Source organism: Pteronotus mesoamericanus, unplaced genomic scaffold, assembly GCF_021234165.1.
Source record: "Pteronotus mesoamericanus isolate MK-2021 breed Mesoamerican mustached bat unplaced genomic scaffold, CSHL_Meso_final scaffold_582, whole genome shotgun sequence".
NCBI classification, from domain to species: Eukaryota; Metazoa; Chordata; class Mammalia; order Chiroptera; family Mormoopidae; genus Pteronotus; species Pteronotus mesoamericanus.
The window spans coordinates 3,483,780-4,049,886 of NW_026555323.1; the positions used below are offsets into that span (position 1 = coordinate 3,483,780).

Sequence of the window (566,107 nt, forward strand, 5' to 3'; positions counted from 1 at the left end):
GGGGGGAGCGCAGGTGAGGGGAATTCCCAACACTCTGCCCCAGGTGTGGCGGCGCCTCCTCTCCAATGCCTAGTTTCGAGATCCAAGATGCCGCTTTCCCGCAGTCCCACAGTGTCCCTAGCCAGCCCCCGAGAGCCGGGCCCTGAAGGACGCTGCATCTAAAGGCTCCCCAAGTGCACCGCGATGTCTCTTACCCACCTGTCCCTGGCAGGGCTCTGGATCCCAGTAAAAAGTTTGGGCGTGAGACAAATGGCCAAGATAAGGTTTTAAATACCAGATCATGAGCTTCCTTGGAATACCAGGGAAGCGTGCTAGCGTGGACGGCCGTGTATCGCCTCGGGGCGCGGTGGGTGAGACAACTTTAAGACAGCCAGTGTGGGAAAGGCAGTGCTGCCAGACGAAGACACCCAGGAGTGTCGGCAAGTGTGAGGGATGAGACCGAAAATGACAAAGTTCGCGGCGCCGTAGGGAAATGGCGGGCTCTGCCTCCGCAGCCCTTGGCAGATCGGAGACAGTCCCCCTGGTGGGCAAGAAGCACTGCAGAGCCTCTCCGGTGCTTGAAATTTCCCCGTTAGAGATATTGATTCCTTGGGGGCTTGCCGAGCCTCTATTAAAATGCAAATTCCTCTTGAAGGGGCAATAGCTCAAGGCTTTATCAGCCAACACCTTCGCGGGGATGGGATTTATTTTCCAATTTAATGGGATGGCCCAGGGATGTCGAGGGGTGGGGAATTCCACAGATAAAGTGGCTGACCTCAGAAGGCTGGCCCGAGGCCAAGGCTGCTTTCTCCTCCTGTGCTTATCTATAACGTGGCTGAGAGTAGTACACATTCAGATTTCCTGGAGACATTTTCTATCTAGAAATCTGCAAGGCGGCAAGGAGGGCTTGGAACGCTGCCGGAGGAAGAGTCTGGCCTGCCAGGAAGTTCCCATCTCCTTGCAGTCACCTCGTCCATTCAATCATTCATTCATTCATGCCTCCAAACAAAGTTCACGAGGGCTGAACTCCGGGTACCCTTTTCCATACCTCAGCCGCTATGGAAAACTATAGGACAGTGCCTCAAAAAATTACATGTAGAATTAGCCTATGGTCCTCTTGATCCAGCAATTCCACGTCTGCGTTTATGCCCAAAAGGCAAAGGGATCCCAAGAGGTGCCTGCATTCCCATGTTTACAGCAGTGTGATGCACAAGAGCCGAAAAAGGTGGAACTAGCCCAAGTGTCCATCAGTGGATGAACGGAAGAACGCAATGTGGTGTCTTAAAAAGGTGGGACATTCTGACACATCACGTGGAGAAACGCCAGTTACAGAAGGATGAAAGGTACAAGAGTAGCCACATCCATACACACACAAAGTGCAAAAGTGCACTGGAGAAAGGGGGGGGGGTAGTGTTGGAGGGAACAGCATCAGCTGGGGAAGATGAAAGCGTTCTGTGGGCGGATGACGATGGTAATAGTTGCACAATGTGACCGTCCCGAACGCCACACAGCTACCCACTGAGAAATGGTTCCCAGGGTGATTTTTATCTTATGTCTCTTTCACCTCAAGAAGAAGAATATACAATGAAATGCGTCACACCCACTAGGAGGACTGTAATAAATTACTTTTAAAAACCTGCAAATGCCAAGTGATGACAAGGACATAGAGAAATGGGACCCCTGTTCAGTTCTGGTGGGAGTGTAAACGGTGCATATAGGAGACAGTCCAGCTGTTCCTCGAAACTGCATCCAGAATTTTCACGTGGCCCAGTCGTGCGGCTTCTAGGTATAGAATTGAAAATCAGTGACTTGAACCAGCGGCCGGTGTCCCCTGGTCACCAACACCAGACCTGGGGCACGTGTGTTCACACGATTGTAAATGGGCGTCTGGAAGCGGCATGGGCATCTCTGGACTTTGATAGAGATAACACACGTATGAAAACTTGGACGTGCCCTGTCTGACGTAGCTCAGTGCGTTGAGCGTCATTCCACAAACCAAAGGGTGGCCAGTTCGATTCCCCATCAGGGCACAGACCTGGGGTGCAGGCCAGGTCCCTGGTGAGGGGTGTTCGAGAGGCAACCACACACTGATGTTTCTCTCCCGCGTTGATGTTTCTCTCCAGCTCTGTCTCCCTCCCTCCCCCTCTCTCTAAAAATAAATAAAATCTTAAATACAATCAATCAATCTTGGACTGGTCTTAGTTCCTTAGGTTATAAAGTGTGTATCTCCTTGCCACCTGGGAATAAATTTGAAAGAGGTGAAAGACTTGTACACTGGAAATCACAAAACAGTGCTGAAAGAAATGAAAGGAAACCTAAGTAAATGGAAAGACACCGTGTTTGACGGGAAGACTTAATATTAAGATATTAGTATACAAGATGTTCTATGCTTAAAATAGAAGACAATTTAGTGCAGCAAGATAAGAGACCTAATTTTTTTTAAGTCATCACCCTAGGATATGTTTCACTGATTTTTAGGGAGAAGAAGGGAGAAAAAGGGTAATATCAATGTGAGAGAAACATGGGTTGGTTGCCTCCCACATGTGCCTCAACTGGGGATTGAACCTGCAAACTTCTGGTGCACGGGGACAACACTCCAACCCACTGAACCACCCGACCAAGGTAGAAAAGACCTCATTTTGACAAACTTTATTACTTACCATGATACTTCACATGTTCTGTGATGACACTTAGATTGTGATGATATATAAGTATTTTGCAACTATTAAGGCATTTTTATGAGTGCTGAGTGACATTGTTCTGCAGTAACAAGTTCTTTACAGACAGAAACACAGTTTCATCCATGCCTGCAGTCCCATAATGCACCCGATTGAGTCCTTAGCAGGGAGTGGCCTCTAATTACTATTTAGTCGACTGAGTTCTGTATTCTAAACTCTGTTAAAATTGAAGTTTTCAATACTTTTGAGCTACTGATGAGAATTTTGTGAGAGGTCCCTGAGAAATAATAATTGCTTAGGGAGGGCAATGAGGCTAAGAAGCAAGTTCCACTTAAATTCACTCAACTACCATCACTATTAAATCAGGTTACTAGAAACATACATGTAATGATTTCATTAGACTAAACAGTTACTCACATTCACACACACTGACTCAAACATAATTATACATGAAAAAAAATGTTTTGCCTTTGGGGAAAATGTATGAAAATTATGAGTCAAGCCACATGAGAGTTGATCATTCTCATCCATCAAGTGAACAGAAAATAATGGAGCAAAATTTATCATTTGGTTTTCAAGTATGAGAGTCACCTTCAACCGGAAGTCCTTGAATAGTGGATTTTTTTTTTTTTTAAGTAAGAAACAAAAGGAAAACCCGTTGCTCAGAGATGAATGGGATGTCTCTGGAAAAATAAACGTTAGTGTTGATTATATGCCAGCCCCCACTCTCCACAGCAACAGCCTGTAGCGGAGACATAATTCTTAGAGGTCATGCTGGCCTTTCTCCAGCAGGTGAGCTGTGTGAGGTATGCAAGGAAGAGGGGGTTTGGATCATGCAGCCAACCCATCTCCCCTCCCTGAGCTCTCCAGCGATTCCCCAGCCCCCTGCTCCAGCAAAACATTCGCCTTTGCTTTTTGAGCTTCTGTACATTAGTGGGTCATTCCTGCTGAGCACGACCTACTTCATGCCCTACGCAAACTTTACACAAATGCACTAAAATTAGTCATGATGGTTGCACAGCTCTGTAAACGCACTAAAAACTACTGAATCACACGCTTCCAAAGGGTGGATTTTGTGGCATGTTATATTTCAATAAAACTGTGATATTTAAAAAGACCAAGTGAGTATTAAAAAGATAGCGTGGTATGTACTGGTTATATGCTGTGCTATAGACACGATATTTGTGTCCCTTCAAAATTCTTTTGTTGAAACCTAATCCCCAGTGTGATGCTATTTGGAGGTGGGGTCTTTGGGAGACCCCTCCCCTTGCGAATGGGATTAGCACCCTTATAAAGGGGACCCAGATTTGAGGAGACAGCAAGACAAAAGCCATCCATGAACCAGAAAGCTGCCCTCAACGGACATTCAATCTTCTGGCACCTTGATCTTGGGCTTCCAGGCCCCAGAACTGCGAGAAGTACATGTCTGTTGTTTATAAGCAGCCCAGTCTGTGGTACTCTAGTCTAGCAGCGCGAATAGACAAAGGCATTGTCTGATGATGTAGATACAACACGACTATTTTTCAAATCCGAGGTTGAATGAGGAGAGTAAATGCTGCTTTTGGTGATTAATTGGCCGTAGTAGTAGTATTCATGTTTTGATGATTCCTGCTATAACCGCAAGACTCTTGGATACATAATAGCAGAGTAAGCAAATGAGGAATTGTGGGATATTCTAATTCTGTCATGGCCGGTGTCCTGGAGAATCAGGATTCTCAGTGCAGAAGGAGTTGGAGCTGTAATACAGGCTAGGTTACAGGAAAAGCCCACAGTTCTAACTTCGAGTTGGAAATAGCAGTATGAACTCATGTGATAGTTTGTCTGTTTAACTGTCTGTGTGTATGTATACACTTCTGTCCACTGAAAAAAGACTAAAAAAAAAACAACAAACCAACCAAGTAGCAAGAAACATCCTTAGGGCCCCAATTAATGGCCTTGAGATACCATGTCTCAGTATAAGAAATGGTTATTCCCAAGTTTGATCATGTCAGATAGCAAAACGCTATGAAAGACTGCTAGAGGAACACAGACAGATTCGAGAGGCAGTTTCAGATGTTTCTCCTTGCTTCATTTGTGTGTCAATAAGGATACTCTCTACAATGCACTCGGACCTAGCACATACATTTAAATCCATGCATTCTTAATGATACTTAAAAAATAAAGCTCACTGATTGCCCTCAGAAGATGAGAGGAAAACAATTCATCACTTTAAACACCGGCAAACGGCAAGAACATAATTAGGCATTTATCTCGCCTTTTTGATATGAAGTGTACGTACCACTGGGTCACCAGACAGTAGATAGGGGGAAGGGTGATTATACAAATAATATCCCCACCAACAATTGAACAAGAAATAGAGTTAAAATATCACCATTTTGCAACTCACAAGGAATTAATAGAGGGATTGAGGATCGCCAGCTGCCGACATCAAAAAAGAGTGAGCCTTGTCCGGGTGGCTCAGCTGGTAGAGGCATTGTCCCATACACCAAAGGGTTGCAGGTTCTATTCCTGGTCAAGGCGTATATGGGAGGCAACCGATCAATGCTTCTTTCTCCCTCTCTCTCTTCCTTCCTCTCTCTCTAAAATCAAGAAACATCCTCAGATGGATTTAAAAAAAAAAAGGGGTGAAAACCAGACCTGGTGTGCCTTCTGATAAAACACCACATTGCTCATATCCTGTGAAGGGGACTCAGTCTGACTCCAATTCAGCCTTTGGACCCAGCTGCCGCTTTGCAGAAAACTCAGAAGACAGAATCACCACGCTCAACTGCACTAAGAGGCTTAGCAAGACTCAGACTGCCGGACAGCCTGGGTTCTTCTACAGATCAACTGTAGAGAAAATAAAGGGGCAGAGGGAAAACCTACAGATCCAAAGAGCCTGGAGGCCCTGGCCGGGTAGCTCAGTAATTTAGAGCATTGTCCTGATACATCAAGATTGTGGGTTTGATTCCTGGTCAGGGCATATATATGAATCAACCAATGAAATATATCAGTAAGCAGAACAACATATAGCTGTCTCTCCGCACCCTCACACCCTTCTCTAAAATCAATAAATTTAAAAAGAGAGATTTGAAAGACATTTTTTTTAAACGGGCAAGAATAAACTATATTGCCCAGGGATAAACACCCTAGAGATAAAACTATACAGAAACAAAAGGAAGTGATTGCTGTTACATCAGACAGTGGTGATTTTGCAGAAGCGGCAGGCAGAGAGAAGGGATTCTGGGATAGCTGGCCAAGTTCAACTTCTTGACCTGGGGGAGTAATTCCAAGGCCGCTCACCTGATAATATTTTATCTACCTGTCCACTTGTTTTTTGTGGATTTCTATGTTTTATCTTACCTTAAGGTTTTTGAACTCTCTCCCACGAAAGCATGTTTACAATTTCTGATGAAAATGTTGTATTTGTGGCTTGTCCAAATTCACTGTGACTCCCCCGTACCACGGCTCTGGGGCCTATATTTGAGAATAAGTTTTCAAGCAACACAGTGGTGTGTCTGACATTGCAGAACAAAGATGTATGTCCTGTTCTCCTGGACTGTGCTTATGGACAACTTCATTCATCTTGGACAAGTGGCTGCTTTTGACAAGCCAACCCTTTAGAGGAGGAGAAGGAACAGAGGCCTGAATACCTCACTCAGCTTCCTCTCCACGACCTTCACAGCCTCTCAGGTGCTAACACGTACCACCTGCCTGCTGTGGATTTATCACCATTTGGATGCCAACTCGATTCCTCCTGGACTTAATCTACAGATTAGTCAAAACAGGCAGCTGTGATGTGGAGAATAGGGGAGACAGGAGGCTGGGACTCAAGCCACCTGTCTCGGCCAGTGAGTCTTCCCAGTACTGGGCCATGCGCAGGTCGCTTCATGTTCCTGCATCCGACGCCTCCAGTGGGAAGTGGGCGTGATCCATGGGCGAGACAAATGAATGAAAAACCAAACTCTACAGTGGATGCAACTCAAGCTCCACCCTTTTCCTTCTCTATGTCATCACCTATGACTTCATAATGGGTGGCATGGTAACCCAGCCCCGTCAAATACAAAGATGACCTGAAGAGCTCAATGTCCCTGAACATCCTTGTAGCAGGGCCGCTAGGAAGTGCAGGACTGGAGAGGTTGAGTCTTGAAATGGGAAGGCCTCTGGGAGTATCAGAGCCATCGGTCCCCAGAGTGTCATGCTGTGTGCCTTCTGAGGAGCCTGGGATTCATGGTCGGCTTCGACCTCTGCCTGAGGACCAGGAAGGAGGAGCAGCCAGCAAGGCTCTGCCCTCTACCCCCACTTCCTCCAGAGCAGCCTGTGTTTTCCTATCTACTCGGTGCTCTGCGTGAGAGAGTTTACTTCGCAGGTTCTAATAAAACAGCAAATTGACAACAACAGAAATAGAGCTTTTTTTATTTTTAAGATTTTATTTAGAGAGAGGAAGGGAGAGAGAAAGATGGGAGAGAGACATCAGCGTGTGGTTGCCTCTCACGCACCCCTCAATGGGGACCTCGCCTGCTACCCAGGCATGTACCCTGACTGGGAATCAAACCGGCAACCCTTTGGTTTGCAGGCTGGTGCTCAATCCACTGAACCACAGCAGCCAGGGCAGAAACAGAGCTGTTCTAATTCACATGTTGCAGATGGGAATAAGGACCCAGGAAACTAAGAGACCTATCCAATGTCTTTCAACCAGTGATTCCACACCATCGCCCTCTCCAAGTCTCCCTGGCATGTCTTACGGATAAAAAACGGAATCAGCAGCTGGGTGACCAGGTGTACTTGTCACCTGCGTAAGGACGCTCCATCAAGGGGGCACAGTGAATGGGGGTTGGCCTGCACATTTTGCATCTTCTACTTGGCATAACAGTGTAGTGTTGGTTGACCTCAGCCCTGGCCGCCAAGCAGATCAACTCCATGTGCCAAGTCTCACACTTTTCTCCTCTGATCCCTTGCAAATCGCCACCCCCACCCCTAAATTCAGCCACGTCTCAGCCCTGCGGGGTAGACTGCAGACAGTGCATTTCAATACCCACAGGCTTGCGGGGCCAGCAAGGTTTTCCAATCCACTGTGTCCTCTAAGGTAGGTAGGACTGGAAGCTGTAGTAGCTCATCCAGGCCACTAGGGTGCCATTTAGGAAATGACTTCCTCAATAACACTGAGTAAATTACTGTCATAATTAAGTAAAAGTAGGCTACTCTTTGGTAAATGAGTGTTTTGGGGATGGTAACATCTTTCACTGTGCAGAATTTAGTGAGTGGTATGTTAGTGACCCAGAATCCTAATGCCCTTTCTATTGACACATGGGCCTGTGCAAAGTGCAAAGCTTGCATATTAAAAAAAACAAACAAAAAACAAAAAAAAAACCCCTCAGTTGAATTATAATTAGTGGAAAAAGGAGACAGAGGGTTCTCAGGAGGTCAAAGGTCCTCCCTGTATTCTTTAAGGACGACTACTCAAACTGATACGGCTGCCCTGTAAATCTCTGGAATGGATACAAGATCCAGAACATTCCAGAGCCTCCCAACTTTTAGGAAAAATCAAATTGGAGAAAAGGAAGGAGGAAGGACATTTTTGTATGTTGCTCCAATAGAACATTTAAAGGCATAATACAAAAGGTTTTTTTAAGGAATCCAAGTATTCATAAACATGCAGATGAGAATGACTGACTTTATAAATGTTCCAACATAAATTCTTGTTAATATGCGAAGAACGCCCCAGGGGACCTATAATGTGATTCTCCTCAGAAGTTTAACAAACTGCTGTGTAAATTATTAGCTTTTAATACTTTCTACGTTAATCTTATACATTAATTAAATCTTCAGATGGTACTTTTTGTTCTTTTGCCCATCTCCCTTTAGTCACTATTAAATAAAATGTCATTTTTCTCCCTAAAAACATCCTTTAAAAAAAATCTTTCACAAATGCTGTTATGTACCAGAAGACTTGGGAAAAATCTGTCTTTGCTAAGAGATGCTGTTAACAAGTCAGTTCCTTCTAAAAGAATTAATTTTCTTGAAGTCAGTGTATATCTAGTTTTTTAATCTTTCAAGTTGGGGGGAGGTGAGTGAAGATGGAAGAGGGTACGGGGGGATAGTGATGGAAAAAAATGCAATAAAATAAAAAAGGAATCCACCAATGAACGCATTAAAAAGTGGAACAACAAATCAATGCTTGTCTCCTCTTCCTCACTCTCTAAAATCAATCCATCAGTCAATCACCTACTTATTAACTCACAGGCTCCCGGTCAGAAGCCCCGCTGGCTCAGCTGAGGCTACTGCTCAGGGCCTCCCAGGCTCAAACCAGAGTCAGCCCGGCTGGGTTTTTATCTGAAGGCACCAAGTGAGAATCCACTTCGAGCTTACACAGGAAGCTGGCAGAATTCAGTTCTATGCGATTGTAGGGCTGATGTTCCAGTTTCTTTTCTAGCTCTTCGAGAGGGGCCGGGGGCCACCACATTCCTTCATATGCGGCCCTCTCCATATTCCACCCACAATGGCACCTAAATTCTTCTCACTCATATAATTTTTTTTTTAATCTTCACCTGAGGATATGTTTATTGATTTGAGACAGAGAAACATCGTGCGAGAGAAGCATTCATTGGTTGCCTTCTGTACATGCTCCCGCTAGGGATCGAACCTACAACCTTCTGGTTACAGGATGATGCTCCAACCGACTGAGCCTCCCGGCCAGGGTGCAAACGTTCTTTTTAAATGCGCAAGGTGAATACCACTGAGGTTATGCAGTGATTACATAAAACTGAATAAGAGAAGAGGTAACCTTCCACCCAAAGCTGGGACAGCCCTTTTGGTGGAACCTGAAGTCATCAAAAGACGGGGTCAAAGGATAAAGGTCAGGGCACATGGTAAGAGCAATAAAATAAATGAGGCATGCCTGTCATGAACAAATCCTACCAGTGCTTCTTTGGATTTCTTGTTGACAAATAGTATAAACAGTCCCATGTGTAAACAGTTTCTAAAGTACTTTATTTCTGGCCTTTCACATAAGAATCTAATGATTGTAAATTATTCTAAAGCATTAATATTTAAATGAATGAAGTGTGGTTGTGATTGCAGCATTTTTTGCTGATTGGTAAAAAATTATTTTTTTTAATGAAAATGAGCACACAGGGCCAGAGGTGTTCTTAGGCGTTAACTGAGGGACCTAAAAGTCCATTCAGAAGAATGCAGAGAGTTATATCCTTTGGGAAGGAGAGACTTTATGTCATAAAATTCAGACACCTTCCCTGTGGTTTAATGTAGCTGACCTAAGAGTATAGTCCTGACTGGCACGGCTCAGTAGATTGTGCATCGTCCCACAGACTGAAAGGCTGTGGGTTCGATTCCCGGTCAGGGCACATGCCTGGACTGCAGGCCAGGTCCTCCATTGGGGGTATGTGAGAAGCAACCAATCAAGATTTCTCATATTGCTGTTTCTCTCCCTCTCTTTCTCCTTCCCTTCCCCTCTCTCTAAAGATAAATGAATAAAATCTTAAAAAAATAAAATCTGAGTATAAACAACAAATCAACCCAATGTTACATGTTGGCCATGTAACATTGGGTTGCTTATTACAGTTCAGCAGAACATATGATGAACTATGAACATGTGCACAAATTTACAAGTGTCTAAGACTAATACACGGAAGTCATAAAGCCATTAATGGCTTAGAGTCTCCATTTTACTGTCAACAGTTAAGCTCAGGGATGTTTTTAAACTACTGTAAAAAGTACTGCCCAACGGAGTGACTGGTCTTATCCACCTGAATACAAATGTGATCAGGGACACACTTGTCAACCTTGAAAACACTCGTATTCCCCCCCCTTTTTTTTTATCCTCACCTGAGGACATTCTTATTTATCTTTAGAGAGAGGGAGACATCAATTGAACCTGCAACCCAGACATGTGCCCTGACCTGTAATTGAACCCGTGACCTTTCGGTTTATGGGACAATGTTCCAACCGAGCTACCCAGCCAGGACAAAACACTAGTATTTTCCATGCTCACGTCTACCTAAGAGATGAGAACGCCATTTACCTAAAGAAAAGAGAGATGCATGACTGAGCGCTCACAAAGCTAGTCTACCTACTCAAGCAAGCAGCCCTGGCTTGTGCCCTCACCTGTCATCCTCTAAGCAGTCCTACCCCATGTCCTCTCTCCTTTTCCACGCTGTCATTGCTTGTCTTTGTGCACTGAGCTCCAAGTGCGGAATTCGCAGTAAGCAGAGCCTCATTCAATAGTATAAACATACACAGCAGCTTCAATGCCCAAAATACCACTTCCAGGGCAGCTGCCGAGCGCTTTCAAACTAGACGAAACGCAATATTGCTCAACTACCTGGGGGGACTTTTTTTTAATTTTTATCCTCACCCAAGGACTTTACATCATTGCTTTTAGAGAGGGGGAGAGGGGAGAGAAAAACCCATCAATTGGTTGCCTCTCATACATACCCTGACTGGGGACGGAACCCGCAACTGTTTGGTTTACAAGACAATACTCCAACCAACCGAGCCACCTGGCCAGGGCCTCGGTGTCTCTCCTCACTAACCATCATGCTACCCTGAAGGGTGCACAGGCACCCTCTCTGAAGAGCACAGAACATCCATTTGTGACCCTCTTGCTTTCTGGCTGGAGATGCCGGAGACCCCCAGGGAACACTCACACCCTCTGGCCCCACCTCATGGGAAAAAACTGGGTTGAGCTGTCAGACCTGCCACGGAGTCCTGCTTGGAGAGCTGCGGAGACAAGCCCCGTGGACGCCTGGCCCGACGAGCTGGCCAGTTCTCCTTCCTGAGCAGCACGCCGGCCACCAGGCCTACCGCCCCTCGCACAGGTGCCGAGGGGAAGGCTGGATCCCCGCTCCCCTTTGAGTCATAATGGCTAAATATATTCAGAGGACCCGGTTTGAATGTCTGAAGGTTCAAGACAGCCCATCTGCATCATACAAGTATAGACATGTGTCTTTAAGGACTGTCAGGGACACGTTTCAATCATCTTTTGAGAGAAAACAGAAGTTGTTTTTGCACTTGCATGTCTAATCAGCATTTTAAACTTAACACGTCTGAAATCAAATCCTTGCTTGCTCGCCTCCCTGGTGGTCTCCGAGCCGAGGGTGTTCGACTTCCTCCGGTTCTCCCTCATGCACCATCCAAAAACCATTGTCAACAATCTTTAAAAAAAAAATTGTTTTTAATTTGTTTGGGGTGATGTTAATAGGATCACGTAGGTTTCAAGCGTACACTTCTATGATACAAGATCTATATATTGTACTGTGTGCCCATCACCCAAAGTCAAACCATCTTCATTTTTTTAAAAACGTTTACATTGGTAATACTCTTGGCGATATTCGTATTGCTCCATCCCCTTCCCCAGACCCCTCCTTAACCCAGACTGCAGTGCGCCCCTAACAGGTCAGCCTGTTTCTACACTTGCCTGGCCAATGCTACTATTCTCCATGGAAAAGCGCAGAAGTTTTAAGCACAGAAATCGGATTGTGCTGGTCCCCGCTGAAATCCGCCGCCTGCTCTGCGGAATCAAACCGAAGTCTTTGCTGCATCTCCACATGCTGGTCACCAGGTGGCCCCCACCTTCTGCCCTGAAAGCACTGTCCTCCCCACCGCCGTCACCAGCTTTGTTGAGGTATCATGGACATGTGACACTGTGCAAATGCAAAGCATACAGCACACAGGTACACACAGCAAACTGAGGCGCCCAATTAGATCGGTTATCTCGCGTCGCACATTCCTTTACGTTTCTGCGCCTGCCAGGCAAGCTCCTGGCTGGGAACGTGTGCACCCATTACGTTCTCTGTGGGGCTCTTCCCCAAGACAGAGCCTGAGACTGGCCTTCCTGGACATCTGTGTGTTTGCTGAGACTGCCGGGAGCACTAAGCTGGTGGCTTAAGACAACCGAAATGTACTCTGTCACATTGCTGGAGGCTGACGTCCAAAAGCAAGGTGTCATTGGGCCAGGCTCTCGGGAAGAATCTGTTCTGGGCACTCCCTTAGCTCCTAGGGGCTCCTGGCCATCCCTAATGCTGCTTGGCTTGTAGACGTGTCACCCCACTCTCTGCCACCACTGTCACCCGGAGTTGTCCCTAAGCGTCTGTCTCCTCTTCTTATGAGGCCACCAGTCATGATGGATTATGTATGAGCTCACCTTAACATGATTACCTCTATAAAGACCCTATTTCCAAATAAAGTCACATCCACAGGTCCTCGCGTCTAGGATTTCAATGTTATGTTTTTGAGGCACAAAATCCAACCCATATCTATGTCCTAGGCACGTAGAACCCTACTTGCTCTATCCCACGGTATTTTCAACTATCAAAAAACATGCATTTGGCAGCTGTTGAAATTAGACTCTCTGCCCATTCCCCTGAAAACTGTACAGATGAGCAAAACCACCCATTGCCCATGCCTATGAGACAGGGCAAGGAGAAATAGCTAAAAATAGGGGCCCGGATGAAGCCAGATTTACTCCATACTAATAACGTGGCAGAAGGAAAAGGTGTAATTTATTAAAGAAACTGCACTTCACTCTATCAACAGAAGAGGGAGCAATGGAGCTACCCCTCTCTGCCTCCATCCATCCTGTCATCTGCTATTGCCAGGAAAATGCAACACAAATAAACAATAACCAAACAAACCACACAGCCACACAAAGTTGCAATAAAACAGAAAAGGAGAACCAAACATTTCTCGGTCACTTTGGAAAACAGTATGGCAGTCCCTCAAAAGACTTAACACAGTTACCACATAACCCAGCAATAAAGGCGCTCAAGAGGACTGAAAACATACATCCATGCAGAAACTTGTACTTGAATGTTCACAGCACTGTTATTTTATAAGAGCCAAAAAGGGGAAGAAACTCCAATGGGTGTTAACTGATGAATGGGTAAACAAATGTGGTATATATCCATAAATGGAAGGCTATTGGGCAGTAAGTAGGAATGAAAAGGCTACTAATTCATACTATGGTGTGGATGAACCTTATAAACAATATGCTGAGTGAGAGAAGCCAGTCACAAAGGACCATACAGTGTATGATTCCATTCATTAGAAATGTCCCGAAGAGACAGGTCCTCAGAGATCAGAAGTAGGTTAGTGGCTGTCAGGGGTAGGTCAGGGCAGGGAATAGGGAGCAACTGCCAATGGGTACAGGCTTATTTTGAGGGTGATGGAGATGTCCCGCAATTAGACAACGGTGATGTTTGGAAAACTGTGAATATATGAACAACCACTGAACAGTAGACCTTGAAGTAAATCTTGTGGTCTGTGAAGACGGTATGAGGAAAAAAGCTGGAAAAGACTTTTACTTACCAAAAAAAAAAAAATTTTGGTCAGGTAAAAGCCCACCCAAACAAATACAACTGCTGTGTCCGCCTCTTGATTCCAAGCCTACTTCTTTCACTCTGCTTTATGGTGAGACCGTTTCTGGACATGGTGCAGGGGGGAAAAAAGTAGTAAGTTGTAATTTCTGTAACAATAGTGAAAATTTATATAGTGGGCGGGTCAAGTGCTTACTTCACTCACATTTTATCCTTTACATTTCCATGAACCAAGAGTTCTAGATGGTAACGTTTTGCCCCAGTAATTTAATTTCTAGGAATTTATCTCAAGAAGGAATAGAAGATACACTTTATAAAACTGAAAAAGAGATTACTTACTTGATGCATGACATTCGTTGAATCAATGACTCGCCCACACAAAGGAATCCCGTGTGCTTGGCGCGGGTTTAGAAACGTGTTTAATATCTAGGAAAATCGCAGAAGATCCGAACTGGGAAGTGTCGCTATGCTTCCATGTCATAAAAATGGACATAAAGAAGGCTCAATGGAGATAAAAAAGACTCAACGGAGATAAAATAAGACTCAACAGAGATACATGGAAATATTAACTGTGTTATCTAGAGATGGGGAAGGAGATGTACAGATTATCCTTGTTGATGCTTTTACTCTGTTAAAGTGTTATATTTTGTAATTTAAAAAAAGCTTTTTTTAAAGACAAAGGAAAAAAAGGAACGTTACCCAGCATGCGCATATATTGTCGATTTCAGGGTGAAGCTGCTGGAGCCAGCAACAGGTTCCATGTGAGGGGTGGCCGCAGGGGCCGGCTGCAGAGAGTGAGTGAGAGGAGCCAGTCCCGTGGAGGCCCCTCAAAGGCTGGTGGATGCCGGGCACCTTCCACTCTGGCCGGGCAAACGGGCCCAAGGCAGCAAGTGGGCGCCGGGCATCGTCCTCCAGCTCCGGGACCCAGGCTTCAGGCTCTCCAGCGAGCGAACAGCTTCATGCACTCGCACCCAGCCCCCCGCCCCGCGCCCGCCCCCCGGAAGGGCACTAGCTGCTTTTCAATGGGGTTCCACGCAGACTCAAGTTCCCTCCAAAGGAACGGAGTGGAGACCAGGCTCGAGGGCACTCTCATGGAATCACTTCAGGAGGCAAACAGGTACCGGTTCTTAAGGATTCACTGCCACTCCGCTCATCCAAGGCTCACCCAGGTTCCTTCCAAAGGGACGGGACCCTGCCCCCCACCTCACTTAGCTGACGCAGGGCCAGGGATGGGACTAATTTCCCAAGAGCATCTTACTTTTTGATGACGGGCTGACTTCAGCGATGTGTCGTGTACCTGTCCCCTATTCCCATAAATGACGGAGCCCTGGCTGCACACAGCAAGCTCTGTCTGCAGAAGGGGGAGCCGAATCCTGTGATGCCTGATGGACACAGACCGCGCTGCTGACAGGCACACCCCAGCTGGTCCCAGAGTGCACGGGACACGCCTGTCACGAGCCAACTGGCAGATGCCACTCACTCCAAAGCCACACCAGCTCTGCTGTCAAGACGAAGCTTACTGCACCTCCTACTTGTGCTGACACGCAGATTTGGGATGCCTTAGTTTGAAGCAATTTCAATATAAGTTAAGTGCAGCTTGTCAAATTCACCTCCAAGCCGGGAGCCTGGGCTGGCGCCAGCAGCTGAGCAGTGGGGGCGGCAGTCTGATGGGCAGGTGAGGGAGAGGGGATGCAGGTGACAGGGAAAGGTAGCCTGAGTCCCCAGAGCAGAACCTGCTTTGCTAGAAGCGCAGTGGCCCTGGGCCTGGACACGCCAAAGGTCCCGATGGGGGACCAGCGACAATTCCCAGCCATTGGCTTGTCTGGGGAAGACAACCTACCGAGTCCTCGAGGTGGAGGGACAAGTCCTGTCACCAGAGGATTTGGGTCTTCACGGGGCCTAGGTGTTTGTAGACAAAGGATGCTACTTTAAAACTGAATGTGCCCTCGAACCCTTGATGCTGCTGCTAGGCTGGGGCTCTGCTGTAACCTCCGTGATAAAAGCCAAATGAAATCACTCTGCCCCAGAATACTAGGGAGCGCTGGGAAAGACAGCGCTGAAGGACGGCGGGAAATGGGGCCTCCCAGGCACCGAGGATGCGCAGCGGCTTCCTGCCCCTGGACAGCTAGCATGGGAGGCCCCGCCCCCCTTCTCAGCAGCGCAGCTTGGTTTGCTTTGCTGACGCTTCATGTTTCATTGGGGCCTCTAGTAGGAAGATAAACCTTTTCACCTAAAAATTGGTTCCAGATCTGAGTCCATGCTCTCACCCTGGGAGGCGCCTGGCTCCGTTTGGACAGGCTACCCCGGCGGAGCCCACAGCTGAATTCAGGGGCCAAGAACCCAAGGTCCCCCTTCATGGGCTGCGCCTGGTGTCCCAGGGAAGACCGCCTTCCTTGAATCCCGCCCACGGCACAGCCCCTGAACGGCATCCGCAACTTCTTAAGGTCTTGCCTTTCAGAGGCAGTCAGTCACCAGCTTTTCAAAGGGCTCATTGATCCCACAAGGTTCAAGGAAGAAAAATTTAAGAAAAATGATGTATTTTTTCTTCTTCTTAAAATATCAGATCATAAGGGAAATTCCAGTTACCCAGAATGGCTGGACCAAGGAGTTTTCTGGCTACTTGGGCACCGAGTTTCATTAGAAGTTACCACACACGTGCTTCGAAAGGCGCTATTCAGAAAATGGACAGAGAGAAACCTCTGCAAATCACTTACCTGACAATGGACCCGATTATACGAAATGACTGTCCAAACAGTAAGAAAAGCCAACTGTCAAAATGAGAAATGACTTGAACACCAAGGATGATAGGGATGGCAAGGAAGTGAGGAGATGCTGAACAACGCACGCCATTAGGAAGATGCAAATCACAACCACGAGGAGCCCGCAGGGCGGCAAGAGTGAGACACTGATGGGGGCAGCTGCCCGGGGGCACCGGACCCCTAAGAGCTGCCAAGTGGAGGAAGGAACCCTGGGAAATAGGCAGCGGTTCTCTACAAAGTCACCAACTACTCACCATCCGGACCAGTGATTCCACTCTTAGGGGTTTATCAGGTGCAACGACAAGGTAGGTTCACACAGGAGCTTGTATGGGAATGTTTACAGCAGCTTTTTTCATGATCTTCAAAACCTGGGAAGGACCCTGAAGGTCCCCAGCTAGGGAATAGGGACACTGATGTGGTTACAGTATGTGTATTAGTACCTTCATAAAATGGAACAAAATATACTCACCTACGGTGACCTTACAGCAATGTCAATGGGCGGGTGGTAGGTAAATGTGGCACCATGATGGAGGAGTTATAGCCATTAAAAATCACGTTCTTCTCCCCAAAGAGAAATTGCCCATGTTATACTCTAAAGCAAGAGCAAGATACAAAACTATACACAAACCGGTTCTAAGGAACAGACCCACACCCCCACACACCAATGCGTGCACAGCTACGGAGGCCGTGGGCAGACTTCTCCAGTCCACGCGCCTCTCCTCGCGCCCCGCGGCCAGCTGGCGGTGCCCGGCCCCACCCCCCGCAACAGGACGCACCGGCCCGTGCACACACCCCGCACAGGCCCCACCAGGCCTGCCGTGGGCAGGATTTGGAGACAGGCTTAGAGAGTCGCACAAAACTAGAAGCAGTGGGCGAACAGACCAAACCAGCACTTTATTTTAAAAAGTTTTATTCTGCAGATTTAGAAATTTGAGATTTTTTTTTTTTAATAACCGCAAAAGAAATTCAGTCACACCTAATGATTAACAGAATGTAGTGGTGTAGTATCCAAACAGAAGTCGTGCTGATGTGCCATAATAAATTGTCTATTAGTAAAAAAATACACTTTCGGGCACAGCATTGTATCACAAATTACAGTAGGGATATTTTGCAAGAATTTAATCAAACTAGAGAATTCTGAGTAGCTGTATCTTTTAAATGCAGCACTTAAAAATGTAACAACTCTGTGCATTCTTTTTCTTAAAAAAATGACCTTGTGTGTGTCATAAAAATGCTGCTTTATTGCTGCAGAGGTCAAAGTTCAAGGCTCAAGAGGTACAGGAGAGAATACAAAGGTAGCCTTAAGAAACTTGGTTTTGTTTATGTATAAAAAGGGTAGAGTTTATAAAAGTTAATTTACAAACCAAGAACAAAAGTGGTATGCACGCATTATGTACAAGCATCCTTAAAACATCAAAATGTTCCAATGCGTAGCCAAAAAAAACAAAAACAAAAACAAAAACAAAAAAGAAAAACCAAAACCACAACTGCCCCTTGCCAAAAGAAAAAAAAAAAATTCCTAAATCACACCATTATTTTCGTCTGGGTGATCACACATTTCTGAAACCATCAAATCCACAATTTGCTCAACCTGTTTCATGATTCGGTATCTGGATACGCACAAAAGCCATAAAAACTTAGTAATACATAAAGAGAACGACTTAAGAATTAAAAACAGGAGGGTAAGGCATTCCTGCTGGTTAGTATGTCTGGTGATACGGTTAATTTATAGAGATCCAGAGAGGCCACGGAGTCAGTCCCATGCTTTGGTGTCCTTCCCTAGGAAAAATGTGTTTTCACGTACAATCAGTAATTGTCTTCACTTGACCCCCCCACCCCACCCCAAAGCTATAAATCCCCCTGCTGTACATTTCTGTTAAATCCACTACACTGGTTATATATTCCAGGTGCTTTTAAAAATGTGTGCATATTACCTCATGCATAATAAAATAGAGTGTGTCCGCCAGGCCAGGGCCACGATGAAGTGGGAAGCAGTGTACTTTGGAAAAAACAGAACTCAAATGCACCCCCTTTCCTGGCTGGTATTTTAACGGAAATCATTATGTGAAGTTAAGCAGTGACCGTAAAAAGTACAAGAATCATTACAAAGCAAAACGCCTTTGAACCTCGTGCCCGTGCCCACAGTCCTTCCGGCACAAACACGCAGCTGGCGGCGCGCTGTCCGGCCCACGGCTCAGGAGTGCCCCCCATCGTCCTCGGTTCAGACAAAACGCTTAATGCTAACAAACTGCAGGTGCGGGTCTAAGGAAAGTAGAATACTTGATACAGTGGTTCCATTTAGATTTAGTAAGTTTAACCCAGGTTCACATTATTTCATCAAGTTCCTATAAGTTTAAGAATTAAAAGTGGTCAATCAGGACAGAGACACAGTTTGCTCCAACAAGGTAATTTGGGTCTCCAGGAAGACACTTGTTTTGCCAGGTTTTAGGGTCACCTGTGAGAGAAAAAGAAGTTCATGTCATTTGTAGTTGCTGGTTATAATGCTTTGTAATCATGGAGCAAAGATACACACATATATTTAGACACAATTTTCTTCTATTTCTTCATCGGGTTGCACTTATACACAAACTCTAAGCGCTAGATGGTGACTAGAATTAAGGGGTGCTCACATGGTAAGGCATAAAAATGTCAAATCGCTATATTGTAACCTGAAAGCTATTATAACTAATATAAATATTGTGTACAACTATACTTAATAAAAAAAAACCAACAAAAACAGAACTCCTAAGTGCTGTATTTCAATGGAGACCCACTGGAATCGAAGGATTCAAAACTATTTCAGGTTTCTCTTTCAGTAAATGCTCACGTTCATGCTCTTAGAAAAGATGGAGAAAAGAAAGGGTGGGCCCACAGGCCGGGACGATCCCAGTTTGCCCAAGTCCACCTCGTGATTGACAACATCCTTCTTTCACTTTCAAAGCTGAACAATAATTACATGATCGCCCATTTCAGCTGAGTATGAGAACACATTTCTCATACTCAACTACAAACCAACAAATGAAAGATCCTCTTTCAAAAAAATTTAAAAAAAAAAGAAATCTTAAGTGCGGAGCACAGCTCCTCAGCCCTGACCCTGGCAGCCAGCCCCCGCGTGGGGCTGCGCGAGGACAAGGCCGGCTCTGTGAGTCTGCGGCAGGGCCCGGGTGCTGGCGACGCCAGTGGTCTGACACTCGCCGCTACAGCTCAGAGCCCCGGGGAGGGGACACTGCCTATGGGGAAGGCGGGGCTGGCTGCGTGTTGCTGGTTTCTAAGATAAGTGACATTCAAAGCGGCTCCCTTCTGCTTCCCTAAGAGCATCAGCTCTCAGATTCTACCTGCCACAGCTGGCAGCTGGTGGGTGCGGGCCAGGGAGGCCTCTCCACATTGCACGATGCACAGGACAATCTGTGCAACAAAGAACTCTCCGGTCAAAGTGCCGCCAGGGCCGTGGGCAAGAAGCCTGCCTCCCGCAGGCTGCACGCCACCTGAGCGACAGCTGAGTCGTGCCTTGCTCAGCGCTGGGCCAGAGTTCTGAGGGGCTCGCTTCCCAGGTATACATGGGCTTCCACAATGCTGCAGAGGGCGAGCTCTTTAGGCAATGAGCTGGGGTTTTAACGGCTCTTTGGAAGTAAATTAAAAAGCCTTATCTGTAGGCTCAAGTTTTCTACCAGTCTAATTTTTACTGGGATTAAGTTAGTAGTTATCAAAACCTATCCTTGACTTCGTGAGCAGAATTTATAGCAGCAGACTTCTACAGCCGTGTAACATTTCATAAAGGTACACTCCTCTTCTAGGTGAATGTGCTCAAATCTTAACCTCTTCCTGTGTTAATCTAATAAAATAACTTACATTTTGTAGCAGAAAACACTGGAATACCAAATGGAGAAATCACATATTTCATATAATACCTAAAAAAAATCACTTATAAACAAGTAACTTAACTGCCATTGACAGTTATTTTAAGGACTCTCATCCTAATTCGGTTTGGAGGACAATCAGAGCTCATGCTACAACCCGACCTTCAGAATATGTTTTAAATGCCATTTAATTATTAATATAATAAATTATATTTAATTAATATTAATTAATAAAATATTTCTCAGTGGAGTCCCTGAGGAAATAGCTTTTCTACCAAATGTGTTAAAATTAATTTATTAACTTTTTCCAGAAAATGGGGTTACTTGTGAAATATATATTTATAATTTCTGGTCTTGTATAGTATTAAAATATCCTCCTTTAATCTTTATACTATTAAATTCTATTTCCTATCGCCCCACGCTAACACTGCGTAATGCTCACCTGATTTACCAAAAATTCACAAGCGGGATTATAAGTTCTTATTTTTCTGTATCAGGTTCAATTAAAGTGAGCTATATCAATAGTACACAGACTTCCAACTAGTAACTTGACTCAGTCACCGAAAGGAATGGTAAATGTGAAAATGCACTGGAAGCTTAGAAATTATGATCTGAAGAACAAAAGCCACTTAAAAAGTGTGTGTATAACAGAAGTGATTTAGAATTTGACACTGAAAAACCAGGGCCAGGTACAAGCACAGCAGAAGGTCTTCTGTCTTTCAAACTGCCCTGGTATACACAGACTGAAAAATTAAAGAATAGTAACCAAAACAGAAATTACATATAGGAATCAAATCATTTCAGTAAGAAGGTGAAAATGCCTCTAAGTATAGGCCAGGATCAGTTTTCCCATTTCATCACAATTTTGACAGAAGAAATAATTTTGTGGAGGACCGACAGTCAACCTGCAGGCAAACCACCACGTTCCAGAGGCAGACACGGGCAGACACGGGCAGACACGGGCAGACACGCCCGCACCACCCCCATCCACTCAGCTCACGCGCACATGCCGCACAGAGGACGCAGTCTGCACACCTCGGGGCCCCCGAGGCCACAGGGACAGAGGTGGAGGGCTGCCACCAGCACGGGGAGCCCCATCAGCCCAGGGACTCATCAACGACAGCACCCAGAGCCCCAAAGGACAGAGAGAAGACAGCATACCCGACGAGGAGTCGGATGATTTTAGAGCAAAAGACCAACCGTCAGGAGTCATGGACGCACAGTGTGGCAGGCGCAGCTCCACAGGCTTCAGGAACTTGAGGCCGTGGGGCCCACACATCACCAACGGGCTCAGCAGGGTCTCACCTGGAAGCGGGGAGGGGGGGTTAGAGGGCGGTCCTGCTCACCGCTCTAGTGGTGCACGTTAACGCCAAGCGCGGCGAGCGCTCCACAGCTGCGCTGACTCCGAAACACGTGACGGGAGCCACACGCATCATTTTAAATTTCCTAGTAGCCACTTTAACCCACTCTATCCCCAAATCATGTTGACATGTCATCATCGATACCCTTCATCTCTGAAACCTGGGTATGTGACCCCTGCAGCACACATTAATTCAAAACAGCCACATTTCAAGTAGCCACAGAGCTGGTGGCACCTGCATGTGATCACAGGGTTTGAAGGCATACAGTGCAGTCAGGTGCACTTTTTATACACTACTGACATCTTGTGCTTTTAACGCTACAGATTTGGTTTAAGGGGTTCATCCAGGGCCCACATACGTTATTAGTATTCTGGCAAAACGTGAGCAAGTGAGCTGAAGTACAGCAGGAAGCACCGCTCGAAGATTCTAAAGGAAGTCGCAGCACGGGCCATCACGTCATCCTGACAGGTCCGGGTGGGCAGGGAAGGCCCCGGCATCCAGGCTCTGTAAGGGGCTCCGAAGCAGGGGCTGCCGTGCCCGAGGGGGCCCTTCACTCCCCTGCTGAGTGTTCACTAGCGCTGGGTCTGGGGTGGTGAGTCAGACCTGCCCCGAGGGACATACAGTCCACAGGCAGGTGACAGGCACGGAGCAAGGCCTGACTCTGCGGGTGTCACCTGGCCCATCTCTAAAGAGAGGGAAGGATTGGGGAGGCCGGGTAGGACTGCCCAGCAGGCAGGAGGAGGGACGCTCAAGGGCCCGTTCCCTGCCACTCTCACACACCATGTGACGTACGCCATGGGGAAGGTCCAGCGAGCTCACCTCCACTGCCCCAGCCTTCCTGCAGGACCCCCACCACGTGCCCGTGACACCACTGGGCGCTCCCCGCACAGTGCCCTGCGGCGAGGCCCCTCTGCTGAGAGGAACGTGCTCTGCGTGGCCAGCAGGGAGGCAGAAAAGGGGCCTAAATGACCCTCTCAGCTGAGCCCCAGCAGAACTCACAGGCCACCCAAGTTACAAAAACAAAGCGGAGACAGACACCGGTACCTTTCTCCTTATCTAGAGGCGGCAGGATGCTGTTGTCCCGGCAGACCTTGAAATAGATCTCCTGCTCCACTCCCTCCGGAATGGCTCCCTGCGGGATGATTATGCTAACGCCAGTCTCTATGGAGCTCAGTACCCCGCCGTTGCTGTTGAACACGCCTCGAGCTGTGGCCACCACCGTGTGGCCGTCCTCGTCATCATCTTCTTCCACCGCTGAAGGGCTGTGGGTTCAGAAACGGCTCATGAGCAAATTCCCAGCACGACACAGGCGCTTCCATGACTGCTGTGATCGGCGGTGTCATTTTATTTTTCTTTCTCCACATAATCACCACGTTACTGGGGTTCCGCAGCCAGAATGTACGAAGCCCGATACCGTGCTCACCCAGCCGCTGTAGTGCACGGGTATTAAGCAGCACACTTTAACGTCCATACAACTGGCGTTTTAAACCTGACAGCAAGTCATGGTTGAATCAGTAGCATCATTTTTCCTACTTAGTGACACACGAGTAGCACACCTTACAACGGACGGCTTCTTAGGCCTGATAGAATGTACTGATTAGGTGCTCTGTCTCCCCAGGACTTGACGTGCGCACACCGCGGCCTCGCCTCAGCACCCGTGTCCCATGCGCCCTTGCTGTCAAAGGCAAGGTCGCCCCGCTTCCACAAGTGATCAGGATCAAGCACCCACGGCAAAGAGCACATAAACGAAGAACACTGGGCGCAGGAGGGATGTGGTATCATTGGTACTATCGTGATTCGCACAAATAGAACTGTGAGCCAGGACCTCAAGGTGAGCTGAAGGCGGACCGACAAGATCGAGGTGTGCGAAGAGGGCAGCTCCAATCCTGCACCGCCGGGGCGTCGGGGAAGGCGCCCACACCTGAGGCAGCGCTTGTCCCCGTCCCCCCCCAGGAGGGAGGCACCATACCCATGACTGTCCCAGCCTGGGGAGCAGGCCGCGGGTCCCCCCTGCGGGGGTCAGCCGGGCCCGGTGACCACCACCACGGGGGATGGCGCAGAGGGGAGTCCCGGGGTGCGGCTCCTCGCGGGCCCCCCTCGTCTGCTCAGACAGCCGACTCTCTAAAACTTTAAAAACAGCTGCCATTGCTTTGTAACCATTTTGAGCCTATTACACCTTTACTTCTTTTTAACATCACTGCTGAACAGAGAGTGGACAAGGAGCACAGATGCTTATGTTTTTGAGGTCGCAGGCCACGGGAGGCCACGGGTGTTAAGAGTAAGGGTTAGGGTCAGATGACCAGGACCTGGACCTAGGCTCCCGGCGGCCCAGCTGTGTGACCTTGGGCAAACTGCCATGTCACTCAGCCTCCGTTCTTGGTAAAATGGGGCTAATGACAATACCCACTGACCACACAACTGTTTGCTTCATTTCACCGACGTTGTCTGAGACGTCTTGCAGGACCTTCTACATGTCGACATTCACAGCAACACTTCGGTCAACAGTGTTCGGTTTAAAGTTTGAGTCAAAACGATCACATCAAACCCAAAGTCAGGTAAACCACATCAGAATCAAGTCAGACAAAGCGCAAGGCCCAGGACAAGGCCGAACCCTTACCTCACAGGAACAGCTTTCGGCACCGAGCTGATGATATTATTCATCTGATACTTAGGTTTATCGGCGTGGAGGGAGAACGTCTCGACTCCACTGTCGAACTCCGGAGGCTGCGCTGAGCTGTGTGCTTTCACGAGGATTTTTGGAGAAGTAGGGACTTTTGAAGACAAGTCAGGCTTGTGCGCAGTTTCACTTGGCAGAAGGTTGTGACTGAATTTAGGACTTTCAAACTTGCGCTCAAATGGCCGCGCAGAGCTTGTGTATGGTTTTGGGGTGAATCGGTTGTATGTTGCGGCAACTGTTTTCTGAGTCTGTTCGGTTCCATTCACCGGCGCTTTCTCTGGGAAATTTTTCTGGGGGTAGAAAGTGGACTGAGCGGGATCCTCTCGGGTCGGTTGTCTGAAAGTTGCTGGCTTATTCTGAGATGGAGGTGGCTCTGGTTTGGACACTAAAGAATTCTGAAAATCCAATGACACTAAATTACCTGGAAAAAAAAACATACAAGCCTTTTTAGAACTTCTTAAAAGGAAGCTTTACAGCCCCTGTGACATCTCCCTCATCTGGGCTTGCCCTGGTGCGGGAGTCAAGGCTTAGAGTTGCAGGCCGCCATAGTCCCAGGGCGGCTTATGGGCACTGGTGGCCGTGGTGACGCTGAGGGCCCAAGAGGTGGCACGGACACATGGCGCTGTGTACACAGCCTGCTGCCCTCGAGACAGGGCCACACTGCTAAGGGTCTTGGCCTCCAGAGACTGGCTTCTGAGCAACACCCAACATGCATGACAAATGCAAAACAGAATGAAAACTTCAGCTTTGTGAAAAACAAAAACAAAACAGCACTGAAAACTCCCCATAATTAAAGTAATATAAAAAGCCACAGTTTGAGAGAAGCTATTAACAACATACAACCAACTAATAAAAGAATTAGGACCCCAAGCCCATGAAGAATCCCTCCACATCCACAAGGAAGGCCCAGCCTGACAAGAAGGTGGGTGAGGACCTGAATGGAGGTGAAGACGAGAAAGCCTGGCAACCACGCAGGAAGATGCTCCACCTTACTATGAATTAGGAAAATGCAAATCCCAAACGAAAAACATGAAATACCATTTCACAGCCCTTAGATTAGCAAAGCTGAAGTCTGGTGATGGCCAGCACCAGCAAGATGCAGAGCAGCAGGAATTTCCACCAGCTGCTGGTGCAGTGTGAACAGGCCCAACTGGATTCCAGGAACTGATTAAAGAGAAAGTACTATTGCCGCTCTACAAGCTCCTTCAGCAAAGGGAGAAAGCGGGAACACGTCCCTGCTCTCTCTTATGGAACCAGCACAGCCTGATACCAAAGCCAAGGCAAGGACATTAAGACAAAAGAAAATTATGAACCCAAATTCTTTGTGAGCACCATAAAATAATTTACTCCATTAACAGAATAAAGAGGAACAATCTTAAGAGCCTCTTAATACATGAAGAAAAAGCATTTCACAAAACGATTTCAGCAAATCAGGACTAGAAGGGAACGTCCTAAACAAAATAAAAGGGAGCTATGAAAACACCACAGAAAACCTATGGCTGATGTCATGGGGGTAAAACAGTAAATCCTTTTTCCCTGAGACGAGAAAGCAGCAAAGATGTCTGCTTTCATCACTTCTACTCAACATTTTAGTGGAGGTCCCTGCCAGTGCAAAAAAGCAAGCAAGAAAGAAAAAGCATAAGCACTAGAAAGAAAGAATTGAAACTTCATCTGCAGACGTGACAGTGTGTAAAGAAAGTCCTTACGTGAAGTTACGTAAATCTACAACTACAGCTCATCTGGTTGAGACTCAGCCTGGAATCTGACTCCTACATAAATAACAGAAGTACTATTTGTATTGTAGTAGCAAAATGTCAACAGAAGCATAAATTGTGGTATATTCTGAGGGTAAAATTTAGCTTATTTATTTTGGGGGGGCGGGCTGTGGAGACAAAGGACTAAAAAAGAAAAAGCGCTGTCGGGAGGGAGAGGGAAGTTTCCTCTTCGGGGAGTCTGATGAAAGGCAGAGAGATATGGAGGTAGGTAGATAGGCAGCAGGTCAGAACAAGGGGTTAGCGACGGAGCCGGGGGCCCATGTGTGTCTGAAGGCAGGGGGGCAGGGGGGGATCCTGTGGAAGGGGGACACCGGTGGAAGAGACTGAGAGATGGGTGAGGGAAGCAGGAGGGAGGGAGAGGAGCTGGGCCCCTGGCCCAGGAGGAGGGTCCGCGTGGACAAGGGACTCAGCTAGTGCTCAGAGAGAGGTACGGGAAGGAGAGAACGCGGGCCAGCATGCGGCATCACAGCTATTATAATGAACAAACTGGGGCTACGCTTCCCACCTTGTTGAGATTTTTCTACAGAACATAAATGCAAAAGGCAAGGTGCTAAGGGATACATTAGGTGAAACTTCACATCTTTCCTGCGTCATGTGTGAAGAGGGAAGATAACAGTAATTTTTACAACCACCATTCATGTATTCAGATCAGACATACTGGTAAACAGATACTACTTCCAGAAACCAAGCTACATCACTAAAAGAGTAAAGTCTATTTAGCAAAAGCCTTGTCCAATATAATGGTCACAGTCATAAAAGCAGGTGATATACTTTCAGCGAAATCCTTAAGTTTTCATTGTTCCCAGACTGAAGGTTTTATATATTACATCTTACATGAACAACCATTTTGCTTAGAAATGAGAAGAACTTAAGTTTGTAAGCATCACTCTGTGATCGAGATAACGCCAATCCGAGGGTCCTACCTTCCCCATGGGCACCCTTGGCGTGCGTGTGGAGCAAGGCGCTGGTGGCCGGCTGGGGAGGCTGCGAGTACTGCGAGGGCAGCGGGGGCGGCGGGGGCGTGGCCTGGCCGGGGTCGTAGCGCTTTTCACTGAAGGGTCTATCCACAGCATCTGCCTCGGCAGACTTGCCCCTGTGAAAAAACGAAGACAAGGCCAACAGCTGAAAACGGACCTCCACAGACAAAGCACATTCTCCTTCTGTAAGTATCTCTAAGTTCATTTTCTTAAATCCAGAAATTTCACAACTTATTCTTATGAGTATGTGTAGTTACTCTACCAAAAGAGGCAAACAAATTCAACCATTCATCAACACGAGAGATGTAGAGACAGCACAGATACTTTGAGAATATCAGCAAAACATCCGGAAGATGGCAACCGAGAGGCAGATGAAATTCTGGGTACACTTGTGACAGTTCACTGCGTTGTTCACAATTTAAGAAAGTCTTGCAAACACTGAAAAATACTTGTAGGCCCCAATCGTCCTTAGATTCACCTCTGATTCCGTCTCTAAGGCGCTCTCAGAGCGCCGCAGACGTGATGTTGGACAGGGTTGGCCAGCACCTCTAGTAAAGGGGCTGGGAAGTCAATGGTTTTGGCTCTTGGGCCACCAGGTCTCAGCCACAACTACTGAAACTCTGCCCGAGAGCGGCCAGGAACAGCGTGGGAACGAAGGCGTGTGGCTGTGCCCCGCACCACAACGAACGGGCATCGTTTACTTTACAGTGTGCCCTGGATTCACCAGGTCCATTCTCGTTAACCACAGCCAGAGGAGCAGATGTTGCTTCGTTTTCCAAGGCTCATTTAAGTCCAATTGGGCCGTGCATGCTTATTTTCTCAGACTGCCAGTTCTGTTCACACGTGACATAAAGTTCACACACAGGAACCCTGGGAGAGCGCCCCATAACTGCAACACTGCCATCCAGCCCTCTGCAGAGAGCCGGGCCACACTGGCTTTATGTGCACGAACGGGGACACGGACGTGTCGACTCGCACAGGAGACCTCTGCTGAAGAAGTCAGCTTTGTCGTTAGCTTTGAAACTAGGCTGTTATCTCACTGTCCGCATTCAGACTGAGTTTTTGGAGATGACGTTCAAATGTGGAAGTGCACATAATGCCAGTGACACGGTGAGGGACGCCTCATGTAACAGGCTCACATGAAAGCCAGTCTTACCACTTGACGCTCCTTTTCAAGTAGTCATAGCTAGTGTAAGAGCCAAGAAATCTACGTGATGGCAAAGCAAACGCAACAGAAAAATGAAAGAAAATGGTCATTCTAACTAATTTGCAGCAAATACATCTCAAATATCATTTTAAAATATCAACCAAAAGACAAGCACCCACCATTTCAAAATAACTTGATCTATAAAAAAACCATCACTCACTCTCATTCAGCTGAGAAACGGCCAGTAAATTCAACCACAGTAGTGTGGGTCCTGCCTCCCCGCCACCCGCCACGCGGTCTAGATGGCATTGTTAGTGGGTAGTGACCCGTCTGGGCTTTATCCTGCTGCCACCTCTGCCCACTGCTGTTGTAACAACCAGTGGTGACCAAGAAATGAGGCTAGTAAATGAACAGTACTCAGAATAGTCGGAGGGTTCTGAGCGAGTGAAAATGAGATGCTCCGTTAAAAGTAAAGGGCTGCCCTGGCTGGTGTGGCTCAGTGGACTGAGCCCAGCCTGTGGACCAAGAGGTCGCCAGTTCAATTCCCAGTCAGGGCACATGCCCGGGTTGGAGGCCAGGTGCCTACCAGGGGGTGTGCAAGAGGCAACGGATCAATATATCTCTCGCATGTTGCTATTTCTCTCTCTCTTCCCCTCTCTCTAAAAATAAAGGAAATCTTAAAAAAAAAAATGAAGGCTGGGCAAAAGAAATCCTCGAGGTGAAAACACAAGACGACATCAGCAGGAAGACAAGAGCACTGATCCCCTAGCAGGAAAAGGAGAAATGGGCAAACAGGAATGTGCATCCTGTTTGAAATATACTATAGTTCCCATGTATGTGCTCCTGTCTAGCAAGATCAGACCCACCCCTAGTTCTAAAGGCGGGTGGAACCTGTGTGCAAAGCTGCCACTCTTGAGTCTCACAGCTTCTTTCTTCCTATGTCAAGCGCACACAAAAACCACCCTACAGCAACCTTACACTTAGTTCCTAAAAAGCTGAAAACCACCGAGTGTTTGAAGCCCTGGAAGTCCCACACAACTTGGCTCTTGAGAGAGTCGGGTTCTAGCGCCAGCACCCCCTGGCTGCCCGGGAGACGACGCCGCCGCCGCCTCTGGGCTGGCGCGTCTGCACAGGCCTGGCTTGGGCTCCTGGGGGTTTCTCTCTGCCTTTGCGATATGCTTGTTCCACCTTCCCACGTGCAGGCCGGCTCTCCAAACTGCAAGGCAGGGCAGCTCCTGCGTGCACTTTAGGGCGCCTGTCCTGCACCAGCAGAGGCTTCTCCCCTCTTGAGTTCCCACCATGGGGGGTGTGTTTTTAAGAGGGACATAAGTGTATGTTGTCCAGAAGAATACAGCTTTGTTATTTTACTTTAGGAAATAAAGGCCCGTAGGCAACCTGTTGATCACAAACAGTAAATAGTTTTGAAATGCAGGACAAAGAGGATCCCGTAGAAACTATTCTCCAATTGTTCAAGTTGCATTAACTGGCAAGAGAGCAGCAAGGAAAGCAGAGAAACCCCCTCTGTGACCCTCAGCCTGCTTTCCGATTCCCTTTGCAGTAAATGCTGGTGTGGGAACACGCAACACAGTTAGGGAGAGGAAGGAGGCTTATACTCGTGTCCATCACTTTATCCCGGAAGCCTGACTAACGTCAGATCCCCTGTGCGGAGCTTCCGCTCCCGAAGAGCTGGGCGGTTTGCGTGCTGGGGCCCCGCCCCCCGGGCTGAGCTGCCTACGCTCAGCCAGCTGTTGCCGAGCCCCAGCCACTCAACACCGGCCTCAGTCAGCCACCACAAATTCCGTTAAGGCTTCCCGGAAAACCAGATGAACACACAGCCAAAAATGCCTTGCTAATTGATTCTCTGGCAAGCCTTTTTAGACCTAAATGTATTTTTTTAAGGGTGTGTTTTATTTACTAAGTAAAGGATAAATAAAATCTCTCTCCTTGAACTCCACCCCTGGACCCCTTCTGACAGGAATGGATGTATTGAATGACAAGTCAAAATGGTTACAGAGGGTGCGCCCCCTGCCTTACAGAAGGGGAGCCTCAGAGGCTCAGCGCCGAGCTGGGCTCCACAGTCTGCGTGCCCGGGAACCGCGGGACCAGACCGGGGCGCTCCTCTAGTGCGGCATCGGGGAGGCTCCCACACCAGCCTAAGGCCCCGTCTGCACGGAGCGGAAGCTCAGCCCTCCGAGGCTGCATTTGCGTTTGCTATGAACTGCTTTCTCGGTGGATGAAGATTTAAATGGATGACAATGCAAAAAAAGGTTTTTTAAATCTTCACCTCAAAGGATGTCTTCGAGAGAAGTGCTTGAGATGGCTTTTTGGTGTGTCCCCTTGGCTCAGCTGAACTACAGTCACAGTTATTCAAACACTAATGCAGGCGCCACCGGGGAGAGAATTTCCAGACGTAAGGCCTAATCAGCTGAGTTTCAGGTTAATTAAGGGGATGGGCTCCTCCAAGGAGAACTCGGCGTCCCTGCACTCAGACACCTGCCAGCAGCCCCACCTCCTGCTCTGGCCCCAGGGACTGTCCCAGCACCGGACGCTCATTCCTCATCCTAAGCCCACGCTGCCCTCCGTTCTTGAGGGCTGGTTCTGTGGACGCGTGAACCCACCTGCGCCTCTGTGGGTCACCCTCCGCCCTCAGCACCAAGTTTTCTGTCACTCAGGGTCCACCAGAGAGAGAGAGAGAAGCAGCACAGACAGGAACCCACACAGGCACACATGCGCCTGTGCCCCAACGAAACCCACGGGAGAGAGAAACCGACCAAAACCCAAGAAACAAGTCAACAAGGGAGCAGCACAGAAGAGGACAAAGACGACAGGAGTCAAAAGCTTGGGGTTCAGTGCTAGTTCTGCTCGTCACGTCACCTCACAGGAGCCTACTTATTACCTTGTGCATAAAACTGGACAAGAAATCTCTAAAGTGTCCCTAAGATCCAATAATAAAAAAAGGCAAGTTCTATCTCGTCTTGAAAAAACCAACTCTATTTTCTTCCCTCCAACAATGTGGCCCCAACACATCCCTGCTTTTATTAAAAAAAAAAAAGATAAAAAAAAAAAAGATAAAAAAAAAGAGCCAGCATTACCTGTGCTGCACAGAAGAGAGAAAGACCTAAAAATCAGGGTCTTCACAGTTTGTTCTTTCTCGCCCCTGGTTTTACCATCTTTTTCCTCATGAAGAAATTTGCTACACCTGCTATCAGAGCTTAAGAACAAAATCCAAACACACGCTAGAGCTAGAAAGTATGCCCAGTGCTAACCCACCAGAGTCTACAGAAAGCATGTAAGACACACTTCACTATTTCCTTCAAGATATGCTGCTTCGTAAAATTAACTCCACTTTACTCAATCAAACCTTTGTGTGTCATCTTAATTTCAAAAGGTTAAGTGTTAGGAGAAGTAACTTACTTCAAAGGATAACTAGACAGGTTTGGCTGATGCGGAGGAGGAACCGGCTTGGCCGGCTCTGAGAGGTGGCCGGCAGGGAGGTGCGCCGGAGGCTTGCTGTCAAAGCTTCTCCGATCAAAGTAGGAGAGCTGTTTTCGATAATATTCTTCATCTTCCTCGGGATCATAATGATTTGACCGAACAATATCTTCAGGGGGCTTCGGCTGAGGTTTTTGAGGTTCTGGGATCCTGACAATGAATGGCAAATGGAACAGCTTTTTTGGTGTCGGTTTCACAAGGAAAGTAGAGTCTATGAATCGTTTATGTCGAGCCATCCCCGTCCCACCCCCCCACCCCCAACAGCTGCTGTGACTGCTCAGGACCCAGCCAGACAGCGCGACAGTGGACAGGGACACTTTAGCTCCGTCTCCACACACTACACTGAAAGGGCAGCCCACCCTCTTCCAGCCCAGGAGTTAGTGGCCACAATTTATTAAGCTGAGTAATTATCTGGTTAGAGGCCTCCTGGCAAGTTAAAAAGTTGATCAGAAAGAGAAAAGGATGTGGAATCAACCCAGTGGAGAACTCCTCCAAGTACATATACCAGTGGCAGCAGCGAGTAATAATCAAGAGGTTTTAACAACTTCTTAAAAAAGACTTTCAAGAACTTTAATCCAGGATCAAGAAATGATCCTCATATAAGGAAATAGCTTTGTAAAGTCCACAGTTCAAGAGGGCACAGGAAGCAGAGGAGGAAGAAAGAACATTAAACAAATTAATACACTGTTGTTTACGTTCTCTGTGAAGTACATTTTAGAAAGGAATGAACTATGTTTTACACCGAGAAAAAGGACTAAGCTTCAGTTCTTACAGTTTATTTTATGCGACACAGCTCATAATGGGAGCGGCCTACAGAGACACCACAGCAGTTCACATTTTCATGAAAAGCACTACGCATTATCAAAAAAAAAAAAAAAAAAAAAAAAAAAAGAGCTAGGACTACGTTAGTTCCTTCTTCTTACAAGCACAAACGTCAGCATGTAAACACAAGCGAAGCGGCGCCTGTCTGCACATCCAGCCTGTGCCTGGGCAGCAGCGCTGAGGGGCAGGGTGGGAGCACAGCAGGCCAGGCCTCCCCCCGCCTGGCCCCTCCTGCTGACGGCAAGTCCGTGGCACATGCTCACTGAACAACGAATGTATTCCTTTAGCCAATCAGGGCTGTTTCCTGACCTCTCAAAACTAAGAGTCTGCAAGCATGAAAGCACTTTTAAAACTAAAAAACGTAATGCGAAAGTTAGGACTTTCAAATTTTTATTTGGATCATCTATTAGAAAAATGTATTTTCAGCATACTAGTTTCCTGAAGCCACGACAAAGACCTGTCCTAGAGGCGTAGCACAGACCTTCGTTTCTCTTTCCAGGGCCCCTGTTCCAGTGGAAAGGCCGGCGGTTTTCATTCGAGGACGAGCAGGGGTCCCCCTCCTCCTGCCTCTCCCGCACGGACACCCCGAGAGGCTTGTTCACTGACTGAGGGTCCACTCCCTGGCCGGTCCCATCCCACACACACCACAGAGGTACCCACCTGTACAGCGTCTTGTCGTGGTCACTGAACTGGCTCTGAGCAGTGGCTTTAGGGCCGAGAATGGAAGCCCCGGGAGGTTTAGAGGCTGCCTCTGGAGGCTGCAGAAATAAGACACACACACCGCAGAGGGGGACCATTACAAAGCAGGCTGCAGGAAGCATTTAGAACTGCTCATCACTGAACGTGCCCAGGCGTCCCAGGCAGGGAAGACCCAGTTACACATTACCTTAAAGGTGGCCGTGTGGTTTTCATCCTTCCTGTTCTCCAGGGATTGGGATCTTTTGTTTTCGAACATTTTAACCCTGGTAAGAACAGACTGGGGCTTCATGGCCGGGTCTTCCTCTTCTTCGGTCAGAGCTGGGGGCGGAGGCAGCGGTTTGGCAGTGGACGGCGGCACCTCCGGCTTGTGCTGAGCCGCAGGCATCGGAGGGGGGACCCCCGCGGCGCCATGGAGCGCCTCGTAATGGCCTGCTTTGGAGGTGAATGCCTGTGATGGGACTTGCTCATAACTCCGGGGGTACTGGTCATAATACTGCTTGGGCTCAGGTGCCTTAGGGCCTGCCGGAGGGTAGGGCTGCGCCTCTGGCCTGTATCTGCCATGCATGTCATACCCGAGAGCTGCTGGCTCCTCAAGCCGCAGAGTGGAGGTGCGCGGGGGCTGGTCATAGCGTGGCCTGTTGTCATAGGACAGAGGACCTGGCTCTTCAAACCGTGGGAAATACCCTCGTTCTGAGGACTCCTCAGGGTGCTGCCTGGAGTCCAGGTCTCGAGGGTGCTGATTATCAAAAGAAGGCCGAGGCTGGTAGGGCTGTTTCTCGTCATAGTATGACCAGTGCTCTTCATACGTAGGGACGCGCTCTTCGAAGCGCAGACGATGGTCAAAGTTCCGAGGAAACTGGTCTGCGTAGCTTGAGGAGTCGTATCTGTATGTGGGCTGCTCGAGGTCTCTGCTCGCCTGTTTCTCTATGTACTGGGGTTGCGGCTCGTAGCTCAAGTGAGGCTCCTTGTCTGGCCGCTGGCCCGGGTGACCAACCGCTGGCTGCTTCAGGACGTGGTTCTGCCTTATCGCTTCCTCTGGATAGGGGTCCTTTCTGTACACCTGTGTAACGAACGTGTGGGTAAGTATGCAGGCCTGTTTCTAAGTCTAGTCTACTTAAGAAGACAAAACTATGATTTAATATGTAAAAATGGTATGTCCCACCATTTATTACCAGGGCAGAAAGAGATTAGTGGAGAAAGCCAGTTTACATGAAAGCTCAAAATTTATAATGCAGGTAAGGGCTTCTATGTTCTAGCATGAGCTAAATGAAAAGGGAGTGAAAGGTAATTATTCAGTTTAGTAGAAAACTAATGCACTAAACCACTGATTCCCCTTGATTTAGACACTGAAAATAAAAATCATAAAGAAAATTAAGACACCATAATTTGTAAAACAGAAAAATGTCTACGATGGGTACTGATGATTGAGTAAAGAATTCTGGAAGATACAGAAAACTCGAAAATAAAAATAAAAATATTAAGCAAAAATCCCAATTAAAAGGCCTGTTTCCAAATCATCCGTGTGCCACCAGAAGCCATGCAAACTACGCAACGGAGACGCTCTGTGCTGACGGCAAGCACTCCGGGGCGCAGCCCACGGGGACACAGCCAGGGGACGCCAACAGGGGAGCCGAGGTGGCCGTGGCCAGCGGGCGGGGGGCGCGTGGGAGCGACGCTGCAGCACAGGTACCTGTGGTGGGTCTGCGTGCGGCGGTGGGGCGGCTCCCGGGTCCCTTAGCACTGCGCGAGCCGCCTCGGCGCTCGGCGTTCTCAGAGAGCCGGCGTGCGGTGAGTGCGAGGCGGGGGGAGCGGGGGCGGGCTCCTCCAGTCTGACATGAGTTAATTTTACGTTAGGATTAACGGCAGAGGTTGATGGTGCTGGGTTTGTTTCAGGCGAAAGGTAAGGGACTGGAGATGACGCTTCTGCTTTCTGTGAAGTGTTTAAAATATTTTAAATAGTGTTTCCATTTACCGCTAACGTCCCACCTCCACTAATCGTGGTTGGTAAACATACATTTTTAGTGTGCAGAATGACGAAACTATGACTTTAGGTCCTACATTTTTAAGAAAACTCAGGATATTGCTGTTTAGAATTAAGTCCTTGGTATTTCTCAATGCAAAATTAAAAATTAATTCTTAATCTGGAGAGAGGACAAAATATACTCTTTGCTCAACCACGCTCTCAAGTTCCGTAACGCACCTCTAACTACAGAACGCTGGACGCTTGCTGCTTACCTGGTGAGAGGCTGTTTTAAATCCGGGGGAGTCTATTCTATGGATGGGCTGTGGCTGCGCTTGTGGTGAGTAAGGAGGGTATGTTTGGCTTTCGTGGTGCATTCCCGAGGAGTCCTCTCTTACAGGCTCAGAGGACCGGGTAATGGCAGACTCCGGGGGAGTCCCCACCTCATCGTTAAGGGTTTCATCTAGTTCTTGATCAGTGTAGGCCCCGCCTTCTGTGTCTGTGTCTTCATAGTCAGAAGTGTGTCTACTGTCCGTGCTATACATTGAGTATTCACTGCCTGGGGCTGACAGGTAGGACAGACGATCATCATGCAAATCAAGGTCATCACTTGTAGCGCCATCCGCCTGGGTCAAATAAAAGTAAATTGAAAAATTTATTCAGCAGTTCTTTAAGAGATGGCCTTTCTTTCACAAGGGAGATCGAAAGGGCTATTTTTCTTGGAAGAAATCATCTAGCTCTCGAAACTTCGGCTGAGGAAAGGTCGAGAAGATTGGACAAGCACACATGCAGACACACAGAGCGGCCTGAGACCGCAGGGCGTGGATGGGCCGACGCGGGCTGTCCGGTCGGGGCCAAGCGGGGTTCTGGGGCGCAGCCCAAAGGACAGTGAAGGAATCCTGGCACCACCAGCTTGTCAGCCCAAAGCCAGGTGAAGAGGGACAGTCAAACCAAGCTCACGGGAACAAAGACACACTGACAGAGCACGCATGGGAGAACAGCCACGGGAAGAAAAGCCGCAGTTCACGCTGGGGAAGAGCTGAAGGTTTTCTCAAACGCAACGGACAGGCACCGCCTTGGCGCCGCCTGGCGCACTGACAGTGTCTGTTACTTGTCAAAGACACAGCAGCTAGCGGAAGGCGAGTGAGGGGTGCAGCTACGCTTCTCTTTAACAAGTGACCAAGAGCTGACTGTGCGTCTGAAGTCTTCGCTATCTTCGGTGTGGACCAGAGAGAAGGGAGAGGCAGTGGCGGGAAAAGGAGCTGCGCAGTAAGGAGCTGCGATAACAGGCTGTCACTGGACGCTAACAGGAAGCCAGCGCCTGGATTGAACAGCACAGCCCGAGGCTTTGCCTGGACGTCGTGTCCAGTCAGGCACGAGCGCGGAAGGATCTGGAAGCGAGAATTCAGAGTTCCACGCCAGCATGGACTGAAGGACAAACAGAAGGCTGCAGCCACCCAAACGGGGCTTCCCACACCTGGCTCTGTGAGAGCTGGGTCCTGACCATGGCCCTCTCGACGGGAAAGGCTAGGCTTGCCGGGCCTCCTGCGGGCTCTGGTTCGCAACAGAGCACCCGCTGGGCGGGGACAGCCAGAGTCCAGGCAACTGCAGCGTGTCCCCCTATAATCTCGGTAGCTCTGAACTCTGAGATGCTGCTGCAGAAGGGAAGTCTTGCTCTCTGCTGTGGTCTTTACCTTGCCCAGGCTCTGGAAGACTGCCATCCAGGAGCGGGCCAGGGGAATATGTAAGGCCTTGGAGAGAGTAACTTGGAACTCACCGACCCACTGAGCTCTTGCCCTGGTGTGAAGTGCGGAGTGAGCAAGAACCGCGGGCTGCTGTGAACCAGGGGATGGCCTACGCCTACTCGTTAAGAAGGTTTCAGGATGACTTTTCTTGGTTTAGTAGGGAACACACAAGACTGTCTCAGATCTTGCACAAAGGAACTCTTCCTAGCAATTAGATCAAAGCAGTTAGCTCAGGAAAGTCAATGTGAAATGAAGTGGTTTTAGTTTAGTTTAAGAATTCAGGTACAATATACTTGAATGGAAGGGGGTGGTATAAATGAAGCTCAATTTAAATTGTAACAACTACTGATTTACAAAATGCATCAATCTATCCTCATAATAAATAACCTACTTTTCTCACATAAAACGTTGGGGGACTTAGACCTTTATTTTTAAATCTAAGCAAAGAAAGGAAACATACAAAGAGGAATGATTAAAAAAAATAAGATTTGAGGATTTAAAAAACCTCTCAGATAGGTAGACAGTATGCTTTCTGCATTTATAAGCCAACTGCATTTCAGGAATCACCAGCGCAAGCCGTTAACAGTCTCGCTGACAGACGGTGCGAACGGAGCTGTGCTGACAGAGAGGATCAGCAAGGAGCGGGCCGCAGAGCGCGGCGGCTTGTTCCCGCCTCTCAGGCGTCCCAGCTGACATGCCAGTCACTCAGGGCGCTCTGACAGGTCTCCTGTGCACAGAGCCCCCACCCCTGCGGTGCTGACAAGCAGAACCAGGGTGCTGGGGCGCTGCCATGGGGGGGGGGGGGGCAGACGCCACGTCTGGGTGTGACAGCGCCTGTGCCGCAGCGGCTGCGTGAGCCCGGGACAAGGGCGCAGCGGCCCTGAGCATGCGGCATGCGCCGCGGGAGCACCTGTACCCACAGCCAGGCAGGGGAGCAGGGAGGCCATGCAGGGGCAAAACACAACACAAACCAAGCCAACAAAGAAATGTGAAGAACAAAATAAAAAAAACAGACATTCTCAATCTTCCCTAGAAACCAAAACATATTAATATTGTACTGATCTGATGGTAAAAGAGCAAAATCAAAAGGTTCCTTCAGCTATCAACTTTGAGAAACCTATTAACTCTCCCAACATCACGAACAGACCATTCCCATTAAAGACTGCTCTAAACCAGAGAGTGACAGCAGAAATTAGGTATTTTAAAGCTGGCCATTTGGAGGACTGTAAGTTAATGGTTTAAAGCCAAAAGGACATACAGCTTTGTCCAACATTTCCTGGTTATGTTGTGAGGATATTAGCAGGTGCTGAGTGAAGAAACCAAATCCACAGGTAAGGATGCGGGGAAGCGCCAACAGGACGCACCCGCTTTGGGCACGCTGGGTGGGGGGGCCCTGCTCCCGTCCAGGCTGCGGTGACAGGCCGCTACCCCCGCCTGCGCAGCCTCCTCCCCTCGCTCCAAGCCCTGAGTCTCATGGGCTGAGGACAGCACTTTGGAAACAGCTCCCTCCTTGTCAGAGGAAGAAGCTGCCTGAAGCCAGGGTCAAAGTCATTCCCCAGGCCGACAGCAGCCAATTAGAACTCAGCCCTGCTCTTTCCGTTACAGTTTAAGAATCCTCTTAAGGGACCACCACGGAAGTGGTAACTCAACAATTGGGAAAATTTCTGAAGATCCTGCCATCAAAAACAACATTCATAACCCCTATATACAAATTATAAAAACCTGAATCAGTCAGAAAACAAAATGTCCCAAAAATCTCTGCTCAGTTGTATAATTTAGTAAAGAGGTTTAAAACAAAATGGGAAATTTCTTACCTTTCCCTCAGAAACCCACACCAACTGGTTCTGCTGTTGTTGAATTGCTTCCTTCAATGCACCATACCAACCATCATTCATCGAATTTAAGTTGATAGTAGCTGAAAACAGAACGACATTGCTTTACAGTTAGAACGTCGCGCAGAGTCCAGATCCAGGGAACCCCGCCAGAGCGCCGCCGTCATTACTGAGCGACATGGAAGATGGTGTTCGAGGGCACAAACTTTGTTTCTATCAGATGGTGCCTGCAATACACTGGGAAGCTTTCCGGGCCAAGGTTATGGAAGTTTTAGGGCTGGAACAACACAACATTGTTGCCTACAGATTGTTGCCTACAGATTGTTGCCCAAGCACTTAAACTGAAAGAAGTCCTTTAAAATACTCACTTGTAAAAAGATGGTGATTATTTTTACGCAGTTTATGAGACCGCTCATATAATTTCCTGGCACTTTTCCGAGACTCTGGACATAACCTCATTCTCATTGTTTTCACACCTTGCTTAGAATCGGGGTTAAGGAATACCACAATTGGGTACCACTGGGCGTAATTCAGACGATCAACTGCATTTGGTGTTACATCTAACAACGCATGTTTGTCCTGGAGATGCAAGGAAAAAGAAATAAGGATGTAAGACGCAGTTAATTAAGAATCATCACAGAAAGTCACAGCCTAAACTATATTCCAATGATAATGTACCTTCAAGTATGTTCTCATGCCCCAGGAGCACAGAGTAGAAAATTTGTAATCAGATGTTAATTCAATTACAATTTCTAGCCTTGGAGAAAAACAAACAACGTTTACCTAGCTCGCTTTTAAGATAGTCCCAATACTTGCAAGCTGACAGTACTGTATCTGTGTTGGTTAGATCAGCGATTTTCAACCTTTTTCATCTCATGGCACATATAACCTAATACTAAAATTCTGCAGCACACCAAAAAATATATTTCTTTGCTGATCTGACAAAAAAAAAAAGGTATAATTTTGATTCATTCACAATGGACAGCTACTGTTATACCGGCTGCTGTCATTTTTTCATGTGACAATCTAAGGGAAAAGAGGTCAATGCCCCTGACTTGACAGGTATTGTACGTTGTGAATATTCTCGTGGCACGCCAGCTGAAAATCACTGGGTTAGATTGATTGATCGTATATACAACAATTTAATATTCCTGACATGATCTCATAGAGTAAAAACAGAGTCCCTATCATAAAAATCAAAGTACAACTTTAGTTGTACTAATGCAATATAAACACAATCTTATTAATATTTGATTATACTTTTTGTGTAATCAAAAAATCATCTTTTGATGCATGTACTACTACTATTCTCTTGAAAGTGATTATTATAATGGCTTTTGGTATGACACACCAGTAATAATTTTAGGAAAAAACGTACTTTCTATTTTCAAATTAACCAAACTTCATCCCACTCAAAAATACAACATTCACAGCTTATAATGAAATAGATCAATTTTTTAGTAACTTACTTGATCTATTATTTGCTTTATTGTATGAAGGCGAATAATACCCGAGCTACGCTGGTCAGTTCCGGCATCTCGTGGTTCACTTTCTATTCACGAAGTCAGGACAAAGACAAAACATTCATTTCCATTGGTTAGATCGGAGTTTCTCAAGGACTGGGTGCTACTGACACGCGGGCTGCGTAGTACTCGCTGGGGGAGTCCTGTGCCCTATGGCCTGTTTAGCAGCAGGTCTGGCCCCTGCCTCCCTTTTGCTCCCATTGTGACAACAAAAATGTCCCCAGATGGCCAAATGCCCCCAGTGGGGCAGAAAGGCCCTAAATGAGAACCACTGGGCTAAGAGCAATGCTTCCCAACAATGCCCGGGATGAGAAGGCAGGTGAGGCACTTGCCTCAGGTGCAAAATGTAATGGGGTCCCCCCAAGGCATCAGTAATCATGCAATATTTGGATACAGTAAGTTCAAAAAATCAAAATTAATACTCTATAATAAACACACCAAAATATCAAAGAGAACCAGAAAACGGAACTTGAATGAAAGTTACTTAAGATTGTCACTCGACTAAAAGAGACCATCAACGATGGCAATTCTTGTAAGTGAAAATGAAATAGAAACATAGATCTGCAATATAATATTGAGCTTGCTTCCATTAAAGCCAGGAAAATAAAACTGTAAATTCTGTGTTTGTTATAACTAAAATATTCAGACTTAGAATAATGAGTTTTAATATGCGTATTATTGTTTTGCAAAAATTTTCAATCTACTTTCCTGCTCTAGGAAAAAAAAAAAAAGTAACCACTAGAAAAGCACACAGACATGTATATAGAACTGCGATTTTTCCCTTTGCCCAGGGCTTTAACACGGGTTAGTACAGCTCTGCTCCCAAACCCTGTCCACACTGCGGACATGAAGGAACGGCAGCGTTTGCGCAGCAGGCCCCTCAGCCGCCTCCCACCCACCATCCCCGCACCGCAGGCTGAGACCAACCCCTGGGCAGGTCCATAACCCATCGGCAACCACAGTGCAGCGGGCCGGCCAGGTGAGGCGGGGAGCAGGTGCCAACTCCTGCCGGCAGCCTGTCCCTCCCTCCTGGTGCATCACATGCCCACCGCAGCCTGGGCCGATGTCGAACCATGAATCTCAGAGGCCCAATTTACACACGGTTCTTCACTAAACAGGCACAGTAATGTTTGTGACTCTGGTGACAAGGGAAGAGTGAAAGGAAGACCAGATCCGAGAAAGGCAGCCATTTGGAAAGACAGAGGTCAGCCTGCGGGGCGAGGGGAGCGATTCCAGGTAATGAGACCACGGTGAGACCAAGGTCCAGAAGCAAGGAGGGCAGAATGTCACCTCTGGTGGATGCATGAGAATAAAGGAGAGACATCAGCTGCGAGTCTGGGCTGGAGAAAATGCTATGAATTCCTAAACTTCAAGGACTCTCATTAGATTCAAAGAGGATAAATATAAGCTCTCTGAATCCCTTTTATAAGAGCCTGGCTGCAGAATAAAACCAATTAAACCAATCAATTTCTCCTTAAGGCAGAGCTCTGTAAGTCTTCACACTTGCTTTCCCTACACATCAAAACCCTGTGTTTGGTTCTGGGCGAGGTGATCGCTCACTTCAGGAAAAACGCTACCTACAAACAATGACCGAACGAAAGACCTCTTCTGCAAAAAAGTGAATTGAGTAGGGGAATGAGAAAGAAACATTTGTCTAACTTGCTCAAATTTTACCATTGTTTGCAAATCTTTTGACTCTCAGAAAAATCAATACCCTCATTCACCTTCACCAGCAACCAAATGAAAAGGCGTCTCACAAGGCAATGCTCTGACTCTCTAAGTTCGCGCTTACGTGCACTGTGCGAACAAGACAGGCCCCCCCGGGGGGCGCAATGACAGTTACACACAGCAGCCGCCAGAAAACACACATGCCCTGTGGTCCGTCCCGTATCACCACGAATGTGGGAAAAGCTACCCTTTGGAAGTTAAACCCTTTGGAAAACAAGGCAAAGTATACCTCGCAAACAAAACATGGGCACATTTCTATATCCTCTGTAATAATAAAATATAAATTTAAAACAAACTATACAAACGGAATGATCAAGTCATAAATTATTTGCAGAACTGATAGTAAAAACGTTTACTCTCTATTAAGAAGGAAAACAAGGTATAAACTTTCTAAAACAGTATATATAAAACTTCACAAAAGTATGTCTGTGAAGGGTGGGAAGGATGGATGAGAACACAATAGGGCAAAATTTAGGGTGATGATGATGTATGTCAAAATTAATTTTTTAATTTTTCCAAATAGAGAGTAATATTTTATAACTTGAAAATAAAGTTTAGGTTTTTACATACAATTTATGCAAGCCAAAGTGGTCTCAGTTCGTATATTTAGACTATCATAATAGCCAAACTATGCAAAACTATGAATGATCGTGCAGGCAAAAGCATTTAAAGCACTACATCCTCAAATTCCGTACCGCTCACTTGCTGCAAATGTCTGCAGGAGTAACTGACAGCACGAATCACGCTTTTATTATCTTTTCAAACATCTGACTATTTGTTTGCTTAATGACGGCCAGCTCTGGGCTGCGGCCAGGAAGGGCTGGGATCAAAGTCGGCCCGTGACTCACTGGCTGGGTGTCACCAGGGAAGGTTAGACTGAAGGGGTGCACGTGGGTCCCGACGGTACCACCCTATGGCTCATGCCGCTCCACGTCAGCACCAGCACTTACCCCCTGGTGACTCTGTCAGGGTTAAACGACATCAACCTCATCTGCTGGGCAGTTTCCTTACAAAGCCAGAGCTTCAGAAATAGCAACCCTCATTATTAAAGACAATTCCGCAAACGAGGACTCACTCACTCAGGTTTCCCTCTGAGTTAAATAAATGGAGTAAACTTCCAAGTTTCTCTTATAAAAAGTTCTGCTGCTCTTAAGTGAATGCATGAGACCCATCCTTCAGAGGAGTGGCTGGTAAAGAAACATCTCCCCCTTACCGAAGTCGGTACTGAGGCTACTTACTTGCAATCTGATAAATATCGGGTTCTTCTCTCGCCAGCTTTTCTCTGGCAACATCAGCTATTGGTCCGAAGATGGTTACAGGCCTCAGAAATCCAGCTGCGGAGAAATTCAAATGAAAAGTAGCAGAGCTTGTACCTTTTCTTTCTTAAGCATATTGACATTAAGGGAATTGGATTAGTCTATAGAAAATAAACCACCTTCTCGAAGAACAACCCTTTCATATGCTGGGAACTTCGTTTGAACTGGCTGAGCTGACAAATCCTCTCTGCTCTTCCGAAGATTCCTCTTGGAGCTGCGGAGGCCACGGAACCTCCAGAAGTCGGCGCGGTCTCCGCCTGCGGTTTTTGGAAGCGTGTACTGTACACTGGCTAACTGCTCGGCTCTGGGCAGGAGAAGATGAAAATAAAATACAGGTATTTTAAGAACACAAAACGGAGAAAGACCCACAAAGAACAAGATGTCCAAGTTCTGGACAGGGTGTCACATGCAGTTTATGTCTTAATGGTTAAACTAAGATAAAGGAGTCTGAACAACTAAGTCAGTTACTGATATGATGAGTACAATGAAAACTAATTGTTTATATTACCAAAATTTCCCACTGGGATTGAAATCTTGTCATCGTTACTTAATTTGTTCTGAGGAGTACAGAAATGTTCGTACCTGTTCTTGTTAGGGATGATGCCTCGTTCTACCTCCTTGTGATTTTTGCCAATTCGAATAGCAAGCCACGAACCCAGTTTCCCATTGTACAAGGTATCCACGACACGGAACACCTCTCCTTTGTTAAAACTAAGTCCATAGGGAGATTCCTTCTCATACTCAAAGTGGGTTCTAATATAGAAAGAGTCTCCTACATCCGATTCTACGATGCGACGATAAACTAAAAAGAATGCAGAGGAAAATGTTATCAATAGCAGTGGGACAAGAAATTAACCCGAAGAAGACACATGATAGGAAGATGCTGTTGGTACTGTTAATAATAACAAATAATAATAACAAATACACAAATAATAGCAAACACTGAACTGCTGGGCACTGTGGTGCATATTCTGCCTCAAGTACGTCACCATTACTTCATGAAATACAAACTCTTAGCACCGCTGCTTTGCCCGTGACAAACTGATGCACAAACAGATCAACAGCCTCTCCAAAGCCACCCATGCTTTCTACTTGAACCCCCTATTTTAATGTCGCTGAGTTACAGACATTCGATTTTCTAAATGAGCTGCTCTCAGATGAGGGCAATTTTGCCTGCCCCCCCCCCCCGCCGAAGGGAGTATGTGGCAAGACCTGAGACGTTTCTGACTGTTGTTTAACTGTGGTGCTGGGAGGAGACTGTGGGTGCTACTGGCATCTAGAGGGTAGAGGCTGGGGATCCTTCTACCCATCCTGCAATGCACAGAAGGCTCCCACGACAATGAATTATTTCACCCCAAGTGTCAATACTGTCAAGGACGAGGAGCCCTGTTCTGAATGAACAGTGGTTCTGTTTAATCAGAGAAGATCCGGCATTCTCTTGAATCAGTGCTACAAACGTCAGAGAGTACTGCCTAGAAAACATCAGCACAAACCCCGGAAGCCGCCCATATATACATCTGCGTGATTCTGACGGCTAACACACAGATGGAGTTCTCTGTGCCTTGTGCGGGGCCGGGTGCCACCCTACTGACATTAGAAAGCCAGCAAGGCTGGAAGGTCCTACTGCTGCGCTGTGCCAACGGGCAGTGTCAGACTGGGGGCCCCTAATGACTTAAAATTATTAGCTCCCCGTGAGACTGACAAAGCGATGTACCCCTCAACCTTGACTGATCTAGTCTAAAAACTCAAATGAAAACCCCCTGTTAAGCCCTCAAATTTCCACAGGTCCCTGCCCTCCACACCCCGGCAACAGCTCACCGTCTCTCTTCTTCTGGGCCAGGATGGTCACTTCCTCTCCCTTCGGGAGGTCGAGCAGGAAGAGGACGGCTTCCTCTCTTATGATATTTGTGAAGTCGACATTGTTTACCTGTTACAAATGCATTTCACAAATTACAAAAATATCTATCTACACAGGAAGCAAACACTCCCCATTTACCTAACTTAAGAATATCACAACTTGAAGAGGGAAAAATTTATTTTACTTTGGAGAAAAGAATATATTGTAATTTAGAACAAGTAAAAACCAAGTAAATAAAGTGAGTGAAGGTATAAATTCATCTAAAAAGTAGTCACCATGCAACCTGACATTAATGATCGTCCACTGCAAAATCTAATCAGTTTAGACCAAAAGACAACTTCCAATTCCACACACTTGTTATTTTTGGGAAATCTCTGGCTTTAAAATTTAAAATTGTAAGTTCTGTAAATATTCAAGAAATCCTCCTTTACTAGTCCCTGCAGAAGCAATGAAAAAGAAACAAGATAAAAAAAGAACTAGTGTGCGCACTGTGGCACCTCCATTAGAGCATCTGTCATTGGATGCAGGCTCAGTGGCTGCCAAGACGACAGTCACTTGTACCAGAAGCTCCGAAAAACCAACATGGACTTGTCCCCATGTCACCGGCGGCTATATGCAGAATGACAGGGACATGGGCTCCTTTTCATCTTTTGAAAATTCCCACATTTAGGAAAAAGTCAACATGTACTACTTTTATGATCCCAAATAAACTATTAAGACTATTTTTAAAATGATGCATGCCCTGATTCCCTCAAGTGTGGAAGAATCACCAAAGAAGGTGGGAAGAGAATTTGAAAGATCAGAGATCCAGCATGGCAGATGTGGCATCCAAGGAAGAAAGGAATTCAAGAGAGATAACTTAAGACCTTCAAAACATGGCAAAGAAATGAAGGAAAGTGGGGGCTGCAGTTGACATGAGGTCTCTGATGGCTTATACAAGTCCAGGTTCAGTGGGGGTCAAGGTGGAAGACTCCATCGTGTGGCAGCACTGGCTGGAACAAAGCAGGGGAGGGACTCAGCAAGTTCAACAGCAAAAGTAGAGACATAAGATGGTGGCAGAGAGATGAAGCACGAGGGGCAGGAAAGAGAAACACCTGCCCTGCAGGGCAGGACTGTGGGTCGGGAGGCTGCTTCCAGGACACGGGCAGCAGGGAGCCTGCGGGCAGCAGGGAGCCTGCGGGCAGGAAGTCACCAGATCAGAGGGGCAGTGACAATGTGAAGATGGGAAGTAGAGCAAATGGACACACTCACTCTCGACAGATCTGACCTTCTGATTAAAGTGGCTCATCTACCAGGAATTTGGATATTTTAAAAAGAGAAGAGACAAATAAAGGTGTTCCTGTGTTACTGGCCACACCGCTATGAAAAAGGAAGGAAGAAAAAAGACCCCGCTGGCAGGCTGAGCTAATAAACAGGGCTCTCCTGACTCGCATGGGGTGCGAGGGCGGCAGAGCCAGGGCGGCCACGCCTCTGCCTGAAGGCAGCCCCACCTCCTGTGTGGGCCGCTGCGAAGATGACCACTCCTGGGTGGAGCAACACCCGACACAGGCCTACTGCTAAGTGGTGGCCCGGGCAGAGTCCTGCTGGCCTCAAAGTTCAGCTGAACTAAAAAAGGTGCAGTGAACAAGAGGTGCGGTAAACGCAGGGATAGGAAGTGAAAGTCTGGCACATCCAAGGTCTGATGAGTTCTTAACCTGAATGTTTAAGTGGTTCAAGAGACTGTGATGTAGGTTACACTCTACTTACTGCAGTAGGTTTGCTATGTGACGCCCTTTTCCACAGATCGAAGCACTTCAGACCCACATGAGTCAGTGTACGGACTTACCCTGAGAATTTGGTCACCCTCCTCTAAGCCTTCTTTGGCCGCAGGGCTGTCTTCTAGAACGCCAGCTACAAATATTCCGACATCATTTCCACCGGCCAGCCGCAAACCCACACTATCTCCTTTTCTGAATTTTACCAATTTCATGCTGGGCCTGTTGAAACAAGTATCTCATTTTAAACAAGTATCTCATTTTAAACAAGCATCTCATTTTAAACAGTTGAGAGAGGCTTGACAAGTTTCGGCACACGGCTGCAATGGAAACCATATGCAGAAGGGAATGAAGGGCGGTCACCTCTGGGCTTTCCCCACACCATTAGGGTTAGAATTAAAAATCAGATTCAACAGCATTTTCTTTTATTTTCTGATTAACAAAGTAGGTTTCAAAATATCCAGGACTGACATGCAGGTACTGCTTTACATACTAATTTCTAAAATCACTTTATATAAACAATGTTGCCCAACTCTCAGAGTCGTGGATACATACGGTGCATTCCCCATGGCTAAAAAACTCCCATTTTTTACTATCCCAATTCATGCCGCATTATTGCCACTGAATAATTGAGAAGTACTACTTTATACAGGTAAAAACTGAAGCATAAACTACTGCACATTTTCCTAACACCAGGGAGTGGGAACCAGGCCCCACACACTGTGATCTCTACAGCCAGTGGACGGTGGACCGGAGACTCCGCCGTTGGTAGACGCTCTCAGTCGGCCACAACTATCACGTGTTCTACGGCCCTTTGAATTTGCAATAAACATCCTGCCATCGCTCAGCGTTTCTGGGTTAGCCCATGTGCATTGCCTGCCCCTTTCTTGCTGGAGAGAGAATGGGGAGGAACTGATGCATGCACAGCCCTGTCTAATCGTCTAATCCGTGGGGTGTCAAAGCCTCGTGACTCTCCTACCACCCCACCCTGAAGGATGCCTTAAGGAGAATGGCTGGGTAGAAGCAGGTGGGAATTACAAATTCCCCTGAGGGTAATTAATTACAAATTACATACATAACTACAAACCCCTCTTCTAGTTTCTATTAACTATTCCACATTCTTTGGCCCATTTTGACATGAAGTATAGAAAAAGTCCCTTTTCTCTTTGCTCAATAAGTAACAATGAGCAAATTAATAGACACTAACAGAATCTAATTAAAAAAACCCCATAAATCAAATAAATGAATCAATGAGTTGAGGAAAGAGAAGGCGGCCAATCTTTAACCCCCAGAGACCACCTGATGAGCCTTTAGAACCAAGGAGGCGGTCATGACTGGCTTCCTCCTTTGGCCTCACATCAGCCAGACACACCCCCGAGAGCTGGTCAGCACGATGCAGTCGCGCAGCCGGGGCTGCTGGTACCTCGTTTTATCGTGAAGGGTGTGGGGCCCCTGGCGGTGAAGTTATCCTCCCTTCCCAGCAAGCCAAGAGCTCAGCCAAACAGACTCGTCTTCTGAACCAAGTGTCCGGAGAGCTCCAAGTCCTTATGACTGCAGGCCCCTGAAGTCCTCGCCTAACGGGGACCCCACCTACTGCGCCTCAAAGAGCAGAAGCGGCCCACTGCAGCCTGCCTCCTCCGGTTCAGCCGGGCTGTTAAAAACCACCGTTCGAGGACCGCTTTAGGTTCAACCTCACATTGGACCGTCATGTGCCTTTCACCAGAGAGGCAACAGGAAACGAATTTCATAATCAAGATGGTTTGAGATCTGGTTAGAAAATTTACATCTCAATCCCACCAACCATAAAATAGAAAGGAATAAAAGGGACAGAGTATAAAATACCTAGAGATGCTGACTAATCTAGAACACGGTCTCACCCAGCTGTGACCTGGCTCCCAGGAAATATCTGACTGTGTCTGGAAACATTTTTCGTTGTCACAACCGGGGGATGTGGTGTGGGGGTGCTACTGTCAGTGAGTGGCCAGAGATGCTACTGAACAGACCACAATAAACAAGGTTTATTGTCTGGCCAAAATGTTGATTAAAGCTGAAATGGAGAAACACTATTTTTTTATTTCATGCTAGAGCATTAGAAAGCTTGTGAAAAATCTGATGTCTAAAGAGAAAACAATTTTTTAATTTTTTAATTCATGGCCTAAAAACTAGGTAGATGGTGGTAAAAAAAAAAAAAAAAAAGTGAACATCCAGAAAGTTTCTTTGTTGTTCTTTAATCTCTGATTCTATCATATAAATACATTTTTAAGACCCCTAATCATAATATTAATGGTATACACTATTTTTAAAAGTATATGCAATGTGGTCTGCAACTGAACTCTCACTTTAACTAACACTTAATAGTGGACAGGGAAGACGACACAAGTTTAAAACCACATTACCGAAGGATCCCATCCTCATGCGTTGAATTAGGTAGGACGCCATCAGACGGACTGACAGGCAAATCCACGTCTGGCTGTCCAACTTGAGCATACACAGGCTTTGGTTCTAAAAGAAAGAAAATTTACACTGTGTAGAAATCACTTTTTACAAAATGGAATAGTGATATAAACCACCAGTGAAATAAACAAGCAAAAATATCTGCCAAATATGTAAGTTCAGAGAACCTGATAAGGAACATATGTATTATACGTGTCAGAGTACAGTTTAGTTACCAATTCTCGTGTCTTTATACAAATTTGCATGTTACATGTTCCCCTGTGCTTTCCACAGAACCAGCTTTTACGGTCTGAATAATCTACTCTAAGAATAACAGAAGAAAAAGAATGTATGAGAATCTACATCTCTGTTAAGGCTATGAAAGCAGCCTTCTTTCTTCCCTGTGTTAAAATTTATGTTTAAATATCCACATTCCCGCCACTAAACAAGCAGATCAAAAAAAAAAAAAAAAAAAGATTTGAGAAAAGGAACAGATATCAAAACCAAAATCTCCAGGCCTTTTAAGCAAACAGTCTTGAGACCCTGCAGATTCTCATATACAGCCCCAGAAGGTATACTTTATAAAGTGTTTATGCCCACACTTTTCAATAAGCAAATAATTTTAAAATGTTTTTCTTAAGCCATGAATAATTTCTACCTACAAAAAAAAAAAAATCCATGCCTACAGACCCATGCCAACCTTCCACCCATAAAGAGCACGCTGAAAGTCCAACACAGGAAAAATCAAACACAGGGAGCAGTAACTGTAATACTAATGTAGTAATAATAGTAGTAGTAGTAATAGCAGTGTCTTTTAAACCTCCCGCAAATCCCAACAAATACTTTGGTCTGAGTGCCAGCGTTCTGTGGACTCAGTGCCTCGCGGGCTTACCTGGAAGAGTGGGCGCCGGCTTCTCATTTCTCTCAGCTACAGCTTCCTCCCCTGCCTTGGGCGCATGGCCATCCGCGTGCTTGACAGGAGCCGAGGCAGCCCCGGGCTTAGAAACCCTTTCTTCCTCCCTGCTCCGGAGGCTGCACATTCAGAAAATGAAGAGCCGTAAGCTTGGAGATGGGGGTGAAAATCATTTGCAGGAGAACTTAAAAAAAAAAAAATGACAAGGGACTTGTTCTAACAGTTCTCAAAAAACAAAGTCCGCAGGAGCGGCTTATCATAGCGGCAGTCTAGAACTGTCGGAAGGAACATACTATCTTTCATAGCATTAGGACAACTGTCCACAAACTTAGAAAAATTAGATCTCTGTGCGTATCAATGACAAAAATATAAATTCATTTCACGATAAAGGTCCTAAACATAAAATACTTTAAAAAAATTTGTATCACTGAAAATAAAGCACTGTAAAAGACTCAATGCACAAAAGCCATGATATATCGTCAAAGGTGATCACATAAAAAGTTAAAATGCATGCAAATAATTGGTAAAGATACATGTATTGGGTTAAACCAAATGAAATGGGGTTTTTAGTTTCAACAGCTGAATATTAGCAATTTCATACAGTTTGATCTAACATGTTATAAGAGTTCAATAGTGAGGCTATATATATAGACCTAACAACATATATAAGTATTTGACATTTAAAATATATTAAAAAAACTCTAAGTCAGTTTAAAAGAGACAACTTATGGGAACAATGAGTAAATACTAGAAAGAGGCAATTCACCAAAATGGATATACAAGTAGACAATACACATGCAAACATGTCTGCCCTACGAGCAACTAGGGACACACAGGTTAAAGTCACTAGAAATCATCTCATCACTCCCAAGAGCTGTCACATAACACCAGCTGTACGGAAACACATGGAGAAGCACTAACTCACAAAGGATGGTAAAAATAAGTGTAAATAAGCGTAACTATGTGAGGGTAAATTGGCAGCTATTTATCCAAACAAAAAATACAAACATGCAATAACCTGTAATTAATTCCACTTCTAGGTTTATCCTAGAGAAATGCATATATTTCTAAGAAAAATATTTATAGAAATAGTTACATGGATATCAGTTCTATTAGCAACAAATACAACACTTAAAACTAAATCTCCCCCCTCAACAGTCCCCCCCCCAAAAAATATCACTTAACAAAAGTTGAACCAAGGAAATCCATGCACTTTTTAAAAAGAGGCCACTAAATATCCCACAAATATAAATCAAGATTTATAATTTAATAAGTTATCAGTTATGGGTAGGTTTTACAGCCAAAACCTCCCAACATCTGAAAAACGAAACAATTCCTATTTCTTCTACTATCCTTGACCTTAGGAAAATATAGAAAAGTCTCTAATTCAATTGTAAACACCTTTTAGTATGGAAAACTCCAAACGAACATAGATACACTGAATAGTATCACAAAATTCTCATGTACCCATCTTTGAATATTTTCAACATTCTGTTATCAGCAATTCAATCTGAAGCTAACAGAACCTTAACATCCAAACCTTGATAATGACAGTACAAAAAGGGAAAACAGGTATTTTAAATTATGAATGGGAGAAAAAATTCTAAGCAAAGCTAAGGGAATATAGCAATGATTAAAAAAGTATTGTACAATGACCACAGCAGGGTTATTTCAGGAGTTCATGGCTTCTTCCACATTAGGAATCTATCACAAAATTCATCATCACATCCAAATATTAAAGAGAAAGTGTTAGTATCAGTAAAATGGGCATGTGGAAAATTCAAGCCATTCCTAATATAAAACATAAATAAAGCAAGCAGGCAACACAAATGATTACGAGACCATTTTCCAAAACCAAGAGCGCACCCCACATGGAGGAGTGAAACGCCAGGTACACCCGCGCTACAGTCAGGGCGGCACAGCGCGCCTGCCCGCACTCCTGTTATTCACCGTCAGGCTGAAGACTCGGGTGACACAATCGAGGGATAACGGGCCTGAAGTATTGGGGGGAAAGTTCAGTGAGTACAAAAGAACACTAAAAAATTACTTGAATTGAGAGAATTACTTAATTTTTAAAAATCCACAGTTTTCTCAATATCCTCAACAACCAGGTAAAAATGAAAAAACAAAATGCCTGCAACAATACCATTCAAAACTATAAAATTCCTAGAGAAGATCTGTACAATCTTAGACTGGGGGAGACTGTCCTAAATAAGCAAGATAAAAATTCAGAAGCCATAAAAGGAAAATTATTTCACTAAAAACTATTTGACTGAATGTTTAACTGCACATGAAAAGATACCATGAAGACATATCTGCAACACACTCACAGAAAGAGCTACTAACTTATGAACACACAAAAAAGAACAGCCCAACGGAAAAATAAGCGACAGAAATACACCAAGCAAAATACTGAGGAAGCGATCCAATGGTCCATGAGGCCATGAAAAGGTGCTCAGCTCCATGAGCAGCTAGGGAGCTGTCACTTAAAGATGACACCGCGCAACCATCAGATTGGTAAACATGGAATTCTGAGAAACAAGTGTAGCATTTACTTTGCAAAAGTAATCTCGTACAATACTATCCATGAAAATTTTAAAGTTAACACCAACATCCTCCTTGATGATGTCAGAAATTTTTAAAAAGCACCTGTATATAAATTCATGGACAAGGATGATTATGCAACACTGTCTATATGGGCGAAGACCTAAAAATGGTCTTTCCACATTATGGAAGTTTCTCATCAAAAGAATAAGTGGGAAGATGATCACCTCATACTGTTAAGTGAAATAATTAGCTGGGAAATAATGTGCAGAGCCTGAACTTTTTAATTACTGAAAAAACACACACACCAACTCTACACATGATGCCGAATGTTTGCGTAAGTATGAGAAAGGCTTAATTCAAGAGGAATGGAACTAGAATGAGGTGGAATTGGTGGCTTGACTTATTTGATAATATAAATCTATTTATTTTATAAATAAAATCTAAAATAGTAAACCAAGTCACAATGAGTTATATGTGGAGACGTGAAAATGGCTCCAAGACAAAACGTGCAGCAGCACACACTACACAGTACACAGTGCGCCTCGCCCCTGAGGCAGGAGAGCAAGCGCCCTCTCCAGAGCGGCAAAGACCCCTGCGTGCACGACCGGAAGGATGCAACCCAGTGGGCCCCAGGCCCCACCCCGGGGGAGAGGCGCACAAACACCAGCCCGGAGGGATATTTTATCTCTAGATTTATCTCCAATATTTTAATTTATCTCTAATATTTCACTTTTTTATTTATCTCTAATATTTCACTTTATTTCTAATATTTCAGTTTTTATAACTATTTACATATTACTTCTTACAAAGATAAAAAATATAAGTATTTAAAGAGTAAAATATTTTAAAACAATGATTTTAAAATAACATTATTTTTAAGTGGAATTGTCTTACTTTAAACAAATAACTTCGTTCTATTAAAGCACCTTATTTTCAGTGTCTTATTAGGAAAAAGTTTCTGCTCTGCTATCTTCCTGAGAGGATAAAACATAAGCACTTTTTATAGTTTCTATTTTCATATTCATTTAACTATTCTGGGGGGGGTATGCTCTAATTTTAAATTACCTATAGTAAATAAGCTGCATTAAGTAAAAGTCTTCTAGGGGAAAAAACTCTAAAAGCCAAGATGTTTTCCAGTTCAAACCAGAATATACAACTTTTAAATGATAAAAAGTCAAAAATTTTAGCCACGTATGTAATAAAATCTTACATACAATTAGTGTAAGAATAAATAAGTACAATTAAGCTTTATTCCCAACTGGTCTAGACACCTTAGAATATAAAGGACAGTATAAAATAGTAAATTCTCCCTGCATTCTTTGCTTTAAAAAATGCAAGTGGTATTTATAAATATGGACATTTTGGAGAGAATGAGATTAAAGAATTACACAATTTTAATAGTCTATAGATTTCTGTTGCCCTGCAACAGGCACACTAAACCATTTGCTTTATAAAGATCCAAAAACAAATATTTCATTTTCTTCTTTCCTGTAATTAAAAAAAAGAAAAAACTTTCTAAATTTAAAACGTGACCAACATAACTGACAACTCCATCTTCATAACGAAGAATCATTTGTCAAGTTTTAGTCTGCACGTCCTCCCCAGTGACAACCAGAACGTCCTCTGTTGTGCGCCACGGCTCTTGGTCACACAGCACAGAACTCCCACTGGCAGCTGCATCGCTGACTCTTTTTCACACCATACTGCCTTTCCCCTTCTTTTCCATGTACTACAATTATTGTAACTTAAATAACATTTCAGATGATGGAATTCACATCATTCTATTAAAATTTTTTCATACTTGTAAACGCAATGCTCTTTTTAGTGCATTTCTGTTATCTACCAAAAGATGGAGGCAGTATTCAATAATGTGCACAGGCCGAGAGCTGTGTCAGTAACGGAATTATGAAGCAAGTCACTTATGTAATTTAAAATATTCTAGAATCCGTATCAACCCTTTGTTTTTCTCACACAGGCACAAGGGGGCTCTGAAACAATACTGACTAAGATACAAAACAAATATCAGGTATACAGAAAATCAGTATAATCCTTCTCCCTACACCTAAATTGTTTTTTACTTTTTAAAAACAGAACTACTTTAACAGTCTAGACTGGGGACGGGCTAACTATACCCTCTGCGGCAACCTCTTGTCATGTCACTGCAGGGCAGGCTCCAATAAAACTTTATTTGCAAAACGAGGCAGCAGGCTGGACTTGGACCGCAGGCCAGGGTTTGCCAACGACAGTACGCGTGGGTTGCTCAGCTGGTTGTACTGAAAAACAAGCTCACGCATTTTTCTCAGACCTCTGTCCACGTAACTTTTGCTCTCTAAGAACACAAGACAGAGCTACGTAAGTAGGTCATGACAACAATGGGACGCTTTGTAGACTTTTGTCCCCTGAAGGTTAAGTAGCAATAAACCTTCACTTTCCTTCTTTCTCTACACCAGTAAGGTCAAAGACTTGAAAAGCCACAAGTTTTAATCCTGGTACCGATCCCTCGTCAGCTACACAACCCTGCGCCTCACCACTAGGTCACAGCCTAAGTTTACCTGCCTACAGGAGGAAATCTTACAAATGTTTCAATGCCAGCAAATGTGTAAGGACACTCACTCCTCCTCCTCGCAATAGCGGCAGCTGACACTGTGCCGGGTGTTGCAATAACGAAGTTAGTTCTCACAGCTCTGTAGTGTACGGCCCTGCGTACTTCACAGCAAGTGGGAAAACGAAAGCGCGGAGCGGGTTCAAGGTCATGCGAGTAACCAACGTGCAGGCTGGGGTTTCAACCAGCCAGTCTAGCTCTGATGCCCAAAGAAATCACTATATTCTACTGTCTCTGGCAAAATGAAGGTATCTCAGCAGTTAACTATATGACCTAAAAACGCATGGAAACCTAAGAGAGAGATTTTTACCAAGCCAGACCTCTTTACACTCTGAACTGAAACTTCTCTCACAGAGAACAAGTCATCTTTGTATCACTTCTATAAAAACAGAATTTAAGTAACATTTATAAAACAAAGTCATCTGTATAAACAAAATAACAAAAATAAAAGACTGTATGAAGCAAGGAGGGGGGAGTGTGAAGGGAAAATGGAAACAACTGTACCTGGACAATTGAAAAAAAAGACTGAGTGACGGTCCCGGGCACCTTTACACTGGGACGTTACGGTTCTCAGAGCAGGGCACCCTCGCAATGTGGGCCTGCACGCTAACTTCGGGGAGAAGTGCAACCTTTACGCAACTAGCACTGTTTTACACCTTGTCTACTGGCAGGTTACTCAATTTTTAGGACCTTAAACCCCCAGCATGAAAATCTGGGAAGAATATGAAGACTTCCATAGTTGCAGTACTATCTTCTCTTCAGTACATGTTGCATGTTCTCACCAGAAAGTCCTCAATCTGGAAGCGCACAGAAGGGAATGATAATACAAACTTAAAAAAATAGGGAAGTATTCCTTGCCTGTATCTCAGATGAACTGAGAACAGGGCGCAGGATTCTGTATTTTTATGAAAGAACTGCATATAACTATTGTTACCCATGAGACTATGTGAGGTTCCCAAGAGAAGTAAAACATCCTAATGTAGTATGACAAAAGTTAATTATTCCTAAAAATTTCAACTTTTAAGTTGAAGTTACAGATGCCAAGTGTTCAGGAAATCTAAATGAAAAAACAATGTCGAGATCAAAAAGAACTTTCTAAGATTTAGAATTTGCTTACAATAAAAATAAAAGGTCAAATTTTTGATGAGTATCTCTTTCTTTTTTTAAAAAAAAGGAAACTCCTGTCCCAATTGCTTGGAACCAGCACGGCTCATGGGGAGAGGAACATAAGGCTGGGGCCGGCACCTGCGCTGCCAGCGGCCCGGTCACCTCGCGGGTCTGGGCCTGCGCAGCAGCCCCCCCCAGAAGCACCTCTGCTGTGTGAGCAGGAGCTCTGGAACGAAGAGAGCACCCTGCAGCAGTTCACAATCATCACTGCTAAGAGAAGCCAGTTTTGCATGCAATACACTGCACTTTTAAAGAAAATCATTACGATCTGAAAATAAAAATCAGGGTTAGTATGATTTATACATCTAAAATCTGAAATTTAGAGGAAATCAGCTTCACACACACCTAACAACAGCAGCAGAGAGAGGGTCACTCTGGCGTCCGACAGTCTTAAAGATAAACCAGGCACCTCTGCCTCCTCCCTGCCCTTCTCCCACGCCACCTCGCCCGCCCCGCGGTCCGGGCCTCGGCCGCCTCCGCGCTCTGTGCGTGCCGTCTGTGGCCTGGCCTATCACCTCTATGCAGGCAAGTGCCCAACCACCAACTCTAATCCTTCACTGTTCAGCTCTGGCCTCGAATTTCCGAGCGTCTCCAGGAGATCGTCATGTGGACTGATGCCAAAGCCTAGGTCAGCGGTGGCCTGCAAAGCCCTGGGACTGTCCAGAAATTGTATGTAAAATGCTACATGCATGTAGCATTTTCCTAGAGATAAGGGCTGTTATTTTCTTTAGGTGCTAAAATGTGAAGGTGGCCCCAAAGACAACATAAACTCAGGCAAGTCACATACTACTAGCATAGCAAACCCTTCGTCATAAATACTGGCGTGTTTTTAAAAGGGGAAAACAAAATCCAGACTAATCTGTCTAGTAAAGGCCTCCTACTATAGTTAACTTTCTCGAGCAGTAAAGCATGTAAGCTTGCTAGCATCTTTCAAGGCAGAGGGTCGGCCAACTGCAGCTGTGGGCCAACTGTTGTTAAAAGTAAAGTTTTATTGGAACCCAGCCATGCCTACTCATTTCCATATTGTCTACGGTTACTTCTGTGCTACAAAGACAGAGCAGAGGAGTGACAAGATAGTGGATGGTTCACATGCCTCAAATATTTACTATTTAGCCCTTTCAGGAAAAGTCTGACCTCTTTTCCTAGATAAGAAATACCTAAACCGATAAAGAAAAACAGATGTAATCTTGAAAGATCAAAAGAAAACCTACTCTCCTAGTTTTATTTGTAAGCAAGACCAGAAACGCGTGTCAAGCCCGCGCGGCTACTCCATGCTGCAGGGAGAGCGAGCGAGGCTACCTGCCGTTGCTGGGCTGCTGCGGAGAATGCCTGGAATGGTCTGACGGCTCCGACCGCTGGTCAGGAGATCGGGACCGGCTGTGGCGAGGAGGCCTGTCATGCGATCGACCAGAATGATCTGACGCCAGTGACTGAATTTCTGAAATATCTGTTAAACAAAACAAAAGGGTGCCATTTATTTTCCCGTGAGATGAGTGTAATAAAATATTCTATAAGGTACTCCAATGATAATGGAGATAAGCTACTAACTATAATTTCATGAAAAATGATTGATTTAAGCAGTAGCTTCATCAGCCACTGATCAACAGTGGTGTGCTGTCCACAGGAAAACAAACACGTTGTGACAACACGGGTGAACCGTGAAGGCATCAGGTTAAGTGAAACAGTCAGAGAAAGACAAACGCTGTCTGACCTCACTTATATGCAGACTCTTAAAAACAAACCTCACCAAACTCAGAGAAAAAGAGATCAGATTTGCAGTTACCAGAGCTGGGGGTGGGAGGAGGGAGAACTGGAGGAGGGTGATCAAAAGGTACAAGCCTGTAGTTATGAGACAGGCTAACTCATAGGCATGGCCCTGTGTAACACAAGGACTGCAGCTAACCCTGCCGCATGACATACAGGGAAGTTTTTAAGAGAGTGGCTCCTAAGAGTTCCCTTTACAAGGAGAAGTCTTCTTTTCTTTTCTTTTTATTGTATCTAAAAGACGATGGATGCTATCTAAATGTACTGTGGTAATCATTTCACAATATATGCACATCAACTCATCATGCCGTATACCTTAAACCTATACAGTGATGTATGTTCACTGTTTCTCAATAAAACTGGGAAAAATAAAACCAACCGTATGGGTATTTGCAACTGTGAAACCCTGAAGGCAGCCTGCCTGTAGAAAGTCAGTTCACTCCGACACGCCCAACCTTCCGGCAATTCAGGGCAGCGCCCCTCCCAGGGCCCCTCGGCCCCAGACGCGCTGGGACGCACTCACCGTCTCTCTCCGAGGCGTTGGCAGAGTGGATGCTGTCGGTCAGATCAGGGACGTTCAGCAGCGTAGCCCGTTCATCTCTCTGAACGACCATTTTTAACTTGCCTTTAGACCTTTCTATCAACGTCTTTGCATCTGTCAGTGACATGTTCTCCGTCACAGTACCATTTATCTGCAACGGAAGAGACACAGCAGGTTGACAGTATATGACACAATTGCAAATGTTAGCTTCAGTCCGCTCTGAACAGGAACAGCTAGGCCCCTTCCTGGCTTGCTGCACGACTCACAACATCCTCTTCACACTTTTCTGTATTAGCGACGTCCCCCTCCTCCCTGAAATAATCACATTTTTACCCCACTCACTCTGTCAGGGAACCCAAACTAGGATCCCTTCGCCCCTCCCCCAAAGCCTGTCACTTTCTGCTACTGAAAAGTACAGTCACAAAATGAACATTTCAGTGATGTCTAGAGCAGCTGTCAAAACCACGGCCTGTACGAGAAGAAACACCGCCATAAAGCAGCTCCTACTAGTGAGGGATTTGAACCGACAGCGACTCGTTCTCTCAGGCGGCTCCACGCCGGAAAGGAGGGCATGAGTGCCGACAGGGAAAAGTGGACCGTGGCAAACTGCCCGGCCCCCGACACCGATGTTTAATTCTTCTGGGAAAACTTCTTCAAATGTGAGCAGAAGCTATGCAGTCCCATTAAAACTCGTTTTCTGTTTCAGCTCATTAAAATGCAAGAGTAAGAGTGTACCTTCAGTACGACGTCGCCTTCTTGAATATTGCCATCTCTTGCTGCCAAACTATCTTGTGAAATTTCCTTTACAAATATATGGCTGGCCAATCGAAGACCATATTCTGAAATGATATATTTAAATGTCCTTAGTGTAAAATCCTAATCACTTCAATAGAGTTATAAGACGAATAATCACCACCTAGAGTTTTTAAGTACAACCAATAACGAGAGGTCACTCTGGGCCACCCTGCAAAGAAGGCGTTTCATCACCAGCAAGCCTGCGGGGGCCCTGGAAGGGCTGAGGGCCAACTATGTGGTTCCCACACAGGACAGACACGCTGCGCCCCACTCTCCTGACAGAGGGCAGGTCCCGAGGAGAAGGCCGTTTCTGTCCCTCCACGCTGTGCTGACACACCAGCTTCTCAGAAGCTTTAATGACTCTACGTCCAAACAGCAAGCTGGCTGAGGTCTGGGCGACCCTGCAAAGGCGGACGATTTTAGCGATGACTAGTGTTACCAAGCATATACTGTTCTTGTTCACCCAGTTTCTACAGCAAAAGCCTTTCTTTCTGACCCCACACACCCGCAACACTGGAAAGAGGTATGCAAAGCATTGGTCAGCACATACTACGGGTAGCAGAGCAAACTAGGCAACACCTAGCCAGGGGCGTTTGGGCGGGAGTTAAAAATGCCACCCCTTTCCTCCTGACACCCAACCACGTAGCCAAGAATGAGGCCAGAGTAAACTGTACCCATGGGTGAGGGAGTTGGTCAGAGTAGAGGAAACTACCAGAAGAGTCCAGAAAACTGTCCAAAACAATGACTACAACATAATGTCGATAGGAAAAGGGCTGCTTCTAGGCTGTCAGGAGGGGAGGAGGACTCTTGAGTCTTACTGCATTTAAAACAAAACAAAAAACCCTAAAATCAAAAACCAAGAGGAGAAATAGAAAATCATTTAGTATGAGATAAGGTCATAGACCTGGTACTCAAACTCGTGCAAGTTCCACCAGTTACAGTTTAACTATCGGCAAACACACACGGAGTGCTCACAGGCAGGGACAGATTCAGGGTGAAAACCAGAAAAGGACTCTCCGGAGGATCCCGCAGTCAACCGCGCGCTGTCGAACAGCTCTCATACCAGAGGAGAACGGCAAAGGCTGTCCACAGTCAAGCTTTACAAGTTATAAATGATCAACACAGAGATGACTCCAAAATAGCCCTCACATATTAATCTACCCACCCATGCCAAGTGTTTCCGTGGGTCAACATGGAACTGTGGGTACAAGGCAGCAAGCGAGAGTCAACAGCTGTGCTCCGGCGACGTGCAGTCAGCAGGGGGAAGATGTTAGCGTGGGGATCAGCAGTGTGAGGAAGAGGTCGGAGGGGCAGTGCGGCGTCCTGTGTCTAATAGGGCTCAGGGACATCGTTCCCCCCACCCCCGCCCCGGCAGAGGGGACTGCTGTCCTCAAGCTGAAACTGCGCCTGGGAAATACTCAGAGGAGATGTTCAAACCAAACCTGCAGGACGAGGTACATGTGCTGTGGGGGGTGTGTGTGTGGTGGGGGGTAGTAAACACGGATGCTAAAAACAAATGGGCCAGAAGACATGGAGGAAAGCCTTGGCAGGTGCGCTGAAGCCACGGGGCAGGGCAGCAGGGACGGGGGCGGGGGGCGGGGAGCCGGGATATGAAAGAGGGAGGAGCATTGCAGAAAATGGCCTCTGTGAGCAAGTCTGCAGAATCCACTAAAAGGGATCTGGAGACTAGTTTATGAGGTGGAATGAGTCCACCAAAGAGATGATGGTGCTTATCACACACGCATGCGTGTAACAACTCTGTGAGATGATAGATATGTTCATTAACTTGATTGTGGCGATCATTTCCTAAGTATATGTACACCAAACCATCATGCTGTATACCTTCACATATACTGTTTTATAATTTATATACAACGTCAATTATGCCTCAATAAAGCTGGAAGAAAAGAGAGGACAGAAGCTTGGATGAGGGTGGTGGCGGTAGAGGAAAGCACAAGCAGGGCAGTCAAGGGTGGTATTTAGGAAGCTGGGATGAGCTAACTGGGCAAAGGACAGAGAGGGAAAAAATGTCAAGAACAACCAACTCATCACCTAGGAGGGGCTGGCGACACTGGGTAGCTAGGAACGTGTTTAGTGGAATGCTTCCTAAGAAAGACAAAGAAACACTGCAAGAGGGAGACAGGAGTGAGTTTCGTCTGAACCACTCTGAGCCTGAGGGAGCTGCGCAGGCCTGGAGGGCGTGGCCACCGCCCGCTGGGACGCCAGAGTGCACACAGCCTCCGGGCCCAGCCCTGTGTCTCGGAGCTCAGCAGCTGACTCAGACAGAGACCGCCCAGGTGAGACTGCCTGGGGAGGTGGGAAAGATTCTAGAACAAATCTGAAGACATTAAAAGGTGGGATAAGGCGAATGAGCTTGCCAAGGATACAAAAAAAAGGGCGGGGGGACCCCAAAAGGACACAGTATCACAGAAGCCAAGAGGAGACACTATTTCAAAAAACAGAGTAGTTAACGTACAAGGTGACCGAAAAGGCAAGTGAGACAAAGACCGAGCATTTCCACAGGCTTAGTGCGAACCATTTCGGGAACAGGGTGGAACAGCCCGAGAGAGGGGCACAGAGTGCGGGGCGAGATGCAGAGAGCGCCTGCGAAGCCCGCTGCGGAGGGCGCCGGGGAGCGAGAGAGGGGGAGAGACGTGCCAGGGTTTGGCAAAGACCAAGTGGGCCTTCACGGGATCCTTGCCATCAAAACGATCGGTCGTAAATGCTTTCCTGCAACGGTGAGACGTGCCCACAGCAGGAAGATGCCACGATTCAGTCATTTCTATCAATCGTGATTGGGGGAGGCAGCTGGCCTTCACTTCCAATTTCTTTAAGGCCTGCATTACAGAGAAATGCCCTATAAACGGCTCCTTCCCACTAATCTCTCCATTTAAAAACTCTGCCCCCTCACCCCCAATATACGAGATTTTGCCCCACGGTTATGCCGCCACTGTCCCTAAGGGCTAAGTGAAACGCTGCATTTCAACTTGTTCGCAGTGTGACATTTCTTGTGAGCCTGGTTTGTATGTGGCTGTTCTATTCACAAGAAACCCCAAATCCAATTACAGACCATTTATCTGGAGTAGCGTCTGCTACAACGAAATGATTCCAGAGGAGGAAACAGGTGATTTCAGAAGCTTGCGGTAACAGTAGCTGCCTTACAGCAACAGGACACAAGAACGAAGACGGCAAAAGGCAACAAAAGCAAACGCATGAAGAGATGGCGCGCTTCCTTCTCGTTCATTACAGTCAGTGTGGAGCTGTGCACGGGAAAACGAGCGGCAAGCGGGGAGAGGGTTACCTTCATTCTTCCGGGACTTCACCAGCGTGACCTTGGTGGGCCTGGCGGGCTGACTGGAGGCCACGGATCGCCTGTCGGACCGCGGAGACAGGCTCCTCTCTCTACTTGCACTCCTGTCCCTCGCCCAGCTCTTCTCGCTCCTTCGGTTGCCCAGCCCCCCACGGCCACTGCGCGGGTCGTGCGCTTCCTCATCGTAACTGTCTTCTTCATTCTCGGATGCTGGCTCAGGGTCAGGGCGACTGACAGGGATCTGGACTTTCTTCTTCCTTCGAATGGTCTACAGGTTAAAAAAAAAAGATTATAAAAGAAGCTGATTGGTTTTCATGTCATGGGAGGCTTCAGTTCCTAACAGAAAAGAAAATTACATATTTCTGGTGCCATATTAATTAAACCAATTATAAATCAGAAATACAGTGCACAACTCTAACAAGTTACTAAGGAATACATTTCCACAATGGCTGCATTTTCTGCTCTCCTGATAAACAGAGTTGTCTAAACCAAATTTGGAATCGTGGGCCAAATGAAGTCCTTACTTTCACTACTTCAGAAAGCTCTTCTAGGTGTAATAACAACAAGCTTAAAGAACTAATAATTATGGGTGGTTTGAATAAAAATGGAGCACTATACTCCAGTACCAAAATTTTCCATAGTTGCTTCCAAACCATAGCAAACTTGCAAGCCCAGCCTGATTCCTTAAAAACTTGAGAATCCCTCAGTATCAAGGCCAACAATGGTCCTCCTGCTGGACCTCAAAGAGATCCTTTTACTTCTACCTCTGTACTAACATTCGGCTTAGTGTTGGAGCTAATACTCCATCACGCTTCACCAACAGAAACTGCTTTCAGTCCCTGTATCTCTCCAATTTGTAATTTCAAGTTTATGTGTAAATTACTTCCTCAGGTTTTCTTTCCTCAATGACTCTGGTGACTGGTTCAATTTTCCCTGTCCACTTATTTCCTTCCCTTCCTGTAGTGCAAGGTCTATACACACTACGTCCTGATTAGGTCACCTCTCAGCCGCCGTCTGCCCTTGGCCTGCTCACACTGGGCCACTCCTGATTCCTTCAGGAGTCCGTAAAACCTTGGGTACCACGCCTTGTCTTTGACTTCTGACACCTTCCTCTCCCGAATCGTGTCCCCACCCCTCCGTCCCCTCCTATTCTTCAGTCCGTCAATCCCGCCCTCCCGGCTTCCCCTCCTCCCATGCTGGCACGAGACATCACGTGTGATGCTTCAATGGCTTCCTCCTACCCTCCGTCACCTGCCATGACCCACTCCAGCCCCGAATTACCCTCCCCCTCAGACGGCAGCGTCTCCACACTTTGCTGATTGCGTCCTCTGTAAATTCACTGTACCTGACAGAATCCTCCGTCCCTCTGAAATGCTGCACGGTTTTGTTTCCCCGCAACATATTCAGTAAACATACCCCACACGGATAATGCATCCAAGGAAACTTTACCCCTACACTCCAGCCTCCGCCACAGAAACGATTAGGTAGGAGGGAGGTCTAAAGCCTGTAACGCATTTGGTAGAGTACATGTAAGAAGGATTTGGGGCAGCTCAAGGACAGATTTTCCTCTACATCAGTCGGAAAAGCAGAATCCAAGAAGGCTGGCCAAGTATGCTTTGCTCTGGGGGGCCATAGGGAGGGGGTGGGTGTTTTAATTAGCAGAGAGCAGTCATGCATTTCTACGTTTGGAAAGACTTGATCATGTCATTAATTTATGTTAGGTTTTCACTGCCATGTGATGTTTAGAGTAAGACCCCAGGGTCTCAGAATGTGGCCTTTCATTGTAAGAGGTCTTTCTCAGCTACCCCTGGCCATCACCAGAACCTCAAGGTCATTACAGATGAGTTCCGTTTTTTGCAGTTCTGAATAACTGGCTTCTCTTTCCCCTCCCTGGTCTACTCATCTTTTTTTCTTCCCCGTGCTCTTACATTGCCGTGGTGGTTGGGTTGTTCATATAATTACGTTTTCATAAGCTAAGAGCCCTTTAGGCATTAGGCTTAGTAAATGATCTCTTTTCCATTGAATTAAAATGTTAGTACCTCTTTGCTAATATAACTACCATAAATGTGCTTTATTCTATTTTACAGATAGGTGAAGGCAGAAATAGATATTGCTTATAGCACAGTATGCATGTGTAATTTTTACTAAAATTCTGAACGTACTAAGCAGCATCCCTGGGCCCGACACCTCCCCAGAAGGGACGCAGCGCTGTGAAGGCGGCAGGGAGCGCCCGCGCGGCCCTAGGCAGCCACCGATGGGTGTTTCAGGGCCCAGTCTTCAGAGCGACTTCTGTGCGCGGCTCCGTGGAGGCAGAGGGTGTGACTGGCTTTTGATGCAGGGACTGCCCATTTACCCTTCAGACAACCAGCAGGGCGTTCAGAGTCTAATTTCATCAACGCTTTTTCATCTTTGCCGAACTCATAGACTAAACATAATATCGCAAATGAGGTATTTTTGAAATTGCAAGTGAATGTGATCATCTCATAGTGTATAGATTGCCCATTTACGTTTCTTTTTTTATTTATCCGTGTCCTTTGCATGTATATCGTGAAAATCGTCATACTAGAGTACTGTATGTATTGTTAGCCTTTTTGTCTGTTCAAAAAGTATTCAGCCATGTAGTATGAAAAACAGATGTTTATTGAAGAAGATACAAGAAATGCCGTACACAGAACAATGATGCCTGAATCCCCTTCAAAGCAGGCACCTTGAGACCTCACACAGTTCTCCCAGCATCTCTTCCACTGTTCAAAACTCTATGCAAAATCCCTTGTTGGAATTGCCATCCGCTGCCCCATCGTATTTTTCTGTATTTTATTGTAGTAATTGCACAGTTTCATTGTTTTATTTTACACTGAGTCTTCAATTCAGATAGACTGTTTTGAAGTAGGCATTTTTTCCCCTAAAATTTGTTTCAAAATTTTAAGCGTTCACATCAAGCATAACTGCCACACCCGCTAAACAGGACAATGAGGGCATGGACGAAGCTCCCACACAGGAAGAAAACCCATTTACCTACAGCGCTCACCTTGGAATGTGTGGCCACCGTCTGAAAACACTATGAGTAACAATGATAATGCTCAGGATCAGTAGCTAAGGCAAGACAGCTAAAGCTTATTTGGTGTATAAAAATTAGCAATTTGTTTCTGTAAAAGCTAAGCTCATGTTACAAAAACTGTTTAAAACCTCCTCCACCCACTAGCCAGTCTGCACGGGAACTGCCGTTTCCGACAGCTGTAAGAATGTGACTGCTTGAGGCTGTGAAAATGCACCAACAGAGGATGTCTGTCACTTGGAGCGCGGTGACTGAACACCGGCTCCAAGGCGACAGGAGAAGGCAGCAACGACACTGGGCTGCACCCTGCACGGGCGAGGGGGCCAAGCAACTGGGGGCGCAGCCTCAGGGACACCGCTGCCCGACAGCGCCCAGAGGGCAGAGCACAATGCAGGTCCCTCACTCCAGCCTCTCCTTCCTGCTGGGTTCTGAGTGTCCGCTGGGAAGTTGGAAGGCCACCAGCGGACAAGGCAGGACCAGCAGCTAGCCGCCAGCCTCCTCCTCCTCCTCCTCCTCCTGCTCTCTGTGCACGCGAGCGCAGGCCGCGACAGTGCGTCACTCAGTCCCGTCAGAGGCGCCACGGGGCAGAAACGGGGGCGAGCAAAGTGGGCGAAGCGGTTAACAAGCTGTTTAGTGTGGAAGGCACTTTAAATAGGGCTTTTACGTTACGTCCATCCTGTGCCACGTTTGCCTAGTTTAACTGTTTAGAGGACAATGTCAAGAGTTCACTGAACTTCTTTTCCTTTACTTAAAAAAACATTCTCAGACATCAGATAGAAGATTCTACCTATATACTAAAACAATAACATCAAATGCACCCTGAACAACTCTACAGAGAAAATCTTACCACTTTCTCCTCAAACTACCGCACAGTAACTAGGAAAACAGCTGATGATGTATGTCTTCAAGGGACAATGTAAAATTTGCCCACCTGACAAACTAACAAAGCAGAGCTCTCCAGCGTGGGACAAAAGTGGGTTTCCAACTGGAAGTATGCAACACAAATTTTATTCTTGTATTATTATTTATTAATCATTGTATTATTTTGCATATGAACTGTAAACCTACTTTCTCCCCACCCTTTACATTTTAAACAGATTACATGCCTGGATTCAATCCAACATAAGTACCTAAAAAGAAGGAAACTTTAAGCCATAAAGAAGCAAGTAACCATTCACCCGTCCTTCTCTTTTTAGTTGAAAACCCTGGTACCTGAACTTTGAGAAAATAAACACACTAGTGACAAAACACATCACCAGAATTAGGGGAAAAAACTCCTTATAAAGACAGCTCACTTCAGAACTACTGGTCCAGATTTCATTTTCTTAAAGAGGAAGGATACGTTGAAACACTAGAAACATTATCAACAGTAAAGCTGGTTCCTTTACTAGATTAAAGGCAGAAGAGACTTACGATTTTTGCATTCTTCCCACTCTTCCTTAGTTGCTGAACAGCAAAAGCATGTTCAACATTATCCATTGAAACTCCATTAACCATTGCAACACGGTCATTTTCCCTAAGGGAAAAAGTCACAAGAATAACATGTTAGAGAAAAACATACAGATAAATTTGTGAAGATATTTTCAAGATGAGTACTTGTAAAAAAATATTCTAATTGTGGGCGAATTAATCTATTTGTCTGCCATGATAAAATGTCTGTTTACTCTCAGATTGCCCACAAGCATGTTTAGCAAGTAACTAACCAAAGATCACTCATTTTTTTTAAATTACTAACCACAGATCATTCATTTTTAAAAATCATTAATGTTTCCCCAAAGGGCCAAACAATACACAAAGTAATTTTGGTGGTACAAGTACAGGGCATAAATGATACTATGTCATACAGCTGAAAATGTTTTTCCCATTAAAAAAAAAAAACTCTTTCCAATTTTCTTTTAATCCTTCTGATTATACTCTTACTCTTTTGCTAATAATGTATCCTTGCCTCTTTTTATTTGATAATCTTACTGAAGAACAAGGGCAAAACTCAGGATGAGAGGTTCCTAAAGGCCAGATTCTACCAAAACTGAGTAAAAGTTTCCTTTTCACTATCTTTATTTTTACAGGGACCTTCGGTTTAAGGTCAAGATAAGAACAAATGTGTATTCATGTAAAGACCTTCCTGGGTAGTCACTTCATGTGAACAGCGAGCCGGTGACCCGGGCGGCCCAGGGCCTGTCGCACGGCCGCCCCGAGAGGACACCCACTTACTGTAGCTGTCCCTCCGCGGGGCCCCCCTTCAGCACGTCCGATATGACGATTGAGGTTTCCCCACTCTGGAAATGGGGGTTATCTCTTCCACCAGATATTGCAATTCCAAACCCGAATCCAGGAGCCTAGAGCAATAATTACAGTAAAGTGTTACTATAAAGAAAATAACTGTTCATTATGTCACGTTCTACAAACTAAAAACATTAAAATGTAAACATTACAACCTTATTACACCTGTGATCCATGCACTTTCCTGTAGGACTACACAACACACGCCCTAACAAAGCAAATGGCACAAGATAATAGTAACAGTTGCCAATACATGAATGTTCTTTAACAATTAAAATACATTTTAATACATTCTGAATGCTCCAATGCTGAGCTGCAGCTCCGGTTATCAGAAGGGTTCCAGAGGGGACGGACAGTGCTCCGACGTGACCAGCACAAACCCTGGCCGCTCGCTCACACGGCGACGGGCTTCACCAGCACATGCACTGCTGCCGCTTTATATGATGAAGCACCAAAGCTGTGGAAATCAAGGGTTATTCCAACTTCCTTCCAGTATGCTACCATCTCTTTAGATTGTACACTATAATGCTGTATGCACATTGTGGACAAGAGGATGAATATATTAATCATATCAAACATTTTTAAAGGCATATTTTAATTAAAAAATGATAATAAACTTTATACCTCTCAATGAATTGAAAATCTTTACCACAATGACTAAGGACAGCCCTGCAACTGAAAAAATTTCAAAATACTTCCAAGTTATTTAAAAAAATCACCTAATCTCCAGGAAACCCACACCATGCCCTGCAGAGGAATGAAGCACTCAGAGCAGTCTAAAGCCACATCAATTTTCCTGGAAGCACTAAACCAGGTAAGACTTTCCACAGTGCACGCTACACGCCAAACCACCTGAGGTCAAAGGCCATCCAGCCCACAGCAGAGGAGATGCCCACTGTGTACTGGGCGTGCGTCGTAACCTTCACTTCCACCCCGAGGCCTACCGAAGGGACAAAAGGAGAAACTCTTTTTAAAAAAGAATAAACACCAGCAATTTCACTCCTGGGTGCCCAAGAAAAATGAAAGCATGTATCTACACACACCCACATGTTCATAGCAGGAGCATTTATAATAGCCAAAAAGTAGAAATAAGCCAAATGTTCAACCAATGAATGGATAAAATGTGATATATTATGACAATGGAATATTATTTGCAATAAAAAATGAAGTACTAATACATGCTGAAATACATGAACCTTGAAACATGCTAAGTGAAAGAAGCTAGTCATAAAAACCCATATATAGTGTTAATTCAATTCATATGAAATGCTCAGAAAAGACAAATCTACAGACACAGCAAGCAGAACGAAACTAGACCATGGTCTTACACGACACACAAAAATTAACTCAAAATAGATTAAAGGCTGGAATGTATGACCTGCAACCATAAAAGACACAGAAAGAAGCACGGGTGCTGAGGCCTTTGATACTGGACTTAGCAATGTTTTTACAGCAAGAGAAACAGAAACAAAATAAGCAAATGGGACTATATCCAACTAAACAGATTATGCACGGCAAAGAAAGCAATCAATAAAATGAAAATTCAGATAACCTACTGAATGGAGAAAGATATTTGCAAATAATATATATGATAAGGAGTTAATATCCAAAATATATTCTTTTAAATACAAGTCCACAACAGAAAACAATCTGATTAAAAAAATGGCAGAGGATCTGAATAAACAATTTTCCTAAGAAGACATACAAATGGCCAACAGGCACAACAAAAGATGTTCAACTTTATTAATTATTAGGGAAACACAAATCGAAACTACAATGAGTTTTCACTTCACACCTATTAAAATGGCTCTTATCAAAAAGACAAGAAACAACAAGTACTCGGAAGGATGTGGAGAAAAGGGAACTCTTGTGCTTTGTTGGTGGGATTGTAAACTGGTTGAGCCCCTATGGAAAACAATATGGAGATTCCTCAAAAGATTAAGAATAAAACTAGCATATGATCCAGCAATTCCACTTCTGAATATCCAAAGAATTTAAAAACACTAATTTAAAAAAATATATGCACCCACATATTCATAGCAGCAGCTCTATTCACAATGGTCACGACATGAAAACAACTCAAGTGTCCACCGAGGGACAACTGGATAAAGATTAAGTCTTACACACAATGGATGTTACACTCAGCCATAAAAAAGACAAAATCTTGCCATTTGTAACAATACCGACAGACCTTGAGGGTAGCATGTAAGTGAAATAAGTCTGATGGAGAAAGACAAATACAGTATGATTCCACTCATACACGGAATAGTAAAACAAACACAAACTCACAGATGCAGACAGCAGACTGCTAGTTACGCGCGGGGGTGGGGGTGGAGGTAGGACACAGTGGGCAAAGGGCGTCAACTGTACGGTGCCGGGCGGAAACTAGACCTTGGGTGGTGAGCACACTGTAGTGTATACAAATGTCGAATTAATAGTGTTATACACCTGAAACTTACATAATGTTATAAAACAATGTTACCTCAATAAAAATAAGCAAAAGACAATGAAACAATTCACCAAAGCTATACCAGATGTTGACACTCACAATGAGAGCAATTCCAATGAAAACGGCACAGAGACTGGTGACGAGAGTCTGGCAGCACCTCCTGCTGGGGAGCCGCAGGGACACGGGCACCCTGCGGACGGGCACGTAAGGCCCCACACTCTTCGGCAGAGGCGCGGGGCAATGTCTTCCAGAACTACAAAGGCACTTGCCTTTTGACGGTATACCCTGAAGATACACATCTCTAACAATATGAAAGCCCATAGGCACACAATTATTTATTGCAGTGTTTGTCATGTAGATACTGGGGGGGAAAATCCTAAATGCCCAGGGGTGTGGAGAAGTAGGTTGCTCTTTCGCTTTCTTTTTCCTTCTTAAAGGAAGCCGGGCCAATCTTCTCCTCTCTACATGCCTACACCGTGCACGCACATCAGGCCAGGACCACCGCTTCCGTGCAGCCCCAGCACTTAGCAGGGCACGAGGTCTGCTGGATCAGCGCTCGCGCCAGTTCACTTAATGACTCCCCAGGAAGTCTGGTTCCCAGCCCTGGCTGCAGAGAAGAATCACTGCGGACCAGTTTCAAAAACGTTTGCTGGTGTCTGAACCCCTATCCCTTACCCACTAAACTGGTGATTGTCACAGGCAGCCAGGGCCGAGAACCTCAGCCTTGAATGTCTTGTGAAAAGCAGAGCAGGGCTGGGACCAGAAACTTCAGAGGGCCCAACTATTATTCCACACTCCCCCTGCCCCCTGCTGTCTTACGCTTTATCTGGCCTTTGCAGAGGCTGCTCACCTCCACCGCACGGCAGTTTACCCTCCACCATGTGCGAAGGGCTCGTCTGAAACCCTGTCACCCCACTGCCCAGAGGTCCGAAATTGCTCAGGATCGACATCCTGAAGCAGAAGTCCAACTTGCTTCCGAGCACCCATCTGGGCTCTCAACAATCTCACGTCCAGACCCCTGCTTGAGCAGCCCATGCACTATCAAGCTGTGCTTTTGTGTTTCCTCTCAGCCTAGGACTTATTCCATTAGCACCTCATCAGTCTTGTGTGCCTCAGCTCAGCCTTCAAATTCCCAGGTTCTATGTCATCTCATTCATAAAACCGCCTGAGCTTTCCTGCAAGCTCCCAGGGCACACATACGCACTTCGGCCACCTGACACACAGCCCTGCTGTTACAGCAGCCTGGGGATCGAGGCTGCACGGGGGAAGGATTCACATGTTCTTCCACGGGTTCCAGCAGGCACAACCCTACATGCAGGGGCCTAACGCAGGCTGGCTCATCAACGTTAGTGAGCTGAAACACAAGTATTTAATTTTAATTCAACTGCTGTTCATAGAGTTATTATTTTTTTTTAACTAGCATTAATTTAAGCATTAAACACAGACCTCTAGAAAAATTTGCAGCCACAGTAGTAGCATGCATTTGAAACTTTCCTGAATTCCCAATACAAGCAGGGCAACTACTCAACAAAGCAAAAATCCCATGGACATTGACACCAGACTAGGTAAACAACATGTCCCCTCCAGGTGGAAAATGCAAACACACAGGGACAAGCAACCAGACTTGAGGAAAGCCGTAAGGTGTCTCACGCACCCCAGACCTGAGAACCCCAAAGCAACGGGTCTTCCCTGGGAAGAAAGGAAGGACAGCTTGGGAAGAGCAGCTGACACTGGAGGGACTGTGCCCGCTCCAACAGCAGGTGACAACAGGAGCCTCCGGTCTGGCCTGAATCCCCCAGCACCATGTGGCACCCAGGAACCCCGGCCGCAGCCCTGCCAGGCCCCCAGCACAGGGCTCCGCGCAGGAGGCACTGCTGGCAGGACATCCCACTTGAGCTGGACCCAACAACAGGGACAAAAGAAAGAGAAAGTCTAGATAAAAGTGTACAAAGGGCACAGAGAGAGCATGTGTCAGAAAGCAGCAGATATGCTTTGTAGCAAAGGTATGAACACACGGACACCCACTAGGAAACTAAGTCAATTTCCCAAAACTCAAAGAAACTAATGTCACATAAAAATAGCAGAGTGTATCCAGATCAAATCCCTTATAGAATGACTATAAAGATAACGAGTAGCAGAATAATTTACCTACAGAAAATGAAAGCATACCAGAATAAGTGCTCCAAAAAAAAAAAAAAAGGAAGAAAAAGAGAAAGGAAAAAAGGAACAAAACTGTTACCATTACAAAACAAACTTAAAGGCATAAGAAAACATACAAGACATGAAACATAAATAAGAATTATAAAAACTCAGGAATGCGTTGACAGAATTCAAGAGCTAATCAGAAATTTTAAAAAGTCTGTTTAGACAGGAACGTAAGACCAAACAGGCAAGCGAGATACAACATATGGATAGGAGTCCCTAAAACACAAAACCAAAAGAAGAGGAAAAATAAATTGTAAAAACTGTAATTAAAAAAACCCACACAATAGTAAAAACTATTAATTAAAAAAATATTCTAAGGACACACACCACTATAGCCTGCCTGTTACCTAAGAATGTCAATGCATAGGGTCTAACACCAAGATATACTCCAGTAACATGACTAGGTTTTAAAGAAAAAGATTTTTTTGACACCTAGACAAGAAGAGCTTTTAACTTACTTAGAATAGCATCACATTTGGACAGCAACATATTATGCCAAAGATAATTCAGAGATACTCAAGGGCAACAGTGAGGCAAGGCTTTCATATCCAGTAAAACTGACCTTCAAATATAAAAGGGTACAGATAAACTAATAAACATGCAAGAAGACAGGGGATGTTGTTTCCATGATTCCTTCCTAAGGAATCTAAGAGAGGATGACATTCTGACAATCAAAATGACAAGGGACACAGGAGAGGACTGGTGATAAGCATTCAATATATACTTACTTACAGAAATAAGACTAAATAGGGGTTAGGGTGAGAGAATTACACTATGTAATAGCTGTATGATAGAGATATAGTAAAACCATTTCTTAAAATGGGTAGGGCACTAGGAATAACATGCGTAGAAAGTATTTAATACTGTTTCCCATAACCAAAACTGAGAGTGGTGGAGTTACTGTCACTGCGAGGCCATCATAGGCTCTGCCCTGGACTTACTGAAAGACTAAGTGGCTGCCTTCCCAGGGAATTTCCAACAGAAAAGCAAAATATTCTGTTTTTTTCTCATATATCTTGACCACACAAATTTTCAGATGTGTCAGAAGACAGCAGGGCTTTCTGTGATTACATGAGGAAATGTCCAAGATAAGGTTTAGTATTATGGTGGGAAGTGGAAGGGGTGGTTTAAAGCAGCATAATATGATCTCATTTATTTGTATGTGCACACACATACTATGGTTATAGCTTTTGAATAGAAGAAAGAGCATCAAAGAATTTTCCTTCCACCATATTTCACCTTTCTGAGACCATAAGCAGCCATGATCAGCAATAACTTGTGTGTTAAAATCTTTGCCTGGTAGTGAAACCACATTTACGATGAACAAGAGATGCCATGAATGCAGAGCACTAAAGATGTGACCAGTCTTTCCAGAGACGTACTGAAACTGTAAGATGTGCACCAGCTTTGTAACACTCTATGCGGGGAAAAAAGTAGTAAAGTACATCAATTTTTAAATATTGATTACATGTTCAAAATGATATTTTGGATATACTGATATAAATAAGTAAGATCTACTATAAAGTTAATTTCACCTGTATTTCACTTTTCAATGTGAAGACTAGGACATGTCCCCTATGAGCCCTGCACGGTATCACTACTGGACAGCGCTGCGACACAGCTCAGAGTGACTTTGCTGGACAGGCAGGCCTCTGGGAAAGGAGATTTCAGTGGGCTTTTCACTAAGCACTAAGCACTAAGGGATATAAAATTGATTGAGATTTCCTACACTTAAGAAAATTATGACGGAGACAAGGCAGGCAACTCCCTGGTGTATATTTCACCTGTCACGGAGACCCAGTGTCTTTGTTTTCTGACATACTTCCAGGGACTGTAGAGTGCTTGGCACAGTGGAGCACCAGAAAATTACTTAGCCTCGAGGAATGAATAGGATTTCTGCAGTTTCTAATATTCTAAGATGAAGAATGTGTCCTCTGGGAATGCAAACAGGAGAATGAAGCAACACAGAAGCATATCAGATATTAGTCTTAATGATTAACAGCAGAAAATTTTGAGTTCTAATCCACAGAATTTTTAATTTTAATTTTTAAAAAGATTTTATTTATTTATTTATTTATTTTTAGAAAGGGGGAAAGGAGGGAAAAAGAGAAGGGTAGAAACATCAACATGTGGCTGCCTCTCGCATGCCCCCAATGGGAACCTGGCCCACAACCCAGGCATGTGCCCTGACTGGGAATCAACAGGCGACCCTTTTTTTTTCCTTCAGGCCGGCACTCAATCCACTGAGCCTCACCAGGCAGGGCAGAATTTTTATACTTTTAAAAGATGAAGTTACCTCCACCTTACAAGCAACTGGCCATCAGATGTCAAAGAATATTGATTTGCCCTCATTTGGCAACACATGCTATCTACACTGCAGGCTACCGCCAAAAGAATACAGTCTCAAATTACCTCCTGCACTTCCTACTGTTACCAAAAGCCCACTTGGTCACCTCAGGGAGAATGACATTCCTGTCAATGTTTCTCAAAAATCTGATGCAGAGGCCACAACCCTCCATTTCAAACTGAGGCATTTTTTAAAATCCATGTTAGGGGCCCCATCCCAGACCAAGTGAATAAACCAGGGGTGACCCAGTAGATTTCTCTACACAAGAAAACTGAAGAGTTGCTGCTCTGCATCAGTGATCAGAAGCCACGGCCTACAGGCGAAATCAGGCTGGCTGCCCACTTTTGTAAATAAAGTTTTATTGGAACACAGCCACACCATTTGTTTGTCTATTGTCCATGGCTGCTTTTGCAATACAACTGCAGAGTTGTGTAGCAGTGGGAGACTTCGCCTGCAAGGTCTGAAGTATTATCATCAGACTCTTGACCACACAAGGTTGCTGACAACGTTCTAGCTGAGCTAAATTTTATGCTGGATCAACTCAGAACACCAAAGGACTGTTCTGCAGCATCAGGGAATGAAGTCAAATGAATTATGGTTTGAAAAAAGTCTCTCAGCTTGCACTGACTGTGCTATTCTCAAAAACCTTCCAAAAATTCCTAGAGGGATGCTCACTGAGGACTTTCCTTCTGTCACAGACTCGCTTTGACAAGGCCCAGAGGCAACACAGCTCTGTGTTCCTAGCACAACAGTTAACATGCTTAAAAATCAGGGAGTTATGAACAGTATATTCCTCTTATCTCATGTATCTTCTGACATTTCCTGGGCTGGTACCCTTCTCATGGCCAAAGGAAAATGAAGCTCCGGAAGAGGCCAGCTGCAGAATAAACCTACACTGACCTTCTAGACAGGAGCGCTCAGACTTTACCATTATACCTACTATGAGGTATGACACTTAACACACTCAGGAGATTAGATTCTGTTTTTTTTCAGCCTCCAAGATATTTTCCTAAGTTACTTAAGCTAATGATCTATAGTAAATACACTATTTCCCCAAACCTGAATGCCTAACAAAATGAGGCAAAACAGTAGAAAGGATAAACAGTGTACTTAATGTGTCTCACTTTATTTTACTTACTTAAAAACTAAAAGGTACTAGGAAAAAAACAAATGTAATGTGGTAATACCAAGTAACACCTATGATCTCCAAAGAATGATCTGGCTTCTACCTTAAGAAATTACAAAAAAGAACAATTTAAACCCAATGTAAGCAGAAGGAAACATTACAATAAGAGCAAAAATCAATTAAACAACACAAAACAAAAAATACTAATCACAAAACAAAAAAATACTAATGAAAACAAAAGCTGGTACTTTGAAAAGATCAATCAAAACTGTTAAACCGCTAGCCAAACAAACCAAGAAATAAAAGCACAAGTTTAAAAAAAAACAAAACACCCTCATTACAGATCCTATAGCAATTAAAAAAACGGAACACTGTTAACAATTTTATGTTCATAAAGTAAATGAAAGGAACACTCTGAAAGATACAAATTATCAAAGCTACCCAAAAAAAGCTAACAAAGAAACACATTAACTGAATACTTCCATTTAACATTAAAGAAATTGAATTTATAGTAAAAAGCCTTCCCACAATGAAGACTCCAGGACCAGATGGCTAGCTACACGGATGAGCCCTACCAAACGTTTACGGAAGAAGTAACATCAACAGCACCCGAGCTGTCCTGGAGAACACGAGAGGAAGGAAAGCTTCCTGACTGCTCACTTATTTTAAGGTTGTAGCTTGCCCTGACACCTAAACCAGATAAAAACGATGCATGAAAAAAGTTCTGACCAGCACTTTTTATGAGTACAGAAACAAGTATCTTCAAAACACATTAGCAAATCAATCCAACGATATATAAAAATAGATGATACGTCACAACCAAGAAGAATTTATCTTGGGAATGCAAGGCTGCTCAATACTCAAAATGCCAGAAATTGACCATACTAATACACTAAGAAGAAAACTTATTATAACCTCAATCAATACTTGCCCTCTGCAAAAAAAAAAAAAAAAAAAATTCCTCTCCACAAAGTAAATATAAAAGGGCACTTCCTTGACCTAGTAAATGGCTAAATAGAAACACCAGGGAAATTCCTTAACCTGATTAAGGGCATTACAAAAACTTTACAGCTAATACCACACTAATAAGTATCATACTGGTAAGCAGAAGACAAAGTGCTTTCATCTAAAATTAGGAATGAGGCAAGGATGTCTGCTCGACATTCCTATTCAACATCCTGGAAGTCCTACCTAGTGCAGAGGCAAGAAAAAGGGAAGGGAAAAAAACCCCCACACAAATCAGAAAGGAAGAAATAAAAAGCTTCTATTCACAGATGACATGACAATATATATCGGAAAAATCCCAAAAGCCCTACAAAATAAGTTCCTAGAACTACTTGCAAATTCATTATTTTAAAAAATAAATTTTATTTCTACATACTAGTGAACACTTGAAAACTGAAATTAAAAAAAAAAAAAGCCATTTAGAATAGCACCAGGAAACATGAAATATACTTAACGAGAAATCTCACAGAATGTGTGCAGGATCTGTACGCCAACAATGACAAAATGATAATGGGAAAAAGAAAAAGAATGGAAAGTTACCTCACATTCATAGTTTTAAAGACTATATTGTTAAGTTGCTAATTCTCCCCAAATTGATCTGTAGACCTAATGCTATCTCAATGAAAATCCCAGCAGTTTTTAACAATAATCTAAAATCTATACTAAAAGGCAAAGAAACTGGAATAGCCAAAACAATCATTTTTTACAAAAAGAATAAATTTGGAGGATTCACACTACTTGATTTCTACACTTGTACTAATCAAGACAAAAGTAACTGGCAGAAAGACACGAAGATCAGTGGAAAAGACCAGGGAAAGGCCACACATAAATTGTCACTGATTTCTGACAAAGGCAGAAAGAAATTAAACCTGTACCCTGAATATAGAAGGAGCTCTCAAAACTCAGTAACTTCTGTGCACCAAGGGACACAATCAACAGAATGAAAAGACAATCCATAGAATATGAAAAAATATTTCCAAGTCATATATCCCATAAGGGGTTAATATCCAGAATATATAAAAAATTCCTACAACTCAACAATTAAAAAAATAAATAACCCAATTAAAGACAGGCAAAGGACTTCAACAGATGGTAAATTTTATGTTAAGTGTATTTTACAACAATTATAAGAAAATACTCAACAATAAGAAAACAAACAACCCAATTGAAAATGGGTAGAGATTTGAACATATTTTACCAAAGAAGATATATGGATGACAAGCACATAAGGAGATACTCAACATCAGTAGTCTTTAGAAAATTGGGAACCAAAACAATGACATTAACACTACACACCTATTTGTGTGTCTAAAATTAAGGAAAAAAAAAAAACACAACCCAATCCTGATAATATCAAGTGTTGGTGAGGATACTGAGCACCCGGAACTTTCGCACACTGCTAGTGAGGATGCCAAATGGCTCAGTTTGGCAGTTTCTTCTAAGTTAAACATGCATTTACCATAAGACACATAGCAATTCCATTCCTAATTATTTACCCAAGAGAAATGAAAAGTTACGCTTATAAGAAAACCTGTACACTAGAGCAGATTTATTCATAATCACCAAAAACTGGAAACAAGCCAAATGCATCAAAACTGGAGAATGAATAAGCATTCATACAAAGGAATACTGCTCAGCAATATGAGGAAACTAACAAAAAAACAAAACAAAGAACTATTGATATAAGCAACCTCATGGCGAAATCTCGAGGGCGTTAGGCTGAGTGTAAGAAACCAGTCTCAAAAGGCTACGTGTATATAGGATGATCTCACTGATAGGACATTCTGGAAAAGGCTTAACGTTTCTGTGTAAGCACAGAAAATGCATCAGTGGCTGCTGAGTGCTGGGGGGGCGGGGGCAGAGCTGACTACAGACGGGCACAGGTAAGTGTCAGGGCAATGGAGCTGTTCCACATGTTGGTTCCCACAGTGGTTACAGGACTCCGTGTGTTTATCAAACTCAAAACTGTACACTAAGCATGAATTTTACTGTATGTAAATCACACCAATAAGAATAAAGGTATTCAGAATATAAATGTAATGTGATAAAATACCAAATTATTACATCACAACCAACTATTTAAACAATTACAAGGTATAAAGTTATTTTATATATTTAATCTGATTGGACTATGTTACCTATCAGTACATTTCAAACAGAGGCCACATATTTTAGCTTTTTAGGTTAACAGTTAAGGTATTATTTAAAGATTTCTTCGATCATTTAGGGAGGCATTAAAAACATCCACTACATCTCTTTTTAATAGCCAATGTACCCCCTCTCTACCATGCGCAGACTCCAACATGCACCCGGGAATCAGGGCAGGGCCGGGGCACGGTCCCCCACCTCCCCGGCAACAGGCACGGCTGGTAGAAACAGGGCATGCCAGGCGCGGAAAAGGCCCTCGTCTCCTTCCAGTCATTCTCCAAGGGGAAGGGCAACTGAGTCAGCCTGCTGCAGAGGGGGAACGGGGGCAGTCACGGGAGGGCCTGACCGTATGTCAGGCATCAGCAGATGCCATTAACCCAATTTAAACCCGCGGAAGCCGAGGCTTTGGAAGGGGGCTGGATCGCTTGCCCGTTTCTAACCAGGAAGAGGCAGGCCAGGACTCAAGTGCAGGGCAGACAAAACTCTTCCTCTTCCCCAGCCTGCTGCTATTTGCTCTGTGCCCATCGGCAACTGCTTACGCAATAGCTCAGGGTCTACATGTTTCAAATCAACAAGTATCTCTTAAGACTTTATTATCCACACGACCTGGTTTATTTTAAACCCCAAGCCTACAATGCATGCACATATACTCAGAAAGGTTGAAGCAGTGTACAATTTATTTATACAATGTACAGTGTCTTTTTATCTGATCACTCAAAATGTTTAAAATAACATAAATTGCTTTGCACAGGAATGAAAACAGCAAATATACAAATAACCACCAAAAGGATATTTGAAAAAGTAATCATGTTCGCTTTTGACCTTAATAAAGAATTTATTGCAATTCTAATTTTAAACAAAGGAATATAGAAAAGTTTTTCCCCTTTCTTTGGGCTTCCTGACATCTGGCTTTCCTCTATTGTTTTCAAAAGCTGCCAATATCCTGAGTTATACACAGATTATTTACTGCAGCAGAAACTCACCCTGTGAAGCGTCACCGTGTGTTGTTCCCATATAGCTGTTTCCTCCATTGCTGTGCTCTGATAAAGCAAAAGAAAAACAAGTCATTTATCTTTTAAGAAAACATCTTTAATAAAGTAAGTGAGAATATCTAGTGAACAACTGAGCACATTAAAATCCATACTATTAATATTATATACTCTGAAAAGAGCTTAATAATTATGGAGGGGGGGGGGTTTGTTTGCTTTTGTTGTAAGAGACAGGAAACTACACACAGCAACTTCCTTTGTTTTTAACTTAATTTGGACAGATGCCACTCTGTTCATTTCTTGCCAGCTAAAATCAGTATTCCAGCTAATTCTGCAACTTTATACTTAGCATGAGATAGAAAAGAACAGAAGTTGGAATAGTATTATCTTAATGTATCTACTGATACATAAAATGTTTTAAAGCATTCCTTATTACACTGTGCAAAAAAAAAGGAAAAGTCAAATACCTCTGACCTCAGTAATTATAAATATCCATGTTACAGGAAACAACATGGAACCATCTGATGGGGCTGGTCAATGCCTGCTTTAACGTCCCAGTTAAACACTACCGTCCCACCTAGTTAAGGCTACATTACAGAATTGTCTTCTCAAGCTTTTTTTCCCAAGGGGAAAAAATAGCTTCTCTAGTATACTATTGCACACATGCCCTCAAACATGAAATGAAACAAAAAAAGAAAAACAAATAAAACACCTCCGAAAAAGCTCCCCAAGAATCACCACATAATAAGAGCGATGCAAGCGCTACGCAAACCACTGCGCAGAGTTCAGGTTCATCTACTGCCAAGAAGCTCTTACTGGAGAGGGAAGTAAATTACTACTCAAGGGATGAGCACTCAAGAATTCAAAATAAATTTCTTATAAACTGTGTAAATTGCTCTTGGAGGCTTAAAGTAACTCAGTCTTTCACTGTTGCCCCTTTATGGACTTGGGGTTCCTAAATACAATGCACTGATAAACAGTTTTCCTGAAGGCCTTGGCAGAGGTGACAAAAGGCAGGGGGAGGGGACAGTGCTGCGCAGGGCACCCTCAGGACAGCACCCGTACCCACTGCTGCAGCTGCCCGCTCCACAAGGGAGAGCTGTCTTCCATCGCACCCTGTCATTAGCATCCCGAGAACATGCCCACCAAGGTGCCAGGGGCCCATTTCTCCTTTCCCACAGCAACTTTAATCGAAGATTAATGCTACTTTAGAAAATGAATCCCTATGAAGAAGGCCTGCTTCCCTAAATTCAAAGCAACTAGATTAACTTTCCTGCCAGATGAATAAGAGAGGCAGAGAAAGGATCTCTCTGTTCACTCTCACAGATAAGAACTGCCAACCTTACCAGCGTTTTGTTTCAACCTCCCAATCAAGTGCAGCAAAACCTCCCTTTAATGAGACCTCTGCTGGAAACAGAGCTGTTTTGTTTTGTTTTGTTTGAACCCAAATCGACCAGGGTTTAATGTATTAAAAGAAAATTCCTCCATCGATGGGAAGCAATGATGATGTAAGTAATCCTGCGGATAAGCATTAAGAGTTCTACTAAAAAATACACATGACCAAAATATCAGCAGTAACTGCCCGTGTCCAGTCTTTGCTGACATGTTAAAAATGAGAACTGCTTCCATAGCCCGAGCTCGTCTCCTCCAAATCCCTTTCCTATCAGTGCAAACTGAGAGGGACCCGCTCACAGGCAAATGTCCGGACAGCCTCTTCCCTGGTATGAAAGGGTTTATCATCCTCCATGTGGTTTTACTGACAGTTTTCCATTTTGTAAGAGAATATTAATCAAATGGGGAAATTCACTGAATGTTAATTCTATCTAACAGCTTGTACGTTGTTAGCGTCATTTTGTTGAAAACTGAGTACGAAAGGCTGAAAGGACAAAATGTTGACACTGATCACATTCAAGTGAAGGGAATATGGGTGACATTTTTTCCACTAGGTATTTTACCTTCTGGCTTTCCTTTCGCCATTCCCAACCAGAATACAGGGCCAAAGTATTTTAAACCACATTTGTCAAATTCCATTTGAAACTTTAAATTTATGTTTTTAGCTTAGCTTTTAGGAAAACCAAATATTTAAGATTATAAGTTTACCGTTATTTATAAAAGGTACTTAACCTACTGTTACTAAGGGACTCATATGTTATGGTCTTAGTCTACAAATTTTAAGAGGAAGGAGCACCATGAGAGAAATTGAAATTCTTTTGTTTGTATAAAATAAGAGGAAACATAAGAATACTAAAACAATTCTTCTCAGCATTCCAGTCACAATGTTTCTTCTTTGGAAGGACTAGAAAAGTGTACATCTCAACTAACTCAATGGCCTCCCCAAAAAGGGTAACGTAATCCTCACTTCTCTGTCAAAGCCAAACATAGCCGTATTAGCTTGTTTACCAGGTGGGAGACTTAAAGAAGGCATTAGAGAGTGAAACATCAGAGAGGGGAGGCAGGTAGGCTTTTGACCAGCACACTAAACCAATTCAATCCAGCACATAAAGGAGTATTAAGCATGGCCAATACTGATCGCTTACACACGCACATGCGCACACACGCGAAAACACATACTCTTAGGTTAAACAATGAATCCTGTCAATTCTCTTCATTCTCCAGCTTTTGGTTTCTTTCAGTGGCAAAAGCAGCAAAGTTCGACCCACGGCTGTTTGAAAACCCCCCAGACCTCAGAAGAGCCCTGAATGCACTGAGGGATGAACGGATGGATGAACACATCGGTCTGTGATATGGAAATACAATAAAATATAATAAGAAAATCTCAGTTGTCAGGACTCAAGGTTATCCACTGTAAAATTCTTTCCACTCTACTATATTAAAAAATAACCGTCATAAACTGTGGAGGGGTAGAGAAGAAAGGGCTTCTCACAGTAAATCACTCAGAAACTGAAAGCTGAAACGGAGAGAAAACGTGTACTAGTGAATTTCTCAGGACTGTTATCATGAGCACTACATACAGATGGAAGGAGAACGTGGTTTCCTTCGGAAGAGCTGAACAACAAGGGGACCGTGGGGTGCAGAAACGGGAATGGGGGAGGGGCAGTGTAAATCTTTTTTTTTTTACTATAAACCCTTTTCTGGTGTTTTATCAAGTTTATCTATTCAAATAAATGATTTTTAAAACTCAACACCCTGATTGTAAACTTGTCATTTTTCTTATTAAAGAAAAAAAAAGGTAGAATGTATACTTGTGTAACTTGGACAAAAACCTTCTAGAAATCTATACTTTTATTCCTTTAACTTTTAGCTTTCTGGGAGACCAAGGAAAAGTCTTATTCCTAAAACTTTTAGCTTTGTGGGAGACCAAGGAAAAATCTTATTCTTACAGCATGATTCCAGCACTCACTCTTCAGTAACTTTGAAAAATGCTGTTAAAACAGAAAATGAACTAGACCAGAAACAGCAAGATCAGAGCCCAAATCTGCCGTTACTTAGATGGGTGATCTTAGTTGTCCTCACCTCTAAAGTAAGGGAATTGGATGAAATTTTCTCAAGTGAAAAGTTCTTTCTGGCTCCAAAATGCTATTAGACTATAATTCCAATTGTAGTCCAAACAGACGGCCAATTCAACAGTTAATGACGCACTTCAGCAGCAACTCGTGGCTACTGGATTCGGAGTCCTCCGTACACTTCTCGGTCGGCATCAACTGACTAGAATCCCAATTTCTGAAGAAGCAAAAAGCTGCATTTCAGAATCTACCAAGAGCCTGTTTGGTTTCTTTGTTCCAGGCTCCAGCTGGCAAAGACACTACGCAGATCGCCAGCTCGGAAGGGCTTCCTGCCAAAACTTCAGATCCCAATTCTAGGCAGTTTCACTGTCCTTTAGGGCTGGTTACAAATCAAATGGAGAAAAGACTGGAGAACACAGGAACTGAAAACAGAGGATGAACCTAAAATTGGAAGGAGGTCATATAAAAAAATAGAATAAATAAAGCTAGTGTTCTCCAAATAAAGAAAAATCTTAATTCCTTAACATTATCTCAATATATAAGCAGCCAGTTAAATTTTACTATCTTTATGGCTGTAATAATTTTAATAATAAAAACCATTCATTCGACAAACGTTTACCAGTACGCTAGGTGCTGTGGTGAGAGAACGAGGTCCCCCCTCCTCAAGGAGAAGGCGTGGGGCACTCCCTAGATGGTGTGTGAGAGGCGCTGTCACGGAGGGAGGAAGGAGTCTGCCTGCCCGATGGTCGGGGCCTGAGTCTCCCTCCAAGAAAGCCACACGGGAGTTCAAGCTTGAAGGATGGCCAGGAAAACGTGCAGAAAGTTGCTCTGGGGGAAGAAACAGCCCGTCAGCAAGGCTACGGACACTGCACAGGACGCTGGCTTTGACAGGGTTGCGGGTCCCACCTGCGGACCAGGGGAAGGGCGGAGGGGGAGGCTGCAGGAGCACCATCACAACAGGCCCGGTAGCGCCGCAGACCTGGACCTCACGGGAAACCACACAGGCGTCCCAGGCGGTCGGATGACACCAGCGGGACTCCCGCAGGCCCCGGTGGGGAAGACGGGTTTGTGGCGGGGAGGCCAGTTAGAAAGTTCAAGTGAAAATGGGGAGGAGTCAAAGGGGGCTGGTTTCGGAATTAGGGGACTGAATGAAAAAGCAGAAACAAGATTACAAATTCAGTTTAAGATCCTTAATTTAAGGACCCCATGGGATAATCGGCACAGAGATATAGACAGTAGGCAGGAAGATCGAGACCAAGATCTGGAATAAATAAGGACCTAGAAGTAATCAACAAAGTAGAATTAAACCCAAGAGAAAAGGTCCAATTACCCAAGGACCAAGATGACAGATATTTTAGAGGGAAAAAGGGAAGAACCAAACTAACCTGAGGAGGAGCAGCCAGTGAGGACACAGGAAAAGCAATGAAGGGTACAGGAAAAAGCAAAGTTCGAGGAGTAACAGGATTAGCACAGCCTCAAATATTTGTCACTAGTAAAAACATATTAACTTTACAGAGGAGAAAAGCCATCGTAGCCAAATAATCAGGGTAAACATTATCAATAAAGAGTCACAACAACATCGTGAACCCCATGATATGATGCACCAAAGACACAGCGCAACTTCCGAAACTGCATCACCGATTCCCATGATGAGAAGAAATCCAACAAATCAAACTGGTCTGCATTCCACAAAATATTCAATCAATTCCCCCAAACGTACAAAGGCCATAAAAGACAGAGGGAAGACTTGAGGATCTGTGACAGATTCAGAGACACCAAAAAGAAATTAACGATTTAACGCAATGTGGAATCCTGAAACAGAAAAAAAGAAAACTGGCACGACATGAATACGGTGTGAAGTTCAGTTATTTTTGTACTAATGCTCATTTCTTATTCTTGATAATTGGTCTGTGAGTATGTAAAATGTAAGGGGAGTGAAAAGACGGATATATGGAAACTCCAAAATTTTGCAACTTTTCTCCAAGGCTATGATCTATTAAAAATTAGGGTTTTTTAAAAACACCGTTTGTTTAAATAATAAGACATATGAAAAATCATGATACTCACACAACAAATCACTCAATGAAAAACAGACCAAATTTGTAGACTCAACAGGCCACGTTTCTTTACTACCAGCCTCTTCACCTTAAGTCATAAAACTACTTTAAACAAATCACAACACATCTAAGTGAAAAGGTGACAACTGCGTGTCAACTGCTGAGCTTTTCATTTGGGCGTGCTCTCCCTGCTGGTGCCAGGACCAGGGACCTTGAGGCCGAGGATCTTACCACCCAGGTGGCAGCACTGGTGGGTCAGGTCCAATCCACAGGAGTAAACGTGCCGGTTTTAATTCGTGCCACTTAGATATTACTTACTCCTTACTCTTCCCACCCACAACAAAAAAGAAACATCACTCATTTTCACGTAAAGCTGCATTTTTCAAGCACCGCGGCAGACAGCACCTATACAGCACAGCACCCTAATAGAAACGATGGGCTAAGAGGTCGAAGGCACACACTTCACAGAGGGACACGCACATGGCCAATAAACACGTGGGGAAAGTGTTCAAATTCACCAATCAGCAGGGGGGCTGCAAGTTCATTGGAGGGGAATAGAAATTATTTACTGATCTAGGAAAGACCCAAACCCAGACGGCCGCTACCAAGAAGCCAGGTCATTGCCAATTCCCCCACGAGCTGGCTGGCTGCTCCGGCAGCAGCCTTCCCGTGCAGGAAAGAAAAAATGGAGCCGGCCCTGCACACGCACTACGATCTCCTGGGAGTTTCTAGGCTGAATTTAAGCTTTAAGCTGGTCTGTTACCAGTGAGTGAGTAACAGAATTAAAAAAGGTAACTCTTAGTCTAGGAGGGATGCCAGATGCCAAGTAACCAGCAGACAAATTAGTACAAGTTGTGAGTGCTATAAAGTCTGGGGACCTCACGGCAGAGTCCTAACCTAGTCTTTGGCTTCAGGGGAAGGTTCTCGAGGAAAAGAATGGGACAGGGGCTAGGCAAAGGAGGGACAAGCTTTCCAGGTAGAGAAAACAGCATCTGCGGAAGCCCTAGGGTAGGAACGTGCTTCTCTCATTCATTCACACAATATTTGAGTTTATTAAATGCCAGACACTGTGCTAAGCTCTGCAAATAAGAGGACACGATCAGTCTGACCTTGTTCTCAAGGAGGTTACAGTCTAGAGGGAGAACTGGATGACCCAAAGATTTCACGACTAAACACGTAATCACAGGCTTAAATAACTACTACAAAAAAAGGAAACCGGTGACACGAGGGGGACTCAAAGAGGCACCTGGCAGGAAGTGCAGGACCTGGTGGGAACAGAAGAGAGGACAGCACCGTTTGAGAACAAGGAGTTTGAAGGAGGAAGACGCAAGGTGAGGCCAGAGGGGTAACAGGGGCCAAGCACTCCAGTAGGATTTTGGTCTTTTACTCCTGAAGGCAGTAAGAAGCCTAGCAGTTTTAGAATGAGTTGGAGTACAGGGGGGAGGAATTTTGAAAAGATCATTTCAGGAAAACATTGTAAGCGGGGAGAAGTGGTGTAACACTATTGAGGAGGCTATTACAGGAAAACAGATTATAATGGATTATACAGTGTGTGAGGGGGGAGGGATGTGAATGGTAGGAAGTACAGACAGAACAAGTGGAGAGAGATGGGTGCTCAGGAGGTAAAAACTGAACAGAATTTGCTCGTCATTCACCATACTGGATGGACACCTCAAACTGGGCCAGGAGCGCTGGATTTGGAATAGTCTTTAATCTCTACTCCCAAGGCCAGCAGACCAGAGACTGCCTCCCTTATTTAATGCTACAGCAGTTTTTAAAAAGGAAGCTCAAGGGTCTTTTCTGAAACCAAAGCACACCTCACTGGGCTGGGACTCCTAACCTACAGGCTGACATTTGTCCAGTATCCAATAAATAAACGTACAAGTACAGGCAAATTACATGTTTGTACAAGTGCACACACACAAACATGACTCCTGTAGGCCTCTTTTCTGGCATCAGGATGAGCTTTACTTACGATTTTTTAAAAAGACTCAGCTACCGTAAGGGCTTACAACGTGCTGGGCACGGTGCCAGCGCCCAGCTGCCCTGAGAGGGGTGCTGTTACCTTCTGCTGCGTTTCACAGATAAGAAAACAGCTATTAAGTGGTGGACCCAAGATTCAGAGTCCAGAGCCTAAAGTCATAAAGTAATAAAGACTTAGAGTTCCTCGATGATAGTCTTTCAGCCCGTATTTTACCTGACTTCTCTCCGTGTAGGTCCTGGTTGGCCGGGCAGGTCCCTCGCCTGCAACTTCCCTGCTGGCCTCCCTCTGCGCCACTACCCTCAAACCACATTCACATGAAGCGCTCCCAGTCGGGAGGACCCCAGTCAGAGACCACCACCAGGCTGGCAACTGTATCTACAGTGCATATAATCAACTAGTTTTTAATCCCAGAAAATATGAGAAAAATCCAGAAGAAAAATAATCTCAAAGACGAGCAGACGAAAGACGTGAACAGGCCATAAATATAAAAAGTTGCTCTCTAGTCAAAGAAATGTAAATTAAAACTACAGTGAGATTATACTACAGACCCACTGGCTGGGCTAGCACTGCAGTGTCTGGTACCACGTGCTGGTGGAACGCAGGGCAACAGAAACTCATTCACTGAGGGCGAAGAGTGTAAGTAAGTGGCATGACCTCTTTGGAAAAGGCATTGCCTACTAGAACTGAAGCCCCATGAAGCAACCCACTAGCAATGCCATTCGCCAAGAGGCATGTGCCAGGGACCGTGGAAGCACTATTTTTAATAGCCAAGATTAGGAGGCAACGCAAGTGCCCATCAAGGGCAGACTGAAGGCGCTGTGGTACAGTCGTGCGGCAGTGAAGATGAGTGAACCAACGTGCAACAGCACACGGATCTTAAAAACCAAGTCAGAATAGTGGCTGTCTTGGGGGAGAAAAAGTGTTAGCAGGAACTTAGCAGGGTGATGTTATTAGGAAGAGGCAAGTGGGGATGGGGGAGCTTCGGAGAAGCTGGCAATACTCTACTCTTTGGCCTGGATGGTGTTTACACAGGTGAGCACTTTCTAATAATTCATTAAAGTACATTTGTTTTATGTATTTTTACATTAGGTATTGCATTTCACAATAAAAAGACAGAAGAGAATGAAATCAGCTGGCAGCATTTAAGTCGAGGTAATTTACATAAAAATCTGGATTTACAACCTGCCTTCAAAAACTGGCTGGTCTGGCCTGTCTTCTCATTGCCAACCATCAGCTGGAGTTGAGCAACAGCCACTTCCTCCAGCCCAGCCTGTGCTCTCTGACCGCCACCGAGCGCTCCCGGGGCTTTTATGATTCATGCTGCCAGGCTGGTCAAAGACTCGCCTAACCCCATTCCACAGGCAGCTCCCGGGGGCCCCTTCAGAACACAAGCACATGCAGGCATGTGCACCCCGGAACCGTGAAGCGTCTATGCAGGGGCACAATAAACTGGAGCAAGTGAATTTAACCTCAGATTCCTCACCGATACAACAGAGATACTAGCAGTGCATAACAGGGCAAAGATGAATTGAAATAGCACACACAACACTTAGCTCAGTACTTGTCACAGAATCAGTGTCCAATATCACGGGGCTATTAGTTATTACCGACACCTTTTTCCTATGTACAACGAAAGTGTCTATCTGCCTGCCATGGGCAATGTCCTCGATTGTACAGGCACTGCTGCATCTACATGGAGGCTGGTGTATGTTTGTTTGTTTAAATATTCTAACACTTATCACTGTCAAAACCAGAAACAACGGTAAATAAATCTTCCAACGTTCCTTTATGTGACACCATGGGAAAGATTTCTTACAATTATACTTTGAAAAGTCAACTTGTTTTTAATTGCTTTTATCCAAAGGCATGCATTTTGTCTGGTTGTGGCTTTGACTGGTCTGATTAGAGCCAAAAAAATGGATGCCTACAAAAATGCACTTTAAAATGATGGACTTTAAGACCTTAGTCATAAATGGCCCCCCAAACTACACCTGGCTGTTCCAGGTGAACACCAAAAGCAGCCCACTAACTCACACGGCCGTCGGCACTCCCACGACCAACGAACATGAGGCTCTAACTCCCGGCCCCCAGACGGAGGCGCACAGTATTTTCTCCCCCAAACCACAGAAGTCTAATCCAAACTACTTTTTTTTGGCAGTAAGCCCTCATACAATGGATTACTGGGAATTTCACCCATAGCACAATGAGAACGCGTGAACTGCAGTCACCCACAACATCAATCATCTAACACAATGCTTGGCCGGAGCCGCCATACCCAGCAGAATCCACGCTGGACGGTTCTGTTTGTGCAAAGTTCCCAGGCAAAACCACAGTGCTTACGGACTGCATAATTAAGTGGTAAAATTATAAAGAAAAGCCACAAACGCGCACCACAGAAAACAGGATCGCTGTCATCTTTGGGGGAAGGTTCTGCTCTAGAACCGGCGTGTCAGGCAGTCTAGCACTCGTCAAGGTGTGCAGCGGGCTGCTTGCTGGTCTCCGCCCACACGACTACAATGCTCCAGGAACACAGACCCACGCACACCGCTCTATCTCCAGCATCTGCAACAGCGCCTGGGACGTACTGGGTGTGCGGTAAATATCTGCTGAGAAAAAATCCAAACTGCTACACATTTCACAGCCTGCTAGACCCTACACAAACAGTGAACAGCTAGCAGACTGTCCGCTTCCCACATCAGTTTATTCAAGGAGTTATAACTATGTAAGTAAATCCTAATTACTCTGTAGTTCTTAACCTTTTTCTCCTATTGAGATCCTTTTACAAAACACATGGATGTATCCAGATTTACTTAAAGCACTTTTTTAACGAAAAAAGTGCACAAAATCAACTGTTACAGCTAGCCCAGGTGTCGGCTATAATTCTCTCCCTTTCCCCAACCCCGAAAGTCACCAGCATGCAGTGCTATGACAGGAGGGCCATAATTGTGTCCATATTCATTTTTCATGAGTAAGCAGTGCAAATCTTTGGATCTTAAAAATGAATTACACATTTCACAACCGACTGTTACTGTATACAGCACTGAAAACTGTAAGCTCCCACAGAGCAGGGATCCAGAACAAAATGTGCTCCATTAATCTTTGTTGAGCTAACCAAAAAAAATTAGGCATTACCAATATCCTTCTAGATTTGATCACTGTGTCCTGAATTGAGAGCAAATCATAAATTAAGTTTAATTCAGTCATCAGAAAGGATACAAGCCCTAAAGATTACTAGTGACAGTTGCAAGAGAGTGAAAATTCTTAAAAAAAAAAAAAAATTTCACTACTTGGGAATGTACACTATTTAAAATTTAAAAGTTTCAGGAAATCAAAGACAATTTTTAAATTAAACCAGGCATATATGCTACTTTTACGTTCTTAATAAATGTCCATATATAAAGTAGTATTAACTCCTCTTTTCACCTCCCTTCTGGGCACACGAAACTAGAATGACTGAGTCAACTCACATGCCAACACTGTCCTTGAGGAGTTAGGTGGTTCTGATGTAGCGACTGAAATGTGTAACGCAACTAATACAAGCTCCTCTTCTGATGCATCCCGAACGTAAGGGCCACGTGAGAGCCAGTGTTTAACACTACACAGACAACAGCCAGGGCTTTGTTATTCAATCTCGCATGGTGTGTTTTACAGTGAAAATTTTGGTAACACTGGTTCTCTGATGTTGCGGAGAAGCAGTGCTTCCATGGCAGAGGTGGTAATTCAGAGTCAATTATTTTAATCCATTTCTAGGATGTAAAATGAAATGTCCTACCCATGTACTCATCACACCCTTCTCATTATTAAGAATTTATCTGTTTAAGAAGGAATGGAAATAAAGCACCTGGCTAACCCATAAAGGAGCAACCTGAAGCCACTCTTCTCTGCAATAAATAAATTAAGAAGCGCTCTAGGTCAGAGACAGCAAAAGGCCTATTTTTATTGCTACCTTATACTGCAAATACTGTTCTGAAACACGCCAATTTTACATCAACTTAAAACTCAGTAAACTATCCTAGTGTGTCTCTCTTTCTAAAAGATTAAAAGGTGTTAAACTAGTAACGAGCTTCAAGACTGTCTTTCAAAATTCAGAGATTCAAAGCACGTTCTAGTCAAATATTTCGGGAATACCATATGAGACATAAACTATCTTTTACTCTTATTTAGCATTTCAGCAAACACTCTAGAAATGAGAAATAACTCTGCTCACCGCCCTACCTTGTCCTCGGCCACTCCACTGCTCAGTCTGTGCTCTGGGCTGGGCCCCTGTGCACCTGAACACGCGAGCCGGGGTGGGGGGTGCTGAGCGGTCAGGGGTGGGCGGCAGGCGCCCCGCGGGAAGGTACGGCCAGGCTCCTGGTCTTTCCGAAGACTGAATTTTTATCATGTCAGGCTTATGTCCAGAAACTGAATTACACTTCCAAATTTTTCACCAAAATCATTATTTTTAAAGCCTTAGCAGCATAGTGATCTGTCTTATTTATACTGTCTTATTCTTAGAACTGTACTGAGTTTACATTTGGGCTCTAAATAGAAAAAAGATTAAAGAGCAAGTAAAAGTCACAGCCAGTGCATTGTTTCCAGGACTGAAAAAAAATGAGTGAAACTACTGTAATCTTTTTCCTTCAAACCAAACAGGAAACAGTACTATATACACTGTATTACAGCCCTCAAAGCCATAGATTGGTTTCAACCTCATTATTTGTTGGTGTAGATGGCCGACCTCCCCTATCACTTGCTGACAGCAATCAATGGGCAGCCTAAGTCTTTCCTGAATATGAAAGAAAATTTTGCAAGTCCCTAACATGAACACATCAATATTTGAGAGAAAGAGAAGAGGAAGAGGAGGAGGAGGAAGAAAGAAGGAAGAAGGAAGGAGAAAGAAGAAAGAAGAGACAGTCTGTCGTAACTGTGCAGTACAATGCGCACCACTACACAACCTGGGGAAAAGGCAGTGCCTGGTTTGAACAGCAGTATCTAACAGAACTGTCCTAAATCTAGTCAGGATGATCAGCCAAGTGCATAAATTACAGTTTTAACCACGAATGTCTAAAATGCAAAGCATGCTAACATAAAAAATTAAAAGCCTTCTGCCTTAAATACTATAAAAGTTTTTCTAGCAAATAATAATTATTGTATAAACATAGTAGGTCTAGAAAAATTTACTACAGTAAAGCCCATTAAAGTTGGAAGACTTAAATAAAGCACAGTTTCTACTTAATTTTTAAAGCAATATGAAACAAATATGCACTGATCAGCAACCAGTAGAATTAAAACTACATTACAACAGCCACTCAGGACACAATTCTTATCTATAAAGATTAATTATCAATTAGTTTTGTTTATTTACTTAGCTGCCACTTTTTGCCATGTGTAATGAGCACGTTTTTGCCCCAATTTTTGAGGGAAAAATAAGGACATGCATTACACATGGGTATATACCAGGGGTGTGATAATCCTGTATATAATGCACACAAAACGTGGGTGCACATTATACACGGCAAAATCCAGTAATTTCTACAGTTTTTAACCTTCGAATGTTCAGCTATTAAGAAAAACCCATTGTGCCCCAATTGATACAATAAATAGATTCCCAAGAAGCGGGGTACTTTTCATTGTCAACTGTACTAGAATTTTAAAGATAACCACAGAGAAAAAGATCCCTGAGACATAATGAAAACATTTAAGCAGAAAATCTCATAAGCACATACAATAGTACAATTTTAAATTCTATTGCTTCCCTCAAAGTAAAACAGCCTGAAAATCCAGAAGCTCCTGCAACTTCCTTCAGCCACTTTCCGTGATTCAGCCAATGAAAATGTTCCTAATAATTATTCATACCATTTCCTTGGATAATTAACAATTCTCCGGTGAGACAGAGAACCACCCCCAAGTTCCTGGTTTCAGCTTTGGAGTACCTTCATGCCAGGTACACTAGTAGCTGTGCTCGCAAGTTCAGGTGTGTATCACATGCATAAAAACATTTTCCTTTATTACTTCTTAATATGTACAGAGAAGCCCTTTCCAACTCAGCATGTATTTTTAAAAAGCATCTTACACCTTCTTCTAGTATTCTAGAACTTGCCTTATTTGCTCATTTTCAATTTCATTTGAATTTTTTTTTTGGCCTGAGGCATAAAACTCAGACAAAACACAACAAAACAAGTTACCCAACAGCCCCAGTCCTGTTTACTGAGTAACCCATCCTTTCTCTGCTCTACAATGTTGTTTTAAGCATATATTCCCAGTCTTCCCTCTTGCTGGCTAAATGAATTCAGGTATGCTACCTTCATCTCTGTGTTTCAGCTCTCCCATCCGTGCAGTGGGTACAATAGTGACCGCTCACGTCATAGGGCTACCCCGAGAACTACACCGGTTCCATTCGTGGTAAGCACTTAGGACGATACCTGACACCCATCAAACGCTGACAACCCCAATCACTAAAAGCTCATAAATACACAGATGTTTCTGGACTCTCAGGTTCCACTGTCTGCTCCTGAATTAACACACTGCTTTCAATTACACTGGATTATAACACATTAGGTTCTGATAAGATCTCCTTCCCAAATTCCAGGACCATCTTTCATTTACTTTATCATATAAACTTACTCATCACAATATTGAGTTTTTCTATAAGGTAACACTGGGATTCTGTTTGAAATTGTATTACATTTATACATCAACTCAGGGAAAACTGGTATATTCCACAATATTGACTCTCCCCATCCAGCAAGTGTATTGTCTCATCTCATTCATTCCGGGTGTATTTTATGACCTTCTTTAAAATTCAGGTAATTTACCAATAATTGTTACATTTATTCCTAGGTACAATCTTCTTGGAGAAAAATGTACTGGTATTTATCAGAAATTACATGCACATACCCTTTGACCCAGAAATTCCACTTTTTAGAACCAAACATATAAAATACATTAGAAGTACACAAATATAAAAATATTATTTACTTACTATAATAGTAAAAACCTGGGAACAAGTTAGGCAGTGATGATCTACACCATATTCATGGGACAGAAAGCTATTCAACCCTCACAAAGAACACAGAATCACAGGTATTAGCTTAGAGAAGGGTTCTACAAACCATTAGGCAAAGAAATAAAAAAGCAAGCTACTAAATTAATGACAGTTTTTTAAATTGAGGATGAGGGAAACAAAAGCATCATGTGTAAAATATTAAGTATAGAAGCCTGTCTCTTAGTAAGTACTTTAATCACCTTAAAAAATTAAATGTGACTTGAAAACAGATGGTTGAATATTATTTCCTTTCACCCATTTTTTATGGCCTGCTTTGCTCAACATAAGACTTCGCAAAGGCCTCATAATACAGCATTTAAAAAAACAAAAAAGCTTTCCACTCACATTTTACTCATAAATATTTAAGGATACAAATGTGCTTACAATACATTTAACTTGAGATGTTTTTCATTATGGCATAAAAATCTCAATAAAACCTCAATTCAGGAGGACAAGTATTACTCCTTCTAAATCATCGCACAATGGCAATCCATGGAGAACTTCCTTCTCTCCAGTCTTGAAATAACCTTTTTAAAAGTGTAATAATGTCTTGGCTATCCAGTGCTGGAGATCACACCTCAGGAACAAAGTGACATTCTGTGTCATATGGAAACAAAGCCTTTCTTCCTAAGAAAGGAGGCCCCAGAAAAGGGAAATGATGTGAGCCTATGTTAAAATCGAAGCAAAAAAATTGCCTTTTTTTTTAAGTCCTTGGATCAACTTTTATCTTTAGGTTGTTTTTCATCGACATAAAGTCAAAAAGATACAAATTAAAACCTTTCAAAAGAAAGAATACTATATTCCTTAAAAGTATTCACTTGTATTCACTACTCAACATAACCGCTCACGCCTGCTCCCAGACACTACCAATAAAGATTTCAAACAGGAAAATAAATACATACAACCCCAACCTGCATAAATACTTCGAAGATGTTTCAAGTAATGGACTTTGAAAGGGGGAGATTTTTACTCGTCACATTTCTGTATTACTGTAATTGTTAAAAACAACAAATGCCACTTTATGATGAAAAAGGTTAAAATTTACAAAAGTAGAGGATTTTAACCGATTTTTAGGAACTTCAACTTTTTGATGTAACATACAAGTAGGTTTCAAAGCACTGAGAAAACGGCGTAACACTTCAAAGCACATGGGAAATTTGATAGGAAAGTTACTTTTTTGCTGAACCCACAGATCTTCATTAATGTTCATTTCTAAGAGTTCATCTTATTGTCCACTTGTAGGGGTATTTTGGGTTACTTTTGAAAAGTTTAATTCAGGTTAAATCATTAAAAAGTGTTAAGGGGGTTGGCTTTTTCAGTGTTGCCTTAAATAAATAATACAGGGTGGAAAAAAATATCCGACCTACTACACAAGCTGAGTGTTTTACTGTATCAATGTCTTATCGCTGGCTCGCGCATTCCACGAAGACTGACATCAGATCGAAACTACACGGTTTCGCCGGGACCAACCACTCCTCCAAACGCAGCAGCCACCGGCTGACTGGAGGTGGCACCCCAAACCCCGACCTCTGGCCCACCGCAGGCTCGCGCACCGGACCGTGCGACCCACTCCCGACGCCGAGTTTCCCGGCGCGGGACCTGTTGCGCGTCCCCGCCGGCCGCGAGCCAGAGCCAGGCGCCGACGCCGGCAGCGATGCACCTGCCCGGGACGGCGGCTCCGCGCGTCAGCCACCGCACCCCACTTCGGCCCCCGCCCGCAAGGCCCACCCGCCGCCGCCCCCAGGCAGCCACCGGCAGGGAGGAGGGCGGGGCGCGGGCCCGACGCCGGCGGGCGGCCGCGCTCGCTCTCTCGCTCGCTCGGGATGCGCCCTGGCGGCCGCGGAGGCGCTCACCTTGGCGGCCGCGGCTCTGGCGGACATCTTGTCTCTCTCCAGCGCCGCGCAAGGCTCCTCGAACCCGAAACTCCGCGCCACGAGCCCGCCGGCTCCTCACGCCACAGCCCAGATAAACATCTCCCGGGAGCGAGCGGGGCTGGGGGCGGGGGAGGCCGGAGAGGCCCAGCCCACGGGGAGGGGACTCAACTCGGACAAAAGTCCGGGGAACGCCCGCCTGCCCGCCCCGCCCGGGTCTTCTCCACGGGGCGCGCCCGGCCGGCGCCTCCCTCCGAGTGTGGCCACTCGCTCGGCCTCCCGAAGCTTTCGCTGCCCGGCCACGTCGGCCTCGCCCACTCGCCCCTCGGCAGCACCGGGGGCCTCCAGACGTCCACGCTGAGCCCTCGCGGCGGCTCCTCGGAAGCCGTCTTCAGCACGTAACTTCTCTGGAAGGAGTCGCGGCGAAGGGACGCGGTGTCGGACAGAGGAGCCGGAGCCGGCAACTGCAGGCGGCCACGCAAACCTGCCGGCCTGGCCCGGCCCGGCCCACTGAGCATGCCCAGCTGGGCGGGGGCGGGGCCATGGTGGGGCGGGGCGAGAGGCGGGGCGGGGCGAGCGGCCCGGGCCCGCTTCCTCCCGGGATACGACCCCCGTCGCGGAAGGAAAAGACCAGTTTCCGAACTACCTAGGAAGACCGAGTTTCCGCTGGCCTGCGAGTCTTCCTGTTTGTTTTCATAAAGGGGCCGGCGGAAATCGCCCCCAAGGAGCAAGCCCCTGTCCCCACTCCTTTTTTGACTTCTATTAGACTCGTCCACTTTGTCCTCAACCAGCCACGCAGGATTAGCCCCACTCAGGAGGGCGTCTCCTGCAAACACCTGACCATCCTTCCTTAACCTGGTAGATAACGGTGGTCACAGCCGCACCACGTGCTTGGGCCCTGCTGCCCCACTGAAGGCAGAATGCGTTTTTTCTGTAAAGGGCGTCGTGGCTTTCATCCCTGAAGAACTCCTACCGAGGTCAAAATAGTTGCACTCGTTCTCGACCAACCGACTGACCTAACTAAAACTGGTAACGAGGTCACGGGCACACCGGCCAAGCACTCTGAGAAATACCCAAGAGACCCTGTGGTATCTTGGCTCACCCGCATTAGGCCTCAAGATATAGCCAAAGTCTCTTTCTCCAGCCCAGCTAGCCAGATCTTATAATATTTTTTGGCATCAAAAATGCTGACATCCTTAGGGGTGAGGAAAGGGGACTGGCTGCCTTGCAATTCCAAACCCAGTTCCTCCAGCTCATCCTGAGCACAGACATGCAGTCCGCGGTCCAGTTTACTCCGCCATTACCTCCCCTGCTGCTGGCGGCCTTGGTAAACACCGAGAAACATGCAAGAAACGTTATCCCACACTTTGTAAAATGTAACGCTCTCCACATGCGTCAGAAATTCTTAGTAACATTAAATAACATCCTTCAAATACCTAGCACAGAGCCACAAAAGGTACACATCGTTTTAAGCAATGGTTTTCTCTTTAGAATTCAACGGTAGGAAGAGATCAAAGTTAACCAACAAGTATCTGTATATTATACATAAAACATCAGTTAAGATTTTCAAAATACCTTATATTTTACAACCCGAATCTACCTAAACTAGAAAAATGCATTGTGCAAATCAAAGCCTTATTTTTTTTTCTGTTTCCCCTTGCACAGAAATGGTCAGTCACTTTTTTAAGAAGTCATATTTGTATTTTTTTTGTTTTTAGACAAAGTTTTTATTCTTATCAGAACTATTTAAAATTTCCCTATGAACAAACGCTATTTTTTAAATAAATTTGGGGGATTTTTTTAATTTTAAAAGGTAGCTTGGAAGACCTTTCACATTGTCTTTACCATCAATAAGATGTGCAGTTGGCATAACCTCCTACACCTAGGTGTACATGCTGTCTTTAACAGCACCTAAACCAGAGACATTATCTACAACTTTACTGAAACCTTTCCCTTTTCTCTCATTTGTCACTTTCCCTCAGGTCTCATGTATAGAACACTAGATTGCAATGATTCATCAAAGATCTAATATCTTTAATTACAGTTTTAGTTTATTTTCCTTTTGCCATGGTTTAAAAAACAATGAAAGCAAACCAAAAATGCCACCTTGAGAATACCCAGTTATAAAAATTACACTAATAAAAACATTTTGATGAATAATATCCTTTTGAAGTTTTTCAATGATATTTACACCTAAATTAAACTGAAAAAAAAAATGTATGTTTTATGTATCCCCTTTGTTCTGAAGAGATAGAGAAGTTTTTACCATTTGTAAAAATAATGGGAAAACACTTGTCAAAAACTAAAAACACAGTTCCTTTCCTTCAGTTTATTTGGGGGTAGGTGCTTCCATAAAAACTGGCAAGCATTGCCCTGACTGGTGTGGTTGAGTGGATTGGGCTTTGTTCTGCAAACCAAAGATCACCAGTTCAATTCCCAGTCAGGGTACATGCCTGTGTTGCTAGCCCAGGTCCCTGGTTGAGGGTGAGAGAGAGGCAACTTATGGATGTTTCTTTCCCTCCTTTTCTCCCTCCCTTCCTCTCTCCCTAAAAATAAATAAATCTTTTTTTTTTAAAGTGGCAATCATTAAGCATAATCTCAGATTATGTCCCTTTAGCAACAAAGAGTTTATCCACTGAACACCAAAAAAAATGTTCAAATTATACCACAACATGAATGCTTACATATGAAAGTAGTTATAGCTCCTCTGGACTTCTAGATGGGAAGAAATCCAGCAAATTTGAGATTTTCATCCTGAGTTAAAATAAACTTTAACCAAAAATCTCTTGCAATTGCACAGTTTTATCTTATCTGATCATTTAATGCAAACTGAACAGGAAGCTAAAAACCACAATGCTTTCAAAGACAACTTCCTGTGGGATTTTTGGTGTCTGCGGCTCCGAAAGAAAAAACACTGTGTGCGCAAAATCTTTGTGGGTCTTAGAATGAACCATCTATTAAAACAGCCTTGACCAAATGAACAATTATATCCACACCCACGTTTTACATGTTCATGTTTTATATGTATATGTTTCCATTACCAAAATATCCTTAGAAAAGCACATTTATGTTATTTCTGGTATGGCCTATGAGTTTATGCATGAAGGGCAAAGAGGAAGTATAATACTGTGGTAGAACATGAGACAACCTAGATTATGTCATACAAGAGAGAATATATATATAGAAAACGCCAGAATGAGAACTTCATCAAAGCATAACAACAACAACAACAAAAAGTAATCCTAATTCTCACTCTTTGCCATCCCTTTAAAAGTTCTGCAACTCGGGGGGCCAAGATGGTGGCAGAGTAGGTGGAAGTTTAAAATTCTGTAAATTGATTCAGAATTTTCCTCTGTCAATAAAGTCACATAACATTAAACAAGGAACATCTTTTTAAGGTACAGACACACACGGAGTATATTTGAGGTCAGTTTCTGTGTATTTATTTACACATATATATGGGCGGGGGGAGATGTCTAGATATATAGGAATATATGCTTTAAAAAACAGGTAATAGACTGTGTTTATTACTTTACAATTTTTTTCATACATTTTTGTCTTAAAGATTATGTTAAACCATGAAAATCTACCTCGTCATTTGAAAATGGCTAGCCAGTATTCCATAATATGGATGCACTGTTGTTTAAGATGATTCTGACGTTATAATGTTGCAATGAAAATACTTATTTGTGCCTTTCTTGTGCTCATGTGCAAGTATTTCTCTAGGAGAGATATCCAAAAAAGGAAATTGGGGGGGGGGTGAGGTACATGCTTATGGAAAATAAAAATTTCAAACTGATACTGACAACTCACTCTTCAAGAATACCAGATTAACTTATCCTGGTTCCCGACACATAAGAACACTTGATAATATTACTCTGTTATACTTTCCCCCACCTGGTAGATAAAATTGGTATGTCACTTGCTTGTTTACTTCATTTCCCCTTTTTTCTGTTAGGTTATTTCTCTTACTGATTTGCTGAAATTCTTTAAGTATCTATTTGTGTTCAATGCATTGTGAGCCGTTTTACTTGGCTGTGTGTGTGTGTGTGTGTGTGTGCGCGCGTTAAATGAAATTTACTTTGGAATAATTTTAGTGTTACAGAAAAGCTGCAAACAGTACAAAAAAGTTCCTGTATACCCTTTACCCATTTTCGCTAAAGTTAACATCCTACATGATAACTGTGATAGAATTTGTTGAAAACAAAAACCAAAAAAATCCCCTAACATTGTTACAGTATTATCTAAATTGCTTCAAGATCTGCCAAATTTTAACTCTTTCATTTCTCTAATATTCTTTCAATTTTACCAATTCCTCCTCTTTTCTAACTCATAGGAACACTATTTTGGACATGTTAATTTTGAGCCTCTAGACTTTCGTGACGTTCAAGTTTGTGAATATGAATGTGAATGAGGTGGAGTATAAATCGCAAAATCCAGGGTCCACCTGGACTTTCACAGTTCTGTGTTCAAGAACTTAGTTCCTAAGACTGTTTGTGAAAGGACTTCTGTGGGTATTTTTTCAGCCTCAAGCATAAGTGGAGATCAGAAGAAATCTATAAGCCCAGCTTAGTTTGGAAACTGTCTTCCCAGATGAGAGGCAGCACCAAATTCATTGAAGGGGGCGGGGGGGGGGGGGGAAGAGGGAGAAAGGGAGAGAGGGAGAGGGAAAGAGATAGAGGGGGAGAGAGAGAGGGAGAGAGAGAAAGAGGGAGAGAAAGAAAGAGGGAGAGAGAGAAAGGAAGGAAGGAAGGAAGGAAGGAAGGGAGGGAGGGAGGGAGGGAGGGGGGAGGGAGGGAGGGAGGGAGGGAAAGAGAGACAAAGATTCCTTAAAAGTTGAATGATCTGGTCCCTGAAAGTATGTCTGGATTTTCTCTTTACAAATGTTTGTGTATCTGTGTGTGTGTTTGTGATAAAATATTTATAATGGTCTTTTAAAACAAACAAAATACAGAAAAGCTAGTAAAACTTTATTTAAATAGAAGTAACTATATTTATAGTTAAAATAATTTTTAAAAGGGAGTAAAATACATATATTTGCAAAAGAGATATCAGAAGGACAACTAAGAACAAACAATAGGACTTATGTTTAGAAGAGGGAGAGGACATCAATAACGTAAGAATTTTCTAGATGTAGTTCATGATATAGTTTTGAATTTGGAGACATAAAAATGTGCTACATTTTTTAAAACATAAATGAGACCAAGGAAAAAAGGAAATCTGTAAAACCTGAAAACAAAGCAAGAAAATATATAGTAATTTGGTGACCTAACACACAGAGTAAACAATTATTTCCACCACGTGTTTTGACTATGTGTTCTTAGTGTAAATATATTCTAAAGCAAATAGCACTGTAAATCTTAAATTTCATTCAGTGGTCTGCTGGTAGTAACATCATCATCACTACTTTGAAATTGTTATATGTGTGTGCATGCATTAAACTGTCATATATTCATTAGTTTTTTAACTGATATATAATGATTCCCTGTTATATACAAGTATATTAACTAATATATTGGTACATTTAATATATATTAGTATTAACATATAACAATTTACCATATTAGCATTATTACATTTTGTATATAATAGTTTCAAAGTTACATATAAATATAACAATTTCAAAGTAATGATGTTAATATTACATGTTAGTATTTATAGTGTATGCTAATAATGATATAAGTTTTCACACTGGCTATATATCAGTTATACATTAACACATATTAGTGTATGCCAACAATGTTAAGAACCAAGATTTTCAATTTAAGATAAAAGAGAAAAATGTAAAAAATCAAAGAAGATAAAATTTTGCAATTCTAATTTAAGTTTAAAAAAATCAGTGTAGTAATTTCTTAAAAGAGAAAACTTTAAAAAAGAAATATGTGTGGATATATATTTTCCAGCTCTGTGCATCTATGTGTGTGTTTGAGATAAAACATCTATAATAATGGTCTTTTAAAACAAATGAGCAAAATATAGAAAAGTTAAAAAGTAAATACATTTTTATATTTAAAATAATTTTTAAAAGGGAGTAAGTTATAAACATATTTGCAAAAGACACATTGGAAGAACAAATAACAAGGAGTTACATTGAAAGGGACTAGAAATAGTGAAAACTCAATAGTAATGAGCATGTCTAATTCCCATATTGTAATTTCCAGCCAGGAATGCAGCAAGAAATATAAAACTAATGCTGGGTTATCTCGTACAAGAAAGCAAGGAAGTTCTCAACGAATAACGGATCAAAAGGTACAAGAGGCAACAAGTAGTTTCCATTGGCCAAAGATGAAACTATTTGAGCCTCAAAAAAAAAAAAAAAAAAAAAGGCAGTTGATTAAAACTCAAAGAATACCTAAAACCCATGAATTCATAGTATGAAAAAAGAGAGTAAGCAAGAGAAGCCCCAAACAACTGCTTTTTGGACAGTCCTGCAAATAATCTGGGGACCAGCTCCTTATTCTGCAAGCTGTGGATCAAAAGAAAAGAATATATTTTGTATGAACTCTATTGCAAGGAACCAAATAACTCATTGAGGACAGAGAGTTTCTTAGAGAGGAACTCCCGTTAATAAATCTGGAAGGAATGAGGGAATGAAGAAATCACCATCCTGTAAGACTTACTGAAACAACAGATTCGGGCAAGGATCAATCTACTGATCAATGTTGTCGTTATGAAAAGACAAGCAAACATTACATGATGCCATTGGAAGCACACAGTACCCACAAGGGATGCCGGCCCCCAAAGTGGACCATGAATGAAACCAGGGTATGGGACTAATTTTTGTAAACAGAGAAACCCAGGAGGTGAAGTTGGACGTTAAATGACCCCACAAAGAGACAACGGAGAAATACAGAGTGTAGGAGCTTCCGCACGGGAAAACTGACCCAGTTTTCAAAACAAATCAGTAGAGAAAAGAAAAGCAAGTTGGAATGGCTTTTCCAACCTCATGCAGATGGCTTCCTTTTCAAATCTATCTATTGTCAAAGGACGTTTTCGAGATGATTGGGGAAACTGAATTATGGACTGAGCACAAGATGATGCCAAGATGGGATAATGGCATTGGAGCTACCTGAGGGAGGTATCTCTTTTTAAAAGATGCATATTGAAACAGTCCTGGCCAGTTTGGCTCAGTGGATTGAGCACCAGCCTGCAAACCAAAGGGTTGCTGGTTTGATTCCCAATCAGGGCACATGCCTGGCTTGCAGGCCAGGTGCCCAGTAGGGGGGTGCGTACGAGGCAGCCACACTTTGATGTTTCTCTCCCTCTCTTGCTCTCTCCCTTCCCCTCTCTAAAAATAAATAAATAAAATATTTTTAAAAAATAAAAGATGCATACTGAAACAAAATGAAATAGATGTTTGGGACTTGTCTTGAAATACTTCAGCAAAGAGGAAAATGTAGAAACAGATGCAGCAGATGCAACGAAATATTGAACACGGGTGAATCGAGATGACGGGCCTGTGGGAGATTTATTGTGCTATTCTGCCTACTTTGAGGTATGTCTGAATGCTGGCTGGACGTTGGTGGTTCTTTGAAATTTTTTATCATAAAAACAGATATTCTTGTTAGTGAAGGTAGGTAGATTGTAAATAACTGTCAGGAACTCTTGCCACCGTGGCTTGGATGTCCCATTGCAATGTGACTGTGCAGCTCTTAAGAGATGAAGTCTTTTTTTTCATCCATGGAATCTAGGCGGCAGGGTGCCCTGTTTTGGTTAAAGGGCAAAAATGACACAAATATGGAAAGCACTTGGGCAATGGGGCTTGCTTTTTGTTGCCATGGAGACCCCTGAGACCACTATGGGAAGCCCAGGCCGGCCTGCTGCAGAGTCACACGGAAAACAAAGGAAATGCGCTGCTGAAAGTCTGCCAGTCCTCAGACACCCGAGCGAGGGAATTCTAGACGATCCAGCCCCAGCCAAGCCACAGACTGACTGCACCTGCACAAGGGAGCCCGGGCAAGTCCAGCCAAAGGCCCGCTCAGCCAATCGGAGCCCAGACTGCTGGCCCGCAGAGACCGTGATTGCTTTTTAAGATGCTAAGTATTGGGGTGGCTCGTTACACAGCCAGGGGCAAACTGATACGGAGACTAAACTTAGAGGAGTACTACGCAAACGTATGCAAAAGCTTAGCTTCTTTGCAGTGTGGGATATGGCCTGTCCTCAAGACGGGTTTCTGAATGGGCATTCCACATCACTAGAAAACGGTACATATGAAAACTGCTCTAACGGGATTGGAGGCTTAAGCTGCCCCGTGATGCAGTTGGTTGGAGCATCGTCTCATAAACCAAAAGTTCGCGGGTTCGATTCCTGGGCAGGGCAAGTAGCTAGGTTGCAGATTGTCCTTGGCTGGGGCCCATACAAGACACAACCAATTGACCAATCGGTGTTTCCTTCTCACATCAATGTTTCTCTCCCTCCCTTCCCTTTCTCTAAAATCACTAAGCATGTCCTTGGGGGAGGATAAAAAGGGGCGGGGGGAATGGAGGCTTCCATCCTCCTGTACATGTAGGAAGGGCTGCAACACCAAATATTAACTCCATCAATAGAGGTAGGTACAGGAGATGAACCCTGTAGGCTTTTTTCTTTTTTCCGAGGACTAAAAAGTTCTGGCTCTGGCCAACTAGAACCCGCGCTACGGAAACAGCCTTTGGGATGGCTGGCATGGCCTCGCCTTTCTTCCCTGAGACCGTTCTGCAACCGGAGCGGCCTGGGCACAGAGCACGCAGCTGTGTGAAAATCAGGCTGGCCCTCCCTCCCCTGAGGACACAGCTGGACCACTCTCCCAGAAGGCAGATCCCACCCTCTGGGCTCTAAGACCAAATCACTTACCCCCTTTGAGTCACTCCAAGGTTTACCTGCTAATGCTGGGTCCAGGCATAAGGATGAATCAGAGAGGGTTTACGGTGCCACAGAAGAAAACTACACGGAAGTCACCGCGGTGCCTCTGTATGTTTTAGCCAAGATATTTTTTACAAAAATATTAAACGATTTTACATTATGACTGATCAATTTAGCTGAACCACGTAGCTTTAAAATAATCCCCATCTGGATTGTGTTGCTCATTTTATTTCGTTTCATTTTGTCTGTGTAGCTCATTTTAGTCTCATTAGCAAAATGTTATAACTTGTCAAAGAAAAATTCAAGAGTTAAATGTTCCTCCATAGCACCGGTTATTTATTGGGAAATATTTTAATTTGATACTTTAATTTTGGTGAATGTGGCTATTTTCAGTACATTAGAATTAGTTTGCACAAATGCCAGCTATATTTACATGCAAAGTGAGCCAACCTCTTCACTTATAATTTTAAAGGTGCCATATAATTTTGGTAATTACATGTTTTAAAGCACAAGAATCTTATAAGTAAATGGCCATATTTCATACTATTTTGAATTAGGCAATTTTTATTGAGTTAATGTTGCAAATGCCTTTCGGACTGCGGGCTTGAAGTCTACTTTGTTCAGCAAGGTTTACCACCACCCAAAGACCATTCGGTATAGTATTTGGGAAGAATGGACTTTAAAGCTAAGAGAAAGTGGCAGCTTCCTCATTTGTGAAACTGAACTTGAAGGGGACACAGGAAGACTTGCGGCTGAGCTGAAGGCTGTTGCAGCAGAAACCGGGACACCAGAGGGTCCCGGGCGGAGAAGGGGGGGGCGGGGCGGAGCATTTCTGATGCCCCGCCCCTGACTCTCCCGCCTTCTTCTTTGGACAGAGCAACGCGAAGGGCTGAGGAAAAGCCCTCGGGTTCAAGCCAACACTGAAATAAATGTCCTCTTTGGTCAACAAACTGTGGACACAGATGGTGAAAGCATCAAAAAGAACACGCTGGAATAATCTGGGAACAGGCTTCAGGGGCAAAACTTCTCTCATGGACACGGCAGAAAGGGTGCTCCATGGGGGGGCTGGTTGGGGGAGGGGACGAGGGGCGTGGATTAATTCTAAGGCCTTCTCTAGCCGTAACTTCCAGTGACCTGAATAGTCAAAGGCTGAAGACCTTTTTTCATCCCTGACACTATGAGGCCAGTGTGGGATGTGGTTATTTGTAGATCTTAACAAATTTTGGAAAGATACATATGATAAAACTGCATTCTTTGTTTCCCTGAAAAGCTCTAATTTTAAATGTGATTAATACTTCCATTGGAGAGTGCATATTACATAAAAATGAGAAGTCACATAAAAGCTGGGCAAATTTTAAAAAAACACATAAAAATCCAGCTAAACTTAAATCTGTGTGAGAGCAAGTGTGTGTTTTGAACGGGTGTGGTTTCCTGACTCTGGATGATGTGGAAACATTTTCACAAAGCCAAATTCATTTCTCTGATATCTTGAACACAGAAAGAAACTGGTGCCCAAAATAACATAAAACATGATATCCCTATACATATAGTCAATGCAAGTCAACCAAGAAATGTGATAAACACCCAAAAGAGTTCTAATCTTAATTCCTTTTTTGGAGATAGTCTACACAGTTGGCCAGACTGGAAAATTTAGCAACGCGGCATACTTTTTCACGCACTCATTCACTAATTCATCTTACACCTATTCAACACGTATTTATATTATCTCTTCCTACGTGCCAGAAACAATTTCTTTAAAATTTTTTTCAGGTTTGTTTTTTTAATGTCATACTCCTTTACTCTCACTTCTACCTTGATTAGGTGTGAGCTATATTCAGAATATTACTATATTACTCAAAAAAAAACAAACAAAAAACGACCCCTAGCGGGGTGGGTCAGTTGGTTGGAGCATCATCCACATGCCAAAAGGTTGTGGGTTTGGTCTGCAATCTGGGCATGTGTTGGAGGGATTGATGTTTCTCCCTCAAATCAATAAACATATCCTTGGGTAACAATTAAAAAAAAGAATATTTGAACATGTTGTTCTCTTACTAAGGGAAAAACACAACCCACGCGGGTCAATACCTCGCTCAGTGTCAAAAGGAGTAAACAAACACATGAGCTGATTGGGCCTCTTCCCCATCCCCGCCCCACCTCACGGGAAAAAGAGTTCCGGCTGGACTTACTTTTGCTTCTCCCACTATTGTTAAAAGAACTTACTCATAGGCTGACCAACTTTCCGAGAGTCGACCCAGGACACAGCAATAACACGGCAATAAAAATATAATACATGAGTAATTATATACGTGTTACTGCTTTAACATAAAAAATAGGCCCATGTGAAAATTAAATGTTACTCTGCACTAGTTCCCTGTTACACAAATGTTATTATTTAAACAAACCACAACAGAACTAGTTAACAGTGGCAACTAGTAGTGATTATTAGTAGGACTAAGTAAACAATGTGTGAGAAAAATACAGTATTTTTAAAATGTTTATTGGTTTTAGAGAGGAAGGTAGAGTGAGAGAAGCATCGATGTGAGAGAGAAACATCAATTGGTTGCCTCCCATATGTGACCCAACCAGGGATCGAACCTGCAACCTAGGCATATGCCCTGATGGGAATGGGACCCCCAACCTTTCGGTGTACGGGACGATGCTCCAACCAACTGAGCCACACCGGCCAGGGCCAGGCTATTTGTACTCTCTCCTCTTCCAGCAATACTTCTCTGATCTGCCGGCAGCCATGCAGCCATCCCTCTGTTCTTGATATGGTGACAAAACTGAATGCAGTCATGTGTCACACTCACCTTGACCTGCAGCTCTGCTCCTCTGAGGCCCTGGCTCACATGGCCCTGATCCCTGGTGTCGGCCCAAGGTGATGGCATTAAGCTAAGTGTCCTCTCAACAAAAACACTTGAGCATGGAATACCTATTATTTCATTTGCTAGCCAAGATTGGGTTTTTAGATTTGTGGGAATTCACTTCCACGTCTCCTAAAAGGTCCATCCACTTCATATCTACGGGCTTGCTGTTAATCAAGTTACTGGCATCTATAAAGTCTTCATATGGGCTATCCATGCCTAAAATATCCTTTTGCTAAAAAAATTTTATTTATTTACTTTTACAGAGGGGAAGGGAGAGAGTAAGAGAGGGAGAGAAATGTCAGTGTGTGGTTGCCTCGCGTGTTCCCCCTCCCGGGGACCTGGCCTGTAACCCAGGCATGTGCCCTGACTGGGAATCAAACCAGAGACCCTTTGGTTCGCAGGCCGGCACTCCATCCACTGAGCCACACCAGCCAGGGCAAATATCCACTATTTTATAAAACTTTATCTTGAAAAAACTTTTGATTTATAAGACGTTGCAGAGAAAGACACAGGGATATCCCTTGCTCCTTCCACCCAGCCTCCCCGGTATTAGCTTCTTACACAACTCAATTACAATATGAAAACCAAGAAACTGACATGGGGACAATCCAAAGGCCATGTTCAGATGTCACCAGTTATACGTGCACGTGTGCGTGTGTACGTGTGAAGCTCTATGCAACTTACCACAGTGGAGTCCTGAAAGTCACCGCCACCAGCACCAAGATACTCGTCAAGACGCCCTCTTGCTAACTCTTCACGGTCACATCCATCTCCTCTCCCCAGCCCCTGACCCCTGGCAACTACTAACCCATTCCTCATCGCTAAAATTCCATTACTCCATGAATATTACGTAACTGGAATCATACGGTGTGGAACCTTTCTTGAGTTGGCTTTTTCAACTCAGCACAATTTCCTCGAGGTTTATACGAGCTGTTGCCCGCATCGATGGTTCCTTCCTTTTCAATGCTGAGTAGTGTTCCTTTGGGTGGAATTTGGCCATTACCCACTGGAAGACATCGGAATAAGTTACAGTTGCTGGTTATCATGACTCAAACTGCTGTGAATATTTGTGTACAAATCCTTGCATGAAAATAACTCTTCATTTCTCTGGGATAAATGCCCAAGAATTCAAATGCTGAGTCCTATCGTAAATCCATTTTTAGTTCTGAAAGGAACTGCCAAGCTATTTTCCAGAATAGCTGTACCATTCTGCATTCCTACCAGCAATGTACAAATGATCCAGATTCTCTGCAGCCTTGGCAGCATTTGGTGCTATCATATCTCTGTGTTTCATTTTAGCCATTCTGATAGGTATGTGATGATGTCCTGTGGCTTTAATTTGCATTCCTCTAATGGCTAATGATACTCAACAGCTTTTCAGGTGCTTATTTGCCACCTGTGCGTCTCATTCAGTTAAATGTCTATGTCTTTAGTCCATTTTCTAATTGGACATTTTTTTTTTACTATTGAGTTTCCAGAGTTCTTCACGGAGTCAAGATACAAGCACTTTGTTGGATATGTGGTTTGCGAATATTCTTCCCAATTTATATAGCTTGTCTTTTCATCCTTTCAACAGGCTTTCTCCCAAAGAAAAGGTTAATTTTGATGAGTTCCAATTTATCAATTTTTCCTCACATGGAATGCATTTTTGGTATCAAGTCTAAGAGCTCTTAGTCCAGTCCTAAGTCCTGGAGAGTTTCTCCTACGTCCTTTTTGTAAAATTTTTTTTATTTATTTCTTTTTCGAGAGAGAGGGAGGGAGAAAGAGAAAGAGAGGGAAAGAAACATTGATGTGAGAGAGCAGCACTGATTAGTTGCCTCTTGCACACTCCCCATACCAGGACCAAACTTGCAACACAATAATGTGACCCAACCGGGAACTGAACCGGTGACCCTTTGCTTTGTGGGATGACACCCAACCCACAGAGCCACACCAGTCAGGGCTCTTACATTCTCTCCTAGAAGGTCTATAGCTTTACATTTAAGTTTGTCTTTCATTTTTTTAAACATCGAATAGATAACTTAAACCTTTCTTTTTTCAGGACAAATAGGTTTAAAGCAACAATGTAATTTGAGTCTGCGAGATCAAAGTTTTTGTGTAGTTGAGAAAGTCCTATTCAAAGTGGTTTACCCTTTTCTGATGACTTTTTAAAAATCTGAAGCTGTCATTAAAAAAAAAAAGTAGAGTCATTTTCTCACCCTATGAGTTTTTACCACAACTTCAACATACCATTAAATGACTCAGATACAGTTACCTCACAAAAGGCTGTCATGGCCTTATCAAACCATGAAACAGTTTTAAAGAAACAGCCTAGAAATGTGTGTTTTACTACGCTTCTTTTCTCCATTCTCATCCTCAATGTATTTCCAAATTAAAAGACACGGCTTTTGTCCCGCACCTTGAAAACATGATTTGATGCCAGGCCAGCATTTCAACACCACTTTCCAGCTAACAACAACGACGCCATCTTGGAGGCCAAGGAGCTAAGGAGGCTTTCTCCTTCTATTTCTGTAAAGTCAACCATCTCATTAGCGTCCTGCACATTTTGTGGAAAGTAAGACGTGACCGAAAACTTGCACTGTGAAAGCTGCGCCATCACAGGCAGACAAGTCACGCACCTCTTCAAGAGCGCTGTGTTCCAGGCGGGCAGGGCTGAGCTGCTAAGATCATTTTCAGTTTCTCCACGAAGAAGGTCATATAGACTGAAAGGAATTTCCAAAGTTCACATGTGCGCTGTCTGCCAAACATGCAGATAGATAAGAGAAGGAAGACACAATTTGAACAATCTTGTCGTGCTTTTTGTTTTCTCGGATTTCATGAAAACCTTCCCTAAAAATCAAGGATGATTTGAAAAGTCAGTTTCCAAATCAAAATACCTAATCGCTGGGCAGAACATGGTTGTTGCTTTGATCTGAGGAGTCACTGGAAAGACAGCAGAATGGCTGATAAGGTGACAGAGTCAGCTCTATGCCAGAGGGGACAACCACCTAGTGTCACACCTGTTGCTTGTCCCCAGGGCACTTTCCTGCAGCCTGAGTCAGGGAATGGGAGCTGACTCAGTTTCACAGAGCAACAGGGGAACGAAACGGCAATGCTTGGGAATGGTATGCACAAGGTCAGTCGGCGGAAGCTATTTTCCACTGGGTCTTTTAAGGGGTGTAAGAGCTTTTGATGGATTTAGATGTATGTGCCTCTTTCAGCCCAAAACAGTGAGATTCGGTCTTCGCAGGAGCTTCCACGCTGCCTTCTCTGTGCTCCCTCCCAATTTCTGTTCCGTGTATGATATTTTATGCTCTGTTTTGGTTACTTACGTCCCCAGTCCAAGTGTATGCATCCTTCTACCTGTCGTGACAAGGTCACAGTCACTTAACGTTCTTTTCCAGCGGGGTCCGGGACAGGCTGGCACAGCTATTCTCATTGTTTCCATTTCCATGATCTGAATTCTTAGAAAACACAGTCAGACTATTCACAGTGTTAACATTTCAACTCTCGTGGTACGCAGCGCAACCGTTAATCAACAGGCCACGTCAGCCCTGGGTTCGGAACGCCCAGGATGACAACGCCCTTAATTACACACTCACGTCTCCTGGCTGGGCCTGACGCAACAATAGAAGGTCACTTCTGTGGCCTGCAAATCACAGGCACCATCAGCGGTCGGGGTCAACAGAGTGACAGGGACTGCAGAGGTAACGACCTGAGCAGCGTCCATAGAACACATTAGTGTCTTTTCTCCCCAACCTTCAGGACCCATTGCCAGGGGCCAGGGCTTGTGTCTCAGGAAGTGGCCTCCTGGGGCGCAGGCTTGTATAAGTGTTGGAATCACTCATTACTGTTTCTTCATGAGGTGCCATTCACCACGTTAGGTGTTTGGAAAGCAAGAAAGGATGAAAGGTCTCTGTGCTCAAAGAATCTACAGTCTAGAGGAGGAGACAAAATAAGAGATAAGTACCAGGAAGCGAGCACAGGGAAGGGACAAGGAAGCAGAGAAGAGAGGGGGGCTCCTTACCCTGGGCTGGGGCCTTGCAGAAGGCGTCCCATGGTGGGATGTAGATGGTAGGTATCTGAAACAGCAAACAATGGCCCTGACCGGTGTGGCTCAGTGGGTTGGGTGTCGTCCCACAAAGCAAAGGGTCGCCAGTTCGATTCCCAATCAAGGTGCATGCCTGGGTTGTGGGTTTGGTCTCCTGATGGGGTGTGTGAGAGGCAGCCGATCAATGTTTCTCTGCCTCCCTTCCTCCCTCCTTTCCTCTCTCTCTGAAGATAAATACAATCTTTTAAAAACAAACAAACAAACAAACAATGGACCTAAGAATAAGGGATCCTCTATTTCAAAGCCCTTGAAATAAATCTCAGGGTATCCCCAGTTGGTGGGCAGCTCTTTCAAAAACAGGGCACTGGCATTTCCCATGAGCATCGAGAAGACCCCACAAAGGGGTAATGGGATAGCCTGCGGTTGACAAGCAGGGCCAAGCCCGACTCCGCCCCACCAGCCTGGAAGGCGGGACCTTAGCCTGGCTGGGCCCAGCACTGCGACGCAGCGGGCCCGGCTGACGTGCCGTCCCGCGAGTCCAAGGCCAAAGGCTGAGCAAGCAGGAGGTGGGCAGGGGAGTATTTCAGCAGAAATATTTAACCCACTGAAAATAATTTATACTTGTGTACCAACAACCCGCTGATTGAAAAGGATTCATAACCACTCATTAACAAGAGACTCAGCCTCCAGGACGTATACTTTGCAACACTTACGTATCACTTAATTGGAGGTACAGTATACGCAAAGTATAAAACGGCTGCATTTCTTGATATGCTATAATTTTACTTTGCAGCTAATTCTAACTTGCTCTGCGCCCAATGAGGCTACAACTAACTCGGCGATGTTCTGTCGCGCATAAGCTGTGAAGTCCTGACCTGCTTCTCAACTTTCCAGCCAGAAGTAGCAGGATGGGTAAACTCTCAAGATTTTAAAAAGCACAAAACATAACCCTTCTTTTCTTTTACTAATTTCAAAGGACTGCGAGCTGTTGGGAAAACAGTATCTGTGATCCAAAATACACCTGTGACCATAAAAAGGTTTGATTGACGATCACGTTGGAATCTGTGGTCTCTGTCTTACGAAACCTGGCACACACTGGTGTGTCTGAGGAACAGGAGGAGCCTGGGGCGCTGGAGCAGAGTGGGAGCTAAAGGGACCAGATCAAGGAAGAAAAAGAGCCGTGGGGCGGGGGGCAGGGCCAGCTGGGTCGTGTGGGTTTTTCCTGTATCAGAGAGTTACGGGAGGAGTCTGAATGGGGAGTGAAATTGAACAGAAACGCTCTGCTGCGTGCAGGGAATGAAGCGAGAGGGTCAAGGTGGAGCAGGAAGCGCATCAGGAGGCACCTACGGGTGGCCTAGGGCCAAGGTCGGGTGGCCTAGGGCCAATGTCGGGTGGCCCGGACCGGGAGCGGCAGTGGAGGAGCTGTCTGCGCATTCCACATGAATTCCAAAGGTGCAGCCCACAGGATGTGCTGACAGATTAGACACAGGGTCCGGAGAAAGAGGGCAGTCAAGAAAAATGCTGAGACTTTGTAAAAAATAATTAAAAATACACTTATTGAAAGGAAGAGAAAGAAACATCGATCAGTTGCTTCCCATATGTCCCCAACCAGTGATAAAACCCACAACCTTCTAGTGCATGAGACAATGCTCCAACCAAACCACACTGGCAAGGGAAAAAATGTTAGGAGTTTTTATCTGAGCTATTGAAAGAACGGAATAATCATCCAATAAGATCATCAACAGTGTGGGAGAAGCAGGCTTTGGAGGCTGAATCAAGAGCTAGTTTGGGGCATGTTCCATGTGAGGCACGTGTTAGACGTCTAGGTAGAAATTCTGTGTGGGCAGTTGGAAAGCTGAAGCTGGACTTAGGAAAGGGGTCCAGGTTGAGTATATTAAAAATAATCAATGTAAGATGGTGGGTCCTCAATGGAAGATGCCAGAGGTGGGTGAGCTCACCAAGCAGTGGTGTAAATGCAGAGGAGACCCAAGACCACGCCTTGTGGCACACCGACTTGCAGAGGTCAGGGAGGAGCAAGGCAAGTGAGCATAGTTAGCCAAGTTAAGAAACCTTTGAAAGACAAGGGATCACATGGCTGCGTCTAAAGCTGTTTGCCTAAGGCTGTTTTTAAGATTTTATTTATTTGTTTTTAGAGAAGGGAAGGGAGGGGGAAAGAGAGGGAAACATCAATGTGTGGTTGCCTCTCGTGCGCCCCCTACTGGAGACCTGGCCTGCAACCCAGGCATGTGCCCTGACTGGGAATCGAACCAGCAATCCTTTGGTTCACAGGCCGGCACTCAGTCCCCTGAGCCACACCAGCTAAGGCTATTAGGCCAAGAAGATAAGAACAGAATGGCTCTGCAAAAGCCTTAACAAAAGAATATGTTAAACCAGCTCCTAATGTTTCCATGCTTTTCCACATGTATTCATCTCCTGTCCTAAATCTCACTGAAATGACACTAAATGTAGGAAAGTTATAAACACACAGGGACAAAGAGACAATATTGGTCAGGATGTGCCTCCTTCCTCTCCTTCTCCCCTCAACTTTAAACAGACCATGGAATTTATTCAAAGATGGATTTTCCAGCTAACTCTAGCTGGTCTTCCCCAAAATTCCAGAGGAACAGAAGCCCCAGAGGCAGTAAAGGAAACACAGAAGCCTCCTGGGTCTGCAGCAGGTCTGTAAGGAGTTTACAATCTAGGCAGGTGATGAGAATATATACATCCAAGGGGAGGCAAACATCCAGACTATGTACTGCACTTAAATGGTAAACGTCAAATAAAAAGTGCAATAACCTAAGATATCTTCATTCTCATGAGGCAGCAGTGTCTAACACAGCTTGTCACGTTTAGGAGGCTTTTGGTCAATAATAATTTGTACACTCACTTGCTGACTTGATACCAGCGCCCGAATGGAATCAAACGCCGCCAGTCGGGTGACCTTGGACCGAAGAGGAAAATGAGAAGCAGAGGGAATGAAAGGGAATAAAAAGATCACTTCCCTCACTCAGGGCAGCTATGTGTTAAAAAGGTAAATTGAGACAATAGGATTTAAAGAGCCAGGGTTCAATAGCGTCAGACCTAGAAAAAGGTACAAGGGGAAAAGAAGTGTTAAGCATCTGAAAACATATAAATGCCTAATTCACAAAATGCTTGTTAAAGAAATCAGTAAATTTTTTTGAGCACTTACTATAGGCAGAACAACAAGCAACTGAAATGCTGTGTGTAGTACAGCTGACCCTTCAGCAACACGGATTTGACCTGCACAGATCCACTTAAAAGCGGATTTTTCCCCATATTTATACAGTTGGCTTTCCATATCCTTGGATTTCGCACCCACAGATTCAATCAACTGTGGTTCAAAATGAGTATTTGCAATCCACACTTGGGAATCCACAGTGAACTTTGCCAGATTATATAAGGGACTTGAGCATCCGAAAATTTTGGAATCCACGGGGTGTCCCGAAACCCATCCCCAGGGGCTCTGGTGAGACGGCAGTGAAATCTGGGCAGAGTTGAGTTATTTGTGGATTTTCGTGTGTGCAGGGGGGTTCAGTGCCCTGACCTTCATGCTGGTCTATGGTCCCCTGGGGTTATCTGTTGCCCCATAACAAAAGTTCAGTGACTTCAAACAGCAAGTGTATGATTTCACACAGTTTGGAAAGGTCAGGAAGCCACGAGCGGCTTCGCCAAACGGTTCTGGCTCCGGGGCTGTCACGAAACTGCCGTCAAGATGTGGACCACGGCTGCGGTCATCTGAAGACCTGACAGGGCCGGCAGATTCACCTTTAAGGGGCCTCGCCTCCCCACCATGTGGACGGTTCCATAGGGCGGTTTCCATACCCTTGTGACTTGTGATGTTAGAGTGTTTCTACTGGGGAAACTGGATACAAGGGATTTCTCTGCACAGATTCTTACAAAGAAAATGTACTCTTATTGTGTAAAATTATGATAATTTTTAATTGTAAAGACATAAAGATAAAGAGAAATAAACACTTTAAAGGGACTCTTATTCCCCGCCCCCCCCCCCAACAAGCTTCATATTTAACACAATGGCTGTGCCATAAAGATTGAATAAGAGGAACTCATACCCCGTGGTTTCTTTTCCACACATCAAAACTAAAATAAACACCAGTACCTCTAAAAAAAAAAAAAATTCAAAGCTGTATAAAATGTACTTTTACGAGGTTGCTGAAGGCACTTGTTTTTGGGATCAGGAAAGCAATTTCCTTTTATTAAAACCCCAACCTTCCGGAAAAATATCCTTTGAGAATGACTTATATGATGTTATTTTGCCTTACAGGGTCGAGAAACAACAGGGCGTGTTTTTCACGAGACGCACGGCACATCAAAGGAGCGACAAGGCCCCTGCGTTTCTGGCAGACCGTCCCTGGACCCTCCAGGCACCGCCAGGGATCATGGGTGAGAAAACCGATCCCTCACTCAGTTTACAGCACGTGGAAAAATGACAGGACCATCCTCTTGCCACGCTGTTTTCCAAGCAAATCACATCATCCCTGGGAACACACATAGTTTGCCAAACTCTAAATCCATGTGCAAAATGCAATGTTCTTTATATGTAGGAAATATAGCAATACAAAAATATATATGTATGTACCTATACGTATCCAAAAGGTACAAAGAAGAAAGCTAGGCCGTGCATCAGCAACTGCAGGCTGGTTTCTGTAGAAGTCCTCGTCTCTGTACAAACGTTTCCACTCTAACATTTCAGGGGGAAACAAATATACACAAATATCAGTGCCTCTCGTTTCCATAGGAACAGAGTGAAAGCTCCTCAAAGTGTGGAAAAACAGCTTTCAAGTGCAGGAGATTCACTCGAAGCTGAGACACTCTCACACAGTTAATGCAATGACATCGCGTGCTGGCCAACAGAAATGCCAATGGCTTCCTAGTCGGCACAGCACTTCCATTTCCATCGTTAGGATGCAGGTGTTACTTCTAGCACCATCCCAATATGCCCACACTTTGGAAGAAATAAATGTAGTTCCGCCTGAGCAGCTGAGGTGGCCTGTTATTTATTTTTTCTAATCAGTTGATTCCCCCCCCTACTTTTCATTACACAATTGACATACACTATTATATTAGCTTCAGGTGTACAACATAGTGATTAGACCTTTATGTACCTTACGAGGCGATCCCTCCAATAAGTCTAGTACCCACCTGGTACCATATGGAGTTATTACGATGCTATTGACTATATTCCCGGTGCTGTACCTTACAACCCTGTGACTATTCTTAAAACTGGCAATTTGGATTCTTATTAGAGTTTTAAGAGACAAATGAGAAAAGGTGGCACTTACGCAAACCCTGACAGCGAAGATCGGCTGTAACAACACGTCCAAGAGGAAGACCACATTGCTATCACCATGATCTTGTTCACGGGTCTCTGTGGACCATCTAATTGAAAAAGCACACAGTTTTGTCCTGCACATTTCTCCCTATGTTGAGGATTAAATGAATTTTATGGGTGGTTTTTATTGTTGCATTTATGCTCAATGATTCTGTGTCTCAACAAGGAAATATCTCAGCGGGGCGCAATCAATTGCAGCGCTATGGCAAAGCCATTTCGGCCGCCGGCCGAATGAAGCTTCAGGCACGTGTGTCTTGCAGCCGGGTGTCCTGTCTGGTCCTGCTCTGCCCCCTGTCCCCGAGGAGCTGTCTCAGACACGGCCACTGTGAAGGTGACCATGAATTCATATCCATATTGACATCCTCGCTCAGGGACCAGCCCCGGGTCCTACCACACCCTGCACTCTGACCTTGGGCAGGGAAGCTCTTTTCTGTGGCTCCCCTCGGGAGTTCTGGTACCTGATTCAGTGTCCTGTGCCTGCCTTCCTGCCTCCCATTACCTGGTTCCAGACAGAACAATGAGATTACGGTCACCTCCGCTTCCCGGTCCCTCTCTAGCCGTCCACAGGCACCCTGTGCTGAGGGACCTAAAAAACACTTCACCTGCGCTCCAGGATAATGCAAGGATGCCCCATGAGTTAGGACTCTTGGTTCATCAAGTCACAGGAGCATTGCAGGTGGAGCGAAAGAGGTCCCTCGGTTCTACTGAATCTCAATCACACTAGGAGGATCAAAGATGCTATGTGGGTATTTTCACTTTTTTAAAATCTTTATCCGAGGGCATGGTTTTATTGATTTTAGAGAGAGAGGAAGAGGGAGGCAGACAGAGATGGAGATAGAGCTAGAGCTAGAGAGAAACGGCAATGGGAGAAACATTGATTGGTTGCCTCCTTCGTGTGCCCTGACCTGGGATCGAACCCGCAACCCTTCTGTGTATGGAATGATGCTCCAACCAACGGAGTCACCCAGCCAGGGCCAAAGTTTCTTTTAAACTACAGGCTTTAACTTCCAAATTTGTCTGGAGATCCTGGGACAAGTCAGAGACGTGGTGTCTACTTTGATTTGTCTTAAATGGAAAACTCTCAAATAACTTCTATCCCCGAACATTATAAAGATCTGCGCTCGTTCTGAGATAATAACTTTGCTGTCTTCTGAACTTTGTTTACCCAGGTCCTTCTTTCAGAGCGTAAGTTCCTTCAAAATAAACGAACAAACAAACCTGAAACAGACTCATAGACAGAGAGCGAACGGAGAGGTGCCAGAGGGGAGGAGGTTTGGGGGACGGGGTGAAAAAGGGGAAGGGCTTGGGAAGTACAAATTGCCAGTTGTAAAAATAGTCACAGGGATGTAGAGTACAGCACAGAGAATATAGTCAATAATACTGTGATAACTATGTATTATGCCAGGTGGGTACTGGAAATACCAGGGGGGATCACTTTGTAAAGTATACAGTCGTCTAATCTCTAGGCTGAAACCGAGACAAAACACTGTTGAACGTAAACAGAATGTAAGTGCCAGGAGAGTTGGGACTGTGCAATTTATTTAGTTCAGTGACCCGAGAGATGGACAAGGCCCTGGCCCATAGGCAGTGGTTATTCCAGAGAACTAGACCGGTTGGTTGCCTACTGTCCAGACCGTTACGAGAACCTCTTTTTCAGCTCCGCTTACATCGGGCCCCGGGGCCAGGTTCGATTCCAGGGGCTCCCATCCAACCAAGAGGGACACAAAGAATGGAGGGAGGGACCTGGAATCTGACCCATACGGGTGTCAAGACCCTTTTCTGTGGTTCTGGTACCGTGTCCTGGTGGTGCTGCCTGTCTTACAGCTCTCCCCATGTTTCTTATCAGTGAGCTATGCCAGGTGCTTTCCTGCCTAGAAATGCTTTATACTTGGCATCTGTTTTCCTTTGACTGGGTACCGAGCGGTAAACATGTGTGGGCTGTTTATTGTTCCTTGTAACTTTCTGTTTGATAAACACCGGTATTTTGTTTGTAAACCCCTCTTTTCTAAAATTAAAAATGTATACATATTATAATAAGCAAACATTAAGCTAAAGTCAGAAGGCTTAAAACAGCCTCATGTTCTCCTTCCCTGGGAGCCCCTCCCCGCCCCCAACTCCGGGATGTGAAGGTTCAGGAAACCACGAAAGGCTCATGCGAGCCAAGATCTTCTGAATGTGCTGGAGTTGGAATCTACAAGTGAATTTTAACAGGATAAGCAATATGTAACAAGACCAGGAAACTATTCAAGGACAAGATTAGATGGCTGTTTTTCTTGGTTCTAGCTTCACAAATCAACACCAATCCCTCTGCTAAGATAAGAATTACTTGTTCAGCAGTCACTCAACTTGCAAATGCCAAGAAGCTATGAAAGAGCATCATTTTCAAGCCCGCGTGCAGGGCGGATGAAGCAGGTAATTCTTACAAAATCTTAGCATGGATGCTGCGGTGGATTCATGCCACCTTGTTGGAAATTGTGTTCTGCCGGGCCCAGGGCAACCTCAAAATAGTTTTCCCAAAAGCTTGGGGTACAGCTTCCTGCGACTTTGGAGTGACTTTTACAGGGAGAGGAAGTTGCGGTACCCGTAAGAACTGGCGGCGGGGAGAGCTTTTAGAATATGATCGTGTTCAGAAGCAGTGCGTGTTTTATTTGTAAAAATGACTTCAATATATTAATGAAGTAAATGAATGAGTTAATGTGCATAAATATGAGAAACATCTTGCATGTTCCCTGGAGGAAATTCATACACACAGAAGCCTTGGTAGCAAGGAGGGTTGGTAAAGATGGACGCATACCTGACAACGTTTCGTGCAAGGACTAGGGCTGGACGTCACCACCAACATCCACCAATAAACGCGCTTGGCCCGTAAGAGCCTTAACGGCTGTTGCAGAAAGGACTGGCACCATAGAAAGAGGTATAAATGGAGAAAAGAAGTGAGTTAGAAAGACAAACAGGAAAGCTAAAGAAATAAGAGAAAAGTAGAGTGTTGGGAGAGGCACGCATCTCTGATCTTGTGCAGAACAATTTTGATCACCCCGCACTGCGCTAGGAACTGCGGACACAAGATATTTACTAAATGGAGCTTTCTGCCCTTGATGGGGAACCAGACAGAAATAAGTTTCCAAGTAGCAGCTGCAAAAGCAGACTTTCTCCCTTGGCACTTGGAAGAAAGGAAACATAGAACTGACATAAACGTTGATGTAAATACAGTGTTAAGCTTTCTTTCTTCTTTCAGTTGATCTGACACCTTCTCCCTTTCAAAAATAGCAGCGTTATTAATTCTCTGTTAACTCTTCTCTTTGAAATTGATGTCTGGCATGAATCTACCCCCGGGTCACTGAGTCCTGCCCACCCCACCACATTCCCACTTCTTGGGGCAACACCCACCGAAATTTCAACACATTTTCCATCACCGATTTAGCATTAGCTTAAGTCATGAGCTATATTTAGAGCTTGCCTTCACCCTCAGTGGAATATAAAGGTTGCTGCGATGGGTGTGTTTTATTTATGAAGAAAAAGTGTCCACTGTGTCTAAAAACATCACTTCTGTACTTGAATACGGCTTTGATGGACGCAGGACAGCATCCACGCTGCTCGACAAACAAGCAGGCGGCATTTTTCACTTTATTATGTGAACTCCCCACAGGGCATGTCATGTGGAATTTGTGTGGGATCTTATTGACTATGTTACAAAGCCATCGTTAGCGTATATTCTATGCGGGGGTGGAGGGGGGGGAAACAGGCTGCTTTTATGTCAGTCAAATGTCACATCAGAAAATAGGGCTCCGGAATGTCTGGCAAGCATTCCAGTGCTTTTGATCTATTGAAAAATAGAATTTGCCTTTTACAACAATGCATTCACTGGCTGGAACCAAGTTGTTAGGAGCCTGTGGACGGAGACGAGACAGACTCTCCGTGGAGCTCCTCTGCAGGCCGCCCTGATGGGAGGCAGCTTGGGACACAGTGGAGTCTCAGGAGCGCCAAGCTCTACAGAGCCACCATCGGGGCACGGAGCCTCCCGGGGAATGAGGAATGCTCAAACGCATCGCCGCTTGGCCGTTTTCTTTCTTTCTTAAAGATTTTACATAGTTATTTTTAGAGAGAGGGGAACGGAGGGGGAAAGAGAGGGAGAGAAACATCAATGTGTGGTTGCCCCTCGCGCGCCCCCTACTGGGGACCTGGCCTGCAACCCAGGCATGTGCCCTGACTGGGAATCGAACCGGCGACCCTTTGGCTTGCAGGCCGGCGCTTGGTCCACTGAGCCACACCAGCCAGGGCTCAGCCCGTTTTCTCCACGTGCCTGTGCTTCATGTAGCTCCTGAATTCCCTGTGTTTTCCTGAAGTCGCCACTGAGCTGGATTTAGGACATTTCCTTAAAACAGATAAAGACAAGTGATGTACTACAGCAAATGTAAGAACTGAACAGTCATCTCCGAGTGGCACTGGAACCCCCTGGACACAGGAATGGTCACATCAGACGTGTTGCCTGTGGCCAGTATCAACTGAGTCACTTAGCTATGAAAGCAAATGGCACTCAATGAGCAAAAAATTGACTGCAAGATAAAATGAATGATCTAGGTGATAGTTGTCAGAAAGGCGACAAAGGCAATGTGGAAAGTTGTTTGTCCCAATGTCAAAGCTGGTATCCCTTGGAAGATCACCTGCCTGACACCCGCCACCCCCCCCCCCACCCCCGGCCAGTCCCCCGGCTCACGCCAGGGGCAAGTACTTCTTTGTCTTGCCACCGCGTGGGAGTTTTGCACACGGTTCTCCACTCTCTTCCCACAGGCTCCTCGGGTGTGTATATCCCCTTGAAAAATCATCCCAGGATGTAAAAAATGTGTTTTAAAGACATTCCTAAGAAGAATTAGCAGAGGATTAGCACAATCGCTCCTAAATCCCTCTGTGTAATCTCTCAGGCACCCAGAATAACTGGTCAGTTGCAAGGTTGCTAATTCTGCCCCAGGTTGTGTGGAGGCTCAGGGTAAAAATGCAAAAAACGGTCTCCCAGGAGGCCTTGCTCCCTTCCTTGACACTCTGGCTTTGTATAGAGTCTCTGTGAGCTCGAATATTGGTCCCTGTGGCGGGGGTGGGGCAGGGGGAAGGGGTGGGTTCCATCACAAGGACAAGGCTAAGCAGGCTGCGGTGGCACTGGGTCTGGGATGGCCAGCCCTTCTGGTCCAGCCCCCAGCCGAGCTCATAGCAACGGGCAATAAGGCTGCAGGAAATAGAAGGAGAAGGAAACAAACTCATCAGGAGAATGAACACAACTAATCATACTGCTCTCTGTACATGGTTCCCGATACTTGTCAGGAGAGTGAACCCTCTAAGCCAAGTAGCTCCAGTGTTTTTCAAACCTCCTTTACAAACTGGCTCTGAAGACAGAAGAGGAAGAGCTGGTTCCTGCTGACGAACTTTGCAAAACTTTAGAAAGAGGTTTTTACCAAGGAAACACATATTTAAAAAAAAAAAAAAAGAGTCATAAGTAGAAACTAGCCCTAGCAGATAATAAAACAGATTATGAAGCTTTGGTATCAAAACGGTTTGGAATGGGAGAAGAAATAAAGAAGACAGATAAGTGGATCATAATAAAGGATTAAACGTGCTTCAGAGAATTTAATTTACTATAAATTAAATGGTGGAGGTATATCGTATTGCTGTAAAGGTAGCCTTTCAAGAAAAGAGATAACTCAATAAATGTGTTTAAGGCACTAGGTAGCTGCGTGTGGAAAAACAAAACCAGATTCCTCTCATTCCTTATACCAAAAGTAATTTAAAAGTTTCTAAATGTAAAAGGATCAAAGTTTCTAAATGTATAAATTAAGCCATAAGAGAAAGCATGGATAAAGAGTAACTATGTGAATTATCTTAAAAATGGGAGGGACGGTAACTTCCTACGCAGGGCATAACACGCAAACTCAAACAACAAATAGGGAAAACGTTTGCGACACAGATGTGAAGAGCTAACTTCCTTAATGTCGAAACTGCGCATACAAACAAATAACAATCAAACCTACAGAAGGGGGGAAACATACAGAAAACTCACGGGAAGAGAAACACAGATCTCAGAAAGAAAAACAAAACAAAAATCGTTAAGGAGGCTCCCTTCACACGTACGTCAAGAGGTAACTTCAAACAAGCAATGAGATCCTGCTTGTTTCCCCATCGCAGCACAAACCTGGGGAAGGAGACTCCCCGGGACGCGGTGGAGGGGGCGTGTATAAGACGTGACATTTCTGGGGCATTTGGCCATGTTTATCAAAAGTCAGAAAGCACGTATCTCAGCAATCTCTGGACCACAAAGAATTTTCCCTATAAATATACTCCCATGATCCGAGCTTCCGCTGTGAGGACACGGTTGCAGAAGGAGCAGCGCTTTCTCCAGATCATCACTGAGGATGTAATCAGGTCTAACCTGCCTCCCACTGACAGTGTCCGGACCAGCGCCCACGGTCCCCACACGGTCACATCAAATGGGCACCGCACAGACATTGCGTGATTGATTATAAAGCTCAGCGCCTGGCACTGCAGACCACGCCCTTCCCAGGCTCGAGCATCTTTCTGTGACGTCCTGTCTTTCCTATACAATATTTACGTACCCCGGAGCAAGTATGCAAAATAAAGTTTGTTGAATGAGTGAGCCAGTGAGTGAATGCACGTGTAAATGAGGTTAATCAGATAACTGGAAATACCACCAGGCAGATGAGAGATAGAAACAGAGCTGAAAAGGTTAAAAAGAGCTAAAACCTTGACAACAGTTTGCAAATACATTTACCAGGTCTTGTGTGTAAAGGTTACTGTTACAATAAGTATGCAAAAGAATCTGGTGATACATAGTAATGTCGCAAGGCATGTTACAATGTAGCAGGTTGGTTTAGATGTGACCGCTGGGAAGACTGAGGGTGGGGGGAGGGGAGGCGGGCTAGCTTGTTTAATAACCAGACTAGGTTTATTGTGTCCCCGGGGAAAGTCTCCAGAGAAAATGCTTCTGTCGCTGGAGCCCTTTTGCCCACAGCTGACTGCTGACCTAAAAGGGGAAAAACCCTTGCCCTCCAGATTTTACATGATGTGCCTTATCGATTCCTGTCAAGGGAACTATCTGTCCCTCGCGGGGAGGTGTCCCTCACGGGGAAACTCTGCTTACCGGAGACATCCTGCTGGCGGGCTGGAGGGAGCAATTTTGAATCAAGGGCAAAAGCAAAGAAAAGGGTAAGGAAGGACGGGGCAAGTCATGCAATTAGCACGTTTCTTGACTGATAGATTCAGACAAAGGGAGGAAGCGAAGGCCACGTGTGTGGGATAACCTGCCCAAGGTCAGGAGAGACGAGCGAGCGGCCTAACTCCTCCAGCTGGGTCTCCTTCAGCGCCGCTGCGGTGGCAGGACGAGGCACTTCCAAGAGCTTCGCTCTGAATACCCTGCAGTGTTTCCACTACACAAAGAGGAGCAAAGAGCTTCCTCTAAGGAGACACTGGGCACTCACTGAGAGCTGGGCACTGAAGCCTGCTTGCGACTGCAGGCTCACCCACCCAGCTCGCCGGTTACTTCCCATGCAGTTCTTGGGAGGTGTGCAAAACAGGAAAGGAGGGCAGCCCTGGCCGGGGGGGGGGGGCGCTCAGTTGGTTGGAGCGTTGATCCATGCATCAAAGGGTTGTAGGTTCGATTCCCAGTCAGGGTACATACCTATATTGTGGGTTCGATCCCTGATCAAAGCACATTCAGTCCCTGGTCAGGGTGCATATGGGAAACAACTGATCAACGTTTCTTACATTGATGTTTGTCTCTCTCTCCCTCCCTCCCTTTCTAAAATCAATTTTAAAAAGAAGCATGTCCTCATGTGAGGATTAAAAGACAAACAAAACCGCCCTGGCTGGTGGCTCAGTGGATTGAGCGCCGGCCTGCAAACCAAAGGGTCGCTGGTTCCATTCCCAATCAGGGCACACGCCTGGGTTGTGGGCCACATCCCCGGTGCGGGGCGTGCAAGAGGCAACCACACACTGGTGTTTCTCTCCCTCTCTTCCTCCTTCCCTTCCCTTCTCTCTAAAAATAAAATAAATAAAATCTTAAAAAAGAAAAACAAAGCAGAAAATGAGGGCAAAAGATACGCCCCTTCACTATTCCCCCAGAGGGTCCAATCTCCCATAGTGACCCCTGTGGAGTCCCCTCCCCTTGAATACAGGATGCAAAGCTGTGCTGACTTGTGAGACCTGTGTCATCAGAAGCCCTGCAGCTGCCCCCTGGGGCTCTTGGACTGTCTGCTGCGGGGGAAGCCCACACGCTCTGGTGAGAGAGAGAGAAACGGCAGTCAGCCCACCGCCGGCCCGGCCACTGCCCACCAAAGCACCAAAGGCGCCCATGGAGAGCCCATCCCGACACGCAGCCCAGGGCGCATGGACATGCGCGCAGGCCGAACGCCATCCAACTGCAATCCCATCAGGCACCCCGGGGAGGAGCCCCCGACTCCAAGGACCAAGGCAGGGAATAACAAACAGGCCACTAAGTTCTGGGGGGCTTTCTTACACCTCCATAGATGGTTGAAGCAGCTCCCCAAAATTGTGCAAAAATCTTAAAAGAGATTTCTTGCTAGAAGGCATGAGGAACGTAAATAGCGAATGAACAACTATTGAGCTGTTCTGGTGGCTTTTGTGCATGGAAGGCCTAAGAGATCCTTCTATATAGTCGCTGGGGTACTGTGAAGGAGAGAGGTTTCTTTTTTGAATCAAATTAGAACTGAAAAGAAAAGAGAGAGGGCCATTTGCTCGCGATCAAGGCAACTTTTGCCACACCTAACAATCCTTCCGGTTTCACGTTTTCAGATTCCCGCCTGGTAGATTTCCAGTGCGTGGCTCCCCTAGCCTGACGAGGGTGTGAAGCCCACTCCTTGCCTAGACGAGGCTTTGGGGCCATGAGGACCTCACAGGGGAGGGACCAAACAGAAATTTCCCTCTAGGTAAGTCTAGAAATCTTTCTGGTGACAAGAGACCTCTGGACTTCATTTTACCTTTTGCTGAAAAGAAGCAGTGCATTTGAGGCTGCATCCAGCACAGCACTGGACACAGCTCCAAACGATAGGCTCAAAGAGCTAAATTAAAACAAAACAAGCCCTAGCCGGGTGGCTCAGTTGGTTGGAGCATTGTCCTGGGCACCAAAAGGTTGGGGGATCGATCCCCGGTCAGGGCATGTATGGGAGGCCAGGGGTCGATGTTTCTCTCTCTCTCTAAAAATCAAGAAACGTATCTTTGGGTGAGGATTTAAAGAAAAGACGGTATTTCTTGGTCTCTTCAGGTTTCTCACTCACGGCCGTCACCCCAAATGACTGTCATGAAGGTGCGGTCACATCGGTGAAACAAGGAGGGTCTGTTCTTAGGCAACAGGAGGGCTGTGCCCTGGCCTCCTTTCTCTTGGAGAAGCAGGGTGACAGGGAAAGTAAGGCCCGCCGGGCGACAGGAGGGAGCATGCGTGGGTGGGGCTACAGAGCCCCACGAAGCCCCCACTGTGTGCTGTCGGGAGCCATCAGGCGCTGGGCTCATTGGAACTCGGTCCCCACAGCAGTGGGGGGAGGAGGGCAAACCTCCCGAACAGCGGACAGCGGGCCTCAGTCAGGGGACGGGATCAGGACTGGCATTACCCACCAGGGGACCAGCCTGCAGCAGACAGTCGGAGACAAAGCCCTGGGTGAGACAAGGGATCCAGCCCATTGTGCGCGAGGAGAAACCTCAGCACATCCCGGTCTGTGTCCGCTCTGAGCTGATGGGCCTGCCCGACAATGAACTTAGAGTGGCTGCTGCTCTGGCAACGCGGAGCAACTGGCTGCTTCCACCTTTGACCTCCACGGTGACGTCACTGCCCTGCAAAGCCTTCCCAGGGCACCCTTTGATCCTTTCTTGGGACGTCTGGAAGGAAGGAGCACAAAGACGCCTAAAGCGCTTAAGTTATTTTACACTGGTTGTTTGAAAGAACTGATCTCATTAACGGAAAAAAAAAAAGAAAAGAAAAGAAAGCCTCCACTTAAGCGTCAGGACTATTGTTCTTGCTAGGAAAGAATGTCTAACAAAGAGTCTTTCCACGCTCACGTGTAGAGGCCTCTGCTTGGTCCCATGCAGCCCGAAGCCCACTGCAAATCTGTCATTTCCTCCAACTGTCCTCAAAGGAATTTAATTTGGAATCCAATAAGTAAGAGCTTTCTCCCAAGCTCTAGGCCTGCCTGGGACTTAGAGCAAAGCCGGCAGGTTGCCTGCAGCCCCAGGCATCCCCTGGAGGAGGGTCTCCGGGAGGGGCTTGGTGACCAGAGGTCCTGTGCAGCTGGCTCAGAGAATGCATGGAATGCACAGGGCTCTTCTGTGTCTTCTTGACTCTGAATTGTTTAAACTCTCTTCAAGCACCTACACTTACACCTCATTTGGAGGTTAACTCAGTAGGGACTGAGGCAAACGATTGTAAAATAAGCCCCATCTCAAACCTGCCTTCAGCTACCGTTTCCTTACCTCCCTCCACAGACAACTTTTTGGCAACGGGAGGGTGTTTTTCCGCCTTTTTCATCCTGAAACCATGTATTCTATCGATGCCATTTAATGCAATGACTGAAGGACAAAGGGGGAAAAGAAGAGGTATTTTGGGGAAGGGTTTCATTTTGGGTTTTAATTAGGAGGATAGGGCTTTGTTCTGTTTTAAAAAAAGAACGGCCAGTGTGGCTCAGTTGGTGGGCACCATGTCCCATTAACGAAAGGTTGCGGGTTCAATTCCTGGTCAGGGCACATATCTAGGTTGTGAGTTTAGTCCCGGGACAAGATGCTTATGGGAGACAACTGATTGATGCTTCTCTCTCACATCAATGTTTCCTTTCCTCTTTCCCTTCTTCTCTCTCTAGTGGCAAAGAAGGAGTGTCCTCGGGTGAGGATAAAAAAAAAGAATAAAGAAATGAAAAAGAAAGAGATACCTTTCAATGAATGGTAACTTTTTTAACAAATCTTTGAATTTGTGGATACATTCCATTCGTAAAATTTGACAGCTCAAGTTTATGAACAGACAGATCACACATGGAGCTTGACAGTCTCGTGCATACAATGGCGAAATTATCCCAGCCACGGTCCACTACTATGATGCTAGAAACAGAGTGACTACATGGTAACTATGGAAACTTCTGGAAGGTAAAATGCCCAGGGAAAGTCTTGAGGCTGAAAGCCGTATTAGGGCATCCCACTGAAGCAACGACATTCTATTGATTGCTTTTGCCTGGTAGAGAATTTCAAGGCACACCTATTTCTACTAAGTCAGGGGACACATGTTCCTTATTTGTCCTTGTTGCTATATTGAACTCACCGTAAGAAAAACAAACTCCACATCTTTTGAAAGGAAGTGACTTTGCAAACATGCGTCTATAATGTCCTGAGTCCTTTTAAAACAAAGCTGAGACGCGATAGAGATCTCCTGGATCAATGGTTCTTGAGAGATGCTCGCTGGACCATCCTGGGGTGTATCCAACCTGCAGGCGCTCAGCCCGGCCCCAGGCCTGGCAAACCTGGGACGGCGGAGCCTGCACATCTACAGTTTTAATAAGCACCTCAGTTCATTCTTCTGATCCTAGGTTTGGAGAACCCCCGTGTTCCTGTCTCTTTGCTTTCCAAAGGCAGAAACTCCAACCCAGGTCGTCCGAGATCAGAGTGGCAATGCAAGTGAGCGGGGAGGAAACGCCACGGCGCTGCGCCCACTGGTGGGATCTCAGCATCCTCAGTCGCTGGACGCAGCTTCGGGTTCAGTTAATCACGGCTTCGGAGGGGAGGGGGGCTGGGCCAGCCACAGACAGCAAGGGTCTGGGGGAAACTCACCTCACCCCTCATTCACTATCAACAGCGGACATCAAAGGCTTCCAGGAGCCTGGGCTGCACAAAGGCACTGCTTTGTGCTGAATGCTCACTGCAGCCTGAAGAGGAGCCGTGAGAGAAGCCAGATCCCCCAGGCAAGGCGTCCCCTGATGGGACTGCGTTCCCGGACTCCTCACACTGCCCTTTGTTGTAGGTCTGCATCCTGACCTCTTCCCCCACCCCCAAGTTTTGATAGGGAACCCAGACATTTACCGATGTCTTAGAGGTTATTCTCTTAGAAACGGGAACCAAGGCTCAGAGGGGACTGGTGGCGTCCCTGGGGTCATAAAGCGAGTGAGTGGCCGCAACCAGGTTTGGATCTACAGATCCTCACTCTCAGGCCAGGGCTCCTCTCAACTCGAGGTTCCCTTTAAGGGTGGGCGGGACGGGAGGGGAAAGGCTGTGGGCGGGGCTGCGGGTCCAGGCGTGGCCCCCCCTCCTCTTCCCCCTCCTTTATCAGAAAATGTCCCAGGGATGCGGAGGACACTCCTGCCTCTGTAATCTTGAAAACAATAACAGCAGCAGCAAAAACTGATACATAATCCGCTTTGCTTTTCTGCCTCGCACCAGTAAATTTCATCGAAGTTGGGGGTGGAGGGGAAGAAAACAGAAGAACTGACCTAGAAATGTCAACCTTCAGTTTTGTCATCTAAGAAGACTTGGAACAAAAGCATTTTATACAAAATAGGAAAGCCACTATTTCAGTAAAGAGCCATTCTTTAAGCGGAATGAATTCGGATCGTAAGAAACACACTTTACACCCCGGCCAGGTGGCTCGGTTGATTGGAGCATGGCCCCATACACCAAGCCGTTGTGGGTTCGATCCCAGGTCAGGGTGGGTACGAGGCAACCAATAGATGTTTCTCTCTCTCTCTCTCATTCTCTCTCTCACCTTCCCTCCCAAACATATCCTCTTGTGAAGACTGTTTAAAAAACACATTTTACCAATTTTAAAAAATTACTTTGCTTGGACTAGTAAAAATTGCTTCCTGTAGCCGGATCTGTGATACCGTGGGCCCTCCCTTATCTGTAGGTTTTGCACCATGGGCTCAAATAACTGTGAATAGAGAATATTTGGGGTGAGGAGTGGGGTCAGAATATTTGGCCTCAGAAAATTACTAAAGGCAAAACTTGAGTTTGCGCTGCATCAGGCACTAAGCTGAATTCAAACGAATAAAGATATACGAAGGCACACCCTGCTGTACTTATATATATGCAAATGCAGATTATATGCAAATATTAAGGCCGTTTTTCATAAGGGACTTGAGCATCCATGGATTTTGGTATCCTCGGGGGTCTTGGAACCAGTCCCCCATGCATCCTGAGAAATAAGTGTACTTAGAAACGATTTCAGGATGACAAATGTAACCTACAGCTCAGAGAGTCAAAGGAAACAGGGAAAGGAGGCTTGTAAAGAGCAAAGAAGAAAAGCTTTTAAAGACATTTCAAAAGCACAAATTCCACTAGGTAATTTTAGATTTGAAAACCCCTCATCAACTGTAATCCAGCTTTGCCTGGTCCTTGAGCCAAGAGCACCAGGCTGGTTGAGACGCCAACTCAACAATACTCTGTGCACAAATGTAAACCTCAGCCTTGCGGAAAACCAGGCTGTGTCGGACATGCTGCTGAATGAAGGTTCTCCGAATGTCTCTGCAAGACAAAGCAAATGCTGCCACGGTCCCCACTCTTCATGACATTTTTACAACTTTATCATTTAAGTTTTGCTATTTTCAAAATAGTCAAGAATTTCAGACTCGTGCTAAAACACATGAGGCAGAAGAAACCAAGGCCTAAATGTTAAAAGAGGAAGATATACTACAATGTTTAAAACGTTTCCTTTGAGATGACGTGTTTATGTGAATCAAATGGGAAGTGATCAGATTTAATGGAAGAGTGAGTGACTACCAGATACACAAAATAAAAATACCAGGTATAGCCCTGGCCCACTGGCTCAGTTGGTTGGAGCATCGTCCCTCACACCAAAAAGTTGCAGGTTCGATCCCCGGTCAGGGCACGTATGGAAGGCAGCTGATCAAAAAATAGGATGAAAAAGACATCCAAAATACAAACTACCAAATAAGGAGCAATAACCATATGAAAAAAGTGTGAGGCCTATTGACAGTACATTTTAAATTTCTGTGTTAAATACGAGAAGTGAGGTTTGAATAGATGCATAGTCCATGCCCTGTGCTTGACTGGGATGATCAAAAGCTTTTAACTGGCCAGTGTTTCCCAAAATAATGTATAACTTCACCAAAAGTATTCCAAAGTTCATCCTGAAAGAACAAAGAGGCAAGGATTACAGAGGAAATGTGCAGAGGAAGAGACCCAAAAGGGATGAGCCCTATCCGATATCATATTATTTAAGCAGCTGGCACTGGCCAAACCAGACAAGCAGAACGAAGGACCAGAGTAGACGACCCAGAAGTGAAACCTACGTTTGTTAAGAAAATACCACAAATTGATCAAATGAAATTGGGGAAGGGTGGTTGTGCCAAATGGGTAGCAATTCAGAAGGGGAAAAAATGTCCTGCATCCAATTCCACATACTGAAATAAATTCCATGCGTGATTAGAGAGTTTAAGGCAAAAAAAAAAAAAAAAATTAAGGTAGAACAGGAGGTGGGCTACTTAGGAAATTCTAGAAAAGAAACACCAAACTGGAAAAAATATTTCTAGGTTACAATGATCATCAAAAGACTGTATCTGTCCAATAAACAGAGTTGTAACATTTGTATTAGATTTGTTGGTAGCCTGTCAACTAGGACAAACTTTTGGGAAGGCAATTTGGCAACGTATGTAACTGGGATCTTAAATACGCCCAGAGCCATGACCCAGTAATTCCACTTCTGGGAATCTGGCCTAAGGAAACAATCACACATAATAAATACACTCTGAGCACAAAGATGCTCATCACAGTGCAAAAAACTTGGAGACAATCTAAGAATGCATTAAAGAGCAGTTAAATAAACGATGCAGTCTTTTCAAATGATGCTAAGAAACAACGTGAAATAGTGTTTAAGTTTTTATAATATGTTAAAGGAAAAAAGATACTAATTGCATAATCAATGAGGCCTATGGCTATCTTTTAAATGTAGATTTTTGTATAAAATGTTAAAATATTTCATTAAAATAGTTATTAAAACTCTACCTATATACATGTATGTGTGTGTGATTACATGGGTATATGTAGTGTTTACATATAAAATGGCTATGTATATTCACATACATATTGTAATTTATATAAACATGCACACACATGCACACACACTCATAACCCATTAATAAAAACCAGGGTGTCAGGCCAAAAGACATTAATGTAGCATTACCATTCATTCCACACACACGGCATGTGCATCTGTATATTGCTTTCGTGTTAAGTATAAGATTATCTTGAGTGATTGGCATGTAGTGTTTTTAATATTTTAGAAAACCTGTCAGAATGGTCTTATATGTAAGCGGAAGAATGCATCAGAAACTTATTCTGTGTAAATACTGTTATGTTTGAGATAACTCAAGTACTGTACTTGTAAGTTTATTAGATTATGTTTGAGGATTTTATTTCTATTAAGATTATTAAGTTTGCCTTTCAGAAATTTTATATGATCTAAAATATATATGTGAAAACTTATAAATGTAGTTTAAAAGGAAAAGCCCAACTAGCTAAAAATAAACAATGTCTTCTTTTATGCAAAATTATTAATGAAATAACAAGCTTTGTCCATTGAAAAGGAAAAACAAGCTTTTAAAAAGTATAACTTCCATAAGCTGAGTATTATTATTATTTTTTTAAAAGATTTTTATCCTCACCCAAGGACATTTTCTTCCCACCGTTTTTAGAGAGAAGAAGGGAGACAGAGAAGCATCGATGTGAGAGAGAAGCATCAATTGGTTGCCTTCTCATACATGCCCTGACCAGGGATCGAACCCATGACGTCCGCCCAACTGAGCTACACTGGCCAGGGCTGATGATTATTTTTAAACACAACAAGCAACTACTGTAGTTCTTTGTAAGGACAGCGGGCGCTCTTGGGCATTGCGACCCATCATTACTCCCTCCCACAGCCTCTTCCGCAGCCGCCGTACCCAGGGCAGGCTTCCACGTGAACACGCAGCAGGCAGCCCCTCGTCCCCCCGCAGCCCTTCCCCGCTTTGAGGTCACACTTAGTAAGTCATCCCAGCCTCCAGAGAGAGCCAATACCACGAGGCATTATCAAGTCATAGCTGTTTTACTAAAGACTCTGGGGAAATGCTTAGCAGAATTAATGCTTTTCCCTCCTAGCGCAAAAAAAAAAAAAAAAAAAAATTCAATTCTTCCATTAGATGTCTCCTTTCTTCTGCTCCAAAGTTCCCTCTCTGCCACCTTCACTATCTATCGTTTCCTCCTCTCCCACCACGTCTCTTAAGATACAGTCCTGCCCGCAGCTGCACAGGGGGCCAGAGAATGGCTGTGCACCCTGACCAACCTGTGTCCACTGCTCCCTGGGCAGAAACCCGACAAAACGTGGAGGGGAGGAGAGGATCCAGCTGCCAAGGAAAAGAGATTTTTCTCCTTTTGTTTAGGTAATTTTTTTTTTAATCCTCACCCAAGGACATTTTTTTTTTCATTGCTTTGAGAGAGAGAGAAACATTGATGTGAGAGAGAAACATCAACTGGTTGCCTTCTTGCATGTGCCCCAACTGGGAATCGAACCCCCAACCTGGGTATGTGCCTGGGCCGGAATCGAACCTGTGACCTTTTGGTCTATGGGATGATGCTCCAACCCACTGAGCTGCACCAGGCAGGGCACGCCTACCATTTAAAATAAAATGATTGTTTGTTACAAGCCACATGAAGCAAAACCACTCAGGAGAAGGGCGAGCCTAAATGAAGAAAAAGGTTTTCATCTTTTCCCAAGCTTCTGTGACGCTCAAGATGAATATTTTACAAAGGCACAAAACATGCCTGCCACAAATGTAATAAGTAGTCTTCCATGATCAAACGTATTTACATCATGTAGATTTTACCTGGAAGGGTCTCCTTGCTATTGGCTAAGGCAGTAAAGATTAAAGCCTTACTGAGAAATTATGAAGTGTTCAATATTACATGTTTCATCTACCAAGTCTTAAAATATTAAAAATATCAGAAAATTTCCCTGGGCCGTCTTCCAGGTACTTGTCCTTTCTTTCTCGGAACCAGGCGCAGAGAGTCTGCGAATAGCAGTCACCTCGGCAGATGGTGGGGTCTGTTACGACTTCCAGTCCGTTTGTTTCTGCCGGCAGCTGGGTCGCTCCGACCGATCGAAGGGCAGGTTTGTTGACATGCAGGGAACTGTGCCAGGACGTTGTCACTGACGTCTGTGGCTGTCAATGAGCACTCAATAGACAGCTGTTGGCAAGTCAGGATGCATCGATGACATGCGGAAGAGCAGCTATGATGTCACAGGCACTTAAACTTCAAATGCTGAGAGCAAGTAAGGACTTACTGAGAGTGTTCAGTCTGGGCCACTAAAGCGCTCTCCAAAGATTCCGGGTCACTTGCTTCTGTTGTGGCCCAGGCTCAGGAAAAGAAGGGACATCGGTTCCTGCCTTGGAGATGCTACTTCTCCCTTCCGAACAGCCCACCTTACCCGCCAACACTGCTGTCCTTGCCTGCTGGCTCCTGACCCAGCAGCCAGGGACAGAAGTCGGCAGCTGACACTTTAGCTGGAAGGAAGGACTCTGCCGAGAACCAGCTCATAGAAAGACGCACCTCAACTAAATTTGAACTGGCTGGTGTGGCTTAGTGGATTGCGCATGGGCCTGTGACTCCAAGGTCTTTGGTTCGATTCCTGGTCAGGACACATGCCTGCGTCACAGGCCAGGTCCCTTGTTGGGAATGCGCAAGAGGCAACTGATCGATGTTGCTCTCACACATCGATGTTCTATCCCTCTTTCTTCCTCCCCCTCTCTCTAAAAATAAATAAGTAAAATCTTTTTAAAAAATAAGTAAATTTGAATGTTATGGCTTCATTTCCCCTTTGGCTGGAACAACAGTGTAATTAATCCATCACTGGTTTGGAGTATGTTATTCTTTATTGGCTTATTAAGAGATATGATCCTGTATGCCACTGGCTTGTGAAATATTATTATTATAAATAATCATTCCCACAGTGCACCTGTGTTAAATAAATTACTGGCAAAGACAATCTCTGAGTATAAACTGCCGCGGGTGAAACAGTTGATCATAGCAATGGGAAGCTCCTTTATGGAAATTTAACTTTAAAAAACCCCAAATAAAGACATGCATTTGTAGTGGGCAACCTGAGGATGAAATATCATGTTCTACAAGAGGAGCATGCGAGAGGCTGGGGCGGAAGTGCTGGGGGCAGCCCCGCTCCTTATCAATTGTTTGTCCTCTTGGAGCTGAGTGTGAGGCCCAAAATAACCAGGGCAGATTTCCGCAGAGTTGAAATCACTGGCGGCTTCAGTGCCCTTCAGGCCTGGATCTGAAGGTGTTTGGATAAACGGGAGGGAGGGAGGGAGGCTGCAGATTGCCCCACGGGCCTTTAGGGCTCAGGCTTGAGTTCAAAGGTGACCAGAAGCTCCTGAAGGCTGTTGATACGGAGAGCGACAGGGTCCTATTTACATTTGAAAAGACTGCTCTGGAGAGCTGGCCTGCGGACGGAAAGGTTGCCGGTTCAATTCCCAGTCAGGGCACATGCGGGGTTGCGTGTCCCTAGTTGGGGGCGCGCGAGAGGCAACCAGTCAATATATCTCTCACACATGAATGTTTCTCTCCCTCTCTTTCTCCCTCCCTTCCCCTCTCTTCCTAAAAATAAATAAATAAAGTAGTCCTGCCTACCTCCTAGGGCTGCTAAAATGACAAACTGAGGTGGAGGGGGAAGAATTGTTCTAGCAGCTGGGCTGAGGTCAAATGGGCGGAGTCAGGGAAACCACTACCAGGTTCCTGCCAAGATCCAAGTGAGAAGCAAGGGTGGCTTGGACCACGCAGGCAGAAGAGGAGGCAGTGAGAGGTCATCAGATGTGAGGGAGAATTAGAGGAGGAGATGCAAACGTGAGAGGAAGACAAGGTGACATCTCGACCTCGCTTCATAAATGAAAGTAAATATGAGACTGATGAATTAAGACGAGCCATTCTGGTAAAAGAGCGGTACGGGCTACAATTTACAAAATAAGAAATACATTTCAAAAGATTTCAACATCACTAGTAATTACAGTGATGTTGAAATAAAAAAAAAAAGGAATGCTCCCCATCCCGCCCCCCACCCCTGCTCTGATTGGAAAATAAATTTAAAGGTAATTATAATGGGTTAAATAGTCACAACCCCCCGCCCCCCCGCCAAATTCTTGACCACCAGGAACCCCAGAATGTGAGCCTACTGGGGAACGGGGTCTTTGCAGATGAATTAGTTCAGATGAGGGTATATTGGAGTAGAGTGGATCCTACATCCAACGTCTGGGCACTTCTAAGAGGAGGGGCGAGCACACAAAGGTACACACACAGGAAGGAGGACACGTGGTGACCGAGGCAAGACTGGCGTGATGCAGCTACAAGCCAAGGACACCACGGGGTGCCAGGAGCCACCAGGAGGGGCGGAGCCAGGAGGAAGCCTTCCCTATAGCCTTTGGAGGGGACATGGCTCTGCCAGAACTGATTTCAGACTTCAAGTCGCCAGAATTTGAGGAAATAAATTGCTGCTGCTGTATGTAAGCCACCAAGTTTGTGGCTATTCATTACGGCAGCCCTGGGAAACTAATGTAATTTTATATTATATTATATTATATTATATTATATTATATTTTCTATTCTATTTGTGGGAGGCAGTCATTTTCAGTCCTTGTTGGCAGAAGCATAAATTAGCAGCATAACCTTTGGGAAACATGACTTTGCAATGCTTATTGCAATTCTAAATTACGAGGTCTTTTGACCCAGCAACTCCAATTTGAGAAATTTGTATTAAAGAAATAATTAGAAATGTCTGTGAAGATCTAAAAAGAAGAGCATTCATCCTAGGGTTAAAATGGCAGAGAATCTACATGTTCAAAAATTTGAAAGCAATCTAGTAAATTACGGTGTTAAACTTACACTGAAATACCACGTAGCTATTAAAACGGGTCTAGATTGGAAGAGAGTTTGGCAGTTTCCTACAAAACTAAGCCTATTCGTACTATATAATGTGACAATCACACTCCTCGGTATTTACCCAAATGAGTGAAAAGCTATGCCCACACAAAAACCTGCATATGGATGATTACGGCAGCTTTTCTCATAAATCGCCAGAACTTGGAAGCACCCAAAATGTCCTTCAATTTGTGAATGGACACAGACTCTGTGGCCCATCCAGACAAAGGATTATTATCAGCAAAAATAAAAAGAAATGAGCTACAAGGCCACAGAAAGACATGGAGGAGCCCATCTGAGAAAGGCTACATATGGAACGAGTCCAACTATACAACCTTCTGGAAAAGCAAAGCGAGGTCGACGGAAATAAATCAGTGGCTGCCAGGGGCTCGGGGGGTCGGGAGGGGGATTACTAGGTAGAGCACGGGACGTTTTTCAGAGGGGATCCATGTCACCCTACATTTGTCCAAACTCGCGGAATGTAGAACATAGAGGGAACCCTAAGGTCCACTCAGGACTTCGGGCGATTACACTGTGTCCCTGCAGGCTCATCAGTTGTAACAAATGTACCACTTCGCTCTGGATGCTAACAGTGGAGGGATGAACGTGCGTGGGGCAGGGGGCGTATGGGAACTCTCTGTGCTTTCTGCTCCATTTCGCTGGGAACCGAAAACTGCTCTGACAAATGAAGTACATGAATCCTTTAAAAATTCAAGATGGAAAAAACGATCTTGAAAAAAAAATATTTGGTGATAAGAATATTCAAAATATGTCATGTATTGCTAAATGGAAAAGGCAAGTATAAAGACAACCTCCAGTATGATTCTCATGTTTTTTAAAAAGGGATACATATAGTCATATGTTATTAGCTGTAGCAAAGAAAACACTAGAATATTAATAACGGTTCTCTCTGAGCGGTGGGATTATGTATAATTGTTACGTTTTTCTTCGCGACTTCTTGTATTATCCAAAATGTCTACAATACACATGTATTCCTTCTGTAATCAGGAATGTAGAGTTAATGTCATTTAAAGGTAATAACAGATGCAAGGGTCCGACAAACTAAACATTAATTTGAGAAACAAAAACGTCTTCAACTAACGTCTCAACGCCAGATCTTTGGCTTTTTTAACTTGCCCATCACTTTCCTCCTCATGGCCATTGTAACTTTCTTGATTCTTCCCAACTCCCCCAGGTTCCTCAACCTCCTTTTCTTTCTCTTCTTCCTCGTTTTCCCTCTTCTTCCTCTTCTCCCTCCTCCCCACTCTTCCTCCTCCTCCTCCTCCTTCTAACTAAGCAACCTGTCTACCTATTCAGGAACGCTGAAACTCCTCTAATATGAATAACCTTGAATTCCCTTGCTTGCATAACAAAGTTTCCTGGAACTTTCACCCACTGTATTTTCCATTTCTCTCATCACTTACTGCTCTGTAAATAAAAAACAAAAACAAAAAAACTGAGAACAAAAGTGCTGTTGAAAACTAACAATGAGGGAAAAAGTCAATAGAAATTTGGAAGGTAAAGTTGTGAAATTATCTCATAAAGCGGAAGAAAGGATAAAGAGGTGGGACACAGGAGATAAAAAGAGAAAGATAGATCAGGCCCTGGCCAGGTAGCTCAGTTGGATAGAGTGTGGTCCTGATATGCCAAGGTTGTGGGTTCGATCCCTGGGCAGGGGACATATAAGAGATGACCAGTGAACGCATAAATAAGGAGAACAACAAATGTCTTTCTCTCTAAAAATCAATGAATAAAAAAATATTTTTTTTAAAATGAAAAGAGCAGTCCAAGGGATCTAACTAGAGAAGCAGAAAACACCACTAAACAATTTCCCAAAATGTGGAAGACATTTACCAATTTCAAGTTCTCACTTGAAGTTTCAAGTGCCCATCACAATAAAACAAACAAACAAGCAAAAAATAAAACCCACCCCTAGCCTATCAGAACACTATGGATAAAGAGAGTTTCCTACAAGTTTCCAAAAGCAGGGAGGAACAAGAATAAGAAAGGACAGCATCAGATGCCACTGGATTTAGTGACAACCTGGGAACTAGAAGACAAATAAGCAATGCCTGCAAAATTAGGACAAACTATTTCCAACCTAGAAGACTATACCCAACACCACCACCAAGTGGGCTGGTGCCATTTTCTCGGACATTCCATTGACCTCCCTTGGCACCATTGCGGCTGCTATTGACGGGCTACGCAGCAACCACCCTTCTCAGTTGCTAACGAGCCCCAATTTCATGCTTATCTTAGGGGATCGTCTTTTTGAAGGAGGTGAGCGTCAGTCCCAAGAGGCTGAATCCTTATTAGAACTCAGCTGTGGTAATTCTGTTCCCTTTGCTATGACCTGGGATGTGAAGTAAGTTGGCTAAGGGGTTTTGAATAAAAGGAGTTCCTGGCCACCAGGGAAAATGGTTCACTTTTTGCTTCTAGATAGCGTCATCTGTGCCGGACACCTGAGTCATGGCGGCGACCTTGCAACTAGCCCACGAGGCCAAACCCTCACACTGAGGCTCCAGAAGTTGAAGCTGGGCAGGCCCTGAGTTTGAAAATATCACCAAACCTACCCTGTGCCATCCTAACGCTGAACAATCTGATACAGTAAATGTTAAATTTTGTGTAAGTCACTTCTGGCTGGAGAAAACATCAGGAACTGCTATATACCCTTTCCCAGAAAGCGAATGGCCTCCACTCGCCTCCCGGGAACCAAGAAACAGGAGAGGTAAAGGAAACTTCTGGAATGATAGTGAAAGCACACGTGAGGAAAACAGCTGTGGAAAGGCCCAGAGAACAATGCATCCAGGCTGGAGCCGGAAGAAGATCCTCAAGGGAAACCAACAGACGTAAGGTTTGTGACTGCATAAAAAAAAAAAGTCACATTAAGAAGGACTCGTAATTTTCTTCAACAGTTTAGGGAGACAATAACAGACACACAGAAAATTAAGCAAATAAAAAAATGAGGCAATTTGTAAGTCCAAGGAAAACAAAAATTTGCACGAGAGAGGAAGCATGGTCGTAATATACTACGCTGCTTAGCAGTGAAATAATATTTACATAGGCACATAAATAAGCTCAGAATTTGGGGGGGAAGGGCGGGGGGGCTGCAGAGAGAGCAGGGGGTGGGTGGGCTACCTCCTCACATTCTGTAAGCGGAAGTCAGGGCCAATGGCGGAGGTAGATGCATCGGGAACCGTCAGAATAAACATGCTGCTTAGCAATATGGAAGCCATTCCCAAGAAAAAGCTAAAGCCTGAAGACATTACTGCAGTGTCATAAGGACTTGTCCAGCCGTTGTCCCAGATTGCTGGCGAACTCCCTGACAGTGACAAGATTGCCTGTCATCTTAAAGGGGTAACCCCTGTGAGGGCTTCAGGATGGGGCGGGTCTCCAGGGTGACTCCCTCACTCAGTGATTAGAGAGGGTGGGGATTTCCAGCTGCCCCACCGGCACCGAGGGGAGGAACTGGGGCTAAAGGTTGAGTCCACGCACATGGCCAATGACGTGATTCATGCTTTTTCTGTAATGAAGCTCCGGTAAAGGCTGCGGAGCTTCATGGTTGGCGGGGGCCCGGGTGAGTCGGGAGGGTGACGCGCCTGGAGCAGGCGCAGCTCGGTGTGGGTCATCTCTGTGCTGGGGCCGGTCCTCCTGATTTATGGCGTCTGTAGTAAAACTTTAATGGCTTCAGTCTAGTGCTTTCCTGAGGCCTGTGCATTGTTCTAGCAAGTCCACCAACCTGAGGGGATCTTGGGAACCCGCTGCTCAAGAGCCACTTGGCCAGAAGTTCAGCTGCCATCTGAAGTGAAAGGAAGCCTTGTTGGGGACCATGCCGTCCCTTGGGGGGTCCGCGCTAGTTCTTGGTGGTCAGTGCCTGAGTGGACTGGAGTTACACCCACAAGGCCCCCCCGAGGGTGGGGGGCCTCAGTGTGACAGCATCGCAGGGCGGGCCAGCGCGGACTCGTGGCACGGACCACCCTGGAGGCGGGGCTGGGCGCCCTGCTGCAGCAGAGGATGCAGAAAAGGAGGCTTCTTAGGATTTTTGTATGAAAATGTTATCCTAAAGCCCTGGCTGGGTGGCTCAATTGGTTGGCCAGTCATCCCTTTTACCAAAAAGTTGTGGGTTCAACACCCATTCAGGGCACATACCTGGGTTGCGGTTTGATCCCCTCTTGGGGCGTGTACGGGAAGGAACTGATTGATGTTATTCTCCTCCCCCCGCTCCCCCCCACCCCCGGCTCCTTCCACTCCCTCTAACATCAATAAACATATCCTTGGATGAGGATTAAAATAAACAGATGAATGAATAAAGAAATGCAATGTTATCCTAAAGAAAGAAGGGTTCGATCTGGGAAGACTGCCAACTTGGACAGTCATTTACGTCTACGCCCTTCAGAACAAGTTAACTGCGTTCCTCAGCTGGAGCTAGCCAACGGCTGAGTGACAAAGCCACGCTTGTCCCCAGTGTCCGGTGTTCCCCAGGGCTTCCTTCCTCCCTCCCTGAGGCACGTCAGCACCTATCGGAGCCGAACCCATGGACTGTGGCCTCTCCACGTTACTCTCCTTCTGCTCCAGAATCTCCCTCCCCTACTGATTCCCTAAGAAGCACCAGTGACTAGACAGGTGTTACCTTTTGAAAGAAACGGTTAGGTGATGTTAAAATGCTCTCTGATCCCACTTACGGACCGAGGGCTTTGGAGTCAAAATCCTACTTACCACCCCCCCTCCCCCGCCCCGGTGCCTACATCGCGGGCGGCTCTGGGAGCAAGGCTGGCCCCCGGCCAAGCAAGGACCTGCCGATGTTCTGAGGACACGGCTCCCCGGCAGCCTCCGTTTGTAGAACATTCTAGCAGGGGTGTCCAGCCTGCAGCCCACGGGCCGCCGGTGGCTCAGGATGGCTATGAATGCAGCCCAACACAAAATCATAAATTCACTTAAAACATGATGAGGTTTTTTGTTTGTGGTTACGTGTGGTGATGTATGTAATGCGTGGCCCAAGACAACTCTCCTTCCAGTGCAGCCCAGAGACGCCACAGGTTGGGCAGCCCTGGCGGGGAGCGGAGCACCCCCGCGCACCCAATGCAACGCTGCCAAACCAAAGACTGTAGGCTAGAACCCAGCCCCCGCTTGGGGCCAGCCAGGACCTGGGGAAGCTCGGGACTTCCAGGGAGCCCACTCGTGGGTGCCGCTGGAGCTGGGAAGAGTGGAACAGGGAGGGAGCTCTTTATTTTAAGTATCCTGTACGTCTCCATCGTCGATCTCGGTCAACACACTTTCTGGAACCGTCCAGATGCACGCTCCACAAAGGGCCAGGATATCTGACCTGACATCAGAAAACTCTCTCAAAGGCAACGTGATATTTGTTTATTTGTACTAGTAAAAAATAAAAAAATAAAAAATAAATACCACTGGAGAAAACGCCTTCCCTGGAAAAACAATTTGAACTTTTACTCACCTCCCCAAATCTAAATGGATATCTAACACCCACTTTCCTCGCAAAACAATGGCAGGCAGGGGAGACGGGGCCTTTCATACTAAGATGTGTTATAATGTCCCAGAAACCCGAGAAGAAATAAATACAGTACTTATTTTCTGTGTACACTCACTTTCTCTTTAACATCAAAGCCGGCTTATGTTTTTAAATGCTGAAGAGGAAAGGACGGCTGGCCTACGGGGACCCCACCCAAGTTCATTGCTACAATACCTGAATCTTTGCCAAAGCGTTTGGCCTATTGCTAGGAAGTCCCAACTACAGCCCTGTTTTGAACACTTTCACCCCTCCCTTAACCTCTGCACTTCTAAAATATTTTCTGGTATCATGTTTACTTTTATATTTTCCATGCTGTTTATAGGAAGGAAAGTATTTTAATTAAGTCAAGCAATGGAGACCACGCTCACCACCTGTGTGAGGCAGGTCTGTGATGTTTTCCTGAAGCTGAAAATATGTAGTGGCGAGCTCTAACAAACCTGCTAATAGTCACACAAGGGACAAAAATGAATTTATGAACCGGGTTTTGTAAGTACTGAGATGCATAATGATTAACAGCAACCCTTGTTCTAATAGCTCTGAAGACTTGAGACTTCTCGCCTTCTCTCCTGGAAATAGCTCACTCCAAGCCCAGGGAGACCCCAACTCAGACAGGGACCGAGTCTATGGAAAGAGGCAAATTTAAAGAGAATGAGAGATGAGCAAAGGTGGAATGGAACGAGCTACAAGCCCTAAGAGACAGAGAAAGGAAAGCCCACGTGTGCATGGTAAAAGGGACTCTCGGGACCCAGTGCTAGGCACTAAGTGGCACTCACAGCTCCAGGTAGTTCTGCGGCTTTGAGAGCATGGAAGGCAGGAAGCTGTGCCCTGATGATCGTAAAGATGGGCGCTGGCCGGGTAGCTCCGTTGGTTAGAGCATCATCCTGATACACCAAGGTCATGGGTTCGATCCCCATCAGGGTACACGCAAGAATCAACCAACGGCCGTGGCTGGTGTGGCTCAGTGGATTGAGTGCCAGCCTGCAAACCAAAGGGTTACCGGTTCGATTCCCAGTCAGGGCATGTGCCTGGGTTGCTGGCCAGTTTCCCCAGTAGGGGGCACGCAAGAGGCAGCTGATGAATGTATCTCTTGCACATCGATGTTTCTCTCCCTCTCTTTCTCCCTCCCTTCTCCATTCTCTAAAAATAAATAAAATCTTTTTAAAAAATAGAATCAACCAACGAATGTCTACAAAAGTGGAACAACGAATCAATGATTCTCTTGCTCAAGTCAATATACATAAACATTCTTTAAAAAAAGAGTGAAGAGGAATTCACATTCTCCCTTTTCAATACGTTTACCTGTGACGGTGACTCTCAGGAAGATGCTGCCGAGCCAGCAACTGCCCGGCGCCTCTAAGAGGCTGCCCAGACGCGGAAGGCTCAGCGCCGGCTCGCGGCCCACCAGGTCGGCTCATTCTCATACCTTAACCGCAAAACCCAGAGGCTGAAGGAGCTCCGGCTGCTGTGTGTCTCCTGACTGGCCCAACACCTGGGCAGGGTGTGGCGGGACCCATTAGCAGACTCCAGTGAAGAAGGCAAAGGCAGGCAAGTGCAGATGAGGGAAGTTCAAGGCCGTAATGAAAGCCAACCTCATAATTATTTGCGTGAACCATGCAATCAGGCAGCGACTCCACTGAGACTCAAGCTCTGGGGACTTTAAAGGCACCAGGCTCTTTGTAAGGAACTCTGGGGACGGGGCAACCAGGCGTGGTTTGTTTTTTTTAAATTTATTTTTATTAAAAAAAAAATCCTCATCCAAGTATATGTTTTTAATTGATTTTAGAGAGAGAAGAGAGAGAGAGAAAGAGAGAAACATTGATCGGTTGCCTCCCATATGCAACCCGACCAGGGACCGAACCCAAAACCTAGGTATGTGCCCTCACTGGGGATTGAACCTGCAACCTTTTGGTGTGCAGGACGATGCTCCAACCAACTGAGCCACTTGGCCGGGGCGGAGGCATGGTTTGGATTCTGGAGAAGTCTACAATCTAATGAGAAAGAGAAGCAAACAACTACTTAGTCTGGGATTAAATATTGATTGAACCATACATAGGTACATTAAAAAACAGAATGTTACAGAGGCGTGGCAGGAAGCAACATCTGGGGGCTGAGAGAGCTGTTCTGTGTCTTGACTGTGTTGGCAGTTACATAACTCGATGTCTTTGTTAAAACTCTCAGGATGGTACCTCCAAAAGAGTGACTTCCATCGTATGTAAATTAAAAAATACACTTAAAAAGCAACAGAGTATTAGCAATCTCATGTGGTTCAACCCAATAGCTGCTCCAGGACAGGCAGAACTACAGGAAGCAGAGGTGAGCAAAGATTAACAAGGGAGCAGCAGACGGTCCGGTGAAATGCAATCATTTAATCAGAGCTGGAAAAAATAACGGTGCTTTCAGCCGGTGAGGAAGCGGGGGCGAGCAGGTGAGCAGGCTCGGTACAGGGACAGCTTGGGGAGGCAGAAAGTTACGCAAACTCCCAGTCAGTCTGGAGAACAGCCACTCAGGCCCCAGAACATTCGTGAAAGCAGGGAAGCCCAAAACACAGGGCCAAGGTAGATTAGGGAGGCCCTTCAAGACGATGCGAAGCAGCTTGTACTTGACCCTACAATCAGAGGCGGTAAATAAAGGCTTTAAGCTGGGGAGGGACATAACAAAGTCTAGCTTGGAAAGATACCTGGTAAAAATGGGAAGGATTAATTTGCTGCCAGAGATACTGGAGGAGGGAAAAGGACTCTGATCAGCGGGTTCTGAACTGGGGTCTATAAATCTCTTGAGACGATCGCAAAATTGTGTGCATGTGTACACACATGGGAGTACACTCATTTTCTCAGGAAGATGGCCTGTGGTTTTCCTCCGATACCCAAGGGGTTCATAAGCTCAGCAAGGTCTGGCTCTTCCCGTGGCTAGTGCAGCCATGGCTCACGGTCCCGAGCAGCATGGGAAGCGCGCCAGCGCTCCAAGGCATCGGATGCTGGATCCCCTGACCAGTGCGCCTGCCCTTCGTCCACCTACGGGCCCCCGCAAGCTGGGAGAGTGTCTCCCTCTCATCACTTCCCTGAGGAACAGGCCTGCGTCCGCCCTCACAGGGGAGGAAGGGATGCAGATGTACATGCAAGCAGTTCACAACGATCGATGGCCGGGTCTGACCCAACAGAACCCAGCCTGCAGGTTTACGGGCATCAAACACCAGTTGTGCAAAGTGAGGACGATCTTTGAGGGCACAAAAGGAATCCCTCACCTGCTGACCCACGATGCTCACACCATCCACCACCGTGGTCCCGTCACGGTCAACGACGCCACTCAGGCTGATTTCATCGGGTCTGACACTGGTCACCCGTGTGTGGTGACCAGAGGTGCTACCCTGGGAAGAACTGCCATGATCACCAACGCAGAGAGACACCCTGGTTCCCTGTGAAAGGTGCCCACGGCAGCAGCTTTGCCACCTGGCTCTCCAACATTTTTGTTACCAGCAAAGGCAACAAACCGTGGATTTCCCTTCCCCCTGGAAAGGGTATCCGCTCACCACTGCTGAAGACAGAGACAACGGGCTGGTGGCCTGTGGTGGGTGAAATGAGCTCTCGGGGACGAGACTGGTAGAGGCTTTGTACTTAAAGATAGTACAGCTTGGGAAAAAAACCGCTAAGAATGATAGAGTTCACGTTCGAGTGCTCAGCGATGGGGTGGGAGCAGCAAGTCTGCAGAGAACAGACCAAAGTCATGAGACTCTCCACAAAGACTGCATTTCTCGGCTGGCAATTAATGACTGAACGAGAGCGAGCGAAGGGGAGTTTACGGACGGCAATCTCGATTCTAGCTGGAGGCCTGGCAAGCGGAGGGAGGGGGAAAAACGGAGGGGAACAGAAGGGGTACCATTACACTAAAAAAAAAAAAATGATTTCACTTCAAAGAACTGAATACTTAACCTTTGCACCTGAGCCCCTCTTAGCTGGAGATTTTTTTTCCCCATTTTTATGAGCCAAAGTATTTCTGGCGAAAGACAGAGATCCTATCGACTACAGAGGACCCTGCTTGCATATCAAAATAAAAAGCAGATGAGAAAACAATCTTCAAAGTCCTTCTCAGAGTGATGGCTCTCCATGGGGCCTGCTTTCCATAGTCTTTGTTTTCCATTGTATTTTTCCTATAGCCTCTCCCACCTTTACCCTCCCCAGCCCCCCCCACCCCCGCAATCACTGCATTGTCGTCCGTGTCCCTGAATCCTTTCTCTCTTTTTCTTGTACGATCCCTCCACCCCCCAACCCCTCCACCATCTTCACGGCATCAGGCAACCTCAGGGGGATGAATCGACCTTAGTCGCTTAAGGCCACGAGCTTGACATAGACGGGTAAAGGAGGCTGAAGATGGCCACGCAGCTAGTGTTAATTTTTAAAAATGTACGGAACATTCCATACAGCTTGAAATGTTTCCAAGTTAGGAATTTGACTTGCCGGTGTGGGTTCCCCCTTAAATGAACATAGTGTCATCTCTCGTGTTTTTATATACATACCATGCATTGTGGGACCAGTTTGTATTTTAGTGCACATTTGTTAAGCAGAGTCTTAAGGTTCTTTTTGATTTGTCCCTTTCTCTGTCCCCAAACCTCCAGAATTAACACAGTGACTGACGCACAGCAGGTGCCCAATGCTGAGTCCAGGTGATACGACTGCTCACCTCGACCTCAATTTCTACGTGGAGCAAAAACTTCCGTGGATGTAAACACCAAATTTTTAAAACACCTTCTTTTATTACATAAGTCACGCACGACAGCACTCCCAACGTAAAAATAAACAATATTATACATGTATTTAATTTCAGGGGCCAGCAAAATGGTTCCGGGACCAGGCGACCAAACGTCCCAGCGTGCCTATGAGAAATGCAGATTCCCGGGGGGCCGCCTGGGCTGAGCAGCCCCCCCGAGGCTCTGACGGAACTGCCCAGCCATCCCTGCTCTTAAGAGCCTCTCCCGCCCTCAGATTCCCACACCGACTAGATGGAAGGAGGATGCTCTGCAGAGAGCTGTCCCCTGCTCTGGATGACCCACCTCTAAACAGCTGTGACCTAGCCTTCGGGAAGCCTGGAGGGAGCCGCCCAGCAGGAGGCCAGGGAGACCGTGCCCTACGAACAGGTAGGAACAGCCACACACCGCGATGTGATCGATCGGGAATACAAAGACCCGGGGGCAGGGGGCTCTCCGCAGAGTCGGGCTCTGCCATGGGGGAGCAGCCCTGCAGGCGAAGAGCCCAACTCCCTGGGAGGGTGGGGGAGGGGCTGCAGCATGAAGCGGAGACGGACTGAGAGAGGGAACCTTCTGGAAGAGCACCCAGGGCTCATATCTAACTAAACAGCAGGACGCCCGTCCCTGAGTTCCCCTCACTCGGCTCTGCCAGAGCAGCTGTCCACGTCCAGCCCTGCAGGGAGGCACTCACAGCCACTGAAGACTACAGCTTTCAGGGGTTCTCCCCATCCCGCATCATGCACATGTGAGCGCAAGCATGCTTGTGTGCACACACGTGTGCAGACACATGCACATGTGCTTGCACATGCGTGTGCATGCAAGTGGATAGACACATGTGCATGCCTGCACACACGTGCAAATGGATAGACCAGTGCGTGCACACTTGTGCACGCAAATGGAGACATGTGCACACACTTGCACACGCTTGTGCATGCAAATGGCATGCACAACATGCACAAAACACACACGTGTGCACACAAAGCATGCACACACACACCATATACACAGGCACACATGTGCCCACACCAGCATGCTTTGTGCTCACGTGCATGCACACCAATGAACACACACAAGCACACACATACACAACTGCATGCATGCACGCACACTTCTGCTCTCACTAACTGGCTCTGTGAACAAGACGACCTGCGCCACTTGCCTGTTCCATTGGTGCTGGTAGCTCTAGCAGATGAATGGGTGCAAAAGGATTATGCAATGAGTGCTTTGGAAGCGCTTGATGAAGGCAAATTGCTAAAAAAAGGTGCTGTCAGATCGGGTACGGAAGAGATGAGCTGTACAAAGAAGGACGAGAAACTATTAAAAGTCACGAAGACTCTTCGCCCAAGATGACCCGGGCCTGCCCCCGCTGAAGACGCCCAGCCGCAGGACGGCTGTGCTTCATGGAAGCGCAAAGAGGTGGAACCCAGCAAACCCGCGTCAAAGAAAAGGCCCGGGATGTACAGCAAAACAATGGAAAACAGTGCATATGTGCGTCATTGAGAAAATATAAAATGTATGAGGGGTATATGGGTCATTTTTTTAATGGTTTTCTGCTTCACTGTTTTCTGCAACTTACTGGTCAACTACCACAGGAATTAACCAAAACCTGAGACTTTTCCAGGTTGTCTTCTAATGAATTTAAGCAGAATAGTTATTACACGCCCCTCCCCATCAGGCAGCTTCACCCCAGTCCACGCCATGAGCAGCCGGGCTCCCTTTCAACTGCGAAACCCACAGCTCTGCTACTGGACTTTTACCGGGGATGCTTCACGAACCACAGAATCTCCTACACTGGGATCTGCATCAGCTTTACTTGATAACAATGAAGTCTCTATTAAGATTTAAATCTTAATCTCAACCAAACCTTTCTTCGACCTGTCTAATTAGATTTCATAGAACTCAGACAAGAAACTATAGGCTGAATAAATATCTGAAGTACTCTAATATTATAGTGCCTGTTATAAGTTGTATCTCAGGTGTAGAATTTTAAATGTTGAAGACTGGCTCGAAAACCTTTTAAAAGTCATGTTTGAAAACAAAATGTGTGGTCACTCACCTTGTTTTGACATCCTTTAATTTGAGATACTATACAGTAAAAAAAAACACTGAGGTTGTCGCTACTAAAATGAAATTTGATAAAAAACCTGTCATGTTTGAATAACTGCCCCATTAGTGGGCTTCCTTTGAAAAATTTATTCAGTGTAATTAAACAATTTTTAAATGCAATTGAAAAAAACTATTCCGTTGAAGAAGCCATCTCTTTTTAAAAACGGATGCTTTAAAATTTGCTATAAAGATTATTACTGGGTAGCTAGTCACTGCCTCTTTCTCCATAATGTGTTAAAATAACAGTAATCTAGTATTCGATTAGCCACTAGCAAATCTATGAGATCTCAGGAGCACTATGGAACGCTCTGGACTTGCACTTGGTCTTTACACACAGGACTGAATGGCGCAGAGCAACTTGAGAAGACAGAGCTGGATTTCCCAAACGGGTAATGGGCTATCTTACATTAAATCCGCTGGAGGCCAACTATCTTTGCCCGTAATTAAAAAGAAAAAAAAAAAGGCACTATTAAAATTACATTGACTTCGTGTGATAGGTAGCCAAAATGGAACTACCATGGTGTCGTGAATTTGAAAGCCTTCCCAAATGCTGGAATGCAAGTTCATTTTCCTCTGATCCCAAAGTCTTGCTCGGGTTTAGCCGTCGGCTCCAACCTGCCTGAGTGTCAACAAAAACAGCGGATGGTGATACACGCAGACATTTCCTTTCAAGCCCTCCTTAATCCACCCAATTGCCACTCTACACACACACACACACACAGGGATACACATGCAAACAGCCCACGGACACACGACATATGCACACACACAAAGCCCACAGGTACATACATGCAAACAGCCCAAACACAGACACATGTGCACACATGCAAACAGCCCACAAAAGACACACAGAGACACATATGCTCACACACGCACACAGCCCACACAGGCACCCACACACCAATATTCCATGGCATATATTTATAGTTTAAATTTAGCCAAATCCCAATTAATTTCATTTGACAGCTTTGGAAGTTTTCTTCAACCTTCTTTCGATTAACTGACAAAAAGACAAGACACTGAGGATTTTAGTTCTTTAAAGGTTTCGTTACGGTTGTTGGTTTCTACTTTCTTTAAGAAATGCCTTGTCCCATCAGGACACGGAGCTGTGCCACCTCACCTGTAAATGGAAGGACAATGTGCCGATGGGGCCTAGAACTCCCCACAGCCTGGGCTTAGAAGGGGACCCCACGCTTTGCCCACAGCCCCCAGGCGGTAACTGTATCCATGAGAACAGTCCGATCACCTGAAATGAGCACTTAGTTTCCACCCATACGTGAGTGGATTAAAAAGATGAAAGTGGCGTATCCATAATGATATGGTATGGTTATGATGATTAAAAATACCTATATACCTTCTAATTAAAAAATGGATCGTACGTGCACGTTGTCTCCTCTCCCTCCTGAATCGCCGCCAAAAGAAAACGAGAAAAGATAGGAAGGCACAGGGAAGGCGATCTGAATGGGAGGAGGCGGCAGCATGTCTCAGAAGAGGGCAAGTGAGTACAGGAGCAGTTCCCGATGCGGAAAAGCAGCGGGCGCGCCACGGAGAGGCCAACTTGCTCCGAGGCTCAGGAAAGGCTCCAGGCTCGGGGACACAGGAACCAACCACAGAGGGCAGCGTAGGGGGTGCAGGGTGACAACGGGGCATCCCCAGGGCTGTTCCCCCCCCCGCCCCCCCGCACGAAGACTTTCAGTGAAAGCGCTGGCTTGCTCAAGGGCTTCCAATTTGCTTCTTAGTGGCACGTTCATGCATAGAAACTGACAGCTGAAATTAGAAAACATTTCAGGAAATCTCTGCAACTTTAAAGACAGAAACAAAAAAAAGAGAGAGAGAAATGGGTTTTAAAATTTTTAAATAGTATATATAATTTTTCAGAAGAGTTGTATTAAAAGAGAGAGCGAACATTGCAGAGAAAAGGGAATCGATACAGATGGTCCAATGGCAAATGACAGGCATTCCCAGAGAGAAGAGAGGAAAGGTGTTAAAGAAATAACACAAGATATTTTCTCAAAATTAGCAAATATTTGTTTCCACTTTCAAAGAACTACTAAGTATCCGGCAGAAATGACTGTATGAGGCACATCGCGGTGAAATTTCACCAGGACTAAAAAGAAGTTGTTAAAAGCTTCCAGGGAAAACTGCAGGCCCCATGAAGGCTGGAGAAAAGGAACAGTAATGTGGGTCTGAAGAACAACCCTCCTGGCTGGACGAGAGCGGATCATCGTTTTCAACTTCGGGGGGAAAAACTTTTCAAGCGAGGATTTTATACCTACGCAAACCATCAACGAGGAAAGATGCAAAGAGAGTGTCCGTGAAAGACAGAGGGGCCGAGACGTCAGCTGGCCCAGGAAGCACAGGGTCCAAGCAGCGCATAGAGGGCTTCTGACTTGTACTGCCTTCCTGTGGCTCTATCTCACTCATTCTTTTTTTTATTTATTTATTTATTTATTTTTTAAGAGAGAGAAAGTAGGAGGAGAGGGAGAGAGAGAGAAACATCAACGTGTTATTCCACTCATTCATGCATTCACTGGTAGCTTCTTGTACTTGCCCCGACCGGGCATAGAATCTGGAACCCTGGTGTATCAGGATGACGCTCTAACTAACAGAGCTACCTGGCCAGGGCTCACTTATTCATTCTTTCCACAGCAGCTACTGAGTGTCTACTGTGTGCCAGGCACTGGGGACCCAGGGGCAGATAACATAAAGCTCCTGTCCTGTGCAGCTTTCATTCTAAGGCGGGAGGGAACAATAAACAAACAGATACACCCTGTTGGGGAAAGGGCTGAGGAAAATAAGCAGGGTAAGACATAAGCGGCCGAGTGGAGCTCTGGCTGGGAGAGAATGCAGGTGACCACAGAGGGCCAAGCACCGTGTGCACCAGAGCCCTGAGGGGCTCTAGGGGAAGAGAAACCAGGCAAAGGGACCCTGGACCCACCCCATGTCACCCAGCTTGGCCTCCGAGCTGGCATTCTCCAGGGACAAGGTGTCCCACTTGCTCCCAGCATCTCTTCTGGCTTCTCCGGGGAACGACTGTGTGCACCCCAGCAGCCGGGCTGAGCTGCCCTGGTCACCACACATGGCTGGGGCCCTGTCGGGCTGATCCTCTGTCCCCTCCCCAGCGGGGACCGTGCAAGGAAGACGGGACCCCAGATAGAAAGGACGCACGCAGTAAAATGCTAAAATGGTAAGTCCAGGCCCCAAACCGGTCTAGGCAGACACGCCACCTTATCCTTCTTCAGTTCTAGCCCTGCAGAGGTGTCATCATCTTCTCCGGCCTTCTCAATGTGGAAACTGAGGCACCGCGAGGAAAGGGACCTGCCCAGGGCCACGGATCACGCCAGTGACAGAGCCCAGGCATTTCAGGGACCACTCAACACCAGCTGTGAAAGTAGTTTTCCTGTTACTTTTCATTTTCTCCATCCAAGTGAAGAGTAAGGCTTACGCTGTGAGTGGTTCATGAGAGCAAAAGATCTTTTAATCCAGCATTTCACAAAATGGGAGTCTAGTCCTCTGGGAACTTCTCTTGTGCCGTCATTTTCTAGCAAGGGAAAGGGACAGGTACCAGAGCGAGGCTACCACTTACTTGGCCTCCGATTTTAAAAACAACTACAATTCAGGAAAGACACGCCAACTAAAACATGGCATAAGGTCAGCCTGGAACAAGAAAGATATGTCAATGGCTGAGTTGCCAGCGTCGCCGCTACTTCCCTTCTGCAATATGCCACCTGAGCCTCCCGTTCCCAACGGCGCGCCTTCCCTTCTTTACCTGTCTCGGGTTGCAGGGCGGTCCTGAGCGCGGAAGAAAGCCTGCATCTGCAGGCGGGGCAGTGCGAAGGTGCAGGATGGACGGAGCGCTGCAGCCCGGCAACGTGTGGAGTCAGCAGCTCGGGCCCTGATACTCCTGCCGAGGAAGGAAATGTAGGGGTGGCCCAGTCTCCGTCGGGCTCTGGCTCAGCTCCCAGAGCTGACTCAGGCGTTCACTCATCACGTGCAACCTGAGGTCAGACGGCTTCTTAGCCGGATTTAAATCACTGCACATTTCTATAGTATTTAACAGCTTAAAAATATGCTCCCGTTTAATCCTCAGAACTCCCGCACAAGAGAAGCACAGGAGAGCGTGCAATTTACTTGAAATGAGTCAAAAATGGATGGATGGATGGGTGGATGGGCAAAGAGACAGGTGGGGGAACAGAAACATAAGACATAAAACAAATAAAGAAGAATGATCAGGGGAGAATCGTGCAATGGGCATGAGCATTCACTGAAACATTCTCCCAGTTTCGTTATATTTCAAAATTTTTTCATAATAAAATATGGTGGGCTCTCCCATCATCCTGGACCATTTCAGCGTCTGCGTGAATGGGACATTCAACAAGCCAGCATTGAGCTTCCTGCCCCGGGTACACGTGGGGCTCCCTCACCGCTGGGACTTGATCCTCCTTCAGAACAGCACCGCCGCTGTGAAGAAGTCTCTGTGTCTTCAGACCAAATCCCTTGCCCCGCAGCTCTCTGTCCCCACCCTGAATCCACCTTCCAGGACACCTTAGCCACTCTCATTTTCACGGAGCACAACTTTCAACAGCTTAAATATTTTTATCCTGAAATATTTCCAATACACACAAAAGCAGCAAGAGCTATGGAATGACTCGTCCCTCAGACTTAACAATATGATGATTTCAACTGATTTGCGTCATTATCCCCTTTTTCTTTTTCTTCTCATTTTTTTTTTTTGCAGAAATACTTTCAAGAAACTGTCAGTTCTTCAAACTGCCTCTTTAAAAAATACAGAGTTTTAAAAACATAAAACCACAATGTCATTACCACACTGAACAAAATTAAAAATAACTCCCTGGTATCATGCAACACTTAGCCCACAATAAGAATTTCTTGATTGTCTGAAAAAATGTCTTTTTACCCCAACAGCCTTTACTCCAGATGCAAACAAGAGTCCACATATCTAAAGCCTGTGGTCATTGCTCTGGCTGGTGTGGCTCAGTGGGTCGGGCACTATCCCATAAACCAGAAGGTCACTGGTTTGATTCCCAGTCAGGGCGCGAGCCTGGGCTGCAGGTCCGGTCCCAGTCAGAGCATCGGGCACGTGCAAGAGGCAACCAATCGATGTTTCTCTCTCACGTCGATATTTCTCTCCCTCTCTCTCTCTCACGAAAGAACACAAAAGAACAACTTTCCCTTATGAGTTACAGTTATTTGTTTGCCTGTACTATAGTTGATACAAAAGCAGGGGAAGTGCATAATTCTTTCCTTTTAATTGCTAACTTTCGGAGTAAGACTAGGAGCCTCGTTCCAGATTTATCCGATAGGGCCCCATGAGTGATCTATTTGGAGTTCTCTCTCTTTTAAAGGACACTTAAAAACGCGTAGGTTTTTACATATTCTTTGTGTTTCCATTAATTGCATTTGCTAGGTGTGTGTGTGTGATTCTCAAATTGTCCCATCTTTGGCCAAGGCCAGTGCTTCATGCTGGCTGCCATGTCTCTGGACATGACCCCACTGCCTATGGTAACGTCTTTGCCTTCCAGCACAGTAAGATGGGCAAGGCTCACACCGACTAATTCCCACCCCAGACCTGCCAGGGCCATTGCAGCTTCTGGAACTGCTCTGTGGACAGAGCCAGGAAAAAGGGTTTTCTTTTCCAATTAAAAACATCAGCTCATACTGACTGACTTTCGATTAAAATTTAACACTAGAGGGTTTTTACTTAACGTCAACCTTTTGTTTTTATTATTAATTTCCAGTTTTATTCAGAAAATGTTGATTTATTTGTTTTTCAAAATTATTTGCGATTTTTTTTTTTTTTTTACAACCAACTAACATAAGGTCCACTGGTATAAATGATCCACATCCACTTGGTATTAAGATATGGTAAGGTATAGTCTCTGTTATTGGGGCACGTAGTTTTAATAGTTACCTATAGATCTGCCTGTTGATTATTGAGGCATCTATATCCTTATTAACTCTGCCTCCGTTAATATTTTTTTTGGCCTAAATTCTACTTTGTCTGGCATCAAGATTTTCTCTTTATAAGTATTTTCATGATACATTTTTCCGAAGCCTTTATTTCCAAATGTGTCTACACAGCATGGAGTTAGATTTACCTATCTGAGAATCTTTTAACTTTTAATAGTCACTTGGGCCTATTTACATTTATCAATATGACTGATCTGTGTACTAATGTACGTGATGGGGTTTTTTGTTGTTGTTGTTGTTCTTTTCTGGTATTACTTTGGGTAGTTAGAATGTTTACTATTTCTGTTCTACCAGCTTCTTCATACTAATACCTCTAAATAAAATTCCCAGTCACCTCTTTATTCAGCTATTACTTGTGAGCTTCACAACTGGAAAACTCCAGAATTATTATTCAGAGCTAAAAATACTTCTGATTCCAAAAATGAGCTCTTTCACTGTGATTACTCATGGTAAAGTAATGCATGAATAAGAAAGAAAGCATTATAAGGAGAATGAAAAAGGATGAAACTTCTCCCTTTTTCCAAAGAAGGGAAAGAAGGAAATTAGGAAAAATGAAGAGGGGACTTAGGGAAAGCAGAAAAAGAAACCCTAAGGAAATATGGGAAATTAATGCAAAAGTCACCAAAAGTTGCAGTTTATTAATTTGGTATTTAGTAATTTTGGTTTATAACTTAATAGATTAACCCTTACGCTAGATGTAAACATTACATTTTGTAAATGGCCATGCTTTTTAAGTTTCCAAGAAAATCTTTAATTAACAGTTTAGAGGCTTCTATAATTAGTTAAAGTAAAAAAGAAATAATTGGTGTGAAACGCAAGGGTTCGCTACGTGGAGAAATGTCTAATTGAGGGTTGTAAGTTTCTTGTATCTCAAGAAGAATAAATATTTTGAAGAGTAACACTGAAGGTGCCATTTTTAAAATAAAACGGTTATTAAAAGCCACAAGGAAAAGCAGTGGAAAGAAAACGGTAGTCATAGAACAAAGACAAAGACAATGAAAAAATAAACAGGTTAACAGTAGAATAATGATAATTAACAGTAATAAGAGGTACCATTAAAATTTTAATCAAACTTAAAGCAGAAGGAAGTATGTAGTAAAAGACTGGAATACTTAACTACATACAAATTCTGAACTTCAATTTATAAACTTCTAACCTTATATGTACATACATATTTTTAAATAGTAAAAAAAGAAAAATAATGCTCAACATGAAGTATCAAGCAATGCAAACAAAGACACTCCTGAGTTATTTTCATTCATCAAATGAGCACTATTTTAGTGTAATGCAGATGTGGAGAAATTAATGTTTTCCTTTTCCACTGGTTGGTGTGTAAATTCCCTTTGCCTTTCAGAAAGCCAGGGTAGCACTGTGTCAAAATGGAAACTGACCATAGACAATCCTACAACTGTTCAAAGATATGTCCATATGAACGCCCACTGTAGCCGTGTGCAAAAGAGGGAAAACCAAGGGAAAAGAAAAATATCCATTAACAATGAATAGGGTAAAAAACCCCACCAAACCTGTGGTACATCCACACATACAAAGGCTATAGCCGTAACCATTAAAAACGTAAGGATGTTGGGGAAAGTCACAAATGTAACAAAGAAGCTTCGTGCCACTACAGAGTCATGACCATTGTTCCCAAAAGGGCCGTCTGCCCTCTTTCTCCGACCACAGGCTTGCAGACCTTCCTGCTGATCCAACCAAAGCCCCCGCCTCGGCATAAGGCGGAAAGACGCACTGACACACGCTACAGCCTGGATGAGCCTTGAGCGCCTCGTGCTTTGTGCAGGAGGCCGGTTACAAAGCACCACATAGTGTATGATTCCATTTACAGGAAAGGGCCAGAAGCAGCTTATCTGTAGGAACAGAAAGTTGACAATTAGGCTGCACGGGGCTGGGAGTGGGGTTGGAAGGGTGGGATTAGGAGGGGGTGGCTAAGCGGGGTGGGGTTTGGGGGGTAATAAAAATAGTCTAATATTGATTGGTGGTAATGAATGGATGCACAACTGTGTAAATATACTACGAGCCACTGACTAGTACATTCGAAATGAGTGAATCGCATGGCATGTGAATTATATCTCAATAAAGGTATTGAAAAAGCGAAAAGCTCTCCTGTATGCTGAATATATTTGTTTGCACGCCCCTTTGCTCCCTGAAAGCTAAATATACCTCATTTGTTTATTGTAAAATACGTGTGAGGTTCACCACGTGCATGCAACAAGCCAGCTCTATACTCATCGGCTACTCCGTCTTCCTCGAAGGCCATCTGACAAGGCACACCAACAGCTAGAATAACAATTCTTACCCATTGACACAGATGTTACCTTTGTGAAATCCCCCATAATGAAATATAAACTTAGAGATGTATATTCAAAGCAATAATTTTTTTAATTGGAAAAAAAATGGAAGCAATCTAAATATTTAACAGAGAATCAATAAACTATGATATATCCGTGTAAGGAATAGCAAAAGGCCATTAAAATGTCTTCAAAGAACGCAGAACATCATGAAAACTGTTCATGAGCTGTATGTTGAAAAAGGAGAACACGGAGCATGTCTATAGCATGATCCTATTATGAACATTAAACAAACCCACAACAAGGACGGGGGAATACCCGTTGCTTTCTCCAAACACCATCCCCTTCCTTGAAAGCCATCATGTCCATGGGAAATGAGCGCTCTGCCCAGCCCCGGGGACGGGAACTGGTCAGGGCTTGGCGTGGACATTCACACCGCCTTTCCCAGGAACGGACAACTGAGACCAGGAGACTCAACCTGGCTGCTCCCTGAGCTGCCCCGCCCCCGCCCCGCCCCGCCCCGCCAGCCATGCCTGCAGCGTGGGCTGCCCGGAGCTATCTGAGGAATGCGCTCCGTGGGCCGGCCCACCAGCGCCCCTCCAACGCCTCGCTGACTCTCCGCACACCTAAACTCCATCATCCTTAGCTTCGCAGGAATGCAGAGGCGAGGCAGGAGGCCTCCCTGCACACGCTCCAGCTGTAAACAGCCGAGCTAATCCCTCGGGAGCACAGTTGGCTGGTGTCACCCTGTGCCAGCAGCTCCCTGTGGCACCTTGTGGAACCTGCTCCCGCCACAGCAAACAATCCAAGAGCTGATTCTGCTGTGCAAACAATTAGAGTTCAGCCCGGTCTAAAAGGTCTGATCACTCGTTGAAAGCATGACGCGCAGGCGTGGCCGACAGGCCTTGTCCCCATTGGACTGCGGCATTTCCTGGGGACGCGGGAGGGGCACGCACTCTCCCACGTGTGCCCCTCCCCTCTCCCTTTGGCTTCCTCTGTCCTGGAACAGAGACGGGTCCAACCATGGGAACAGCAAGAAGGGCCAGGAATTGAGAAGGGGAATCTTCTCAAGCTCGGTGTTGCCAGCCTCCTCTGAGCTGAGCACCCTTCTCTGAGGAAAGGGGCTGGGCACCTGAGGACTCTGGCAAACCGGCCACAGGCACATGGGGAGGGAAAGAGGGCAGTTGCATCTTGCACACCAAAAGGTTGTGGGTTTGATTCCCAGGGAGGGCACATACGGGAGGCTACTGATCAATGTTTCTCTCTCTCTCTATCCTTTCCTGTCTCTGAAATCAATAAACATATCCATGGATGAGGATTAAAAACAGACAAAAGATGCCAATTGGCTACTGCAGACATAATAATTACAACCTCTAAGCTGTGGCACTTCTGAAGAACCCAGGGAAGTATTCCTATAAACACACACGTGCGCGTGCACATGTGTCTTGTATGTAAGGTACTTGGAAAAATCTGTCACATGGAGTCTAGCAGGCTTCCAGAACCCACACGCGGGTCAGCTTCAGGCGCATCCTCCTTTAATTCTTCTGACGGACAGAGCTACCTTTTTACAGCTTTATTGAGGCATAGTTCGCGTGCCGTAAAATTCACCCATTCAAAGGGTAAAGTTCAGTGATTTATATTACTGTCAGATCTTATATTATAAGGCATAGAGAGGAATATAAAAAATAAATTAGCGTCCTCTGTTCCCACCACATCGTCATCCTCCTGTCCTTGACTGGGACCCCACTGAACCCAGAGCCACCTTCAGCCGCTCAGCAGCGCCTCCTGGTGGCCAGCAAGCCTGGAAGGAAGGGAGCCATAACCACAGTTTACGCCATCACCCCAGACTGCCCGCCCTCCACCATGAAACAAGCTCTAGGCACAGAATACATAATCTTATGGAAAACCAAAGGAACAAGGGCAAAAAGGAGGTGCAAAAAGAATAAAATCATTTTTGTGTACTTTTAAAATACAGAAGGCAAGTTGAAAGTTTGTAAGCAAAACCTGAGATTTTTTAAAAAGTTTTATTGCACAATCTTGATCATTATTCCCACAAATAACCAATATCCCGCAAACAGCCATATGGACCCATCAAACAGTAAAGTTTACTTGGGATAGGATGCACCCATATGTGTGATGAACAATGAATAATCGACCCAAAGAAAAAAAATCCTGGAAAAGCAGGGCAAACACAAAGCCCGGAGTGACATGATAGAAATATACCCAAACACATTATATAAATCACAATTAAGTATAAATGAGTGAAATATGCCCATGCAACTGGTGACAAATTTAGGTTGTGTAAAAAGAAAAACCAACCCCATAAAATCTACTGGAGACACATATATCGACAGAGAGGTGAAGAATGAAAAAGAGGAGAAGATATGTCCATGGGAAGAATTTGGGTTCTGGGAATGGCAGCCTATGTAATTCAGACCAAGCCTCCCTCTGATCATAACGGGGAGGAAGGAGGCGGTAAAAAGGGAACATTTTCGTAAAGGCATCTTGGAATCAAAACGGCCATGCCAAATCCTGGGAGCATGGCGGCTGGGTCAAGCATGGGGCCACTTGCCCCTAGGGGTGGCCTCTGATTCTGCCCCGGTTCTGAGAAGACTGTCCTTAGAAATTGGAGTCCGAGGCCCGCCTAAATCCGGGAGCCTGGTGGATCCCCTTTAATCCGGGCTGGGACTCTGAAGTACGAGTGATTCATTCAAGTGACGACATCCGTCCACCAGCAGGGGACGTAGGAAGGTTGGGACAGGGACTGTGGACTCAGGGGGTCCTTCTTAGAGCTATAAAAGCGAAGAATCCCTCTCGGAGGAAGAGCCTGTAGGAGGCAAACAGCATGAGGGCTCAATGTTGGGATAAGGACCATATTAAGATGTTGAGTAAAGAACTCTTGAGAAAAAAAAGAGATCCTTCTCTTTTTTGAGATGGAGGAGGAGACGGGATATCATAGAAGACTTCCGAGAAGGGTATGACATCACTCAACTGCCAAACTCCGCAAAGAAGTTAAGGAGAATGAGGGCAAAGGAAAGGCGAGCAAGAAGGCTGTGGTGAAGATAACCAGGTCCCAGGAATGCGAGAAAATAAGAGATAAAGACAGGCGTGTGAGTGTGTGTAGGTATGCCATGCATTCAACAAAAGAGCGGGAAAGAGAAGGCGAGGAGTCAGTGGGAGTTGTTTCTTTGTGTTTTTTTTTCCTTCAAGATAGCAGGAATCTGTTCAGCTCTAGGGAGAGGGCCCAATACACAGGACAGACGGACGAGGCTGGAAGAGAGCAGGAAGGAGAACACGGGGCACCGGAAGCAGCAGGAGGGGATGGGCAGGGCGAAGAGGAAAGCCAGCTCACAGTCGTCTGCACACAGGAGGAAAGGACACGTCACGATAGAGATATTTCAAGCTGATGATGAGATGAGAGGAGGAACCTCGGGCTGGGTGACCTTGGTGAGTCTAGCACCAAGGTCTGGCATGGGGCAGAATTCTACTTCGATCAAGGAGCATCCACATTAGCCCTGGCCGGGGAGCTCGGTGGGTTAGAGCGTCATCCCGACACGCCAAGCCTGCAGGTTCCATCCCCGGCCAGGGCACCTACAAGCAGGAACCAGTGAATGCATCAGAAACGGAACAACAAATCGATGTTTCTCTAAAAAAGTCGATCAATAAAAAAATTTTAAAAAGGGAGCATCCATATGAAACTATCTGAGAACTTATTAGAAATAAAAACAAAAAAGTCCCTCGTTATATCTCTGTTTCAACTCACCCATGGCATGAGAACCAAGACCAGCATTGGAGTGAAACTCCATAAAAGCTGATGCTAAAGGGACTTTTTAAAACTAGGTCACCACTCACACAAATGACTGACAAGCTCTTGTTTCCTGAAGAGAAGGAAAATACTGATTTATTTGAGTATTACTTTTTGATCGTACGAGTGTGTATCCACCCCATGGATGAACACTCCCTGATGCGGATGTTCCTGCGCTTTGTATGACGGGGTTAATTGCGGAAGTGCTATTTTCAGATACAGAATTACAAGCAAAACAGTTCGAGGTGGGGGAACCCAACCCACATTTTCCCAAACCTCTGGGATTAAACAAGGAATGTGATGATTCATGGTAGGTGTATTAGGTTGTATTGAGGCTGCTCCTAGTCACACAGCAGAGGGCTGGGTCGTCCCTGTGATCTTTGCGGTTCCCTCCATATCTGAGGCCACAATCCCCTCCGCGCCCACCCCTGAGCCCAACCCCGGGCCAGCCCCTCCTTGCCTGACGCCAAGTTAAAATGCTAATATCCACATCCTGGGACCATAAAGCCGGAAAACTGGAGAAACAGGACTGCCTGCTGACCTTTTTAATGACTCCTTCAAAAGAGGGCTAAAGTTTATGAGTAATAAAAATGTTACAAAGAATGTTTACCTTCTAAGCACAGGCGTAACTAATGCGTACGACTGCTACTGCTACGTTCGGAACGTGGAGAGTGGTTTTCAACTTCAACTACAAATGTTTATTAGAGGCAAAAGCCAACCAGCTTTGTTGTAAGCAGTGCGTGAAGAGCGGGTGGGATTTGAGGAAGTAAAGCTTGCAAAGATTTTCATTTGGTTGTGGCTTTACAGCCAAACATTCAGCAACTCCTGTTTCCAAAACAGCTGGTACCTTCCCGTAAGTTAAAATTAATTAGTTAAGCAAAGGGTGGGAGGTACTGACGTAATATCAACGCCAACGCCAACGCCAAAAGGGAAACTGAGAGTTATTAATCTTGAAATTAGCTGGAGAATCACTATCAGAAATGACGACACAATGAAACTACTAAACCCAGAGTCTTCCTCATTCCACAGATGTTTCTTCCATTTGCTCACCGGAACCCTCTGCTCTTTTGCACACACCCCGGCTGTTGATGTGTTTAATGGGAGAGTTCTGAGCATGTCTACATGAGTAGGGGACACCGCTGCAGATATGAGAGGAGAATCTAGAGGAGTGAATACCAGAGAAGATACCTAGATACGTGTTTCTCCTAGATACACTGTGGATCTCCTAGGTGTTGTAACATCTAGCATTTAACTCTCCAATTGGTTCGAAATGCCTCCCCAAACGATTTCCTTTTTCTTTCTCCAAAGGTTCCTTCTTCTCCAGTTTCTCCTTGAATTTCAGTCCATTTGAAATGCTTTCTGGTTGCCCTCTGAATGTTTTATACTCACCGCCTCTGTTCCAATGATCCACAGTGACTCTCTGACCCCCGTCTCTTTCCGCAATGACCGTCGGGCATTTCCCTATAGTTCTTGTGTCTCCTGTGACCGCTGGTGGCTTTGCTGGATCTTCACAGAGCCACAGGGATCGTGCCCAGGGAAGGACAGTAGGGAGTTGCTGGGACTCTAAGGCTTTGCCATGCCTGGCTTTACTAGAGCTGGAATGGCCCAATGACCTTGACCCCCCCACTCCCGAAGCCATGCTGGACACCTTCGTGACCTCCAGCATCCAGCCCTCAGGCCAAAGCTCTCGAATTGTTCAGTGGGGCCCCAGCCTCCCCCGTCCCTTCTGATGCCGCCTCCTTGCTCATGGATCTGGTCCCCATGGGCCATCATTTCAAGCACCCCCTCACCTGGAATGTGAGCCCTGTCCTCCCCTTGTCTCTCACTGTACCCTCCCTTCGTATCCGGCCAGCCCGGAGCGCCACTGCCACCCCAGGCCCCGGTGCAGGCGTGGTCTTGACTCCTGCTGGTCCCTCAGCCTTGCCTGGCAGGCCCTGCTCATGTCTCCAGTCGTTTCCCTCTCCCTGTCTTCAGCAGCAATTCCACATCATCACCTCTCTTCTCTAATTTCAATCCTCCCCCGAGAATAAGTTTATTGATTTGAGAGAGAGAGAAAGAGAAACATCAATGTGAGAGAGAAACATTTATCAGCTGCCTCCTGTACACGTCCTGACCGGGAATCGAACTCCCAACCTTTTGGTACATAGGACGATGCTCCAACCCACTTTAGCCACCCAGCCAGGGCCACGTCAGCACCTCTCTTTAGAATACCCTCCCCTCCTCCCCCTTCTTCAGCTGCCAATCTTGATACCCACTTAGAGCATGAAACTACTTCCCAACCCTAAACTTACCTCTAAATGCAATGGTTCATTTCCTCCTCATGGGGCCGCAAGAGGGCTGGGCATTCTCTCTCCTTTGGTGCTTTGAATCCATCCACCCCTCCTCGCCCCACCTGCAATAGCATCCTCCCCCCATTTCCCTTCTCCTCGGGTATCTGCAAAGGTGTCCCCTAGCCATATAGGCCTGCTCAGTGCTCTCCCATCAACAAAATGGCGTCTATCAAAACTTCCAAACTTCCAAAGAGAACTCTTACCGCGCCACTGAATGCGGAACGCAGGCGTCCGCTCAGTCTTCATTACACTGTTTTCTATAACTTTGCCTCTGCCTCCGCGGCCCCGCGTATTGCAGACACTAATGCTCCTTCCTGAGGCTTCAGCTCCAGCCGCTTCCGAAGCCACACGGCCGGGCCTCCAGCCTTCCGAAGTCTGGATCTCGGGGGCCACTCTCTGGCTCTCCAAACCGAGCCTTTCTTCGTCATATCTGCAGCTCTGGTCGCTCACTTCTTGGCTTAGTGTCCGTTGATGCTCCAGGGATCTGCTGGGGCCGCAGTGCGACCCTAGGCCCCAACTTACAGGACTCATGTCCAACCAGTGCCGGACGAAACACCAGCTCCTTCTTCCCCACCCTCTGAGGGTCCGGACCTCATCCCAGCCCGGGTCACTCCCAAGTCCCCATCACCGCCACGGAGGAGCTGAATAGGAACACAGCCACGGCCTATGGGCGGCTCTCCCTGGGGCTGGTGGTGTCCAGCCCGAGTTTGTCAAGTTGCCATAGAAACTGCACTTAGGACCCTGGCTGCCCAGGTGAAGTCCAGCTGCGGAGCAGATGAGCCACCTTCACCCCGGCCGCCTTGTTTCTGGTTTCCTCTCAGTGTCTACTGACCTCCATCCGCTGTCCATCACCTCCTTGAGCCAATATCCACGATGTTATGGGCGCTCCAGTTCACACGCTACTGACTTTAGGCTATGAGGGGCGTTATGACCAAATTCTGAAATGTACACAGTTCTTTCAGTGTAACATTGTTACGGACTCTGATATTTCGTAACTATACATCATATACAACACGAATGCTATAGGATTTATGTTCAGAGAAGAGCGCCTTTTTAAGAGATTGTCCCAAGTACAGAATTCGTGAAACTGTTCAGTCAATCCAATACAAAGAAAAAAATCCCCGGCCACGTGGCTAAGTGGGTTGGAGCACTGTCCCGTACACCAAAAGGTTGTGGGTTCGATCCCTGGTCAGGGCTTGTGCAGGAGGCAACCAATTATTGTTTCTCTCTTACATCGATGTCTCTCTCTCTCTCCCCCCTTCCTCTCTCTAAAAATCAATAAAAACATATCCTCAGGTAAGGATTTAAAAAAATATTTTAAAAACAAAAAACGGCTAGTATCAGGTAGATGGGAAAATCAAATCTTCAGCAAAGATCTGGGGACTCTAGCCTTACAAGTGTAATTGGTTTCTATTGGATAAATTCTTGGCTTTCTCATTTTATACCATCCAGACAAAGAAATTAAAATTATGTTAAAAATGATCCAAAACAAATCTGAGAAAGCACAGGGGGGGAAAATAGCAGTAAACGTACATATTGTATCTTCTGAAATGAAGATGAAGGAAAAATAGCATGCTAAGACCCTAAAGCAACTTCTCCATGAACATACCTCAGAGCAATACTTTGCAGCTTCAAAAAGCAGTTATTACATACCTGTTTGCACATTATGTGCAAAGGAAAAATCAAGCATACAACCTTAAATCGACCGCGCTGGCCCAAGCAAAGATATAAAATGACATACTTAACACAATCATCAACGGAATTCAACGGAAGAATCGGCCAGGCAGCGATACTCTTGATAACGCTGTAGCGTCCACTAAGCTGATGTTTACTTTTTATCTTTGCCTTCGTCCAAAATAGACCCAGGAATGAGAAAGAACAAAGGGCAAGATTGCTCCTTTACCAGAAAGAAATCTAATTATCAGATGCTAAATCTAATGCTACCCTAAAACAAAGTTAGATTAATTAATGTGACCTTGCCTCAAAGCATGCCTTTCCAATCTTATTATACTGTGCTGACATTTTCAAGGGGGAAATAAACATTTGAACCATTTAAAATTAAATAGTCCATTCTAAACATCCTGTTGTGAACACAAAGCACACAGTGTGCTTGTTTTAGTTGACATATTAAAAAAAAAAATTACATTTATGTGGGAGCCAAAGGCTAAACAGGTTTTAAAAATGCAAACAGTAGTAATAAGAATACACTGAATTATATAATTTCCCCAAAGAGAAATTTTCATGCCAAAATAGCATAAAAATGCCAGTGATTATGAGTCACCTAAATAAAATCCAGTGACTCAAAGTACGTACTTAGATCAGAAGAAAAAAGTAAAATACTTTTGAAGTTAGTCTATGGCTCTCATTCTCGAAGGATACTGGATCTCTCAAAATTTAATACACAATCGAGAATTGAAAGGCAAAGTTAATAAATGCTTACAAAGATGGCTCATGTTGCATTAAAACATCGCAATGAGCACCAAAACGATCCGCAGGTATGGAGCTGGTTTTAAGAATTTCAACTGGGATGCTTTCCCAAAAACTGGTAACAGCGGCGCAACTTCTTCCTGACACCACAGAAGTCCTTAGAAATAGAAGCACTTTCATTTTTCATCCCAAAGAATAAAAAACAAAGCAACTGGTGTCCCACCACTAGTAACCCACCTATTAGCAAGGCTCTTGACATATACAGCATCTTTTCCCCTACTTTTTCTTTCTTTTTATTTTCCAATTATAGTCGACATTCAAGGCTATTCAGTGCTATTCTGTGTCAGTTGCAGGTCTAAAGCATAGTGGCTAGACATTTATATGCCTTACAAAGTGATCCCCCCCCCCCAATAAGGCTAGTACCCACCTGGCCCCATACGTAGTTAGTATAATATTATTGACTTTTATTCCCTGTGCTGTACTTTACACCTGTGACTGATTTGTAACTTCTTAATCTGTTCCCCCTTTTCACCCGTAAGTCACCTTTGAAGTAGCACAGGATGGCTCGAAATTCCACTCTGTCCAAAACAGCCTCTCTCCAAAGATCAACGGCTTCCAGCAATTCAAACAACCAAAATCGCTTCAAATGGGAAAGGTTTTTCCATGTCCATTCCCACACTAAAGTCCATGGATCATAAATTCAAGTTGTGATGTGGCGGGCGGGAGGCAAGAATGAAGTTTTCTTTCAACACCAAAGGACCCAGCTGGACGGCTGTCAGCGTGCACTGGCTGGGAAGTCCTGCCCCCGTGTGGCTGCTGACCTGCTGCGTAGCCAGCCACCTGCCCTGGGGCACAGGGAGAAGATTCAGGTCTAAAATAATCATGTCAAATGCCCACCTCTGGCTGGGAAAAAGATTCAGGATAAAGTCTTCTAAGCATAAGCTACATCTTTTCCGGGCTCAGTGTCCTGGGCAATGTGAACGCACAACCAGCAACGTCAGAACAAAAACTTGGCTTTATCTACATGTGCCGTACTGAGCGCTTCCACGTGGCTTCAGCGACCAGACAGTCAAGTTCAGAGATGACACTAACACCCAATGAAATGACGGCTTCCCTGTTCACTATATTTTGCTGCTAAGGCTTCACTATATACAATCTTTGAGTTAATACTAAAGTTGGACATAAACATCATGTGCAACTTTCTTCGCTACTGGGGCAAAGGGAGCCTCTCAGGACTTCGGGCTGTTGGTGTTCCTCTCCGCTGGGGACCCACGCGGAGGGCCCGGCCCCTCCCCTCCCGCTCCCAGCTGCCCCGGGTCTCTGCAGGGATGCTCTGGTCTCTCCGGTTCCCATCCTACGCACCTCCCAAGGCAGAACCTTCCGCTGCCAAGCTCCGCCCACCGGCGGCCACCGCCCAGGCCTGTATTGTGTACCCTGCGGACCCCAGGGGTAGGTGCTCAGGAGCCCTGAAGGTGAAATCTAGCTCCAGCCACGACCTCCGCAAACCGAGCGGCTGTCCAAGGCCGTCAGGGACTCTCACACTGGGACGTGCAGAACAAACAGGCCTCAAAGCGGGCCAGACGCACAACAGCACCTACATCACCTTCTGAGGAGCGAGGCTTCCTCCTGAAGAGACGTTACCTCGCTGGTGCAGTTCCTCAGGCCCACCCGAGCCAGCGCCAAGAGGTGGTGTCACCGCTGCGTGTGGCCCTCCCCCGCCCGCTGACCCCAGGCGCACAGTCGTCCCTCCCTACAAGATGCACGGCTTCCCTGAAACAGAAAACAGCACCATCGGAAACTTCCATTTTTCATTCTAATGCTCAGAAGTGACAGAATAACCAGATGCTCTAAAATGCTTTCATTCAGACCAGCAGGGACAGAACGGCATCTATTTCAAAGACAACCACCACCGATTTTCTACACACGCTTGAAATTGTGTGTGCGCACACGGACACCAATATACCACGTAATCTGTTACGTTTCCCGGGGGTGATTCTGCTGAATAACCGCGTGGAACTCAAACCACTGAGTTCAATGAATGAGAAGTAATGAAATAATACGAGATCATTTCTGAAAAGCTAAAGTAGGTCCATTTTAGATAAAAAGAAAATTCTTTCCATAATTTACTTGTTTGGCACGCATGAAAACACCGTATCTTTTTATTTCTACATTCGCAACATTCTCCTGTCTGCCTGTCCACCCGACTGCCCTTGGCCAATGTCACCAACCACCTTCAAATGTCCCCTCCACCCCACTACGAGCCTGCTTGTCACCGTAAGCCTAGCACCTGAGGATGAGTTCCACTGTCGTGAGTCCTGCTCATTCATTGCGGGGCAGGGAGGTGACTGTCAGGAACAGGATAGACCTGTCAGAACCGTGACCTGGCTGTGCAGATTTGAGGCAGCAGCGGCTCTCTCTGTCCTGTGACGACGTGAAAAATTACATTATTCCTCTTCTCGAGATAAAAAAGAAAGGACAAGATAAACTCAACTTCTCACTCCCCAAGGGAGCTGCTCTGACCGCTGGCGAGTCCATGATGCCGATGCCTTTGCCTTCCCCCAAGTATCCGAAGCCCCGTGCGTCTGCAGGTTACTCGCTCCCTCTGGAAGCTGCCCTTCTGGGCTTCTTTATCGTCTGCCCCTGAACTTGTCCTCTGCATCTCATCTTCCTCGGACCACCCTTGCCCAGGTGGTGATCCCTGGTCCCAGCATTAGCCCTTTTAGTTCCCAAAACCATCCTAGCAGCTGAGCTGTTTTTGTCCAATGAAATGGGGTGGGTCCTTTCTGGCAGAAAGGACAGATAAAGGTCGAACTTATGAGCCGAGGGGAGGAGGGAGGTGCACCCCTACCAGCGCCTCCCCCCACACCCCCTGCCCCAAGGTCTCTGCAGAGCTCCTGGGCTCAGAACAGCCTGTCCTTTCCTGCCACGCCCCTGGGAGTTCTCAGCTCCAACTCCCTTTCCTCCTCTCCTCCCTCAAGCTGATGGCATCCATCCACATCCAGTTCAAGGTCACCTTCTTCGGGCTTCTTCCCGGCGCTGGGCAGACACCAGCGCTCCGTATTCCGCAGGGGTTGCTCCTACCGCCTCTGCTACTGAGCACAGGCGCAGTGTGTTTGCGTATTACATTGCTGCCTTCTCTACCGGATAGTGGCCGCTCTGAAGCCAGACAGCATGATGCTGGCGATGGTGGTGTATATGATAGACAAGGGGTGGGAGGGGCACAGAGGAACCTAGAATGAGGCTCCCACAGGTTCTGGCTGTGGGGCTGGTGCCTTGACCTTCAGGAAGAGAAGGGGGGCTGAGGAGAGGGCAGGGGGAGGGCCAACAAGAAGGAACCAGAACCCTAGAAAGAGAGCGAGTCAGACAAAATCGAGGAACTGCTTTCACAGTTGAAATATGAATGGAAGGCCCCCTCATGCTCTCTCTTGAAGTAGTATTTTCTCTATTCTTCGCACTAACGCCTACATTTCTAAAAGGCCTGTGTTTTCGTTTCTGATGAATGAAATCCTGCCTCAAATCAGCTTCCCGACGAGCAGTTGCTAGTGAAAAGAAACTCTGAGGAGATAAGAGAAGCCGGCAGAGGTCCAAAGTGGAGACAAAATTCTGTGCGGCAAACCAATCCAAACATCTTAGATAAAGAAGGAGGCTGCAATATTCCCAAGAATAGAGTACTTGGCCCTGGCCGGGTGGCTCAGTTGGTTGGCGCATCGTCGCCCTGTAACCAAAAGGTTGTGGGTTCGATTCCCAGTCAGGGCACATGCCTAGGCTGTGGGTTCATCTCTGTAGGGGTGCGTATGGGAAGCAACCGATCGATGCTTCTCTCTCACATTGATGTTTCTCTTTCCTTTCCTCTCTCCCTTCTTTTCTCTCTAAAAGCAATGAAAAAAACGTCCTTGGCTGAGGATAAGAAACAAACAAACAAAGGACAGAGTGTGTGTCGCCACACTGTTTATAACCATTTAGAACAAACAAGGGTCTTTGACAGGCTGTAAGAGTCCCTTAGAAATATCTGGACAGTTGTAGATTCACGGAGAAGGGAGCCACGAAAGGCGAAGCATCTCCTACTAACTGGCCAACTGGCAACCTACAATCTGACTGGCCTCTGGAGGCTGAAGTTAATTTTATAACCGGGCAGATTCTTTTGTTCTGCAGAAGAGCTTCAAAGCTCGACGCCAGAGTCCCTCACACTTCAGGAAATTAGGGAGGGTGGTAACGTTGATGGGTTCCTGTGCCCTACAGCAATGCATATCCCCACGGAGGACGTACGCGCCACGGCACGCTCGGGTGCCCAGGTCAGTGACGAGGCTAGATGCCTGGTGCACTAGGGAGGGCAGGCCCGCAGGTCCTACCGGGAACACGTGACCTGAGGCTGGTCACGTGGTCACACCGGCAGCCCAAGGTGGAGGTCGAAGAGGAGAGAGGACCCCAAAAAGCGATGCAGGTTCCTGAATGGGATCCTCCAGCAGGAGGGAAAGAGAGAAGCAACGCTGGGACGGTGGCCCGGTTTGAATGGGATCCTGGACTGGACAAGACTGCCAGCTCAGTGTTGGTCTCCTGACTTGGCAGTGTGGCGGTGAGGCAGACAACGCCCCAGTTTGGGGGGACTGAGCCCTGCACAGTTTTGGGCTTGGGGGACATCCTATCTCAAGCGGTCAGCAGGAGGCTAAGGAAAACGAGTGGAAACACATACTCACGCACACTTGTCTGGACAGAGGGCAACGGGACAAGCGCAGGGACTCTACCAGCTGGGAAACTGGGGACAGCAGGTTATAGGACTTCTTTGCACTGTTTCTTCAACTTTTCCTTCAGTTTGAGAATATTTCAAAACAGCATTTTTAAATGCCTCCTATTGTTCATTCTAATATTGTTGTTTTTTTAAGCTTCTCTTTCCTTTCCAGCCAAAGGCCACCGGAATGCACCTGGAGTGCCCCGAGGTTGGATGTCTTCACTCGCAGCAGCGGGTGAGAAGGCTCCCCACAGGGGACCGTGGGGAACCACGGAGCATCTTCATGGTGGCTGGGGGAGGAGGAAAGGGCATTTACAGAGCCTGGAGGCCAGAGGTAGCCATGGCATGGCCTCGGCAAAGAATGGTCAGCATGTGTAAACGAGGGAGTTGCTGGGACACTGTTTCAGTAACAGAGTCTGAGGAGTGAGTGGTAGACCAGTTGGCCCGCAGTCTTCTCTGGGAACCTATGGGTCTGCATGGACTGGTGTTAGGGTCTGAACGTAGGTTATGATGGCCATGACCGCATGGCCTGGCGGCACTTATCTGTTTTGCAAATCAGGGCACGTTTTGCAAGTTGTGGTCTCTGTTTCCATTTTCAGGGACCACCCCACATCCAGACCCCGCCGCAACCCACCTGCCAGCCAGGCCGTTTATTTGCTTCATCAAATCCCTTCATTCATTCAACAAATGTTTTATGCTGAAGAAAGGCTTGGACTTTCTAGGCAAAACACGACTCCGTAGCAGGCTGGTCCAGCTCCGGCCTGGCCTGGGAAGATTTTGCCAAGTATCTCTGGACACTGTCTTAAGGACCCAGGGAGATGGGATGAGTTCCAGGCCCCCTCGGTAAACCACCATGTCAACCAATTATGCTGCCGGGTTTGCAAAATGACCTAGAAAGCCCATCCCATTTAACTCCCATGGAGGGAGCTGAAACAGTTGCCTCTCCCCAGGACTGAAACGGCATCGCTCTGATGCCAGGGACCGAAGCCAAGCGACTCAGCTGGGACCTGAGGCTTCTCGGCCAGGAATGGAGGCCTGAAAACCACAGCAAGTGGACGTCTTGTTCCACTCTCTCTGCTTTTCCAGGAGCGATAAAAAGTGTACTTTTTCTTAGGCAGAGTTAACGGTAAAAAGTAAAGAAATACATAAACATTATTCTGTTGATCCTGCAAACTTGAGATTTTTGAACTAAGGAGATTATAAACTCAGTGTAATTCTTCCTGTTTGGAGGTTTTGTATTTACTTTGGCAGTCAAAGGAAGCCACAGATTTCATTAAAATTTTTACAGATTTTAAAAATAGTGTATCATATGGCAAATTTTTCAGTCTTTTTGGATGAGAAGAACATTGAAGAAGAGACACCCATGGAAGCTGGGCTATTTCCTAATAGAGAATAAGGATTATGTCTTCCTATATAATTGGAAGCCATTACACACCCTTTACCAAGGTCCTCTGTTTAGACTTTGTGGATAAGGTTTTAAAATTTGGTTTTTACCCCTGGCTGGTGTGGCTCAGGGGATGGAGCGCCAGGCTGTGAACCAAAGGGTCCCTGGTTCAGTTCCCAGCCAGGGCCCATGCCTAGGTTGGGGGCCAGGTCCCCAGAAGGGGACGCTCAAGATGCAACCATACACTGATGTTTCTCTCCCTCTTTCTCCCTCCCTTCCCCTCTATAAAAATAAAGAAAATCTTTTAAAAAATACAATAAAAAATTGGTTTTCCATGATTATATTACAAAATCAACTGCATTTGAGGACCAAACCTGAATGCCTTTTACTTCCCATGAAACCCTTTCCTAATCTACGTTTTAACAAGAGTCTTGCTCTTTCTTCTTTTAAAAAAGAACATAGGATTTTAAAAGTGGAGGGTAAGTCCTTTTTTAACCCCATGCTAAAGATGCTATATGCCCCATGTGTTGGGTTTTATAGCATAATTGTCAGCCTCGGGTAGAAAGCATGAGTAGCCAACCAAGCAGGCTCTTTTTCCTTCTATTTTGTGTTGCTTGGAAAATTAGTTTGTTGGTTTTCTACATACGGAAGATGCTCACTGTAAAAATTTCTAACGCCAAGAGTATGACAAATATAAACCGCTGCCCCATCGGCTACGGCTGGGAAACCTGGGAGAGAAAATGAACTCAAGCTGCAGAAAACCCAAACCGATTGTAGTAACTGGATTTCATGAATGCACTCTCATTACTGCCAGAGAGTTGGGGTGTCAGTACATCCAGGTCAGTGGCTGCCAACGCCTCTCTCTGGAAAGCAGAGAACGGAAATCGCAAACGAGGACCATAAAGCTGAGCGAATGGTTCCATCGCACAAGAAGGCTCCCAGCCATCGACCTTCTGTGAACCTCAACTTGACCTCTTTTCCAACCTCAATGTCAAAACATCTTCCCTTCGGGGATGCTAAGACATTTCACATGTGCGATCGAACCAAACAGGACAGAGCATCAAAAAGAAAGAAATTAACTCTGCACAATGATCTTTAAACATTCACCACAATAAGGAAAAACAGACCTCTATTCACCAACTTTTCCTCACAGCTGAAATAATGTATCTCTGGTTCTGGGAAAGTGAAGGCAACCTTGAAGTAAAGCTTTTTTCCCCATCATAGTTAAAGAAATGTTCACCTCTTTCCCCAACCACAATGGTTCTGTTTGAGCAAGTAAACATATTTTATGACGTGCCAAATGAATTATTTATCTGATTATGCGTCAGTTATGTAAGGAATCACAATGTGTAACATCACATGAAAGAACCTGATAAAATTTCAATTGCCATTTTCATATTCCAACCAATAGTTCAAATGTTTTTCAATTAACTCAATGTCTCACTTTGGAAAAGCACTTTGCCTTATTTTAAACCATACCTGTGTTTTCTTTGTCACCTTAATTGTTCAATCTACTTAGAAAAAATTGACTATTTTTTACTTTTTTTTTTTTCAGTTATTGCTTCAGTGTCCTCAGGGAAGTCACAGTTCACTTTTTTATGTATTATGTCATAAAATGTGGTCAGGCACTTTTAAATAAAATAACTGAGTAAAACTATTTCACTAAAAAGAATTACTGACATTTAAAAAAATTCACAGGTGAAAACATAGAGCATCCACATTTACTGAACTTTTGTTTTCATCAACTGCAGGTAAAAGATGCAGAAGTCATACCCTCAAATTTTTTTTTAAAAAGGGCTTTATTTTCACACTTCGTTACCACCTTTTGAAACAATAATGGGAAATGGTATTTTGTATTTCAGATTTTGTCAGAGCTCATACATCTGGCCTACCAAGCATCCTAAACATTCGTTAATTTGCCGTTGAACCCTATAACATATAAACACGAATAAAACCTTCTCACAGCAAAGGAAGCTCTGGTGTTCTCTTTATGACATTGCACTCTCTCTTACAGACTAGGACAATACAATTAATAGGGAGTAATAGTGGGGCCTGAAAGTGCCAGGGTTCCTCCATAAACATGCGTGACTGTACACGGCCATATGACAACCTGTCACTTCTGCTGGAAAAGCGTAACATGACTAACACTAACCGCTTAGAATGGAAGGAAACATCATCATCATCAATTGGGGTCTGTGCTAATAATAGTCGATGTTACATTATATATTATATTACACATTATATTACTACAATATATTACATAATACTACACATTTGCGCCACTGAACTTAATTCAATTTGGGTTGTAGAGTTCTGGAAACATTTCTTTCCCTTGCTTGGTCTTTGAATCCGAATCATCGCTATGAACCATTTATTGGAAATGAACCATATGGCTACCAGTTAAGAGAGTATGCGGGGCAGTCACCTGTTGGATAAACCAGTTTTGACTGGGGGTGGGGGGGGGAAGCATGAGGTAAAATGAGCCTGCTGCGTTTTTTATGAAAATTAACAAATGAAGCTTCCATACTCTTCGAGAAAAGGAGAAAAGCGTTGAACAGCCTACTCACAGTGAGTTCGCAGAAATCGATGCTGTCGAGGCTCTTGCTCCGGTGCAGCCTCCCTTTGATGCGCCTCAGGGAAGGCTTGCCTTGGCTGGCACTAGCAGTAGCACCGTTAGGGTTTTCAGAGGATGGCGTCACCCTGCAAGAAGGAGAAAGCTTTAAACGGACAGCTTTCCAGGTGAACACACTTCTTCAGCATGTCCTTGAGGACAGCTTGGAAGACATCACATTCCCACCCTGGCCTGGTGGCGCAGTTGGTTGGAGCATCGTTCTGTGCACTGAACGGTTGCGGGTTCCGTCCCCAGTCAGCACGTATACGGGAGGTTACCCATCCATGTGTCTCACGTCAATGTTTCTCTCCCCCCACTCCCTGTCCCCTTCCCCTCTTCCTTTCTCTCAAATCAATGAAAAGCATATCCTCAGGTGAGGATTAAAAAATACATAAAAATAAAAACGTCACATTCCCATTTCAACCAACAAGCTAAGCGTCACGGTGCAAATACTTCTTTCTCCCAGACACCCTTTCTGAATATTGCTTAGCAGCTTGCAAGTTTAGAAATCGTTCTTGACGGAGTTCAAAGGTTCCATCAGGATTCTCAAAAAGTCAACTCTGTAACCATCAAAAGAGCAATGAAGGCTAGACTGAGGTTGCCTAGGTAACCAGGAGGCATCTACTTCCCTCCGGGCAGGTATTAATCGACCGCTCAGCCTGGCGCCTGGCACGCCAGGGCAGGGCAGGCACCGTTGTGCACAGCCACACTGTTCAGGACGCTTCTGTGAAGCATGAAAAGAACCCTGAAAACTGAAGTGTGACAGTCGACACTCGATTCAGCATTAATTCCGAAAATACAGATACGACACGGCAATAATCTAAGCCACCCCCAGAACAGCCAGTGGGACGCACGTTCATACACACACACGCAATGGGAACTGTCCCGTGTTTTCTCATTTCTGCGCCACAGCTGGCGGCAGCCTTAGAACGCGGCGCCCTGGGAACCCGGGTGGCGACAGCTCCGTGGATTGTGGATTGTGGTTTGCTGTCACAGACAGATGACAAAGAGCTTAAAGTACTGCTTTGTAAGTGTGGGTTATGAACATCAGTTTCTTTATTTCATAATCAGATCTCCTATTTGTAATACATTCCGTGTTCAGGTATTTACCAACCTTCATATCTACCCATATAGTTAGAATATTTGAAGAGGGCAGAAAGATACAAAAATGAACAGTCAATGCCTCCCTCTTCCCCTTCATTCCAAATCCCCAGCCCTTCTCCTAAGAAACACCACTACTAACAATTCTTTGCATAACCTTCCAGACAAACGCTCATCTGTGTATGTGTTACCCACCTTTTCAAATTTTTTATTTAAGTGACCACATTGTCCATAGTGTCTGCACCTTATTTTTTCACTTAATAACAGATCTTGAAATTCTTCCCCTAATAACCCACATAGATCGCGTTCATTCTTTTTTTTTTTTTAAAGAATTTATTTATTTATTTTTAGAGAGAGGGGAAGGGAGGGAGAAAGAGAGGGAGAGAAACATCAATGTGTGGTTGCTTCTCATGTGCCCCCTGCTGGGGACCTGGCCTGCAACCCAGGCATGTGCCCTGACTGGGAATTGATTTTTTGGTTCGCAGGCTGGCACTCAATCCACAGAGCCACACCACCCAGGGCTCATTCATTCTTTCTAATGACTATATAAGATTCCATAGTGTATTTCTACCATCATTTACTTAACCATTCCCTGCTGATGGGTGTCATTTAAGTTTTCAAATGCTGGCTACCAGTACCAACACGATATTTACTTAGGAAACACTCCTAGAAGTAAAATGCAGGGTCAGAGGATTCTAGATGTTGCTAAGTACTGCCTTTCAACAAGGCCTCCCCAGCCCTGGCTGGAGTGGCTCAGTGGACTGAGTGCTGGCCTGTGAACCAAAGGGTTGCTGGTTTGAGCCCCAGTCAGGGCACATGCCTGGGTCGCAGGCCCAGCCTCCAGAAAGGGGTGTGAGAGAGGCAATCACACTTGATGTGTCTCTCCTGCTCTTTCTCTTTCCCTTCCCTTCTCTTTAAAATAAATAAATAAAATCTTAAAACAAAAAAAAAGAAAGTCTATGTATCAATCGTTATTTTTGGTATGTTTATGCAAATAATCAGGCCAAATCGGGCAACTCTAATGCTAGCTGTCTATACACACCCACACTTATATAATTCTATGTATATATACACACACATATGACACATACATATGTATCATACATGTATATATTTAAACTCATAATTTTCTATGAACCCCTAGGGCTCAAAGGTATTGTTGTCCCCTCTTACACAAGAAAAGACATTAACATGCCTTCATTTCCCTTCTTTCTGGGTACCATCACATCCCTTCACAAAGTTCGACCCCCTCTAGTAAACAGTTTCAAGGACTCCTAATTTTTCTTTCATACTTTAAAAAAAAAAAATTGATTGATTGATTGACCTTCGAGAGAGAAAGCGCAGAGAGAAACATCGATTTGTTGTTCCACTTATTGATGCCTTCATTGGTTCATTCTTGCATGTGCCCTGACCGGGGATTGAACCTGCAACCTTAGTTATTGGAACAACACCATAATCCACTGAGAAACCCGACCAGGGCTTCGTCCGTGTTTTTAATTCCACTGCTCTTTTGTGCTTTTTTTGCTTACTCCTACAGACTGTAAATTGGCTTTCAATTTTGTTAATTCAGTCACTCCCTTTTACAGCAATGAGCACAACTTCAATTTCTAAAGTGTCTAGTATATTTCCCTTTAATGAACATAAGATTCTCTTGGATCTTTCTGAAAATAGCAAGGTTAATCCAATGCTGTTCTATTTTCTCGGGGATTAGTTCTCTTGTCCGTTCAATATGGCAATTCTCTTAATACTGCTTTTTCCGACTGTTTGGTGATTTTCCAGGTCTGCTGCTATTTGTATTAGAGAACACCTGTTTCCCCATTGTACCGCCTTGGACGACGCTGCTGGAGAGCTGGGACGTGCTGTCGGGAGGCTAGCGAGGTCAGGGGACTCCGTCCCTATCTCTGGTACAGCGCCGACATTTACTGCTTTACGCAGTGAGAAAGCAATCTTGCTACTTGCCACAAATTATTGAAGGAAGAGAAGGTCAACCAGCCTAGTGCACCAAGGCTGCTCAGATCCCCAGGCGTCCTCTGCTTCTCCCTTCCCTCAGCGCTGCCCGGGGCTCTCCACCCCGACCTTTGCAGGAACCTCCGCCTGCACATTTTCTGGACAACGTTTCTGCCAGGTTTCTCTCTCAGATCTCTTCCTACTGACCAAGTACTTTAGAGATTCCCGCCAAATGCTGGTCCACGGATGACATTCTGCCCTGTTTATTCAGGCTGTTCTTATTTTTATGGAGCTTTCAAAATGCACACTTTAGTTATTTCATTGAATTTCAATGAGTCCACCTCTCCAGTCACATCCCAGAGTAAAAGTTTCTTGATGCCACTTAGTCTCCATACAAAATGCAAGACCTTGTACAGTTCTGTTCTCTTATCTGCCGGGTGAAAGCTTCCATGAAAATAACGACCTTCATTTGAGGAAAGAGGGAACATGGGAAAAAAAGACAGAATTGTACAACAATATATCAGTATAAGCCGCCCTGGCTGGTGTAGGTTGGTGGGTTGGGCATCATCCTACAAACCGAAAGATGGCGGGTTTGATTCCCAGTCAGGGCACATGCCTGGGTTATAGGTTTGGTTCCCTGTTGGGATGCGTGCAAGAGGTGACAGAGTGACGTTCCTCTCTCACATCGATGTTTCTCTCCCTCTCTTTCTCCCTCTCTTCCCTTGAATTCTCTGTTTCCTCTCTCTCATTTGATAGTGCTGGTTATGTGGAGTAATCATATTATAAGAAATTAATACCATTGTGCTAGAAGCTTGCTTTGGCAAAACTGTTCATAAGTTTTTCTTTCATCTCACTTGGAAGGCATCACTATTTTCCTTTTAGCCCAACCTAAAGTCTGCAGTAAGAATTTATACCCACCAAATTTTAGAAGTGACCAACCCAAGAAATTTATCAGGCTTCATTCAACAGTAAATAATAGTAAACCCAGAGACAAAGTAAAACAGAAAGAAAAATCCTAAATATCACTACAAGGATGGACCTTCTATCTCTCTACCACAATCTTTTTTTTAAGATTTTATATATTTAGTTTTAGAGAGAAGGGATGGGTGAGAGAAAGAAAGGGAGAGAAACATCAATATGAGAGAGAAACATCAATCAGTTGCCTCTTGTACCCACCCTGACTGGGGACCGAACCTGCAACCCAGGCATGTGCCCTGACTAAGGACCAAACCCATGACCCTTTGCTTTGCAGGGTGATGCCCAACCCACTGAGCCATACCGGTCAGGGCCCCACTAGGATCTTAATAAAAACATTTAATACCAGTATAGCTGAACGGGTATATACCAGGTGAACATCAATTTGGTACCTACTCTCCCCGTAGACTTAGCAGGAGGCTGGGGCCTTGTCTAAGAATCGAACTGGGCTCCTGAAGAGTAATTTCAGTAACTTGGAAACTTCAACCACATCTTTGGAAGCGAAGAGATTAACTGTTTAAAAAACATATCTATGACTTGGTAATCACGCCCCTTTTTCTCTCATGGGGGATAAAGAAAAGGAGTAAACATAGGTTCAGATTATAATCTGTACAAGGGGACAGGTCTTGAGGTGTAGGGGAATTTAAGATATCACCCCTCTCTCTCTCTCTTTTTTTTTTACCGTTTTTGAGGATTAATATTTGTCCTAGTGGAAACGTGTGTTCAAATAGTTTCCTGTTGGACACTCACAAGAATACAAATGTGTATCTAAACGCAGGTCAGAAGAGCTGTACTCGGGTACAAAAAATGCCACCAAACACATTTCCTCCTGATGTGGAGTATAAAGCGTTTTCTGTTTGTTTATTGGTTTAATTTTTTATTTACTGATTTTGAGAGAGAGAGAAATATTGGTTTGTTCCACTCATGTATACATTCATTGGTTGATTTCTTGTATGTACCCTGACCGGGAATCAAACCCACAGCCTTGGTGTATCAGGACAACGCTTCAATCAACTGAGCCACCCGGCCAGGGCCAAAAGCATTTTTTTTAAAATCCCAAGGTACCGCTCTCCCCGACTTGACGGTGTGGGTCTGAGTTGAATAACTCAAACTTCGGGGCTCATCCCCCAAAGAGCGAGGACTCTGGCTCCTGAAGGCAGGGAAACAATGTTAGGAACTAAGAAATAAGCTTCCTGGATATTTTCCTTTGAACTCCGGGGAAATAAATATTTAGCTTTCACTGAGGTCTTCCCTTTCCTAATTCTCAGTTCCATTCCATCATCCCTAGGGGGCAACTGGGGAGAAAACCTCTGCCCCTCTCTGCTTCTTTCATAACTTCTGTGATGTTTTTACTTGGGGGCGTGGCTGATGTGCTTGACAGGCAGGAGCCCCGGGTTCACTCTTTCCTTTTGTTTATAACTCAGGCGCCTCAGCTCAGGACCTTTGACCGTGGCTCCCTCTGGACAACCACCTCCCAAGCTCATCTCCATCGCCCATTTCTAATTTCAAGTGGGGAAAAAAAGCGTAACGGAGAATTGGGCAAAAATAGTCAGGATGGTAAAAACAAGGCAGTTACACAAGAACAAAACTACCAGCAAAAGTTAAGACTTAATAATCCTTCTACATTCATTTTGACAGAATCGGCAACTGACAGCCTTGATCAAATCAAGAGAAGACTCCTAAGTGAGAACAAAACTTCTATCCCGAAAACAAGGGGAATTCCAAACAAGGGTGTGAAAACAGAGGCCCAGGGACACTGCTGAGCGAGGCAGCTGGCTTTAGAATGATCCTGAATCTTCCCGAAGGATGCTTCAGTAAAATCTAGCAAAATGCTCATTTTTGTTGATAAGTCTAAGGCTCCAGAATCCTTAATAGCTCACTAACAGCTTAATATTAAACGGCCTTTTGTTGTACTTATAATAATGGCGCGTGTGACGGCCTATCACTTGCTCATTAAAGAAACCAAGAAAGGACTTGGCTATGAGAGCCACTGCCATCCCATGAGGGGCGCCTCTGTGACCCAAGGCGCGGCCGCGGACCACTGATGGAAAACCAACGTTCTCCAAGACGCGTGCCAGGCGTTTTGTACCTGTGTTCAGTTCTCCGTTGCTAGACTATGTCCCTGCTCAAACACCTTTTTAACCCTAACAATTGGCCTAAAACCTGCCGTGGACCTCGTTTGCAAAACTGGTGAAACACAGCACCTACCTCACAGTGGGGCTATAGATTAAAGGAGAGGCTGCTTGTAAAGAAGTTATCTGGCGGCTGGCAGGTCAGAAGCGCAATGCATGGCAGCAGCTCGTGTGATAGTCAGAATCTGATTATTGGATGACTACTTGAATGAAAGGATGGATACTACATGGCCTTCAATAATTACTGAATCAAATAACCAGGAGGAATATGTTTAAAAGCATGAAGGATGTGGCTCCGTGGATTGAGTGCTGGCTTGCAAACCAAAGGGTCGCTGGTTCGATTCCCGGTCAGGGCACATGCCTGTGTTGCAGGCCAGGTCCCTGGTAGGGGGTGCGTGAAAGGCAACCACACACTGATGTTTCTTTCCCTCTGGTTCTCCCTCCCTTCCCCTCTCTCTAAAAATAAAATATTAAAAGCATGAAGGAAATGAAATAGCAGCCCCTTTCCCCTTACGATCGGTATAAACACTCCTAAAAGCACTCAGTGCAATACTCAATGCTCTTACCAACAATAAGATTATTATGAAAACACTTTTCACATTTCACAGAAAAGAGACAAGTGTAACTACTATATGGGCTTTGCCACTGCAGAGCAGGAGGGAGTTGGCCTTGGTGTCTACAGTGGCTTGAGAGGCGACCCTCCTCCCCAAACTTCCCCTCCCCAGGGACTGCCGAATGTGACCTTGCAGATGTAACTGACTTAGGGATCCCCAGCCGAGATCATCCTGGATTACAGGATGGCCTTAAATCCAATGACAAGTGTCCCTCTAAGCGGCAGAAGAGAAGACACAGACACAGAGATGAGTCCATGTGAAGATGTAAGAGAGAGGCTGGATTGATGCGGCCACAAAGAGTCACCAACAACTAGGGAAGGGAAGATCGTCCTCTGGGCAGCGGTCCCCAACCTTTTTGGCACCAGGGACCAGTTTCATGGAAGACCATTTTTCCATGGACCAGGGTGGGGGGGATGGTTTGGGGATGATTTAAGCACATGACATTTCAAGTTCACCTCCTGCTATGTGGCCTGCGTCCTAACAATCCCGGACCAGTACCGGTCGGCAGCCTGGAGGCAGGGGACCCCTGCTTTCTAGAACCTTCGAGGGAACCTGGCCCTGCCGACATCCAAGTGTCAGACTCCTGGCTTCCAGGACTGTGTGAGGATGAATTTCAGTTGTTTTAAGCCGTCGAGTGTGTGGTAATATGTTATGGCAACAGCAGCAAACACTGCGTCTATCCTGAGTCCCCAAAGGTAACTGGACTTCGTCCCAGGCTCTTAAACAGTAATGACTCAGAAGCAAACACACCTACATCCTAAATTTCTTGGAGAAGAAAGAGACAAGAAGAAGGTTCCTGCAGGCTCCACGGATGTGCCTGACTGTTCGTCTGTTCCAGGTCCCAGCTAAATTGGTCTGCAAGCATAATACTCCTTAAAGGACTTGCAGAGCCGTTCAGGACAGAAAGATACTGCACAAAGCAAAGCTCACGAGCGCAGGCAGCCACGCTGGCTAGAAGCACTGGATGGTTCGACTCTACCCTTTCCATACACTGAGGTAAGCTTTGCAAGTAGGCAGCCTTTCCACCCAGACTGCAATAATTGAAAGCATGAGGAATACAGCCAAAGAACATGCACATGTTCATAACCATCTTCATATAGGCCACGAACAATTATCGGAGTACGTCCTCACATCTCGTAAATGGGCATAAGCTGGCGCGCTCCAAGGCCTGACAAGCGTTGCTGATTTCTGCTATCGGTTCCCACCCACCGCTCTGGAGTCCGACCCCATATCCTCATATTTTCTACTCAATAACGGTGCCTTCCATCTCAGATGCTCCACAGGCAGTTCCTTTGACACTGGAGAAATGAAATGGTATCTAGAAAAAAACCCCGAAGGCCATAAGACATAGATTAATCAGGCGGCGCAATGTTCTCCAACTTAAAAAGTCCCACCCACTCCCGAGTTTTTGTCGAGGATGCCACTGGCTTGTTGCTGTAGAAACGAGACTCACATGACCGACTTCAGACAACGTGGAGCGGAAATTCAGAAACGCTCCTTTAAGATCATTTTCAATACTGGCCCCAGTTCACCGCCTGCCTCAAATGTGAATCTCGAAAGTGCACGAGTTACCTGCATTTTATTTTCTGTGCTCTCCTTCCCAAAGTCTGTACTGGGGAATGTATTCGACACACTACACATGAGAAAGGATAAATCTTGTTTCCTGACTTTGTGACCAATTGCTGTTCACAGTCATGCCCAACAGCTCCTCAAAAATTAGTCCCACTTCTTCCTTTTAAAACTTAACTGCAGGAAAAGAGACTGCCTTAACTTTCTTCCCCAGTTATGCACTTGAAGGATTTATTTATTCAACGAATCTTCCGGGAACCTATTTGCAGACACTCTTTGCAGGGGACTTAGTGATGAACGAAACGGACAAAACCTCTGCCTCCATACAACTTACATTCCAGCAGGGCAGAGGCGATTACATGAAAATTAAGTACAACATGTAGCATGTTAGATCTGGTAAGTGCTCGGGAGAAACGCGGGTTGAGGGATACAACAGTTAGTGCTGACCTCGCCCCCTGACACACACACGCTGTACACTCCGAAAAGTCACCTTCAAACGTTACTGCTTCTCCCTTCATGATAGTGACATATTCTTTATACATTTGCCTCAACGTAATTCTCCCATGGACATTTCTTAACGCAATTACTGTCAACTTTCAGTAGTCTAGCCTTCGATGGGTGGTCACTTGCTATCCGTCAAATGAAACTACATTTTGCAGAATCAATTTCATTTTAAATAAATGGTGGGGGGGGGGGCGCACAGGGAGGAACACACTGATATTTACTAAACACCTATTATTCAGCCAGGTATAGCAGCAGACGCTTTGCACTCATTCCCTCAGTTGATCTGCCTGTGACCCCACCAGGTAGATAACATCATTCTCATTTTACAGAGGAACAAACAGATACTCCAGGAACTTGCGTAAGGTCACACAGTGCGCGGCGGAGCTGAAATTTGAACTTTGCAGCCCATGTATTTGGTGTCACCCCCAAAATTCTCTACTATTGGGGTTTTTAACTCCTCTTTTCCATGGCTGTTCAATCTTATAGTCCTTGGGTCATTCTTTCACTTTGTCTTATATAGCAGAAATTACTTCTCTCAAATGCCTAAAAGCAACCTCATTTCCTTTTCCCTATCACCTTAAAATTAGAGTATGCTCCATTGAGTGGATAAAACCCCTATGAACCACACTGACCATCAATTTTAAAATTCAAATGACCCCTGGATACCAAGATTCCTGGCATCTGTTTTTCTAGAAAGATGACCGCATTGCTTGGCTATTTCTTTCGTAATAGGACCTCGCACCTAAGCCTCCAGTCGCGGGAATGCCTAGGCAGCGCCTGGGATTCCATACGACACCTAGATGCGGGTAAAACGCAATGCAACCGGAGAGAACATCAACTGTGTGCACCAGATCTGGACAACTTCCAGGCATTTTTCTTTACGCGCATCCTTTCGGCTCCCCCCCAACAACAGTTTCCAGGTCGGAGGAAGTGGGACGACGCCTGCAGATGAAATCCAGTCCCCGATAATGCAATTTTAACCCAGCAACCTGTCCCCTGACCGGGAGCGGCTCGCGCTTCCCTGCGTCCCCCCGGCAGACGGATATGAAGAAATAAGGGGAAGCGCGCGCAGTCATCACACACGGGTCGCTGTCCCCCAGAGCCTCTGGAGGCGGAGGGCACCCGGGGTCCCTCGGCCCGCCGCCCGGCCCCTCCCTCCCGGCAGCGCGCAGCTCGCTCGCTCGCTCGCTCTACGTGCCGCCTGGCACCGCCAGGGTCGCGGCGGAAAACGCCCGAGCGAGCGCCCGGCCCCTGGGCCCCGAGATGGCTGCGGCGCCCCGCGCCCGCGCCCGCGCCCCGCCCCGCGGGGGTCGCCGCGCCCGCCGCGCTCACCACAGCTTCCTCTTGAGCGGCAGGAGGCTGCCGCGGTTGGAGGGGGTGACGCCGATGGCCATTTGCAGCACCGTCAGGTATTTCTGGTACTTCATCTTGTCCCCGCTCCGCTCGCGCGCCGGGCCCCGCCGCCGCCGCCGCCGGCGCCGCAGACACAGCCCCTCCAGGCGCCGCATAGATCAGCTCTGGGCCATGCGCCGCCGCCGCCGCTGCTCCCGCCGCCGCTCCCGCCGCCGCGGCCGTGCGTGGCCGGGGCTCCCGCTCCCGCCGCCGCCGTCGCCGTGCGTGCCGGCCGCTCCCGCCGCCGCCGTGCGTGCCGGCCGCTCCCGCCCGCACCGCCCCCTCCGCCGCCGCCCCGGCGGGGCGCGCCCGGCGGGCGGCGCGGGCCTCGCACCTGCGGGCGGGCGAGGCGCGGAGGCGGCGGCGCGGGGCGAGCCCGTCCCGGGGGCGCCCGCCCGGCCGCACCCGCAGCCCCGCGCCTCCGCGGGCCTCAGTCTCCCGCCCGGTGACCGGAGCTCCTTGTCAGCCGTTTAACTTCCAAGAGAAGCCCAACGATAGGCGTCCAGACAGAAAAAAAAAAAAATTATAATGACCATTTAATGGTTTGTAACCATCCTTTGTGTTTTCTTGCCAAAAATGTTTGGAATTTTGTGTGCGTATAAAACGCGTGTATATGCTGTGTGTGTATATGTGTTCACACACATATACACCCCCGTATACACCCACGTATACACACGTGTGTATACACGTGTACACGTACGCATACACAAGTATATACACCCACATACATACACACGTGTATGCACCCACATACACACATACATGTGTATATACACCCACATACACACGTGTATGCACCCACATACACACATACATGTGTATATACACCCACATACACACGTGTGTACACCCACATACACACATACACACATATACACCCACATACACACGTGTGTACACCCACATACACACGTGTGTACACACATATACATGTGTATACACCCACATGCATACACACATGTGTACACCCACATACATACATATACACCCACATACACACGTGTATACACCCACATACACACATACACACGTGTATACACCCACATACACACAGTTCTTACTTGCACAGTAGTTTGGGACTGTGGAAATGACCTTGAACCGTGCAAAACTACCTTGATAATCAATGGGAAAAATTAAGATTGTTCCATGACCTTTAAAAAAATTTGTCCAGACATTCCAAGCTCTCTTCACTGATGGCTATAAATGGCTAGGGAAATGGGGAAAAAATAGTAAAGCTAATCATTGAATGCAGTGTAATTTAAAACATCACAAACACTGAGAATTCAAGTGTTTTATTTCTTTATAAGAAAAACATCCGGAGTACCTTGAACAATGGCATCGGGAATATAATCAATAGTATTGTAAAAACTGAATGGTACCGGATAGGGACTAGACTTATTGCAGGAGGGTCGCTTTGCAACTTATGAAAATGTCTAACCGCTATACCATACGCCTGAAACTCATCTAATATTGAGTGCCAACTGTAATTGGAAAAAATCTATAACTTGGTGGACAGTGTTTGTCTTCGGGTGGAATTGTCATATATGCCAAGATGGCATCATTTTTGGGCCATAGCAAAGCATCATGTTTGTATCCCTGTCAACATTTCATCCCCTGCCTTTGCGCTGTTGTGAGATGCCGCAGGGTCCCTTAATGTGACGTCCTCGGGGACATCCTCATCGTTTTCGTCACAGCCACTTGCCTGATTCAGGTTTGCGTTCAGGAAGCTCCCTGGGCTGCAGAGCCAGGGTCTCCGGAAAAGCAGCGATGTTAACATTCCCACGGTTATCTTTTGAGTTATTTTTTCATAACTCCAATTACATTTTGTTCAGATTTCACTCTCCTGGCTTTATCTTTTTGTTTCTTGCTACACTTTTATCTTTGAAGGCCGGGTCCTTCTTTCAGTTGCTCATTTTTTATGCAAAGGCTTTGTGGGTTTACTCCTGGGAGGATAGGAGGCAACACAGTGGCTTCGCTGCTGTTGGGCCTCAACCAAGTGACAGACACTCAGAGACGAATCAGGGACAGGCTTCAAAGAACTGCTGTCGTTTGTCACTGATCATGAAGCGTGTGTTAATTACGTGGTGATTTGTGGACCAGAGAGCAAGTAGCATGTTTATAGTATATGCATTTGCACTGCATGCATTTGTTTGCAGTTAATATGCCACAGGTACTGGAATTTGACCCATATTGTTGAGCAACAGTATTATTTAACTAAATGATGATAGCTGAACCCTCTAAGCAAAGACTGCATGAAGGCATTTATACAGTTGCCCCCGGCCCATCCTCAGGGGATGCGTTCCAAGACCCCTAGTGGATGCTTGACACCTGGATAGTACTGAACCCTGTATATACTGTTTTTTCCCCTATACATTCATACCTAAGATAAAGTTTAATTTACAAATTAGGCAATTTCACAGATAGAAGGTTCATTATTGCTATAGATCTGAGCATCCCCAGACTGAAAAGGGGAGGGATTAGGAATGTTCAAGCGTTGGGTGATGAGCGCTAAGCTGTCTTCTCCCCCGCACCGCACGCATGCTGGCAACCTCAGGCAAGAGCTTTATATATCTATCCTCCCATCAGCAAAACCATCAACATTTTTGGTTAAATCCATATATTTATTCATTGTGACTATTAAAACATTTAGTACTGATCCCAGTGTGGTGCCATTTCCTTTCTTATAAACTTTTTATTTTACCTGGAGTTAATCATTGCCGTGTTGTTTTTTCAACTTTTTAAATTTTACTCCTATCCATGGATAAGTGTTCCTGCATCCGCAACAGTAATGTGAGGTGCTCAGCGATACAGTTTTCCATGCACTCAGACTGGATGGAGACTCTGCTCATTTCAGTTTTTCCTGGACCCACCCCCGTGGAGTCCTTCTCCTCGCTGCTCCAATCTGCACAAATTTCCTCTCTAGGCTACTCCCCGCTGTTGTTTTGGGCATTCTCTTCATTTCTTTCCTGTGTTGGGTCCTCTGTATTCCGAACCTCATATCCCCTTTCTTGGTTTACTTCCTTGTTTTGATGATAATCTCTTCTAATAATTTCCAGAGGAATGATACATAAGACCTAGTTATTTCAAGACCTTGCATATTGGATAAGTCATAATGTTACCATCACTTGGATTTATTGTTCCGTTGAGTGTAGAATTCTAGGTTGCCACTAATTGGACTCAAATTTTAAGCCTTTGCTCCGGTGTCTCCTAGCTTCCAATGTTGCTGTTGGGAAATTCGGTGTGTTCTGTGCCTTGAGTGCATTGTTTGCTTGTTCGATTTTCCCACTCTTTGGATGCTTTCTGTTCTTTCCCACGGTTTTAACACTTCATGATAAAAAATGGCCTCTGCATTATAAAAACAGGAATTTAAGGTAGTAGAAGAACCCAGGGATTCTGGGGCACGCTGGAGCGTGCAATTTGCTGATTCCCTGCTTTAATAGATTTGATCAGAGGCAGGGCAATGAATTCTGGCCCTTGTCAGTTCCAATGTAAAACTGTTAAGCTACCACTTAGTGGAAGTAACAGCTGTCATACTGCTTTATTAGTTTCCTTCCGCTGACAGGAGATGAGGAATTTCTTCAGTGGGAATGCTCATTGTTGAAACTCCTAATGGCATCCTTCAGTTGGGGCCTCTAGTGGTTCTTACTCGTACATTCAGCTCAATTATGTAGAAAACAGAAAGAACTATAAATCATATTTCTCCCCCATCTCAAGGAAGTGTACTATTTTCTTTTTCCTTTTTATAGACGCAATTTATTTTCCAAGTTGGCCTCGTTTAAAACCTGCACACCCCCCTCCTCAGGAAGCTCTCCTAGTCTGAGTCTTGTTGCCAGCTGTTGTCTGATCCTTTTCACTTTCTATCTTATGTCACTATTGTAGGTGGACATGTCCCAGCTCCTTCCAAGTATGATCCATTTCTCAGATCCCCCCAATGCTTTTCCCAGTTCTTACACCATAGTAGGTGCTGAGTAAATGTTTGCCTTATGAGCCCTGGCTGGGTGGCTCAGTTGGTTGGAGCATCATCACATGCACCAGAAAAAGGTTGCGGGTTTGATTTCCGGTCAGGGCACACACCTAGGTTTTGGGTTCGATCCCCGGTCAGGGCATGTATGGAAGGCAACCGATCAATGTTTCTCTCTCATCGATGTTTCTCTCTCTCTCTCTCTCTCTCTCTCTCTCTAATTCTCTCTCTCAAATCAATCAACATATCCTTGGGTGAGAATTTAAAAAAATGTTTGCCTTGTGAATGAACTGATCTTCCATTTATTATGTAATAAACATCCAGAATTTTAGGCTGTATCAGTTAGAAATGATGTTGGTGCTGGTATCAAGAATGTGTTATAATGGCTTAAACAAATGAAAACTTTTTTTCCTCTCATATAAAAAAGTCATTAGTCCACCAGTCCGGGGTTGGTAAGGTGGTTCCTCTAAGTCATGAGAGGCTCAGGTGCTTTTTCATTTCTGTTCTGCACTTTTTAGTATGTTGTTTCCATCTTCAGGGTCACAATGTGGCTGCCAGCACTCCAGCCAGCTTGTCTGCATTTTAGGGAAATAGAAAGGGAAAGACAAGGGGCCAAACAGGCTCTTTTCTCATCCAAGTCAGTCCCCGTTAAAAAGAGTTTCAGAAAACACCAACCAAAGACTTCTACTTAAAATTTCATTGAATAGTCCCTTAATTGCAAGAGAGGCTAGGAAGCAAAAATTTTTTAGCTTGGCACACAGTCCCTCTGGACACAATGTGTGTTGTGTTACTGAGGATGAAGGGGAGAGAGGATTTGGGGTAAGCAGCCTCCGATCTTTGCTGTAAAGAGTCTTAATCATTCATCAGTCAGTAGGATAGCATTTTCTTTACAAGTGTTAACTGTTTCTTGAAGATGTAAAAATGTCTCTTCGAAGTCTATAGTAAATGATTGAAACTGATCCAGGTTCCGGCTTGCACGTTCAGGGTTTTAATGCAATGCAATCTGCTCAGTGCTCTCCCGCATCGGACGAGCCCCGTTTGCCTTTCCTGGGTCTCTCAGCAGGTGCCACACCATCTGGTGTGTACTGCCTCTGACCCAGAACCACAGCTGGCATCGCTGACTAATCAAGAGGTGGGAGGGGACAGGGTCCGCGGTGAGCTAGTGACACAAATCACTGGGCAATTAAAAACCCCTTGGTTATCACATTTGCTCCCTGCACAATAAAATGCCCATTGCAGGGTTTTGATAAAAAATTCTGTTGCATTAACTATCAGCAATTAGAAGCTCACAGTGTGAGTCTGTCAGGCGGCTGATGTGCAGGATGAAGTTTCAAAAAGATAAACAGGGAGGCAGGGAAAGAAACAGGCATTGTGTGCTCATTCTTAGCCTATCATTTCATATGTGTTAAAGTCCTCCTAAAAATAATTTAGGGTGACTGACGTACAAGAGACTGATGATAATAACTGATCGATTTAATCACCCATTTCATACGATTAATAATTAATTGTGAAACACGTACTATTTGCCAAGCGTCGTGTTAGTTGCTACAGATTTAAATGAGAATTTTTTTAAATGTGGACATTTCAGAGGCAAGGATATGGTTGTTGGTTATAATGGACAGAGGGAAAACAAGATGGATAATCTGAAGTCAGCTTCCACAGACTAAGCATCCCAGAAAGCCTTCGAGAAAGTTCATAGCAGGAACTTTGGACATTATGTAATTCTCTGTAAGCCACACAAAATGAGAAATTCTTGAAAGACTCAGGCACAGATTGTCAATATGAGATTGTAACATGCATACATTAGACAATCTTGATGAATAAAGAGAAGAAATAGAACAAGTCGCTGATGTGGCATAATCTAGAAATAAGGTGTCCTAGATAGTCAACTATTCTGCTTGAAAGATAAGGAATTTTATCAAGTTACAGGCCTAACATGTCATTGAAAATCCTTAGCCTTATTGCAGAAATTCACACGAGAATTACAGAAAATGAAATTTAAAACTGAGGCCCAGAAAGCACTCACTCATTTAAGAGCAGGTCATTGCGGGGGTGGGGGGGGGGGTCACTGGATTTGCAAAAATTGAAGTTGGTTCATTTCAACTGATTTACTGATACAATTGGTCACATCTCAGCCAAAAGCCATGAATTTGGACACTGCCACAGCGTATGAAACTTGTCCATACGACACCCAGCGCAGAGCTGCCGGGGGGCCTGCGCCCTGTGGCTCTCAGGCGCGGCTTCTCTGGGGCTCAGGCCATTGTCCCGAGCTTTTGACCTTGGCCTGTCAGTTGGTCTGACCTGCTTGTTTTGTTCCCCTTCGTTGGATGGATAATTTATAATCTCCAAAACCCAGTGTCCTCTTATGTAATTGGTGTTTAAATATAACCTTTATGATGTGCTGCCCATACTCCATTAATTTTTTTAATGATTTTTGAAAGGCTTAAAGGGATTTTAACTGCAAAACTTAAAAGGCTGATTTAGGAGATTGACAAGAGTGGTTAATGTACTTAGGAAGATTTTGTTTCTTACGCGGTTGTAATCCTCCTTTGGTGTATTTGAAATGTTTGAGCTAGTCAGTTATATTTAAATTGTACTTTGAAATAGCCAAGGGAATTTGATTAAATAAATAAATATGTTACGTGTATGAATTAACTGGAAAAAAAAAACCCACCAGTGAAAATGATTTTTCTTATTTTGTTTAAAACTGTAACATTTATCAATGTAATAAGAGCAGTAAGTTAAGCTTATTTGTCTAAGGAAAACAAAAATTTTACCTTTGCAGCTGTGATAATATAATATGGATTAAAACAGGGAATTGCAAGGATTCCTTTCTCAGCACAAAAGCTCTCTAGGGCAGTAAAAGCCCCAAACTCGGTTAATCAATAACAAAGGCAGAATAGGCTGCTGGATGGATGCGGGCCAATCACCAGGGTGTTTGAAGGTCTACATTCCCAGCAGCAGGGTCCCTGAGGCTCCATGCTCCCTGGGCCTCCCGCTCATATGAAACACACAACGCTGGCCAAAGAGGCACGCAGGAGGACTAATCCCTATAGACCGACAACCTGCCTGAGGGCTGGGATCAGAGCAAGAAGACAAGCAGGGCTTAAAATAACTCCCAAAATGTTTACATCAAACACCAACGGGGACATAGAGGAATGCAGACCACTGAAATACTCTGTGTCTGGAATAAAAACCCCCTCACTTTGCTGAAGGTGGAGTTCCTAGGCTGCCTACCTTCACCGCACCCACTGCCCTCAAAACTGCCCGGTAACGCCCCGTCCACTAGAGCAGGGGCCATGCTCAGGCCGCCTAGGGACCCTTCCTAATCATCCCAATCATCCATTCATAAAAATGAACCACCCTGGATAAAAACCAGCAGCATTAAAAAGACCACGGTGTTGGGCCCTGACCTGCGTGGCTCAGTGGGCTGGGCATCATCCTGCAAACCAAAAGGTCACCGGTTCGATTCCCAGTCAGGGCACATGCCCAGGTTGCGGGTTCGGTCCCTGGTCAGGACGAGTGCGAGAGGCAACTGATCAATGTTTCTCTCTCGCATCCAAGTTTCTCTCTGTCTCTCTCCCTCCCTGCCTTCCCCTCTCTGCAAAATCAGTAAGCATGTCCTCAGGTGAGGATTAAAAAAAAAGTTTAAAAGACCCCTCGGTCTTGACCTAGGAGTGTAATTGCTGGGTCATGAGAGGGGCTTATCTGTCATGCCCCTGAAAGTTCCACACATTCCCACCAGACTGATAACTGCCACACAGTCGGCCAGTACTTGAGGGGGTGAGGCAGTACTTGTCAATCTGACGATTGTGAGATGACATCTCATTGTGGATTTAACTTGCATTTTCCTGATGAGTGGAATTGAGCCTTTCCTATTTCCTCTTTTGTGAATTGCCTGTCTCTTATCATCTTTTCATTGCCTTGTTTTTTTCTTATTGATATATATGTATATGTACATTCTGAATGTACATATACATTCGGATAGCCTCACTACTCTTGAGGCTATATGCATTGCAAATGTTCTCTCTTAGTTTATACCAACTCTTCACTAATAGTTTGATGAGTAGAAGTTTTACATTTCCATGTAGTTCAATCTATTCACTTCTCCCCCTCCACAGTTTATACTTAGCTTCTGAAAGACCAAGAATCATTTTGGCAATTTTTCAACAGCTTTGCCTAATGACACAATGCATTTTTTATATATACATCTACAAATATGTCAAACTTACAAATATGCCTAAATTATCCAGCTCTAACTAGCTTTAAATATTGTAATTAAAATTGTAAAGTTAAAATAAGCACTCTAGCCAGTGGTTTAAAAAAGTTTTGTTTCAGTTTGGTATTTATTCAGTTCCTTAGCTGCTGAAGTCAACGGCCAGACTGAAGCAATTATTAATGCTTGTGGGTGGCGAGCTTGGAGGATCTCAGCTCTTCTTCCATCCCATCCTATTGTTGTTCTTAATAGCAGATATTTATCTCAATTTTAGATTGTGTTATTTTCTTTATAATCTTAACCTAAAAAGTCTAAAATAGTACCAAATGTCATGGGGAATGACTTCAGGTTCTCCGCACTTTATCTTTTTTACTAATTTCTACTTTAGCCATCAACGTTATTATCTTAACTCTAATCCGAATGGTTGCTTTTACGTAGCGCTATCTAAAAGTAATGGGAAAAAGAAAAATAGAGTCCCAATTACCCGCACCTACCTCTGCCTTCTTAGGGAAGCAGCATAATCCATGTAAGAGAAGAAAGAAATCTTTCTGTGGTTTTTCTTCTGCTAACATAGACTAGTGGGAGAGAGAGAAGAACAGTTTAGCAGAGTCTTTGGATATTCAAATAGCGTCCATCCTCCAAAGGAATGGATAGAGATTTGGGAATGGAAGACAGAGAAGGAACAAGAAGGGAAGAGGGCTCAACAGTTTTGGTGGAAGGCTGGAACCTGAGCTGGTAGATGTGATTTTATTTTTAAAGATTTTATTGATTTATTTTTAAATGTCATTTTAAAAAGATTTTATTTATTTAGTGTTAGAGAGAAACATCGATGTGCGAGAGACACATCCATCGGTCGCCTCTCGCATGTCCCCAACCAGGGACCTGGCCCTGCAACCCAGGCTCCTACCCCGACCAGGAATCGAACCAGGAAGCGTCCTGTTAGGTTATAACAGACAAAAAAAAAATTGCCCAGATACAACAAACTCTGATGCTTTGTGTGCCAAAATGAAAAACAAGGAGCAAGCACGCCTGAGTGGTTGAAGAATCATTTCTTCCTGTGGATGGTACTTATGTCAGAAGGTGCCTCAGAGCCCAAATTAGGGTGAAGTCTTTCTCAGTCGGGGAAGGTGGCTATAAAAAGAACACATGAATGAAAAGCCATGACCAATACAAAGAACGAGGACTTAATCACAGCCTTATCAACCCACAAGAAGGGGTCACAGTCTTAGCCACGTCTTACATTATTAAGACAGCAACCCCAAATTTTCCTGACAACAGTTTTTTGGTGCCAACATTTTGGTCTCTGGCCTCCAAGTAACTTGCTCCCTAAGAGAGTCAGAAAGTTTTAAAATGTATGTTTGTTTTCTATATAAAAATACACTTGAGGAGAAATGAAAGGCGTAAAGTATGTATCTCACCACACAGTTAAGAACTTTAAAAATACTCATTATTGCATAATGTTTTTTAAAACATGAAAGCAAGTGAGACGGCCGCTTTGAATCTCTGAAAAATAGCACATATATAATTAATGACTTTTTAAAGGTTTTTTTCAGGCTTAGTAAAAAGGCTATATATAGGAAAAAAACAATGTGGAATGTAAGAATGAAAAAATGATGTAGACTATTATAGGATCAAAAAGAGTCCTTTGCACACATTTAGTCTGAAGATGGTTCCAGATATTTTTCTACATTTACCTTTCGTCTTTAGTGCATAAACGGCATAAGAAGATCTTCAAAATTAGAGAAATCAAATGGATCCTGGTTGAACGCAAAAAAGTAAGAAAAACAGAATTTTTCTAAATATAAAACAGAGGATAGAAGGTTGTTGAGATTGCAGAAATCTTTTCAAAATTGATTCTGAAACTGGATCGTAGTGATGGGTCTAAAACAATGCAAATGGACTAAATGCCTCTGAATTGTATACATTCAGATCGTTACAATGGTAAGTTTTGTTGTACGTAGTTACCACGACTTAAAAATGAGATTTAAAAAACCCTCTCTAATTCACTTCAATATGCCTGAAAAATCTCCTTTGCTGGGAAGCTGCAATCTGGGATTTAAAGGAAAACAGGATCGATCGATCCATGTTGAATATGCAGGATTGCCCATTGTCTTCTTTGCTGACAACCTGCAAACCATTTGCTAACTTCTGGGCAAGTTAGGAGTTAGGCCGCATAACCAACAAACACGGGATGGACACGGGCCCAGGCGGACTAGCGCCCAGCGGCCCTTGCTCATTTAATTGGTCTGAGTTCACTGCTGAGCCAGTTGCAGACAGGAGCAGGCAGGTGCAAGGGCGGCTGGTGCTCACAGTGTCCAGCAGAGTCAGCTGATCACGAACCCTGGCCAGCGGCACAAGCGGCCTTTTATGCTGGAACCCTGCTGGCTGCCTGGAGGCACAATCCCCCATTCATTTGTTGCCTTTTGCTGTTTGTGGCCTTGGGGCCTTTTGGGTTTGTGTTGCTGCAAGGGACAGAAAATAGGGGTGGGTGGATATTATCATAGGGTTTTCTGGAGACGAGGAGAAAACTCCTGGGGAAAAATAAAATAACAGGGACTCATGGGAAAGGTGGATGAACTAGGCGGTGCAGCTGGTGAGCAAATGAGTCCAGCTTTTGTCATAAAATATAAGTGGACCTGGCACCATGCCAGGCCGTCATAGACTATATCAAACCATCGCAGACTACTAGGAATGATTAAGATCACCCCACATTCTGGCTTTCTCGTAATTACAAGATAACTTTCATTACAATGGGACAGTGCAAATCAGGAGGACGTATACAAACCAGGGTCCAGATTGTTTATGCCACCGAGGGGGAAAACGTCTAACGACCAGAAGCTGTCCCAAGCTGGCCCAGGGTATTGATGCACTCATTGGTTGCTTCTCGTACATCCCCTGACCGGGGATCGAACCTGCAACTTTGGCGTATCGGGATGACACTCTAACCCACTGAGCTGCTCAGCCAGGGCCGTATGCCTTTCTTAATAACATTTTATTTTCTCTTGCTTTATTATAAGAATAAAGTATATGATATATATAACAAAAAATATGTGTCAATTGACTGTTATCGGTAAGGCTTTTGGTCGCTGGTAAGCCATGAGTAGTAGTTAAGTTTTGGAAGAACCAAAGTCATATGTGGATTCCACTGAGCTGAGGGCTAGGGCTGGTGGATTTATGGTGGGACCGGCAGGCTCAGGGACCATTGTTGATGGTCCCGGCTTCTTCATTTCACTGGCTGAGGCCCCTTTAAGATAGTGCCCTCCATGCTACCGCTTTGGCCCTCTGCAGCCTGGCCTCACCCACAACCACAGACTCCAGGCAGGCGCAATGGCTCCCAGCTCAGGGCCATGCTGGTGGGGACCAGAAAATGCCCTGGCTGACCACTCTGCCCAGTACTCTCAAGTAAGCGGGGCTACTTCACGTTGGCTCAGGGCACACACCCACGCAGATCCCATGCACTATGCCCCGCTTCCTGCCGGGACATGCCGAGGGATGCTCAGCACCCACACCAGGCTGGCCACGTGGCCAGAGCCTTCTTGCTCCTCAACCACCACCCTTCAGAGAGAGGAGGCAGTGGGCTTATCTGTTACGTCTCCACTGTGAGAGCTTCCTTCTACCAGACCGAAGAAAGGCCCAAGGCCCAGCAGAGACCAATGGAAAGGCCCTCTTCTCTCTTCACTCTTGGAGGTGGTTTAAGCTGCAAGTCAGATCTAGACCATTTGAATGGCGGCTAGGGGAATGAAGCCAATTCTCAAAGCCTGGCTATCAAGCCTCGTGTCTTGCCAGAGAAGACTCATGGCTGCTCTCTGCCCCCAGCAAAAAGCCTCTTGATTCTCCTTTAAAGTCAAAGAGGTTGGAATGACACATGGCTTATGGATAAGATGCATTGGTTTTATATTTGTCAAATATTGTTTTCATTACAACTGTTCTACAGGATCCAAGGCCAGGCAACAAAGAAATATATAATCCAGTGGCTATAATGGACAAAGAGAACTGTTATTAAGAACAGGCTTTCCTGCCTTGGCTGGTGTGGTTCAGTGGATTGAGTGCCGCCCTGCAAACCGAAGGGTGGCTGGTTCGATTCCAAGTCAGGGCATGTGCCCAGGTTGCAGGCCAGGTCCCCAGTAGGGGGCGCGCGAGAGGCACCCACGCGTTGCTGTTTCTCTCCCTCTCTATCTCCCTCCTGTCTCCTCTCCAAAAATAAGTTAATAATTAAAAAAAAAAATAACAAAACTCAGACTTTCCAAATCATAAGTTAGGTATTAATCACGTTTTGAATGTTGCCCAGATGGTCGACTATGGCTGTACAACTAAAATGCTGGCTTTGACTTGTACGTGCATTTGTTTTTGCCTGATACTCTCCTGCCCTCTGTTCTACCTCGCACACGAATTACTGTTGACCCTCAAAAAAGGAAATGAGAACTTGAATGTCAGAGTGTCAGGGCATGTGCCTTTGGGTTCTAGGGCACACTGTCACTTTCAGAGCGCTGAGCCAGCGATCCCACGGTTTAGCCTTCACACTCCTGACAGCTGTTTATTTCTTTCAATGTAATTTCAGAGGAAAATATCCCGAAGGGATGCGCTGCCCCAGATCTATCAGAAAACATATTTAAGAGATGCTGTAGTTTTATAGTGCAACAATCTAACACCAAATAATCATATCATCAAAGGGTGGCCGTTTCAGGAGTAGTTTATCTAGAAGCAGGCAATGAGGTGTTGAAAGCACCCATTTGGTACCTTGTAGAGATTTAAGGAGATGATGCCTGGCAAGACCAGAGGCTGAGAGATGTTTCCGATCCAGGGGCTTCTCAACTTACGATCGGCATTACACCCCAGTAAACCCATCCTAAGTTGAAAATATCCTAAGTCAAAAACGCATTTAATACATGGAAATGACCAGCATCACAGTGTAGCCTGGCTGACCCTCAGGTGGCTGAGAATACTTACATTAGCCTACATTTGGGCAACGACCTTGCGTTTCATCTCAGAAGTCATTCATGGTCCTCCTCTTCTTGTCACCAGAAGACGCAGGGGACACATGGTTTGGAGACAGGACAGGATGCGAAAATACTAAACACGCTGTCCAAATGCATTATGGCTCTTAAAGCCAGCTACTCCTGGCTCTCACACACCTGCAGGCACTCACAAATCTATTTTGAAATCTTACTTATGAATTGAATGACAAATCCCCTGCGTATACTTAAAGACATGTATTACAGAAACACTACGACCCAGCGAGGCTTAATTTAAAATGAAAGAACCCTTGATTAGGAACTCCATTCATTATTAATTAAGAGTGAAAGCTTTATGGTTATCTTAATCAATTCTATGAAGCCATTTGAAAAATTCAATTACATTACTGAAAAGACTTTCAAACACTAGTGTAGCAGAAAGAGTGATTTATTATTTTAATAGCTAGTGCCAGGATGTGTTTAATGATGGAAATGGTCTCTGTTTTGGCAACTATTTTGATTGGAAGGTGGAGCCCTGGGGGGAGGGGTCGATCCTGGAACCCCCAACAAGGAAACAGTGACACCACGTGGCATAAAAACTAAACAGGAGTTCAGGGACGAGAGGAAAGGATGGCGGGGGTGGGGGCGGTGAGGGGAAGGAGAATAGGGTGTGTGGTTGAACAAGCTGGGGAGACGCTGAAGACTTTTGGAGAAATTTGCCAGTGAGAGATTCCCCCTGACAAGTAGATCAAAGTACTTTTTGGAAAAAAAAAATCCTCACTCAAGGATATACTTTGATTTTAGAGAAAGAAAAGGGAGAGAGAGATGAGAGAGAAACATCAATCATTTGTCTTTTGTACGTGCCCTGACCGGGGATGGAACTGAACTCACAGCCTAGGCATGTGCCCTGACCTGGGATGAACCCACAGCCTTTTGGTGTGCGGGACAACGCTCCAGCCAAACGAGTCACCTGGCCAGGGCTGATCAAAGGACTTGAAGAACATGGCATGTCTAATGTTCCATTTATAGTGGGTGTTGCAGTAGAAAAGTTCCACCGCTCCCCCAACCCTATAGAAAGGTCTGCCTTGTGTGACAGGCTTTGGGGACGCCAAGGAGAGAGAGAGCAGGGTGACTTCCTCATGTGGCTGATGAAGCAGAGAGAAGAATAGGGTAAGGCCCCGGTGACGAGGGGGATCAAGACTTCAGCCGGAGCGCAGAATCGGGAACAGTCACTGGAGCCCACGAAAATCTTGGACAGGGCGTTGGAATGCCCTTCAAGTGTGTCATGGGGATTAAAGTCCGTTGTTTTGGTAAATTTCAAAAGACCGAGTCATCTCAACTGATAATATGCATTGTAAGAATATGTGTGACCTACTTGTGAGTCTTAAGACTTTTGTCTCTTAAGATAAACAAGCACCTGCAAATTTAGTGTATTAATTTCAGGCGGATTAAAGATTAGAATTCTGCAATGAGAATCTATAAGAAAAAAACACAGGTAAATATTTGTTATAATCTTTCATAGGAAAGAAGCTTCTAAGGATGGCATCAGAAGCAAGAAACCAAGTAGGGCCCTGGCCAGCGTGGCTCAGTTGGTTGGAGCTTTGTCCCTTAACCAAAAGGTAGCAGGTTTGATTCCTGGTCAGGGCACATACCTGGGTTGCAGGTTCGATTCTCGGTTGGGGTGCTTATGTTCCCCAGTCCAGGTGCATGTGGCAGGCACCCAATTGATGCTTGTCTCTCATATCCCTCCCTTCCTCTTTCTAAAACCAATGAATAAAATGCCCTTGTGTGAGGATTAAAAAAAAAAAAAGAAACCAAGTAGGAAAAAATCGCTCAACCCGAGGACATAAAAATTAAGCTCTTTTGCACAGAAAAAGAAAGCTACAATAAAAGCTACAAAAAAATAGAGGCAAAATATTTGTGATGCATAATGAGCCATGATTAAGTGCTCCTCATAAGCAAAGAACTGTTCTAAGTGTGGAAGAAAGAACCCAATAGAAAAATAGGTAAGCGTCTCACCAAAAAAGCTAATACAAACCCGCGTAAAGAACACAACCTCATTATAAGGTAAGAGATGAAAACCAGAAATAATAATGGCTGACTCCAAGATTTTAAGAATTCATCAAGCCCAGGGATGGCGAGGATGTGATGAACCAGGCACTCTCTCATGTATTATTTATTGGAAAATATATCAGGATAATCTTTTTGGAAGACAACTGTGCAGTAGTTCCTTGGGTGAGTTACGGCGCTCACAAGACTGCACCGAGGTGCATGATGGTCCGAGTGTTCGGAGGCGGGACAGCAGCGTGGTCAGGCCCTTGGGCTCCGGATCCAGACAGCCCAGGACCAGATAGCACCTTAGCAACTTCCTAGCTGTGCGACAGCTACTTACGTTTGAGAGCCGTTGTGACGATTAGATATACTTTTACACGTTGGAAGAATGCCTAGCACGTGGCTATAGTAGCTCAGGGGGCTACCAGGTTCTGTCCAAGTAAACGGAGCCAACCTCGATTTGACCGGGAAATCCCTGCCCCTACTCCATTCAATCCTAGGATATCACTTATTCAGAATCGTGGCTGGGACTATGACAAGTGCTGTTCCAAAGACAGGTGTCCTATCCAATGGTGGCCATTGTGAGCTTGAATTGGGCCAACGAGCTAAAGAGAAGTTTGCTGGGCGCTCCAGGAAAAAAACAATCTTTTTCTTTGAGAGGGCCTTAGAAAGGACGCTCTCTCACGCCCTCTGGACACCGCTATGTGGGGAAGTGAGAAAGAGGCTCTGGAGGACCTGGAGCGGCTGGATTAAGCCAGTCCTGAAGCTGGCTGGATCTATTGCTGTCCCTCCAGGCATAGAACGGAGGACGGGCGGTGTCACTTTTAGTGGTCTAGGGTGAGGTGAAGAGGCAGTGACCCAGGGGCTATAATTTTACATGGGAAGCCATCTTAAGCCAAGTGTGGGCGGGCCTACGGGTATTTTTGGTCTGCAGCAGCACAATCACCTCCCTGACGTTCGGCATGCTAGGCTTTAGAAAGCGCTCTCACATTCAGGTCTCACGTGAGAGCAGCTACGAGGCAGGGCGTATGCTCCACAGCACAGATGAGGAAAAGACAACTCAACAGGGCTAAGCGCTTGTCCGAGGTCACGTGTCTGGTAAGACGCAGACCTACAGCCCGACCCAGGCTGGTTTCCACATTGAGGCTACTCTCCCTGACTTTGCTCCAAAGCTCCAGCCACTCTGATTCAAGGCATTCACCCCCAAAACACGTACTGAGCGCCCCAGAGCCAGGAACCTCTGGATGGTTCGGAAGTAGGAAAGAGGCAGGAAGTGCCCCACTGGGATACTATGGCAGTCACAGAGGCTGCCGCTGCTGGGGCAATATGCCCTCTGACCTCTGACCCTGCGTAGGTCCTTGCATCACATCCTGAAGATTCAGGTGAAACCCACGTGCCAGCCTCCAGGGTAGAAAATCGTGGGGACTCTGATGGTAGAGTCCCCCACATGAACACTGAGGTGCCATGCCAGACAGTCCCTAAGGCTCCCGCCATCTCCAAAACTCTGGCAGCCAATAATACAGTGGATACCCTTCAGTGACCTCCTCTCATTGGACATTATTTTTTTTCTTTTTTCTTGTAATGATTAGATTAATCTAAAAACAATTCAGTCCTAAACGGGAGGGAAGAGCCGGTGAAGGGGTCAGGGAGTCAACCACAATCAAAAGCTGGTGGGGAAAAGGCTGTGTAAGCGTTAAGGTCATTGGTCGCAAGTGTAGTCACAGAGCTTCAGCTGAGTGTATGAAAGTGTCATTTGGACGCGTGCTGGGTGCAGCACACACCCCTTTGCTTCGACACCAGCCCAGGAATGCCACCACGGTGTGGTTGCCTTCTTATTTGAATCCGAGGTTCATTTGTGTGTCCTAAAACACAGAACGGAATTCAGGAAGTGTGAATTTACTTGAACCAAACTGAAAAAAGGTTTTCTCTGGCTCTGCAAAATGAAGCTGTGGAATTCACAACAGTTTAATTATAACACACTAAATAAACACAGTAAGCAGCTCTTTGCTCTGAGGTTGAAAGCTCTGTCTATTTTTATCTCCAGGCGAATAGCACGTCCAGAGAAAAAGTGGCTACGTTATGAGTGGATTATTGGATCCCACATCAACAACTTCTTTGGCAGTACTTTGTACTGTGTGCTAAAGAAAATCATTTATTTGACAATATCGGTGTTAACAAACTGAGCAAAAAAAAAAAAAAAGATTTTTTTTCAGAATAAATTTTCTTCCCACAGGCAAAGAAAGATTAAGCACATTACAAACACTGGTCTGTACATGTGCTGGAATATTATGCAGCCCAGAAAAGGAGTAAATTCTGGCATGGGCTCTAACATGGATGAACCTTGAGGACATTATGTTGAGTGAAAGAAGGCAGTCACAAAATGACACACACTGGCCCTGGCTGGGTAGCTCCATTGGTTGGAGTGGCGTCCCAATGCATCAGGGTTGTGGGTTCGATCCCCAGTCAGGGTACCTATAACCAACCAATAAATGCATAAATAAGTGGCCCAACAAATCCATGTTTCTCTCCCTCTTTCTTTCTCTCTCTCAAGTTGATAAAATAAAAAAAAATTAAAAGCACACATATTGTGTGATTGCACTGATATGAGATACTGAGAGTAGTGAAATTCAGAGAGAGAAAATAAGATGGCTATTTTGAGGGACAGGAGAAGAGGGGATGGAGAGCGAGTGTTTCTTGGGTCCTGAGTCCCAGTTTTGCAAGATGAAAGCAGTTCTGGACATGGACGTTCGCGATGGCTGTACAACATCATAGATGGATTCAACACCACTGAACAGTGCCCTTAAAATTGGTGAGGACGGTCAACTTCGTTATAGGCGTTTTACATGCGCTCTCAAATACATTTCCCCTCACCTTTTTGTTTCTGCTTTATGGTTTTTACCTTTCACATTTAGGTGTCAGATCCAACAGGACTTGGCCTTTCTCACACGGTGCGAAGTGGGGATTGAGCTCTATGCCTTCCGTTTACCAAGCCCGGGTTCCCGGTCGCTGCTGCTAACACACCCATCTTTTCCCCACTGGTCTGAAGTGCTGGTTCTCTTCTGCGCCTGCCTCCTGCGGTCTGATCTATCCCTGTGTGTGTTCTCTGCCAGAAGCAGAGGGTCTCCTTGCTACGCCTTGTGGTGTCACTTCACGTGGATGGACTGCCCTACATCCCCTCGCTCGTCTGGCAAATTGTCACAGCTACTCATGGACCTCACTCATCTAGACACATTTTACAACCCACTTTTCAGTTCCTCCAAATATAGAGAGAAAATCAGCACTCTCTCACTCATCAAAGACTCTCCTTGAATTTTAAAACCCTGTGCGTATGGGGCAAGCTCTGAGATCTACTTTTGAATGTAGGGATGAAACTCCAAGTGTTAACAGAGATCTAAAATCCAGTCCTTGGAGGTTTGACTAGTCTGTAAAGGCTCATTTCCAAAGCGCTTGGCCTTCCGAGGCTCCTACGACAGGCAGTGCGTTGCCATGGTAACGGTTACTTTTAGTTAGTACTTTTTATAGATTAAAGTGTTTCACCCTGGAGTCTCTTCCTGTAAATGAATAAATCCAAAGACAGCATGGTGCTTCATTTGATGTAGATATTTAATGGCACAGAGCCAGATTCTGGCGACCAGAAATGGACCATTTTTTGCATTTGTGTTGGATACGGACATTTTTACCAGAAATATAACATATTCATCAAATGGTTTCATCAAATACAAGTTAACCCCTTTTATCCATTGAAATTCATCAATAATTAATAAACTATGGCCCTGGCCGGGTAGCTGAGTGGGTTAGAGCATTGTCCCAATACATCAAGGCTGTGGGTTCAATCCCTGCCCGGGGGACATACAAGAAGCAACCACTGAATATAACAATAAGTGGAACAACAAATCGATGTCTCTCTCTCCTCCTCCTTTCCTTTCTCTAAAAGCCAATAAGTAAAAAATGAAAATAAATAAATAAACTGTACAGAAATGCATGTTTCTGTCAGGAGTTTGCACGCATTACTTTTTCTATCTGAGGACAGAATCCCCAGTTCTTGTGGGGAGCCCAAAGCCTTGGAGAGCACCACGTCTCATGAATGGATGGGGAGACGCCGCTGGGCACCGTGGGACGAAGGAGCATGAGGCCTGGGTCTGGGCTTTCCTAGCTGTTTAGTCTTAAATAAACTTCAATTTCCTTCCCCAGAAAATGGGGATTATCATATTTACTTTGTAGAGTAAACGCATCTCCAGTTAGTGGAACCTCTGATTAAACATATGACTAGACAATGATTTCAAGTCAATATTAAAGGTCGAAGGGTGAGGAAACATCCACTTTAAAAGTGCTAAGAGACCCTGGCTGGTGTGGCTCAGTGGATTGAGGGCTGGCCTACAAAACAAAGGGTCAGCAGTTCGATTCCCTGTCAGGGCACACGGCTGGCTTGCAGGCCAGGTCCCCAGTAGGGGGCGCGCGAGAGACAACCACACATTGATGTTTCTCTCCCTCTTTTCTCCCTCCCTTCCCTCCTCTCTAAAAATAAATAAATTAAATTAAATTAATTAAAAAGAAGTTTAAAGTGCTGAGGGAAGTCAACATTGCAGTGGCCTCAAGGCATCAGGGAAGAGACCCGGGCCCTCTGCTTCCATGCACAGAAGGAAAAGGAACAGAAGGAAAAGGAACAGAGAGACAAGATCTCAGCAGGGCAGTTGGTCTGGGCAGGGGCACCATGCGGGCTGATGGGTAAGATTGGACAGTGAGCGATAGATAGGACAGAGACCAGAGGTCCCCTGTGCAGGCTGAGAGTGACGTGGTGATAAGAAGAGTTATAGAAGAAAGACCCAGGAGAACTAAGAGGCACGTGGAGACAGCAGGAGGGCTGTGTGATCCCCTGGCTTGAGGAGAGAAGGGCTTGAATTTAAGGACCTGGAGTGTAAGATAAGATGCTAATCTCAAAGTCATAATGAGAAGGCCTCCTTCAGGGATGTAGGGATTAGCTATGCTGGAGACAGAAAGAGCCGACAGAGCCAGAACCTGTCTTGAAGGCTTTGATCTTCTCTGATAAACTGTTCACAGCAACAGCAATGATCGTAACAACGCGTGGTTTGAATAGCAGCCGTGTCCTTTTTTAAGAAAAGCATTTCCAAAGACATTGATGAGCATGATCTCATTTGGCTCCCGCAAGAGGTTTGTGAGACACAGCGGGCAGATGGTACGTCCTTGTCTAAAAGAGGAAGAGACCATTGCTAGAAAAGCAACATCTGCAATCAAGGCGAAACAATTTCTGGAATTTATTCTGTCTCAAAAGTATATATATAGCCAAGTGGTTTCTTTGCCTGGGTGGTTCAACATCATGGACAAGGTCAGTTTCATCTTTCAGTTCTCTGGGAATCTAAAAGAAACTGCTGAAAAATGGACATTCCCAAAAGGGGTTCTTGAGAATTCTCACGGACAGACCTTGCTGTCCTGATGGCAGGCCCGTTAAAGTTCAATGACACGAAGTGTACAGGTCCTCACGCGGTCACAGTGCGATGCTTCCTGACCCATGCCTCCAGCCTGCTCTTTTTCCTGAGTCCTTCCACGGCTCGCGCGGCTGTGGGTTTTGGGTTTGAATACAGCTCAGCTCACCACCGTGACTCTCCTGTCATGATCTGTGATACTTATTCCCTCCCTTCCAGTCCCCTAGTGTGATAGGCAGCTCCCCCTACATGGCCCCCAGTGACCCCCACCCCCTGGCACCCACACGCTTGTGCAGTCCCCTCCGCCTTTGTGGAGGGGCTGGACCCAATGACTTGATTTGAATGAATAAAATACAGCAAAGGTAATGGGATGTCACTTCTGAGATGAGGTTGTAATAGACGAGACTCTGCCTTTTATATACATTCTTGCCTCAGACTCAACTCCCATGTATTTTTTTTTCCGATAAAACAAGATGGAGACAATCACATGGCAAGAAATGGAGGGCAGCCTCCAATCACCTGTGAGTAAAGAGTCAAGACCCTCGTTCTCACACCTCACAAGGAACTGAATCCTGCCCACAGCCGCGTGAGCTGGGAAGTGGGTCCTGCTCCCGTCGAACCTTCCGATGAGACCGCAGCCCTGCCCGGCAGCTTGGTTCCAGCCTTTTGAAAGAACCCAACTAAACTGTGTGCTTGGATTCCTGACCCACAGGTGACGCAAGAAAATGTGTTCGGGTAAGTAAGGTTTGGGGTAATTTCTTCTGCAGCCATAAAGAATTAATATACCCATAATCCAACACTTGGAGTTGCCTTTGATACTGTCAATTATAATAAAGCACGTGGAAGTTCTCCTATCCAAGGCCCTGTCAGTCATGCGTTTCTGGAATTTGAGGGGAGGTAATGGGCTGCTTAGGGAGGAAGAGGTCACTCAGTACATGCCTGCAGGCACTCTGTCCCCTGCTGGACACCCACTTGTCCAGTCTCACCCTGCTCCCAATTTTTGCTGGAAGAAAACACTCTCCCTGCTCTTTTTCCTCGGACTCTCTTATGTTCCAGAACTTAGCTTGGGCCCCGGCTGTATTCTTCCGCGACTTTAACCTGGATTCCAATCCCAGAGCCGGACTGCTGTGTTTCTGCGCCTGACCCAGCCTGCGGATCTTTCCCTGCCGCCGCGTTTGATGGTTGGTTTGCAGTGTTCCTGACCTTGGGTTGCACCCACACAAATCCACACAGCCTCTGCAGCCCTGAAGGGCAGTTCAAGTCCCTCTCTCAGCTGTTCATAGGTAGGTCCTGAGTGACCACTTTGGGACCTGGCCAGGATGTGCACAATCTCTTGAAAGGCGGATGCCAAGATTTGAGCTGGTTCTTCCTATCTTTCCAGGGGGCGTAGGATGAGCCTGTGACCATGCCAGCTCTTCAAAGGGAGATAGGACAGCGCCAGCTCCAAGTGGAATTGGCAACAGGCACAGCAATGACTCATGAAAGCAGGGGAGGGGTATGCAGCGTGGCAACAGAGAATCGGCTTGCAGTCCCTCTTGGCAATGATGGAGGAGGTGGTGGACTTGGAGCCAGAAAAATAGAGTAAGGGTCCCTTTCCTGGCTTCCTGGGAACGCTAGCGACGGATGTCCACCTGCCTACTCAACCTTCTCCCCATTGCGAGCCCTCTGCTCCCACCGATTTCGAGTCCAGGATTCTTTTCCTTTAGAAAACATTTATGGAATGGGCCCTGGGTGCTGTGGCTCAGTTGGCTGAAGCATTGTCCCATAACTGAAAGGCTGCAGGTTCGATTCCCAGTCTGGGCATGTACGAGAGGCAACCAATCAGTGTTTCTCTCTCTCTCTTCTTCTCCCTCTCTCTAAAAGCAATGAGAAAATGCCCTCAAGTGAGGATAAACATAAAAAATAAAAATTAAAAGTGTTTATTGAATGGATGAACCTCACAGACAGTACATGAAGCAAAGGAATCTGGACTCTAAATTAGAGTAAACACTGTGTGGTTCATTTCGATGACATTTTACAACAGGCAAAATTCATCTAGGGTGAAAAAATACCCTATTATTTGCCTCTGGATGGTGAAGGATCTCCTGGGAAGAGATGCAGAGCAAGTGGGTTACATAAGCGTACGCCCTTGTCAAAATCATAGAGCCAATTCTGTCATGATATCATTTTGATATATGTAATTTTTACCTCTGGTAAAAGCAAAAAAATAATAATAATTAATGATGAGTGAAGGTCAGGGAATGGGCGGAGTTACAGAAGCAGAAATGGCAGAATGTTGGTACACGGCGGCTCATGATATTATTCTTTTATAAAAGATTTCAGTTTTTTAATATAATATTTATTTTCTAGAGAAAGGGGAAAGGAGGGAGAGAAACATCAATCAGTTGCCTCTCGTGCACCCCCTACTGGAGACCTGGCCTGCAACCCAGACATGTGTCCTGACTGGGAATCGAATCGGTGACTCTTTGGTTTGCCAACCAGCACTTAAGCCACTGAGCCACACCAGCCAGGGTTTCATTTAATATATAGTCATTTAATTATACATTCTGTAATATATCTATTCCTATGGTCTGAATGTGTGTGTCCCCCAAAATTCCTATGTTGAAACCCTAACCCCCACAGTGATGGTATTAGAAGGGGGGGTCTTTAGAAGGAACTTAGGTCATGAGGGTGGGGCTCTCGTGATGGGATTAGTGACCTCGTAAAGGGGACCCCACAGAGCTCCCCCACCCCCTTCTGTCCTGTGAGGACACAGAGAGAAGAGAGCCATCCATGAACTAGGTAGCGTGTCTCACCAGACGCCAAGTTGGCCAGCACTATGGTATTGGACTTCTTAGCCTCCAGAGCTGTGTTGTTTATGGTATTTTGTTATAACAGCCCAAATGGACTAAGAAACACACACACACACACACACACACACACGTACCAAGAATTCCTTCTCAAGGTACTCAACTAAACACTTGTAACTGGGATGTGTCCTTTATGAAGGAACTATTTAAAAAGGTATATCCCTGGCTGGTGTGGCTCAGTGGATTGAGTGCCGGCCTGTGAACTGAAAGGTCACCAGTTCGATTCCCAGTCAGGTCACATGCCTGGGTTGTGGGGCGGGTCCCTAGTTTGGGGCGTGTGAGAGGCAACTGAGTTGCACATCAATGTTTCTCTCCCTCTCTTTCTCCCGCCCTTCCCTTCTGTCTAAAGATAAATACATAAAATTTTTTAAAAATAGGTATAAACTTCCACTTTTTCGCTATTTAATATTGGGGTTTACCCATTCAAGTAGTTCCTCTATAGAGTCTAAATACATTGTGCTTTAGAGATTGCATCTATATTCTATCTAGATTATTTTTGCTGTCTGACCTCATGTGGGTCATTCAAATGCTGGGATGGAGGGAGGGGAAACATTAGTTCTAAGGAAGTTACCGGAAGCTGAACTGACGCAGGCAACCATCACTCTTACCCACTGACCACCAGCAAGAGAGGAACCATCACCGCACATGACAAACCAGCACCCGAGTAACCTTCACGTATGATGATGTGCAACTTTTTTCTCCAATGAGATATGGAAAAATTGAGTGGCACCTAGTGAAGCTGGCCTCAAATGCTCTCTGAAGGAAAACCGCTGTGTCCTCTTGGGTGACAGCCTAGTACTAATGTCTGTCAGAGAAGCTGCCAGAAACTGCAGTGCTTTGATTAAACAGGGCATTAACCAGAGCCTGGCCGCTTGAACCAGAGCTGGCCACAGCGATAAGGACAATCTCACCCTTGAATTCACCCCGTCTCCCCAAAACATTCTCTCCATGCAAGACTTAGCAATGGAAATAAACAGAAGTTTCAGGTGTCTGCTACATGTATCATGAAGGATGGCAAAGTTTGGGTTTTTGTTAATGGGGTTTTTTTTTTTTTGGTCCTTTTAATTGCTCAGTTGGCCATAAAAACCATGATTTGCATTCCTTTGTGATAGTAAGCTGGAAGGTAATTGCAAAGGAAAATGGAGAATTAATGTCATTTCTCGGAAGCCCTCATTTTTTGAACCTCAAGGACTGGACGTAGGCAAGTTTGTTAAGAATGGAAGGTTGTCATTCCTTGATAATGGGGTGATTTAACAAATTAAAGGGAGGAGAGAAGGAGACAGCGCTAATGGGAATAGCAAGAATGCATTAAAGGTAATTTAGTCCTTGAAGAAAAAAAAAATTACTGTCAATGCCAAGTTCAACTAATGTGCAATTTCATAACTACCACATAGTATCATCCAGCGGTGATGTATCTCCAGCTTTGTGGTAAGAAAGGATTGTGGTTTATCTTAGCCCGGGACTGGCAAATCCAGATCAATCACACACGCTGTGAGTAGAAACTACTAAAGGGTGAAAGGGGGAACGTATCGTTTATCATTCCCAATTTGTTTGATAAAGTGAGTTATAATAGGTAAAGAGAGCATTAGGAGCTCATAAGCCCTAATATGAAATTATTGAATGGTCCTAGGTCTCACATATGGATTCTTGATAAGTTGTGTTTTAGGAGCTTGAACTAGTACTGTGCTTACGTTTTTCAAAATAACTACAGCAATGCGCTTGGGGTTATACTACAGAATATTGAATATTGCCTTGTTTTTTTCTTAGTCTGAACAATTGTAGTTCGTGCATCTCTTCCAGGAAACGCAACCTGGAAAACAAACACCTTGAACTTGAAAGGTGTTGTTGGAACACAGGTATCATCATTTAATGAGACGAATGGAGGGGGAGAAAATCGCTTTTCAAAGGGACCATTTGTTCTATGATGACTAGAGGGCAGCGTTGAGAGTGTTACAGGTAATTTGGGGATTTTTGGATCAACTGCAGACATAAAAAGGCACTTACACTCAGTTTTCCATTATTTTTAATGATAAGCACATTTTCAGACTTGAGTCTGACTCTAGCTTAAACATGGGCGAGATTCAATGTGAATCTATCCTTTTCTTGCTTCAAGTATTTTTATATTTAAAAAATAATAATTAATTTACTTATTTTTAGAGAGCAAGAGGAAGGGTAGGGAGAGAGAGAGAAAGGGAGAAAGAGAAACATCAATTTGTTGTTCCACGTATTGACACATTCATTGGTTGGTTCTTTTATGTGCCCTGGCCAGGGATTGAACCTGCAACCTTGGTGCGTCAGGACGATACTCTAACCAACGGAGCTGCCTGGCCAGGGCCAAGTATTGCTTTATAAACGTGACATTGATTTGCTTGGCATGGGTAAAGCTAACAATTTAATCTATTAGATGTCATACCTCAACCAGAAAGGGTCTGAAGAACAAATGTTAATGTCTAGGCCAGAAATTACTTTTTAAAAATTCACAGTGTGTCTATTCTGATTACTGAATTAACAAATCTTTAACAAACACTTTCAGCGCTGACTGGTGTGGCTCAGTGGGTTGGGTGTCCTCCAGCAAAGCAAAAGGCCGCTGGTTCGATTCCCAGTCAGCAGGGCACATGCCTGGGTTGCAGGTTCGGTCCTGGTGGGGCGCGTGAGAGGCAGCCTGACCCATGTTTCTCCCTCGCATCAATGTTTCTCTCCCTCCTTCCCCCTCCCTCTAAAAATAAATAAAGAAAATCTTTATAAAAAATAAAGAAAACCGTCATATGTACTATCATAATATGATTTATTCCGTATAGTGATATGAAATTCTTCAGCACAAGAGAAGGTCTCCATTTCTCTACTGAGAACAACAAGAAAAAGGGGAGAAGAAACAGAAAGGGCCTCTTCGTAGTGTCTGTTGGACCCTGTCCCAGGAAGGTCTGTGACCGACGGGGACCTGACCTCAGCCAGGTAAACAGCGTTTCCGGAAGACCACGCTCTCCATGCAGAAGGCTCATTCCTGAGCCTCCAGCCAGGCCCCAGCCAGGGTGACAGCCTCCTGACCCTACAGGAGGACCTGCCATTGCAGGAACCCAAGGCCACCCAGGCCAGGCTCGGGGACCTCAGAGAGCTTTGCCCCGAGGCTCCGTGGCTCTCCACGCAGTCAGAAAAAGGACAGAGAGCAGGCTGCGTGCTTTCGAAACAAACAGACTCTGGTAATGGGGCCCCAAGTACACATTTAAATAAATAAGCCTGACAAATGGCAAAATCAATATATACGCTAATTAAAAACACTAAACGTTGGCCATACGCTTTTCTACCATATTTACTAATTATCGTAACTTATATCTAAGCAAACCATAAGCAAATTAAAGAGAACTGATGGTGTGCATTTTCTGTGCCTTTTAGAGGTGGGAAGGACATTAAAGGGAGTGGGAACCATTGGGATGGTTCTCGGTTTATTCAGATCCTTCCTGTTAGAGAGTCTGCGCCTGAAAGAAATGGCCACGAAGGCGACCACAGTTCAAGTTTGTTTGTTTGTTTGTTTTCCTCATCAGAGGACGTGCTTATTGATTTTAGAGAGAGGGGAAGGGAGGGAGACAGAGAGGGAGAGAAACATTGATCGGTTGCCTCTCATATGCACCCCGACTGGGGATCGAACCCACAGCCTAGGCATGTGCCCTGATCAGGAATCGAACCAGCGACCTTTCGGTTTACGGGACGATGCTCCGACCAACTGAGTCACACTGGCCAGGGTAGTTCAAGTTTTATTCTAGCTCATAAAACATGTAATTTGGGAGCCGAAAGAGCAGATGAAGGCCACCCATATTTGAGCAATTCCAGAACACGCCACAGCAGGGGGACCACAGCACAAGTCTTATCCCTGTCAGGTTTTAGAATTCTACTACTGACACGCACAGTTATCTGAGACACTTTCACTGAGCCTGTTTGGGGCTCCGACGAAGAACAAAGACTCGGGACAGTCAGGCACACACTTCAACAGCACCAAGTGCCTGTGACAAAATGCGCTGCCCAAGGACCATTCTTTTTACACCGTGGAACAAACCAAGAAGTGCCCCAGTGGCCTGGGAACAACTTAGAAGACACAGCATCAGCAAAACAGTGTATAAATGGTCAGAGGACACAGTGAACCGAGAACAAGGGAAGAAAGAAAACATAAAGGAAAACTAGGGCTTTTCAAAGACTGCCAACGCACGGGTTGTTCACGTACTTGTTAAATAATTGAAGACTTTGTTCTTGACCTTCAGCCCTAAGGGCACCGCTAGGTTCGGGCAGAGGGCCAACACTCGCTTTTTCTTCTGCAGTGGACACATCTCGTAAGAGCCTGTGTGTTTGTTCTGCGTTGTAATATAAACAGCTGTCACAGGTCTGGCAAGAAGCTCACCTGCCGCGTCCCCTCTCCCTCTTCTCTAAAGTTACACGTTGCTGGAGATTTGGCTATTCCAAATTGTATACAGAAGGATGAATATTATTCAGTTCATGTTTTTTAAGATGAATATCCATTGGCTCATTGAAAAATGGATCAGGCCCTGGCTGGGTAGCTCAGTTGGTTAGAGCATCGTCCCAATATGACAAGGTTGCGGGTTCGATCCCCGGTGAGGGCACATACAAGAAGCACCCAATGAGCACATCAGTAAATGTAACAACAAATCAATGATTTCTCTCTCTCCTATCACTAAGTACATTTTTAAAAAGTGATTTAAAAAAAAGAAACCATTTATAAATATGCATTTTCACTTATTCGACTTCTTTAGCAGACAGACCATTTGACTGAACAGTATGGGGGTTGTGGTATGGGAAGGCTTATGACAAGACTATCATTCACAACTGCCCTAGAAACCAAGGATAGTCTTCCCATTGAAGCAAATCTTAAATCCATGTAACCGGCGTAAAGCAGGGACCCTTCTGGTTTGGTCTCGGAGAAACGTTGTGGGCAAATGAAGACCAACGACCAAACACAGCTACGGACGAGGTCCAATCTTTTCCTGCATTCTCAAAGACGTGGGTGGTACCCACGTATGCAGGTGACAGCATTACAAACAGGGATCCCCTTCTTTTGCCTCTGTCCCCATCACTCCCATGCCTGTCCCAGGACCTCTGCTGCCATCGCTTCCCCCTCCCCCTCCCCCAATTCAGCTCTGCATTGTTTCTCTCCCCTCACGTTCCCTCACTCCTCATTCCTTAATTATATTGACCAACCCAAACCTCTCAACAGGAAAGAATCCTTTCTCTCTAAGGAGGGAGTTTGGGAAATTGGGGTACTGACTACAGAGCTGTCTCTGGAGGGCTAGGAAAGGAGAAGCAGCTGAGAAGGCTTCTGTGCTGATTTTTGAAAATAACAGCTTTATTCTATAGAATGCACACATATATAAAATGCGCACATATATTCTATATAATGCAGATATCATAAAATCCATCCAAATAACATGGTTCAGTGGTTTTTAGTCTATTCTTAGACACGCTCAACAATCATATTATCTAATTTCAGGTCCCTGGACCCCGTGATCCTCACTCTCCGTCCCCCCTACTTCTGGCCCTTGGCAGCCACTAATCTACTGCCTGTCTCCATGGATTTATCTGTTCTGGACATTTCCAATGAATGGAATCATGCCACAGTGGTATTTTGTGATTGCTTTCTCTCTTTTTGCATAAGATTTTCAAGGTTCATCCAGGTTGTAGTATGCATCGGGTCTCCATCCCTTTTTATGGCAGAATAATATTCCACTGTATGGAGCAATCACATTTTGTCTATCCATTCATGCGTTGATGAGCATTTGGGTTGTTTCGACTTGTTGGCTATTAGGTATGAATAATGCTGTCGTGAATATTTTCACAGGTTTTTGTGGGGACATATGTTTTCATTTCTTTTGGGTATATCCCTAGGAGTGGAATTGCTGGGTCACGTGGTAACGCTTAACATCCTAAGGAGCCATGATCATTTGTGAGCTTTCACCTGTAGAATGAAGGCTTGGTGCAACTTTCTTTCTTTCTTTTAATTTTTTAAAAAAGATTTTATTTATTTATTTTTAGACAGAGGAGAAGGGAGGGAGAAAGAGAGGGGGAGAAACATTGAGGTGTGGTTGCCTCTCACATGTCTCCTACTGGGAACCTGGCCTGCAACCCAGGCACGTGCCCTGACTGGGAGTCGAACCAGCGACCCTTTGGTTCACAGGCCCATGCTCAGTCCACTGAGCCACACCAGCCAGGGCAAAGTCCAACTTTCTTAACCTAAATATTTTATGCCTTGCACTTAAAAGTCCTCATTAAAATAAGAAAGGTGCACATTTTTCCATTAGATAACTAAAATTGTCCCTCAGGTTTTCTTGGGGGTTCAGGTTTTATTCAGCATCACTAACATTTACATCTTTCTTTTTTTAGAATATTTATTTAGTTTTTTATTTATTGACTTTAGAGAGAGAGGAAGGGAGAGAGAGAAAAACATCAGTCTGTTGTTTTACTTATTCATGCATCCATTGGCTGCTTCGTGTATGTGCCCTGGCTGGGGATCAAACCCGCAGCCTAGGTATATTGGAATGACGCTCTAACCAAATGAGCTACCCAGCTAGAGCCCGATGTTGACTTCTGAATCATGAGATTTTAGAGAGAAGCATCGGATATTTTTCCTAAAATAAAAATCCATGCCGTGGTGAAGCTCATTATAACTGCAGGTGGGACATCAGATATTTTGATTAGACCTTCGGGAACTTTTCAAAGCAAAGAGCTTCTTACCTTGGTAATAAAGAAAAAGGCAGGTGAGCAGGTAAGGGCAGAATTCCTCCAGATGAGAGCAAAACGCACAGAAAGCCCTTGGACCTTTGGAGCAAAGCTTCAGAAGAAAAGACTCCACTCTCTTCCCAGAGCAGCCCCAAGACACGACCTCCTGGTACTCCCTCAGGGAGAACACGCCCTCACATACCAAGGGCAGGAGCACCCGGCTCACATCGAACTCCCTCAGTATCTTCTCTTTATAAGTCACGGGTATTTCCGCGAGCTGCCTGCTCCTCTTCTCCTTCTCTCTCTGTGTCGCGGACTCACAGTCATAGAACCACGACCTGGCCCCTCTCTCAACCATCGTGGCTTGTGGAGAGCTGGTGCAAGGTCTCCCTTCCAGGCCGTGCTGCTTGGGGGCTCCGCAGGCCCTACATGGACGCCTGGAGGCCGACTCACCCGCCTTCTGCAATATCTGCAGGGAGACGGGGAGCCTGGATTAGACCCAAGGTGTTGGCTGCCGTGGCCTAAGAGGATTGCGCTGCACTCATCAGCTCCTTGCTTCCAAAGACGAAGGAGAGGCGCAAGACGTTGAAATTCTTCCTCTCATCCCCAGGTGATTGTCCCAGGCTCCTCCTGGCCTTCCCCCCATGACGATGTTCAATGTTATAAACGCAGTGTCGGGAGCTGTACCGGATCAGGCTCTGTGTCCCTGTCTCTTCCTGCCACCATGGTTTGGAGTGAGGCACAACCTTGCAGGAGAGCTAAAGACGGTGGGGGGAAGTAGCCAAGGGGGGTGGGGTGGCAAAACAGTGTTCAGGTTTTTTTGTATTTCGGGATTTTATTTATTTATTTTTAGAGAGAAGGGAAGGGAGGGGAAAAGAGAGGGAGAGAAACATCGATCAGTTGCCTCTTGTACACGCCCCGCCTGGGGACGGAACCCATACCCCAGGCCTGTGTCCTGACTAGGAACTGAACCGGTGACCTTTTGCTTTGCAGGAGGACACCCACCCCACTGAGCCACACCAGTCAGGACCAGTGCTGGTTACACGATTCGGCTGCATACCCGACCCCTCTCCTCTGACCTGGCCCTGGTGTCCGCTTAATGAAGCTGATTAGAAGGCGAGATTATTGCTGGCTCAGGGGAGGCCTCTGCTACAAGCAACGCCTCACCGTGGATCGCGTGAATATAACACGATTGCTCCAAACCAGCCTGCATGTGCCCTCTGCCCGGGACGCCCCAGGCCCTGGCGTAACCTCGGGACACTCCATGGCTGGGTCTGCAGGCGGCCAGTTCTCGCCCCCCAGATACTCCCTGTCCCATTCCTCTCCATGTGCTACGTGACTGACTTAGGGCGTTGGGGTCCTTCTGTCGCCCCCATCATAGGCGTCATCTCTCTAAGAGCCGCCCAGAGAGCATGTGCGGGTAGACAGGAACGATTTAACAGGGTCCAGATATGTCTTTTTTCCAGTGAGGAAATTAACATTTAAAAGATCTGTGGTTATTGAAATACTCTCGCCTGTTCGGTTTATACAAACCATTAGATATTTTTCTACCACCTTTGGGTGGAAGATGTATTCTTCAGAAATCAAAACTCCCTTGGGGTGGTCGGGTCGTGGTAACAGGGAGAAAAGACTTGTCCTGCCTTTGCTTCTCACTTCGTGTGAGACCGCGAGAAAAAACTTGAGACCATCATAGGCCATGGTAGGAAATGTGTGTTTCCGGTGTTTTGACATCTTGACGCCAATTCCTGGAGATAGCAAAGGACTCACCTGGAAGTGTGATTTTCATGTGCAAACCCACCAATCCAGAGCCTACCCCCCAACAACCCCTTGTTGGGGTCTCTCACTCCAGGTCATCATCCGCCGGCTAGAATCACCCCACGGTCAGGGACCAGGTAGCTATGGGCAGCCCTGAGACCCCAGAGACCGCCCATGTGCAAACGAGCCAATCTTAGGCCCGCTTACCCTGCGTTGCCGGTTTCTTCCCACGGAAACAGAAATAAAAACCATTTCCTGCGCCCCCTCCTCTTGGGAACTAGGAATAACAATCATAGCAGTGGTCGCCCCATCTGTTGGCCTCAACATAGAGGCAGACCAATAAACCTACGTTGTAAAACGTCCATTGAAAGTACACATCTGGGGCAGGGCTGTGACAATATTGTGCCACAATATTGAGCCTCGTGAAGAACTGGGCGCGCAGTTCCAAAATCCGCACTGTTTCCCTCAGCGCCAGCCCTAGGTCATTGGGCCGCACATCGAAAATTCTGAAGGAAATGGTGCCACCTTGTGGTATTTTGTGGTATTTCAGGTCATATATATTTTTAAAGATTTCATTTATTTTTTTGGAGAAGTGAAGGAAGAGAGGAAACATCGATGTGGGAAATAAACGTCCATAGGTTGCCTCTCGCACACCCCCAACTGGGGACCCGGCCCACAACCCAGCCAGGGCTCTTTTTTTTTTCTTCACAGACTTTTTTTTCAGAGCAGTTTTAGGTTCGCAGCAAAGTTGAACAGAATGTACAGCAGGTCCTCAAGTAACATCATTTCATTCAGCATCATTTTTCCACAACATTGAAGAGATGCCATCGGAACTGAATTCTTTGTACCAATTAGCCTACGGTAAAGTCGGTTTTGTTATACCCCCAACAGCATGGTTAGAGCTCAAAATTATTACGCGAAGGGAATAAAGCCAGGCAAAAGAAGTAAATGTGTATGATTTCACTTGCAGAAATTTCTAGGAAATGAAAACTCACTCATAGTGACAGAAAGCAGATCATGGTTGTTTGGAGATTGGGGGTGGGGGCCCAAGAAAGACAAACTGCCAAGGAGCCAGGGGAAACTTGTGGGGCACCTCTGTGGGGTCACAGCATTTGACAATACAAAGGTCACTGCAGAATGGGAGGAGTAGAAATCAGGTGACAGAAGGTTGAGAAGTGACTGAGTCTGTGTAACTGTCCAGAAGCTTACCAGGGAAGGACATGGGAAAGATGAAGTGGTTTTAGTGCCATACTTTATGGAACCGCCTCCTGGGAGCTGTTCGTGATTCCAGTTCCCTTAGTGCAAATAGCTTTGTAACTCCAACGGTATTTATTAACTATACCTCATTATATGACACGTCCAATTCAATTTTACCAAAGTTGAAAGGCACTATAGTGTTAAGCGCAGAGACACTGGCCCCTGAGTTGAATCTCAGCTCTGTGACACAGTGGCTGTGTGACTTCATAGTCCAGTCGCTTAGCGTCTCTGTGCTCCAGTGTCTCCATCTACAAACGGGTATGAGAGTATCTCCTGTTATAAGTATGACAGTTAATATTTGTAAAGAGCTTAGAACATTCTAAGTTTGCCACATTCTAATCCCTAAGAATATTAATAAACATCATTTTTCGTTCCCTCTACAGGAATGCTCGTGGTTATGAAGGATGCCAAAGATGTGTGCGGGTGGCATTTGCCCTAGCCTCGAAGAACTAGCAAGGGCCAGTCAGATTTAAATTTTTGTCCAGCTCTTCTACGCAGCCTGGCTCAGCAGCCCCTGCTCTTGGCCAGCCTCAGCATGAAGGCCGAAGAGGGTGCTTCTCAATGACCATTCCTACCAACCTTGATGTCAATTGCAAGAGTAGTGAAAGCCACAATTCGGGAGGGTTAATACAAGCGCCACACTGCGACGGGAAATGTCAGCCTTCACAAGATTTTGGACAATTTGCGTTTCAACCGACGAATGGAGACAAGTTCATAGCCTTGAAAGTACCTAGAGCTTATTCAGGATCCTCATCACTTTCCTGGAGGAGCCACCGCGGGACTCCTCCTAGAGTGCGCCCAGCCTCGGCCCCGCCCCCTGCAGGGAGCAAGCCCCGTCGCCCCGCCTCCTCGGTGCTCATTGCCCCGCCCCTGCAGTATACGAAACCGCAGTCCCGCCTCGCCCCGTCGCCCCGCCTCCCTGTAGCCCCGCCCCTGCAGTGTAAGTAAGCCATTCGCCTCCCCATGGCCCCGCCCCTGCAGTGAAAGTAACCGCAGCCCCGCTTCCCCATAGCTCCGCCTCTGCAGTGAAAGTAACCGCAGCCTCTCTTCGCCGTCGCCCCGCCTCCCTCTGGCCCCGCCCCTGCCGTGTGCGTAACCGCGGAGACACCTCTCCCCGCGCCCGCAGCTCCGCAGTGCGTGTCCAGTTGCTGCCTAGACCGTACGCGCGGCCGCCGCCACTACCTACCGTCAAGCGCAGCGTCGCTTGCCGAGGAAAGCGGGTGCCATGGCGTCTGAGGCCCTGGCCGCGGAGGCGGTGGTTTCGCGCCTGCAGCGGCAGGAGGAGGACATCACCTGGCTGTGGGCAGAGGTCCTGCGCCTGAGGGAAGAGCTGACGAACGCGCCCGACCGGTGCGAGGCGGAGGGGCCATGCCTCACGCGGGAGGTGGCGCAGCTCCGGGCCGAGAACCGCGACCTGCGCTACCGCCTGCACCGCCTGCGGGTGTGCCTCACCGAGGAGCTGAGCCACCGGGAGAAGCTGGAGAGGGCGGCAGCGGCGGCGGCGGCGGCGGCGGCGCCGGCAGCGCAGGAGGAGGCTGGGCGCGCGGCTCCTGGCGAGCAGGTAGCGGGACGCCGGGACTCCTTGCGGGGGACGCGGTAGGGCGCCACCTAGGCCTCGGGCGGCGCCGCGGCCCGCGACGTGCACGCACTTCATTTTTCTCTGGGTTGACAGGTGCCGGTGCTGGCGGCGCCGTGGGGGGTGTGGGCCCGGTCCCGTCCAGACCCCGCGGGCGTGCCCTGCTCTCCTCTTCCCTCTGGGGGAACCGCGGAGTGGCCTGGACACCAAGGGGCCCCTGCCTTTGCAGCAATCGCCAGACTGACGTCATGATGCAGTTGCTCAGCTTTTTCGTTAAATTGCTGGCGCACATTTTTTTCAGTAGCAGAAATAGCATTTTCCTCCCTTTGGAAAAAAAAAATACTGGCCTTTTTAAAGCTCAGAGCTTTCCTTGGGCAGGAAGATCAACAAGTGCGTAGGTGAACATTTCCTCTAATGATGGCGGCTCTGAGCTATTTAGAACAGGTGGTTGTCGGGATTTTTGTCGTCTTGAGGTCTGAATATTTAACATCATTATTTAATACAGGATTTTAGTGTTTCAGTTCGTTGTAGGACAAATTTTCTTCCTGTAACGTAATAAATTTCCTAAGTTCTGAAGGCTTTGTTTTAGACCGTGGGCTCTTTTCAGTTCTTTACCAAGGAAAACAATGGTAAAAAAAATATATATATATCATAAAATAAGGCGATTCAGGTCTCTGGTGGCAGCTACCTAACCATTTTCCAGTGACCTTAAAATATATTTAATACATTCGAATGTATTGCCGTTCCGAGCAAGAATGTATGAAAACGCACGGACAGGAAGGACCAAGTCTTGGGAAACAAATTGCCCACTAGGGGTCGTAGGTGGTTCTCAGGAGAACCCGGCTGTGACCCTCTGAACAGGCGACACTTGCTGCTCCCTGGCCCGTCCCCCTCCTTCCTCAGGTTTCAGACCTGTTGCGCCGTCTTGCCATTGGTATGAGTTGTTTACAATTTCCCTTTATTTCTCAGCCTCCGTCTAGTCAAAGCCAAGAGAAGGACATTAAAAAGAAGAAGAAGAAGGAGGAGAAGGAGCCTGACAGTGAGGTAAGTCGTTGCTATGGAAATAAAACAAAAGACTACCTGTCGTTGAACTACGCTCATTTAATGAATACCTCTGGTTTTTCCATTAAAACATAATTAGTAATGAAGTGGCCATTTGGGGCACAGTAGGATATTTAAAACTTTGCTTTCCTTATATTCAAGACGTCTGAACTTAAAGAGACGAGGTAGCCACGCAGCTGTCAACTGCCCCTTGGTCTGTATAAGTCGAGACAGTAGAGCTCTTCCTTTGTGCTCAGTAAATGGGCTACTTTGCTTTTTTATACCAATCGTTAAAACAGCCAGATAGTATTTCTCGATACCAGCATTTGGTAGGAGGGCTGCATGCCCTTCAAGGGCTTAGTCTGGTTGCGGAGGTCAGACAAAAACAGGAGGAAGAGCTAGAGAGCAAAGTAAGACGGTCTGTAAATAAGCATTGAATTATGCAACTCGTCATCCATGTGCGTTAAACATGTGGAAAAGGGAGGTGCCCGTGGGGGTGGCAGCGAGAGGGCCTGGGCTGCCAGCTGGGCCCTGAGAGCTGAGAAGGAGGCAAGAGGGGACGTGGAGGGATGGGAGCTGGCAAGGCAATGACCGGGGTGTGCTGGGAAGGGGGGGGCTTATTTAATGCTGAGGCAGTTAGGAAAAAAAGTGGACTGTGCATGTTAACTTGAGTGTCCTCTAATGATTTTCAGCTGAAAAATCAACCACATTTCATGAAGGATCGATGGAAGTTTTTTGAATCGTTGGAGAAGGATCATCGGGTGTTGTTTGCCATTTGTGAAAAAAGGGGGAATGCAACCAATGTGATCAAAGTAAAAGTGGCTGATGGGAAAACAGTGGAAGGGGAAGTTTGGAAAACAACACCTTACCAAGTGGCTGCTGATATTAGGTAAACCATAGTTCGGAGAAGATATTCAGTATTAAGTATTGTGCCAGAGCTTGTTGAAAACGTGGTGTTCTTGGGGAATACTAAAATCTTTTTTTTTTCTTACTCATTGAATAAGTTAAATGGGATCAGTTAATTTTTTCCCCCTCTGGCTTCTAATGAGGCCATTTAAATAAGTAATCAATCTCAGAATTTCAGAACACGATTTCAGCCTCTTAGAACATCCAAATTTTAAAGGTTTGGTAAAAGTATATAGTAGAGAGAAACATATAGTCCGCGACAGTCCACATTACATTGATTTTGTTCATTATCAAGATATCATGAGTTTTAAAAGGTCTTTTGCTGGACTAGGGTCAGGAAACTTTAAGCCCTTGTTCCACCAGTAATTAACTGTGAGTAGTCTATGAACCAACTTGGGCAGATCCTGAAAGCTGTCCAAGCTGGTTTTCTTACATCTTCAGTGGAAATAATGATACTTTCCCCATTTACCTTGTGAGGTTGTAAATATTCAGTGAAATAGTGTATGTGAAAATTAAAGTATTTCCAGAAATGTACAACAGGCGTACTAATTATAATTGAAGATACTTGTGTTAGGGCTATTATACGCCTGAAGTACTTTGGCCTTCCTGGAATTTAAATACCTTAGTGAAGTGATGTTGTTTTGACTAATGTTAATTTGTAGCATTGAATACAGTTCTATAGAAGCCGCTGCTCAAAACTGCCATGTAAATAAACACCTGCTATTTTAACAGCAAACTGTGCAACAATGGAAATCCACCGATTTCCTTTGAAAGCCGTGGTCACGATTGTATTTCTTTTTGAGCCTATCATATCATATACCCTAAAGGCTGCTCCCTCCTGACTGCCGTATTTTCCAGGAGAGACGGATGGATGTGCTAGAGAAAAATAGGTTTTGAGGCAAAAATAATTTTACGTTCACTGGTAAAGAGCCATAAAGGGGGGCTGCAGGAAAGCTTTAAAAAATAACGCTGTTCAGGACAAAAGAATGGGCAAAGCGGTGGCCATCATTTTACTATCAGACAGCAGAATTCAGGGCCGGAATCACAAGATGAGATAGTGAGACTTACTTTAACAATAGATCAACACACTGGTTATTTGTCACGGCCCTGTATGAGTTAACCGACCAATAAGAAACACAGAAGCCCAAGAGCAGTAGGCTCTAATGAGCTTTTCTGAGTTGACAGATCATAGGCAAAATTCTAAGATTATACGTGTTTGAACCATGACCCTGTAAGAGAGACGTGGGGACTACAGTGATGTGCACAGCGCCCCCATCGGGCTGGCTCCTTGCACTTCAGCAACAAATTAACAGACAAGGCTGCCCACGCCACAAGCATATACAATGGTGGAATAATCACAAGGCAGTCACAATGAAAGGGTCTGGAAAAAAGGGACAGTTCAGCAGACAGTGGTGTGCAGATGCCATCAGATCCGTAGCGCCTGTCCCACTGCCTTGCCACCCTCTGTTCCCTGGGAGCAGCTCTCTTGTGCTGTCCTCTGTGGCCCTGTTGTTGCTCCTTGGGAGGTCATAGCTGTTCCTCCCACTCGTTCACCACATCTGTGGGGCTGTTCGTCCATCTGGCAGCTGTACAATTTGCATAGCCCTGTTCTTGCTGGTGCATTCTGGGGAGCTTAAGGCTCCTTTAAGGATCGAGCAGTCAGAGGTATCATAAGCCGGGCTTGTAGCTGGTCTGGCAATACAATTCTCCCAAGGAGTTAACTGTAGTGGGCTCCTGGTCTCTTGGCTTCCAGTCTGATCCAGTGAAGGTAATCTCACTTAAAGAACTCTCCGAGACAGAGACCTCTCACTCTTTAATTCCCTGGCTTTTGTACTTGGCTCCTTCCCCTCTCTCTCTCAATTTAATGGACTGAGATAATAGGAAGAAAGAGGCTGTGAGAGGGCGGGACCCTCACTCCAGTCTTTGTAGTCTGCCTTTGTGCGGGGCCTTTGAGGAGGGCTGTCTGTGCCTGTCCCTCCTGCTGTTTGGGACCAAAGACTTTTTCCGATCTTTGACAGCTTCACATTTCTGCACTTTAGTTTGGATGATTGGTCACAGGCAGAGAGCGCCTCCCTCGGTGAAGTGCCTTCCCTTCCATCTCTGCTTGCACACTGGGCAAGCCTCGTCTGAGCCTGTCTCAGTGTGGTGGTGTTTTGCTAAAGGCCACAGTCATTATCCATTGCACACCAGCATCTTGCCTTTTCAGAGCCGCTGCCTCTTATGCGGCAGGTATGGAAGCACATTAGTTTGCTTGTGGATTTTGTCCAGTATTTTGGGAGGCCATAGCCAGAGTTACTGGCTTTCCATACCTTCATATCTCTTTCCTTAAAACCCACCCTCAGTCTGCTAAGCCAGTCAAGTGTTTGGTTTTTGTTACTCACTCCCAGCTCCTTAAGGAGCATGTTTACAAGTCTGTCTACTGTTGGGGAAAATGTGACTTATTTTAAATTTAAAAAGTAGGTTCCCAAAGAACACACTGAATGCTACTGCTGAAGGGAAGTTTGTATTGGTGTATGTAATTGATCAAAAAATGTAGAAGGACATCTAGTTATTTTTGGGGTGGTAATTGAGGGTGATGTTCTTCATGCTTTTCTCTGCTCTCCAAGTTTCTTCTCCTAACATGTTATCTTTTGTCAATTTTTAAACAACAGTAATTTTTACTTAAAAGACACGAAAAAGATTAACATCTTGATAGAAAACAGGCAAAGGACATGGGCAGCTCATAAAAGTAAAAATGGCCAGTAAACATTTATTTAAGTTGATCAAATAAATTAAAACAACAGTTTCCAACATGACATTGACAAAGATTTAAAAAATCTTCTAAGATGTGTGGAAGTGGTATACTCAGACCGTCTGGATCAGAAGCCTTTCAGCAGCACATGTCCTTTGACCTAGCAAATTCCACCCACGTCCACAGGCTTGTCCCAGAAAATGGTTACAGAAGCCACAAATCTGCCCATGCAGAGGTGTCTGCAGGGGTGGAAGCTTCCTTGCTTGCTTGCTCTTTTAACATTAATGTGTGGTTGCCTCTCGAGCGCCCTCTACTGGGTACCTGGCCCACAACCCAGGCATGTGCCCTGACTGGGAAACAACGACTCTTTGGTTCACAGGCCGGTACTCAATCCACTGAGCCACACCAGCCAGGGCGAAGCTTTCTTAATGACTGTGTTGCTTCTAGACTCTGTTGGAAGTCTGTCTGGTGGCATGGTTGTGAAAAAACAGTCTATAAAATTGCTATAAAATTACCATGGCAACTGTGTTTTTAAAAAAGTCTGTGTGTGTGTGTGTGTGTGTGTGTGTGTTTGTGTGTAAAGGAGGGATGGGTATGTGCCAAAATGTTGTGAGTAGTTATTTCTGGGCGGTAAGATGTATATGTGATCTTTATTCTTTCTCTGTTTTCCGAGTTCTTCACAGTGAACATATATTCCTCTTGTACTTAAAATAAATGTTACAAAATAAAAACAGTCTGTCCCAGTAGTTTGCATTTGTACTTTCTATCTGCTTTAAAAAAAAACCCCAAAAACAAAAAAACCAGCCCCCCGACATTATTTTAATCTTTTGCTTTAGCGAATCATTATAGCTTGGGGTAAGGTTAACTGCCAAGTGACTTTTCTCTCACTAGTCAAGAACTGGCTGAAAACACAGTAATAGCCAAAGTCAATGGTGAATTATGGGACTTGGACCGTCCACTGGAAGGGGATTCCACTCTAGAGCTGCTGACGTTTGATAATGAGGAAGCTCAAGCTGTAAGTATGGAACAACCAACAAGCAAACTGTGGGTATTTTTGTTGTAAATAACATACGAAGCCACCTGTTGAAGTCAAGAATGATGAGTTTTGTGGTCCTCTAAGGTTTAAAATGTATTTTTGCTGTTCAACAAGTATTTAATAAGTTTTTATGGAATGAATATATACAAATATATCAGGTTTTTTAAAGTAGCCTGTATTTACCATTTCTCAAAGTAATTTTTTCCTTAAGTTAGAATGCTATAATTATTAAAGTGTATTTGAAATGAATTTAAATAGACTTAAAAATGGATCTACTTTATAATTTAATATGTGTAGGAGAGTTGAAAAAAATTATCAAGACTCAAATATCCTTTAATTATTAATGTAATAATGATCTAAAATAGACTCCGCATTTTCATGTAGATCTCTGATAAACATTGTTAGCTTAACTTTGAGTTCTCCCTTCAAGTAGTCTATTATCTGCCTAAACCTAACCTATGATTAGCTAAAGTTACGTTAACTATGATACTTACGCTAACTTTCTTGATTTATTAATCCAAATTATCAGAATGATATTATAACGACTTCCTCTTTAAATTATGCATAGTATAATCACTAACTAATACATTATTAACAAAGCCATTTTCAAAAGTGATTCAGAAAGCAATTTTTAAGGGACGTAAATAGCTTATTTGTATTACTTGGTTTTTCTCTGTAGTCCTTAGCAACTGTCGCCTAACTGCATCCCAGATGTTGTAAAGTTTTATTTATTCCCTCAGTCAGCTGACCAGTATCCAAGGCGCCGGGTGCACGTGCTAGAGCCTGCAGGGCCGCAGTGGACAAAGCATGGAGGCCCCCACCTGGGAGCGATGGCACCCAGTGGGAGGAGGCAGCAAAAACAAGAAAACAAACAGCTAGGTGCTTTCAGATAGTGTTGGTTTGTGGAGAAAGTCCAGTCGGAGCTGGAACCGAGCGCAGGCGTGGCAGTTATGTGGGGACCCCCTCCTGGGGCAGCAGCCAGCCTTGCACTTGGTGGTGCTGGCCAGCTCTTGGCTTACCTGCGGGCATCGTTCCGTTCCCTCCTTTCCTTGACTCTCCTTTAACGGTGGCTCCTGAACTCTTTGAGTCTGTCAGGAGTTTGGGGGGTGGGGGAGTCTGCCAAGTTTAATGTTCCATGGAGGTGTTGGCATCTTTGGAGTTCTTCCCTCTTTGCATCCAGTGATGTCATGAAAAGGGGCACATTGCTTCTCCTGGGGAATCTCCAGAGGAGCGCACTGGCATGCCATGGCTCCGACAGGGTACCTGGCTTTGCACTGTAGGGCTTCCATAAGTATGTGTGGCCGTCCATGAAAGTGACAGTAAACATTTAGCGAAGGCTCCTTGCGTACCAGGTACTGCCCTCAGCCTCTGCTGTGCATTGTCTCCTCAAGTCCCAGGTACCTGCCGCATAGATACTATTTTGTTTTTGTTTTTTTTAATTGAGAGGGGGAGGAAGGGAGAAAGAGAGGGAGAGAAACATCAGTGTGTGATTGCCTCTTGCGCGCCCCCTACTGGGGGCCTGGTCCACAACCCAGGCATGTGCCCTGAGTGGGAATTGAACCCGCGAGCCTTTGATTCACAGGCTGGCACTCAATCCACTGAACCACACCAGCCAGGGCCACATAGGTACTGTTTCAATTCTCATTTTACAGATGAAGCCACCAGGGCTCAGAATGGTTAAGTAGCTTTTCCAAGACCCTGATGCTTCCTTTAGTGTAACTTAGCAACAAAGACTATTGTTGTTCCTGGATTCTATTTTCCTGTTACGAACATATTAACAAGATTTTGAACATCAGTCAGTTTATGAATGAGTGCATGTCCATGAGAAAGAAACTACAGAAACACAAATCTAGAAAGCTCAGACCTCCAAAATGGTAAATTAATGATTTGGTAAAAACATTTTCTGCTTTACTGAAAAATGCATGTCCTTTATATAGCAAACTCTTAGACTTCCATTTTAAAAGATGACCCTACTTATAAAAATAGTTAATGCATAAGGCATCATACAAAAGAAGTACTGCCTGTTAGATAAATTCACGTACAAAATGACAAAAAAAAAAAAATGTTCTTGCAAAGTGACAAATAACGCACATGAGAAACAAGGGGCATTTTATAGTGACACAGCTTTGAAGTTTAAAATAGAGTAGCCATTCCCTTTTTTAATGTTCAGCAACAGGCTATACGCAGGCACACATTCTACTTTAAATCTACGGTGAAATGCCAGGAGCTGTCAGTGGAACAGCTGTGATCTCACGCTTGAGAAAACCGAAGGTACATACTTGGAGGTGCCAGCCACACAAGCAAACTGACATAGGAGCCGAAGCTGCTCGTTCTGCGATATGCTTGGGTCGTGGTCCGTGGCCTCTCCCCGTGGCTAGTGGCCCGAGTCTGGCGTTCCTCTGTTTTCCATGTCTCCCCCTCCCCCTGTCCTGTGTGCTCTCCGCTGAGTTGACCGTGAGCTACTCCCTTCTTTTAAGATTCTCTTTCGCAAACCCCTGATGATTCTTTCTCAGTCTTCCTTGCTGGCTTTTTCTTCTTCGTCCACCTCCAAATGTTAACAACTCCCCTGTGCTCGGTCCCAGCCCCGTTCTGTCCTCCGACTCCCGTTCTGAGCTGTCCTGTCCACCTGTCAGCTGTCGCGACTGCCATCTGTAGCTACACATGCCTCAGTCTTGCGTACACTGCTGCCCTCGTGATAATCCCCACCTAGACATTGTTGTACAGGAATCGTCAGGTCAGTGTGTCCACAGTGAAATTCTTCAGTTTTTAAAAACATTTTTTAAGAGATTTTATTATATTATTTATTTTTAGAGAGGGGGAGGGAGGGAAAAAGAGAAGGAAACAGCAATGTGTGGTTGCCTCTCGCACGCCCCCTCCTGGGGACCTGGCCAGCAACCTAGGCATGTGCCCTGAGTGGGAATCGAACCGGTGACCTTTTGCTTTGCAGGCCAACACTCAATGCACTGAGCCACACCCGTCAGGGTTAAATTCCTGATTTTTAACCCCAGACTTCATACCCAGTTGCTCAGCCCGGCATCTTGGAGGTTGTGCGTGACTACTACCTGCCCCTCAACTGCAGTCTCTCGTTTCTTGGGCAGCCGTTACTTTCATAATGCCAGTCGGGTCCTACCACCTCGGTCCGTGCGCACTGCCACTGCCCAGGGGCCCACAGCAGTGCTGCTATAGCACTGCCCAGAAAGCTGCCTCCTGCCGTCCCCTTCCCAGAAATCTGTTCCTGTCCTGCTACCGAAGGACATTTGAAAAAGTAAATTGAGGCATTCCTTTTCTGCCTGAAACCCAGTAATGTGTCCCATTGCGTTTAGAATAAGATCCCAATTCTTCCCCAAGGCCCCACACTAGTCGCTGGCCCTTTCTTCCCCCTCCAGCCTTTCTCAAGTCACTCTGCCCCGTCCCCCGTGTGGTAATCACGCAGGCCTTCCCAAGGCCTGTGGGTGGTGGGCCTTCACTGCTGCCTGTCCCTACAGTGCCCTGTCCCTCTCCCAAGGACTCCTCTCTGTGTGCGATTGTGTGCTGACAACTTTGTTTCCTGCCTGTCTTCCCCGACTGCCTGAGGCCCTTGATTTTTTGTCTTTCAGTCTTGTATCCCTAACACACTGTTCGCCCAACGGGTATCTGACCATGGACAATGCATCAGAGAGGTGGCTAGCCTGTCACCGCAGCACCAACCAGAGCAGAGGGCTCTGCCCCCAGGACTGACCATGTGGGTCTGTTTGCAGATCACGTCCCGGCCGCTGCCCTGGGCCGGGGTGGTACATGGTCTCGGCTCACTCCCTCTGCTCTGATTTGTTTTATCAAACAACTTTCTAATCAGAATTTGTTTCCTTTTATGGGAACAGTCTTGATTATCTTATTCCTTTGGCGCCTATATTTATTGGGTGACTGGTTAGTTGTCGTTTGTCCCTAAGCCCCCGGATTCCTTGGGAATTCAAAACCAAATCAAAGTCCTCAACTTGCCATCTGATGACCCGCCCTTCGCCTACAATACACTAACCCCTGTGTACGCTGCTCGGGGGTCTCAGGCAGCCAGGCAGCGTTCATTCCCTGGCGACACCTTTTTCTCCAGCGCCATCTCTCAGGCGTTGTCAGTCACACACCGTTCAGGGCACGAAGACTGCCACGCGGATGCCAAGTTCTGTTGACAATGGCGAGTGGCCACTGCGGCCGCCTGTCTCCGCACCTGGCTCAGAGGCTACGCCTGGACAAGAAGGAGGGGAACCAGCCTCTGTCAGTCCCTGGCTTTGCTCTGCTCTGGGCTGGGCCAGGTTTCCGAGTGGCCGCCTTCGCTCAGGACAGCAGTTTTACACCAGAAACAGGCAGGCAGACGGCTCTGGTGGAGCCGCAGGGGGAGAGGCTCAGAAATCCAGTCTCTTCTCAGGGGGCATCAGACGTTATCTTTCCAAGCAGATGTTGCCTCATGTCCTGGTGTTTATCCCCTTAGAACACATCCACTCGTTAACTTGCTCGCCCTTCTCCACGCTCTCGCGCTGACGGCCGGTGGCCTGTGTCCTGTGCCTGCAGGTGTATTGGCACTCCAGTGCCCACGTCCTCGGGGAGGCCATGGAGCTCTACTACGGAGGCCTCTTGGGTTACGGTCCGCCCACCGAGAATGGCTTTTATTACGACATGTTCATTGAAGACGGGTAATGCCCCTCAATAGTCCCTTCTGAATGCACGCATTTTTAGCTCCTTGTTTTATCATGGCCCCTTATTAGTTTAGGGACTGTGTCTGTTACAGAATACAATTATAGATGGGTTAGCCATTTAAAAAAAAATTTTAATTAGAGTTTAGAGTCAAGGGTAGCTTCTCAGATGTTTTTTTTTTTCTTTTCCTCAAAGGAAGTGATGTGCTGTTTATCTAATCTGGGGCTTGACAGGGTACTCGTGAAGACCAGAATCTCAAGGTTCACCACTAGAAAACAGTTCAGGTTTTCTCCGTGATAACTGAGGGCGTGTCCCCCTCGGGCAGACATCTCCCGCAGATGAATATCAGACAGGGCACTTCACAGAGGCCTCGCCTTCGGCAGATCTGTGTCTTAGCAACAGGCCCAGCCCCCTCTTCCCCTGGATTCCTCATATGTAGTTCTCCAGGGTACCGCCAGCTGCCAAAACTGAAGTCTGAGGGTCCCTTCTACCACCCTAGCACCCAGTCCTCACTCCAGTTCTGCCGTTTGACCTCCTACACAGTTCTCCCACCCACCTCTCCTCTCTGCTCCTGCCTTAATGCATAACATCTCTTGCCGGGACAACTACGGTACATTTTGTCTTCCCCTGTCATCTCCTGCCACTTAAACGATCTCCCTAAACAAGCGTTCAGTCCTCTCTAGCTCCTGCCAACAGGCTTGTCCAGCTTCATCTGCTGTTACCCCCGCCCCAGGATTCATTCCACAAAATTTTAACTGCCTGCTACGTGCTCTGCTTGGTGCCGGTGAGGGAGCAGTGAGCAGATCAGTGGGTCCTTGAGGAGCTACCAGTCTGGTTGGGGGAGACAGACAGTAAACCGGCGGCCATCTCCTGTCAGGTGGTGATGCGCGCTGTGAAGGAAAACGCGCCATGTTTTTCATGGCAGGTCCGTGCTCTGACGGGTGGTCAGGAGCCAGGAAGTGACATTGAAGCGGGACCAGGGCAAACAGAGGGGACGAGCTCTTGAGGCTATCGGGGGGGACATTAATGGGCATCTGGGGAAAGAACATTCCAGGCTCTGTGAGAAAGCTGGGGTGTGGGCATTGTGTGTGGCTTGGTTGAGGAACGGCAAGGAAGCCAGCGTGGCTGGAGAGGGTGAGCGTAAAGCAGGGAGCGAGTGAGAAAGGAAGTCAGTCGATGCCTAGCGGGGGCCGATGGCCCACGTGGGCGCCCTGCCCCTGCACTTCCCTCTCACCCAGCTGTCTCCCGCCCCAGACCCCATGGTCAGTGAGCGCAGGAACGTGGTCAGCCTTGGAGACCACGGTTTTCTATTTGTACAAAATATAATCGTGTGAAGGATAACGAAGATAGCGCAGAACACACCTCGTTGCAGACAGTGAGGGCAGATCATCCCATCCATTAATGCCTCTCTCCTCCCTGAGAAATGGGACGATCTGCCTTTGGATGAATGTTTTTGCCTTTCTGAAGCCCTGGCACAACAAATCACCAAATCCCTCCTTCGAGGAAGCGTGTGGATGAGTGGCAAAGGCCGCACGCAGGGCCAGGGTCCCCACCGCGAGCCTGCCCGGTGTCGGAGGGCTCTGTGTGGATTCGCACCCGCTCTGCTTTTCAGAGTCGTGTCCAGCACGGAGCTTTCGGCGCTGGAGACCATCTGTAAGGCGATCATCAAGGAAGAGCAGCCCTTTGAAAGGCTGGAAGTCAGCAAGGATGTCCTCCTGGAAATGTTCAAGGTGATTGCAGGAAGCTGTTTCCATTCGGAAAACCTGGGGCTGGGAACGTTAAAAATAACCAACATACACAACCTCTTTCTTTTCTTTTCTTTTCTTTTCTTTTTTTTTTTTTGGCAAATAATTGTTGCTCACCAAATTGTTTCAAGTGGTTCGTTGTCACCAGTCACTTGATGTATATTTTGTTACTATTTCTTGAACTTTTTATTGCAGACATAGGTAGGTAAAGGGCCAGATGAATCGTTTTTGTATGTATGTTTATAAATCTGATTAGTTCTGAGCATTGTTAATATTTTGACTCTTGAATTTAACAATATTTAAAATGCCATATAAATTTTTCGCTTTTTTTTCCTTTGGGATTTTCTTTTTTGTTTTTTTTTTAAGCTTTTCGGATTTTCTTTTGTTTTCTTTTTTTTAAGCCTTTAGTCTAGGGTAACCTATGTAAAACTTTAATTTTTTTTATATTGCTTTGACCAATGTATTTAAATATATTCTTTTTTTCTTCTTTGTCTTCTTTTTTTGGTTTAACTATATTCTTAATTTTATTTTTTAAATCACGTATCAGAGAAGTCACATTAATTTGAAAGCACAGCATTGTTAGTTTTGTGGGCTTGAATGAAAAAAATAGGTTTTTGATGTGGAAAAAGTGATAGTTACTCTTTTCTTTTTTTGGTGGTAAAATACGCAAAATACACAATTTACCATTTCAGCCATTTTTAAGTGTACCGTCCTGTGGCATTAAGTACGTTGACATTGTTGTCCTATTGTCTCTACTGTCCACCTCCAGAGCTACTTTATCTTCCCCAGCTGAGTCCCTAAACCCATTAAACACTAACTTTTCCATTCCCTCGCCCTCTCTTCCGTCTCTATGAATTTGACTATTCTTAGACACTCTCGTGTAAGTGAAATAATACAATATTTGTCATTTTTGTGACTGGCTGTTTTACTCAGCTCAAAGTCCTCAAGGTTCACCCAGGCTGTAGCATGTGTCAGAACCTTCTTCCTTTTTTGAGGCTGAGTAATATTCCATTTCTGTGTAAGACCACATTTTGTGTCTTCATTCATCAGTAGACAGCTGGGTGGCTCCCACCTTTTTAATATTATGAAAAATGTTGCTGTGAACATAGGTGTACAGACATCTGTTCAAGACCCTGCTTTCAGTTCTTTTGGGTGTATTCCCAGATATGGAATTGCTGAATTATATAGAAATTCTGTATTATATTTTGAGCAGAGTCACACTGCTCGCCACAGCGGCTGCACCATTTTGCATTCCCACCAGCGGTGTGTGAGCGCTCAGTTTCTCCGTATATTTGCCAACACTTATTTTCTGTTTTTCGTTTTTGCTTTTGTTTTTGTTTTTGCTAGTAGCCATCCTAATGGGTGAGATATACGTAGTATGTCACTGTGGTTTTGCATGGCATCCCTCTAATAACTAGCGATATTAAGCATCTTCTTACATGCTTATTGACCATTTATATATCTTGTTTGGGGAAATGTCTACTCAAGCCCTTCGCTCATTTTGAAATGGGTTGTTGTTGTTTGTTGTTGAGTTGCAGTTTTTTATATATTTTGGGTATTAATCCTATATTAGATATGTGATTTGCATTTATTTTCTCCCACTCTCTGAGAGCTGAACTCATTCAAACCTTTGCAGAGAAAAATGTTTTGATTAGAACAGATCAGTATGAAACAGCTGAGTCATGCAAACCTATTTTTTTTTCTTTCCAACAGCTACTGTCTCTCAGTACTTATTTAACAAAAGTTGCTGGCACCACAGTAATAGTGATGAGGCAACAAAGAAATGTATCTGTTAAGTGTTTAAATGGAATGATATGATCATTTAATATAAACTTTGTTTTTGCACAAATTAATAATGTAGCTGTTTCCACAGAATTGTATGTATGTCATGTTAAAATTGGAATCTTCCAGAACACTGCTGTCCAAATAGAAATATAATGCGATCCACAAATCTGAGCCACGTATGTAATCTTACATTTTCTGGTAGCCCCATTTTGAAAGCAAAAGAAAGGTAAAATTGATTTTTATAACATTTTTTTAACCCAATATTATCAAAATGTCACTTCGACATGTAACCAACATAAAAAACAATTAATAAGCTATTTTGTGTTCTTTTTCTCATTGTGCCTCTAAAATCCAGTGTATTTTGTACTCACAACATATGTGGCTCTTGTACCGGGCACTATAGCTCTAGGCTGTGAGCTCCTAGTATCCCCAGGAGCCCAGCACCTCGGATGTAGTAAACACCCATTCAGTGTTTGTTGGAAACCGTAAATTTTTTTCCACTTAAACATTTTATGTAATAACATGTAAATCTATTTTTCTTTGTAGTACAATAAATTTAAATGCCGCATTTTGAATGAGAAGGTTCACACTCCAACTACCACCATTTACAGGTAAAGTGTGCGTAAATTTTAAAACTGCCGACCTAAAGGCATTAGCAGGACAAGCAGTTTATCTTTGGGTGGGTGTTGATCTGTAAATTTGCATATTGATATACTACTTTAGTGAGGGGCTCTGAAGTGTTAATCACCAAAGGGACGCTATTATTTTCTCCTTTGTATTTATCAGAATGGTACTGAAACCCAAATTTTGCTTTCTGAGTGTTAGGTGTAACACAGCATCTTTTTCTCTGTGGGTGAGTGAGACAGTGTTCAGCAAGTGCCTTACATTTGAGGGGGCTGTTAGGGAAAGGGCTGCCTGCTTCAGCCCCCCACATTCTCACTGAGGGGGTGGGGGAGCCGTTCGGGCCACCTCCCCACACAGGGGCCCCCTGCCTCCTGCCGTACTTACTCCCCACGGCCCAGAACCCAAAAGCATCAGCCGTCCTGCGTGAGCCAGATATTCACGATGAAACACAAAGGAAATGGTGGGAGGCAAAGGCAAAGTGAAGGTCTGACGAGGCAAGTGAAAGCCGCGCCACGTCGTCGCTGGGTTCCCTTAAACAATAGGCTCCCGAGCTCCAGGAGATTCATCCCCTTTCTGTGCTACCTTGTGGGTTTGCCCTTCCCACTTCTGTGCGCTCTGGCCATGTGGTTGCTGCTGTGAGCAGACTGCGGAGTTCACACAAGGGTTCACCCTCACGTTGTACATATTGTGGGTTTGACGATGTTTGTTCTTAAGGTGAGGTGTCAAGCTGATGCATTTTGTATGCGTTTCCGGTGACTTTGGTTTTGAAAAAGAGCGTAGCGCAGGGAAATGGATTTTTGGTTATGCAACAAGGCAGGTTTTTGAGAGTCTTGGAATGTCACAGTTCAACATGGTGTCGCTGTGCGGTTTTCTTTTTCCAGAAGATTCTGTAGCTTTTGAATTTGGGCAAAGGGAGGACGACTGAAATCTGAGGCTAGATGAATTGTCTCTTTCCTTTGTCGTAAATTAAAACTTAATTTAAACTGCCCCTAAATGGAAAATTGCCCCCAAATATACCATCAAGTGAAATCCTTCACTTCAAATATATGAGAACATGGTTCATAATGAATAGTCTGAAGAACGATAACGGTGTCTGGGCTTGTCTTCTCTGTGCCATTGTAGGTGCGGTTCACTAGTTGACCTTTGTAAAGGCCCCCACGTAAGGCACACTGGGAAAATTAAAGCCATAAAAATTTTCAAGGTAAGGACTTACTACTTTTCATATAGCAAACTTAAGGTGAACTAAATAATTAAGGATTTCAAGCATATCTGTTATAATGTGAACATCATGCTGTCTTAAAAAGCACTCTATTGTTTCATCTTTACATGGGCTTCTAAAAATAATTTATTTAAACAATTTTGATCATTAGGACATTACCTAGAGCCTTGAATTACCGTTTACCCGGACTGTGAGTGTTACAGTGTGTTGCTTTTTCATATGCTACTGTGGTTTTCTTGAATCTCCCTAATGTGAGCAAGAGCTTTTATCTGCATGCAGAATATGTGCTGTAGGAAAAAAGCCTAAGCCAAAGGGGACATAGTAGTAGAATGGAGAAAACATTGTCCTGAGAGCCAAGAGGCATGAGACTGACCTGTAGGCCCGACCTTGACTTTCTCCCACGTACAGTAGCATTGATGGCGGCCGCTCAGTCATTAACCATGAGCCACGCCTTCCCTTCCGGTCTCTTCTTCCCCTGCTGCCCCGTCGTGGCGATGCCAACTGCTGTGTAGCTTTCCCTTCTTTCCACCATTTCTCACTCTTCACTCCAAGAACTATAGCAGACCCTTAACATAACTGACTGCTGAATTTGGACTGGGAAGGTTTCATTAGAACCAGTTTAAGATCCTTTCCAGCACTCTAGAAGGTCACCGTTAAGGAAGCTCTGTTGATACTATATTGGAATATGTATACATATGAAGGCTGATTTGATGGATAACCAAATGCCAGATGTGCTCACCGAAGTGTTGTTTGACGTGTAGAATTCCTCGATGTACTGGGAGGGCAATCCTGAAATGGAAACCCTGCAGAGGGTCTATGGGATCTCCTTTCCCGATGACAAGAGGATGGAAACCTGGGAAAAGTCCCAAGAGGAAGCCCGGAGCCGAGATCACAGGAAAATCGGGAAGGTAGGCCGGCGTCCCGGTCACTGCTGAGAGGCCACGGGCCTTTGCTGGCTCATGATTATGTCTCCAAACTAAATTGTTTGAAAAATAGTATTTCTTCTCCCACCCTCTATTTTGCTGGCGCTCATCATTTGCGTTCAATTCAGTTCTTCCATGATAGTACCCCAGTGCCTTCTAACCTCTTTCCTTCCCGTAGCTTTTATCAGATGTAAAACATTGCCCCTTTCTCTCATTGGTATCACGATATAAAAAAATAATGTTTTTAGAAATGCATGCATACTTTGAGAGCATGCTCTGTATTTGGGGAGCAGAGCAGAAAGAATGAATGAGATTTGAAAGCGGGAAGACCTGGGTTTTAACCTCAGTCCTGCCACCGCTGAGCTGTGTTCTGTGACGGGCTGGCGTTCCCTTGTGGAGCTCCACGTGCCCGTGTCTTGCCGGGTAGCCCGCCGGAGCGATGAGAGGGCGACGCTGGAGACGGTGGCCGCGTGGACCGGGCTCTCGGTAGGTGAGGGCCGTGGTGATGTTCACCGTTACCACGAGTCCTCCTCCAGCGGCGGACATTTCTCATGTTTTTGTAATGTTTTCTCCCCATGAGACCCGTCCTCCAAGATGCCAAGGGAGAAAGAACAGTGAATATGAGGGGAAAGAAGAGCTAAGTGCAAAGCTTAGTGACCGTACATACGGATCGTAATTTTCCACGTGCTATTGCATATAATTAGATAGAAGTATGAGGGACTTCGAAACATCAATTATTAGAAAACAGAAATGATAGCTGAGTATACATTTTACTTGTAGCATATCAAGTGTACAGTAAATATGAAGAACTGACAGTGGACTTTGAAATCCAGTTACTGTTTTATTCTAGGATCAAGAGCTTTTCTTTTTCCACGACCTGAGTCCCGGAAGCTGTTTTTTCCTGCCCAGGGGAGCCTTCATTTATAATACACTTATGGATTTCATACGGGTAAGTTAATTTCTTAAGGGTTTTATTCTTGGTCAACTGCATTTTGCATGATACTGTTTTCTCTCATAGGAAAATGGTCAAGCACGTCCATTAATTTTATATTAGTAACATTAAGAATTTTGAGCCTAAAAGAGAAATAAATCCTGGATTGTGCCTTGTAATAAAAACATTGAGATAAGTTGTATTGTCCCTAAATTAAATGCCTTCTTGGATTTTATTAAATGCCCCTGGGGCACATAGAAGTTTCTAGAGTGCGTACAATACAAAGGTAAGCATTAGACCCAGTGAGGAAGTCTCTGTGAAAGGGAAGAAAGGAGGGGGCATCCTACCCGGCACAGAATGCTGGCCCATGAAGCATCACTTCCCAGAATGTGGTCCATGGACCCCCGGTGCTCCATCGTTGTCTGTGGTGCTTTGGCAGCTCCAGAGCAAAGAGAGAGAAGACAGCTCTGAAAAATACTATCCTGTAATGCAAGTTCACAGATTATAAAGTCTCTAATAGGACTGTGTGCTGTAGATACAGTTCAGGTGTGATGCAGGTGGACTACTAGGGCTACATTTCCATTTATTTTTAGAGAAAGCAGAAGGGAGGGAGAAAGAGAGGGAGAGATACATTGATGTGCGAGAGAAACATCAATTGGTCGCCTCTCGCACGTGTCCTGACTGGGGACCAGGCCTGCAGCCCAGGCATGTGCCCTAACCGGGAATCGAACTTGCGACCTCTCATTTTGTGGGATGATGCCCAACCCACTGGGCCGCACCAGTCAGGGCTACATTTTCTTTTTTGCACTCCTCTTGTCTTTCTTATTATCAACGATCACGTAACATTTTCGTTGACTCCGTTTTCTAAGTGCTTGTCACTCATTCATCCTCAACTTTCTATCAGGGCTCCTGAAACTCCTTGCGGCTTATTCCGGCCATCTGGGTCATCTTTCGGTAAATTTTTTGTTTCAAGTTTGATCTTTTCTCTCCAGAATTACATCTTTAGGCTTCTTTTCGTCATCATCCTGGCTGTTCCCCTCATCTCTTTCCTACAGTGATTCTCCTCTTTCCTGATCCCTCTTCCTTGCTTTTCCCTCTCATCTGGGGAAGCGCTTTCCTTAAGAACCTCCTAGAAAAAAGCATACGTGGCATGTGCTGGTTAGTCTCTGAGTCACTGTCTCATTCTTTTCCCCTTCTTTCCTCATGCCACGCCCTGGGGAGCTGAGCTCTGTGAACTTTCTCACCTGAGTTACATCCTTTCCATAGGGATTGGCCAGTGGGACGCCATAGCGGATCAGAGGGCAGGGAGCTGAGACTTGAAGAATCACTGACTATTATCAGAGGCTTCAGCAGGTGGTGACAATGGGCTGTCTTTGCTGGAAAGTCAACACAGCCCCTGGCACCTTAAACTCTCTAGGTTGGGGGCGGAGTGCGCCAAGAATAAACAGGAGGCCTCCATGGTGGCCTTTAAGGAGTCTCTTATCTCTTATAGATGCAGGACAGACATGGCTGATGGTCAGGCCCAAAGTCTTAGGGTATGAGCTGCAGAGATGTACAGCCATGTACGTAAACAGCCCCGAAGGTCTCCTACGCCGAGGTAAGGGCACAGGTGGGCAGGACCGGGCCCCGAGCCTTGGGATGGGACTGTCTGGCAGACATGGATGAGGCGGCTGACCTTGAACTCCCAGACATCTTTGTCTGAAAAAAAATTGGCCTTTTAGTGCAAAACGCACACACACATATAAACACTGTAGGGACTTTTTAACTATTTTTTTCCCTTGGTTTTCTGTTATATGGTCCTGCTTCTTCCCATGTCTAGTAATTTGTTATGAATATGCTAGATATTGTATATAAAAATAACTAGAGATATTTTCTCGGGTCAAAAAATGCAGGACGGTTAGGATTCAGTTCTGTTCTCCCTACGCTCTGGTTCCACCCTTTGAGTCACGTTTTTCTCTTAGAAGAAGTGGCCCGGGCGTACCCCTGAGTGGCTTTCTCAGTGTTCTCAGCACAGGGCTTTTGTGTGAATATCCGTTTTCATTTTACTTGGGCGAATACCTAGGAGCGCGATTTCAGGGTCATACGGTAAATCTGTGTTTCTAAGAAAATGCCAACGGTTTTCTAAAGTGACTGTTACTTCCTGTCCCTGCCAGCAGCCTGAAAGGGCTCCTTCGGCACAACTCCTCAGCCGCACGGTTTCAGTTGCTGGAACCTAACCTGCCCCATGCGTCGCTGCCCAGTCGGTGCCGTGGGGTAGAGGGGACAGTAGCTCTGCTCACTATTCCACTAATAACGCGCTCGGACAGTGTTCGTCTCCTGCTCCCACAGCCTTGGACTCAGTGCATTTCCCCACCGAATTTGTCTTTGCAGACATGTAGCATCTCAAAACCTTGACCTTCTATCCAGCCACAGTCCTGCCAGGTGAGCTCAAGGGTCTAACCGAAGAGCGTCTCATGAAGGACGTATTTACAGAGGCGCGGGCCTGGTTAAGGGAACTCACTAGGTTGCATCTAGCCAGGGACTACCAACAGCGGGACTCGCCTACCCCTGCCCTCAGCCAGGGCGGTGAGAAAGAACCGCGTTACCGGAGCCCAGGGAGAGCTTGACGCCCGGGAAGAGGCCACCTGACAGAAGCTGTAACTGGTCGCAGCCCAGGACAGAAGAAACCCAAGTTTCTGGAGTGGGGGGGAGGGGAATAAAGATTCTGACTTCGCTCTTCTCCCTCCCTCTGGATGCATGTAGAGCCTCTCATTGGTCAGATTCCACCTGAAGTCGGAAGGCAGGCAGGATTGGCGCAGTGGTCCATGGAAGTCAGCTTGTGGGGACACAGAGCAGGGCACAGAGGACAGAAAGGCAGGTCAGTCCGGGACAGGACAGGGGGTGGCCAACGAGAATGGCCAGCACAGAGGTTACTGTTACTTTTGTTACTTAGAGTCCACTTTTGTCCTTTGCTGGATGAAGACTTTTGTTTCTTCACCCCAAGTCCTGCTCGCCAACGTGTCATCACTTGGGGCGATGCCGGTTTGGTGTCATCCAAAATCTAAACTGTGACATTAGCGACCACCCGTGCTCTTGGTGTAAATATGCAGGGAAAAAAAATTAAATGCAGCGGTTCCACCTGAGCCCGTGTAAATGGACACAAGGAGGTACATCAGAGGCTCCCTCTCCCCGCTCCCATTCCGTGCGCCCCTTCTCCTGCCAGTGCCTCGGACGGACAGTGTTTTATTCGGTGGGTCTGTTAGTTTCCTGGGGTGTCTAACAAAGCACCATAAACGGAGCAGCCCCAAACCATAGGGAGTGACATTTCGCACTTCCAGCGGCGTGGTGTGTGGAATGAGGGGGCCCCCTGAGCCACACTCCGTCTGGAAGCTGGGAAGGGGTCGAACCTTCCTTGCCCTTTTCTCGCGAGGGGGAGTTGGTCCGTCGTCATCGGTGTGCCCTGGCTTGTCAGGGCCTCCTCGCTCCAGTCTTCTGCCTTCACACCACATTCTCCCTCTGTGTCTTCACATCATCTTTCTTCCACGTGTGCGTGTGTCTCTCTCCAGATTTCCTCTTTTTACAAGGACACCGGTCCCATTGGAGTAAGACCCACTCCAATGACTTCCTCTTAACTTGATCACCGCTCTAACACCTCTGTTTTCAAATAAGGCCCCATTCTGAGGTCCACGGGGCCAGGACTCCAGCCTGTCTTTCTTGGGGGGATACAATTCAACCCGCAGTAGTGGGTGACCTAAATCTTCTTCCCAAAGGATCCAGGTGCTTGGTGATCCTGCCTGTAGAGGTCGCCAGCGTTCTCCTCAGGCCGTGGTTGCACGTGGAAATGCCGGAGGCTCCTCCCTGCATTCTCGGTCCTTTGTAACAGCAGCACAGCCTCCCCGACAGTTGGGGCCAGTCATCCTGGCCAGAAGAGTAAGTCACTCTCTGCCTGTTGGCTCAGTAGCATAGGGACCCCCACCCCAAATGGGCAAGGGACAGGCTCCGCTCCCAACAGAGGTATGTCTAGGTTTCTTACTCTTTTTCTTTTTTGGTAAAACCATTCTTTCCTCAGGTACCAAGGCACACAGTCAAGAGATTCTAAAGCTTTAGAGATAAAGGAAATATTCTAAATGTTTTCAAAGAGAAAAAGCCAAAGACATAGTACTGGGCATCTGAACGGCAATGAAATTTCCAGTGATAACACTAAAAAATAGAAGACAGGACCAACGCCTTAAAAATGTGGATCCCAGAAATCTCAGCTAAAGTAGACTTGCTTCTGGCCTTGCCTCTGTAGTCCCAGCTTTCCCAGGGCCGCTTAGGCAGTGGTTCTACTCTCCGGATTCCAAAGCATAGGACTTCTCCTTGCCTCTCCTTTCTCTTTGGCCCTGTAGAGTTATGCTTTTATAAATATTTAAATATTTATAAATATTTTTATATATAAATATAAATATTTGTAAATAATATAAATATACTTATGTGTATATATACGTTATGTGTATATATACATAAATAAATATAACTATAAATACTAATTTTCAAAGAATTAAAACATTACATAGTGTATACTATTGTATACTGTGATATCAATATACTTAATGTGAAAATTCTGCTGAGCATACGTTAATCTTTCTTTCATGACCTTGAAAGCACCACACCTGAAGCTGAGGGTACATTAATCATGAATGAATACAAGATCCCCCTGAGTTTATTTTTTTATTTTTTTAAAAGATACTATTTATTTTTAGAGAAAGGGGAAACGAGGGAGAAAGAAAGATTGATGTGAGAAACATTGACCAGTTGCCTCTCGCACGCCCCCTACTGGGAACCTGGCCCCCAACTCGTGCCCTGACCGGGAATCGAACCAGTGACCTTCTGGTCCACAGGCTGGTGTTCAGTCCAGTGAGCCACGCCAGCCAGGGCAAGGTCACCCTGAGTTTAAAACACTGGCTCTCAGTGTGACTGCCTGGCCTTGTGGCCTGTCCTCGCAGATCTGAACTTCAAGGGTGTTCTCTTCCAGGAGGAATATCACCAGCGCAACTTCACAGAAGTGCTGTCTCCCAACGTGTACAACAGTAAACTCTGGGAAGCCTCGGGCCACCGGCAGCATCACAGCGAGAGCATGTTCTCCTTCGACGTGGAGAAAGACACTTTTGCCCTGAAGCCCATGAACTGCCCGGGGCACTGGTGAGCACTGAAAGTCAAGCAGGCCTTTGCGTGGGGGCCGAGCTTTCAGTATTGTTACGTGTTTTGCTTTTGGGAGTCAACAGATTCCTTTAACCTGAAGGATGTGGGTTCCTAGCTGTCTTTGCCCAGTTATTTCATCCTGGAAAGTGAGTTTACTGTTTAAAATAAGATTGATCTTTGGCAGGTGTGCAATGTTAGCTAGAAACCATTTAGTTTTTTGCGCTTCTTAGAGATAATGTTATGTATCAGTTTCTATAAATTATTATAGTATTTCTCTTCATGGTCATAATACACTTCAAATACACACATTTGCCAAACATTTTGTTCGCATCTTTTGTTTGGGTTGGTTAATAATAGGGCCAGTGAGGTTGTAATCAATGAGTGACTGGGTTTCATTGATTCCAGGATAACTTTTCCACCCACATTTCAGCATCTCTGAAATTGGCATGCATCTACAACCAGAGGCATCTTAGCGTTATGTCATAATTTATTTAATGGGTTATTTTTATTCTTAGTGGTACATAAAGTAATGGCACATCTTTCAATCTGTATTTTCTTAGAGTCTATGCAAGAATGCCATTATCATAAAGTTGATATGCAAATTAAGCTCATAAGACACACCAGTTTTACAACTGGAAGTGAACAGACACAATTTCTCCACACAAAAAAAATCTCAGTTGTTATAGTTTTGCATCATCAACATACATAGTTTCCAGTAAATGGACTTCAGAAGGTAATTATTAAAACAGACCTCTGAACACTGACGAAAGCTCTTTGTCCCTTTCAGTAAACACTAAAAGAAGATCAGCTTTATGCTGGCAGCCTGTTCACAACATATAATTACCTTTAGTTTTATGAAAACTGGCATGTGAAAAGTCTGTACCCTCTCTTTTTAAACAGAAGGTGGAGGTCAACCGAGCACTTTGTAGTGTCTAAAACACTTGCCTTAACAACATCTTAACTCAGTTTCCCATGAGGTACCGTTTGAAGCTGTAGTCTGTGATTTCAGCTCTAATTATGAGGAAGGCTGAGTGGAAGAAGAGAGTGTAACTTTGTATGGTTATGCCCCAGAATAAGAAAGTCTGACTTCAGTGGGGTTAGCGGGGAGGGGGCACGGGAGCTGCTGGGAGTGCTTTCTGCAGAAGAGAAGCCTCTAACGTGACAAAGAGTGTTGGCAGCGCTTGGCGCTAGAAATACAGAGGAGAGTAAGGCAGGCCCTCTCCTCAGGGAGCAGAGTGGGAAGTGGTCTTTGAAATGAATTGTCACGGGGGAATGGGAATAGGAAGCAGCATCTCTGGTTCTTAGGACCTGTAGTGTTGCAAATTCTAGGTTCAGCACTTCATAGGAGAAGAAACGTTCTCAAAACTTGTGATCTAAGAACCAGCATAAAGCGTTTACCAATCTTGAGGCGTAATTGTAATTTGTTCATATTTAGATAGTTGTTTAATCTTTTCTATGCTAAGTGAAAGCTGAGTGTTTATTGCCTCTTTTCTAGTCTAATGTTTGCCCATCGTCCGCGGTCTTGGAGGGAAATGCCTATTAGATTTGCCGATTTCGGAGTCCTTCATCGAAATGAACTGTCGGGGACTCTAAGTGGCTTGACCCGAGTTAGACGCTTTCAGCAGGATGATGCGCACATCTTTTGCACGGTGGAGCAGGTAAACAGCAACACCATGCGGTAAGGTGTGGCCTGCACACATTCCGAGTCTTGTCTTGGTCCTTGAGTCTCACGGAATCTCTGAGTCTTCCAGAGTCGCTGTGAAATAAGAAGTTTGGTCTAGTCTCTGAGGTCTCATTCAGCTCTAACAGTCTGTCATGCTCAAGTTTGGGTTGTAGATCAGTAATATCTTAGCATGACATTTATTACTATTTTTCTTTTACGCTTCCTTCAGTTTTATTGACTTAAATACAGTACATCTAATATCTCAAGGGATTTGGGAGAATGTTGGATGTTTTTGTTTTTCAATATTGCATAGAAGTTCGACTTTTACTTTTTGCAGGTTTTCCTGTTAATTCAAATTAAAATTGTCATGTGAAGGGCCACTTTAATGATCAGGGAAAAAACAAAAGACATGAATTAAAAATATGAGGAATGAGAGGAGTGAGATTACTACAGATTCTATAAATATTAAAAGGATAATAAGCCAATATTATGAACAACTTTATGCCAATAAAGTCAACGACTTAGACGAAATGGACAAATTTTTTGGAAGTATTTACATATTTCTTATTGTTTGGGGTTTATTTTGCCTTTTTCCCCCCAAGATTATGAGGTGGGAGCCTAGATTATTGACTTGAGACTTTTCTTCTTTCATAATATCCACACTTAATGCTCTGTACTTACTTTTTAGCACAGCTTTTGCTCTGTACTTTTAATATATTGTATTTTTATTTTCACTCTGCTCAGGGTATTTTTCCTTTAATTTCTCTTGCGATTTCCTCTTGAATGCATGGCTTATTTAGAAGTGTGTGTTCAGTGTCCAAGTGTTTGGATATTTTCCTCTTATCTTTCTGTTACTGATTTCTAATTTAATTCCATTGTGGTCAGAAAAAAACACTTAGTATGACTTCGATTTTTAAAACTTTGGCTGAGGTTTGTTTCATGGCCCAGGACACGGGCCATCTTGGTATGTGTGTTTCGTGGGACTCGAACAGACGCGTGTTCTGCTGTCGTTGGGTGGAGGGTTTTCTAAATGACAGTGAGGCCCTGGTTGGTCAATGGGGATGTGGGTCTCCTCGCTGGCTTTCTGTCTAGTTGTCCCGTCAGTTGTTGAGAGAGGGATGATGAAGTCTCCACCTGCGTTGTGGATTTGTCTGTTTCTCCTTTCAATTCTCTCGGTTTCTGCTGCGTGTATTTCGCAGCTGATGTCTCAGGACACAAGCTCTGCACACAGAAACCAGCTGTACCTCCCTGTTCGAGCAATGAGCACGTGGACGATGAAGTTAAAAATACAGTGTCATTCATAATCACGCAGAATAAAAGTAATACTTAGGTGGAAATCTAACAAAATAGGCAGAGGACTTGTGTGCTGCAAGCCACAACGTGGCGGTGGAAGAGACCCCAAGCGCCTTCACATTAACCGTTTGCAGAATTGGCTCCTCTTTGGCTTCCCACACCACGCTGTGCTCCTCCTGGGACACCAGGCCTGCCCCTGTCCAGTTCATCACAAGCCCTATTGACAGCGCTCCCTAAACATGTGACTGATTCCTGAATAACCTCATGCATTCCCAAGTGCCCAGCATCCAGCTCGGTGCTTAGCGCAGAGGCGATTGCTGTCAGGCGGTGAGGGAAAGGTTAGCTGTCCGGCAGACGCATCAGATCCTCCGCGTTCCCAGGGCTTCCCTCTGGTCTGGACCCGCATCACCACGCTCCTGAAATCTCGCCGGGTTCCTCAGGGGCCTCTCTTCTGACCTCGCCAGTCCGTTTCCCACACTTTGAAAGAACAAATCGATCATGTTAGTCTCCTTAAAAAACAAAAAACAAAACAAACCTTCATTGATATTTTTCCATTTTTCTCAGGCTAAAGAGTGTGGACTCTATCCTGGCTTTGAAGGCAACTTTCTCTCGTTCCCTCCTGCCTCCTGCCTGTCACCTCCCACTGTCCCCATGTTGTCCCCCTTTTCCATCACACAGGGCTCGGTCCCACGGCAGCTCCCTGTGGCTTCCCTGTCCCCTGAGCCTTTACACGCAGCGTTTCCTCTGCTCAGGAGCTCCTGTCCTTCCTCTGCAGGGAGGACTATGCCCTGTCCTCCCGCTGCAGTTTGGCTCTCGCTTCCTCTGGGCAGGCGTTGTCCCCGCTTCTGTGTGGCACTGTCACGGTGAGGCGCCCTTGCCTGCTTCCGTGTGCGCCGCCGGCACTGGGCTAGGGGCCTCTGGCAGCCTGCGCGTGCCTGGCACGTGATAGACATTCCCCGAACATCCAAGTAAGGAACGGACAGACAACCCTCACCGTGTCATTAACTGTTCTCTACAGCGAAAATACGCTTTGTTTCTCTTTGATGTGAAGAACGATTTTATTTTTATTTTTAAAAACGCCATAATGGATTTCATTGGGTGTTCTATTTAAAATATTTCCTTTGCTCTGATTGCAGATCGAAGAAGAAATAAAGGGCTGTTTGCAGTTTTTGCAATCTGTGTACTCCACGTTTGGATTCTCCTTTCAATTAAACTTGTCCACCAGGCCCGAAAACTTCTTAGGAGAGATTGCATTATGGGATGAAGCTGAAAAGGTAGGAGGAGCAAAATGCTTCCTCTCCATTTTTGTGACTAGGGAAACCGCCCAGGTGGCTGCTATCACCTTGTATGAAGAGACAGTGGAATTTTAGATGGGGAAGTTCTGGGATAAAGGTGCCAATTGTAGAACATAGTTACCCAGCTCGCTTCATAATGATACTAACAACAATACCATACATTTGTTTCACACTTTAAAGTTTATATCAAGGTTTGTTTATGCTTTTTTAAAAAAAAAAAGATTTTTATTTATTTCTTTTTAGAGAGAGGAAGGAAGGGAAAAAGAGGGGAAAACATCAAGGTGTGGTTGTCCCTCAAGCACCCCCAACAGGGGACCTGGCCAGCAACCCAGACACGTGCCCTGACTGGGAATTGAACCAGTGACCCTTTGGTTCACAGGCTGGTGCTCAATCCGCTGAGCCACACCAGCCAGGGCTGTTTATACTCTTTTCAGTGCCAGTTGCTAATGATAACCAGTGTCATAGTTTCTAAAGAAACCCTCTGGCTCCTTCAGCAGCTCTGGTCTGTCGTCTCCCCCTTGGAACCAGTGTAAACCCCTCAGCTCCGTGGAGTCGCATTCATCAGCCCCACCCCAAACCTCCCTGTGCCCCACCTTTGCGGAGCTGCAATGACTCACTAAGATCCCTACCAGCATTGCAGCCCCATAGCCTCACCAGTCCAAGCACATCGATGTGTCTGAGCCCAACCCAGACACAGTCGAGACCTCCAGTGCTATTGGGAGCGAAAGCCCTGGTTTCCCTGGGGAAGGAGGACAGACAGACAGACAGAAGGAGAAAAATGAACCCTTCGTTTTTCCTTCACCAGGGGGCTGGGCAGTGTCCCCAGTCAAGACCTGAGAAGTGGCTGGTTCAGGCTCGTGTCCCACCCACACTTGCGGCCCCTCTCGCCTACACCGAGGGCTGCCTTAGCCTTTCCTGGCTACCCCTGTCAGGCTTCCCCGTCTCTGTGTCCTCAGAGGCCTCGTGGCAAGCAGTGACCTCTGCCTTATGCTCTTCCGCGAGCCGGGCCTCCGTGTGCCTTCCCTTCCCTGAGAGCCCCCAGATTCCTCCCATCGCCTAGCTGTCTGCTGTCCTGGGCCTCATTTTCCCTGCGAACGCATGCGCATGTCTCCTTTCAAAGACAGAGTAAGGGGGGAGGGCGGCCTCCCAGCCTGTGAAGTGCGTCCACGGTGGTGGCCTTCCCGGGTGCTCAGTAGGAGGGACGCTGCCTCCCCGGGCCCTCACCCAGCACCAGCTCCCCGCCCACTCTGACGGAGGCCCTGGACCAGCCTGCTGGGACCCCGGGACTCAGCTTTCTCCGTGACTCTGGCTTCCGCCCCAGACACCACCACTGTTGGACTTCCCATCGGGCACTTCGCTCCCAAGTGTCCGCCCCTTCGTGGGCATCCATGTGTCTGGTGAGGGCAGGGATATGGATGGTGTTTGGCGGTGTTCTGGCCTGGAACGTGCTTCCCGAAGAGTCTGGATTCACAGGGAGTAGCAGCGGGACCAAAGACCCCTTTTATCATTAATACTTCTCTGTGCACCAGCCTCCTGCAGACATGGACATTTTCACACACATTAACTTAAAAGCATGTATATGTGTTAGGCCGAAGACCAAAGTGGGCCTCCTGCTCCCACACCGTGTAAATCCCAGCACCCCAGCTGCACGTGCAGCACTGGGGGAGATGCAAGAGAGCTGCCCCCTTGGTCTTCTCATCACCTAACACAGTGGAGGAGGCAAACAAGATCCAATATCTCAAGCCTTTCCCGTGGGGAGGGCCCCCCTGCCAGAACCGTCTGGGAACCGTCACTGGAAGGCGGGAGCTGAGAAGTGGGCGGGGCAGAGAGGCCCTGCGTTGGCTCAAGGGCCGAAGTGCCCCTCCCTAAACGCGTTTGTGGAATCCCGGCACAGTTTAGTAAATGATCTTCTTTTCCCACCAAATGAATGGTGTCTGTTTCCTGAAAGCAAGCACCAATGTAATCAATCACCTTTATGTGTAGTCCTTGCTCAGTAGTTTCCTGAATGCAAAAGATGCTCAATAAGTATACGTTGAACTAAAACAGAATGTAATTAAGATTTATGAGAACTTATTTTTCTGAGCCAGTGGCAAAAAAGATTAAAATGTACAGGACAGTATGTGTTCAGTGGTCTCACCTTTTTTGAAAAACAGCAACTGCAGAAGAGTTTGATGGACTTTGGAAAACCGTGGAAGATGAACCTCGGAGACGGAGCCTTTTATGGCCCTAAAGTAAGTAGCCCATCTGCTTCAGAACGAGTGCAGTTTGAAAGAAAACTAGAAACTGTCTGAGCAAACATCGTTTCATTTGCAGATTGATATAAAAATCAAGGACGCTCTTGGCAGATCCCACCAGTGCGCTACCATCCAGCTTGACTTCCAACTGCCTATTAGATTTAATCTCACATACGTTAGGTGAGTGATCAAATATGATAAATGATGAGGAACTCATTCTAATTATGTGTCTCTGTTGAGTTTTGAGTGTTCCTTATATATTCTATTATTCATTATACATCTATATATTGATGTGTATTTGATTTGCAAATATTTTCTCCTAATGTGTGGCTTCTTTTATATTTCACCAATGTCTCATTTATATAGTTTTTCTTTTATGGCTCAGGCTTTTGGCATCATATATAAGCACAGGTAATGGAAGATTTCCCCTATGCTTTCTCTTAGAAGTTTCCTAGTATTAAGCTTCGCATTTTGATCTAAGATCCATTTTGAGTTAATTTTTGTCTAAGATGAGAAGCGTAGGCCAGAATTCACTGGTTACGTCTAGATATCTGATTATTCTAACATCACTTGTTGCAAAAGGCATCCCTTCTCCATTGACCTGCCATTGTACCCTTATCAAAAACCAACCGGATATATTTGTATGGGTGTTTCTAGATTTTCAGTTCTGTTCCACTGATCCATTGATTATCTCTCTGTCAGTACCATACTGTTTTGACCACTGTAGCTTTATAGTCAGTCTTAAAACGAGATGATATGAATTCTTTGTTCTTTTACAGAATTGTTTTGGTTCTTTTAATTCCTTTGCTTTTAATAAGTCTTCAATAATTCCTGGTGTGAGTTTTTATTGGAAGTTTACTGAATCTAGAGATCAGTTTGGATAGATTTTACTTACCTACATTGAGTCTTCTAATCCACAAACTTCTATGAGTCGTTCATCAGTTTTTGTAGATTTCAATATACAAGTCCTGTACATGTCTTGTTAGATTTATACCTAAGTATTTCATGTGGAGGAAGCAACTGTAAATGGTATAGTATTTTTTAACTTTGGCATTCATATATTCATTTCTAGTATTGAGATATACAACCAATTTTTTTATGTTGGTGTTGTATCCTGAGGCTTTGCTGAACTTACTAGTTCTAGGAGTTTTTTCTTTTTTCCTCTTGTAAAATTTTGAGGATCTTCTATGTAGACAATTAAACCTTCTGCAAATAGGGAAGGTTTTTCTTGTCCATATGCCTTTTATTGCCTTCTCTTGCCTGTGGCATTGGCTAGAGCTTCCAGTGCTACGTTGAATGAGTTGAATGGTGTGTTCACCTTGTTCCCAGTCTTAGGAGGAAAACAGACAGTTGTTCCCCCAAAGTACAGTGTTATGTGCAGGCCTTTGTTCATGCTGTTTGTCAAGGTGCAGAAGTTCCCCTCTATTCCAAGCTTTCTGAGGGGTTTTAAAATGAATGAGTGTTGAATTTTGTCAAGTTCTTTTACTGCATCAATCGATATGACCATGTGATTTCTTCTTTAGCCTGTTCATCTGGTGGAGTACATTGATAAGGAACATTGCGCCGTGCTTTGCTGCGATAAATCCCATTTGGCCGTGCGATGTTTTGACATATACTGGACTCAGTCTCCTAATAGTTTATTGAGAACTTTTGCGTGTGTGTTCACGTGGGACATCGGTTTGTAGTTTTCTTACCTTGTACTGTCTTTGTCTGGTTTTAGTGCCTGGGTAATGCTGGCCTCATAAAATGAGTTGGGCAGCGGTCCCTTCTCTTCTGTTTCTGGAAGGAATTGGGGCTGTTAGTGTAGAAGGAGCATGTGTCTACACATGTTATTTCGAATTCTTCTGTAAGGAAGATTTGCCTCTTGTTCATTTGTGTATTCAATTATTTATTTATATCAGTATAGACTTGTGAATATTAATTTTATACTTTGGGTTATGATAAAATGGAACATTTAAAAGTTTTTCTGGCTCAAATAGTGCCAGCCTTTGCCATTGGTAGGCTTCTGTGTCCCTTTTATATGCCCCATCCTTTCTCTTTATTTAAAAAAAAAAAAATTAAGCCCTGGCTGGTGTGGCTGAGTGGATTGAGCACCAGTCTGTGAACCAAAGGGTCATTGGTTCAATCCCCAGGTTGCAGGCAGGGTCCCCAGTAGGGGACGTGCGAGAGGCAACCACACATTGATGTTTCGCACCTTCTCTTTCTCCTTCCCTTCCCCTCTCTCTAAAAATAAATAAAATCTTTTTTAAAACTGTAGAAGCTATGAATAAAAGCATGTCATATATTTTTAAAAAATTTTTTAAAATTAGCATGTCTTTGCTCACTGGCCCTACAAGATGCTACAGGCTCACTTGTATTTTTCCCTAACCCAGCTTTTGAGTTGGTCATTTTTCCAGTGGGAAATGGGATTTTTAGAACTGAAGACTACAATAAATATCATATTAGAGGATGACACACAGAAATCAAGATCTGGATCCCAATGAGACTTACTCCTTGCTTTTTCCTGATTCATAAAAGATACTATAATTGGAAGAAAACCTTATTTCTAATAAAGATCACATGGCATGCTTGAAGATTTACAAGGAACCCATTGCTTTACATAGTTTAGGAAAATCACTTTAAGGTAGGAAAGTAAAGTTATTACTTAATCTTGAGAAAACACTTCAATGTGTGATTTTTATTTTTTCAGCAAGGATGGGGACGATAAGAAACACCCTGTGATCATTCATCGAGCCATTTTGGGGTCCGTGGAAAGAATGATAGCCATTCTGTCAGAAAACTACGGGGGGAAATGGTGAGTGGTCTGGAAAAGAAAATCCATATTTTTTTGCTTATTCTTAAAACTCATGTCTACAAGCTAAAATTACTGTGAGAGAATTGGTGGCTCCTGCCTCATCGTCATTAGCAAGTGTCCAAACAGCAAGTAAAAAATTCTTGTTACCTCCGCCAAATCAGAAAACAAAGGCGGGGCAACGTGAAACGCTCCTTTACCTCTCGAGCTCAGGAGAATTAGAGAGTTGTCTTCTCGCCATTTCAAGCCCTTCGTAGTTGCTGTCGGAGAACATGAGGCCCACACCCCTAGGGTCCCTCCTCTTGCCCAACTGCCATCCATCCTTCAACCCGCGTTGTTTACCTCTCGGAGTACCAGGTGCCCATTGACTTTGGAGGGGACCCTGGTTCACAAATGGCCCTGAACAGCTCGGTGGCACAAATCCAGAGCCCAGCCTGACTTTAGGAGGAAGCGGGGGAGGTAAATGCCCATCAGTGCAGGGTTTCGAGTGGTGCATCTTTCGGTCCTCTTTGCCCGGCAGGAAAATGGCCGAATGTCAAGGGACGCTGATGCGCGGGCTCTGGTTATTGCTTTGGCTACAAGGTCAGAGACTGAGAAGGAGTTAGGTTGGGAAACAGAGGACAAACAGATTTGGGGGAGAGGAGTGTGGACGGTGGCTCAGAACGGGCCGCGAGGGCAGTGGTATTGCCCACCCGAAGGCCCCCACTGTGAGATTTTCAGTATTGAGATGCAAGAGGCTGATTCTGCGTTCGTCAGCTTCTTTCTCCCCCTAGTGGTGGCTCAGGGATGGATGACCAAAGTGGCCCCGAGGACAAGCGTGGGCTCAGCAACTCGGACGCCACCAAGTTCCACCTGCTAGGCCTCTTCTGAAGACGCCATCTGCCATCATTTGTCGTCAGCCCTGATCCCTGACTTGCCACCATAACCCCAAGGGAACAGCCAACTCTCTCGCGGCAGGTTGATGATATTGCGTCCCTTTCGCCGTGCAAGGGCCAGTGACGTCACCTCCTAGAAAAAGACACCCGCTCTGATTTGCTTTGCTCTTCCTTTCTGCCACGTCTCTGCCAGCGCTCCACGCAGAGGCCAGCTGAGCCGAGCCCCTCTCAGAAGCACAGTGGTCCTCGTGACCACGGAAGTGACTTTGTAGCAAAAGGAGGGGGCACCGGGCTGACATTGTGGGGCTCACTAGTGCGGCGGTGGGGCGTGTGGCCTCCCCACCTTGCCGCCGACCCGCGCCGCCCTCCCTGTCAAAACGCCCGGTGTCCCCTTTTGTGTACTCTGCTGCCTTTTACCTCTTAATATAATTTGGTTTACTTCCACAGCCCTCTACGGAGCCTGCTCTCTTGTCGGTCTTTCTTTACATCAATCTTTGGTTATTTTTTAATCGTGTAATAAATGCTCATTCTGAAAAATACCTATTTTTCCATCTTTTTCAGGCCTTTCTGGCTGTCCCCTCGTCAAGTAATGGTCATCCCTGTGGGACCAACTTGTGAAAACTACGCACTTCAGGTAAAGTCCGAGACAGTTAAAGTGCGTAGTAACCCTGGTACCTAGTGTGGGAAGGTTATTGACTTGAAATGCATTCATGCCTTAAAATACTTACAGTACATGCCTCACTAACACGTTCGCTTCACAACCATGTTTCCAGTAATTGGGAGCAACACCTGAATCAAGACTATATGCTGTACCAGAACTATTACCTTTCTTAAGGTTTTTGAGAAACTGGTATTGTAAAACACCTGACGTTTAAGTTATTCTTTTCCACGTGGCTCTATTAGGGAAGAATACTTATATTATCTATTGCTGTGTAACAAATGACCCCAACACTCAGCTGTTTAAAACAACAAACACCTATTGGCTCAGAGTTTCTGTGAGTCAGGATCTGGGAGCAGCTTGGCTGGGTGGTCCCGGCTCAGGGAGCCAGGAGGTTGCGGGCGGGGGGGGGGGGGGTGCCAGCTGCCAGGGCCGCAGTCTCCAGACCCGCTCCCATCTTCGGAGGCCCCTGCAGAGTTGGCCTGAACGTCCTCCCCACACGGCAGCTGGTTTCCCCCAGAGGGAATGATGGGAAGGAGCTGGAGGCTGCACGTGCTCTCTCATCCCAGGAGTGACTTGCTATCGCTCCTGCCCGTCGCTATGGTCACGCAGACCCAGCTGGTACAGTGTGTGCACGTGGGGCGGGGGTGACATGAGGGTGTTGCTACCACGCATAATGCAATAATAGGGCGTTTTATTTTCTCGTAGGTATCCAGTGCCTTTTTCGAAGAAGGATTCACGGCCGACGTTGATTTAGATCACAGTTGTACACTAAACAAGAAAATCCGAAATGCACAGCTGGCTCAGTATAATTTTATTTTGGGTAATTTAAATTTATATCTATTCTCCTAAATGCTTGTTTTTCACACTCTAATTCCAAAAGCCGAAATAAAGAATATGGTATAACTACTTGATTATCCCGTATCCATTTAACTGTTGAATTACTTGTACACAAAGGAGAATGTGTGGTGTTCCTGGGAAGGCTCTTCCTTGGTCCCCTTTGTTCTTTGCTGGAAAAAGAGTTATAAACTTCCACGTGAATCCTGTGGTCTAATAACACCAGCATGAATTAATATCTCAGACAAATGATGGGGGAAAAAATGAAAATGACCTCATCAGTACAATTATACTCCTTATATTCCAGCCATATAACAGGCCTAAAATCTTCTCCTTTGCTTTTCTGATTTATTAGAAACCTTTAGGATTACACTAATGCGTGGGAAAGGTTCCAGATTTACGATGATCAAAAGAAAAGAATTAAGTGAAAAAAAAGTCATTTAGGCACATGAATCATTGAATGCAGAAACGAAAATTTTGACTTTAAAAATGATTCAGAATCAAGAGAAATTGATATTGATATGCCTGCAGGCATGAAGTTAGCTCCTGGAAGTTGAAAGATTCTGTAGAAGGCAAAATTAATAGGCATAGAGTTGTCCTCTGAACAGTCTGTCATCGCAAGTGTTTGTCGTAGGCACGGTGATGTTTTAAACAGGCTTCTTGTGACATATTTCACATAGCTTAGACAAAGATGGAATTCCCTAGACAGGTACTGGAGTGTCCATTCACATGGAAGGTGGAATTGCATAGCCAGATCATTGGAAGAGAAAGAGGAGAGAGGAACGTAACTCTTACCCAGGGCTGTTTCTCCCCATTTCCGGTCCCTGTTCTGTTCCGGTTCTTTGTTTCTCTTGGATATTTACTTTACTCCTCTTACTTGATGACCAGTTTCTTCCTTCCAGATGGCAAGGAACATGGTGGCCGGTTCCTGTGTCATCTCACAATATGGGACACTAGAGAGGACACACTTTTTTAGCTACATTCCAGGAGACTCTGGTTGGCTGGTTGGGCCATCCAGTGATGTACCAAGGGGTAGAGTCAGGGTGTCTGTGAGAGCTCCCTGCTCCCATGTGCACCCCAAGACCACACTAGGCGTTCTCACAAGTAGGCAAGAGAAATAGAAGTCATTTCTTCCCTCAGGAAACTAATGAAGTCAGATGGATGTTTAGTAATTAATAAATACTGGAGAAAAACTCGGTAAGACCCCCTATCATGTGACTGCTCACTTAACATTTCATAAACTGTTGACTTAAACATGTTACTTTCCTTTCTTTTCTACAGTGGTTGGAGAAAAGGAGAAAGCAAATAACGCTGTCAATGTTCGAACAAGGGGCAACAAAATTCATGGAGAGATTTCACTAACTTCTACCATTGATAAATTGAAGAATCTCAAGAAGTCACGTACACTAAATGCTGAGGAAGAATTTTGAAGTCCTTCCTTGTACTCTCCTGTGCGACCCTGTTCTGAACCCCCCAAAATGCTTTTTTTCTTAACCACTGTTAGTGCTGCTTCTGAAAACTGTGGACCCACTGAGGGTTCCCCTGTTGGGCGCAGTGGGAGAGGAGACAATGAATGAGTAGCTGATGGGGACAAAGTTTAATCACTAAGTGTCCGAGGACAATAAGAGGACAAGCCTGGGAAGTTTTTAATTTCCCACATGTCTTGAGAGACTTAAATGGGAAAAGGTTATTCATTGAAAAAGGTAAATACCAGGAAATGAGGATTATGAGATGTTGCTAAGATGTGTGCTTTTCAAAGGATAGATTTCAAATAAAAGTCTGCAAAGCTTTCTGGAATGTGCCAGAGAATCTTATTTCCTAATAACATTATGTTCTCAGTTGTTTTACTAAACTTCACCCTGAAACTTTATCTCCAAAATTGGAATCATTACTTAATTTGTTTTAACTAACCAAGAACCGCAAGTGAAGAAGCTCTACTCAATATTCGATTATTGACAAAGGACTCAACGCATATTCAGTGTCATGCATTGTAATTTAAGAGTTGGCGTTTTAATGATTCTGATGAACAACTGAGCCTTGTCCATCTTTAGAAAAAATAAATTTCTGTATAAAATGTGTCATAGTGTTTCAGCTATGGGTTTACACCACAGTATCTTCCTCCCTAGAGTTAAATTACCTTTTTGATGTGAGGATGGCGGTCCACTGCTTTATATACTCAAATGGAGTTCTGATTTTAATTAAGAGAAATACCTTACTGCTCAGAACAGAATTAACAGGCTTTTATGCCCATAGAGAATTTAGCTACCAATCAAGAAGTATTTTTTAAGTGTTTATTTGGCTATGTACTGTGGAATGCAAAATAAATTCAGGAGATGTTCTTTCCACACACATGTCATTTAGTTTCCTGAACAGTTGGTAAACAAAACTATTATATAGCAGAACTTACGGCGCTATTACATGCAAAATGTATAATTTTCAAGCTAGTATTTATTGAGGCCAAGCACTACTTGATATCTTGATAGATTTTTTTACTCGCCGAAGGTGCTAGTGAGGGAGTGGGGAGTCAAAAGCTGCTCCCCTGCACCATGAACTTGTGATAGGTGGGTGGGAGGAGCATGTCAACTGTCCAGAACAAGGGATGCTGCTAGAAACAAGTGCACACTGCCTTGAGTGTGCAGGAAGCCTCGGGCGTGGGGTGTATCTACCCTCCGCATGGTGGCCTTCAGGGAGGGCCCCATGCTTGGACCCTCACCTTACAGCCAGAGCTCTTGCCCCAGTGCCTGGGAGCCTGAAGACCTGCTGGCTATACTTAATGTCTGGCCTCTCCCGGTCTTAGAGGGACTTCTGAAAGTAGCATGTCCTCAAGGAGCTGGCCAGCGGAACCCACGGCAGGCTGCCGGAGAGACGCTTGCTGCGCACTGACTGGGTCAGCCCCAGATCGCGGGGCCTCCTGGCACATCTGGACCTGGCGCTTCCCATACAGTGTGGGCCAGGTTTTTTCTATGTATACAAGACCTTTTTGGTATTTAATGTAACGTCATCAAAACCTTCGCACAGGACTTAGCACATAGGAGCGGTTTTTCTCCAAACATACTTGTGCAGCCACATGTAAATGGTGGCCAACTCCCCAGTTTGCCCGTCTCTGTTTTCAGTCACTGCAGGGGTACATTTCGGTCTTTCGTGACCTTGCCCGGTCTCCAGCCCCGGAAGGAGGGGGATGAGCGCCTGGTCCAGGGGCGTGGGCGGTGCTTGGGCACCCAGCAACCAGTTTGCGTCGCCGCGCCCATCCTCAACCCCGTTCCCGGGGAGCTTCCGGGCTAGTGCCGCAATGCGCCTGCGCCCTGGGTTCCCCGGGGATTGCGGGGCGGGAAATGCGCCTGGCTCCACCCCTTCTGGCTCCCCGGCGCCTGGGCAGAACTCTAGCCCGGCACCCGGAAGTGCGTCGCGCCGGCAAGATGGCGGCTGCGGCGGGCACTTTGGGTGCACTGACCCGCCTCTGCCGTGTGCTCCTCTTTCTCTCACAGTTTTATATCTTGTCGGGCGGTGGTGAGTTCAAGGCCGGGGGCCACACCGGGTCTGCCTGAGTGGCAGGGCGACGCCAGGGTCTGCAGGAAGCGCCCAGGAGGCTGGACGCGGAGTGCCGGGCGGAGCGGTGGCGGGGCGCTGCAGCCCAAGTCAGGCACGCCCGCGCGGGGACATTGGATCTGCAAGTTTAGCTACGGCTCCCAGGGGTCGCGAGCTGCGGGGGTTGGGGGGCGGGGCGCGACCCGCGCAGCGAGACCGATCCCGCCACCACGCTTTGTTCCCCGGCCGCCCTGGATGTAAATGTGTGTCGACCCTGTTGGCGTTTCATTCTGCAGTTTTCTGGGCAGTGGAGCTGTAAGGTTTTCACGAGCAGTCATTTCGTGGTGTGGACCCGGCCTGTTAAACACACACCAAGATTTTCATGTCCCAGGATAACGTGTTTCTCTAATTGTAGGATCCTTAAATTTAGAGCATTCGCAGCCGCTGGCTCAGTCAATAAGGGACCCGGGCCCAACACGTACTTTCACGGTAGTTCCCAGGGCAGCAGGTACTAGACATTTTCTATTCTAGTAAATGTGTACTTATATCTAGTGGGCTAGCCCTCTCTTTTTTGGATAAGATTTCTTTTAGTATATGAAATCACTTTCCATTTTTTTTGAATACTTTATTCATTGCATTTTAGATTACATGAACTAAGGACAGATAGATATTTACTGCAGACCGTTGCTAATTTGATACCTTTGGACAGTCCCATGCTCTTCATTTCCATCTTTTTATTTCTATTATTGTTTCGCTCCATCAAGATAACCCTCAACTAGTACTTCTTTCCCTTCAGGAAATTTCTTCTACTTACTAACCGCTGTTGCTGATGGGTATTAAAGGCACCCCCCAAGGCCGCTTGAAATGGAAGGATCACACTGGGACAGACAGAGACTTGGAGTCTAGGTCCAGTTGTGCTACTGGGAGCTTGAACGAATTATTCACCCATTTGGGCTTTGGTTTTCTCACCATTAAGGTGCTGTGGTTAGCCTGGCCCTCTGGAGTCTTTTCGGCTCTGTGATCCTAAGTGCCCACCTTCCAGCCGCAAAGTCATAGGAACAAAAGAAAAGGAAACTGGTATTTTGTAGAATTGCTCACCGGCTGCGGTGACTTAAAGACAGACCGACCGGTTTTAAATGAGTATTAGTGTGTTTTGCTAAACTGAACCTTTGTTTCCACAGTTTCATCCCTTGAGAGGTATTTTGCAGATTGTAATTTGGATGTAAGAGACAGCGAGAAAACAGCAGCATACTTGAATTTAAACATAGGTTATTTTTATAGGGACAGCGTGAGAATTTTCTACCCTTTTTGAAAGTTTCTCAGAACAAAACAAGAGGCTTCTCTTCCTCTTAAAAATACTTGGAATTTTGATCCTCTCTCAGCTGATAGAAATACATTGTACTCCTGGCCGGGTTGGCTGGGAAACAAACTGCAACCCACTGAACAAGTTGCTAATATAGAAACCTATTTTGAACTTTTGGTGGTATGAAACTGTAAATGTCATTAGCAAGTCATGGCTTCTTGAAGTGGCAAGGTCGAGCAATGACAGTAGACGTTTTCTACAGCTGGTGCCCTTTTGTACGGATGAATTCAGTTAGTGGGTCACTGGCTTCACTTCCAAATCAGTGAGTTTGAATGAAAAGAATATGGGATTGGAACCTGAGAGATGCGGGTTCTGGTTCTAGTTTGCCATTCCATCTGTGACTTTGAACAAACCCTACCATCCCTAAGCCTTAGTTTTTTCATCTGGTAACATGGTTGATTTTTTGAGGCCCTCACTTATACCTAGCACTAGATAGACGTTGTATATACATAAGCACCTTTAAGTTTTATGGTCACTTTGGAGCAGTTATTAAATACTTTTTTTTAGCTGCTAAGCTGGTCATAAAGTCCCACAGCTGGCTGGTGGCAGAACTCTTGAGTTGCAGGTGTCTGTCCCCAGCTCTGCTGTTTCCATTCCAGCGTCACATCTCATTGCTAATGATTGTGCCCTGTAACTTTAGAAAAAAATTTTTTTATCAGTGTTTTAAGAAAATAAGCTTCTCGCTTCCTCCTTCCAGAAAGTACCGACATCCCACCTTACATGATGAAGTGTCCAAGCAACGGCTTGTGCAGCCGACTCCCTGCGGACTGTATAGAATGCCAGACAAACTTCTCCTGCGTCTATGGGAAGCCTGCCACTTTTGACTGCACTGTCAAACCTTCTGTCACCTGTGTTGTAAGTACCGTCCTTTCCTTATTCTAAATAAACACCTTGTGACCCTGGAGTTACCGGGCCAGCCTAGGCTTGAGCGGGGGGTGGGGGGGGCATTCTAAACAAAAGTGCCTGCGTTTCATAAGTAATATTTTAGGATCAAAGTCACCTCTCTCCAAAGACCGGAGCTTCCATTTCCAAGTGAGGTATAGTTGCGAGAGCGGCAGCTTTTTGATATAGGGATAACGTGAAGCACTTCTTACAGAAAGTCAGAAACAGAAAAAGCCTGAGTGTACCGACTCGCCCATGAGAATCGACCCCGTTGGAATCATTGTACCTACGTCCCATCTCTGGCGCTTTGACAGATGGGAAGGCGCGTAGAATGGCCTTCGCAGTAGGTGTTTCTGAGGGAGCGCTCGAGGGAGACCTGCCTTAGAGCCGCCTGCCTGGGGGCCTGTTGGGGGCGGGCGCGGGCAGGCTCCCACAGGGAGCCCCGGACCTGCTGGATGACGCAGGTCAGGGAGACTTAGGAAGCCACACATTTTTCCACAAGTGGCCCAGCCGACAACAGCTTTTCCTAGTGTCTCCGTGGAACGCTTTTTGGGAAGTGGTGGCGGAAGAAGAAGCAGTTTCTGCACCGTGTCCTCTTTTCCTGATTTCCTTTGGCCAGCAACTCGAGCGTTTCCTTCACCTGTGTGAGCAAGGTCCGCCCCCGCCCCCTGCAGTTTTTTGGGACTTGGTCTGCCAAGAGCTGGGTTGGGAAGTTCCCTCCAGCCCTGGGCACTTCTGTGATTCTCCTGAAGCCTAGCATCAGGGAAGGGGGTGCGGAGGCTTCACTGCAAAGGGGAAGTGCTATTTTATGGGCTCAGTGTCCAAGTGTAGTTTTTGTAAACTTACGGATTTGCTATTTTCACATACGGATGTTACCCTTGGAAGCGCACTGGAACATTGAGCTAATTCCCAGATAGACTTCGTGGCTGCCTAGGAATTGTCAGGCCATCTTTGTTGCTGTGTCTTAAATAGCATTTTCTCCCTGCTGACCTAATGGCTAAACTTGTTTGAAGGTTTTCAAAAATGACGTGTATTGCGTGTCTGGCGCATCGTAGGCACTTAGCAAAAACTGGAGAACTTGCTGCCTAAGGGGAACGTTTCCAGAAATAGCTTCCTTTGTTGTTTGCCTCAGCTTCTTTAACATTTGTCTCCCCACACTGGCTATTGAACAAGACATGGTTCTCAATTGCTTCCTTCTTTAAGTGTTCAAATACCAGCTGTTTTATGTAGTGGAAAATAGCAGAGGAGAAGACAAATAACAAACAAAGGCAGAGAGATGACAAGTCTTGGGGGAGGGGGGGTCTCTGAACTCCTAGGTCTCGGTCCCTGGTGGAGTCCTCACTCCCTGGCTGTGACACCTGGGGAGGCCTGTGTAGTAGCAGGTGCCTGTCCTCAGGGGTGGCATTTGAAATCTGCCCCAGGAGGGTCTGGCGGGTCGTGCCTTCTTCATTAAGGGCAACAGGGCATTAATGTGAATTCACTGTCCAGGGCCGGAGGTCCTGGCACCGCCGTTGCCAGGCGATCCAAGGCAAGTCATGTCTTCTTATTTGTTACGCAGCAGTCTCTAGGGTCCCTTCTGGGTGAATAGGTTGGTGCTTCAGGAAGAAATAATCCACAGCCCTCACGTGCACACAGACAGATCCTGTCTCCCTGTGCTGCGCCCTGCCCCCGTCCCCACCCCCCTCTCACTTTGAACTGCAGATTAACAGAAAGTAGTAAACTCTCCAGCCCCTCTCTGTGCCCATTGCCGGGGACTCTCGGACCAGGGGACTCTTCCCCCGGGCGACACCCGTCACGGCCATTATTGTATGAGGACCCTGTTACGTATATAAATAGACGGAAATGTGAAAACCCTGGAGCCCCTTCTGTGTGCAGTTGCTGCTGCTCCGGGGACAGTGGCAGCTGTCCAGCCAGTCAGCGTCAGCTGGAAGCGTGCTCGGCGGGAAGGGCGCGCCGCGTGCCTTGCTAGTGCTCCTGCTGCAGCAGGAGCGAAGCCTTCCATGGGCTCTGTGTTGGCCACGAGGGCAGCTCCTTCCCCGAGCGGAAGGCAACAGGTCTTTTGACCACAGATGAGCTTTTGAAGGCGTCTGTGCTCCTCTGTGGTCAGAGGAAGGATTCAGTAAATGGGAGGCCTGGGTGGCTCTCTAGAAAAAAGCCGCATCCCTGTCTTGTCCAAAGTAAATCACAGTTAGATCAAGTAGGAAATGTGGAAAAGAATGCAAGCACAGGGTACTAGAGAAATCATGAGCTATATCTTGTTCAAATCTCAAGGTGGGGAATATTTTTCTGAGCATAAAATAAAATTTAGAAGCCATAAAAGAAAGAAAGTATTGGACTACTGAAAATGAGAGATCTCTGCATGATCTAAAGAGGCATAAAGGCAAAAGATAAATGAGAAGCTAGGAGAAAGCTTTTCTAACCATTACAAATAATGCACTAACACCTGTAATATAAAAAGATTTCCTAAGAGCCAGCGAGAAAAGATGACAGCCCTGTAGAAAAATGGTATCAAGGCACCAGCAGGCGGTTCCTAAAAAGGAAGCACAAATGGACTTTCAACACATGAAAAAAATGTTTAATCTTCCTTATAATGAAAGAAGTACACAATGTGGTTTTTACCTGTTATATTCGGGAGGCTCGTGGGGGGATGTTTGGTGACACTGAGTGCGAGGGTGGAAGTGACTCATCTTGTTCGTGTGCGGGCAGACGGGCCACCCTGTCCTGGGCAGCGTGTGGCCCCTGCGAAACTCACAGATGCACGTAGCTTTTAGGCCAGCAAGTCCACGTCTGGGAACTTACCTTACAGACAGTGCGTGCGGATGCAGATCAGTGTGCCCGAGGAGATCCTCAGCCGCGCTGCCCACCTAAGCGAGGGATTTGAAACAAGCTTAATGTCCAGGAGAGAACTGTTTAGTGCACGGTTCACTGTGGAGTGAAATAAATGCCTTGCAGCTACTACAAAGAACTAGGCAGCTCTAGAGATACATAAGGATATCGGCAGAATTAAGTGAAAGGGAAACATCAGCGGGAAAGTGAAATTTTAAAGAAAGGAATGTGTCCAGGCATAGAAAGGGCTCCCTTGAAGATGGTAGGCAGCTCTCGGTGCTGGGCAGGGCCGGCTTCCCCCGCATGCTCCAGCCCTGTCTTGGGAATTGGTACCACGGTTTGTGTATTAACTAGTTTAAAAAACAATTGATAGGAAATGTGTGTTACAATTGCATCACTAGAAATCTGCAGATGTTTACAATAGTATGGCCCAGAGCAAGTGGCGTCTTACCCAGTTTGGGATGCTATCCAAAAAAGCAGCTTTGTTTGCATGGATTAAAAAACAGTTGGTAAGGATGAGAACTTCCAGAGGTTATGGTATAAGTATTTCAAAGTGATTTTGAACAATATATTACAATATAATGCCAAGTGGCAGTAAAAAGGATGCAAAATGCTTTCAGTAGAATTGTGCTTCTGTAAATTTACATTACAGAATTAAAAGATGAAATCAGATTAAAAGTGGGTCTTCCGGAGAGGTGACAGGTTGTTTTTTTTTCTGTAATTTCCAAATGTGCAACTTACGGAGGGCATGTGCTAGAAAACAATAATGACTTTTAAAATTGAAATGAAAAAGCCTGGTCTCAAAAGCTGAGGGCCAACAGTGAACACTTGCTGAGGCTGTACACATGGTTCTAAGTGGAGAGATTTTCTGGGCCTGCGTGTGGGGGATGTGCCCAGGGGAGCGGCGGCGGCAGCAGCAGCCGCCTGGACGGCGGGCAGGTGACATCCGGGAGGATTTGGGGCTGGCAGCCGCATGTGTGGTGCTTCTAGGAGTGTCCCCTGGAGGCTGGGGTCCTGGGTTCTCCCCTGACTTGGAGCCCAGCGCCCTCGAACAGATGTCCTCATCCGTCCTTTCAGCTCTTTGTGACTCTCTGGCTTTACTAAAGAAGCTTTCTTTTGTCCTGTACAAAAGTGCACATGCTCCTTATTATAGATGTAGCCAGGTACAAGTGACAGTCTAATCTCACCACCCCGAAATCAGCTTCATGGTTTTGATGTGAATTCCTCTAGATATTTTTTTCTTAGGTATATATATTTGGGTGCATATTGTTACGAGTATAGGATCACACCGCATACATTTGTTTTGTATACGTAATGGCGTGGTACCTGTTTTCTCGCCACTTCCCACCTGATCATAAAGTATTTTACACACCCGTGCCGTGTGACTGTGTAGCTTCCTTGACATGTTAATGAGCTGCCACTGACTCTGTTGTGATGGATGAATTCTGTGTGCTTTGCTCCGTAGGATCAGGACTTCAGGTCGCAAAAGAACTTCGTCATCAACATGACCTGCAGGTTCTGCTGGCAGCTGCCCGAAACCGAATACGAGTGCTCCAACTCCACCACCTGCATGACGGTGTCCTGTCCCCGGCAGCGCTACACCGCCAACTGCACGGTGCGGGACCACGTGCACTGCCTGGGTGAGTCCCCGGACGCCGCGCAGCGGGGCAGCCAGAGACTGTCCTATAAGCTCGCTTCTGGGGCCTGACTCAGGAAGTCGGAAAATAAGTTTAAATTATTTCACTGGAAGCATTCATCAGCACCTTGGAGTTATGCCAAACCTCCTTCATAAACTCAGGGAACTAAAAAAAAAATCCAGAACATTTGCAATGCACTTATCTTTCCAAATGCCGTATTTGATAAACCAAGAAAAAATCCGTCAGGTATAAAGTCTGACCTACTGTCATTGACTTTCACCTAAGTAACAACCAATGCAGGGCTTAGATCCCTCAGAGGTCCCTGCCCTTTTGAATTTTGTTGTCATCCCACTTCCTTCTCTTTAAATTACTTGGCTCTGTCACATTTGTGTCATGAGATACAGTAGATTACTCAGCGGTACATGGTTTAGAATTGTATAAAATACTAGCCAGTTTACCGTCTCCCGGGACTTTCTTTTTCCTTCTCAACATTCTGGCTCTAGGATTCATTGATGCGCCTTCGCTTCCTTTTTTTTCTTTTTCCTTTTAGCTTCTGAATAATAATCCTTTGTAAGATTGTGTCATTGTTTATTCATTCTCCCGCGTGTTTGGATTAGTGATCTCTCTTGATCTTACAGATCGTGCGGCCGTTAAAATGTTTGCCCGTGGCTCCTGGTTGCACGCGGGCAGGAGCTGGCCTGGCACAAGCTCTCTGGCCTGTGTCGCTTTCCAGGACAGGTCATCGGCTTGTGTCCCACCGGCTCCAGAACTGTTCTGGGCCATCCACATCCTCTCCCATAGTTGTTATCCCTAAGTTTTGTCTTTTTCTTAAAGATTCTGAGGCATTCTTTTATATGTTGGATACTAACGTTTTGGTATCCCTAAAATCCTCTCCCAGGTTTTTAACTTCTTTTTCTGCTTTGATTTTTGGTATCTTTGGATGAACAGGACTTGAAATTTGAACTAGTTGGTTATTAGTATCCCCTTTTTGTTGTAAGAAATCCTTTCTTACTCCAGGCTGGTGGAAATAATTTCTCATCTTATAAAGGTGTGAGTTCGGCCTTTCACACCTTTAGGTGAGTGACCGCCTGCAGCGGGCTCTGGTCTGCGGTGCGAGGCGGGTCCCGGCCCACGTTCTTCCATGCGTCGCCTCAGGACCCTTTGTTCCGTGGAAGGTTTCCGTGCGCGCGGCCTGGGCTCCCTCCCCGTCCCGCAGCCTGACGGGCCTGTCTCAGCGGGGTGCCGGCGTCTTCGCCCTCCACCTGCCAGGTCCTGGTGGCTGGCGGGGCCTTTCCCAGCCTTCCTGCTGCAGCCTCTACTTAACTGATTCCAATACCCAGTCTGTGCCCAGAGACAGGAAGGTCTGTCTTTTCACCTTTCGCTGTAGTGAACATTGTTGTAAGGAGGGTCGACTTTGTAGACTTTTCATTACAAGGCCACCAGTTACAGTTAAGTCTCTGTGTAACAGTATTTTTATACCCGTGTTTCTAATGGAGTTGTTTCCCCTTTTTTAAAGGTAACCGAACGTTCCCGAAAATGCTCTACTGCAATTGGACCGGAGGCTATAAGTGGTCTACTGCCCTGGCTCTGAGGTGAGCTTGTTACTTACTAATAAGCTAAAGGTGCCGTTGGGATTTTGTTGGGATCGGTGGACTCTTCCAGATGTTGAACTCAGACAAGCTCCTCCTTCACTTAGATCCTACCACGCGTCCCACAGACCCGAGGAAACAGCTGTGGGAGCTCCTTAGGTACTCAGACCAATACCTTCATGGAATTTAATGGCAGCAAGTTAACTTTTCTCCCAAGAAGGCTGCGCATGACTTAACTGAGTCATCATTATAGCTCATTAGTACTGGTCTGAGTTTCCCATCTCGAACATACCGTGACTCAGTAAATACTGTCTACTATTTATTGTAATATACTATATTTTGCTGTATATAATGTGCTCCCGCGTATAATGCGTACCAGCAGTTTTGTGCGCATTGTACCCATGGCGTATAATTGTTATCCCCATGTATAATGTGCATCCTTACTCTTCCCTCAAAAATTTGGGCAAAAGAGTGCGCATTATACATGCAAAGTAACAGTAGGTAGATTTATGCTGTGTGTTTTTAACTTTAGTAACCTTATAAAAAATGATACATGCATAAATGCTGAACGCTGGAAAAAGTGAAAATGACAAGGAAAAACATTAAAAGTCACCTAGAATTACACCATCCGGAAATAATTATAGACTTCGTGTTTTCACATAGAAAGGTACTTGTATTTGTTAAACTCTTCAGCAGTTTGAGGGGGGGAAATTGTGCCCGTTCTTCCCCCCCCCAGAGAGAAGGGCTGGCGGGATGCGGCGAAGTGAGTCACTAACTCAAAAGCTGTGCCGTCTCCGGTCGAAGGTTTGGAGTCAGAGCCGGAGAGCCGGGGGCCGCGGCGTGACGCGGGCAGGGGTCCTCAGCCTCGGCGCTGTGGACACTGGGGCCAGGGACTCCTTGGTGGTGGGCGCATCCCGTGCCTACCAGGGCGTTCAGCTGCTCTTGTGGGCTCTCCTCAATGGGTGCCAGCAGCGCTTCCCTCCCCGCCCGATGTGGCCGGTCGCCCCTTGTTGCACATCGCTGTGTCGGGGCCTGCGGGGGGTGAGGAGGGTACTGCCGGCAGGAGGGTGTCACTGGGAAGTAAGAGCAGAGTCCAGGGTGGGCGAGGACGTACAGCGACAGCGCGACTTCACGCCTGTCCACCGCTTCATCAGCCACAGTTCAAAGGAGCCCTGACAACTTTTTTTGTTAAATAAACTTTTTATTTTGGGATAATTTTAGACTTACAGAAAACTTGCAGAGCTAGAGAGTTCCTGTCTGTCCCTCACCCAGTTTCCTCCCGTGTTGCTCACATCTTAAACGACCACAGTACAGCTAACAACTGACTTTTGCAAAGTGAGAATAGCGTTCTGCTGAAAACTCGTCATCGTTGTTTCTTGCGGAATCTTCTGGGAGTGCGATAGTGTCCAGGGTTTGCTCCAGAGTGTTCTGGGGGCGGGGCGGGGGGGGGAGGAGGGGGTGGGGACAGACTAGCCAGGGCTGGCCAAGTGGCGCTATTGTTGCAGCTGAGTCATGGGTCCTGCTCTCTTGACTCTCTACTTGTACACATTCTGAAATTTTCCATCGTAAAAACTTTAAAAGAAATCCAACGAGAAGTTATCCCAAGAGCGTTAGGTCTTAGCATTGGAAGGCACCTTAAAAGTCATTTCGTCCTGACACTAAACTTTTGGAGGTGAGTGACCGCAAGTCTGCCACCGCGGCCCGGGGCGGGGCTGCCTGGTGATGCCAGCTCCTGGCACCGCTCGTGCTGTGCTCTCAGGGATGGGCCGTCTTCAAGGTTAAAATGCAGGGATCCGTTACTTTTCTTTAAAAGAGAAACCTTAGCTTTCATTCCAGGTAAAGATTGTATGTTTACCTTGAACATTTCAACAGTCTTTTGGCCCCTGATTACAGCTGACCTTTGAACAGCACGGGGGTCAGGGCGCCAACCACCCACACAGTCAAAAATCCGCACGTGACTTAAAGTCAGCCCTTGGCACAGGCGGGTCCCCAGCAAGGATCGAAAATACACATTTGGTGTTGTACACTGTGAAATGGTCCTTGTGTTCTCACAGAGAGCTAGGATCATTTCAGAGCCTTTCCCAGGTGTGACTTAGCGGTGTCATGGGATCACACCTGGCTTAGGGGGGGTCGGGGGACGTCTGGTGGATTCCAGTCCCGTTTGGTGTTACAGCATCACGCTCGGCGGGTTCGGAGCGGACCGCTTCTACCTGGGCCAGTGGAGAGAAGGCCTCGGGAAGCTCTTCAGCTTCGGCGGCCTGGGAATATGGACGCTGATAGATGTCTTGTTGATCGGAGTCGGCTACGTGGGCCCGGCAGACGGCTCTCTGTACATTTAGCTGCAGCCATGCGCTTCAGCGAGGAGCAGTGTTTAGAGAAAGCCCCTTTGCCTGTAGGATTTGATGTGCCGTGAATGATATATTTGTATGTTTTTAATGTACAGCATCTGTACTTTGCCTGCCTTGATGAAGGTAAAATAAAAAAACAAAAAACACTGAATGATGCTAATCTGGAATTTGGTTTTATTTGCCTTAAATGTATTTTTTTTTTCTGTGAAAAAATTTAAACTTAATTAAACTAGAGGCGCAAACTCTGCAGTGACTGAAAATACATTTCATTCCTGTGACTTTAGTTTTACGTTGCTTAAGTCAGAGGGTCTCACTCGGGTCTTGGCCTGAACATGACCTGGCTTGAAAGCTTCTCAGCTACGACTGCAGAAGGCGGGAAGTGTTTTTAGTCTTCGGCTAAGTAAGGTTTCCTGCCTACACTCAGTGCTCTGTGAGTTGTGCAGTGTCATGTATGTCGTCTGCTCTTTATATGTGACTGTTGAAAGTAAACTTGTAGAACTTCCATGTCTAGTTGCTGTGGTTTGAATTTTATTCGCAATAGCAAAGGTTGTAAGAATACTGTAAATGAATAAAATTGGAACTTGCTTTAAGAAAACACGATTGACTTGTTTTCTGTATTAAAAGATAATCTTGAGTGAGCATAGCAACGGTTACTAAGAGGTCACATGTTTATTTTTTAGGTCTTTCCTCCGTTCCAACAGATGCACAGTCGACCCTGCCAACACGGGGGTCAGGGCGCTGATCCCTGAGCAGGCGAAAGCCTGCGTGTAAGTTAAGCCAGCCCTGCAAATCCCGGGGCTCCCAGCCAGGGGTCGAAAGTACAGGTGACCCCTGAGCAACACACATTTGAACTGCGTGGGTGAACTTACAGTCTGCACGGCCGTGAACCCGCCGGGTCCCAGTGCTCGTTCCAAGGGTCATCTGGATTCCTCGCTGGCTGGTTCGTTGACATGCTGTGAAGTGTTGAGTGTGTTTTAGTGCAAGGAATGTTTTTGAGTCTGTAGATGCTTTCTTGGAAAGAAAAAGCGTTATTAATCCAAAATGGGTTTGGCTAAGGTTCCTTGTGAAACCTTACGATGCTCAGCATTTTCCTTTCCAACTGGGCGTCTGTTAATAGCGAGCAGATTTAACCAGCCTATCAGAGCTAGAAGCTATAAAATATTTTTCGAGAATATCTCCATGAATCTCATGGAACAAAACCACATTTTTTTCACCTGATTAGTAATGACAGTTTACCTGAAAGGGGACTCAAATCACTCGGGTGACACCTTGCCCTTTGAGATCTGCTCAGGGGTGTGTGTTTTCTGGTAGCTGAGTAGCAATTCCAGCGCTGGCCACTAGGTGGTGCGTCCCCTCTACGTTGCTTTCCCACTGCGTTTCAGGACCCAGCCAATCGTTAGCCTGTGTTTCCTCAAAAAACGGGAGCAGAGCAAGGAGCGAAGGAGCGCTTCAGGCTGGGAGTAGCCCCGTTTGCATGGACCTTTTTTCTCTAGGACAAACACACTTTCTTATCCAGCACGGGTACGTGATGCTGGGTGGAGCAGGCACTGCTTTCAACGAGGTCCGTTCTGGCAAAGAAGCAGGTCCCTTGAAAACTTAATTAAAGTTTTCTCTGGACTCTCCTCCATAGTTAGCTGTGTGCAGAAGAGTATCCAGCATTGCCCTGCGGAGCCACCACGCGAGGAGGAGCCCGCAAAGCCGTGGGGACTGCTGGCTGTGCACTGCGCTCACGGAGGAAGTAGGTAGCAGCCTTTGACAACTGACCACCGTTACTATGGCTTTGGGGTCTGAGTGAAATAGCGAAGCCCCAGCATCTGGGAAGCGAAAGCCGAGAGATGCTGAACCCATGAAAGGAGACAAATGCATGAATTTGTTCCCCATTCCTAAAACCCTTTCACAAGGGGGCACGAGCCTTTGGGATGTAAAGGGTGTGTGCAAATCAGGGACCCTTGCAGTCGAGGATTTCATGGAGCCGGTGGCCGCGGAGACAGGGCGGGCAGGAAAAGGAAGGTTTCCACACACAGTTCAAATGTATGAATGATGGGACTCATTCCCTAAAAGAAACAGTATTTAAACTACACTCAGCACTAGGCCGTGCGTGTGATCTTTAGAGCAAACTCCACGTGCCTCTGCTGGGCAACGCCATGTCATGCTTGGGTCTGACCGTTACGCTCTGTTCCCGTGAGCGGTTAGCTCTGACAAGGGAGCTGGTAGACAGAGAACTGACCGTTCACAGGTCGGGGAGCATGTCAGTCCCCAACCTCGTGCTGGATCTGGAAATTCAGAGTTGACCCCTGCAGCCTGCCATACGTCATTACTTCATCTTCAGAAGCGATGCGTTGCTTTGCGCTGTTCCACTTGCCCCAGTAAATCGTCCAGGGTAGGTGCTGTATTACTTATTTCTAGTGCCCCCCCCACCCCACCCCGCACCCCCAGCACATTGTCTTGCGCATAGCAGCTCCTATTTGCCGGGCGAGTTAATGCCTTGGTGTCTTGGGAGGATCGAAGCGCTGGGGTGGAACTTTGGAAGCGCAGCGGAGGTGGCTGCGGGAGGCGGGGAGAGTGCAAAGAAATTGGCTTCGAGTAAATATTGGCCATAACGCTGTTAATCGGATTCCTGCAAATTGCTGAGGAACAACTCTGGTTAATGGTGCTTATAAAAAGAGATTTTTTTTAAAAAAAGATCTTCTGCTTCCTAGATTTAAATATGCCTTCCCTGAGCCACACAACTTGGTTTCCCTGTACTTTTTAGAATGCTCTCTGCCAGAATTGCATTTGTTTCTGGCACGTCATCAGCTAAGGATCGTACAAATGATTGTAATTCACCCATAGCGGTGGGTGGACAGCAGGCCGTCTGGGCAGCTCCGCAAACGCAGCGGGAGAGCTGAAATGAGGGCCGGCTTCGCTCCTCCTAGCGTTGCCCTCCGGCCACGCCCCAGCTGATGGCAGCACCTTTGATAAGGTGAAGAGTCACAGGGACTTTAGAGGGCATGTGAGTTGATGCTATAGGCAAATTGGGTGTAACTCTCAGATTTGAAGTATTGGAATTGTCTTCTATAAAAACACTTCTATGCAAACTAAGGAAGCTTTGATTGAGACGCTTGGACGTAACTGAGGCTTCGTGAGAGCAAGACTGGTTCACGGCTGTAGCCCGGCTTCAAGAGCCCTACCTGGCTCTTCTGTTGAGTGAGTGAGTGAATGAATGAATGAATGAATGAATGAATGAAATATGGGGACTCCCCAGGCCTAAGCTAAACACCTAGAAGCATGGCCAGGGTTTTAGGTAAAATGGTAGAATATGGCTGGATCACATCTTCCTTTCCAAATACTTAATGACATGAACCTAATGTAGTAAAAACCGGTGCCTCCTTCCCACCGAAAACAAGCCCAGCAGCAAACACGGAAAACAGCAATCAAATGTCCAAAACACCCAAACCTGGTAAGCGAAGAAAAATACTGGTCTGATGTGCAAGGCTACTCCTGCAGAGTGGTCCTGGTGAATCAGCAAAGTCCGGGAACTCCGTTGCGAGAGAAACACAAAGTAACTGGGACAAGGGTGATAGTCTTGTGTTTTCCCTGTTATTCCAAGGGAAGTGAAAAGACAGGGGAAGAGACCAAGGAGAGGCCAGCAAACAACTGCACTGACTATTTGATGGATGTGTGTGGGGGGGGGCGGGGGAGGCGTTGAGGGACCCCATACTGAGCCAGAGAAAGGATCCAAAGCCCAAGATGACCCCCATGGGTTTTGAGATCCACTTCCAAACCAGGGGAAGGAAACGTTAGTTGGCATTGAGACAAATCTCAGGAAAAAGACTGGATTCTATTCTAGAAAAGATAGTCTCATCTGAGTTCTTCCCTGCCTCATCCTGGCTATCAGGCTACTGAACACTGAACAGAAGACAGAATACAACTTTCGGACTGCTCAGAGAGAAAAAATTAATAGGGGGATTTATTCACGTGGTATCACAAAGTTGCCCACACTACACAGAACACAGAAAATGATACTTCACACCCACTAGAATGACTAATAAAATGACAGACGATAACAGCAAGTATCAGTGAGGAGGTGGAAAAATTGGGACCCTCTCCTGGTTGTATTCCTTGTCTGAAGTCTATTTAGTCTGATGTTAGTGTAACCCCACTTTTGCTTTATTAGTGTTTGCTTGGTATAGCTTTTTCTACCCTTTTTTTTTTTTAATCCTCACCTGAGGACATCTCATTGATTTTTGGAGAGGGGAAGGGAGGAAGAGAGAGAGGGAGAGAAACATCGATGTGAAAGAAAGACATCGGTTGCCTCTGGTACATGCACTGACTGAGACTGAACGTGCAACTTAGGCATGTGTCCTGACTGGGGATCGAACCTGCGACCTTTCAGTTTACAGGATGATGCTCCAACCATCTGAGCCACACCAGCCAAGGTTCTACCCTTTTCATTTTATAATCTATCTGTCTTTACAGTTAGACTGAACTTACTTTAGACTGCATATATTGGGTCTTCGTTCCTAACCTAATATAACCATCTCTGCCTTTTAATTGGGGGTCTTACACCATTTACATTTAATGTCACTAGTGATGTGGTTGGATTTAAATCTACTATCTTGCCAGTTGTTTTCTATATGTTATATCTGTTCCTGTTCCTCTTTTTTCCTTTTTTCCTGCCTCTTTTTGGGGTTAGTTGAGCTTTAAAAAATGATTTTCAGTCATTTTTCTTCTGAACCTTTTTTTCAGCCCACACTTCCTCCTCTTCTGAGACTCAAATGATACAAATGTTAGATTTTTTTGTTATTGTCCCACAGGTTCCTGAAGCACTGTTCTTTTTTCTTTTTCTTTTTCCCTTTAGCCTATTTTTCTCAGTTCAGATTGGAAATTTCTATCGCTCCCACTTTGAGTTCACCGGTTCCTTCCTCCTTTCCTCTCTCATCTCTCATTAACTACTGAGCTTGTCCACGGAGTTTTACATTTCAATTATTATGCTTTTAGTTCTATCGTTTCCCTTTGCTTCTTTTTTATATCTTGTATTTACTTGCTGAGATTTTTATTTGTTTGAAGAGTGTTCATAATTGCTCAGGGAAACGTTTTTACGATTACTGCTTTCAAATCCTTGTCAGAGGATCCAACATCTGAGGGACTGCGCCGTTGGCAGCTTGGCTTATCTGTTTTTTCAAGTTGTGATTGCCCTAGTTCTTGGTATGACAACTGTTTTATTATTATTATTATTATTATTTCCTGGGCATTTGGGGTATTGTGTGGTGAGACCTGTTTGATTTCTTTTCTCCTTTGTGTTTTTTTAAAAGATTTTACATATTTTTAGAGAGAGGGTAAGGGAGGGAAAAATAGAGGGAAAGAAACATAAATGTGTGGTTGCCTCTTGCGCGCCCCCTACTGGAGACCCGGCCCGCAACCCAGGCATGTGCCCTGCACTGGGAATCCAACGATGACCCTTTGGTTTGTAGGCTGTTGCTCAGTCCACTGAGCCACACCAGCCAGGGCTCTTTTCTCCTTTTTAAATCCTCTACTGTTCAGGAGTAGGGTGCAGGTCTGGGTTGGGGTTCGTGCTAAGTTTTCTGTTGGGCTTCATGGTGCCCTCTGCGGGGAAGGATTTGGTGCCCTTCTCCGAGTGCCAGTTGTAGGAAGGGTGGATCCCGGGAGGTGGTGGCGTTTCGCGTCTGTCCTCCAACCACAGCGGGTTTCTTCCTGCGCGTGCGCAGGTCCGCCCCCTCACTGCCACCTTGTATGCTCTCTTCAGAGCACTCAGAGATCTCGTGAGTGTGCACTCCCTAGTCTCTATTCCTCTGCTATTCCAAACTAGCATCCTGGCCCGCACTTGACCTCCAATGATTTACTACAGTCTCAGCTGATGCCTTTATACCGCTTGGTGACCACGTGTTTCTCCTGCCTCTGCCAAAGGGCAGGCAGGCTGCGTGCGGTGCATGTCTCCACAGAGGGCCGGCTCCATGGAATCCAGCTTGTTTCGTTGCCCTGCAACCTCGCATCCTGGCTAGACTCAAGGAAAATGATAGCTTTTGTAGGCCATCCAGATTTTTCTTATTGTTCTGGGCAGCTTTCTACATTCTAGGTGGAAGCGGAAATGCCATGTTTTAAATCACAATTACTAACTCACTTTTATTTGCCTGAAGCCATCCATCAAGAACATTGCATGAACTTTTTTTTCAAATGTCTTTAAGAAGAGTTTTCCAGCCATATTTGAAAGCTAAAAAGCTGTGAATGATCTTCTTCTTTTGTAACCTAGTAACCAAGGTCATAAATGAGTATCACACAGTTAAAGATCTTGTCTTTAGGAAAAAATTGAAGAGTCAACACATACTCAGAAGGTTACCATTGTTCTCTTTCTTTTGGAAGTTCTTGAATTAGCTTTTAGATGTGTATTCTGAGCTCTCTCTAACTGATTAGAACAGCATCTCCTGTGGATTCTAAGAGACTGTAGAGCCTGATTTTTCTTTTGTGTTGTGTCTGTTTATCTGGCCTTGTTAGTTCTGCAGTGTTAGTTCTGCAGGGCATAATGACAGAACGTTTTCATGGTTATTTAATGTTACAGCTTCGATGGCTGTGTAATAGATCACCTCAAAGCTTAGTAGCATGAAACAGTCACTCATTTTCACAGATGCTATGGGTCAGAAATTTACAGTGCACAGCAGAATGCCTTGTCCCTGTTCCATAATGCCTATGGTCACAGCCGGAAGACTCCGAGGACAGGGGCCAGAATTACCTGAAGCCTCCCGCCATGGGCCCCTCCATGCGGTCTCTCTGCTCAGGTCAGCTTGGGCTTCCTCACAACATGGCGGTTGGCTGCTTGGGAGCTGGACTGCCTGTTCTCACCTACCTGCAGAAGTCGTGCCGCATCACTTCTACCACAATCTACTAAACACATGGGTTACAAAGGCCCACTCAAGTTCAGGGAGAAGGCACATGAACTCCATCTCTCCTTGGGGGAATAGGGAGATTCAGGAAGAACATACGGAACTAGAAATATTATGGTGGCCAATGTTAGAAAACACAGTCTACAATTAATCTCCAAAGTCTGTCAAAAGACGGAGAAAGGGAAAAGCGGGGGAGAAGAATATGCGAGGGACCTGACTACAGTGTCCCTTGAAGCCCCTTCAGGACCCCTCAGGACTTTCTAGTTCCTGCACCTTGAAGGCTAGGATTGGACAATTTTCAATTACTCTTTCCTTTGTAATATTGGCAGGTGTCCCTGTTTTAAAAAAGTCTCTAAACTTTGTGTTTGTAAGGATCTGTTAGCCCTGTGTCTCTTTTAGGATGATGCCAATGCGTCCTCCTCGCCCAAGGCTTTGCATTTCCTGGTCCCCCCACATGTGGGCTGGTTGGGAGAGGTCGGAAAAGTCCGGAGTGTATCTGCTGAGCGCAAGTCAGAATTCATCACTCAACTTTTTCCTTTCCGACCTGGAACCCGCTAGGCAATTTTAGAATTCGAATTGAGTTTGGAGGTCTCTTCATGTCAAGCGAAAAGTATAAACCGGTGCATATTCAGGATTTCTCTTTCTGACTGTGCCCAATGTCCGCTGAAGTAACAATCCTCTCTATGTCAAAAGGTACCCAAAGGCTCTTAAGACTTCAAGTTGTCCTCGGTGAAATAACGTCATTTACCTGAGTTAGACGTGTAATGGGGAGACATGGAGTGAGCAGGAATTTGGCGCAGGCTTGGACCGAGACGATCCCCCAGGAACTGTGGTGCTTGGTAAAACAGCGTGGCTGCCACCCCATGTCCCCAGACCCTGGCCGTGAAGCCAAGAGCCCTGCTCGTCTCTGCTTGTCTACGTCTTGGGTGTTGCTCATCTGCAAGAACGCTACAGATGAGGGAGAAGGCAGGCCCAGCCCTTGGAGCTGGCTCCACCGGGGACTGACTGGATCTACACCCGCCCTCTCCCTGGGGATAGGCTCTCAGATGAACACCATGCAATTCACCGGAGGGCTTTGGTGACCTCTATGGAGCTCAGACTCAGACGCACACTTATCATTGCAGGCACGTGGCCTCCGACAGATGGTGACTCAACAGGTCTCAGATGCGCATGTGATCGCCAGGCTAGGGACCTGGCCCACGGGACTGAGAGCCTCCGCGCACTCAAGGTAACCGGAGACGACCGGGAACACATGCGTCACCTGAAAAGGTAAGCTTATTCGCTGACCTCAGCAAAGGAGGAGCTTCACCCCGATGCATCTGCACCCTCGTGGGATTCTCGGTCGTGGGTGTTCAGGTCCTGCTGCTCTGAGGACAGGCACAGCCTCCTCTCCTCTGGGCAAAGCTGGCCTCAGCCACGCTGCTCTGTCTTCTGAGCTGCCAGCTGTGTCCACACCACCTCTTCCCTCTGGTCCCTCAGCTCTGGGTTCGATGCTGCTTCCTGCACTTACGCGCCGCAGTTACCAGGGAGTTGGCTCTTTTTCCTCTCTCTGCCTTCCAGCTACCTGTGTGCATCTCCTTTCGTTTGGTCCCCAGAGGGGAGTTTCTGGGTCTTTGATTTTCTGGTCTGGATGCGAGAAACACAACTCTTTAAGAAGGAGCGCTGTCTTCCCTCCTTCCTCTGGCTGGAACAGGGAGGCCGTGGCCTCCACGACAGAGCCTCACACGGAGGCCTGCAGGGCACAAAGTTCCCCCCAGCTCTGCCCTCACGCAGGGCTGTTCCTAGCGGCCACTGCCACCCCCAACTGCCCTGCCCCTGCGTCTACTAGAGAGGGGACTTCTGATGTCCCAGGTGTGTAAGAAACCCTTCAAGGAAGGAAATAACTCATTTTTTTAATCGAATAACCACTTTGTAAATAGATCATGAAACCAGAAATTTAAAAGCCGTTGCTGGTTTGTGGCACTCACGTGGGAGGGTACAGTTTGCAGACACGGTCCAGTAGACCAGCCGTCACTCTGCCCCTGAGGTGATAGATACGGTGGGACAGTTAGGCTTGACGAAAAGGCAGGCAGCAAAGCGGTGACAAGCTAAGTCTCCAGAGCTCTTGGATACATCAGCACGAGCATTACCCGCTCTCGGCCTCAGTTTCTTCATCTGTACAATGGGGGCTTTATTAGTTGTTCCCTCATGGAGCTGATGCGGACACACCAAACAAGACAGTCTATGTAAACCGCGTAATGCGCCATCTCCACGTATACGCGTCTTTATTATCATCCACTCTAATCGACAAATGGAAATCGCAAGCCTTTGTGTTTGTTTTCCTGCTCCCTGTAGCAGCGATCCGTGCCTGTCCTCAGCAGCTTGCGGTGCCCTCAGGGTGACAGTCACCCCCGCGTTTCGGCCTCAGCCTCGCAGCTCCAGGCCCTGAGTTCAACCGAAGCCCCTAACGGGGAAGCGGGGGCTGGAGAGCCAACCCAGGGGACAGGCAGAAAAAGAATGATGCTCAGTGATGGGGACAGCGGCCTCCCTGCTGCAGGTGGCGGCGTTGCCCCTCGAGTTCTTCGTGAATATGGCCGACCGGTGGCTCTAAGAACCTGTGGTCCCCAAGGGCCACGGTGTCAAGGTCGTGCCAGGGCTCAGAAATCAGCCCCCCACCACAGGCCTGCTGCCCGGCACGCGTTGGGTTCTGACTCCCAACGCGCCGGGGCTATGGGGTGGGTGCGTGTTCCAGTTTCCCTGAACCCCGACTCCAGCCCTCTCCCTGCGTCTTCAGACTCTTCATTGGCTGCCGATGCAATCGATTATGTGTCAGCGTAGTCTAAGCATTTCAGTGGATAATCATGATGTTAACCTCGGCCATTTTGCTATAATCGATCCCCATGGTCCTTTGCAAATCGCTCCAGCCACATGGCTCTAGGCGGGGGGCCATGAGACGCAGTGACCCGGAGCTGCTTTCTGTAGGGACCTGACAGTCACACTGACTGCCGAAGGGCTTCCGATGGCAGCCCGTGGGTGACCCGTGTTCCACAGGCAGGTCACGAGTCACCGAAGGGAAATTAAATTGTGTTTGGAATGCTTTGGTTAAGGATGAAATTGCTTCTGATACAGTGTTAATTTGCAAGTTTGAGTGATCACACTTATCTGAGAAAATTAGATTTCGTCGTTTCCTGCCAAGGCTGGATTAATGAGATGTCACCTCGGTGAACTCACTCTTTTATCAAGATCTCCTTTATGATGTGTAATCTGCGCTCGATGCACCCACAGTGCCCGGGGCCATTTATCCTGCAATTAACACGCTTGTCTGTTTCTACAAATCATGCATCCTCTCTGGCGCAGGAAGGGAGGCCACCGCCTCACCCTGCGCCACCACTTGTAACGTACACACTCAGCCACACACATCATGCCGCTCCCAGGTTCTAAGTCACATGTCATTATATCTACTTCATAGTGATAGATCAGACACCCTGGTCCACCTTCATGTTGTGCCCATGCCAGACATGCTTTCTCCCCAGACCCTGCTCGCTGTTTGGACAACAATGGCAGACGTTTATAAAGGCGGGGGCAGGAGCAGAGCGCTTGTGGCGAAAGCCTTTAAATGACCCCAGATCGCTGATGGGAACAAGGGTCTGTTGTTCTTTTCTGAGTGGATCTACATTGCTTAATGGTACTCTGGCGTTGCACACGGGGTATTTGATCTGCAGGTACCTGGACGGGAGCAGGCGCCGCCGAATTTTGACCACACTGGCACTTGGAGGTATTTGCTGCATTGGGGTCCCCGGCTCACGTTTCCCTGCCAGGCGAGCGGCGTAAATCTAGCTGAGCCACGTCCTGCTACCATCCAGCGTCATCACTCAAAAACTTTCGAAGAGGAAGAGCCAGACTGTTGACATTCAATATTATATTTGTTTCAGGTGTACACCGTCGTGGTTAGACATTGACATTGTAACTTACCAAGTGATCCCCGCAGTAAGTCCAGTGCCCGGCTGTCCTCCATGGATAGTTATTACAATATTATTGACTATGTTGGCTTGTGAGACCAAGACAAGGAACAGGTGGACGCTGGGGGCTAGAGCTGCCTGTGACTTAGTGATGCTCCGTAGACGCATAGGGAGACGCAGCGCCGTCCCGGGGGAGAGAGGACTGGGGGCCAGGCTCCTTGGACGCAGAGGCAATGCATCCTGGGCCGTGCTGCCTGTCGGCTGGACGTTTGCTCGGACTGGGTCAGACTTCAAATGTTGTGTGGTGGGGGAGGGGTAACCTGAAGGCGGGATCTTTGGTGAAGGTCGGGGAGAAAGGGACGGAGGGCCCATGGGTGGAAATGAGCAGCTGAGAGAGGGAATGGGGGAGGGGGAGGTCCTGGTGGGTGTGGCTGATGAGGGAGTTGGAGTCTTGGGCACAGAGAAGGGTGTCTTCTAAGAGAGCCCCCTCAGGGCACATGTGTTGCGCTTGTCAGAATAAAATCCCCTGAGAAATCCAACGTGGAGTGTGGCCAAGGCCCCCTTGGCTAGACCTGGGGCTCCGGCCGGACAGGGAGGCAGCTCGCAGAGGGAAAGAGCCTGAGGGTGACAAAGTGCCAGGGCAGGCAGGCAGGAAGGGCTGCAGGCTGGAGGAGAAGGTCACAGTCGTCTCCCTGTGCCCTGCAGACGGGGTCCTGGGCCAGGGCAGCCTCTTGCCACATATCCGTCTGTCGGCTCTTTGGTTCTATGAGGTGCTCCGTATTGCTCCGACACATTTACGTCCTCGAATCACTCTTTTGGGACTTCCACGTGGCGCCTCAATGGCGGGGGACGTGGGTCCTCTCTGCACACTGCACCATGAGGCTGTTCCTCGCGCTGACCCCCATCCCCCACGGTTCCCCTGCTGCAGTGCGGGGCCCAAAGCAGAGTGCCGCCCTGTTCTGTCATTAGCGTGGGTCCCAAAGGCCTGCGGCCTTGATCTAGTCGCCCAGCTCCTCCGTGAAAGGGGAGGCTCCCTCCCCAAGCCTGCCCCTCAGGGGAGAGCTCTTGGGGTTCCTCATCAACACTCGGCTTGGCCCCAGAAGGCGCCGGAGGGAAGGCTTTTATCCCTGGGGAGGAACTGTCTCCCCCGGATTTCCCTACACAGACTTTGGTCCCTTTGGGAGAAAGTAGCCACGAAGGCAGGTCCTGTGGCCTGTCTATGTTTTGTTTTCTCTCAGCAAAGGCCGCATTCTCCGATGGCAGGTCCGGCACGGACGCACGGTACCCTTTGCTCTTGCCTCGCCCTTTGCATCTCTTCCTCTGGCTGTTCGCTGATATTCTTTAATGTCCTTTGTGATCCAGTAAGTAAACAGTTCTCCCAAATTCTGTGAGATTTTCTTAGCACGCGATCAAACACACAGAGAAGGTCATCGGAACCTCCTCGCTGTAGCCATTTGGTCAGAAGCACAGGCGACACCCTGGACTGGCAGGGGGTCCGAAGAGGGGGTGGTCTTGTGGGACTGCGCTCGCAGCCTGTGGGGGGGCCGGATGCCGTTTCCAAGGAGACTGTCACAAACTCCCAGCGGGTTTCCGCCAGAGAGCTGGAGGGTCGGTGTGGAAAGCCCACAGGCTGAGTGGCCAGAAGCGCCAGAGGTGAAGCACTGAGAGCAGAGGAAGAAAACAGAGGAAGGTTTCTTGACAATTTCGTGTAGTGCAAAGAGAGGATGGCCACGTTCAGCCAGGGCACATCCTTTACGGGCCTGAGAGCTGGGGATTGGCGGCTGAGGAGCCTGCGGAGCAGCTGCAGGTCCAGGAGACACCAGCCGGGTCCCCTGTGCCGACAGGTCACACGCGGCCAGGGCTGGGACTTGAGTTTGGGAGCGGCCACTGGGGTCTCTAGTGGGCGGGGGCAGGGAGGCCAGCCAGCAGGGGCTCAGGACACGCAGCCCGAGAGGCTGGATGAACACTGCTCACCAGCGCTGGGCAGCGCAAAGAAGTAGCCGGAAGGGACTGGGCAGCGCTTCCTAAGCTCTGAGAAATAAATACGCGTGTGTGTGTCGGATGGGAATGAATGTAGGGAGGAAACAAAAGACGCAGGAGAGGAAGAGAAAGTTGCTGGGCGCGTCCTCGCTGGGAGAGCGGGCAGGGTCTGGTTGTGAGCAGACAGCGGGACAGATGGCCGGGGGCGGGTGTTCGCACAGAGGTGGGCGAGCCGGTGGTGGCAGGACTGGCGGGAGCCCTTTCCTGACCGTCTGCTATGTCCCTGAACGGGGACACCAGGCCGTCATCGCGGCCGCCTCCTCCCAGGGATGCCCAGAGGACGCCAGGAGGTGACTCGTGACAAGAGGTGCCCTGGGCCGCATCGAGTCAGGACTCAGAGCACACGCTGTTGCCTTCCTTACCTCCACGTCACGGTGATTACATGGGGCACACCCGGCGTCCCAGCCTGTGATCCGGCACGTGGACTTCAGGGGCTGACAGGCAAGACTGACTGAAAAACAGATTGGTTCCAAAGCATCCAGTCTCGTAATTTCCAAACAACAGGGAAGATGGGCACCCAGCCTCTGTCACGTGTGTTACACAATAGCTGCCCTTTCCCTCAGGAGCAGACGAGGCCGTATCGCAACGCAAACCACTTTAAATACCCGAGCCCACAGCGTCTTTCCAGCCGCCTCTGCCCGCAAGAGTCTCTCTTTGTGGTCTTTGTATTTGAAATAACCGTTGCTGTTGTCTGTCCCTGGGACACGGTCGGTCTTTCCCCATCCTGGGCCCCAGAGCCAATATTCGACATTTCACAGGCTGGAGGATTACACATCGAAATATCTTTTCACCTTTTGATCCTATAGATACGACGCATACAGATGTAGGGGCTGAAAGAACACCGTTATTTATATTCTGTGACCACTATGTGGGTGAGGGAAGGAGAGGCCGTTGGGTATGAATTATATCTTCAGGTTCTTAAACTCCCCGTCTTTCTTCGCAAGTGGGATGAGAGGTAAGCTTGACCAGCAGCTGAGAATTCCTGAGGCCTCACGAGAGACCCCCTCAGCCGGAGGTTGTCTGTCATGGTGCCCGAGGTCGGCCCCGGCTCTGCTCCATCCTCACAAACCGGCTAAGTTGCCAGTGTCAGCGGCCCTCCCTTCTTAGAAAACTCAGTATGAGGACTACCATGCCCCCGGGGGGTCTGGACATGAGTCCATCTCCCCCACAGTCCTGGGAGCCCCTGCCTTCTTTACTGTCTCCATCTGCCAACCTGTGGGTTCTCGTTAGGCAGCCGGTGTCGTGGACGTTGGTCACTGGGCATGGACGTTGGTCACTGGGCGTGCCCGTATATTTTCAACACCCTCCAGACATTTCCACAGCCCCCCACATCGTGAACCCTGACTTCCTCCTACCCGAGAATACTTGTCCAGCTTTTTTTTCTTTCGGCTGATAATTTTGTAACGGCATGTTCTGGCGAGAGAAGCAAAAGATAAATGAAGCCTTCCCTTAGCGCTGTTGATTAAAATTTGATTTTCTTAGTTAGTTGAGGAAAGTTATTTTCAGCTCCTCAACTTGTCATTAATGAAACATCATGGAAAGTTTTGGATTCCTTCCTCTTTGGAGAAACGTTTGTTAAGTGCCCGTCGTATGTGAGCTGCAAGATTACAAGGCATTTCAGGTTTTTCCGTGCAGGGGAAATAGTCTTTCGGGTGAGGATATTTGTTATCCAGTTGGTCACCAATATCTTCTCGTCACTTGTCAGGTACATCCACACAGCGGGCAGTGGGCGCATTTTTGGAAGTCACTCCTATACCAGATAACTTCCAGTACTTTGCCTATGTACTGAAGTGACTATGAATGAGTCACATGAATATAATCCGCTCAACTCAGATGAAATGTATCCCTGGTTGCGACTCCTACTTCAGCCACCCTGGAAGTCCACAGCCACCCCAAAGTCACCGAATATGAAGGGACATAGAGTGGAGGGGCAGCAGGGTAGAAACACGGAGTTGTCATAACCCATGACAATGAAAATTGCTTATTCTTGTACACCTTATAAAATGTGCAACCAGGTAATCACTGCCAGGGTACCTTGTGGGGACTCAGAAGGACCCGTACAAATTGGGGAGGGGTCCAGAATGCAGGATGGCTGAGCCTCCGATGATGATGATGATGATGATGATGATGGTGACTTAGTCTCAGATGTGTGTAAGGGCCAAGCCACAAAAAAAATGGTAATTAGTTTCTCCAAATCCTTGGTCAATTGTCTTAATATTTTCATGGGCTTCACACCATTGTGCTGCGTCCCAGTTCTGCAATAGATTTGGGATAGCTTCTGTCCTGCAAATTCTCTTCAGAAGCAAAGCGATGTCATGTGGTCTTGGGACTGAGCAAAAATGTTAAAGGGTCACCTCCTTGTGCTGTGATAAATCAACCCGGACTCCTGATCCTGGGCAAACAAAGAGAAATTCACACAGACAATGCAAATTGTCCCGGAAGATGGTGAAGACATGCTTCCCCTGTTCCTGTCACCATGGCCAGTTAAAACACTGACCATTGTACATTAAACAATATAAGAAGGCTCCAAAAGGTTGAAAGGAAAAGGCACACTGGCTAGGGACCCCAGGACCCAAGGAACAACCTGGTAACAAGTTCCCTGAAAAAAGGAGCAACTTAGAGACGCCAGTGAGCGCAAACACAAAGGGTCCAACAGCAGCTTTTGTAAGCTGCTCCTTCTGAAGGAGCAGGAAGGGAGTAGCCCAGCAAGACACAAATCTTGTGCTCAGTAACTGCTGTATTCCAGCCAAGCACCCCAGAAAAGCCATGATACCACCCCTGCCTGTCCAAATAGGTGAGCCTGGACCCCCATTCTCACAGGTTGCCTGGTAAAGCACCCCAGCTTCCATGATGGCGCGGTGCCAGGCATTGGGGACTGGAAGGAGGAATTCTTCCTGGCAGTCCCAGACAGCAATGGGACCCCAATGCAAGCAGGTGAGCACTCCACACAGGTGTGGGAAATCCTTTAAAAGTAGATTCCAAGTAAGCAGGGTGGGCACTGGCCTGGCCCCTGATCCTGGTTCTGTCTCAAGCCAGCCCGGTGACTGTGAGCATAGTAGTTGGTTGCTCTGAGCAGCAAGTAACAGGATATAATACTGTCCCATTCAATACACGTATTACCTAACCCAGTAGGAAGGAGGGCAGCTGGAAGATGCATGGCAGACCAGTGCCTCTAAATCGGCCTTTCTGAGATTCTGTGGTCTGAGATGGGTGTGGTGACTCAACACAGCACTGCTTAATACCACGTGTCCAAACTCAGGGCAAAGGGGACAGCAAAAAGGGGACTTTTTCCTCCCATGCCCTTCTCTAACTGGGAAGGAAAATGGTTCCCTGGTTTCCTACCTGGCTTCTCCTCATTGATGATTGGCTGGAACTGGTCACATGACCATCTCTACCACCAATCGCTGTAGGAGGGTCTCATGATTCATTCCTTGTTGCTGGGCTCATTGCCCTCCAGAAATGATGGGAGTTCTGTTAGCAGGAAAGAACGCGGAAGAGCTGGTGGATGGGTGAGCAACAGGTCAGCCGTAGTGGGAAGTTGGCCTCTGCTCCATGGAATGTTCTGAGCCTTCTGAGCGAAGGGTCCGTGCTGCCTCCAGACGTCTTTCTGCAACCTTGCAGAGGCTCTCCCTGGGGACAGGGGTCTTGTGGGCGGCCCTAACCACGCCAGGCTCCTTTTCCATCCAATGGAAAGAGAATGGTTGCATCATAAAGAGTGGGGCATCCTAAGCAAGAACATCCAGCCCGGATGTTTGCTGCACGGCCTGCATCTCTAGAACAGAGACGCAGATGTCCTCTGGCATCCTCAGAACTTTTCTGTGGCGATGGCAGGCCTGCGAGGTGGCCTGAGGACCCTGTCTGTAATGGATGAGCCACCGTGAGATTAGCAGAAATAAGGAAGAGGTGAGCTGATTGCTGGCCAGCACACCTTCGCTCTCTATCTCAAGTGAGATCCTTGAGACATTCTTCATCCATTCCCTGGGGAGCTGGAAGATGCCCAGACTCCCCCTGCGTGCGTGCGGTTAAATATAAGTGCCCAGTAAATTTCTCCTGCAATTTAGGGGACCATATCTGGTTGGCTGTCTTGGTCAGCTTTAGGATATTGGTTTGAAAAAGGGTCATAAATTTTATTTTCAATTTTGTTTCTGTGGCTTTTATCCTTTAATGTGTCCCTGCAGACTTGCTGAGCCTGACGGTCAGGTTAAGGAAAGAAATGGGTATCAGAGAAGAGTCCTCCACCGCAGGAGGGGATTTTCAGCCTCAAAAAGCATCGCCCCTCTCTTTGTGGGTGTCCAACTAATTTGGGCCTTAAATTAGTGTATGGTATAGGATTGAAGGTGCATAAGTTTTGTCTGACCAGCTCTTGAGGAGACTGACATTCCCTCTCTCAGTTGGGGCTCACCCCCACTTCTGGCTAAAGGAGTTGATATGTGATACAGATCCAGCCAATCAGAGAATTCCACCCCACTGCAATGGGGCGGGACAACCAGAGCTGGCCAATCATAGCCTTCACTGGAGTTGCTGGGCAACAGGCTGCCCATCCCCTGGATCTAGCTGTGCCTGAAGCCAGCTGCTCCCACGGAAACCCCTGTTACACAAGCTGTAAGTTCCCCTCCTGCATGCCTTTTAAACAGAGGCTGTTTTGAGTTGGATTTCTGTCTTTTGCAACTGAAGGAGTCCTGAATAATACACGGTCTTTGGATAGTCAACCTAGGCTATGCATTACGTGTTCCCCCGACATCGGCACTGAGCCGTCTACTTTAGAGACATGTGGGGACACGTTGAGAAACCAGAGGTGGAACAAAAGTATAGAATCTGACCTTTCCTAACCTGTATTTCCCTTGGTTATAGAAAAGAGAGATAATGAAGGGACACCATAAGGGCGGCCCCCCCCCAAGGAGACAGCACAGCGTGGGGAGCCTGGGGAGACCTCAGACTTGTTTAGATCAAAGAGTGGAAAGAGGCTTAGGAGGAAGGGTTGAGGAGAGAAGGGAGATTATTGACTATAGAACAGGGCTCGTTCAAGCCAGAGGAAGGGGTCCTGGCAGGAGGTGGATGGGCGCTGAGGGTGAGCAGCCGTGGGTGCGGGGCACCCCGAGGGGCCAGCTAGAGGCTGGAACAGGAGACCGAGGGCAAGTGGCCCCATCTGTCCCTGGAATGACACACTGCCCCTTCTGTCCTCTTTGCTGGCTTACAAATTAGCCGTGGGGCCAGGAACACGCCCAGCCATCCGTAGCTTGAATAAAGAAGCCCTCAAATAAATGGAAATGAAAACGATCTCGTTTGCTGTGCTCCTGTGATTCATTATAGATTATTAAACGGGTCCATCTTTTCCCATTTGTTGTTAATTATTTTCTTTTTCCTGATGAATTTTCACTAGCTGATTTTTTAAAAAGTGTTTAGCAGGGCAGCCTGTGGCAGGCGGAAATATTGTTCCTTGGCTATCTCTCTTCTTTCTGCGCATTTCTGCTCTGGTGTGGGGGGTGGGGATGGCGTCGGGGACAGGAGAGCTGGGATGCAGCTGGAGTGGGGGCTTCTCTGCTTCTGGAGGGGGCGATGAGGGGCTGTGTGAGGAGGGACCAACGGGAGGAAGACCAGGCTGCCTGCTCTGCCAACCAGCCCTTGCCACACATACCCCCCTCTCCGCCCTTCACGTCACTGGATGGGGTGTTGGTCAGGAAGTCCTTCCTAACCCCAATATTATAAAAATATTCCTCTGCACTTCCCTCTGACTCTTTCATGGTTTTGACTTTTACATTTAGATCTTTCATCTATCTGTAATTTCCTTTTGCGTGTGGTGCATGAAGTCAAGGTCCAAGTTCATTTTTTTTCTCCACAACTTCCAAACACTATTTATTGATCCATTTTTCTCACTATTATTATTCAATATTGGAAATCTACGAATGTGATTAACTTACATTTATACGTAATATAATTAACTCGCATCCATACATAAGGTTATTAACTTAACATCTGTTGTGATGAATGTACAAGGGGAAGATACATATTCATCTCGGTACATTTCTTAAATTTAAAAGTTGACACCAAGCCTGATAAAAATCAAGACAATAACATAAGGGAACTTTCTCAACCTAGAAAAACAAGCCGCAGTGACATTGACTCATCGGCTATAATAAATGTCCCACACTAATGCAAGATATTAAAACTAGGAGACATTGGTGGGGCTGAGGGTTTATAGGAACTCCCTGTACTTTGCACTCAATTTTTCCCCCCATAACCTCCAAACTGCTTCAAAATAAAAAAATAAAAAAACAAGAACATAAGCGACAGCAAACATGATATTTGCTGGCGGAATTTGTAAGCATTCCCATTAAAATCAGACCAGGACATGGAGATGATGTAACTCCCGCGTCTGTTTTTTCCCTCGTTCTCGCAGCTGGAATCCCTGTTTCTCCCGTCCTTAGGCTGGGGACTGGGGACATTATGTCTCCGCGGACACCGAGCTCTGTCAGCACAGCTCCGCTCTTCCGCTGTCCCATTCAGAGAGCTTCTCTGTAGCTTCATTTGTAGATTGAGGCGTAAAGGTGAAAACGCTGAGCAAAACGCCGAGCCGATGTGTCTTGGACCGCGGGCGTTGTGTCACGGCTGTGCTATGTCACGTGCCGGAATTACGTTCCCCTTTTAGGGGTCTGTCGTCCGCATCTCAGGTCACAAAAAGAAAACATTTCACGTGGGCTGCGTTTCCCACGGCCCGTTGCTCAAAATCACGATTCAATGTTGGTTTGTTTCACATTTGGATCATATCTTTTATGTTCAGTTTGTTTCTCTCTTGGAGGGAAGAAGCGCGCACCTTATTCCACAGATGCCTCCAATTTCCAGCTTTCTGTAAAATTCTGTTTTGCTTAGAATCCCTTTTGTTCTTATTCTGGAATCCCACGCAAATCTTATCCTAAGTTGAAGATTTCGTTTATTTATTTTTAGAGAGAGGGAAAGGGAGGGAGGAAGGGAGGGAGAGAAATGTTGATGTGAGAGAGAGAGAGAGAGAGACATCAATCGGTTGCCTCTCATATGTGCCCCCAACCGGGGACTGAACCCACAACCCAGGTGTGTGCCCTGACTGGGAATCAAACCCGTAACCTTTGGGTGTACAGGACGACTCACCAACCAACTGAGCCACACCGGCCAGGGCATAGCTTCATTCCTTTTACTGGCTGAATGATATCCCACTGTATGGAAACAGCATGTTTTGATAGACATTTGGGTGGTTTCCACCTTCGAGCTGTGTTGAATAATGCTGCTCTGGAATCCGCATGCAGGTTCTCGCATGGACACGGAGCCTGCTGGGTGCAGACGGTCCAGTCCTGCAGGGGAAGCGCCTCGAGCCACTGAGGGCAGAAGGCCACGCAAGGCCACGTGGCTTCCTGCTCGTTGGTGAGAAATGGTCAGACAGCGCTCCCACCATCCACCCGAGAAAGGACTATCCAAGCTAAGCTCCCAGTTTCTGCAACCCTGGGCGTTTCTGGCAAAGACAAATAGGGGAGTTAAGGCTTATATTAAAGTATGAGAGCTGTTGCTTCTAATACCTCCAATTCCAAGACCTCTCTGCAAGGCCATTGAACTCACAGTTATTTCTCAGTACATGACACAGGACTCACATCTCCTGCATCCTGACACTGGTATTCTTCTCGAGTCTGGAGAGAATTAAGAAAAATCTTGTGCAGCTACTGTTATTTCAAACGCTGATTCATTTCCTGTTTGGCCGACTCCATGAAATACCATCTATCTTCTGAAGACATGCTGGGAAGGAAGCAACTCTTCTCGGTTTTCAGTGATTTGCCCATGACAAAGTCCATGTTTCTTTCTTCTTCTGCACCGATGAAAACTTTTGGCTCTCCTCTGAGTGAATCTTCAGTAGTGTTTGCACTGTAAACAGCCACCCTTTCTGGCCAGTGGCTGATCTCTTTTTTTTTTTCCCCCTCACCTAAGGACACTTTTTCATTGCTTTCAGAGAGAAGGCATTAGGGGAGAGAGAAGCATTGATGTGAGAAACACTGATCGGTCGCCCTCTCATACACACCCTGACCGGGGATCGAACCTGCAGCCTGGGCATGTATCCTGACCAGAATCAAACCTGCAACCCTTTCAGTCCACAGGATGAAACTGCAACCAACCGAGCCGCAGCGGCCAGGGTGCTGACCTCCTTTTGTACTCAAGGTCCCGTGGGTGCCTGGCAGGGGCCCAGAGGCGGGTTCTCCTCCACCCCCAGCCCCCCCGTGTCCACACCACTTGCCAGAAGCACCGCGGGAGGCCCACCTGTGACGCCAGCGTTCTGCCCCTCATTTGAGCAGCCCCTTCCCCTGCCATGGGAAATATCTCCTCTTACAACAGTTGCTACAGACTGTTCCCATGCATTGTCTAAAAAAAAAAAAAAAAAAAAAAAAAAAATAGTCTCTGTTGGAGTGTATCTTTAGGGAAGAAGCAGAACTTCTTTCCACAGAAACTTCTTGGGCCTGTTAGATGCATGAACGCAACCTGTGTGAGGGGCTGCGTGAAACACCGAGGCGTGGGCAAGGCAGGGATGCGGAAGAACGAGGGTTCAGCCAGACCCGTCTTCCCCGGGTCCAGCCTTCTGCCTTCTGATTCTGCTAGCATGGTCAGAGATAACAAAAAATGCAATGAGGTCATGTTGTCTTTTTCTTCTCCTGTTGTTTCTGGCCAAGTCAGATGCTCTGAAACCTTCGCTTCCAGAGATGCTGCGACGCGGTGGTGGAGAGACAAGACCGGCATCATGTGATACGACTTCTAGTCCCAATCCCGTTATTGTCTGCGTGTGCCTGGGGGGCACTCCAGGCCTCACGTCCTCGGGACTGAAGGGGGACATTAGAACCAATCCCCCAGTAAAGAGGGATATTTTTATTTTAAATGTTTTTATCTTCAACCTCTTATCAGATGAGGCTATATAATGTTCCCCACGCTTTTCCCATTCTATAAAAATGAAATTTCAGATGTCGTAATGGAGCAGGGACTGCCAAGAGCTGCCTGACAATGGAGACATCTATTATTTGGATAAAAGAATTTTCAATCCATTTCAAAGTTTTGTGTGTTTTTTTTTTAAAGATTTTATGTGTTTATTTTTAGACAGTAGAGGAGGGAAGGAGAAAGAGAGGGAGAGAAACATCAATGTGTGATTGCCTCTTGCTCACCCCCTACTGGAAACCTGGCCCGCACCCCAGGCATGTGCCCTGACTGGGAATCGAACCGGTGGCCCTTTTGTTTGCAAGCTGGTGCTCAATCCGCTCAGCCACACCAGCCAGGGCCAAAGTTGTTTTTTTTTTTTGTTTTTTTTTTAAACAGACAATCTGCATGATCATTTTGGCTACTGTATTAAGACTTTTCCTTGCAAGTGAGTGACACCCAGTTAAACCTTCACAAAGAGGAATCTATTATTCTCATGTACATAAACTAGGATTCTTAGTTGCAAACCACGAAATCCCCTGTAGTTTAAGAGAAAGGAACTTGTTACAGCACGTTGTGCATTTGACAGACTTCCTAGGCAGCCCCGGATCCAAGCTTGGATTTTGCAGCCAGGATTGATGCCTGAGCAAACCACTGACGTGCCTTCTGAAAACCCCACTGTGACGTCTGTCCCTGTCCACACCTTCCAGCGGGGACTATAGACCCTCCATCTCATCCAGCTGGGAGAGTCAAGCACCTGGTCCTCTGCTTGTAGGTCTGATCTCTCTCCCTGAGGGTGGCCACCACCCTGGGGTGCTTACTTCCAACTTCCAAGTGTCGTGCGCATGTGGGTGCCTGGTAGGCCACATGTGAAATCTTTGCTGCAAGAGAGCCTGGGAAACGTAGAGCCCAGCTTTGTATCTTCTGGATTCTCGAACAGGAGTTTGGGGTGGAGGGTGAGGACTCCAGCCTGCAGGGCCTGCTGCAGCAGCGTCCTGGGCCATTTGCCTGGGCCCGTCAGAAGCAGGGAGCTGGGTCTCGGGAACAGAGCTGGCCTGGGGCGCTGTTGGGAAGTGAGAACATTCTCTCATCCCTGTGTGTCCTCTGCTTCCCTCTGCCCGCTACTCCCTTGGGTAGCAGCCTCCGGGAGCCTCTGAATTTTCCCTCCTAGAGTCCAGTCCCCACAGGGGTCTAAGTCCCAGTTCCAGCCTCGTCAGGGCCTTGATGGGATCTCCCAGCAGGATCAGCTGCCTGCCACGGACGGGGATGGGGCTCCAGGGCGCCAAACAGCCATTCATTTTGAAGCAAAAAAAAAAAAAAAAAAAAAACCAAAACACAAACAAACCCCCCAAAACCAATGTTCAGAAAAGGAAACTAGCCAGGGGGAGAGCGGGTGGGATGGTCCTATTGTCCGGGTGAACTGGACCGTATCAAGAAGCGAGAATTCCTGTTGAAGCGTTACCTCTCTGCTCCTGTTGGCTGCGCCGCACTCTGTCCTTGCTGGGTGGTTTTCTGAGACGGGGCACACTCCCTGTTCTTCTGTGTTATTGCCGCTGGGAGCAAAGCAGGATGGTGACAGCAAATGAGCAGGGCTGGGCAAGCTGGCCCCTAACCCCTGCGTCACCCGGAGACGTGGCCTTGGGCAAGCCCCCTTAGTCCTCTGTCTCCCAATCTGTGACAGGAACTGGCAATAGCCCTTCTACAGGCTGTGGGGTTTATAAGGGCTGGAGTCCCGCCTCCACTGGTTCTCAATGGGCTTTTATGGCCGAGAGCAGATGCAGGGCGTTTTTCAAAGGCTTCTGCAGCCATCCGCGGCTGCGGCTGCTGCGAGCAAACACCCAAACCTCCGTTCCTGCCCGAGCGCCAAAAGCTCCCCTGCCGGGGGCGGTTGTCACAGCCCTGTTCCTTACGCTGCTCTAAACGGGGAGTATTTGACACCCATAAATAACCGCATGGGGGGGGGGCGGAGGGACAGGTGAGCCACAGGAAGGTATTTTTTAGGAAGAGGAACAGTAAACTCATTATGCCTCGAGAAATTTCCAAGGATGCCCCATAGAGTCCTCACAGGAAATACCCTGTAATTTTCCTCACCTCCCTGCCAGTTTTCCTTGCTTCTTCTTTTCATGAAGGAGGGTCACAGGGATCCCTTCTCTGCGCGCGTCTCTGGAGCATTTTTTTCCGTATTGTTATTTGGAGACCGGCTTTCCCTGCCAAACCTTTCCCACCCACACATATGCTCGCTTGGAACTGTCCATCTTGCCGGTCTCCATCAGCAGGGGCGGCTGCGACACGGGGTGACACCGGGGGGCGGGCCTCTGGCCGTGGTGGCCGAGACTCTTAGAGCAGCACAGATCCCAGGGGCGAAGTCACATGGACAGGCGTGAAGGACATCAGACCCTCAGAGTCTCTGTTCTTAAGCAACGCTCTCCTGCTATCACGCTGGACGTGGAGAATGTCCTGTGTCCCCTGCTGTCATGCTGCATGAGGTCCACTTAGCACAGGCTGTGCTTGGGCAGGGGGCATGGATCGGGGGTAAGCGACCTTGGCCTTCCCGCTGAACTGAGCGCTCCATCGGAAGCCCCGCCCCCGCCCCGCCCCGCCCCGCCCCATTTCCCAGGGACGTGAACCTGAATGGGAGCTTCTGCCCGGCTCGGGATGAGACTCTTCCATCCTTTTCACACTGAGTACTGTTGTCGCAGGGGCAACCCCACCCAGGGCCACATGGAAATAAAGAGGCTACTGGTCAGCACCTCTAGACCCTTTCCTTTTTAGAGCAGAACAGGAGAAGCTCTGCGGCTCCGGTCCAAGGAGGAAGGCGCTGTGCTGTGGAGTCCCCCTCCTCTGCTGGCACGTCACCTCCTCCCAGCGACAGCTGTCTCACCTATCTAGGGACGAGAGTGGCTCTGACCTCGCTGTGAGGACTCAGCGAACGTGCAGAAAGGGTACACCCGGGCCACGCGACAGGTGCTCAGTAGATGTTGGCTGTCGCCGGTATTTGCCTTCTTCCGACACGAATAAGGAGCGTGGCGCTTGCTTTGGTCCATGCACCAGAGGAAGGGGACTGAGGGGACATGGGGTGAGGGTCCAGGGACAGGCCCAGCACGGGGACTCACATCCTCTCCTGAGGCCTGGTGGCCCCCAGGGAGACGCTGCCTCAAGGCTGCCTTCTGTAGGATTAACCGCGCGTGGCACTGGGTGGCTATGTGTTATGTGCCCACCCATCCGCAGCACTCATCTCGGAGCCTGAGTCTCTTCCTTGCCTACCCTCCCCGATCAAGGGTGGCATGCGCCCTGCCAGGCAGCGGGCACCGAGCCAGGCTCGCAGACTGTGGCACCGGCCGGCAGGTCCCCATCCTTGCCAAGACACCCTAGAGGGGAGACAGACGATAGCAGACAGGTAGACAGAGTGTGGGAAGGGCCACAAGAATAATAAACAGAACAATAAACAGGACACCAGGGCGAGGGCCGGGGGAGCACTTTGGCCTGAGTGTTTCTATTCCACAGCCAGGGATGTGCCGAACGCCCTGTATTTGTGTCGAAGTCGGTTAGTCTCTACCTGGCAATTTGCATTCCTAAAACTCAAAACGCAAAAATGAATGCTTTAGTACTGTTCTCAGGCACAGCAGTTGAGGCGAGGCCCCCTAATTACCTTGACTTTGGGGCGGTGTTCGGAGGGGGAGGTTTAGGCAGGAATGCATGCCTGGCCCGGTCGGCGCCCCTCCCGCCGCCTCCCTGCGCGCGGGCTTGCGCCGCCCCCTCCGCGCAAGGCTGACGGCCGTCCAACAAGCGCAGGTGCAGAAGCGGCTCCTGCCGCAGCCGCTGCGCCGCGCCCCCTCGGCCGGGGCTCACCTGCCCTTCCCGGCCTCCCACGGACCTGCCTCAGAGCCAGGGGGCAGCAGGGCGCCGGCGACCCTGCGCGGCATGCCGGCATGTATGCTGCCACCTGCTCCCCTTTGAGAAATCCATGCGTATTTAGTTTTACTTTCATAACGTGCAACCTACTCGCTTATTGTGGACTATCAGAAATGATGGGACAACAGTGAAAGAATAGCAGCTCTAATTGCTGTATTCAAATGTGGAGAAATTTCCCCCCTTATCCACACACACAGCAGATGTTCCCGGTTATGGCGGCGGCTGCTATGATCTGAACGTTCATGCCCCTTCAGATTCGCAGGTTGAAGCCTAACCCCCAATGTGATGGTGTTGGAGGCGGGGCTGTGAGGAGGTGGACAGGTCAGGAGAGTACAGGCCGCAGGCGTGGGATTAGCGCCCCCATCAAAAGCACTCGGGGCGCTCCCTCGCCCCTCCCACCTTGTGAGGACAGCCAGCAGGGGCCCACGGGGAGCTAGGAAGCCCTCACCAGTTGCTGAATCTGCTGGCACCTTGATCTCAGACTTCCCAGCCTCCAGAACTGTAAGAAATAAACGAGTGTTGTTTATAAGCCACCCAGTTTTGGGTATTATTTGTTACAGCAACCTGAACGGACTAGAACAGCTGCGTAACAAAAAAACGGCAGAACTTAGTGGCATAAAACAACCAGTTGTTATTTAGTGGGTCAGGAAGGGATTTGGGGAGGGGCACAGTGGGACGGCTCGTCTCTGCTCTGTGATGTCTGGGGCCTCTGCCGCAAGGCTGGGAAGCCCCCTGAAATTCTCCCCATCACGGGGCCAGAGGTGGGTGCTGGCCGTCAGCAGCTGCTGTCGGCAGCTTTGAGGGTTGAGGCTTCTTCACAGCATGGCAGCCGGGTGTGACGCCTTGTGTCCTGAGAGCTGGAGAGCTCCAGGTGACAACAGCTTCTCTGGTCTGGCCTCCGGGGTCAGACGGTCTTACTGCCCGCGCATACTCGTCCTGTAAGCTGTCAGAAGGCCTGCCAAGTTCAAGGAGGGGCAAGGGAGACCCCAACCCCGGATCCGTTCTGGAGGAGCATGCAGGCCAGAAATACTGCTGAGGCCATTTTGGGGGAAGGCAATCTGCCACATTACATTAAAAAAAAAAAAAAATACTTTCACACTATACGTACAGTTCTCAGAGAAGTTTGCTACTTTTAAATTGGGGTGTGACATTCAGGTCGTAAGGGGACCCAATCTCATGTGTGCAGTTCGGTGATTTAAGTGTAGGCTCCCATGGGCCCACCATCCGGTCAAGATGGAGAACATTCCAGCCGCAGGAAGGTCCCAGCGTCCCTCGTCCACTATCCTGATGTCTGCCGCCGAAGGCGACCTTTCTTAGCCTGCATTTGTCCTAAATGTGTTGTCTGTGGATTCCCATACCAGTCTTCACTTTGGAAAGCTTCATGGTCCACAGATGTATGGAAATATCGTAATTTACTTAACCAATACCCTCGGGCTGGACTTTTAGGGGTTCTGCAAGTTCCGATAAGGAAAATGGAGCGACCCTGGGCGAGGGCCGGCCAGGCGCGCCTTTAGACCCTTGGCCCGCCTCGCGGGAACAGCTGGGCACCTTCTCCCCAGCCCTGCACTTCCGGGGGCCCTTTACGGGGCACCCAGACAGCACCGGTTATGAGCGGAGAGGGGGCCCCTTGGCCACGTGGGTTGACCATCCTCAGTTGTCCCTGTCACCATCTGAATATCTCTGACGTATGAGCCGCAGGCCCCAGAGCTGGGGCACACAGGGCAGAGCAAAAAGATGTATAGTTGTTTGTATGGAAAATAACACAATAATTAATAAATAATAACACAAGAGTAAGTTCTATGTTTGGCACCCCACTGCTCCCTCGGGCCCAGGCGCTGACATGGCCGCCCGGACACCTGGTGGTGGGGGACAGCAGCCCTGTCCCCTGCTGGGCACCTCGCTGCTGAGCCCTGCTCCTTCTCCCAGAGCCAGGGGAGGGGGTCTCACCTCCCAGCAAGATGGCCGATCCCCCGGAAGAGAGAAGGCCATTCAGATGCTGGGCAGATATAAAATGAGAATTGTCTGCAAGAAGGACCAAGTAACTGCTCAGTTTCCATGGATATCTCTAGACCCCACAGGCCTCTCTTGTGCTGGAGTAGAAGAATTGCTGACTGCTGTAGTACTGTGTTGATTTTTTTTTTATTACCTTCAAGTGTTCTTTCAGATTTCTTGTTTTCAGAGTTACACTGGGAGCACAGGAAAAGGTTCTTCAAGTACCTTAGGCAGCCTTGTGCCAATGTTCGCAGAACATGAAAAGAGATTTTTTTCAAGATTTTTTATTTATTTAGTGTTAGGCAGAGGGTAAGAGAAGGAAAGAAACATCAGTGCGTGGTGGCCTCTCACGCGCCCCTTACTGGGGGCCTGGCCTGCAACCCAGGCGTGTGCCCTGACTGGGAATCGAACCAGTGACCCTTTGGTTCGCAGGCTGGCGCTCAATCCACTGAGCCACACCAGCCAGGGCTATAAAAAGATATTTATGTTGTGAAACCCAGGCCTAAATATCTACCCAAGCATTGGCTCTAATGAACTAAGAATTATTTTGCTAAAGATTAATACAGCCAATTCCTGGATAGATTCCTCACAGCGGCACACTGTTCGGCACTTCTGTCCTTTATAATAAATGATGGCCACGTATGCAAACAACTTTGGGAGAACTATCTGTGAGTCAAGGTCAAGGGTGGCTTGGGCAGAGGGGATACTGACATGTCGGGAGGTTCCCGGGGTTTCGGGTCTGTGGCTGGGCAACTTCCCAATCGATGTCCTGGACGGTGAAACAGGGAGTGAGATCCTTAGATTTGCATACAATTTCCACCACCACGCCTTGGAGACCAGTGTCCAAATTCAAGATGGCGGTGCGCCCTGGTCTTGAACTAGAAATTCACTTGCAGCTGAACTCAGCAGTGACCCTTGTGTAGGGAGGGGCTTCAGGAGGCCGACGTGGGAGGGTGCTGAGTGAGGAAGATGAGGATGGAGGGTCAGTCTTCACTCCCGGCCTGATGCAGGCATCTAGGGGATGCTGGCCAGGTTCACTGAGGCCGGGCGCACGGCAGGTGGAAACTGTCATGAAAAAGACTCCCATCCGACAGTCCCCGACAGGAGGCTCGCTTGCCATCTCTGGAGACCATTCTGTCCCGATGCCCCTGCAGGCCCCGGGGCGAGCTGGAGGACTTTCAGACAAGCTTGGGGCTCTTCCCACAAGCTGGAGCTATCAGGGAGTCCCCCGGGACGGGGCAGGGGACCAGGAGGACAGCCCGGCCAGGGGCTGCACGACACAGCTGCTCCGGTTAGTGAGGGCCTGGCGGGCCAACCAGAGCCACCTCCCAGGCCCAGCTGCAGGGCTGGGCTTCCCGCAAACCGCGATCCCCTTTCCAGACCAGAGCTGCCAAGCCCATGACCCGTGTTTACAGTTTCCACCGAACTCCAGGGACAGCTGGGAGCCTCCCCACCCCCGTGGCCTCGAGGTCCAGAGCTGCTGTGATCAGGAAACACCGGCATCTGCTCGTCCCCTAGAGATCTCCCCTCCCCTGCCAGCTTTGGGCAATGTGGGACCTTTGCTAATCTGTCCTGTAAACAGTTGTTTTCCCAACGTTCAATATCAACAAAGAGCTGCCTCCACAGCCGCTCACAGCGCATCTACTTTAAATATTTAAGTCATGGCCACTCCATCCCGAAGCAACCGGCTCAAACTGCTCTGTGGCCGCCCTGGCCAGGCAGCAGGGACACAGGACGGAAGCGTAGCACCTGCTCCCAGAGCGACGAGACATTTCCTCTGGCCCGGTCAGTGGGGCACGGGGCCTGAACAGTGTGCCAATGTCACGAGCTGGAGCTACGGCCAGGCCACAAGCTCTCGTCTGGGGACAGCGGGAGGGCTTCCTGTCTGCACACGGGGGTCAGCAGGGCGGTGGGCGGCCCTCCGCGCATGCCTCCTGGAGACAGGGTCAACAGACCTGGCTGTCAAAAGATTTGGAAAAACAGCTGGCGAGCCCAAAAGCAAACGGATGTGTGTGCAGGGAAGGGATGGGCAGAGCCCACAGCTCAGAGCTTTGCGGGTTGGCCTTGTGGGCGTGAGGAGCGGGGCGATCCCAATCTGACCCCCAGAGGAGTGCGGGCTGGGAGCCGGCAGGCTTGGAGGGGCAGGGAGAGAGCCGTGACAATGGCAGAACTGGCTGGAAATCTGTTTAGGACCCATCAGCCTCCCTGCCCCCGAAGACACAGAGCCATTACAACCTCAGGACCAAAATACGCCTCCTTTTTTTTTTTTTTTTTTTTTTTTTAGAGAAATTAAACAGACTTTACCAGGAAGAATGAGACTGGCAATGTGGGCTGATTTGCTCAAAAGGTGTGCTTCTCAAAACGTGTTTCCCCCCACCAGCAGCATTGACTGAGAGGAGTGGGCTTAGGGCCACGGAGTAAAATTCTCTCTCTTTTTTATCCTCAGCGAGGACTTTTTTTTCTCCATTGCTTTTTTAGAGAGAGAGGAAGGCAGAGAGAGATACATCAATGCAAGAGAGAAGCATCGACTGGTTGCCTCCCATACGCACCGCAGAGCTGGGATGGACCCGCAACCTAGGTGTGTGCTCCGACCAGGACTTGAACCCGCGGCTTTTCGGTTGTGAGATGATGCTCCAACCAACTGAGCCACACTGGCCAGGGCAAAATCCTCCTTTTTTATTAGTGCAGAATCAGTAGATAGTGTTTAAAGATGCCAAATGAAGTAAAGATATAAACATATTACCAAGAGTTGTGCTGTGAATAAGTGGATTGTTTTTAACCATGGAAACAAGACCACGAGCTACAGAGCTGTGCCACCTCCATCACTGAGTAGAGTCCCCCGAGGGGGGTGGCTGTCCCCTCACCTCTGGATGGTATTTTTATCCTTTGCCATTTGCTTCTGAAGGTATTTCCAGGAGTTTTTATGTTCCCTTGAGCTGTATGAGCTCGCGAGGGCATTTTCTGGGCCTGTTTGTCTTCCGCAACTACCACAAGGCCGTGTATATCTTCACAAATTAAATGGTGTTTGTTTAACTTCTCAAATTTACACTTTGGGCCAAAGGCGCTTTTGCCTTCCCCTTCCTGTTGCTCCGGGAAAGACAAGGGAGCCTGGGGGCAGCCTCAGATGCCCACGGAGGGGCTGTCCCTCAGGCCCCTGGCATTGCGGCAGGGCCACGGCCACCGTGTGCGTTTGCGGCGCCCCCAGTAGCCAGCCTCAGGCCTGACGACGCCAGACGGGACAACCAGCCATGGCCGGACTCGCCTCCCTGGTGGCCCGCAGCCGTGTCACCCAGGGCACGTTCCTCCACCTTCCAAGTGTTTGTTCCCCAGTCCGATGGGAGTTAACGGTGCCACGTCCTGCAGGGGGCGCAGGAGGCAGCGGCCATCTCCCCACTCCTGCGCTGGGCGTCTTTAAGCCCCGCCTTTACCAATGGCGCTCCGGCAAAGAACCGGCTGCTGGGCGCCACCTCCTCACGCTTCCAGGTCCTGCTGGCCCAGACTTGCAGGTACCTGTCCGGTCCCCCGGCGTCTGAGTCCCAGCCCTTCCGCTGGCATCTCTGGTGCGTCGCACATCCTGGTCCTTACCCTGCACGCGCGCTGCTGGAGGTGTTCTTTGCCCGGCCTCCATTCCCGACCTTGCTCTAGCTCCAGGCACTGGCCTGATCTTTCCAACTCTGTGTCCACCGGTTTTGGCTTCAGTAGAAGCCAGAAAGTGGCCCACAAGAGCCTTACTGTAAACAAGGCGCAGGATAAGGCATGAAAAGATATGCCAACTTGTACCCTGGCTAGTGTGGCTCAGTGGATTGAGTGCCAGCCTGCAAACCAAAGGATTGTTGGTTCAAATCCCAGTCATGTTATATGCCTGGGTTGCTGGCCAGGTCCCCAGTAGGGGGCACACAAGAGTCAATTTACACATTGATGTTTCTCTCCCTCTCTTTTTTCTTCCCTTCCTCTCTCTCTAAAAATAAATAAAAATCTTTAAAAAAAAAAGATGGCAACTTTTGTTCTTAGCAAGCACTTCCTGTGTGCCAGGTGTTGTTCCCGGCATTTTACATATGTTAACTCATTTATTCCTCCTAACAACCCAATTTTATCTCCTTTATCTGGATGAGATGATTGATGAACAGAGAGGTTAAGTGACTTGCCCAAAGTCACTCAGCAGGGAAGGGCAAAGAAGGGATTTGCATTCAGGCTCCAGAGTCTGGGCTCTCAACTCCCACACTCCACTGCCTGAGTGGTGTTGGCGACCTTGACATGCAGTAAAGACAAATTCCATGAGACGCTCTGATGTCCAGTGTCCAGAGGAGACTACAGGCGACCCCTCAGTGTCTTCGCAAAGGCCTGGCTACTTACGTCGTGTTCTCTGGGTTCGTTTCCTTGGGCCGCTGTAACAAAGGACCACAAACTGGGTGGCTTAGAACAACAGGAATCTGTCACCTCCCAGTCCTGGAGGCCAGAGGCGCAAAATCAAGGTGTCAGCAAGGCCACTCTTTCGGGAGCTTCTTCTAGCGCTTCAATCTCTGCCTCCCTGTCTGTCCCCTGGCGCGCTCCGGGGGGTGTCTCTGTCTCCTCTTCTTAAAGGAACAGGAGTCATCGGTCATCCTCCAAGCTCAGTGTGGCCTCATCTGGCCCTGATTACATCTGCAGAGACCCACTTCCAAAGAAGGTCACAGTCACAGGACCGGGGTTAGACCAATTCCACACACAGTACAAATATCTCTGCACGGTGGTTTTTCGTGTGTGAACACCTAACAATCTTCAGAATAGGCAGCCACATGCCGCCTCCAGCATACAAAGCACCTTCTTAGAGGAATCCTATCTTCCTCACAAACTTTTCATTTTGGACACAGGCTGGCACAGTCTCACAGCGGCACCTCAACCGGGAGCCTGGAGTGGACAGACTCAGCGGCAGAGTCCCTGGCCAATTCCGCCGTCTAGCGACACCGTGGCCACAAGGAGGGTCAGCTTCGCGTGTGGCCTGCCCAAGGCCACACAGCAAGTCCTGGGCCCCGGGCTCCTGTTTTCCTCACTGCATGGTCCACACGGGAAGGGGACCGGCCGTTGTCAAAGGCTCCAAGCCCATCTCTCCAGGGTGGCGGTGGCAGCCGAGCCGCTGTCATTGACTGCCCGGGGGGCCTGGCCGAGCCGGCGGCTGGAGGCAAATGGAGACAGGTAACCGAGGCTGCTGCTCCTCCTGCCTCGCCCCCGACCCCTGCCCAGTCCTATCCACCAGGGGCTGCTTTCTCTGCCGCTCTGGCCCTCCCCCACCCCCCGCCATCGGACCGGCTCTGCCTGGACTCCCTGTCGCCCCTACCCTTTCCTCTCCCCACCCCCACCCCGGTCCTGGGGTCGTGCTGGGAAGGACCCTGCGGACACCACTCCTTGTCATGTGCGGTCTTGCGTCCTCAGTTCAAACATGTTGGCACGAAGCCGCACCTAGATGATGCCATTTAATTCTACAGTTTCAGTGCCCATGGGGAATATACGTAAAAAAGGGCGCCCCGAGAGGGCCTGGCCCTGGGGAGAGCGGCGTGGGGCGACGAATGGGATGTTGGGGTGGGGGCGGCCGCTAATGGTCCAAGTCTGGGTGCTGTTTATAGGGTTGGATTCAGTTTGTAAAAAGTCACCAGACGGTGCCCGTGTGGTGTGCGCGCTCTTCTGGAAATGTATGACCTGTCGGCAGAAAATGTTCACGGTCACCAGAGGTGAGGTGGAGGGCAAAATGGGTGAAGGGGGTCAAGAGGTACAAACTCCCGCTAGTAAAAGAAGTCAGTCACGGAGATGTCACATACAGCACGGTGACTATAATTCCTAATACTGTGTCGCATATTTGAGAATAGCTAAGAGAACAAAGTCCTCATCATAAGGAAAAAAAGTTCGTTAACTACGTGTGGTGGTGGCTGTTAACACCACACTTTGGGGGGTGGTCATTTTGCAAGACATGCAGATGTGGAATCGTGTTGTACACGTGAAACCAACACAATGGTGTGTGTCAATTGTACGGCCATTTTTAAAAAGTGTTCCGGTTTAAACAAAGGGAACACGCAGATTAGCTCTCGTACGTTGGTGAACAAAGAGAATGAGGTCTTATCCGCCCATTTGATCCATCTTGAGCGTATTCCTTGGGGTCCCCGGTGGCAGCCCCTCTTTGAAGGGTCCCTGTGTCCATGTGCCAGCGAGGTCACTGAAGGGACCTGTGGGGACCCAGATGTCTGTGCCATTGTCCCTGTCTGTCTCCCCCGAGCTGCCCTCGGGGACTGCTGCAAGATCCCCGTTCTGCCTGTTTGTGGCTCTGGAATTCCCATGGGGGTGATTTGGGGGGGTGGTCGCTGGGGGCCCGGGGCTGTTGGATGCAGGTTCCGTCAAGCACAGTGGTGTTTACATCCATCCCCAGCTCTGCTACATTCGCATGAAGAGAATTAAAACCAAAGGAACTGCCAGGAGAAACGTTCAGACCCGGGGCTCCTACCAGACACTCTGTTCGAACTGGAGCCTGGATCCGCTCCAAGAAGGATAAACTTACTATTAATGATAATAATATTTTGCACTTGGTCTAGTAAAAATATTTTGAATACAGCAGAGGCAAGGATATGAATGTTTGCTTGGCGCTATTTATCAGGAAATGCTTCTGCCTGTTGATTATGTTAGGGCTTTGTATACAGAAACTTTTCTTTTTCCTCTCTCACCACCGGGGGCCATATTTCTTGCTGGTTACGACACCCAGGGTTTAACAGGAAGTTGCTGTTCACATTTAAATGGGATGTTTTTAAAACCTGTCTGTAACTGGCGGAAGACAGAACCTCTGAAGGTGCGGCGTTGTGGAATGTTCCTTTTGACAGATATTTTTGTCCTGGAAATTATATCTCAGTCGCTGTGAAACAGGAAATTGAAAAGCACCGAGTCCGATGCTGATGGGGGTGGGGTGGAGGTGGGTATAGGGGGGTAAATGGTGATGGCAAAAATACAATGAAAAAAGAAAGCACAAGTCCAGGAGATTTTGCCACATCGACGTTTACCCATCTTTGCCTCTGTGGAGGTTCAGCGATACTCAGGGAATAAGGATGTTCTAATAATTGGAGGGTGGAGCTGAAGAATTCCTCTTAATTCGATCCAAACATAATATACAAGAGCCGGTGAGAGTCTGGGAGATGCAAAGAGAACATCTGTATTCTCTTCTAGTTGACAGGGGAGGGAGAAAACTTTTTCACGCAGCTCGGGAGCTGTCTTTCTGCAGTAATTATGAAGAGTTTTCTCGAAGAGTTTCATCTCCTCCGGGGGCCGTGCATCTGCTGCGTGACCTGTCACCTGCGAGGACTCATTAACAGCCATAAAACAGCGGTCGTGGCTGTCGGGGTGAGGCGGTGCGCGCCGAGCAACAGGTCCCCCGGATGGGTCTGGCGGCATCTGTCCGCGGCACGGGCCCGGGGTAGTGCGTCATTCGCAGGAGAGGATCGCCCAAGGACCAATATGCTCGGGCTCTAACTCAGTTTAATTCTAAGACGCAGCCTCGGGTTGCTTATTGGGTCTACGGTGTGGTAATTCAGTGTTCTGTCTGGAGTCACAAATCTTGCTGCAGCAAAATTGGCCTCACTCAGATCCCTCCCCAGCGACCAAGTCCCCCCCCTCGGCCCCAAACACACGCATGACAGCAGACAGGAAGTTCGTGCAGCCCAGACACATGGCACCAACCGGCTCAAGACCTTGAAAGGCTGGCCAGCTCCTACTTAGACATCTCTCTGAGTTAAGGAAAAACCAATTATGGGTTTATTCTGCAGAAGCTTAAGGGCTCAGAAAACTCCGGGAAAAAAAGACTTCTGGTTTAAGATGGTGGATTTTGCGAGTGGATTTTTCCTTTTCTTCCAAATCCCAGTAAAGAGGTACAAAATGAAAAAGTCTCCCAAAACAGGAAGAGGGGCTACAGGAGGGGTTATAGGCCCACAAGAGGCTAAGACGGCCCCAGGGAGATGTGGAGCAGAGGGCACAGGTAGCAGAGGGGACACAGTCAGGGGGTTCCCAGAGGACCTCAGTGACGGGTTACACTTAGCAGGGACCAACCCTCCCAACAGACAGAGGGGGGTGAAGGAGGGCGTGAAGTGGGATGTTTAACAAAAGCTTTGTTAACGCAACTGTTGTGCACATTGGTCCCTTCCCTGAACCCGTCCCCACTCCACAGGGACAGACCGACCATGAGACATTTACCTTCAGGCAAACTGATGGATGAGCAAGCCAGAAAGCTCTTCCTGAACACGCGACCAAGGAGACTCAAGCGAGGGCCTCCCTCAGAAATGGAAGCAAGCCGGGAAGGACTGCCCAGCAGGGGTGGGAAACCCATGACAGGAAGCACATGGACCAAGGCAAGCAGAAGCAGAGAGAGACAGAAACGCAACCCGGAAGAAAGAGAAACAGTGCGACCAGCGGAAGAGCTCGCAGTTGAAATCTCAGAAGTAAGTGTGTCCACCAAACACAACTACTGGACTTCCGTTTCACTGATAGTGTAACGGGAAATAGCGTCCCTCCTGAAACAAGTGAAATCGTGGACGAAATAGATGAAAGTGACCTTGGGACATCAGACGTCGGGCAACATGTGGATGGGTGGCTGAGGGGGGGTAAGCAGGAGAAGGGAGACCCTAGGGTGCCCTGAGCTGCCGCTTGGTTGTAGCTCAGGGAGGGGGACCCAGACGGGTCTGGTGGCCTCTCTGAGCGGGAGAGACGGAGCTGGGAGGCTGGCAAGGCCGGGGTGGCTGGGGTCCCAGGGCAGAATACCTGGGGAGGGAGCTCCGGAGATTGTCAGAGTCCCCCCGGCAACTTGAGCTGAGCACGGACAAGTGCCTGCCTGGGAGGCCAGAGAACGAACTATGCAAAAAAGCAGGCGGCTGTAACAATTCATACTGTCACCAGCCAGAGGGGAAAACCTCATGATTCGTAGGGAGTTGGGCAGAGCCCTCAAATAGGCACTGCCTTCGTGGTGGGCGTACCAGCCTCAGGTTAAAGGTTGGTCGGGTGCAGCCTAGCAAAGCTTCAATGAAGCTTAAGCACACCAAACGGTTTCCAAATAATTTAACTGCAGCCAAGAGCACTATTTTAGAGTATTTATACAAATATAAAACATCCATTAGCCAATAAAACGAAATGCACAGTCTCTGGAATTGAGTAAAATTTTATCAGGCATGCAAGGAAATATGACCCATAATGAAAAGTCAATATGAGGAAACCCAGAAATGACCGGGATGATAGAACTAGACAACAGTTATTATAACCCTACTGCCTATGTTCACGGGGGTTGGGGAAAGAGATAATGTGTTCAGCGGAGGTATCGAAGGCGTAAGAGAACCAAACCAAAGTTCTAGATGGGAAGAACACGCCACATGAAACTAACAGCATATTAGACACTGAAGAAGAATGGCTTGAAAACATAACAAAAGGAATGATTCAAATGAAATACAGAGAGAAGAAAGACAGGAAAAGAGAAAACCTGAACAGAGCATCCGTGAACCATGGGACAACTTGAAGTGGCCTGTTATCCATGTCATTTGACTCCAGAAGGAGGCAGTGGGGTCAGTTAGGGGTACAAGACAGAAGAGGTGTTGGAAGAAACAGTGCCCAAAGTGTCCCCGAATTTGGTGAAAATTATAAACTGCCTGACCTAAGAAACTCAATGAACTCCCACTATAAGAAACAAAGACAACTATACCAAGGCACGTGATAATCAAATTGCTTGAAAGCAGAGATAAAGAGAAAATTAAGGGCATCTGGAAAAAAAAAAACATTGCATTGAGATAAAAGTGATCGAGACTTCTTATTGGAAACAAAGAAAATCAACAGACAGGAGAGCAACATATTTAAGTACTGAAAGGGGAAAAAATTGTCAAACTAGAATTCTATACCTGGCGAATATGTATTTGGAAGACAAAGGCTAAATAATGACTTGTGTTGACATACCAAAGTGGAAAGCATTTATCACCAGCAGACACACACAAGAATTATTAAATGAAGTCACAGACACAGATTGAAAACGACCCTGGATTTAAATCGGGATCTGCCCAAAGGAATGAAGTGGACCACATATGATAGGTATGTGAATATATATGACTTCTTTTTTTGTTGTTGTTTTAAGAAAACTTTAATTTTTGCCCTGGCCGGGTGGCTCAGTTGGTTGGAGTGTCGTGCCATGCACTAAAAGTCGTGGGTTCGATTCCCAGTCAGAGTACAGGCCTGGGTTGCTTGTTCCATCCCTAATCAGGGGGCGTACAGGAGGCAACCAACAATGTTTCTCTCTCACACTGATGTTTCTTTCTCTCTCTCTCCGCCTTCTTCTCTCTCTAAAATCAATATAAACATATCCTTGGGTGACGATTTAAAAAAAATTCGTTTCAACCTTTCTTTCCTAATCCATATAATACAACAACACTGAAGGGAAGCCACTTGCTCAGCTGGGTTATGAAAGACCGTTGACTTTGTCTTGATAACAGACTCTCTCTCTCACTGGCTTTGATGGAGCAAGTTGCTGTATGGGAGGGGCCTCCCTGGGGAGGAACTGAGAGGGTCTCCAGCCAACAGGCAACAAAGCACTGAGGCCCACAGTCCAACCCTCAAGGAACCGGATCCTTCCAACAACCCCATGCGTGAGTTTTGAAGCAGACTCTTCCTTGGTGAGCTTTCAGATGAAACCTCTCCTCTGCTGGCCAGCACATCGATCACACTCAGCTAAACTATGCATGAATTCCTGACCCACAAACGTGCAGAGATAAGGAACGTGTGTTGATGTAAGGCAGGAAGTTTTGCGGTCATTGGTTATGCAGTAATAGGCTATGAATACTGGCAGTTTCTTAGAAAGTTAAACACATCTACCATATGATATGGCCATTCTACTCTTAGGTATTTTTAAAAAGATTTTATTTATTTAATATTAGAGAGAAGGGAAGGGAGAGAGGGAAGGAAGAAGGAAGAGAGGGAGAGAAACATCGATGTGAGAGAGAAATATCGATCAGTTACCTCTTATATGCGCCCCAACAGGGACCAGCCTACAACCCAGGCATGTGCCCTGATGGGGAATCAAACTGGTGACCTTTCATTCTGCAGGACGACACCCAACCAACTCAGCCACACTGGCTGGAGCTCTTAGGTATTTATTTACCCAAGAGAAACGAAAGCATTCATTCACATAAAGTTTTGCACATGGCTGTTCATGGCAGCTTTCTTTGGAATAGCCCCAAAGCAGAAACAACCCAAATGTCTATCAGAGGATAAATGGATAAACAAATTGCAGTGTAAGCAATATACAATGAAATGCATGCAGCAATTAAAAAGAATGAACTGTTGGTGCGTGGAACGTGAGTGAATCTGAAAATCATTATGCTGAGTGAAAGAAGCTGAACAAAAACAGAGTACATTCTGTATGATTCTATTTACATAAAATCCTAGAAAATGCAAACTGATCTGCAGTGGCGGAAAGATCGGTGGTTACGTGATGAGGGGAAACATGGAAGGGAGGGTGGGAAGGATTATAAAAAAGCACAAGAAAATTTGGGGAGGGTGGTGGATATGTTATTATATTGATTGTGGTGATGGTTTCACAGGCTTATCTATATGTTGAGACATCACATAGTACACTTTAAATGTGGATAATTATATATTAATTATACTTCCATAAGGCTGCTGATAAAAGATTGCTATGGAAAGGAAAACTTAGGAAACAAAAAAAAAATTATTGTGGTACTTAAAAAAAAAAAGCAGAAATGAAAAATTTAGTAGAAGCCTAGAGAGAAAGTTGAGGAAATCACACAATAATTAGAACAATTCCAACAAAGGAATGGAAAAGAGAAGCTAAAAAGTGGGGACATTAAACTAGACAGACAGTAGATGGGCTTACATAATAGAACTTACAAAAACAGAGGAGAAAGAAAATGCAGGGAAGCATTTTACCTAAGAAACAATTCGAGAAAATTTCTTGGACACAAAGGACGTCAATTTCTAGACTCAGAGGTTTGCCAAGTGCCCAGCACAATGGATGAAAACAAAGCCACACAAAACACGCCAGTGAAAAGTTTCAAAACACTGGAGACAAAGAAAAGGTACTAAAACTCCCAGGAAAAAAGAGAACACAGGTCACGTAGAACAGGTCTAGTGTTGCGTCCACCACAGACTTCTCAACAGCCACGCTAACAGCTAAATGATAATGGAAAATTTCTCAAATTTCCCATTATTTCTATGCACTCAAATTTCTATGGAAAATGATTCCCAACTCAGAACCCAATATCCTCAGCCAGACTCTCAACTGACTGTTAGACTAGAATAAAGACAATGAGACATTTTCAATGTCTCAAAAAATTTTTTTAATTGCTCACGTTTTCTTTCTCAGGAAGGATATTTTCTCTTCCGTTAAAGACTGTGCAGATGTATTGGTGATAGAGACATAAAAAAAAAACTAAACAAAAGGGAAAAAAAATTGACTCCAGGGGTGGGAAAAATTGTATAAGAAAGGAAAAGGAATCATATCGACAGTCATAATAGTATAAATGCTAAATATTGATTTGTCCAAAAATTATACCATTCTATTAGAAGCATGCGGAGGGAAAGAAATATATTGAAGGGCGTGGAAGTGGAGTAAGAGAGCTGAAACTTCATTGTCCCTTGCCTGAAGTAAATATATTCAAAACAAACAAAAAAATCACTAAGTAGGAATTTAAGCATGCTACTTAGAAACAGGGAGGCAAATACCAGAAGACTGAAACCATCGAAAGCAATGACTGCCAGAAAATGGGGATGAAACTGCTTACTTCATTGTAAGAGTGCAGAAGTATTCAATTTTTTAAACCATCTGAGCATGCAACTTTGATCACAATTAAAAGAGTAAAGTCATGACAGAAGAAAGTTTCCCAGAACCGAAGAAAAATAGTTATCTCCGGACTAAAAGACCAAGTTCCAAGGAGCACAAAGAATAAAAGACTCATGCCTTAATACAGACCCAAGATACTGCAGACCATCAACCTACAGAGCTTTCAGGAGAAAAGAAAAATTCCCCTGAAAAGAGCAAAAATAATACTGGCCTCAGACATCTTATCAGGACCATTGGATATTAGAAGAAAAGAATCTGGGAAATGTCATTTAAAACCAGTATTCTATGCCCAGAAAACGTATGCATGTAAGCCAAATAGAGTTTCACATTTGTAAGTACTCAGAAAACTGATCTCCAAAGCACTTTTTCTGTTACTATAGGATATATTCCAGCAAAAAGCTTCAAGAAATAGTCTAATTAAGAGATTTGATAATTATGAAGGTCTTCCAAAAGCACATTTCTTTTGTTGACATAGAAAAAGTAAGGCAATTAAAAATCCCAAGAAAAACAAAAAGCAAGGTGAGAAACTCACATCTATGTCAACTATGCAGGAAACAAAAATGTGACATGAATGTATCTGTCGACCCTTCATGTGGCCTGTAGTTAATGACACTGAACTCACAGAGAAGGAAATAAAATGCTAACATACTGATCGACTTTAAGGGATTAATATTTACAAAGTCATAAGGAAGAAACAGTGCTTATTGGTTTTGGGAATCAACCTGTGAACAAAACCTGAAAGAACTGTGTATATAGAATTATCAACTCTGACAATGTAAAAGTTCTCAAGGTATAGTTGACAGAAATTGATATGTTATCTGAAAATAATAGAACAAGAAAGGAGATTTAGGTGTGAGATTGAAAACAGCAACGGTAACCCACAGAAAAACTAAACATAGTAGCTGTCAGAACTCAGGGTCAGGGAGCAGTGTAAGTAACTAAAGCTCTATAATAAGCTCTTCATAGCAAGGAGTCCGTAGGTAGTGCCTAAGTTCAATATCAAGATAGAGATGTAAGTGTGCCGTTTCGATTCAGGATGCAAAGCACCAGCAAAGCCAAGCGCAGAAATGGTTAGAGGCGGCAGCTTCTGGGCTTGTGGGTGGGCAAAGGGAGTGGAGTAGGCGACTTGCTTTCATTATATTATATGTCCCCTTCTACCATGCATATTCAGAAAAAGCATATGGAAATGCTTTAAATAATAGCATTGAGTCAAATAAAATGCAGAACTGTAAATACATCCATGCTCTCAGAACTGGATATGAAAACACATTGATAGGGGAAATTCTTGGACAATCAGGTCACGAGGGTATTCAGCACCTGTCATCCGCTTGTCCTCATGCTCCAGGGTGGTGGCCTTGCCAAGGGGAGGGGTGAATCACCAGTGAATGTCCCTTCCTCATTACTACTTCCTGCCCCCAAATTCAGGATAAGCTTCCAGTGGGCGTGACGTGTATTTTTGATGGCTGTGGGGCGTGTGCCCGAGGATTCCAAGAAAAGTGAGGTGTCTGAGTTGCGAATCAAAACAGCCAAGTTATTTTTGAACAGTGTGTCTCAGAAAACCTAAGAAAAGGCCAAATGTAGGTGACAGTCCATTATTATGACCTGCAGTGACAAAGTCAACCGCCAGCTGGGACCCTCCATTCTGATGAAAATCCACCGTAACGTCTGGGCGCTGGTCCTATCAGAGGATCATACAAGGAGACCCAGTTCAGTTCAGGGGACTTGAGAGCCTTTTTGGTTCCTGTTCACACCACCACCTAGTCACCTCTGGGTCACAACAGACAGACCCCATTGAGTTGGCCAGGACAGTCCACGTGGCAGACGCCAATGGACCCCTATTGTCCGAGTTCTCCTCCCCTCTAGTTGTGAGCAGCAGTTTCCATTTTGCATGATTTCTTACATGCCCAGCAAAGCCTTCCGGGGACCATGTCTAACAGCCCAGATCGGAGCCACAGTGGCTCCATGCTGCATGCACACAAGCCCCCAGAGCGATCTAACCCCCTACGTTCACCCCTAGACGGGTAGTCCAAGGGTGGCGGGGGATCCTGGGCCCCCCGCCCCCACACATACACATTGCAGCACCGGTGAGGGCCCTGACGTTTAAATCGAGCCTGGTGCTTCCGGGCAATGGCAGAACCCCTAGACCACTTACCTGTCTCACATGGAAAGGATGCTCACCTGGCCGGAAGTGCAGGTTCTTTCTGTGCCATTGGCTTCTCCACCGACACTTAGAATTTTACCAAGAGTGCATGTTTCTCAGTCTTAGCGACCACGTGGTTGTCCATCCTTTTGGGGCTGTGTGTGGAACCCCTCGCGCAGCATCCGTGGGAAGAGCTCTGAGGGAAGCATATTTACTTGGAGGTCAAGTGCGCCGCTGCATCCGAGGTGAGAAGCCACATCGCCTTCATGCAAAGCACGCTGGGAAGGTAAAAGCAGAATCGTGGCTGCAGGAGAACTATTGGGACCAAGATGGGCTATGAATGCTCGATGTGACGGGTGCCTCGTCACTCAATGACATGGCACATGCCAACTGCTCCCGGGACGCTTGGAATAATCTGCCGTGTCTGAGTTTGGTCCAGTCCCCAGTGCCAGTCTGCAGGGCTCTGCCCCCGCCTTGCCTGATGGAGTTCAGGGAGGGGCAGATCTTACCGCAAACAGGCTTGGCCCGAAAGCGTTCCCCTGAGGAGCTCGTAGCAAACGTTTGTGACATCTCGATACCTTTTTGCCTTTTAATATGCTCATTAGGGGACAGCCTGTTACCCTCTTCTCTGCCTTGATCCCTGATTTTGCTCTGATCCAAAGCACCAAGTCCTCCAGAAGAGCAAGAATGCTGGATCCAGAGATCTCAAGTGCAGCCAGCTCTCTGTTAACTCGACGAAGCGTGGATCAGTCCAGACTTGCGGTGAGCAATCTATTACCGCGTGTAGCAGATGGAGATGCCCAATTAGGAGACAGTTCGATAAAACCCTCTGTCCATTAACCCGGGACTCAGACAGCTCTGGGACTGCCCACGACCTTGCCGCGGACGCTCTGAACGCTCTTATGATCCCGCAGACCCTCAGAAGGGCTTGTCAACAGAGAACTGCAGTGAGTAACAGTCCGTGGCCCAGCCCTGCCCGCTTTATCTTCACAAAGTAGGATTTGGAGCCAGAAGACAGAGCCGACATTTTCTCCACTGTGCTGGGCTCCGCTTTGCCAGGGGCAGCGCGTGTCCCCCGGGCCTCCTGCCTGGTGTCTGAGCGTCCCGGTTACCCGAATTGTTCCCTCGTGCCCAGTGTACCTCCCCATGGGTGCTGCGGAGCGGGACCTTTCTGTCCTTACCTGTCCCATGCACGCCCAGCTGGAGAAGTTCATGGACAGCTAGTCTCCCAGGGCGGGACGGGCGACCGACTGGGAAGTCACACCGGGTTACACGGGGAAACATTTGTGGGGGGTGGGGTTCAGTAACCAGAAAATGGTGGGAAAACAAAATTGAAACTCAGGAAGGGCAGATGAGATGTTAGGAAAATGACAAAAGAGAAGAAATAAGAATAATCGCGGAGGGGGCGCGGGGCGCGCCTCTAACTGGGACAGTTGTCCATTGTGTTGAAGTGTCCCCTGGGGTGAGGGAGCCAGGAAGTCGCGAGAGGAGGGGGCGGGCCTAGCATAGCACATGGCGTTGGTGCTGGGGCGCCCCTGGCCTGCGCCCTCACAGGCCCTGGGCAACGGCCCCCTTACGGCACCTTTTCAACCAAACCCTGATAAGCCTGGCACTTCTTTCTAAAACATGAGCGCCCCACTGACCTCCGCAGTTCCCACGTGAGCCTTTGACCCGCCCCCACCTCCCCGCCCAAGATGTGGCTAGAGCTTCGCAAGCGTCAGTGCATGGGCGTCGGGGGGTGGTGAGCCCGGAGACGCGGGGACCGGCGGGCGGTGGGCACGTTGCGGGGGACCCTGCTCGCTCCCTGCCGCGGGCTGGCTCGCCGCAGGGAGGACGCCGTGGGGAACAAGGGGGCTCCTCCCTGCCAGGGAGAGAATGGCTCATAAGTCACAGGCCGCTGAGCCAGCTTCTACCGCGTCTCATTTAGAGCTGCCTTTTTGTAGACAGTAATAAATCGACTTATCACCCGTGCTGACATAACATGCTCCTTTTTAAGTGCGCCATAATTTTTATCTTTAAGAGGATATTCATATTTGATGGAAGAGCTCGCGGACATCCGAATGCTGCCCCAGAGAGAAGGCTTCGTCTTTTATTTTTTATTTTTTTAAGAAGGTATAATTCAATTTCCAAATGCCACTGGCCTGACTTCTAAACAGACTTTGGGGACAGAAAGATGTTTCGAGAACCTCCATAGATTGAGTGAGCTTTCCTTCAGCAGGGAGGCATCAAAAGGATGAAAGTGGGACCCTTTTAATTTTTATTATCCTCACTCGAGGATTTCTTTTTTTTTTTTTTTCTTTTAGAGGGAGAGGGAGAGAGAGAGAGATGTAAGAAAAAAACATGAGTCAGCTGCCTCCTGTTCCCACCCCGACTGGGGATCGAACATGTAACCTAGGCATGTGCCCTGACCAGGAACTGAACCTACAGCCTTTTGCTGTATGGGATGACACTCCAATCAACTGAGCCACCAGGCCAGGGCACAAGATGCTTTCAATGGTTTGATTCCTGGCTCCATCAGAAAGTGCCCTGAATTACTACACTTAAAACTTAGCCTGGCACTTCCTTCGACAATATTAACGCTCCATTGCTCTCCCCAATTCTGGCGTGAGCCTCTGACCCCCCCAGAGAGGGATTCCAGAGTTAGCAAATGAAAATACAGGACCGCCAGGTAAGCATGAGTTTCAGACAAGTAACAAGTCATGCTATTAGCGTAAGTATATCCCAACTTCAATTCGTTTTCATCGTTTATCAGAAGTTCAAATTTCACTGGGTTCCTAGTAGTTATCTGGCAACCCTACCCACCAGCCCGTCAGCCACCTATGAAGACATTTACCCCTGGCGGCACAGACAGCACACGCTCGCAGATGTGGGCCCGTCACTGCTTCTGGGAGAAAGTAACAAGCAAATTGTATCCTTGGGCTTTCCATCCCAAAGGACCAGCGTTGCGACCACCCACGGGTCTCCCTTGCATGAATCCCCCCTGGTAAGGAAGCCCGGAGAGGGAGAGAATCGGGGCAGGGCCTGGGTTGGGAGCCCGCTTTGGAAGCTCAGGAGCCTCGCTGGGCTGGCAGGTCCAGGCTCAGCCTCTCTCCTTCCTCCTGTCTCCTCTAGGGGGCAGCAGTGAGGCCTGCCCCCTGCTCCTACAGACCTGTAAGGAGACCAGCCGGAGAGTTCTATCTTCCCTCCCTTCAGGGCCTCTCCTGCCTTGGTGGTCATCCATGGATGTCCCTCCCTGTTTGGCAGGAAGAGCGGGGACCTGTGGGCATTCCTCACTTCTTCCCTCTGCCTTTTGTCTTGTGCCTTCACAACTGCCCCTCTGTCCCTATTGGAACCTTTATCCCACCTTCCTATTAGAAGACAAGGCCCTTCCACCCCTGAGCCTTATCTCTTTTATTTGCAAAACGGGAGCCACGATAAGCTCTGCACCGCCTGGTTTGTTTTAGTCTTTGAGTTATTTCATTGAAGCATAGCTGGCGTACAATATTACATTAGTTTCAGGCGTGCTGCATAGTGGCTTGCCATTTTTATACCTTGCCGTGGGATCACCCCCGCTAATGCTAGTCATCATCTGTCACCATGGAAACATATCACAGTGACACACATGCACACGAAGGCCTCATGGAGGCTTCAGTCAATGTGTTTTTCTCTGCCTCTTCCCCCCTCCCTCCCTGATTCCCTCCTCATCAGGCACGTATCTTGGTCTGGGACGTGGAGGGTCTCAGTGGAACTGCAGGCCGACGACGCCCAGGGCTGGCCAGCCCAGAGCACGTCTGCGCTCCCGCGGCTGCGTCCCCAGAGATGCTCCCGGCACCATCCGTGTTTATCGGTAACAACCAGATATCGCAAAACCTCTGGCCCCATAACAAGAACCTTTATGTAATACTGTCTAAGTGCAGGGCATAAGTCAGAGCCCTTGTTTATGACTCATGCAAGGCCCAGAGAGGTTAACGGACTTGCCTGAGGTCACACAGCCAGAAAGCGGCGGAGCCAGAATGAGAACGCAGATGGTCATTTCATAACTCTGCTCTGACCCCAGGGCTCTGCTGCCTCTTGTGTTCCTGCCTGAGCAACCCCGGTCCCCTTGGACTGTGTCCTACCCTCCTGCCCATTCCAGGACCTGAGCATTGCTTCCTGTCACGCTGCCTCGTGACCCTGCCCTGTGCTGTGGCCGTTGTCCCTGAGCTTTGACCACAGAGGTGCAGCTTCTTGGCTGTGAGGGAGAAGGCTCAGGGGGGCGTGTAGGGGGGGACTGAATTAGGTTTCCTTCTTAACGACGCTGACCCCGCGACCCGCGATGTGCTCAGGAGGGAGCAAGATGCTTTATTGGGCTGTTTTCGAATAAAAGATCGATTTTACAGGATGGTGGCAGAAAGGGCTCAAGGAAAAAGCAAGAAGAGTAAGGGAACCGGCCCCAATGCCCACAAAGGGAACCAGACACAAAATCACTGGAGCCGCAGAGATGGAATTCGGTTACCAAATCGTCAGCCTTTTACAAACGACAGTATCGAAGGGCAGAAACCATCAGCCTCTCGGGAGCTCTGATGAGTGGGAAGAATCAGGCACGATGGCGGGCAAGCCCGGGGCCTCCACGTGGGTCTTGCTCTTGGAAGAAGAAGAACAGGGGGCTCCTTGGGGCCCTGGATTGTGCAGCCATGTCCCTGCGGCTGGGGAGTTTGGGTGGAGGGGAAACAGCAGGAATGATTTGGGCTGCGTCGGGGATTTGGGAGCGTTTAGACTATAAATAGTGAGGCGTGTATAAAAAGCCTCAAGTGGAAGCCCTAAATCCACCATGCATATCCAAGCACGATACCAGGAATCATTTAGATTTTGGGAACGTCTTCGTCTAACGGGCTGGGCACGGCGCCCCACTGCGCCCTGCTCACCTGTCCCCACAACTCCTGCCAGCACCTGCCAAGCCAGGGACACATGTCTCGGGGAGGTTTGCCGCCAGCTGTCAGCTGCCGGCACCGTCCTTGTCCTGTCAGGGTGACCTCACTCACTGTCCTCAAGGAAGTACATTTAAAGTCTCATCTATGTCGAAGGGAACGGAGGCATAAGGGGACAAGAGACCTCTCCAAAGTGACAGGCAGCAAGTGCTGAGCTGGATTCCACGCTCAACCTAGAGCTCAAACCCGTAACCACTGCCCCACCCTGCCTCAGAGACCCGCTGGGAGGCAACCCTGCAGGAAGTTATGCTAAAAATCGCAGAAAATAGCCACTGCGTGTGGAAAGAGATGCCGATGCTTCGGGGGCCTTGGGGTGGGCTCTTCCGCACAACCTGGACCCAGGCCTTGCTGCCGTTGCCCCTCTGTCTGCTCCTGGTTCCAGGATCTTTCCAATCGGCTCTTCTGCTCGTGACTCTTTTAGGAAAATCGTCCCTTAACATCGAGGGAATTGTAACCCGGAAAGAGGGATATTTACATTTATAGCTGGCTCTCACATTTATTTAAAAAAAAAAAAACACAAAAAACTAAGGCTCTAATGGATTTTTTTTCACTGGTTGGATTCCCTTCATGGCCCTGCCTAGCCACGTCGACTAGCCCATCCCTCCTCCAAGGTGCTGGGAGAGGCTGCTGTAGGAAAATACTAGATCCAAGTTCTAGCTTGTTTAACTGGGGTAGAGCAAGACCACTGGGTCTGAAGCTTCCTCTTACCAGGGAGGGAAGGGGGCCCAGGGAGCCGTGTGAGGGGAAGCGTCCTGGCCGAGACCCAGCCCCTCGTTGGCCACCGAGCCAGGCGTGAGAGACTCCATGACCAGCCTTCACCGTGGAGCATGCCTGGGGACAAAGCGGGACAGGGCTGGGGCGTGGAAGGGGGGCTTGGGGGCAAGGGAGGCTTCGCAGAGGAGGTGCCCTGAGGCGTGGGCCTGCCAGGTGAACCTGAGCGGGCAGGAGAGGCGCGGAGAAAGGCATGTCAGGGAGGAAGTGGCGAAAGCTGAGCCGCCCCGGCTGGAATGGCCAGTGCTTCCGGGAGCGGGTGTGTGGCCCCACGGTGGGACAGGGCGAGCGAGAAAGGCGGCCCTGGCTTGTTGAGGACGGCAAGGGCTGCGCCCCCAAGCTCGGTCCCGCCCTGCTGGCTGCTCGGATGGTGGGTGCGGGGCGTGGGCCGGAGCCAGACAGAGCACGTGGGGAGCTACGAGGGACCTCGGCTGGGTTGGGGAGGGCACGGGGCGTCAGTGAAGCGGCTGGGTTTAAGACGCCAGAGACAATAGAGACGTTGAGTAAAGAGCTGAGGATGTGGAGCCAAGGTGTGGCCTCCCAAAGACAGAGAAAGGCAGCAGGGACAGGTTTGAGAGCCACCGAGGCCAGGCAGGTGGGAACAGTGGCCTGGGCGTGTCCTTCCTCTGCTTCCCCTCTTGGGGTTGAGTCCAACTTCCTGCCTGGCCTCTAGCCGTCCCTCCAGCACCCCCTCCTGCTCCCTTCCTTCCACGGCCCCTGCTCCTCTGCCTCAGGGCCTTTGCACATGCCAGTCCCCCCCTGGGTGCTCTGTCAGGAGCCGGGTAGCACCTTGGTAATGCGCCTAGAGATGGGGGAGACCGTGCTAGTCCCAGGCTGTTCCTGCACCTCCCGCCTCAGCTCCTCCGCCGCCTGTATCACCAGCTCCCTGCACCGTGCAGCCCCCAGGGGAGCGTGGTGGAGAGAAGAGAAGAGGCCAAAGAACGGGGTTGGGGGCCCTGGAGCCTCAGAAAGAGCAGCTGCCGAGGCAGGACAAGCAGGATACCAGGATGGGGTGTCCGCGCGTGCCTGTGCGTGTCCTGGAGGCCACATGAGGGCCTGCTTCAGCGACAAGAGGGGCTCTGAAGATGAGGATTGACTCCCCCCCAAGCTTAGCGCCTTGGGGGCTGCTGGTGACAGTGCCCAGGGCCGTGGGAGGGGCGGTAGAGGGCGACCTAATTGAAGTGGGATTGACAGGGAGCAGGAGGGAAGCTGAGGCAGCGAGTGGGGACAGGTGTTTGGAGGGTTCTGTGTGGCCCTAAAGGGAAGAAGGGGAATAGGAGGGTGGCCGGAGAGAGGTTTTTTTTCAAGCTCGTTGGCATAAGCATGGTAGTGTAAGTGCACAGGGAGGTCAGGGACACGCTTGAGTAACTGGGATGGGGTGGGGACTGGCACAGGGCGGGGAGGGACGTCCCCGATAGGAGCGGGCACACCCGCCCATGGGGGGCAGGGCGGGGGACTCTTTTGAGAAAGACCCCGAGAAGGAAGCAAGGCCCTCAGCTGAGAGATGGGGCGGGGGGAGAGGGAGGAGGGGAGGGAGAAAGAAAGGAGGAAACCAGATGAAGAGAGTGGACTTCCGCAGGACTGCGAAGGGGTGTGGGGACAGATGTCCAGGGGGACCCAGGGTGGGTTGGCTTCTTCAGCGCTGGCCGGCTGTGGACGCAGGCGCCGAGCCACTGGGGAGTTGAGTCCAGAGTGACGTGATGTGACCTCTTCTAGACCTCGGTTGTGAAGGTGGACGAGAGGCAGGGCGTCATGGAGGGGCTGAGGCGGAGACACGGGCCAGCTCTGGGAGACATGCTGCTAAGGGGAGGGACCTGGGGACAGGGACAGATGCGCGAGAGGCATTGTGGGAAACCCCCAGAGCAAGATCCCACCGAGGGAGAGTCTTTCTGGGGACCGGAGCAATACAGGGAGGGGCAGCTTTGGAGAGGGACAGGGAGACCCCCTCCCCCAGGGGCAGAGGGACAGAGAAATGAGGCAGTGGTGCCTTCCGGCCTCCTGGGGGAAGAGAGAAATGACAGGGTGGCATCTGCAGGAGCCCCAGCCGCGGGCTCCTCCCCCGGCCTGGCCAGGCTGCCAGGGGGAGGCGCTCTCCTCATCACCCATCTCTTCACTCCGTTTGCAAAGCAATTCGTAGGGAGGATTCTTTTTCTGCTCTTCTGCTCTCCAGCCTGTGACGGGAACGCGCCCGGGGCCCTACCGGCTGCCTCCCTCCATTTACCTCGACCGCTAGGGGGCCCAGTTCCTAATTTCCTCTCCCCTGGGAAGCAGGCTTTGGCAATGAACCTGACACTCATCCTGGGGCAGCGACGTCTTCACCCAGGAGTCAGACCCAAGGCTCGTCCTGCTGCTGGACTTGGGAAAACGCAGTGCGGCCTTGGGGTGGGGCGGTGGGGGGGGGGGTCAGTCACAGGTGCTGAAGGCTGTGTTACTTCATTTATTTAAGATCTGTGTTATTTAATTTATAGAATGTATCCATTCTGAATATCTGTGCTTTCTTCCTCCTCCGCCCCTGCTCTGGCTCTTTCTTCCTACCCTGCTTCCTTTCAATAAATACCCATTTGCAGCCTGCTGGGCGCCTAACAGATTCTACATGAAGGTGCTACAATAGAAAGGGTGAGAAAGAGCTCTGGTTCACAGGGCTCAGTGGGTTGGGTGTTATGTCCCAAACTGAAAGATCATGGGTTCGATTCCCAGCGCAGGGCACATGCCTGGGATGTAGGCCGGGTCCCCAGTAGGGGGCGCGCAAGAGGCAACCACACATTGATGTTTCCCTTTCTCCTCCCTTCCCCTCTCTCTGAAAATAAATAAAATCCCCCTATAAAAAGTGGGGAGAGAAGGAGATGGTCGGCCTGCGAGGGCCTTCCTGGAGCTGCCTCTTGCTAACAGAACTCTGGTTTGGCGCAATCTTGGGCAGTAAAGCGCTCTGGGAATGTTTCCCCAGGACTGGTAGAAACGGACCTGGGTAACCCCAGTTACGTGCTCAGTGATGACGTAGAGGAGGGGCGGGCCCGGGCCCCAGTTCCAGCCAATGGGGCGGGAGAGGACGTGGGCTGGGGGCTCTGGGTGCCTCTTCCCTGAGGAGACAGAGGAGCTCGAGCCCGCCCTCCCTTCCTGCGAGGCCCCCTTGCTGGCTGTGAGATGCCCCAGTCCCAGTCTGGGCGCATCAGGAGACAGACAGGCAAAGAGTGGACGGGAGTGGAGCGGCCTCGAGCCACTCCCTGCCCTCCCGCACCCCAGATGGTCAGACACCCCGCCGAAAGGCGCGGAGCCCCGCGTGGCTCAGAGCCCACACCGAGGAGGTAAAAGACCCATGGGCACGGACACAGCGTGGAAGGCCAGGCGCCGAGAAGCGTGGGGAGGGTCCCTGACTGGCCACCGCTGGAGCGAGCAGCCGTGGGTGGGATTGGGGGTGAAAGGAAATGAGAAAAAGGTGTGAAAGGGAGAGAGTGCGGGACCCCTGGTTGGTCGAAACCCCTGGTCCGGGTAAAGGATTCTCAGGAGCCGGGTGGAGGGTTCTCCATCATCTCAGGGCTCGCACTCTGTGTGGCGTCGCATCAGCATCTCCAGTCCCCCAGGCTGGGGACCACGTGCTGGGCGGGAGGGGCTGCCTCCCGGTAGGAATGCCCCTCCTGTGAGCTCCACGGGACGCTGGGCCTTTGCGCGCCGCGTGGCCCACAGCATCCAGGTTCGTGCTTCTGACGGTAAGGGAGCGTTGCAAAATTCAAACAGGCCAGGCGTCGCACGAGCCTTTCTATGCCTTGCCCAGGGATTCCCACAGATTTTCATTAAAAACATCGTACTCTCTGTTCCTTTGCCGTAGGACGGTAATAGATGCTACAAGAAAAAAGGTCAGAGACATCCGAGGGAGTTAAACGGGTATCTTTGCTGCAATATGTCTCGAAGATATTAATACCATATGGTATCGGAACTAAGAGAAGCCCTTCATTGTGAGATGCATCAGTATTTTATGTATTACTGAGAAAGAAAAAATGTCCAAGTTGGGAAGCTCACAGGGGACCCCTCCATAAAGCTGCACCAGCGACAGGTTGTGCTGTTGGTGTAGGAAGATGCGAGAAACAAACCTGCCGCACAGAGAGGGACAGCGGGGAACCCTCTGCTCTCTGCTCTGGCCCAGGTGGAAGGAGGGACAAGTGTCCTGCGCTGATTATTTGAACCATAAACCGGTGCTCAGTCTGGGGCCACACTCCCCAGGGGGTCCCCAAGGGATTGCAGAAGCTGGCAGCCCAGGTCACACACTGTCCCTGGAACTCCATCTCTGTCTAGATCTGTGGTGACCACAGCACACCAGCTATGAGATGGTCCCCGCTTTCAGGAATGCTAAAATGGGGAAAATGTGCCAGCAGGCCGGGCTGGAGGACTGAGCCCTTGTACGTCTTGTGGGGTCGGGGGTGGGCAGAGGGTGAAGCCTTGCTCATTCCATCCCACTAAAGTGCCCCCAGGGTCCAGGGGCATTCCATCCCCCTTACTCAGTGCCAGGTGCTGGGCACGGGGCTTCTCACGCATCAGCTCCTGCTGGTCCCACCACACTCCTGCATGGGGACAGCCTCATCTTTGCCATTGCCAGCAGAGGACACTGGGGCAGCTCGCCTGAGGTGACGCAGGAGCAGCAGTGAAGCTGGGTTTTCCGCGGGCTCCTCTCCCGTATCCGGAACGTGGTACCCATCCAACATCCTGGGAGGGACGTGCCTGGCCCTCGAAACGCAGCGCATCTCCCCAAATGCAGTTTTTCGGTCAAGTGCCTGCACAGAAGCGGCTTCTGGATCCGATTCTGTATCCGAGCACCCCAAGGAGCTGTCCAGTGGTCCTGGAGGTCCTGGGCCAACCTGGGTCCCCACTGTACCACCCTGTCCTTGCTGTAAAGGGATTAACTCTGGGCACAGGGATATGAAATGCAGTAGCATCTTCCCAGTGCGTGCTATGGGAAGATCAGAGTATAGATGGCGCATCTCTGTATTCACGTTTTCTACAACTTCTGATGTGTGAGCAAACTCCTATCACCTTTTTAGTCCTCTGACTGAGGGACACAGCCCAGCCCTCCCTCCAAGGGGCATCCAGAGAGCCAGGGCACACGCAAGTAGCATGAGCAGCAAGCCCTCTTCCCTGCAGGAAGATGAGCCAGGTTTTATTACAGATCCCATCACAATGCAAACGGCTGGTACTTCTGTGATGGAACTACTCTTGTGCACCATGTAAATCAATGGCAGCCCCCTGGGAGACGATTTGATTTAGGATGTTCATTTTGGGAAGCCAGTCTTTCTACAACACTACAGCCAAGATATTGCCTGGGCACTTCCATGACAAATGGAAAGTTTAGCCCAAAAGGACCAGATCTGTTAATAAAATAAATTCAGAGCCCTCCCAATCAAAATGCAGGTGCATTCTCTCAGGTCAGTGGGCTGAATCCCTTTATCTACTAAATTACTATAGAAAAACCCTCATCTGCCTGTCAAATTCTCCGCTGTTGGGGGGACGCCGCCTTGGGAGGCAGAAGCGGCTTCATAATAACTCGGATGATGGGCAGAGCAGCGTTATCTTGAAGACGGGACAGGGCTGAGAGACGGTCCCGCCAACAGGCCAGAAGGGTGACAGATGTTGCCCAGATGTTTTGCTGGCAAGTGACAGAGCGAGATCTCTAATCCTGCCCCGCCTCCACTCAGCCTGGTGCCCCTCCCCCAGGGCATCCTGGTGCATGTTAGGAACCCCTCTCTTTCAGGTGGGACGCAGCCCGTGGGTGTCTAAGCTGTCGGCAGGAGGGACCCACAGGGTCAGCATTCTGCAGTGTGACGCAGGCCTTGAGTGCCCACCCAGAGACCTGACCCCACTGGGCAGGGGGTAGGGAATGGGGAGAGGGAGAAATCGCGTCTAGTATGGAAAAGGGAAGAACATTTGGGAGCTCCATCCCCAGTTCCAAGAAGAGCCCCGGGGCAGGAGCCCCCCGTGAAGAAGGATTTGGCTCGTCCCCTGGGGGGGGGGCGCCCCACCACGCCCCCACCACGCCTCCCTCTCTCCCACCTGCACCGGCTGAGTCATGCCTGCAGAGAGAGTGAGTCACGGGGGTTACGAAACCAACGCTCTCCTGAGACGGAGGCTGGAGAGGACCTGAGAGAGCCGCCCGCCTGGGTCCTGCGCCCTCCCAGGCGGCTCCCGCCCCTCATCGCCCACCCTCTCTCAGGCTCCAGTGACTTCCCCACGGCACCCCACGCAAAGGGGAACGCTCCTGGAAGTGGAGCCTCGGCTCAGCCCTCTCCTTCCACCCTCAAAGCCTCCTGGGCCTGTTTTCTGTTTCCCTTTCTGTAGGAATCAGGGTAAGGCTGACTTTCCACAGGGGGCCCGATGGGACCAGGGCCTTGGGAGGAACGGAGAAGAGATCCTGAAGCCAGCCTCGCCTCTCACCATTTCCTTGTTCAGGGTGGCACATTTCAGTCCTTCTCCGGGACTCAGCGAGTCATTATCTGCAGGCAGCAGCCACGGGAACGACTCACCTCATTTTCCCACGCACCGGCCCAACTCAATGAGAGCTTTTCAGAGTCTCCTCATCACTGGGGAATACCTACCACGGGGCAGGCCCTGGGCTCCTAAAATGAAATATTTATCAACAGCTTAGGACATGCCAAGAGCTCATGTCATCTTCTAAACAGCCCTACGGGGTAGATACTGTCTTTACACACACACTCGCGGGTGGAGCTCTGTGCTCTCCGCGATCCCACAGATAGGACGGGGAGGGCTTGGGATTCACCTGCACAGCCGCTTGCCTCCTGGGGTGGGTTGGAGCTTCCCGCTGGGCCGCTAGGTGTCTCCTGGACCCTCGCTGAACCCAGCTAACGTGTCACATGTCTTTACTCCATTCAACGTGCCCCTTCCTCATCAGGTCTCCTTTGGGGCAGCAGTGCCATGACCCCGTCCCTCCTTGTGGCTTCTGTCCCCTAGGACCCAGGGCCTCTGCAAGTCCACTGTCTCGCGCTGAGGTGAGCAAGGCCACTGGTGAAGGAGGTCAAACCCGACTAGGTGAACGAGGCCTCCAGAATGCCGCCCAACAGGTGGGAGGGCGCGGCCTATCCCCACCACTCAGGCGACGCACTCACCTGGGATGCCCCCAGGGCCCTCCCTCCAGGCTCCCCGTAGATCACGCAGGGCCAAGGCCGCCGCTCGGGGCGCCCTGTGTCAGTGCCTGTGTCCCGAGAGCCCCAAAAGTCTGCGAGAAGTTCCCGGTGGGGGGCGTCTCGGGTCCCGGGCTTGCGGCGGGCCCGGGTGCGGGAGGCACGAGCGCGGGCCCAGGGGCGCCACCGGGCCGCGCGGGCGGGAGCGCGCCGCGGCCGCCTCCTCCTCCCTCGCTCCCGCCCGCTGCGGCGGCGCTTCCCCGGCGCGGAGCGGCTTTAAAAGGCGGCACCCCACCCCCCGGCGCACTCGCCGCTCGGGCGCCGCGCGAGCCTGCCGCTGCCATGCCTCCGCGCGCGCCGCCTGCGCCCGGGCCCCGGCCGCCGCCCCGGGCCCCCGCCGCCGCCGAGGACGCGGGGGGCCCCCGCCGGCCCGGGCTCCGACCGCTGGCGCCGCGCCCCTGGCGCTGGCTGCTGCTGCTGCTGCTCGCGCTGCCCGCCGCCTGCCCCGCGCTGCCGCCGCGCCCCGTCTACACCAACCACTGGGCAGTGCAAGTGCTGGGCGGCCCGGCCGAGGCGGACCGCGTGGCCGCGGCGCACGGCTACCTCAACTTGGGCCAGGTGAGTGCGACCGGCCCCGCGCGCCCAAAACTTTCCCGGCCACGCGGGCACGGGTCCCGGACGCTCGGCCCGCGCGGTGGGGGTGGCCGAGGCACCCTGGGGGAAGTCGGCCGGGAGCGCGGCGCGCGGGACGCTGGGCGGGGACGACCAGGTGGCCCGTGCGGATGCCCGTGCAGGCCCGGCGCGCCGGGGGCAGCTCTCCGGGCGGGTGACCCGGCGCGGACACCTGCCCAGCCGGGCCGAAGTGGGAGCCGTGTAGGGCGCCGCGCTCTTCCCGTGGGCGCTGTCCTCCGTGCCCCCCAGGTTCTCCCGGGCCTGCGACTCTCTGCCCTCGACGGGTGGCGCGGGGTTCTGGACCCTGAGCGCGCGCGCCGGGGCGGCTGGCCGCTCGTTGGATGACAGGCGCGGGCGCGTGGCCTGGCCTCCCTGGGACCCCTGCCCGCTCCGTGCCCCTGGGTCTGGGAGGGAGGACTTCCTGGTGCCAGTGCCTGAGAATCGCCATCAGGGGGGCTGTCTGGACAGCCTGGGACTCAGCAGCTGGGCGCGGGGCTGCGGGTGGGGGTCCTGCGTCGAAAACTCCTCTGGGCGCAGTGTGGGGTGTGGGCAGTTTGCTTTGTTTCTAGGTTTCTGCTGGGGCTCAGTGGCAGCTCTGTGGGTCCTCGGTGTGTGACCTTAGGCAAGTCATTTCCCCGCTCTCCTTTTGTTGGAACAGTGACAGTGTGTAACTAGTCACAAGCCGTGGGGCTGAGGCAGTGTTGACCGGTAGCAAAGCGTCAGGCCGGGCCTGACCAGACCAGTGAGAAAGGGACCTTCCTTGGCGTCAGCGGACACGACTGCTGTCACTTGGCAATAGAGAACAAGTCCGGGGCGTGAAGGCCGCATAACCCCAAAGGACCACCAAGGCCAGGTCCTTTTCTTGTGCCCCAACCCTGCGGCGTGGCAATGGGGGCAGGGGCCGATCCTGACTTGGGTCCCATGGAGGGGCGCAGTGCGAGGTGAGGTCCCACCAGGGGACCTCTGGGCGCAGTGAACAAATCTCCAAACGACACACTTGGCGGATCAAGGGAAGTGACAGGGAGGCCGCTAGCTCATAACTCAAACCCCAGTGCTTAGTGTTAAATTTAGTTCCATCGGATCCGCGACAGAAGCCAGCAAAGTGTAGCGAGGCCCTAATCTGAATGACATTTCTGCCGCGTCCCCGGTCTCTCGCCAGTGCTGCGAATGTCAGCTGTGTGGCCTTCTGGAAAAGTAGCTCCTGTCATTTGAGCCGCGCTTGACACCGTGGGGCAGAGGGTGACTGAAAGAACGCCCCCGCATTGTTTGAACAGATTTTCTTCTGTTTTGACCAGTCGAATCCCTTCATCGAAGAGCGTGCCTTTGGGAAGCACGGGCCCTGTTTCTGTCTGTAGTTCCTAAGTCGCCCTGGCCGATGGTCCGGCCCGAAGGGGACATTCCTCAGGGCTCCCTCCCGTTCCTCGCCGCCCATGTTAACGCGGGCCCGTCTGCTGCCACACTTGGCTGCTCTGCCCAGGTGGCCCAGCAATTTGTCTTGAGCTCAAAGTGACTCTTAAACTGCACGGTAAATTACAAAGCGCCTGGGTTTCTGGCTCCTGTGATCAAACGCCTGGAGGGGAACTGAAGTGAAGCTGGGAGCTCCTAGGCGCTGCAAGACAGAGGCTCAGGGATGCACCCCCCCATGCCCCCTCCCCCAATGCATACAATTCCTGTCCACAGAATGAATCAAAAATGCTGGCTCTTTGGAACAAGCCCGGTCAGACTCACCGAGCTGAGTCTGCTGCCCTCGTTTTGCCTGTGGGAGGGATGGTTCCTCCCGGCATGCACCTGGGACGTTTTGGGGTGGGGTGCTCTCTCAGGCGCCCCCTCCTCAGCTCTGTACAGCGGACTCCATGCAGCCTGGCCACTGAGGTTGGTAGGCAGGGTGCTGCAGGCGACACTGTGGAGACCTTCACAGGCTGAGGGGTTGGTGGGTTGGGGGCACGCACTGTCTCGGTGGTACGTGCGTGCGTGCGTGTGCGTGTGAGCGATTACCCAAGGAGGGCCTATTACTCCTTATGCCAAAACCAGCCTTTCTTCCCCCCTCCCCCAAGTGCGCCTCTAATGTGGAAAAGGCCCGAAGCGTTCCAGTCTCTACCTACTCAATAAGAACTCTTTAAAAACCTCCTTTGCCTTTTCAGCCAGGAGAATTTGTGACTCATAAATAAGACGTAGATATTCTTAGCTTTGATTTATGGGTGAGTAAGCTGAGGTGAGGCCAGCGATGGCAGCTGTTTGCGTCCACACAGTAAGCGTGTGTTACCTCTGACAACTACGGTCCCGGCTCTTTGTCTCGGGCCGCATTCTCTGGTCTAAGGTCTCCTTTGTGTGACTTTTCCTAAACCCTTAACGGGCAATTAGTGTTGCTGGTACCTGCCCTGACTCACAGTCCTGCTTTTGTCGGGAGTCTTAGCACGCCTGTACGTTCTGGCCTGGTTGTTTTCTTGTCTTCCTTCGTTCAGCTGATAACCGGATCCCGTTGATTTTACACTGTGCAAAGGTAACTGAGCCCGGCGGTTGGTTATTCACCTTTCTTGAAACACAGATCTCTTTGAAGGGATAAAAGTTCTGGGTCTTCTCCGTAGAAAAATACGTGTCGTTGGGAAGGAGACAAACTAGCCTCTTCTTGCCCTTCTATTTGTCATCGTACTAGAGGTCCCCCCACAATGCACCACGGCTTAAAAAAAGAGAAAACTTTGGAGGAGTCAGATGTCGCTAGAGACAGATGACATAACTAACTACACGGGTAATCAAATAGAGGTTAGCTGTTAGGTCTAACAGAGTTGAGCGGGTTGCTTAATCAACAGTAACTTTATAGCCCTGGCTGGTGGCTGGTGTGGCTCAGTGGGTTGAGCACTGGCTGAGAACTGAAAGGTCGCCGGTTTGATTCCCAGTCAGGGCACGTGCCTGGGTTGCGGGTGCGGTCCCCGATTGGGGGCGCGCGAGAGGCAACCGGTCGATGTATCTCTTGCACAGTGATGTTTCTCTCCCTCTGCTTCTCCCTCCTTTCCTTTCTCTAAAAATAAATAAATAAGTATGTACATAAATAAAATCTTTTAAAAAACCACTAATTACAACAGCAACGTCTGAGGAGATAAAAGAAATTATAATTCACTGCAGCATAAAAGCTATTGGATACTAAGGAATGCATCTTAAAACAGTGAGACTTTGAGGGAGAAAATTAGACACTACCCGAAGAAGTGTTGATAGAAGAAGGTCTGAATATTGGAGGGGTAGATTATGTTCATGGATGGGAGGGCTGGCTATCACAGGTTCCCCCTAATTAATCTGTGAATTCAGTGCAATCTAACTGAAGCCACGACAGGATTTTATGTGGACTATGAAACCACACAAACCAATTCTAAAGTTCAAATAGGAGAGGAAGGTTCCAGAACCTTTTCCAGTACCTATAAGGTGCCTGAGACAACGCTGAGGAGGAGGAACAAACAGGGAGGGGAGAGGAGGGAGAGCGCCCTGTCAGAGAGGGGACCTTCCCATAAAGCTGTGGTTGTCACAACCGTTTGGCCTTGGCCCCCCGATGGTCCCGTCCGTCATGAAATTGACCCAAACCCAGGCAAACAGAGCAACTTGTGTGTGTGAGCAGAAAAGTTACACACAGGTGGGAAAGGCCAGACAAGTCAATAAATGGAACTAAAAGAACGGACTTTTCACAAGGCAAAAACATTGAGCTGTGTGCCTCACATACACAACAATAAATTCCAGATAGGATGAAATTTGTGACACTGTGTAAACTCTTTTAGAAATAACGGGGGCGGAGGAATACCTTTACGCCAGGAGGCAAGGAAAGGATTCCTTAAAATGCAAAAAGAATAAATAAAAGAAGGCCAAGATCCATACGTTAAAACGCCTGTATAACAAAGAGAAAACACGGTTACAAAGCAAGTATAGACTGCAAAAAGTGTAACACACAATGGACAGATGAGCACGTGGGTTATTTTAAAGGCCACAGAGCGAAAAAAATGTATCAATGATCAAGATCACGTATCAAAAAAAAAAAAAAAAAAGATAAATCCCAGAGAGAGGAGTGGGAAGTACGTAAACAGGGACTTGGATGAAGAAGACATCTAAGTGGCCGGTGAGCGTGCGGAAGGACGTCCAGCCTCCCTCCGAGTTACTGGGGTGATCCAGGTCAAGGTAATGATAGTAATGCCATTTCACGCCTATCCTATTGGCCAACGGGGACAAGTGCTATGGTCTCAAGTGTTGGCAGTGACACAGGGCAGTGGGACGGTTCCCCTGCTGCTGGATGGTGACTTGGCAGCCACCACGCGGCTGGATTGTATCAGCGAGTTCCCATGTAGGAGAAAAATTCTCGCACGTGTGCCTCGGGAGGCTTGTCTAGGAATATCCACAGGCATTTTTTTGAAGTGGTGCATGCCCATCAGTAGAAGAATGGGAAAATAAATCGCACCGCGGAAAATACCCACGCCGTCGTTAGAAAAGAATTAAGCAGATAGGGATCTGCACAGATGAATCTCAAAAAGTAGGTTGAGTGAAAAAGGCAAGGTGCAGATGTACAGCGTGATAGTGCATATGTAAACTTTTGCAAACACGCTTAGCGAGTCTCTATTATTTATGAATGCCTGCGTGGATGGGAAGAATTCGCATCTAGTTAGTGGTGGCCTTGGTGGAGGGAGGGCGGGGAGGGAAACCAGGGAGAGGAATGTCAAACTTTATCTGCAGTGTCCTGATTCATAATATACATACATAGGTGTGTATGTGTGTGTCCCTATAATATATAGAAACTATATACAAAATAGTGTTGAAGCATTTTCCACTTTTCTTTCTTTGTATCGGAATATATTACATATGGTTACATATGGCTCTGGACGCCGTGGCTCAGTTGGTTGGAGCGTCATTCCGCAAAGCAAAAGGTCGTGGGTTCGATTCCCGGTCACGGGACCTACCTAGGTTGCAGGTTTGGTCCCTGGTTGGAGTGTGTACAGGAGGCAACCCATTGATGGTTCTCTCTCATATTGGTGTTTCTCTCTCTCCCCCTCCTTTCCTCTATCTCTAAAGCATGTTCTTGGGTGAGGATTTAAAAAAAACCACAAAGAATATAGTACATATGGTGTTTACAGATGTATGCATGCGTGCATACACAACACACACATACACACCCGCACACACAGATACATGTGAAATGTTAGAGGGGAGGAAAGAAAATGAGGAAGCCCCTCATATCCACACACTGTGGTGTTTCCGGACCATCGGAAGCGTGTCCGTGGACATACAGGGTAAGACCCCGTGGCTTCCCCAGGCTGCGTTGGTCCACGTGTTCAGGGAAGAGGAGCTGCACGCGGGAGGCAGAGTTGGCCCCAGAGCCCAGGCACCGCCCTCTCCATTGGCCAGGCGTGGCCCTCACTCTAACCTGCATACATTGTACCTTCGACATTGACGACACTCAGAAAAGACAAGTTGTTTGCGTGAAAGGCTGCAGGCAAGACAGCCTCACAAACCATCTCGCGACAGCCCAGGCGGCTGCCGCTTTTCGGAAGTGATGTTCTTCTGAAGGGTGGCACGTTGGCACCGCGCTGGCCCTCGCTGTGTTTGCTTCGCCTGAAGTATTGAGCTAATTTGCTGGTTCTGAGCCTGAGCATAAAATGGTAGGCCAACGGCCAGGGGCCTATAAGAGGTAAGAGCCTTAAATGATTTTCAACTTGCCTGAAATAGTTTTCCTTAAAATAGCTGCCGAGCGGGACGGACCTGGCCCAGAATTGCAGGTGGGCCCGCGTAATTCACTTGTCAGCGCGAAAAGAAATTGTCATGCGGCAAAGCTCATCTTTGCAAAGCTGACGCTTGGCCAGGTGTTAAAATAAGGGGCCAGAACTTCTTCCAACCAGAGTGTCGGCAGTTTGGGAGGGACCAGGGGGAACCTGGAAGAGCAGTCACCTGTGACTTAGTTCTCTGGGGCTGGTTTCCGGTCGCAGGCTGTCTTGCTTCTGTGCTGTGAGCTGGGAGCCAGGGTGTGTGCTAGGGTTGGGGTGTGCAGATAAGAGTGGAATTGTGACGCTATATGATACAGTATCACTCTTTTTTTTTTTAAATCATTATCAGGATTTCTTTATTGATTTTAGAGAGAGAGAAAGAAACATTGATGTGAGAGAGAATCATGGGTCAGTTGCCTCCCGCATACACCCCCACCGGGGATCGAACCTGCAACTCAGGTATGTGCCCTGACTGGGGATTGAACCCTCAACGTTTTGGTGACCAGGCTGACGCTCCAACAAACTGAGCCACCCGGCCGGGGCCCACTCTCATTTGTCATCTTCAATCAAAGGGTAAGATGTAAATGGACAGGGTTTTGTTTTTGTTTTTTTGAGTGGTCCGCCCTTGTGTGTCATTGGCGGTGCGGTGGAGAGAGGTGACCGGAACTGTTGGAGCCGCGAAAGGACCCAGAGGCTGTGCAGAGTCAGGCCAGCGGGGACAGCTCCGCCACTTGGTCCACGGGAAAGGCCGGAACTTCTCCAGGCAGAAACCAAGGGTGTAAATCAAAAACACAGAGGTGTTCACCCGAAAGCCCCCGTCGTCCCATCATACCCCAGGTCTCCCCGATGTCCTTGTGACTCTGCTCTCGGAGGCTTCTGAAGACCTGGCACCAGGCGCAGGCGGCCCTCTGTCCCGTGCTGGGAGGAGCGGGAGTGGATAGCCATCAGATGTCAGGAGGGCTCCATGGGATGGGATTGGCAGCTCGGGTTCCCATGGCAACCAGCCCATCAATGCCCTCAGTGTCAAGACGGTGGCACCGCGGGAGGAAGAAACAGTCTCATTGTCTCCCCCCTGGCCTCTTGGGTACAAACCAGCCGAGCATCGCACCGCCCGCAGCCCCCGACAGACGGCCCCGCCCCTCCCGCCCTGCGGCAGGCGCCCTGCCGCTTAGGGGGGCCTCTTGAATTCCTGCATCAGTCACTTACGGAGGAGACCTTGTTGGGTGGGCCCCTCTTCTCAATGGGAAGGAACGGCCCAGCTGGGCCAGGCTCCCAAAGCTCTGAGTGACGAGCCAGACGGCATTCGCCATGGGGCTGATGAAGCCCGTGTCCAATGTTGCTGTCGGGTTTTTGAAAGAGAACTTGATTTCCAGACTCCCTCCCTTTTGTTTCAAAACTTCGTGCCGACGACTCTCAGAGATGACGGCCTGGGTTCATTCAGCCAGAACCTCCTTCTTGCCCATAAAGGGCCCAGGTCTACCTGGTGGTCTTTGTCAGACGCCCCCAGGTGGCCATCCAGGGAAGTGGAAGGCGGCTGAGGAGGAGGGCAGAGCGGACCTCTTGTCTGATAAGGGTCTGTAGGTCCCCCTGGCTTGGAGAAGGTAAAGCTGTCCCTCTGCGGGCCTTTCCGATCCCTCGTCCTTGGAGCCGGAGCCGGGACATCGCTCTGGATTTTCTTCCTCCCCTCATGTCTTGTTCACCCTGCCTCCTGGACCCTCCCCTGGGCCCAGCCTGCTCCACAAGGGCTCACTCTGTCCCCAGCACTTCCCGCGGCTGTCCTTCTTCCCTCCAGGCCGTTTCTACGTTGCCAGGCGAACCCTGAACCTCACGCTTGCTTTCCCTGCTTTAAGACGGACAGAGGCTCCCGCAGGACAAAGCCCGGGGAGCCAGCGGCTGCTCCGCACCCCGCCCGGTGCACAGGCCCCCGCTGTTGCAGCATCTCCCGCCACTGCAGCCCTTTGCCGCTCTGGGAACTTGCCAGATGCTGTTTCTTTCTCTTGCACCTGCGCTTTGTTGCTGCTGTTTTAACCTGGGCGCCCATGTCCTGTGTGGTCCTCCCGGTGAACCTGCTCTTCCTCCAGATCAGCGAATGTGCTGCTGTTTCCTGACCTGCCTGCTGCCCGGCAGGGCTGAGCACTGTGCCGCCCAGACTCCGGAGACATGGCACGGGAGCGGGTCTGTCTCCCCGCTAGGCCACAGCGTCACGTGGTTGGACTCTTGGTTCATTTTTGTTTCCTTGGGCCCTAGCCCCTGGCATGGCTTCTCATGCCCCAGTCTAGCTCCCTGCTCCCCGATGCACCTTGGTTCATTAGAGGGCATCACCGGGTTCCAGTACCCCCATCTCGACGGCCACTAGCTGGCTCCTTGATTGTCTTTACTGTTCACCGGGCCAGCTGGGGTAACTCCCCATTCCACAGATGAGCAAACTGAGGCTCTGACAGGCTCACTCACTACAGCTTAGCATGAGTCAGAGCCAGACTTCCCACGCAGATGTCTTTGATTCTGGCTTGCCTCATAGACGGTGCCTGTGTCCACGTTAGAAAGGCTGCCGAGGGCAGGTGACAGGGGAACTGACCACGGGCCGTGAGAGGGCTTTCTAACTGGTAAGGCAGAGGGGCTCGGAGCGGGTGGCGGGAAGGCGGGGACAGAAGGCATGTCCCGAGAAGGGAGCTGTCCTGTAGGACCCTCCCTTTGTATCTGGCCTCTGGCCTGAGGTTTCACTCCAAAGGCTTATCTATGCAAGAATGAAGGCAGCCAGCAGCATTTTTATTTATTTTATTTTACTGATTGGGTTTTAAAGTGTGTGCACGCGCGCGAGAGAAAAATGCCCATCTGTTGCTCTACTTAGTGATGTATTCATTGGGTGGTTATTGTATGTGGCGTGGCCGGGGATAGAACCTGCAACCTTGTTGTATCAAAATGACGCTCTAACCCACTGAACCACCTGGACTGGGCGCCAGCAGCATTCTTGACTTTGGAGTCTAAGGGTCCCAAGGGCATGTCCCCCTCCCTCCAGTCCCCCAGGGCCTGTGTTTTCCCCATCCCCCGGAGGAGGGCAGAACACCATCCAGCAAAACACCCGAGGAAGCCAGACCCTCAAGAGGAGAGAAGGGGCTGGATGGGACGCAAGGGGGCCTCAGGGTGGTGCCGCCAAGTTATCAAATTGCGTCATTACCTAATTTTTCTTGGTATGATACAAACGGAATACATGTATGTAGAGAATTTAGAAAGCATGGAAAAGAACAAAGAGAATGATATCATTTACACTCTTATCAGCCAAAGCTATTCATGGTTAATTCTTGAAACATATCCTTTTTTTTTTAACTCTCTGTCTCTGTGCAGATAGTCATGTATATGTGAGTATGTGTGCACACACACACGTGTATGTGTGCACACATGTATGCACACATAAATGTATAATGTGTGAGCACATGCCCACATGGACACAAATGTCTTATGCTATTTGTATACAGTTTTGCTCCTTGGGCCTCCCAAGTCTATACTAGGCTGTGGCATAATTTTTAATGGCCACCCAGTGCATCATTAAGTGGCCAGCTCATAACTTACTTCATCTTTCCTCTGACATTTAGGTCAGTAGATTCTTTGTGACTCCTTGGGGACGTGGACATTCTGCAGCCGATCCGGAATGTCAGCACCGAATGGGGCAGTGGCAGGGGCTCCCTCACTGCCCGGTCCCCCTGGACACACCTTGTCCCCCCCCCAGGTCCTGCCCTATTTTCTGCTCCTATGTACAGCTTTACAGAGGATCCAGGACTTAATAACATTTGTTCAGTTCAACTCATAAGGATTTTCTGGAGCGTTTTTCTTATTTTATACGATTATACATTTTATATGGGTATTCTTTCACTGTGGAGAATTCACACAGTACAGAAATAGAAGAGGGGAAAAATCCAAATCTCCTTTTTCCCCCCACCCTGTCCCCAATTTGCTTCTTCCCCGATGTCCCCATTGCCCAGAGCGAGCATGTGTCTTGTTTCAGAAATGTGTGTGCACATATACATGTAGACTTGGGTGGTTTTACTGGAGATCCTGCCCTGGCGTTCCTTAGCCTAGCAATACCTATTGGAAGACTTCTCACACTAGTTACTTGATTCTTTTTTTAAAAAAAGATTTTACTTATGTATTTTTAGAGAGAGGGGAAGGGCGGTAGAAAGAGGGAGAGAAACATCAATGTGTGGTTGCCTCTCACATGCTCCCTCCTGGGGACCTGGCTCACAACCCAGGCATGAGCCCTGACTGGGACTCGAACCTGCAACCCTGTGTTTCGCAGGTTGACACTCAGTCCACTGAGCCACACCAGCCAGGGCATTACTTGATTCTTGTAAAGTAGTTTTAAGCTATTTTATGGATGTGACCTATTTTGTTACACCATTACCTATTAACGTTCATTGGATTTGCCCCCAGCGTTCTTTCATATGATAAACAAGGTGGCAGCTGCGATTGTCCTTATTCATGCCTCCCTGTGCATGTGTATGGGAATTCTGCCGGATGCATAATAGCAAAAACAAATAAGTTATTATCATCAATACCGCAGACACCTAAGTGGCCCTTCGTATATGCCAGGTAATTTTCTGAGTGCTCTCCGGGTATTGAAAATCAGTCGGTCTTCTCAGGAAGCCTGGGGGGCAGGTGCTAGTATGATGCCCACTTTGCAGATGGAGAAGCCCAGGAACAGAGGTCAAGTCTCTCACAGCAGCACAGCTCCTGTGAGCACCAAGACGACTGGGTGCCAGGGATTTGGGAGCCGTGGAGGCCAAGTGTGTATGCGTGTCATGCTGTGTTAGGTGTCAGCCGGTGACTTTGCAGGTCCGAGTCCCAGTGCACACAACCCCTGGAAGTGGCCTTCCCCGATCTTGGCTGGAGAGTATCGGTGGTTGTAGTATTTGCCCGTTCTTACAGGCGGAAATGAGATTATACACTGTTTTTATTCATTTTGTTTTTTTAACATCATGAGAGTTAAATGCCTTCTCATCAAGTTATTAGTCACCTTAATTCTCTGAATTGCTCCTTTATATTCTTTGCCCATTTTTCTTTTTTCTTTTTTTTTTTTTAAAGATTTTATTTATTCTTAGAGAGAGGGAAAGGGAGGGAGAAAGAAAGGAAGAGAAGCATCAATCAGCTGCCTCACACGCTCCAACGAGGACTGGACCTGCAGTCCAGGCATCTGCACTGACCGGGAATCAAACCTTTCGTTTTGCCGGGTGATGCCCAACCCATTGAGCCACAGTGGCCATGGCTGGCCTTTTTTTTTTTTTTAAAGTATATTTTATTGATTATGCTATTACAGTTGTGTTGCTTTTTCCCCCTTAGCTCCCCTCCACCCAGCACCTTCCACTCCCTCAGACAATTCCCCCATCCTTGTTCATTTCCATGGGTCATGCGTGTAAGTCTTTGGCTCCTCCCTTTCCTATACTGTACTTTACATTCCCGTGGCTCTTCTGTATTTGTACTTCTTAATCCCCTCACCTCTCCCACACCCACCCTCCCCTCTTTTTATCTTTAACCTTTGGCATTTTAATTATGATGTGTCTTGAAATGGGCCTCTTTGCATCCTTCTTGGTTGGGATTCTCTGCGCTTCCTGGGCTTGAGTGTCTATTTCCTTCACTGAATTAGGGAAGTTTTCTTTCGCTATTTTTTCAGATAGATACCCAATTTCTTCCTCTTTCTCTTCTCCTTCTGTCATCCCTATGAGGCGACTATTGGATCTCGTAAAGTCACCCCAGAGTCTGTTTATATTATCCTCATTTCTTTGGACTCACATTTCTTCTTGTTCTGCATGGTTGTTTTTTGCTTCCTAAAGTTCCAAATCATTGATGTGATTCTTAGCTTCTTCTACTCTACTGTTGTTTCCCTGTAAATTGTTCTTTATTTCAATCAGTGTATCCGTCATTTCTGACTGGGTCTTTTTTATGCTGCTGAAGTCCTTACTAAATTCCTTAAGCATCCTTGTAACTGTTGTTTCGAACTCTGCATCTGATAGATTGCTTATCCCCATTTTGTTTAGCTCTTTTTTCTGGAGTTTTGATCTGTTCTTTCATCTGGGCCATGTTTCCTTGTCTCCTCATTTTGGCAGCCTCCCTGCATTTGTTTCTAGGTATTAGGTAGAACTGCTTTGACTCCGTGTCTTGATTGTGTGGCCTAATATATTGGGTGTCCTGTAGGGTCCAGTGGCACAGCCTCCCTTATCACCCAGGCTGGGTTCTCGAGATGTGCCCTTCGTGTGGGCTGAGTACGCCCTCCTCTTGTAGTTCAGCTTTGGTTGCTGTTGGCTTATCAGTGGGAGGCATTTAACCAGGCCAGTTCGCTGCAAGGACTGGCTGTGACCACTGACCACCAACCTCCGCCCTCCGTGGAGGGTCAGCCGTGCAGGGGCAGGGTGGTGGTGCTGGAGCTGTTCACTGGGTGTGCAGGCCTTGGGGTTTCCCGGGTGGTGCAGGCCAAGGTCAGCCCCCACCTGTGTTCTGCCCCGGGGCGCCCTGCCTGAGCTATAAAGCAATCTGGGATGGCTGGTACTTGGGCCGGGCCTGGAGATTCCCAGGGGAAGCCAAGCTGTGAATCTAGGCTGGCTGCTGCCAGAGCCAGGCCTGGGGCTCACTGAGGCCAGCTGCTGCTTGTTTGAGAGGATTTAGGAAGTTGTGAGGCCTGAGCCAAGACCATTCACATGGAAAAGCAGCTTGGGTGGGCCTGTAAGTTGGGTGGGGTAGAGTCTCTGGGAATCTCCAAGGCGGGTCAAACAGTGTTAGCCAGGTTGATGGAATCTGAGATACGGCACCAGTCTGCCAGCTCTGTTAGGGGAGGGCCCAGAAAGGGACAATGGCCTCTGCTCACCTTGATGCCAGACACCTCAGTCTCCCCTTGCACGTCGCTAGTGCCCCTCAAGCTGCCACCCCATCGCCAGAGCCCAGCGGGATTGAGTCTGATTAGGAGAGTCTGTGTGTGGGTTCTTTAAAAGGAACTGCTTGGGGCTCCACCAGTTTCTTTCACTGACTCAATCCCTGCTGGTTTTTGCAGCCAGAAGGTGTGGGGACTTATTTTCCTGGCACTGGATCCCTGGGCTGTGGGGTCTAGTGTGGGGCCGGGACTCCTTGCTCCCGAGATATACCTTCCAAATTTTTATCTACCAGACGTAGGTGTGGCACCAGACAATTCCACTCCTGCACGTCTACCAGCCTGGATGGATGTGGTTTCTTTAATTCTGTAGTTGTCAGACTTCCATTCAACTCGATCTCTGTCAGTTCTGAGCGATAGTTGTTCTGTATTTTAGTTGTAATTTAGTTGTGGTTTTGCAGAGGCAAGCCATGTTTGCCTATGCTGCCATCTTGACCGGAAGTCCCATTTTTCAATCGGATTACCTTTTATCCCAGTCGTTTGTAGGTGCTGTCTCTGTGTTGTGCATAGTAATCTTTCCTTGTAAGTGTATTGCATACATCTCTCCTATCACTTTTCCCTGGACACTGTCCAGAGAGTTTATGTGCTTGCTTGTTTTCTGAAGTAAAATCTGCAGTTCCGTGTGTGCAAGGCTGTGGGCTGGCCCTTGGTGTGATCATACATGATGAAGGCAGGGAACTGACAGCCGACAAGAACATAAGTAACTATTGCAAGAGAAACAGAGACAGACTGCAAATGCTGTAGGAGAATGGACGAAATTGGGGCTGATGTCACCTGGGAAGTTCAAGGAAGGCTTTGTGACCAGTGGCATCGGGGCCATTTCATACCTTGAAGGGGCCACAGGACTTTTCGTAGACAGAGGAGCAAGAAGCGGGAGTGGTGTGTCGGCAGGTATGAGAGTGAGCGTATCTGTTTGCATCTCACCTTGATGGCTCAGGTAGGCAGACACTCACGAAAAGGCTACTTACAGAGCTCTAAGTGGCGGGGTAAAGGACCACAAAAGGGTATTGAGGCATCGGGGCACCAGCAGGGTGGGAGCTGCTACCTGCCTCGGGCTGAAGGGACAGCGGGAGAAAGCGGGGCCAGCAGAGCCCACGCAAGCTGGGACGCTGGAGGGTACAGGCTCTGTCTGGTGTCTCCCATTGGCAGAACCCTCTGGAAGCGTGGCCCAGGGAGGGCTGTCTGGAGGGGCACAGGGCAGAGCAGAGAAGAGAGAACAGCCAGCACAGAAAAGATAGGGAGAGACAGAAAAGTCCTGGGCATGTCAAGAGGTCAGCCCTGGCCAGTGGCTCAGTTGGTCGGAACATTGTCACGCGCACCGAAAGCTCGCGGGTTCGATTCCTGGTTGAGACACATGCCTGGGTTGCAGGTTTGATCCCTGGTAGGCGACCAATCAGTGTTTCTCTCTCACATCGATGTTTCTCTCCCTCTCTCTATCTCAAATCAATTAAAAAAAAAAAAAAAAAAAAAAGCTCAGCACACTCCCTCTTGTCATCAGAAGGCAGAGAAATTTCTGCACCACTTCCTTATGCGGCAAACATTCACTGGTGCCGGCTCGAAGCCCGGCACTGTGCAGGGTATGAATTGCACCAAGAGCTCAGGCCGGCTGTGCACCCAGGGACATCTGCCGCTACGCCAGTTTTAGCGTTCCATGTGTCCTCTCAGAGGGTCACAGCAGAGGCGTGCGATTATGTCCCTGTCAGACCCCGCATACCTGGCTCTGTGCCTTCTTGTCCCACTCACAGTTTATTTAGGCGCGTCTGTCTGGGGACAGATTTTTCACACGGAAAAACAAGTCCATTTCTGGCCACCATTGCACTCAGTCGAACACACATCCTCTGCTGTTTTCTTTTCAACAAAACCCCCTGTTCGTGTTCCTCTTGATTGAACCTAATTTCTGTAAAAGGAAACCTTAGTTCTGTCCCGCTATCAGAGGAACTGTTCGTGGCTGAGCTCATTAACGGTCTTCTTATGCGTGTCTCTTAATATCTCATTTGTAGGATGTGACACTATTAGCCACGAACCAGGAGTGGGATTTGCTTCAGTGGCTTAAGCGAGTTTAGGTTCCACGACTGTACCAATTCAAGACCCACGTAACCCTTCATTTTAGCTCAAGATGCAAGAACCCGTTTGTGGGATTGGATGCTCTGTGTTCCTGTAGGTAGAGTTTCGTGTCCTTTAATAAAATAAACTCGTTAGTATTTTTTTTTTTTTTAATAAACATAGTTTTCTACCTTTCTCTGCCATCTGGCCATGCCAGGAATATTGTAAAACCAAACCGATTCTTTCTCACACTAAATAGTCTTTGGACCCAAATGACAGTCTTTAGGCCGCCTTTATGGGGCACATGTTAGGAGAGGCTGACTAACCACCCCACGTTAGAATAAGCTGTCTTAGCAGCATTCCTCTTCCAACTAAGTAAGTAAATTTTCTTCTTTTTTTTAAATCCTTGCCCGAGGATATATTTATTGATTTTAGAGAGAGGAAGTGGGACGGGGAGAGACACATTGGTGTGAGGGAAAAACATTGATTGGTTGCCTCCTGTATGTGCCCTGACCAGGGATTGAACCCACAACCTTTTTGGGCGACACTCCAACCCACTGAACCACCCCGCCAGGGCAGTAAATCCATTTTCAAAAGCAGGAGACTCTTTCCGAGTCCTATCTTGATCCTTACTTCCAAAGAGCCCTGGCTAGGTTTCTGAGTTCTCCAGTCAGAAGTTCAATGAACTACAGAAAACCCTATCTTCAAGCAAATGTGTTTGTCTTACTCAAAGTTGGTGTTACTTTCCAGCAATTGGTTCCTGTCCTGCCTGAGCTGGTCACTTACAGCGCTTTATACTTGGGCTGTGCCGCCGGCCCTGCCTCCTCCCTGGGTCTCTTTGGCACGCTGATCTCTTAGGGGACATCTTTCAACGACACTGAGAGACCTTTCTCCTCCAGGGCCGAGAGACTTTGTGCATTTGCTGCCACTTCTTCCCCCTTGGTGTCTGCGTTTTATCTAAACCGTGTGGTCAGGCTGCGCAAGTTAGAAGGCAAGTCTCAAGGCGGAGCCGTGTCTCTGCAAGTTGCCTGTCCCAGCACACAAGTGATGCTCAGTGGCCCTTAGGGACAGTGGCTGCAGCCTGGAGGGAGTGGCTGTGTCACTGAACCTGCCCAGTCCACTCCGAATGTGGAGCCTTTGTCCGGAGGTCTTTTCTGGGAGGTTTGTTAGCCTCGAGAGCGGTTTGATTTCTGCGTCAGCTTTTCACAGCAACAGGCCAGGCCTCCCTGTGGCTTCCGCAGGGGGTCGTGATGCTTCGGTGAGAGAGTCAGACTGACGACAGCTTCTATCGATCAGAACACGTCACCTGTCCCCTGCTGGTTCCTCAGCAGTCTGGAGTCCACCTCTGTTTGGTTTCCCCCCCTAGAAGATTATGGAGTTTTTTGCAGGAGGTTGTTCAGCTGGTTGATTGCAATTATCAAAGTTTCTTAGGTTCGCTGATAAGAGAAGGAGCAGATGTGACGTATTCATACCATGAACACGTCATTTATTGGGCACCAAAGGGGAAGAGACAGCGGCATGCACAACCATGTGGACGGATCTCACAGACATTATACAAGGTGAAAGGAGCCTTATAGAAGAGAGCTATCTGGTTCCATTTACAGAAAGTTCTAGAATAGGCAAAACCAATCTGTGGTGGAATAGAAAAGCTGATTGGTGGGGTGGCACCTGGGGAGACTGTCTGGGGTGATGGCTGCGTCCTGAATCTTGGCAGGGGATTGGGTTACGCCAGCGTATACATCCATCAAGACCCGACAGATGTAGCCCTGACCAGTGTGGCTCAGTGGGTTGGTGTCGTCCTGCAAAGCAAAAGGTTGCCGGTTCGATCCCCGGTCAGGGCATGTGCGGGAGGCAGCCCATTGCTGTTTCTTCCCCGCTCTCTCTCCCGCTGTTCTCCTCTCTCTAAAAATAAAGCCTTTTTAAAAAGACTCAACAGGTATGTAATGAACATTTTCTCATCTTATAGGTAAATTGTCCTTCAAAAGGGGAAACCTATCAGCAAATATCGAACCCTCCATTTATAACGATAAAGCGTACGTTCAAGTGTTTAGAGGGAAACATACTAATACTGCAATTGACTTTGGAATGTTCCAGAAATAAGATGGATTGACAGATGGACAGAGGGAGGCAAATGTGCTAGATCATCAATGGCAGCGTCGAGGGGGTAGGTATGTGGGTGTCTGCTGTCCACATCTTTCAGCTTTGCTGTGTATTTGAAAATTTTTTCACAATGAAATGTTGGGAGGAAAAGCTTCGTGGGGGGGGCGGGGCTAGGGGAGAGCTGGGAGAAACCCGCTGTGGTCTCCTGGAGACATAATCATACATGTGTGACTAAAGACGGGGATTAAAAGCCCAGGGAATTAATGGGGCCGATGATGTCATCAAAGAAGTCCCCATGGAACCTGAGCTCGGGGGCGTATGCTTTTATAAGGTATGCTCCAGGGTCACTTGGCATCTGAAGGGATTAGCGTGGCTCCCCGGGACTCCGCCCTGGGGAGAAACATCCCAGTAAACGTGCGTGAGTGACTGGCGTCCCGCAGCGTGAGGACCGCCCTGCGCAGCTCACAGAAGCCCACGGCAGGCACCCTGGCAGGGGAGCGGCTGTCTGGGTCGCTGGCCTGCTAATTACCTGCCGGGCCTTGCTCTGCCGTGCGACCCTAGTTCCAGATCTGAGTTATTGACGTTTAATAGGATTTTCAGCCTCCCTGGCGTTGTCAAACGGGAGCGTGGGACCGGCAGCCCGTCTGTCCCGAGTCCTAACAGATGGACATCCCAGCCCTGGGCTCCTTGCAGGAGAACCTTGTCTCCTGGTAAATTTAGGGCATGTGCGAGAAGTAGGGGGTAGGGAGAGGGGAGAAGAATGAAAGCATTATTCTGCGAAGCTGCTTTTCTTTATAGATTCTCCTAATTCTATTAAAATGAATGCCGGAGGGATCTAAAACTTGGAACTCGTAACACATAATAGAAACGAAAGGACGTGAACGCTAAAATGGGGAATGATGGTGAAGTGAGTAGAGAGTCTCAATACCAAGAGAAAGATGTGACATTTTTCTGAAAATCGCCTTGGAGCACGCTGGGTAGGGAAAGCCTGAAAATAAGGCCTTGGTTAGGAGAGAAACATGAAATATTTCGTAATGAAAAGTAGAAAGTGTTAAGCTGACTCAAGAGGGAAGCAGAGCCAGAGATTACGCTAATTGCATGATAGAGACAAATAAATAAAATGTCATCGTTGTAAAAGGAAATACAACTAATTAAATACTTAATGGCGTTTAAGAGGAGCTGGCAAAATAAAATGTATTAAATATGATAAAATATGTAAATAGGCATAATTTGCGGGCCCTGTTCTGGCAGCCGGTACAGTGGCTCAGGTCCTGAACATAAAACAAAGGATTTCTGATTTCTGAGATAACACATTAATGGAGCAAGACACAAGGTAAATAACTGCTTAAATTAGAAAAGCTGGATCCAAATGAACGCTCATAAAGGAAAGAATTGGTGAATGAATGAGGATTTCTTAAAGACTTTAAAAACACGCTCAACGGGAAAGCCACAAAACGACCTTCTAAGATGAAAAAGCTAATGAATTAAGGCATTTACTACCAATAACTCAACCTCTACATGCCTCAGCTCTTTCTGCAGAAAAGCTGAAGTTACTAGCACCTCCAACAATCAAACGCTTGGAATAATACCAGGCCCAAAGTAGATACTTGGTACACAGTCACGCTAATATTATAACTAGCATCATACTTATTGTTAATACAAAAAGGGAGGAAAATAGCATGTCTTTTCAATGTCAGGCATTGGAGTCAGACTAGGAAAGCACTATTTTTTTTTTTTTTTTGAAAGCACTACTTTTGAAGTAGGAATTCCAAGCCAGTAAAAGGAGTCACAGAGAAGACTTGGGACCTATGCTTTCTTTCACCTTCTGTCTTGTTGGGGGAAAGATTAGCGGGTGCGAAAAGCTTAGGATGGGCAAGGCAGCAGCTCAGCTGGACGAGAAAGGAGCAATGAGCCCTGGTGTGTGAAACCAGGACATCTGCTGCAACGTGTGCTTGCTGGCCTGGTTGCTTCTCCCAGCAGCCTCTGCGGTGTGCTCTGCTTAGCCAGACTCTTGCCTACCACCCCTGCTGCCAAAGTGGACTCTCTTGCTTGGAATTAATCAGCTAAGGATCCTCCCTTAAGGATAAAAGAAAATAAAACGCTGCGTTCAATAAAACTTTGCATTTTGCTTAGCCTACATGGGCATCTGGGAGCCAAGAGAGAAGCTTATAAAGGAATATTCTCTTGCCCACACACGGCCATACGGGGCCTGGGGCAGCTGTCTGCACTGCACTTTTGCCTATTAATTATAATGGACAATATGCCCACTCTCATTCCCCAAAGAGAACCATGCGCCTGGACGCTGGATTTTCCATTTTCCCCCCCAAACTTTTCTTAGCCTGGGCATCACACAGAAGGCTGGCTCTCCTAACTAAATGAGCAAGAGTGGGAATGGGTGGGGCCTTCTGGGAGCGGGAAGGCAGGAGGTGGGTTGTTTTTTTCTTTCACTGCTCTGCCCATAATAACCAACTTTCCCCATGATGCATGACCCATGTTTTTTATTTTATAGGGCCATTTTGATCTGGTGACTCTTACAGGCAGAGCCAGTGGCCAAATGCAGACTTTCGAATCCGAAGAGCCAGGTCCTAATCCCATACTTTTGTGTACCAATTAGTCAACAGTTGGCACGCCGCTTAGCGTCTCTGGACGTCAAATGGCACATCATCTGTAGAGCGTGGCTCTGATAATCACTGCCCAGGAAGCGTGCCCATCTGGCGGTTGGGTCACAGTGTAGACTTGAACTTCCTAGGAACCGAAAGGGGTGGTCCTTATCCATGCAGATGTGAAGTGGATCTCTTGATCACAGGCACTCCCTGCAAGCCCTTCAGGTGGATGCCTGACAATGGTCCCACGCCCTGACCACTGGCCCAGGGCCCAGGAGCGCGAGTGGCTGTGCCCACAGGCTACAACCTGCTACAGCCCCCTCCCCTGCATTTTGCCCAGGTTGGTTCTGAATTGGATTTTGGAGAAGCTGTGGAATGCTGGGTGTTTGTCTACAAATTGATCAACTGTTGGTACAGTCCACCATCTGGTGTGAGAGCTGAAATTTGAAATGATCGAAGTCCCGCGATTCAGTTTTAACCAGTGATCTAAAAGGTCCCCTTATGAGAGTGGATGGCTTTTTTTTTGGCTGGGGAATACACCCTGTGCCCCCCCACATTTCAGAGCATTGTCAAAGAGCATCCAGAAATGCATTCAGTTGCAAAATCAGGAGATGGTGGCTTGAACAAAGTGAGGCTCATCTTTCTTACAGAGTAAGTCTGGAGATGAACCCTCGGGGGTAGTTGGTGTCTCTTCCATCCACTCTGCCATGCTCAGCAGGAAAGTCTGTGTTTTCATGGCTGTTGTCTATGGCAGCATAGTGTCTAGTGTACCTTCAGGCCTCATGTCCAAGTTCCAGGTGGAGAGACAAGTCTGGGGGGCAAAAGGCAGGAGAGTGAAGGTCTTTCCCTTTTCATTCAGGAAGGGCCACCTTTCCCAGGGTATTATGCCGACATCCCATGGAACAGCGCACTGTGTCTGTGGCTATGCTAGCTGCAAGGGAGTCAGAGAAATCAAGAATTTTAGATTCTGTAACCTCTATAGAAGGGTGGGCAGAGCAGAAAGGGTTGGAAATAGAGGTCAGATCAGCCAGCCACACATCGCAATGATTGCAATCTGCTTCTACTGTCTTATAGATGATCGGGAAGGAAAGAGGGAAGGCAAAGTCCCGGGTTATTACATGAGAGAAGCCATCTGTTAAAGTTGGTTTGATTAAGCCACAATTCACTGTGAAGCCGTCCCTGTCCTAGCTGCTATGGGGAATGCGAAGGGGACCAAAACAGGCCAGCTGGTCTCGGGACTTGCTGTCCAGCAAGGGAGATGCCCACACCAATAACCACTCGCCAGGAGAATGTGGTGAACTTGACCAGGTGGTGGAGGATCACTTTCACTTCCCAAAGGATGATCTAATGAGGATGGTGAGGATACAGATCAGGAGGAGGAAGATGATGAGGATGATGATCAGGGTGGTGACGGTGAGGATAAGGATGATGATAAAGAGGAGGAGGGTGAGGCTGTGATGATGATGTTGATGATAAGGATGAAGACGACGATGATATGGAGAAAGATGAGGATGGTGAAGATGACTGATGGTGATGATGACAGTAACAGTGACAAATACGGTAAACTCTTCCTGGGCCAGAAACTGCGCTAAGTGCCTGATCGCCTTTACTCCTTACAGCCACTGCAGGAAGTAGGGACATCTTCCTGCCCCCAAGTGACAGAGGAGGAAACTGAGGCACAGAGAGGTTAAGTGACTTATTCCAGATGAGAAATGGCAAAAACCAGAGCTGGCTCCACACTCATGTCTCCTTTGTTACCTTTAAAACATGTTATTTTATACATGTAAAGCATTACTTGTGACATACATGTTATCAATAGTTTAAAAACATACTAATACAACTTCAGAAGCCACCACTCAGGCCAGAAACTAGACATGTATCAATATTATCTACCTGTTCACCTTCTACCTTAACCACTGGGAAAAGATCAACAGAAGCTTATTGAAAATTCTAAGAATTTATCTGGGCAAAAATTGATTTGGTTGGGCAGCGCCAGACAGGAAGTGGTTAGGAGAGCTCCTGTCTCTTATAGGGAAGACGCAGAAGCAAAGCACAGGAGTGACGATTGGCTGTGGCTTCAGCAGTTGCCTTATTTGGGAACGCCGAGTTGGCCGTTTGTGATTGGTCAGCCTTAGGTTTGGATTTCGTAACCTTCAGGCATTTATGGGCTTAGGTTTGGGTTGCTTGTGTAGGCTGCTAAGCAAGGGCGCCTCCGTCTCATGGCCTCGTTGCTTAATTAATTTAATGCCACCCTGCCACCGCCTACCTCTCCAGCCCTACAAAGGAGCCACTATACACATGGCATATGCAGCCCAAGTGTAGCTATGGGTAGACCATGCATTGCTCCATTTTGATTTTGAGCTCTACAAAAATGATACACTGTGCACTTGTGTTGTGGGACTTGTTGTCCCGTGTCCCCCCCACCCTCCGCTTAACATCATGCATCTGTGGCTCAGCTACATTGTAGCTATAGCCCCAGCCTAGCTGCGGTTTGTTTATTTTCACTGCTACATAATATTCATTGGCCAACACGTGCCAACATATTTATCAGTCCCTTCTGACAATGAATGCTCGTGGCTTTTATTTATAACATCGCTGCTCAGAACAGCCTGGTATGTGACTGCCTGGTGCACATGCGCTGGAATTCCCCTTGGAAGGGGCGATGCCTGGGGGTACATCCTGGGCTGCAACCTTTTGTCCCTTATAAGTGTGGAAAGCGGCACTTTTCAGTTTGTGAATTTCATTTTAACTTACATAGGTGTTGACTGATTAAACTGGGAGTGAACTTTCACCTGGTTATATGCATCCATCTCTTCCCTTTTCAAATAACCTTTGTATTAAGACATAATTCACCTAGCAGATGATGTATCCATTTAAAGGCTAGTACTCAGTAGTGTTTTGTAATATATTCATAGTGGCGACCGCCACTATAATCAATTTTAGAGCATCTCATCACCCCAAAGAGAGACCCCAAGCCCATGAGTGGTCACCCCGACCCTGCCCCACTCCCCAGCCCAAGATGGCGACTAATCTACTTCCTGTCCCACTGCAGGGCTGCCCAACCTTTTGGCGTCTCTGGGCCACACTGGAAGACGAAGAGTTGTCTTGGGCCACCCATTAAACACTAATGGGTGTTGGGCCACAAACACTAATGAAAAGTGATGAGCAAAATAAAGGGTTTTAAGGAAATTTCCGATTTTGTGTTGGGCCGTATTCCTAGCCATCCTGAGCCAAATGTGGCCTGTGGGCTGTGGGTTGGACATACGCCACCCCTGGCCCATAGATTCGCTCTGGGATTGGAACTCCTGGCTCCAAAGGGAGCCCTGTGTTTGACCTGTTGAGGAACTTCCAGACGGGTTTCCAGAATGGCTCCATCCTTTTACAATCCTACCGGCAGCGTGCGAGACCTCCAGCCTCTCCACATCCTCATCGCTTGTCTTTATCTGTCTTTTTTTTATTGCACCCATTTCAGTGATGGTTGTGAGTGTGTGGGCGGGGCAAACCAGGCTGGGGGTCCCGAAGTCCCTCCAAACACTTGGGTCACCAGATACTGACAGCCAGGTGGCCATGGTTCCTTGAACTTGGGGGCAGGGAGCCTGTCAAACGAGTTGAATTGTAGTGTTTTGTTTTTTTTTAAATCTTCTATTCCCAAGCCTTTCATCCTAGGCTGAGAAAAGCCACACGCACAACTCTGCTGTTTGCACACGTGGCGTGCAGAACGACAGCCGCAGACTGTAGGTAGCAAATAGCCAGGAGCGTAGCTGTATTCTGCAGGAGAGATTACCTGGGCGTGGAAGGGAAATCAAATGAAATGGAAGGCAATTTGGTTTTTTTCCAAGGGTGGCGGCTGTGAAGGAATAAGGTAGAAGCTGATAGAGCTACACCCAAAGCTGCCAACCTGGATTCAGGAAAGAGCTGGAAGTATGTTGTGATCAGACCCATGCTGGAGACTCTGAACCAACAATCATTTGACAAAGTTTGTGTCTGTAGGTGCCCCTGGGGAGAAATAGAATGGAAATCTACAAAAGGAGCCCACCTCCTGAGAGCTCTGCAGCCTTGCGTGAAACAGGCTCTGGGATGCGGGGAGTCAGTTCTCCAAAAGGGAGAGATTGAGGGGGTATGCCTTAGGGAATTTGGAGCAAGGCATGGTCCCCAGAAATGAGAGATGGTCCGAAGGTGGATAAGCACAGCCCGGAGCCTTGCTCAGGGCAGCACCCAGGCCCCCTGGGAAGCCAGGTCACAGGGTGGTGTCCCAGGCACTGAGGATAGCCCCAAGAGGTACCTTTATTTAGACTAGCGTGTTTTCAGAAAACTGGAATCTTTATCAGCATTTAAACCTTAGGGGATTTTGGCTAGGGATTCGAATTCCTAGCTTCTCTTGAAAAACCAGAAAAACTGGTACTTCCCTCCAGGCAGGACAAGGGGGAAAGTGGCCACAGAGCGCTGGTGTCCTGCTGGGCTTATGACAGAGAGTCCCTTTGCCATGCCCTGCCCCCACGTGCCCAGCAACATCTGGGAGAAAGAGCGCTGGGGGAAGGAGGAGGTGAAGCAGTGTGACTTGGCCAGTTATTGTCTGGGAGGGGACACAGAGCAGCCCAGTCACTCATGGAGCTACTAAGCCCTGTGAGGACGGGTGTGTCACCATTGTGTTGCACATCACCCCCAGAATTGCTGACCCAGTTCCCCCATCGAGGGGACACACCGTTGTGTACCTGTCAGTGAGGGTATCGGAAATCCCTGTCCTCAGCTCCCATCAGCGATGACCATCTGTCAGAATCTCTCAGAACCAAACGAGCATCTCTCCCACTCGGGGCGCATTTGTCTCTCCAGACTTGCGAACGTGGACGATGACATTAGGCATGAATTTGTTTTACAGCATCGAGAACTCGAGAGCTTCAAAACAACATTGCCGCCCAGAATCAGTCACATGGTACAGCCTCTTTTTAGGAGTTGATACAAATGAAAGGGATGAGCAAGTTGGTTTCAGGGCCCTGGAAACAAGTGGGCTGTCAGGGAGGGTGGAACCTTGTGTGTAAGGGCTATGCGCTCCCGAGGGCCCAGAGCAGAGGACGGCTCCTGCTCCCACGCACCCCGGGGACAGGCCTGGCCAGCAAGGTCACACTGTTCACTCTGACCTTTGTGACTTTGTCCAGGTGGAGTAATTTTCCCCACAGGGACCACCGATAAAGAAACACACTTTTTAAAAATTGAAATCAAAGGGCCAAGGGGACTTGTTCTCTCACTAACGTCGCGCCTGGCCTTGCTGCAATTCTTTCGTTCACCCAAAAGTAAGATGCGTATCATTCCTTTAAGAAGTAATGTTTTTTAAATACCTACCTGAAAAAAACACAAAACCATGTGCCAGACCCCATGCCAGCATTGCCCACATGTCAAATTTTTTATCCTCCCAGCAGCCATTGGGCGGGGGGCGCTTTTATCCCCATTGAATAGAAAGGAAAATAGAGGCCTAGAGATTTTAAGGAAGTTCTCCAGAATAATATCTCGGAGCCAGGCTGGAATATTGACCTGGGTAACCTGGCTCCGAGGCCCCAGATTGCACTTGGGGCGTGAGGAGGGTGTTCCCCAAGGCCCATGCGAGGCGATGAGTAGTGTCCCTTTATTGCCACTCCCCTCCCCTTGCTGTGCCCTTCCTCTGACGGGCCCCATCTCTCCTTGGAAGCCTGGCTGAGAAGATGTTCTGTCCAGACTGCAACACAGCCTCTCGGAACGTGGGTCTCTGTCTTATGTTCAGAGGCATTTGGACGCATTGTCGCTTCTGGTTTGCCATGGGCACAGCAGCTGGGCAGGAGGGCATCGTTTGGGGCTCCCTGGCCCTGTTCTGTGCATCTTACTCCTTTCGGTCTCCCCCGCCAGAGGCTGGTCTTGGGCCCGCGTGAGCCCAGGTGGATCCCCCGCATCTAGCAGCGTGCCTGGCTCAGAAAGCTGCTCAGCTGCGCGTTCAGGGAAGGAAAGACTGAACAGACAGCGCTCAGTGGTCCGCGTGGGCATTGCGAGCAATAAACACACCAAAAAGGGACTTCAGAAGAACGGGGTCTTGTGGGTGGGCATTCATGTGGCCCTTGTTGGCGTGATACTGTCTTAGGCCTTGTGTCAGGGAATCCTGGGCAGCGGGGACAGGGCAGAGAATAAGATGATGTTTTCTCCTGCTTTTCTTTCCTTGCCGACAGATTCGTGCCTCGGAAGTTTTGCTTTGAATATGAAATTTCCGTTGAAATGTTTTATTGCCAGATATTCCGTAACCCCTGATATTAGCAGGGCAGGGACAGACGGAAACAGATGCAGCTTCTCCCTGGACAGAGTGGACAGAGGTGGGGAGGGAGCGCGACAGGCAGCCACCGAGGTCCCCCGGCTCCTTCCCGCGGCACACAGCAGCCTGCCTGAAAAGTCCCAGATGCCACCGGCAAAGGGCTAACACGAAAACCATCGCACAAAGCCCTGTTTTTCGTTGCAGACCACGATGTGCTTTGCAGCCGGGAAAGGGTGTCCCTGGAGTTGCATTTTGGTGAAATCATAGCAACTGCCTCATCGGTGGCTTCTTCATTTTTCATTACTAGCTGGGGCTTGAGTCACCGAAGCCAAATGACAGTGTGCGTCTCCCTTTCCGTCCGTGTGTCATCGGCGTTACTCAGCATGGGCACGAATGCGGGTGGGCCCCTGTTTTCCCTGTCTTCACAAAGCGCGTGCCTCCCGGCTCAGTCGGGCGAGCCCCGGGGGGCTCAGCTGAGGCGGCTGGTCAGGGGCAGCGACCTCTGAGGCTGCCTGCCATGGGGGATGGGCGTCGGGCTGAAAGGAAGCTGGGATGGTGGGGTCAGGTGAACTGGGGCCATTTCCAAGGGGACAGTCATATCCTCCCTGGTGTTCTTTTCCCCTTTTAAGAGAAACCACATAATAGAGAGGGACACAGGAGGGGGACAAGCTGCTTGGAGCCAGCTTGGTAATTACAGCCGGGCAGGATGGCTTGCTCTGGTTCCTGTATTCTCTTTGGGGCTCTGGCCTCTCAAAGCCGCCGTCCCCAGAGCTGAGGTCCCCCACGCCCTGGATGACACAGGAGAGGAGTCAGTTTTGGGAAAGGCGGTGAGAGAACAGAGAGGAAATGGACCTTTTATTTATTGTGGTCAAATATACTGAACAACATTTACCGTCCTAACCGTATTTTTAGTGTACCGTTCAGTGACAATAAATACGTTCACACTGTTGTGAGTCGATTACCATCCATCTCCAGAACGTCATCTTCCTGAACTGAGGCTCTGCGCCCATTAAACACTAACGCCCCATCTCCCTCCTCCCTCAGCCCCGGACACCCACCACCCACTTCCTGTCTCCATGAACGTGACCGCCGCAGCGACCTCACAAGAGGGCAGTCACACAGAATTTGTCCTGTTGTGATTGGCTGTGGCACTCAGCACCATGTCCTCGAGGCGCATCCATCTGTAGCGTGTGTCAGAATTCCCTTCCCTTTTAAGGCTGAATGACATTGTATAGACCGCGTTTTGCTTCTCCATTCATCTGCCGACAGACCCTTGGGTGGCTCGCACCATTTGGCCGTTGTGACTCGCGCTGCTCTGAACAGGGATGCGCACATCTCTCTCTGAGTCCCTGCTTTTACTTCTTCGGGGTATAAAAGCTATTTATTTTTGAAAGTGAAAAACTTGAAGGTTAATTTCTAAAATACATTTTAATTTCCCTTAGGATAGCTGCTTTCAAGTCAGGGCGTTTTGGATATTAAAGTTTGCACGTTAAACATTTCGTTCATAAGGACAATAATCCCTTTCCTGTTTTTCGAACCTCGCAGCCTCATGACCTTCCTCAGTCAAGTAGCCCCCAAAGTGCAGCCTGGCCCTGGCCCTTCTTTCTGGGGAGCCGGGGCGGGGCCAGCAGGAACCAGGGGGCCCCCCCGCCCCGGTTCCTCGGAGTTCTTGGACCCTCGGTGTAACCAGCGCGCCCAGATGGGCTGTGCCGCGCATTGGCGCCCAAGGCCGCGGTGATGCTTCATTCACACACCGACACGCTCGTTGCCGAGAGCGCACCTGGGCACGTCCTACACCTCCCTTCCTATTTTTCCAGAAGAGACTTTCTGAGGATAAGGCTGGACCCCTATAGGCATGTTCTGGGCAGGCCACACAATGGGGTTCACGTGTTAAAATTAGTCGCCATTATTAGAAACATGGGACAGCTCCCGTGGAAGAGGAGTGCGGGCTTTTCTGGAAGTCCTCGCAGGACTTCCCGTCGCGGGCTCCCTGCGGGGGCCCTGTGGGCATCGGGGTATCTTTTGCAACTAGAGATCAGACATCACAGAGCAGTGAGTGGGCAGCAGGGTCACATGGTGTGAGCCCTTCCTCATTATCCAATCAGCTGCTTGTGGGGCGGGGCTCAGCCTGGGGGCGGGGCCGAGCCTCAAGCAGCCTCTGACCCCAGACGTCATTTACCCTTGAAATGAACCCCTTTGGGCTTTCTGTCTCTTTTACAAAGGCCATGGGTCCTGCTTACATGACAGGAAGGCATGGCACCGTGAGTCCAGGGACCAGTGTGCTACTCCACTATTTTCGACATAGAGTTAGAAGATGCCCTGAAAGAGTTGACGCAATTTGGGTTTTGTCTTCGATTTTAGACCCTAAGTCTTTAAGCTCTATTGGGGGAAGGGTGGTGGTGAGGATTCTTTTTACTTTCTTGTATTGCAATTAAAACATTCCTTTTTTTTTTTTTAGAAAATTTTGAGCCCTGGCCGGATGGCTCCCTTGGTTGGAGCATTGTCCTGTAAATGGAAAGGTCATGGGTTTGATTCCTGTTCAGGGCACATGCCTGAGTTGAGGGTTCGATCCCCAGTCAGGGCATATGCAAGAGTCAACCCATTGATGTTTCTCTCTCACATCAGTGTTTCTCTTCCTCTCTCCCTCCCTCCCTTCCCTTCTCTCTAAAATCAATAAACATGTCTCTGGGCAAGGATAAAAAATAAAATCAAATAAATTAATTTCTAAAATCCGTGGACAAAATATCAGAAATTTCAATAAAGGCGTGTCCCAACAGGGCTTCAAATAGCACAACTCTCCCGTTCCCCCGGCTGGAGCAGGTCCCGACTATCCTCCTGACTTTTGTGACCTCAGCGCCTTAGAGCGTCGGCCCGCTGTTTTGTGACACATCCTTCCATTTGGGTGTGCGCGCTGTTTGCGGGGATGCGGTTCGGGCTCCGCACTTGTGACAGGACAGGGCCTGCGGCGGACCTGACCATGTGACCCACATTTCAGTGTCCCTGTTGCTAGTGACGTTCTTGTTGATCGCTTGACTGATGGTGTTTCCTGCCTGGATTTGCACTGCAGAGTTTCTTTTTGCCCCTTTAAAAATTGCACATATTTTATGAAGAGAGGTGCTTGAGAACTATATAAAAATAGCTTATTCCCAGGAAACTTGAAATTTATTATTAATTATATCTATGCGGACTCATGGATCCCTATTTTATTCGTGGGTTATAAGCTACTTGAGCAGTTATTTTTTTTAAATTTTTTAAAAAGATTTTATTTATTTATTTTTAGACAGAGGGGGAGGCAGGGAGAAGGAGAGAGAGAGAGAGAAACACCAATGCTCCCCCCAACTGGGGACCTGGCCCACAGCCCAGGCATGTGCCCTGACTGGGAATTGAACCGGTGACCCTTTGGTTCGCAGGCCGGCACTCAATCACAACCAGGCACAGCAGCCAGGATGTGATTATTTATTTTGATGCACTACTTGTTCCCAGTTTGGCCCGTGGGTGCCTTTCAGTCTGCCTCCTGTGTTCTTTTGATAAGTTTCTAGAATTTTTGAGCTGTTTCTCGCTCTCTGCCCAAATATGGTGTCACAGGTTTCTCTTGCACGTTGCTGCCCTAACCCAGAAGTCAGCCATTTCTCCCAGGAGCCCTGGTTCCTTTCGGTAGGAAAGCGGCGTTTAGAAGCCACACCCTGGGCTCTGGGCAGGCTTGCTGTTCTTGGGGTGTCCCTGCTCACAGGCCTGTCCAGAGCAGGCAGCGGGGGGTATGTCTGTGTACACACACCCCACACGCATGTTTACTTCTCTATACTGAAAACTAAATGCACAAGGAACTCTGTCTAATTCCCATCCAATTCCATAGAGTTCTTTTTAATGTCCCTCTTCACATGTCAGTTTCTCATCCGAGAGTAAGAAATGTAGGGCAATGACTCCCCTTGCCCTGATGTGTTAGGTGATGTCACCGTATTTGATCAGTGCCCCCAGGGGTGTCCAGTCTGCCCTGCGACCCTCCTCGTCCCGCTTGGATGCTGACACCAGAATGGGCCGCCCTCACGCAGGACCCCTCCCCACTCAGACACCCTCACCTGCTCTGGGTCACCACGCGCCTCCCCTGTACCCACCATGCCCACTCTCCAGAAGCCAGGCTCCGTCCCCTGTGGTGGCTTTAGGACTCTTCCCCCCGCCCCAGAAGGAATCTTTACTGTTCAATCATAATGAAACAAAAGTGAATACAAAAAGGAGTTTGGGTTTAAAAACCTGGTTAAGTGACTAAATCCACGCAACCATAAAGAGACCTTTAAGCAGTAAGCGGTTTAAAACGAAGATCTTCCAAGTAAGGATTGTAGAGTTATTGTAGGACTCTTTGTGGACGGGAAAGGTATAGGCAAAGGTATAGGCTGGGGCCAGGTATATAAATTAAATGCCCTCATCCGAAGCCAGACCATTTGGCTCCAGGGAAGAGAAAATGAAGTTTACTAAGTAAAAAATTAAAGATTTTTTTTTTTCCGGAAATCTGTAGGAATTGGAGCAGCTTAATTGCATGCTTTGGGTGAATACGTGTGGAGGAAAGAAAATTCAGGAGACTAGGAAATTGTGCAATAATCTTAACTTGGGTCAGAATTATAATTATTGCAATAACAGAATGTTGTTATGTGTATATGTGACCAAAATGGGAAGCAGGGTTTTAAAATTATTTTTTTAATGCTTAAAAAAAATAACAACAAACTGTCCATTCTCTCTCTCTGGACTTTCTTAATTATAAATACCAAGTAACCCAGTGCTGGCTAAATATAGGTTCCGTGGCCATCCAACATATATTTATAACTTTCTTCAGGCGGAAGTCACCAGAGCAAGACAGAATTAATTTGGTGTGTAGGTTTTTTTATAGGCTCTAATTAGTTGTGTTTTTCTTAAGCAGACCAACTGGGATCAATAACATTATATAACTGAACTCTGACGCCCATGACGTTTACCCATAGACTCGTCCCCAAAAGCCTAGGCCCTCAGACTGAGCTGTGGAAGCTGCAAGCAGACAGCGCTCAGAGAACATCTGTTTCCGCCAAGGGCGGGTTCGGGCAGTGATAAAGCAGATGGTTTTTTGCAGTCAGAAGCCTCCTCTGCGGCCCATTCATTTCCAAGACCTTGAGTCGTGACCTGTGCTGTAGGGCGGCTTATGGGCTGTGCCCCTGAGGCAGGTTTCACCGTGCTGGCCTGGGGAGGTTGGGGTGGCATTTCTGCGGACTGACCGAAGTGTGTGCTGAGCCCCACGCCCCGCCCCCCAACGCAGCTTGCTGACTTCGGGGCTTGCAGGCTCACACCTGTGTCCGAGGTCGGGACCACCGGAGGGCTGAGTGGGCGGGCGGACCGCGGCTGGCAGCGGGTGGCGGGGGCGGGGCAGACCGCGGGCGGACCTCTGGAACGATCGCAAGTCATTTGGGATGGGTCCCGCCTGCTCATCAGTGACTTTGCTGCAAATCAGCCGTGATAAATTAGTTGGGGCTCCCCTCCCCTGTTCCCTGGGCTTTGAAAAAAAAAAAGAAAGAAAGAAAAAGCCGCATTGTCTTTTTTCTTCATTTCCTTCAGGAAGGCGGGGTGCGACCCCTCCAACCTCACACCTGATCTGTATAAGCAGGGAGGTGATTTGAAGCTGACCGTATTCATGTTTACAGGAAAAAGAACAAAAACGCGACCAGACAGCTTCTTCCTGTAAACACCTCCAGCCCAGACCTCTCCCCACCACGCTTAGCTTCGGCCCCTTCTGGGTTGGGCGTTGCAGTTCTTTATACTCAAACCCACATGTGGTCCCCAAGAGGCTTCCTCTCCAAGGCTGGTTGGCTGCCATGAATGAAGAGTTCTGGGCCCTTTGGATGGAGCGCAGAAGCCAGGAGCTGTAATAGCCATGAGTGGGCAGACCTGAGTCTGGGAGGTCTGGGAGGGCTTCCTGGAGGCAGTGACAGCCGAGGTGATGGTTGAAAATGAAGCAGGGAGGTGGCCGGCTCGAGCAGGCTCAGGGGTGTGGGTCCCTCACACAGGGCAGCGTCCCTGGGGGACAGAAGGTGATGCAGAGGGGTCCAGGCCTGGTTGCGGAGACCTTTGTGTGTGCACGGGGCGGGGGCGATGGGGAGCAGCCAGCTTTGAGGAGCATGCAAGAGGTCACTTCCCCAGGGTTTGGTAGCACTGGATGCACACAGAGGACAGTGGTGTCATTCACCAAGACAAGGGACTCCTCAGGAGGAAGGACAGACTCAGGGACAGGTGAGGGTGGCCTGGAAGGCCGGTGGGGACTGGCCGGGCGGGAGTGTGAGGGGCAGCCTCCTGGCAAGGACCTGTCCCCTCGGGGTCCAACGTGACCTCTGGGAACAGCTCAGCGTCTCTGGGGGAGAGGCTCCAGAAGGCACATGCCCAGCAACAGCCCAGGTCTCTGGAGCCAGAAGCTGGAGAGGCAACCCAGCTGCGATGGGGTTCGCTGACGCCTTCCGGTGGCTCTGACCAAGGCAGAGAGTCTCGGATCCAGGCGTTCCGACCCGGAGGGCCACCGGGGTGTGAGAGAGAGCCAGACACCTGCCTGGGTGCGTTTCAGAGCCACTTAATTGTGACTCTCACACAAACGCACACACAGCTGTATGTAGACACATGTACAGGTACTCATATATGAACCCATACATATAGACACCCGCTAGTGCATCCATACACATATGTACATGCACACACAGACCCACCCATACTATACGCACAGACACTGTGGAATAGGTAAGTGCAGGGAATGTGAGAAGTGTCGCTCGAGATTTCTGCTTGGGAACAAAGGCGAGCGCACACCCATGGAGACCCTTGGCTGTACGTGCACGAACCTGCTGCCAAGCAGGGGAAGCAAGATGAGTGGGGTCCCCCACGGCAACGAGCACTGTCAGTGAGTCAGAGGCGGGGCCCATGATTAGGAATACGAACGCTGGCCCCGCCCAGCCCGGCCTGGCTCAGTGGGTTGGGCGAAGTCGCGCAAAGCGAGAGGTCGCCGGTTCGATTCCCAGTCGGGGCACATGCCTGGGCGGCGGGTTCAGTCCCCAGTCAGGGTGCATGTGGGAGGCAACCGATCGCCGTTTCTCTCTCACCTCAATGATTCTCTCCCTCTCTTCCTCCCACCCTTCCCCCTCAGTTCAACTCTGGACGGTGCCATTGACTGTATCTGTAATCTTGAACAAGTGACTTAACCACCCTGTGCCTCAGTTTCCCCATCTTGCAGGATGAGGCTAATCATAACCCTTGCCTCGTAAGGCCACGGTGAGATCGGAACCCTTAGCTTGCTGCCTGGGACAGAGATGTGCAGCTCCTCTTACTGGGAGCCAGGAGCACCCAGTGAACGCTGGGGACCTGCGTGGGAGGGAGACAGGGGCTGGGGACGGGGGAGACGTTTGCTGATTACATTATACCCTTTTGTACCGTCCATAGAGGGTGGGGCAAAAGCAGGTTTACAGTTGTTCGTATGGAAAAGAATACAGTAATTAATAAATAACTGTACAAGACTATTCCGTGCATTCTGTTTCGCTTGCTCACCCAGCTTGAGACTGTAAACCTACTTTTGCCCCACCCTGTATCTTGCACCCTGTTTGTCTGTTATCTAGACGCTTCGAGAAGCCCCCCATCACTCTTCATCCCTGTGGGTTCTTTGATCTCATTCCTTCCAAGGTGCTGGCCGAGAATATTTAACAAGGTTTCTAATGGGGTTTTAATGGCATTGCCAATTTCTCCACCTAATGTGTATAATTACCTATCAGTGTCCAGGAAAGAGACAGGAGCAACACACTGCCAGCCAGTTGTTTGTTTTCTCAGATGCTGTACTGAGAGAGGGGCTCTAACTCCGAAAATACTGTGGCTGAGAAAGAGGAAAAAGCACTTGTGAAATTTTACGTTGTGACTTTAAAAACCACCTCGCAGACCAGAGATCAGATTCATGGCTGAAACTGCAGCATGTGATTCCGGGGGGCGGAAGGGGAAGAGTGTCTGATGTTGTCAAGGACGGGGGGGACGAGGAGGGGGCCCGGGCCCTCAGACTGAAGGGCTCTGTGGAGTCACGGCCCCTGAGTCTAGAAAGGCAGGCTGCTCAGATGCTGTGTGAGCAGCGGCGGGCAGCGCCCGTGGCTGTGACCCCGTGGTGCAGTGACGTCTGACATGAATGCTGCCCAGGCCGGGGCCCAGGGACAGCAGCTCCGGGTGGGCAGGACCGGGGGCAACTTTCAACTCCACGCAGATGTCAAGTCACAGCACGAATATTTCCTCCCTTCGAAAAGTCTTGTGCATTTAAAAAGTCCGGATGCCGCCTCCGCTTTCCTATCTAGTCTGATGACCCCAGCTCTCGTCCGTTGGACCCGGAAGTGTACCAGAAACACAGCAATAATCCCAAGTGCGATCTTGTGCATCGGCGTGTCATTCGGCAGTGTCGCATGCTACCTGTGGCCACGATGGGGAGGTCATGGGTTCAGAATTGGGAGCTCTGAGGAGAACATCGGACATAACCTCTCTGGGCCTCGGTCTTCCCATCTGTAAAATGGGACCATCTCTGTGGTTCTTTCCCAACCTCCAGTCTGTGAGTCAGGGCCAGAGGGCGGTCATGAGTGACCCCGCCCAACAGTGGGGGGCCCCCCAATCTGCCATCGTGCTGTGTTATGTCATGAAGGCACCTGGAGATCTTGGGAAGCAGCTCCCCACACTGGGGAAGGACCTAACTGGGGTTGCCCCTGCTTGTGGTAAGTCAGCGGAGAACGGAAGAAGGTGATAGACAGGGTCGGAGAGGAGAGAGAGCTGGAAATAGCTGCCTCCCAAATGCCGCGTCATCCCCGCCGAGGTGACTTTCCCTGGGCTGGGTGCCTCTGCACTCAGACACGCACGCCTTCCCCACCGCCACCTCTCCGTCCTCTCTGACCCTCTGCCCCGGATGAAACTCTCCCGCTCCCCAGCCGTGCCCGAGGCCGGAAGACAGAGGACCATGCTGTGTGAGTCACACCAACGGCAGTGAGTGACGTCCTGCAGCCTCTGACCGGGCGGCTTCCTGGGGGAAGGACAGTCGATGGCTGAGTGACAGGCTGCGGGCTTTGGGATCACCGCTGTACCTGTGTTTCTGAGCAGAGCCCCTCTGCGTACGGCGGTGAGTCCCCACATTTAGGGAAGCCGGGTTCAATGTCTGAGACTCTGATATGCTCAGAAAAGTAGCAAACGCTGCAGGTCACGGGTCAGGAAATGTCTGTAAAGTCCACACGTGGAGTGATTGCGGCCTGGGAGGCAGGGCGTTCTCTGTAGCAATGACTCAGCCCTGCCAATGTAGCGTGAGAACAGCCTTGGCCAGTAGGTGAGAGATCTGGGCATGGCTCGCTCTGTACCAATAAAGCTTTATTTATAAAAGCAGGAGGTACCCCAATACCCCAAAGGAGTGAAAGCAGAGACTTGAACTGCTCCTTGTGCACCCGTGTTCATAGCAGCACTAGTCCCAATAGCCAAAAGCTGGGCGCAACCCAAGTGTCCATCAGAGGATGGGGAGGGCGAACAAAGCGTGTTCTGTGCCTACAACGGCATATTGTTCAGCCTCAGAAAGGGAGGAAATTCTGACAACGCGGAAGAACCACGAGGATGTTGTGTCAAGTGGGATAAGCCAGTCACCGAAAGATAAAACTGTAAGGCGCCTCTCCTACGAGGGCCCTAGAGCGGTCGAGTCACAGAGAGTAGAAAGGTGATCGCCCGGGTGGAGTGGGGCGGGGGGCGGGCTGCGGACTTCGGGAAGAGGAGAAACTTCTGGAGACAGGCGGTGGGGGTGGCTGTCCAGCATGGCGGATGTGCTCCACGCCGCTGACCGGAAGGCTTCACAGGGGTTACCACGGTGTGTTTTGCCACGGTCTAGAAAAATGAAGATGAAAACACAGGAGGTGGACCAGATTCGCCGCCCCCTGCTCTGAATGAATTAGTGTTTATTAACCACTGTACATCCGTAGGCATTGAGAGGACAGGCAGAGCCCCCGCACCGCGTGTCCTGGGAGCTCGTCTGCAGGCAGCGTCGAGTGCCAGGGGTTGGGGTCTCTCACGGTGACGGGGGCCCCCAGTGCCTGGCAAATGGTGTCTAGCTTCCCTCCTAAGGACTTGGGTCCCTTCTTCCTCCTTCTCTCCTTTTCTTACCCTTGTAGTAATTCCATTATCAAACTCTCTGGCCTCCCATTTGCCTGACTCCCAAATCCCTGGTCATGAGGAGGCTGCTCCCTACCCCTTCAGCCGCGCTCCGTAAGGACAAGACGTTGGACAGAAGGACCCTTGGCACTGCTCTCAGATCGGTGAGGAGCCAATGACCCCTCCTTTTCCCCCCCTTAAACAAATTGCAGCTCCTTCTGCTGCCGGCTTTGTAAGGGCAGGACGGCAGCCCTGGCTTAAGTCCCCTTCCTCCCTGCCTTGGGAGAGGCGCTTCACCAACCCTCAGCCCCCATGCTGAGCTGGACGCCAGATTCCAAATAGACATGGCACACGCCACGGCCGCCTCCGGGGGCAGTTTGCCTGCTGAGCCCTGTGAGAACCGTCTGTCTTTTCCCTTGGGCCCCTCACAAGAGAACAACCAGCTCCCATGAGCTCAGACCCTTCTGAGCCATAGCTGAGGATGGTGACGCTGGCCAGAGGCAGGATGGTGCACAGCCTTGGCCTTGGAAGAGAGGGCTGTGTCTTTCTTTTTGACTCTCGTAAATAATGCTGCTATGACAGCGGTTCAACTTTCAGTCCTTTTGGCTCTATAGGCACCTCCTGTGTTTTATAAATAAAGCTTTATTGGCACAGAGCCACGCCCTGGCTTGGCTGCTCTGAGGCGCTGCCCTGAATGGCTTGCCTGACAGGAGTTGACGAGGGTCGGCAGCCCTTCTGGCACGTGTGACTCCACCCAACGTCTCCATGTCCCCGAATCCGAGTCGACTTGCCTGCCCAGAGTTAAAAAAGACCAAAAGTTGGGAAACCTCTTCCAGGGATGGCGGCGGCTTGTAAGCAAACACACTGATTAAACAGTGCTGTAGGTTAACGCTCCGCTTTTCCTCTGTTGCTAAATAACAACTCTGGCGCGTGGAGGGAGGGGCCTGTTGAAAGACACAGCAAGGGGCTTTGTTGGAGAAGCGAACAGGGTGACGTCTATGGAGGAGGAGAAATAAAAGAACTTTTGTGCAAAAGAGAGGGCAGAAATAATGAGGTGGATAATGGCAGAAAAACGTCTCCAGGTAGAAAATGAACTGAAAATCATGATTGCTGGAAACCATTTATTGAGCATGTACTACTTGCCAGGTACTGCTGGCTATATCTGTCTGTCTGTCTATCTCTCTCTCTCTATCATTGATCTATCTTATAAGAGATCTCCCCCCCACCAAGAAAATTGGAATTATCTCCTGGAGGGTGGCCCCTTGTAGCCCAGGCTTCCCCCACTTGGCGAGTGTTCCAGGAACCCATCTGTGTCGGTGCACCCGCTGGTGTTGTGAGAGGCTGTGGTCGGCTTTAGTGAATTTCTTTTGAAGGTTCTTTTCAACATGTTTGCTCATTGCATGATGGGTCATTTACGCGTGCACCAGCCCACCCTGCATTGAGTGTTCAGCAGTTTTTGACCAAAAACAGCAGGACCCCTGTGCCTCTCCCTCCCTATTCACCTGATCTTGCCCCAAGCGACTTTGTTTTCTTCCCCGGATGAAAAACGTTCTCACAGGGAAATGTTTTGCTGACGTAGAAGAGGTGAAACAAACAAAAAAAGTGGCAGAAGCACTGTAAGGCACCAAAATCAAAGAGCTCTGTTTTGAGCAGTGTAAAAAAGTCTCGATAGGTGTATTGCATCAAATGGAGAGTGCTTTGAAGGTGGCTGAAGTTTAAACATGGAAGCATAAATACACATTTTTTTACAAATAAATTCTGGGTTTTTGGGGGGTCCCCCCTCGTATGTATCTATATATCTATATAAATATTTATATCTGGGAGCAACCCTTTAAGGTGGTAGTTATTTTTATGAGGAAACAAAGCGTCCGAGAGGGTCCAAGCCCAGGTCACCCAGCAGGAAGGGGTCAAGTGGGGATGTAGACCCAGGTGTGGCCAAAAGCGAAAGCATCCCAGACCCCCGAGGGGAACGGGAGGCTTGGAGAGGAAGCAGACAGCCTGCCCCGGCTCCGCGAGCCAGCCAGCCAACCTCTGAGAGGCAGCACTGGTTTCTAGGCACCACCCGGAGGATGCCTGTCGAGTCACCGTGACTGTCTTAGTATTTGATGTCCTGTGGCTGTAAGTGACAGAAACATACCGCGACCCGCTGAAGTGGAAAAGGGGGCTCTTCCTTTCAAGGACAAAAGAGGGTGTCCCCTGAAACCCCAGCGCAGGAGTCAGCCAGACTGCTGGACATGCAGGCTGCTGGGCTCTCCCTGGACATACCTGCTTCCCCTTCTTCTGGAAAGGCGTGTACGTGGCAGCTCAGAGCGTGTCCGTGCCTGCAGGTGTCTGCCTGCAGGCCGGTCAGCTCTCCTGGGGGCTGGTCATAGCAGACAAAATAGCGGCTGTGAGTGGGGCAGAGGCAGCAAAGTTCGTGGTGAGTTGGGTGGCCTTCGGTCCTTCTTACCTCCCAACGGGCAAGTCAAGATTCAAGGGGTGAAACATTGCCTCCCAAGAGGGCACGTCCAATGGTAATGAAGGGACCGGGCGGGTTCAAGGTAGCCTCATGTGACTCAAAAGCCACGCTTATAGCCACCACGCAGACCTGCTCTGCAGGACAGCTCGTCTTAAATTCACCCATTGGCCAGAAGGTGGAAAAACCATTCGTTTGAGGCCGAAAACGATGGCTGAGGCTTCAACGATAGTTGAAGCCGAAAAGGTCCACTTGAGAGTCTGCACAATGTTTGGTCCATCTTCGTTTAAAAAGCCCCGCGTGCCACGATGGCGACCCATGAGCTATTTTCAACCACCAGCGATCTTTCGGTCAAGGGTCATCAGACATGAGGGCAAGTTGCTGCTACTGGGAGGGTCTGCCCATCCCTGAGGCCACGGGATTTCTCTAGGCTTCCTCCAGCCCTCACGCTGAACTGTGTCCAGAGAAACCACTCCTGGCAGGAAGTCAGGACACCCCCGGGGCGGGGGTGGGGGTTGAATGTTCTCATCTGACCTCCACACAATCCCCAAGCAGATGGCTCCGCATGTTTTCTTTGGCTTCCTTGTTGCACTTGCGCACGAATGTTCATTCTTAGATACCCGAGTTTACCCATGGGGTGGAGAGGATAGAGTTTGTTTACAAGTGAATGTTTTGGTGTGGACCTGACGTGACACTGACAGAGCTACTTGAGGGATGCTTGACCCTAAATGAACACTAATTCATGCCTGAAAAACTTGGCCAAGCTGAAGCTTTGGTCGAGCGTGATTCATCGGAATACCTAATGTTGTTTATCCCAAAAGGAGTATGTAAATCCACCTGCACATTTCCAAACACTGGGCAGATGCCAGCGGCGTGATTGGGGGAGCGTGCTGGAGGGTGTGCCTCCTCTGGCAGCAGAATGGTTCTACTCAGAGAAGGTTCCAGAAGGTTGTTGGGGGATGGAGGGTTTTTGAAGCTGTTTGTGAGGCCGAAGTCATTAATGACATCCTGCTTCTTGTTTTGCAGATTGGAAACCTGGAGAATTACTACCACTTTTATCATAGCAAGACCTTTAAAAGATCGACCTTGAGTAGCAGAGGTGTCCACACATTCCTTAGAATGGACCCCCAGGTACGGCCGCTCCCTCGGCAGGACGCGCTCCAAGGGTGTCCTTGGGTTTTTCCTTTGGATCCATGGCTCTGAAATGGCTGCACCTGGATTTTCCTGTGATTCTAGATAGCTCTTAGTTCCCCGTATTCTCTTTGAACAAAATGAGACAGATGCGTAACTACGTATAAGACCATCTGAGTGTTCCAAAAGTCGGGGTCTCTTATCGGACTGGAGAATTTGAATTCTTGGTTTTAGGTTGAAGCAACAATCAAGGGAGTATAGATTTGTTGATGTTTTCAATGTTTAGAAATCAACAATATATACAGTAATTACAAGAGATCAGTTATGTGATGCTTAACCCATGAGGGCAAGAAGATTAGGCAAGTCAAATGAGTGTTTTAATAATGAATTAGAGGTTGGGCAGATGGATGTTTTTGTGGTTGTCATAATGATGGGTATTTAAAAATTCAAATGAATTTTAAAATTTGAGCAGTAAATACAGCTTTTTTTTTTTTCCCCCTTAAATAGTTCATGTGTTGCCCTGGCCGGTGTGGTTCAGTGTGTTGGGTATCATCCCACAGGCCAGAAAGTTGTGGGTTTGAGTCCCGGTCAGGGCACATGTGAGAGGGGACCAATCGATGTGCCTCTCTCACATCGATGATTCTCTCCCCCTCTGTCTCTCTCCCTTCCCTATTTCAGCTGTTCCCAGAGAACGTGTATAAATCAAGCTTCTGTGGAGAAATAGGTTCTTGGTGTTGTCCCCAGCCACCCCATGACAATTGCGGCTTCATTTGTATTGGCTGAGCTGGGGGTGGGTGTAGTGTGTCCCTGGACACTGTTCTTAAGCATCACTTTGAATGGTTCCGATTGCAACATACGAGGATGTGGTCCCAGGGAGCGCATTCCTTTGCAGGTCTTATACGTGTTCTTGAGTTCATTTTATGGGTGGTAGGCAGAGGGAAGGGCGGGGGCAAAGGTAGAGAGAAGGAGACAGATCTCAAACATGAAGCTCATCCCATTATTCCTTCCGAGCAGGGAAAGGCATTTAACGTTTGTTAAGGGATTACGACGTGCTTGGGCATCTTAACACGCCTCCTCTCGCGTGATCACACGGGACTCTGGTTGTACCCATGTGTGTTCCTAGTGCGGAATGTGAAGGGAGGTTTTCCAACGGGACTGGAATACATTTTTACTCTCGGAAGAAAAACCAGGTTGCCACTGGTCATTCCCACAGGTCAGGGTCCCAGGAGAAGGGCGAGCAGACCCAATGCCTGAACCCCTGTCGCCGAGAGGAAGGGGGAGCCTGTGCAGAGAGCACAGGCTGGTTGCCGCAGAATTTGGGTTCTTAGAGGCTGCAAGGCGGGGCTGAAGTTCGTAAGGGGCTATCATCTATCTAAGTGTATGGGGAAACTTCCAGAAGGAAGTCATTGTCATGCCCTCCCCCCTTTCGCTTTAGCAAGAGTGATCTGTCCGATGAGGACGACATGCATGTCCTTCCTCTGAAGACTTCGGAGTCACTACATTGTCACCACACAGATAGTTACATCGAGCAGCAAACTGTTTACATGGGGAGCCCCCAGTCCCCCGACACAGGCATGAGACAGGGACAGTGGCTTTCTTCGTCCCCTTTGCCTGGGGGTCCTGAAAATTAAGCTCTTCCTCAACTATTAGGACCAAGGCAGAGTCGAAATGGGAGGCTCAATCTGCATTTTGTAGACATCCTCTTTGTTTAAGTGACTCAGTGTTAGAACTTTGAAAGGTATTCAGCTCCAACGTTGTTTTCTCCCTTCCAAAAATAGCAATTGTCACCCTGGCTGGGAGGGTCAGTGGGTTGGGCGTCATCCTGCAAACCGAAAGGTCACGGGTTCTATTCCCGGTCAGGGCACGTGCCTGGGTTGCAGGCCAGGTTCCCAGTTAGGGGTGTGCGAGAGGCAGCCAATCAATGTCTGTCTCACACATTGATGTTTCTCTCTCTCCCTTTTTTCCTCCCTTCCCCTCTCTCTGAAACAATTAAAAACAAAAACCATAATTTTGTGCACCTTCTGTGTATGTGGCCCCCGGCCTGGAGGGATGCAGAGACGCCCCCCGGCGGGTCCCCCTGTTGGGGAGCAGGACCTGGAGCGTGTATGTGAAATGAGAGGAAGGGGGGGCAAGAAGTGTCCTGGGTGGGATGGGAGGGCCCCAGACTTGCGTGGGAGCTCCTGGGTGTATTCATTTTTGGTGCGTTTAAAGTGCTCTATTCCCATTTGAGTCTGTGGGCAAAATATTCCCAGAGATCCCTGCGCCCTCGAAGGAAGAAGACAAAAGGGAAGACAGACTTCCAAGGCAAAGGTTTCCTGACTTAGGTTTCCTCCAGTAAAAGTCCCTTCTCGACAGGGTTTCCTAATAAGCTCTTGGCAGGGCCCCTATCAAAGTGTGCTGCCAATAAAGAAGAAAGAGAAGAAAAGGGAACAGTCTGTCCACTCCAGGTCTGCCCGTGACGTTCCCATAATTGACCGGCCGAGGTGCCTCATGGTTCTGATGAAACGCGTAGCCGCAGGGACAGCGCTGTGGATGGCAGGGATACCGCTGCTTAAGCCGGCCTGGTGTGAACGCGGACCCAGTCAGCTCACGGCCGGTCTGACTAATAGGTCCTCCGCCTTGTTGTTCTGATTAAATGTGGGGCAAAATGAGCTCTTTTTTTTAGAAGTTCTTAGTGTTATATTTTCTTTCTCTCCCTCTCTGACTCTGTCCCTCTGTCTTTTTGGTGTTAAGTGTGTTTGTTCAGCCCTGACGGGGTGGCTCAGTTGGTTGGAGCATCACTCCGTACACCAAAAGGTTGCAGGTTCGATCCCCAGTCAGAGCACATACCTAGGTTATGGGTTCAATCCCTGGTCAGGGCACGTTCAGGAGGCAACTGGTTGACATTTCTCTCTCACATCTATGTCTCTCTCTCTCTCTCTCCCCTTCTCCCTCCCTCTCTTGCTAAAATCAGTAAACATATCCTCGGGTGAGAATTTAAAAAAAATGTGTCTATTAATTGTTTTAAATAATGTTACCTTTTCTTATACCAGGACATTTTCCTACATTTGCAAAGCCTGTTTGCGACAAGTTAGCGCTTGGAGAGCTGTGTCCTGAGTAGGATTAGGAAAAAGAAAAGATGATTTAATATCACTGAGAGACTTCGGAACACCCAGTCGCCAGTGTGTTTGGAATAACCAAACTGGAAATGGATGTGATAAGGCTTAGGATAAAGTTCAGTCGAATGCAGATAGTATTTCATTTTAATTAGCTCCAGCCCGCATTGTATGAAAGGGCCTTGATAAGTAAAGCAATTTATGACCCACCCCTACCCCCCCTAAACACTGATAGAGTGTGCATTTGTAAAAACAAAACACAAGAGGAAAAGGAAGATTTCAGACTGCTCGTCACACAAACATTTACGAAGCCTCTTTTTGTACTGCTCTGGGCCAGAATCGTGCACCGGTTTTCCTTACATCCTTAATTACCTTTGTTTATTTACTTTTTTTAACCGTTTTGCTCCAAGTGCTTTGTTCATCAGCCCTTTCCTTCGGGGAACAGCCTGGCTGTTCTGAGCGCGCAGTATCAGTCCCTGGTTTTTTCCAAGGGCTGTCATTTAAGCAAACTGAAAGCATTTGTTTTTAACTTGCTCTGTGGCCAAAAGTCTGGAGAAGGGTGGATGTTACAGAAGCACCGGCCAATCGCTGTAAGGGCTCACAGATTTTTTTTAAATTACTTGTTCTGATTCTGTTCCAAGCTGGCTTATAGTTCGACGTTGCTGCCTGCATCTCCCAACCCTTACATTTTCGGATGATGACTCTGGTCCAGCCCTTCCCCGCCCTTTACTTCTCAGCCAGATCGATGACAGAAATAGAAAGATAGAGATGTTATGTTATTAGGCGGGCCCTCGGGGGCTCCTCTGGGGCCTTGGGAGGCTTCAGTTTGAGGCTTCGTTGTAACGCGCTCATTCTCAGAGGTCGGAAAATGATTTCCAGGACCGGAGTCGGCGTTCTGCTTTGGAGGAGGGGACTTTGCCCCCAGAGTTTAATCAAAGCTCAGGCTTCTGTCCAGCAGAGATGCAACGTGGAAGCCGATCTTTCCATTAACCACAGATGGGGTTCGATCTGACAGTTTTGTGTGCTAGAAGCATCTGAAGTGCAAACAAACAAGAAGTTCCTGGCAAGTACAGGCCCAGAGACTGTAGGTGAGACCCGGGTGACCTTGGGGTTGATGAACTGTGTCCCGGGCTGGGGGCAGGCGAGGGCTCCTGCCCAGGGACCAATGGACTTGCTCACAGCGGGGACGGGAGAGATGTCCAGCTCTCTCTTCACGTTTTCAGCACCAGGGTCTAGTGGAATACTGGCTATGAGGAAGGGGTAAAACGTTTGAATTTTGGGATAGGCCTTAAAAGTTGGCGCTTTATTATTTCCTTGGCACAATGGGCGCTTCCACTTAGACGCCTTCTCAAAGTCGACGCGTCCCAGGCGAGATGCTCCGTCTCCGGCCCCGCCTCTGCACGCCGTCCTGTGAACCGCAAGCAGCCCCCTCCCCTCCACGCTTGTCCCAGCATCTCTCAACCCCTTGGGGTGTCCTGCCTCACCTCCCAGTCCCTCCTTGGTCTGGCTTCCCTGTGGTTCCCTGGACCCCAGCCGCACTGGCTTTCAAACCCCAATCGGGTGACGTTTGCTCCTGCCCCTGTGCCGGCTTTGACAGACCACCTTCCTCTGGATCTCCATCCCCCGCCCCTGCCACCGGGCAGCTGGCTTGGAGCCCACGGTTTGACGTGCTCTTTCTGGCAGGTGCATGTTCCTATTCTAGACGTGTGAGATCGTTAGCATCTGTCTCCCCGCTGGCCTGCAGGAGCGGCAGGGCACCGTCTGCGTTCGGCTTGCCGCTCCCGTCCCTGTGCGGCGCTGCCGTGTGGGCGTGGCAAGGGCAGAGAGCGTCCAGGACGGGGCGCTGGGTGCAGAGCCAGTGCCAAGCCGACCTCAACCGCCACAGGCGCCGTCTCGAAGGGTGTCGTGGTCACGTCGGCCATTTAAAACCTATGCTCTGGCTAAAGCTGTGATTTAAACCTATATTAGTCTTCTAGGCACCGTAACAAACGGCCACAGACTGGGTGGCTTAAAGCGACAGAGACCGTTCTGGAGGCCGGATGTCTGAACTCAGGGATCACAGGGCACCGGCCCCTCTGAGGACTCTGGGGAGGGTCCTTCCTTGCCTCCCGTGGCTTCTGGTCGTCCTAGGCATCCCTTGGCTTGTGGCTCCATCCCTCCAATCCCTGTTTCCTTGTCCACAGAAGAGTTTCTCCTTCCGTGTCTCCAATCTCCATCTGCCTTTCTTTTGCGAGGACACTGCCATTAGACGTAAGCCACACTCAGGTGACCCAGGAGGATCTCATCTCAAGATCCTCCATGGAACCCCAGCCCATCAAGCGTGGCTCCGTGGCTTGGGCGTTGTCCTTCAGAGTGAAAGGTCTATGGTTTGGTTCCTGGTCAGGGCACATGCCTGGGTTGTAGGTTTGGTCCTCAGTTGGGGCATGTGTGAGAGGCAACTGATCAATCTCTCTCTCTCTCTCTCTCTCTCTCTCTCTCTCTCTCTTCCTCCCTTCTCTGCTGTCTAAGAATGAATAAAGTCTTTTAAAAAATTTCCAACTCTTCAAAAAAAAAAAGTCTTTAATGACCTGTCACAGGGGAGCAGGCTGCCCCTGAGACCCCGCCAGAGGGGGACCCCCAAACTGTGCCGTGGATCCCACACCATCATCCCCCCTCGAACCGTGTGTTAACATTGAGTTTCACCCAGAACCCAGCTCTGGTGGGGGAGGAGCCAGGACGCCCATACTCCTTCAACCCTCGCGGAGTTATTTTGTGACTTCTGACAACATGCTACCCCACGGCACCTACCTGGCATGGGGGAGTCACTTGATCAGGCTTTGAAGAGGAGGATTCTCCTCCGTCTCGGAATGGGAAGTGTAGCCCAGTGGGCAGAGCAGCCGGAAGGCCCTGGGTTAGCAAGACCGGTGGCGAATGAGCCGGGCAAGACGGACGGGAACGTGCCAGGGAACTCGGCGCCGTCAGCGATATAGGCGCACCACTATTTCATAGTAGCACGTTTAGCAGATTAGGAAATATGGTCCTCGGTATTTTACACCAAGCAAAAGCTTTCTAGTTCAGACAGCGATATATGGGGACCTCGCAAAATGCCATCAGAGGGTGTTAGGAGCAAAATAGCTCATTGAATAGTTTTATTTTTCGTGGGCGTATCTATCGATCCATGGCGATTATAAATGATCTAGGACTTGGGGCGGAGGCTTGTTTCAGGGCTGAATCCAACGTTGTTTTTGAGCTGTTGGTGGTGTGTCGAAGGAACTCGATCTACTGGAGTTTTCTGGACACATGGGTGCTGGGACAGGCTGCCGTACTTCTTTCTAAGCTTCCTGTCCTGTCAAAGACCGAGGATGCTCTTGAGGTCAGTCCCCACCTGGGGCTGTCCTCCCTCAGGACATCGTGGGGAAGGCGAGGCTGAGAGGGCTGAGTGAGCTGCTTGTCCCTTCAGCTCTTGCTCTGCCTTTATGGTCTGTGTGTGTTACCTCAGGGGGCTCCCACAGTGGCTGGGCCGCCTTGGGGTCAGCTCTGGGGTCGCCAGCCTTGGGCGACCTGCAGGTCACCCTGGCCTTCACCACCCCCACCCTGGAGGCTCCCATACTCCACCCCCTCCACCTGCCCTAGGACATGGGAGTTGTTCCTCCATCCCCCACCTTTTAAAAGTGGAAAGACTCTCCCAGCTTGAAATACTCTTACATGCACACGCACAATTGTTACAGTCATGTGCCAGGCACCGATGTGAACGCTTAATATATGCCAATCTCTATGCCAGCGCCCCTGCATGGCAACACACGGCGACCCATTGTACAGATGGACAAACTGAGGCCAGCCGGGAAAGTCAGCTGCCCTAAGTCCCAGCTACTCAGTGTGAAGCTGGGTGTTGAATCCAGGCAGCTTGGCTCCTGGATCCCGGCCCTTAAATATCCCTTCCTCTGCTTCTCAAACATTCTCCCATGGTTGTGAAGGCAGATCATGCCAATTTAAAGAAATGATACAACCCTGCAAATAATTTTTACGTTTTTAAATTAGCAATAATGTCACCACCAGGGAATTGCCGCTATTAATATTTTGCTGTTCCCCTTTCTGGGATTTTCTCTATGACTGTATTGGTACCATGTTTCCAGTGGCTGCTAAAAATCTCAATATATGGATTATAAAAATTTCCTTACGTGTGTGCTTACTATATCTTGCTTCTGACTTCTGATGTCTATTTGACCAATTCCTCTCCTCTCTTATTATTTCTTTTAATTCTGGTGACAGGGGTCACCAGATGGTTGGAAATGTTGTGAGATCTTTGTTTTGTTTTGTTTTGTTTTGTTTTATTTTAGTAGCATTACTTCCAAGTCCAGAGCAGTACTATTTGCCCCTCCACATACACAGACAAGCTCTCATTTTTCAACTGTGGTGACTTTGAAATAAAAATGTCACCTTGGAACTTACCGTTGCAGACATCTAAGATGACACGGATATTCATGAAAAGGACACCACATAAAATCAGGAGACCGCTTTTAAAATAAATCATAGGGAGAAGGGTCGCGAGGCTGGGGGAAAAACGTGAAGAGATTAAGAACACAAACTCACAAACACAGACAACAGCGCAGCGATGACCAGAGGGAAAGGGGGCGGGGGCGGGGGGGCGGGACACATAGTGATGGAGGGAGACTGGACTCGGGGCGGTGAACACACAATACACTACACAGATGGTGTGTTACAGAATGGTACGCCTGAAACCGGTATAATTTTATTAACCAGTGTCACCCCAATACAGTCCATAAAAAAGAAAGTAAAAAAATAAAGTAAAATAAACGAAAATCAACTGTAACGGCGTTTCTCTGTGATAGGTGAAATGGCTCCAACAACAGGAAGTTAAACGCAGGGTGAAGAGACAGGTGCGAAGTGACCCCCAGGCCTTTTATTTCGATGACCCCATTTGGCCCAACATGTGGTACCTGGTGAGTACGGTGTGGCCTGTCTGTCCCCGGGCCTTTGCAGCGGCTCTGTCTCTGGGATAGGATATTAATAGCCACCCGCCCCACCCCCACACCCCGACGCAGTAACTCCAAACAGACGCACTTCATCTTGGGTGTAAACCACCGCTTTCATGCTGGGCGGCACCAGCTTTCTAGTGAATTTCTTTGTTTTTTTTTTAGAAATTGTGTGGAAGTCCCTGGGTGGGCGGGGCGGGGGGCGCTCACTGAGCAAGGAAGCAGTTTGATGACGGATGTGGGGCTAAGTCATTGGTGACCATGAGCCCCCGGACCAGGGCCGCCAAAGAAAGATGGTGTCCTAGGAGAATGAGAGATTGTCAGGGGCGGAGCAAGTACACAGAGCTCCGCGCAGTGCCCCCCACGCCCGCGCTCCCCGCCCCGCCCCTCCCCGCCGGGTGCCCAGCATTTGCTCTCCCAGAAATAGCGGAGAAAGGGCAGCTCTAAGGCACCAGGCAAGCGCTGCTTCCTCCCCACCTGCTCCCCAGCCCCGGAGCGCCTCTGCTTGGTCACACTGTGTGCCTCTTCTGGGTCAAGAATGTCCTTGTGTCTCTGTGCACACAGCACTGCAAGGAGAAGAACAGTCGCTGCCGCGCGGAAATGAACGTCCTGGCAGCGTGGAAGCGAGGCTACACGGGGAAGAACGTGGTGGTCACCATCCTGGATGATGGCATAGAGAGGAACCATCCCGACCTGGCCCCCAATTACGTAAGTCCCGTGTGGGGAGCAACACGCTAGTCTCGTCCCGCTCGTCAAATAAGCACAGGTTGGAACTGGGCGGGTCTCCTTATACACCGATTTCTTTTTCAACCAATACTGTAATTGTGTTTTCTCTTCTTTATGATTTCCTTAAGAACGTTCTTTTCTCTAGCTTACTTTATTATAAGAATACAGTATACAGGACACATACATACAAAATGCGTGTTAATCGACTGTTTGTGGGCTCCGGAAGGCTTCCGGTCGATAGTAGGCCATCAGCAGTTAGGTTTGGGGGCAGTCACAAGTCATACATGGAGTGGACGGTGGAGGCATTGAGCAAAAGAGAACAAAAAGGAAAGAGAAAAAAGACTCACAGACCACAGTATGGTGATTGCAGGGCTGGAATGAGGTGGAGGAGGGTTTTGGGGATGGATGGAGACTAAACATATACACAAATCAAATTTTAAAAATTCATACGTGGATTTTTGACCACATGGAGGTCGAGGACTCCAGCCCCCACATTGTTTAAGGATCAACTGTACGAGGAATTTTGCAGGTGGGGAGGGAAGCCGTGCTGGGAAGGGGAGGCTGAAACAAGCTTTCCCTTGTCCCCTGGACGAGGGAGAGTTTTGCTGACGGATTTGGCCACGTGTTGGAGGAGTTGCATCTGTTTCTAGGACTAGATTCTAAAAAGCTGAGAAACGCATCCGACCGATATTAACAACATGGGAAATGACAGGATTGAAACCAGCCGGGTGCCTGTCCTGGTTCTGAGACTTAGGGACTCAGAGGCCTGGGGCAGGTTGCTTAACTTCTCTGTGCCCTGGTGCCACCATCGGCCACTTGAGGTTACTGATGGGGCTTCAGTTTCATAGGGTCATTGTGAGGATTAAGTGGGTTCTCAACTGTTAAGAAGAGAACCTGGCACGCAGTGAACGTGGTTAAGTGCTGTCCGTGGTCTTGGGAACCCGGATGCCTCACTATGGCTCCTTCGATCGGATCCTGTCCATTTGACAGACAGGGAGGCAGCCCTTAGAAATGCCAGTTTCAAAGCCTCTGCCGATGACACCTGAGAGCTTTGGTGACATGCTTTCAATGGAAGATGTCAAATTATAGAAATACTCTGATCACAAGTGTATAAACAAAAACGTACGTGTTAGAAATATAAGATCCAGGAAATTCTGACGCGTGCTACAATGTGCACGAACCCGGAAGACTTGTGCAGAGTGAAAGAAGCCAGTGACAAAGGACATATCCTGGCTGATTCCACTTAGCTGAGGCTCGGAGAGTCGTCACGGTCGTAGAGACAGGACAAGGAACAGTGGTCGCCAGGGGCTGGGGGAGCGGGGCCGTGCCTCTTCACTCACTGAGATTTCATTCCTTAGGATTCCTACGCCAGTTACGACATCAACGGAAATGATTTCGACCCCTCTCCACGATACGACGCCAGCAATGAAAACAAGTATGTCACGTGGTCTCCCCTTTCCTGGCTTCCCCGCGCCCACTCCCTGCAGAACCCCCGTTGAAATGACCTGACCCCTGTCCGGCGCTCACGCAGGAGCCCGCAGCCAAGCCTGGCATGGCCCCCAGGTTCAGGGAAGCCTCTATGACCTTAGCCTTGCACCTACTGTTCTCCGTGACCCGCTGAGTCAGACAGCAGTTTGGCCGGTTGGAGCACACGGGTCACGTGACCTGGTGCGGGTGGCAGAGGGGATCTGAGTGATGTCGGAGACGTTGGGGTTCAAACCCCGGACCTGCGATCGCTGGCTGCGTGGCTCTGTGTGAGCCGGGTCCCTTTACGCAGTCTCTTGAGTGCTAGAGACGCTCCCGTGGACAGGATTCTCCTGACCTCCCAGGGTTGCGGTGGGGACAGTGAGGTAACAGGTGAAGACCACACTGCAGGCAGTCAGTCCCCAACAGTTGTCATTGTCATTTCGCTGACGCAGGCAGTAGGGCCTGCACGCTGTACTGGGCAGCCCTGGGGGTGGAATCCAGCTTCTCGAACCTGGTCCTGGGACTTTATTTGCTGGGTCCCGCTTGTCCTTTCTCTATTAGCACGTCCTACGCCCTGAGCGCTTAGCATGCTTCCAAAACTATGTAGAGGCCAAGAATAAAAAGCCCTTTCTTTCTCCCCCACCGTTGACACGCTGCTGGCCAAGGTACGCCCTATCAACGTAGTATTTCAGTTTCCGGGGGATTCGATTCTGAGGTTCAGATTCCGCTGCCCACACGGCGCTGTGCAGGGAGGCTCGGCCAGCTGATGGTCAACGCCGCAGGCTGCACTGCTCCCGGATCTGCAGAGGCCGAGCCCGGGGCCGCTGTCCCTGCCTCACGTCCCAAGGTGCCCTTCGCGCTCAGCAGGGAGCGTGCCTGGGGTGCAGGGCGCCTCGTTCCCCAGCCTCGCGGTCACAGGGCAGCACCGAATGATCCGGAAACCACGCAGTGACCCTTGAAGGGCAGGATTAATCCTGGGTGAGACATTGAGCTCCGTGACCTCGTGACCAGCCCTGGCCGTGTGTGTGAGGCCCAGAGGAGGATGGATGAGCCCCTCCCAGGGGCTAACACGCAGGCCAGGGCTATTTTTAAAGGTGGTTTTAGATTTACATCAATAAGTCGAATCCCCTGTGGCTGCTTCTCAAAGAGGTGCTGTTTAAACCTGCCCGTGTTTTGGCCTCCGCTGGAGGAATTGACCCGCTGCAGCACACTGGAAAATGGGGTCATTACTGAGGAAAGCAATTTGTTTTTCTGGTAATTTCTTCATGGTCCCTCCGCCGCTGTTGGGCGTTCGACTTAGAGTGTTTTTTCTTCAGCTCCTGCTTAAATGGCGTGCAGATGGCGGGAGGGCCGTCCAAGGGGAGCGCAGGCGTGGGAGGTGCACCCCGCAGGAGACAGGAGGACTCATTTTGTTCTTTCTTCCGTCCTCTCCACCAAGCAGGTGTTGACGCTGCACCTGTGTGTGCCAAGCAAGGTGTTGTCAGTCGGAGGAAAGGAGAGTTTGAGAGGAGGGGGCGCCGGCCCTGGGAGCTGGAACCCCCAGTCCAACGTGGGGTATAGGGAGAGAGGACCTCAGCCAGCGTTCCCCATTTTTTATTTTTTTCCAAGAATTTATTTATTTATTTTTAGAAAGAGGGGAAGGGAGAAAGAAAGAGAGGGAAACACCCATCAGTTGCTTCCTGCATGTGCCCCAACTGGAGACCAAACCGGTAACCCTGGCACATGCTCTGACCGGGAACCGAGCTGGTGACCTTTCGCTTTGGGGGATGATGCTCAACCCACTGAGCCACGCCAGTCAGGGTGCGTGCACCATTTTCAAAGTGGCAGGGAGGCCTCGCCAGCTTGCAGGGGTGGAAGGGGCAGGGCTGCCCAGGGCTATGCTAAGCCTGACGTGACGCTGCCTCCCGGGGTCGCTGGGGACAGGAGATGCAGGACGTGGGCTTTCGTGCCTTTCCTGGGTGTATGGATGACGGAGTCTTCCCGCCGGAGACCAGAGCAACGCGCCGAATTCGCTAGAACTGCTGAGCGGAGCCCTCACTTCATTTTTCCCTCGATTTCAGGCACGGTACACGTTGCGCAGGGGAAGTCGCCGCCTATGCCAACAACTCCTGCTGCATCGTGGGCATAGCGTACAACGCAAAGATAGGAGGTAAGGCCCGGGCAGGGCAGGCAGCCTGGGGCCTCCGGGGCCTGGGCGCCGGACGTCCCTTCCTGCGCGTCCCAGCCGCACCCTCGCTGGCCTTGGCCAACCGTGTCGGACCCGTGGGCGCGAAGCCTCCTGCCCTCCCCGAGCCACAGCCAGGCAGCCCCCGCATGCGCTGGGGCTTGGAGGCAGAGGGCTTGCTCATGGTTTTCCCTGAGAAGCCACCACGGGTCCCATGAGAAAGGCACCCTCTCTCATACTTATATCCCTGCTAGTCTGGCCACTGAGTGACCTCTATCCACCAGGCCACTTCTCCTAAAAGGCCATGCTGGCTCGCCCCTCCTCGCTGTCCTACCGTGGATCTCTGACACTCTCCCAACACAGTTCCCAGACGAAGGCCTCTCCTAGGTCCCAGCTCCCTCTCCGGCCCGCCTGTCCGGTCCCTGCCCCTCAGCCGCAATCACAGGAACTTTGTCATGATGTCCCCCAGACACGCGAGGGGCGCGCAGCATTCTCATGACCCCAGAACCTCTCTTTTTGGCTCTCCGTGTGGCTCGGTCCATCCATGACTGTGGCCAGCTGTGCTCCATGAAGTGCTGCCCAAATCTAGCTTCACCCCCGCCCCGCCCCGCCCCGCCCCGTGGTCTCCTCTGCCAGAGGGTTCAGCCCTTCCCGGTCCCTGACCCCGGCTCTCTGTCGCTCTGTTGTTCGGCTTCTCCATTGGTGAGTGCAGCTTCCATTGCTCGGATGGGGCTTTACAGCAGAGAGTCCCACGTCTCCCTGATCCCTGCCTGGCACTGTGGCCGCTCACACCGGCAGACTGTCACCAAGCGCTCTGCTGAGACTGTTGGGTGCGCACGGCCGAGCTGGGGGCTGAGCAGGTGTACGCTGGGGGCGTGAACAGCTCTCAGCAGGTCCACCTAACGTCCGGCCACCACCGTCCTCCCGCACTGGGACTCTGTCTCTCAGCTTGAAATTGCTCATGCGCACTCTGCTGGCCAGGCGGGGGGGCCACCTGCCCGGGGCATTGCCTTCGCTGTTGCTCTGCCCTGTGGGCTGGCGGTAGCCCCTCCGCAGTGCAAGGTGGGAGATGGGACCAGCGGCTCCCTGGGTCACCCCCTCCTTGGAGAACTTGAGTTTTGAAAAACGGATCCCCAGCTTGGCCTTAACTAGAACCTTGCCTGCTCTTTCCCTTGGAAGCCTCTGAAGCAGCTGGGATTTGCCATTCTACGGGAGCGTGATCTGCCTACGATGTGTCTGTCCTCCAGAACAAATCAGGAGACCCTGTCCCCTGGCCTTGCTCTTTCATGGAAAGTTCTTTTCCATGGAGATGAGAAAGTTCTCCCTGGAGCCTCCTGTGAGTGAAGATGCCCGAGAAGTCTCCCCATGAGCCTTAGACCAGGCAGACCTGGGGACCACTCTCATTCCCAGAACCCGCTGGCTGTGTGTTCTTGAACTGCCAATGCAACCTCTCTGAGCCGAGGTTCCTTCCCCTATCGGGGAAAGATGGCAGCGATGCTGCTGCCTCCCCAGATCTGCCGTGACAATAAAGTCATCTGTCATACGTGGAAACATTAACTTGGGGCTAAGTCTGCAGGGGGCCTCTGAGCCACTCTGTCCCTCCTGCTGAAACTCTCAGAGGCCAACTGCAAATCACTTCCATTGCTTTGAGTGAGAAGCAGACCCCCGCCTTCGGGGTTGTCTGAGTCTTGCTCTCCAAAGCCCCTGGCGGGGCAGCAGTGACGTCGTCGTCTGGGAGCTGTGAGAAAGGCAGGCCCCTAGCCTCCAGCCCAGGCCCACGGAGTCAGCATCTGCATTGTAACAAGACCCCCAGAGGGTGCGGCAACCAATGGCAGCTTGAGAAGTGCTGGTGTAGAGGCTCTGGAGTCGTGGGCTGTAAGGCGGGGCCGCTCAAGTCAGGAAGCTGAGGATGCGCATAGGGAACGTGGTTTGTTCCGGCTGGATTTGCCCTGCGCTCGCTGCAGGATTGTCCGCCCAGATTCCCCTGATTCTGGAGAGAGCGCCTCTACCACCAGGTCCCTGGAACAGGAATTATAATTAATGCATCGAATATACTTGAGCGTGAACTTCACGTGATACAGTTAGGGAGCTCGGGGAGCTCAGCGTGTCTTTGAAGGGTGCCAACGTAAAAGACAGTCGAGGACCAAGAGCTGAAGTGACAGAGGCACACAGGGAGTGGCAGGAGAGGCCCGCGGTGAGGACACAGGGTTTTGACATGAGAGGATGCAGCTGGGGATGGAGGAGAAGCTGGACAAACAATAGGAGCATGGCACAGGGAACAATAGGAGCATGCCACAGGGGGGCAGGGGCCGTGGGTGGGGCTGCCATGGAGAGGCAAGGGTGTAGGTTGAGGTCGGGACAGCCACGTGCACAGCTTCTTCCGCTTCACACAGGGAGTCACCCCTGTGAGCCCACCCTGGGCAGGGCGACCTTCAGGCGCCCCTGACCTAGCCTCCCTGCGGTATAGTGAAGCGCCCAGCAGAGAATTGCTCTTGAGAGACCTGGAGCCAAATCTTTTTTTAAAATGTAATTTATTTATTTTTAGACAGAGGGGAAGGGTGGGAGAAAGAGAGGGAGAGAAACGTCAGTGTGTGGTTGCCTCTCTCGCGCCCCCCACTGGGGACCTGGCCCGCAACCCAGGCATGTATCCAGACTGGGAATCGAACTGGCGACCCTTTGGTTCTCAGTTTGGCGCTCAGTCCACTGATCCATACCAGCCAGGGCTGAATCTTTTTATGTTTATTTGCAAGTCGTTGCTCAGGAGATTGAAATGCATGTCCTCACTCACCCAATCCATCTGGATAATAGATGCATGTGTGATGTATGAGACTGAAACAGATTATCTGAGTTCCCCCTCACTCTCGTCCTTTGGGCCGTTACATTTACAGGTTTGCTTCCCATGTTGTTAAACCCACAATGCATTGCTGTGCTTGCTTTAAACAGTGGACTTTTTAATGACAAGAAATATTCTTGCCTACGTAGTTACCATTCCCAGTGCTCTCGGGTACTTTCTAGCTTCTATTTCCATCTGCTTTTAATTTTCCTTCGGTCTGAAAATCTCTTATGGTATTTCTTGAAGTGCAGGTACGCTGGTGAGAAATTATTTCAGCTTTTACCTCAACATGTCGCTGGACATAGAATTCTAGTGAGGCATGTTTTTCTTTGAGCACTTTAAAAATGTTATTCCATTGTTTCCTGGTGTCCATTGTTTCTGATGACCAGTCAGATGTCATTCTTATTTGTTTTCCCCTGTATATAATGTAACTGTTCCTTTGCCTGCTTTTATCATGTGTTTTTAAAATCTGCCCTTTGGTGTGATTTTCTTCATACCTACCCAGCTGGAGGTTTGCTGTGCTTCCTAGTGCGTTGTTCTTTTTTGTTTTCCTAAGTCAAATTTGGAAACATTTCTGTCAATATTTCTTCAAATATTTTTTTCAACCCTGTCTTCTCTCCCCTGTCTTTGGGCACCAATGACAGCTGTTAGCTACTGAGGCTGTGTTTATTTTTTAAAATCCTTTTTTCCTCTGTGTGATTTGTATCAGACTGCCTTCAGGTTCACTAGCTCTTTATTATTTTGCTATATCTAATCTGTTAATTTTATCCATTGATTTTTTTAAACTTTCAGGTACTGTGATTTTTTTTGTCCTATGATTTCCATTTGGTTCTTTTATACTGTTTCCAAATCTTTCCTGAGATTCCCTTTCTCTTCACTCAGTATATCTATCTTTCATTTTAGAGTCCTTAATATATTTATGAGTTATGTTAAAATATTTTGTACTAATTCCAGTATCTATGTCATTTGTAGGTATGTTCCTAGTGATTAATTTTTCTTTCTACAGTGGGTCATATATATTTTTTACTTTACATATGTCTAGTACTTTTTTTTATTATACACTAGACATTGTTATACTATATTGTAGAGACTCTGGATTCTGTTATCCTTGAGTACTGTTCTATTCTAGCAGTCAGTTCATCTTTGAACTTTCAGGGGCTTGATTATTCATTTTTAATGATCTCTTTCTGACTTGTCCTTTGCCGTAGGGAAAATTCTTTAGCCCAAGCACCTAGTCTTTATTCTCAGATCATCACACTACTGGTATTTCAATGGAAAGAATGAAATGTTTACCAAGATCTCTAATTCAGCGAGACTCAGACTCCAAATTGACCAAAATCTCTGCTTAGCTCATTCAACCTCCAGCTGTCCTTTTCCTCCTGGACTTCTTAGCGTCTTGCCCAAACATGTTTAGTTCATGGGCCATCCAAGTGTTTGGGAGGTGGCGTATGTCCTCTTCCCTAGCTCCCTCTCTTCTGGGATTTCTCTGCATCTCCAGCTTGTCTCAGTCCTAAACCCCATCCCATCCCGCCCCAGGGGAGTAAGAGTGCATGTTCCTACTTGAGTTCTAGCCTCTCAGGACCAAGAGGACTGGGAGATCCCGCAGAGGAAAACCATTGGCCCTCAGATCCTCCCCAGTGTGGTTCCCTTCTTTCAAGAACTGAATCCCTTGCTTGCCTCTGCCTTCCTCTGGTTGCTTTCCAATAATCTTCCAAGGGTGTGTTTTTTTTTTTAAAAAAACTTTTTAAAATCAACCTTATGTCCGGAGTTTATAATTACTATCTTTAGAAGAGTTAGTGCGATAGAAGCCGCTCTGCTGTCGTTGGGACCAAAACTCGTGGCTTGTACTCTTTGCCAAATAGATGGTGTATTCACAATCTATTCATGCAGGACTGTTAGTCCAAAACACAGCTGTTGAAAACGAGAAGCATTTGTCATCCAGCCCCAACAGTGGCTCAGCTGAGGGATTCTGGCTCAGGGTCACTGATAAGGCCACCATCAAGCTGTTGGGTGTGACTGTCATCTGACAGCTTGACCGGGGCCGAGGATCAACTTCCAAGACGGGTCCCCTGTTTGGCTGTTGGCGGGAGGTCTTGGTTCCTCACCATGGGAACCAGTACATGGGTTGCTTAGGGGCTCCCCATAACACGGTAGCTAGTGCTCCTCATTACGGGCAGTTCAAGAGAGAGAACAAGGAGCAAGCCGCACTGTTTTTATGGCCTCGTCTGAGAAGCCACAAACCATCACGTCAGTCAGCCTCCATTTTCTCAGAAACAGACTATTCAGTCTAACACACACTCAAGGGAGAGAGAAATTGGGCTCTCGTTCCCTTTTGAATGGAAAAGTTTCACAGAAATGGTGGGTGGAAGTGGTTTAAAATCCACCACCAATGGGCTGCTAACATCTGACTGCATATTTATGCAAAGGGAGTAATCACTTTCTACTAACCTTTCTTTGTACTATTGCACGTTTTGTATGTTCTACCACATAACATAATTAAATCAAATGAAAGAAGTACTGGTACTGTACTCATTACCAAATCAGATGTTTAAGGTAATTCTAAAATAGGTGTAGTGATTTTTAGCAAGGTTCAGAAGAGTACAAGGAAGAAGGTAGAATCATCTAGATCCCGGTGGAAATAGGACCAGCCAGTACCAGCTGAGAATCTGTTAGATAGAAGGACTGATCTGAGGGCTCTCTGTGTATTATTTTACACAGTCTTTACAAAACACTATGCCTTAGCCCTGCTATTATCCCCACTTTGCTGACGAGGGCCCGAGAATGGAAGTAACTTGCCCAGGATCAAACCAAACCAGCTCCTAACCTCCAGTCTCACAGGAATTGTTAAACCATGTACACAGATGGGAGGGTGGGTGGGTGGATGGATGGATGGGTGGACATTATTTTATTACCATTTGATCATACTCAACTCGTCTTTGGTAAAAACCCGTTGTTCAATTCTAGGAAAACTTAAGAGAAACTAAGCCAAACCGAGTAATTGCTGAACTTCAGGTGCAATTTCATGTTTCATTTTATTTATTTGTTTAATGTTTGATTTTATGCTTAATGGGCTTGACTTACATGACTTTGAGGAAACATTCATTGAAAGGGGTGCATTGCTGAATTTCCCATAAATATTTCATTATAATCTGTTTTTTTCCAAATAATCTTCTAAGGCTATTAAAAAAACAAACAAACAAACAAAGACCTGACTTTATAAAAACCTTTAAGGGGCCAGGGTTACTGTTTTTTGTTTTGTTTTGTTTTAAAAACATGTTTCCCATATTCAGTAGTTAGCACTTTAGTTTCCTTTCACCTCTTCATCAATTTCACATCAATTCCAGCGTCTTTGTTTGCTGGTCTTTGCGTTGCGTTGTCTGGGTTCAGGATTGGCCGTGGCCACAGCGTTTCTCAGTCGCCCAGCCCTGGCGCACCGTGGTTTTCGGCACAGCTTTTTCATCCTGGGCTGTTTATTTTGATTCGCCTCTTCACTCACCGGATTACATCACTCGGGAACTTTTTCAAGGAAGGCCAACAGGTGCTGCGTTTCCTGAGAGCTTTCATCTTTGCGAATGTCCAAAGGTTGCCTTTACTCTTGAGTTACATCTGTGTCGTATGTCACAATCTTACAGAACTGGGTAAACATTGCCCCTTTACGCTCTGGATTCAGCGCTGCTTGGAAAAGTCTGAGGCCAGCCTGACTCCTGTCCCTTGTGGGTGACTTGACTTTTGGGCTTGGAGAGAATGAATTTTTTGATTCCAGTCGCTTTGTTGGGCCATCTCTGAGTGAGGCTTCTTTTAGCGCTGCTGTTGTTGGGATTCAGTATACTTGAAATTATCTTTTTTTTTAATTTCAGGCAAATTTTTTTTCTGTTATGGTTTTGAATCGTTAGGGTTCCATACGTTCAGTTCTGTTCTTCATGGGTACCACTTAAGGATGTATTGGATTTCTATTTCATGATTTCTAGAACTCTTTCTAATCATAATTTTTGGTTCCGGTTCCACTTTATTCTTCCTCAGTTCTTCTCAAGCCTGTCCTCCACATCTCCGACAGTTTCACCAACGTGCCTTTTATTTCTAAAATTGTTTGATTTTCTTGCCCCCTTCGGATGAACACACCTTGGGTCTCTCTTCATCGAACGCTTGTACCTCTTTGGAGCTCTTGCTTCAGAGAGACATCGTGCTTTCATTACATTGTGGGTTTTACGGAGAAACGTGTGTTTATATTTTCCACCATTTTCTAGCCCTTGTTATGCCCCTTTGCCCCTGTTCCTTGCGGCATCGTCGCGTAGGGTATCATGCGAGTCACTTTCTGGCTATTGTCAGCGGCTGGCTGGACAGTGGGTGAGAACTTGTTCTCTAGGCCAGTAAGATGCTAAGATACACGGGGCAGAGGAGAGGAGAGTGAGCTGGGCTGTGGGCACTGAGGACTTGGGTTTGTGGACCCGGATTCTTCGTTGCTGCCGGTTCACTAGCTCTGAGAGAGCCCTTCCTCTCTCCGGTGCGTCAGCGTTCATTTTACGCTGACCTCGTGGGACGGGGCAGAGCTGACTGTCCCTTGCTTTGTCTCCTCCAACAAACCCTGCCACAAAAAGTCACGTATTCTTAGAAAGGTGGCGTGCCTGTATAATTCCCAATGAGAGCTCCCCGCTTCTAAAATAATGGGCACTGAGGTGGCTTTTCTTTTCTTTTTTCTTTTCTTGTATTTATTTATTTTTTGCTATAAAAGCAACGGAGCGCGGCACAGAAACAAACTCCCAGCCACATACCTGGCCTCATGGCCCTGGGGTGCTCAACCTGCTTTGTGGAGAAATTATTGCAGAAACACATGTTGCCCCATTATTTTCAGAGAGGACAGTGGAGTACGCCTATGTGTTTAAATGCGAGTCCCTTTCATTTTAGGGAAATTTTTTTAAAATTAGGTTTTAGAGCCATCTGTTGATGATTCATGCCCCTTTTCTGTATATTTCAATAAAAATGCGCTTAAAATTGTTTAGGATGTCAGCTGTGTGCACCTTTCTTTATGGCTCCTGTGTTTAGGGCCTTGCTTACAAAGGCCCAAGCTAATAAATCCATTCTCCCTTATTTCCTCTGAAAACGTGGTTTTAGAAGCTTAGTCCATCTTAAAACTTTTATGGCTTTGTCTTTTGCGTTTAGCTATTTAATCCACATGGAATTTACTTCTGTGAATGATGTGAAGGAGAGATCCAACTTTATTTTTCCCCAAACGCATATTTAGTAATTTCCACACACCCCCCTTATCACATACTAAATCCCCTGTGTATACTGGGTTCCCCATTACATCTCATTAGGTCTGTTGTGTTTCATTCCTAAGCAATACCTCACTTTTAAATAGGACAGCCTACGAGGATTTTGTTTTTTGGATAAGTGATAGGATGCATTTCCTCTTACGGTTCTTCTTCAAAAATTTCTTGGCCATCCTCGCACATTTTCTCTTTCCGATGAACTTGAGAATCTGCTTGTCAAGTTCCATAAAAATTCCCTTTGGGATTTTGATTGGGATTGCACAGAAAGTATAGATTAAGTGGGGAAAATTGACAGCTTTACAATATTGAGTCTTCCCACCCAGGAACATGGTGTGTTTTTATTTATTCAGGCTTCTGTTACATCATTTTTAAAAGTTTTAATCACTGCTTCCATGCCGATTTCGTACATTTCTTCTTAGGTTTCTACCTCGCTGGGTTTTTTCCAACATTATATTTCTAATTGATTGTTATTGAAATGGGTGTGGGAAAACTATTGATTTTCGTATATTGGGGTTTTTTGGTTTTTTTGTTTTTTGTATCTAACCACCTTGGTGAACTCCATAACTCCTTGATGAACGCCGTTATTTTTTTTATCTCTTGGCTTTTTTAGACAGGTGTCAGCAAAAGCTGTCTGTAAATACAATGGTGGGTTTTATCTCTTTAATCTTAATAACCCTTTTCTTTTTCAGAGCTATTTCAATACCCAGGGACTCTTGACGAATATGAAATAGTGGTGATTTATTTGTTTTGTTATTTTTTTCTGACTCCTACAGGAATGTTTCTGTGCTGTTTGCAGATATCTTTTATAGGTTTCCTGTATTACCCTTTATTCAATTAAGGGCATTTTTATATTCCTAGATTTTTAAGAGGTTTGATGTCGAATTTATTACATGCTTTTTAAAAGCATCTATGGAGGTGATGACATTATTTTTTCAATTTTACTATTTAATCTGTCCTGTGTGGTAAATCACAGTAATAGGTTTCCTAGCATTTGAAATTTTATTCTTCCATTCTTGGAATACATTCTGTTTGAATATGACATTTGTTCTATTAATACATTGCTGCATTCAATTGTTCATAGTTGATGTATAGCTTTGCATCTTTTTATAATAAGCCAGATGAACTACAGTTGCTGTTTTATTGTGTTGCCTGTGGTCTGTTTGAACATTGGAATTATGTTGGTTTTGTAGAATGAGTTAGGAAGCTCTCTCTGTCTTTTACTGTGCTCTGAAACAGTTCATATACTGCGGACATGCCCCGTTTTTAAAAATATTGGTAGAGCTGATCAATCAACCTGACCAGACACAGCGACTCTTTAAAGGTTAGGTCTTTTCAGGTTTTGTGTTTCTCCCGAAGTGGATTTTGGTAGTTAAAGTTTCCTATAAGATCACTCATTTCTCCAGATTTTCAAATATACAACATAGAAATTGAAGATCACATTCTAATAATTAAAAATATATATCGTCCATATTGATACCTATAATTGTCCCTAATCTTCTTTGTGGTGTCTCTCCTTTTGACCTTGGTCAGACTAATGAAAAATTTATTTCCTACAAAATAGGCTTTTAAGAGAACTATATTTTTAATGGTTTTGATTATTTTATTTTCTGATTTATGAATTTCTTTTTTTCCTGTTTATTCCTTCAGCTTAAAAATGTTTATTATTGTTGTTTTTTTATAGCCCCTTGAATAGAATGTTTAGTTCCCTTGCTTTCAGGCTCTGATGTGCTCTAATAAGTAAATAAGTGTGTTATAAATTTTCCTCTCATTACTTATCTCTGGCTTAATTATACAGCGCTCTTATAGTTACTCACTTCTGGATAATTATTTTCAGCCTTGATTTTGCTCTTTACAAGGAATTTGAATTTTGTTCCAACTGGATAGAATTTTTTTTGGCATTCCTTTTGTTGCTCATTTTTAACTTATTACATCAGGACCGGAGACTGTGTTCTGTATAATATCTGTCTTTTCAAATTTGGTGAGAATTTCTTCGTGGTCCAATGCATGTTCAATTTTTGTAAATATTCCAATGCGTGTGTGAAGAGTATTTGATTCTACACTTACTGAGTACAAAAATCGACATAAATTTGGTCCAAGGCTGCCACTCAGAGCTCGCAGGCTGGCCGGGGTGGCACATGTGTTTTGTGTGACCCACACAAGTGGTATTTTTTAAAAACATGAGCAGGCATTTACAAAGGAAGAGATTCTATATGAAAGGATGAAACTGGAGTTTCTCTTGACACCTTTTTTGTTGATAAGCAGCATTCCATGGTATGGACTTGCCACCATTGATTTGCCAGCCATCTACCCATTGAAGGACACCTCAGTTGTTTCTGTTTGGGGACTCTTCTAAGTAAAGCGCCTAGTTAGGCGTTTCTGGGGTTCTAAGTCTTCATTTTTTCGGACAAATGTCCTGGTGTGCAATGGCTGGGTTGTATAATGTCACATGTTTATTTTTTAAGAAACTGGTAAATTGTTTTTCAGAGCAGTTGTACTGTTTTGTATTCTCACTAGCAATGTATGAGCGATCGATTTTCTTTGCATACTCGCCAACATTTGGTATTATCACTGTTGGTGTGTTTTAGCCACTTGATAGGTATGTAGTGACACCTCATTCAGTTGCATTTTCCAAAGGCCAGTGATATTTGGTATCTGTTCATGGACTTAACTTGCCATCTATATATTCTCTTCAGTGAACTGTCTCTTCATGTCATTTGCTTACTTTTTAAACGAGGTGTTTGATTTTTAACTGTTGGGTGTTGAGAATTCTTCATACATTCTAGCCGCTCTTCCTTCGACAACGATCTTGTTTGTGAATATTTTCTTCCCCGCTCTGGAGCTGGTCTCTTCATCCTCTTTAACAGGGTCTTTTGCGGAGTCAAAGAGTTTAATTTTGATGAAATCCAGCTTATCAATTTTTCCTTTTATGGGTCATGTTTTTTGTTTCCATCTAAGGATTTTTGCCTTGTCTTAGATTCTGAAGATATTCTATGGGTTTTTTTCCTAAAAGTTTTATAGTTTCACATTTTGAGTTCCATTTTGAGAGATCCACTTTGAGTTAATTTATTGATTTGAGAGAGAGAGAGAGAGAAAGAAGCATCAATGTGAGAGAAAAAACATCGATTGGTTACCTCCCGTATGCACCTCAATGGGGCATTGAACCTGCCCCCCAGGTAGGCTCCCTGACCGGGAATTGAACCTGCAACCTTTGGGTGCACAGGATGACACTTAAACCACCGGAGCCACCCCGCCAAGGCAAATACTATAATTTTTGCTTCAATTGTCACACATAACCTGGAAAATTCAAGAGAAGGAAAGCCTATTGCAGCTGGAGGTTCCTGTGTCTTGTGAACTTTGGACAGAGTGTAGCCATTGTCTCTTTCAGTCCTTCCAGGCCCTCTCCTCTTCCCCATCTCCTTCTGGGACTCCAGCGTCATGATCTCGCATCATCGTTCTGCAAGTTTCCAAGACCTGTTTCCTTTGTATTGAGATGTTTTGTCGTTGTTTTGGGGGGTTTTTAAGTCTATGTTCTCTCTGTTGCTGAGATCAAGCAATTTCTATTGTTCTACCCCGCAGCTTACTCTTCCTTTCCTCTGTCCCCTGCATCCTGTTGTTGAGCCCACTTGCTGACCTATAGCCTGGATTGTCCCTCTGCCGTCGTAGCTCTTTGGTGCTAGGACATAGCAGTGACAGATGAGGACAGCTGCCACCAAGCCTGTGAGCAGGAACAGAAGCAAAAAGGAAGGTCCTGCGGGTGCACGTGTATGCTTTTCCTTGACCAGACTCATAGTCCTTCCAAACATAATTCGTCCTCGCTTCTCTCTGGTGGCCACTCACAATGGGAATGACACAGGAAGGCGTGAGAAAGGATAGCGGCCGTCACTTCTAGTCTGTCTTCTCCCTTAGTTTTTCTTTGTTCTCTTACCCTGTTAACCTTTTTTTTTTTTTTTTTAAATCCTGAGGACATGCTGATTGAGTTTAGAGAGAGAAGAAGGGAGAGAAACATCGACGTGAGAGAGAAACATCCATCAGCCACCCCTTGCACATGCCTTGCCTGAGGACCAAACCCGCAACCCAGGCATTGCCCTGACTGGGAATCGAACCCACAATCTTTTGCTTTGTGGGATGATGCTCCAACCAACGGAGCCACACCGGCCAGAGCTGTTAACTTTTCTTTCTTTCTTTCTTTTTTTAAATGTAATGTCCTGCAATGCTTCTTCCCTCTTACCCATCTGCTTCTGGTTGGCGTTGGTGGCAGGTGGCTCTCAGACTTGGCTGCGTCCACTAGCCGTCAACTCACTGTCGTCATCACCCTCAGCTCCCCGGGACAGAGCCTTTCCTTCTGATGCTTTCAGAGGTTCATTCAGACCCCTGTCCCACTGCACGCTGAGGGGGTGAGCCTGGCTGCTGCCCCTCGTACCCCCATTTTGGGCCCCTCCCCACACCCCGTGAGACAGAGTCTCTGGGGAGCCACGTGCCTGAGCAGAACATGCGATGTCTCGCGGGACTGGCGAGGGAAGCCCTCTCCCCTCTAACTTTAGAAGATGCCTATTTTCTGACAACGTCCTCACCTGTGCTGACGCTTAGCCAGATTCAGACATATTCCCCCTGCAGGACAGGTGTCACCGAGCTTCTTCGAGTGACAGATCCCAGGGCTGCTGGGAGCAGGCAGCAGAGCAGCAGGGCCGCTGGAAGCTGCCCGGACCCGCCCTCGCTGGGCCTGGCAGACGCTTGGAAACGGAAATGCTCCCTTGCTCAGGCCTCACGAAGTCCGAGCATCTTCGCAGCCCGTTGTTTAGGCTGTTTCGGGGGAGAAAAAGTGGAACATCGACAGGCAACCCTCTCTGCAGGGTTTTGTTTCGTATTTTGACCGGGGGGACTGAATCACATTTTTCCTTTCATAAACATGAAGACGTGACGACACGCATCGCAGCGAAGTTCATCGGGGCGCATAAATGAGCCCATTATGTTAATTCAGAAGCACAGGCTTCGTCTCATGAGTGCTTCCACCCGGCACCGTAGACCTGTGAGCATTTCCAGAGGACAGTTTATGCCACAGATTCATCTTCTGAGGCCTCAAGTGCATCTGCAGCTGCAGTGGGAGTTCAGGTGCATGGGGAGCTTTGGAGGGATGAGTGAACGCGGGCAGCTACGCAGTTAGGAGCCTGGCGCTCTCAGGGGACCGGGGTTCCCCTCTCGCCCCCACAGTCTCATCAAAGGCCCCTGCCTGCGGGGTCTGAGCTTCCCCGGGTTAAGCAGGAGCCATGGAAGGAGGGGTCGGAGAAGCCCCCGCCTAGCGCCTTCACCCCGTGTCTCCTGGTGGCTGTGCCCTCTCAGGCCGCCTGGCCGCAGCCGCCCCCAGAGGACACATGACACTGGCTCTTGCATGCCAGGGTGGCAGGGCCATGGCTCCTGAGATTATCCTCACAAACAGTGAATGAGGAGCAGCCTTGCTCCCGGTCCAACAGGGAGATAGTACATTCAAGGCTAAGTGAGTGACAAGCTTTCTAGTGGCCTTTGTTCATGGTGGCGCTATGGCGGTTGGTCGCTCTTCCCACCACCATTTTGTCTCCTTCGGTGGCCAGTTTAGGCATGTGCTCGTTCCCACTTGCCCTTGCTGTCCCCCCGTGCAGGGTGTATGTATGGGTGTCCTGTCGGGCTCAAAAGCTGGCTGTTCTACCCGATGCCCCAAGCTGCCAGCTCCCGCTGGCCCCTGGGTGGGTTGCTGTTGTTCCTCGGCTCCTGTTCCCTGGCGGGGGGAGCTGACCGTGAACATCAGCCCAGACTTCAAATCTCTCCATCCTTCCTGGGTCTGTGTGTGTTTCAGTGCGATATCGGCAGCACTGGCTCAGAAAAGACTGACCGGGTTTAAAATTCAGTTTCCGTTATGATTTCTTTATGTCTGACAAGGTCAACAGATCAGGAGACGAGGCCGATTGTTAGCAGGGTTCTTGGGGAGGTACCACGTCCCCGGGGGCCAATGGGCAGCACCAGGGTCGGAAGCGGGCAGCGAGCTGAAGCCTTGGCACGGTTTGCGGAGGAACTGGAAGAGCCGGTTTGGCAGGTCAAGGTTGGCCGGTCTGAATGCTTTCAGGCCTCTGTGGCTGCGCTAGCTGTCTGGTGCCCGGCGTGGGGTGACTAGAGCAGAAAGAGTGTCCCCGGGAATGAGAGCCCCGTAAAGGAGTTGGCTGGGGTGTGGGCTTTGGCTTGGTTGCTTTGCACGTGAAAGGAAAGAACGCAGGGGAGCTGTTCGCTGTCTCTAGGAACTGGCCGACTCGTGGGGGTGGGGGTTCAGTCTCCCCAGAGTGAGCCAGGCCCCAAGATGTCAAAGCATCAGGGTATAGGAAGTAAAAGACGTGGTCAGTGGGAGACCCCCCCAGCACGGGCCTTGTCCCATTGACCCAGGCTCCGTGGCAGAACCCGCCCGGGAGCTCACGGGCCCCGCAGGCCCCAGCTGCACCTCCACGCTGCAGACCCGTGGAACGGCTCCAGCGGGACGTGGGGAACAGAGCAGGAAGCCAAGAGGGGCTTGGCTTGGTTGTCACTGCTGGTCCCCAAGCCCCGCATGTGACAACAATGACTGTACGCGCGCCCTGACTACAGCGGCCCGGTGTCCATAGCCCGGGCTTGTCATATGCAGGCACATTAGAGATCCGAGAGCCCTGCCTCTGAGGCAGTCGTGAGGGTCGACAGAAACCGTGTGGGTTCGGTGGCATTTGTCAGCAACCGGCAAAACTTCCCATGGCCCGGCATGGCCGCTGGTAGAACAGCGTGTACTCTATAGTGTTAGTGGGAAAAACAAAACAAAACAAAACAGTTCAATCCTCTGTGGATTTACTGCAATAAACTCAGGATTAATGAGCAAAATGTGTTGGGAAGGCCTATCTGTCACACTCAGGAAGCTACAATCTAATTTCACTTGCCACCGTTCATTGCTCTCGCATTGCTATTCATTTGCTGAAGGCAAAACACATTACTTCTCAATAAACAAAAGTGGGCCCAGGTGTTCACCTCCCCTGCCTTCCTGCAGATGTTAACGACTGGCCGCTGGCTGACTTTGTGTATTGGCGTGTGTGTACCTACCTGTGTGTACCTACGTGTGTGCATGCATATGCATATGTGTCATCTTCTCGTTGCCTTTTTTTTTTTTTTTTTGCTTACCCAATAGATATTTATTTCCTCTCAGTTCTGGAGGCTAGAAGTCCAAGGCCAAGGTGTGAGCAGATTTGGTTTCTTCTGCGGCCTCTGCCCTTGGCTTGCAGGGGGCCACCTTCTCGCTGTGTCCTCACTCGACCTGGGGGTTGCCTGCGTCTGATTTCCTCTCCTGCAAAGGACGCCAGCCATAATGGATTAGGGCTCCTCTGTGTGACCTCGTTTTAGCTTAATTACCTCTTTAAAGAGCATATGTCCCCAAACTGTCACGCTCGGAATTCCCCATGGCCTCTTACCATGGTGCTTCCTCGGGGCATTTTCAGGGGAAATGCTGTGTCTCGTCCGCTTTAGGGTGACAGGCCTTCTTTGTCATATACAAGCCTGTCATGCAGAGAGTCACACTCCCAATTAGAAGCAGGGGGAGGAGCAGAAAGACGGGTCACCGTGGAGAAAATGTGTGTGGGTTTCTGAACTTTACCTAATGTTACAAATCATTCACATAAGCAAGTTCTCCAGAGGCGTTTAAAATATGACAGGGATGCTGGCCGGTTAGTTCAGTTGGTTAGAGCGTCGCCCCAATACGCCAGGGTTGTGGGTTCAATCCCCAGTCAGGGCACATAAAAGAATCAGCCAGTGAACGTATAAGGAAGTGGAACAACAAATCGATGTCTCTCTCTCTCTCCCCCCTTTCCTTTTTCTCTAAAATCAATAAAGAAACAGATTTAAAAATTAAAAATAAATATGATTGGGTTCAGGCAATAAACAAATTTATCGTTTAAAGTGAGATAGGCCGATGTCAGTTCCTGTCCCCAAGCAGAAGGGTCTGTCAGGGCCGGGAGTGCTGAGTTTTTTGCCCAAACAGAGATTTGTCAGGTCCTGCGAAGCACCACCATCTTTCTGCTCGAGACACCTCCGCCGCGTGCCCACAGGCCGGTCCCCAGAGTGGAGACCGGCCACCGTCAGCTCCCAACCCAGCCCCCGCGGCCGCCTTGAGCAAGCCAACGGCCGGCAGTTAAAAGTGCCATGCAAATCATTTGTCCAAATTATTTTTGTACCTCATCATTTGTGATAAATGGGTCTTTTTTTTTTTTTTCATTAGAGAAATGATTACTGTTTTTCTTCAAGTTGGCATTTCCAGGGAGCCATTCACATTTAAAGCTAATATTGGAACAGCAGGTTTCTACTGAAAATATTTGCCTTTTCTTTGTTGGCAACCTGTCAGTGTTGGGAAAATTAGATGGTTCACAAAAACCTAAATACATGAGGCTTTTTTTTTCTCATACATCAGTCCATCTTTTTGCAAGAGGAAGGCATTGTGAGAGGTGTCGGGAGGTCGTTGCGGTCATGTTTTTACGTATTTTGGGACGGCTTCTGGCATCGTATTCTTCTTTTCTAAAACAGGCAATACACCCCTGGCTGGGAGGCTCAGTGGGCTGGAGCATCGTCCTGCACCCCAAGGGGTTACAGGGTTGATTCCCCGTCAGGACACATGCCTGGGTTACGGGTTCAATCCCCAGCTGGGGTACATACAGGAGGCAACCAATTGATGTTTCTCTCTCTCGCTCTCTCCCCCCTCCCTCTCTCTAAAATCAATAAACATATCCTCAGGCAAGGATTAAAAAATATACGAAGCCTTCCAGCACCTATGACTTGCATGGAGAAGACCTAGAATGGCGGGTTGAATTTCCCCGCTAGAACATCAGTGTTGATCTTGGCTGCCTGGCCGGCAGGCAGGGCCTTCAGCCTGAGAGAGCCCATTGCTGGAAATAAGACCATAGCGAAGGTGGCTTCTCAAACAGCATGAGAGCCCGGGCCTCCGTATACACTCAGTCCTCTCAGCTGCCCCGCCAGGTAGTTGAAAAACTACCCGTGAAAAGCCAGGCTCAGAGGGTTTGAGACCCGGGCCCCCGGTCACGCAGTGGAGCTGCCGCTCCAGGACTCCGTCTCCTGCTCTCTTTCTCCTGCTGCAGGTTGCTCTTTATCTTCCTAGGGGGTTGCACCCTCGCCACACCATGCCACCAATGTCCCATACTGGTTGCGACCTCTCTCTTGGGGTTCAGTGGCCGAGAGAAGCCCTGGGACACAGGGCAGGGACTAGGGAAGGAGACCGCCTGGGCCATCCCGGTTCCTCTTGTGCACGCAGAAGCCAGAAAGGAGTTGGTGCAATGAGCTGATGTCATGGAGGAGGCTCCGCCCTTCCTGTGCAAAGGAGAAAGGAGCCCTATACTAGATGCCAACGTGTCGCCGGAAAAGAGGCCCCGCCCCTTCACTCCCTTCTAACTCCCTTGACCTTCAAAGGGAAATGGGTTCTTATTCTGTTTATCAAAAGACCCTGTAAACAATGTGGGAGGACAAAGAGCATCAACTGGGAGAAGAGATTTACAATATGCAACCGACAGAGGATTGGTTCCAAATGCAAGCCAGACTAAGCAATGTATTGTTTAAGCACACATGCAATTAATGGTATTAAAACGCCATAGTTTTTAAAAGGCGATGAAAGAACAAGCCAAGAGGCTGAGCAGTTTGCGCTGTGAGGAGCAGGGCAGGGGTAGAGACCACAGCGGGTCATGCTCATATTTGCATTGGATAGAAGAGTTTATAGTGACCGTTATTTTAGTAGGCTTTGGCACGAACATGTCTGTGACGTACTGTCCTCCATACACATCAAACAGTATGTATTTTTTAAAAAGGTGAAAAGTCATTAGTTATTTTTATTTATTTATTTATTTTTAAAAGTTTTCTTTATTTTTAGAGAGAGGGTAAAGGAGGGAGAAAGGGAAACATCAATGTGTGGTTGCCTCTCGCGCGCCCCCTTGTGGGGACCTAGCCTGCAACCCAGGCTTGTGCGCTGACTGGGAATCGAACCAGTGACCCTTTGGTTCACAGGCTGACGCTCAATCCACTGAACCACACCAGCCAGGGGAGTGGTTAGTTATTTTTAACAACCCCTGGAGGTAGGTGCCATTGCCTCCATTTTTATAGATAGGGGAACAGAGGCTCTGTGGGGTCAAACTAGCCTCTAACACATTCGTTGAGTGCTTACGGAGTGCCGGGCACTTACTGTGAATCATCTTTTTGAGTTGAGAAGGCGGCTGTCTATAGGCATGAAGTGGATGGGCCGGCACCTTGTTCTGGAGCTTCCTAGCCTCCAGAACCGTGAGAAATCAGTGTCTGTTGTATAAGTCGCCGGGTCTGTGGAATTTTGCTGCTGCAGCCCAGTCTCACTGCAACAGGACCTCGGTGGTCGCCTAGTTGCTGGATGGCCCTGGGTCACTATGCTACTTCAGAAACTGACATGGTACCACATGGCAAGCAGACGTGGACACCTCGTCACCCGCCCCTGAGGGGAGGGCTGTGGAGCAGAGAGGAGATGGGATGGGACAGCAGAGCGTCCCACAACGAGAGTTTTAAGCAGATGAGACAGGAGGGTTTAACTTACATGAAACATTGGTCCCTGAGCGCCTAGGGAGGTGTCTCCTTACAGAATCTCCTTGGCGAGACTCTACCTACTTCAGCCTTCACCCTACTTCAGCCTTCACCACCTTGGGGCGGGGGGGCGGGGGGGGCGGGGGAATCACTTTTATTTTTTTAAATCAATTATTTCCAGAGTTTCTGTGTATGTGTGTGTGTAATTCTATTTATTTATTTTTAGAGAGGGGAAAGAGGGAGAGAAACATCAATGTGTGGTTGCATTTCGTATGCTCCATGCTTGGGACCTCGCCTGCAACCCAGGCATGTGCTCTGACTGGGAATCGAACCAACGACCCTTTGGTTCGCAGGCTGGTGCTCAATCCACTGTGCCACACCAGCTAGGGCCAGAGTTTCTGTGTTTTGAGTACCTGCTATGTTGCTATAGATTCTGGGATATAGATGGAATATTTCCAGTCCAGTCTGGGGGAAAGGGGAGGACCCTGTGCTTGGTGAGGCGAACCCCAAAACAGTGCTGCCTGAGCTGGGGGTGCAGGGGCGCTGGGGGCGGCACCCGTTAATGCTCGTGTCTTGGAAGAGCCTTTAGTGGCACCAGGAAATGTTCGGTATAAAGTTCAGTAGGGGGGAAAAAAAGAACTTGAACAGAATTATATGCTGCAGACAAAGAAAAATACTACAAGAAAATAATCCGAATATCATCACTAGTTATCCCTCTTTTGCCCACTCTGCAAAGAGCGTACATTAGTCTTAAAATTGTAAAAAGTCCCCTTTTCCATTATGTCTTAAATAGCTCTAAGATTTGAAGTTTGGGTTCGTGCAGGGTGTGGCCACCAAACACCCCGACCCGGTCCTGGTTCTGGGGCCCTGAGTGAGGTGGCGGTGGGTGCCGACCAGCCACCGAGAGTGCTGATCCAGGGTGGGGGACACACCTTTCCTGAGACTCAGGTCTCACTTGACCAGAATCCGAGCCGGAGAAGCAGGTGGCTGCCATTACCTCTGCTTCCCCGTCACCGGCAGCGTCATGGAGCCACCTGCTCTGGGCAAGCCCTGGGGCGGGGGTGGGGGCCGCGCCTGCTGGGGGCCATGTAGTCAGCCGACGCGGCAAACGCCGGGCACGGGGGTGACGCGGTGAGCCCCCGGCCAGGAGGCAGGCGCTGGGAGAGGCTCGTGGCACCCCACTCGCCTCTCTTCTTTGGGGATGAAAGCTGCGCCCCCCAACTGCCTAAAGGCCCCCAGAAGGAGCGCACGCAGAGACAGCATGGCCCCTCCTCGGTCGGCTGAGACGTGGCCCCCTGTCTTTTAGGTTAAAGGCTCCTAATTATAAATCAGGGGTGGAATTTTATTTTTAAAAAGAGAAGTAAATATAAACTGTGAACAGCTAGGGAAGCTGGAAATGGCTCCGAGTTCGGCTACAAAAATGTCCATTTTTAAATACGAGCCTGGTGTCTCAGTGCTGAGGAAACTGTTTAAATCCCCTCTTTTCCAAGGAGCATTGTTTTCTTTATCGTCAGCGGGCGCGGAACGTGGCGAGAGGTGTCCGAAGGCTGTCGGACCCACCCCTGAGCGGATCGGGGCTCCGTGGCTGCGCCCCTGCTCCCGGGTCGCGGTCTCCGCGGGGACAGGCATGCACCAATCGAGCCTTGTCTGCTTCCAGGCATCCGCATGCTGGACGGGGACGTGACCGACATGGTGGAGGCCAAGTCGCTGGGCATCCGGCCCAACTACATCGACATCTACAGCGCGAGCTGGGGGCCGGACGACGACGGGAAGACGGTGGACGGGCCCGGCCGGCTGGCGAAGCAGGCCTTCGAGTACGGCATTAAAAAGGTGTGAGTGACCCAGGGCTGCGGGGGCAGGAGAGTCGGTTAAAAAAAAACGACTTAACAATGAAAAATCAGAGCGACACAGGCCAGAGCCCCCAAGGTGGCCCCGGGAGGTCGTTGCTGTGCCAGGACCAGGCCGGGGAGGAGCCGGTCATTCAGGGGCTCCGGGAGGTGGCTCAGAGCAGCAGTCGTGCACATTGTCACAGAACAGGCGTCTGAGCGGGTGGCAGCGGGGCATCCGCCAGCCCGGCTCTGTGCCTCGCAGCCTGGCCGGCCCGCCTGAGGCGGGTGAACAGAAAGGGGTGACCCGCCTCAGCTCAGCTGCCCGAAGAAATACGCAGCGTGGCGTTTTCTGTGCCCGTCGGGGGGCGTGCACCGAGCCAGCGCCCCCCAGAGCAGGGAGTCTGGGTCTGGCTTTCCACCCGCGCTGCCGGCGAGCAGCCCAAGACGGTTAGAATTTGGGCGGCGGGACCTCACCAGGGACTAAGCAGAGCAGACATCCGAGGGCTGGTTCTCCAGGGGCTGGCTGGGGGCGGGGCACTGTGGAGGCTGGCAGCCTCCTCCCGGGGGGCCTGCTGGCCCAGAGGCCCAGCCGCAGCCACTCCGTGGCGATCCATCCTGGGTCCTCGTGAGTCAGAAAGGGCAGCGGGAGTGGGAGGGGGGCTGGCCGTGCCCCAGCTATAACAAGCAGGGTGACGAGGCGGGTTGCCGGGCGCGGACAGCTTCTTGGAGCAGACAGGCGGAGCTGTGGTCAGCGTCGAGGTGGCCCTGGGTGGCCCGACAAGCCCCAGCCCAGCGCATGAGCCAGGGCCTGGTGAGGCGGGCGGAGGTGGGAGCAGGAAATCCAGGCATCCCTCGCATAGCAGCTAGACCTCTGACTTCTGTTGGAAAGAGGACAGAGGGGCCTGGGGCGGGGAGACGGGGGTGGACCCGTTTTAGTATTTATATATTTGTAGACATTTTTTAAAAAGTTTTTACTGTAAGCCATGCAGTGTGATTACAATGTGGTTAATACAGAGGTAATGAAGAAACCAGATCGTACGAGAGCATTTCATAGAAGGCCGTCTTTCTCTGCCCCGCCTGTCCTCGGGTCCTGCCCCACACGGGAAAAATCCTTTAAGATTTTAGTCATTCATTTATTTTTGGAGTGAGGGGAGAGAGGGAGAGAAGCATCGGTGTGTGAGAGGAACATCGATTAGTTGGCTCTCGCGCGCCCCCAGCTGGGGACCTGGCCTGCAACCCGGGCATGTGCCCAGACTGGGAATCGAACCGGCGACCTTTGGCTTTGTGGGACGATGCCCAACCCGCTGAACCACATCGGTCAGGACAGAGGAGCAGTCTTTTAAAACTCGCTTCATGATTTCCTTTTTCTGAATGATAAGATTTGACTGCTTTTCTGGGTGTATTGAGTTTGGTTATTTTCTATTAATTTCCTGGGATGGGGGTTGAGTGCTTCTCTCTTAGAATGACCCCCGCCTGGTGACCCACGCCCCAGCCTTCCAGGGCTCAGGCCTCACCATGTGTCCTCCACGCCCCGACCAGGGCCCGGCCCAGGGACCCTGCAGGGTGCCGGCGTCACCAAGTCAGCTGCTGCCCTCAAGGCGCTGCCAAATACAAATGTCCCGTCTTCCCCACAGTTGGCTCCTGCCACCTACTACATCACTTGGATCTCACGCTTGATGACAAGTGAAACCTCCTGCAAATTGAGCTCATTGAAGCTGTGAATGAGAGATCGCGTTTTCTGCATGGGAGTCATGCTGCGAATGGTGTTGATTGTGCGTGTCTCTCACGCCTACGCGATGATGTCCAAAGCCTTGAGATCTCAGGACGGGGCCCCCTATTTCCAGGAGGGGTGATGATTCTTTTCAGACAATGATTGGGGCTCTCGGCTTCCCTGGGTTTGTGTAGGCGGGACTTTGGAAAGTCGGGAACACAGCGAGGGGCTCTTTGCACTCAGATTCTGAGCAACATCAGCTTCATCAGACTCTCAGGGGACAGAGGAAGTTGCAGAGGGGACTCCGTGGCTCCCTGTCATTCTTGTCATGGTTTTTTGAATTACTGAGGTCATTTCTTTTTTCCTTTTCTTTTCTTTTTCTTTTTCTTTTTTTTTTTGAGTTATTCTCAAGTGAAAATATGTCTTAGAGGGAGCCTTCCATTGCCGCTCTCTGAAATTGTCACAGAAAATCCTCCTGGAAATTTCGATGATCTCTACCCAAATCACATCCGCCATCTGTTTCTCCTCCTCAATGACCCATTTGTCACCTGTAGTCTTTTTTCTATAAACTCTGACTTCCTCTCAGGTAGATGGTGTCGTTTGGTGGCGGGAGAGACTTCAGAACCATGATTTGGTAGAAAGATCTGTTTGATGCCGATCTTTAGGAAGCCCCAAAACACTGACTCTTCAAGTATCGTCCAGGGGCGAAGATGAACACTGCAGTGGCCTTGCTAGAAATGCAGAATTTCAGACCCACCAGGAACAAGACCCCCAGCGATTCCTATGCAGGCTCAAGGATGAGGGCGCTGCCCTGGCTGGGTGGCTCTTTCGGTTGGAGCGTCATCCTACACCAAAAGGCTGCGGGTTCGATCCCTGGCCAGGGCACATACCTAGGTTGTGGGTTCTATCCCTGGTAGAGGTGCATACAGGAGGCAGCTGATCGACATTTCTCTCTCACGTCAACGTTTCTCTTTCTCCCTTCCCCCCTCTGTAAAAATCAACAAACATATCCTCGGGTGAGGATTTAAAAAAATAGTAAGGGAGCTATTTGAGTCCGTTCTCTGTCCTGCTGGGCCGTCAGCTTGCATGCCCCATGTTGCAAAGCGACAACCTCTATAAGTAGTTTGGAATCGGGCGGGGAGCTAAGGGTGCCGGTGCCTTAGAGATGATTGTCATGGAATAACAGGCTCTGATGGGTTAAAAAGCTTTTCATTTGGATTTTAGTTATTTCGAATGGGCTTCTGATTACTCTTTCTCTACAGGTAATTAAATGCCCAGACACATCCATTGCCTTAGTGCTTGGGGCCCTTCTTCCAGAATGTTGATCTTTTTGCCCACTGTGACTGCTCTTTCTGTCTGTCGCACACTGGGCTGTTAGGTCTGGCCCACGCTGGCACTGGGGACACCTGGGGGCGTGCACGGCAGGACTGGCCAAGCACGAGGGACCTTCCTGTGGGCTCCGCTGGAACTGGAGGAAATGTCAGGTTATGACAAATAGGCTCAGAAGGGTGGAAAACTGTGGTCACTTGTTCTGCAAAGCGGAGCAGCCTGGAGCTTCCAGAGCAGGCGGGTCCTCGCAGCCCAGGGTGGCCGCGAACGCCAAGGGTGAGTGTGACGCGTCCCATCAGCAGCAGGGCTTCCCGTGGACTCTAAAGGGATTGCAGAATGTTGTTGACAGTTTCCTTTAAATTGGCCAGTTGTCGGGCATAAGTATCAATTTCCTGCTGCGTGTTTGGAAAGGAGGGTCTTTGGCAAGGACGCCGCAGTTACCAGCCCTGTGGGTCCCGTTGCATGCGCAGATGGGTGTTGGCTACGCTCTGGAGCTGGCTGCGCCCACCGGCCGGTCCAGCCACGTGAACCGAGTGGGTCTTGGAGGAGCTCGCCTTCAGCAGGAGCCTGTGGCTGGGGTGACCGCTTGATTTGGGCACCGATCACTAAGCCTGTGGGTGTGGGAGGGAACGGGAACCCACCTGGACCCGCCACTGTCTCTCAAAGACTCGCTTTCATGGGCACGTTCTTCAAAACGAGCCCCACAAGGGCAGCCACTGGCCTTGGCTGGCATCGACGACCTGACCACTTCCGTGCTTGCTCGAGTGCCGCCGCGGGCAGGCAGGGCGCTCCGTGCCCAGAGATCGAGGCCGTGTCTCTGCTGTCAGATGTAGCTAGCTCTCCAGGAAGAGTGCTTCTTGCCCTGACCAGTGTGTCTCGGTTGGAGCGTCATCGTGTAACCAATAGGTTGCAGGTTCGATTCCCGGTCAGGGCACATGTCTGGGTTGCGGGTTTGTTCTCCCATCCAGGCACGGTCTGGGTGGATACAGGAGGCAACCAATTGATACTTCTGTCTCACATCATGTTTCTCTCCCTCGTCCTCTCTCTTAAAGCAAAAAAAAAAAAAAGTGCTTCTTCAGCTGGATTTCCTGGAAATTTACCCCCTCCCCTCAGGACTAGGTCTTTCAATCCAGAAAAAGTCACTTTATAAATTCAGCCATCATCTTCCGTGTCAGCGTTACGTGTGGCGCAGTTTGGTCTGTTTGACATCGGTCCTTACGTGGTAAATTCTAGGCAGAGCTCCCGGATCAGGACAGCTTGCCCCAGCGTCCTAGGCTTTCCTAGGAAGAACAGCGTGGTCCCTCCCTGGGTCTTGCCCCCAGGGTAGCCCTGTGAGCCTGAAGTTTTTCGGTTGTCTCCACAGTCAAAAGTGCTCTGTGAAAACCAGAGCAGAGTCCTCTGTTAAAATCCAAACACGTGGCGTCCACATGGTCTGAGCACACCCTTCCTGGCCCCGCTGAAGGGACAGGCAGAAGGAGGGACCGCAGGCCACCTGCGAGTCCCACCCTGCCGGGTCTGGGCTGCTGGGCTGATGCCTGCCTGTCTCCCCTCCCCCCCGGGCAGGGCCGGCAGGGCTTGGGCTCCATCTTCGTCTGGGCGTCAGGGAACGGCGGCCGAGAGGGCGACTACTGCTCGTGCGACGGCTACACCAACAGCATCTACACCATCTCCGTGAGCAGCACCACCGAGAACGGCTATAAGCCGTGGTACCTGGAGGAGTGCGCGTCCACTCTGGCCACCACCTACAGCAGCGGGGCGTTCTACGAGCGGAAAATCGTGAGTGCCCCTGGCATGCCAGAGAGCCGAGGGCGGGAGCCCTCTGCGCTTGGGGGACGTGTTCCTTTCTTTCCCTCTCTACGAAAAGATCTGAGCCAGGTCTGGGCCAGTGTGTCCCGGGTCCCAGGGGACCCCTCGGCCATCCATGAACCAGCTGTGCCTCAGGCTATAAACCCTAGGCCCTTGGCAACCTTCCTCAGGCCCTGCCTTGCTAATTTTTGCACGGAATGCCAATTAAAACCCTCTCTGGCTCTAGAGGTCTAAAAATATCCTTTAAGAACGGGGTACATTCTCGTCACGACGTCTCCTTTTAGCTGTCTCAAATTCTGTGGTCACAGAGCTTAGGATCCGACTGACCGGTTCAGTTTCAGTGTGCAGAATTGCGTAAGAGAAAGACTTGGCTTTGTACTGAAAGAGCGTAGAAATCCAAGTGTTCCCCTGGGCATTCCTTTCCCAACAAAAGGACTTTTTCTAGACACTGAGCCTAGCAGAGGTTTTTGCCCGCTGTGCTCACTCCAATGGACATAAGGTGGTTTGTCTTGGATAAAGTCACTGTTTTTGTTTCGTACGTAGACAGGCTTGTGCTTTTTCCTTTCTTCCTTTAAAAGGAGGAAGAGGGGTGGGCAGGAAGCTGAAATTAATGCACGGTTCAAACGTACAGCCGTTCAGTTGGGTTTTAGACACTTGAAAAACGAGACCACGGAACCAGGCAGATGCAGCTTCGTTTTAAAGCTCACTGGCGGCTTCTCAGTTCTCCTGCTGCTTCGCCGCATCATTAGGAATGATCTGCAGGTTTATTTTTGCATTTCTCGGTGGGAGCACACAGGCTCCCTGTTGCCCGCTGCGCTCCGCGCTGGCGGAAGGGTCAGCCCTGATCGCTCGGCCGCCAGCCTGGCAGTGGCCCCGGGCCAGTTAACGAAGGTACTAATTTAAGTTATTTTTCTTTTCCACTGGAGCACGCGCCCCTGGGACAGGCGGCTGAGATCCTGAATGGTGTCCTGTTCGTTTAGGAATCGCGCTCATTTGAGCACGGACTGGCTAGAGTCTTGTAAAACTGATGCCTGTCCCGAAACCTCTGGCTGCAGGGGAGCGAAGAGGAGGCTGTGTCGTTGGACACTTTGTCCTGGGGACGTCGTGCTGGGAGGCCAGCGCTTCCCGTCCCTGGATGCAGGCCTTGGCTATAAAATGCTAACATATGGGTAGAAAGGGTGGAGTTCAGAAAAGGTCACAAAAGCAAACATACTCAGTTGTACTCGCTGTCCCGGGACTCTCTTCTGGGAAAATGGACGGCACTTTTGTTTTTCAGCTCAACTAGGGCTGCTTCTTTGCTCTGAGTCCCCTTAGAGATCCTGCAAGGGGACGAGCAGCCGTTGCGGACCAGTGACAGCCTTCAGGCAGGTGTCTGACAGGCATCAGGGCTCTGTCCCCTTGGGACTCGCTGTTTCTCTGCTCAGTGAATACTGAGCAGTGTTCTCCTGAAGTGAGGCATTGCCCGGTGTGGGGACGTGACCCTTGATAAAAGGCTCAGCGTCTAAAGCGAGCGCCTCTGGTTCACTCCTCGACGTTCCATTCATTCACTAAACATGAGCCGTGCTCCACGCATGACGTCTGGTCCCGGGAGAGGGGCACGTACATGCCAGGTGCCAGCAGTGACTGTCACAGAAGGCCAGGGAAGGACATATCATCATGCCCACTTAAAGATAAAGATGCTAGCGTCGGAGACGTTGCGTCCTCGTCCCTCTCCTCAGCTGCCCTCCACAAAGACACCTGGATCCAGGTGTCAGCCAGGCTGCGTTCCATTCAGGAGGCTCGAGGGAGAATCCGTTCCTTGCTCTTTCAGGTTGTCGGCAGGATTTAGTTCCTTGTGGGTATAAGACAGAGCTTCCGTTTCCTTGTGAGCTGTCCACCGCGGCCGTTCTCAGCCTGTGCGGGCCCCCCACACCCCGCGGCTTGTGTCCCCAACTCCCTCTTCAAAGCCAGCAGTGATGGTTTGGGTCCCTCTCCTACCTCATCTCTTGGACAGACTTTCTGTCCCTTTCCACTTCTAAGGCCCCCGTGATTGCCTTGGACCCACTGGATAACCCACGGCACTATCCCCGATTCAAACAAGCCTGTTCAGCAACCTGAATTCCATCTGCAAAATGCATGGGGGAAACGCTGGGTAGCCAAACCCCGTCTAGCACAGGAGGCGCTGCACACATGTAGCCACACATGCCCATCGGGTGGTGGCTGCTTCTCCACTTCAAGTGAAAGGCAAGGTATAGGTCAGGCCGCCCCATAGCGAGGTCCACGATCCATCCTCCCACCCAGGCCGGCGTTGACCCCTTGGTTGGCACAGCCGGCCTCGCCTTCCCAGAGAGGACAGACCATTTCACAGTCTCTCACAGCGGGCCCTCTGAGGCCAAGGACGCTCCGTGCCAGGGTTCTCTGCCGCTGTTGTCGGAACTTGCTGCTTTGGGACATTGTCAGCTCTCTGAGGACATCCCGAGGGCAGAATGATCTGTGATCTTCCCGTTAAAGATAGAAATTCTCTCTGGGCCGCCCAGGCATGTCCATGTGTTTCCAGCTGCTCTGAAGGGGCGCGGTGATTTGGGGGTTGTTACTGTGGACTTGGCAGGCGGTCCCGCGACAGGCACTCTGCAGTGAGGGTTCCCTTTTACATCATTTTTTGTCCTACCTTTGTGTCCCTGCATGCACACCGTCCTCCCTTGGCCTTGCCCTCTCGTCCTCGCCCCGCGATTGGCTGGTTCCTGTTGCGGGTCCATTTTTGACACGTGACAGCAAAGCCGTTTAGCCACGTGTACCAGACATGGCGAACACCTTGGCTGCCGAGATGTCTCCAAGGAGCGCCTTTTCCATCCCTGGGACCCGGAATCCCACGTGCCCAAGGCCAGGCTCTTGAGTGCCCTGTGACTTCCCCCGAGCGCTGCCCTCACCTCTTGCTGCCCCGCCCCCCGCAGGTCACCACGGACCTGCGTCAGCGCTGCACCGATGGCCACACGGGGACCTCGGTCTCCGCCCCCATGGTGGCCGGGATCATCGCCTTGGCTTTAGAAGCAAAGTAAGTTCCCATTTACTTTCCACTCCTTTTTCTAATTTTTTCCCAAGGGTTTATCGTAGTGTGATAAGACACACCTCACGTAAACAGGACCGGTGTAACCATGTGTAAGGGAGCAATGAGTTCATGAAGTCCATTCACGCTGCTGAGTCGCCCTCACCACCATCTACCGCCAGAACCTTCTCGTCGTCCCAGACTGGAGCCCCACACACCTATTGAACACCCAACACTCCCGGCTTAGCCAGCTCGGGCGGCGCTAACCGAATACCACAGACTACGGGGGCTGAACCAACAGAAATCTCTCTCTCACAGTTCTGGAGGCCAGGAGTTGAGGACCCGTGGGCTGGCAGGGTGGGTTGCTCCTGAAGCCTCTCCCTTTGGGGTATAAGCGGCTACGTCCCCCTGTCCCCACCTGGCCTCCCTTCCCTGTATATCCGGATCCTTGTGGAGGACATCTGTCACATAGCATTGGGGCCCGCCCCCGTGATCCCTCTTAGTTCCCCTGCAAAGACCCTGACTCCAAATACAGCCACATTCTGAGGTACCGGGCAGGGGTGTGGGGTTAGGGCTTCAACATATACATTGTGGGGGGTGCAACCCTGAGTCCCTAACACCCCCATTCCCCTTCCCATCAGCCCCTGACAACCATCATTTTGTTGTTCTGTCTCTGTAGCTTTGATTATTCTAGGTACATCCTAAACGTGGAATCACACAGCATTTGTCTTTTTGTGTCTGGCTTCTTTCTTTTTCTTTTTTTTCAAAGCTAATTATAATATGTTTATTTTTTTTAATTTAATTTATTTATTTTTAGAGGGAGGGGGAAAAGGAGGGAGAAAGAGAGGGAGAGACACATCAATGTGTGGTTGCCTCTCGCACGCCCCCTACTGGGGACCTGGCCTGCAAACCAGGCACGTGTCCTGACTGGGTATCGAACCAGCAACCTTTCAGATTGCAGGCCAGTGCGCAGTGCACTGAGCCATACCAGCCAGGACATGTCTGGCTTCTTTCACGTAGTCCAGCGTCCTCACCATTCATCCATGTTGAAGCAGGTGTCAGGACTTTGTTTCTTTTTCAAGGCCCTCCCTAAGGGGTATGAAGTGGTCCCTTCCCCCTTCCCTCTTTCAAGACCTCAGAGGGCCACAAGGTGGGCCAGACCCCAAGCCTCCGTCCCACTCAGCACCGCACAGCAAAGTTGCTCTCTTGGCTGCTGCAGCTGCCCTTTCTAAGCTGTAGTTCATAAATCGACAATACAGGGGTGATGCTGTATCTGTCATAAGGCGATAAAAAAGCTATAGTTATCAGTAGATATAGTTGTTAATATGTACAGCAATGTAAGCCATGGTGTCAAAAGCAAATTTTTGTGTATACATCAAAAGTGCTCCAAGCAACCCAGCCATTTGAAGTAGTTGTTTGTTGGAGATGGGATTTTTAAATGAGTCAAGAATCGCGTTTGAGTTGCTCAAACCCTTGTAATTATGTCTGTTTGCATGTTGACTCGCACAAGGCAAAAGGGCATAAAACGCGAATGCTACCCGTTTAACAAAGGAGCGGCGAAATATTTTCGTTTTTCAGGCCAAAACGTTAGCTGCTGTGTCCTGAGGCCCTTTTATAAAACTCTAACTAATTAGTTACTTGTGTGGAAAGTTGCTTCCACACACTTAGCGATTCATTGTTTTATGTTTTCTTCCATTCCTTATTGGAAACATGCAAGGAATTTTGTGCATCAGAACGAAGTCAAAAACAAACCCTGTTTTGTGCCAGATTTTCCCATTAAACTTGGCCCGCAGATGGACCCATGGAAACTTCGATAGTCATCTTGCATCATGTTAGCTCCTTTTCAGAAGTTTACAGGTAGCAAATCAAGCTCACTTCGTGGAAAACAGCGCCAGCTCAGGGCATGTAAACAGGTAGGGTGGGTCGGGGAAGAACAAGTTATAACCAGGGACCGGCAGGCCTGCGTTGGGATTTGGAGACTGGGGGTCGCTCAGGTGTCTGGAGAGCAGGCCTGCTGACTACGTGGGCAGCTTTGCCGTCCAGCTCTGCTCGCTTCTGCTGCAGAAGGAAGCAGGGCAAGCCAGGCATCCTCGGGGGAGAGGGACCCAGTGACCCAGGCACCCCGGCAGGGCCTGTGGGCAGCATGCACCAAGAAGGAAGAAAGACCCTCCTGCGTATCACCCTGAGGTCGTCCACAGTTGGGGGCCAACTCGGCGCTTCCCATCAGCCTCTTGTTCACTGAAAAATATTTTCAGCGTTATTTCTTAGACGTGTTTTCCAAACAAACGCTATTTGGGGTTTTATTACCAGAGTCAAAAATAAAATGGATTTCCTCATCCTGAGCCGGGTTCCGACTTCCTCCCTTCCTGGACCTAATCTCCGGCACCTTATGCCAGGCCCCCAGGACTGGCTGCAGCCGTCCTTGAGGCGGCCCTGCGGACGCGAGCGGTCACTCGTAGGCCGCACCGGTAGCAAGGGTCAGGGCCACATCTGTTCTGTCTCAACTCCGGAGCATGTGCCTGTGCCCACTTCACCAGGATGCAAGGCCTTGGGCCACTCGGGCCGTCGGAATCTTCCTCTAACAGTGAGGTCGGCTGTGGGCCCCCAGGAGCAGCAGTGGATCATGGGACGAGAGCAGCTCAGCCTGTGCCCAGCCAAGGTTTGGAGAATGGGCTGATGGGCGTGGCAGGGATGCGGCAGCCAGGAGGCCAGCAACCGGCACAGTGGAAGGAACATGTCGGAGACATCAGGGGAGACCAGGGCTAGAGCCTGAAGACTGTGAGCCCCAAGCGGGGAGGACACAGGCGCCCAAGACTCAAGCCGCAGGCCCGCACCTATTAGGAGGACAGGCAAAGAGGGGGCAGTTGGTGGGAGCGTAAAATGGTGCAGCCGCTGTAGAAAACAGCGTGGCAGGGCCTCCAGAAATTAAACAGAATTCCCGTATGGTCCAGCAGCTCCACGTGTGGACCTTAACAGAAGTAAAAGCAGAGACTTGAAGAGAGACTTGCAAACCCGTGTTCACGGCAGCATTACTCACAGCAGCGAAAAAGTGGAAGCGACTCAAGTGTCCACAACAGATGAACGAACGCATGCCGGGTGGTCTATACAGACGATGGAATATCCTGCAGCCTTAAAGAGGGAGACAATTCTGAGCCGAGTGCCACTATGGATGAACCTTGAGGACATGATGCCCCGTGAAAAAAGCTGGTCACAAAGGGATACCCACTACATGATTCCACTCATATGAGACACCTAGAAACACCAAATTCATAGAGACAGAGGAGGAGGGTGGTCGCCCGGGGCTGGGGGGGGGGGGGGGGGAGAGAATGTTTAAGGGGTGTCCAGTTTCAGTTTGGGGAGATGAGAAAGTTCCGTGGATGGATGGTAGTGGCAGTTGTACAAACGTGAATGCGGTTAAGGTGGCGGATTTATGGTCTGTATATTGCAAACACAGAGTAGGTGATTGGAAAGACCATCGTAATGGCTGTGGGTGGGGCAGGCACTGGTCAGGAGGAGAGGGACAAGGCCACGTCATCCAGGGTGTGTCCAGCATTTGTCCGAGGCCCAGTCCTCACACTGGACAGAGACGGTTACCGGAGCGTCATCGTAACTCGAATCTTGACGTCAGAGGTGTGAGAGAGGCGAGAGAATGTATCCAACCCAAAGAAATCTAATCTGTGCGTTTTTATTAGCGGCCATACGTCCTTTTAATGAAAACTCTCTCCTTTGCAACAAAATGAATGCACTGTAAATGCAGAATTAATAAAATCTCAAATTATAACCTGTAGCTGGTGGGTCCAAGCTCAGCTGGGCAGCAAGCTTGGGCCTTCCATGCTGCGGGTTTTGGGTCATCTGCTGTCCTCTTGTTCTCAGGGTTTGCTCGCTGGAAACCATTCTTGACAGGTTGTGAACTAGCCCCATGCCCAGGCATGGAGCCCCCGGAGCTGCCTCAAGTGCAGGCTCCTGGCTCCTGGTGCCCCAGCTGAGTGCGCCGGTGTGGCCGTCATCGCTGACCTGTGTGGGCTACAGCTGTCTGTCCTTGTGTCATTGCAGCAACCAGCTAACCTGGAGGGACGTGCAGCACCTGCTGGTGAAGACATCCAGGCCCGCCCACCTGAAAGCGAATGACTGGAAAGTCAACGGTGCTGGGCATAAAGGTGCGGGGCTCCCGGTGTGTTGGGTGGGGGCCGTCACCCTGTCCTGGCGCGCCCCCTGGTGACCTCCTGGGATCAAAAAAATCCCCAGATAACACTAATCGTGTGTCGCAAGAATGGAAAGTATGTACCAAGCGATTTAAGAAAAGTATCCTGGGACCTCATACTGGCATTAAGGAAGAGACCTAAGGTCACTAGAGTTCAAGGTTGCCTAAAGTTCATGACTTTTGCCATAGCCAGGTGCCACTCTGCCAGTATTAACTTAATAGTGACTTGCCTCTTTTTTTTTTTTTTTTTTTTTTTTTTTTACATGGAGAAACATACTTGGAAAGGAAACTTTATTACATCTAGGCAATCATGGGCCTGGTGTGTAGTCATATTTTTTCCAATGAACATTAAAACGTATCCATAATTATTATGATTTAAAAAATGTTTGCGTGCCCCCAAAGAGCAACTTGCATTCTTAGCCCTCAGTTTTTGCATCTGGACAATGAGGACATTGAGATAGCTGTGTAAGTTACTTTCTAACTATAAAACTTCTGAGATAGTTGTGTAAGTTACTTTCTAATGATAAAACTTCTCTCAGCAAGCCCCCATGTTATGAAAGTAACGCATAGAACCCCCAGAACAGCCTGTTACAGACCCAGGTACCTTGCAATCAACCCACAGTCAAGACTCATAACCCAGATATTTGGAGTCTCTCCCAGACAGGTAATTATACGACTATGCTACCGGCTTTGTTTCTCTGGCTTCTTACCAGAGATACTTGAGAAAGATTTGCATGCAGCCTTGGTATGTTTAGGAGAACTTTTTTTTTCTTTTTCCTTTTCTGAAGCTCACATCCAACTATTCCAACCTCAAGCCCTGATACTACTATCTGTAAAATATAGGTCAAGCATTGTCACCAAGAGTTCCAAGGAACATTCCTTTCAAGAAGGGGGCCATTGATTAGGCCTAATGTATCTTTGTTTTGCAGGAATGTGGGTGGCAGGGTGCGCTGTAACCTGAGCTGACCTACATTTCAATTTTGGCCTAATTAAATAGGAAAATAGATTGTATCTGGTTCTCGACCTTGCCTCTTAAATTAAACTTTGAAACTCTCTTGCGCTGGCCAAGTTCAACACAGGACCGGGCCAGTTCCCTGGGACTCCTGCTTTGTGCTGCTGTCCCCACATGCCCTGGAATTCAGCAGGGCCAAAAAACGGCCAACGAGATGTAACAAGGGGTCAACCGAGGGGGTCTCAGGTCTTTTTCTTTGGCTGAAGATGCAGGGAGTGCAGATACTGACATGTCCCTTTAATGAAGGCACGGAGGCCTGTCCTCATCTCACCAAAAGAAAGTGCTAGGCCTCCCACTCCGCACCTGAAAGTGTAGTTCAGATTGAGTTGAGCAGAAGGGACCGTGGGGCAATCCTCAGAAGGGTTCGTACTGCCCCCTGGGGCTCTCGGGGGACAGTCGGGTCCTTCCAGCCCCTGGGAGACACAGGCGGTCCGCCGCAGGGCCGTGGCGGTTGCCGATCCCGGGCCATCCGCGGGAGCCTGGCCGCCAGCGGGAGCTGGGCCTCGCTCCGTCCCGGGGGGCCCGGTGGGGAGCCCGGTCTGACGGCCCTGTCTTTCCAGTTAGCCATCTGTACGGGTTCGGCTTGGTGGACGCAGAAGCTCTAGTCATGGAGGCCAAGAAGTGGACGGCGGTGCCCTCTCAGCACACGTGCGTCGCCGTCACCGACAAGAGGCCCAGGTGAGGCTTGGCTGCGGCGCCGTGTGGCCTGTCGGGCGGGCGGGTTTGGCCCTGACTCTGCTGTCAGGTATTTCGGGGCAGGTGTCCACACTCACGTTCTGGCGGGGACACACACTTTCCCTCAGAGACTGTGAAGCTGGAGGAAGAATTGTTTTGTTTTTTTTTTAAGATTCTATTTGTATGTTTTATTTATTTTTAGAGAGAGGGGAAGGGAAGGAGAAAGAGAGGGAGAGAAACATCGATGTGAAAGAGAAACATCGATCAGTCGCCCCCTCCCCCGTAAGCTCCCCAAATGGGAATCGAACCGGCGACCTCATGGTGCACAGAACGATGCTCCAACCTACTGAGCCATCCGGCCAGGGCCCAGCTTTGAGCTTTTTCAAGCATCATCCTCTCTGGGGAGCCTTAGACTGTCCTATTCAGAAGAAAGAGGGAGGCTCTGAGATGAACGAAGCCTTTTGCTCTGTTTTGTTTTGCGTATTGGGAAATGCGCGGCACGTGGATATCAAAGTCCAGGTGAGGTGGTGCTGGGCCCCTGGGAGCTGGTCGGCCCGCGGCCGCGACCTCCCTGCCCACATCCCATCAGGGCGGCTCTTGAATGAAGCCTTTTTCTCCTGCCGGAAATAGTTTTAAGATGGCAGAGTGGTGCCTGGGTGGCGAAGGGCTGTTTTTATTTTTATTTTATTTTGTTTTGAAAGCGAAAGCACCCGGAGGCTAGACAGCTCAGGTTGGGGGTGCCCCGCCGTCACACACAGTGTGACATTGTTCCTGTCCTTGGAGCAGAGAAAGGGCTCCGCAGGTTCCAAGACAGGGGAAGAAGTGGCTTTTTTTTTTTTTTTTTTTTAAGAAAAATCATCTTTCCGTGTAGCCATTTCAGACTCTTTCTGGAATAGTTGGCCAACCTGCTACCCCAAACTGCTTGCTTGAATGGCACACTCAATGGTCCCTAAGGTCATGGAAGCTTCCAGAGAGAAGGGGGCAGAGAAGGAAGAGGGAGGGGGAGAGAGAGCCTGGGGAGATCACTGTATAAAGGCAGATGCTTCCCGTTCCGCCTTTGGGCTTCGTCTCCCTGCCGAAGGCTCCGGCGCGGCTCCAGCGCGGCGGCTGGTCAAGGCCATTTGATGCTGAAGGCCACGTTCCGTCATGGGGGTTCTCGTCTCGCTGCGCCTTTGGCTCAGAAAGGGAAAAGTGCTCGCACACAGCTGCCGTTCTCTCTCCTTCTCCCTGTGCGCTCCCCGCATGCATTTCCCGTCCAGCTCTCTTCACCTCATTCTGGTTTCTCCTTCTCACGGGAGAATCATCGGACGCTCAACGTCCCCGACTGGCCTCAACTGCTCGCCATAGAGAAGGACGGGGCTAGGCTGTGGGGGGGAGGAGAGGAGAGAGAGAGAACACGAACCTCTCTGTCTGGTGTGATGAGGTCAGAGAGCTGCGCTCATGGACCACTCAGCGGGGCGTCGCAGAGGGGGGTGGGGGCCACGTCGGCCACCTCGGCAGTGATGCTGGCGGGGCTCCGAGCTCCAGGGCCTGGGTGTGGACGGTCCCCCGCAGCTGGGGCGGGAGTGAAGAACTGTGACCCTTCTCTGTCTTCCCCGGCCCTCCGCCCTGATCTGGCCTCCCTCTCCCGGGGCATGTCACGGTTTAGGGAGGCAGCCCTCGCGGCCATTTCAAGAGGAGCCGGAGGGCCACCCTCGCTGCGGATCCCGCCTGGGCCCAGACACCAGCATTGTGCCCTCGGGGTGCCGGCTGGTGTCCCCCTGGCAGACTGCTCTGTCCCAGCAGTGGGCGGGCGGGCGGGCGGGCACCACCCTGACCTGCCCCAGAGCCAAGCTCAGGCCGACAGCACGGCCAGAGGAAGGCAGCATGGGGGGCAGCTGGGCTGCCTTTGCAGACACACGAGAAGCCCCCCCAGGAGGAGGAAGCCATTGCTGAGCCTCTTAATTTGAAGAAAGGCCACCCAGGGACCCCAAGCCACCTGTTGGCCATTCTAGTCTGGACTGTACATCTAGGGACGGCGCGGTTTGGGGTTAGCCTGTCTCCAGTTGGATCCCCTCCCAAGAGAGAAGTTTCTAGGAGAAGGCGGGGCAGCAGGGGCGGGGCTGTTGAGGAATGAGAGGGCCCAGGTCCCCCGCTCCGAGGCCAGTGTCACTGAGCTGTCTCTTTATGATTTGTCACCCACCCGCACCTCAAAGCAGGCTGAGTCCCCTGGAGCAGAGGCCTTGGGGTCTGGCCCACCTCTCCGACACCCACGGTGGGCAAAGCTCACCCCAGGCAGCTCTCAGGGAGCACTGAGTCTCTGTGCAAGGGCGACACCCTGGCTGGTGTGCCTCAGTGCGTTGGAGCATCATCCTGTGAACCAAAGGGTCACCGGTTCGATTCCCAGTCCTTGCAGGCCAGGTCCCCAGTAGGGGGCGCGCGAGAGGCAACCACACAGGGATGTTTCTCTCCCTCTCTTTCTCCCTCCCTCCCCCTCTCTCTATAAGAAAAAAATAAATGAAATCTTTAAACGCAAGGGTGAGGGGAAAGTCACTTGAACTTGACAGGTCCTTTGGTGAAAGGGAATGAGTCATTGGAGTCCTTACAGATGACACATGATGACAGTATAAATTGGACCTGCGTCTCAGCTATGACATTCACAGACGTGTAGATGATGCGCCTGCCTAGTCTTGGGCCCAAGTGACTTTCATTCAACTCAGAACTTTCCTTCAATTAAAGGAAAGTAAATAGGATCATGGCCTGTGCCATCTGCCTGCGCAAGATGATTTAAAAGTCTGTGTGTGTTAGAGAGAAAGAGAGGGCAGTAAAACCAATGCTTTTATAACCTTTCTAAATGTGCAAAAAGAAAGCCAAGCTTAGTGTAATATTTGCAAATGACAAGTAGGCCCAGGTATTAAAATACCTTATTTGCTCCTTAGGGTTTTTCTAGCCAACACCTCTTTGTATCTTTAAAAGTCCAGGCTACTTACCCACAGCCTATGAAGTCCATGGCTCTCCACTCAGTGCTAGAAAGAGACCAAAATTTCTTTTTTTAAATATGTGTATTGATTTTAGAGATAAAGGAAGGGAGAGAGAGAGAAACACTGATGTAAGACAGATATCGGCTGGTTGTCTCCCATACGCATCCTGAAGGCGGATCAAACCGCAACCTCGTCTGCACCCTGACCGGGGAATCAAACCCCCAACCTTTTGGTGTACAGATGATGCTCCAGCCAACCGAGCCACACCGGCCGGGGTGAAAGACACCCACTTTTAAAGCAACAAGAATTTGCCCGTTCCTCTTTAGTTTTAGCAGGTTTGGGATAGCGCTCACGCACACAAAAAGGTACTTCAATTCTAAAAGTTTGGACTATTAAGGATGTGTTGCTTTGAGTATCAAGGGTTTTCTGGAGAGCAGACAATCTATTTATAGGTGTTCAAGAATGAACTACGGGTGAGTCACGCACTGCTCTCTCCCCTGGTGTTTCGTTACACGTGCGTGCGACGCTCACTCTCTAACGACACCATAAATACACAGATAAGAATGACATACGCTGGTGGTCAGGTAGTTACTGTGCCCCAGGCACCGTTCCAAGCCCATGATGAGTAATCAGTCACTTACTGAAAACCCCAGACAAGACTATGAAAACGTTCAGGGCCCTATTTTTATCTCCATTTAACAGAGGAATAAACTGAGGCACAAAGGGATTAAGAAACAGCCAGCAGCTGGGGTGTAGTGGGGCCGAGCTGCCTGTCTCCGCAGCCCACCCTGTTCCTGGGGAAAGGAACGTGTCACAGCAACTGTGCTCCGAACCGCGTAGAGTCGCCTGCGTCCCCAGGAGCCATTCCCTCCTTCCCCTGCGGCCCCTGGCCAGCAGGAACTAGGACAAGGAGGCACCCTGGCCCTGGGGACCTGGAGCCTCGGCCGCCTGCCGGCACCTGAGATCCCAGGCCCCGGAGCCTCACCTGCAGCGGGTGAGCGAGACCATCGGGTGAGGCGACATGGCCGCCGCGCCCTGCGTTGCTGGGACCCACGTCCGCCTGGCTCTGGCACACGGCCTGGTTTCATGTCTTTTTAGGAAGCTAAAAGCCCCTCTCTCCTTCAGGCTGTCCCTGGATGGGGCAGGTCCCCCCCTCCCACCCAGAACCTCCCTCCTGGGCATTGAAGTTCTGCGCACTCCTGGCTACTGTGTGAGGCTGTGTGTGTGTGTGTGTGTGTGTGTGTGTGTGTGTGTGTGTGTGTGGTTGATCTGAGAGAGAGACATCTATCTGTTGTTCCACTTACTGATGCATTCATTGGCTGGGTCCTGTATATGCCCTGACTGGGAATCGAACCCTCAACCTTGGCGAACCAGGATGATGCTCTAACCCTCTGAGCCACCCGCCCAGGGCTGTATGAGATTCTTGCTTCTGGTTTCTTCAATGGCGTCCTTCCACAGGGCACGGCAGGGCGTGCTGAGAAAACTCCTGGGGCGCTCGGCGGTCCCGCCCTGCGGGGGACCCCACCTGGGCCCGCGACATTTGTCCTGCTTCCTGACATCCCTTGAGAGCGGCTGTCTCACCTGCAGCCCCTTTCCCTTCCTCGCTTCTTTTCTTGATGCTGACCTGTCTTCCCCAAATAGTACATGCTCCTCTTCTAAAATTAGGACTGAAATCCGAATAACACTGCCCGTTCTCATGCTTTACGGGAGTCACGCTCTGCGAAGTCACCGCAAAGGCTGAGTTCGCGAGGACAGGACCATCGCTCGTGGGAGAATTACGGGGTTCGTGAGGTACTTGCGAGCCAGCCTCTGGTCCCGTTTTCATCCGCCGATCAATACAGAACCTTGTTTGATGTGTGCTTCTGTTCAAAGACACCTTGTCTGCTCTATATTATTGATTCATTAACGCTGAACCCGCTGTCAAGAGCGCTGTAACTCACACCTGAACGACGCTCGCCGCACACGGGCGGTCTCCGACAGGCACACCTCAGCCTTCTTGCTGTGAGGGACAGCAGAACGCACGTGAACGCGAGGCTGGGGCCTCATTTTAAACGGTGAAACCACCCACAAAAAGCACAAAAATGTGGAAAGCATGCCGCTGAAGAGACCGCAAAAATGCACCTTTGTTTACACTGTGGGAACAAAAACAAAGGGGCAGAGTAGCCACGTCCCCCCCGCAGCTGGGGACCTGGGGACCAGGCAACGCAAATATTTTGCTTCTCTGTGTGTATCTGCGAATGACCACCAATACCCCACATGTATTGACTTGGGGGTTGCAAATAGATTTTAGTGAGCAGGTGACTTTGTAGATGCGGAACTGTGAATGGGAAGAATTGGCTGTATATTGTATTGTCTTTTTTCTCTCCATGAGTTGGGAGGAAGGTTGAAAGCCAGCTCACTGAGCCCCCTCCTCTCAGGGAGAAGAAAAATATGTGCTGTAAACTTAAACATTATACGTTCAACGCCTGAGAACTTGGTCATGGACAACAGTGTCTAAATTAATGTGCTGACAGCCTCTTTTTTTCCATTTAGTTAATTTTTGTCTTCAGCCTAACTGATGTGCTATGGTTTGATAATCAAAAGTAATTTCATCTAAGGAAAATTCTAAATGTGCAGGGGTCGGGGGGAACCTTTACCGGGGACCTCTCCGGTTCTGGGAGGACTGGAACCCTCCAGAACTCTCCAGGGCTTTCTGTTCTGCTCCGCATCTGCCACCTCGGAGGTGGCCAGCTGACCGGTGGAGCAGACAGTAAAATTTGGGAGCAGGCCGTGAAAGAGCTCGGCCTCTCTAAATCAATTTATGATGCATGAAAATCATGTTTTCAAATTTTTACAGTCTCCGAGGGAATTACATCACTGTTTGTAACTGTTTTGAGTGTTTCTTATGACTCCGGCTCAGTACGGCCAAGCGATGTCATTCCTGGGAGGCACTGGGCCTCGGCTTCGAACCCCATCCCCCCGCCCCCGCCCCGGCCAAGAGGACAGTCAGGCATCATGGGAAGAACGCCCCCCCCCATACCCCCCGTGACAGACCCAGCGCTGGCCGAGCAGCGGGCCCTCATCGACGTGCTGCTGGGCGGCCTTCTCCACCTTACAAGCCCTCAGGGCCCGGCGTGGTGGCCTCAGACCGGCAGGATAACCCAGCAGCTGTGTCCAGGTGCCTGCCGGCTGGTGCCTGCTTCCTCTGGGGAGCACATCAGAACCTTCTGGTAGAGCTGACTTGTGACTTCCTGGGGCGTGGTGCTTGTCCTCAGGTTCCCTGCTGTGCGGTAAAACCGAGCGTTCCTGTCGAAAGGCAGGAGAGGGAGGGGACCCTGGTCTTGGTGCGGACAGCCAGACGCAGACCAGCGTCCATGTGTCCTCTGTGACTCTGGTCCAGTCACTCTGGCTTCCACGAGGGCACTTAGCACCAGGGACCAGCTCTGGCACCGGTCACTCATCCGTCTCCTCTTTCCTGGGGTGTTGGCAGGCAAGCGTGGGCCCATGCGAGCATCTTTGTGGGACAAGAGGTGGAGGCAGGGACTCTGGAGCCTGAAACCCTGGCTCCGTGTCTCAGTAACCGTGACCTTGGGCACGGCCCTTGGCCTTGCTGGATGACAAGGCTTAATCCTTATAAATCAGACCAGCGCCCGGTGTCCGGTCCCTGGCCTGCGGGCAGCTCAGGAAATCTTTGCTGTTATTATTACTCAGGATCGTGACCTTGAGCTTCAAGGCCAGTCTTAGATACCGAGTGGTGGGATTTTAACGCCTTGCCCAGCACAGGCCGCTGGGGGCCCGATCCCTGGGCACCGGCACCAGCACCGTTCTTTAAATCGCTCGAAGCAAATTCCAGAACGACAGATGTCTTCTGGGCCGGTGACGTACAGCAAACAGAGGCATCTGAGCAGGAGAGGAAGGGCCCCGAGCTCTCCCTGGGGCCCGGCCCTCGGAACGCGTGGCCCTCGTGCCCGACTTGGCGCTTCCGGCCGTGTCCTAAGCCGCCCCTCCCCTCCCAGGAGCATCCCTGTGGTGCAGACGCTGCGGACCACCGCCCTGACCACCGCCTGTGCGGACCACTCCGACCAGCGCGTGGGCTACCTGGAGCACGTGGTGGCCCGCATCTCCATCTCTCACCCGCGCCGAGGAGACCTCCAGATCTACCTGATTTCTCCCTCGGGAACCAAGTCCCAACTTTTGGGAAAGAGGTAAGGCCAGGCTGGCCTAGCGGGCCAGGGGCAGGGGGCGGGGGGCGGTGGTCTGCAAGCAGCCACGTGGGCCTTGGAGCTTGGGTGCCCCGGAGCCGGCTGCTTCCCCTCCCTTTAGTCCTCACCTCTGGGAATGTCATTTTGGTCCTTTGCCACCATCAGGAAAGTCACAAGAACTGAAGGCGATAATGTAGGTGAACATGCGGGGCGTGATCCCTGGCACTGGCGGTTGACGGGCCTTCCCGTCCTGCGGACAGCCTCTCTCTCTGACCTTCCAGAACCTTCCAGAACCTTCCAGGGCCCCAGCATCCTCCACTCTGCTCCTTCCCCCTAATTATCATCCCTCCACTCAGACCCAGTGTTTGAGCTCCTGGATTCTTAGAGAGCAGGCCTTCCGGGTTGGCTGCTTCAACGCCACCCATTTGCTAGGGAGCTGAACCTGTGCCACTGAGCACTTGAAACCTGCCCCAAGGCCACTTGGCAGTCACCTGAGCCTTGGGAATTTGCATTTCTCTTCCCCCAAGGCAGATCCTGTGATGATAGGATCTGTTACCTTCCCTGGATTTCACCTCTTGCTTAGTGCAGCAGCTTTTTCAGCTTGCCAGAATTTTTTTTTTTCACTAGGAGTGCGTTTACATTTGTAAGTAGTTCAGCCCATAAATGACAGTCTGTTCTGTCCCCCGTGCCCTGGGTTCTGTTTGGCATCTTGTGTGAAAATCGGCCTTGACCTTTGCAGTTTCTTAAGAGAACGGCTGGGGTGTCCCCTGCCCTCTCTGTCCTGCAGGCAAAACAAGGTCCCCTGGATAAAGATTTTTCTATATTGGGTGTTCCAAGAACCCCCAATTGAGAATTAAATATTACATCATCCTTAAAATATCCTTACCTGGGTTTCTGATGAACAATAGAGCCCCAATGTTAAAAAAAAAAAAAAATTTTGTTCCAAAGGAGAGATGGAAAACTAGACTGGGAAGAAAGAGTAAGACAGAAGAAGCTGGAATTGTTTCTTCTGAAAAGGAAAAGCTGAGCCCTGCACCCTGAACCTGCCCCCACCTGCGTGTTGGAAGGCAGCGGGGTGGGGGGGAGCCATGAGGAGGTTCCCGTTTCTGCTCAAACCCCACATGAGGGAATGGCCTGCTCAGGAAGGACCAAGGAAGCTCATCAGCACCTCCAGGGAGGCTGCCAGGGGGAAGGAGCCCCTGGTCGCCCGACGCTGCACCCAGGGGTGCCTCCCGGCCTGTGCGGGAAGCGCCCGGGCCTGTTCCGGCATCTCCCCAAATACAGCTGCTGACGCCTGTGAAGCCCAGAAGACGAAGGGGCGGCCCTTTGCCCACAAGCTTGAGTGGCTGCACATTTCCCCCTCGTTGTATCTTCCGGAGAACAGCACACCCAGACCTGGCTTGGAGGCGAACGGGAAAGGGTCATTCCTTCCGAACCAGCATTTTAGAAAGGCCTCTGTGGGCACGCCCTTGGGGCTGCAGTGGAGGCCCCCTGGCCCAGCCTCTGCCTGCTTAGGGGCCTTCGGGCACTGGGGTGGGAAGGGACCAAGGAAGGAACCTGGCAGATGAAGGGCGTTCGTTGGTGACGTGCTGGTGGTGGGAAGGTCAGGGACAGGAGTCACTGTGCCCTCCCGTGAGTCTGTAGGCAACCACTACATCCGGGTCCCTAATAAAGCAGGGATGTGAGCACCGCGGCAGAGTCCCTGTCTCACACGGGGCTCCTGGGAAGCCTGCCTGTCTCTCCATTCTTTTTTAAAAGATTTTATTTATTTATCTTTAGTGAAAGGGGAAGGGAGAGAGAAAAAGAGGGAGAGAAACATCGGTGTGAGAGAGAGGCGTCTATCGGCTACCTCTTGCACGCCCCCAACTCGGGACCCGGCCCACACGTGGGTGTGTGCCCTGACCGGGAATCGAACCGGTGACCTTCCCATTTGCCAGACAACACTGAGCCACACCGGGCGGGACTGTCTCTCAGTGTTTTGAGACCCAATGAGAAAATGGAGGGAAGACAGCCGTGCAGGGCCGTGTGGTAGACAAGGGTGTGAAAGCAGCCAGCGTGTTACCTGCACCCTCGCCTCAACGGAGGGCCCGGTTCGGCTGGGTGGTCCAGTCATCTGAGGACAGAGCCCTCCTTGGTTGGCCTGGTCGCCCCCGTCCCCAGCCACTACCCCTCTCAGGCGGCCCTCGTGTTCTGACCCCGAGTCTCCCGTTGCAGGTTGCTGGACCATTCCAACGAAGGGTTTTCGAACTGGGAGTTCATGACCGTGCACTGCTGGGGAGAGAAGGCGGAGGGGGAATGGACCTTGGAAATCCAAGACATGCCGTCCCAGGTCCGCAACCCGGAGAAGCAAGGTCAGAGGCTCTGGGAACGGGGCAGCTTTCGTGTTTCAACCCTTTTGTCAATTCTAGGACTTGCATTTCACTCCAGTGTCTCCAGTCATTCATTGTTAATGAAGGTAAAGTTCACAGAATACAAACCTCACCACTTCATCATTTTTAAGCACCTTCACCGCATTGTGCGACCGTCACCACTGTCTAATTCCAGAACTTTCTCTTCACTCCAAAGGGATGCCTTGAACCCATTAAGCAGCCGCCCCTCATTCTGCAGCCCCTCCCAGCCCCTGGGAAAGCCCCGATTTCTTTCTCTCCGGATTTGCCTCTTCTGGGCATGTTATGTGATTGGAATCATATACGACATGTGGGCTTTCGTGCTGGCGTCTTAGACTTTGCATAATGTTTTCAAGGCTCTTCCTTGTATCTATACTTCATTTCTCCTTATGACTAAACCCCATTCCTTTATGTTGAGCCACATTTGTTTACTCCATCAGCCAACCAACATCTGGGCTGTTCCTACTCAGCAGCTGTTACGAATAATACTGCTCTGAACATCCAAGCACACGTTGTTCTGCGGACGTGGTTTCCATTCCCTCAGGTGTATACCTACGACTAGAATCGCTGAGCTGAGCCGTGTGGTAATTCTCTGTTTAACTTTTTGAGAAACTGTCAAAGTGTTTTCCACAAGGGCTGTACCATTTGACTCTCCTATGGGCAGCAGATGCGGGTTTTAATTTCACAACATCGTCGTCGACACTTGCTCCATTTCCATGTTGTTTGTTGTTGCTGTAGCCGCCCTACTGGTATGAAGTGGTGTCTCTTTGGGGTTTGGGTCTGCTCTTCCCTGATGACTAACGATGCTGAGAAGCTTTTATTGTCCATAAATCTTCTTTGGAGAAATGTCTATTCAAGTCTTTTTGCCCATTTTAAAATCGGATTGTCTGTCTTTTCGTGTTGGATCGTAAGAGCTTTTTAAAAAATATTTTGGATACTGGATCTTTACCAGAAAAGCCTTTTTTAAATTTTTTTCTCCCATCCCGTGGGTTGCAATACAAGGGATCCTGTCCAAGCCTGGCCCCGAATTAAGTCCCGAACAGGCTACTGTCCATCTGTGGGCCCGGTGGGAGTCTGGGGCTCTGACTGGTTGAGACAGGAATGGAATAAACATCCCCCGGTAGCTTCTAGCTCTGACCTTCTGTGATTTGTTGGAACTTGGGGACCGGGACGCAGCCTTCCGCATTGTCACAGAGCCGGCACACCCCTGCAGCGGCTTCTGGAACAGGCTGGTCTGTGCAAGCCGTACGCTGCTGACACCTGTCGCCCCTGAGGTGGTCTTCGCAGAAACAAGCGTAGGCAGGTGACGAGGGTGGGTCCCTCGCTCTGGGCTGCACGTGCGGCACATCCGGGCACTTGCGCTTCCTCCCTGCACACAAGATGGAGTTGGCGTTGGTTCTGTCAGTGCTGAGGGAGGGAGGCAGGGAAAAAAGAGAGAACTACCTTGCACTGACCTGTGCAGGTCAGCCTGGTGCTGTCTGTTGGGGCCCTCAGCCTGGGAAGGGGGCCCTGGATGACTCAGGTGACCTCTGACCCCAGCAGGCTGGAACCCAGGAGGACAGAGGCCTGGGGGCTGTGCTGCCGGTGCGGTCGGTGCAGAGGGTCGGGCCGGATGGTCAGGGTGGCTCGGTGGCCTCGGGGCCGGAATAGCGCAGCACACACAGACGGCGTCCTGGGCGAGCCCAGCGTTCCCGTGTCTCCAAGGCGGTTCTGAGAGCCGGGGGGTGAGACATTCCAGTCTCTGCAGCTTAAGTGCTTTTTTTAAAGCCAACTCAGTTCCAATGGTTATGCTGAGTAAAAGACTTCAAAATCTCAGATAAGACCTGGGGTTTATTGAGTAAGTCAGGCCTCTGAATGATATGCTGGCGCAAACAATACTCATCTCCGTCATGTTGAACTTCGTTTAGGTCATTCATGTTAAAACTTAAAAAAAAAAAAAATACTGAAGAGCCCGTTAGTCACCTATTTTCCTCTTTGGTTCCTGGGCCAGGGGAGGGCGTGTCTTCTCCCAGGATCCCTGTCGTCTGGAGACAGGTTCGGGATGGCATTGAGGGCAAGCTGTGCACGCTGGGTTGCCAAGTGGCTCCTCACCAGGGGACAGCGGCGATCACATAGGTAAAGGGCTATCTTTTGGGCCGTAGGAGTACACGTCAAAGGAGAGGCATTTCAGTGTAGAACCAAGATTCAGACCTTACAGCGGCTCTGTCCCGCACCCCCCTAAACTCCTCTTGGTCCCCAACAGAGCCGCCCCCTCTCTGAGAAGAACTTTGGTCCCATTACCAGATGGTGATATCTTCATTCCTTAGTTTGTTTCTTTCTTTCCAAGGCCTGCTCAGAGGAGTGAAGGGCTAATTGCTGTGGGCTTAACAACTTATTTAATACGTCAGTTTTTCTGACTACATGTTGCTAATCAGTAAACCGTTATCATGGAATTGACAATATGCTAAAAAGTCATTTTTCCAAGGGGGGAGAATTTAAAAACAATATTTGATATTAAAATAGTCCAATAGACAGGCAGGCACCTCTAATGTCTCAGCCCCCATAGTTACATTTTCTCAAACAGAGCCCTATAGTGTGTCGTAGCCTTAATATGTAAAGAGTGCTTATAAATCACTAAGAAATATGAAAATCACCCCTGCTAGAAAAATAGGCAAAAGGCCTGAAAAGGCCATTCATAAAGAAAAAAATATAGCCCTGGCTTGTGTAGCTCAGTGGACTGAGCACTGGCCTGCGAACCAAAGGGTCGCCAGTTCGATTCCCAGTCAGGGCGCATGCCTGGGTGGAAGACCAGGTCCCCAGCAGGGGGGCACATGAGAGGCAACCACACACTGATGTTTCTCTTTCTCTCTTTCTCCTTCCCTTCCCCTCTGTCTAAAAAGAAATAAAATATTTTAAAAAATATAAATAACCAATAACAAAAAGAAATTTAATCTTTGTAGTAATCAAGGAAAATATAACCTAAAACACTAGGTAAATATGACAGCAAGCCACCGAGTAGAAGTCCCAGGGATGGCAAGACAAGTCCGAGAATGCGCGTTGGCGCCCTGCACTTGGGCCCAGCATGCGCTTTGGTGAGAAGAACGTGAGTGTAGAAGTTGACAGGCCTGGCCCCCAGTGCTGGCTCCGCCGCTTACTCTCTGGGAGACCTTGAGTGTTGCGAGCACTGGATGGGAGTGAACACGCCTGGCACAGCCTGGCACATAGCAGGTTGTCATGGGAGCTCAGGTTTAGTCCCTCCTCTTCTTATCCAGCCACCAGTGCGGGCTCTAACCACAGCCTGTACTACTCGGTCAACTTGCCCTCTGGGAACGTCCCACCCCAGAGGTGCCCGGTCGAGAGCCTTTGAGGAAGTTGCAACTGGCTGTGAATCTGGAGAACCCAGAACCTTGGAAACAGCAGAATCCCAGGCTGCTACCTGCAGGGCCAGCTAGATTGCTATCTCTTCAATGGACTGAAATGGAAAACTCTCCCAAGTCTTGACCTCGCAGGTACATGTCTATTCTTTCTTCTTCTTGCGCAACATCCACTTCCAAACCAAAGAACTGCGAGCCAGCATCGGGGTTCGGAAATGTCGTGAGAAGGGTCGTACGCTGACCTGCCCTGGCTTTTCAGTGGCTTTGCTACTCATGCAGACATGTCCCCGCGGCCACAGCCACGAAAGTTCCCACACATCTCGGCTTTCTTCGGAGCTCAGCCCGGCACCCCTGAGAGTACCTGCTTGCTTCCGCGGAACCCATCCTCGATTCTCTGCTTCCCACAAACCTGGAAGTTGAGGCTGGGGCCTGTTCAAAGAGGTGCAAGGCAGCGTTGAGCGCATTTGCCAAAGCTTTGGGGTAAATGCTGAGGGGCACAGGTTAGTGGTGAAGGTCAGACCTGAACCACATGCAGGCCGACTTGCCCGGGAAGAGGAGGCGTCTGTGGGAAAGTGGGTAGTGAGGGAAGACCAGGCTGCCGCGTACGTTAGAGTCGGGACATAGGACTAAGGCCTCAGATGAGCCCAGAGCAGAGGGTCCTGGAGTTGGGGTCCGAGTTCCGACTGGGCCACTTTCCGGCCTGGTCTGACGGGACCTCTCAGTCTCTGTTTCTCCACGTGACTGATGGGAATAAGAGTATCTACTCCATAGTCCTGGGTGAGGTTCCAATGTCGGGAGATTTTCTACAAACAAACCCTTGATGAGGATTTTGAAAGGTTTCAAGATTACAACCCATGAAGGGAGCCCATATGACGTGTCGTTTCTATATCAAATTCTACATTTCTGCATTAAACTATTAGATCGTGGCTCACAAAGGTGCTACGTCACTTGAATGGAGGGCTAAAAAATAGTCATACTCATAATGATCGTGCCGCTCAGGGAATTAGGCTTTTTTCAAAGATTCCTTATGATGGCTCAGATAGCCGATACCACTGACCCCTGACCGTGTGTGCTGATTGCATTTCACTCCACAAATTTCGAGAGGTGGCTCCCAGACGGGGTCCGCGCCCCACCCTTGCGGCTTGTCTGTTCCCATGCAGGTAGGGGCGGCAGCGGCCTGAGGAGTGAGCCAAGCCCAGGGAAGTGCTGCAGAAGCTGGGGAGCCTGTGGGTTCTCTCTCTACTTCCGGTGACACCAGCCTCCCCAGCCTCCCCAGCATCTAGCTGCCTTGGCGTGGTGGGGTGCAGGGGGCAGGTAACACGCACCAGGGTTTGCCCCAGTGAGAGACAGGAGGTAAAGCTCACGACCTTTCTGACAGACAGGCCCCACAGGGCCTCTTTGGAAGATGTCCCATGGCCAAGCACACACCATTTTGTTCCGCAGCTTGGCCAGCTCGGTATTCATTCCCCCCTCTTTCCGTCCTGGGGTAGCGCCTCCCAGGAAGGCCTCAGGGCATGGGTGTTGCCTTGAGTCTTGCTTTCCAGAGAGCGGGGGCCAAAGCAAGAGTCCAGGTAGCAGATGAGCTTGGATAACCTCCGTGTAATATTGCAGAGCGACAGATAAGCACAGGCTCATATTCAGAACTGGTCCAGGGTGACTTTGCCGTTAACAGGCAAAGCTTGCTTTGGAAATGCAGGACTTTGAACTTGAGGAAGAGAGTAGTCATGGAATGATTGAATGAATGAATGAATGAATGAATGGGCGTGCCGCCTTGAACCTTGTTTAAATATGGAGCACTTATAATTTTCGTCAACTCTGTGTTCAGCTGTACGTACTCAGTAAAACATTTAGTAATCCGTTACATGCGGGAGAAATTAGTCTTTCCTGGGTGACCGCTTTTTCCCCTTTTTCATCATCAAAAGTCCCGTGCTGCCTTAATTTCCTTTCAGTCGCTCTTCCGTGCATCTCTTTCTTCCCAGGAGTGTGGCTGTTCTCATCGTATTGTTGGCTTTATTGACCTCCGTTTCATTGACCTCTGTCTTGAGCTCATCTTTATTTCCCAGTAAAAGTTGACATTTTGCCGTCCACATCCGATGGCTCAGTCTGTTCCGTCCTGGCAGCTGGGAAGAAAGTCAGGTGTAAAGCATGCGCCCTCTGTGCCGGCTTTCAGTTGTCACTGAGCTCTCGTCTCTGCAACGTGTGAACGTGGAGCATCACTCCCATTGCCCTGGAAACAGAGCTGAAGAGCACAGCAAGGTTTCCCATACCACCCACGCGCTGTCCAAAAGTCCCCTTGGGAACCTCATTTGCTTTAACATCACTCAGTGTTTCCTTCCGTTGGTCTCTGTACCTCCCTTCGACCCTTGCAAGGGACCATTATAGTGACCCTATTCCCCAAAGTCTCCTAGTTGAGGAGAAAAAGTACAGCGTCCCCACTTATGTAGGTCCAGGTACAACGTCACTGTGTCCCCTGATTGTGAATGTAATAAAATGATAAAATAAAATACTAAATGTGAATGAAAATGAAAAGTGAAAGGATATGGCCCTGGCAGGGTGGCTCTGTTGCTTGGAGTGTTGTCCTGCACACCAAAAGGTTGTAGGTTCGATTCCTGGTCAGGACACATGCCTACATTGTGGGTTCAATTCCCGGTCAGGGTGCGTACGGGAGGCAACGAACTGGCGTTTCCCTCTCACATTAATGTTTCCCTCACTCTCTCTCTCTCTCTCTCTCTAAAATCAGTGAACATACCCTTGTGTAAGGATACCAAAAAAAGGGTACGGGAAGAGGAAGAATTCTCCTGAAACCCCTTCCCAGGTTGACTTTATTACTTTCAGAAACACGTCATGATCAGAAATGTATCTATATTTTCATGTTTTTTCCCCTGGCACTTCACAGAGCTCCAACCAGGCTGTAGACATCACTTCATATTTCCGTTACTTGCATATCAAGCACATTTTAATGTCATTGTATATTCTTTGTAAGCAGCATTTTATATCTTTTTTATAATCCATCGCCGAGGAGAGAGTCCGTCATTTATTTAAGCATCCCTCTATCGTTGGACAGGTAGATGGCTTTCTGGGGTTTTTTTTGTGGTTATAAATAGACAGCTTAATGCCAAAAGCCCTCTCCTAAATTTAAAATTATTTCCCTGGGATCGTTCACCAGAAGTCAAATTACTGGGACAAATAAGAGGCGGAAACCACAAAAACAGCTGCTTTTCATACATATTACCAGTTTGCTTTCCCAACTAGATGAACCAATTTACAATCTCACGAGGTGTGGGTCGGCATATTCACCCACCAGTTCTAGAGGAGAGAAGTGATTTTTTTCCCTTAATTTGTGTTGTGATAATTACTAAAGAGGGTGAACACTTTTCCAAAGTGTTTGTTTTTAAACTGTGTTTTCTCTTTTGAAAATTGCCCCTTTTGCTTTTGTCCTCAGACTTCTGCTTTGCTGTTATCAAGCTAATAATCATTTTAAGTAAAATACAGATGCAATAACCCTTTCTGTGACATCACTCCTGTAAATATTATTTTGGTCTGCTGTTTGACTTATATTTTTTAAAAGAAAATCTTAAATTTTTCCTTCAGAGTTTTGATCATTTGTCTCCGAGTTTAGGGTTTGATTTTCTTCATAATCTGCTTGATAATTTTTAGTACAAGGTAAATTTTTTTTCTTTTTTTCTTTTAAGATTTTATTTATTTTTACAGGGGAAGGGAGGGAGAAAGAGATGGAGAGAAATATCAATGTGTGGTTGTCTCTCATGCGCCCCCTACTGGGGACCTGGCCTGCAAGCCAGGCATGTGCCCTGACTGGGAATCAAACCCGCGACCCTTTCCACAGGCCGACACTCAATCCATTGAGCCACACCAGCCAGGGGCTTTTTTTCCCCCTGAATTGCCAACAATTACCCCAAAACAAAGACAGCATTGACTGGCCATAGGAAGACCAAGAACAGAACAACTAGCAGAAAAAGAGCACAAAACAAGTCGTTAAAAGTCAGTCCAATTATATCCATAGTTTTCTCCGTAAAGGTAAAGAGATGAATTGCTCTGATTAGAAGACCAAGACTGTCATATTAAGTTTTTGCAAAATATCTTTACTGTTGTGCCAGGCCTGTATTATGTATCCACCAGATGCCATCTTTACTCTCGTCTGCCTCCCTCTGCCTTAAGGGGCTGGCCCGTCCCCATAGACTTTGCCTGCGGCTCATGGTCAAGTTCAGCCAGGAGCTTCCGCAGGAGCTGCCAGCATCCCGCAGTGTCCCTAAGGGCTTAACACTGCTCCTTTTACTCTCTCCCGGGAATTCCTTCATCCACTGTGGCTCCAGGGGCTCTGCCTATGCCCCTGTAAACAGTCCCTGTATTTCACCTCCTTGATTATCCTAGTTTAATTATGCTGTCTGCTTCCTGCTGGGGCTGACCGAGGGAACTGCATCCAAGAATGATATTTTTTTAAAGATTTTTTATTTATTTTTAGAAAGAGAAAGGGAGGAAGAAGGAGAGGGAGAGACACATCAGTGTGTGGTTGCCTCTCGCACGCCCCCTACTGGAGACCTGGCCCGCAACACAGGCATGTGCCTTGACTGGGGATCGAACCAGCGACCCTTTGGTTCACAGGCCGGTGCTCAATTCACTGAGCCACACCAGCCGGGCAAAAGTGATATTTAAGTATAAGAAAACCGAAAAATTAATAATCAAGGGGATGGGAAGAGACACACCAGACAAATGCTAACCAAGAATAACCTGGTGTCATTATATTAAGATCGGACAAACAGAACTGTTACGGGAAAAAGCATTACGAGAGCTAAAGAAGGTCACTGCATGTTGATAAAAGATTGGGTTCAACGTTAACATGGCCTCAAAACGTATGAAGCAAAAACGTGTTGCAACTAGAAAGAGAAAAAAGACAGACACACACACAAGGCAGGCGATTTAGCAGACCTCAGGTATACCGGGTGGATAAAACAGCAAGAATCAGTAAGATTGGAAGACGTCGCAGTTGATAGGTTAGCTGCGCTGTGCCTATTGGGGTACGGCACCCAACAACTGAAAAATGCGTGCAGTTTCCTTTCGAGCACAAATGAAAATTGGCCACCTGGTAGGATGCTCGGCAAGCCTCAAGGCATTTTTAAGGATTGTGGCAGACCAGCCTGCTCTCTAACAGGATGCTTAAGAAATCAAAATTTAAAAGGATAGCTAGAAAAGGCTCCTACATTTGAAGATTGAGAAACACTTCTAAATTGCTCCTGTGTTAAAGGGGAAAAATTGTAATTTAAACTAGGAAATACAAGTGGATGATAATAAAAATACTACCTATCCAGCCCTGACTGATGTGGCTCAGTTGGTTAGAGTGCTATCCTGTAAACTGAAAGGTTGCGGGTTCGACTCCCAGTCAAGAGCACATGCCTTGGTTGCGGGTTTGGTCCCCTCTCAGAGTGTATATACGAGGCAACTGATTGATGTTTCAACACTTCATCCAAATCAAGATCGGAGCTTAAAATTCCTAGGTCAGCCCATGTGTCTTTGGGACCTGTCTGCTGTGGCAGTCTCCCTTCCTAGCCATGGGAGAGCATATTCTTGTTTATTGGCAAAGCTGTCACCATTTAATAAGTATCAGATTCTAACTTGCACAAGGACCATTCTTCACTTAAAAAAAAAATTCCCAGGTCATTTTCCTGGCATGGAAAATACTACCTTTTTTAAAAAATTAAGTTTATGGAGGTGGTATTGGTTAATAATATAAGTTTCAGTGTACACCTCTGCAATAATATAATAACACATCATTTGTATAAAAGTCAAGTCTCTATCAGTCACAATAGGTTTGACCCCCCTTCACCCTCCGCGTCTGCCCCCTCCACTTCCCTTCTGGTAATCACCATATTGCAGTGTCTACGAGTGTTTGTTTGTTTGTTTCTTTGTTCTTCTGTTGCTTTCTGTTTTATTTCCCACATGAGTGAAAGCATATGGTTCTCTTTTTAGTCCATCTGATTTATTTCGCTTAGCGTGGTACTTGTCTCAGTCCACCCATGTTGTCGCAAATGGCAGTATTTCATCCTTTCTTATGGCTGAGTAGTGTTCCATTGTATGTATGCACCACGTCTTCTCTGTCCAATCACCAATCAAAGGACACATAGGTTGTTTCCATATCTTGGCCACCATAAATAATGCTGCAGTGAACATAGGTACATGTATCTTTGTGAATAGTTTTCCAATGTTTGGGGGGTAGATACCCCGAGCAGGGATTGCTGGATCACAGGACAGATTTTTTTGAGGCCCCTCCATGCTGTGTCCCACAGCGGCTGCCCCGGTCTGCATTCCCACCAGCAGCATCTGAGGGTTCTCTTTCCTCCATGTCCTCACGAACACCTGCTATGAAATTACCTTCTTTAAAGGGTTTTCTGGCTACAAGATCATAGGGAAGATTCTCCCATCTCCCCTGTTTCATTTTTTTTTTAAATTTATTTATTTGAGAGAGAGATCTGTTCATCATTGCACTTATTGATGCCTTCATTGGTTGATTCTTGTATGTTCCCCGACTGGGGATCGAACCTGCAACCTTAGCGTATTTGGATGACGCTTCAACCAGCTGAGCTACCCGACTCAGCCAGGTCCCCTGTTTTACATCTGGCTCTGGTGGTGTGTGTGTGCATATAGGTACACACACACACACACGTGTGTGTACTCTTCCTATCCTTGCCAGGCCATTCCTAAAGTCCCTTTATCTTCCTCCCTCTTGCTTGCCGTTTTTAACATGCATTTTTAACTATGTGTTAAATTTATTGAGTAAAGGTTGGCATTTCTGCGTGTGTGTGTATACAGTATTTCATATAACAGCTTTATTGAAATACAGTTCACATACTATAAAACTCACTCTTTTAAAGTGTTCTTGTATATTTTTATATTTTTATAAATAAACGGAGCCTTTTTTATTCCTTCCACCCAAACTTCTGCATTAAACTTTGTAACTTAGGTTCGCTGAACTTCAGAAGGAAAAAACTTCCACCGGAGTGTTAGACTAAAACAGATTTCTCGATTTTTCTAGGCCTTTCTCTCTCTTTATTGTGTTTTGTCCAAAGAATTTCCCCCTGGTGTTTTAAGTATGGAGGTAGGGGAGAATTAATAAGTACTTTATTGTTAATAACTTCTCTAATTGCCAAAGGCTTTCAAAAGTATTAGAGCAGAATTTTTAGTCTAAAGGGACCTTTCCCCCAATTCTATCTGCTGTCTCCAATTGCAAACCCCCCTCTTTTTTTTTTTTTTTTTAAGATATAATTTATTTATCTTTAGAGAGAGGAGAAGGGAAGGGAGAAAGACGGAGAGAAACATCGATTGGTTGCCTCTCCTGCTGGGGACCTGGGCCTGCAACCCAGGCATGTGCCCCGATGAGGAATCGAACCAGTGATCTTGCACAGTTTTTGAAACCATGCCCAGCACACTGAGCCGCGCCTGTGAGGACCTTCTCCAGGATTTTCAATGCTTAATTCAAAATGCCAGGGAATGAAGAGCTTCATTACTGCCGGGACTTTCCTATGGGCAAGTGTATCCTTAATTCTGGTTCTGTCTTTGCGTGATAGGAGCGATCCTGCTTAGTCATTACGATTCCCGTTCACCGAGGGAAGTGCTGCGCTGAGGATAGGGCGTGATGATAAAGCCGTTCTTGGCAGCCCCGAGGGCCTTAGCTGAGGATTCTCTCCGGTCCGTCACAGTCGCGGGGGGCGGGTCCGGGGCAGGGGGCGGGGCTTGCTGGCACCACCTGGAGGCGGAGTCCTGCTGGGGCATCCCCAAGGGTTTCCTGCGCAGGCGCAGGACTCTGAGGCGAGAAAGCCGAAGAGTTTGGATTTGGACCCTTTGTAAGGCTCCCCTCCTCCTGGAAGTGAGGGAATTAATTGTATTAGTTTGGGTTTTTGTAAGGGAACGTGAACAGGCATGCTGTGTGGCTTGACTACTAAATAATACATGTTTGTCAAAGGCTTGGCCCAGAGCAGACGGACATTCTGAAGTCCTCCTGCTTTGCCCTCGCCGGGTGGCGCTCCGTGGATTGGCGCGTCGTGCTGTGCAGAAGGTTGAGGGTGTGGTCTGAGCACGTTTGGGAGACACCCGATCAATGTTCTCCCTCTCTAAACTCAGTAAACGTGTCCTCCGGTGAGGATAAAATATAAATAAATAAATAAAGCCCTCCTGCCTCTGAGAGCAGCTCTGCTGAGTGGAGACTCGGACCTGGGTCGGGGGCAGCCCTTGATGCGTTCTGTCTGCTTCCTTCTCGATGTTTCCACCCCGACGCGTTATCGTCTCCCCAAAGCAGGCGCGAGCTCTGGGGCTGTGCCGCCACCTCCCTGGCATCTGATCCTTCCGGCCTCTGTCAGCTGGGACTGCGGGTTGGGGATGTCATGCGGTGAGATGCTTATTAGATTTTATTCAACACTGTGTAACAGCCCCTTTGCCCTAGTCACTGTGCCCAGGGTTTTACTCTCATTAAATCACTTAATCCCCCAAACAACTCTATAAGGTCAGTGGTATTATTAATACCCCCACTGTACAGACGAGGACACTGGCGAACAGAGAGGTTAAGTCGTCGCCCAAGGCCACACAGTTAGTGGGGGCCGAGGCCGGAGTCAAGCCCAGACCACGTGCCTCCAGGGTCCTTGCTCTGCTCGCCAGGTCTGTCCCCACGTGACCACATTCACAGCATTATTTCTCATTGCAAACGTTTGGAAACAACCTCAGTGCCCGTGAATAGGGGACTAGCAGGTAGAGGACGCCTCTCTGATGCAGCAATGGAAAGATCGCAAAGATGCATCGTCAGTGGGAGAAGTAAGATGCCAGGCGTGTTGATAAAGGAGACAAGCGGGGCGTGCATTCCTGCTTGTTTGGATAAGAAGAAAACACCTCGGGAAGGATGTGTGAGAAACGGGAGACTGGGTTGCCTGTGGGGAGCGAGGTGTGGCCAGGGGGTGGGGCTGAAGGCAGACTTGTGCTCTATTCCGTTTAGTTTTGGACTTTGAGCCATTTATATTTATTGCTTATTCAGAAATAGCAATCGAAAGCCCTGAGTACCACAGATTTTTTTTTTAATCCTCACCTGAGGATATGTTTTTATTGATTTGCGAGAGAGAGAAATATCAATGAGAGAGACATCAATCTGTTGTCTCCCATATGCACCCTGACCAGGGATCGAACCTGAAACCTATGAATGTGCCCTAACTGGGGATCGAACCTGCAACCATTTCGATGTACGGGACGATGCTCCAGCCAACCGGGCCACCGGACCAGGGTCCAACTACCATAGGTTTCTAATATATTTTTCTTTGGCCATACAAGCACTTTGTTCATAGCTTTTATAAATTAAACTTATATTTTCTAAAAAAAAATTATGTATGTGAAAGGTAATACACGCTGTGGGTTTTGTAAATAAAAATGAAATCTCCCTTCTACTCCTGAATCCCTGCCTTCCCTTCAGTCCCCTCCTTCCGGTTTCTTGGAATTCATTTTCCCCAGTTGTGTTGAGATATAATTGCCATACGGCACTAAATAGTTTTAACGGGTACAGCATAACGACTTGTCTTACGTGTCTTGTGACATGAGTACCACAATAACTTTAATGACATCTGTCATCTCAGATGGACACATACCACCACCAACAAAAATTTCCTTACAATGAGAACTCTTAGGAGCTACAGTTTTGGTTTCCTGGCGTTCTTCCTGCTCTCTCTTCCTCCCGGCGGGGCGCGTGCTGATCCTGAGCTCAGAGCTGCCCCTCTGGTTTGCCCCTCCAAACTTACATCTGAAAATAAGGGTCTAATTTTGGTGACTAGGCCTTTGGTGGGGGTTTTCGGCGACATCGCAGAAGTCTAAAATACATCTGGACTCCAATTATAGCCCGCAAAGCCCTTGGTTCCTGTTGCGTAGTCAGTGTGCTACTGCCTTAATTACGGTCCGTCACTCAGTAGTTAAGATGCCCAGATTCCTTGGTGGTTTTGAAACGCAGCTTCTTTTGACCCCGAGGGAGGCAGGATGGAGGATGATTCCTGCCCAGGGACTGTGCCTCTACCCTGGCACCTCTATGAGGGACAGAGGCCTTTGGCCCGGTCGAGGGCCCAGAGATCATCAAAAGCCTCCTCGGGGAGGTCTTCTCACTTTTATGGGCGGGCTGCCTTTCAGGGAAGCTGAAAGAATGGAGCCTCATCCTGTACGGCACGGCGGAGCACCCGTACAACACGTTCACTTCCCATCAGTCGCGCTCCCGGATGCTGGAGCTGTCCACCCCGGAGCTGGGGCCACCCAAGGCCGCTCTGTCACCGTCCCAGGCTGAAGCTCCCGAGGAAGAAGAGGACTACACAGGTAATGCGCTTGAATCCAGGGGACACGGCTTGCTGGCCTCTGCGAGTCCTGGTTTTCCGCCGTGGCCCTGCACATGCGGGGCTGCTTCTGGCTGACGGTGCGGGTTAGGATTGGATGTCTTCTCCCTGTCCTGGAAGTCGTAATAATGATGCCAATTTGCACTCACACAGCTCCCTCCTCCCACGGCTCTCCTAATATTTTACAGAACAGTAAGTATGCTTCAGACTAGTAAGTATCTCCCCTGCTCCCACCAGGCCGCGAAATCGAGGTTCTCTATGCCCAACCAGAACCGGGACTTGCCCTGTGCTCGGTGAGACTCCTCAGGGGGTACCCCATCTTCTTCAGGAGGTTCCCACCGCACGTCTCAGCATCCTGACACTCTCTCAAATCCACCCACTTTCAGTCCTTGGGGACCAGGATGGGGGAAGGACCAGGGTCCTGGCGGGGGTCCCGGGATGGTTGGGTTGAAGGAACACAGTTGAGAAAGAAGCTGGCCTGCAGACCTTGACTGGCCTCGAGGGCTGCGATGGAGACCCAGCATTGGGTCTTAGGACCGTGTGTCAGTAGATACATGAATGCTACGCGAAACGGCTCCTGTAAAGGCGCTTCGTTGCGGGTACTTCGCCCCAAGCCGTTCCGTGCACGGCCCTGGCGCTGGGCCGCCAGCAGCCTCCACCCAGACGGCCGCGGGGAAGGGCCTCAGACGTTGCCCGTCGCGATCCGCACGTTCTGTAGAAAGCTGTCCCTTCCCCCCCTACCCCGAACTCTCCCACAGATTTGTGAGAAACTGAGTGGTTCTGGTTGGGCATATGTTCCTTAGCTAAATATTCCAGCTCCGTGATAAATGATGGGTGCTATCCAAGACTATTGATGCTTTGAGTTATCTAATAGCTTCTGGGGGAGAGAGAAGGTAACACAATGGAGCATTCCACCAATACATCTCAAACATAAATTATGGTCGATTCCATTTTACATTTCTCCTACCTTTCCTTTAAAATGGACCATTGAATTATGTATGGACTAATCTGCTCTGTTTCCCCTGGTGATTTATACACCATGGCAAGATTCAGTAATTATTAATAAATGACTGGGGGTTTTTTTCCTCTTAAATCTGCTACTGACTCTAACCTTACACTGTCCTGGAATCTCACTATAAGACTGGCCCGCTGCCCAGATAACTCAGTCTTCCCAAGCGCCGTCTAAATGGATGGGACGGCGGGGGTGGGCATGCTCTGTGGGATTAAGGTGTGTTTCTGCTACTCAGGGAGTCCCCTACATTCTCAGGGCAAGTGGGGAAGGTGGGCCGGTAGCACCTAGAAGAGCCAGAGAGGGTGCCGCGTGGAAGGCGAAGGGAGAGAGGGCTTCCAGGAGGAAGGAGTAGGAGAAGGAAAGGGGAGAAGAGGGAGAGAGAAGGGGGGGCAGGAGGGGGGGGAGGAGGAAGCAGCCCAGTTAGATCCAAGGCTCAGTTAAGAGGCGTATGGGATGGGGCACCTCGGAGGGTCCCCCTTGGAGAAGCGTTTCCATCTCAGACAAACCCAGGCAGAAGGGGAGGTCGAAGTGAGGCGATGACTCTTAACACCGCTTTGTAGAGCGCAGCACGGAGGCGAGGGGGATTGATTGAGGCGGAAGCTTGCAGGGGTGACTGAGTGGGGGAGCAGAGAGGCTTCTGGGAAATGCAGAGAGTTGGTCCTGGGCAGAGGGGGCGTGGCGGTGACGGGTGCAATACCAGGGTCCGGCAGCAGGGGGCGCCTGAGAAGGAGGGGACGCCCCGCCTGCCTCCAAGGTAAGGATCCCAGGACAGTAGTGGGTAAGAGTCTGCCAAGATGATCGGGGCTCCTATGGGGTGTCAGGTGCCTCGCTGGAGCCGACAGGAGAGCTGCCCCGGGGAGGGCGCAGCCAGGAGGCAGGGCGGCAGTGGTTGGCCTCTCAGCTAACACGGCCCCCTGAGCCACGGGTCTGAGGAGACGGCCGGAATTAGTCTCTGGACCGACAGAGGCAGAAGGCCAAGGTCGTGGTGGAGTCCGGGGTTCCTGAACTAAATCAGGATGTGAAAATCCAGCCTAGGGGTGTGCTGCTAAGGGGTGGAGAAGCCTTGGGGGTTCCGGCGAGGAGGACGGGCAGCAGCCACTGCGGGCCGAGCGGGGGGCCGCGGAAGCCCATGGCCACGGTGCTGAAGGTGCAGTTCTTGGAGACATTTCAAGTGGAGAGCCATTCGGGGGAGGGTGCTTACAGATGTTTAGCTAAGCATCCTTGCAGAGTCTTCCTGACCTTTCCCGTGTTGGGGGGCTGGACGCGGCCGCTTACCTATAGACGCCCTGTCAGGGTTCTGCTGCTGTTGCGGCTGCGCGCACCCCGGCCTTGCACGGCGCCCCCTTCGGGGTTACTGACTAACCGCTGCACTGTAGAGAGGCCCCAGCGGAGGGTGGGCAGCGGGATAAAGTCCACGCACATGAACCAGCAGCTGCAAGCACCGCTCCACGCCCTGCCCCAGGGCCATCCTGTCCTGGGACATTCTAGAACATTCTGTGTGGAGGTGGGCAGGACACCTGCACTTTCCCAGTTTCCACACACTCTCCTTTCATCCTTTCTCTCACCCTCCTTCAGCCTCTCTGCAGATTTTTATTGGACACCTTCCCATGACAAACGGCTATGTAGGTGCTGGGAACATTGCAGAGAACATTCTAGACCGAATCCTGCCTGCCTTCTCCTATGCCAAGAAAGAGGGGGGAAATGGTCTCTCTCCTCTCTGTCCCCCCACATCCCCTTAAGAGGGAGGACAATGTTAACTTTATGGAGCAAGACCGACCTGGCGACTCCCGCCGATCAGGGAGAAGTCGCCGCGGAAGCAGTTGGCAGGTCCGCGGGGTCATGCTGGTTGGCGGGCTGCGAGGAGCAGAGCCCAGTGGCCAAGTGCATGTGTTTTCAGCACAAATGGGGCAAGGAAGCAGGATTCCTGAGGATAGCGCTGTGAATGGAGTGGGCTGATGTGGGCGACATCAAGTCAAATGAGACTTGACTTCCAACAGCAAACAGTCGGGAGCTGGGGAGGGAGCCGGGGGGGGGGGGGGGGGGCTGCATGATGTGCGTTGAGCTTTGGACGGGTGGGCCCGTGGGGCCGCTCCAGCTCACCCCAGACCAGGAGGCGCACCCCCAAGGACAAACGCTGCTTCGAAAGGGGTTCACAGAGGGATCCACAATGAAAACTTTGGAAATATCAACAGCATCAAACCTTCGGGGAGGGAAGCAAAATAAACCGGCCTAACACTGGGAAGGTCTGGAAGCCCTTTCAAGAGGCATGAAGAGGGCTTTGTGCACCTCAGCAAAGGCCCATTGTGGGTGGCGGAGAATGGGGACTTTTGTCTTTCCCTCCCGTCCCCATGAAATGCTGGTGGCCAGCAAATCACCTCCTCTTTGCTTCTGAACTCACTCCCACCCCCTCCAATAACTAAAACCTTATAGACGAGGGGTTTTTGTTTTTTTTCCTTTTCTGAAGACTCAAAAGCCTTCATAATGGCCCGTGAGGCCCTCTCTGCATGGGCAGGCTTTGCTGAGCTATTTCCAAGGGGCGGAGGGCCAGGGCTGGGGATAAGGGGAGCGGTCGCATCACAGGGTGGGCTTGGGCACGCCGTGGTCACGTACGTCAGGCGGGGGAGGAGGACACGTGTAGACACAGGGTAGGCTGTGGTGCACCCAGAACGAAGCCCCCGGGAGGGCGAGGCTTGCTCCTGTTTGCCCAGCTCCCTGCGTTTCTCCCCATTGCTTCTGCAACAAGACACACGCCCCCTGCAGTAAACTGGGGGGATATGGGAGACTGCTGAGGGCCTGAGGGAGGAAGGCGCAGAATGGGGGGGTTGCGGGAAGGGGTCGTCCCCACACACCCCAGCCCCACCAGGGTCAGCCGGACCCCGGGGGCGTGAGCGCGTGGAAACCCGTCCTGTTGCCGTCCCGTCTTTCCTGCTTGCTTCCCCGGGGGATCGCCGCCGCTTGTTAACAGCTGCCCCTGCACCCTCCCCGCCCCAGGTGACATTGCTCGTCCTTTAGGATGCAACGCAAAACTGCTGGCTGGTCCCAGCATTGCGACGACCCAGGGGCCACGCTGAAAAGGTTGCCTCCCCTGCCCCCATCCCTGCTTCCCTTCTGTCTCTCCCAGGGTCCCTCTCGGCACGGGTCTGGGTCCCCGCCCACCGTGGGCTCCCTGGCCTCGGGCTGCCCCGTCTGGAGCATCAAACCCTGTGACGCTCACCCTGACCAGGGTCACTGCTCCCCCGGGGCCAATGCCCACGGGGGCGGATGCCCAGGCTTGTGGTCCGGCCATCCAGACCCACAGGGCTCCCCGCTGCACCCCCCGCCGCTGCCTAGGGAAGCATCTCCTGACCCCCCGCCCCAACACAGGGCCCTGGGGACGGGATTTCACGGAGGAAGTGTCTGTGCAGCTGAAAGAGAAGAATGCTTGTTTCTTTAAGGTGTGTGCCATCCGGAGTGTGGGGACAAGGGCTGTGACGGCCCCAATGCAGACCAGTGCCTGAACTGTGTCCACTTCAGCCTGGGGAGCGCCAAGACCAGCAGGTAACAGGCGGGCGCGGCCGTCTGTCCGCAGGCGCGGAGCGCCCCGCACACCCCGGGCACCCCTGAGGAGGAGCTCACGGGATGCCCCCAAAAGCACATCCCGCTGAGGTTCGCCGCTTTGAAATGCCATCAGTTCCAGTAGTATTTTGGTCCCTGTCACACAAGTATTGTCTGTCCCCGACCGAGAAGCCAGCCGTGGCATCATGGCGCCTGCGCGTATAAGCTTTTTCTGTCCAGTTCGTTGAACCCAAATGGGCCCCGTTGAGCACGCCCAGGCCGACTGCTTGGGGACTGGAGACGGATGTCATTTTCGTGGCCAGGACTGTTGGAAAAGCCAGGGCTGCGGGCGGTACGGGGAGCTCCTGTCCCTGACGGCCCCCCGCAGGGGTGTGGCCGGGCATTGAGGGCAGGCCTGAGGTCACAGTGCCCTGGGGGGCCCGGGTACAGCTGCCCTCCCCTCACCCTGTGCAAAGGTGGCCAAGCTGCAGGCTTCACTGCCCGGGGCCCTGGGAGTGGGGGTGTAGGGTGGGGTTCCAGGAGCTGACGGTTCTAAAATCCACTGCCTCCCTGGGGCAACTTGGAGAGCACAGGTTTCCCAGGTTCTTATCCTCTGCCCTCTGGGTGCATTTAGGAACCGCCCAACTGTTCAGTAAGACAAAGGGTGCCAACGGTTTAACCTTCACCCCTGGGGCCTTTGTTCCTGGGAGGCTGGAGGGGCCTCCGCGTCCTTGGCCTGACCGAGGCAGGCGCTTGAGCTGCGGGTGCTGAGCCGCCCGGGCTTGGCTGACTCAGAAAGGCCCTCTTTGTTCCCCCTCCCCCAGGAAGTGTGTGAGCGAGTGCCCCTTGGGCTACTTTGGGGACACAGCAGCGAGACGCTGTCGCAGGTGCCACCGGGGGTGTGAGACCTGCAGGGGCAAGAGCCCGCTCCAGTGCTTGTCCTGCCGCCGCGGGTTCTACCACCACCAGGAGTTGAAGGCGTGCATGGCCCACTGCCCGGCTGGGTTTTACGCCAACGACAGTAAGTGCATGTCACCGGGCCCCTCCCTGGGCTGGGGTCCCCTCTTCTTGTCGAAGTGTCCCGCCCTCTGCTTCCTGTGCACTCTGTCCTGAGAAAGGACCCCTGAACATGGGAGGGAAGGACAGGCAGCGAAATCAGAGGCTTCAGGCCTGTTCGTTAACAACCCGTCACACACCAACCAGAACGTTCCAAGGGACACTGAAAGGAGCCGCGTAATGTGAGACATCTCACATCCACCCACCAGTCAGCGTCCCCGGCTGAGGATGGGCAGAGGCGGCTCGGGCCTGCGGCTCTCGGGTCAGTGGGATTTCGGACGTCGAAAGCGCAAGGCCTCCCAGGATGCCCTGCTGTGGGTCCTGCACTTTCTCCTCCAGGAAAGGCCATGCCGTGTGCACGGGCCAGGGGAGCGTGGGGGATGGGCAGGGCAGAGGGGCTGCTGGGGAGCCAACAGCAGCTTGGGGGGCGGAACTGGGGGAAAGGCCCTCCCAGGAAGAGTTCCTGAGCTGAAGCTGCGTGTAAGGGTGGGCAGAAGGTTTGCAGCCCCCCGTAAGTGAAGAGCAGCCTGCTGGCCGGAAGGGTCAGGTTAGTCTGTGGGGTGTACACTTGCCACACAGCGACCACACACACTCCGTGCAGAGGCTGATGCTCCCCTGGTCTCATGGACGGGGAAGCAGCCGAGAGGCGCCCCAGGCCCTCCTCTGATGCTGGCACCGCAGCCAGCTGTCCTCGCATTCCGCCCGTCCCGGGACGGCGGGACGGTGGGCCCAGGACCGTGCCACGTGGCGCCGACTCAGCTCCCCCCCGGGGAGAGGCCAAGAGAGGGTTTGGGTTAAACTGATGGAGGGTCGTTCTCAAACAAGTCGGAAGGAGCTGCTGCCTTGTTGCTGCTGAGCGTGCCGGTTGCAGGCCTCCTGCGGGCCCTCTGCTGTCCCGGCACTGCGGTGACAGGGGACAAGAGTCAGGGGACAAGGCAACCCTGAAAGGCAGACAAAGCCAGCGAATAAGCCAGGCTCCAGAAAGGAAACCAGTTGTCATTCGAGGTGCACATCTAGGCCTTCGTGACACCTGCCCTGAGCTGCCCCAGCCTTGTTGTCAGGGTGGAGGCTCCTTCAGCCCCACCCGGGTCCCAAGGCAGGCAGCAGCCACCCTGGGTGACCCCACGTGTCCTCACGAGCACCTGTGACGCATGCGTCATGCCGCCTCTGGGTCCTGAGAAGAGGCGGGCGGTGTGGTGAGCAGCCCTTAGCAGCCAGGCCCAGAACACAGGTGGCGTTGACGAGATGCCAGAGGGAACAACCTCGATCATGACCTAGGCCCCTGCAAGTAGGGAGCAGGCCACCCAGAATTTCCCCAGGAGGCAGGCTGGGTGTCGTAGATTCGCGGTGCTGCGCATGACCACCAGGCCTTCAGTAGAGACCCCTGGAGGACACTGCAGGGAGGTCAGAGGCACTGAGTCCCCTCCCTGTCACATGCGTTCAAGCGCCCAAGTCGCCTGCTCCGTCAGCCAGGAACAGGCTTCCGTCCTGTTGAAAGAAGCGGAACCCGAGCCTGTCTGTCTGGACAGGGAGGCCCCCCAAGGTTGTACGAGGACTTTCATTAAAAAAGAGGCGAGAGACCTGTCATTTGACGCCGGGGCTCGCGGTCCCTCTGAGGCCTCAGGCTGTTTTATTTCTGCATCTTCCATTCGCGCCGCCCAATGACAAGCGGCTCTGCCAGCCCCGCTTTGGGACAATGTCGCCGGAGCCTCGTCGGTCCAGACCTGAGTCGCATCCGTGCCCGACTCTGTTTCCCTCGCCTCCTTTTCCCCAGGTCAGAAAGCTTGCCTGAAGTGCCCCGCGAACTGTAAAAAGTGCGCTGATGAACCAGAGAAATGTACCGTCTGTAAAGAAGGATTCAGGTAAAACGCTTTCTTCGAACCTCAAGACCGGTATTTCTGCTGGCTTTGGTGTCTGTTGTTAATGTGCCCCCTTTGTGCAAATTTTGACTGAAAGCTAAATTTCCAGAAGCCTTTCAGGGTAAAGGCTTCTGTGGTCCTAAGACTAAGAGTCTGTTCCAGTTGGACTCCGGTTTTCTCTCTTCTGTCAAGCTCAACACGCGTCTCCTTTAAAACATGTTACTGGGTTAATGATTTCCAGTGGAATATGCTGACGTGTTTGTTTAGCCCAGTTAATGCGACTACCCTGCATTTAGTGCAACCGAATAGTCATTACGTGTTCCCCCAAGTTACTGTCTGGAAGCTTAGGTGATGTTCTGTTCAAAGTGACGCTGTGAACTCTCTTGCAGTCCAAAAACAGAGTCTGCATTTTTTTTTTAATCCTCACCCTAGGACATATTTATTGATTTTTTTGAAAGAGAGAAACGTCGATGTGAGAAACGTCGATCGGTTGCCTCCCGTACACGCCCCGACTGGGGATCGAACCTGCAACCCAGGCGGGTGCCCTGAACGGGACCCAACCCACAGCCGTTTGATGTACGGGACGACGCTCCAACCCACTTAACAAGCTGGCCGGTGTGGGTCTGCGTTTTAGAACAAGAGAAGGGTCGACTTCCTGGTCCCTGCTCCTGGAGGAAAATTACTGGAAGTCATAAATCTTCGTTTCCTCATTTGTAAAGCAGGGACATGGTGTCAATGTTCCATGTGAAGATGAAATGAGATGAGATCGGGCCCAGAACAGTGCCTGAGCCGTGGTAGCTTCCCCATAAATGATTTGTCATATTTTAAGTCTGAGGTGGCAGCCTGTTTGGGACGCAGGACGAAGAACACCTGTGGATGGACAGGTTTCACACGTGCCATTCAAAGGCAGGTTGCATGGAAGAACGGGAGCGAGGGCACAGACAGGAAGCTCAGAAGAACTGGCTGGGCCATTCACGTGTGTCTGTTGGCTGGGTGTTGCTCCGCAAACCAAAAGGTCGTGGGTTCGATTCCTGGTCAGGGCACAGGCCTGAATTGTGGGTTTGGCTGGTCAGGGCACATACGAGAGGCAGCCAATTGATGTTTCTCTCCTTTTCTTTCTCTCTCCCATCTACTATCTCCCTCTAAAAAAAAAAAAAAAAATTGGCTGGGGTCCCACCAAAGGGAAGTTGGGGATGGGGTCTGCCGTCAATGCTTCTTGCCCTGCAGTGTGTCCAGGCTTCCCCGCAGCTCCTGTTAAGATGCAGTTTCTGACACCAGACCTCTGAGTGGGGGCTGGGACTCCGCCTTTCCAACAGGCCGCCGGGTGAGGATGCTGCTTGCCCCGGTACTGGGGGTTGGCACCGCCACCTCAGCCCTCCTTGGCCTCCCTTTCTTCCAAATGCCGCCAGGACGGACATGCTCCGCAGGGCCGATTTTTGGGGGGCAGCCTGCGAAAGAAGAACGCTTGACAAACACCGTCTTCCAGGGCCGTCCGCCCACGCTGCCTTGTTTAATCTCCACAGCGACTCTGGATGCAGATATTAAAACGTCTCTCATTTTTCTAACGCGAGAGAAACAGTTTCCCTAGGAGGCACGGGGGGGTCCCCCTTTGCCTGCCCCTCTCCCCCAATCAGGCTGAATGAAGATGAGGGGAGAAGCGTGTCTAACACCCCAGCCTGGGACGTCTGGTGGAAGGACGAGGGTGTTAGCTGGATGAGGCGGGGCCAGTGGGGACAGGATGTAGTGGAGGAAGCAGTTCCCCAAAAGATAAAGGGGACAGAGAGCTGGCCGCAGCTGGGGGCCTAGGAGATGGGGCTACAATGTCCCCTCTGACCAGGGCTCCCCAGCCCCAGGCTGGAAACGGAAGGTGTCAAAGGCGGCTTCGTGGTTCCAACTCACTGGAACCCCATCTGCCAGTGGGGAAGTGCTGGAGGGTCCCAGGGACCTCCTTTCTGTGTCCCGTGTGCCCCGCGGGCCAGAGGAAGCCAGCCACCCACCTAGGAATAGTGTCGCAGGGAGAAAATACAGCAGCCACAGCAACGGAAGCGGGGGTTTTTATCGTCGGTCGTAATCCACAGAAAGCTCCCTTTTATGGCCCAATATCCTCTTAAACTGTGGCTTCAAATCATCACTATCACGTTCCAGTCGTGCGAGCAGCGAGCCGCAGGCTCCTGCCACCCATCTCTTTAGGGGGACAAATGCAGGGAGGATTTGCGTTTAAAGACCTGATTTAACTGCCGGTCAGCCGCGCCTGGCTCCACGAGGAGGAAGAGCCCTGGGCATCCGCTGTCCACGGGGACCCACCGCCGTGTCCCCCTGAACGCAGGTTCCTGTAGGCCCGGCCCCGCGCCCAAGCTCTCGCCCTGTGTGTCTAGTGGCAGTCCCATTTACAATGTGAGCATCAAACCTGGCGTAACCTTGGGAGCTGAAGAAGTCATCCTGGCTGACGTTTACTCACACTGCTGCCTGCCAGGCACCTTTCCAAGATTTTGCCCTGGCTGGTGTGGCTCTGGATTGAGTGCCAGCCTGTGAACCAAAGGGTCGCTGGTTTGATTCTCAGTCAGGGCACATGCCTGGGTTGCGGGCCAGGTCCCCCATAGGGGGTGCTCGAGAGGCAACCACACGCATGTTTCCCTCTCTCCCTTCCCCTCTCTCCGGGAATGAATAAATTTTTTTTTAAATCCTAACAAAGAAAAGATTTTACGAGTATTTGCTGATTTAGACCTCAAAGCCTCCCTGCTTTGCAGGAGCCACGATTGTTCCCATGAACAGGAGAGGAGAGGTTCGCTGGCTTGCCTGGGGTCAGGTTGCACAGCTAGGAAGTAGCAGGCAGGACCATGAGTCAGGGGGAACCAGGGCCAGTCTCCTCCCAAATCCATGCACCCGGGAGCTGAGAGAGGAAGGCGGGAGCCCCGTTAGGCAGAGCCTGCCAGGTCCCAGGAGTGCATTTGATCTCAAGTCCATTGTGAAGGGCAGAGTTGGAAGCCGGTCCAGGTTTCAGAGCCGGTCTTGCTAACCCTTGGCAGGGGCTTGGAGGCAGTGAGGCCAGGCCTACCTGTCCCCAGGGGTGACCCACACATGCTCAAGGTCTCCTCTTGGGGTTCAGGTGCAAGTTTGATGAACGTCCGTGAAGAGAAGCCATTGCAGACCAGGAGAGAACGTGAGGACTTGGCCACGTGCGCCAGAGCCCAGGCTACGGGGCTTTGCGGGTGAAGCCTGGTCCCGCCGGCCACCTGCAGGCGGAGGGCCTGCCTCAAGGCGCCGGACGGCCCCGCCAGCCGCTCGCTTCAGAACGGCCTTTCAAACGGCTTTCGTTCCGCTCAGAACCCTGATCGGCACAACGAGCTGTGCTCTGGCAACTTCCGTTTCCTCTCCTGAAAAGCATGTGAGGGCAAATCGCAGTTTCATTAGACCGTGGAAGGGATGTACTAACAACCTGCCTCTCTTTTGGTTCCCCTTCCGACAGGCTTGCGCGGGGCAGCTGCATTCCAGCCTGCGAACCGGGCACCTACTTGGATTCCGAGCTGATCAAGTGTGGGGACTGCCACCCCACCTGCAAGACCTGCGTGGGTGAGTGCATCGCCTGCACGGGCTTCGTTTTCATTGTGCCGCACAGTCCTGCAGCCTGGCTTGCCCAGGTGGCTGGCTCCCCTCCCTTGAAACCGAGAAAGCCTGAGGACGTCTCGGGCTGCCGTGCGTTTTGTAGCGTGAAATCACCCAGGCACCGGGGTGGGGAGGGAGGATGGTTTACTGTTTATGGGCATGAAGTCGGAGTTTGGGGGGGTGAAAAAATTCTGGGGGCAGGTGGATGGTGGTGTAGGTTGCACAAGCAAGTGAACGTACCTCATGCCACTGAGCTGCACATTTAAAAATGGTTCACATGGTAGCCCTGGCCGGGTGGTTCAGTAGGTTGGAGAGGCGTCCCATCCACCCAAAGGTGGCGTGTTCAGTTCCTGATTGGTGCTTATACATGGGCTGCGAATTCGATCCCCAGTTGGGGTGCCTACGAGAGGCAACAGTCTGGTCTCTCTCTCCTTGCGCCCCCCCCCCACTCCGTCTCTCTCTCAAATCAGTATCTTCAGGTGAAGATTTTTAAAAAATGCTTCACACAGTAAATTTTACGTTATGTTTTCACAATTTTACTAATTAAAAAAAAAAGCCACCAGGGCGCACTCTGAGCAAGCAGCCTGGGTTTCCAGGCGGCACAGGCGGTCGCGCAGGGCTGGGGGGCGGGGGTGGGGGGGGGTTAGGGGAGGGCACCTCGGCCCCTTCGCTCCGAGATGCAACGCAGTGAAGGAGCCTTTCAAAAACATTGCTCTCCTTCTTTGTGTACCTATCTTCCCTTATTCTGAACACTTTCTGCAAAAAAGAAAAGGCTTCTAGAAGCAATTTTACGTGGATTATCATTCCCCGCCAGGACGACGGCGCAGATGTCTTCCAGACAGCGTTTATGCAGAATGTGCTCGTTTTATGGGGCCGCGTGCTGCGACTCATTTGCGCGCGGGTGTGAGAGCAGCATTAGGAGTCTGTGGGCTCGGATGCTTTTCCAGTGAGGTCTTCTCTTGACTCTCCTTCCTGACCCAGCGTTTCGGTCCTTCTGAAAAACCCACGAGGAATTCGGTCTCTGCTAAATCACAGCTGCCATAACCCGGGTGCTGGGGAAGGGGGTGTGAGGGGCACGCCCTCCCGGTGTGGCCGCGTGGCCCCACGTGGGCGCCAGCTGTGCTTTCCGGGCGCGGGGCGTGCCTGAGCCCTGGCGGCCTGCGGCAGGCGCCTGCGTGGGGGGGAGGGGCCCCCTCCTGGGACAGCGCCCCCTGGAGCTGGGCATTGGGTGCGGCTCTCGGAAGCGTTCTCAGCTGCGGAGGTCGCCGCCGCAGATTTTCCCAGCGGTCTGCCCTGTTGCCTTTTCATCTTTTTTTTCCTTCTCTGTTCCTCGACTCTAAGTTTAGCCTGTGTCGGTGAAGGGGCGCCGCCTCTGGGCTGCATTTCAATTTCATAGGCGCTCGAATGCCTGAAATTCGGGTGTCTGGTTTTCTAACGCTTTCAGTGTCCATACTGCAATTTATTTATTCGTTTTAGTCGTTCATTTCTCATTGTGTCTTTTGCGTTACCCTTTATCCGCCCTATCCCCCCTCCCCCACCCCCCACCTGGCAACCACCACACTGTTGTCCTGTCCGTGGGGTCGGGGAGCGGGACCCGCGTTTTCCTGCTCTGAGTCTCTGGGAGGCTTCCTGCTCCACGTCCCCTGTCAGCTGCACCTGTCCGCGGGTGCCACACCGCACCCCCTGGAGGCTCAGGCCCGCGGGCCTTCCCTGCACTGCTTCCCAGTCAGTAGCCACTGCTGCCCCCACCGGGCCGGGCCTCAGTCCCCCCCCCCGCCCCCCGGGGCTAACAGTGCCCCAGGACAGTCATCGGGTAGGTGACTCCCTGGGGACAAGCCTCTTGCCCATCCTCAGTCCAGGCACCCGGCAGGTCCTAGATGTGATCACTAGGGTCACCCAGCTGCTGCGGCTGGTGCAGGGGACCCGTGGGACGGGGAGGTGCCTGGCTCGACACACCCACCTCTGGCCGGCGGACAGCGGGCACCTGCCATCAGACGCTCCTTGGGAACGTTTAGTGCCGAGGGGACCCCGCCACACACTTGGGGTAGGAATGGGCAAACGAACGAGCAGGTACACACACGGCACGGTTTCTTCCTTCTAGAGCCGGGGCGTCTAGCAGCCCAAGATGGCTGAGAATGCAGCCCAACACACACCGTAAATCTGCTTAAAACCCTTTCTTTGCTCATCAGTTTTCATTAGTGCTTGTGTGTTGAAGGTGTGGCCCCAGACAACTCTACTTCTCCCAGTACGGCCCAGAGACGCCAAAAGGTTGGACACCCCTGTGACCAGGGTGTCCCTCGGCTGGCCTGCAGGTGTTCCGCTGTGGCCCTTGGCCTTGCGTTCAGAGCTTCCGCCACTTGTGGTCGCCACTGGCCACCCCATAAGCCCTTGGCTGTTCATTTTTGTTGCTGAAAACGTCCCGGTTATCTGTCAACCGAACACCTGCCAACACCGTACCTGCCAATTCTCTTCTTTCATTCTTTCCCCGCCTCCCTGTACAAGGTTGTAGCCAATCGAAATAGGGCACATGCCACAAATATGACCACAATTTTGAATTTCCTAGAGAAGCAGGTGAAAATAATTACCCCATACCTTAGATAACCCAACGTATCTAAAATACGATTGTTTCGACAAATCGCTGACATTAAAAAAATGAGTATTTCACATTCTTTTTTACGCTAAGACTTTGAAGTCCAGCTGGTATGTATTTTAAACTCACGGCACATCTCCATGTGGTCCGGCCACGTGTCACGTGTGCAAAGCCACACGTGGCCGGCTCCAGCAGAGGCCGGGCCTAGGCCTGAGGGGAGAGGGAGCACTGAGAGCCGCGGCCCATGAACTTGGCCCTGGCCGCGGGGGGCTGTGCTGAGCTCGGCTTATGCCTCTGTGCCCCCATCTGTGAAGTGGGCGTGCGATGCCCACTTCCAGGAGTGGGTGAGGACGGCCCGGAACAGACACCCGGGGGGCACCTGGAAGTCCAGCCGTGGTGGTGGCCTTGGCGCACACCTGAACCGACCCCGGCCCTCACAGCCTCCGCCGCAGGCCTGGGCCGCGGGATGGGCGGGCAGCCCCGATAGCCGCTTTGTTCCCCGCGCCCCTCAGGACCCGGCGGAGAAGAATGTGTTGACTGTGCCGCAAACTTCCACTTCCAAGACTCGAAATGCGTGCCAGCCTGTGGCGAGGGTTACTATCCGGAGGAGATGCCGGGTTTGTCCCACAAAGTGTGCCAGAGGTACGTGCTCATCAGACGGCCTTCCTGGCTCAGGCCGCGACCGCCGGCGCCAGCGAAGGGGTCGCAGGAGGGCCGCGTTTGGCAGCCCTTCCCCTGGGAGCGGGGGGCGGGGGGGGGGGCGGGTGCGCCGCATCTCTCCGCTGCGGCGGGCACCCAGGAACCCCTTTACTGAGGAGGGCTTGCCAACGTCGCAAGTTAGCTGGCGGCTTTCACTCCTTGGTCCGCTTGCAGAGCAGCACTGTGTAGCTGGGACCGGGCAGGAAACAGATCCCCGGGGGCTCCCACGTGCGCTGCAAGTCAGGACGCAGGTGCGCTGCTGGGGATGAAGAAGGCGCCGGGCACCGGGCGGGAGCGCTGTGCGGAGCCCGTCGCGGAGGGGAGGACAGGCGCTGAGCCAAGCCCCAGGGCCGCGTCGGCAAGCTCTTCCGCCGAAGGGCCCGGTGGTCCGTAGTCCGTGCCTTGCCGGCCCTGCGGTCTCTGTCGCAGCTACTCAACCCCACCGCCACGAAAGCAAACACAGACGACTTGCAGTTACAGGACTGTGAGGTGGCCAGAGGCCCGAGTGTGCCAACCCTCCCCTGAGGCACCCTGGGTCCCATCTCTGGGCTGGGACCGGAAGGGCTCCCCCCTCCCCGGCCCCGGGGGAGAGGCCAGTGTCGCCACAAAGGAGGCTTAGCCTGGTGGGCAGCAGCATCCAGTGCGTCCCATGTCCGGAGGGAGCCTGTCCCGGGCCCCCGCATTGCGTGAGAAAGTCCGGGTGAGCCGCTGGAGTCTCGGAGGCCGGGCCCGCCCTCTGCTCCGGGTGTGGCCGTCCTCGCCCTCCCAGGACAAGAGCACAGTCAGGCAGGAGGAGGGACGTGCAGGCGCCTGGCCGGGGTTTCAGGCCATCGCGGGGGACACCGTGACAGCGAGGGGGCACAGGTCACGACGGTAGGGCCTCTTCCACATACGGCGACGGGAACCTTTGTCCCCTTGCAGGTGCGACGAGAACTGCCTGAGTTGTGAGGGATCCAGCAGGAACTGCAGCCGGTGTAGGACGGGCTTCACGCAGCTGGGAACCTCGTGCATCACCAACCGCACCTGCAGCAATGGTGAGCGCAGCCGGGTGGCGCGCGCGCGCGCGGGGCTGCCCTCGGAGGGGCTCATCGCTGTGGGGAAGGCAGCCCCTCTGAGCGGGCGAGCCTGCCCGCCTGGCGCTGACCGCCCTGGGTCTGCTCTAGCTGTCCTCCCTGCCCCTGAGGCCCCGCACGTGGACCAGAGACACGCCCCGGCCACAGCCCGGCCACTGCGGGTCGGGTTGTCGAGGGACGCAAAGGTGATTTTGTTTTTGTACTGTTCCAACTCTCTCACGCCATCGCCCCCAGGTGGCCTGCGTGCGGTGACCTCCGTTAGGAGGGGCCTCACCTTGGAGGGCAAGTCAGGAGGACCAGAGGGTCTCAGCCCCTCAGAGCCCGCAGTGCCGGCCCGCGGGTCCCGAGGGAGGACCCGCATCTGGGCCGCGGGGGAGCCCTGCCTGCCTCTCTCCGCGGACTGGGCCATGAGGGCGGGCTGCGGAAGCAGCAGCTCAGAGGAGACTGAGGACCAGTCAGAGGAGGCCTTCGAAGGCCCAGACGCTCTGTAGGGGGTCCCGTGCTCAGGCTGTGTCCTGCCCACCAAAGTCAGGCGGCCACGGGAGGCTCTCCAGCTCCCACAAAAGGCATCACGTTCTCAAAAGCCAAGGGGAGGGCAGGACTGCATGGCTCTGCTGTGTCGCTGTCCCTTGTAGGCCCGTCCCCTGCCTCCCTTAGTCTCCCTTCAGAGCCCCCCTAGCACAGCTGCCTGGACAGAGGTGCCCCGAGGCCCCTTCCCTGGCACGGCCCAGAGGTTCTCCCGGGCCCTGCCCCTCCCCCAGCCCCTCCCCCCTTGTTTTTCTCCCAGACTCAGCGGGAGCCCCGGCGTGCCATGTGCCGCCTGTGCCACACCGCCCTGAGGGCTGCTCTGGCTGCCACCCCCGCTCCCCCTGTGTCCCCTGTCCTCTCAGCCCCTCACACCATCGGGGCCGGCACGGTGGCGTGGTCGGAGCCATGGAACAGACCCCCAAGCCTGACATGCCCCCCCCTTCTCTCTCCCGCTGGGACGCCAGCTGACGAGATGTTCTGCGAGATGGTGAAGTCCAACCGGCTCTGCGAACGGAAGCTCTTCATTCAGTTCTGCTGCCGCACGTGCCTCCTGGCCGGGTAGGGGCGCCGGGCCGCCCGCGGAGGGCAGGGCTGCTCCCGTCCATCCACCTGTCCGTCCACCTGTCTCCAGACTGGGGGCCGGAGCCTGTTTCCGGGGCAGCGCCCTGCCTCCGACAGCTTTATCTCCCCAGGAGCAACGTCCTTTGGGCGCATCTCTGGGCCCCCGGAGCAGGTGGGGGCGGGGCCTGCCGGGCCGTTCCTAGCCCAGGGCTGTCCTCCCCGACTCCGCTTGCTGGCTGCGTCCTTCCCGCCACCTCCAAACGGGACCGCGCGACTCCTAGAAGTCTACGGCTCCAGCTGCTGGGACCATACGTTTACCGAATCTTCAAGACCAAAGCAGGAAGCCACCCCACATCCTCTTTCCCTGGGCTTTTCCAGCAGCTCCACAGTCAGCCTCAGCCACCGGCTGCAGCGTGCAGAACCTGGCTGTCCCCATGCGCAATAGGCAGGGCCGAGCCTCACACCTGCCCCCCCGACGGCCACAGAGCAGCTCGGGGGACAGTTTGGTCAGGCTGAAATAAGGCTGACCACTGGGCATGGAGCACCTATGTCTACATAAGTCAGCGACTCCTGAAATGGCTGCGATCGCTGAGAAAGTCAGATGCCAAGCCCCGGCGGTGAAGAGTCTTCCTTCCCAGGAGCACTCTCCTTTGCGGGAGCTACGCGCCCCTTGTCACCACCTTCAGTCTGTGTCACCAGGAGTCTCGTGGCCCGAATGCCCAACTCCGCGTTGGCTCAGAGCCTTCTGAGGAGGGTCCCCAGGAGGTGTGCCAGGGGCCAGCGCAAAGGTGCCCCAGGGACCAAGCAATTCCTCGGACTAAGACGTAAGCCCAGCCCGGGAGTTGTTAGCCTATCACGTCCCGTTTGTGGAATTGCTGTTAAAATCCATTCGGCCTCCGCTGCTGGGGAGATCTGCTCTCGAGGCGGATATACCTGTGTCTCTGTACTAGGAGCCTCACGGCACGGTTGGCTCTCTTTCTGCCAAACCTGTGTAGGCCTTTTATAAGCTACATGTTCTGATTTTTACCGATGTTAATTATTTTGACAAATATTTCATATATTTTCATTGAAATGCACAGATCCGCTTGATTGACTCCCCGTCATGTGGGAGCAACATTTGCCTTAAATTTTTCCGAGCTTGTCCTCCTCCATTTTGTCCCGCTTCCCCTCCGACTGGGGCAACCCCGCAGGTATTGATTGAACCCACGACTCCAAAGGAGAGATCCGCAAAGCAAACACAGTGTTAACCCTAAATTAATAAAAGAATTAACGTCCCACAGCGAAGGAGCCTGGATTTCTTTCCAAGGCACAGCCATTAAACACGGGAGCTGACCGGGGTGTGAAATGGTTTCATGGGTGGTTTCTGTTCAGATCTCTTCGATGTCATTTATGGGGACAATCTTTGGGTTTTAGCGAATGTTGATGTCACAGAGTCATGGGGAACGTCCCAGAGCTCCAGCCTGAGGGTGCCCTTTGGCAAAGGGACCCTCTTCAAGCCATGAAAGCCTAGCTGGGTGCGGGGACGGTCCTTTCCATCCCAGATGACAGCCTCGTTCACCTACAGCTGCTGAGCGTGACTTAGGCAGCTTGTCTCTTTTGCACAGAAACTGAAATCCCTGCATGTGCTTTTTCCCTACGGCGTCTCTGCAGGGGAAGAAGCTTGTACTTGCTGGCAGTCTTTTGGCTGCAAATAAAGGAAATGCACCAACAAGAAGTGGCTGAGGAAAGAGACAGAAGTGGGACCCTGACCATTGTGGCTCAGTGGGCTGGGCGTCGACCCCCAAAGCAAAAAGTCACCAGTTCGATTCCCAGTCAGGGCACGTGCCTGGGTTGCGGGTTCGGTCCCCGGTCAGGGTGTGCACAGGAGGCAACCAATCGATGTTTCTCTCTCACATCAATATTCCTCTCCCTCTCTCTCTCCTCCCTCCCTCCCTCTCTAAAAACAATTTTAAAAAGCCCTCAGGTAAGAGTAAAATTTTTAAAAAAAGATTGCCCAAATAAAATGCCTATTTGCAAATGGCCCAACCGTAAGTCCATCTGGACTCCGTGGGCAGCTGCGCATGTTTATGGACTTTATGTGACAGAATCATGGGTCACATTCTCTAAATCTGTCATATCGTGGACTGAGGCTCCCGGGCGCAATGTGACTTGCTTGGGCCACCCACTGGCGTGGCTGTTCCCATCCATGTGCCCAGGGAGGGACAGGGGCTGGCTCTCTGCAAGTGGGAGAGTGGCGTCCGCTGCTGGCCCCACGCAGCCATGGTGCATTTGGGTTAAACTGGCTTTATTTCCAGGGAGTGACATTTTTCTGAGACTACCTTGTAACTCCTCAAAGGGCTGGGGGGAATTGCATTTTTTACAGAAGACACATCTTGGGAAGGGCGCTGAGCAGAGCTTTAAAGAAACAAATGGTCATTATGGTATAAATGTGGCCAGCAGTATACGTCTCTTGAACTTGGGGAGACTATCTTCCGTTGCTTGTGGGGTTGTTTTTTTAAAAAATTTATTCATTTTTAGAGAGAGGAGAAAGGAAGGAGAAAGAGAGGGAGAGAAACAGTGTGTGAGGGAAACATCCATTGATTGCCTGTCACACACCCTCAGTGCATGTGCCCTGACTGGGAATTGAACCAGCAACCTTTGGGTCTGCAGGCCGGAGCTCAGTCCACTGACCCGCACCAGCCAGGGCATCCATGGCTTTTAAATCATTTGATAAGAACAAGCAGGGCTGGACAGCGGGGTATAAGGGGACCAAATGTCAATGGGAAAAAAATCCAATAAAAATAAGAAAGAATAAGCAGGGCTGATGGAAAGTAATACACCAAAACTATTCACTAGCATCTGCAGGAGCTGGGAGGTAGCTGAGTGCCGGCTGCCCTGGGAAAGAGGAGCCTGCCGCGGCCCTCTCTGCCTCTTTCCATCCTTGAACCCAGGCCTCACCCTCCCTGGTTGTCTAAGGCCTTTCCTGACGCTCAAGGCTCTGTGGCTTGTCCATGCACAGAGCAGCACCTCTAGATGGCGCAACGCTGAATACCCACCTCACGCCCTGGGGCTCAGTGCCCACCACTCCAAGCCCCCCCCCCCCCCCCCACTACTATGTAACAGCTACACTAAGGGTGATCAAACACTCTCTAGGCTCTTTGGTGAGTGAAGAGAAACTTAAAGTACCCACAGCAGAGAACATATTGCCAAAAACAGTGTTTCTCAAACCGGGGGTGATTTCTGTCTCCCTGGGGACATTTGGCAACGTCTGGAGGTGTTTTGGGATCACAATTGGAGGAATGTACTGACATCTAGTGGGTCGAGGAGAGAGATGCTGCTAAACGTCCTGAAATGAATGAGACAGTTGTCACAATAAAGAAGTATCCAGCCTCCCAATGTCAGCCGTGCCAAGGTGAGAAACCCTAGCCAAAAGAAATTAAATCAAGAAAGAAAATCTTTCCTCAACTTCACAGAGATGCCCTGAAATTAATAGAACTTTCTCAGTTTGACTTATATCTGTTCATGCACTGAAGCAACAGAAACCCATACAAATTTCCTTTCTAAAACGAAACCTTTAAAAAAAAAAAAAAAAAATCCGGCGAGCGGACTGGCAAGTAAAACGAGTTCTGCGGTCTAAGCACGCCATCTGGTGGGCCTCTCTGGAATTACATGAAGGTCGGCTTTGTTTTAACTTTTTTAAAATTTTGAATCACAAAAGTACAGCAAAGTTGCAAGCATAGTACAAAGAAATTTTCTCACAAGAAATTTGAAAGGAAATTACCGATATGATACCCGTTACCCCCTCTAAATATTTTAGAGCCTATTTCCTATAAACAAGGACCTTCTGCATAAACAATGGAATCAGGAAATTCACCTTGATATATTACTGCTATCCAACCTTCTGCCTGGATTCAAATTATGCCGCTTGTCCCAGGAATGCCCTTAGCAAAAGGTTCCAGTTTAGACTACACTTTGCATTTAGTCTTCAGTTCCTCCCCTTGAACCCTTTAAAGACCGAGGCTGTTATTTGTAGTTAACTGTGGATTGTCCCTCAGTGTGTTTGTTGGCTATGAAGTAATGAGTAATGCCTGTCAATGGATGTCCACTACCACCCCTGTCCAACACTGTGCTGGAGATCCCAGCCAATGCAACAGGGCAAATAAATAAATAAACAAGATAACGAACTAGTGTAGGGCCTGGCCAGGTAGCTCAGTTGATTAGCGCATCATCCCAATACACCAAGGTTGCACGTTCGATCCCCGGTCAGGGCACGTACATAAAGCAACCAGTGAATGCACCGATAAGTAGAAAGACAAATTGATGTTTCTCACTCCCCACCCCCCCCCAAAAGATCAATAAATATAATTTTAAAAGAGAACCAGTATAAAAATTGTAAAAGAAGAAATGAAAGTATCATCCTCAGATCGGAGGCTTTCGGAATAGTGTTCTTTTTCTGCAGCCTGGCGGCAGCTAGCACAAAAGCTCACTCTGTGGTCATGCGTCACGTTTCAGACTTCTGCTTTGTGCAGTTTTCTGTATATCCTGCATCAATATAAATACTTAATTGTCCGAACAGGCCTAACCAGAAACTCGACCGTGCCCTGTGCTGGGTCTGACGTGCCAGCCTGTAGGGCGGTCCCAGCGGTCAGGCCATGAGCAGGCGACTCACCCCCGGTCCTCACGTTGTAGCCCGGGGCCAAAGCCCAGAACCCCGTCGGGAATCTATACCCTGGACCCTCGGGTTGCCGCCCCTCCCGGGTAGAATGAAGGCAATCAACAGATTTTCCTTCACCTTCAGGTGCACCGGTACGTGAGAATGTCCCACTCGTGTGCTTTAACATTTTGCTTAACTAGCGAATACACATGTCTGGAATCAGGGACCCTCCACACTCCATATATGCTCCCAGGAAAGGAACCAAAACCAGGGGCGTGGCTCAGGTGCGCCGGGATCTCGGAGGAGAATGAGATCGGGGGCGTGGCTCTCCGATTGCTTCGGCCTGGACGTTAGGCTGCGCGCGCGCGCATCGTGCGATTGGTGCTGCCTGTGGGCGGGCGCGGGGCACGCCGGGACGTCTGGCGGGCGGGAGGCAGCCGGCGCGCCGCGCACCGCGAGTAGGGGCTGCAGGATGGTGAAGCTGACGGCGGAGCTGATCGAACAGGCGGCGCAGTACACCAACGCCGTGCGGGACCGCGAGCTGGACCTCCGGGGTGAGTCCGGGGGATGGGCGGACCGTCCCCGGGCCTCGCCGCTGGTCCGCTCCCCGCCGCGTGCGCCGACGGCTGGAGCTTGGCCCGCGGGCCTGCATCGTGGGCCCCAGAGTGGGCGGGCTGCGCCCGGACCGGCCCCGGATCGGCCCCGGATCGAGTCTTGCGGGTGTTGGCAAATGACGATCCCTTAGGCGCCTCGCGCGGCCGACTTGGTTAAAAGGGGCTTGACTGCTTCTCCGTCCACACCCGTGGGGCCTCTGTTCGGCCTTGCTCGGGCTGATTCTACGTCTGATCCGTTTGAGGGCGGAAATAAACGGGGGTGGGCCAAAGGCGGTTTACAGTTGTGAGTACGAGTTTATTTTTGAACTACTATTTATTAATTACTGTAAGTCTACTTTATCAATTACTGTAAACCTGCTTTTGCCCACCCCTGTACTTCGTATTTGTAATCCTAGTCCAGAGCGAGAAGTTCGTTCTCTGTAAATACGTTCAAGTGATGTCGTGAGCATATAGATAGGACACCGTTACTTATTTCTAATTGGTGAGGGAGGAAACGAAGCCCGGGAACAAAAGCGATCCTTTCCCCTGTATGTCCTTCTTATTAGCTTCAGTTGTCCGGTACTTACCTTTCATCAAAACATTTTATAGAGCGAACGGCTTCAGCAAGGGTGCCATGTGTCAACCCTTAAAGGTTTCCGAACTATTCAGACTCTTGTATCGATTTCAACCTTAGCCTAGCAAGAAATCGGGGAGTCCAGTGATCTAATCAGCATATCAGAAGATGCCTTTGGAAGGAAAGATGCCCTGGGAATGAGATAGTACAGTCTAGGCCTGAGATTTGTCCCATGAGGACCCCAGCGTCTCAGAGGTGGCACTGGTTTCTGCTTAGTGTCTTGCTGACAAAGCCCAATACTTTTATTTTGATGAAATTAAGCTTCTTCGAGAAAGATTCGGTTCAAGAGGGACTGACCCCTCCCACTGTCTAGACACAGGGGGCTCGGGGCCGTCTCTCTGCCTCTGAAGTGTCTGGAGTGTTGAGGATACTGATTTGGGCCCAGTGTTCCTTGACTTTGATGTGGCCCTTCCAGCTGTGAATTGTGTACTTTAACCTTGGCTGGGTTCACTTCTTCTAGCATGTAGCGCCATAATTATGCCCCTATTAGACAAGTCAGTGAGAACTTAAGTGAATTGTGCATAGAGTGATTTACCCTTGTGTTTAACATTGACCTTCAACTCTGGATTGGAGCTGGGAGCGGTGAAGTACGGGGAAGTGTCATGGTATCACGAGGCTATCCTGCCGCGCTCCATGAATGCGAAACTCTTACCCACTGTGCGTGAAGGAGGTTTGGACACTGGCTATACGCACATCATTGTGTAAACTCCTGTTATGCCACTTAACTAGTTCCCAGGCCGTACAGGACAGCCTGAGGCACCTTGCAAATATTCTTAGAAATGTTAGCTACCAGTATCACTACCGGTAAGTATCGCCATCGGCCTTGCCCTTGCTGTCATCACCGTCTTCGTGACGACCGCTGGACCGCAGGATTCATGGCAGCTGGGGTCTGAGCCTCTGTCATCCCTCATTGTATGTGCCAGTACCTGGCCGCGTTTGGCGTAGAGGCTGGGTAAGCCCTTTCTGAATGAGCGATATCTCTGAATCAGGTTGCCAGGAAGGACGGCTCATGTCTTAAGATACCTTTAAATTCTATTAATACTTACACGGGGTCCCCCCCCCTCTATTTCACAGGCTATAAAATTCCTGTCATTGAAAATCTGGGTGCGACCTTAGACCAGTTCGATGCGATTGATTTTTCTGACAATGAGATCAGGAAACTGGATGGCTTTCCTCTGCTGAGAAGACTGAAAACATTGTTGGTGAACAACAATAGAATATGGTAAGTGTCTGCCAGTGGAAAGTATTTTTTTTTTCCTAGTGTAAATGTTGCAGTTCCCTGAAGAAGTTGTAGTAGCTGCTGCCAGTTCCATGTACACATTTCCTCTTAAAATGAGAGATGAACTGCACTTTTAAAGGTCAGAGCTTGACTTGGCACTGTTGTAGACTTACTTGCCTCTATTCACAAATCTAGTCTATTCATGGACATATTCACGGTAAGCTGCTAATTTAAACACGTGCTGGTTTGCACACAGTGGCACCAGGCATGTTTCTCCGGCGTTAACCGTTCCCTGTGCTGTAGGCCTTGTGTGTCTTGAGCCTGAGCTGTGGGTGCAGAATCCCTGGTGCTTCTGCGCCGCCCGCACACAAGCCAGGATGTGAGCCGGGTGTGCAGCGCTACACGGGAGCACCTCCTTCCCTGAGGTTTTGCTAGACGCTGGTAGCGGGGACGAGCCCCGGGCAGCACTCGGGGAGCGCAGCTTCTAAACTCGGGCCGCTTCTGTCCCAGAGCAGGGTTCGAAGAAAAATATCTGAAGTTCTTTCCACTTGGAAAATTGTTACTGTGCTTAAGTGTCACTTTTACTAAGCCTGTGTGTTTCGATTGTAGCCGCGTAGGTGAGGGGCTTGACCAGGCTCTGCCCTGCCTGACAGAGCTGGTTCTCACCAACAACAGTCTTGTGGAACTGGTAAGTGGAATGGGGGAGAATGCATCCTGGGGTGGGGAGTTAAAGGTTCTGCATTCTTGCAGAAATTGTGTTCATTCCAGAAAATTATCTGAATCATCCTTTCTCTTGGTCTTTATCTTAATTAATTCCCGATCTGGGCCTTCTTCAGTTGCAGGTAGCTTTTCCCACGCTGTGGGTTGCCTTTTGACTTTCTTAGGGTGTCTTGATGGGTATTTTCTAGTTTTGGTGCAGTCTGATCTCTTCGTCTTTGTTGTTACTGTTGTGTCTAGAGCTTTTGATGTTCTGTTAAGTGTCCCCTACCCCAGGGTCGTGAAGAGACTCGCCTATGGCATCCCCTAAAATCGCAGTGCCCGGCACGGTGGTCACTAGCCCCGGGTGGCCGCTGCGTGACGATGTATTAGAACTGTCAGCCTCATGCCAGCTTTCAGCTCTCACCACAGAGAAAGAGAAAAGAGTGTAAACTGTCGATGACTTTGTTATACTGACGTTGAAATGACCCTATTTCGAAAATAGGTTAAATAACATTAAAATTTGTTTCACCTGTTTTTTTCCCTATTTTAACATAGTTACTAGAAAATGTCCACCTACATGTGTGACACGCATTGAACTTTGTTGGACAGGTCTGTTCTAGAGACTTCCGTTTTACTCTTCACATTAGATCAGCAATCTACAACACTAAGATTTGGTTTTCCTATAAGAAATGAGGGGCAACTTTTATTTTCTCTATTTGGATCTGAATATTTTGACCTAATTTTTTTTTTTAATGCTTTTAAACTTCTCCATAAGTAATTGAGCTCATACTGTATGTTTTATAACCAAAATTTTTCATTTAAATACTGGGTGTTGCCGTGGCTGGTGTGGCTCAGTGGATTGAGCGCCAGCCTGTGAACCGAAGGGTCGCTGGTTCGGTTCCCAGTCAGAACACAGGCCTGTGTTGCAGGCCAGGCCTCCAGCAAGGGGTGCGTGAGATGCAACCACACATGGATGTTTCTCTCCCTCTCCCCCTCCCTTCCCCTCTCTAAAAATAAGTAAATAAAATCTTGAAAAAAAAATACTAGATGTTTAGGTCCCTCATATGTACCTTGATTTGGGGTTATTTTTCACTCACCTCCCTTCCCTATTTCCCTGATCATCCCTTTGCTGGTGGACCAGCTTCGCGGGCTCTCGTCGGATTCCCAGCGGAGCGCTTGGCTCTAAGGGTGAGCAAGTGCTGGCCTGACTGAGGCCACGTCGTCTCCGAACTACGTGAGGCGGTCAACCCAAGCGCGCGCTCGTGGGGCGTATGTGGCCCGACGGGCGGTTTGCAGGGTTCTGCGCGTTGTGAGGGGGAAGGCTGAGTCTCCTCTCGGTTGCTGAACGAGGGGCATTAAATCTCGCGTGATCGTGGGCTGGACCGTCTCTCCCTGGAGTTCTGTCAGTTTTCGTTTTACATATTCTCAGGCTATTGTCTTCTGTGTGTACAAATTTTTCATTGTTAATACCTTGTAAACGGAACCATTTTGTCCTTAGGTTGTGACCCTCTTTATATCTTATTAATGCTGTTTTATATTGCTCTCTATCCGCTATCATATACCAAAACAAGCTTTCTTTTGTTAGTATTAGATGATTAATCTTTTCCTATCCAAAACACACCCTCAAGTTTTATTTCCTTTGTATTTTAGGTTTGTCTCTTGAAAATAGCGTATGATAGGATTTTTTAAAATGCAGCCTGAAATCTGTCTTTGAAATGATCGGTCTGTTTACTGATGTGTTTATGTTTGTTTTCTTTTTTCTGGAACTTAATTGTCCTGCTCATTCATTATTTTTTTCTCTCCTTTATTCCTCCCTCACACTCTTTTGTACTCACTCTTTTGTTCATTCCATTTTTCCTTTAATAATTTAGAAATTAATTATTAAGTAGACTCTATTCTTAGCATTCTAGGAAGTGAAACATATGTTATTTATTTAAAGCTTAAAGTTAACCAGTACCTTTACCATCCCAAACAATACAGGGTCCTTAAACATTCCAACTCCCGCTACCCAACTTGTTACATATTTATTATATTTTCCAAAAACCCATCACGACATCATCACTGTTGAGATAGGAGCTGGTATGGCCAAGGTCCCGAGTTGAAGAAGCTCAGGTTTATGTACCAGTTCATTCAGTAAAAATGTATTAGGTCCTGGAACAGAAAGAAAAAGAAAAAAAGATGAGTCCTTGTTCCAAAGGCGTCACTATTTCGAAGCAGGAGATCGGGGTGTGGCCCTGTGTCCTCACCTGCGGCTCTTATTTTCCAGGGTGATCTGGACCCGTTGGCGTCTCTGAAGTCACTGACTTACCTAAGGTAGGGGACTCGCTCGTGGCGGCGACCCTGAAGCCCTTTGACGTGACACCCTCCCCGCGTTGACCTTAGAGCAGCCAGTGCATTGAAAGTACCTTTTACTTTGCTGTGCACTTACCCCTGAAACTAATACAAAATAATATCGAATGTAAACTGTAATCGGGGGGGGGGGGGAATAAAAAAAAAAAATCTATTGTAAAACTCAAATCTTTTATTTTTTTATATCATTAAAAACACCTTCTAAAAACAAATACTGAAAATACTTCTTTTAGCCCCGTGCTCTGTTAAAATGTCCCTCATGCCACTAAAGTCGTCATGACATTCTAGTTACATGTGAAGGATAGTGGACTTTTCCTTATTTTGGGGACTTGATAAATTTAATTAAAACGAATCTCTTGAGTGTTGCGCTATGAACAAAGTTGGCCTGATCCTCTTCCTTCCCGCACAGTCTTCTGAGAAATCCCGTAACAAATAAGAAGCATTACAGGCTGTATGTAATTTATAAAGTTCCACAAGTCAGAGTACTGGATTTCCAGAAGGTAAAACTAAAAGTAAGTATTATTTTGTTGATCGTAAGTCATATTGATTTATGGGTTTGTGTGTTTGTTTTTAAGATTGTATTTCTTTATTTTTTTAGAGCGAGGGGAAGGGCGGGGGAAAGAGAGGGCGGGGAACACGGATGTGCGCGAGAAACGTGGATGGGTTGCCTCCTGCCCGCGCCCCCGACCTGGGACCTGGCCCGCGACCCAGGCCTGCGCCCTCACTGGGGATCCAACCTGCGGCCTTTTGTTTTGCGGGACGACACCCAACCCACTGAGCCACACCGGCCAGGGCTGATTGGTGTTTTTGATATTGGATATTTGTTTATGGATTTTTTTAAAAATTGCCTAATGAGTTTTACTGTTGGTTTGGAATAAAAACGTGGGAAAGAGAATGTCGTCAGATGTTTTTCACAGTGGAGTGTATGGCAGGGCTCTGAGTTCAAGCCGTCGCACGTGGTGGCCTCCCGGGGCTCAGCCGCGGTGAGCCCTGGGGACGGCAGGCTGTTCCCTGAGGGGCACATAGTACTGTCCGTTTTTCAGCACCTTGAATCTTTAGCTTGAGTGCCCTTGGTGCGGATTTTTTGTGTCCTTTTAAACCTCCTTAGCTCTCCGGGAGCCCCTCCTCAAAACGAGGCGAGGGACTTTCCTTCAGGGAGCTTCGCCAGAGGCGACAAGGCCACCGCGTCTCCTTTGAACTTGCAATTGGCCTTCTGGTATTTTCACCAGCCCCGAGTATTTCAGAAGAGTTTTCTTCCGTGTTTGCTGAGGAATGCATCTAAATGCATGTGGTCTTCCTGTTTCCATTAACTCTGTGTGTGGTGTCGCTGTAGGAGCGTCAGGAAGCAGAGAAAATGTTCAAGGGCAAACGGGGTGCACAGCTTGCAAAGGATATTGCCAGGAGAAGCAAAACGTAAGATACGGATATCCAACTTCACTCTACTTCCCCTTCAGAAACACTCTGTCTGGCAGTTTGCCTCCTACAAAAGTAAACAAAACACCTGTGACCGGCCCCGTATTAAATTCGCGTGATGCTTGCTAGTCTGTGACCGTCAGCGGTCCCTGCGTCACATGAGGTTTTTTCCAGGTTAGCAGAGCAAACACTGCTGTGTTCGGTCTTAATGTCGTATTTTATATACACATATGCGTCTGGCTTTGTCCAGAAAGACAAAACGGTGTGGTGTTTCTGAAGGAGACAGTTTCTTGTATCAGTTTGTTAACAAAGATAAGATACTACACTGGTTGAATTACTTTCAAAAACCTTTGAAAGTAAAAGAGAAGCAGTTTCTGCCGCGCTGGGTCTGACAGTTATGTTCTCCCCTCGCCTCCCAGGTTCAACCCAGGTGCCGGTTTGCCGACTGACAAAAAGAAAGGTGGCCCGTCGCCAGGGGACGTGGAAGCGATCAAGGTAACGGCATGTTAGGACACAGGCTCGAGAGAGCTGCCAAGGGTGGAAGGCGGAAATTTATGTAAGAAATCAAGTTCTGGGCGTTGCAGATTTCCCCGCCACGGTTGTTAGAATCCAGCTACATAGCTTTATGTAACGAAAAAAGAGCTCAAAGTTATTCTTGGAGCGGACACCGACCTGAGACAACACAGGGGCCAGTGGAGTGGCGGCAGCTCGGCCTCCCTCACCCCCGGGACGTGAGCTCTTCGGCACTTAGCGCCTTTGTGCGCTGTGCCCGTGTTCGCCTTAGTTTTTGCTTTGAGAGATTTACTGTCTGAAAGATCCTGCTCGATGATCAGCGAGGAATCCTAATGTTCTAATTTCCTCCTGAGTGATCCAGTAACACGATCCCAGTAGGTGATTCTGTTTGCTGAGGTCACAGGACACGTGTGGTGATTATTTTCTCTCCCATCGGCGGGCCTGCATTTCTTGATCAATTTCGAGAACTTACGGTTTGGCTTTCGGCTCGATTTCAACGTGCCGATCGCATTCTTCCCCCAAACACAGAACGATGTCATGCTCCAACTGAGAGAGTTGCAGTGAGTTTCTGTAGGTGGCGTGTGGGCGGCTGGGGCACGGAGGTGAAGCTGACTGTCTGTCCCCGCTGTGTGTCCCCAGAACGCCATCGCGAACGCGTCCACTCTGGCCGAGGTGGAGAGGCTGAAGGGCTTGCTGCAGTCGGGCCAGATCCCCGGCCGGGAGCGCCGATCAGGTCAGGAAAGCTGCTCCGTCCTCCTGCTCGCGGGTCCCAGCCGGCGGGCGCCGTGACCCAGGGGTGCCAGACAGCGCCTCATTCCCGGCTCCCTCGTGCTCCTGAAACCCCTTTCAGTGCTCCGTGAGGAGAAATGATTTGATAGACGACGTTAAGGCGTAGGGCTCTGGGGCTTCTCTGTGTGAATGTTGACGCAGGCGCGGTTTCCCAGCCATGGATCGGGACCGAGCACGAGAGGACGCCCTGCGGGCCCGCAGCCGTGTGTGGATAGGCTGGCGTAGCAGCCCGGGACACGGGTCCGAGCGGCAAACCAGCCGGGGGCTCAGGTCTTAGCCTCTCCAGCTCTCTCCTTGGGGAGGTTCCTCAGTCCCCACTTCCTCTTAAATCCGTTTCTTCACCGTGGAATCTGAGATGATAATAGTGCCAACCTCAGAGGTTGTTGGGAAGACTAAGTGTGAGACGCTTCCGAGGGGCCACATAGCACAGGGACCGACATGAGCAAGTTTGGATGAGCATTAGGTATTCAGATACTTGAATGTCAGCTTTGTGTCCGGCGGCTTGTTGGGCGCTGGGGATGTAAAGTAAAACCTACTCCAAGTAAGGCGTGTTGCCAGCTTTGATATGAGTGTGACTGGGCGCTGTGGCCAGACTGGCAGCTGGGGACAGTGTTGGAAGCGAGGCTGAGGACGAGGAGGACGTGGAGCAGGCCAGCAGTTCTCACCATGTGCACTTGGGCTCCTGGAGGTTTGCGAGGTCAGGACTTGCTGTAATAGCACCACGGGGTTATTTACTTATGTTTTGCTCAGGAATGTCCTTCATGAAGCAACGAGAATTATTCGTTGTATTAAATACCACCCTCGAGTGCAGATCTTTTGGCTATTCTGTATGACGGAGCAGGGTTGTGAAGCACTTGTCCCTAAGTTGGGTGTTTGCCTGCAGTTGTGTTTTTTGTTTGTTTGTTTGTAGATTTTATTTTTTTATTTTTAGAGAGAGGGGAAGGGAGGGAGAAAGAGGAGAGAACCGTCAATGTGTGGGTGTCCCTCAAGCGCCCCCTACTGGGGATCTGGCCCGCACCCCGGGCCTGTGCCCTGACCGGGAACCACACCAGCGACCCTTTGGTTCGCAGGACGGCGCTCAGTCCACTGAGCCACACCAGCCAGGGTTTGTTGGTTTTTTGGTGTGTTTTTTTTTACTTTCTAATTGACATTGGTTAATAAAATCCCACAGGCTGCAGGTATACAAGTCTGTGATAGGTTGTCTGCAGCTGTTTCAGTTGAGAGACAGGCATCTTCTCAAACACAAAGTGAGCCTATCACTTCATTCAAGACAACTCATGGTATTTGTTACCAGCGATAAAATTCAAAATTTCAAACAGAATTCAAAGCTGGAAAACTTACCCACAACTGTAACCACGGCAGCCTCCGTTTTTTACTCAGAAAAGTATTTGCAGACTTTTCTGAGGAAATCCGTGATATTAATGACTCTGAATTTTTTTTAGTATTTATTTATTTTTAGAGAGGGAAGAGGCCAGAGTGAGCAAAGCTCCTGGGGGGTCGGGGGAGGGTGTGGCGGATGAGCAAGCGCGCGCGTGCACCAGGCTGCGCAGGGCTCTGCGGGCAGGTGATGGATTAGCGATTGAGTCGGGGTGGTAGGCGACGAGTTTGACTTCCATAAAACACTTGTGCGGTCTTTTCCTTTGGGAACTGACCGTCCCCGCTGCGGGGCTCGCGCCTGTGCAGGGCCTGGCACGCAGGGGCCACACGGAACGGGCACCCACGAGCTGGGCGAGCGCTTCTCTGACATCGACGTGACTCCGTCTTTGTGTTTTCCTTTAGGCCCCACTGATGATGGTGAAGAGGAGATGGAAGAGGACACAGTCACAAACGGGTCCTGAGCAGCGTGGCCCGAGTGGCCACAGGACATGTGACATCCACTTGGGACGAGTCCTGCGTTTTGAATGTGGAGTGATAGCCTTGTCTGTGTCAGCAAAGAGTTCATAAGCATTGTCAAAGTGCTGCAAACTGCTGCTGGTCATTTTTTAATATCAATTTTGAAATTTAGATGCCTGTTTTCTACAAATAGTAAAAATAAAGGACACTCGCTGTGCTGCCAAGTCGTGTGTCGTTGGGCTGGGGGTGCAGGGAGGTGTGTGGACGCCTTTATGTTGGAAATGCGGGGGGGGGGCAGGGGCTGGGAGGGGCGTCGTCTCTAACTAGGCTCCCTGGTCCTCTAGGAAATGCTTAGATCTTTAAGCCCTTAAGACTCGGGAGTATGTGTGCTGCCAGTGATTGTAAGAAGCTGCCTTCTCCGGAGCGTTTTTGTCCTGCAAAAAAAGAAAAACGAGCTTCCTTACAGGCAGCCAGACTAGCATCCTTTGGAGTTTTTATTTCGTGAACATCACACATATAAGGAATGACTGGTTTGAAGAACTGGAGGGGAATGCAGCCTTCGCGTACCGGCTGAGGGGATTCGCAGGGTGGCACGTGCCAATGTTCGGGACGTCACGGGGCAGGCACGGCTGCCCCCGCGGGCCGGCCAAGGCGAGCGTCCTCGCGACTCCTGCGTGCGCTGTTACAGTTCTCCCCCCCCCCGCGTTACAGCCCGTTGACGCTACTCTAAAAAACCAGGGGGAGGAGGTGAGGGCCTTGAAACCACCCCAGCACTTGGGTTTTAGTTGGCAACGGCTGTTGACTCACAGCTGGCTCTGCTTTTCCCACCGGTCGGTGGAGAATTTGGTTAAGCAGGCAAAGGAGCCGGAGGGGAACGCCAGAGGCTTCTCAGGCCTACACGCACTGTTGACGCAGTTCCTTCTGCCTACTTGCCGTTAACCAGAGCAGCCCGCCTGGCTGCGTCCCAAGTCCAAGGCTGGGGAGACACTCCCACCTTGAGGCTGTGGTGAGGATATGGTTGTAAAGATTGGGGCAGATGAGTCTTAGCAGGGTCAGTCAGTGACGGAATGCTGGATGCTACCTTGTCCTGTTTGGGCAAACAGCACCTGAGCGGTGCATTGAGCAATTGTTTGCTGAAATAATTGTAGTTCTTGGCAAGCTAGGTGAGGGGACACGCCCGGATTAAAGGGACAAAGGTTAGGAAGAATGGGACCACAGGACAACAGTATGTGAGGAAGCGAAATGGGAGACCACCATTCATGCATTCTAATAACTCAAAATATTAAATTCGAGTTGAATAAGCCTGTCATATTGTGTGCATACGCACACACAGATGCTCTGTAGTGCACAATATGGTGGAACCTTGGTTCTTGAACTTCATTTGTTCTGAAAGGTTGTTCGAAAAGCGATGTGTTAGAAAAACATCATTTATACTCGTGCATTCTCTCTTTTGTCACCTGAGAGACACGTGACTGATCATACAGACTTTTTTTTTCTGTGAATGACTCGATTGAGAATGAAATTGTTCAAAATGGGAGACGGTTGCCCTGATCGGTGCGGCTCAGCGGGTTGGGCCTTGTCCCATGGACCAAAAGGTTGGCGTTTTGGTTTTCATGCCTAGGTTGTGGGCCAGGTCCCCAGCTGGGGGCGTGCAAGAGACGACAGAAACACGTTGATGTTTTTCTCCCTCCCTCCCTCCCTCCCTCCCTCCCTCCCTCCCCCCACTCTAAAATTAAATAAAACCTTTGGGGGGAAAACAAGAAAGAAGGAGGCTGTCTTATTTTTTGGGGGGGCGGGGCGGGAAGCAGCTACCCTGGCCTGGCCCAGTGGATTGAACCCCAGCCTGCAAACCGAAGGATGGCCCATTCGATTCCCAGTCAGGACACATGCCTGGTTTGCAGGCCAGGTTCCCAGTAGGGGGCGTGTGAGAGGCCACCACGCGTTGATGGTTCTCGTTCTCCCCGTCCCCTCTCTAAAAATAAATAAAATCTCTAAAAAAGAAAAAAAGGATGGGAGGCATTCAAGAATCGAGGCTTGACTGTATACTTAAAGCTGCTCCCAGAGCAAGTATTACAACCGTAAACCCAGGAAATCATTCAATTTTAGCACTAGCTCTTCAAGCCAGAACAAATGAGAAACCACCTCAAAGCAACGCGTGGTGGCTCACCTTTGCAAATGGGAGGAAAACATTGAGAAGGCAGTCGTAGCTCTGGTCAGGTAGCTCAGTTGGTTAGTGCTTCATCCTGACACACCAAGGTTGTGGGTTCAAGCCCCAGTCAGGGCACATCTGTTACTTCAACTAGTGAATGCATTAAGAGGTGGAACAACAAACTGATACTTCTCTCCTTTGAATCAATGAGTTAAAAAAAATTTTTTTTAAAGGTCTTAAAAAATTCAACCTAATGTGAAGATCTCACTGGCTTTATTAAGTGAGCGATGAATCAGGCAGCGTCTTATCTAACAACGAGAGGCGCACTCAGGGGTTGTAAAAAAAGTGGAAGGTTTTTAGAGGAAGAAAGGTGTATTTGACGTCTTGCTCCCCTGGTATATATTGTCAGCTTGGCCCAAATTTAAAGTAAAAAAGAAATAAAGGATTTTCCAGACTGGTCGGCTAGTTTCTGGGAGAGATTGAGGCAGCAATTAGGTCAGGTATTAAAACTAGGTTTAGTATCATGGGAGTCTATAGGTCTTTCTCTTTTAAAACTGCATTTCTGTCAGCTTTTGAGACTGCTAGGTATGTTCATTTCAAAACCTTTCCTCCCCTCAAACCCCCGGCAAGTCAAGTTACAAATAGGATGGGATAAGGTAGGCCTCAGAGAGGTGGCGGCAGGTGAGGAGTGAAGTGGATGGAGTGGGCATGGCAGACAGCGGAAACGGCACCCATAACCTGGAGTGTTTTGTGACTGTGAAATTGAGCGTTGTGGCCATTGCTATAATTCATCCTCAAGGGGTTTTGATTCCGGAGGGGAGCAGAAACATGAGGATCGGCGGGACCTTCTTAGACTGAAAGGTAACCCCGGCAGTAGGAGCAGGGTGCCCTGCTCGGGTACAAAAGTAAACACTCGGTAAATCCACAACTAGGTCAGTGACTGGCCCCCTGGCAGGAGGCACGGCTCCCCAGGGCTCAGCCCGCTCCTTTGGCCCCGCCCACCTCACCGTGATTGGACAGGCCACCTAAGCCACGCCCCGAGTACGTATACGTGGGGGCGGGCCGGAAGGCGACGGCCAGAGCTGACGCGGCGGACCGGCCAGAGCTCCGGCCGCCATGGAGAGGGACGGGGAGCAGCTGTCCGCGCGCCCGGCTCTCGAGTCGGAAGGGCTACGCTTCCTGCACGTCACTGGTGAGTTGCCACGGGCCGCGGAGAAGCGGGGTGGCGCCGCCATGTTCGGTACGTCGTCCTCCGTGGCGCGGCCTGGGAAGGCCTCGGTCCCGCTGGAGCCGCGCTTCCTTGGGCGGCGCGCCGGGCCGGGCCGGGCCGGGCCGGAGGAGGCGTTACTTTCCTGGAGCCGCGCTTTCCCGGGCGGCGCCGCGCGGCCTTTTATTTTTTGCGAAGCAAGCCGTTGGGTTGCGGTTCCTGGGATTACTGGGCCCTTAGGCGTTGGCCTCGGCCTCCAGGCCTCACCGCCCAGCCCTCCCTTGCCCACACTTGAAACGCCGCGCGCCGCGCCAGCCTCCCACGGGCGCCCCTTTCTCTCCGTTCCCGGGGTGCGGGAGGCCTTTGCCCTCCTGAGTTGGAGGAAGTACCGTGTCCCCAGCAGTATCGTTTGTTAGCTTCTCGCAAACTTTTTTTTTTTTTCTTCTTTTTAGTGGGCTCCCTGCTGGCCACCTACGGCTGGTATATCGTCTTCAGCTGCATCCTTTTGTACGTGATCTTTCAGAAGCTCTCCACCCGCCTGCGGGCCTTGAGGCAGAGGCAGCTGGACCGGGCCGCGGCTGCTGTGGGTTAGTACTTGATTGCAAAGGCAGGCTGTTTGTTGTTGGGAGTAAGAAGTAGGTGGTTCTGATCAATGTGGGAGGGGAACCCTTGTATGCTTCTGAAATCGATTTCGGTGAATGAGCAACAGATTTTTCTCATGGCCGAGATTTTAATTGAGAAATCTGCCTGGGGAGGGGGTCACATGGAAAACTGCACAGACCTTGGTGAGTGAGGAGAGGCTCAGGTGCTCATCAGACCGGACTTCAGATTACACGTGGTGGTTTTAAAAGTCATCGTCTCTGAAATAGCCGCCTTTTCACTAGTTAGAGGCCACAGTCCGCGAGGGCATCCCAAAGAAACGTTAAGTGCTTTGAGAATAGCACCATTAAATAGCGAGGGGAGCAACACAAGAGTCACTCGTTCACACACGCCGCTCTCCTCTCCCACGCAACCAACTGTGTGGTCCTGCAATTCTTTGTGGTCGTTGGCCACAGGTCCGACAAAATACGATTGTAAATCTTGCGTTAAGAGGCAGGATTTCACGAAGTGCCAGGTGGCGGCGATGGGGCAGCATGTCAGAAAGGATTGTTTTTAGGAAGCACTGGAGAAAGTGTGTCGCACTTCCACAGAGTGGAAGTATGATTTTTTCCCAAAGTTTCCGTCATCTCTACCACCGGCACCCCCACACCCCTGTGCTGTTTTGATGATGACATTTTGGCCCCTTGTTTGCGTGGCCTCAGTTAAGCAGCCTTTTTCCTCAACTACCTGTGGGTAATGTTGATCCCCTGTACCTCAGATGGTGCTGATGTGAACATACACGTTCTAATTTTTCCTTTAAAATGTCCATCTTGAACAGAGCTTTGGTGCTTGACCTGACAAACCCCGTTCATGCCGACATCTGTGTGATCAGCCAGTCGCCTTTAAGATTCGGTTTTCAAACAAACAAATCACTTTTGTTTGAAAAGTGATCTGTTTGATGACCGAGTCATTTTTTTCCCATTAGAAATAATGGAAATCGTCCTGGATGGCGTGGCCTGGTGGATTAAGGGTTGCTGGCTTGACTCGCAGTCAGGACACGTGCCTGGGTTGCCAGCCAGGTCCCCGGTAGGGGGTGGGCGAGAAGGAACTACATGGTGATGTTTCTCTCCCCCACTTCCTCCAAAATAATGCCAGTGGAATTGTTTCACATGTCTAATGTACTGTTTAATCTATGGATACTTCAAACTTTGTCAGGGTGCTGTCTGTCCATCAATAAAACTGCTTTTCTCCCCTTTCCCCAAGCCTTTCCTTGAATAGTGAAGCAGGAGTATGCTCCCTTCCCTCCTCTTCTACCTCTTTCAAATTGGGTACATAAATACTGGCTAGAAGGCTTTTTCTGTCATCTCCTTGCTATCTTCTAGACTTCTGGTCGACCTAGAGACTGGTGTTGGGTGCATCCACGTCATGGAATGAACTCTGTGCGCCCAGTTGGAGCACTTAATGTGTCAGGGAGCTCAGAATTCCACACTTGTTACAGCTGTGGGACACAGTGCTCTCTCTGTAAGCAGCCAAATATATTGGATACGACAGCTTGTACTTTTATTTCTAATAACAATTTCCATTTTACACAAGGCGCTGTGGCTGATTTTGTTTTTGTTCATCGTAGAACCCGATGTTGTTGTGAAACGACAAGAGGCCTTAGTGGCTGCTCGTCTGAAAATGCAGGAAGAATTAAATGCACAAGTTGAAAAGCATAAGGAAAAACTGAGACAGGTATGAATCTGTATCTGGGGCTCTGAGAAATCACAACCTGAGGCCATTTTTATTTTGGGGCATCAATGCAAGTGGGAAGGAAGACCTGCAGGTGAGTCTGGGAAATGACTGGTGCTTGCCCTTGAAGAGATCAGGGTGTTCCCCCCCCCTCCTGATATTTTTGGGGTCCTCTAGGCTCAGCAGTTAGTTGGATATGTGTCCTCCTTTCACTTCCCTTTTTTGGTTCTAGATGGCCATGTGCTTCACAGCTGCTTTCTTCAGCTCTGGTCACGCATCTGGTCAACCCCCCCCCCCCAAAATGGGGTGGGACATCTGGTCGACCCACACAGACACCTTTCACAACCACCCCTTTTGTTTCCCTTTCTCTCTTCCTCCCACACAACCCCAACTCCACTGAGAGCTGCTTCCCTTCCCACTTTGAATTACCCCTTTTGGTTATTAAAAAACTCCCCATCCCATAAAACCAACTTGCATGCACTCCCACACACTCACTCTTTCATAGCAGGCTTACTCTAAAAAAAGAAAGTCCTTTTCTTTCCTCCAACTACATACAGGTTTGAGAGTTGTTCTTCCCCCTCTTCTCCTCCCCCAACAGCCACCTAAACCCAGTAGCATAGCCCATATGCCTAGAGACACCAAGAGCAGGTCACCTATCACATACCCCCCAAAGGAAAGAACCACTTTTGGGGGTATGTTATAAAGGCTTCTCTAACCCAAGTTTAGAAGCTCATCTTCACTGTGACTCCCCCTTAAAAAACCTCTTACCTTAGAAGAGTATCTTACAAAACACTCTCTAAAGGCAGCCCTCACTAGACATGCAGTTACACACAGGCTTTCTTTCTGTTCACACCTCCACCACTTGGTTGTCCCCTCTTCCACTTTGCAAAGGCCCTGTAGAGGTAAAGACAACACTTGATTTCTCCCCCCCCACCCAAGAAAAACCTAACGCCTCTTTCTCACAAAGCTTGAGGAAGAAAAAAGGAGACAGAAGATCGAAATGTGGGAGAGCATGCAAGAAGGAAAAAGTTACAAAGGCAATGCTAGAAAGCCTCAGGTAAACAAAGACCCCCTTTTTTTTTTGGCTGAGTCTTGGGTCAACACCAAGGTCTAAGGTTTTAAAGAGCCACTTTATCTTCAAAAGCAGGAAGAAGACAGCCCAGGGCCTTCTACCTCCATAGGCATTCCCAAGCGAAAGCCAGACAGAAAGCCTTTGCGTGGAGGGGGTATGTACCCACAATACACCTAAATTTAGATAGAGCACTACACATCACTTCTTGTGTTTTGGAGAAACATGCACTCAAAAAGGACCAAGACCCTCTCTCATCTAGGGTGCAATAAACTACCCCCCTCTTCCAGTAAGGCACAACTAGATTTCACTTACTTCCCAGTGGACCTCACACACTTACACCTACATAAAAAAAGAAGGCCCCCTAGAACAATGAACCCTACCCTTATAACAGGCCTCTCCTAACTACTCATTTGCTTCCTCTCACCCTCAGGCTACAACCCTTTGTCTGGGGAAGGAGGTGGTACATGCTCCTGGAGACCTGGACGCAGAGGCCCAACAACTGGTGGATGAGGCTAAGAACCTTGCTGGTGTCCTCCCCCCCTTGACATCAAGCAAGGTGAAACCCTTCAAAGCCTCCCCTCCCCCCTTTCAATTGCCTTACGCACACTTTTTTCACAGTGACTAAAAAAGCCTAGAGGCCATCCAGGTTCTGTCCTAGCCTCCAACACCTATTACAACCACAATTTAAAGGAGTTTTTAAAAAAAAAAAACAAAGCAGCAAAGGCATATCAAGCAACAAAGCTATTCAAATATTTGAAAACTCCTTACTGCTAAGGACAGTCTCTGTGACAGGTTGCGTTGAATGATGTCTTCCTTGTAAACGGTGAAGTCCACCAGCAAGGATTACTGAAGCTGACAACTGTTGATGGGGTTTGGGTTTTTCTCCCCTCCCTATTTATGTTCATTGTACAGACAAACCTTTGGGAAATAAACTAGGAAAAACTGCACACTTAAATAGCATCCTTAAAAAAACTTAGAGGGTAAGTTTAATCAGTTACACTGCTCTTAACTTCTCAGTAACTATTCCCAGCCTGAACTCAGGAGAGTGGCAACAGCATCATAATGGATTCCCACGGGCCCCAAAGCAACTGGCTTCAGTCTCCAATTAACCTTAGTAACTTGAAAAAATACTGTTGTCCCCCACCCCCTCCCACAAGGGAGGGGGCAGAGGTACAGCACACTCACATACCCCACAGATAAACCTGGGTGGAATAAAACAAAACAAAAAAAAACAGCTAGGACTACCTAAGATAAAACCTACACTGCCCTCAAAAGCCCTAAGGAACTAAAGACTTTACTCCCTATAGTAAATAGGGGACAAGACAAAGCACACATAGCAGAGAACACACAAGCACTTGCAAATTGAGGGACTCACAATGCTCCCACACCCCAAGAACACCAGGTTGAATTGCCACCACTTACCATATATACACCAATACCCTAATATTGGCCCCAGTGGTTGACTCCCTTTCCTGGAAGACCTACAACCCCAGGACCATCACACAAGGGTGAGGCTAACTTTTAAGTCAGTGTTTCCAAGAAAAAGCCAGTCAACAAAGGTGGCCCAGGAAAGGGCATGAAGGTTGTAAGAAAGACACAGGAACTGCTCCCTGACATATGTATCATGTAAGAATACATACAGCAGCCCCCAGGTAGGGGGGTTTCAGACCCATGAATCCCATGTACCAGGCAAGTAAGGGGGGTAATTAAGGCCTCATCACCAGGAACAGCCATCTCATCACCACCAGGCTAAGCCCACCCTCAAAGCCAGATCTTAAAAACACAGGAAGCACAGAGGATAATGCAGAGCCTTACAAGTCTTGTGTTTAAGTGAATATCCCCAAACACATTGCCCTTCCCCTGAACGACCAGGTAAGGACACAGTAGCACAGAGAAGCCCAGTCAGTGGGGCAGACTCCGGCAGGCAGAAACACCAGGTCAGCGGCATCCATATCGCTGTTTTCCCACTCACAGCAGAGTAAACTGAAGGACCCAGAACAACCAAGTGAGCAGGCGTTCGCACCACACGGGGTAGACTCAAGGGCGGAGAACGACCGACTGGGTGGGGTTTACACCGCTGTTTTTCCCCCCACACCACATGGGGTAGACTCAAGGGCACAGAATGACCAAGTGAGCAGAATCCTATGCTGTTTTTCCCCATACTGCATGGGGTAAACTCCAGCGAGCAGGAAGGCCAGATTAGCGGCACCCGTACCATTATTCTCCCCGCACCGCACAGGGTAGGCAGACAGGCGCACAACGACCACTTGAACTAGTTCTGTACTGCTGCTTTCCCCACACCCCATGGGGGCACAGACTGAAGAGTGCAAGAACAGCCAAGGCCAGCGAGGTCCATACCATTCACTTCTTTCCCTGCACCACACAGGGTAACACTTAAGCAGACAGAAAAACCAAGTCAGCGGGGGTTCTGTACCGCTGTTTTCCACACATCATTCCTTGGGCCAAGAGCACTGAAATATCATGGGGGGTCATACCCCTCCAAATTGGCAAAGTTTTATGCCCAGCCTGAGGCACGAGAACCACACAAAATGATTTAGCTTTTGTGAAGCTGCAAGCTGAACGCCCAGAGAGACGGCAATCGAAGGAATTTCTCACAAGTCTGAGTCAGTGACAGCCCAAGCAAGCACAAGCTATGGGCTGAGCACCCACCATGACCACAGACTGAGGCGCTTGAGAACATGCCACCAGCCAGGTGAGAAGCACACACTCACTGGCCATTGGAACTCAGAACAGTACTAGAACTGATGCATGGAACTGTTCTCCAACAGAACCATTGAAAACACACGTTGTAGGCTGGGTAGGTTTGTCTGGTGGCAAAAGTCAAATCCAGAAAGTTTGCTATCCATGAAGCAAACTTTAGCCAGCCACCACATGCTTACCACTAACCTGGTGGTACAAATCACCTTTTTCTGGCCAAAAAACAATACCTCACCTATAGGCGGGGCCGAGCCACAGGCCATGCAGGCAACCTGGAACCTGGCCCAGTCACTGATCCTCTCCACCACCCCTTTGCTGTGACCGTGGAGCTCCCACAGCCATCTGGTCAACCCTACAAATCAAAGCACACAAAACCACCAATCACTTGAACTTCAAGGTAGAAACATTCCCCCAGGTATGCGCTGCAAAATTGTGACCAGCCGCCACAGAGCTCCCCCTTTTCACATGACCTGGTGCAAGCTCCCACCTCTAGGCTTGACTTAGAGCTGCACAAGGGTGCAACTTCCCGCAAACCCACTTTCTGACGCCTGGATACCGCCCCCCCGTACCAAATGATCACAGCTAGTATAGTGCCACCAGCCTCTTAGAACTCCCTCAGTCACTGCAGCTAGAATCTACCCCTTAATCTATTACCTTATTCTTTGAAACAAAACTCTGAAATTCAAAGAGCATACCTTCTTCCAGGGATCAAAGCCTTCCTACCACCCGTGGCTCCCCACCGTCGTGGGAGAGCTCCGAAAACTTTGAAAGAGCACGGATTCGATGAGCGAGGTCCGCTATTGGCTGTCCACAGCCGAGCCCGTTTTGCCTGCCCCGTGGCCAATTCCTGCCTCTGGCGATGCACCGCTTCTGTAACCCGTAGCCCTTTATAGAGGGCGAAAGGGTACGGGAAATTCGTTGGTCAACCGGTGCCAGCGACTTCACCCTGTTAATGGAATTTGCTGTAACAGCTAAGCTATCCTTAAGGCACAAAGCAAACTGCAAACACAGTGCATCAAAAGCCTGGATTTATGCGGGACAAAATTTAGGGAGTACCAGCCGCCTCGCCGAGATCTCTCTGGCGCTACGGTGATGCCCCAACTCCTTACACCCTGCTGCCCTTCCGAGCAGGAATTTAAAATGCAAGAGTATCTTCGGTGAAAAAAGTGCTGAACTTTCCCTTTACGTACCACACACCTGGACTCCCACTTGCAAAACAGGCCGACCCCCCAAAAGTGAAAGGGCCCTAACTACTGAGTGAGGTTCCACCAAGGACCCGTAGCCGAGCTCACCCACGGGGCAATAGGAAAAACACTCAGCCCCCTGAACTTTTGTGTCGGGCACATCAATCACACCTGTCCCACCTCACCCATGCTGCTTCGTACATGGACTACACAACCGACAGACCTACCAAAACGAAGTTTTTATCTCTGGCTCCCAATCCTCCGTAAAAACCTCTGAAAACTAACCACAACCTGGCATGTGCATTCCCATACGTGTCTACAATTAATTCCACCTTGCCTGCCCCAACGGTGGCTCCCCACCTCCAGAGTGGACGCCTTAAAGTGGTCGAAGTGGGAAGCACCCTCTTTCCATAGAGCCACAATGCGCCCCCACGCTGGCGGAGCTCTGACTCTTTTACTGATCAACCAAGCTCTCTGCGCCCACAACCAAAGGTTACAGCACAACCCTCTACCAACCCGCCGATACAATCTCCGGAGAACCGATGAAGCACGGACACCCGGGCGTAACCGGGTTAGGCCAGAAAGCGCCACCGGCCTCCTGGAACTCCCCCTCAGGCACTGCGGCCAAAGTCCACTCCTTAGCTATTACCGTACTCCTTGTGACGAGGCTTCGAAATCCGGACTGCCTCTTACCGGGGACCGAAACCTTCCTACCATCCGTAGCTCCCGCTTACAAACCGGACCGGTCCGCAACCCCCGGGGGAGAGCTCCGAAGATTTTGAACAAAAATCTGATGAGCGGGTCTCTCCTCGCGTGTCCGCGGCCACCGAGTCCGTCTCGTCTGCCCAGGGGCCGGTTACCACCTCCGGCGTCCCGCGCGAGAAACATTCTCCCGTTTCCCTGGAACCCCACAGGGCTCCGGCGGACGGAGGTGCACCGACAGTTTGCTGGTCAACCGATCCTGGCAGCCCCCTACCTTATGGCCAGACACAGCAACGCCTAAACTACCCAACCCCTCTGGCCTGCAGATACAATTCCCGAAGAACAGATGAGGCGCGGACATCAGGGCGTAACCCGGGTGATTCTGAAAGCGCCGCCGGCCTCCCGGAAACCTCCCTCGGGCACCGTGATCAATTCTCTTCCCTTACCAATTGCCACGGAGCTCCGGAGGGAGGCAACACTATAAAAGCCGCCACCAGGTGGCGCCTGAAAACCGGCGCAAACGTCAGCGGGACCGATGGGGGCTGGCTAGGGCGCACCGCCGGCTCCCCGCATGCCCAACCTCATCTCGCTCACCTTAGAGCGCATCTTTTGCAGGGCTCAGAGAGGGCGGAGGGCGGCCGGCAAGGCCCGGAGCGTCCACCGTGGAGTTCAGGACCGGCATGGCGCGACCACGGCGGCAGAAGGGGGATTTGGAGATTTTTTTTCGGGAGGCTGCCGGGATGGGGACAGACTCCCCACGCCATTCCCTAGCGGCCGACACGGACATGTAAACTGCCCGGGGACGCGGGCACTGGCTTCCCAGGGGCGCACGAACGGTTCCCGGACTCCCTAATCTGCAGCCGGTCGTGGACTGTAAAACGGAAACCATGCAAGTCCTCAAAGGACAGAGACGGATGGCTGAGTCGTTTTTATTCCGTAATTGAAACAGGGCTTACCGGAAACCAGACCCTAGTATTTGTTTTCGTTTTTTTCTCCCTAGGGTTTTGTTTTTTGCCTTTCGGGGAAGTAACAGCCGGCCTTCTCTCCGCACCTCCGAGATTACCAGACTGAGTTGAATCGGGTGTGTCCCAAAGATTTAGGCAGGAGAGAAAACCAACAAATGAACCAACAACCCGGACAGGTGGCCAGATGCGCGCAGACCCTATCCTCGCGGACGCTATTCAGAAGCGAGGGATGCCCAGTGATTTGCGCTTGGCCGGGCATCTCGATGTTGCCCAATCAGACCCTGTCAACCTGAAATTCTTTTTCTTTCCCTAACCTTTCCTCTTTCTACATTAGAGGGCTTAGTTCCAAGACTGTCCAATCAAGACTCCCAAATTAAAAGTAATGAATGTGTATAGCTCCTCCTTTAAAAAGTACCATTGGCCTTTTTACTGGGTTCATATTCATCTTTTGAAAGTAATTTTGTGTGTCAGAATTTTTATACTGGGAATGTTTATGCATAGGGATAAAATTGATAAATAGGACCACATAAGAATGAAACATTTCTGTTTGGCCAAAACAACCACCAAGCTAAATGACAAACTGGCAAAGAATATTTGCAAACCAATACAAAGAAGACTTACAAGTCAACAGAAAAATGTACTAGGAACACAAATAGTAAATGTCATAGGAAAAAAAAATGTAAGTGGTTTCTAAACCTATGAAAAAGTATTCAACCTCATCTATATAAAAGGAATACAATGAGATATCATCTTCCCCCCATCCTCTTCAGCCTATAAAGGTGGAAAATTAAAAAAAAAAAAAAGGCTTCATAACATTGACAAGGGTACGGGGAACCAGACACTCTCAAATCCCACACATTGTTGATGAGAGTGCACGTTAGTACGACCACTACAGAAAGCCATTTGGATTAGCAGGGCATTAAAGACACTCATTCTTTAACCCAGCATTTCCCCTTCCAGAGACACAAAAGGTGTGTGAAACAATATTTGTGGATGCGTAACACAAAAGACCACTAGATCTAATATTATCACACACGCTACAGAATATTCCTACAACAGAGTACTAGAAATAGACCTGCACAAATGTGGAAAACAGATTTTGATAAAGTTGCAAATGCAATTCAGTGGAGTCTTTATCAACAAATAGTGCTGGGAAAAGTTGATGTCCACATGGCAAAACATAAACTTTGATCCAAATCTCTCACAAAAATTAACTCGAAACAGTTCACGGGCCTTAGTTACAAAACCTAACACTGTAAAACTTCTGGAGAAAACATAAAATAACAATCTTTGTCAATCTTGATCTAGGCAAAGGTCTCTTCACTACAATGTGAAAAGCGTAATCTCTCAACCTCTGCTCTTTGAGAATTACATAGCGTTAAGGGAAAAGATACATTTCTTTCTCCTGCATCTGGCAATGGGACATCATGGGGACAGATCCTCCTGAATCACTCACCCCGAATCTGTGGTGTCTGAGTTCATTCCGGTTTTTGGTACCAAAGTGCTGTAGACTGTGCAGCTTCTAAACAACAGGAATTTGTTTCTCACAGTTCTGGAGGCTGCACGTCCGAGGGCTGGTGGCCACTGTGGTCTGGTCCCTGGGAAGGACCCCTTCCCAGGTGTGGATGGCCACCTTCTGCTTGTATCCTCACATGGCAGAAAGAGAGCTGCCTGGAGTCTCCGTTATGAGAACATTCATCCCGTTCATTAGGGCTCTACCCTTATGACCTAATCACCTCCCAAAAGCCCTGCCTCCTAATCCCATCACCTTGGAGGGTTAAGATTTCAACATGAATTTGGGGGACACAAACATTCTGAGCAAAGCGGCGGTGGTGGTGGTGTATAAATATGCCACCCTATTAAATTATACATTTGAAATGTGCAGTCACTGCATATAAATCAGACCTCAATAAAATTGTTCTTAAAAATTCTCTCTGTTTGGCCCTGGCTGGGTAGCTCAGTGGGTTGCTGCATCATCTCTATACAGCAAGGTTGCAGGTTTGATCCCCAGGCAGGGCACATACGAGAATCAACCAATGACTGCATCAGTAAGTGGAACAACAAATCGATGTGCCTCTCTCTCCCTTTCTCTTCCTTCCTCTCTCTCTCTCTCAAGTCAATAAATTTTAAAAATCCTTTCTGTTCAGTATATCTGGCTGGCGAGGTTTCTGTCCCCTCGCTGGACGCTGGTGGCATAGGTGGCTCTGGCGTGAGAGCAATGCTCTCCGTGGCCTTTGAGTCTCTGTCAGTTTTGCTCTGTTGACATCACAACATTTGACAAAAGAATAAAGCAGAGGTGGGGTGGGCCTGAAACAGCCTCCAGGCAAGCGCCATGCAGCTCCCTTGTCTGAGCTGAATCACACAGCTTCTCACCCCTGCTTCTGATGGTCGCCCCGTCCTAACTGAAGCAGTCGACTTTCACATTACTAAATATTTAGAAATGAAATGTATTTTGCAATGGCATGTGTGTTCCTTTCTCATGTAACCAAATTAAACACTTATTGGAAAACGTCATGAACCCCAGGAAACGGAGAGAAGAAAACACATTATACTAGTTCAGCATAGTTTCCTCCCATTGACCCACTGTGTCCAGCAGCGGCTGAATACTGGGGCCAGCTGGATCTTAAGGTCACTTCACGGTAATAAAAGCATGTTATCTTAGAGACTTCCATTCCATTTGCTAGGTGGGAAGGCACTTTCAGAACGACCTCCAAGTTCAGGTGGGGATGGGGACTGGGGTTTTTCTTCTCTCTTTTCAAACAACTTTGTAAAAATTTCTTATTTATTGATTTTTAGAACGAGAGAGGATGGGAAAGAAAGAAACATCAGTTTCTTGCTCCACCTATCCATGCATTCATTAGTTGCTTCCTGAACATGCCCAGACCAGGGAATCGAACCTGCAATCCTGGCACAGCAGGATGATGCTCCAACCAACTGAGCTACCCAGCCAGGGTGGGACTGGGGTCGTTTTTTGGGCGGGGACACAAGCCAGGCAAAAATTGTGTGCAGACAACCTTCCCAATGACATCTCACATGAGCGCAAACAGATCAAAGGCAACGTTTTGAGGAAAATTGCAAAGAGAACATCTCTGGATCTCAAACTGCTGCCTCAAAGGTCTTAGCCCGTCTGGTGTGAACTCTGCAGCTGTGATCCTGGGCAGATGCAAATGGCAAAACATTCTCCACTAGCATCTCTGACCACGTGCGATCAGTTCACACTGGCTGATATTGTTCATCTACTGGGGAAATTGACCCATTTCCCACCTGAGGGCAGGAATCCAGAGCTCGCAAACCTATTAAGTTGTCAGAATCACCTGGGGTGCTTGTTAAAGCTACAAACTCTACCCTCAGTTTCTCCTTCAGTTTCAAGATTCTAGCAGACCACTTTTAGTTCAAGTCCTCTCATCTAAGAGTGTCACCGCCTAGTTAGCCAAAAAAATCCAGGATCGTGATGTCATCTTGGGAAATTCTGGTAAAGGCGGTTATTAGAAACTCGTTATTATTAACCAGAAAACACAGTATCTGCCCATTAACTCTCTCTGGATCCAGAAAGAGACCTCCATGCAGCAGAATAGCTAAAAAAAAAAAACCCCACAAGAGGGCGCCATTGTCACAAAGTTCCAGCACCCTGAGCTCTCTGCTGGATTCAATACTCCAATAATCTGAAAAAAGGTTAAAAAGGATTCTTTCGTTTATATGTTTAGGGTTTTAAAAAATGGCACGAGGTTATTCCTAAAGTTATGGAAGCTCCAAGAATGACGTCCTGTGAGGAGCAAGTATAAAACAAATGGAGAAATTGAGAATTTCTCGGTGACAAATACTCTGCTGGTCATTTGAGGGCTTCAACTTGTGGGAAATTGCTCCTTTTTTGGAGGGTTAGATACAATCACATAATAAGAAATCAGGGGGATATTTTAAATTACCGATTGGGAAATTTCGCTCACATCTTTCCTTTCAACCACCCTCCCAAAGGTTTTAACTGTTATTTCATGTGCATCCTTGGAGTGTTTTGTTACAAAAACACTAACAAAATTCTTCGCTCCGCTCCCGCTCCTGCTCCGCATCTTGCAGTACCCTTCCCATCTCAGTAGAGGGAGTGCTTCCTGCTCAGTGTTTCGCGTCTGCGCTGTATTTCTTTCTTTGATAGATGCTCTGTCATTTTTCTCTCTGTCCCCCAATAAATGGACACTCGGGTCTCATCTGTTACTGTCACAAACAACATGGCAAACAATAACCTTGTCCAGCTGTCATCTCATACAGGAGGGAAAAGTCTCAGAAGTGGGACTGCTGGGTCAAAAGAAAATGCACTTGCAGTTTGCAATTTTGACAAAACTGCCTTTCACGTTGTAGGACCCCCCTCCCAGCTGAGGGGGACACCGAAGGGCAACAGTAGCACGGGGAGTGGGCGGCGATGCTGGGGTTGTGGCTGCCTATTTTCCTTCTTGTGAAATTCTCTGCACAAATGGCACTACGGCAACAACAACAGAAACGTTTGAGTCACTTATTGTCTTGGTGACATTGTGACACTGTTTATGCAATTTTGAAAAATGGCCGTGTTGTTTTTTTAGGGGAAGTTGGGAGCTGAGGCGCTCGTTGCCATAGTCCAAGGAAATAGCGTTGGGGATAACAAGAGGGCTGACCGCTTCGTAAGATCGCTGAAGAGCATGTTGGAATATCCCAGAGACAAGACGCCAGCATCCGCAGAGCCCTGGAGAGAGTTTCTGACGAACTTTCCTTTCTTCCTTTCCTCCTTTCCTTCCTTCCTAACCAGAACGTTTCAAAATCCCTCTCAAAAAATAATCCACATCGGTAAACATCTTGAAAAGCCAAGCCCTGGCATTCGAGGGCCTTATCTCTGCCAACTGGTACCTAGGCGGTTCTTCACTCTGAATTACCCCGTGCACAATTCATGAAGCAGCCTTTCAGCACAGCCTGGAGGCCCAGCTCCGAGGAGCGGCTCCTTCTCGGCCAGGTGCAACCGGGAACAAAGGCCAGAGATCCGCCCAGCCCATGTGGCCCAGGCTGGCCAGGTGCTCCGGCCCCAGGGACACGTATTTTGTGGCTGGCTGTCTTTGGCCCTGGCTGAGATCTCTGAGCGATAGCCAGGGCCGGCAGGAACAGCTTGGGAGCATCCGGAGCTGGGAGGGGAGGCGCCGGCTCCGCAGCAGCTGCTCGGACGCGCCGAGCTCCCCTGGGTGCTGTGTAGAGCCCCGGGCCCAGCTCGCCCACGGGATGCTGGAGGCGATGGCTGTTTATAAAAACCGGCTGGCCGGAGGCTTTTTCTAACCTTGGGGTTGCACCTGGTCATTGGCTGGGTCCTGACCGCAGAGGAGAGTGTCACCTGTAATTATTGATCTGCAGCCGTAAATTCCAGCTCCCTAATGCAGCATTCAAGGCTCCCCTCGTATCCGGCTCCCCCCAGGGGTTCTCCCTGGACTTACCCCCTGCCTCTGACTTCTACACGGTCCGCAGTATCCCTTGTGCCTGCCTAGGATGCAGCCTGCTCCCTTCCAGAACCTTCTGGCCCAGCTTCATCCCCATCCCCCCGTCAGGTCCTGCCCAAGCCCATCTCAGCCATCCTTGGGGGTCCCTCCTCCCTCCTCCCTCACGATATTCACGTTTATCAGGGGATCACCAGCCCCCCTCACTTTGCCGAGATAATCCTGGTTCCACGAACCGCATCCTGCTCTCTCCGTGTGTCAGCAGGATGTTCTAGAACTTGCACAGCTTTGCTAAACGTGCTAAATCACGCCCACAATGATCAGAGTGAAAGCAGGCCCACAGCATCTCAGTCCCTGGGGAGACAGCCGCTCCCTGTAAGGCCCCCGAGGCCGGAGCCCCTGCCAGGCCTGGCTTAGCCGGTGGGACGTCGCACTGGGCACTGAGGAAGGGGGCCTGGGGAGCTCGGAGGACCCCCGACACCCAGGCCAGACCCCAACCAGTACATGAGAGTCTCTGGGGCCTGAACCCAGACATGGGATGCGAAGTGGACACTCAGTTACAACCAAGAGCTTTACAGGAGGCCACACATGAAAAGAGCCCCCTTCAGGGGTAGAGGCGGGAGACGCCCCTGCCCCCGCCCCTCCCCCATGCTTAGTGAACCTCAGTCTCCCTGGCTGTAAAATGGGGAGAATTGCAGCACCTCCCACAAGGGGCCGGTGGAGCCCGACGCCTCTCCCAGTGGGTCAGGCCTGGGGCGGACGGGGACCCCCAGTAGTAGAGATGACCTGCTACCAAAGGCTGGTGGCCTTTCTGTTGCCGTGGAAGCCGTTACTGCAGAAAGAGCTGCTTTCCTGTATAACGAGAGGTGCGTGGCGAGGTGGCTCCCACACTGCGGTTTTAGCGGGGTGCCTCTCGCCTGCATTCTCCGGCCCGATGACTCAACTCCCCCAGCCAACGGTTACCAGCCAGTGCGCCGCACCCTCCCCCCGGCAGGGACCCCAGGACTCACCCGCCCTCTGGCAGCCACAGGAAATGCCGTTTCTGAAAAAGCCCCAGTCCTGGTGGGGGCCTCCGCAGGGGCTTCCGTCTGGGCCTAGCCTCTGCCCTGAGATCACCGATGCTCTGGATGCTCTGGAAGGATCTGGAATCCCGGAGCCAGGTGGGGAGGGCCTCTGAGGGCCTCCCAGCCCCTCCCGTCCACACCTTTCTTCTTAGGGGAGCAGGACGGATGGGGGTGGGTGTCGTTCTCCAAGCCCCTCCCACTCAGCCCTCCAATCGGGGCCCTGCCCCAGCAATACCCTCGGGGCGCAAAGGCACTGCCAGCCTCCAAATGAAGCTCTGGTTCCCTGCAAAGGGGAGGGCAGGTGCCCCCCACCCCCCGCCTCCAACAGCCCCCTTCGTCCATGGACTGAGTTGAGCCCCTACACCACCCCCCAATTCCTAGGCTAGATGGCACGTGGGAGGTTAGGGGACCCTGGGGTCCGGTGCTGAGGCCCACAGGGGTTCCCTGGGGAAGGGAAAAGAGGCCAGGCAGGCTCCAGGGAGCCTAGGCCAAGGCCACTGTCTCGGGGGCTCGGGCAGCTCCGCGGTGGCGAAGGAAGCCAGCCATCTTCCCTGAGGACGCTGGGGGCCTGTTGTAACCTGGGCCTTCGATGAGGCTGGCAACCAAGGTCCCCATGTGCTCCCTGACCCTGAGACCACCGTGCTGAGGGCCACCCCACTTTGCTGAGGCTCTGGGGTGCTGAGTGCTCGGCGTTTCCTGTAGGGTGCTGGCAGCATCCCCTGCTATAGGGTGCTCTGAGCCGCAGTGTCCCCTGTGCTGAGAGCCTGAGTCTTGGCCTTGAGGCCCAGGGTGCCGAGTCCCTGCCTCTCCTGCTCTTTGTGACAGGGACTCCTTGGGAGGGGCCCGTGCTCAGCAAGGGGTCCCAGGTACTGCAGGCAAGCGCTTCAGCCTGTGTGAGGCTGGCTTGACTGAGCAGCGGAGGCACCACGGTCCCCCAGCCCTGCGCTCAGCTCCCATCAGGCAGCGACTTGCTTCCCGAGGGACAAACGAGGTCCAGAAAGGCCAGCCACCCTGCATCCTGCATCTCCCAGGCCTTCAAGGGCATCCCAGTCAGCCCTTTGCAAACGTCCGTTCAAAAACCTTTTTCCTTAAACAAAATCAGACCCGGGCATTCAATCAATCGGTGGAACCTTGAGAAGGGCAAGCAAGAGTGGGTGGCGGTGCCCCAGGGCCTGGTCCCCCTATTCTGGGACCCTCAGCGCGGCCCCTGAGCTCTGAGGAGCAGAACGAAATCTGTGATCTGGTGCTGTGTGGGGACAGCCTGTTCTCCGAGGCCACCCAGCAGAGAGGCGGAGTGGGCCGCCCCCCACCCCGCCCCCGGCCACCCCCAGCCTCTCTCACACTGGCAGTCCATTCACACCGGCCTCCGCCGCCTGCAAACCGCACTGTGGTCTCTCCCGCCGGAACCCTTGTGCACCCTGTGTTTCTGGTCTCACAGCCAGTAAAACTCAGCCTCCTCCTTGTCGCGGCCAATCCGTTTCCCGTTGGAGGAGCTGACTGAGATTGAACTTGCAGAGAACAAAGACCCCTTTGTGAATTGCTTTTGGGAAGGGAGATGGGGGGAGAATTGCCTTCATAATATGAGAAGCAGCAGCCCCAATTTTGTGTTTTGTAACTTGTCTGGTGAATATGAAATAAAAACCACTTTCTTCTGAAAGCCTGCAGTGGAGCCAAGTTTCTCCGGCCTGGATGTGGAGGCCTGGAGTCCGGGGCCGGGCCGGGGGGACGGCCACTGTGCTATCGAGGGCGGCCGGGCCATCTGGGAGCACACCGGGCTGATCTGGCCCTGCTCAGCCCAGACGACGCATCGGAAAACACGGCATTAGTGGATTTTTTCTCCCCCAGCTGCAGGAAGTCCGACTTGTGCTGGAAAGAAATGGTTTGATCCCATTCTTTCCCTGCTGTTCCCACCATGCGTGTCTTCCCAAGTCTCCCTTCCGTCTCTTCCTGCCACCACACCAGGCAGGGACCGAGCCGCAAGGGCGGCCCGCGGCCGCTGCAGGAGCCGGGGTGGGGGCTGCAGCCGTAGCTCTGCTCTCGGCTCCCGCCGCACAGGGAGCACGGGGCTGCCAGCTCCTCGCTTGCGGTTTCTTCACACACACACTCCCTGTTCTGTCAGCCGTTTGGCTTGTGCCCGCGCCCTTTTCTCTCTCAAGGCGCATGTCACCGCCCCTGGGGGGCCTTCCTTGACTCAGTTTGCTCCCCCCCGACCCCCAACACTCAGCACAGGGCATCATGACTTTGTCTTATGCCCACCCCCTCAGGCAGCTGAGACCCTAACTGAGGACTTAACATATCCTTGTGCCCCCAGAAGCCGCGCCAGGGCCCCAACGAAACAGGGCCTGTGGGGGGAATGAATGAGCAGGTCCCCACTCCTTCCTCCATGATGGTGCTTGCAGTGGCCCAGACTCTCGTAGCTGAAAGCGGCCTTCTGTAAGAAGGTGGCTGGGGTGAGAAGGGAGCTGCACTTACAAGTTCATGTAACGAGATGTCCGAGTACAGCTTCAGGCACGGTTCGATCCAGGGTCTCGCTCTTCATCGCTCGTATCACAGACAGGACTCCGCATCATGAGGGGAGCTGGAAATGTCCATCCCGCCCGCTCAGCAAGCCTGTGGAAGGACAGCCCCTCCATCCCATGGCTTGGCAAGCTCTCCACCCAGTCAGGGGGTCTGGAGGCGGGATCTTTCCTGGGAAAGGAAATGCTCTGGCCACTCTTGTGAAGCAGGGAGCCGAAGGGGCAGGCTCAGGAAGAGCTCCCTGGCCTACCCAGGATGGTTCTGGGCATGGAAAGTCTAACACAGTGCTTGGCATTTCCTTTATTAATAATTTAGACATCACCGACTTCCAAAAGAGATCTGAGGCCGCACCGTAACTTTGGCCTTGCACCTCTGGCCTCCTTGCTGAGTGCCCACAGCGAAGAACTGGGGCTGATGGAAGGCGAGGCCACCGGCCAGTGAGACATCCTCACTGAGGCACGCCGTCACCCAAACCAAGGTTCCCCTCCAAAAGTGAAAGGGTTGCTTTGTTTCCCGCTCTCCCAGGTAAAACCAGGGACACACGAACTGAAAGTGTTGCTGTGTCGCCACTGAGGCTGTCCTCTGTCCCTGACCTTCACTTCACTCCCGGTCATCTCCCCACGGGGTCACGTGGCTTCGGTCTCCCAGCGAGGCAGACCCTGGCGCCCCAGGCGTCTGGAGAGAGGCTCGTGGTTGTTATTGTTGCTGTTGGTTTAGTTGCTCATAAAATTATTTCTATACCTCCACATATCTGTATATGTGCGTGCACTAAAAATGATAGGAAAGTCAGCTGGACTCTGCTACGGAAGATCCACATTACGTCGTGGAACCCGCACATGGACCCATTTCACAGACTGGGAGATCGCTCCCCGGAGAGCTCAGTTCACAAGCCCAGAGACGATCAGTGAGCGAGCGAAGAGGCTCGGAATGGAAGGCCCAAGAGACAGAGGGCCTCAGCTTCTGGGTGGCCCCATTCAGCTGAGAGGAGGCTAGACCCGGGGTAACCAGGAACACAGGCGGGGCCAGCTCTCCCCACCGTGTGGGCTTCGGAACTGTCAGTCAGCCACAGGAGGCGGGGTTAGCGCTCCTGACCTGTCAATCATTCTCAGGGTCAGGTGGGGAGCCCTTCTTGCTCTGGTCTTGCAGACATTTCTTGAGGCCTGGCTGCCCAGCTGCCCTGACCTTCATTCCTGAGGGTCCAGAGGACTGGTCAGGGGCTGTGAGGGCCCAACAGGACCTCCAAGGACGACAGCAGCCGGAGCCGGGCAGCAGGCAGACATCCGTTCCCTGGGACGAGGGACGGGAGTAGCATTCTGATTTCACCCACACATGTGGCTGGAAGTTGGAGGCGGTGAAATAGTCCCCCCAAAAGATTTCCCAGAGTCCCACCTGCTCCAGACGCAGGACACCCCTTCGCATGCTGGGCCCTCACTCTGTCCTGCCCCAACGCTTCCTGTTGTCCCATGTTTGGGGGCTCTGCTCAGTGACTGAAACACAGCCCCTAGCATCGAACCACAGTGTTCCGTTCTAAGGATCGGGGTCCAGGGGGTGAGTATGCTTGTGTTCTCGCCAAGCGGAGGACGCACGGCAGCCCCTTGGCCTTACCATGCCCCCCAGTCCCGGCGCGAAGGACCTCGATCGCCCCTCAGCTCCAGGGCCCGCTCAGGTGGGGCAGGCGGAGGTGCCCCCGCAAGTGTGACACAGCGCGCTGGGGCTGGCGGGACACAAGGGTGGGTCTCCAAAGCGCCAAAGGCTGACAGAGGCCTATGAGCCCCTCAGGGCAGTCAGCTGAGGTCAGGAGGTCAGCGAGTGCCCACGGGAGACCCTGGCGCGGCCGGCCTGGCCCGCAGCCTGCAGCCTCTGAGGGGCCCAGCGAGAGGCAGGCGAGCTGGGCACGGGCCGGGCCTGGGGGGCCGGGCAGAGAAGGGCCGCGGTTTTCCCAACGAGGGGCTGCGGCCGCCCGCCGGCCTGGCTCCCCGCAGGGCCCTCGCGTCCCTGGCCTCGCGGCTCGCCTTGCGCATTGGGAGCACTAGGCTGCGGGTCGGCCCAGCAGGGGCTGGCAGTATTTACTGACAAGGCACAGCTCTGATTTATTTTTATGTTCAGGGTTGCCCCCACCCAAATGAAGGCTGCTTTTTATTTAACCAGCGGCCACTAAAAATAAATATTTAAACACCACATTTGGGCAGCCAGGCCAGGCCACGCCGTGCCTCGGAGGCCGGCTCTCTCCTCAGCTGGGACAATGACCTCCCCCCCACCCTCGCCGCGCCTCCAGCATGGAGGGCCAGGCCCGGCCCAGGACGGGGACGGACGCTGCGATTTCCACACACATCCGTGTTCCCCGGCGTCTGAGGAAAAGGAATGAAGTGCTCCGACCTTAGAGGCGAAGGTCAGAAGCAGACCAAGAGAGGAGCCGCCTCTCCAGAACATGCTCCCCACACTAGACAGCCCCATGAGACTGCCCGCCCGCGCCTGCTTCCTTGGTTTGTTCCAGCCTTGAGGGCCCCGGAGACACCAGACACCATGGCCCTGGCCGTCGCCAAGGCCAGAGACCACGTGGGGCAGGGGTCCTGGGGCGGGGCCGGCTGGGCCCTCCGGCTTAGAGCGCGGCTAGAGAGGAGAAAGTCCCCACCCCGCCAGTGGCCGCCTGCTGGTTCCCAGCCCCAAATGCAGAGTTATTGTTAGGAGGCGTGTTGGTGGGGGCGCGAAGACCCCATTTCAGCATCTGGTGGGAGGAAGAGAAACAGAGAGAGACAGAGCGGGGAGAGACACACAGAGAGAAAGACAGACATAGAGACCCAGACAGACAGACAGAGACAGAGATAAGATCTTCGAACTCTCAGACAGGCTAAGGGCCGCGGGGAGCAAAGGGAGACCAGCAGCCCCTTCCTGCTCCCTGGGCCCCTGAGCTGCCCACCTGCTCGACAGCCTCCCCGACCCATGTGTGAACAGAGCTCCCACTACCAATCCTCACCCACCACGATGCTCGCCTTCCAGGCGGCACTGAAGGAAGCCGCTGCTTGCAGGGGGAAGGCGCCCTCCGTGGTGGGCCGGATTGGGAGACACACTCTCGGCAAGTCAGCACGTCCACGACTCCGTGGCGAAGAACGCGATGCTTCCTGCTGTATTTCTGAGCAGGAATTTAATGAGCCCCGCTCATTTAAGACTCTGAAAACGCACCTCAGTGTGTGCGATCCTGTTTTGTCTGTCTCCCCTCCCTCCCTCTCGCTCTTCGTTTCTTTTTAAAAATATACTGGAACCTGGAAAAGCAGGCGTGGCCAAGGACTGGCCTCTGCCTGAGGTTACCTGGTCGGGGCACAGGCCCCAGAAGTCAGAGCAGCCGCGGGGCCCAGCCCCAACGCTCAGACCTTTGCACCTTCTTGCCCCTTTGCAGTCTCTGGAACCGGGGCTCCTGAACGCTGGGGTGGCCTGGGGAGACTGTTCTATGGACCTGTGATTGGGTCTCCGTCTCTGAGCGAGCCTGCTATGGACTGGAACGTCACACGAGTTTCTCGGTCTTTCTCTCTCCTTTAGCAGAGGACAGGACGGCCAGAGGGGGCTGGAGTCGGGGAGTTCCCTTCTCCCAGGTTTGTGACTCGGATTCTACCCTGGCTAGTGAGCTTCCGGCGACGCCGTGACCCCCAGGGCAGGCTGGGTGCAGAAGGAGGGCGCTCGGGTGTATTTTACCACGGTTCTTTTCCGCTTCCCTGTGTCTGGGTCTTCTGCTCTGAGACTGGGCGAGCTCCTGCGGGAGAATCTCATACCACTGTGGGCCCCTCCCCCTGTGACCGAATCCCCTAAAGTTTTTAACTCTCAAGTTGTCCACGCTGGCAACATGTTGATGGCGGTTCCCACGGCAGGGACTCCCTGCGATTCCCACATCTGTCTGTCTGTCCCTTCTTGGGAAAGCTGTTTGCCTGATGCCCCCTCTTCTCTTACAGATCCGAGAAGGGGGGGTTGGTTTTTCAGCTTGTCCCCGCTTCTGATGAAGACGGAGCGGAAACTCCCCAAGTCCCCGCACGCAGAACCTTGTCCTTTAGTTTTTAATTAGTAATTGTAAAGAGTATGTGTTTCGATTTTCATGTTAAAATTCCAGTTTAGTAAAACCTGCCCCACGTGAAGTACAATATTGCAGTTGTGTCTTCGTCTTTCCAATCACCGTCCCATCACGAGTTTGTCACCTCCGTGGTTTAAATACAGGGGTTCCCAGCGCCCCGGGGCTGGAGACGTGACTTACCCACTGAGTGGCTTCCGATCGCTCAGAGCGTACTCTGGGCCAGCAGCGTATACCCCTGGGAGTTCTCCAAATTACCCGTCATGCAAAAGACCATGTTTACTAGGGGGTGAAAGTAACAAAATCAAGCCTAAATCCAGGCCAGGGCTCTCACGCCCTGTCCTTGGTTCACCGCCTACACCATCGCCCTAGTGCTTTGGAGTTTGTATTTCAGCCAATCCCGAGAAGCAGCTTCGGGGTCAGGTGCCATGAGCTCCATTTGACAAACGGAGTGACTTCTTCAGGGATGAAGGGGCCAGTCCAGAGCCCGGAGCAGCTCTGCTGGCCCCCAGGTCCTGCCCCCTGGGGCTCAGGGCCCAGCTCCCCACTCAGAGCCTCTCTTCCTGCCGCCATTGCTGCATCTGCTCGGCACCTCCCTGCGGGCGCATGCGCCCCAGCGGGGCCTCCCTCCCAGGAGACGGCCCTCCGCCCCGAGTCTGCCAGTAGCCTGGACATTCGTCCCCACTAAGGTGCTGGGGGCTGACACCAGTCCCCTCTTCCAGGGGGTATCTGTGCTTAACAAAATGGGTATTTTTTTAAAAATTATTTATTGATTTTTTTGTAAGGAAGAGACAGAGAAAGGGGGAGAGAGAGAAATGTCACTTTATTGTTCCACTTACTGATGCAGTCATTGGCTGGTTCTTGTATGCGCCCCGACCGGGGATCGAACCTTCAGCCTTGGCGTAACGGGACGATGCTCCAACCCACTGAGCCACCCAGCCACGGTCGGGGTGGTGGTGCTGCTTCTTAATTAGCCAAGAAGAATGTCAGGCCTCCTCGCCAGGCTGATGGGATCATCGGCACATACATCCCTTTCCTTTCATCACCTTAGCAGCTGTTTGCTCCCCAAATGAGCCCTACCTGCGGATAAAGCAAGAGAGACCCTGGCGCCAACTCAGCTTCCAAGTGCACGTGGAGCAACAACTAAAGGACACCTACTCATGTTTTGTGTCTGGTTATGTGGAGCCAAGAAAATCTACTTCCTCCCCAACGGCTTAGCCTCCGCCTGGGAGAAGGAGCCGTGAGAAGACAGAACCTCAGCAGCGCTGGAACTGGTCCTGTCCCTGTGCTCGCAGCCATTGCGCCTCCAGAGTCCTCAGGCAGACCAGGCTCACACAGTGCCCCTCTTCCCCACGTCCTCCAGGACGCAGTACAATCTTCCGCACACACATGGATCGGGGAACAGGCCTGAGAAAATGGCTATCGGCTTAACAAAAAAAGAAAAAAGGTTACCGGTTTCAGATTTCACTTTATATCAGCCAGGGTTTCGTTACAGGAAACAGAAACCACTCTAACCATCTTGAGCAAAAAGGAGTTTAGACAGGAAATTAGGGGCTTACGGTTTTATTGAGAAGGCTGGGGGAGCAGGCGTGGGCCAGGCCTGTTGGAGCAACGCCCGGAACAAGGCCTGGGGACCGGCTGCCTGGGTGTTGCTGCCACAGCCATGTTAACCCAGGTGGAGGGTCAAGAGGTCACCATTGCTGCTTTACACCTGTCTCTTGACCCCACTGAAGGGACTGAAGGGACCATGACCACAATTTTGCCAGCTAGAAGCAAGGCTGAGGGTGCTCTTGGCCTTGAATCGTAGTAGCATCCAACTCATTGGCAAAACTGGGTATGTGCTGGAGGTGGCTCACCCTAGTGAGTCTGGGGTGCACAGCAATTCCCACTCCACGTTCCGTGACATCATATGAATAGCCTGATTGACACTGACCGTGGTGGCAGTATTTACACCATGGGAATCAACAAGCACTAAAAGCCCGGGTGCCTTTTTTTAAAAAATGGACCCAGTTGTTACATATTTATCAGCCCACCAATGGGCAGGCCCCAGTTCATGCCCAGAATTCTAGCTGCAAGGGAAGCAAGCAATGCAGTTGTTCGCTTTCCAACCATTGAAGAAACACAAAAAGGAGGGAGGAAAAGATGCTAGGTGCCAAACCAGCATCCATTACACACGGTTCTGGGAATGCAGCCTACAGAAAACTCACACACGTGTGAAATGATGCATAGCTGATAATGATGCAGGATTGCTAGTTATTGTACTGAAGCAAAATTTCTTAACACAAATTGCTTTTGAGCCTATGTTGAAGTTTATTAATCTTCCAGCCAGAAAACTGGCAAGGTGACAGAATATTGTGCTGGTGTCAAAGAGGGTTTGGAAATTGTCACTGTGTCTCTCCAGGGGGGAACAAATGCTTCCTAAGCAGCTCATTAAAAAAAGAGGCAGTTAATAAGGTCAAGATTACAGTTGCAGTTACCACAATCATTAAATGCCATTTCTGTGTCAGCTGCAGCAAATGAGATTTGAGGCACAACAATCTTCGGGGCAATTTCTGGAGTGACCAACTGTTCACCAGAAACAACGTGAAACACATCCAAGAGGCACTGCATCTGTGGCTATTAATTAGACAGACAAAGTTACACGGTTTCATGCCTCAGAAGAGCTGGACCTGGGCCAGTCAGCCCCAGAGCGCAAGCGTGTGGGGCGGAGGCCTGGCCACAGCACAGGGAGAAACCAGGTCCTGCTTTGTCTCCTTGGCCAGCACGAGGTTCGTTCAAAAGCGCTGACCATGCAGGTAGCCTAATTCTTGATTTTGTTTTTTTTTTTAATTTGAAAATAGCCAAATATGGAAACGAGCTATAATGGACTGAATTGCGTTCTCCCTGAAAATCCATATAGTGAAGCCCTAACTCCCAAAGTGATAGCGTTTGGAGACGGGTCCTTTAAGGAAGTAATTCTGGTTAAATAAGGTCATAGGGGCGAGGCCTTGATCCAACAGAACTAGAGTCCTTTTGAAGAAGACAGAGACACCTATACAGCTTGCTTCCTCGCTCTGCCAGGCAAGGACACAGCAGAAGGCAGCTGTCTGCAAGCCAGAGAGAGAGCTCCCACCCTAAGCAACCCTAAGGACACCTTCATCTTGGAAGTCCAGCCTCCAGAACTGTGAGAAAACAAGTGTCCGTTGTTTAAACCCTGCAGTCTGTGGCATTTTGTTATGGCCGCCGGAGCTGACTAATGCACAAGGGAACTGGTTAAATCAATGAGAGCGTATCTATTCAGGTATTCCCATCAAATACTGTGGGGAAAATGGCCCCCCGGAGTTGTGCAAGAAGCAACACTGACTTCTACAGAGAAATACAGCACAACCATTTAAATGAAAAAGGGCAGCTCTGTAAGAAATCACAGTACTCTCCTTAATATGTCCAGTGAAAGAAAGGAAAGTGTAAACCCTTACGTGCAGTTGCTGCCATTTGAGGTAAAAGTGATCAAAGGAACCTAGGAATGTCTTCGCTCAACTAAGTAAAGGGATCCCTAGAAAGATGCCCAAGAAAATGAATCCACTGGGGGCCCTCAGGGAAGAGTACCTAGAAACCATTCTGCATTTTGTACCAATGTGAAACCACTGCCAGTTCAAAAATAGGTAATTTTTTTAAATGGTTGCAAGTGAAATGCTCCGGCATCAGAATGTGGCGTTTGGCCCAGGAGGAGCTGGGCTGGATGTATTGGGGCACAACCTTATCCTCCTGCTTGGCTGCAGGAATTGACCCTGAACTTTAGCGCATGCAGGGGGTGGGGGCCCTGGTCTGACCTTGGGTGAGTCATTCGCGCCTGTGGCCTTGGTGTCTTCATGGGCGATCGATCGCCCTACCTGGGGGACAGACATCATCTATGCATGTCTGCAGAAGCCCAGGTGTGAGGAGGGCTCCCTCATTGGACGAGGCTGGGGTTCAGGGGCTCATGGCAACACAGCCCAGATCGGACCCCAAACCAGACACGTCTATCGACCCCGACCCCAGGCACCCACAGAAAGGCCACTTCTGCTCTCCATGCAGAGGAGGACAATCGGGCTGTGGGACCGGTGGCCGCAAAGGGTGGTGGCTTATGTGTGAAACCGCTCACTGGGCCCGCCCCTCACTGCCACTGCCCGGGCTGACCCTGGTCCAAGGGACAGGCTCGGTCCACTCTGAGGGTGCTGTGGGGGCTGGAGGGGACACAGCCGACAGAGTGGGTGGCGTGGGGTCACATAAGGAAGCGCACCGATGCTGACCTCCTTCCTCAGGTCTCACTCTGGCTGAGAGAGGACACACGGCTGCTTTGTGGCATCCCTGTGACTAAAATGTCATTCAGACCTAAAGGCGTGTTCAAAGGAACAGACGGCTTAATCATGAGGAGTGGGCAGGGTCCCTTTGAAGCGGTCACATAGATGCTCTTGGCAGGCCCTCATGGGCCCGGGCCGGGCGGCGGGCCAGGCCAGCCCTGGGGTGCTGTGTCACAAAGGGGTCGCTGCCCATCCCTAGCCACCTCCAGGGAGGCCCCGCTCGGCCAGCAGAAATTCTTCCTATGGTCGGAAACGATCTCCACTTGCTCTTTAGAAAGTCCTCGTGCTCACTGACCTTCTGCTTCCTGACCCCCGGCCCTCCCGCACCCCAGGCCCATGCTCCTGCGTTAGGCCCCCGAGCTTGGCAGGACCCCAGCCTCCCAGAGCCTGAGTCTGGCCGGGCCACGGCTGCCGGGCGCCTCCGACACCTCCCTCATCTCCCAGAGTCTTGTGGGCGGCCACCTGTTTCTAATTCTCTGACACTCGGGCTGCGAGGCAGGAGGGGGCAGCTCGGGGCGGGCCACTGCAGGCTCCCTGGTGGCCTCAGGGGGCCGGGGAGGGGCTGCCCACTCAGGCCTGGTCTGCCGGCCCCCCACCCCGGGGAGTTCCCGCCAGGGTGCCTGCCCAGAGCGTCCGTAGAGTGGCAAGTGGCCAGCAGGGTCAGGGATGGAAGGGGCCTCCTCTAGCATGGAAGTCCCTGGAATCTGGAAAGGTCCGGACAGCTTCCGTCTGCAGAGATGGACCTGCTCAGGGTTCCTTTAAGCAAATCCGGATGACAGTCATTTGCTCACGGCCTGGGAGGTGGAGCCAGGCTGGGGTCTCCGCGTGTGGCCTGGCCGTGGTGCGGGTGTCATTTTCTCCTGCCCAGTTGTCACCTGAGGCCCCCTCAGTGCAGAATGTCAAGTGCAGAAAAGATACTGTAATCAATGGGTACGGCCTGACACTTGAATTATTTCATGGCTGTTCAGGTGGAATTCTTTCTTCTTCTCTGTATTCCTCACCCAAGGATATGTTTATGGATTTCAGAGAGAGAGAAACATAGACGCGAGAGAGAAGCATCCATCGGCTGCCTCCTGTATGTGCCCTGACTGGGGACCGAGCCCACAACCTTTGGCTGTAGACGGGGTGACGTTCCAACCAACCGAGCCACGCGGCCAGGGCTGAGCTCTTCCTTAATCAATTCTACTGTGGTCCAATTTTCATACAGCAGAATTCACCACGTTAGGTAGACAATTGGAGGAGTCTTGATCAACGTATACACTCTATAACCACCACCGCAATCGAGATGAAGGATATTTCTATGACCTCAATAGATTTCCTGTGCCCCTTCGTGATCCATATCCTCTTCCTGTCCCCAAACCCGGCAACCACCAACCTCACCTCCCTCCAGTAGTTTTGCCTTTTCTAGGTTGTCCTGTCATGAAGATTACAAACCATGTCACCTTCTGGGTCTGGCTTCTTTCAGTTCACGTGTGCGAGTTTGTCGAGAGCATTGTGTGCGTCGAAGGGTCATCCTCTCCCTGCTGGGTAGGGCCTCCTGTATGGGCGTGCCACCTGTTCTCCGTCGCTAGGTGAGGGACTTTTGGAACGTTTCCGGTTTGTAGCTGCGAGGAATAATGCTGCTCTGACCATTCATGTACAAGTTTGTGTGGGGGCCTACGTTTTCGTCCCGCTTGGGTAAATACCTAGGAATGCGATTACAGCTCCTATAGGAGGTGTATGTTCCTAAGAAAGGGCCCAACTGTTTTCTAAAGGGGTTTAGCATTTTCTTTTCTTTCTTATTTCTTGACTTTGAGAGAGAGAGAGAAACATCGATTTGTTTTCCCACTTATTCATGTATCCGTCGGTCGATTCTTGCATGCGCCCTGACTGGGGATGGAACCTGCAACCTTGGCGCGTGGGGACGATGCTCCAAACAACTGAGCTACCTGGCCAGGGCCCAGACCTCTCTTTTTATGTTTCTAATTCCACAATATGAGGTCAGGCCAAGCCACGCCCGCACATGCACCCTGCCCCCTTCCACAGCCGGTGGCACTGTGGGCTGGTCCTTCCCGGTATGTATATACTTATCACACGCGTGCTCAGCACCTTGAATGTGGGTGTGTGTGGTTTCTCCTTATGTGTTATTCTAAGTTGCTTTTGTCACTTAACACCAGGACTTGGCGGGAGGGGGGAACCTTGCTCCTACCAGCCATAGGAAGGGCCCCAGCGGGTAGTGACAAACGTCACAGAGCCACCCTGTAGCTGAGTAGGGTGTGGGTTCTCTCAGACCTCAACTCAAGACAAAGAAAGGCCAAGAAACAGTAGTAAGAGATTTCTGAAGTGTTCACTTCATAAACTGTCCTGAGTTGGCAGGGTGTCATTCCAAGCCCCCCCAAGGGGCAGGGTCAGACTTCCAGGACCCGCCTGCCACCTTCAAAGGAAACGTCTCAGTTGGAAGAAAGGGATCTGGTCCCCGATGATGCCGATGGCTCCTCCCCCGGGGCCACAGGCGCGACCAGACTCACCGCCCTCCGACCCTGAGGCCCACACTCCTGGTCTGAGTCGGTCACCCACAGAGAGCTGCAGGCCGGCGGCTTTCTGATTTTCTCCCTATTTCTGTGTGGACTGAAATTCTTCTGTGAGGTGGCCCTGTGTCCCCTGGGGTGAGCAAATGCTTGTCCTCAAAGGGGTCATGCTTGGCCCCAATGCTGGGACATGGGCTCCTCTCCCGCCCTTCTCTCTTCCTTCTTCCCTTCCAGGTCTTTCTCTTTTCTGTCTGATGAGCACACAGCACCCCACCCACAACCTGCGTGCATGGCCCTTTCTGCTCACATACTCACATGTGCTCTGTGCTGCTCCAGTTGCCCGGGGTCCTTCTTTCTGGCTCAGGACGTCCCAGGCCCACGTCCGGCTGCCCCCGCCCCCGCCCTGGGCCCAGCCAGTCTCCAGAGAGCGGGCCGTGCGCACGCACGTGGGATTCCGAAGCCAGGGTTCAGCTCTCGGGGTGCTCACTGCCGTGAAGGTGGCCCCCTTCACTGAACAGAAGAAAGGGGACACCAGAGGGGAGGGGGCTGGGGACTGGCCAGACCCAACGGTGGTGACAGAACCCCAAGCCTCGGGCTCTGGGGAGCACGCAGGTTCCCACGCAGGTCAGTTCTGGGCACACGTCCTGCAGACGCCTGGGACCCTCCCGAGGGAAGGCTCACCTGGGTCCTTTGCAGATTCTTGGTTTCACCCCTGCGGGCTGGGCCTTAAACCCAGACGAGTCATTTCACGTGCCCTGGAAAAGGTCAGACACAGAAACAGAGCTGCCCCTCGACTGGCTGATGCCTCAGATCCCACCGTTCATTCCTAACCGTCCAGATTCCGGTTCCTATTTAAGGATGAGCTCCCCGAGGACGTCACTGTGTGAGCATTCAGAGGCTCCCCCAGAACAGACGCCACCGATGTGGCAGAAATGTGACCAGGAGGCCTGAGCGTGGAGGGAGAGCCGTCCTGCGTTGGGGAGGACCCCAGACTCCCAACTGCACGGACTTTGGGGACCACGTAGGTTTGGACACTACTTCACAAATGTGTGTCACCGTCTGGCAGCCGCGGCCGCCTGCCCACCCACCGCTCTAGGAGAAAACTACGTCACCCCCAGCAACCTCCAGGGGGCTCCTGCGGCTGGAAGCAGAGCCCCGCGTTTCTGCTTAAGGCTCGGGGGTGGGCCGAAGCAGGTTTGCAGTCGTTTGCATGGAAAAAGAGATGCAGGTGATGATCACTGCAACAGTTAATACATGACCATTATTAACTGAAAGAAAGGTCCCAAAGCATCCGTAGACCTCCTTGTGCCTGCACCTGTGCATCGAACTCATGACGGTCCATGAAGAAAACTGCGTGTTTGCTTCTCCCGTAACTCCCGTAGTCTCCAGGGCCCAAGAAGGTACAAATGGAAATGTAACTCTTTGGCGGACGTGAGAGACAAAGGGTGAAAACGTCAAGCCAGTCGAGAGTGGTATGTGTGTGCCCGTGGATGTGCGTAGCGTGTGTGTCTGGGTGTCTAGCCACCCACGCAGCCGTCTATCCTCTTTTCCACCCACTCACACACCTAACTGCCCACCCATGAGAACTCATCCACCCACCTACCTATCCGCCATCCACCCATCCACTCATCCATCCCATACTCCTGCCTTCTAGGCAGTGTGTATTAAAAAAAAAGAAAAAGCTACATCAATATGAAAACAATGAGCACAACAAGCAGTAACAGGGATCGGCCAAGCGGTGTGGTCAGTGGCCCGACCGATGTGGAGCGAGTGCCCACAGACGCAGAAGGGTAGACAGTGGCGAGCACTGAGCAGCCCTCCGCGGCTCCCCTCCCCAGGAATTCAAGCTTCCCAAGGTGGGCTGAGGCCGCCACCCACACCCACATGCTGGGACTGGCCCCAAAACCCTGAGGAGGGCTTGCGGGAGGCAGAGAGACATCCCCAGGGCCTGCTCTGGCTAGGCCGCAAAGCCAGGGTGGGGCCGCGGCCAGCCCCCGCCCGCCTTCCCTGTGGCCCCACGTTCCCGGGCTGCCAGGTCACAGCCCCCCCCCACCCAAGAGGAACCAACCCAGGAACCCCCAAAGCGTGACCTCGCCGGCGGAGGAGCCAGGCCAAGGCTGCCTGTGTGGCTCGGGCTCGCCCTCGGAGGAGCTGTGTGGGGCGCTGTCCGGGGCCTGGCCACAGTCCTGGCCCTTCGCTCCTGAGCTGCACTGCGGGTTGCTCGGGGGTTTCAGGGGCCCCGCCGGCGACGTGCAGACCCGCCTGCCTTGCAGAGTTGGCTGTGAAGAGAGGCCGAGCTGGGCTCATGCATACGGCCGGAGCCTACTAAATGCTCCCCGCCATGGCAGCGTGCATGCTTTCTACCCTGATGCTATGAACGAGAGCTCTGCGGTGCACAGGATTATCCGTACAACTTCACAAGCCCGAACAAAACCGTCCTGTGCATGGGCCGCAGCTTGTACTCAGTGGGCCAGGGCACCACCTTGGAAATCGAAGCCCCTTTGACCTGCCTGGGGGACCTGCTCCCCCACCCACGTCACCGGACTCTTTGCAGAAATGTCAGCACATGCATTGGCCTGCCAGACAGCCAGGGGGCGCGAGACCTCCAGGGGCCGCCTCTTACACGCCTGTGGCCGGCGCGGGGACTCCATTCACGGCGGGCGGCAGCAGACAGGGCCTTGCATAACCTGAGCTGGCTGGCTGCGTTTCACCGCTGGTTATTACGAGATCAGATCGATTCGTTGTAAAGGCAGCTTGAGAGCTAAGTGGGCCGTGGAGTTTGCAAAACCGTTTCTTCCCCACCCGGCAACACGGGCCTGAGCATTCGAGCCACGCGAGTCAGTGCAGATTTCTGATGCACCAGGCATGGGGCTACGTTACAGGGATAGAAAGGTAAATCCTTCACATGACAGTTATTTGTGGATGGCTTACTCTTCCAGGTCCTCTGCTAGTCAGCAAATAAGATGGGCCTGGTCCCTGCCCTCATGGGCCTGGTATTCAAGCTGAGGATCAGAGAAAGAAATGGTCCAATACATAAAAGGATTCCAGATCAGTCAGTGCCCGCGTATGTTGAAGAAAACACAGGACGGAGATGGAAACGCTGGGCAATCAGAGGCCTCTTTGACCGTTCGCGACATTTCTATTAGAGACGTTTCTCTAATAGTCACATTTCCACTGCGTTTGGAAGCGGGGAGAATGCACCAGTCACGAGAAGTGCTGGGGAAGAAACCTTACACACGGGAAGCAGACTGTGCAAATGCCCGGGGGCAGGAAAAAGGCTGCGTTTGGAGGAAACGGTGCAACCTGTTCAGGGGTGAGCAGGTTGGAGGGGTCGGCCACAGCTCGCCCACCTCTGTGGAGGTCACCAAATTGGGATCCTTCTCAGTATCATCAACTATGAATAAAACAATACTCAAAAAATGCTTAACCTAGTGCCAGACTCATCCTCAGCTCTCAGGGAGCGTTTCTTTTCCTCCTCATTGTTATTATTATTACTATTGCTGCTATTGTTAGTGTCGTCGTCGATTTCTCGCATTTTGAGCATTTGTTGCAGGCATAGGGTGCTCTCTGGTTGCCACGGCCACGTACCAGGAGCAGGACTCTGAAGTGAACACGGATACCCCCGCGTTCGCAGCGTGAGCACCAGACGAGCGTCCAGAACAGCACCAGCAACAACAGAAGGCACCACGTGACCCGCTGACCCACTGATGTGTAACACACAAGAACTCGCTCCAGAATACCTTGGCGCAAGAAATATTTCTTTGCTTTTTCAATACAAATTTCTAAACTTAAAAAAGAAGTTGTCTTTAGGAGTACGTCATACCGAAACACAGCCTCGCAGGATAAGCCCAGCACTACACAAGTTGGGGAGTAGGTCTCCCTGTACCCCGCCCCGGGGGGTGGCTGCTCAGGGTGCTGGCCTCACTGCTGAACAGGACTCCAAACACCCACCCTTTCCCCTCTCTCAGGGTGGCCTGATGATCCCCCAACACCTCATACCCAAGGCGCCAGCCTCCACGCTGGCTCCTCCAAGGTCCAGCTACTTCATTCCCCGCCCCCACCCGCCGCCCCCAGGGACTGAACCACAAAGACACCCAGCTGGGGGCGGCTTCCCCTTCCTGGGCTGGGGTGGGAAAGGCTCTAGGGAGAACACAGCTGCAAAAGGAAAAAGCCACACACTCAAAACACACAACAAGAAGACGCCAGCTCATGTTTTCTGCAATTACTCACCTTTCACACCCTGCTTCTGCAAGTCCCTAGGGACGCCGAGTTTCTCGGGTGAGGCTGAGCCTCTGCCCAGCGTGGCCCCAAGGTGTGTGTGTAGCGGGGGGGCGGTGCAGATGCTCGATATCCCCCCTGCAAGACCACACCAGCCGGCACGAGGATCATTTTTCTCATAAGGACTCACCCCGTTACACAAGGTACAGACAGCAAGTGCATAATACAGAGGTCTTAAAGAGAGAACTTTTTCTGCTACCAGCGACAAGAAACCAAAGTCAAACCAGCATAGGCAAAAAGGGACTCTATTGGCTTCTATGCCTGAATATCCGGGGTGTGGGGGCTCTAGCAGATGAGCTTCAGGTATGGCTGGATCCAGGGACTCAAACGCTAGCATCAGTCTCTCTTACATTCTGTTTTCACTTTCCTGGTCTTGACCCATCTTATATTTGCATGTTGACCTTTTCTCTCTCCCAGCAGGTGTGCTGTGCTTATGTTGTCTCCACTCGGCCAGCCAAGCAGAAAGAGACATGTCTCTCGTAGTCCCATAGAGGCCTCCCTGGCTGGATAGCGTGCCCACCCCCCGGACCACCCCCTGGTGCCACCGCGATGGGAGCACCAGCCTTGAGTCACGTGCCCCTGATGTGGCCAGAAGGGGGAGGGACGCTATGGCTCACAGTCCCACCAGAACTATTTTGATGGGTGAAGGGGGAGGGTGGTTCTTGTGCAGACAAGAAAGTCTTTTTGCTGCTGCGGCTCAAGCTGTTAAAATGATATAAATAAAGGTCAGAGAGGGAAACGCCTAGCTAGAGCGAAACCCTCACGCTGGGAGAAGCGGGAAATGAGATGGAAGGTGGGTCAGGTCCCCCCCCACAGGGCCCTTGACAACCATGAAGGGCACATCTTCTCCATCCATGGCCCTTCCCCTGGCCCGTGCACACAACTCAACAACAACAACAACAACAACAACAACAACAACAACAACAAAACCACCACCGAATCAAGAAAGCGAGCCAAGGACTTGGAGAGGCATGTCTCCGAAGAGGTTTTATCAACGGACACGAAGCCCATGAAAAGATGCTCCATGTCACGAATCCTCAGGGAAAGGCGCGTCAAAACCACCATGAGATTTCACCCCACATCCATGAGGACAGCTACGTCCAAAAACCCCAGAAAGTAACAAGTGCTGGACAGGACGCGGAGACACTGGAACTCCTGTGCCCTGTTGGCAGGAATGTAAAATGGTACAGCCACTGTGGGAAACAGGATGGCAGTTCCTCAAAAGATTCAACAGAAAAGTCCCAGAAAGTCCCCTTCTGGATAGGTACCCAAAGGAACCGAAAGCAGAGTCTAGCGGACAGACGCGTGTTTGTACACCCACGTTCATGGCGGTGTTATTCACAATGGCCAAAAGGTGGAAGCAACCATGGGTGATGAATGGATGGACACAGTGTGGTTACATACAAGCAATGAAATGCTATTCATCCTTAAAAAAAGGATCATTTTGACACATGACACCCATGGATGAAGGGTGAGGATACTGTCCTAAGTGAAACCAGCCAGTCACAAAAGGACCAGCACTATGTGATTCTGCCCCCATGAGGTACCTGGAGTGACCCAGCTCTGGGAAGCAGGAAGAGGGAGGGGCGGAGGGAGGGGGGTGGGGTGTCAGTGTTTGATGAGCACAAGGCTTCCGTTTGAGGAGATAAAAAGAGTTCTATGGATGGATGGTAGCGATGGTTGCACCGTGGGGTGAAGGTACTTGTTTCGGTCACCTCAGGCTGCTGTAACACAACGCCCCAGACTGGGGGACTTAAACGACAGACACGGGTTTTCTCACAGCTCTGGAGGCTGGAAGTCCAAGGCCAGGGTGCCAGCGTGGCTGGGTTCTGGTGAGTCCTCTTCCTCTCTGCGCACTGACACGGCCTGTCCACCGGGGGCACTCATGGGGCGAGGGAGAATCTGTTTCCCTCCTCAGAAGGGCACTAATCGCGTCCTGGGGCCCCACCCTCATGACCTCATGTAACCCTCACACCTCCCGAAGGCCTCACAGCCATACACCGTCCCAGTAGAGGCTGGGGCTCCAACCCGTGGACGCAACACTCCGTCCACAACAGCACTTAATGCCACTGAGCTGTACACTTAAAAATGGTCGACACGGTAAGCTTTATGTCATGTGTAATTTATGACTCTCTCTATATTTTTATTAGATAAGTATTAAAAAGAGTCGCTTGTGGAGTGAGTTAAAGATTCCAGCCCTTGGCTTTACCACCGGACGGCCGGATCGCCGGGCTGACTGAGGCACGCCGAAGTTTGAGAGACGCCGCTCGGGCCAGGGGGAGCCATGGAAGGTGGTAGAGCAGGGTCGTGCAGGAGATGAATGGGAGGTTGGGTGGCAGTGTGCAGACAGAGGCTGGCGTGGCTAAGGGGAAGGACAGAGAGGAGCAAGCCACAGAGGGGACAAGGCGAATGATCTCCAGAGAAGTGCTGCGCAGACACCCATTGATGCCAAAACCGTCCCCGGCCCGGCCAGCGGTCCCCTCTCAGAGACGGGAAGCAAGCTCACCCCGGCTTGCCCGCCCCAGGTCCACCCTGGCCAAAGCGGCTTGCACTAGGCCCATCGGCAGACACAAAAACAGCAGCTTCTTCTGCTGGAGGAAACCAGCCGGTGTCTCTGGGGCCTGGCCAGGGACCGGCTCCAAGCCTCGAAGCCACCGGCAGGGACAAAGGCCTGTGTGCTGTCCCCGCCAACACCCGCCAGAGAGTAATGAGAAACCCTCTCTGGGAACTGCCAGGCCTCACTCTGACCCTCTGGCCGCAGATGACCGCTTATCGTTCGAGGGGACAATCCGGGCAGGGAGATGCTGCCGAGGCTGGCCTCCTGGCTGCTTCCGCCGCCCCTGGAGCAGCGAGGCTGCTCTCGTCTGAGACGCCGCTGCAGCAGCTGCGGGAGGGAGGCCAGCAGGCGTCCCTGCTCCTGGGCCGGGCCAGATCAAGAGATGAGCTGCTCACAGGGCCTCTCTCTGCTCACGGCTTCCTAAGGCTCGGCGCCAGCTCCACCCAGAATGATAAAGAGGTGCGGGAGCCCCCAGCCCCAGGGACTGGCTCCCTCCTCCCTCCCCTTCCCAGGTGAGTCCAGCCAGGTGGCCCTGGGCTCCTCCAGGGGAAGGTCAAAGCAGCGAGGACACATCAGGGGGTGCAGGGGACAGAGGAGTTTTTATGCTAGTTCTGGGGTCCTGCTGCCAACCACGTGCTTGTTTGGAAGAATATTTTCAGAAGGTCCGCGTCTGCGTGTTTGGTGCTGACCTTTGGCCTTGGACGTGCTCCCTGGGGGTCATAACCTGTACCAGGCCCTTCCCAGCACAGCCCATTGTCCACGCCCCCATGATTTCTCTGCGAAGACTCTTGGGTTTCCTCTTTTCCTCCATTCCCTGTTGGCGGGTAAAATGCCTTGAATACAGAACGCTGAAATCAGTCCTCCCCAGGACTCAGAGTGCAACATTATCTGGAAAGAAGGCCATTGCAGATGTGGTTGGTTAGGGGAGGCTGAGGCCACGCTGCCGCAGGATGGCCCCTGGTCCAATATAGCGGATGTCCTTACAAGAGGGGAAATTTGGACACAGAGACACACAGAGGCGGAAGGCGATGTGAAGAGGGAGAAGCACGCCAAGGAGAGAAGCCTGGCCCTCCCAAGGCCCTCCAGGGCACCCAGCTCGTCTGAGGCCTTGATCTTGGACTTCCAGCCTCCAGACCTGCACGATAACACACTTCTATTGACTAAGCCCCCTAGTGTGGTCACCAGGCAACCAGCAGGTGGAGACAAGAAACCCCTAGCTAGGACCTGGAACCCGTAAGAGTGAGTGGGAAAGGGACCTAGGGTGGAATGAGAAGACACAATGACACTTGGCCTATGGTGGCGTGGGAAGGCTTGACGTAAGAAGGGGACAGGGCCACAGCATCAGCAAGGTTGCCCAGGGAGGGAGGAGGCAGCATTCCTGGCACACGATGCCACCTGGGCCTCAGCTCGGAGTTTTCGGGGCGATGTCCTGCCTCCTCTTGGGGTAGGAGGTGTCGGTTTGGGGGTCAGAGTTACTGAGCTCAGCGGAGGCTGCAAAAGCAGGTGGGGGCCGGGTCAAGCAGAGCCTTGGGACAGCCAGGCCAGGGCACCTGGGCTTGAACCAGGGTCCTGTCTTAGCAGAAGAGTCAAGGTAACGTTTGTCCTTTTTTTTTTTTTTTCCTTTTTTTTTCTTCCCAGGAGTGTGATGTCTGGGAAGAGGCTGGACTGGAGGAGCAGGAAATGGGCAGGAGCTGCCACTTTGTGGGAAAGGATTACCCAGGAGGGATCGCGGGATTGGCTGACTCACCAGATGGGGCCTGTTAGGAGTTTCGAGCCACTGAAATTTCTAGGTGGGGAGGTGGGGTGGGGGTGGCACATGAACTCAGTGACAGGCGGGGAACCAGGTTCTCTGAACTCTCTCATCAGTCCTGTGAGAGAATCGGAACTGTGCCCATTTGAGAGGGCGAAGCAGAGCTCTGGCCCAGGTAACCTGTCCGAGGTCAATGGGACCGGCGGACTGGCACAGGGCCTGGCCCATCATCTGGGGAGTGGATCCAAACCTGTGCAACCCAGTGCTGTGCTTGCATATGCAACTCAGAAAACAAAGCAAAACCAAACCCAAAAAGAAAAAAAAAAAAAAACACAAAGGAAAAGGTTGATTTGAAGCACTTGCCACTTCCTGTGGTGTAAATACTCCCACCTCGCCAATTTCAGGCACCCAGCATGACGTGACTGAACTTGGACTTGGGGAGAGCTATGCCCAAGTGATCGCTGTGAGCCAGGACTAGCCAGGCCAGCCTTCCACAGACTCGCACCCGGGTCTGCCTGGCACTGAGGCCCCTTCTCCCTCCACAGTGACAAACCCAACACCCCACCAGGAACCCAGGTCTTTGTACTTTTACTCACTGTGCTTTACTGCAAACTCTCACGGTTTGATAGAACCCCAGGCTAGTGTATCCAATGGGATAGAGTACATAGAATCAGTCTCCCTCACCCCGTCCCCTAGCCCAGGCCTTGCTATCTCAGGAGGCCCAGGGTCGTGAATTCTCCTGGAGCCACGTTCTAGTGGCAAATGTCACAGAGCGGGACGTTCTGCTGAGCATGCATGGGAAACACCCAGCACTCCGCTTGTGTCTGCTTTCCCACTCACCTAAGGGGGTGTTGGCAGCGACCCTACTTCAGCAGCTCGGATGCCCGCTCACCATTCAGAACCCACACAGTGGTTTCTTGTCCCCAGTAGGAATCGTGTTTCTAGAGTCACAGTCTGCAAATAGATGCCATTTGTGCAGCATCTGTCTTCAACGTTGGCACCGCTACCTCCTCTCAGACAATTCACGGCAGACAATGCGGCATTGTGTACCAAGCCTATGGAAGTCCATGCGTGTCATATTTTCCCTCAAATCTTGTGGTTTGTGGATATTTTCCTTCTAAGTTGGGAATGACTGCCCTGAAGGCAGAAGAAAGACAAACACGGGTGCTGGCCGGTAGCTCAGCTGGTTAGAGCGTCATCCCAATACGCCAAGGTTGCGGGTTCAAACCCTGGTCAGGGCACCTACAGGAATCAGCCAATGAATGTGTAAGTGAGTGGAACAACAGATAGATGTTTCTCTCTCTCTCTCTTCCCCTCTCTCTCAAATCAAGCAAGCAATACAAAAAGGCAAACATGGGACCAGGAATTAGGGCGAGCAGGACCCCACTTACAGTGCACCTTTGTGGGTGAAGAGGGGACAGACAGGCTTTGGGGTGAAATGGAGCAATTCGGTGATAAATTCATCTCCCAAAGCAATGAGGGCGCAGCCAGCTGCTGCAGCAAGAACCTTGGGGACACAGGCAGTGCCGGGCCCTCAGCCAGGAGGCGAGGCTGGTGACACGGCACTGCAGGACATAAGCTAACTGGAGGGTCCCTACGGGGGTAGGCAGTGGGAGCCAAGTGTCTTCGTAGCTCAGGGCAGGGACGGGACACGGCAGCCAAGACCCCGCTCCTGGCCAGACGCGGCGGCCAAGGCGGCCCATTGACTCCCCGTGGACCCAGGGGACACTGGCCGGGGCCAGACAGGGCTCTTCTAGCCTAGCGAGCTGACGGGACATAAATGTCACATCCTCCTGAGGATGTGGCTTAGCCAGGGACTGCACATCCTTCTGGGAAGAGGAAAGGCCAGTCCCCGAATCTCTATTTATATTAAATAAATATATAATATAAATGCATTTATTTATTCACTCATTATTTATTTATTTTAATCCTCACCCAAGGGCATGTTGATTGTAGGAACAGAGGAAGGGTGAGAGAGAGACAGAGAGAGAGGGGGAAACTTACCGATGTGAGAGAGAAACATTGATCCGTTGCCTCCTCTACATGCCCTGACCGGGGATCAAACCCACAACCTTTTGGTGTATGGAATGATGCTCCAACTGAGCCACCCGGCCAAGGCTCCAAACCTAATTTTAAAGAGAGGCTATGATTCATAATCCGAACTGCTCATTTCCTGGCGACTGCCATGAGCCACTGCTGACCTCCAGCCTCCAGGCTTCTCTAGCCTGTGGAAAAAGCAAGAAGGTTCATTGATCAACGGTAAACTTCCCTGAGCCCCGAGACCCTCTTGCGGAGATCTCCAGCTCGCTGAGCCCCAACGGGGGTCTCTGGCTGCCCTTTTCTACCACGAGCGCCCCCACTTCCTCTCCAACACCTGCTCTAACTACAGCAAGGCCTCCCTTAACGTTATTGATCAGTTCGGAGACAGAGGGTAAAATGACGTATAGGGAAACCAATGTGACCACAGGCTGATAGACGTAAACAAGCATCAAGTTCCTACGGCATCTCATCAGGGTGACAACAAAATGACAATGAATGAAACGTCACTTGAGGACCTGCTGTACAAGTTGGTCATCGAGCAGCCCCAAGCCCCGGGGTCTAAACCAACCGACAGCCGTTGTATCACTTTTGAATGTAGTCATGTGCTAATAATGAACTATAACTAAAATACAGGGGTGAACAAAAGGAGGTTTACAGTCAGGAGTATCTGAAATAGTTTATTCTTCTGCTGGTATTTATTTATGATTCTAATATTTATTATGAACCTACCTTTGCCCACACCTGTATATTTTATATATATGTGTGTAATAAATCCTCAAAATTTACCTAGAACGTAGGTAAGTGCCCAGCAGTTTCATCTTTGAGGCAAATGAATTTTTTTTTGAAAGAATGAATGGAATGGAATTCATTTCCATTTGTGTTCAAACGTGCACGTTTCCCATCAGAAAAGGCACACGTGGCTGCACAGAGGGGACCCCAGTGCCTGCGGTCGTGTCCACGTGTCACCCAGCACCCTCGCCACCTCATGGCGTCTGGAAACAGCCAGTCTTATCTTGAGCTGGCCACTTCCGTTCCTTGCCCTGCCCTTCAGTCTCCGGGAACTAATGTCTGTGGCCTGGGAGCGGAGGCTGTCTGTCTGGGACTGGCCTCTCCTCACTTCCTGAGTCATCAAGAAATTTGTCTGCCTTTTTTTGACACTGTGCAATGACTCAACGTTTGCAGTGACAGAGTCGGGTCCGTGGAGTTGTCATCTTCCCAGGATGATGCAACCAAAATTTCGGATGCAACCGAGATACTGGGTGCCACATTCCCAGGATATTTCTTAAAGGTCACTCAGCTGTTCAAGTGTATTTTAAAAAAGGTTTTATTAGCATTGCTAATAGGACAAAATGTCAATGCTGACTAAGTAAAATACCAAATGACTTAGTGTTATGTCAGAAATGCCAAACACCCAAGTCCTTCAGCCCAAGATGTGGATGACCCACTTTTGCAAGTCTAGCTGACGGTCCAAGTATGTGGAAAGGGCTCTGTGCGAAATATGCTGTCGCATTATTCAGGACAGAATAATGGGACACTTGAGATGGTCCAAGTAGGGACATGTTCAGCTCCAGGAAATAAGGCAGCCTTGAAATACAATTTCAAAGGGCCAAGGAAGGTTGCTTTTTTTTTTTTTTTTTTTTTTTTTAAGGGGAGAGGTGAATGGAAAAGAGAGAAAGCTGCCAAATTGCATGTACTCATTACATCAAACCGTAAACGTGCTACAGACACTCCATCAGGATCTGCCCAAGTTGGAACGGGATGGTGTCGAGTAAGGGACTATAGGCCTTTTCTTCTCTTCTACTTCCCAATATAGGTACTTTTGTTTTGCGATCACAGTTATTTACAATGGCAGAAACAGGCTTCAGGTAAAAATCCAGAATGCTTGCTTTGTAACGTATGATCACTCAGCTGTTGAATGTTTTTAAGACATCGTTCGCGTCTAGCTTTCAGAAGGCATTTTGAGCACTGGCGTGAGATCCCCCTTTAGTCATGGAACAAGAAGTAAGCGTTTGCCTAAAGAAAGACCTAAACTTAACTCTGAGTTGATGAATTTGAAGGTGACTTTGAGGTTTGGCTACGAGTGTTTTCTTTTCTCCCATGGTGTGTGCAGCGCCAGGGAAGGTATGCAACAGGTGTGGCCTGGCGTGGGTGACAAGAGGTGGCCAAAGGGCGAGGGGATGAGAAGGTGGCAGCTGGAGGCATCGCGCACCGGCTGACTCGCGAGGAACTGCTCCGTGAAGAGCAGTTTCCCATAATGCACCGGCTTCCTGCGGTAGGTTCCAGAGCTGGCCCCGTTGCACTATGAAATGATCCGGTCAATCTCCTATTAAACTGTCTCATTAGCAATCAGTGAGGCATAACTGACAACTCCTACCATTGTAAAGGAAATGTCACTGGAATGTTCTTTACAAGGGCCAAATTTTGTTTTCTGACAACAGTAGTAAGACATGAAGACCCTCTCGCCTGGAACGGACTGAATGAATGGTAAATGAAATGCGTTAAACAATATCTAAAGTCAGGCCTTTAAGAGGTTTAACTGCACCGGTGACAAGCCAGTCCCTAATATGGTTGGCCCTATGGTTTCCAGTTGAAGATTTTTTACACCCATCCCCCCGCCTTACACACACATCCCTGCCAAAGAACAAACAAAACCCTGGAGCGAAGCAAAACTAACCCGCTGGCGGCTTTTTCTTTCTATTGGAAGTCATGCAAAATGAGTCGCTGTAATTTGATCATCGCACTGTAACTTTTCATTGCGTCCGTAACCAGTTAGACTAAGCAGATCGGGTGTTGGCAGCCTTTTCCTCTATGTAGAACAGAAGGGGCATCTTTCGAGGACTTGGACAGCATAGCGGGACGGCCCCACAGAGACAGGCACAGTCACTCCCGGAGAAAGACGCCGCCCCCGCCCCGACTCGCCCCCAGGCTCTGTGGCACATAAGCGCCTTTGCAGACGAGATTACAGCAATTTATACCCAGGCACCCAGCCTAATCCCCAGAGCGGGCACGGTGCAGGTGTAGGAGGGCTGGCCCAGCTTCCCTGGTGACAAGAACGCAGAGGGGAGACTCTGGAAGCCTAGAGCCAGGGCAGAGCCCCTTAGCAGCCACACACAGTCCCATAGGCTTGTCACCTCCCTGGAGGATGAGCCTTGGAAGGCAAGAGACCCAGTATCAGGACACGCCTCTGAACGCCCACCTTAACCTAACGTTGTCCTCAGTAGGCAGGGCACGGGAGCTGGGCTTCCCAGCACATTTTACTGCGGACACACAGGGGTAAACAGAAGAGCTGCAGGGGTGCCTGCACCCCCAGGGCACAGGGTGGAAGCAAAACGTGGCTGCCATTTAGCTCGGTCACACGTCCTGACAAGTGGTGTGAGCTGTCCCAGCCTGGTCCGGGCACAGGCATGTACTGGCGGCCTCCCCACATCAGGGCACAGAAGGATGGTCCACGGAGTGGGGCTCAGGCTTCGTGAAATAGGATGTGGTTGGGGGGCTGGGCAGGAAGGACAGGCTTTGTCTACAGAGACTAAGAACTCCATCGGCTGGACGGATGGGGCTCCTGCGGACTAGGGGACGCATGAAACTAGGGGTTTCAGAGGATCAGGGCTACTTTTGTGCCCTGGGCTGGGGGAGGGGGCAGTGGCAACCTCTACTTCTCTCTGGGCTCAGCACTCGGTGAACGGGGGCCCACGTCCCTCGCTCCCGGTGTCTACTCTGCTGCCAAGAGATTGTCACGTGGCCTCTCCCTCCTGACCTGCGGCCCCGTCTCCCAGCAGGTGCGCCCTGGAATGGCTACGGTCCCTGTGCAGCTACATCTCACACTGGCCCAGAGTGACAAGTGCTGGGACGGGGACCCTGCCACCCAGAAGGGGTGCAGATCCGCGTAGGGCTCCCACACATGCAGCCACAATGCCTGCCGCGCCCCTCCCCGCCCTCTGGAAAAAAACCCACCAAGCCATCAGGAACGCAGGTCCACTTTTGTCGCACAGCCAGGGGCTGGCACAGGTCCACATGCCCAAGCGAGCACGTGGTTGCCTCCCATTTGTGCAAGATAAAAATGTAATCAGCGCTAGCCTATACACAGGTCACCCCCCGTAGCCCCAAGAGCGGTTCTCCGCAGCTGAGGGCTCAGAGCTTGCAGTAAAGACAGAGGAGGTTCCAGCTCATGCCTTTTTGCCTAGTGATCGCTTCCCCTCGCTCAACCATCTTCACGCATTCGTCTTGATTTTTAAGTCCTGCTAACAGGAGCCATCTGGTTTGTGGCGTTATGCACCATTTCATTCTCTTAATCCTCTTCTGTGTTTAAAATAAAGTAATGCACGCTAAGACAAAGTGTAAAGCAACCAATGAAACAAAGAGGTGTATACTAGAAAGCATTCCGAATTTAAGGGAAGGAATGAATTACTTCCGGGTCATGAGCATGGGGCCCGCAGTGATGGGCAGACAGGACAGGAGGCCTTCCATCAGGAGAGTACAGGGTGGGGGGCAACGAGACACAAGGCCCAACCTATGGGGTGCCGCCAGCGTGCCAAGAACTTGTCTGCCCTCAAGGGGATCCCCGGAGGGAAACTGTATCCCATAACCGCAGAATTCAGTCTTGACCTTTTGGGACGGTCAGCAAGAGCAAGCACCTTCCAAACGGCGGCAGAGGGAACCAGGAAGAGAGTGGTTGACCCATTTTCTGGAAGGACCGGTGCACGTAAAAGCAGCAGTGGGAAAACAGCAAGTCACAAAAACTGCAGGAACCAAGATCACATCTGATGGCCCTTTCAAGGGTCGTGTTTTTGAAGCGAGCCCAGCTGATGGGCGGAAGGATGACCGTGCTCTTAAGAAATTCAGGCTAGTGAGCAAGGCTGTTCAGGGCAAAAGCGGCCTACTTCCAGGGCATGGATCTTACCCATGGTCAGAAACGGCGGACCGTAATCGAAGGTCATGTTGATGTCAGACTAGTGACAGTAATTCACTTCATCTAGCCTGTGGTGGTTTTACTAAAGGAAAAAAAAAAAAAAAAAAAGCAATAATCGAATTTGGAAAACCCCTTTGCTCAACATCCACAGGTCCGCCAAATCTGGAAGCTGATGGAAAACATGACCTGAGAGGTACAAAGGAATCGTTTGAAAGAAATGGTCAATAAATTGATTCCAGACATAGAGAAAGCCTGCCAGTCTACTTCTCTGCTCCATGATGTCTTTGTTAGAAGAGTCAAAATGCTGAATGAAGAGGTCCAAGTCTGAACTGGGGAAACTCATGGAGCTTCGCGGACAAGGCTGCGGTTCGGGAAATACTGCCGGGGACAAGGCACGTGCTGAAGCTGAACGCGCTGATGGATATGAGCCCCCCCAGCCGAAGAATCTGTTTACATTTCAGACTTTTAACGGTGACAAATGAAAAATCCTATTGGGGGGGGTTCAGCCCAACGTTTCACATCTACACGGGAAGGGCGTGGGAAGGTATCAGAGCAGTGAGGAGTGTCCGCTGCTCCCAGAGCACAGGTCTAGTGGCCCAGGGGACTGGCGTGGGGACAGACAGAGGGCACAGCAGGCGAGACACACGTTCCCACAACCTGAGTCCAGTTTGGCTGGAGGCGGTGACTGAAACTGCTGATTTGGAGGGGCGCTTTAGGAAGAGGGACCCCGGCAGCCAGACCTGTAGTGGCCGGGAAGAGCGTGAACCAGGAGTCCAGTGGGCATACAGTCCAGGTCAGAGACGGCCGGGGTCGGGGCTGGGACAGGGTCCGAGAGCACTTCTGGACACCGGACCTTGATGAAGCGAGGGTCGCGCCTCCAAAAGCACCAACAGAGAGGAGAAACAGACTCGAGCAGGAGTGGGAAGAGGGAAGGAGATGGCGCATCTTAACCAAGTGACACCAAGACGCCGGAAGGACATGTAAGCTCGATAAAGCCGTTGCACCATGTCCCAAATCCCTCTAGTTTGCTAGTATGATGGAATTTACATCACTTTGTTATTAAGATATATACTGCGCTCTTCCTTACTGAAGAATAGAAACGTCTCTGCTTTTTGCTCAAGGAAAAACTCAACACGCCCAGAAAGTAAACGGCAATTACGTGGCATGGCGGCATTTCCTTCTGTGGGCACAGTGTCATTATACTGGGTCTTGGCTGTCACTACCCGGAAGTACCTGTCCTGGGAGTGTGTCACATCCACAAAGCTTGCTACCTTGCCATCAAACACCTGGCCCTTTTCTTTTTTTTTTAAAATTCTTGGACGACACAGCAATTGTATGCAATTTATCCTGTAGCTGCATCCATCCTAAAACCCTGAACGCGTTCGTGACCCAGCGTTCCTTCAGCACTTGGTCAAATGCGGGTTCCAACAGGCCCAGGACGCCCGCTCCGGGGCCAGGAAGGTGCATTCGCTCCACGGAGCTGGGGGCCGGGGGCCGGGGGAAGGGAGGGGTCTGGTTGGAAGACCCCCGTTCTAAAGAATACAGATTCACTAAAGGACGAACCAAGACAAGACCATTCCAGGAGAAAACGGGGAAAGAAGCCCTCGGAGGTCGGGGTCGTTTCACTCCCAAACGGCAGCCCCCACAAACATTCCCCTCCAATAAACTGAAAAACCTGGTGACTCCGTGTTTAAGTTGTTTTATTCTCCAAACGCAACGCAACGAACTCTTCGGCTAAAACAGGAGGCACGAGACAAAACGGCTCTGAAGAGTCCGATTGAAAAATACTGTTCACTGGTTTATTTTTCCAAAGGAGCAACAGGCTATTTACAAAGGAGCAGATCTCCAATGACGGATATTAAAATGGCAAGTCTGTGACGGTTTGAAATCTAAGTGAAAAAACAAATTTATTAAGGCACATTTGATCCGTGAATTTAAAACAAACTTTCTGGTATAATGAAAGATCCATCTCATTTTTGTCCCTAAAGCACGTGAGCACCAAAATTGTCGAAGAACACTTAATATTTAGTAAAACAGTAAGGAATGTAGGAAGGAGGGAGGGGGGGCATTTTCAAAGGGAAATCTTTGGAGATCAGTTTACTGCAAACAAAAAAACACCGAACACACTCCCGATACACATAAATACTAACTAACAGGTACTTGAGAAATGGCAGCTCTCTAAACAATGAATATTAAATAAATTAAAGGTATTTCAGATACAAAGGATAAAACAAACGGTGATTAAAGAATGAAAGGGCTGTCCCCGCCAAGGTAACACAGGATGAAGAGAACAAAAGCAAGTATATTTTTTCCCAATACTTTCATCGGAGGGGGAGGGGGGGTTGTTTTTGCTTTAGTTTGCATACATTAGATTTATTACCTTAATTCTTTGCCATTCTAAAGATTAATATTGTATCCTTTAAAGAGAAGGGGTGGGAAGGAAAGTATCAAATCCTTCTTGGAACGGAATGCCAGGTCCATGTGGGCCACACGAATACAAGAACGGCCACATTATTTTATTGTGTCTTCCTTGCTCCTTTCGCTTGTCAAACCCTACGTGACCACAATGGGCACAAGAAAACACTTTGGAAAGCTCTCCTGAAGAGGATGATTCAACTGTTATCACATTTCCTTATTTTACAACCGGAACGCAAAATGGCTTTAAAAAAAAAAAATCATTGTAAAAAAGACAAAAGGTAGAAACTGTGCATCGTTAACAGTTAAAACAAAACACTGAGCAGAGCTACAGTGCTTTGTTACAATAATACTTTGCAGGAATTCAGGTTTTCTGCCCTAGGACTGTAGCAAAGGGGTCTGGAAAAGAAATATAACACTAAACAAAAGTTTCGCTCATCACGTACATTTCAAGCCACAAGGAAGCAGGTCTGCTACAAAACGTTCAGGAAGAACATGTGTTCAAAGGCAAACATGATCACGTTATTGTTCCAAAAGCTCATCCTGGAAGGAGTCCTTTGTAAGAAAGTCACGTGTAAAATATATCCTTGTGTGGACGTCAAAAACTGATCGTACAAAAAAATTTCTGAAAAATAAATTAGATAATTAAAAACGTCTTTTCCAGCGGAGCTGGACATCAGGCTGTCCTCACTGAGCCATTGTTATTGCTGCTTTTACTGTAACTTGGGTCGTTTTTCTCCAGCCACATTTCAGCCAGCTGCTGTGTGGACCCGTAGGTTGAGGCTTTGGACCCCAAGCACATTTTGTACTGCTTGGGATCCAGGTTGGGATCACAGAAGACTGGATGGTGGATGTGGACAACGCCCACTTCCTGGCTCCTGAATGTCTTCAGACCGGCCTGAACCACCTTGTTGAAGAGGTCCACGTCTTCCAGCCCCCAGCCCTGGATGGAGACGTCAAAGCCGCCGACACGGACGAGGTCTCCCTTGTAAATACAAGTGATGCCAAACCCATAGTTTCTCCAGAAGCCAGTTTTTTGAGTAAAGGCAAAATGGTTGTCACTGGGAGCTTTCCCGCTATAAACAATCTTTGGATCGTACTGGCTGAAGATGATTGGAAAATATATTTGTTGGCCCAGAACGGTATTTGCCCGGCATCGTTGGAGGAATTCGGCAGTAAACACGAGGTCGACGTCACAGAAGAAGAGCAGAGACTCGTTGTTAAACTGAGAGGATCCCACTTCCAGGGCCAGGGCTCTGGAAAACTCTCCCGACACGGGAAGAATCTGCATGTCGGCTTTCGGGTACTTGATGCGGTAATCGCGCATGAGCTCGACCTGCTTGGCCTTGTCGGGGTTGGAGTCGGAATTGAACAGCAGGACGACCAGCTTGACGTTCTGATTCGGAATGAGGCACGTCTTCTCGAAGTTCCCCATGAACCTCACGAACATGTCAAAGCGTCCCGACAAGGGGATCAAGATGTTGATCTTCTTCTCTTTGGGTTCTCTGCGCTCGCTCCGGGAGCCAGGGAGCTGGAAGCGGACGAGCTTCTTCAGGGAGTTGGAGAGGAAGGACAAGGACCCCGACTCCTGGTTGATCTTGTGGGCCAGCTCCACCGCGTCCAGCTGCTCGTGCTCCACAAACTGGATCTTGCTGAAGGTCTGCTGGAGGTAGGCGTGCCTCCGCACGGGCACCGTCATCTTCTTCCCTTTGTGCTTCTTGTACAGGAGCAGCAGGTCCAGGATGTACTCGGCCCCGTACATGGGGTTCACGCGGCGGTAGCCGTACTGGATCTCCTTGAAGTCGATGATGCGCCCCCTGGTCTTGGCGTTGGCGTTGATCATCTCCATGACCTGCATGACGATGTCGTCCAAGGCCTCCCGCTGCGCGGAGTCCATCCCTCTGCGGGGGGGCTGGCCGTCCACAGCCGAATACAAGTACTTCCCCGTCAGGAACTCCCACTCCAGGATCTCCTCCCGCTGGCGGGGCTGGAACCTCATGAAGGAGGGCGGGACCCCGAGCTGCAGGTCTTCCTTGTGCGTCTCCGTGTTGCTGTACTTGCTCATCAGGACGATCTCTCGGTGCAGCTGGATGGTGCGGTGGCGGAGCTCGGCTATTTTGCGGCTGAGCACGTAGCTGTGGAGCCTGTACTGGTAGGGGGGGCTTTTGTTGGGGTGCAGCGTGATGGCGCGGTGGATTTTACTGTTGTGGAGGTCTCGAATGTACCCCTTTTTGTTCTGTTCGTAATTCTCATAGAAAAGCTGCTGCATCTGTTAGGGGAAAAAAAAAGAAGGCGTTTTTAAGTGCTACGTGACAGAGTGTCGCGCGATTTTTCTACTTCTTTGCGTACCTGCGTCCTTTAAAAAATCTAAATAGGAGAATGCTTTCTCTATGAGCCACAGCCTACCAAAGGCCCTAGGGAGAGACAGCCTGTGGCAGCCCACCGCGATTAGAAGGGTTCATAAAGAGCTGTCAACTGCGTCAAGGAGCGAGGCTTCCTCAACAACCCGGATGGGCCAGGATAATTCTGCAAGCGAAGGGGATGAGGAGGAAGCTTTCCTGTGAAGAAAGGCGCTCACGTGGAAGACCGTGGGGGGCTTGGGATGACAAGCGAATGGCACTCAATGCAAGGCGGCTTCCTTAGCCCACCCAACTCCCCCTCTGTCCTACGCTATGGGTTTGAGGGCAACAAAAGCTTGAGCTCCGTCGGCCAGGACGGTCTGCTCCCTCAAGTTAGACAGAGAATACACTTAATGGCCTGGTACGTTCAGGCAACGAGACGGCGAACATCTGTTGGACCTCTGCAAAGCCTTGCGGAATGAAGAATAAAAATGCGCAACAGATAAAGACAACATTTCAGGTTGGCATCTGATAAACTAGCAGTTTCATTTATGGCTCGGTGTTGTCTTTCCTTCTCGTTGTTAAATGCTAACCCTTGAGGGAAGTGACGTGGATTTGGACCAAGTAGTTTATTTATTTTTACCTTTGGACACGTATTTTTGACTTTTTAAAAAAAATCTGGGAGCCACTGCAATTAACATAATAACAAAAAGAATACAGGTTAGCATTTTTACATCCCAATATCGTTTTCTATACAATACTATAAGGTATCACTACATAAAGGTGGTAAAGAGTAAAAAGAAGGGACATTAAACTTCCAAAAAAATGCCTTAAAACTTTTAAAAAGAGCCTGGGCTGCCGGCCGGGTTCTGTGCGTGGGTGCACTCACTTCCCACTGAATTCTGACCTGGCTCCGAAACGAAAGGGAGAACCACCAACATTCTGGCGCCCGCCCTTCGCCCCGCCCCCTCCCCGAACACCAATCACAGAGGCCTGGTCTCCGCGCGGAGTCGCAGCACCTCTCTGATGCCGCTCCCGCTTTCAAGCCCCCACTGCCACGATCCAGATCCAGGCGCTCGCTCCCGACCACAGAGGGCAGGGTGGGCGGGCAGGCAGCCGTTTGCACACCGAGGAGCGGCTCCTCCCCGGAAGAGGACCGTGCGGACGCCCTGTCCCCGAACGTCCAGCCTGCAGTATTTTGTGGAAAGTGGATGTTGGCCGTGTAGGCTGCCCGATGCACAGGAGCGTTGCTGGAGCAGTCGGGCTGGGGGCACGCGCCTCGCACCGCATGGCAAGGAAGAGCAGAGGGTCCCCGCCTTCACCTGCCGAGCCCAGCTCGGCGCCGGACACGTCCCGAGATGCGCAACGGACAGAGGATGAATTAGTGGTAAGCAGTCGAGTCACTCCGCACAGCAAGTATCAAGCAACTGCTGGGTGACTTCGCTGCAGAGGAACACAGGGTATGAGGACCGCTGTGACAGCATGGCCTTGGAACGAACTCACAGGGCCAAGACCAGGTTCCTCAGACCAGGACACGTGGAAAATGTAGAAGTTGGCAGCACATTTTGAAGAAAAATACGTCTTCCCAGGCTTAGGAGGTAGTTGTCCTTTGTTTGTTACTCTCCAGAAGACCAAATATGTAACTGCACATTATTGTCTCCGCTATCACCACCCTCCCACCCTGCCGCACAGGGACCACGAGCTCTGATGGGCGTCCTCAGCGAAGGTACGGCCTCCGTGGGTGACTGATCTCCCAGCCGCGCCGGGATTCCGTGTCCCCAAAACATTTTCAGGATCCGTGGCTCAGAACATCTCAGAGGCTGTCTGAGGCTGCTACCTTCACCGTGACTGAAGTCTAGGCACGTTTACCCGAGACGCAGCGCGTGTGTGCTGAAGACATGAATAAGAAGAGAAAATCACTAACAGGCTCGTGGGAGCCGAAAATCCCCGGGAACCAGGACAGACCAGCGGCGTTAAACTATAGTCAAGTTCTTGTAGGCACCTTCTGGCTGAGTTCCAGAAGTCCAGCTGAAAGAAGTGTTATGTTATATTCCTTTTTTTTTTTTAAATGAAGAAATCTATTGGAAGACAAAAGTGTGTGTGTGTGTGTGTGTGTGTGTGTGTATGTGTGAGTGATAGAGCACTTACTTTATTAGAAGTAAGGCCAAGCCTATGCCCAGACTAGCTGGTGCCCCCGATCCTGCGTCACCCCGAAGCTTTTACTTAGCCCACTAACAGGGCTACAAAATAAATGTTTTAGACAAAGAAGCCGCTTGCCCGACAGGCTGGAAGGGATACATACCGGCTATGACGTAAGGAAAATCTAAACAGCAAAAAAATTTTTTTCAGTTTTTATTAAATGTATTGGGGTAACACTGATTAGTAACGTTATATAAATTTCAGGAGCCCAACTTTATAGGGCATCTGTATACTATATTCTGTACGTAACACCGAAGTCTAGTCTCCTTCCGTCTCCATGAACCTGACCCCCTTTTCCCTCTTTGTCCCCTCCCCCCCTCCCCTCGGGTAAATATATTCTGTCGTTTTATCTATGAGTTTGGCTTTTTTGGTTTCTACCTATGAATTTGGCTTTTTCCTTTGTATGCTTGTTCGCTTGCTGCTTTTTGTTTTATACCCCACATATGAGTGAAATCGTATGGTTCTTGTCCTTTTCTGACCGATTTCGCTGAGCACAATACTCTCAAGATCCATCCGGGTTGCCCCAAACGGCAGGATTTCGCCCGTTTAACGGCTGAGCAGCGTTCCACGAACACGTGTACATCTTTTAATCCAACCGTCCACCGAAGGTTGTTTCCGTGTCTGGCCATTGTGAATAACGCTGCAATGAACACTAGGGTGCACTTGTCTATACAAATAAGTGTTCTAAATTTTTTTTTTTTTTTTTTTTGGTAGATACTCAGAAGTGGAATTGCTAGATCACATGGTGGGTTCCAGTCTTAACTTTCTGAGGAATCTGCACCCTGTTTCCACAGCGACCACACCATCTTCCGATCTCGCCCACTGTGCACACGAGTTCCCTCTTTTCCCACATCCGCTCCAACGCTTGTTAGCACAGCAAAAGTTTCAATGAGGTATTCAGGCCATGTCGGGGAAGAATGATCCAGAAATCGCCTGTGGTTCATGAAAGGGAGGCAGGACGGAGATCACGGGGAAGCTGCAGCCGGGTGTCTGGCCCCCCCACCGAGTGTCCAGATCCCCCCCTCGGACCCCCCGGGCAGCCCTGGCTGTGGCCTGGGAGGGCACAGCACCCCACGGCCCGCCATTCCCGCTTCTGCCTGCACCCCCCGTCGCCCTTTCCCTCCATCTCTTCCCATCGAGTGGGTTCCGCACTTCCAGACCTCCCTGCAGCCTTGGCGGAATTGCCGGCATTGCTTTCGGGTTTGGAAGCCTTTGTAAAATTCTCAAGTTGTCTTTCTTGGTTTGTGTTTGTCTTGACGAGTTTCTGGCTTTCGCTGCTGTTACTTGGGCGTCGCCTACCTTTTGTTTTCCTTTAAAGATGCCCGCTTGACGTAAGGAGGCGTGCTGAGGGGCGAGAGGAAATTCAGCCACTTCGCTCTTAGATGCTTGAATGAGAAAGGGTTGCATCACTAAGCTGAACACCTGCATCTTCTATCTTCTGTCCCTCTTTCTGTCACATTACAGCTAACTGGTTGCTAACTACAATGTTCCTACTACGCAGGTAAGATTTAATTTCTGAACTCCAGGCAACCTCCTAGGATTCAACAGGATCGAAGTCCCTAATCCTTAGGCGGTACGATCATATGACTAAAGTAAGTGTTTAGCGATTTCCTGGTTATAAAAATGAAACTATTATTTCTCTGGAAGAAAGCTGAGAATATGACAATGTAAGAAAAATAACGGTTAAGAACTAGGACTACACAGAGACATTTATTACTTTTATGCCGATAATATGTTGTAAGACCGTGTGCAGGTCACTTGAATTTGTTGGGTCTCAAGTGTTCTGACTGATAAAATGACTGTGTTGTACTAGAGGTTCCTTCAATGTAAAGAATTCTAAGATCTTATGTGCTCCTCTTTTAGGACCAGACACATGGAATCCTAAAGACTTGCCCTAATGTGCTTCTACCCATCCATTCTGATGAGGGTGAGGTATTGTGTTACAATATTTACAGGATTCTGCCTTCACTGGGTCAAAATGTATCTGCAGCATTAAAGAGTATCAACGTATAGCCAAATGAACTGTTTCCATCCTATAAAAACAAACCTCCAAATCTGCTATAGATAAAAAATAGTTTAAGGATATGCAGTTCATAACAGCTCATTTTAAGAACTGCAGGGGTATAACAAATACATAGTTTTTTGTTATAAACGCTTTTCAATACCAAGTTTAGAATTCAAGAGGAACTTATTGTTATAAAATTATTTCAGTGATCTACACTTTGGCATATTCTTTGGAAGAAGATTACAAAATGGAAAGTTAAAAAGTACTGCAAAAGAAAACACAAATCAATGCGTAGGGCCTATTTAATAATCACACGGTTTTTCCTTGCTCAAAACACAGTGAAGATTTTCTGAGATGCACTCATGACCATGGATGGCTTCATTTAGTATCGAGTGTCCATAAAAAGGGCCCCGAGTCCTGGACTCCAGCAAAGCCACCTCCCATTCTGTGAGTCCCAGCACGGTGAGTCATTCTGGGGTAAATCTGAGAGGGGCTTATAAAAGTCAGGGTCACAATATTCCCAGGACTGTCTGGCCCAGCTGCGAGTTACCACTCACCACCCACATGTCGTTTGCCGTTAACAAATACCTTCTACGGTCTTCATTAGCAAATGTCCTTCTTGTTCCGGCAATGGAAGCCAACATTCCCATTAAGTCCTGGTTCTTCCTGGTAACTGCTTACAGTGATATCCATCATTAACTACATATTTCCGCCACATCAACAGACTATCACCGCTCCACATCGACATCCATTTCTAATTCTGATTTACACAGCACTTCAGTGCATTGCAGAGAATTTGTTTTCTTATCTGTTGGTCCTGGAAATTAGCTCCAAGAAGATACGGGTTGCCTGAATGTCAAGACGCCTACTGTAACTGGTGGACGACGTTTCAAAAACACCATATGCACAAGTTTTAAGAATTTAAATTAACATTCTCATGCACCTATCGGTAGGGAGTCCAGATAATTTATCGTCTAAGGCAGGGCCCTTTGAGATGCAAGAAAAATGTGTTAATAATAAGGCCAAGACCACAAGTATCAAGTGGGCCTGTCCCCGGCTCTTACGGCCTACGGTGACCCTACATGTCCCCTAATTAGGTCTCCCCTAATTATTTCTGTGTATAGGCTTTGCCAATTTTCATCCAATTAAGTTCAAGGATTAGCTGCTTCGTATTTTAAAGACTCCATTCGAAAAAGTAAAATTTTTTATGGGAATAAAGCTGGGCCTCTGGGGGCAAAAAGGAGAACTGTACGTATGTGCCTGGAACGGTGAGTGTCAAATTCTGAACTCTAAGTACCTTTGAGAAAGGTTTGATATGTTTCAAAACAACTGAGAATTCAGTGTGGCAAAGTAAAACAAAAACTGTTGGTAGTCGCTTCAGCCTTCTACCTACGACAGTGAGCAAAGCGACTGGGTGGAAACCAAGGGTCCGCGAGTAAAGGCCGGGGGTCTGCGTGGCCGGCAGCGACGGTGAAAGGCGAGGGCCTGACTTTGAAAAGTGTTGTCTGAACACCCACCTCTGCCTGTGAGTCACGTGGACCTTGTGGGAGTCACTTCGGCTCTCCTGACAGCACCTGGGTTTTTTCCCCAGAGATAAGCACACATGGCACCATTATGAAGGAGGACTGTACGCAGAACTATCTCCAAACAGGCCTACGCAAATAAGGCACCAAACACTGAACACTCACGTTAAAGGCAGGGGGAGTGTAAAAAGCCACATACAAGGAAAGGCTAAGTACGCGCAGGATGGGAAGCCCGGGAGTGGGCGGCAGCCTCACCCTGGGCCTGGCTTGAGGGGCTCTAGGAAGGGCTCCCTCTCTCCCTGGAGGAGTCTCGCCAACCGGACTCGCCACAGAGGTGATTTCATCACAACGTGAGTGATCAACCTCTCCAGGAAGCCGACAGCCTCTCCCATGCATTCCTGCACTCATTCGATCTTACGGGGTAGTTCTAGTGCTTCCTACGTTTTAAAAACCGGGAGGCTCAAGTTTACATGCTCGGCAACTTGCCCGGTGCCCGGCTGTCATCTGCAGCTGGACCGGGGCGGGCCCTCGGCTCCGGTTCTGGACCCCTGGAGGTGGTCGCCTGGCAGGCGCTGCTCAGGGCACGGGGCACCTGCTGAGGCCGGGAGCTCACACGCCGGGGCAGGGACAGGCAGGTTACACTGAACAGGTAACGCATGGGGCTGCGATCCCAGGTGCGAGGAAGCACCGCAGGGAGGCAGCAGGGAGGGGGCGCTGCGTTCAGACACTTGGGCCGGGACGCCTCTCTGCTGGGGGACGTCGGAGCAGAGCCTTGGGGGTAGCAAGGGGTTAAGGAGGAGGCTGTACTCTATCTAGAACATTCATTTCTTCATCAAATGTGACTCACTGACTTTGCGCAAGGGCCCCGCGTGGGAGCAAGGAGCAGGGACTAGGGCTGGGCCACCTGGCCTGGGGCTCTCTCGCCTGGGCAACCTACGCGTTCTCCCGCGGGCTCTCCACGCGGCGCACCGCGAGTCTCATTGGCATGTGCAGTGCGGCCCCCTGTAAGTCTGGGGTTAGGTCATGCAGTGGGTCCGCATCTGCGTGTGTGTGGCGGGCGTGTGCGTGCATGTCCTTCGATGGCATCATCAATAAGGCCGGCTTAAAAGCTACAAAGGATGTCCCCATCTTCCTGAACAAGCGTGGAAACTCCGGAACCACATTCTGGTCAGAGAAAGCAGAAGGGCCAATGCCAAGAGCAGGCGAGTCCTCTCTTACGGTGGCACAACACGAACCTTCCTGGCGGCGGCACCATTTTCCACACTGGGATGACGAGGACGTTCAGGAACCTCCGCTTCCTGGGAAAACCCACTCTCCCGGCGGCGGAGGGCGCGGTAGGGCCCCGTCGGCTGTGTGAGCAGGTGGGGGCACGGAGCCCCGGCGGGCGCGGGTGGGGTGCCGCAGGGGAAGGGTCATTCCAGGGAAGGTGCCTCCTGCGTTCCGCATGGATTTCCACACCTTCCTCCCCGCCCACTTCCTTCCCCTCTGCTTACTTACAGTCAGCGGCTGGCAGCCGCCCCGCCTTGGCCCGGCCCCAGAACAAAGCGGGATCCAAATGCCAGCCTGGTCGTCTTTTAAAGTGGAAATGACTCACTCAAAAGAACGGAGCAACCTTCCCCCAGTGCCCGCAGGATACAGCGACTGAGGTTGGGGCAGTGAAGCCGTTACTGGTTAGAGCACTCAAATAATCCTTAAGGCAGAAAAATGGAAAGAAAACCATTCCCAACGAGAGGAATGGATGCCTTTTGTTTTATTAGTAACACTTACTTACACACGGGCTTCAAGTACTCGAAACTGAAAGTAAACGGAATGAAAACGCTCCTCCAAGGGAAAAGGATCTCAGCAATTTAAATGGGTTTCCTCCCCTGTTTCTCGCTTACCCTGTTCCTACGTGCCCCCCGATTTCACGTGGGCACCTCAGATGAGAAACCGGCAGGCTAGGTAACAAAATACGACACTCACCGTGGCACTTTAAAATCACTTCTTTGGTTAAATCCCATGGCCCTAGGGACTATCCAGCTCTTAGGGTTGCCCGTAGAGTCCTGGTTTCCTGTCTCATATTCTGTACCATTAAATACAACTAAGAAGCGAGTACTAGAGGAAGAATGGGGACAACTGCTTCTAAACATCAGACGCAGTGGGACTTCATCGATTGCAGGCAGAACTTCCCGCTCCTGCTTGGACCAGAACGACCGCACATGCAAGGCGCCCCTGTCCCTGCACAGCCCCGCTTCCTAACTTGCCTGTTTCCGAACGAACGCAGTCACAACCCCGACCGTGTGCGCACGTGACTGGCCGGGACAGCCAGGAAGGTGGGGGCGGGGGAGCTACGGGGGCCTTTACGAAGTCACAGGTCTATTTTTAAGAGCACAAGTCTGAAAAGGCTGCCAAGGGAGATAAGATCTCATCTCTCTCTTTGCCCCAGAGCTTCAAACAGACTCCACAATATGTGTCTTATAATCAAGACCGGCTACAGTGAAATGAAGAGGGTCCGCGGATCACGTGCAGACTTACCCCCCCGCCATGTCGGCAGTTGGCTGTGTCTGCCGCGTGACGCCTAAAATGTCATCTTGTAAAAATATTCAGGTCATGTGTAATTACTATTTTGAAACCGTTTTTTTTTATTATAAAGCAACATCCATTCATTATAGAATACCGAAAGGATGAGGGCTCGCTTATAAACTTCCTCTTGCTGACATTTAAAAAAGTGTTGTTCTCAGGGACATAGTCACACGCAAGGTAAATAAGAAAACTTGTTACACTCTGCAAACGATACAGTGTGCATTAACTTACGGGTACAGTAAGCCTTCGCTTAACATCATCATCAACAGGTCCTGGAACTTTAAGCAACAGGGCGCATAACAAAACCAATTTTATCACGGGCTAATAGATATAAATAAGAGTTAAAAAGTCCCTGAATGTTACAGTGAAATGACATTGAATGAAACGATGTTATTCGAGGACCTGCTGTAGATCATATCTGAGCAGTAATTCTATGTCTGACCGTCTTGTTGCCTTGAAATAGTTACCACCGCCACCTGCTGAATAAAACCAAGCTATTCTACTCCTGGTCAGTCAAGACCTTAGCCAATGAAAAAGAGACACTAAAATCATAAGCCACAAAAAAAAACAAAAATTTACATACTTTCTTAACCCAAGTTAGTCAGTATAAATTGTGTATAAATATACCAAGCATATGTGTATGTAAAATAAGCATACTCTAGCTGAACAATGTAATACTTATGAAACCCCATAAATATAAATGATAACAGCAGAATGAAAACCTTTCTTTCCCAGCCTCCTGGCCAGGCCTTTTCTTGTGTCCCATCCTGAGGGTAAGGCCAGGTGTCACACAGCACGGTGACACTGCGAGACAAAGGAGACAGGGAAGGTCTGTATTACGGAGCCCACGTTCACCGACAGGAAACAGGAAAACTCAGAGGTCAAACGGAACATGGACTCCATTCCTACCTCCCCTGTTACTACCTTAGGGTTCAACTGGTGTCAAAATAACTCAGAGACGCCACAACACTGTAATGTCCCCGAGTAGGACTGCGCACTCAAACACTGTCAACTACAGAACAATTAGCCACATGAGCAATAAAAGCCCCCACTTAACTGCGAACGCTCTGGCTTCTTTTCAAGTGCATCAGTGCGACTCGCTGAGCCGTTACACTGCGTGTATGTAACCAACACCAGCGACTCCCAAGGAACGCCAGGCGTGTTCCTAGAACACCAAGAAGCAATGTATGTTTAGTTTTAATCAGTTTAGTCTTTGTTGTAGCTGATTCGCAAGTATGTATCTATGCACGTGCTCAAGAACCACAAGCTTGGCTTTATTTCGTCCCAAACGTGGTGGTAATTAATGCAATTTGAGATTCTCCCTCAAATTACTGATAAATGTGACAGCAAGTCCATTCATGAGATTCCTTCTTTACACACCACGTTAAGCTTTGATAACTAATAATAAGGGGTTTCTGTGCTCCCCAAATGCCAGTTTTATCACAAATGTACCCCCAGGGTTGTGTTATTGTAAGGGAAAGCTAAAATCTGCGTAATACCCATTTAAAGGGCGATATCCCCAGGGAAACCCCCCATCTGGACTGATCTGTGAAGTTTCACACTATATTTCGAGAATATTCCCAACAGAACCCTTATATCCTTTTATTACAGCCAGAATGATTTTCCAGGAGAGGAAAACATGGGTGGAGTACCTAAGGACATCCCAAATCACTGGCATTTATATAAAACTAAATTATAAGAGCCTTGTGCAACACAGCAAACATAAAAACCAAAACTAAAACTAGAACACGCTCATGACCAGTTACTAACAGGCGATGATTCTTGCCAATGGAAGTGCTTGTCAGAAGCCTAATTCCTGTTTTGATCTCAAATTAGGAGCCTTTTTAACCCCCACGTCAATTAAACTGCCTCGTGCAATTCTGTTCTTTAAACGTCTGACCTCAGCACAGCACCCCGGTTTCCAAAAGTGATACTCAGATGCCTTGACACCTGCAACCTGAGAACAAACACCCGCAGCCACCAGGCTGCTCTGGATTCACTGCGGACGGAAAGATTTCTTTCAGTCACGTGGCACAGGCGGCGACCTGATCACTGTGGCGGCAGACGATGGCCTGGCTCCAGCCACTCGCCTCTGTCCAGTCAGGTGTGGCCCTCGTTCTCGGCTATGGGCGGGGCCAGGTGCGCCCCTCGCTGCCCGGGCCTCAAGGCCGCCCACCTCCGGCGTCACAGCCACGCCAGGGCGGGCGAGGCTGCAGGTGACTCTGGAGAAGCGCAAGGCAATCCAGAAGCTGGGTCCCTAAATGACCCGAGGGACAGAGCCCCTGCCGCCCTGGCATCCCTACCCGGGACTGTTACTCGAGAGAGACACCGCCGTCGGCCTCCACAGCCTGTCTCCGGTGTTTGGTACGGTGTTTAGCCCTTGTAAGTCATAAATTATAAATGTGCCTACTGCCGTAAACACACGGGCCAACGAACATACTGTGATGTAAGTGCCACTTTGCAGGATGACATCTCACCGAGAAGGCGGCGGCGGCTCCTCCTGTCTGAGCGGCGTTTCACGGTTCATTTCGTGTGCTCTCACGCCAGGCCCAGGTATTGCTCCCATTGTACGGAGGGCTGGCCGGACGGACAAGGAACCGGCAAATAAAGATCTGAGGCGCTTGCGTCTGTAACTGGCATAGAGGCCCGTGAGCCCTGGCCCACAGCTGCCCTGGCGGCCTCTTGCTAAAAGTGTTTTTGGAACACGGCCACGCTCATCTGTTCGGCTGTCGCCTGGGGCTGCTTTCGTTGGGACAGGGGCTCTACGGCCCACAAAGCCTAAAATATTTACAGTCCCGCCTTTGACAGAAAAAGCCCACAGGCCCCTGATGACAGCCTGTCGCTGCCCCGGGGCCCCTGCTTGCTGAGCGCCAGCCGGGCATGGGCAGACTTGGCCTAAGCCAAACCCGTTCCTAAACGGGGTGATCCCTCCGTCCAAGTTCCCCTTCCAGGCCACAGCTGCTGCGTCCCAGCTGCCAGCTCACTGCATCTGACCAGCTCAGGCTGTCTCCGCCGCACAGGACGCCCGCTCCCATCCGCGGGGGCCACGCCTCGGGCTCCCATTTTTGCAAGTCTAAGAGAACCCCTCCACACAAAAGTAATTTCAAAATGACAGCTTTCTGTAAGTTCTTTAAACACATCTGACTCCAGCCGAAGCAACCACCCCAGGAGCAGAAAACCCCACGTGTCAAATTCGGCACGCCTTTTACTTTTGCGGTGCACATCTGTCCTGCTTTGGTTTTGTGCATAAAAGGCAATTTCGAGAAACTAAAAACAGACTCAGTGTTCCCCAAAATAGAACCCTCCAAGCCCACAAGCGGCGGAGCATGCTCATTTTATCCGTTTCTAACCTGCTTTACAGCTGCCTCAGCAACTGGGGATGAATGAGTCACGGAAGCTCTTGGAAGTGTCGCTCTGAATGAACAGGGGACCAGGAAAAGCGACTTCATTCACACAATTCAGGTCACACAACAAATATCTGGTGAACACCCGCGACAGGCCAGGCATAGCTGTACAGTTGCCAACTCCTTTAGAGCATGAAATAAATATTTTTTAGTTCCACACGCTCGTCACCATCTAAGCTGAATGAGACAAAACGCTACCATTATTTGTAGTCATTTCATGAGCCAGCTTGCTTCTAAAACCCTCCTTTGGTTTTTGTATGTTGCAGTGAAAGAAAAAAATGAAAGGACTTTTGCCACACACACACACACACACACACACACACAAAATAAAAGGTAGCTATGAACTTATTAGGCTTTGTTGTGCTGGAACGTGGACGTGCCTGGTCAGTAAGATGCCAAGAGGCGAAGCTGGCCTGCTTTGCTTCCCACGGGCTGTGTATCTGAGTGAACTCTCCTTTAGTCCTGCCGGGGTGGCCTTTCAAGTACGGAGCTCTGGGCATGTTATTTACTGGCAAGCAAGTCAATTCACCCCAAAGAACTGCCCTGGGCCGTCCCAACGGCCCTCCCGCTGCCGCCTCCTCCAGGAGGCCCAGTTCCATGGCAGCTCTGTGGCTGGGGCAGCTCTGTCCCCCGGGGCTCAGTCCCTCCGTGAGCCCAGGTCTGGGGGGCGGGGGCCTGGGCACTGTGTGTCCCCCACTACCCCACACCCGCGGCCCTCAGAGGGTCCCCCAGCTGTGCCTGCAGGAAGTGGGGTGTGCGCGTGTATCTTGGGAGGGTACCACGGGAGAGCGAAGGGAAATCTCCCCTCATTCTCCTTACAGGGCAGTGACTTTCCACGCCGGGCACGCTGCAGAACCACCTGCGATTCGGACGCCTGTCCCTGGCAAAGCCCATCCTGACAGTTCTGCGAGGCTGGTGTTTGGAGAAAGAGGCCTGAGGATGACTTGCCCATCACTACCTGCCTCATCCCGGCCTCATTCTGTGAGGCCATTCTGGGGCCAAGCATTTAGCTGAGGGAGAAGGGGGCTCCTTCCCAGCAGGACCCTGGGCGGCGGCAAGCGGGGGAGGTGGGGCAGGAAGGCACTGAGTCGAAAGAGCTGACTCCCCACCGAGGGCCGCAGTGCTGAGTCACGCAGGGAGAGATTACCAGAGGTCAGTAGAACCCGTGGCAGGGGAGACGGGTGTGGCCCGACAGCTCCGGTGGCCTGGGGCTGGCAGGGGGCTGCCCTCCTCAGAGACGCTGGGCTGCCGCGGTGGAAAGGGGAGGAACGGAAGAAAGAGGGTCACCTCCCACCTTTCCCGACTTGAGCCCCGGAGCGAGTGGGAGGCTGCCTCTGTGCCCTCCCAGTGGTGACAGGAGGGGTCTGCAACGATCTCAGGTGGGCGGCGTGCCAGCCAAGGGCCATCTCCACAGCCGAGGGCAGGACTCAGGCCTTGACAGCACTTAGCTTTCCCTCTGAGCTGACGCAATGGGCCCGCCTGCGTCCCATGAGCTTTAGGGACTCCGGGGGCGGCCTATGGCAGGCTCTCATCTGCCCGGCCTGCCGGGGGCAGGGCAGGGACAGCGGGATCCGAGGACCAGGGCACGTGTGACCACCGGCAGCACTTGCTGAGCCCAAGCAAGCAAAAACACCCAAGGGACCAGTGAGATAAGTTGTTTTTGTGTTTAAACAGCTTTTTCCCCTACCAGCGTGAACTGGCAAAGATTTGGTGAGAAATACCATGGTCTTTGGGTGTATAGTGCGTGTAGACCTGGATTCCCCATTTCTTAAAAATCCCCTTTTATTAGCATCGGTGAAGATGCAAAAATAAAAAGCATGTGATAACAGGATTCAGCAAAGGCTATTTTCCAGTAATGGAAACAAACAGAACCCCTGCCGAATAATTTTAGTAACAACTGTTTACACCTAAAGCCACGCTCTGAAGTGGCATGTGCTGGGTTCTACCAGCCCCCAAGAGAGCGGGGGCGGGGGCGGGCGACGCGGAACACAGTAAGTGATGAACAGCAGAGCGGCCGCACCCAGGGGACACTCGGCAGCCCCTCGGGCCCCCCGCTGCTCCCTTTGGGCTGCTCCTGGCCTGGACGTCCCAGAGTCCAGGATGACAACCTCTGCCTGGTGCGGCTGGGACTATACCTCCACTGACCAACATCAGAGTGACCCAGGTCAGAACCACAAATAGATGTGAAAATTAGTGGACGGCGGGGAGCGGAGGAACCGGGGAGCCCCTCGTCTCAAAGAGGTCCCTACAAAACACGTATTAATTGCAAAGGGAAAAAGAGTGATTCTACAGTGAAAACTCGGCAATCGAAGTTAATCCGGCCCATGGAGGTCTCGCTGATGTCACGTGCCTCATGGTGTGAGGCCCTGCGAAGGACGCCCGCCACGCAGCCAGGGACCCGCAGAGAAGCCCAAGCTCAGGGGCCCTTTCTGACAATGTCAGGGCCCCGAATGGTAAAGACAAGGTCAAAGTTAAAGGGCGCTGAAGAGACCCGTCAGATAAACCGTTTGTGGGACCTGGGAAGGTGCCACGGGAATTCTTTTTTTCTGTCGTGAAGGACGTCATTAGGAGCCAGGAAATATAAATATAGAGTCTATAGATTAGATAACAGTATTATGTCCATATTAACTTCCTGGCTTTGTCTCACTGTGTTTATATAAGTCAAAGTCCTTGTTCTTAGGAAATATGCACTGAAGTATTTGGGGGCGATGAAGGGCACTGTGTCTGCAACTTACTCTCCCATGGTTCAGGGGAAAGCAACATAGATAAAAACGATAAAGCCGACGTGGTCAATGTTAACAATCGGGAGATCGGGGTGCAGGGTGTATGGGAGCTCAGGGTACTATTCTTGAAATTGTTCTAAGCCTAAAATTATTTTAAAATAAAAAAACTACCAAACAAGTGGTTAAAATGACCACTCAGTGACGGTTGTTTTGCAATATGCCATACTCCATCACCAACAAATGAATCATGAAATTATGGTAAGAGATTTCTTAAAAGCTCTTTAGCTGTTCAGAGAGATTTTTATAAGTGGAAAACAACAAGCTTCTAATCTGAAATCTGTGTTATTGAAGCTAAGGCCTCAATACTTCGTCTTTTGGATTTTCTTCCTTTTCCTTTTTTATTAAAATAATCAACATGGCAATCCCTCATTATATTCTTTGAGGTTTCCTGGACAAAAACCTATTACTATTTCTGTCTCTAATTCCTCCTTGTTGCCTGGTTTGCTGTGGGCATGACATCACCTTATTATAACCGATAATTTACAGTACCTCCTAGTCCCTAAATCACTAGGTGCGCTGGTGATTCAGAGGGAAGAAAGACCAGTGTGCACTACCAGAGCCAGCATCCTCATCGGTCATGACAGAAGAAACCCGGTCCTTAAATTTCCTCTCCTGACAACCCAGGTATCTGTCAAGCTACATGGGCTCTACCGAGTTTCCTGACAGCTAGAGAGGATACACAGTTCCACCCGTTTTATAGTGATTTGCTGAGAGAGACATACGCGAGCCGGAAGGTGATAGCTGAGCTGCTACACAGCTGGCCTTTCTATGGATGACTATGAGTATCGGCCAGTTCGCCATTAGACACACACAACCCCACACATTTATTTTTCTCAAAGTGATGATCTTTCATTTTGAAGGTGGTTTAATAATTTGCTCGAGTTCCCACGCCTCTGGTATGGTACTATTTTCTATTTCAAGTACCTATAGCTGGTGTAATGGGCTCCATCCTTAAAATAATAGCGTGTAGGGGCATTTGATTTCTGAGGTCAGTTACATAGCGTTTGCCTGACTAAAGGAGACGTCTGATTTGGAAACCAGCCCCAGGCCGGCGGTCCTGTCTCCCTGCCGGGCAGTCTCTGAGCAGAGGCAAGACCGGGGAAGCTGCTGAGGCCGGAACCTGCACGGTAGGCCCCGCGGAAACCTGACCGGTCTCAGAGCAGGAGAACCAATTCTGCATGTCTGCTTTTAAAGGGTGGGGGGCGGGTCTCACCCTGTCCCCGAGGGACGCGGCGGCCCCTCTCCGCATTCACTTACAAACACCGGCTAGTTCGTCCATTCCCAGGACGGCGGCAACTGAGACTGCTTTCCTAGGAGAAAGGTCTGGACCAGAGAAACACTTAATGTGGGCTGACTTCACACAAGGAACGCTGCTGAACGTAAATGATCGCATACCAAAGCATCACTGGAAGAACACGGGGTTCAATGGGAAGTGAGGCAACTGTGAAAGCCAGGAAGGCAGAGACGAGAGCGGGGTGACCATGTCGGCAGACTGAACACAGAGAAGGCGGGCATCAAGCACAGCTTATAACCCGTGAGAAAACACGGGGTGGGGGGGGGGTGTTTCTCCCGTTTTTCCCATGGAGGCAGCCCTGACAGAGGAGAGGGTCTATGCCCAGAGTCTGAGGGGCAGCCTAAAGCAGTCCTCCGAAACATATTACAGTTCTTTTCTCGTCTGTCACCTTAAAAAGCCACACAGAACTGCACTGCACTCTGTGACACCCGTGTTTGTCTCAGCGTTTAAGTGTCTCCCCTTCTCTCAAACGTGACGTGGAATGAAATGACATCCTGGGAATGTACGTGACTCAGCACCACCCTAGCATAGCAACACGCACCTGGGTTGCCTTCTGCGGCAGCCTGGGTCTAAAATGACAATGGTCCTTAAGAGAAACCATTCCAGACAAGAGAAAGCAAAACCAAAAGCAAAGACACACACCTAATGGGGGAAGGACACCTCAACAAATCTTGTCTGTTTCTCAGAATCAATCCGCTCCTGACAAACTTTTTCGTATTAGTGTAGCATTTACGGTCAAAAAGAGAAAGAAACCGCTCACTACCTAAAATGGGAATAAAAGGCTTTTCTTCTATACTTCATTTTTGGAACAACAAAAAAAAGTCTTTGGCTGAAAGAAGAGGAAAGAGTTACACCCATATAAAACTGCAGAACGGGAGGAATTAGTATCACCAAGTGCTTCTCGACACTGCCAACTAACAACTGTATTTAAAAATTACTCATTCCAACTTTGAGAGGACAACTTGTGATTCTAGCTAGCCTGACGGCTGTGCACACTAGTACTTTATATACTATTTCATGTCAACGTTAGGGGAACTTTTACTCAAATCTCAAGGTACCTTTATCATAGTCCCTGTATCTGTGCAGTTATCAAACATTTATGTGCCTACTCCATCAGCTTCTCGCAGGAATACAGACACCACCATAGTCACGTGATCCAGGGTAATATACCCACAATGGAATAAATCAAAATTATGAACCGTTAGAATACATGAACACAGCATCACTTCTGTAATGTTCCTGCGCCAAATGTACAACCTGGATCTAATCGCAAGGAAACAAAAACCAAATCCTAACGGATGGGCATTCCACCAGCCTGTAACTGCCCAAAACATCAAGGTCCAAAAATCCAGGAAAGATGGGGGATCTATTGCAGGTTGAAGATGACTAACGAGACACGCCATTCTGAACTTGTAAATCTCCTTCTGCTTTAATAAAACTTCAATTTACACAGATCTGTGTATAAAAAAAAAAACAAAAAACCCAAGAGCTATAAACCTGTATGCTCTGCAGCCTTTTCTGTTTTAAGGGAAAGGGGGATGCAGTAAAAACCTTCATCAGTCATGCTCACCAGCCTGGACGTTGTTATACAAGTTCAATGTTCCATAAGAAAAAAAAAACCCACTCAACAAAAACCACAAATACAAAATCAGTTGCTATGCAACAATAAAGAGAGATGTTTGCATAAAGTCAACAAAGGAGAAGGCAAGGCTGTAAAAATCAATCTTCCTATATTTTCTAAGTTAAATTTCCAGGATGGTTCCTTTGTATTTATCTGTCTGTCTGTCCATCCCTGCACTGCCCCATCCATCATGTATTCGCTCAATTATCAGACATGCATGAGGCACTTCACCGAGAACTGTCAGCCCGGGGAACAAAACTGGGACGTCATAGTCGACTCCCGTTCGGCAGTTCTTCAGGCTGATGCTCCAACGGGCTAGTTAGCGGTGGAGGCACTGCCTTCTGCACCCATTCCAAGTTCTCACACCTGAATATCTCTGATACCGGGATGCAACTCATCACCGCTAAGGCGGCACCGGCCACGGTTACCAGGGCAGCGTTTTCTTTCTCAATGGTCCTTAACGCAGTGCTGGGTCTTACGTGGATGGCCGCTTAGAATCAAATAAGGCTAAGCGCCCACTCCCAGGTGCCAGTTGCTCGACGCAACATGCTCTGCTCAAGTCTGAATTCTTACACTTGGCCGGACAAATCATCTACCTGCTTGCTTTTCATAGCTTTTTCAAGTTTCAAACTCAGGAATAAATAATTTGGGGACTCTCTTGTCTGAGGGGAGGGTGCCGTTAAGAACTAAATTTCCAGGGTCCCCCTGACTTGACAACACAGCGTTGCAACTACACTAAAATGCACTCGAATTCGCACTGACTTCGTCCACGGGGTTTGGTGGTCGTCAAGATCATCAAAAGCATTTGGAGTTCTTACAGTCCACACACTCGTGGACTGATTCTGACAGGTTCCCGTGGAGGAATCAGGCTGGGTAAGGTGGGCACCGACATCTGTCCCAGAACAGACGGACGGTGGAGGTCTTTACTCTCTTCATTGTAATTGCCTTATGCTACAAAAAGCTTGACTTCTCCACAAAAGGTCTGTTAGTCCGCTCGATGGCTAACAAGATAAAAGATTTTTTTTTTTTTTTTTTGCTAAACTATCAAGGCAGCCTGTATGGAATGGGCTGCATAAACAAAGCCCTTGCTCTCTAAAGTAAAACCTAACCAGCTCAGGTTGTTCAGTTTGTCCATCTTTCCTGTCTAACTTCCTCCCCCTCCAGCTGTACTAAGCCACGTGTGGGTTTCACAGCAGGTCAGACAGTCTCATATCCCTGTGCCTTCTTCATTATTGTTCTCTTTGACAGGCCTCGGCCCTTGTGACCTTGGGTCCTGGTCACCCTGTGCGCTGCCGCTCCCCCCACCCACAGGTCCACGGCCAGCCGCCTGTTTTGGGGTGCCCAGGACCCCCTGCTCTGGGCTCTGTGAGTCCTTCCAGATGCGTGTGCCTGGCTAACAGGGGAGCAATGCTTTCTCCGCTCCGCATCCATAAGACACCTCGTCTGGGAGGCCACCTGCCTTGCCAGCCCGGGAGGTCGGGCTGCCAGCTCCCCATGCGCTCAGCTCTCATCCTGGGTCTCCGGGGGAGCACCCACGCAGGGACTGACGGAAGGGTGTCCTTGCAGGGACGTTGGCGCCACTGGCGGGCCATAGCTGCAGGCAAAGAGCGGGCACGCGGTGTCTGAGCACTGTCATTGCTGAGCATGGAGTAAATCACTGACATTTACACATCACTGCCCCTCCCCTTAGAACAGCCCCGCGAGGGCGGGGAGGAGTGCGGGTTGCCCACCAAACCGTCCCACCCTGCCAAACGGCAGGCACTGAATGAGGACCTGCTGAACAGATGCACGATGAACAATTCATGTGTGTCTCTTCAAAACTGTTCTTGGCTTGTTACTATTCACCCGGGCAGGACGCGGGACACGCGGAATGTGATTACCTTCTGTAGGCTGTTCAGACTTGTCCTGGAAACGTTTGCCATTGCTGCTAAGTGCTCTGTATTAATATTCTGGATGCCTGAGGCACATGAACAAGCATAAAAAGAACAGCGGGGAAAAAAAATCAAACCCAACCTCGGCAGGGATCAATCGAACAAGTTTCCATGGCCTCATTACAGTCAAGCAGAAACCTGTCCAAGCTCAGTATTAGCAAAATACAAAAACGGAAAGAGCCACCTGCTGGAATTACAAACAGTTGGAAACACAGGACCGAATAACAGAGCATCAGCCTGGACTACACTATCAATAAGGCCCTCGAAGCTCTTTCTGAAACAGCAGTGAGAGACCGATCAGATCAGAAAGGCGCAAACCCAGAGCGCTGCCGCCGCCAACGGCCGGGGAGGAGGGCGAGAGGCGCGCCTGCGCGGCCCGGCGGGTGCGGCTGCCACACGGCCCGGACCTCTGGGGTGCAGCTTGGCAGTTTCTTACAAAGCTGAACAAAATCTTCCCACACAGCCCCAGAATCACACTCCTAAAGAGCTTCCCAACTGACTTAAAAACGTACATCCACACAAAACCCCATGCAGGCACGTCTTAGGGCTATACTGCCAGAAACTGAAAACCACCAAGTTGTCCTACTATAGATGAGTAGATAAACTTTGGTCCGTCCAGAGGCTGGAGCATTATTCAGCAATAAAAAGAAACGGGCCCTCAAGCTGCGAAGAGACAGAGCCGAACCTTGCAGCCTCAGCAATCTGCATTGTAAAAAGCCAGCAGGCACCTTGGGCTGGCGCCAGACGCTGACTAGGTCCGAGTTCTGACACAGGAAGTGGGCGGGGCCTAGAGCCACGTGGTGCTCGCTCAGGCAGCGGGTTCAGGGACCGCACTAGGAGAATCTCTGCTTTAGACAAACTGCGCAACAGGAGGGGCCCCCACGGAGCGCTTCCTGTGTGCACGGTACTCGCCACAACACACCTCGGTGAGAGAAAGGCTTTCCCACCCCGACATCAGAGCTGGGAGAGGCTTAAGCACCCCCTGCCAGGAGGGATTTGTCCTTTTATTCTCTGGTGTCCCCACTGAGGAGCAGAGCCCCAGTGTCTAGAACAGAGCCCATCACCTAGCAGGCAGGACACGGACAGCTATTTTAAATGAATTAACCATTTAAAAAAATTTAAGTATGTTTGCATCATACCTATGTGACCCTAATTTTTAAAAAAAAAAACATGGTAAGAATTCTAAACTATCACAGGAGCAATTTATAAAATCCTAAAAAGCAAACTCGCAGGCATGCCTTGGGTGGTACAACAGAATGAATTTTCCTTCCACCTTAAGTAAACCAGATCACTATGAATAAAAACAAGTCTTATGTTTTTAAGAGGAATGTTGCTGTTGAAGGGAATGCACAGATGCTAACACACAGGGAAAAAAAAGGAGAACCTCCAGGATTTTTCTTTCTTCTTTTTTTTAATCCTCATCTGAGGACATCTGTCACTGCTTTTTAGAGAGAGGGGGAGGGCGAGAGAGTGACAATGACGTGAGAGAGAAACATCGACTGGTTGCCTCCCATACACGCCCAGACCAGGGATCGGACCGGGGATCGAACCCGCAGCCTCTCAGTTACAGGACGACGCTCCAACCAGCTGAGCCACACCGGCCAGGGCCACCTCCAGTATTTTTCAAAACAAAAATCTGTGAAAATAAGTAACTGCCAGGCATCAAAGAAAAGAACTCGGTGCCGGTTTCTTTATCCCGGCAAGTGCTCCCTGAGAGAAACCGGAAACAGAACCCCGCAGGGTTAACCAAGATGACGTTATCAAGAGCGCTGGCACTGGATCGCTGAGTGAAGGCTGAAAGATTCTTTGTAGCCAGGGAAAAGTTTTGCTGTCATGGAACCATTACAAATTCTTACAGTAATAACACGGTACATTATAAGCTTGCTCAAATGATAAGCTCTTTATGAGGGTTAGAAGCCTGCAGCCCTCGTGAACAAAGACCTTTCTGTCTGAGATTTCCTAGAAGTCAATAAGCTAAAAATCACATCCTGCACAATACCCACTTAGACTCACAGACAGGCTAGTCTTCTGTGGCTTCACCCTGGCTCCCCAGGGCACGGAGCACTCGACACGATACAGTGGCAGGCGCAGCAACTTCCCTTCTGTGTCCAATTAGATCCTCTCTGGGTTCCAACTACTTTTCACTTTGAAACAATTTCAGATTCACGGCAGAGTTATGAAGACAGTAGAGAGAGCGCCCATCTTGTCACCCTGCTCCCTTTAATGTCAACAATTTTAGGTGACTACGCGGCACATATCAAAACCAAGCAATGAACGTTCACACAACACGGTTAACTCCACTAGAGGCTTTATTCCGATTCCACCAGGCTTCCCACTAATGTCGCTTTCTCTCCCAACCCAGGACTGCACATGCGTTGAGCTGTCACCTCTCCTTGGTCTCCTCCAATCTGTGACATGGCCTGTCTTCCCTTGCTTCTCATGACCTTGGCACTTCGGAAGGCGGCTGATCGGGTAACCTGTAGGCTGTCCCTCGCCTTGGCTTTATCTGATGTTTCCTCGCCACACGACAGGACATATGGCGTTGAGGGAGGTAAATGCAAAAGTGAAGAGCCTTCTAACCCTGTCACACTCCCAAATGTGTGACATAAACGACTTAGTATCGCCAGTGCTGGTGGGGGGGGGGGGCGGGGGGAGCTGCCAGCTCTTCATACTATAAAGTTTATATTTTTTCCATTCCCTACTCCATTCATTAAAAAATGAGTCACTAAGTCCAACCCACAGGCAAGGGGAGGGGAATTAAGTTCCACCTCCAGGAGGGAAGAGTATCCAAAAAATATGCGAATGGCAAAGGTACCATAGTTATTAATACTTTGTACCAATTTTTTTTTTTTCAAATTGAAATCTGTTGATAAGCTGATCTCTAGGTATCCTTCATGGCAACTAACAAAAGCGGAGGCTTAAAAAACAAAACAAAACAAAACAGCTGAGGCTTGAGAAAGATTTATAACCAAACCGCATAAACAAGAAATTTGTAAAATCAACTGCGGAGACAGAAAATATACTTAAAATATCACTTAGTTTTAGCTTGAAAGTGTTTGTCAGTCTAACCTCTGGCCAGAACTTATTTGTTTTTGTTGTCACGTCCAATAGGACTTCCGCTGTGGTTACTAAGGATTTACTGTTGTCCGGCCCTGGCCGTTTGTGTATCTGGCTCCTCAACTCACTGCAATTAGCACGGCTTAGAGGAGGAAGAAAGGAAACAAACATATAAAGCATTAGCCTGTCAAACATTGATGATAAGGGACACTGTGTGCCAAGTCTGGCCTTCCTGCCCATTGGATTCTAAGTAACTTCCTGGAAAGGCTGAAGTCAGAATTCTTCCCCTGCCTTCTCCGCGCACCAGGACAACGCTGCGCAAGGGCAGGGGCTACGGATGACGCCAATTAACCAAAACATGACCTCACTTTCTGCTGAAAACATCCCTGGCTCACAGGAAATGCTGTAAGAGTATAAACGGCATGGACAGTTCCTAGGACATGAGCAACCAGAAGACCTCACCAGAGAAGCCCGTAAACAGTGCCGATGACTGGGCTGCCCCTGCCAAGCGTCTGGTTCTGGGCCGGGGCCGGGGGACGTGCTCTGTGACAAACATCTCAAGTGGTTCTCTCGTAGGTGGGCTCCCTTTGAAAAAGACCAAGCTGGTCTAAGGTCTCTGAGCAACGCTAATATGGGAAGTACACACACAAACACAACTAGACCTGGCGGACATCTAGAGAACACCCACTCAACAATGGCAGAGTGCGCACTCCTGTCGAGCACGTCGCACGCAGGCGCACACGGCCTATCTGCAACGAGGCACCGTGGTGGCGGATTCACGAGAGGAACCCAGTGGCTGGAGATGTCCCTGCCACCCCTTCGCCTTTTGAATTTGGACCATGCGACAGCGTTAGCTATTAAAAAAAAAAAATACAGTTTTCTAAAGGTGACAAATCTCTCTATACCTATTTCCCAGCTTCAGTGGCCATGACCACTTTCTATCCCAAACACCTTCCTTTTTGGTCAAGTGCGGAGTTAAAAGAAATAAAAGGTCTGGATGCTGACTGCCCAGCTGCGTTCCTTCTGTGAAAATCCACCGAGCTCTGCACGTATTCATGATCTGTACGCTTTCCCACAGGGATGAAGCACTTCAATAGAAAGTTAAAAATAAAATGACTATGACTTAGGTCAATTTTCTCCTCGTCCCCCGAGGTTCTCAGAGGTACGACGGCGACCCTGGGTGACAGGGGCCCGGGCCACTGCATCCTCCCCGGCAGGCCCTTCAGTGGAGCGGCCTCAAGGCCCAGTCCCACTGCTATGGCGTCTGCACTGCGGGAGCTCTCAGTGAGCCGTGAGAAGCATCCCTGAAAACCGCCTTACGGTTTACACTATGGCACCCGCAGGTTTTTCATTATGAAAACGAAGCATTAACGCCGCTTCGAGAAAACCCCGAGGTCATAAAAGGCAGAGGAAGAGGCTGGGCAACCCGGAGACGCTCAAGAGCTGCAACAACCCAATGCAGTAGCGGAGCCTCGGCCGGATCCTCTCTGGGAAGAGGAGAAGCTGTTTCACGGGGGCCTTACTGGGTCGACAGACAAATCACAGTGTAAACAGCGGGCTAAAGCATCCATGTTAAATTTCCTTAAGCAGAGGTTATATACAAGATTTCCCTGCTTTTAGTCAAAATCCATTGACACTATTTAAAGGAAAGAGCCACAAGGTAAGTCCCTCTTCAACGGTGGAGGGGGGCGGTGTGTCTCCCACGCGGGGCGGGGGCGGGCACTCAGGAACGCCGCCGACCGTACTGTGAATGGAGGAAAACCTTACCGGGGCAATCCGGGCGCCGGTGTATGGATGTTCTCCGGTCCACTCTTTGTTTTTCCTTTCGGGAACATTTCTGTGAACTTACAATTTTTCCAAATAAAAGTTCTTAACAACGACGCGTCACTAAATAACCACAAAAAAAGCGCATCAGAACCAGCGTAGAAAGGAATCTGGATTTTGATGATAACGGTGGCTCTTCACGAGCCATTTTAATTATGTAAGAGTAATCCCAAGGCATTATTGCAACCTGCAAAAACATTTAAAAAGTTACACCTTCTGGCTAGGTTTATGATAGAGCTAAATAAGCACCTCCCAAGACCCAAAGCTTAACATAATTGCCTTCTGTAGAAGACTCCACCTCATAATGTGAGTCTTAATGGAGGAAGTAGATTTCAGGAAGTTTAAATAAAAGTTCCTCATTCCTGTGAGAGGTTAGTCTTGCCTGCCTGGTATGCACAATGAAAAATCCTAATAATGACTTCAGTTAGAGGCACTTTAAGCCCTATTAGAAAAAGAAAAGACATCAACCATCTCCTAGAATGGTAGATATCCCGGACAGACAGAATGAAAATGATAATGACTGAGAATTGCAAGTGAAAGGCGAAACTTTAAACTTACAGAAAGACAGGAGAAAGTTCCTGCGGCCCAAGGAAGGGAAGGATTTCTCAACCGAGACACAAAAAACACAAGCTTCACAGGAAAAGGATGATGAATTAGACGACACCTCAAGTCGCAATCTGCGTATAACGAAAATGCCACATCTGAGGCGGGGAGCGAGTCCCGTTTTGGGGGAGAAGATCCTGCTCGGGAAGAGGGGGCGCCTGGCGTGAGCCCCCTGGAGAGCGAGCCCGGCATCCTGAGAAGCCTTGCTCCTGCCAGCAGGTCCTCAGAGGCCCGGGTGGCAGCAGAGACACCGCAGGACCCGACTGCCCGCACTCCGGTGGCCCCAGGGGTGGGGACGGGGCGCTGCCCAGGCAGGGCGGGGGGCTTCCAGCCCCACCAGAGCCCATACCGTAAGAAGGTCATTTCGCAGATGCATCAAGTCTCAGAGGCGGCTCCAAGTGTCCAGCCAGGATTACCAAACATGTGGGCGATTACATCACAGTGAGAGAACTCCTAACACTGGCTCCCGGCCCCTGGACAGTTTTCTAACTGTGTGTTGGCACTCACGCTGGGTCAAAGTTCGCAATAAACTCAAGAGGCGGGCTCTCCTGGTGCCTGTCCAGCCGCACGCAGGGTACAGCAGCATGCAACTCCGGGACACGCGGCTTCTGACGTTCCCTCTCAAAGCAGGCCGGTCCTCTGCAAACCCAGCAGGAAGGCCAGCTTCTCGGGGATCCAGGGCAGCAGAAAGCATTCCAAGATACACAGGCGTTACATATTTTAACCACAATGAAACATGTTAAGGTTATGCCGACTTCATTAAGGACGGGGGGGGGGGGGGGGGGGGGCGGGGGGAATGCGCAGGTACTTGCTGCTTGTGTTCAGCTTAAAATGTGTGCGGGACCGTGGCAGCGTTTCCTGCTGCCAATGTCTGTGACAACCGAGATCCCCCAGGTCCCGTGAGCCCTCCATCGCCTGTGTGGCGGAAGGGGGCGGGCACACAGACATTAGAGGGTGCCCTCGAATCACATTTGGGATTTAAAATGTATCTCTTATAATTAGAAACCATGTGAAGACTACTTCCCGTGTACTTGAAAATGTCCACTTCCCTAAAAGTTCAGAAGAAATAGAGTGATGAGGAGACATTTAAAAGCAAGTCTGGGGGGAAGACAAGTACAGGCAAGAATACTGCTTCCCGCAAGCACTTTGGAAAATGAACTCAGAAGAAAAGTTAACAACTTAACATCGGAAAGTATGTTTCTTTTTTTTTTGGACAAAAGGCCCAGCAATTCCCTTTGTCTCTCACAACTATCAGTAGTTTATCAACCTAAACACAACACAACCTAAATAATTCTTCCACTCTGACTCATCAGATCCCTGGGACCACAGACAAGAGGGGTATGTACATTTGCCAACAAAAACTGAAAGAAGGCAAAGCTAACTCCTATGCTCTAGAACTACTACAGAGAAAACACCTACAAGGACACTTCAAAAAATTCCATCTGCGTGTCAAGATAACTCAGTCATCGCCTACCCCTCATTCTGCAAGGAGCAACAACACTGCAGACTTCCAGATTCCAACAGGGCCAAGGTCCAAAATAGATGGGAAGCCCAACCAACCGCGAGTGGTTTTTTTTGTATCATCACTCATCTTACGAACTCAAAGCATGGAGGCTTCTAGGCCGTGTGGGTCGCCGTGACCAGAGGACAGCAGCCCAGCCTTTGGAAGGACGGGGCCCGGGGAGGCACTCCCCGCTGTTGCAATCCCATCTGCGGAATCAGCACACGCGCCTGCACGAATTTTCTGGATAATCGGGAAAATATCACAGCTGCAGCAAACCGTCTTTTCTGTGGGCCCCAAATGCCATCTATTTGTTTACTAAGGAGTCGGGACAAAAGTACAGGAGGTATGTCCTAAAAATCAAGAGAGATGGTTAACAAGGAGGAGTTCAAATTTAAAAAAAGAAAAAAGAAGTATGACGGTAAAAATGTAAAATAATGGAATGCCACACATAGTAAAGCCTAAACGAGGCTATGACCACTCGTTTCCCACGTTAGCTTCAGAATCATAACGGCGACAGATCTGTTTCCGTCCTTACCTCGTAAGACCAGACACACTGCACCCCCGCGAACCTGCGGACACATCGGCCCACCTCGACGTCCTCGTGGGTGGTGTACATCTCGCGGAGGCACTTCCCGATGTGCGGGACCATCCTGCGCAGCACCTCCCGGCTCATGATCACGCCGGGCCCCCCCATGCAGAAGTTCTCCCCGGGCTCCAGGGCCAGCTTCCCCATCTCCTCCGTGGTGCCCAGCCCCGTCTGCCCCAGGAAGAGGGGCTCACTGCTGTTCAGGCTCCTCAGGAAGTTCTCCAGACGGTCGCCTTTGATGTAAACATCGTCGTCCGCTCTCATAAACCATTCATACTTGTCCAAATAGTGGTCATGCATGTACTTGAGCATCATGAAAGACTTCTTCTGGGGCGGGTAGGAGTCGTCCACGCCCCGCAGTGGCACGATTGGGATCGGTATGGACGTATCGGAACCCTCGCTCGAGAAGAATTCGACTTTCCCGGGAATTGTCTTGGACCACGTTCTGGAATTGAAACAAAGAGCAGCGAGACAGCAGTTTAGGCCGAGCTCCTTATTTCCCAAAACCCGCACGTCGGCTCTTGGTGAATCACCGTGTGTTCAAAGGGATCTGATAAGGAGCTACTTGATCAGCCTGCTTCCCCTCGGCGGAAGCCCACGCTACTGGATATTCCAAAGTCCACATGCACTTTGAAAAGACTCCCAACCGAAAAGAAAGCTCGAGTGTTCCACTAGTATCAGGATAGCTAAGTTTCAGCTACGGCTGGGAACCACGTCGCCAGGCCCCCGAGGTCTGAAGGTTCAGGTTAATGTTCTGACACTAGTAACTCCCTAGCCGCACACTCCTCCGTGCTATAAAACGATAAAGCAAATCATTCGGTCAACACATTTTCTCTGAATGCTCACCACGCGCCAAGTATGCGCCAGGCCAGAGAGAGGGGGTGCGGCCCATGGAGCTGATGTGAGGACAGGCAGACATTCTTCAGAACAGTCTACACATACTACCGTCGCCGAAGACAAGGCTTCGAGAACGAAGGCTCACAGCGTGGAGAGCATAAACAAAGGGCACAGACAGACACACAGACCCAGAGCGCAGTGCAGGGCGGTGCCATGCGGCAGGGACAGAGGCCAACTGCGGGGCCTGCCAGACCCCCGGATGCAGGGGGAGGGGCTTTTGGCTTTTAAGCGAAAGGGCAGCGAAGGACTCTGTGTCTGAACCCACAGGGCAGGGCTGCAGGCAGGAGGACAGCCAGGAGCCCGGACAAGAAGTTCAGGGGGCACGGCCCACCCCGCGAACAGCGGAAAAGCTGGTGATCAGTGAGGAGGACAGAGTCCCGCCGCTGCGCAGTGGACTGAAGGCCGTCGAGCTCTGCACTTCCTTTACGCTGCGGATTAAGAGCTGAAGGAGTCCGGCTATAAAAATGCATTTGTAGAGATGACTTCTAGGAAAAACATCTCACAGAGCATGAGTCAATTAGTAAATTTAGCCTCCATGAGATCAAAAAAAGCACAGCTCCCAGCCAATGTCCTTCCCCATATATTTCCATCTTCCTTAACTCTTACGATTGGATTTATAATTACAGTGACAAGTGGCTTGTCGGATCAAGACCACACAGGTGTCTCTGGTGGAAAGTCTGAGAAGAGACTATCTGAAAAGATACACCCACTCTCTGGGGAATAGGTACGAAGTGGGGGGTGGGGGGAGGGGACTTTCACTTTTTATTCTATCTCTATAGTGAGTACAACTGTTATAAGCTTATTACTTTTGTGGGAAAAAAATTCAGTTGTGATAAAATATACAAAACTTGAAAGTTTGCCGTTTTAACCATTTTTTAAGCATAAAGTTCCCTGGCATTAAGCACATTCACATTATTCTGCAACCATTACCCTCATCCATTCTCCCGAAGTGTCTTCATCTTGCACAACTCAGCTTCTCTAAAGCGTACACATTACTTTTGCAGTTTTTAATATAACCTACAATAAAGGAAAATGTTACTGGCTTTTCATTCTCTTCCTAACCCCAAGTATTCAAAGAATATAAAATGACTTCATACTCATCGCATTCAAGCAGAGGAAAAAACATCAATAGGACTGAACTTTTTGTTAAACATGCATCTCGGAATGTCCAAAGATTAAATATATATCACTTTTTCATCAAATCTAGGATGCCTATTGTAAGACGCACCACTGTTTTATATACCAGTAACAACTGCCAATCACAACGACACGGTAACAGCATCTGAACCAGGCATCCTCAGCTCAGGGACGTTAATATGTGTGGGGGGGGGGCCGGGAGTGTACCCCAGAATGGATGTAATACAGTAGTTGTCACGTTTTCCCTCGGTGCCTATGAGTTTTAAATGTAGCCTTAGGTCACTTGTGGAACATTTTAGCAAAGAATCCGGCACACATGGAGCCCAGTGGGACTACAGATGCTCCGGTATCTGCATTTTCACAAACAACATGCCCCTGAAAAATAAAAAAAGGATGTGAAATCAACAGAGCAGGGTGGGCAATGAATTTAAAGAGAAACCAGCCCTCCCACAGAGAGACAAGTCCCTTTAAAAATGAGAATGAGTCCTTCAAAGCAGCCAGAGGTGCCCTTGGATACGGGTTCACTAGTCACTTGACCCAGAAGCTCCCACAAGATCATGCAAATCAAGAGGTTCAAGTCTCTGTGTTCACGTGAAGAACACTGGTGCAAGTGCCCCGGCCATCGAGGGTATGCATGTCCCAAAGCCACCAAGGCCTGAAGGATGTCCCCTGACCGAAGCAACATGTGCCCTTCTGTTGTTGTGGGGGGTTGGCAGGCGCGGCCGGGCCAAACCCTGGGGCTGGACGCAGGGTCGGTGGCCCAGAAAGGGTGCTGAGTTTTTGCTGCACGTGCTTAGAAATGCAGAGAGTGATGCTGAATCTAAGGGCTGGATGTAGGTTCTCTGGTCACGGAGCCCGTCCAGGTGGACAAAGCTCCCAAGATGAGGCGCAGAACTTCCAGAGCTTGCGGGCCGGGCTGACTCGGGCTAACTCGCCCCCATGTGAGCTCTCCTGCCCCACCCGCCCCACCAGGGGATCCCACTGAGAAAAAGCAGCTTGCTCCTGGCCCAGACGAAAAAGATGTCCCAGGAAAAAAACTGAAGAAACAAAAACTGATGGCCGGGACGTAAGTCCGGCATCAAATGAATATTAATAAAAGTAAAAGCAGGAAAAAAAAAATGAGAATGAACCATAGCCTACCTAGAAAGTCTAAGAAACTACGCACACTCTTCTGATGTAGTCACATCTGGAGGGGAAGCAACTTCCTTGCCTCAGGAAGTCGGAGAAGACAGGAAGGGATGAGAGGACCTCTATCCATGTCAAGGAGCCGCCCCGGCTCCTCCCTTTATGTAGAAATGGTTTTTTTTTGCCAGTCACACCAATTCTCGGAAAACATAAATAATTTCGGTGCTTGGCATGTAAAAGAGGTCGGTGAATACTGTCCACTCATGTGATATGCGCCCACACACAAAACGGCAGACCACTCTGTCTCTACCTTTGAGAAATTTCCAGGTGAGCTTCTCGGCACTTTCCCTAGACTGCACTAACTTTTCCTGCCATTCCCACATGAAGAAATAAATCCACTTAATCAAACCACAGGCAGAAAACAATTAGGTAACATTCGCAGGCACACAGGACTTGAAATACAATACCATTCACGAAATACAGTTTAATGACAGACAGTCCGCATGATCTTACAATGGACTTGAAAAGGATAGTCAGCAAAATCAACTTAACTTTAGTTTCTACCCAATTGCTTCTGAACTAAAATGTGATTTATAAGACGGACCAAGTTCAAAGTAGTACTAAAGCAGCCGACCCCAAAAGCCATTGAAATACTAAAGGCCCATGACATTATCTGGGTCCTGGGATAGGTAAGGCAATGCTGGCCCTCAAAGGAACAATGTGCTCCACAGACAGTAACGCTCGGTGTGACAGTTCAGAGCAAGAGTTTGGAGTCGGGCTGTTGGGGTGAGGACCCTGGCCCCACTTTGGGCAAGGTACCCCGTGCTCCCTGTCCTTCGCTGTAAACTGGGGACAGTAAGAGTCCCTGCTTCATAGGGCCGCGAGGGTGAAATGCTGGGAAGTCAGCATGCAGCCAGCCTTACAGAGGTGTGATTCATTAGCAAAGGCAGGAGCCTGCAAACAAAAGAAGGGAGTGAAATAAAATATGAGGGAGACGGGCAAGGGTGGGCTGGCCGCGGACCGGTCAGTGTCCAGCGAAGGTATAAGGAAAACGCCTCTTCTCACATTTCTGCCTAAAAACCCGACCCTCGGGCTATGTAGAATTGTTTTACTCTCCATCTCTCATAATGTCAGGGGCAGTCTAATGCCAGGCTCCTTCATATTAGAGGGTCAAAATTCATGTGGGTCTGGCCTGGCTTCCTTCTGCGTGCCCCCCTCCCCCCAAGATGGAGGACAGCGACAGGGGCACAGTGAGGGACTAACCTATGACTTGACATGATGTCACTGTCCAAGAAGGGAAACCAATTAATTTCAAAAGCAAGACGATGTGACCTCAAACCATCCTTAAAAACCTCTCTGCAGTTTTTATGGTGAACTCCACCCAATTTTCTTTTCCTTTTTAGGGAACCCAGGGTTCTGTTCGTAAATGACTGGTGGTTTCAGGGGAAGCTCTTAATGTGAAGTTTCTGTAAATCCTCCCCATCTTAAGAAATTACGATCTCTTCACGGAGGATACCTGCCGTTCAAGGCAGCTCCACACGGAGTGCTCTGAACGTAAATCATGACTCGGCATCCTGGGGGAAGAAGGGCCGTGGGTTAATAATGGGGAAGAAATGAAGGAAATGCGTAGGCCCTCCTGGGACAGAAGCAGGCCAGTCCCTTCATTTTCATAAGCAAATGTCAACCTTGTCATCGCGCGTTGGTTACCGGGAGCAAAGTGCTCTTGCTTAATTGAAACCACAGAAGGCTTCTTGCAAAGGCGCTTGCCAGAAAGCTCGATTTCCAGCAGCCTGATAATCAGCTCTTGCTAGAGCACAGATAAGACAACTGAAATTGGAGAGCGCCAAGCGATCTTCCATGCCGCCAGGCTTCTAAATACTCTCCTGATACCGAGTTAAATCGCAGTTCAGCAGTGCAGCTGGACGTTAGCGTGGCCAAGGAATGCTTTTGCTGAGTAAGCACCTAACAACCGCGTCCATTTCTGCTCAGTGTCATTTTAAGAAAAGCTGCATCAAATGCATTTCTGTACCAAACTGGATCTATGGCATGGTTACCGTCCTGGGTATACAATTCTTCAAGGACGGGTAAGTGTAGGAAGCAGACAGAAGCACAGATTTGTGATGTGGGTTGTTAAGGGAATAACCCACAAAAGGACACAGACAAAATGAAGTGATGTACTGAATACAATTCTACCCTGAAGTGTTCACTCTGGTTACTTTTGGATGAAGGATGGGAAAGGATTTCATTTCCTTCCTTGTGTTTTCTACATTTTCTAAATTTTCTACAACAGGTGTTTTCAGAGTTAGAAAAATAATTTATAGCAGGTGGAAGGGAAAGCTTTAAGCTATAAAGCAGCTGAAGAAATTAAAAAAAAATTAAACAGAAAATTTTACTTGCATAATGAAAATATTGTTTACTCTATCCCATGGACCAAAACTAAGAGGAAAATGGAGTGAGTGAGTACTTTCTTTCACAATTTTCTAAACTTTCAGTTATACTAATTTTTATAGGTAAAAAGAGGAGGTTTTCTGTGAGTTCCCCAAAATCACCGTGACATCTGTTGTCCGTCGGTTACAGTGGTACATTTGAAAGAACTCACGTGATCGGGTCACCTCAGAATTTGGAGTCTTTACCCTGTAGAACTGATAGAAGCAGGAATTAAATGTGTACTATATTTATATTCTCCCCTGGTACTGAAACAGTGTAAGACGACGTAAGCACAATGTGTACACGATGAAAAAATTAAGCAAGAAAATGAGGCCAAAGAAAATCAACAGTAGCAAAGAGCGGGCGAGGGTGCCACGGCGGCCCCTGGGCGGGGCTGGGGGCGCGGAGTCACGGGGGGGGGGGGGGGGGGTTGCCAGCCCAGCTCTCCACCCCCGGCAAACATGGAGCCTGTCCCGGCTCCACTCGAAGCGCACCTCAGGTGGCGAGACCTATTTGCCATCCTGCGACCTCCGCTTCCGCCCGCGGAGGGCCAGCCTCAGCCACAGGTGTCCAGCAGGCACTCCAGAGAAGCCCCGAGGCACACATGTCCCACGGTCCAGGGTTAAGGGACTCTATTCCAGACACAAGGGCCTGAAGTGCCCCCCGCCCCCCGCCGAGGCCGGGGGGAGGCGTTGATGGTAGAGAAAACAGGGCAAATGCAGTGAGGGTCCTTATAGCAAGCGCGGGGGGATGGAGGGGCCCCCTTGGCTCATCCTCCCAGAACTGTACACACAGGGCCAGGCTGCAGTCAGAGCAACCACGAACTTGACCTGGAGCAGGTCCTTGGGACAGCGCCCCAAGATCCGTCTTCCGAGGTTACCAAACCATGACTCGAAGCCTCGCCTGGAGCCCAAGAAACAAGCTCTGGCAGGATGTTACAAGCACTTTTCAGGCGCTGCCTCTCCTGACTCAGTGTGCGGAGCCCTGAAGCCAGGGTTTCACTGCAGGTTTCTCCTTCCGCGTCTGCGGTTTCCGGACGTGCGGTTTCCTCCTTTCAAATCTTTACCTGTCTCACTGTGTAGGGCCTTCTGACGTGAGCCGCCTCAAACTCTTTTTGGTAGTAGGTAAAAGGTGGGAAAAAAAGTTTTTTAAAGAGAAACCAAATTATATTCTTTACTGCTACCTTTTTTTCCCCCTCGACAAAGCTGTTGGCGGGTGGATTTCAGCTTCCCACCTCCACAATGGCCCAGGCTCTAGCCCAGAAGGCAGCCCCCAGGTATCAAGAGCTAAGAGCACGTCGCCCTAGGAGCCCGGGTTCACAGCAAACAATGGGACTACTCATCAGCAGTGACTGCAAATACGCCCTCTTTGAAAGGCAAGAATTAAAGTGCGGAGCCTGAGGACAGAGAGCGAATTCTGATCTCCTGATCTGTTCCCCACACTTTCAGTGTTGGGGAGCTACCTTTCACAGTTTGCACTTTGCTGTTGTACACTTGGGAGTGGGACTGTGCAATTAATTCTTAATCACGCATTAGCAAAAGTCATTTTCAAATCTAATGCTGAACAAAAAGGAAAAAAAAAAGGGTCAGTGTTATTTAATGCCAACGAAATCACCCTCAATCTATGTTGGCCAACCCCTTCGTCTGTCTGTCCGGCTCCCTTTACGGAGGCACCCCCGGCACCCAGCCCACTCCACGGCCCATGGCCACCCTTACTGAGCTATGACTAAGCGTTGTGTGCTGGACTGGGGGCACCAGGCACTCAGCCTTATGACAACTCGGTCAGGCTTGTGAGGGCATCTTCCCCCACATGTCACGGAGCAGGACGCGGAGGCTCGGGGCCCAGGGAGTCATCGGCCCAGTGCCGCAAAGGTACTAAATGTCAAAGCCAGAACTCAAACGGGGCCGGACTCTAAAGCCGGCCCGGCCCGGCCCGGCCCCCTTGTCCGTTGGCCGTGTTCTCCAGGCGACCGCCCGCATCTCCCTCGCAGTCCTCCTCCCGCTGATAAGGCTGAGGAAACACTCGTGTGGACAAGGAGAGCAGTCTTACACCCACTCCAGCCACTTCCAGCCACTCCAGGCCGCCTCTCCGCAGCTGGGTTGGGCGTAATGGGAGGCCGGGAAACTCGGACGGCACGCGAGCCTCTGGAACCCTCGCTCTGTGTTTGGTTCCCCTCGCTACTCGAACTCCTGAGCCGCCGTTTCCCGGCTCCGGGTTGGAAACACACACAGAAGAAAGCTTCATACGAAATCGGCCTTTGCACCTAGGTTCAAGCTTACAAAACAATCGTTTAAAAGGCATTATCATCTGCATTTCCAACAATCCTCAGGTTTCGGGTTTGTGAGCCCAGAGATGTTACATCACAGGCGACCACAGCGTATCTGTAAGCGTCCACCAACCCGTGTCGTCGGCTACGGGACGAACACTGTGACGGTAAGGGCCTCAGAAGTAACACTGAACGTTAAGTGACAAGATGGACAGCACCACTACTTTTAAATCCTAACTGAATTTCTTGTTCGCCCCATGCCATCCGGAACCAGAAGCCTAAATGACGTTGACAACAGGTAGGGACGCTGAGCGCTCGCATTAACACACAGGAGCGGGGCTCTGGTGAAAGATGCGGTCACCTGATTCTCCCAAGGATCAGCTACGAGCCGTGACGTTACCGTCACTAAGGGAAATGAAATTACAGCAACCAAACACACGTGCTTACCCGACATTTCCGGACAGGATTAACTGTCACTTCCTGAAACAAGAATGACCCCAGACCAGGCCCCGGGAGCTGGAGCCACCGTGCCACCTTTGCCCAGCAGTCTTGCAGCTGCCTGCCATTTACCACACTCAGAGCCGCACTCGCGTTTCCTCCCGAGAGGTGTCATCTCCTCCCTGCCCCCTTGTAGAAAAACTCTACAAAAATAAAGTGCCAATGAGAACGTGAAAACCCCTCCGCACTGTGCCGTGTGTCCTCTTACACGTCTTCCTTTTCTACGCTACACAAAGTTCACTGTTTGACTTGAAACAAAGCGGGTCTCATGCTGAGCACACAATTTTATCACTGACTCTCACTTAAATACATCGGGCCCCTCTCTTCATTTCAATATTTCAGCTGCACCATTTTTTTATGGCTGCGAAGTCGATCGGGGCACGGCTAAACTGGTACAACCAATTAAGAGTCCCCGGCTCCCGCTGTAGGACACCAAAGACACTTGAAATACCTCCTTCTTTGTGGAGAGCTTTAAATTCCTTTGGAAAAAGTTCCAGAGGAATCGCGCGATCTCAGATCCCAAGCCCAAGGAGCTGTGCCTTCTCCTCGTTCCTTCTTTCCCGCCTGCAATTTCCACGTTTCTGGGAACCTGCTCTCTCTGCCTCAGAAACGCCTACTCAGCCTTCAAGATGAAGCAAGAGAAAGAGGGGCATCGGCGTGGGCCAGACCTTTCTTTCATCATATGCCAGTGCAGGCACCCTTATCATCTGACATTATCGTTGGCTTCCTTCCGTTCAAGATGAACTGCACAGGGATAGGACTGGTCATTTACTTGCAATACACAGCGGCTCAGTTAACGGATGGGGAAAAGGACAACTGCTGCCGTGAAGAAAACCCGGTCACATACAACCTTGAAGTGACAAACACGGCTATCCTCGGGCTTGTCCAGCCGTGTGACGGGACCACGCCCCCCGCCAGTCTCCTTCAGCAGGTTAATTTGCAATGTGACACGGATTGGGCTCTCCAAGTTCACTCACAGCCTGACTGCTTGGATTATGGGCGGCTTTCGGTCAATTTTTGCCAGATTGAATCCTGTCCGAGACGGCAAGTATTGCTCTACAGTGTTTCAAGATAAACAAGGCTTACTGAGTCCAAGAAATAAGCAAAGGAACTCGAGATGTGCTCACGAAGGTTAGTAAAAGGAACGGTCTGCCTCCGTTGAAAGCCCTAGGAAGAGGCCATTAACCGGTATAACATCTGGCGATAAGACTCCGCTATCTGGAGCTAGTGTTTCTCAAACTTTCTTCCCACAACTCCCTACAGACCGATGCTAATCTTTCACGGTGCCCTTTATCACTCCCGGGGCAAGGAAGGGAAACCAGCCACCTCTTTCTTCTGAGAAAGTACAGAAGGAACAAAACAGTACACCATCTTCAGCCCAGGACAGCTAAGAACCAAGACGAATAAAAGGTGTCAGGTTAGCTCCATGCTCTGGGCATAAAAATGGACTCAAAAGCGCAGGATGTGTGCTTTTTAAAAAAAATCGAATCATTAATTAAAAAAAAAAAAAAAAAAAAAAACCAACACACCACTAAATAGCACCAAAACTCTCCCGGCAAGAACAGGTAAAGGGTAGCCAAGAAATGTCTGCAACAGAAAAGTAACAAAGAGGCACTTGTCTACCGGATATTAAAATATTATTCAACCTCCAATCACTTCCATGGGTGGTACTGGCATGAGAACAGACAGAAGGGTCAATGGGACAAAGTAGGAAGTCCGAAAACAGAGCCAGGAATTCCGAGAATGATGAAGATGGCGTTGTGACCGGTAGGGAAATGGGGACTCTTTCAAGAGAGGCTGCTGAGACAATACACTAGGTGGGGAAAATATGAGGGGGAGACATTCCTACCCCTTCTAGAACTGGGGGAAAAAAAAAAGTTACTTAAAAAAAATCTCTCCTGGGCATAAAGTTTCTGAGCTTATAGGGGGCGGGGAACCCTCCAATCAAAAAGGAAAAGACTGAACTCCATGAAGATTTAACTTCTGTATATCAAACCACATAATCAAAAGAGAGAAAAATATGGGGGAAATATGAATTGCAGCTCCTAACGAGAGGCACGAGGGACCCAGGGCTCTGATGATCTGTCACTAACCAGCTTAATCAATTACTATGGAGGAATCATGGTATCATTTTGAAGTGCAATTACCTAGAATACAAGTACTTTGCGGATGAGTCAAAACAAATCGTTTCATTTATTTGTAGAACTTGTCCAGCGACCCAGCACCTTCAAGGAATCCTGCTCTGAGATCACTCCAGAGCTCCAACGCTTACCTCAATTTCGTCTCAATTTCTTTTTACTTTCATTACAGGAATGAAGCTAAGGGTACCTCCATCAGTGTGTCTAAAAGCTTTCGTAGAGCTCCTCCTGTGCAAAACCATCTCTCTGCGGACACGCCTCCTCCCACTAAATCTATTCTCCTTCTCCTCTTCCCCATTTCAGTAAACGACAGACACAACCACTCTCCCTGCCTTTCAAGGCAAAGTCCTAGAAGTCACAGCTAATTCCTCTTAGCTGACTCCTCACAGGCATTCCATCAGGACATCTCTAACTCAGCACATCTCTAACGCAGCACATCTCTAACTCGGGCTCCATCCACCACAGTTCCCGCGATCAGTCACCTCTACCTCCACTACTGCCACATTCGCCCCAGCCACCCCGACGCTTCCCTACAACCCGCCTCCGGCACAACTAGGCACAAAGAACTTCTCAGGGTGTAACGCAATCGCCTCCCTTTCCTGCCTCAACGCTCGGTGCGGGCTTTCTAATTCACTCGGAATGAAATTCCACGAGAGGGAACACTATCAGGCCTGGACGCTGTCAGGCCTCCGTCCTCTTTCCTTCTAGGCTCCTCCCCAAGCTGGTTCCTGCCTTATAATTTACCAGCTCTTCCCTCTGACTTGCATGTCAATGATATTCACAGCTGGTTCCTCATTACCAGATCTCAGCGCAAACACCACATTCTCTGAGGTCTTCCCCAACCACCTGAAAGAAGACACCACCCCACCCTGAGCTCACCCTGTTCTATTTTCTGCACAGTACCCATCACTAACGAGCAGGAACCCTCTTTTTAGCGTCCGTCCCTCCCACCGTAACAGCTGCTGCTCTATGACAACCAGCATGTCCAGTCTGTGGCCCCAACACTCAGAGAGAGTCTGGATCCACGGGAGCCATGCATGTCCCCGCTGGGCAAAGGCACAAACCCTAAACGTATGTATCTGAACATTTTGCCAAATCAGGATCGCTCCTGCAGCTTTAGCGGCTATCTGTTCAGGGCCTATGAAAGAAGTCAGCCCTGGGGGGACCCTGATCAGCTAGGCTTGGAGTTTTGTTTCTGCCTATTTTAAAAAATGGCTTTTGCCCTTGCTGTCTGCGGTCAGTGCATTGCTAATGTCTCTTGGTGGCCCCTTTCCCTACATCAAGCACGTGACAGGTCTGAAAAGTAAAAGTCTGTAGCGAAGGGGCTGTCCCGTCATCAAATGCACCAGCTTCAGAGCAGCAGCCGTATCTCCTGAAAAGTTTCAGAGACTATTGAAAATTCCTCCCTGGCCCTCAGACCTACATTCTGACATTTTCAATACCCTAACATAAAAGGACCCCGGAGCGCCAGGATCTAGCTAGAGTTCTACCTTGTGCTAGAAGATTCAAGCGGACTTTTATACCGAACCGTGCATGACATTTCCAATTTAAGAGCTGAGCGTGGACTTCTGGCCCAGGCTGCGAAGCAAAGTCATAATCATAAGTTACACCCTATAACCTCCATCCCAACTCAGGCCTGCCTCAGAAGTTCCTTAAGACTAAAATCATCTTGTGCCTTCTCTCTGCAGCCAGTCTAAACACAGGGTTCACAGCGGGGAAGCAGAGGACCTTACCAGGCGGCGTAGGTCCACCTAGAAGCAGAGGACCTTACCCAGGCGGGGTAGGTAACTGTAACTTCTTAAGATCCCAGAGCTAAAAGAAAAGGTGTATGTAGGAGAGCTGACAGGATGGCTAGATGGGATACACTGTTTTCCATGTAAGGGTTTTCCTTTATCAGAAAAGCAGGGTTGTCAGGAAGAGGGAAGATAGGATACACTGTTTCTGGTAAGAGCTTTCCTTTATCAGAAAGGCTGGTGTCACAGAGGGGAGAGAGGGGAACCACTATCCCCCAACTGCCCTAAAGAAAACAAACAATGGGATAAAATACACATCTCAAAGAGATGAGGCAGGGGATGTGGCGGGCGGGAGGCCCAAAGAGGTCAAGAGTGGGCTTTGGGAGGGTTCATCCCCAAGTGTAGAACACTCCGTTCAGTCTGCGTTGCATTTCCTGAGTATTGCTGGCATAACAGAACCCCACTGGTCTGCACACACTGATTCTGCATCCATGAAAAAGTATTTGTTTGCGGGGCAAGGAGTGACACCATCTGCCATTTGAACAAACTACTTTGATAATTATCCTCACTCTTGTACATTCACGGGGCCAGCCGCCAAATTGCGGTCATGTGGGTTTACTCTGCAAACCATGCTGTAAAGAATTTATGAAGCTCATCCTCAGTCTCTGATGTGGCTATTTCTCTTGTGACAAAACACAATTCACATAAAATTCTGGGGGAAAAAAACCCTTGACCGGTACGTTCTCAAACAGAGACTTTATTCTAAGTTTACACTACGGGCATTCGAAGCTTTTCGGTCTCTTGGGACCCTTCTGGCCAGAACCTGAGCTCAGAATTCAGACGAGATCCTAGTGGAAACACACAGGACAGAGGCAATGAAGGGCAGACATGCTACTGCTCTATTATCCTTTTTCAATCCTCTACATCCTCTCTTAGGGGAACTGGGGCCCATAGAAGCTTTTCCCCTCACTGACATCTAATGCCTAAAAAATTCAGACCAGGGTTAGATTTAAGAGCTGAGGGCCTAAAGGTATGGGCTGTAAATTAAGAACCAACAGCCACCAGCTTGGCCTTGCTCAGCACTGGGTGCAGGAAAAGGCCGTTCCCAGACCTCCCTGCACCGGTTTGTTCTTCGGCATTTCGGTACTTCACCCACGAGAGGTTTCCATTAAACCCCTTCATGAATCTACACCCCTCTACCTCAAATTCGCTCCAACACAAAGCTGCCATTCCCAAATCATCTCCCTTCGAAAGACGACTTTGGCTAATCCCTTTGCTAATCCTGAACATGATTCCAGCCACTTTTATGACTCATCTGGCAAAAGGGCCCAGACGCTGGATAACATCACTAAACTGGGCTAGTTAACACCAAATCCACCGTGGGCCAGGCACTGCTTTTCCCAAAGGTTCTCCTTCCATTTACTGAACAGACTGGTGGGCTCAGCGCGCAGGGCACACCCCTTTCACGAACAGGAGTGCTGCCAACAGTGAAATCCACACGCATGCTATTGGAAGGGGTCTAACCAGGTTAATTCACACGGGCTCTAGTCCTGCAAGGGCCACCGGGCGGATTTCAGAGAATCGAGTCATCACCACCATTGTCACAGGTAGGAGTTTTTCGAACAACCTAATGAGGGAGATGCGTTCGGTCAGGCCCGCCTAACAAAGGCGATTTGACCGTGGAAAGCTTAAGTGTCTTTCAGGGTGATAACCACACTCAGAGGGCACACCCTGGTCCACCTCACCCCAAAGCCCTCGCTCTTGAGCGTGGCGCTCAGCATCCTGCCCCTGACCTCTGCTGTCAGTGCGTGGCACCGCCCGAGGGGCACCCCGGGAGCCTGGGTTCTGGGGAATCAGGCAAAGGCACGAGCGGAGCCTTGCTTGGGAGAATGTGCAGGGCCGTCCGCCAGGATGCTGGATGCAAGAGGCGTCCGCGGGCTCACCTGTAGACGGCCACGGCTCGGGTCTGCAGGTATTTCTGGGCGGTCATGACTCCCACGAAGAGAAAGTTCTTGTCCCGCGGGCCGCCATCGGGGGCCGTGCCGTGCGGCCAGGGCTGCACCCCGCGCGCATCGCCACGCGCCCCACCGGCCTGGGAAGCCGCCGCCGCCTGCCCGGGCCGGCAGCCCTCGGGGCTGGCACGGCGCCGCGGGCCCGCTCGCTTCAGCTCGGAGGCGCGGGGCAGGACGAGCCGCGACGCCAGCACGAAACCCAGCACGAGTCCAAGCAGCACGCTGAGCCAGGCGCGCCGGCCGCGCGCGGCCATATCCGCGCCGCTCCGCCCGCCGGGCCGCCGCCGCCGCCGCCGCCGCAGGCTCCGCGCGCCCTCAGCTTGCCGCCCCCGCCCGCGGAGGCCAGCCGGCCCTAGCGCCGCGAGGCTCGGCCCCGGCAGCGCCGCGGCCGCCGCGGGCCCGCCGCGCCCATCGCGGCCCCCGAGCCGCCCGCAGGCCCCGCGCCGGCGCTTTGTTCCGCACGCCCACCGCCGCGGCCTGCGCCTTTAAGAGGGGACCATGTCCGGCGCGCGCCGGCTGCGGCTCGGGCGCAAGGCGGCGGCGGCGGCGGCAGCGGCGGCGGCGGCTCCTCCCGCTCGCGCGCGGGGGCGCGGGGCCAGAGCAACGGTGATTGCAGTGGCAGCCGAGTCCGGGCCCCTGTCCTGCCCCGCCCGCGTCCCCCGGCCGGCTCGGCTCCGATCGCGCTGCGCCCGTCCCCGTCCTCTTCGTGACCGGCGCCGCCGCTGCAGCTGCACATCCTCCGGCTTAGCTCGCCATTGCAACAGGAGCCCCTCACGTCACGCACGGCGCGTTTATGAAGCGGCCCGGCGGCGAGGAGTCGTGGCCCCTCTCGGGATCCGTCCGCGCCGTCCGATTGGTGCAAAAGTGAATGGGGGGCGGTTCACGTGGCCAAAGTTTGACCAAAAAAAAAAAAAAACCCCTCCCGGCGCGCGCGGCGCCCCACCCGCGCGGTCTGCAGCGGTTTCGCCGGGCGGAGGGGGCGTGGGGCCGGGCTCGGCGCCCGTGGGGACCCGGGCCCGGGGTGCCCGAGCAGCCCGTTATCCGCCCGGCGACCACGCCCCCGGCCGCCGCACCACGGCTCCGCTGGCGGCCCCGTTCTGGCCGGTTGCGTGGCTAACGTGACTCCGAGGAGGGATTTTTGAAGAAGGGGCTCCTTGGTCCCCAGACTCTCGCGGAACGGCTGGTTAGTCCTGCCGAGACTGTCCTCAGATAAACCCGCGGTCCACGCCCGGCCCTGCAGCCGGGCGGACCTCACCGTCGCTGCCCCGCGTCGTCAGGTTCACACTGTCCCTTTGTTCGCGCCGTCCTGCGGGCAGGACGAGCGCGTATAGAATAAACAGCCCCGGAGCCGTTCGAGACGCGCATGCTTGGAGAGTGAACCGTGAATCCAGCGACCTTGTTCCCGGTCGCTAGCCTCTCAGCTTAAAAAAAGGCAGCGTGTTGAGTGCCCAAGCGCCTAACAGTACGAGCATTTAAAGGATGTGGAAGAAGTGGTAGGTGATGTTCATACTTGGGTGTCAAGTCCCGCTTTTATTTCCATTCTAGGTGGGCAGATGGCCGGCTAGTGCCCGAGCCTGAATCTTTGTCAACCTTGTAACACGGCCCATCCAGAAATGTAACGTGGAGTTCTAAAGATAGGTTTTGAATTTTAAATTTAATACATTTCTTCTATTTAAAAAACAAAAAACAAACAGCCAAGGCAACAAAAAGCTGTATAGAGAAAATACAGGATGGGGCAAAAGTAGGCTTACAGTTGTAAGTACATGAAACAAACAGTTTATTCTTGTATTATTATTTCATTATTGTATTCCCTTCCATAGGATCAACTGTAAGTCTACTTCTTCCTCACCCTCTATTAGTCTTGTTACGTAGTTGCTCCTATATTGGGGTTTTCTAATGAAACTTCTGGGGACCAAAATATTTTCCTGGGACGCAGAGCCAGAGAATAAGTGTGCTCCGGAGCACCCTCGGATCTTTCTTCATTGTCAATAGAATCAAATGATTGCAATATGACGCAATTTGAAGTGCTCAGTTTGAAAGATATACCATCTCTGTAGCTCAATGGCGCTCACTCTTGTTTATCATTCTTGGGAGAGTACCACTTTCTTTGACAATTGTGATTTATGTCAAAAATAGTTCATCACCACCTCTGCACAGACACCCTCCCTAAGAGATGACTCACGCCTAAAATTATTCATTATGCACTGAATACAGGATCCCAGCAGTGGTCATGGGAAAATACAGAACACACAAAACCGTGATTTAGAGGCTCAAAAACCACCCAGATGGGTTTTTAGTAAGACCATAAGCCACAAATGCTGACCAGTCGCCAGATCCCCCAAACTCAGCAACGCCCCCCATAATTCACAATGATTTCCATAAAGCATATATATCTGACAAGATAAAGATGTTCAATTTTGGGACACATTTCATGATTTCCATATTCTAACCTGCTTTCAGCTTCTAGTTCTTCTTCCAGATTAAAACGCAATGAAAAGTTCACAAGCATGCGGTGGGAGTTACCATTTTGAGGGGACAGACTGTTTTGTCCCCCTCAGTTTCCCGGCTCCTGGCTGCCCCTCAGTTCCTAGGGTCAACAGTCTCACCTACCTCACCTGCAGACCTACTGGGAGTGTTTCCCTCGTAGCGCAGAGAGGATGGAGCCAGGAGGTTAGAGCACCCAGCCTCTGGGATGAGGAGAGAGGCAGAGGAATCGCAGGCCAGGGAAGGGTGGGGTCTGTCCAAGTGGCCAGGGGCACCGGGAGCCTTCGCTCTTGGGCAAGGCCAGAGTGGCCTGAGGGCGCGAGGGGGAACCGCCAGCACAGCTGGAAGCAGCAGCTGGATGGTCCAGTGCAGGCGGGTCTCCTAGGAGGGGTCCAAAAGCATCCCTGCAGGGGCCCCCGAGGAGGCCAAGATCAGGAGGCAGGGCTGTCCTGGGGGCATGTCATAGCCGGAGGCGAATGCCTGGACCGGAAGGATTCAGTGACAGCCAGAGTCCCACAGGGACAGTTAGGTCCAGTTTGGAGACCAGCGCCACCACCCCCTGCACAGCCAACACTGGCCAGGATCTGGGCAGGAGGCCGATCTCCCAGCCTTGCGACGCACACACACAGGCAGCTGCCCACAGCCTCCAGGAGGCCGGGGGCTGCTACTCACTGCCTGCCCTGCCCTCTCCTTAATCTATGTTTAAGGGCAGGAAAAGGTTGATCAGATTTCCTAGGCATGTCATCTCAGTAAGCTGAGGAAAGAAATTTTTCTCCATTTAGCTGTAGTAGGAGCTCTCTCTGTTAAGTTGGGGGCCTCATAGACCATTTTTCCCTTTTCAAAAAGGACTGTCCTGAACCATGATCTGATAGGCTTATAAGGGCAACCCCAAACTCCAGTGATTCAATGACGAGGACTCCTAACGGCACACGCCCTGCCCAAGAGGGGTCCCAGGCTGGACCAGGGACACGGAGCCTGGGTCTGGTCTTCCTTCTACCCCAAGGAGGTCGCATCTGGACAGGCTGCACGCTCCCCCAAGTCTTCTGTTTCCCCGTTACCTCCCGTTCAGAGTGCCTCGGCGCGTCTACCCTGATGTTGAGAAATCGGTTCAAAAAACACGTCATCTGACATCCTGTTTTCATGCCTGTGATTCTCCATGATGTGTAATTAAAACTCATCTCCGCCAACATTACTGCACTGTCTTACCCACTGCAATCTGTTCCCGCACGTGTTCCATTTCTTTCTGTGGCTGATCCATTGGGCGCCTGTTACAGGTATAACCTTTCATGTAATACGCAGCAATGTCTTGGAGCACCTCGTTACTGCCTCAACGGCAGCAAGCCATGAACAAACCAACAGAGTTCCCTGTAAGGACTTCTTTGAAGATGGGCGGCCTGCAAAAAGGGGTAATAATTAAAAAAAAAAAAACAACCTTTAGCTAAACCTCTTTTAAGAAACAGCGAAGGCTGAGGCAGGAGTTAGAAGAAGCCATCCTTTCTGAAAGCCCTGCTCATTGCCTTTGGAGAAGAAAATCCATAATGACCATTTTAGTAATATTACCATTTAACCTCTATTAACCTAATAGAACGTTGATTTATTATTAATGCTGCTATTTAAGGTCCTTATTAGCTAATTAATTTCGCTCGATATTTCCTTCCGTGTGCAGCATTTCCAGCCAGATGCAGGAAAGGGCAAGTGATTACGGCTTATGTTCTGGCCCCGGACACTAGTGGATCTGACACTGGTTGTTCTAGAATGTTCTTCCAGTTTCCTTCGTCTGCTTCCCAGCTCTGCCCATTCTTTCTGTCTGATAGTGATTTGGGGTGTGTGTGTTTCCCATGGAAGTGTGTGTATGTGGGTGAAGAGAGAGAGAAGAGAAGAAATTTGGCACCACTCCAGGCCTGGGCCAAAAGGATGTAATCTTACTTAGGATTAGTAACAAGGGAACAAGGGAACCCTGGCTGCCGCCCCACAGAACTTTCGGGAAACAGCCTGAATGTTCCCGGGGAGATAACCTCACTGCAGAGTCCAGCGACAGGCAGCTTCTAGTCTAAGACTTAATCCCTGTGGCGTAGACCAGTTTGCCTTTCCCATCTGGTGCCAAGAAATGCCATGAATCTTTAGAGCGGTGCCAGAATTTCCACAGCTGGAGAGTTTGCACAAAGACAAAGCTCCCATTCCACAGGAAGGACCAGGGAGGCGCCCCGCTCAGAGCCCAGGCGCTGGTCGGCTGGTCAGCAGCCCCGATACCACCTGAGGGCTTCCCACAGCGGCGGTCAGGCCTCGATGCCCCGTGGAACCGCTCCAGGTGTGCAGCTCAAACTCTCTCTGTTTGACTCGCGGCCTCATGAAATTGCTCGAGGAGGAAAAAAAAAGTCAAGCTGCAGAAGAAGGTTTAGGCTATGAATCAGGGCAGCAGAAATTCAGAGCCACAAACACACGAGGTAGAATGAAAGAAGCGAACAGTATGCCATAAAACCCGCTAAGTTACACCCGCGCCTCCCCCAGCCCCGCCCCATCCTGGATCTTCTGCAAACCCTGTGATTGTGCTATGGTGACCATGTGGGGTATAAATGCCACTTTACAGCCTCCAAGGCCACTTTACAGCAGCCTGCAGGCGGTGGCGTATAGCATCCCAAGGTCCCGTGGGGCACCGCCCAAATGTTTGATTTGAATTTTATTCGCCAGATATTTCTATTTGCAGGTTGTCCTAAAAGCCTTCTCCCTCTCGCTCCCTCACCTCTCTCGCTCTGCCCCCCACCCCACAGACATCCAATCGCTCATCGCTAGCCATGTACATTGTTTCCAGTTGCACCACAATGAATATCTCCACGCATACAACCTTTTCTTTTCTTTTCTTTTGAAATATGAGCATGGCCCTGCAACCCCTTAAGTCGGGACTTCTGGCTCCAAAACTCTTAGAGAATAAATTGCTGTGGCTCGAAGTCACCAAGTTCGTGGTCATTGATTGTAGCAGCCCCCGGGAAAGTGATACAGCTCCAGAAGGTCACATGACTAAAATCTGCAAACAAGGGGAAGGTGATTAAATTGAAGTGAACTCTGGGACTGTCGGCCTGAGATCAGTCCGCCCTTCCAGAGGGAGGGGGGGCGAGGCAGAATGGGAGAGGAATGATGAGTTAGGAGGGGGGAGGGGCGAAGAGAGAGACAGCAGCCTGCAGGCTCGCACTAGCACTCATTCAATGAACCATTTTACACATCAGTGCCCACGGACCCCTTGATTTGTGCCGCTAGGTTAACCTGATGTAGTGTGAACCTTAGAATAAAGATTTTGCCGCCGCCATTGATTGTTTTTCTGAATGAGAATTTTCTTAACACCCTGTCGCCTGGAGGGAGGGCAGGCCGTGTTTGTCCCTGAGGCTACTGGGCGACAGTGTCTGTAAATTGAGCCAGCGA

The 566,107-nt window shown here is 48.9% G+C and overlaps 7 protein-coding genes and 1 non-coding gene across 17 annotated transcripts; 6 read left to right on the forward strand and 2 right to left on the reverse strand.

Annotated features, from left to right (window-relative positions):
* Window positions 1-17,645: 17,645 nt before the first annotated feature.
* Window positions 17,646-217,126, reverse strand: TJP1 (tight junction protein 1). Of its 8 annotated transcripts, XM_054561922.1 has the most exons (30): window positions 216,784-217,126; window positions 214,265-214,391; window positions 176,303-176,435; window positions 80,919-80,975; window positions 68,587-68,711; window positions 67,789-67,891; window positions 63,312-63,588; window positions 59,951-60,054; window positions 59,198-59,366; window positions 58,210-58,357; window positions 50,574-50,713; window positions 49,645-49,750; window positions 47,320-47,470; window positions 45,455-45,563; window positions 44,219-44,438; window positions 43,756-43,940; window positions 43,559-43,654; window positions 40,539-40,621; window positions 39,438-39,648; window positions 39,052-39,152; window positions 35,768-36,118; window positions 35,223-35,462; window positions 33,720-34,592; window positions 33,494-33,591; window positions 31,934-32,161; window positions 27,319-27,488; window positions 24,561-25,041; window positions 22,988-23,205; window positions 21,744-21,887; window positions 17,646-19,180 (listed from the first exon to the last, which is right to left on the reverse strand). In XM_054561922.1, exons 1-30 carry the CDS (start codon window positions 217,124-217,126, stop codon window positions 19,086-19,088), a joined length of 5,886 nt encoding a protein of 1,961 aa, XP_054417897.1. In that variant the 3' UTR covers window positions 17,646-19,085. The 8 variants fall into 8 exon arrangements, with proteins under 8 accessions (XP_054417897.1, XP_054417891.1, XP_054417890.1 ...); XM_054561916.1 differs by lacking the exons at window positions 214,265-214,391; window positions 216,784-217,126 and adding an exon at window positions 186,521-186,696 and having other exon boundaries at window positions 21,804-21,887; XM_054561915.1 differs by lacking the exons at window positions 214,265-214,391; window positions 216,784-217,126 and adding an exon at window positions 186,521-186,696.
* A 3,775-nt stretch (window positions 217,127-220,901) lies between these two features.
* Window positions 220,902-257,744, forward strand: TARS3 (threonyl-tRNA synthetase 3). Its single transcript, XM_054561962.1, has 19 exons — window positions 220,902-221,341; window positions 222,326-222,400; window positions 223,090-223,286; window positions 226,926-227,049; window positions 231,610-231,731; window positions 233,345-233,462; window positions 235,809-235,873; window positions 237,009-237,087; window positions 237,867-238,013; window positions 238,879-238,977; window positions 243,953-244,119; window positions 245,615-245,777; window positions 248,212-248,349; window positions 250,524-250,601; window positions 250,684-250,784; window positions 253,294-253,398; window positions 254,832-254,904; window positions 255,637-255,751; window positions 257,047-257,744. The coding sequence occupies exons 1-19, from the start codon at window positions 221,006-221,008 to the stop codon at window positions 257,193-257,195; spliced, it is 2,451 nt and encodes an 816-aa protein (XP_054417937.1). The 5' UTR covers window positions 220,902-221,005; the 3' UTR covers window positions 257,196-257,744.
* A 1,429-nt stretch (window positions 257,745-259,173) lies between these two features.
* TM2D3 (TM2 domain containing 3) lies at window positions 259,174-270,514 on the forward strand. Of its 2 annotated transcripts, XM_054561965.1 has the most exons (6): window positions 259,176-259,272; window positions 259,706-259,798; window positions 261,351-261,508; window positions 265,827-266,001; window positions 267,515-267,590; window positions 269,761-270,514. In XM_054561965.1, exons 1-6 carry the CDS (start codon window positions 259,182-259,184, stop codon window positions 269,924-269,926), a joined length of 759 nt encoding a protein of 252 aa, XP_054417940.1. In that variant the 5' UTR covers window positions 259,176-259,181; the 3' UTR covers window positions 269,927-270,514. The 2 variants fall into 2 exon arrangements, with proteins under 2 accessions (XP_054417941.1, XP_054417940.1); XM_054561966.1 differs by lacking the exon at window positions 259,706-259,798 and having other exon boundaries at window positions 259,174-259,272.
* A 55,252-nt stretch (window positions 270,515-325,766) lies between these two features.
* On the forward strand, window positions 325,767-453,195 carry PCSK6 (proprotein convertase subtilisin/kexin type 6). Its single transcript, XM_054561923.1, has 22 exons — window positions 325,767-326,042; window positions 365,365-365,469; window positions 373,394-373,504; window positions 374,102-374,245; window positions 375,622-375,698; window positions 377,791-377,879; window positions 398,230-398,402; window positions 403,005-403,217; window positions 406,178-406,278; window positions 410,323-410,426; window positions 412,043-412,160; window positions 419,113-419,301; window positions 421,513-421,649; window positions 435,200-435,379; window positions 435,550-435,588; window positions 439,843-439,945; window positions 440,767-440,963; window positions 442,773-442,860; window positions 446,324-446,427; window positions 449,563-449,692; window positions 450,671-450,783; window positions 451,815-453,195. The coding sequence occupies exons 1-22, from the start codon at window positions 325,767-325,769 to the stop codon at window positions 451,910-451,912; spliced, it is 2,889 nt and encodes a 962-aa protein (XP_054417898.1). The 3' UTR covers window positions 451,913-453,195.
* On the forward strand, window positions 430,553-430,683 carry LOC129061307 (small nucleolar RNA SNORA24). The gene has a single exon (XR_008528138.1). It is a non-coding gene; the product is annotated as a small nucleolar RNA SNORA24 (small nucleolar RNA).
* Window positions 453,196-456,933: 3,738 nt separating the features above from the next.
* Window positions 456,934-466,803, forward strand: SNRPA1 (small nuclear ribonucleoprotein polypeptide A'). The gene is made up of 9 exons (XM_054561925.1): window positions 456,934-457,098; window positions 458,846-458,993; window positions 459,600-459,678; window positions 461,956-462,002; window positions 462,448-462,550; window positions 463,372-463,451; window positions 463,871-463,946; window positions 464,604-464,697; window positions 466,533-466,803. Exons 1-9 carry the CDS (start codon window positions 457,017-457,019, stop codon window positions 466,589-466,591), a joined length of 768 nt encoding a protein of 255 aa, XP_054417900.1. The 5' UTR covers window positions 456,934-457,016; the 3' UTR covers window positions 466,592-466,803.
* A 2,993-nt stretch (window positions 466,804-469,796) lies between these two features.
* Window positions 469,797-474,268, forward strand: SELENOS (selenoprotein S). Of its 2 annotated transcripts, none has more exons than XM_054561926.1 (6): window positions 469,797-469,927; window positions 470,395-470,529; window positions 472,149-472,255; window positions 473,220-473,309; window positions 473,397-473,478; window positions 473,755-474,268. In XM_054561926.1, exons 1-6 carry the CDS (start codon window positions 469,852-469,854, stop codon window positions 473,832-473,834), a joined length of 570 nt encoding a protein of 189 aa, XP_054417901.1. In that variant the 5' UTR covers window positions 469,797-469,851; the 3' UTR covers window positions 473,835-474,268. The 2 variants fall into 2 exon arrangements, with proteins under 2 accessions (XP_054417901.1, XP_054417902.1); XM_054561927.1 differs by having other exon boundaries at window positions 473,400-473,478.
* A 41,980-nt stretch (window positions 474,269-516,248) lies between these two features.
* CHSY1 (chondroitin sulfate synthase 1) lies at window positions 516,249-560,463 on the reverse strand. The gene is made up of 3 exons (XM_054561924.1): window positions 560,141-560,463; window positions 545,926-546,421; window positions 516,249-519,010 (listed from the first exon to the last, which is right to left on the reverse strand). The coding sequence occupies exons 1-3, from the start codon at window positions 560,461-560,463 to the stop codon at window positions 517,418-517,420; spliced, it is 2,412 nt and encodes an 803-aa protein (XP_054417899.1). The 3' UTR covers window positions 516,249-517,417.
* Between the last annotated feature and the right edge of the window lie 5,644 nt (window positions 560,464-566,107).

Bases quoted from the DNA above. Each gene is read 5' to 3' on its own strand.
- TJP1 (XM_054561922.1), bottom strand. From the start codon at position 217,126: ATGGTTGAGAGAGGGGCCAGGTCGTGGTTCTATGACTGTGAGTCCGCG. The intron at 45,564-47,319 runs GTAAGTCCGTAC...CATTTGTAACAG, and splicing joins AGGGTGACCAAATTCTCAGG to GTAAACAATGTCGACTTCAC. The intron at 39,153-39,437 runs GTGAGTATTTTA...TTCTGTTTTCAG, and splicing joins TAATCACCATCTTTTTACAA to CTACTATCAACTTAAATTCG.
- TARS3 (XM_054561962.1), top strand. From the start codon at position 221,006: ATGGCGTCTGAGGCCCTGGCCGCGGAGGCGGTGGTTTCGCGCCTGCAG. The intron at 227,050-231,609 runs GTAAGTATGGAA...CTGTGCCTGCAG, and splicing joins ATAATGAGGAAGCTCAAGCT to GTGTATTGGCACTCCAGTGC. The intron at 254,905-255,636 runs GTAAAGTCCGAG...ATTTTCTCGTAG, and splicing joins GTGAAAACTACGCACTTCAG to GTATCCAGTGCCTTTTTCGA.
- TM2D3 (XM_054561965.1), top strand. From the start codon at position 259,182: ATGGCGGCTGCGGCGGGCACTTTGGGTGCACTGACCCGCCTCTGCCGT. The intron at 259,273-259,705 runs GTGAGTTCAAGG...CTCTAATTGTAG, and splicing joins TTATATCTTGTCGGGCGGTG to GATCCTTAAATTTAGAGCAT. The intron at 266,002-267,514 runs GTGAGTCCCCGG...CCTTTTTTAAAG, and splicing joins GGACCACGTGCACTGCCTGG to GTAACCGAACGTTCCCGAAA.
- PCSK6 (XM_054561923.1), top strand. From the start codon at position 325,767: ATGCCTCCGCGCGCGCCGCCTGCGCCCGGGCCCCGGCCGCCGCCCCGG. The intron at 419,302-421,512 runs GTAAGGCCAGGC...CTCCCGTTGCAG, and splicing joins TCCCAACTTTTGGGAAAGAG to GTTGCTGGACCATTCCAACG. The intron at 435,589-439,842 runs GTAAGTATGCTT...TGTTTCTTTAAG, and splicing joins TCCTAATATTTTACAGAACA to GTGTGTGCCATCCGGAGTGT.
- SNRPA1 (XM_054561925.1), top strand. From the start codon at position 457,017: ATGGTGAAGCTGACGGCGGAGCTGATCGAACAGGCGGCGCAGTACACC. The intron at 462,003-462,447 runs GTAGGGGACTCG...CTTCCCGCACAG, and splicing joins AAGTCACTGACTTACCTAAG to TCTTCTGAGAAATCCCGTAA. The intron at 463,947-464,603 runs GTAACGGCATGT...GTGTGTCCCCAG, and splicing joins GGGACGTGGAAGCGATCAAG to AACGCCATCGCGAACGCGTC.
- SELENOS (XM_054561926.1), top strand. From the start codon at position 469,852: ATGGAGAGGGACGGGGAGCAGCTGTCCGCGCGCCCGGCTCTCGAGTCG. The intron at 472,256-473,219 runs GTATGAATCTGT...TTTCTCACAAAG, and splicing joins ATAAGGAAAAACTGAGACAG to CTTGAGGAAGAAAAAAGGAG. The intron at 473,310-473,396 runs GTAAACAAAGAC...TATCTTCAAAAG, and splicing joins GCAATGCTAGAAAGCCTCAG to CAGGAAGAAGACAGCCCAGG.
- CHSY1 (XM_054561924.1), bottom strand. From the start codon at position 560,463: ATGGCCGCGCGCGGCCGGCGCGCCTGGCTCAGCGTGCTGCTTGGACTC. The intron at 546,422-560,140 runs GTGAGCCCGCGG...TTTCAATTCCAG, and splicing joins CGAGCCGTGGCCGTCTACAG to AACGTGGTCCAAGACAATTC. The intron at 519,011-545,925 runs GTAAGGACGGAA...TTCCCCTAACAG, and splicing joins AGTGTGTCTGGTCTTACGAG to ATGCAGCAGCTTTTCTATGA.